At 42.0% G+C, this 536801-nt stretch overlaps 16 protein-coding genes and 1 pseudogene across 73 annotated transcripts; 12 read left to right on the forward strand and 5 right to left on the reverse strand.

The window, feature by feature from the left end:
* Positions 1-8005: 8005 nt before the first annotated feature.
* LOC119019280 lies at positions 8006-22099 on the forward strand. Its single transcript, XM_037097734.1, has 21 exons — positions 8006-8145; positions 9232-9372; positions 9879-10035; positions 10308-10500; positions 10625-10732; positions 11044-11100; positions 11651-11707; positions 12258-12314; positions 12746-12802; positions 13256-13312; positions 13844-13900; positions 14346-14402; positions 15692-15751; positions 16061-16138; positions 16258-16410; positions 16891-16926; positions 17037-17126; positions 17562-17660; positions 17903-19955; positions 20270-20437; positions 21535-22099. Exons 2-21 carry the CDS (start codon positions 9258-9260, stop codon positions 21765-21767), a joined length of 3942 nt encoding a protein of 1313 aa, XP_036953629.1. The 5' UTR covers positions 8006-8145; positions 9232-9257; the 3' UTR covers positions 21768-22099.
* A 7036-nt stretch (positions 22100-29135) lies between these two features.
* LOC119018965 (nuclear factor 7, brain-like) lies at positions 29136-33210 on the forward strand. Of its 2 annotated transcripts, none has more exons than XM_037097072.1 (2): positions 29136-29220; positions 29909-33210. In XM_037097072.1, exon 2 carries the CDS (start codon positions 30225-30227, stop codon positions 31650-31652), a length of 1428 nt encoding a protein of 475 aa, XP_036952967.1. In that variant the 5' UTR covers positions 29136-29220; positions 29909-30224; the 3' UTR covers positions 31653-33210. The 2 variants fall into 2 exon arrangements, with proteins under 2 accessions (XP_036952967.1, XP_036952968.1); XM_037097073.1 differs by having other exon boundaries at positions 29149-29216.
* A 479-nt stretch (positions 33211-33689) lies between these two features.
* On the forward strand, positions 33690-39486 carry LOC119018949 (nuclear factor 7, ovary-like). Its single transcript, XM_037097048.1, has 3 exons — positions 33690-33704; positions 37030-37120; positions 37373-39486. The coding sequence occupies exon 3, from the start codon at positions 37678-37680 to the stop codon at positions 39103-39105; it is 1428 nt and encodes a 475-aa protein (XP_036952943.1). The 5' UTR covers positions 33690-33704; positions 37030-37120; positions 37373-37677; the 3' UTR covers positions 39106-39486.
* A 3679-nt stretch (positions 39487-43165) lies between these two features.
* Positions 43166-46246, forward strand: LOC119019580 (nuclear factor 7, brain-like). The gene is made up of 2 exons (XM_037098322.1): positions 43166-43305; positions 43631-46246. Exon 2 carries the CDS (start codon positions 43910-43912, stop codon positions 45335-45337), a length of 1428 nt encoding a protein of 475 aa, XP_036954217.1. The 5' UTR covers positions 43166-43305; positions 43631-43909; the 3' UTR covers positions 45338-46246.
* A 501-nt stretch (positions 46247-46747) lies between these two features.
* Positions 46748-57165, forward strand: LOC119019918. 3 transcript variants are annotated; one of them, XM_037098896.1, is made up of 12 exons: positions 46748-46852; positions 48209-48826; positions 48912-48948; positions 50082-50161; positions 50436-50516; positions 50696-50755; positions 50917-51021; positions 51966-53832; positions 54045-54173; positions 54878-55276; positions 56009-56173; positions 56389-57165. In XM_037098896.1, the coding sequence occupies exons 2-12, from the start codon at positions 48260-48262 to the stop codon at positions 56634-56636; spliced, it is 3738 nt and encodes a 1245-aa protein (XP_036954791.1). In that variant the 5' UTR covers positions 46748-46852; positions 48209-48259; the 3' UTR covers positions 56637-57165. The 3 variants fall into 3 exon arrangements, with proteins under 3 accessions (XP_036954791.1, XP_036954793.1, XP_036954792.1); XM_037098898.1 differs by having other exon boundaries at positions 54075-54173; XM_037098897.1 differs by lacking the exon at positions 46748-46852 and adding an exon at positions 46862-47111.
* A 911-nt stretch (positions 57166-58076) lies between these two features.
* si:dkey-13n15.2 (protein transport protein Sec24C) lies at positions 58077-69626 on the forward strand. 2 transcript variants are annotated; one of them, XM_037099383.1, is made up of 21 exons: positions 58077-58373; positions 58870-59598; positions 59919-59977; positions 60941-60994; positions 61188-61299; positions 61491-61618; positions 61806-61941; positions 62842-62951; positions 63262-63374; positions 63537-63728; positions 64005-64101; positions 64261-64365; positions 64512-64679; positions 65132-65228; positions 65300-65448; positions 65712-65850; positions 66294-66415; positions 66699-66878; positions 67165-67362; positions 67512-67601; positions 69068-69626. In XM_037099383.1, the coding sequence occupies exons 2-21, from the start codon at positions 58920-58922 to the stop codon at positions 69206-69208; spliced, it is 3069 nt and encodes a 1022-aa protein (XP_036955278.1). In that variant the 5' UTR covers positions 58077-58373; positions 58870-58919; the 3' UTR covers positions 69209-69626. The 2 variants fall into 2 exon arrangements, with proteins under 2 accessions (XP_036955278.1, XP_036955279.1); XM_037099384.1 differs by having other exon boundaries at positions 66294-66315; positions 66707-66878.
* A 3723-nt stretch (positions 69627-73349) lies between these two features.
* On the forward strand, positions 73350-142864 carry camk2b1 (calcium/calmodulin-dependent protein kinase (CaM kinase) II beta 1). 48 transcript variants are annotated; one of them, XM_037096966.1, is made up of 25 exons: positions 73363-73708; positions 80411-80505; positions 89363-89422; positions 90047-90101; positions 90415-90480; positions 96200-96272; positions 104952-105054; positions 105728-105811; positions 105996-106090; positions 106724-106846; positions 107057-107140; positions 109057-109099; positions 112083-112178; positions 117807-117841; positions 120173-120205; positions 122791-122859; positions 127048-127092; positions 129538-129586; positions 133064-133153; positions 133855-133998; positions 134818-134994; positions 136168-136243; positions 136326-136420; positions 137036-137269; positions 137502-142864. In XM_037096966.1, the coding sequence occupies exons 1-24, from the start codon at positions 73647-73649 to the stop codon at positions 137266-137268; spliced, it is 2085 nt and encodes a 694-aa protein (XP_036952861.1). In that variant the 5' UTR covers positions 73363-73646; the 3' UTR covers position 137269; positions 137502-142864. The 48 variants fall into 48 exon arrangements, with proteins under 48 accessions (XP_036952883.1, XP_036952861.1, XP_036952860.1 ...); XM_037096965.1 differs by lacking the exon at positions 96200-96272 and adding an exon at positions 100860-100932; XM_037096988.1 differs by lacking the exons at positions 96200-96272; positions 137036-137269; positions 137502-142864 and adding exons at positions 100860-100932; positions 135252-135343 and having other exon boundaries at positions 73350-73708.
* A 54-nt stretch (positions 142865-142918) lies between these two features.
* LOC119019647 lies at positions 142919-145901 on the reverse strand (annotated as a pseudogene).
* A 327-nt stretch (positions 145902-146228) lies between these two features.
* si:dkey-174n20.1 (uncharacterized protein LOC796174 homolog) lies at positions 146229-148512 on the reverse strand. Its single transcript, XM_037098927.1, has 4 exons — positions 148093-148512; positions 147596-147838; positions 147018-147320; positions 146229-146732 (listed from the first exon to the last, which is right to left on the reverse strand). Exons 1-4 carry the CDS (start codon positions 148253-148255, stop codon positions 146473-146475), a joined length of 969 nt encoding a protein of 322 aa, XP_036954822.1. The 5' UTR covers positions 148256-148512; the 3' UTR covers positions 146229-146472.
* An 83-nt stretch (positions 148513-148595) lies between these two features.
* Positions 148596-169032, forward strand: susd2 (sushi domain containing 2). The gene is given in 18 exon segments (XM_037097735.1): positions 148596-148968; positions 150103-150202; positions 151327-151475; positions 151775-151929; positions 152141-152236; positions 152239-152387; positions 152636-152904; positions 153320-153390; positions 153392-153463; positions 154030-154183; positions 154344-154595; positions 155570-155638; positions 155641-155740; positions 155742-155842; positions 156139-156315; positions 163146-163242; positions 166187-166333; positions 168253-169032. Coding segments are annotated over 18 exon segments (2313 nt in total). The 5' UTR covers positions 148596-148865; the 3' UTR covers positions 168305-169032.
* Positions 169033-183315: 14283 nt separating this feature from the next.
* On the forward strand, positions 183316-240618 carry kremen1 (kringle containing transmembrane protein 1). 2 transcript variants are annotated; one of them, XM_037096881.1, is made up of 9 exons: positions 183316-183633; positions 204794-204956; positions 213528-213619; positions 229471-229595; positions 231117-231270; positions 232554-232886; positions 235692-235931; positions 236544-236628; positions 237739-240618. In XM_037096881.1, exons 1-9 carry the CDS (start codon positions 183555-183557, stop codon positions 237896-237898), a joined length of 1431 nt encoding a protein of 476 aa, XP_036952776.1. In that variant the 5' UTR covers positions 183316-183554; the 3' UTR covers positions 237899-240618. The 2 variants fall into 2 exon arrangements, with proteins under 2 accessions (XP_036952776.1, XP_036952777.1); XM_037096882.1 differs by having other exon boundaries at positions 235692-235889.
* Positions 240619-245130: 4512 nt separating this feature from the next.
* coq5 (coenzyme Q5, methyltransferase) lies at positions 245131-251190 on the forward strand. The gene is made up of 7 exons (XM_037097386.1): positions 245131-245378; positions 246418-246567; positions 246662-246886; positions 248084-248190; positions 249063-249151; positions 249771-249882; positions 250699-251190. Exons 1-7 carry the CDS (start codon positions 245177-245179, stop codon positions 250798-250800), a joined length of 987 nt encoding a protein of 328 aa, XP_036953281.1. The 5' UTR covers positions 245131-245176; the 3' UTR covers positions 250801-251190.
* A 149-nt stretch (positions 251191-251339) lies between these two features.
* znrf3 (zinc and ring finger 3) lies at positions 251340-381956 on the reverse strand. Of its 5 annotated transcripts, none has more exons than XM_037097381.1 (20): positions 381494-381956; positions 377927-378003; positions 371631-371801; positions 370179-370322; positions 365147-365251; positions 363179-363266; positions 360206-360401; positions 356250-356328; positions 355338-355358; positions 355013-355153; positions 353904-354050; positions 353484-353673; positions 351773-351883; positions 284623-284745; positions 262856-262930; positions 260218-260349; positions 258679-258786; positions 257325-257492; positions 255123-255225; positions 251340-254989 (listed from the first exon to the last, which is right to left on the reverse strand). In XM_037097381.1, the coding sequence occupies exons 1-20, from the start codon at positions 381728-381730 to the stop codon at positions 253236-253238; spliced, it is 4170 nt and encodes a 1389-aa protein (XP_036953276.1). In that variant the 5' UTR covers positions 381731-381956; the 3' UTR covers positions 251340-253235. The 5 variants fall into 5 exon arrangements, with proteins under 5 accessions (XP_036953276.1, XP_036953275.1, XP_036953277.1 ...); XM_037097380.1 differs by having other exon boundaries at positions 258679-258789; XM_037097382.1 differs by lacking the exon at positions 355338-355358 and having other exon boundaries at positions 258679-258789; positions 381494-381953.
* Positions 339721-342643, forward strand: xbp1 (X-box binding protein 1). The gene is given in 6 exon segments (XM_037097385.1): positions 339721-340093; positions 340563-340659; positions 341032-341148; positions 341267-341323; positions 341326-341433; positions 341576-342643. Coding segments are annotated over 6 exon segments (1191 nt in total). The 5' UTR covers positions 339721-339857; the 3' UTR covers positions 342152-342643.
* Positions 381957-383832: 1876 nt separating the features above from the next.
* On the forward strand, positions 383833-387632 carry si:dkey-1k23.3 (heat shock protein beta-1). The gene is made up of 4 exons (XM_037098456.1): positions 383833-384873; positions 385273-385336; positions 385600-385720; positions 386956-387632. Exons 1-4 carry the CDS (start codon positions 384507-384509, stop codon positions 387454-387456), a joined length of 1053 nt encoding a protein of 350 aa, XP_036954351.1. The 5' UTR covers positions 383833-384506; the 3' UTR covers positions 387457-387632.
* Positions 387633-388430: 798 nt separating this feature from the next.
* hspb8 (heat shock protein b8) lies at positions 388431-398913 on the reverse strand. The gene is made up of 3 exons (XM_037099297.1): positions 398158-398913; positions 395006-395069; positions 388431-389826 (listed from the first exon to the last, which is right to left on the reverse strand). Exons 1-3 carry the CDS (start codon positions 398582-398584, stop codon positions 389652-389654), a joined length of 666 nt encoding a protein of 221 aa, XP_036955192.1. The 5' UTR covers positions 398585-398913; the 3' UTR covers positions 388431-389651.
* A 1323-nt stretch (positions 398914-400236) lies between these two features.
* Positions 400237-470273, reverse strand: srrm4 (serine/arginine repetitive matrix 4). 2 transcript variants are annotated; one of them, XM_037096855.1, is made up of 15 exons: positions 470123-470273; positions 462065-462168; positions 459172-459392; positions 420810-420956; positions 413021-413104; positions 412790-412870; positions 412672-412698; positions 412367-412417; positions 409847-409930; positions 408652-408817; positions 405323-405645; positions 404951-405145; positions 404581-404682; positions 404309-404464; positions 400237-403244 (listed from the first exon to the last, which is right to left on the reverse strand). In XM_037096855.1, exons 3-15 carry the CDS (start codon positions 459363-459365, stop codon positions 402962-402964), a joined length of 1893 nt encoding a protein of 630 aa, XP_036952750.1. In that variant the 5' UTR covers positions 459366-459392; positions 462065-462168; positions 470123-470273; the 3' UTR covers positions 400237-402961. The 2 variants fall into 2 exon arrangements, with proteins under 2 accessions (XP_036952750.1, XP_036952749.1); XM_037096854.1 differs by lacking the exons at positions 462065-462168; positions 470123-470273 and having other exon boundaries at positions 459172-460308.
* Positions 470274-536801: the final 66528 nt, after the last annotated feature.

A 536801-nucleotide genomic window follows, 5' to 3' on the forward strand; every position in this document is an offset into this window, starting at 1 on the left:
TCTGTAAATGGTGGAATTGCTTGAAATGGCAACAGGAGAAGTGGATTCACTCATGATAATGTTTCTTCATAGCACTTCAAGTTGGTTGGAGAAAATTCCCAGGGCACGAAGACACACAACTTCCAGTAGAGCAGCTTCTTTGGTTAGCTTTATTCACTTTGGAGTGCGTGAAAATAAAAGCAGACTGCACATATTATTGTGTTTAATGTTGTCAATTGTTAATTCTCACTGATTCTGGGCCTCTGCCACAGCAGGGCGAATTTGGTGTGTTGTGTCTGGAGCCCTGAGCCTGGAGATGCTCCTCTATGACGCTCCTCTGAGCCTTTGTGGCTGGGTGAGAGGAGAGGGGATAAGAAGTGGACGTGAGGAGGCAAAAGAGAAAAACAGGAAGAGTAGCTGAAAGAGGAAATTGAGGAAAGGAGAAGAGGAGGCATAGTGAGGCAAGCAAAGAATGGAGAGGGGTGGGGAGGAGACAAAAGAGGATACAAGAAAATGAGCGGAGAGAGGACAAGGAGAGGAGATGGAGACAGAGGAGAGAGTCAGGAGAGAGGAAAAAACTAGGTGAAGTGAGCAGGAGAGGAGAAGAAAGGACACTAGAGGAGGAGACAGCTCATACATGAGGAGAGAAAACAAGGATAGGGGACAGGGGAGGGAACAAGGAGATGAGAGGGAAGGAGCCAAAGAAAAGAGAGGAGAGCAGAAATCAGGAGAGGCGGTAAGAAGAAAAAAGAGGGAACAGGGGAAACGAGGAAAAGAAAAGAAACAATGAGAAAAAAGCCCAGGAGAGGAGATAGGGAGACACAAACACAGGCATTAGAGGAAGTATGGTGGGGAAATGGGGAAAAGAGATGAGACATGAGGGCAAGTGAGGAAAGTAGAAGAAGAGGAGAGGAGAAAATGAAGGAGAGGTTGGAGAGAATCGGAATTTTACAAAGGTCGTATTATATCTGCTGTGAGCTTTGGGCTTGAGTGTGTGACCTGGAAATCGACCGTCGACTTGTTGCTTCTTGCAGCACAAATTACTCACCAAAGTTATTTACTGAGCTTCTTCCAGGTGAAGGCCGCCGTGACACCCACGGACGTTGAGTCACACCCTCGTCTTGACTAAAGGCCTCAGGACGCCGGTTCAGTAGAAGCCCAAACATTCTATCCTATCTGAGATTATTTGCTTGAATGTTTGACAGATATAACAGACAAAAAACACCCTGCCATTGATTTGTGGACTTGGCTCTGTTTCCTCGCAATCTTTTCCAGCTCCTCTCAGTTTTTAATTAGACAGCTGCGGGTCACGCACAACTTTTCACTGCCATGAAGTCTCTGTAATCCCCTCTCGTGTGTAAGTGTCCATGAGGATGTGGCTGCAGCCATTCATTCAGCCTGTAAGTGTTTTATTCAGTCTGAGCCCAAAGAGGATTTGGTAAAGAGCACGTATACCCCCCCTCCCCTGTCAATTAGCCAACATGTTGATGTCAGCATGGTCAGTATAATCCCTGTCTTAATGTACTGTAATATCCTCCCTCCTTCCTCTGCGCTTCTTCAGTAAGACACACACACACACACACACACACACACACACACACGCTCACAACAGTTCCTGAGGGAAACAGCCACATAACTACATGACAGGATGCTGCATTAGCTCAGCCGTCATAACAACATTACCAGAGGCTGAATGAAACCCTCCAGGGCTTTGGAAGAGACAACTTTCTGACCCAGCACACGACTCTGCTACACAAGCACTGAATTTATTGTTGACGACGGCCTTTATATTCACACATTGCTCTTCTCGTTTCCTCTCGTTTCATGTTCAAAAAAGCACTTTATTTTTCTCTTGCTGTCCAGCACCTCTGTTCACCCTCTGTTGCAGCACCTTTTTTTCTTTACAGCCTACCACCTGTAAAGCCTAGTCTGCTCTGATTGGTCAGCTCTCACAGGCCTGAGCAGACAACTCCAACAGTGTGTCGGTATCCAAAAGTCCTGACATCTCGTTTAAAACCACAGTATCTGGTTGCAGGCTGTGTGCATGATGAAAGACAAAAAGGCATGACAGTCTCGCTTTTTTATAATATGGGACTTATTTTTTTTAACAGTATCGGGTGCTGAGAAGAACAACTGAGGCGAACATTATTACTTTTGCAAGTATGTGTTTATAAAATAATATACTGGGTAAAGATAATGATGCTATCTGGGGAGTTCATGGGATTGCATCCTCACTGAAAAATATATCTAGGTTTTCTAGCTTCATGAACTGAACTGAATCACTTAGTGTCCTATCTAATGATTATTTTCTCTTTTTTTTTTTCAAACTTCTAAGCTTCAAAGCCAGAACGAAAAAATAAAAAAAAGTCAACTTCAGCCGGCCTTAATAAAAAAAACCCCACACTTCTACACAGCCCGTCCTGCAGCCTCCCTCTGTTCTTGGTGTATGCAGCAAGTGTGAGGACCAAGATGGCAGCTAATGATGCGTGGCTCGCCAGGGGACTGAGGCGAGGCTGCCATTTCTGCCGGGGGACAGTGCAATCTGGGTGGTTGATACATCCGAGGCAGCTGGTGACGCAAACCCGGCTGCCCAGAGGATCTCCCGGGCCGATCGCCCCTTAAGACGTTTAGAGTGTCTCTCCTGGAGAAACTGTGGCCCAGAGTGTGTCTGTGTGTGCATGTGTGTGTGCTGAGGGGGTAGAATGGGATGATTTTCATGATTGTTGTCAGAGGGGACAACAGACCTTCAGTGGGCTTAATGATGAAGAGCAATCAGAAGATTAACAGCGAACCTGAGTAGTGTGTTAGCAAATGTGTTTATGTTTATTTGTACGTATGTGCAGGAGGGAGAATGGATGTTATGGGAAATTGCTCCCAATCCATCATCTGTAACTGCTTATTCTTGGCAGGGTAGCGGGGAGCTGAAGCCAAAAGATCATCTAACCTAACTTAACCTAACCTGTGTGTTTTTGGACCTTGAGAGGGCATTCGAGTACCTGGAGGGAACCCACACAGACGCAGGGAGAACATGCAGACAGCAGTCAGTGCTTATCTGAATGTCTGTGCTAAATTTTGAGGCAAAAAGGAAGATGAAGAAGAAGAAGTCTGACCTGGAATCATTGATTCCATCAATGAGAATCACAGCACAAAAACATTACCTTCACATTAAAGTGAGGTCTGTGTGTGTGTGTGTGTGTGTGCGCGCCTTGTTTCGTATACATGGGAATCCTCCCAGGGGCCAAGTGTCTTTTTCCACCTCCTTCGTCTCCATGGTGAAACAAATGAGGTTCTTTCCTTAAGGGATCTTTGAGGCAGTGTTGAGTGTGTGTGTGTGTGTGTGTGTGCTCTTACTTAAGCCTGGATTGGGGACTTTGACCAGCACACACACCAGTTGTTTGGGGACGCCTTTGCCTTTGGGGACCAAAACCACCGTCCCCAATTAGATTTCAATTCAGTTGCATTCAGCATGCTCCAAAATGTGCTTTTTTCCAAAAATCTCCTTAGTCCCTAAAAGTGACTTACTTCAGATTTTCTGTGTGTGTGTATGCCCCCCCCTCCACCCCCCCACCCAATCTGTGTATCCCTCTACATTGCCCCTAGTGGAAGTGTGTGGAATTGTCTAGGACCCCATAGGCGGTCCACATTTTGCCTGATCATAATCATAGATTTATAGATAGATAGAGAAGCCAGTCAAGCGCTATAGGTAGCCTGCATTTTGCCTGATAAGATAGATAGATAGATAGATAGATAGATAGATAGATAGATAGATAGATAGATAGATAGATACAATCTGTTAAAATGAGTTTGCTAGCATGCTAATGCTAGCGCTACATGCTAACGCTATGTGAATTGGCATATAGAGACCTGATAGGTGGCTTGTATTTTGCCTGATAATAAAGAGATAGATAGATAGATAGATAGATAGATAGATAGATAGATAGATAGATAGATAGATAGATGAAAGTCAAGAGCTATAGATAGCCTGTATTTGCATGATTAAAGATATATATATATATATATATATATATATATATATATATATATATATGTGGGTGTGTGTATATATATATATATATTTATATATATATATATATATGTATATATATATATATATATATATATATATATATATATATGTGTATATATATATGTATATGTGTGTGTGTAGATAGATAGATAGATAGATAGATAGATAGATAGATAGATAGATAGATCATCATGCAAATACAGGCTACCTATAGCTCTTGACTATCTATCTGTCTATCTATCTATCTATCTATCTGTCTATCTATCTGTACAGGCTAACTATAGCTCTTGACTTTCTTCTTGTTTTAATATATATATATATATATATATATATATATATATATATATATATATATATATATATATATATATATATATGTGTGTGTGTGTGTGTGTGTATAGATAGATAGATAGATAGATAGATAGATAGATAGATAGATAGATAGATAGATAGATAGTCAAGAGCCATAGGTAGCCTGTATTTGCATGATGATCTATCTATCTATCTATCTGTCTATCTGTCTATCTGTCTGTACAGGCTAGTAGGCTGACCATGGTAATGGTAGACGCATGCTGCCGATACCTTGCAATGCATAGGAATGTACATTTACTTAACTAATTATGCTAAAATTGGGTACGCAGAAGTCTGTGTCAAGGATTAGGAATCCCAATTTCCTCAGTAGCTCCACAATTCCACTGAACATGAGCAAAGGTTACATACATGCTATTGTAGACACAAAAGGGGTTGAAATGGGCATGTTCATTTATAGTATAACTATAACTCTCTCTCTCTCTCTCTCTCTCTCTCTATATATATATATATATATATATATATATATATATATATATATATATATATATATATAGAGAGAGAGAGAGAGAGAGAGAGAGAGAGAGGAAAAAGAGAGAGAGAGAGAATTAGGATTCCTAATTCTTGTCACAGACTTCTGCGTACCCAATTTTAGCATAATTAGTTAAGTAAATGTACATTCCTATGCATTGCAAGGTATCGGCAGCATGCGTCTACCATTACCATGGTCAGCCTACTTCTCCAAAAGCTACCAAGCATTGCAGCTGGTATGCATGAATGGCACTGATGGTAAATCATTCATAAATTGCAGTTAGTTAGTTGTGTTTTTAAAGGTGCTCACATGGACCCAGATGCTCTAGGACAAATAGTAATTTATATTAAGGTTTGTTACAGATTTAACAAAAAAATGTATGTGAAGCAAAAGAGACGAATTCACTGTCATAATAACTACACTAGATATACATGATTAGATGCAAATGGTATATGATTCTGTATATGGCAGATGCAGTTCTCAAGCTTGAAATATGTTTTCAAGCCTATAGGGTATGTGTTTAGGAATAAGGATGTGTAGGATAAGAATATCAGTATCCACCTCCGTTATTAACCTGTCCCTTGCACCGGCCACAGACCACCACCATCCCAGTCCCCAACAGGAGCCCAGTCCCTTGTGTGAATGACAACAGGCTGGTTGCACTCACTTCAATCATAATGAAGTGTTTGGAGGGAGTGGTTCTTTCCCACATCCAGAGTAATATACCTGAGTCAGTGGACCCACTACAGTATCTACAGATCCACTGAGGATACTATCTCTGCAGCTCTGCGCACCTGGAAAACAAAGAGGCTTACATCAGAATGTTCTTCATCAATTACAGCGCAGCCTCCTCTTCCCCCACAAACTCACAAACCAACTCTACAACTTTGGCATAAACCCCACACTCTGTGAGATTGCCAGTGAGGAAATCTAACCTTAAACAATGTGATGATGAACACTGACACCCCACAAGAACTCAGTCAGAGCTCTACACACTGCTCAACTATGACAGTGTTGCCTCACACAAGGACAACATTATCCTGAAATTTGCTAACAACACCACAGTCACTGGCTGGATCATTTTCACTGTCACACATCATTGATGACCTAACCTGGACAGATGACATCATCCAGCTGGTCAGGAAAACACCACAACAGTTATACTTTCTCAGGAGAGTGAGGGGGTTAGGCATGTCATGAAGATTCTCAGAGTAACATTTGCCTCTTGCATGTTACATTAAATACATCATTTGATTTTTAAATGGTAATAATTAATGGTATTACTTATAGCAAATTTTTTGCATTAGGTCGAACAATGCCTCTTAGCTGGGATATAATCCCAATTTATTACGGCCTGAAGACAGCTGTTGCTTTCATCAGATGGTAACCAAGTATTGCAATATTGAAATGATGGACAGATTCCAATTTAAACTATTTCTATGATCAAACAAACATCCATAAAACATTGTTCTTACAAAGGAATAAGCCCACTGGGCTGGCATTTGTTATGCAGTGTACTTTCTTGACTTAACTTAGCCTGTTGCTGCCCTGTTAGCTTATCTTAGCCTAGCCTGCCAGTTTAACATTACCCCTGCAGTCAACCCAACCTCATAACCTGTGTTATCAGTCAATCAATCAAGTGTATTTGTCACTAGTAATTATATAAAGTACAATGGCTTGTGTTGACTGTTCTGCTGTTACAGACAGGGTGTCTCTAGAGAGATATTGCCACTAAGCTACATTAGATATCGTGGCCACTCCAGACAACTTTAGCTGCAGACTAGCATAGTCTCAACAACTGCTGCAGAGTTTGTCCCTGTCCAGCAGCATGAGAAGGCTCATGAGGGCAAGCTCTGGTTGTGTTGCTCCACACAACACCTGACTGCAAACCAGTTATCAACCCTGCTAGCTCTGTTGTCAGTCCTGTTGGCCCGCCGCCCACGAGCCTCCTTCAACACTGCAGACAGGGTTAAACAACATGGAGTGATACTGAATTGTGTAAAGGAATTAGATGTCATTGCCATGATATTCATGAGTTTCAAATGTACTCCTACATCTGCCATGTTGGGGACCAACACAGGTGTTTCTATTTGAGTTGTGTTTCTGATTGGCGTAGAACTAATTAATTAGTTTGAAACACGTGTGGGGCCCCAACATGGCAGGTGTAGGACTACATTTGAAACTCATGGATATAGGTATTATATCATGGCTAACAACCAGTTGGATTGCTTGGTATGAGCTCTCCGCTTTATTTATGTTAAATGAAAACCTGTAAATATTCATAGCCTATCTGAGAAAGGCAGTCGCTGTACTGACATCCAGAGCAATTATCTATGTTTACTTATCCATCTGTATTAGTACCGTCTTTGTGTAATTGGACATCGACATTGGAGCTGTTGATTGGAGCACAATTGGACAATCAAAGACAGCTTTTGCCAGGACAGACTTTGCACAGATATTAGTTGCTGTTACTGTATAATGTATATTGATACTGTAAAGTATATATTGTACACAGACTGTTGTGTTCTTTGGATACTTTTCTTTATCTCTCCAAATATCTTCATTTATTTTATTGTATATGAATGGCATTCAGAGTGAAAGGCAAAGTAAGAATTTCATTGTACAGGGAAACTTGGTTTTAACTGTGCATATAACAATAAATGCTTTGATTTGAATTGAATTGATTCGAAAAATTTATTGAAAATTGTACAAGGTATAATTTGAATAGCTAGCCAGTATACATACAATAGGCTATGTGCTATGTGAAAGCAGGTGCAGTTAAAATTATCGTCATCATTTCATCAATGCACATGTGCATGATATTAACACATGGGATTAGCACCCAGGTTTCCAATGGGGGAATCATCAGTGATCAGTCAGCAAGAGAAAGATCTGTCATTAACGAGATAGGACTCACAAGGGCACACTTGCTGTTCACTACCCACGTTTGCCATCACAATGGACACACAAGAAGGTGTGCCTATGTAATATACTGTAGGCTAATTGATAAAACCTATAGGGGTGAACTGTTGCCTGTAAAATTTATTTATTTCTTCATATCTTATAGTCACTGTTGAATATTTATAAACTAAACACAAATTACAAACTCATTCAATAAATTGATCAATCCAAAATCAACTAAAAGAAAGTGGTCATGATAGAAAGATAAAAGTCAAGTTTATCTCCGCCCCCACCTCCTACATGAGGTGCGCAAGCCCCGCCCCCCCCATTAGGTGGATGCATGAGCTGCATGCTGCAGACGGACAGCAGGGAGATGCCATGAGGAGCAGCCTTTAAGGTAAGCAAACTTGACGTTTTTGAAAATTTATCAGGTTTTTATGCCATGTGGTTCATCCAGTCATGTTATGATGGTGAACTTATAGAAAAATGTGAAACTGACAATTTTCTGTCGAGTTGGTGGCGATAAATAGATAATTATCCACAAAGCTAGCTAGTGTTAGCTAGCTAGTTACACTCTTGCTAAGTAAGCTGGGTAGAAAACAAGCTTTAGCAAGTTGTTCTGGTGATGGATAGCCTTATTAAACATGAGAATAACTGGACTGCAGCAAGCCACCACCATGACTGTCATTTCAAGGTAAAATTAGCACGGTTGCTAAATTGCTTGGCCTGAGATTAGTTAGCAGGCAGTGGTAGGATGGCACCTTAACACAATATTAAATGGTCACCTGGGCTAAGTTATTAAAGACAGTAGTAATTATAAGCTCTGACATGAGTGGTTCTTTTGTATGTACTGTGTACGGTGTAATTTCTCAAGCTGCAGCCTCTATGCTCCTCTCTGTCAGGGCTGACAGTTCAGACACAGAGAGGAGAGGAGCTCCTCATACTATGTTCTTTACTGTAAGTGCAATAAATCTTCAGGAGAAAAATGCCAGTGCTTTATCAATATACCTGTTCAACATGCATAAACATGTAAATATGTAGAAAGCGATATTTCAATCTGCCCTGTTCCCAGTCATTTAACTGTTTAATTTATTGTGCCAGTGTCTTAAAATTTGACAAATACTGACTGATGTCAGTGTTCTAAATTCTTTCTAAACTTCACTCAGTATTTTGATGCTAGGAATATGATTTATTATATATATATATAGATTTATTCTTGTGTGCATAATAAAATAACAAGTGTGTGTGAGAGAAGGGTAAATACCTTGAGCTACACACTGTGGATCACAACAGGTTTCCTCCAGGTAAATCCACTGCATTTGCTACTGAAGAGATTTCATTATGTGGGTAAAAAGCCTGCATTAGTTTGTGACTAAACTATCAGTATAAAAATTATATCCTGGTATAAAGGAAACTAAAAAATGTATGTTGGCTTAACTGGGTGGCTCACATATGTGCTCACATGGAATATTCTGTCAAACAGATGATACGGCTGGTAATGAAGCAATAATGGAGAGATCTGTGAGGAGAAGACGGGTCCGTCCTCAACAGGATGCCGAACAACACATTAAACTGAAAACTGACAAGGCTGGTCTCAGAGAGCATTTCATCAACCCATACAAAGGTAAGTTCTTACATTTTGCAAGTCGTGTTTGTGTCAGTTGTACAGAGCCTATTAATAATGTTGAATTACACAATGTAAATTCAAAATTCATCTTTGCTTCATATGCATATCTCAATTACACAAGGCTACTTCATACTGGCGGTGTGGGTTTGCATTTAACATTTTAAAGCTGGGTTAGACAACTTCTTAGAGCCATTATGGTTATAGTTAGTTAAAGTCTTTTACCTTGCAGAACAAGGGAGTCGCTAGTCTACCACTGCCTCAAGCGATTAGTTAGTTTGTGTTCTTGTGTGACTTTGGTGTTTTAAGCCCAGTTCAGACCAATGATTCACAACAAAACTAAACCGTTTTAGAACATTGCAGGCAAACACTGCAGCGGTGTGATCTAGCCCGTTTCATCTTGACTCAAACAGGCTGATGTTGTCGCCTGCATTTCACTTTGTTGAATCTCCAACAGCTGGTTTTAGAATGTAAGTCACGTCATGTTTTTTTTTCTAATTTTAAAGGTCGAGGTGTGTTTGCTGTGGAGGTTTTCAACCAAGGAGATTTTGTGCTTGAATACCGTGGTAAACTTTTCAAACAGGATGGTCTTCTTACAAAGAAGTACAATGACACGGAAGCAGTATTCCTGTTTGACTTCAAATGGAAAGGGGGATGTTGGTGGTAAGTTGAATAATGAATATGTTTTTGTTGCCAGGTGTAAAACATTACAATAGTTTTAGGAGATGAGCTTTGAATGGCCTGTCAACCTAAGGACATCCCAATTTCCAAAAAACCATGCAAGAGGCTCATCATCCCGGTAATACTGCAAATGTATATTGCTGCAAGCTACCTCAATTGCTTGCTCAGCTTTCAAATAAAACGTGCCCTTCTTAACCCTGTATCCAAACAAAGTAGGTTACGTCTACTTTAACATCAATATTCTTTTCCTTAAGTCTTGATGCATCTGTTGAAGACAAATCACTGGGAAGGCTTGTGAATGACGATCACATCAAGCCTAACTGCAAGATAAAAGCTATTGATGTTGGTGGGATGCCACATCTTTGCCTGTTTGCCCTAAGAGACATTGCCCCAGGTGAAGAAATAACTTACAATTACGGGGATTCAGACTGGCCTTGGCGCAGACAGGTACAATTTGTTTAATGTTGATAATAGTTGTTTTTGTCATTTTCAGATGAAGCTGATCTCAATGTGTCTTGAGATTTGACCTATATTATGATTGTTTTATTTTTTTTCTGGTTCCCTTTTCCAGCAGAAAATGGCACCTGATGTCAACGGACAGCTGATACATGATGTCAGTGAACAGCTGACACCTGATGTTAGCGAGCAGCTGACACCTGATGTCAGGGACAGACCTCAGGTAGGGGCCAGTTTAAAAAGTACTACTTAATCTCTCATACTTTGTAAGGTATTTGTTTTCAGTGTAGTACTCAGTGGGTTTCAGAGTTCGTATTACTGACCAGTGTTTCTCTTATGACAGCCCAAGTAGTAATGAACACTAAGGACAATGATGCGTGTTTTGAACATGTCCTAAAGTAGTGACAGATTTACATACTGGTGTTTTGACATTATACATAGATGAATGTCCCCAATTAGGTATAAGTAGCGTGTGTGTGTTTGGAATGACACAAATTGTATAAAAATAGTAAAGCCATTTTCTTCCTTTTCCAGCAGCAATTGGCACCTGATGTTAGCCAGACGATTGTGGAAGAAAGCGACAGACCTCAGGTAGGGACCAGTTTATAAAATACTACTTAAAGGCCTGTTGAGCAAGAATTTCTTTATTGAAATAGTAGAAAATTTCTCTAAAAATGGTCCTACTCATTCATTCCTGTGTGACAGTGTGTCTGTCCACAGAGAGCCTGCCTTCCACCTGTGTTTTCTTATTTCTTAGTGTTGGGTGTGTCTGCCTGCCACCTAAACCACTGCTGAATCCTTTTGTATTAGTATGTATTATTGTCCAGTGTTTCTCTTATGACAGCCCAAGTAGTAATGCACTGTAGGGACAATGATGAGTGTTTGGAATGTCTCTTAAAGTACTGGCAGACTTACATAATGGTGTTCTGACATTATACAGAGATGACTGTCCCCAGTTAGGAATGAGTAGCGTGTGTGTGATCATAGAATGACCCCAAAAGTACTGTTAGACTGACATATTCGTGTTTTGACATTATACATAGATGAATGTCCCCAATTAGGTATGAGTAGCGTGTGTGTGTGTTTGGAATGACCCCAAATTTAATAAGAATAGTAAATACATTTTCCCCCCCTTTTCCAGCAGCAATTGGCACCTGATGTTAGCCAGCCAATTGTGGAAGAAAACGACAGACCTCAGGTAGGGACCGGTTTATAAAGTACTATTTAAAGACCTGTTGAGCAAGAATTTCTTCATTGAAATTGCAGAAAAGTTCTCTGAAAATGGTCCTACTCATTCCTTCCTGGGTGACAGTGTGTCTGTCCACAGAGAGCCTGCCTTCCACCTGTATTTTCTTATTTCTTAGTGATGGGTAGGTCTGCCTGCCACCCAAACTACTGCTGAATCCTTTTATATTAGTATGTATTATTGTCTAGTGTTTCACTTATGACAGCCCAAGTAGTAACGTACTGTAAGGACAATGATCTTTGTTTGGAACGTCTCCTAAAGCACTGACAGACTTACATACTGGTGTTTTGATATGATACATAGATGAATGTCCCCAGTTAGGTATGAGTAGCGCGTGTGTGTGTATAGCATGACCCCAAAAGTACTGTTAGACTGACATACTGGTGTTTTGACATTATACTTAGATGATTGTCCCCAATTAGGTATGAGTAGCGTGTGTGTATGTTTGGAATGACCTGAAATGTAATAAAAAATAGTAAATACATTTTTTCCCCTTTTCCAGCAGCAATTGGCACCTGATGTTAACCAGCTGACTGTGGAAGAAAGTGACAGACCTCAGGTAGGGACCAGTTTATAAAATACGACTTAAAGACCTGTTGAGCAAGAATTTCTTCATTGAAATAGAAGAAAATTTCTCTAAAAATGGTCCTACTCATTCGTTCCTGTGTGACAGTGTGTCTTCCACTTGTATTTTCTTATTTCTTAGTGTTGGGTGTGTCTGCTTACCACCTAAACCACTGCCGAATCCTTTTATATTAGTATGTATTATTGTCCAGTGTTTCTCTTACGACAGGCCAAGTAGTAACATACTGTAAGGACAATGATCTTTGTTTGAAATGTCTCCTAAAGCACTGACAGACTTACATACTGGTGTTTTGACATTATACATAGATGAATGTCCCCAATTAGGTATGAGTAGCGTGTGTGTGTGTTTGGAATGACCCCAAAAGTAATAAAAATAGTAAATTGATTTTTTTTTTCCTTTTCCAGCAGCAATTGGCACCTCATGTGAACCAGCCGATTGTGGAAGAAAGCGACAGACCTCAGGTAGGGAACAGTTTATAAAATACTACTTAAAGACCTGTTGAGCAAGAATTTCTTCATTGAAATTGCAGAAAAGTTCTCTGAAAATGGTCCTACTCATTCATTCCTGTGTGACAGTGTGTCTGTCCACAGAGAGCCTGCCTTCCACCTGTATTTTCTTATTTCTTAGTGATGGGTAGGTCTGCCTGCCACCCAAACTACTGTTGAATCCTTTTATATTAGTATGTATTATTGTCTAGTGTTTCACTTATGACAGCCCAAGTAGTAACGTACTGTAAGGACAATGATCTTTGTTTGGAACGTCTCCTAAAGCACTGACAGACTTACATACTGGTGTTTTGATATTATACATCGATGAATGTCCCCAGTTAGGTATGAGTAGCGTGTGTGTGAGTATGTTTGGAATGACCTGAAATGTAATAAAAATAGTAAATACATTGTTTTCCCCTTTTCCAGCAGCAATTGGCACCTGATGTTAACCAGCTGACTGTGGAAGAAAGTGACAGACCTCAGGTAGGGACCAGTTTATTAAATACTACTTAAAGACCTGTTGAGCAAGAATTTCTTCATTGAAATAGAAGAAAATTTCTCTAAAAATGGTCCTACTCATTCATTCCTGTGTGACAGTGTGTCTTCCACTTGTATTTTCTTATTTCTTAGTGTTGGGTGTGTTTGCTTACCACCTAAACCACTGCCGAATCCTTTTATATTAGTATGCATTATTGTCCAGTGTTTCTCTTACGACAGCCCAAGTAGTAACGTACTGTAAGGACGATGATCTTTGTTTGGAACATATCCTAAAGCACTGACAGACTTACATACTGGTGTTTTGACATTATATATAGATGAATGTCCCCAGTTAGGTATGAGTAGCGTGTGTGTGAGTATAGAATGACCCCAAAAGTACTGTTAGACTGACATACTGGTGTTTTGACATTATTCATAGATGAATGTCCCCAATTAGAAATGAGTAGCATGTGTGTGTGTTTGGAATGACCCCAAAAGTAATAAAAATAGTAAATTCATTTTTTTTTCCTTTTCCAGCAGCAATTGGCACCTCACGTTAACCAGCCGATTGTGGAAGAAAGCGACAGACCTCAGGTAGGGAACAGTTTATTAAATACTACTTAAAGACCTGTTGAGCAAGAATTTCTTTATTGAAGTAGCAGAAAAGTTTTCGAAAATGGTTCTACTCATTCATTCCTGTGTGACAGTGTGTCTGTCCACAGAGAGCCTGCCTTCCACCTGTTTTTTTCTTATTTCTTAGTGTTGGGTGTGTCTACCTGCCACCTAAACCACTGCTGAATCCTTTTATATTAATGTGTATCATTGTCCAGTGTTTCTCTTATGACAGCCCAAGTAGTAATGGACTGCAAGGACAATGATCTTTGTTTGGAACGTCTCCTAAAGTACTGACAGATTTACATACTGGTGTGTTGACATCATACATAGATGAATGTCCTCAATTAGGTATGAGTGTGTGTGTGTTTGGAATGACCCCAAAAGTAATGAAAATAGTTAATACATTTTTTTCTTCCTTTTCCAGCAGCAATTGGCACCTGATGTTAGCCAGCCGATTCTGGAAGAAAGCGACATACCTCAGGTAGGGACCGGTTTATAAAGTACTACCTTAAGACCTGTTGAGCAAGAATTTCTTTATTGAAATAGCAGAAAAGTTCTCTGAAAATGGTCCTACTCATTCATTCCTGTGTGGCAGTGTGTCTGTCCACAGAGAGCCTGCCTTCCACTTGTATTTTCTAATTTCCTAGTGGTGGGGGTCTATGCCTGCCACCTAAACCTCTGCTGAATCCTTTTATATTAGTATGTTTTATTGTCCAGTCTTTCTCTTATGACAGCCCAAGTAGTAACGGACTGTAAGGACAATGACCTGTGTTTGGAAGGTCTTCTAAAATACTGACAGACTTACGTACCACTTTGTGACATTAAACATAGATGAATGTCCCCAATTAGGTATGAGTAGCGTGTGTGTGTGTTTGAATGTCCCCAGAAGTAATAATATAATGATAATGATTATAATATTATTATTATCACCATTATCATCTTTATTGATAGAGCAGTCTTCTTAATCCATGTGACAAATTGCCTCAAAAAGGCACCAAAATAAAAGTAATAAAATCATCAAGTTTTAAAAGAAAACATATAGAAAACAATTTAGTGTCTAAAACCCAATACATATCAAGAAAATAAAAGACAGTTCCTATGTAATTAAAACTCAAATATAATCAGGAAAGGCTATATGATAAAAGTATTACTTATTTTGCTGCCTTTATGAAGCACTTTTAACATGGATTTAGAGTGCTCTATAAATAATTATTATTGTCATTATATTACTTTTTGGCCCTGTTTTCTTTGTTTTTACAAATTCCTTGCTGAATCAGAGATCACCTTTAAGTCCTTTCTTAAAACATACTTTCCTGCTTTTACTTGCGTTTCAATTTCCTTTGTACTGTCTTTTATTTTCTTGATTGAAAAATTGATGATTTTATGACTTTTATCTTGATACCTTTATGAAGCAGTTTGTGACATGGATTTAGAAAAGTGCTCCTTATGTTGCGGTTATTATCATTATTATTATTATTATTATTATTATTATTATTATTATTGTTGTTGTTATTATTATTATTAATATATCATTAATATTGTTGTTGTTGTTATGAATAATAATAATAATAATAATAATAATAATAATAATAATAATAATTATTATTATTATTATTATTATTATTATTATTATTATTATTATTATATACTTTGGGGGTCGTTCTAAACACACATATACTACTCATGCATCACCTTTATCTCAGCATGTCTTGAAATTTCAGCTGTATCAAGGTTGATCAGATATTTATTTTATCCGGTTTCCTTTTCCAGCAGAAAATGGCACCTGATGTGAGCGAGCAGCGGACACCTGATGTCAGGGACAAACCTCTGGTAGGTGGTCACAGGGGTCAACACACTAGTCTCTGATGTCTGCAGTTCCTTGTGCCCTCTGGTTTAATCTGAAAAACACTTTGGGGAAAATAAGCCCTCTAGGTTTTGTCTCACTGTGACAACATTAACACAATATCATTTTGTACAATCAATTTAGTCAAACCTTGCCTTATGAACTCCATGATTCTTAAGCATTAACAGTTGGTGTTAGCATGTAGCTAATGTTTTGCATGACATCAGCTGGTGTAACTTTTAACAAAAGTCATGTGGGCTGCACACACAACTTCATTTTTTTTTTTTATCTTTAAGCTGTCATCTAGTCCTATGGATGCGTCTCAGGTGTATGATAAGATCAACATAAATAGCAGCAATCCAGCGGCACATACAGTAAGAGCCCATTTTCATCTTTACATATAATCACTATTGCTCATTTTTGGCTGTGAATTGTTATAATTTGTAGTTGTATTCACAAACTGTCTTTGAAACAGTCAGTTCTGTCATTACAGTCTCGAATGGCCAAATATAGACAGCACCATGAGGAATGCTTCAATCGTCATAAAATTGCAGAGGAGGAGCGAAATGCTAGAGAAAGACAGCATACAATGAATTTGTTAAAGCGTGCACAACTGGTTCAACAATTGGCACAACTGGATACACTTGTGAGTAATATACTTCAACATCTTAGAGACAGAAATTACTCTCTGTGCTCAACCTCTTTTCATTCATTACTCGGAGCTTGATTGCATGATTGAGTTTTATTATTACTATTGTTATTCTTTGCAACACATTCAAAGCTGCGTTCTTCAACTGACAGCCAGTGGGGCAGATACGGCCCTTAATTACTTTTTTTACTCGTTCTCTGACTAATTCCCATGAGCCCAAAGAAAAAACTTTTGGCCTATTATATTTCATCTGGATGCACTATTAGACTTTTACTGCAAATGTCCATTTATCCTGAAATGTTGTTGTCTTGCTAACTTTTAGACATTAGTAAGGCAATGATGAGTAGTCTACATTTGTATTCCAAATGACCATTGGTCTAATTTTGTTTTGTTGTTGTCCTGGAGTCAACTATCTTGTTAACCCTAACCATCACTTTCTCAGCTTTTGACTTGCCTTTCTTTCTTTTCCTCCCTTAGCTAACTTCGCAATCCCCATTGCATGATGACATTCAGGTATGTCTACAACTTCAAACAGGGGCGAGTTTTAAAAGGGAAGCTACTGTAAAACAAAATGCCAATTGAATTTGAATATTGCACACAATAAGTTGGATTTGTCTTTTTAGTCACTAACCTCATCAGATACCTCGTCCCTGGGTGAATCAACGATAAGCAGTGATCCGTTGGAAGATGGAGAGCCAGCAACAAAAACACAGGTAACACTGCACTGCTTGCTGAATAGCTGAATATCATTTACTTTCCAATTGTACAATTATATTCAGTGTGGATAAGATTACTATTATCATTTGGCATCATTAAATAAACCATCATTAATCCAATAATTTTCATGATGCTCTTCAAGAATACATAGTCATATAGTTTGTTAATTTACCGATTTATTATCCCTGAAAAAGAGTAAAGGCTGATCACTCCTTGATCATTATAGGGAGAGGAATTTGTCACAAATCCCATCCCAAAACATCAGTATCATTTTACATCATTTTTAATCATAACAGTGTTTATTCTTTATTATTATTATTTATTATGTTACTTAATATAAGGTCAAAAATGCATGGGAATGAAAATTTTTTGCACAGTAATTTGTACTTAATGGAACGCTTTTACCTTTTTGTCCTTTTTTCTGCTTTAAGACAACAACTCCTCTTACCTTTGCTACATCGTCAGATGGTCAAAGATCTTGGAATTGTTCAGTGGATAACTCAAAAAGGACATCCTCAAGACAAAGACAGGTATTTTCCTACAGTCTAATAACAGTCGTGTACATTTTGATGTATACATAAGGCTAAAGCAATTATTATGTGGCTTTTCATTAAAGAAACATTGATAAACGTAGCCTTTATATGTCATATCCCAAAGCTAAAAGAGATAGTCTTCCTGTAATAAAAGTCCGATGCATCAACACAGTATATGACACTCAGTATAGTAAAGGATGACCTATGTTACTGAACAGAATCTTTTTTCTTTTTCTAAGGCCACTTCATATATGGAAACATCCCTTGATGAGTCCGATCACACAGACTATAGTGATCATGACTATGTCCCAGACTCTGAAGCAGGAAGTTCCTCTGAGCCTGATGAAGACGCACCACTGTATCCAGCTGAGAAAAAGCCCCTGCCGTCTCTGCGATATCCCATTTTATCTCCATCAAAACAAGATATTGATTCAGGAAGCCCAGAAAAAGGAGACAGTGCAGTCAGCCCTAAGAAGAGGAACTTGCTCACTCAAAGGAAGAGAAAGATCTCATCCCCTAGTCCACTAAAGAGCAACTCAAACACTCTTGAGAAAAGCAGAATCCAACAAATTTGTGGCTCAATTAGAGTATTGCCTCCCTCAAATTCTGAAAAACGTCGAGTGTACGACAAGAGGAACTACTGTCTCTTTTGCTCCCATCCCTCATCAAAAATTTCACGACACCTGGAAGCTGTACATGGGGATGAAGCAGAGGTTGCCCTAGCATTTCAGTATTCAAAGAATTCAAAAGAGAGACGCAATAAGTTGAACATTCTTAGAAGACGTGGAAACTTTGCCCACAACGCCAATGTTGTAAGGGAGGGAGCTGGAGAGCTCCAGGCCTGCTACAGACCACGACAGTGTAAACGTGCCTCTGAATTTATTCATTGTTTTCATTGCCAAGGACTTTATAGCAAGAAAACATTGTGGAAGCACATGAAAAATTGCCCAGCGAAGGAAGAAACTAGTGATGAATCCAGCAGTGGGAGGAGGCGAGTTCGATCCAAATGTGCCCTTAAAACTGCCATCGTGCGTGAGATTAGTGAGGGCTTGAAGAATGTGATTTCCTCCATGACCTATGATGAGGTCACTCGGATGATTCAAAATGACAAACTTCTCTTGCAGTTTGGACAACACCTGTTTGATCTGAATGGGTCAAGAAAGAACAGACATGACTACATAAGGCAAAGACTTAGAGAACTTGGGCGACTTTTACTTGTGGCTAAGAAGAACACTCCCATCCAGAAGGCAGAGGAACTCATCTATCCTTCAAACTTCAATCATGTGATATCTGCAGTGAAAGAGTTGGCTGGGTACAACACAGAGGACAACACATTCCGCACACCTTCCTTAGCCCTCAAAATTGGTAACAGCCTGGGCATAATCTGTGAGCTTGTGGAGAGTGATAATTTGTCCACAGTTGACAGAGACTGGAGTCTTGTAAAATTTGCGCGAGAATTCAAGACCATCAAACAATTCCGATGGAAGGGATTGATTACCAGAGGAGCAACAACCTCTCTGAGAGAGTCAAAGTGGAATGCACCACTGATTATACCTCTCACTGAAGATGTCAAACTTTTGGACTCTCACATGGAGAATGTTAAAGTTGTTGCTGAAAGAATGCTGAGACTGTGTCCCTCTGCAAAGAACTATGCAACACTTGCCAAAGTGACACTTGCTCAGCTGATCATTTTCAACAGAAGACGAGAAGGAGAGGTGTCAAGAATGGAGTTGGCCACTTTCAAAGAAAGGAGAAAGTCAGAACTCAATGAGGACATGGCCCTATGTCTTACCCCACTTGAGAACAAGATGTGTGATTTCTTCACCAGAGTAGAAATCAGGGGGAAACGAGGAAGAGGAGTCCCTGTGCTCCTGAAACCATCAATGGTGTCAGCTATGGAGCTTCTAGCTGACACTCGTGAGCTGTGTGGCGTCTCCAAAGAGAACATCTACATGTTTGCTAGACCAGGAGCATTATCAGCTTACAGAGGGGGAGAATGCATCCAAACGTTTGCAAGGGAGAGTGGTGCCAAACATCCCGAGGTCTTAACCTCAACAAGGCTCCGGAAGCACATAGCAACAATGTCTCAAGTTCTGAATCTTCAAGAAAATGAAGCAGACCAACTTGCTGACTTCCTGGGTCATGACATTCGTGTGCACAGGCAGTATTACCGCCTTCCGCAGGGAACACTTCAGCTCGCCAAAATGAGCAAAATGCTTTTGGCTGTGGAGAAGGGGACTCTATCACAGTATAAAGGTCAAACCCTTGATGACATTGAGATTGACCCCGAAGGTATGGATACAGATTGTGTGTATCTTAGTGTACATTAGTATAATACATTTGGTTCAGATGCTGGGAAACCTAATGTTATTGCCTCATGCATCATTGGTACTCTTTGACAGCTAGCTAATGTTTATGCTGTATTTGGTATTTGAAGTCTAGAAATGTAGAACCTTATACCTATAACAAATTATTTTGATTTAATGTGCAACTGCAATAATGTGGGCAATACATTCAGAACTGACTGTTGGTTTTTCATCTTAAGGCTACAACTGCTGAGGCTATGCCATATTTTTTTTAAATATACTCTTACATTTTCTCTGCAGAAAAAGTTGATTCCTCACAAGATCAGGATGCGTCAACTGATGAGGATGAGTCTCTTGAGTCGACCACTGAAGCAACAGGCGAAGACGGCCAGGAGCCACCAGAGACTGCACCTTTACTTCCGACCACTGCTTCCAGTTCCACTCCTCCCAGTGCTTTTCGCATTCGAGGTTTGTTTTGGCTTGGGTTAGATTTTTTTTAACGGAAGAAAGTTAGTATCTGGATGCTCCGATGCTGATGGGGTTTGCCAAACTAAAAATGTGACTGTCTCGACCTCATTGATTCAAGGTAAAACTTGTTATTGTTAATAAGTCTGTAGTTATTAACTCAGGACACAATCAAAGTGTTTCCCCTAATGTTGTATGCATTCAACAGCAGTGCAGCACCACTGCTAATTGATTTGTGCCACTGCTCCCCAAACTCCCACTCTCTACTTTAAGCAGTCAGAGCTGGGGACAAGCGAGGGACCCTCCATAAATCTAACACGCCCAGACATTACCACTGCTTACCATACTTCACTGATGGTCTTGCTAACCACCTGTAACATAAATGTGTCTGTCCATTGCACTAACAGACAACTTGGCTGTCCTTGATAGCCTAAAGAAAGGGCACTATGGCAGAATCTGCACTGCAGTCTCTGTAGAGCAGCGTTATGCTACAATCAAAGGCTGAACTTCATATTCATATTAGAACATGCTCTCCTTACTAAACATATTGTAGATTAAAGTGCATCCAGATAATAACATTTAATGACTCTTGTCCCTGACGGGAAAGTTAGGCACCCACAGGAGACTTTTATCAGTTTGTGCATTTGTGTACAGCTGAAGATCTCAAAAGTGATATTATAATGATTTGTCCTCAATCTAAAAGTTAACATTCTGTTAAAAAGTTGTTTGATACTAAATTCTCAGTTTAAAAAGTGTTTACAAATGCAACTAACAAGTGAGTTTAGAGAAGAATCTTAAGTTTAAGTAGTAACACTGTAACACTTTGAACTCCAGATTCTATGAATAAAGGCATAAACCTAGGTGGAGCTGAGAGTCTGCTTTTTTTGTTCTAACAAATTTAACTGGGATGCCTATTTGGGATTGTGTTTAGATAATTAAAGAACCTTTGTAGCAATATCTAGCATTCATGGACATGGTGTTGTCCTTGCATTTTGAACGGGAGTACTAAAAGAAAGCAAAGATTGTGAATGCATTTTTGGATGGACTCCAAAAAATGCTTTTAGTAATGAGATATTAATACCTGTATCTTTTCTTCACAGACAACACAGGTAACTCCAAACGCAAGTGGGAAGACAGTGAGGTACATGCAGTTGAAAGACATATGATGCGCTTCATCCACACGTGCAAGGTACCTCAAAAGATCGACTGCATCCGGTGCATTAGTGCAGAACCCTATGCACTCAAAGACCGAAACTGGACTGGAGTGAAAAATTATGTCAGAAATCGGATCACTGCCTTAAAGAGAAAGGCTTGTTCTCAGGACTCATGCTAGCTATTTTTTGAAGTATACCTGTGTGAAGTGCCTGTTATGTTATTTTAGAGGCTAATGTTAAATTTGTTTATGCCAGAAGCCTTTCTTTCTTTCTTTTCATATAACCGATGTTCTTGGTTGTAGTTTGGAGCACAACCTCCTATTATCATGTTGCTAGCGAGTCCAAGAAATTGTTTCTCTGAATATTCTCTAGTCAAGTATGTGAACTGACTGCTGTCCAGATGCATTCATTTGAAAGCTAGCCAAGTTTGTGGTGACCTGTAGTTTTCAAGGACATTCCATTTGAGCTGTGTGCCACTTGTACGTGATGTCCATGCATTATGTTACTAAAACACAAGTTAACAGCAAACACAAGTCTGTTTGGTGTATAATTATTTCATGCAGATTTTCAGTGTGGTGTAAAAACACATATTCAATCTACCTCTTAATCTACATTATTACATGGTCTGGGTGAGTACTCTTTTCTGCTGGGCAGTCAGGTGTGTTAATTACGCAATAGCTCACAACAGGATGTTGGGATTATATCATGGCTAAGGGGCATTGTTTGGCCCAACACGAAGCAGATGCAGTGATACTGTAGTGTGATTGTTATTGATAATATAATACAATAATGGGGCACAAGATCACAGATGTCTGAATTTCAATTCTGCAAGAATTTAAACCACAAATATGAACACAGGAGATGACTTTATGTAACATTATGCATTTATTACTTAAGTAAAGCACACTCAATAGTCAGGTAATACAAGTGAATGTAGTATATACAAGAGGTATACCTATGGTTGAATTATGATGAATCAGTGACAACAGGAAGAAATTATCATGTGAACATGAAATACTGATAATTAAAACAATATCTCATGTGCAAACTGCAGTGCAATTGCAGGAGTTCCATGATGGAAGACATGAACCATCAAAAATGACAATAAAGGGGTGACAATATAACTATCTGGAAAACTGACATAGATGATAACTGAATGAAGAAATAGTTAACAATATAGTATAGAAATAGTTAATAGGTTCAGATTCTTCAGGTAAACTCAGCAGGGTCGCTCAGTAGTCTTGTTGTAGTAGGCAGGAGAAATAGACATTATGCAGGTTTTGGCATTAGCTCTGAATCTAGTGCTAATAAGTTGCATCCCTTGCAAGGTAGTGCTGTCATTACCATTATCAGTCATTACATCCGGCTCACTAAGCCTTGGGGGAGTGTCTTGAGATTTGCTCTTGTGCTTGTTTTTTACCCGACAGACATCATCAGACCACAGCACAGGAGTGGAGATTTTCAGCCTAGCACGTTTGCTTTGCATCTGTGGTGAGCACCAGTCGGGTTGTCTGTGAGGTCAATCCCCAGTGAGACCCAAGGTGCTAGATCTGTAGCAAATGGATTGGAGGGGATACCGCCAGTCCATTTGTGCTTGAGTGAATTCAGGGGTCAGTCAGGTCCGTAGCATTGATTGCAGTCTCCAAATCTGCAAATTTGACTGGTGCTTCTGATTCTGATGTTTTGATAGCAGGACTATAGGTTGATGATTCAAACAGCATGTTAGTTAGCTGTTCATCATGGTTAATTTGGTAGTGGGGAAATCCTTCCTTTGTTGTTGTGGATTGAGGCAGCCAGCACAATCAGAAGAGGAGGAGGATAACTCTAACCTTAACCAATGGCACTTTGTCCCAGTCACCAGAAAAAAACAGCGTTATAGGTATAATTACCACTTCTTCCTTCTGTATGAGATAATTTGGGGTTTACTTTTATTGAGTTTAATGTGTTTTCTTTAGATATCTCAGAAGCTACTCGAGACCAGTTACTTGATCAAAGATTGAATTTTATATTTCATTACAACATGCTCTCCTTACTGAATATAGCTGAACATGCATGCAGATAATAACATTTAATGAGTCTTGTCCCCAAAGGAAAGTGAGGCACCCAAAGGTGACATTTATCAGTCTGTGTATTTGTGTATAGCTGAAGACCCCAAATATGACATTAAAATTATTTGTCCTCAATCTCAAGGTAAAAATTCTGTATGGACAAAAGATGTTTAAAACTAAAATCTCAAGTGATTTTCATAATCTAGAGACTCCCAGTGATATATTCCACTTGCCAGCATCTCGCTAAACCATTCAGAAAGTGGTGTCCTCTAAGGGGGGGTGTTGAAATGTGCGCCCCCAAAGAGGACTTAAGTAAGTATGTGTGTGTGTGTGTGTGTGTGTGTGTGTGTGTGTGTGTGTGTGTATGCGCGCGCGTGCGCGTTAAAGCAAATATTCTATGTTAAATCTCCCAGTTACATTCCTTGTTGGTGTGTGCAAATTACTGCCTTTGTGTGTGTGCAAGTGTGTGTGTGTGTGTGTGCGTGCGTGCGTGCGTGTGTGTGTGTGTGTGTGTGTGTGTGTGTGTGTGTGTGTGTGTGTGTGTGTGTGTGTGTGTGTGTGTGAGACACACAGGCAGCTCCAGGTGCCTTACGCAGATCACAGTGTTGTCAGGTAGCGCTGCCTGTCTCATCCATGCTGCCTAAAACATACTTTTGTTTGTTTTACACATCTGGCTGCCGAGCTGTGCACCTGCTGGCTGCATCGGAAGAACACACACACACACACAATGTACACACACAGAAAAAACACAAGTGATTTCTATTTGGGGAACAAACTCAGGGTGTTTGTTCAGATGAAAAAATGTGTTTTGTTGTTCATTAAAATTCCTCAGGGTGGTTCTGTTTTATACGAGTCTATAATGACACGTGTGATCTTAGTCAGCTTGTGTGTGAGTGCCTGCGTGTGCGTTGTATTTAAGTATGTATTTTTCTTCAAGACAAACCTAAGAGAGTGTTTTGCTGGTGGCCTTGGTTTATATGTCCCAGTGCTCTACTGAAAAAACTAAAAAAAAGTGAAACATTTCTGAAGCAACAGCTGCTGAATAATTCAGCCAAGTTTAAAAAGAATAAACTATGATCCTCCATGAATATGACCTGGTAATCCCCAAAGAAGAAGCTCCCCATTTCTCTCTCCCTCTGCTTTCTTTCTCTCTTACATTACTCCAGTCTTTTCCACTGTAAATAATATTGTGTGCATTACCATTTTTCAACACTTACAGGGAATTTAGCACATTGGTCTACTGTTTTCTGACATTTTGCAGGTAGCCACTGTTGTAATTTCACTCCCTGCCTGAGGTCTGTCTTTTGTCCTTTCACCTTGATATTGCGCTATGTGGCAAGAAGTTGTCTGCAGTCAACAAAGTGTAAATATGTGGTAAGTGGTAAAAGTGGTAAATATGCCATCATTCATGAGATGTTTATTAAGAACTGGGCCCTCAGACCTAAAGCTAGAGGTTTATCATCATCCTCCTGGCAAAAAGTCTATATTCACTTGTGATTATCTAGTGAATGACTCCATGACAGAAACCTGAACCCAGACTTCTGCTTTTCAGGAAGTTACATTTCAAATGTAGGGCGAGCTTAAATCTGGTGATAACCGAGCACAATAACAGTCTTTCCCATTGATCGTCACAAAGCAGTTTGATCCACGTGTGAGAGAGGAAAAGAGCAGAAAATAGTCCAGTCAGACGTCCCGTTGAGCTACAACGGGCCTCCTGCTGGGCCTACTCGCCTCTTTTTCTTCTTCTCTGCCGACAGCAGAGGAGGCACCTCCTCCAGGTAACAAGGCGTCGTGCAAAGAAACGTGACCCAGACACCGACTCAAATCACATCTATGGCTCCAGATGTGTCGACAGTCAAGAGCATTTACTCCTCTTTGAACTTCTGACCCCAGCGAGGAGCTCTGTGAGGGTGCAGAGGGAGAGACTTTACATCAAACTTTAATACTGATGGTAAGATGATATAACACAATATGGCAATGTAGCTATGGCGCAACATAATGGAATGAAATGAAACATAATGCAGAACATGACACATGGTTGAGATGCACCATGCAACAGCAGCGACTGATAAGTAAAATGGCGCCACCTACAGACAGTCAGATTTAATTACAAGTGAACAAGAAGTCAAAGCTTTGCTCCTCATGTTTGACAGGTGGACAAAGACAGCTCTGCTTAGAAGGAATTGGTTTAAGTAACAATTAATATTGATTACAAGAATGTTTCCTTGACCCAATTGAAAGAAATTATGTTCTCAAGGAATTTAAAGCTGATGAGCTTGATGTGATTTATTCAACACACAAATTATTGAGACTGAGGTTAAACTTTGATTTGAGTAACTGCGTTTTTGTGAAAGTGCAAGTGAAAGTCTGGAACATGTGTTGTTTCACTATCAATCAGTCCGACCTTCCTGGAGTGACATGCAGGCTGGAGTGAACCATTTATATGTAAATGCAGATACTTCAACTCTAAACCCTGTCTGATAAACAGAAAGTTAAAACTGCTGAGTAAATCTCTGTCGATTATGAATGACAAAAAAGCTGCCAAAGTATACTGTTTTTATTCACACTGTGTAAATTAATTTGAGATGAGCCCTGCTCCTTTTATTCTTCATCTTATTTATTCATTATAATTATTACTTCAGTTATTATTGAGTTGTATTTCACTTCTCTGTCTCTCTTGCTCGACCAGAAACTGAGTGAGTGTTTCGGTGGTAGAAAGTGCCTTTTACTGTGTACATTTTCCTTGTTGCATAAATAATTTGAGAGGAGAAAAGAAAAAGAAATAAAAGTTTAACAGGTGATCTGAATTAACAGCCACTTATTTAAGCTTACTATTAAAAAATTTGCTTAAACTTTGAAACCACTGATTTTTTTTTATTGGTGTTTTGATTAAAAGTTCTGGATTTAGACTTCAAATTAATGGACATCGTTTTGAACATATGGTGTGTGCAGAGGTGGAGGGACGAGTCACTTATTAAACTCACCATTAAACCCATCCCCTCTAACTTTTTGATCTCTTTTAATAGTATTATTTCTTTTCAAACATTTTTCAGTCTGAAATTACATTTTAACATATTTTTTTCTCTTAAATTGACTATTTTAGACTAGGCTACACAAAATATAAAGCATGAAGATGTCACAGTTCATATCTTCTATACAGTTGTCATCATTTGTAACATTATGTTCAATAAATGATTAGTATCCATATACAAATAACCCAAAAATAACAATACAATTATTAGTAGAGGCCAAAGTGCACATTTTGTCTATATTACTTCTTGTTGGAAGACTCTTGGGAGAAATATTGAAAAGACAATAGAATATTATCAGAAACAATGCTGGTTACCAAGTCAGGTTATACGTTGTTTTTTTCATCTGTTTGTGTGATGCTTCTATTTCTTTTATATGGGAACATGCACTGTATAGTTTGAGCTTTACATCAATGATTTGTCTTTCTTTGAAACACTATCCACTGATAAAGGTTTTTTATTTAAATGCGGTATTATTGTGTTTATGTGACTCCAAGTGGGTGACACATGTCAAAATTTGCTGTACAATATAACAATACAAACATATTCATCACCTGTTGTCACCTGAGCTGTAGTTTTAGCCCATTCTTCCTCTCTGTCCTTCTCTTCGGCCACACCCGCACCTCCTCAAGCTGCTGGGTTGCCATTCTCCATCTGTCCACCAGATGTCCTCAGACTCTCCCATTTGTCCCAGTCACCTGACTGTCACCTCCACCTGCTCATCTGTTTCCACTTTCCCTCATTACCAGCAGTTGTCACTCATTAATCACCAGATTATCAAAGTTACTTTACACCTTTACTGTAAACTTGTCTGTACCTGCCAGTCTGTCGACTCCTTGGCTTTCTTCTAAATACCCAAACATGTTCTTGTCCATATACAGAGACAAATAATCATCACATTCATACCACACTGTTTGTTTCTACTGGGACGTCAGGGAGAGCTCACATATGCGAGCAGTGTGCTAATGTACCTGTGAGCCTCAGAGAGCCAGCCTCAAGGCCTCGGGACCACATCAATATTACAGCACACCAACATGGGGCTAGAGAGGAGCCAATCAAATATTCATTGATCACCTCTCCTCTGTTTGGGTGATTTTGGGTTAAGTGATACATGAAATGAAAAGCTCCATTTAGGTCAGATGCAGAATATTTAATATGTAATTATAATTTAAATTATATTCCTGAATTTTTATTCCAAGCAGTGTCTGAATGTTGTCATAGCAGAGCAGTTGAGCCGCAGTTTCATCTATAACTATGCATATTTTTTTAACTGATCATAAGTCTGATGTATAAAATGCACATATTTACCTCTGAAAATGAGAATTATTTCAATTAATTTTGAGGTGTTCTAATATTTTCCATCAGACAGAGAAGATGGTGAAAGCTCAGGTTCAGTTATTGATGAGGAAAATTAAAGGGGCACTATATAGTTTTCAAGAAATGCAAAATTTAAAGAATTGTAATATTCACAATATTAGTGGGGGAATAATGTAAAAAAAACAAAAAAAACAGAACACTGTTTGAAACTAGAAATATGGCAGGATCCACCACATTTGAAGTAAAACAGTATGATATTGTGTTGTCCTTTAAGGTCAGTTTGTTTATTCAGTCACAAAAACAAATAGCTTGTTTTTCTACAACAAAATGTCTTCCCTAAAACTGCACAGTGCACCTTTAATCATAGTGATTGAGAGAGTAATATTTAGTGTGAACACAGTAGACATCTGATTGATTCTGTAAAGAAACATTCAGCATTATTACCTGATTATCTCTGAAAAGAAAGACTGAAATTATGTCATATGACCTGACCCTAACCCTAACCCTCTGGTAAAACAGATACAGTGTTTAGTTTTAAGTGTTGTGACCCTAAACAAGATTCTTATGACTTTTATGAAAATATGACAGAGCAGATCTCATGAGGAAGTAGCAAAGATCAGCCAATAAAACAACTGCAACACAAAGTCCAAATATAATGAGAGCTGTAATCAGTAATAAACAAAAGCACTGAACAAAGAAACGTTTCTGAAAATGTCTATAAGTAAATATGTAAAAGCTGATATTAGTCAAACATGAATACATGCAGAGACACAAAGTTTATGATAATGTCAAACAGAAGAGATCAGAGGTCTTTTCATCAACAGTGTTTCCATCAGTTTATTTGTCTTTGACAAAATATGTTTAATATTATACATGAAATATCACAAACAACTTCTTGATGAGATCAAACTCTTCAACTTCCTGTTGGTGTTTGAAACTTAAGATTTCTCACACTGGTCAGATCATCACACAGAGAGAAACAGAGGTTTAAACATGTTTGACTCCAGGATGAACTTGGAAGTCTTCCAGGTGCTGAAGGGCAGCTTGTCAAGTATCCTGTTCTATCTGCTGGTGATAAAATCAGATTTCTGCATTTACTGCCAGTAATGATTAACTAATAAAAGATGTTGGTGACGTTGAAAGAAATTCTGACATTGTTGAATGGAGCAACGAGGACAGCACACTGTGAGATCAACTGAGCAATGAACATTTCTGGGACTGAAGACAAACAAAAGTTGGTGAGTCTTTGATTTACAAAAAATTGGGGACAAAAGGAAAACATTTGATCTCTGAACATTAAATTTCCACTTGCTGTCACTTATTGACATAAATATTATTGTTAGCTGCACAGATTGATCATCAGCACCACCTCTTATCAGTGTATGACTGGTTTTAACAGACGTCAACACATTACTCCAGTATTAGCATCCTTCTATTGGCTCCCTGTCCATTTTAGAATTGATTTTAAGATTTTACTGATGATGAAAGAACACTTAGGTCTGGCTAGCTATATTATAGATATTTTAATGTCCTACGACCCAGCTTGCAGCCTTAAATCCTCAGACGGGGCCCTCCTGACCATTCTAAATTTGAGACTAAAAACTAAAGGTGATCATGCCTTTGCCATTAGGGCCCCTCAACATTGTAATGCCCTGCCTGAGGGGAGAAGGCTTGCACGGTAGGTAACTTATTTTAAATAACTTCTTAAAACCCATTTTTGTGGACTTGCCTTTATGTGATGTGGTCCTTTTATGTTTATTTTTACTCCAACCGTCTTATTTTTTTAAAATCTGTTTTCTGTCTGTTCTATTTATTTTGTCTATTTCATGTATTCCATTTGTTTTATTTTGTCTACTTTATTAATCTTTAGCATTACGTCTGTTACTTCAGCTATTTCATGCAAATTGTGTTTTGTATTTGTTACAGGATAAGGACCGCCAGAACAAGGAAATCATATTCTTCTGAGTCAAGAGAAAAATATTCAATTTTGAATGACATCCTGACAGCTCCATCTGCTGGTGACAATATGGCATGACCATATTTATTATGGTAATGATTTCACCCGTGACAGAGGTGAAAGAAGATCAAAGTTCAAGTTTTTGAACAGAGCTGAAACGCCATTACAGGGTGTGAGATCTCTGCTAAAAAAAAAAAAAAAAGATAACCTTGCAGTATTTGAAGCAATCAAGAGAAAAGACAGAAACTTGTTGAGTCCTGCAGTGAAAAATAACTTCAATAACAAATGGCTGAAAAGAATATTCTTGTGGAAAGTTACCTGAGCTGCCATGTGTGTTCAGAGATTTTCAGAGATCCTGTGTCTCTGAGCTGCAGCCACAGCTTCTGTTCAAGCTGCCTGAAAAAACACTGGGAACAGGCTAAAAAGAAAAACTGTCCCACTTGTAAAAGAAAATACTCAAAAGGTTTTCCACCAGTGAACGTTCCTCTGAAGGAACTGGCTGATTCCTTTGTTGAGAGACAGAAATCTGGAACATCTGAGGCAGAAAAAGGAGAGAAGAATAAAGGGATCTCGAAATGTAAACATTCAGAGGTCCCTAAATTGTTCTGTGAGGACGAGCAGAGTGCTGTGTGTCCTGTCTGTGAGTTTTCTCTCCACCAGAGTCACAAGGTGGTTCCTGTAGAACAAACAGTCCGGGAGCAGAAGGAGCAGCTGAAATCTGACTTAAAGTCTCTACAGGACAAGAGGAACAAATACAAACAAGTGGAGAAAACATACAATGAAGTGATTCAACATTCCAAGAAGCAGCTGTTGTCCACAGAGAGGCAGATCAGAGCAGAGTTCAACAAGCTCCACCAGTTCCTGAAAGAGGAAGAGGAGTCCAGACTGGCAGCTCTGAGGGAGGAAGAGGAGCAGAAGGGGAAGACTGTCAGCAGAGAGATGAAGATGATTGAGGAGCAGCTCTCCTCTCTGTCAGACAGTATCTGTGCTGTTGAACAAGAGCTGCAGAAACACAACGTGCCATTCCTCAGCAGTTATAAAGCCACTCAGACCAGAGCCAGAGTCCAGTGCTCACTGTCAGATCCACAGCTGGTCTCAGGAGCGCTGATAGATGTGGCCAAACACCTGGGCAACCTGTCCTTCAGAGTCTGGGAGAAGATGAAGGACCAGGTCCACTTCAGTCCTGTCATTCTGGACCCAAACACTGCAGCTGACTGTCTCCATCTGTCTCATGATCTGACCAGTGTGAGACGTGGAGACACAAAGCAGCAGCTTCCTGACAATCCAGAGAGATTCACTTCCTCTGGCACTGTTTTTGGCTCTGAGGGCTTCAGCTCAGGGAAACACAGCTGGGAGGTGGAAGTGGGAGATCATCCTGGTTGGAGTGTAGGTTTGGTTAAAGAGTCAGTTGACAGGAGGGGAAAGATGACACTTACACCAAAAAATGGAATCTGGTGTTTATGGCATGGTGATGGAAAATACACTAATAGTCTTGGCAAGACTGTCAGAGAGGAGAAGAGTCTCCAGAGGATCAGAGTCCAGCTGGACTATGACAGGGGGGAGGTGTCCTTCTACAACCCTGAAGACATGACTCACATCTACACTCACAGAGACACTTTCACTGAGAAACTCTTCCCATATTTCAATATTGGACAGGCTGGTGATGCTAAAACTGCTGATATCAAAATCTGTCAGACTGATATTTCTCTGTGATGTTCAGGAATGTGAATTAATTGTTGCACCTTTAACATTCTGAATGTATGGATCATGATTGTTGGAGGTTTATCAGACATCACTCATCATTTGCACCCAAACCAGCACTCAAGATATTTTTTTTTCTTTCATGTCTAAACCAGATTTGATCAGATGTTGAGAATCACAGAAACACCAAACTGAAACATGTACACCTGTGTTCCCAATTCAGAAGTTCAAAGTCATTTTTTGAAGGACATATGAATCTTTACTCTGAACTCAGTAACTCTGTATAATAGATAAATCAGGGTAAATGCAGCAAAAGTTACATCATAAATGCAAACTGGAACTGTAATTTTTTTTTTTTATCTGGTCTTAAAAATTTATACAAATATATATATCAGTTATTTTAGATCATTACTTATTATCCTTGTTATCAGCATCTTGTTTTAATCAGATCACAATATAACATAAACTGTATCCACTGAACCAAATATTTTGTGGGATTCTTTAACTTTTATTATCATCAGATATCAGTTTTTGTTTGTCAGATTTCTGGATCTTCTGATGGTTCTTTTAGTTTTGATCATGTTTTAATTTCAGTTTTTACTCTTTACACTCAGAGTCTCAGTGGTTCAGAGGATCAACACACATTCTGACCCTGACTGTCTTTTTATAATCTGTTGTTGAGAGTCACAGAAATTGTTTTTCTGTCTCTACTGTCTGAAATGAAATTCTGCTAAATTGTTTAAATTTTTGTTTACACTTTAAGTAATTGTTTTCAGCTGAATTGTTTACTGTAAAAAATCTTCAGTCATTCAGTATTTAGTTATATTTTATTTTGCTAACATTTATGAAGACAGTCTATCCTGCTTATGACTTCCTCTTTAATGGAGCTCATGAGAATATTTGTTTATAATGTTTTGTAAATACAAAATCCTGAAAATATTTCACATCATCAGGAGACAAATGTGATAAATTGAAGGTGATTGTTTTTGTTTTCAATCAAACAACATTGTGTTGTCATATCAGTCTGCAGGATTATTTCTTGTTGTTTTTTATGAATTATTTCAGTTTTGGATCTGTTGCTTTTTTCTGAGGAAACACATGTTCAATAATTACTTTTGATTCAGTATTTGATTCTCCCAGTGCTTCAATTGTTGTGTGTACACATGATCAATAACAGAAATGACAAAAGTCAATGTCCAGATCAACATATGATCAACAAAGAGGAAACACCAATAGGAGCATTTAGTTTACCTAACCCTAACCCTAAAGGTACATCAGATGGAAGTTGCTTCATATTATGTGTAATTAAATCACCAGCAGCTTTTATTCAGAATTATGTGGTTGTCACTCGAACAGTTGTGTGATTTTACAAACAAAGGTAAAAATTATAAACACAGATCATAAAAGACAATTGTAGAAAATGCAATATTTATTCGTAATCCATTGATGATATACCGTAAGTGTTTTGTTTCATGACTCATTAACTGATTGTATATAAAGAAACCTGAATCAGCCTCAATCCACCCTGATGAAGCACAACAGCTGAAAACATTTGAGGAATAAAACATACTGGAGAAGAGTTGTGCTGCTTGTTTAATATTGATGGAGTTTTACTGATTGTCATGCTGGTCTGTACCTCTGTGTGTGTCTGTGTGTGTGTCATCAAAATTGACACAGTCAGAAATCTAATATAAAAGATGGTTCATCTCTGACGCCTACACTGCAGGATTATAAACTGTAAAACATGCTGTTTTAAAATTAATTTATAACAATTTCCTTAAGAAATATATTATAAATCTAATATATAACCTGTGTACAGTGAAGCTGTGACAGTGTGTTGGTCCTCAGCTCTCTTACAAACAGCCTCATTGAAGAGAGGAAGTACTGAGGCTTGTACAGACACAGATGTGGTGATGCTGTCTGACATTATTTGCTCTGAAGGAGAATTCAGATTGTCACTAAATTTTTGCTTCTTTAAACTAGAGTGCCTTAAGAGAGGCGACAACGAAGTTCGTGGTCCAGGTAGCCCTCCAAATGTTCCAGGAAGCGCTTAGCAAGCAATAGGTAAATATTGGTCAAAAAATGCTTTGCTTTGCAACATTCATTTTCCTTGTGTTAATTGCTTTGAACTCCCTTAAGTTTACTAAACCTGTACAGTCCTTGACAGTTTTATGAACCTGGCTCAAAGGCTCACAACAAAAGGAGAAGAGTCCACACACCAGTGTAATGCAGCAAAACATTTATTCAGCTAAACACAACACAACCTAAACTGTGTGAATGTTAGTTATCAGTAGTGTAGAGCGGATGTGTGTGTGAGTGTTAACTAAAGGAACAAACTCAGAACAAACTGAAATGACCATGGCTGCCAGAACAAAGAGAGAGCCTCGAAGATGGCCACCCTATTTATATCCTATTAGCTCCACCCTCTCAAGGTGCAGCCAACCGGCTGACAGCCTGGAAGACGCTTGAAGGCTACAGAGAGGTTAAAACATAGGGTTTTAGGGAGGGTTAGAGTGAGGCCGTCACAACAGCAATAAAATCCACTGGCAGGACGGTGGCTAGTGGAACAAGCTACTGCTAACGTGAGCTGCTCAAAAAGTTTATTTTTCGTAAACTCTGTGTACACAAACAATGTTCTCAATGCTTGCGTTCATGTGTAGAGACCCTGGTGATACTACGAGCAAAGTTTCATGTTGTGTTGAGCCTTCTTAGTGTTTTGAAAATAGAGATTTTGATGCTAACATAAAAGTGCCTGTAGCACTCCCACATGAGTTTGACCCGAAAATGAAAATATGGGAAATCTTAAAAGTGCCCTTTCGTTGTAATTATGCTTTTACATGAAGGTTGGACTTAGGTACATTCACAAGAAAAAGTCTTAGTTGCATTTTGGCGAGCGTTTCGCTTTAAATGACCTAATGTAAAAATATTCATTATATAAAATAAAAACTCATAGCGATCTGATAAATGGAGGGATTAAAATGTACAAGATTTACCTCTGAAAAGAGAAGTGTAAAACATAAAGTGAAAATACTCAAATAACTAGAAGAACCTCAAATTATTACTTAAGTACATTGAAAGCAAATTAACATTTCTATATGACATCTGAATGCTCAATGCGATTCATAACACTCTGTCACATTCACCCACTCACACACGACAGAGGTCATCACCAGCAATTTGAGGTTCAGTGTATTTAAGAATACTTCAACATGCAGTTGCAGGGAATCAAATCAGCAACTTTCTAATTTCTGGATTACCCACTCTACCTACAGAGCTACAGTAAAATGTTGGATACAATTCTGTATAATTATCCGTAATATGTAAAGTCAATGAAACAGAAGGCTTAATTTTGAAATGTTCTAATGTTTTCCATCAGACTTTAAAGAGAAGATGGTGAAAGCTCAGATTCAGTATTTGATGAGGAAAATTAAAGGGGTACTATGTAGTTTTGAAGAAATGCAAAATGTAAAGAACTGAAATATTTACAATATTATATTATATGAGGAAATAATGCAAGCTTCCAAACTGAGAAATCTATTTTTTTTTCATCCATAACTGAATATAAAAGCTGTTCTCAGAGGAAAATAAGGTCACGGAACACTGTTTGAAACTAGACAGATGGCAGGGTCTGCCAAATACATACAAAGTAAAACCATATGAAATTGTGTTGTCCTGTAGTTTCTGGGCTGTCTTCCTCAAAAGCGTCAGCATGTAGTATGTTGATAAAAGAATTCTGCGGAGGCAAGGCTGGGTGGAATGATAGAGCAGTCTTTATTGAGACAAACTTCGGTTAGCTGAGCGTCCGAGCAGAGTGTGGCCCCACATTTGATGTTCTCCAATCTAGGGCAAAGTAATGCCAAATGTTTTTGCCCTCTTGCCCATCAGAACTCCTTCGATCTTAGGAATTCTACCAAATGCCACCCCTCTCTTTCTCTTCCTGTGCAAGGGTTTTTAGAGTCCCTTTCCAGCACACACCTACTTCTCCTAATTGGTCACTTTGGTAAATTATCCAGTGGACTAAAAGAGGAGTTGACCTGTCTCCCTCGTAAACTCATCTAACTTGGCTGCATTCAACTTCATGTCTTGTTCCCAAATGACCCAAGTGGGTTCCCTGCTCTTCTGCAGGAACATAAACATTTAAGCATCTCCCACCATTTGGCATGGGGTCCACCTCAGGTTTAGTACTTTATCATGGCCTGCCGCCTGCTAACCTTTGGCACTCACACAGTTACCACTCTGACCCCTGGAACTGTGAACCCACTCTATCTGCATTCTTAACTCACATGAGGAGAAACAATTAGTAACCCGGGATGTGTTGGAAACACACAGATACTACAGTCCTTTAAGGTCAGTTTGTTTATTCAGTCACAAAAACAAAGCGCTTGTTTATCTAAAATAAAATGTCCTCCCTAAAACTGCACAGGGCACCTTTAATCATAGTGATTGAGAGTGTGATATTTACACACAGTAGACATCTGATTGATTCTGTAAAGAAACATTCAGCATTATTACTTGATTATCTCTGAAAAGAAAGACTGAAATTATGTCATATGATCTGACATAAGTCTGGTAAAACAGATACAGTGTTTAGTTTTAAGTGTTGTGATCGTAAACAAGATTAAAGATCCCTCTTGGATGGCAAAACACACTAAACTGCCACCTTGGCTGGTTAAAACATGATAAACTGCCCTCTTGGGAGCCCAGAACGCGCGCTAAAGTGCCCTCTTCAGTGGCGAAAACGCATTATATTTTCGCCCCTGCCCTTCAAAAAGTTTGTGCACACCACTGTTCTTATGTTATTAAAATATTACAGAGCAGCACAGCTCTCAAGGAAGAGCATGTAGCAAAGATCAGGCAATAAAACAACTGCAACACAAAGTCCAAATATAATGAGAGCTGTAATCAGTAATAAACAAAATCACTGAACAAGGAAAAGTTTCTGAAAATGTCTTTGCTTATAGAAATGATCTAATCAAACATGAATCCATGCAGAGACACAAATTTTATTATAATGTAAAACAGGAGAGATCAGAGATCTTTTCATCAACAGTGTTTCCATCAGTTTATTTGTCTTCACTGTGACAAAATATATTTTAATTGTTATACATGAAATATCACAAACAACTTCTTGATGAGATCAAACTCTTCAACTTCCTGTTTGTGTTTGAAACTTAAGATTTCTCACACTGGTCAGATCATCACACAGAGAGAAACAGAGGTTTAAACATGTTTGACTCCAGGATGAACTTGGAAGTCTTCCAGGTGCTGAAGGGCAGCTTGTCAAGTATCCTGTTCTATCTGCTGGTGATAAAATCAGATGGTTTCCAGTAATGACTAACTTATAAAAGATGTTGGTGATGTTGAAATTAATTCTGACATTGCTCAACAGAGCCACGACGACAGCACACTGTGAGAGAACTCTACTGAACAATGAACATTTCTGGGACTGAAAGAGTCAAACTGAAGAGAAACAAAAGTTGGTGAGTCTAACTAAAATTTTTGGGACAATTGACATGAATATTATTGTTAGCTGCACAGGTTGATCAACAGCAACAACTCTCATGAGTTTATGATTTGAACAGATTTAAAAATTTGACATCCTGCTGAGAACGATCAGCCCTCGCTGATTCTGCTCCTCCTGTTTTTGGTGTTTCGTGAGAGTTTGTATTCTTTGTTTTGTGAAACAAAACATGAGGTCATCATTTTTTCACGTTACTTTTAATTTGTTGTAGGATAAGGACTGCCAGAACAAGGAAACTACATTCTTCTCAAATATTCAACTATCAATGACATCATGACAGCGCCATCTTCTGGTGACAATATGACATGACAGCAATTATCATGGTAATAATTTCACCTGTGACAGAGGTGAAAGGAAATCAAAGTTCAAGCTTTGACATTGTTGAACAGAGCTGAGACGCCATTACAGGGTGCGAGATCTCTGCTGGAAAACACTTGATTGGAGTATTTGAAGCAACAAAGAGAAGAGACAGAAACTTGTTGAGTCCTGCTGTGAAAAATACCTTAACAATAACAAATGGCTGAAAAGAATACTCTTGTTGAAAGTTTCCTGAGCTGCCATGTGTGTTCAGAGACTTTCAGAGATCCTGTGTCTCTGAGCTGCAACCACAGCTTCTGTTCAAGCTGCCTGAAAAAATTCTGGGAACAAGCTAAAAACAATAACTGCCCCATTTGTAAAAGAAAATCCTCAAAAGTTTTTCCACCAGTGAACTTTGCTCTGAAGGAACTGGCTGATTCCTTTGTCGGGAGACAGAAATCTGGATCATCTGAGACAGAAAAAGAAGTGAAGAAGGTGGAGGTGCTGTGTAGTAAACATCCAGAAGTCCCTAAATTGTTCTGTGAGGACGAGCAGAGAGCTGTGTGTCCTGTCTGTGAGTTTTCTCTCCACCAGAGTCACAAGGTGGTTCCTTTAGAACCAACTGTCAGTGAGCTGAAGGAGCAGCTGAAATCTGACTTAAAGTCTCTACAGGACAAGAGGAACAAATACAAACAAGTGGAGAAAACATACAATGAAGTGATTCAACACTCCAAGAAGCAGGTGTTGTCCACAGAGAGGCAGATCAGAGCAGAGTTCAACAAGCTCCACCAGTTCCTGAAAGAGGAAGAGGAGTCCAGACTGGCAGCTCTGAGGGAGGAAGAGGAGCAGAAGGGGAAGACTGTCAGCAGAGAGATGAAGATGATTGAGGAGCAGCTCTCCTCTCTGTCAGACAGTATCTGTGCTGTTGAAGAAGAGCTGCAGAAACACAACGTGCCATTCCTCAGCAGTTATAAAGCCACTCAGACCAGAGCCAGAGTCCAGTGCTCACTGTCAGATCCAAAGCTGGTCTCAGGAGCGCTGATAGATGTGGCCAAACACCTGGGCAACCTGTCCTTCAGAGTCTGGGAGAAGATGAAGGACCAGGTCCACTTCAGTCCTGTCATTCTGGACCCAAACACTGCAGCTGACTGTCTCCATCTGTCTCATGATCTGACCAGTGTGAGACGTGGAGACACAAAGCAGCAGCTTCCTGACAATCCAGAGAGAAATACTTCCTCTGGCACTGTTTTTGGCTCTGAAGGCTTCAGCTCAGGGAAACACAGCTGGGAGGTGGAGGTGGGAGATCATCCTGGTTGGAGTGTAGGTTTGGTTAAAGAGTCAGTTGACAAGAAGGGAAAGATGCCACTTACACCAAAAAATGGAATCTGGTGTTTATGGCATGGTGATGGAAAATACAAAAATGGTGCTGGTGAGACTGTCAGAGTGAAGAAGAGTCTCCAGAGGATCAGAGTCCAGCTGGACTATGACAGGGGGGAGGTGTCCTTCTACAACCCTGAAGGCATGACTCACATCTACACTCACAGAGACACTTTCACTGAGGAACTCTTCCCATATTTCAATATTGGACAGGCTGGTGATGCTAAAACTGCAGATATCAAAATCTGTCAGACTGATATTTCTCTGTGATGTTCAGGAATGTGAATTAATTGTTGCACCTTTAACATTCTGAATGTATGGATCATGATTGTTGGAGGTTTATCAGACATCACTCATCATTTGCACCCAGACCAGCATTCAGGATCTTTTTTTTTTTTCTTTTATATCTAAACCAGATTTGATCAGATGTTGAGGTTCATAGAAACACAAAACAGAAAACATTTACACCTGTGTTCCCAATTCAGAAGTTCAAAGATAAAGTATTTTATATAGTCTTAAAGTTTTATACAAATATATATCAGTTATTTTAGATCATGACTTATTATCCTGGTTATCGGCATCTTGTTTTAATCAGATCACAATGTAACAAACTGTATCCACTGAACCAAATATTTTGTGTGATTCTTTAACTTTTATTATCATCAGACATCAGTTTTTGTTTGTCAGATTTCTGGATCTTCTGATGATTCTTTCAGTTTTGATCATGCTTTTGACTTTCTCTCTAATGGTCTAGAGAATATTTGTTTATGATGTTTTGTAAATAAAAAATCCTGAAAATATTTCACATCATCAGGAGACAAATGTGATAAATTGAAGAGGGTTGTTTTTGTTTTCAGTCAAACACTTGATTCAGTATTTGATGCTCACAGTGCTTCTTCAGATGTATGTGATATCTGTTTTTGTGTAAACATGATCAATAACACGAATGATAAAACTCGATGTCCAGATCAACATATGATCAACAAAGAGGAAACACCAGCAGGAGCATTTAGTTTATGTAAAATAAATACATACATTTTGTTTTTAAATGTAAATCACATGGTGTGTTATTAAATCACCAGCAGCTTTTATTAAAAAAATATAATAAAAACAGATCATAAACGACAAGTGTAGAAAATACAATACTTATTCTTAATCTATTAATGATATAATAACTTCTTTCCGATAAGTCACATGACCTGTTAAGAGATTGTATATAAAGAAACTTGAATCAGCTGCAAATCACCCTGATGAAGCTGAACAGCTGAAAACATGTGAGGAATAAAACATGTCATACTGGAGAAGAGTTGTGCAGCTTGCTCAATATTGATGGAGTTTTATTGGTTGTCATGCTGGTCTGTAACATATAAACTGTGTACAGTGAAGCTGTGACAGTGTGTTGGTCCTCAGCTCTGTTACAAACAGCCTCATTGAAGAGAGGAAGTACTGAGGCTTGTACAGACACAGATGTGGGGATGCTGTCTGACATTATTTGCTCTGAAGGAGAATTCAGATTGTCACTAAAGATTTGCTTCTTTAAACAAGTTGAGTCAGTCAGCAAGACTGTATGATGCTAACAGTGTATGAAGGCTGTAGACATGATCAACATCTACAAAAAGACAACAGAGTTTATGAAATGGTTTTACTGTCACACTTGATTCATGTTGTAACAGACTTAATGCAGTTTTCAGAGACAACATGCTCACATGTGCATGATGTCATCAACATTATTGAATATACAGCATGTATACAGGAAGTGACTGCATGGACACAGTCTTCTTCCTGTAAACGCCACAAGATGGAGACGAAGAAGGCATTTTGTTCACAGCCAGCTCATTTTGAACCTTGAAGATTTTATTTCCCACAACGTATCATTCACTATTCTTGCTAATATTTTTTTAACAGCTTTAAAAAATCAGTTTGCACATTTTTTTCTCTCTATAACACTCCCAGAAAACTTAATTTTATCACATCTTCAGAAGGTTTAATTAAATTGGTTCGGTTTTACGTGACGCTGCTCTTATTCTGAAAGATCCAGCGGAAGTCTTATGTTGGCAGAGCCGTGAGATAAACGAACTGTCGCCACTACTTCCGGTGATTTCATAGGTATCCTACTGATCTTCAACGACTTGACTGGAAGTTAGATGTCTTTTCCACAGATAAATCATACTTAAATCATATTATCAGAGACAATTCTGGTTTACCAGGTCAGGTTATTATATTGTTTGTTTCATTTGTTTATGTGCCTCTTCTATTTCTTTAATTTTGGAACATGCACTGTACAGTTTGAGCTCTGCATTAATGATTTCTTTTTCTTTGAAACATAACAATCCACTAATTAAAAAAACGTTATTTAAATGTGTTATTATGTGTTTATGTGACTCCATGCGGGTGACACATGTCACAATTTGCTGTAACACCTAAAGCTACAACTGTATTCATCACCTGCAGTCACCTGAGCTGTAGTTTTTGCCCATTCTTCCTCTCTGTCCTTCTCTTCAGCCACACCCATACTTTCCCAAGCTGCTGGGTTGCCATTCTCCATCTGTCCACCAGATGTCCTCAGACTCTCCCATCTGTCCCAGTCACCTGACTTTCACCTCCACCTGCTCATCTGTCTCCACTTTCCCTCATCAGCCCTGCAGTATATTTACCAGCAGTTATCACTCATTCATCACCAGATTATCAATGTTGCCTTATACCTTTGCTGTAAATGTGTCTCTACCTGCCAGTCTGTTGACACCTTGACTTTTATGTAAATACCCAAACATGTTCTTGGACATATACTGTACAAAGACAAATAGTCATTCATACCACACTGTTTGTTTCTACTGGGAGGTCAGGGAGAGCTCACATATGCGAGCAGTGTGCTAATGTACCTGTGAGCCTCAGAGAGCCGGCCTCAAGGCCTCGGGACCACATCAATATTACAGCACACCAACACGGAGAGGAGCCAATCAAATATTCATTGATCACCTCTCCTCTGTTTCTCTTCCTCACAGCTCTTGATCTTTGCAGCCAGGCTGTTACACACTGAAAACACACACAGTCTCACAGTTTTCACATGCTGACCCTCAGTGTAGAGGCTCTGCTTGTGTATTCAGTCATTCAGAGTTCCTGGGGGAGAGCTTGGGTTAAGTGATACATGGAATGAGAGCTCCACTTACGTCAAACGCAGAACGAGGATGCCATAAAGCTGAGGGGAGCCTGTCTGGTTCTGCTGCTGGAGCTCACATACATACAGTGTAGTTTATTCTTAACAGCAAGTACTAACCTGTATGTGCACAGATAGCAGTCGGTGGTGGAAGAAGCACTCAGAGCTTTTAATTTGAGTAAATTAAATAATATCAAAATGAAAAATATTCTGTCAAGAGTAAAAGTCCTGCATTCAAAACCTTTCCTCAGTAAACATACTTAATAATTAGCAGCAAATTTTATTTGAATGATTCGATGTAAGAATACTCATTATGCAAATTGTCTCAATTTAAAGTGTTGCACTTGTTTATCTAGAATAAAATGTCTTCCCTAATACTGCACAGTGCACCTTTAATCATAGTGATTGAGAGTGTGGTATTTAGTGTGAACACAGCAGACACCTGATTGATTCTGTAAAGAAACATTCAGCATTATTTCCTGATTAAGTCTAAAAAGAAAGACTGAAATTGTGTCATATGATCTGACATAGGTCTGGTAAAACAGAATCTTGTTTACAGTCACAACACTTAAAACTAAACACTGTATGTTTAGTTTTAAGTGTTGTGACCGTAAACAAGATTCTTATGACTTCTATGAAAATATGATAGAGCAGATCTCATGAGGAAGAACATGTAGCAAAGATCAGCCAATAAAACAACTGCCACACAAACTCCAAAGACAGTGAGAGCTGTAGAGCAGTAAACCTGAGCACTGAACAAAGGAGAGTTTCTGAAAATGTCTTTTATTATAGAAATATGTGAAAGCTGATATCATTCATTCAAACAAGAATCCATGCAGAGACACAAAGTTTATGATAATGTCAAACAGAAGAGATCAGAGGTTGTTTCACCAAAAGTGTTTTCATCAGTTTATTTGTCTTAGACAAAATATATGTTTAATGTTATACATTAAACATCACACACAACTTCTTGATGAGATCAAACTCTTCAACTTCCTGTTGGTGTTTGAAACTTAAGATTTCTCACACTGGTCAGATCATCACACAGAGAGAAACAGAGGTTTAAACATGTTTGACTCCAGGATGAACTTGGAAGTCTTCCAGGTGCTGAAGGGCAGCTTGTCAAGTATCCTGTTCTATCTGCTGGTGATAAAATCAGATGGTTACCAGTAATGACTAACTTATAAAAGATGTTGGTGACGTCGAAAGAAATTCTGACATTGTTGAATGGAGCAACGAGGACAGCACACTGTGAGAGATCTCTACTGAACAATGAACATTTCTGGGACTGAAAGAGTCAAACTGAGCAAAAGTTGGTGAGTCTTTGATTTATAAACAGTTTGGAACAAAAGAAATACATTTGAACTCGTTCTGTAATTTATTGAAATGAATATTATTGTTAGCTTCACAGGTTGATCAACAGCAGCACCTCTTTACAATTAGTCTACAATCAGTTTACAATGGATTTGAACAGATTCAAAAATTTGACACCCTGCTGAGAATGATCAGTCCTCACTGGAGGACTAAAGAATAAAAGCTCCTACTGTTTGTGGTGTTTCATGGGAGTTTGTATTCTTTGTTTTGTGAAACGAAACATGAGGTCATAATTTTTTTTCACATGAGACTTTTATCTTGTTGCAGGATAACAACTGCCAGAACAAGGAAATATTCAACTCTGATTGACATCCTGACAGCTCCATCTGCTGGTGACAACCTGACGTGACAATTATCATAGTAATAATTCAACCCTGTGACAGAGGTGAAAGGAAATAAAATATATTTTGACGTTGTTGAACAGAGCTGAGACGTCATTACAAGGTGTGAGTTCTCTGCTGGAAAACACACAACTGGAGTATTTAAAGCAATAAAGAGAAGAGACAGAAACCTGGTGGGTCCTGCTTAAAATAACTTCAGTAACAAATGGCTGAGAAAATTTTTCTTGTGGAAAGTTACCTGAGCTGCCATGTGTGTTCAGAAACTTTCAGAGATCCTGTGTCTCTGAGCTGCAACCACAGCTTCTGTTCAAGCTGCCTGCAGAGTTTCTGGGAACAAGCTGAAAACAAAACCTGTCCTGTTTGTAAAAGGAAATGCTCAAAGGATGATCCAAATGTGAACTTTGCACTGAAGGAACTGGCTGACTCCTTTGCTGAGAGACTGAACACCGGACCACCTGAGACAGAAAGAGGAGGGAGGAAGGTGGAGGTGGTGTGTAGTAAACATCCAGAAGAGACTAAATTATATTGTGAGGACGAGCAGAGAGCTGTGTGTCCTGTCTGTGAGTTTTCTCTCCACCAGAGTCACAAGGTGGTTCCTGTAGAACAAGCAGTCAGTGAGCTGAAGGAGCAGCTGAAATCTGACTTAAAGTCTCTACAGGACAAGAGGAACAAATACAAACAAGTGGAGGAAACATACAACGAAGTGATTGAACACTCCAAGAAGCAGCTGATGTCCACAGAGAGGCAGATCAGAGCAGAGTTCAACAAGCTCCACCAGTTCCTGAAAGAGGAAGAGGAGTCCAGACTGGCAGCTCTGAGGGAGGAAGAGGAGCAGAAGGGGAAGACTGTCAGCAGAGAGATGAAGATGATTGAGGAGCAGCTCTCCTCTCTGTCAGACAGTATCTGTGCTGTTGAAGAAGAGCTGCAGAAACACAACGTGCCATTCCTCAGCAGTTATAAAGCCACTCAGACCAGAGCCAGAGTCCAGTGCTCACTGTCAGATCCACAGCTGGTCTCAGGAGCGCTGATAGATGTGGCCAAACACCTGGGCAACCTGTCCTTCAGAGTCTGGGAGAAGATGAAGGACCAGGTCCACTTCAGTCCTGTCATTCTGGACCCAAACACTGCAAACCGCTGTCTCTATCTGTCTGATGATCTGATCAGTGTGAGACAGGAAGACACAGACCAGCAGCTTCCTGACAATCCAGAGAGACACCCCATCTATACCCATGTTTTTGGCTCTGAGGGCTTCAGCTCAGGGAAACACAGCTGGGAGGTGGAGGTGGGAGATCATCCTAGCTGGACTGTAGGATTGGCTGAAGAGTCAGCTGACAGTAAAGGAAAGTTATTTGCTTCACGAGAATATGGAATCTGGTGTTTACAGCATGGTGATGGAACATACACTAATGGTGATGGTGAGACTGTCAGAGTAGAGAAGAGTCTCCAGAGGATCAGAGTCCAGCTGGACTATGACAGGGGGGAGGTGTCCTTCTACAACCCTGAAGACATGACTCACATCTACACTTATAGAGACACTTTCACTGAGAAACTCTTCCCATATTTCAATATTGGACAGGCTGGTGATGCTAAAACTGCTGATATCAAAATCTGTCAGACTGATATTTCTCTATGATGTTCAGGAATGTGAATTAATTGTTCAGATCTTTAACATTCTAAATATACACATGATCAATAATACAAATGAGAAAAGTCAGTGTCCAGATCAACATATGGTCAACAATGAGGGAACAGCAGCGGGAACATTTAGTTTACTTAAAATAGTAATAGTAACAATACGTGTTTTAAATGTACATCAGATGGAAGTTGCTTCACATGATTTGTAATTAAATCACAAGCAGCTTTTATTCAGAATTATGTGGTTGTCATTTAAACAGTAATAGTGTGATTTAATAAACAAAGGTGAAAATTATAATACATAGAGATCATAAAAGACAACTGTAGAAAATACAAGATTTATTCTTAGTCCATTAATGATATAATAACTGCTATTTTCTGTCTGTAAAGTCACATGACTCATGAACTGATTGTATATAAAGAAACCTGAATCAGCCTCAAATCACCCTGATGAAGCTGATCAGCTGAAAACATGTGAGGAATAAATTGTGTCATACTGGAGAAGAGTTGTGCAGCTTGTTAAATATTGATTGAGTTTAACTGATTGATCACACTGGTCCGTAACATATAAACTGTGAACAGTGAAGCTGTGACAGTGTGTTGGTCCTCAGCTCTGTTACAAACAGCCTCATTGAAGAGAGGAAGTACTGAGGCTTGTACAGACACAGATGTGGTGATGCTGTCTGACATTATTTGCTCTGAAGGAGAATTCAGATTGTCACTAAAGATTTGCTTCTTTAAACAAGTTGAGTCAGTCAGCAAGACTGTATGATGCTAACAGTGAATGATATAAAAAGGAATGATACTTTTGTTTTCTTTATGTCATGTCATGTCATTGTCCAAACCGCTTATCCCTTTCCATGGGGTTGCGGGGTGTTGCTGCTGGAGCCAATCCCAGCCTTGTCTCAGGGCGAGGGCAGGGTACTCCCTGGACAGGTCGCCAGTGAGCAATGTGGGGTTCAGTGTCTCGCTCAAGGACACTTCGACATGCAGCTCAGCCCTGCCTGGAGCTGGGATTTGAACCAGTGACCTTCTGATCGCTAGTCGACTTGCTCTACCCGCTGAGCTACAGCCGCCCCTGTTTTCTTTATGTGTTTTGTTATTTTTCTACATTTACTGTAATAAAATGTCTGAAAAAGACACTAGCTTTGATTAGCTTTTTAATCTAATCCCACAAAGAGGCAGTTTATGATAAGCCTGTGAATACATATTCTTAAATAAATTGTATCTCAAAATTGGCTTAATTTATTTATTTTTTGTTATACTTTTTATTATTATTATTATTATTATTATTATTATTATTATTATTATTATTATTATTATTATTTCAAGCGGGGTTTTTTTAATGGCTCTAAATAAATTACTTTGCACATTCTATTTGTCTATCACATATTCGGAAGGTTTCTGTGTTGGACGTGATGCCGCTCTTATTCTGAAAAATCAAGCGGAAATCTTCTGTTTGCAGAGAGAGAAGTAAACAAACTGTCGCCACTACTTCCGGTGTTGTTCACAGGTATTGTACTGATGTTCAAACATTTGACTGAAAGTTAGATGTCTTTTCCACAGATAAGTCATACTTAAGTCTGGTCATTTTTTGGACGTTTTCAATTTAAGGACGTTTTCACGGCTAAGCATGCTAACAGCTGATCGGTGTAGCTTGGCTAACGTTAGCCATGGAGCTGAAGCCACACTGCTAAGCTAGCTTAGATACATTTTGTCGATGTGTACACAAGTGCAGCGATTTAGCTAGCTTTAGCTGCCTGTTCCCTACAGTAAGTACACATGTATGGTTTTATCAGGAATGCGGATTTTGAGCTAATTACCTTTTTTAACGAATCCTGCGGATACAGTAATATACATTGTACTGGTGTTGAGGCAGAAATTGTCATATTATTCTTAGGAAATTAAACGTGTCTGCATTACTACAAGAGGTGTGTGATAAAATGTGTATGTAATCATATGGTTGACAGACCCTGTGATAGCAAAGCACTTAAAACAGTCACTCCTTTATTTTCTAAACAAACACGATACATTTCCCCCTACACTCTAAACTATAACTTCTCTGTGGAGAAGGATGTGCAGTCTGGCACTGGGTGGCTGCTTTCACACTAGTATTTTGAAGGAGGACAGTAAATCTGTGTTTTGAAGTCAGTCACGGTGTAACATGCCTTTTCATGCAAGAACCGAAAAATATTTGCACATTTATAGATTGTATATGTTTTTAAAGATGCAGAAAGACAAATCATTTTGAGAATTTTCTTACTGTACAATGAAAATACTGACAATTATTAGTGCACACAAAATCGATTAAAACGTTTAGTTGATGAAATATAAAAAAAATAATAAAATAAATGCTAATCACGATATCCAAGACACCAAAGTGAAATCTTAAAATTCTTTTGTCCAACATTCTAAAACCCAAAGACTTTTTATTTACTAACAGGAATGACAATTAAAGCAACACATCCTTAAGTATTCAAAGCAGAAAAATGACTGAAACTATCAATTATCAAAATAGTTGCCAGATAATTTTCTTTCAGTCAACTAGTTGTTGCAGCTCTTACCATTAATATTTTATCATTTATCTTTACTGTCTATATTTATACTTAGCCCTCCTAGTCAGTCTCCTAGTAATGAGTCCATCACCTTTCTTATTTTTAGCCAATCAATCAATACTTTCTCTATCATGTCTTCACTGAGTTGAATATCGTAAACCTCACACTCTCACTTATTTGATTTTGCTCAAGCTTGAAGGAAAACCACAATAAATTCAGACGGATTGTTTAAAATGTAGGCTGTCCGTATTTATGAGCAATACAAACACATTGTGACCCTGATGATCAGTTCTGCATTTTTTTTGCTCTACTAGGCCTTCTAAATGAAAGAGACTCCAAGCAGCATACTCTGATGATTATGTGGAATGATGGACAACCTGGCCGCAAATAAGAACAACGTACCCTGTCAGTCATGGGCAGGCCAGAATGGCTGGTCCACAGTTTCAACCCAAGGATCCCTCTTCAGTCCACTTCCCAGCTCTCAGCATCTCAGCCTGGACTTGTCCTCTAGCCAAAGACCCTCCTGCGACCACCTGCAGGCGTCCATCCACAGCTGTATGAGTGACATCAGCACATTACAGTCCACTCAACGCACTGCCATGTATGAAACATCTCACAGTAGCAGCAGTTCCTCATCCATTTCACTGTTTGCCAACACTGCTATCCCGAGTTCCTCCCATGGTATTTCCTTTGCTCAGCAAAACCCTCACACGTCATCAATGCTGCTAACTACAAACCGAGGAAAACATGTACCCCCGCCATCTCTTCCCCAAACAAACCAAGCTCCACAGCCCTGTAGGCCTCAACAGCTACCACTTCTCTCAACCCAAGGCCATTACAAAGCGTCATTTCAACCTCCATTCACCGATCAGGGTTTACCAAGCGGACTTCAAGATCTGCCGATTAGCCTGCCCTCGTGTGGACAACAACATGTAAGTACATCTCAAGCTACTTCTAATGGAGCTAATGTGGAGTTTATGTCTGGAAAAACTCAGTCATGCTTCATCTTCTCCTCAGGAGCAGCTTGATTGGATACCTTCATCACACTGCAGGGGTGAGTGCTGCTTGTAATACCTCTGTGGTTTGTGGCATATTTATCTTGTACTGGAGGATAAAAAGCGTCATTATTGTGGTAACACCTGTTGGGTTTGATGGATCAATATAAACGAGCAATGCCCAACGTTCTGTTAATTGACTGACTGCATAACGTGTGACTCGATCCACTAAATTGAGATTTTGACTAATATTTAGGGATTCTACTTAATGTTAAGAGCATTTTTTAGCTGACAAAAAATAAAGTCAAAGGAATTTATATTTGTTTGTTTTTCGTTCCAACCAAAACCATCTGGTAGGCTAATTAACTGTGGCCTGCTGGCATCAGTATTGGCAATTTTTGCAACCAGTTTTATTTGTTTTTTACTATTTAATTTTTTTTTACTTCACTTGAATTGTTAAGTGCATTTAACACATTTTGAATATCTGATTTTATTATATTTGCCGCAAATATATATATTTAATGCTTTAGATAAATTTTTACATTACACGACCATAACTTGATTAAACAAGGGAATTAAAAGCACATGAATTCAGTAAAATATTGAAATGCTACAAAATAAGTGGTATTTTAACTTAGATATTGAGAAATCAGTTGTGATTACATCTTATTATGAGGTATTCATGTACTGCGCTCCTGAAAATTCATCTTAACATTTTATAAAAATCTTTTGATGGTCACAGAGATGAATCACATTTAAGTAACAAAGAAAAAACATTTATCTGCATATACAGTTTCAGCCAGGCAAATCAAGTCTATTCTTATTTATATCAGTGGGTCAGACTATTAGACTATTAGAATGTTATGAATGAATGAATATTAGAAGCACCACAGGATAATGCAATTAAATTGAACCCCAAAATACATCTTCCAAAATTGCCATTAGTTGAATGAAAACCTGTTTAAATGAGGCTGTATCAAGCTGTATATATTTCAGGTTGAGGCTCCTGTGTATATATTCATTAATCAGAAAATGTCTGGACAGGAAACAAGTAGGATCATTACAAAAATATATCACACTATCTCACGATACAGATTAGTCACTTATTCAGACAGGCACTGCAGTTCAGACATCCGAAATTTTGAATGTTGCCTACAATTTCCTCACATTATTTAACTTATCTTTTTCTCAGGAGCTGCTAACAAGTCTGTCCCTGATGCAGCAGCTCATCCTAACAAAGAGCCATCGCAGGAGAGGAACATTACTCCACCGGTGAGGAAATTAACAGCACATAAAATATATTACTGAAGAAAATTCTGTTTTTTGTTGGTCTATTTTTTATTTTTATGTTTTTACATAGACAAAAAATGTGTTTGTTTTTTTTTATTCGTTCCACTTGATGACATCTAGCTTTTTTTGTTCCTGCAGAAGTGCATTCTGCAAGTCATTTTGAAACTAGTATCTACCAAATGAAAGTTACTTGTTAGCTACCATCATGTACTACATTCCTTTTTTTTTTTTTTATTTTGCATGTATCTGCTTTCAGGCCAACAATGACATACGGCGTTCGGTGCTTTTACATCAGCGTGCACAACTACTTGAACAACTGGCAGAGCTGAATAAACATGTAAGTGTGTGTGTGTTAATTAAAAAGTCAATATTATTTTCGATAGTACCTACATAGTGCTACTGTATAATTATATAGAACTTAAGATGATAAATTGCTTAAATCCCGGTCATGGATAAGATTAGACACAAATCCACACAGTTACTCCCTGTTGACATCCCTTCTGTCTGCCTGTTAAGCTGGAATCAATACCTCCAGATGACAGTAGTGATGGGCAGACACCACACACAGTTGTTCAGGTACGTTAAGATTTTTTTTCGATGCTGCAGTTCGATTTGCAATTTATAAAGTTCAACAATTCATATCTATGTGTTAAAATATTATACTGTTGCTATACTATTTTAAATGATAGTCAAGGTTCATGACTGTTACATTTTTAGAGTTCTGTTCTGTTTTTCAGTCACAGTTACAACTTTCAGCAGATTGTTCATCACCTGCATCCTACGATGAACAGAATGAGGCCTTTGATACACCAGAGGATCCAATGTCAGAGGCAGAATCTGTGGTAGTTACCGCTATTTTTTCTGTTTGTTTCTTAAATCCTCAACAAATAGCACATTTACATATTCTTAGTGGTGATCATTTTAGAGTGTGTGATGTATCTGAACATAACCTGTATTCAGTTTTGGGTATGTTTTCTTGGCTGTGTTGTCAAGTTGCATTTATTGGTTACGCCCGGTATAAATTAGCACCTGATCACACTAAGCTATGCTGCTAGAAATGCATTGCCTGCAAAACTGTTCTTTTTCAATGGGGCAGTTGTCTATCATGCAGTCATCTCTTTTGTCGCCCATCTTGTTTCACTAGCGATGTTTATGCAGTGCATAAAAGAATATTCTTTAAGGGATAATTCGGGTTTTTTGAAGTGGGGTCATATAAAGTACATATCTGTAGTCGGTCCCTACCGTAATTGCTGATCAGTGCAGCCTCAGTTTGGAGAAGTAGAGAGCTGCTCCAGCCCAGACACTCAGCTTTGTACCGCAGTGAATGGAGTCCAGATGCAAAGCGAATTTTAACCACCTAAAACAAGGCTCACCTTAAAAAAATCTATATCACTTCAAGTGTATGTTGTATAGAGAAAATTCACACTACTTTACATCACCATCAGACCACCCTTTCTTTTGGCACTACATTTTCTCAACTGTAGGACCTCTGTATCCCTACGCATTAGCGCAACTGAAACTCTGACCCGAACAGGCGATCTGCGAGCAGCAAAATACAGTGCGAGGCCCAAGTTTTCAGCACAGAGCATGGAGGCCTGATTACAAACTTAACATACTTTGAATTAAAATAAAATAAATACTTAAAATACATAAAATTAAGATGAATTATACTTTTTTTTAATCTCTCAAATTGAATGTGTTGAGTTAGCATAGAGATATTTGTGTCTTTGTGAAAAAAATAATATTACATATATTACATACTTTTTTTTTCTTTTTTTCTTTTCAGAAAAAGGAAAACACCTCATCTGAGGATGGCAGTGATCATGAATACATTCCTGAAAGTAATGGGGACTTCTCTGATTTCCAATCTGACAGTAGCTCTTCAGATGAATCCAGTCACAGCAAGCCCTCCACCCCCACGGATGAAAGACCTTCTCTCCCAGAGAACAGACAAGACAAATCAGGAGATTCTTTGACTGAGGCCAAAAGTGTCAGTCTTTCAATATGTCCAACTAATCTGAAGAAATCCTCTCAAACTGTAGTGTTGCCCTGTAAGAATACTGAAGAACAACGTCATTATGACAGGAGGAATTATTGTGTCTTCTGCTCTAAGCCATTATCCAAAATGTCACGACATTTAATGCAGGCCCACAGTGACAAAAAAGAGGTTGCAGCTGCTTTTCAGTATCCCGTAAAATCCAGAGAAAGACAAAAGATATGGAACAGACTCATAAATCAAGGAAACTTTGTCCATAATAAAAAGGTTTTGAAAACTGGGAAGGGTCAGCTTGCCGTCAGAAAAAGACCAAATTACGCTAGACAAGCCATAGACTTTCTTCACTGCCTTTACTGTCGAGGCCTTTACATGAAGAATGCTTTGTTCCGACACATGAAGTTGTGCCCAGAGAGAGTGAAGAATGGAAATGAATCAGGGGTCGGAAGAAAACGTATTGCAGTACGCTGTGCGCTTGAAGCTTCAGACGACCTTGGCATAACCGATGGTTTTAAAAGCATTCTCACCAAGATGACTTACAATGATGTGACACAAACTGTCATGGATGACAAGGTTCTCTTGCAGTTTGGTGAGCTGTTGTTCAACCATTATGGATCTGATGAGAAGAAGCATGAATATATAAGACAAAACCTTCGTCAGATGGCAAGACTTGTACTCGAAGCTCAAAAAATAACCCCTCTCAAGAAACTGGAGGACTTCTTTCTCCCTTCAAGCTTCCCACATGTGGTGTCTGCAGTGAATGTGCTGGCAGGCTACGATCCAGCAAGCAAAACCTACCGCATTCCCTCCCTTGCCATCAAGATTGGCTACCACCTACAGAAGACCTGTGTCATTGTCAAGGAAAATGCAGTTAAGAGTGGTAATGAAAGTTTGGCAGAATCTGCACAGAACTTTCTCTCAGTTTACCAAAAAAAATGGAACAAGCTCGTTTCTTCAGGTGCCTTGTCAACACTGAGAGAAACTAAATCACACACAGAAAAGAAGGTGCCCTTGACTCAAGATGTAAAGCTCCTGAGTTGCCACATGGAGAAGGTTCATCTTCTTGCTGAGAAAAAACTCAGAGAAAGTCCCTCCACAGAAAACTACGCTGCTCTGGCCAAGGTAGTACTCGCCCGCACAATCATTTTCAACAGGAGAAAAGCCTCAGATGTGTCGTCGCTGAAACTGAAGGATTTCATGTCGCGAAAGCAGTCAGAGTTGCATGCTGGCATGGAGTTCTCAGTATCACACTTGGAAAAAAACATGTGTGGGCTCTTCCCTAGAGTTGACATACGGGGAAGTTGTGGAAGAATGTTGCCTATTTTACTAAAACCAACATTTGTGTCTGCTATGGAGCTTTTAGTAGAAGTACGCGAGACATGTGGAGTCCTGAGTGACAATCCCTTCCTGTTTGGCCGACCACAGGCAATGTGTTACTACAATGGATCAGATTGCCTCCAAAAATATGTCAAACAGTGTGCAGTTAAAGACCCGGAAGTGCTGACGGTTCCAAAGATCAGGCAGCATTATGCAACAATGGTACAGCTGATAACCCTGGATGAAAATGAGGCCGAGCAAATTTTAGGCCCTAATAATCAAATCAGAGAGCTGCGACAGAACGGCAGCATGCAGCTGGAAGACATCGGAATAGACTTCGATGGTAAGAATTTTGAATTTGTTTTAGATAATTCTGATGTGAATTAAGTTTACATAGTTTGATGTTAAGTACAAGCTTTGTAAAAGTTGTCAGTCTGTTGTTAAACCAACAAACGGTGGCACATGATAACCAGAAAAAAAGAAACAAAGATACTGAATCCATACCTTATCTTATTGCAATATTGTAGCTCACTCACTCTCTTGCTTTTTTTAAAGGAATACATTCTCGTTTTGTCTTCAATGCAGAGGGATTACAACCTGCAAGAGGACAACAAGGTGGATCATGGAATCGCAACCAGCGTCCCAGCGCACACCATGCCAATTCAGGCAAAAAATGTAGAAAAGGTGATTTCATTCACTTACTTTAAAGCATTTTGTCAGTCAGTTATAAATGGTTAAATCCACTATTTGATATCATATCAACAATCATACTAACTTTTTTCTTTTTTTTTTTAAGTGGCGGCCACTTTGGCTGAAATTGTTTTAATCAGAAATCTGCATATGTGAATTAATTTAAAGCTAGCAAGTATTTTGATCGAAAATGTCAATTGAATACCAATCATTGTGTTCACAGCCCTCTGCATCAGAAGTTGTGTCACACATTGCAAAATCATTTATGCTGATCAAGCCAGTGGGGCAGTAATGACAGTATGTTCTGTCTTGAACAAACATTTATGCTGGGCTCATATGATACATTTTTATGAACCTAATCAGTTAAACACATTACGAGAAACTTCACAGATGCAAGATTTTACTCTCTGTTTTAAATCATGTCAGCAGTAGTTTGCTAGTTAACATCAACACCATCCGCTGCTTTAGGATGTCATGTTTGAAAAGTCTTCCAGGAGTTGGTGAGAACATCAGTGCTGACCAAAACCCGAGTGCAGATTTTTCCTCCAATTGTCAGTAGATGTGAATCAAAGATAATTATGACCAAAACTCTATTTGAACCTTAAGATGAAGATATTTCACTATTTTATCTTATGGGGTCTTATGGGGTTTTTTTTTACTAATGGCTCAAGTTCACTCTTTTCCCTTTTACCCTACAGGCACCCAAATGAGTGGCAAACATAAATGGCAGGAAGCAGAGGTTCTCGCTGTTGAGAGACACATGATGCGCTTCATTAAAGGACACAAGGTCCCTCAGAAAGACGACTGCATTCAGTGTCTGGAGGCTGAGCCAGAAGCACTGAGGACCCGTTCATGGAGAGGTGTGAAGGACTACGTCAGAAACAGGATAACTTCCCTAAAACATGAGAAAAAATGTAGCTTCAAAGGCACTGAAGCGCGGACATCAAAAAAGACCAGAAAGCATGAAACGAAGACTCCACAACTGATGAACCTGGATGGAAATGGGGCGGGCCAAAACGTAGGTGCTGAAAATCAAGTCCGACAACTGTGGCAGACCAACTGCATGCAGCAGGACAACACTGAAATGGACTGTAATGGTAAGAATTTTTCTTTATATTTTTCACTTGAGCAACCCCTTGCATACAAAATTAACTTTAAGTCATACGTCATAGTTTTAAGACTAGCATTGCGAAAAACCTCTTGAATAGACTTTAAAACATGACCTTTATTGAATAACTTGCATTGGTCAATTTAATCTAGTGTCATAAGGCAAGTATGTGGAAATGAATGCTGTGAAGTTATAAATACATAAATCTAACGCTCTAACAAAATGGACAAATCCACAGTCTGTGGCTCTCGGAGGCCTTGAATAAACACGTCCAGTCATTTCATTTGGCCTGAATAAAATGATTGGATGACCTTTCAGTTGGATGCGTTCAAAATCTAGCTTGCTCCTGCTGGTTTGTCCAAGATTAACCCAAGCAGTAATATAATTTAATGACTCAAGATCTTGAGGGCAAACCATCAGCGCAGTGCCAAATGTTGTAACACAGACCTTTCTGGGTGAAAAGAACAGAGGGTGGCTAGTACCCTGAGAGGCCACTGATTAAATTGTTAGCATTTAGTGTGTCATTCATGTATATGGCAGAATGGTGACCGCAAAATGGCTTTGAGCAAGAACTGAACCTTGTCTGTTCTTGCCTTGCTGCACTGTGGCTCACTTATTTCTCTGGGTTTTCTGCAGTAAATAAGTGGTTGTGTATAAATGTGTTTAGATACAGTATGTAAATAGGGAATGTGAAAGACGAATTTCTCCTTCTGTCTTGCAGAGAGATTTACACCTGCAAGAGGACAACAAGCTGCATCATGGAACCACAGTCAGCATGCAGGTGCACACTATGGCCAAGCAGAGTTTCATCATGAACAAGCACAAGGAGCAACAACACGGGCCAGCAAGTCTGCACCTCAAAAATCTGCCAACTCACGCAAAAAAGGTAGAAATGGTGACATTAACAGCCATTCTATACATTTTGTTATTTTTGTTAGTTGAACAAACTTATGTTTGATAAACAATACAGTAGTCATTTGAAAGACTAGTCTGTTTTATAGCAGAACAGAAATTTGAAGGCTGTGTGATTATTTTTTTTTTTTTTTTTTTTTTCTTATTTGAGATGGCACAAAATCACTCTTTTCCCTTTTTACCCTACAGGTCCCCAAAATAGCGGTGTACATAAATGGCAGGAAGCAGAGGTTCTTGCTGTTGAGAGACACATGATGCGCTTCATTAAAGGACACAAGGTCCCTCAGAAAGACGACTGCATTGAGTGTCTTGAGGCTGAGCCAGAGGCACTGAGGACCCGTTCATGGAAAGGTGTAAAGGACTACGTCAGAAATAGGATAACTTCCCTAAAAAGACAAAAAGGAAGTTCCAAAGCAACATCCACAAACCGTAACTAGTCTGGCCAAGTGGAATCCCAGTCTTATTGGACCAATTGAAAGTGACGACAAGAGAGTGTGACATACAACAAAGGTTGCCTCTGAATCGAACTGTGGAGTTGTAGTTCAGGCACTGTGGAACCGCAGCAGAGTGTTGGGCATTTTCACCACTTGCAGTTGTGATATTTTGTCAAAGAGAGAATCTATTTTTGTGCAGTTTTCCTTTTTTGCAACATTGTTTGTGTTTCAGTCCATTAAGATTGCTGATATTTGAACATTTTTATTTTTGTGTGTTATGGTTTGTAGTTGTTCTGCAATTTGCACAGTATATCTTTCATCAGTTCATTTGGATAGAGACAGCTTGTGTATACAGGCAAATTCTGTACAGATTTTAGCTAGATGATTGCTAATTAGGTTGTTTTGCAAGTTGTCTTCTGTGACCAAGTTATCCAGTATGCTGTATTTCGTTACTCTGTTTGGTACACTGCTATACTTTAATTCGTTGAATTTTGTATAACAATTTACCACCAATAAAGTGCCCAGAATAACATTCTTGGAATACGTCTGTTAACAAATGCAAAGGTTACCTGTATCCCACTCAAAAAATGATGTACACATGGTATTTCAGTGATTTGTTGAACCCGTCAGGCCTAATCTCTGGCATGTATGTAGGAATGACAAGCATAACGGCAGTTGTTGAAGAAGTGGCCAGATATACTACTCATGTATTGGCGGCACACTATACTAAAAGTACCCTATGTAAAAAAAGTCATTAAGAAGCAGAATTGCCGTCACTGTTATATTATTATTACTAATAATGTGAATGCAGCATTTTTATGTTGTACTGTAGCATGTCGATGTGAAGCTGGTTTCTACTACATTATATGTTTCATTTTATATTCGAGTTAACTTCCTGTATATTTTAGGTAGGTATAAATTATTTAAGCATTGCAGGATTTCCCAGTTAGATGCATCAGTACACCATCTTTATGGTCCACTTAAATAAACACAGAATATCTTTAACAACATATTACTCTATAAACCTATTTTGAAGGGGCACTATGTAGCTCTAGAGAAGAATTTCAAACTCAGCATGAGAAATATTTGGTTTTTCATGAACAAGCTTTTTTCAGAGGAAAATAAGGTCCCCAGAACACAATAACAATATAAAATTGTGTTGTCCTTTAGAAGAGTGTTTGTTTAGGCATAAAAAAATCTTGCTTTTTGGATTAAAAGGTCATCCCCAAAAGCTACATAGTGCACCTTTAACAAACTTTCTGTAAAATCTTAATCTGAAAAGTATTTATATCAAATATCAATATCAAAATTGTTCTAATTGTAACGCAGACAGAAACTGAACTGTAATTTAGAAAGTACTCTGGTAGTTTAAAGCTTTTTACTTAATATGAAAATCTATTTTATTTATTTTACCGTGGCTGGCTTGTTTTTATTTTGAAAGGGCATGCGGAAATTAATTGTCGTGAATCTTGCTAGCATGATGCTAACACTGCAGCAAAAAGCTCAGGTTTATGAACGTAAGCGGCTGTGGGGTGGCTAAAATCTTAAAGTTACTCATGTTACAGTTTGTTGTCATGGAAGTTAATGTCACTGTTACGTAAAGACGAGCTAAATAATACGTTTCATCCTGTCTGGAGTGTTTCTCTTCCGTCGCAGAGGGGGAAATGAAGACGTTAACGTCGGGGACGTTGACAGACAGGTGCCGCACGCAAACCTCCGTGTTACCGCTCATGTCCAAAGGTATCGACTCTAATCTTTCATTACTTAACATAAGACTGTTTTTTTCAGGAGTAGTTTTTTTTTTCAACCTGTCTATTTGTGAGCCGCCGGTTGCCCAGTGGTCATGCCGATGCGTTCAGGTGATGCCATGATACCTCTGTGTTGCTCGCTAACATTATTGAACTAGCGTTAGCTGTCAGTTCGAAAAGCAAGCTACTTTACCATTATGATTTTTCGACAGTGTGCTATCATAAACATGAGTTTAGATCATGTATTTATTTACGTTAACCGGGTGGTATGACAGCTAACTACTACAGTCACCAGACTCTGATCTGGTGACTATAGTAGTTAGTAGTTAATCTTTTTTAAAGATAAGAAATAAAAATCAAAAAGCTTAATTTGGCTAGTTATGTGCAAGTGACCGCCGTCAGAAGGATTTCGGCCTGTCTCAGAAGAGAGCTGAGCATCACATCACGATCCTGATGGTCAATTCTGCATGTTTGTGTTGCCTCGCTAGATCCCGCCTCCGAGGAGAAACACACCTATCAGTGATGGTTATGGAAGACGATGGACGCTCCCACAGCCAATCAGAGCCAGACACCCTGCCAGGCGTGGGCCGGCCAGAACGGCTGGTCCCCTGCTTCACCTCAAGCAGCCCCCAGCAACCCCCTGCTGGGTTTTCAGCATCTCAGCCTGGGCTCTCCTTCTGACCAGAGACCCTGCTATGATCACCTGAAGGCATCCAACCAGGGCTGCCAGAGCGACATCACCACCTTTTCATCCAGCAGCAACACTCATCGCAGCACGCTTTACGCTAATAATGGTGATCAGAGTGAGCAGCGGGTCAATCCTGATGCGCGTGTGTCATCCACAGTTCCAGCTGCAAGCCAAGGAAGAAACATACCTCCATGTTCTCTCCCTCTTCTGAACGAAGGGATGCAGCCATGCAAGCCACATCAAATGCCGTTTTACTCCCCTTACAGCCCCTACCAAGCAATATCTCCCCCTTTGCACTCTCCATACACACACCAGGGTTTATTGAATGGACCTCAGTCACCACATCAAAAACATCTGCCCATCAGCTCTCCATCATTTGGACAATGTGTAAACCAGAGTCCACAGTGCACACCTCAGCCTGCATTTGAGGGGGCAAACGTGGAGTCCTCTATTGGATACACCTACGGTCATGCCTCGCCTACCTCTCCTATCCAACAGCAGCCTCAGTGGACACTTACACACTCTAAAGGTAGGTCCATTTATGATATGTACATGATAAAGCTCAGATATATGTTATAAAGCTTCCCATGTGATCTGACCAGCAGGTTGAGAAGCACTGGTCTGGGAAATTCTGAAAATAAATAACTACAGCTGCAGATGGGTGGCATTGTATATTGTTCAGTCATCTATAAGCAGTCCAGTAGAGCACATTTTAGCCCCATCAATCAGGGTACTCATCAGGTTACACCTTTTTATTTGTTTCTTGAAAGTGTTGGAGTCAGAATTCAGATTATAATGATCTTCCTCCATCGTCTTCTTGCATTGTGAAACTCCTCTGTCTTCCTGCAGGACCCATAAATGAGTTTGTGGCCAACACGGGTGCACAGGACAAGAACATCACACCACAGGTGGGGAGAGTAAAGCAACAGCGACACAACTCTCACACAAATGATTATTTATCTAATTGTTTCTTCTGCAGATTGTTTTCTCAATTTATCTTGTGTCCCATGAAATGTTACAAAATAAGAAGTTCATAGCTGACATCCTCTTAGGTGTTGTTTAGTTTTGCTTGCACTATAGTCAGTGAGGAAAAGGCAGCAAATCCCCACATTGGAGAATCCAGAGAAAGATTGTTTTGTATTACCTGGATTTTTCTGGCAATCAAATCAATCAATAGCATGTTAATTGTTTCAGCTGTAGTAGATTTTCGCACTTAAACTTTGTGGTGCTAGTGACCATGTACTACATTTTGTTCAATTGTGTATCAATATAATGCATGACAAGTTACTCAGATGTACTACAAAGAACTTTTAGCTGGTTATGAAACAGTCCTAATTTAATACGGATGTCTCTATATGACCTACATAAACAAACAAGATCATCAGTGAGAAGACTGGCTGTTTCTGTGTAGTTATTTTTGTTATGCTTAATGCCTGTCACCAGGTCGGATTCTGAATAGTGCAGCAATTCTTTATAGCAGAGTGGAGAGGGTGACCCTAACCCAAACTGAGGAGAGAAGCTGCTCTGTCGTCTGGATTGTACGGCAATGAAACAAAGTTGACTTTATTTTTCCAACATCATACTACAATTATTAATTTTGCAAAGCCACAAAAACATATACATTACCTCATTGCCATGTATCCTGCAAACAGCTGTGTTTAGAAAAGAAAAATGGTATTTAAAACCTTGTCGCATCATTCTCTAACTCAGCAGATCAACATCTTCACACACAAGGTGGATCGACAGGGGCCATCATAATCAGCATTGTTTGGGTTTTCATCCCTCAGAATTAAAGGATGTCTTTCTTGACTTGGGAGAAATAGCATAAATGTATTGAAATTATGTAAAAGTTTATTTTTTTTTCTCTACAGTCTCCTAACTCTGAGTCCCGTTACGGCCTCGACCCAGAGCTCCTGCCCAGTGCTGTAAGTTCATCTTTTCCTGACTGACTCCTGCAGACCCTCACTAATGATGTTTATAGCCTGTAAGAAATGCAGCAGACTGACTGACTGCATAAATGTATTTCTTTTGGAATGAGTATCTCTTTTGAGGAAAGAGTTATCATGCTTCGGCTGATTGATAGGGTTTCCCTTGTGTGTGTCCCTCTGTATGCCTCAGGTGAAGGTGATTGCAGAGGACAAGGCAGAGTGGGAGGACAAAGTCTTCGTCTCAGAGCCTTTTTCCCGTCTTCCTCCTCTGGCAACCACTTATTGTACCGTAGAGGATAGAGGTAAAGACACACAACTGTTGAACGCTGCATCAACATGACTTAGATTATATGGTATGGCTCAGTTCTGAATTACAAATATGATATTTTGATTTGCTTGGTGGTTTGTCTTTTTTTTTTTCCTTCAGCCCTTCTTGTCGCCATGTTTTAGACAGCCACTATGTCATTCCTGATCCATCTCTGTCAAACTGTAGGTAATGCGAGTCCTTCGGCCATCCGCTCCATCTCGTACTGCGTGCCCTGTGAAGGTCAGGCTGCCCTACTCAGCCGTCTGCCGCTGGGAGCTGTGGTCACCCCCCTGGTAAAACAAAATGCTGAAGAGGTCAGTTTATAGCTACTCTGCTTATTCTGTAATATATGTATTGGAATAACTTCAACTTCTTTTTGCGTGGAACTGAAGCCATTTTATAACGCTACAAATAAACCTTTGCATGTGCCGTTTAGTGTCTCCTGAGATGTACACACGTGAATTTAAGGTGTATGTGTGTGTGTGTGTGTGCTGCCTCTAGAAGCCCCTGCCTGTGTGCAAACAGGCAGAGTGTGTTACGGGATGTGGCTGGTGCGGAGCCTCGATGTGCCCGGCAATGGGCTGGCAGGACTGTGGACAGAGGTTTTACTGCCCCTTCTGTGGTAAACTCAGTGAAGGTAAGATTTCACATTGAGCATCAAGGCCTACAGGCAGCTAATACACAATCTGTAGTTGAGGTTTGGTGACAGTGTGACAGAAAAGATGGCTTTTTTTTCACACATTAGTAGCCACAAGTTTGGTTTGTACAATACCTACTTTACTTACAGTAACAGTCAAAGTTGCTGTACAACGTGATTTAGAAAACTTGAAAAAAAAAAAAAACAGGAGCATTAAAATATAGCAGTAATGGTTCAAAGAGAGACTTAAAAATCGCTCCCTACATACCAGGTTTTTTCCCACATGTTAAGCTGTGAAAGTGCTCAGTAGGATTCTTGTTAACAGACAGTGAGGAGATATTTTTGCATGTGATGGTCCAAAGACTTAATATCATCCAGCACTAAGAAACCGTCAAATATTTACAGTGTTAGACACTGAAACCAGTGACTCTCTTGACTTTTTTGCTTAAAAGAATGACTGAAAACGCTATCGTCAACTATTCCAATGATTGACTGATTGTTTTGCCGCTAATCCACATATAGGAAAATTCATTATCATCTTTAGAGCGTTAGATACCAAATTGCCTCTGACTGCAGTAGATTTGCAGCTGAAGCTTTTTTGCAAATGTTTGCAGTCTGTTTCATATTTATTTACGCAGCGTGATAGCGTTTCTGGAATCTGAGGTGTAAATACATACAGCTACCTAACATGATCAGTCCTGTATGACAGCTGTATTCCCAGCTCATTTATGAAACTATAATTCCCTGGTCAAAACTGCTGAATGAAACAGCTGATTGTCAATCAAACACTTCAAAATCATTTCCATGTGTTGAACCGCTCATAACCTGAATGTAGTTTCCTGAGTTGGCTACCTTTTTTCGCATGTGGCCAGACTTTATCTCTCCTGTCCTGTGTATTAGTGCCGTGGCAACACTACCAGCCCACCAAAGGGGTGGAGGGGGTTCGGGTGGATAAAGACAAGAGGCCAGAGCTCAATATGGGCTCATATGAGATACTCAATTCCCAGAAGGTTAGTTCCATCTTCTATCATTGTTAATTTTATTAATTTGTTAGTTGTCATTGCTTGTTCTTGAATATGGGCTTAGTTAGATGTGGACATGTGCAAAGATGTGCTTCTTTTCTGTGTTTTTTAACTTTGCAAATTGAATATTTACTTTGTTGGACAGAAAAAATGTTACCCATGTGAATAAGGGCATTTTCAAAATGCAGCGTTTTAGAGATCATAAAAATGTGGTGCCCTTTAAAGACCTTTAACTGTCTCAGAAAACTGTGGGTAAAGATGCAGCATGTGTGTTTTAAACTGTTGTTCTTTATCTCAGGGTGAACCTGCTGCTCTGCTTCTAGCCATAGATGTTTCTCCCTCAGCGCTAAGAGGAGGACATCTGGAGTTTGCAACACAACAAATACTCGCCCTGCTCACTTCTCTGAGGAGGTAAAACACGTCACACTATCGCACTATATATCCACACACTCTCTTTCACAGCTTGCTCAGCAGTATCTCAATGCAGGTTTGGAAACAGTGTGAATATAGGGACGATGGGTTGTGATCTTGTTTGCAGCAGGCAATTTTTAACATTTCATTTCATTCGTGTAGGGAGGATGGTGATGCTTTGTCAGACGTCCGTGTTGGTTTGATGACGTATGACAGCAGGATCCACCTGTACGACCTCAGCCCCGCCCTGTCCCGACCACACATGCTGGTCATCACTGAGACAGACGACCTGCAGCTTCCGGTGAGGGAGGGGCTTCTAGTGTCCCTGAAAGACTGTATCGACAGTGTCGAAAGGTAACCAACGCTTCAACTGACCATTTTCTCAGATGTATGTTCATGTCAAACTGAATTATGCACATAAGTGTGCTCATAGTTTCATACAGCACTCTCACAAGTAATATTTTTATTTTATGTTCATGTTCTAGAGCGAGCCGAAATCTGACACAAGCTAGTGATGTTCCTTCTGCAAATAGAAGTGATAATAATAGAAAGTGAAAATATTTTCATCACTTTGGCTTTCTTTTTTTGGATCAAGTCAACAGGAACTGTCTGTTGTCTGTGTGTGTGTAGTGTGTTGCAGCATATTCCTCAGTATTCTCCAGAGTGTGATGACTCCAGCGGAGTTACCATGGAGCTACCTGTGAAAGCCGGGTTAGCTGTACTGAAGGTCAGTCATCACTGCACAGACTTAAATGTTTTATTTATTTATTTATTTATTTATTTTTAAAGTTTCTCCTGGATTTGTGGCTGCACAAGGACGGATAATAACCCTGATGTTAGTCAGTGACTTGATATGATTTAAGTTCCTTGCTCTGCTTATTTCCAGGCCCTGAGTTGTCCTGGGAAGCTGCTGATCTTCCATACTGCCCCTCTGATAGAGATAGGACACACCAACTCATCCTCAGGGTTCTTTGGCTCCAACAAACCAAAGGTATTAAGAACACACACGCACATACGCACACACACACGCGTGCACACACACACACACACGCCCAGTGCAGTCAGAGTGGCTAAAGCAACATTATGTGTAAGTACAAAGACAGTTTCATTAAATTCCTCCACTTTTATTTTCCCCAGTCCATCTTTCAGCCATCGGAGCTAACCATCTCATTGGCTAAGGAGTGTGTCAGTCATGGCTGCGGCGTTCACCTGTTTGTTCTGTCCCAGCAAGATGTGGGCGGAGCTTGGCCGGGGCATATTCCATATCTAACAGGTGGAAGTCTGCACACCTACAGCCACCTCCAGGTATCAAGAGCTCCTCCTGTTGTAGCACTGGAAATGAAAGTGAATGAACTACATAAAGAAGAAAAATGATTTTAATAGTTGATTTAGCTGCTATACTTTTACCACTAGTAGTAGTTGTACCAAAGTAATCTCTGCCTGCTAAACTTAAGGTTAGCAGCTGGTTAGCTTAGCTGAGCACACAGCGTACAGATAAAGTAAAAATACATAACTTAGAGCTGGTTAGAGCTTCGCCAAATGCAAAGGGTTCCCTTCAACTTCTTTATCAGTGATTAAAACTGATCATTTATGAAATTGATGGCGATTCATTTTCTGCCAGTTATTGTTGCTCTTTTTATAATACATAGCTAAATATTTAGCAGATAGGGAAGAAGTCTTTTTAACTTTATATTGATGAACATGCTACTTATTCAGATCCAGTAATAACTGGTATGATTTTTAAATTCCCACCACAGGGTGAACTGGACAGGGAGCGTTTCAGCACTGACCTAAAGAAGACTGTAGAGACGGACTCAGGCTACAAGGCTGAGCTCAGGATTTTTGTCAGTAAAGGTGAGACCTTTCTTATTTTTATGTGATTATTCATATAACATCCTTTAAAAATACCTGTGATTTCTCTGCAGATATGCGTGTGTCTGGGTGTTATGGACTTTTTATCCCTGGGCCCAATCCTGGCCACGTCACCATGGCAACCCTTGATCACTTTACAACACTGGCTGTGGAGCTCGCGCACACCAGAGCTCTGGATGAGTCGAGAGCTGTCGCCATACAGGTGAGTTTATGTTTGTGACCATCGATTTGCATCAGAAGTAAGTTGAATGCACAATTTTATTGTCAGTTGTCAATTTTGCTGCCTTTATGTCTTTAACAAGACCGACTTTTTACTTTATCACTCATTCATAAAACATTGTCTCAGTCCGGACGGTGTTCTGATGATTGAAAAATTACTTAAAGATGTGCAGATTTAATTCAGAGTCCCTTAAACCTTTTACTTTTTTTAACCATAATCCTCCTCTCTCCCCTCATGTTTATCAGGCTGTATTGTCCTACAGCACCCAGACAGGAGACAGGAGGACCAGGGTTCACACTCTGACCCTGCGATGCTCACGTCACCTGCAGGATGCCTTCCGGCAGTACCAAGCCCAGACGCTACTCACCTTCTATTGCAAAAAGAGTGAGGATCTTATACTGTGGATTAGTGCACATTGCTAATTAATATTTCCATACACATATTTTGTTAAATTCTGGAAAAATCTCATAAATCCTTGGAAATCAAGATCTCGTGAGAATATAGTGTTGTCGGTGTTGAATTCATATTTATTCCTTTATTATGCAAAAAGATTCCCTCATAGGTAACATTGTTATTCTCTCTGTTCTTTTAGATTAAGGCCACAGATTTTTTTCATCAACACAGAAGGCTTTAAAAGTCGCTCTCTGTTATGGGTTACAAAACAACCCTGTGTATATCCCTCTTAATCTCAAATGTAAATATTTTGTACAATACAGTGGATGCCTTTTGTGAAATGCAGAAATGGTTGTTATGATTTAGAATTTAAATACCTGGGAAAAACCGTCATATTAGACAACATTGTTTTGTGTTTTGGTGTTTCTGTCTAGTTTACTGTGCAGTGTTGGAGCGCCCTCTACAGGAGCTGAGGGAGGAACTGCAGACGGAGGTAACCGAAGCGTTGGCGTCCTATCGGAAACACTGCTGCTCTGCTTCAGTGTCTGCTGGACAGGTGAGGTTTGGAAACCTAAAACTATAGAGATAAGAATTAATCGAGAAGGTTCCTTTTGACTTTTGAAAATGTTTAAAAAGTGTCAGTTCTGTTTCAGCTATTGTAGAGAAAAATCTGAATGACTTTTTTTTATTAACATTCAGGCTTTTTTGCTTCACAAGCCCGTCCCAAGGCATCATCTTTCTCTTGTTATATCCCTCTTCATTCAACTATTACACAAGTTAATTGGCATCTTTTTTTTCTAACCATATGTACTTGGTTCTCTCTGTGTATGTGCCTGCAGCTGGTCCTCCCTCAGTACCTGCGAGCTCTTCCTGTTTACATCAACAGTCTGAGGAAGAGCGAGGTGCTGCTGCCGGGCCTGCGGAGCTCCGTCCACCAGCGGCTGCAGCAGCGCTGCCAGGTGCTCCGCATGGACACCCGCAGCACCTCCACACAGTTCTACCCTCTGCTGCTGCCTCTGGTCAGTACCATCAACACGTGGATGTTTGTCCCAATTAGATTTATGCTACGAAAAGTCAGGGTGGTGTATCTGGCTAAAATAATGCATTACTAACAGGTTGACAGTTATTTAAGCCTCTCCTGTGACCTCTATTTCCATATCCACTGATAGTTCTTTCTCTTACAAGTCAGTGTTACTACTATTAATAAGGGGTGGCTGTCACTTCATTGACAGAACACTTTTTGCAGTTCCTTTGTTTTTGCCTTTGGCATGTATGGGTAAGGTATCACTCACTTGTCGCCTGCAGCCACTGTCAGCCGACAGCTTCACCCCTCCACACCCAGAGGAGGCCCTGCGCTGCTGTGCAGCCAGCCTTGAGCCCAGAGGTCTGTACTTGGTTCATGCACCCCTCACCCTGCTGCTCTGGGTGGGCACCCAAGTCCAAGCATGCACCCTGGTCGAGCTCTTCAACACCAGCTGCTTCTCCTCCCTGCCCTCTGGAGAGGTAAAACAGGGACAATTAGTTTAGAAACAAGACTGATGAAGCTTCTCACCACTAAGCTGTGCCATGTTTGTAACACTGACTTAAACCAAAGGGCTCTAAATACGCTCTGTTTACTCTCCATTTCTAATGTTTCGTATGTGTTCTTTCAGACCAAGCTGCCAGTTCTTGAAAATCATCTGTCCATCACTGTTCGATCCCTCATCGATACACTGAACTCCCAAGCACCCTACGCCCGCAAGGTGAGCCTCTGCCGACTGCCCTGCTTCAGCTGCAGCCAACATGTGTGACCTTAAATCACACAGTTGCTGTTTCAGTATGTGAGGTTGATTAGCATCTCTTTTGTTGCGGCCTCACTCGTTTTCTTGTGCTGCATTCACGTCATGTCAGATTTATTGTAAATTTTCGCTGCCACTGGGTGGGAAAAAACAGGCAAAAACGCTCTCATATCTTATACAGGGTGGCAAAGCTGGAGACAGACTGGTTGTCTGCAGCTACAGTTGTCTCTGATTGATGAGGTTTTTGCAGCAGGCTAGTATTAAATAATTGCGTAGCATTGGCTAAGCTAAGTTTAGAATAATTCTTATTTGATATTTATTTCTCTGACAGATATTTTCAGGATGAATTCATTTAGGTGCCACATTTTGCATCATGTGTTGCCACGTGCTCTCGAGAATAGAAGTGAAGTGATTATATTATTCTGCAGTAGGTCTGGTGTATTTGGTGGATCTTGATAATTCCTGCATAATAGTAACAATTTATGAATGATTCCCCTCTTTATTTTGACAAGCAGGACTGTACTTGAGATCCCAAAACCATTTCTGTGCCGGATGTAGTCCACACCAAAGTCCTATCAGGATAAATTTAGGGCTGAGCGACTGATAAAATTTTAATTTCAGTTTCTATTTTGGCATCAGTCGCTTATGAAAACAAGATCATGGAGATCAAATGGTTCCATTCCTTCCTTCTTTTGCTTTGTCTTGTGTTATTAATTCAGCCCACCACTTTACAGTAGTGACCTTTCATTCCATAAAAACCCGCTCTCATCCAGGCTTTGACACATTGAGCTCACTGCAGTTGAGAAAGCCATCTTTTGTGAAGCCCAGTTAAGTCAGCGACCGCTCAGGTTTTTATGCACATCTGTTAACAGTACTGGTGCATGAACCGATCTTTTATTGCATTTTTACCAAATAAAATGACATTATAATACACATTAAGAACAAGATAAGCCATTTAAGAATTATGTTTAAAATCAGTTCCTTAAAATACTGTTTTTTAAAAGTTCACCACATGAGTGATGTTTTCTAAGTCAATAAGAAACTGTGATGAAGCAGCATTATGTCACTTTTTGACCTTAAAATAACAGCTTCAGCATCAATGTGATGGTACAGTGTCTTGTATTAGGGTAAATGGTGATTCAGCCTTTCCATCCCCCATCACTTGTTTCTGCACTATGTAACTTAAGTGAGAGAGTAGGATCATACATGTTTACTTCACCATACAAGTTGTCAACTGACAAAATCTATCACAGACCTGGGATTTATATTTACGTCAGTGGGGTTCCACTCAGAAACTGTGGGGGGCGCCAAATCGCACAAAATGCCAATTTCTAGATAATTTAGGATCTCAGTATTGGCCAAAATAATTATTATGATGATTTCAGCCCTACTTGCAGCCACTGATAAACTGATGTTTTTTTCTGTCTCAGCTGTGGGTGGTGAAGCAGGGCGACTCCTGCGAGGAGGCCCTGCAGCGCCACCTGGTGGAGGACAAGAGTCCTAACGGAGGAGCGTCCTACGCAGACTTCCTGTACCATCTCCACGTCAACTCTGTCCGGATTCTGCAGTGACTTGACTCACAAACATGCACAGTTTCTGACCTCTCTGGGTGCATTATCCTCTACAAAAGACATACTTGCCGAAAATAATGATGGACAAATGGAAACAAAAGTATTACGGGCCATTACTGACATTATTAGAATGTGCAAATATGAAAGGCCTGTTGTCAGGCAGTGCATGGGGACATTTTAAGTGAGACATCATTTGATTTATTTCACGACTGTGATGTGTGCTGTGTGGAATGTGATCCGTGCTGTTCTGAAAAATGTGTTTATGATGTTAATTTATTCCTGTGTCATGGCAGTTCTCTAATCCCTGCCTGAGATTTGTGTGTAAGTGTGTTTCAGCGTGTGCGTGTGTGTGTGATGCCCACAGTATGTTCTGTGTCTGCATAATCTAATAAATAGTTAAATAAATGCTTTAATTGAACCCCCCGAATGAAATTTCTTTCAGTGTTTTTCAGGAGAGAGAACATCAACAGAACTGTTTTCGATCAGCCAAGTTGTGTCTTAGACGTCATCCTGCTCCATCGGATGAAGATGTGATTCAGGAGGCCAAAAGGCCGACTGACTAATGAGTCCAAGGGGCTAATCACACTACAGTAATTGGCAGTAATTATGTTGCTGCAAGGGTGGGGAGCACTCGAGCATGTGGCCGGAGCAGCGGGGAGGGGGTGGGGTGTTACTGTCGTCATATTCCTTCATTACACTCCTGTTTTGATATCACTTATGAATTTGATTGGTCAAAGAAAAAGCACAGAGGATAAGTTGATTGTGGGGATTTTCCATGACGAGGATAATCGTTAATATCCTCATGTGAGCGACTTGAAAAGCTGTCAACACCTCAAATCCGCCCTCCCATCTCCACTACTGCTGGCGTATTCTGTTCATGAATTTTTTATTGTTTATTGTTTTAACTTAAGAGAACACCAGTGTTACTGTGTGACCACGCCATTTCAAGGCGATTCATCCAGTAGTTGTTGAGACATTTTACTAAACGCACACGAGTGTGAACCTCATGCAAGTCGATGAGGGTTTATCCTGTGAATGCGTATACAAAAGAGAAATCATTTATCCATCCAGTAGTTCACTCTGGATCAAGTGATGGACTGATTGACAAACCAGCACTGCTACCATGGAGCCACACCAGTGACACAGCTAAAACCATTTCCTGCTATAATCGAGATAATTAAATCAATTAAAAGGCATCATTTCTAACAGCATTACAGCTCATTTTAACCATCAGCTTTAACCCTTCTCTTCACTTATTCCAGACCCTGACCACACAGACTTTACATTTAGATCTACTTCAGATTCTTATCTCCACAAATAAGCAGTATAATCACAGTGAAAATGTCTGTGCAGAGACGAAGCACAATCATTTTCTATAGCTGTCTGCGAGGCCGTAATAAGCACCAGCTGGGCGTCCAGCGCCACATCACAGCTTCACAGCCACTGTGAAGAAAAAGACCAGCGCTGAACATTCAAATTATTTGTAGCTGTGCATCTGTGTGCTCATTGGCTGCGTGTAGGCCGTCCTGCTTTTGTATCCTGAAGCATTTTGGACGCTGCCCAGCTAATTCTGCAGGGATCACACTGACTGAGAGGATGTAGGCTGCGAGAGCAGAAGTTAAACTGCAAGCACTCTGTTTGACACTGTAGCTTGAAGCAAAGAGAAACAGATTTCTCCTTTTTAGTTGTGTTGGTGCATTTTGAATTATGGATTAAAGACATTAAATCAATACTAGCTACACTTCTGTGCCTTTGGAGGTTTTTTTAATGAGTTTGTATTTTATGATTTGGTTGTTCAACATGAGGATTTGATGCCTTTCTTTGTCATATGTGAAAGTGAAGTCAATTTTCAGACTGTTTTAATTGAATTACACAAATAATGTTCCTAAAAACACTGTAAGGAGATGCAGCACCTGTCTCATGTATGCACATTTGGCAGCTGTTACTTGGAGATTCTTTAAAACCTGTTACTTCTTCAGGACTTTCTTGGTGCCCTCATGTTTTTAAGATATTGCAGTTTTCTTTGGGTCCATGCAACTTGAAATGTCACACTTGACCAGAAAGATGTTAAAACTTCTCCACAGGTCTAGCCTAATTTGCCCTTAAAGTGCACCAGATTGATGCCCCCCCAATACGCTGAAAACGGCCCTGCTGCAGTATTTCTACAACACTGCCCTGACTGCTTATGTAATTTTACTGTTTCATCTGCAGAGCTCGAGTCTGTTGCTGTGATGTCTGAATTATGCCACTCTAAAATTACTCCCAGGATCACTTTCAGTCCCTCTGTGGATTTAACCAAGACACTGTTCACCTCATCCAGCTTGAATCACGCCACTCATGGCGGAACGTTTTGAAGGCACAAACCAGCTCTCTCATATTTGCCCCTATTTGGAAATACGCACCGTGCAGGCGGGAGGTGTGTTCGATTACGTTGCCGCGCTGCGCCGTCGTGCGCTCAGCCCACCAGGGGGCGTCAGAGAGCCGGTCCTGCACCGCCTCTTACTACTGAGGCTGCAACCAGAGCGAGCGCACTGTGTCAAGTTAGCCGCACTTAGCAGCACGAGACCGGAAGAAGTATGATTTTTATTTATTTATTTATTTATTTATTTATTTATTTATTTACTTCAGCATACAGTATAATTAAGCAGCATGCTCTGTGGTTGAAAAGGTGGGTAAATTATGACCTCCAGTTAGTGATCATTATAGTTATAACTCATTTCAAACTTTTGTGACTATTGTGTATTATCATTACATGTAAAGTCATAGCCAGGGCTGTAGTTACCAGGACACATATTTTTGGTAACATTTTATAACATCTATCATATCATTATATATTGCAACTGATGTTTATTATAACAGTAAATACATATGTTGTAGTTTCTTTATAAACATTATTCAATAAAATGTATTTAGAAGGTCATTAGTGAGCTGCAACTGATGTTTTTTTTCTTTTCTGTTTTTTTTTTTTTTAAATTTATTTATTTATTTATTACAGTTGATTACAGTTTTTCTCGATTGTTTACACACAAAAACTGGTACTTGAGACACATTGACCACAATATGTAACTCATGCACCGACCCCCTGAACCAATTCTGCTAAACTACAAGCACAATTCCTGCTTTACACTCAAATTGCAGTTCTAAAACACACTTTTTTCAAAACACTACACACAATTCTCTGCATTTGGCATAACTTTCATGGAGAAAATCTCTTGTTTTCACAAGGAAGACACTGTCATTCAAAATTCTAAAGTCAATTGCCCTACTATGCACACTGACTCATCACATGGGCAAACACCTGTCACACAGTTTTACAATTAGCAATCAGAGCTTTAGCATAAAAGGCCAACATAAAAGGCTCTTCTGCTTTGGAGCAATGGATGCCAACACTGGAAACAGAGGCAGAGTCAGAGCCAGAGGAGTAATGAGAATAGGTAAGAAATCTACTCTCACTAGAAAATTGCAGTACTGCATATCAATACAGTACTCAATGAGTACAGTAGTACAGTATTGCCTGTGGACTGTTCTGTTGACCGTAAAAATACAGTATGTTTCAAGTATTTGGGAAATGTATTCCTACTTTGTATTCCTACACAGTATTTACAGTATTTTACTATTTGTATTGCAGAACTGAAAGATTACCAACACAAGGTGGATAAAATATATTTGTTACCGCGTATTTGTGTGTCCTGAGTATAAAAACAATATTCTCAAATATTTTACAACACAGTCATGTATGAGCTGTAACACTGAACAAAAAAAAGGCCTAAGTCATTATGATCAAAGAAGAAGTGTTGTCCATTCATCACAGTGTTTTACATTGAGCACATCAGTGTTCAACTGGTTCTTCTAAATGTCTACTCATTTGATGGTTTGTGTGTGCCATTTGAAAACAAAATACCATTTTGAGAAGAAATAACATTGTTTTGAATGTAAAGTTTCATTTTGCAGGAGAATTGAGGGGTTTTGCCAATTGTGTGTGTGATTTTTGATTTGTGTGTAGAGTTCTGAGAGTATGGGGCATGCTTTCAGAAAATGCGTGTGTAAACAATCGAGAAAAACTAATATGAAAATATGCGTTTTATTCTGAAAATCCCGGCCGGAACTCGCCGTGCTCTGGTCGGGCAGCTTGAATCGCGGGTGTGTTGGGCTGAGCGCGCGGGTAGCTGTCAGATAGTGGAGAGAGACAGAGACGGAGACAGAGACAGAGACACCCACCCTGCTCGCTTCGTCTTGTCCGTATCCAGCCCTCCTTCCCTCGGCGCCTCCGACAGGCCACCTCACACCGCTCCCACGGCCGTCTAGCTGCTGGGCGGACCTTTTTTTTTTTTTCCCCCCTTTTTTTTGTACCCTGAACGCACATTTTAGCGCAAAAAGGAGCCCGCACATTTTCCCCGGAGCTGTCAAAGTAGAAGAAGCCGAGAGACAGGGGAGCGACATGGCCACGACAACCTGTACACGATTCACAGACGAGTACCAGCTATACGAGGAGCTGGGGAAGTGAGTATGGGTCTGCTGTGCTGTGTTTTTGGGCGGCTTAGAGTGGGAAGAGATGAAGTGTGATGTGGATAAACAGCAGGAGGCTCGTTTTCAAGGCAGTGCAGCGCAGAGCTGAGCGACTATGCAGGCTAGCAGCAGTGTTGTGCGTGAGTGTGTGTGTGTGTACGTGTGTGTGTGCTTTTTCGGGATGACAGCTCTCAAAATACGCTGCTCTGTGTGTTTGTGTGTGTGTCTCTGACAGATGCCTGCTCTTCTCAGAGTATTTCCCCATGTGTCTTCTCTAAAATCTTCGCAAAACACTGCAGCAGTATTGACAACGTGTGCAGTTTTAATAACGTGCCTTTGTTTAGAAGTTTAAATCAGAGAAACGTGGTTGGGCCTCTGTTTTTATTTTGTTTTTCAAAGTAAGAGTCGTGTGACGTTAAGAGCGACAGAGAGAGAACGAGAGCAATGATTCATAGATCAGATATGGTGAATGTGCATGACACGAAAGTATGCTATGCTTTTGCACACATGACAGTTTCTGAGTGGTTTCACCAGATATCCTCCTGAACAGTTACTTCGTGTCCTGTGCAAAGCTACAAAACAAAAGATCTGCACATGAAGTGCACTCTTGTGGTCTCACAGTCACATTTTACAGGCCATTCAGGTCTCTTTTTGTTGTCTTTTAAACACTTCATTAGCATTTTCCCTATTTTTTCCCCCTTATAGCATCTATTAAAAGTCCTGAAGCTGCCATATAGATGTGATGTTTTTTGTTCGATACAAGAAGTGTATCTGTGACAGCTCAGTCTTCCTTAGGAAGCTTTTTTAGTGGCGTTTTGGTGGCAGATAACACCAGATAAGACGTGGTGCGACTGCTAAACAACTCCCTTCTATCTCTGCTCATGAAGCCAAATTAACTGTAGCACACATATTTTATAAGATCTAATGACTTAGAACAGACACAATTCCTGCTCATAAATAATCAGATCAGCCATTATTTAAAAGAACGCTGCAAATATTCCAGCACGATTGTTTAAAAAAGGCATTATAGCTAATACATTTACTGTGTAGTTTTGATGATTAATTTAAACTTAGAATTTTAATATTTAGAATATTAATGAGGCAACAATACAGACTCAGAAATATTATTATGTCCATAACTGAATAAACAACCTGCTCTCAGAGGAAAATAACATCCACACCTCACTGTTTGAAGCTAGAAAGGTGGCAGGGTCTGCCAAATATAAACAAAGAAAAACAGTATGCAATTGTGTTGTCCTTTAAGGTCAGTTTATTCCATGTATCATTATTATTAATTAATCAATGCTGCCCTGGTGCCATAGGAGATTTAAAAATGTGCAATGTGGATGTTTCAGTGTCATAACTCACTCAATTCTGTCTCTGCTCTTTATAGGCAACAACTAAACTACGCTATGTATATATTTATACCATTAAGGAAGGAAAACAGATAAAAACAAGTAGTAGTAATTTCACTTAAAGGTGATGTTATATCATGAAATGAACTAAAGGTCAGTCAGGTCACCAAACTCACCTCTGAGCACTGGGCACACTGTTAAAGTCTCAATATTGCAACATTTAATCTATTATTAGCCAGGTAAAGGGAACAATGGAGAAATCGCTCCTCTTCGGGTGTTCATTGTTTGCACTGCTGCTGTAGCGTGCCATGCGTCTCGCTGGTGTTGTTTCATATCATGCATGTCAAGTGTTATGTGCTGATAGCTTGATTGGCCCCGTGCCGTTTTGCCAGCCACCGCTGTGATGAAAAGTGCGGCCACAACAAAAACCAAACCAAAATATCAGAAGCACAGTGTACAGTATGTGTTGTATCCATTTGTGGGTTTTCGTGGTAGAGAGGTTGAACCCTGATGTCATTTTGAGAAATATAGTGAAAGGTTCTAATTTACTTTCACAAACGGAGGATGTGTAAACCTTTGCAATGGGTTTCTTTGTACTAATATATTTGACTGTGATTGTGAATAGCAGCGATGATAAAGAGGCTTTTGTTTTCAGTCAGGGCTGTTTTATTATCTGAGGCCTGACTACTCACTGGTGACGTGACCAATAACTTAAACACTCAAACAGTGACAACAATTCAATGAATGATTAAGTGCCAGACTTTCTTTTGTTTGTAATTTCTTGTGTATGTATCCACTTTCCTTCGACCCACCTTCTCTACTTCCCCTTAAATCGGTGGTTTGCTGTGTATCCAAGGAGACCTTGTGATAATCCCTCGTGAATGAGCAAACATTTTTTGCTTGACTATTTGTTGAATGTAAGCTCTCAATTGAGTTTGTGTCTGCCTGGCATTTTATGAAATGCAAGGTCAGAAAACCTCTGAAACAGCAGTCAGACTGTTTGTAGACACTCTTTTGGAAGTTGTTTTACGTGGAGCTGTAGTCAACCAAAGAAAACGAGACAGGACAGAGACCGCCGCGATATCTAACAAACAATTTATGTGTCAGTAAAAGTGCAGAGTTTACAAAATCCGATACAGTAGGCAGCGGTCCGATACAGTAGGCAGTGGTATACATCTTTAAAATTGGTTTGGTTTGTGATCAGCCAATAAGCATAGAGAAGAAGAAGACGGTACTGGTGCGCCCCTACCTTGCAACCCACTACGTAAAAGCCACAGAGGACCTTCAACATTCACCCAATTTCTCTTGATGGGCATGTTGAAAGTCGGCCCGCGGACTGCTGGTATTGATCCACTCTTAAGCTCGTACTGTTAATGGTGAAAACAGTCTATTGCCATCAAAAACAAACATCATCCACTCAACTCTTCTGCCAACCAACCAACCAACCAGAGTGTATCTTGAACAAATCTTGATGCAGCTCATGTGACATCTCATCTCCACAAAGAAAGGTTAACTAATGTGTTTGAAGATAGTCAAACAACATTATTGGATTTTGAATAAATAAAGTTTTATTGCAGGATTTATAGAAGTAAATTGTCTTTTTTTTTCGTGTATCAACACTAATTTAGAAGTAGCTTTAAAAAGATATAATACCCCCTTGAAAAGAAGACAGCTAGCTAGTGAGCTTGTTGCAGGCACTGTGTTGTAATCTTTAAACAACAGCTGTGTTTTTAGCTTTACTCCGACTTACTTTGGTGAAAGTATAATGAAAATAAGGATAGATAGCAGAGAGGTGAACGGGGCTGTAATTAACTGAGATGTTAATAGGATTTTTTTTCTTTTTTGTCATGAAACTGGGTCACCATTATAATACACTGTACTGTTGTGAATCCAAGCTGGCTTCAGCTCCAGTCCTCAGTGAAGTGCTAGCTAAAATGTTTTCAGAGCCACCCTTCAAGCCTGCAGTAGGAGGGTATTTGATAATCAAAGCATATGTTTTTGGTGCAGCAAGTCATTTAGTGAGATATATTAAAACTGCCCAGATAAACAGACTGATTTATGATATTGCATTCAGGCTCGTTTCATCCCATAAGTAATAAAAATTGTCAGCAGAGACGGTTTTGCATGTCTGGCTCCAATATATCACTAACCCAGGGAGACTTCATGTTCCTGGCCCCCGATTAAAAAGGACATTGTGAAGAAGGCAACAGATCAAATGTGTAGGCCTCGCTGCATTCAACACAATATGCTCCAGTTAAAAGCTCTGAGTGGCTTTGAAGCTCTTTGAGAGAGAGAGAGAGAGAGAGAGAGAGAGAGAAATCTGTCCGCCCTGCACTGAAAAATATCTTTCATAGACCAATTTTATTGTTAACCCAGCTCGGCCACTTGGAGGAAGGAGCGCAGGTGAAGGGCTCGGCATCCTCATGTTGTTGCTCTCTGTACCTTGGTTATACTAATCCAACATCTGAGGGCAGCTGATGGTCGTGTGCTCAGTCGCTAACTGTGTCACTGTCTTTGCAGGGCTCATGACATTAAGTTGTTGTCACTTTGCTTTAGCATGTTTTTACCATTCATTGCAAAATCATGTCGACCATGCTTTACAACAAACGCCACAGCATGCTTTAGCGTCGATGTACAGTATGTATGAGTTGCATAGTAAATTGGCAAAAGTCTGCAGGATCTCATGATTATTTTGATCCAATGTCAATTAGTTATTTTACTGATTTTTCCTTTAGTTAGGGCTGGGCAATGTATTGATATTATGTCATTACCTTATCATACAAGACTAAATACTGTCTTACATTTTGGATGTTGTCCTGTCATGTTACTCTGTAAGTGTGGTCTTTTCCTTGTTTTAAAGGCTGTATTACAGTTCATACAATACTGATTTTGTCACCCAGTTCGTGCTACTGAGGAAATGTCAAAATATAGAGATATTGTGTATCCGATGTAGCCTAAAAGTGTTGCAACACTCTCAGCCGTACTTTTAGTCTACGAAATTTGTAAATATGTGAAAAATGCTCATCACCGTTTCCCAGAGCCAAGGGTGACATCTTCAAATTGCTCCTTTTGTCCAAACAACAGTCCAAAACCTAAAGACTTTTCACGTACAGTCTTGAAAGCAGCAAATCCTTGCATTTAAGAAGATGGAACTAGCAAATATTTGACATTGTTGCTTGAGAAATAAGGCTACCACAAGGCAGCAACATTTGACTTTTCAATTAAGCGAGAAATCATTACAGCTTTATTTCTAAAACACTGCTATGATGCAATGTGCCATGTATGCACTGCATATTAGTTAAGTCTTAAGTCTTTTAAATTTTAATAATCAAATATATCAGTATCTTCTTACACTTCAGTAGGAGTCCTCACAAAGGAGCTCACTATTTGAATTCCTCATAATGATTTATAATCCACATGGGAGGATTTTTTTATTCCCAGGAACAATAACAAGAACAGGCATGCAGCCTTAACTGTAGCTTCCTGTCACAGTTACTCACTGAGATAAACACACTTAAAGGGCACCTCTCAGAAGTCTCTCCTTTCATCACACAGCCGCTCCAGAGAAGTCTACAACAGCTAATAGAGCTCCTGAAAACACAGTTAGACTTGAAGCTTTTGAGCACAGATTTACAAATCTTATAGCCTGTAATTCCTCCACGCCACAGGCACTTTGTGAGACCGTAACATCACACCACAAGCCCAGAGTGATCAGGTTACAAAACCCTTGACTGCTAAAGGCCCTGATGTTTTTCAAAAATAATCTGAGGTCCTTAAATCTCTACATGTCTGGCTTCAGGGTGTCAAATCAGACTTCGAAAAGCAATGAATCATGACACGTTACCTAATTTAACTGTGTGTGTGTTAAAGCATATTTAGCCCTGACGATAGATACTTACCTCACAGAGTGTGAACTTTCCAGGCACAGCTGTGGTGTCAGTAACATTTGCGTTTGTTTGTGTGCGTGTGTGGCTGGTGTCGCCCATGCAGTGCTCATACACAACTGTGTGTCAATGACTTTCATGGTGCACATGCTCAATAAAGAAAAACACTTACTAAGCGTGTTGATTTTCATCCACTAAACTATACCACAGTGTCCCGATCCTGAGATGGGACATTTCAAACTCGCTTCAGCTTGATGTTGTTTTTATTGTTGCTTAAATAGTACTGCAAAACCTTTTGAATTCTGCTGGGTTTTGTTTCTCCACGTAGATATTTCTCCCAGTGTCTGCTCATCTAAGTCTCAGGTCACCTGGTCATTCATCTTTAACCCTGACCTTGTTGGTTGTCTGTAACTGCCTTAGTGTGGATGCAGACCAGCGGCACCAGCAGGGTTCTTTTTTTTTCACTTCAACTTCTTGTCCAAAGACAAACAACTCAGCTTAACTCAACTGTCATGTTTAATCTTGTACACCTTGCTCTCACACATAGTTGGAGTTTTCCCCACATCCTCTAACTACACAACACCAAACTAAACTCCTTTTTGCAGGAAGAAGTATTGGATTATAATATTGGGATGTTGTGAAACCTAAATTGAAAAGGTTTTCTCCCATTTTAAACTGGACCTGTCAACACTTTTTCTAAAGGGAAATGCTCATATGTTTGTGTTGAGGCTTTTGATTTTCAGTATGTCTCCCTGTGACATTTTTTATGGCCAAATACATCCAGATAATCAGTGTTTAAAAGTCTACATTTTATTGTATGTATATGAAGTGGCTGTAAGACATTGTGCTTTAGTTTTGTGCTTGATGTGAGTGCTTGATGTGAGTGTGTGCATTGTAACAGGTTTTTCAAGGTAATGAACCTTCTCACTAATGCTTCGTTAAGAGCCCATTTTAGCAAACACCACATGTGTGCGTGTTATTTAGAATATGCTGACGGTCTATTGGGATCTTTTTTTGTTTAACAGTTTTTATTAACATTTTCAGAAAATAGCATGTTTGTATGCAGTATACAGTAACAAACAATGTATCTGTAAAGAATAGGATACATACATTATTTAATGAGTATAGCTATGAGAACAATGTGCCCATTTCCCACCCACCCAACCACCCAGTCGGTCTATTGGGATCTTCACCGGGGCCTTTTAAGCAGACATATTCTGGCAGCGTAATCTTAATGCAGCTCAGCACAGTTAACATGTGAGTAAGTGACATCAGGTCTATTCCGCGTTGGGACTGTAAAACTGCTAGCTGTGCAGAAAATGTTCTCAGCAAAACCAAAGCCACAGTCATTAACTTGGCCAAGGTCATCCACCACTTTCTTTGTTGTTCATTAGGAAGTTGCAGGTGTGCTGAAGGTATTTCTCCATTAGTAAATGTTTTTTTTCTGTATTTTACAGGGGAGCCTTTTCAGTGGTGCGCAGGTGTGTTAAGCTGTGCACAGGACAGGAATATGCCGCAAAAATAATCAACACCAAAAAGTTATCTGCAAGAGGTAAGCGCATCCATATTTCTGGATTTTTCATCATAGGTGTTGTTAATTCCATCAAAGCACAACACTAGAACTGAGACCAATGTGTGCTGTACCCTGAGGCGCAAAAACAGCCTTGCTCAATTTCAGTGTTGCCTCGCTCATTAAAAGCACAATGTGCAACAGTACAAGAATGCCTAATTCGCTCATAGTTTCTCTGTCCCAGTGGTCACCTCCACACCTACAGTGTAGACAGTTACATAAGTGAGATCTAACAGCAATTACCCTCTCAGATGGTGTTGCGTAGGACAACACTGTATCACACTGAGGTCTGTGTATGAGAAAAGGACAATGGAACAGTTGCAGAAGCTTTTGACAGCAAAGCATAGCTGGTATTGTGATGGCCCAACAGTGAGCTCCTCTGAACACCAAGTTCCCCTCTTTCACTCTCCTGCTTCTGAGTTACAGTTAGCATTTTGGTTGATAGCTTTAATTCTGTGTCATACGCTCATTTCAACTTGGCTGTCAAAGTTTCCAGGAGATGCATGGTTGACACAGGGCTAGGATTCTCGTCCCCCTTTGAACTTTTGTGCAGCCAAACAGCAGCCCTCCCCACACAGAGTTCAGTGCCAATTGCGTCCTCGAGTATAGAGGGAATCAGGGCAAACACGAGAAAATATTAGCAGCATGTATAGAATTACTCATGAGACTCTTATACTTCATCTGTCCAGCTTGAAAATTAACCTTTAGGCTAAATCTGATGCATTGACATTATCTGGATATTAGTCAATGTGTATTGTCCCTGATGAATAGACAATGTTTGGTGGACATCTGACTGGAACAAAAACAGTTAGTCAATTAGTCAGTAATGCAATAGATGAAAATCAGCCTGTGTGTACTTGTCTATGGCATTACACTATTCCTGACATTGTATCGATGATACAATTGTATCGATGATATATATATATATATATATATATATGAACTACTGCTGCTCTCTAAAAATCAATGATTGACTGATGGAGAGGACCTGAAGTAGACTCACATTTAGTCAGTTGGATAATTGGACCTTTTTTGTTTTTTAGCTGCATCGTTGTTGCTCCTCCTGGTGATTTGCCATTAAAGGATTACTTACTGAAGAGAGGAACACTGTCAAAGAATAAAGACTGTCAGTTTTGAGGTCTTTGATAATAATTACTTTTAATTTTAGCAAGTTAAGCTCCTTCCACACTCATTTTAACTCTGCATGAACCAGCTAAATGTTTGTAAAATGTAATATAATTCTTATCTATGTAATAATGTAATGCAATAATGTTTTATATACGATCATACAGTAATGGATGGATGGATGAAATAAAAAAAGATCTTTTAAGTACGTTAATTAGTGTCACATGCTGTGCAGCCAGTAACGGTTTAAGCCAAGGCTAAATGCCATGGCCATGAAGACCATTCCAGCAGCACAGTGGTCGCTGTAGCTCTCCACACCACCACTTGCTCAGTGTAAATCTCCTGCTGCCCCTTCAGCCTAGTAACTGGAGCCCCTCCGCCGAGGCCCTGCCAGGTGGCACCACACTGACACTTGACTGTTACCCTGCCTTCATACACACACACACGCGTGTACGGGCGCACACACACTCATCAGGCTGTTTTCAGCAACAGCAGATATTAGGCCAAAATTAATTGTGATACCTTCACTCAAAAAGCAACGGATTAGAGAGAAATGTTTGTTTGTTTGTTTGTTGACAAATATATGTGATAAACAGACCAGTGTTTCTCAACTGTTTCAGCTTTCTTATTAAGCAATGACCAAATTTTGCAGTGCTATACTTGACTTTAAAGTGGCTGTTATCGCCATTTTTGTAACAAAATCCGCTGTTTCCCTCAGCTTTATGGAGCTTCATACTGAATTCATTGTTCAGATGTCTGGCTACAACTATACTCTTAGGTTCATTCTTACGTCATTTCCACCTCTTTAAACCAACTGCTCACAAAATGTTTTGCACCAAACAGTGGTAAGGTAGTTAGAGACTAGCTGGTGAATATAGTGGAGCATTAAACAGTAGAGACCAAACAACAGAGCTAAGAGAGAATGAAAATTGGGCCACCACCCAGAAGCATGACTCCAAATGAATTGACTGATGTTGCAGAATATAAGAACTTTACCATATTAACTTAAAAGTCATGATATGTCAATTTTGTGGGCACACTTATTTTCTTCTGCCCCTAGGTGGCCTAAAAATCAATTATCAATTAATGAGATTAAACCCATCCTCCATTATCTCGGCGCTATTAGCAGGGGGCTAACAGTTAATCCCTGTGATTGGCTTGATGAGAACTAAAGCAGCACACAGTCACATGCATACACACACACACACACACACACACACACACACACAATAAATGATTCACCTATAGGTTGTGCTATCATTAGACCTATACATTTCACTCTAGCTATCAGGGAGCGCAGGTGCTTGCAGCTTCCCACCATATTTCTGAGGCACAGCATGATCTCCCTGCTTCAACATTTGATAAAAGGACTGATCTGACCTGACTGGGTGGTGCACAATGCTAGTGCTGCACTCCTTACTAATGGATGAGCCCCGTTCTATGAAACAGAGGAGCAATTTTAGAGCCGGCAGAGCTGCTGCATACTACCTCTACTTCAGGTCCTATTTATAGCTCCATGACCTATCTGACATGGGCTGCCACTACCGGGTTTCAAGGCAGTCACAATGACTTGCAGCTCTACTTTAGAAGTGGGATTTGGTTAAGGTCGCTTTGTTGTTGTCATATCTCTCAGGCAGCAGCAGGTAAGGTCAGTGAGCTCAGAGTCCTGGTTGCAGCAACTTTGAGAGGAGCGTTTGTTTAGGACTGGCAGATGGAGATGGTAGCGGAGGGGAGGGAGGGGTCATGCGAGAAAAGGCACCCCAGGCACTTGGCAGCTGAGGGCCATGCGCCTGTACGCCTACATGCCTTTAGCACGGGACTCTCATCTGACTCTCTCTCTCTCTCTCTGACACACACACACACACACACACACACACACACTCAGACACACAAACACAGAGAAATACAGACAGCCATAGTGGAGGAGCTGAGACTGTGATGCACTCAGTCAACTGCACAGTGAACTCTCTCAATGATCTATTACAGCTCCAACAAGAAGAGACTAAAGATTTCTTGCTTGTAGTAGTCTAAATACTTGAAGCCATGATGATTCACTGAAAAGCCATGGGTACCACTGGGTTATGATATCAAACAAAGGCATTTATAGATAATCATAGCTGTGGCCCAGTTGTGTGTGTGTGAAAGTTAGGAAGGGTGAGATGCAGTAAGATGAAATATTGCACATAATAATACATACCGACACGCAGTGAGGATTCCCCTCTGTGTCAGACATCTTCCTACTACCCCACCCTTGCTGCCGCAAAACGCTTAATGCCAATCCAACACATGTCAACAGAAAATGTAGGACAGGTCTGCTGGGCATGGCCTTTCAACCAATCACAGAACTTGTTTATTGGCAGTGATCTCTGGACAGGGGTTTGCCAGAGGTGGCTGTATGGCCTTATAATTTATCATGATAGAGAGCAGTGGTGCTTGTGTGTGTTTGAGATCCACCTGCAATGCAGTACAGCAGTGATCTGACCTGGTTCGGCCGGCCATCTTTGTGTCAATGTCAAATAACCAGGACAGATGTAGTCACCTCAGTCAAGTGCGTATTAAACTTTAGTATGAAGCCTTATTATAAAGTGAAATCAATTTAACTGTAATTACACATGTGAGTAAATCCCAATTTGTTAGTAATCCACACCTACAAGGCGTTTGAGGACGTCCTCTAGTTCTTTGGGAAACATTGATCAACAATTTTCAACCTTTTTTTTTTTTACATTTAGACCACTTAGCTAAAAGATTGAGGGTGATGCTGCATACAGTGTCGCCTTCTAACTAAATCCCAATCCTGACATTGTGATGTAGTTTCCTCTCCAAGAGTCAAGCTTCACCGTGACATTGGAGTCCTGCCCTACCATTACTGTAAAATGTACAGGAATTACAGTGTTGCATATCTTTTGACTTAAACATGGCTGCTTCCTGACCCTCTGGACTGCAATGCAGTTCATACTCAACATTTCCCAACTGGCCAGAGTCAAATGTTCTGAACACCGGTTATATCTGGCCGTCTTTGTGGCTGTCTTTATACATCTCCTCCTCTCTTGAGACTTAAGCCTTCACTGGTGATGATTAACCCAAATTCATTCCTCTCCTCTCTGCTCCTCCAATGTATAGATGCCCACATATTTCACTGAAACCTGTCCTTAGCTCACACAGTGAAACTGCAGTGCTAATGTTCATCTCTAAAACCCATCTGCTCCTGCTTGTCCACTTTTTCTCCACTTTCATTCTCCTTTCCCTCTGGATCAGTCCTCAGCCTCCTCCCCTTTCTCTCCTTCCTCCTCATTTCTTATTTACCCTGCTACATCAGAAGCACAGGATTGGTATCTGACTGACTGACTGTTTGAGCCCCTGACTAAATGGATGTTTGACTGACTCACTGAGCTCCAAAGCAGCCTGTATTACCACTCTTACTTGGCCACAGTTGCAGACCAAGCAAACCAATTATAGTAAGCACCATACATCGGAGGTCCAGGTTAGGTTTGATCCCACTTGTGTTAACTTGTTGTTTCAAAGAGAAGCAAACACTTTTAACCTCAAAGTGTAGGGCATTATTGAATGTTTACTTTTTAATTGTCCGTTGTGTGTATCTTGATGCTCCAAATGTAGTTTAAAACTTCTATAACATCTTGTTGATGGATTAAACTAATATATAAATATACATAGTGTTGTTGGGAGGCACCGATGAACAGATACCAGTGCTTAAAATAACAACATAGCCAATAGTCGAAATATTTACATAGCCTTACAAACTGATGGTAGGAATTGATATCTCATGAATGTGCCAGCGAAAACACTGATGTGACACTGCAGATAAACTTCAGCCAACTGCTATCAGTGTCATCCATTTTGCAGAGAGGCTGATGGCACTCAACAAGGGGAATGTCAGCTGATTCCGCTGTTTGGCTGATGGATCGGTGCTTCTCTGTTTTGTTTACCTCATCTGCACCTATCACCACGGGTCCTTTAGTTATGCTCTGCTCTGAATGTCAGAACTAGCCAACACACACAAGCCAATCTACCACCATTTATTAGTACACCAGTTTGTCCGTCCATCCATCTATCTATCCTTTTCGTATGTCTATTTGTACAAGCAGCCAACCGAGCTCAGTCTGTGGCGATACATGACATAGATCTCGGATGTTTTGAAATCTCCTCAAAAGTACTTCATAAATGCTTGGACTGGGCAACAGAATTTTATAGAATAACAATTTTGACCAAATGCCTCAATATTAATCCTGTGACAGTATTGTAGGGATGACTATTGGTACCTCAAGAAGATGTTAACAAAGTGAGATTTTTGATACTTAACAATCAGAAATGTGGATAAAATAACAGTTGGGTAACATGTTACAACAAGTAGAGCAGTCTGTTATGTTCAGAAAACGACATCACTTTACAGTATTGCGGCATTTAAAACAAGGACAAGCCTACAGGTATGCTGTCTGACAATATAAGGACATCCAAAATTAGACAATATATAGTCTTATTTCATGGTATCATTTGAATATGGATGCATTAATTACTGATTTATCCATTCAACCACTCACCCATTTCTATTCTCAGCATGTACGCAATCCAAAGCAAACACTGACTAGCTGCATATCTTTATTTAGAGCTACAGTGGTGGCAACATCAAATAAGACTATGATACCATCTCAACGATTCATCCACTGCTGTCTCCGCGCAAACGCCCACACCTCCCCTCACCCTAAGGTTATCCCACAGTACGGACAGATGTGCAGTCTTTATTGGAAGAGCAGTCATTACAAGAGGGTATGCTGGGGCAGATCTGTCGTTCGTAGTGTTGGCTGTAGGTTTATCTCACATTGACCCACTCAGCCTGATAGAGCTGAGATAAAGGACCTGAGTGGCGACCTTCCTTTACAAAGGAGGTTGTATATCTTCAGCTGTAAATCTTGTCTTTGACCTACACGGTTTCCACCACTAAAGGATCTTAAGCTTAGGCAAAGCTAGAAAGAAGCACAGTTAATGGTATATATCACTTTTCTTTTATTTGTAGTGCCCATGCCTTCTGATAAACAAATATTCTTGTATCAGTATTATTGAAATAAATAATTTATCAAGTGGCTTTGCATTAAAACTCATTATGTTGATAAGAGGGTGAATGTCTTCCTTAAATAGATTTTTAATTACGAAAACGGAAAACAATTCATTCTTTTTTACATTTATCAGTTATTTATCCTATTCTAGCCTTCGCTCATGTAGCCCTTCAAAGATATGGAGATAACAAAGGCTCAGTTTGGCCATCTGGTAGACTAAGCTAAGATGAACAATTGTGCTTTACTCAGAGCCAATTCTGTACTTGCAGAGTAATGTCAGCAGATGCCAGTGACAGAATGAAATGCGATGCTTGTGCTTATGACATGTTTCCACCATTTGACATTGTAGTATGATGGATAACATATCCGGGAGTGTTCAAGAGATTGGACAGTTGGTAATTTTTAAAACACTACTCAGTGTGACTGAGTCCAAACACACTGATAAACTACAGAGATGCATTCGTCCAAAGAACAGTATCTGATTTAAAAGTGTCTGAGGTGACGTATGTAACACAAGAACAAACAAGCAAAGGGAAAAACAACCATTCATTGTGTCCATAGCCTCCTCCAAAATCAAATTGAAAAATTGAAGAACAAATCAATAGAGTTAAAAAAAAAGACAAAATAAGAAGCTGGCGCTGATGAGCAGGTGGTCGCTGAAACAACATAAACAATCAGCAATGTCATATTCTTTCAACTGAAAGGCAGCAACCAGGCTTTGTGCATATTAATCGCCCTCCTATTTTGTCTCTTTCCTTCCTCCTCCTCCTCCGTCCCCTCTTCAACACTCCTCCACTCCTTTCTCCGCCTCGCTCCTCTCATCTTCTAAGACTATAATCACGGGGCTTACACTTCACTGTCACTCTTCAGTGCCAGCGTGAATATGTGCTTGTGTTTTGCTGGTCTATTTGTGTGCCTGCGTGTACTGTATGTGTGTGTACAGCATGTGTGCATGTGTGTGTTTTCGACTTGTACATGGATGTGGGTGAACATATGCATTGCCATGTTTCTGCTCTCTGCTGTGCTCTGCATGCCTGCACATACAGGGTGGTCCACCCCTATAGTGTATGTGTATGTGTTTGTATGTGGGCAAAGAGCAGTGCTTGCTTGATAACCGTGGAATCCAGGTTTGTAAGTATCATTAAGCTCTTATATAAGCATATATGCCCTCACACACACACACACACACACACACACACACACACACACACACACACACACACACACACACACACACACACACACACACGTTAATGCATAATCTAGTCTTCTAATCAAACAGTGAGTTAGAGGTCCTGTATTCTGACTCACATTGAATGTTATTGTGACTATGTTGCCTTCATAACCTGATATGTTTCCTGTTAAAACAGGATAATGGACCTGATGTAACACAAAATATGAGCAAAATTATTATTTTTTATTCATGTCATGGTTGGGTTATATGATTATATGAAACTATCGGCTGCTTTTCAATGATAGGAAGTTGAAAGATGGAGGCTGACATTAGGCTATCACAGATCTCTCAATATCTGCATATATGCGGCTCGATGTGCTTCAGTAAAAATGACAAAAAAAAGAGAAAAAAAAGAGATTATAATGCAGAAAAAGATGCTTGGGATAATTTATAATTATTACATTCCCAATAAGTATTGTTCTAGTGCACGGATGCCATGAAAATCGATACTGGGACAACTTTCGATAATCTATTAATAATTTCAGCCATTTTTATGTTAGATGTCAAAGATGTCCAGCTTCTTAAATATATGGATGTGCATTTTTTCTTTTTGTCATTTATGAAAAAAAATGAAGAGTCTTTGGGTTTTGGACTGTTTGATAAAAAAGGAGATTTGAAGAAGTCACAATAGACTTTAGACCAAGCAATCAATTGCAAAAATAGAGATGAAGCAATAAAGAAAATGATTGTTAGTCGCAGCCCTGCTGAGGCGCTGACCTCTAGTAGCACTGTAAAGCAATATTTTGTTTGTCACGCACCCACACACAAGTGGCACCATACACAATCCTGCCAAAGAGGGAGAACACTAGCTAGTAAACATGGATGTAAACAATGCAGGTTTCAAAATGTACAAAAAGATTGGATGAAGGAAATTGATTTAATGTGTTAGTTTGATCTCTATACGCACATAAATCTGTTTTCTTCAGTAACACAAAATGTGAACATAACTTTAATTTCAGTCGGTTTCTAGAATTGATAGATGTCATGCCTATAAAACAGGGCCCACTCTATTGTTTCTCCATCTGTTGATTTCTGCCCCCACATCCCGCCCTCATTTTAATAGATGAATTAAATGGTTTTTACCCTTTATTTGAAGTGCTGTTAATGTATCCATCCATCTGGGAATAAACACTACTACACCAACAATCTTGTAGAACCTCAAGAAACACCTCATTATTGTATTTCAGCTTTATTCCCACTGGGTGGATCTACACACTCTGTAGTTCACTTGTTGTATTGTTTGTGTCACATCTCAGACAGCCTGGATATTTATCAAACCGTGAAATGGCACATCACATCAGTGATTTTGGTCATAGTGAGATGTGCAGTCAGATATTAAGGATAACTCCTCCTGAACTCTCTCTTTCTTTTTTTCTTATCTCTCTGTCTCTGTGTTTCTGTTGCCTTTCAGATCACCAGAAGCTGGAGAGAGAGGCTCGAATTTGTCGCCTGTTGAAACACCCCAACATTGGTGAAGACATGTCTTTTTATGTTTCACCTCTTAGCGCCAACTGCTTGTCCAGAATGAAACCCTATCTATTACTACTTAATTCAAAGTAAAGGCCAATTTGTTATTATTCTGATTTATACAACATCCATGTATTACTTCTTCTCTCACAAAATTGATCACATTTCTACTACTATTTATAAAGTGAGATCAGTTTGTTAATAGTACCTTAAAAATATAAACCCATCTAACACAACTCTCTACAAAGTAAACCCCATCTATTGCTTAATATTACAAAAAGTTGTAGCAGTACACAGCATGATAATACACAAGTGTGTAATCTGTGTCTGTCCCTTTATTGCTCTAATCTCCTACTGTACTGTAAATACATTTGATGTCGGGCTCAATTATCATGACACCATATGGTTTCTAGCCCCACACAATCTCTTATTCCCTCTTTATCTCTCATTTTGTTGTTTAATATAGTTAAAATGCAGCAGTGTTACGCTGTGCTATTCATAAATTAATTTGCATTAAAACAAATATTAACTAGGCCTCGACTGTACTCAGTCAAGGAATTTATAGTTAGTGAAATAATGATTTATATGCTGAGAATCTCTCATATGTCTGTTTATCTTTTTCTTCCAGTCCGTCTTCATGACAGTATATCAGAGGAGGGCTTCCACTACCTCCTGTTTGACTTGTAAGTTATCCTCCACTACTTGCCTGCCCTGGCATATATATGCAATTACATAATTCTCTCGCTTTCCTATACTTTTCTCCCACCCCCCAAACACAACTATCACCACCCACACCATCCACATCCATCTCTTGGCAATTCCCTCTAGTTTCCATGGTAACAGTGTGGGAAGGGGTTGGATTGGGGGAAGGGGGGGGTACTGTAGGAAAAAAGAAATGGACTAGGAATCCAATCCAAGCATTCCCAGTATTAACCTTGGTGTGTGTGTGTGTATGTGTGTGTGTGTGTGTGTGTGTGTGTGCACGCGCGTGTACAGGGTTACCGGAGGTGAACTGTTTGAGGACATTGTTGCCAGAGAGTATTACAGCGAGGCCGACGCCAGGTAGGAGCGCAGCTGTCACTCCTGTATGTGTGAAAGGGCTTCTCCTCGTCCTTAAATGTCTTCTGTTGTTCTGTCTCCTCTTGTCTATTTTACGTATTTTTCCGCTTCTTCTGTGACTCTGCTTTACTCTCTTTTCTACTCTTTGCTCCTGTCCTTCTCACATTCTGCCCTTCTTCTTACCTTTTTTTCTGCTCCTCACACCCCCCTTGCATGTTTTCTGATTCTTGGCTAAATTTTTGTCTTTGTTTTTTATTGTTTGTTTTTACTGTCCTCTTTTGTTTCTATCGTCTTTTCTCTTCTCTCAATTGTTTCCCTTTCTCTCTTTCTGTTAACTTCTAACTTTACCTTTTATTTTCATTGGCATATTACAATTATTTTCCTCCTCCTTCATTTTCACTATTCCCCCTCTCTCAATCCCACAGCACTTTACCTCTTGCACTGAGAACAGGACGACCTTTAGGTTCAATCCAACGTTTAACTAATGAGGGTTTTCAAGACCAAAATCACACTTTATAAAAGAAAATCAGCTTTTCCAAGTCTTCAGATGTGAAAAGTGGGGTGGATGTTGTCGCCCAATTTAAGTAAACTTCACACTGAATGGGAGTCTGCGAGTGAGTGCCTGCTAGTTTAATTGCAGCACACAGCTTGTTGTGATTACATTTTACATCTTGTAGTGAAAATTGAGCTGCCAACAGAGTTTGTAATAAAAGTGATTTCTGCTAAGTGCAAAACATGTCATACTGAGAAGCACTTAGCAGAAGTAAGAAAAGCGTTTTGATGGATGTACACATTTTGTGTTCTTTAAAACAAAAGTAACATGTTTGTTGTTAAAAGTGTTTCAAGTCACATAAGTAGAAGTAGTCTCTAAAACAGTAACAAGACCATAACGCAGGAAACACTGAACCCAGTTCCCTTGCTAACAATAATGAAAACTGCATCTTTTGTCTCATAGGTCACTGATATTTGTAATGAAATCAACAAACTCATATTGGTGAAAACTCCCCCCCTCACCACCACCACCCATGTTGTTTTATATCTCACTCCCACCACTCGTGCTGACTCATCGACACACACAGTTCACTTCAACCAATGGTGGAAGAGGAAATGGAGTAGTGGGGGGGTGGACAGACAGTGGGCTGAGAGGAAAGTGAGCGAGATACTTGAAAATGACAGTTGTGATGTGGGTGTTAGTCCATTCAACAACATCAAAAGTGAAAATGAATAGTCTGATATTGTAGGAATTCATGTCAATATGGCACAATAAACGATTGTCTGTAGTCTCTACTCCAGAGCTGTTTGACCTCTAGCTTGAGGACACTGGGCTTTTGAACAATGTCTCATTTAGTTAATTGGCTTTGTGACCAACTTGGTTTACATTTATTGAAAATGCTTTGAAATTAAATTAAGTCAAAATAGATAGATAGTAAATAAAATGGATGTTTAAGTGTTTCAGTGTTATGGGACAGCAATAACAGTAATGAAATGTTGATGACTTATAGTGCTCTCGTACACAAAAAGTGTATATATCTATATCTATATATCTCTCTCTCTCTCTCTCTCTCTATATATATATATATATATATATATATATATATATATATATATATATATATATATATATATATATATATATATATATATATATAGTTTTCCCTCTGATGTTTTTTCTTTGATAAAGAAACTGCTAACCTGAAACAACCCCAAACAATGGTCTTGGGGCATATGCAGTCGTGGAGAGCAATGGAGGCATGAGGTGATTTTTGAGGTTTCCTGATTCCTGACAGATACCTATAGCTTTGTTGCTAAATTAATTTTTAATTGCTGCTAATGTAACTGTCATTATATAGTTAACTTGGATAGCAGGGCAGCAAGTGGTCCTCTATGCTGTAGCTCTATTAACAACTAAATCAGGCATGATATGATTTTTACAAGGTGTGCCTGTTGAGATCATTGGACAGATTGAATATAACTTATGGTTCCATTACAGGTCAGTGATGGGTCTAGCATTATTTTGATCCAGTTTTTATAAAGTATGCTATACAAATGACTTGATTTGATGACAGCTGTTGTGCCTGCAAGGCTCGGCAGCAGCAACAACGGGTGGCAAAGAGACCCGAATGTCACTAGAAAAGGTCATCTCACACAGTGGTCTAATTTGTTCTGCAAACATACAACTCACATACAATATATTACTTTTAAAACCATATGCAGCTACCAGCAAGCTTAGATGTTTCACAGCCATGACAAGGATATTACAGAGGCACAGATGACGTACAGAGTATATTTAAGTGATAAATGTGGCATTTCATTGCTATTGCAGAAAAAGAAGAATCATTTTAGATGATTGGATCGTGCATTTTGACATAAAAGACGTGCGTCTAAGTAATGACATGTAAGATTCTCATGAAAGCGCACTGTCTTATCTAAACTTGCTAGTTTATAATATTAAAACAGAGTACTGTTTCTTTTTGCTTTTCTGCACCTCAGAAGCAAACTTTAACCTGTGTCTTAATCACTGAAACCATCTGTAGCAATGTAACAAAATGGACTGGTTTATGCCATTCGTGGAATCCTAACAAAACTTTTGTCGCGCCACAAAAATTGTGCCTAAGGTAAAGCATTTCAGTTTACTTATTATCTGGGCTTTTTGCCTGTTCATCTCCTGTGTGCTAAGGAGAACAAAACTGCATATTTAGCAGTCTCAACAACAACTGCCAGCTCCTTATGCCTGATGCTGAGGAGCTTCTGTTTTGGCTTCAGTCCAGTCATTATTGCCTAATAACAAAGGCTGAAGAGTCACCGTTTTTTAATCCTTGTGTGTGTGTGTGTGTGTGTGTGTGTGTGTGTGTGTGTGTGTGTGTGTGTGTGTGTGTGTGTGTGTGTGTGTGTGTGTGTGTGTGTGAGCCAGGGATGAGTACAGCAGGGGTTAGAAGGTGGGTGGTGAAGACAGCAATCACTAAGGAGGTTATAGTTGTGATTGGCAGTTATTAGTACTGTACAGTACAGTAGGTGCACAGCAGGCACACATGCACACACACACACACACACACACACACACACAAACACACGCATGCATAAACTCAGACACATACTCACTTTCCTCTCCCCTCCCTTCTGAATGTCAGTCATCCAGGCCAGCCCCCCTCCCCTCCCCACCCCCAGCCTCACTCCCTTGGAGACCAGCAAGAAGTGGGACTTTAATTAGCTCCGATAATTAGTCTGAAACACTCACACACACCAAACTGCATCACACCTTGTCGCCTCCTTTCAGAATATATCAAGAGTTTCTCCTCAGCAGTGCTTGATTTGATTGAGGCTATTATGAGTAGAACCTGGGAGTAAATTCCACCTAAAGCTTAATTAGGGATTTTTTTTGCTCACTAAGGTACAAACAGCACTGCTGATTTAATAAGTTATTTTGGATTGGCAACTGTCACAAACAAACAAACAAAGCACATTAACATGCATCTTATGTAAGTCTAATGATTTCAGAGCTTTTTGTCTAACAACCCCTGACAAAAAAACTATATGCTTCCAAGTTTCCATGATGACATTTTAGAATATTGTTGGGACGTCCTCACATTCATTTTATGGTCATACACCAGTGAAAACATGGCAGGAAACAGGAATTACTAGTTTGTTTGCATTGCACACAAGCCTAGTGAGCTATATTTTGGTACAGTGAGTATTTTCTATTTATTTATTTATTTATGAATTAATGGAAATATGGCATCATACATCTCCTCCAATTACAGTGACCCCAAAATCATTATTTGATCTGTTTGAGTGATTGGCTGCTTGAAGTCTCCTGTGTAAACATTAAATTTGGGAAAGTTTTGGTGTTTGTTTTCTCGTTAATGATTTTGTGCGTATTGAACACATATGCACATAAGAGGGAGAGAAGGTGCCCACTTCTGACATACAGACGGGCTCTGTGTTTGATTTTCCTCCCAGTATCTCTTTACTCCCCTGCAGAGAACAGTGGGACATTGTTGCTCAAAGTGCTGAGCAAGTCACATTTTTTGGCAAGCGTGGCGAAGGCTGCACTTTTTTTGCTTCTTTGCCCCACCAGGAGTTCATCAGCAGACGAGTACTTTCGGACAGTGAGGGGCTAGAGGCATGCACAACATGTAGAGTCTGGTGAACAAGATTTGTAGGCAAGGTCAATGCATTCGGACTACATAATGATGAATTAATGATATCTAATAATGTTATACACAGTAAATAATAATACTGTATGCTAAAAACAAGTTCAATGTGGGTTCAGCACAAGAACTTGCACTTGGTTAAAGAGCAGTTGGATACAAGGAAAAAAATATGCTCACTGCCCTTTCTAGTCACAAGTAAAGAGTATGTTGCAGCCATCATTTGATGCTGGGTCTTGGTTGCACCTGTAACCACACCCACAGAGCACTGACACAACCTGAAGTACACCACATCACTGGAGCAAGTTGTCAAGTTAAATACGTTTGAAATGAGGTTTAAATTGAATTATCCTGATAGTAGGGGCTAAACAGTCTATTAATGCCAATAACATTTGTCACTTTCTGTTACATATGACACTATGACACTTAATGGTAGAATTATGTATATATCCATTGGGATCAGTTTTCACAATCAGGAAATAACCGCAGTCAGTTGGATTTTTTAAAATGTTTTATTTTTGTGTGTGTGTGTTTCTGTGCGAGCATGCACATAGATCTCTCTCATTCTCTCTCAGTCCTCCCACTCACTAGACACTGTGTGGGTGTGGATCCTGCAGGCTGCCTGTCTCTTTGCGCCTGCTATTAGTCACATATTCTGCACATTACACTTTCTCATTCCTCCAAGCCTACATACATACACGTTTAAGTGTACACACACGCGTGCACACACACGTGCGCACGCGAGCACACACACAGGCATGCACATGCACACACAATTGAGTGAGGTAGGTACATGTGTCTTTTGCACGCACAATGATGTTTCCTTTTAGTAATGGAAAAATAGCCTGGCATCAGCCCACCAGCCTATGATTCAGTTTCATCATATACATAAGTGATCTATTTCTTGTATTATTATCTATCTCTGCTCTTAAAGAGCTTTCACAATCTGTCACCTTTTTTTATTTTGGTTTCCTCTCCTCTCCTCTCCTCTCCTCTCCTCTCCTCTCCTCTCCTCTCCTCTCCTCTCCTCTCCTCTCCTCTCCTCTCCTCTCCTCTCCTCTCCTCTCCTCTCCTCTCCTCTCCTCTCCTCTCCTCTGTCAGTGTTGTTGTGATTTTTGTCTGTCAGGTTGTTCTGCTGTGGCTGCTCTTGTCTCTCATCCTGTTTAAAAAAGCAAAACGAACCGTTTTTGTCTCCTCCACCCGCATTCCAACCCACCCATCCCTCCCCTCCCAACATCTCTATCTGCATCAATCTCCCTCTTCCTCTCTTCTGTCTTCCCCCTGTTATCTGTCCTCCTCTCCTCCTTCTCTTCCTCCTCCTCCTCGTTTTCATTATTTCGACTAACATCTCTGCCACTTGGCCTCATCTAAACTAACCTGCCATTTTCTCATCTTTAAATTTGTTCTTATTCATCTCTTATTGGCCCTGCCTCTCACTCTTTTCACCCGGCATCCTATTTTTTTTTCATATTCATCCCCCCTTCCATCTCTCCCTGTGAATCCCCATGATCCATCCATCACCATCCTTCCTTTCACCCCCCACCGTCCCTCCTCTCTCTGTTTTGTCTCCACAGTCACTGTATCCATCAGATTCTAGACAGTGTCCATCACATTCACCAACATGACATAGTGCACAGGGACCTGAAGGTTAGTATATGTAGAGGAGCATTTGCATCCCTCACCTCCTTCCCCTTTTCCCTAGAACCCTTGCCTGCTTCCTTTCCTCCTCCTTCCTTCCTTCCTTCCTTCCTTCCTCCTCCGTCTCGTCTATTCGTGTCGTTTCTGTCAGTTACTGGTCTAATGTCCGCCTGTCCGACTTGTCTCTTGGTATGCTCTTGTTTCCTCTTTTCTTTTGTATTGTATTGTACTCCTTTTTTTTTCTTTTAACCTGGAGGACCCTGGCCTGCCTCCCCCAACCTCCCTACCCTATCTGCACTCCCAACCTTCCTCTTATCAATCATTTTTACAAATGACTCCATAACAAAAGCTCCTGTTGCACTGACTGACAACCATATCAATCAATGAGTGAGCCATGCATTCACACACAGCCACCTGCAGCGAACATGCATCCTTCTGCAGGTTTAATAAATATCCTGTGTTTGCTTGACTACAACCATATCTCCAACCAGGCTAGTTAAAAAAACACACACAGTTGTATTTATTGTGATCTCCATTGATTTTTCCAAACCCTCCTCCCCCTTTCACTCAGGCTGTAAGTCATTTCTATTATTGCATCGATCCCTGTATTTCTAAGACAGGCTTATTGAACAAGTACGTCTCTTTACAGATGTTAAATGATCTTGAGCAGAAAGAAAGGAAACACAACAGAAGAAGTGTGATGCTTTCAGCTGTTTTTCTTATAAGCTCAAATGCATATGGAGATGCTTTGTATCTTCTTACATCTTATGTGATTAACTGCACAGTACCACTCCCTTTTCTTCTGAATAGCCTCAAACCTGAGATATATGCTATTAAAAGTTAAACCCACACACTCAGTTCACAAACATTTTCAGCCTGAGAGCAATTCTTACACATGATTTCATTAAATTCAGTGTAGTGTATTGTCACACTGATGCAATAAATGGGTTGTGATACTGGAAAGGAAAAACAGTAAACAAAAAAAAAGAAGCACTTGCCATTTAATAATCATCTACAGATCATAATTAAGCCACCATTTTGTTTATCTCTGCAGCCCTCATTTAATTCTTGTTTTGAGCCTGTAGGTCATCATTAATATATTATATGATTGATCATTAATGCTGAAACAGCATCTGGAACTACTGGAAATCAGTGTAGTGTGATAATTAGTATTATAACAGAGGATGTTACAGTGGCACGCTTAAGGCTTTGCAACTTTGTGCCCATCCAATTATGCATGTAAACAAAACCAAATGTGTCTTTGATGTGTTTTTCTCACCTGGCTGGACCTTCGTAGTTTAGAGGGAAGGGAACCACTGTGGGATTACCTGCACTTAAGATATTGTACTTTACTGTGTAATGCTGTATTACACTTTCTGTAAAACTAATTGAAAATTCCTGTTTAATATTATTTTGTTATTTAAGCATTGAATATGTTACTGCAAAAGGGCAAGTAAGGAAGTGAACAGCACATCATTATAAGTTATTTATTCACATTAGTGTTACTACCAGTCAACTTAAAATACAAATTAAACAAATTACTTATTTTAAGAAAAATCTGACCTCCGACATACTCACTCCAATGTCGTTAATAATGTGTACTGTGATGTTCAGGCAGAACAATATTATGATTTAAAATGTTGGATATTGCCCAAGCCAGCAACAATGTCTGAGCTAGCAATCTACACGCTGACAATGGCAAGTTACCCTAATCATGATGACACTTGACCTTGTTTTATCTATTTGCTTCTCCGTACCAAGGACATGCTTTCAGTGTAGTTAAAAAACAAAGGGTGAGCAATAAAGAGTAGAGAATGAATCTTAAAATACAACACACATTGGGTGTGATATCCACAGTGTGACCACCACTAACTGCTAACTAACACACGGGAACTTTAGGGAGCACAGATAGAAACATACAAACATGCAGAGGATTCTCAGCCTGCGGGTTACAGAGCTCAACAGCTGACTGAAGTGGGGGAGGATGGACACACACACACACGCACTGAAATGCATGCATGCCTACACACTTACAAACATTTCATAGGTGGACATAGTTTGAGCCTTGACCACGCATTTAGGGGCATGTGGTCATATGCTCGTGCTGGCTTTTAGTCAGGGATCGCTCACACACACACACACACACACACACACACACACACACACACACACACACACACACACACACACACACACACACACACACACACACACACACACACAGAGCTCTCAGCATTTGGGCTGTAAATGTGACCTGCCTAGTATTTATTCATTGGGAGACCTTTAGAAACAAGACACAGGATTCTAATTTATAGCCCTGAACTTTACAGTCATGCCAGTCCATCTCTCTCTCGCCCTCTCTCTTTCTCTCTTTCTCTATCTTTCTCTCTTTCTCTCTCTCTCTCTCGCTCTCTCTGTCTCTCTCGCGTCTCATGTTATGATATTACACAGACTGGCCAGACTCCCATTTTATTACACCCTGTTACTGTAAGTCAGATTTAGGGCTCCTTCATGTTTGTTAGATTCAAACGGCCCCCTAATTACAGCTTAGTTTCTGTTTTAGTTGTCAAGAATCGAGTTCACTGATTATTCTTATTCTTATTCAATTTAATCACAAGCAATCTTAGTATCAAGTTTAGTAATGGAATGAACCTAAGTACAATTTTGATGTACTTTACTGGAGTTACTTTGCAGATTCATGTTATTTTATTGTTTATCCCGTATTCACTGTGATAGTGTTGTGGGCGGGACATTGTGTCAGAAGATATTGCATCCGAGCTGAAGTAGCACATTTTTAAATTAGTGTATTTTATCGGCAATCTGACAGAAAAATCACTGAAGCTGATAATTGGAAAGATGGTGAATATCGGCCCCAATAATCCACCATGTCGATAATTGGTCTATCCCATATCTGTACAATTATGTCAATAAAACTACACCTATAGTAGCCTTTTATTGTGACTACTCAAAGGCTATACAATGATGATTCTGTTTAAACAGCTTCTCGGTCTTGGGCTATATTTTTTCATATAATGGCTTTTCTGTTTTCTGTTTTGTTTGTGGCCTTATTCAAAATTGCATTACATTGTAGTCTGTCAGACTTCCATTGGGCATGAAAACAGCCTCTTCCAAACTGGATTTTATCAAGTATCATTGAACAGTATTGCATATCATCAGAGAAGAAGTAAAAAATGCCTAATTTCATGTGGTGTGCATTCGGGATTAAATATTTAGAAATACAAAATTGTGTAATACAACAACATAATTTGATCCAGAAATGCAAGTTTAACTACCAACAGCTGCCTGTTAACAATTGTGGGATGGATTTTTATTTTGATGCACTGAAAAAAAAAAAAAAAACTTGATTCATGCACAATCCTCACTGAACTTTGATGAACTTAGACCTTGTCAGTGCACAGGAAGCACATATGCACGGTCAACTTTTGTCTCCACACTGATGGCCACATCCCCAACAGCACAGGTGTTTGTGCATGTGTATGTGAGAGACAGAGCAACTGAGTATGTGCAGCCCCGCTTCAGTCCACACCTCCCACAGCTGGACCCAGGCAATGCACATGGCCTTACGCACACATTTACTCGTTGTCTGTCTCATCACACACAAACACACACATATTTACCTGTCCCTTCTTCCCCTGCTCAGATGTGTCATCTAGTCTCTGCATAGACTCAAACCTCAGTCATCCCTCTGCGTCCCTCACACAGTTTTTGACTTTTGGGTTTTTATTTTTAGAATCCGGCAGCTAACTGACATCAGAATGACAGCTCTTGTCAGCAGGGGCCAGTGAGGCCGGCAATAGACATGGCATTGATCCCAGACACATCATTTAAATGTTATTAATTGCACAATGACTCACTCCTTCCCTTACCTCCTTCATCAACGCCTTCTGTGCCCCCCATGGCCAGACACATTCTCACACCCTCTATCATCACCCAAGGCCTGCTGGCTAAAACATGGAGGGGGGTCGGGGTATCTAGAATCCACCTGCAGCCAACTGAACTCTACCGTGTTTCCTTGATGAGTATGTCTATAGATATACTCATCTATGGAGAAAAGAGTACCTGAAACATAGATCATATAATAAATCCATGGGTTAGTTGCAGAATAGATCCACTCAAAGGAGTCTTTTGTTGCAGAGCACACAACTATGCCCCTGCAGGCCAGCTAAGTAAAAACCATAGTGACTGCTGTCCGCCTGGACACCTCACCTGACATGAAAGCCAATTTAAATCTTGGGTTATTTTTGAGGGAAGCTTCAATTTGAACCATTACATTTGAACCATAGTGGTTAGCTAAGCTAGCCCATGTGGCTAACTAGTTGGATGCTATTTAAGTATACCCTAATTGGCTTCATCTATCACAAATGTTGTTTACTTGTGGGTCAGCCAAAGCCAATAAAAAGCAGAGTGTGATGCCTGGCAACAGAAGAGCCCTCTCAGAACCCTGTTGTACATCTTCATCCCCCCTACTCTATCATACCTTCCCCCACACCTTCCCTCCCCATACCCCTTGGCCTTTGCACGGGATTGTAGCACTGCTCAGACTAACATGCGCCCCCCCTTGGTGTTTGCATGCAGTCATTGCATCCAGCAGATCCTGGAGGCGGTGCTTCACTGCCATCAAATGGGTGTGGTGCACCGGGACCTAAAGGTGAGTGATGGGGATCACCCTGCTGTCCCTTGAGAGTGTGATGATATAATTTGAAGGTGTTTTGTGGTTGTGTTATTTGTGTTTGACAAGTAATTGAGAAACTGTAATGTTTGTGGATATAATGTCACTTGCAAAGCCTTAGAACTCAGAGTGTTTTAAATAATTTTATTCCCCCTTAATTCTGTATAATATCACTACAATTGTGATCTTTTTAACTCTATATAACACAATTCAGTCCGAGACAAGTGTTATTTGTAAGGTTAGACAGCTGTTTAGAATCAGGCCAAGCTACTTTTCCTCAGACAGACCTAGAACAGCTCCTTCAGCTTTGTGGTGATCACTATGAGATTGTCCAGTACCACCTCCAACCTTTTTCTGGCACTGCCCTGCCATAGGCAGCCTCCAGCTCTATAGAGTCACCTTCTTTTACTGTTGTGTAAACACCACTTCTCCCTGTCTGTTGCAATTTCAAGCATGCAACGCTGGTCATGCGCACTGACCAGTGCCACCGCTCTGTAGCCTTTTTGGAACAGCATCTTGTCACTGCACAGCCAGCCATCTAAGATGGCCCAGGAGGATACTTAATCTGACCTCTGGTCAGAGAGATATGTTAACTATTGATTTTGAGACACCCTGTGGCTTTCAATTACCTTTATAGATCACTTAATGACCTTCATTGCTTCAACTGTGAAAGCTCATTTTCTCTAAACTGCTATTGACTTGTGACGTTGTGACATTTGTTTATATCAGCTGACTAGCAGGTAGCACAGTCTTATTAAGAGTTGGAAACTGAAAGCCAGTTGCTAATTTTGAACTGGTTACAAGTATATTCGAAATGTGGAATTGCTGATGTATATTTTATAAACCTACACATATTTCATATGGTTTGTAGAACTTGTGCTCTCAAGTATTTTTGCTGAGCGTTAAAAGACATTTTTAGTGAGATTGTACAGTAAGTGGTAGCCTTGTTTTAATGTGATTGCTGACTGTGAACTGACTAACAATTAAGCAGAAGTTTTGCTGAGTTTTGGGTTTACATAAGATTAATGCTGTGCTTGTGACGCAAACAAATCTGCACCTCAAATTTGACGAGCTGTGTGTGAATAAGTGTCCAAACAAATCAAACTGTTTCTCGTCCTCTTGCTGTCATGTGTTGAACCTACCCGTGTATTTCTGTGTGCATGCTTTTATGTCGCAACTTGCTGTGCCTTATGCACTTTGTGAGTAGACCTCCAGTATGCAAATGTCAGTCCCTGCATTCTGGCGAAGGCGTGTTGTGTTCATCAGAACTGTTGTGGCTATTTCTTTATTTAGCCGACACACCTATCTGGTTTCACACCCAAGCGCTGGAGAGCATTTCATGCAATAGGTCATACTGTGGTGACTGAGCACAGTCTGGGTGACAAGATCCCTCAAATTAGGAATTGGGTTATGGCAAATGAGATGACAACACACCAAACTTTCATACGTGCCAGAATGAATAAATAAAAATAAAAAAATGACATTAGATTGCCCGATAGTGTTTAGACTGCACTGAATCACACTGGAGCCTTTTTACTTATTTTTTGATCAGGTATGTTTTCCAAGTCTTTATGATACAATTATGTGTTTGAAAAAAATGATCTATGTTCATTGCAATATCCAATGATGAACCTATTAACAAAAAATAATGACCTCATCATAATTGTGGAGCCGCTATCTGCTGTGATTAAACAACTGGCTCATCAAAATCCAAATTGAGTCTACTGAATGTCTAAAACGTCATAATGTAAATTCTGTATAGAACTTCTCTCTTTATTTTTAACATTACAAATCACTTTTATTTAAAAAAATACATCTTCTCACAGCATACATTTGTATCTTATTTTGACTTATTTGATAAGCTAGTATTTGTAATGTATAACAAGACACTTGATATATTTGTACCCATCTCTGATTGCTGGTTATACATTTTTAATCGGTTATATTCTTAACTGGGATTACTTAATTGATAATTAATCATTGACATCCCTAAATGAGACATAGCCCTTACTTCAATCTAGACACACAGACTGGATGAGTAATTTAATTCGAGATAACATACTGTATAATGAGTCAGCCGATGGATGTCTATATTTCTGGCACTTTCTCTGAAGGAACTCATCAGGAATGCCACAGCAGCTCCAGGTCATCTAGAGACAGAGAATTTAAAGGGAAGAGAGAACGATGGGTATCATTCCATTTGAAACACCCACTCATGAACTGCTCTCGATTACAGCTTTCTCTATCTTCATAATTCCCTCCCTCTCTCTTTCATTCAACCAGATCAGTTGCTAGTCACCATTGTGCTTAGCTCTGTGTGTGTGTGTGCTAAAGAGATGGAGAGGGAAGAAGCACTTATGTCAGAAAGTGATGGCTATTGCTGCTTGAACACGTTGCTTGGATGTATTGCTTTGCGTTTATGCACCTTTTTTAAGGAAGCGCATGCTTCACCAGAATATCCACCCACATCCGTTTTCAGGGATTATCTTACTGCTGCAGTGTTGGCAAGTTCTAACTCCCTCGTTCACAAAAGAGTAAAGCCTTACCAAGTGGTAGAGCTGTAGGAATGTGATGACACGAGGTAGGCACAGCGCCTTAGGATTACCGGTTTGCTCACTCAAGGTCTCTCTCTCTCTCTCACTTGCTCATGTCCTTCTCTTTTACTTATGGGCTCAATGGCTCTTAAAGCTCACTTTTAAGTATCTGCACTCAGTATTCCCGTGCCTTTAGACAAATTAGCTAAGGGGAGAGAGCAGAGGGAGGAAGGCAGAGGGCGCAAAGACATACACTGCTGCAATGCAGAGGAGGCAATGACAGAAATGCAGCCTAAATATAATGTCCTCATTCTCCTCATGCTGTATGTTTGTGCTTATGTTGTCCTTTACAGTGGTGAATTTCAGGATCGCACAAGCTAATTGGCAGAGAACATAGACTTGCATAAGTTACATCAAAGAGACTTTAATCCCTGAACAGCAGAAGAGAACATCTTATGAGTAACAATACACAGTGGACCTCGGTTCAATTAGTAAAAACCCAAATCAGTGTAGGTGCAAGACTGTTTAAGATCCACATCTGTCAAACGTTTGGTATGCAGATGTTACTGTTGACATAGTTCTAACAAGTTCAGTCCAAACTAGGCTGTAGCCCTTTAAAACTGCACCTCACCAAACACAGGACTGTAGATGAGGGTTGTGAGTTACACTTGGAGGCAGAGCTGCTCTGAATCATTTTTTCCTGGTGGGGTCAAACCTTACATGGGCAGAGCCAAAGAATCTAGTCTAGCCACGCTAAAATATATGATTTAACTTGTTAGCCTTGCTGACCTCTCAAACTCTAACAGCCATACTAACTCAAAGTTGGTGATATTCCAACATCCTGAATACCATGGGCACCAATGAATATTAGAGTCAGTGTTTTATATTAGTATTTCCCACCACAGCACTTTATTTGTCATTCAAGTTTGCCCGCTTCTTTTACAGAGGCCATGATTAAGTGAGACTGAGAGAGATATAGAGAGACACAGTGAAAAGGAACAGGGGCCAGTGGGGATAGCATCCCATTATTAGAACCCTCTTCTGACAGAGAATAATGAGGCTGACTGCATTATCTGGGCCACAGAGATGGAGCCTATAGACCACAGCGCTCCACATGAGGCTAGAACAAGAAAGCACTGCAGACTAACTGAGTTACTTGGACACACAAGACTGTACAATGAAAGTTAGTCTGTATTTTCTGTGCTGAAATGTGGGCTATATCGTATCGTACAGCCTTATGTTTCCATGCAAGTTATTCAAATGACATCTATATCTGTGTGTATCAATGTATTTAGAATACAGTGTTGATAAGAATGTACTGTATGAATGTCATTACAGACTTGGTGCATGCATAGCTCTTTACCCCCAGCTCCTCCCCCACTAGGACAGTGTGTATGTTTTGCACCTCCGCACTTCATTATCTTGTCTTTGGTAACTTTAATTCTCTCTCCTTCTTCACTCTAGCCAGAGAACCTGCTCCTAGCAAGCAAATGTAAGAATGCTGCAGTGAAGCTGGCCGACTTCGGCCTAGCCATAGAAGTGCAGGGGGATCAGCAGGCCTGGTTTGGTAGGTGCAGCGGATACCGTTCATTACATTTATATTTTCTATGTGTAATTATTTAAAGCTACAGCTTCAAGTAACATTGTAACATTTTAAGGATATATTACAATATATGCCCCATATTATAAACACAATGACAATATAATAATGCAATAAAATTACATTGTAAATGTTAACAAAAGTTGCTTGTGTCGACTGGCTTGTATTATACACTTGCTGCCCACATCTTTGTCATTGAAAGATACTTAAGATTTTATGTAGTATTTTGGGGTTGGTATGTGATGAACCAATATGGATTTTGTACCAAGAATGGTCCTAAATGATCGTCTTCCCCCTAGTTAAATCATCACTGTTTATGTTATTTTTTGTATCGGAGATGGTAAACTCATGTTCCTACATTGAGATTAATAGTGAGTAGGGTGAACATGTCAGTCTCAGATCAACACTGTTCAGGCTGTATGTCACCTCTCTAAACAGCAGATTTGCAAGTCATTGAAGATCAGCCTCAAATCTGTCTTTAAGATCTGAGGCCATTGTGTGGATGAGTCGGTTTTAGCTTATTGAGGATAATCTTGATTTCTTTACAAGCTGATCTGACGAGAGCAGATAGGCAATCTGTTGCCTTGAACATGTCAATCAATCGTGTCTGTTTGTATGTGTGTTTGTGTTTTTACTGCAGGATTTGCTGGCACACCGGGGTACCTGTCCCCTGAGGTATTGAGGAAGGAGGCATATGGCAAACCTGTGGACATCTGGGCCTGCGGTGAGTTGTAGAGAGACACACACTCATTCACACACAGATAATTGTACACGAACGCACAGCAAAAACAGAAATACTGAAACACATTTTCTAACAAATAGTGCGTTTGTATGTGTTTATGTGTGTGTGTGTGTGTGTGTGTGTGTGTGTGTGTTTGTGTTTGTGTTTGTGTATGCTTGTGTCTCAGGGGTGATCCTCTACATCCTGTTGGTGGGTTACCCTCCTTTCTGGGATGAGGACCAGCACAAGCTGTACCAGCAGATCAAGGCTGGGGCTTATGATGTGAGTCTCCTCTCTGCTCTTCTCCTCTCCTCTTCTCTCCTCTCAGTTGTCCCCTCCTCCCCACTGCCCTTGTTCCTTTTAGGCAGCAGTTACGTAACTCGGTCACCTCATTCATATTTCAGGGGGTACAAGAGAGGGAGCCTCACCTTAGATCACATTTAAGTCTCTACCAAATACAGAGAGAGAGAGAGAAGCTGACTGACTCTCTGGCACTGATTCTGGGCTCACAGGACACAGACCTCTACACTTTTACCTAAACACAACAGAACCTGATGGGTTTGGAATTTCTTTACAAATTGCAAGGGGCTGTTCTTGGACAGGCTTATAATATTGGCCAACAGTTCGCCATCAGATACGCCACTCACAAAGTCACATGTAATGACAAGCACTAGGCATCAAAACCGTAGTCCACAAAACAACTTGTGACGTCATGACACATATTACAAATAGAACAAATTCTCACATTCATGAACCTGAAACAGGTTAATGTTCGATGTGACTGTTTGAAAAATTACTTAAACGATTAATTGATTATCAAAATAATTGCAAATAATTTTCTGTCCATCGGTTAATCAGTCGTTTCAACACTGCATTGAATGTTAAGACATGTCATACTGTTCTTTATCCCTTTAGTTCCCCTCTCCAGAGTGGGACACAGTCACCCCAGAGGCCAAAAACCTGATCAACCAGATGCTGACCATCAACCCAGCTAAGAGGATCACTGCCCAGGAGGCCCTCAAGCACCCATGGGTCTGCGTAAGTATCTCAGTCAGCGGCTATTTTTCACACAACTTATTACACTGCTGCCCACCTAGATAAAAACAAGAACAAACAACCAGCTGAATTGCAGCAACTACATTGATTAACTTATTTCTTCTCATCTTTCTCTTCCTCCTCTTTCTAAATCTTCCTCTATTTGTCATTGTCTCTTCCTCCTGCTCCGTCTTGTCTTCTTCCTTCTCCCAGCAACGGTCCACAGTGGCGTCTATGATGCACAGACAGGAGACTGTGGAGTGCCTGAAGAAATTCAATGCCAGGAGGAAACTCAAGGTCTGTTTGCATGCTCAGTCTCTCCCACGTCGTCCTCCTCTGCTCTAATGAGCTGTTGCACATTTCATGGTTATCAGTATTGCTCTAAATTGAAGATGAACTGAAGAGTAAAACATGAAAAGAGTTTGATGGTGATGACATACATACTAGTGCTTCCTCTGCTGACTTGGCGCTGAGGTTATATGTAAAGGCAGCTCAGATCCAGAGTTACCGCACATGCATAGTTTCCCTTGTATGCTGATTTATTGCTGACTGATTTTGTGTGGACGCAACAGCTTAGCTGTTGGAGCATGTCACTGTCACCCTGCTGCTTTTGGCCAGTCCTGGCATGGCTCAAATTCCAGCACATGGGAATCTGGAAGCAGAAACGCAGGTGGCTGCATGCAAAACGTTGGACCATCCAACCTAACGTGCCATCAGCATGAAGCAGTTGTCTCTGGCGTTTCACATTTAGTAAGAGATGGGCATTGCTGAGATAAGACATGCAGCAAACAACACAAACAAGAGAAGAGAAAAATCGTAACTAATTCAATATGTTATCTCTGAAGTTATCTGTCATGTCCAACAGGGCTGGGCAGTATGTTCTTAAAATGTTATAGTGATGTTTTTAAGCTCTATCAGGAGACACATTATTTATTTCTGGAGGTCTGGAAAACTCAATCAGATATCAAGTTGATGGGTGAGAAATGTGGATAGTGACTAAGTGGGTAATGGTGAGTATTAAGACAAGTTAACAGTTTATTAAGTTCAGGAAATTGGCAGAAAAAGACAAGACTTGTGTCATATCAGCAATGTAACAATATCCAGATGATAAACAGTTTCACATCAGGACAGGATACATTGCCCAGCCACGTTGTTAAATGCAGAAAAAATAACATTTTAAAAGAAAACCACTTGCAAAACAATACTTGCCCATGCCTTATATGAGTTACTAAACTTATTACGAGGTAGGAGATGTTATATAAAATGTTTAAATGCAGTAGTCAGACAAGGGTGAAAGAGTGTCTAATCACAAACAAAACACTTAGAATGTTACAGACTGACATATAACACTGTCAGGATATCAGAGTGTACAGTTGTTGTTGTTGTTGTTGCTGTTGTTGTTCTGTAAATGGGTCGTAGAGGTTCTGACCGGAGTTGTTATAACAGTGTAGACAGACTGTGGGGAAGTCATCTCTCTAGCTAACAACTATAAGATGATATGTTCCCATAAAAAGAGATCCACCATTATAAACAACTCCCACATACTGTATATTGTTTTTATTTTATTTTTATTGCAGCAGTAGTGTTCTGCCTCTGCTACGGCTATCTCAAATAGCTGTTCAGAAACTGAGTACATTATCAACAACCTCCGCAGCTCTTAAATACCATGGTCTATTTGCAATTCAGTGCCATTTTAATAGCCCTATAAAAATGTATCAGCTGCGGTTATAAATTATGTGTTGAGATTAGCTGGCATGTTAGTATCACTATTTGCATGCACATAAAATTATGTTCCACTTGCTGGGAGTCAGGATTTCTCCCAGGAAAGACTCATCTTTGTTTTGCTAGGACCCAAATGTAAGTGCTTAAAGTGCCCAGATATTGTTTGAATCATTTCTGTAGTACATCATGTACAAGATTCAGTGAAGAGAGGCAAAATGGATGATCATTCCTCTGTTCACTCTCTTTTTGGCTGATGATTTATACCAATAACATGCACATACTTTTTCCACCTAATTGCATGGAATATCTGCAGAAACTTTTCTATCAAGTGTGTTCTCTAGTGCAATCAATACATTATTATGCCTTCTCAAAGGCGTCTTGCATACAGACAATGCTTTTCAAATCTACACATTACCAATAAACAGGATATGCCAATGTGACCATGCATCTGTAGTGTATATTATTAAAATCTTCATTTGTTTTCCTCTCAGGGGGCCATTCTTACTACCATGCTGGTTTCTCGAAATTTCTCTGGTAAGTGCTACCTGGACATAATTCACCTAGCTGTAAATCTACCATTCATATTAACATCAAACACTATACAGTTCATGTACATAATGTCAAAAGTAGGTATCTTACTGTCTGCATGCGAGTTCTGTAGTAATATAAAAATACTTAAGCACTGACGTAGACTGACATGTGTTTTGAATATAAGCAAATGTGTAACAGTCAGTTTGGCTGAGGAACATGTCACCATTTTGAAGGACTTTGTGACTCTTAAAAGTGACACTCCACCCAGAACGTACTCCAGTGTAACTGCCATGACTCAAAACTGGTGACTGCTACAAAACGTTCACAGCCACATTTAAAACCTATAAGAGATGGTTACTGGAGGCTTAGAAGTTATATATCCTGAAGAGTATCACTTAAGCGGATCTGAGCACCATGGAAAAGAGAAAAACACAATATTGACTTTTGCTTTTGTTGTTCAGTTCTGCCTAAATAATGACCTGTGCCTCTTAAACACTGATAACAGTGAACACTGCGAGAGACCTAATTGTCTACCTTGATGAAGAGATAGATATACTGAGCATGCCTCAAACAAAATCGCATTTTCATTTCATTGCATTGCAACTTCAATGTTTCCCTTTTCCTTTATACAAGCATTTCTTTTTTGTCATAAAACTTAGGTGCATGTGATGAGGACCATTTTTCTACTGTAGAAAGTACTTAATAAAACAAAATGTGACTATTAGACAGACTTTTCAAATATTTTTATATGGTTCTGTCTAAAGAAGGTTTTGATTTGTGTGTAAGATAGTAACTTTTGGCTTCCTCAATGCTCTCATTATCTGAGCCAATATTTCAACTTGAGAAAGTTCCACGCTGACAGTAATTGTACCTCACTTTGTGTACTAAAGCTTGCTCTAAATGTCATCACCGTGTAAAGGTTCAACATGACAGACTCACTGAATCTGATGTAGAAGTAAAAATGTAAAGAAACTCTGAATTTGATCACCAAGCTTAGGATGTGTTTCTGTTGGTGCATTTGTCTTTTTGTATTCACGTATATCTCTGTAAGAGATAATGCTTTCTGAAAGGTTTTAAGTAGATTTTAAATATCCTGTAATGTATTAATTTTGGACATATGTCCCTCCCGTCTCTTGCAAATGCCTCAGAGATACTTTGACACAGGACTTAATTCAGTCAAGAATTGTACCTTTTTTATCCAGACTTGATTATGTAGACAGTGAGAACCAAAAATCCAAGTATCCTCAACCATAAAAATTATGTATTAGTTTCACTTAATGAGGCAATTTCAGCACTGATTTCTTCAGAGCAGTTTCCTCAGAAATTTTGAACTGTTCATGTACAGTATCTACGTGTGTGCGTTTTGAACATGTGATGTTTGTGTGTACGCAAGCATGCTGCTTCAGGAACCATGACAGCAGCCACTCTGACACTGTGTGCTTTGTAAAGGGAAATGGTCTGAACTTCCACTTAACAACCACTCATCTCTTTAACTCCCACAAACACACACACACTGACCCAGGTGTGTGGTCTGGCTCTGTCACTGCTTTTCAACACCTTTCACTCGCTCTCTTTCCTCTCCTTAGGCAGCAGTACTCTATTGTAAGTGTGAGGTCATCTGGTGAGCAAGTCAGAGAGAGGAAGAGAAAATTGCTCAAATGTAAAAATGAAAGAGAGACCCTCAGTAACAGATGGTCGTGGCACATTACATCAACGCATAAGCCACCACCAGTGCTTTACATAACCACTAACTGCATTCTTAACATATATTATGAATCATTCATTATACAGAGGCAGTTGTATTTCCCCTGCACATTTATGTTATGTCTCGTAGTATTCATATAATTAAAGGTTGCAAAGATGAAGCTCAGGTTTAGACTGAAGTTGTTCATTGTATATTTGTATATCCCCACAGTACATATCTGCAGTAAAGCCACCAAAGTGTTACTTGGATTACAATGTATTGAATTGCCAGCACACTGCATACTGTAAATGAAAGAATGTATTATTGTATTAAAGGTGCAGTTCACCCCCATTCAAAAGCACACATTTTCCTCTTACCTGTGGTCTTATTTATCCATGTAGATCAGTGCTCCCCAAAGTGGGGATCATGGGCCAAAGTTGACCAGTCATAGGTTTTAATTTGCACACAAAAATGTTATTATGATACTTTTTTATTAGGTAAAAATGGTCTTCATGTAGGATCCCCAATTGCTAATTATTTTGTAATCTGAGCATGGACCCTGCATGGAAGTCCATCAATTAAGGGAATTTGGGTTCTATGGAAGCCATTATCCTGGCATGAAAAAAGAAGCACCTGTTCAGTCAAAGAGACAAAAAAATGTTTGGGCACTTTTAGCACTGCAAGCCAAGAGCCATCTAGTTTCATTATATTGGATAGTATACATCTATATGGCCTATGTCTCCAAAATTTAGCATTTTACAACAAAACAGTCTGGATGGATAAATACAGGTATGAGGAGAATTGTATGAGTGAATTGTCTCTTTAAGATTGGTGAGTGCTGCAAATATACACTAACCCCAACTAAATTCTGTCATTACCACCATCATCATCCTAACAATAACGCTATTTTCAGGGATACATAGAGACAAAATGCGAGACTCTCAGGTGAAAGTTGAGTTTTGTGTCTCTTCCTAGTTTTCCTCTGCTCATCCTTCTGTCAGAGCAGCGGATTCATGTGTGACAGAATTTGTGTCACAGCCACATTATGTCAGTGGTCTGTGTAAATGAATTAACCCCCTTCTAATGGGCCCGGTTTGTCTCTGCCTTTTTGTGTCTCACCTTTTCTTCCTTTCCCCCCATCGTTCCCACATTCCTCCTGATATGTCTCTGACTCACCCCCCTCCTCTCACATTCTGTCTCCACCCTTTCTCCATCTTTACCCTTTGTTCCTCATTCACCTCTTTCTCACCCTCCTTGTAACTCTCTGTCTCCATGTGTGACTGGGCATTGGACTCTTAACAGTGGGCAGCAGGCAGACCACCGCTCCAGCCTCTGTAACTGCGGCCGCAGCAGCAGTGGCTGCAGCCGCCGGCACCACCGCAGGGCTGGTGGAACAAGGTAGCATGGTGGCTCACCCAGGGCACGCCACCCCACTCCTGTCCTCCCCCACCCCCCACTCTTTTTCCTGTCTTTTGCACTTTATCCTTCTTCTTCCTCTGTTCCTACCCTTTTCATTTTCTTTCCCACCTCCCTCCCTCCTCAGCATGGGAGCTCAGAGCATGATGGCTGACCACATCGCAAACTACAGCTCCCATTTACTCATCATCTCAAGCATTAGTTATGTTTCCATTTAACTGTTGAGCAGGTTTTAAGCAATCACAACAAATAAAATGCAACTAAGCATTTTTCCATCCCTTGGCTAAATGCGAAAAAAAGGGTTTTTAAATGTTAAAAATGTTAAAAAACACAATTAAGAAATATTCCTAGTCTCACTTTCTGTTGTGCATCTGTTGTTAGCCATATTTTATGTTTTTGCCCAAGCAAGGAATTTTTGTTTAATAACACAATAGATGTGATAAGAGTTACATTAGGTATGTTTTTTTGTTTTTTTTAAAGATATCACCATAAAATGTTAGTTTCCATTAGCCCATTCTGTGTTGATGCTTCATAATTTGTAAAGGACTTGGATGGAAGCCCAGCTACTGCTGTCATTTTCCACATCAACACATCTGTCACTTCCTGTCTGAGATCTGATCTGGTGGCTGCAGTGTCCATCATCGCCATTGACCCATATTCATCCAGTCATCCTCATCTCTAGACGCAGCCACAGAGCATGGCCTCGACCGTACCAAACTGCTGTCCTGTCTATCTGTTTCTCTTTTCCTCCTTCTCACTTTTTTCCCACACCTCACCTCTGTCACATCACATCACCCCCCCTCCCCCATACCCCATTTTCTTTCCTATATTCTGTCGATTTCTATTTCCCTGGTCACTGTTGTCTCACAAGTCACCCTAAACTTTACCACTACTACACCAGTATCACTCCCACTTTCCCTCATCTCACTTACCTCCTCACTCCTCTTTCCCTCTCTCTTCTTTTCTCTGTCTGACAATGACATTGGAAAGTTCGCCCCTGTCAATTTAAGGATGGAACTGCCCAAGAGCTGTCGGTGAATGCTGCATGGGGCACTGGACTGGTGCATGCGCTGCAACACGGGGGATTTTGGTGCATGGTGAACACTGTGGAAGATGCAAGGCTGGGCTGGTTTTCGTGAAGTTAAAAGTAAAAAACAATTGAAGTTTCAGACTTTCTAGCCTAATTAAAATCTTTGAAGGTGAGCAGATTTTAGAGCCGGCGCTATTACATTCAAACTCATTAAATTAAGATTAATGACACCTTTAGACACAAAACTCACAGCCACAGTTTTGATCATTAAAAAGTTAAGTTAAAGCTGCATAAATATGAGGCTTAGATAATGTGCAAGAATGCTGCATGCTATGGCCCTATCAGCTGGTTAAGACAAACCTTATTAGCAAACACTTTTCCTGTTTATGCATGCAGCTGACACAGAGCAACATGGGCATCCCCTTTGGCTCTTATTTCTGCCACCCTGACAGATGTAAATCTAAAACATATTTGCCTTTAGCTCATGAGAAAAGTTGTGGCTTTACAGTTTATGGTGTGAGTTTTATAAAATACTGTTTATTTGCTTATAACCTTAATTCTGATAGGCCCAGCTTTAAGCTTCACAGCATCCCTCCAGAGACGAAGTGCAAGAGCGGCTGATCCGGAGGAGGTTTTAATAAATGTAACCTAATGTATTTGTTCTGGGTACACAGAAATGAACCGCAGGCATAAACGACAAAAAGCTTAACATGGCAGTCTAACACTAAGCTAAGGAGACAGAAGTAGTGGCAATGTCCTTGTTTCTGTAGACCACTGGGACTCCACAGTCCTCTCCGTGTCCCTCAGCCTCCACTAGGCTACAATCAAATATTTATAGTGGGCTGTCTCCCCCTATCAGCCTCACTCTGCCTCGCTGGCGTACTGGAGGCCTCGCTCTATCTTGCATATTCATGCACACAAATACAATCACAATGTACTAGAGGTCACCCCGTCCTCATGCAGGAGTAGAGCAAATGTATCTTTTAATGTGTCCTGGCCTTCAAGACACTATGGCTAGAAGAAGTTCATGAGGAACTTTTGCACCTTAATGGGTTCCTACAGTAGCTTGATGCATTTCCAGATAGCTTTTTTTGTTTAGTTTTGTTTTGTTTTGGCTCCTCCTGTTTATCCTCAAGTGAATCCATGCCCATCCTTGTTTTGCTCTTGCAGTGGTGCATCTTGCGTGTTTAAGCAGGAATTTAAGTAGTGCTTTTGTTTTAATCTCTTCCTCCTCTCTTTTCTTGCTTCATGTGTAATTTGTGGCAAGGTAAGGAGCACCCCTTGCTTTTCCACCTTCAGTTTGAATTAAGACACCTTTGATTTTTCAGGTTTCCACAGAGGCATCCTCGTCTCTGGAGTTAAAGTCAGCAGTTTGGGTTTTCTTTAAGAAGATCCAGTGCACCACTTTGAGCGAATTATGGTGTAGCAGAGTGAAATACCCGTATCGCGTGTTATCATTCCTCTTCTCCTTCCTCTTCCACTCTGCTCTCCTTTCATGTCCTCTCCTCTGTTGCCAAGCCATCAGAGAATAGGAGAGAATGAACCTGACACTATTCTGACCCCATTTCTTCTCCTCAGTAATAACCAGCCTTTGGGAGGAGGAGGAACAGCATAACAATAAACCCATGCACAATCACACCACTCTCACATCCCTCCTGATCACGTAGTGCTTCTTTACTGCTGAATATGCAAACCTCACTTCAAACAGGCGAAACTATATCACTGAGAAAATATGTTTTTTGTGCCTCAACTGGTCCTCTGTTCACCCAAAGAAATCCCTGTTTAATGGAAAATTCTCATGGAATTGAGGCTCCTGCTGAACATTTCAGTGTAGCTGGATTGGAGGCTTGTTTGGAAAGGAAAGTGAGAATATTAGAGAGGAGCTATGTCTCATGTTCAGATAGAGAGGGGGGGGGGGGGGGACGGAGAGGGGAATGGGGGAGAGAGAGAGAAAGAAATAAAATCCCAGACCACCAGAAATAGTGTTTTATGTAACGCGACTGGCTGCTGATGTGATTGCATCTGATTAGACCTGAATTTGCACTCAGCCCCTTTGAATAAGTCCAAGTAAGAATTACGTCCAGGGGAGTAAGACAGAGAGGAGGAGCCTGGGACTTGGAGTGACAGGTGATAGGCACCAGCATTTTACATGCAAGTGTATTCTTTGTATATGGTTTCTATGTCTCTGACAGTACTTTGATTTTGCATTCAATTCAAATTTCAAGTTTAATCTAATAATTGAATCAAAAAGTCAATCAGGACCTGGCAGACCAGTGGACCGCTTTCTAAAGCAATTTAGCAGATTACATGAAACTTCCACTAGAGCATCAAATGTTTAATACTACTTTCCACGTCTGTAGTAGCCGAGCATGTGAGCGGAGTGGAGCGGAGTGGAGCGGTCGAGAATTTCTGCTCCTTGCTCACAGAGCTGTTTGTTCCCCCCGCTCCAGGCCACTTCACTCAGGTTTCAGCCTGCTGCACTCAAATCGCTCATCGTTCGCTCCAAACAAATAAAGAAATCTGCAGTGTATTTTTATTTTAGCTGAAACTGTACCCTTGTATCGGAAAATACGTTTCCAGGCAGAAATTATTTATTTAAAGTTAAACTTAGATGCATTCTGGGTTGGGCATGCTTTGAAGTGAGCAGTACCGGAGTGAAATTGGAGCGTAATGGAGCTGGAGATATCCAAAATTCTCCTGCTCCCCGCTCACTAATGTTCCACTCACAAGTACTCCTCAGGACCTGTAAGCACACTGTGATGTGTAAAATCGGACAAGTTAATAATAAGCTTTAGTTTCGGTACTCCAAGGGAAAGGTTTGCCCACTCCTGGTGTACAATAGAAGAGACACAGCCACAGAGCAATAAAAATAAAATTTTAAAGATCCTACATTCGATATATTTAGGCATACAAAAACTACTCTAATATGTGTCTGACATGGTGTTTACCGCATTCACATCTTTAAAGCCATGCCTTTCCATCACGTTTGTGTTTGCAGAGTATTAGACTAGGAGCAGCTACCAGACTATGTTTGATGTTGCAAATCATAACTGCAGGCCCACCTCTTGAATTCAGATTTTCAGTGAGCTTTACTTTATTCTTTAATCAGTGAATGTGATCCTTCGAGTGTCAAACTCTACAGCTTCAACTGCAGAAACAAAAAAGGGAAACATATTTTTAGCCAAACAAATAATCACCCACATGCGGAATGTGAAGTTAATGACTTCCTGGGTGCCCAAGGTATTTTCCTAAATGTGTGTGTCCACGGTTTAAGCTGTACAGCACCAACAAGTCTCCCTGTGAATTTTTTGAAAAAACACTCTGATTCAGTCTCATCAACATCTGTTGTCTTCTGAGCAATAATCCTCTGTCTACATCCTCACAGACACACCCACAACCTCCACCCTTATGACATCCCAGAAAATCTTGCTCTTACTTTAGGGCCCCTCTGGGCAACTGTGAACTTATCAAACGCAGTCGGACCACCCTGTCCATGCTGCAGCAGTGCAGTCGTGGCGAATGCCCTGCGGGACTGTCTTTTGTTGTCAGCACACAGTTTCCACTGTTGGGATTATGGGTATTAAGTTTATCAGAGGACTGTGTCTACAGTATCATTCTTCCTCTTCTACCCCCCTCCCTCATTACCCTTCATTAGAGAGCAGACTGAAGACTAATCCTTCTTAAGGCCTCCACAGAGTTCTTCAAGGCAGGGCTTATTGTTGGGTTTAGATGGCTGCCGTGCGAGGGAGCCATCTTTGTTTCGGCTCCCTCGCGGCCACAAGGGGGACTTGGCACAAGAATCGATGTGAACCAGTGAATTAAAATAGATTTGTATCTCACTGACAACAATGTCTTTGCATGGCTGGAAGACAAGGCATTGAGTTCTGACCCTAAAGCAATTAGACTAGTCCCAAGACAGAGAAGGAAAATGAATGTGATGATGGGTTTGGGCTCGAAAGGAATCCACGTTCAGCCTTTATTATCAAGCACTGTCCGACCTAGGTTGTGTAGATCTATATCAGCCCTGACATCACTCAAATGCACCTATTTAGTTGTCAGACCGTGTGATTGCATAATGAGCATGACATGCACACGCTTCTGTATTGATCGCTGCCAGGGAGTTATTTAAAGAAGGTGTCTTGGTTGCACAGCATCACTGGAAGGAAATAACACTAATGAAATAATTTTACTGGAAGCTACTTTTTTGAGGAATAAAGATCAAGGGTGGGCTGTACTATATGAGCAATGGATTGATAAATTACTCTTACTGGTGCATTCTGGAGGTGGTCAGCATTTGCTGGGAGACTCACAGGGCAGCAGTTGAAAATCAATTCAAATTTAAGGCTTTATCAGCAAGGTGCTGAGGCACCCTCAACTTTTCAGGTTGTCTCAGCTGAGCCACTGACCTTTCAGAGGTAAATAAAGAATTTTTCACCAAGTCAAATAAATGTCAAATCTTCAGTTTAGGTTAACGATGTAGTGAATCACCAGGAAAAAAAAAAGTAATTTCTGCTTTACTTCTGTTTCTGCCCATCTTCACCTCTAACTGGTTATTTTCCCTGTGCTTGTCATTGCAGCAGCTAAGACTTTGCTCAACAAAAAGGCAGATGTCAAGGTAAGGGGTCATCAGATGTCTTGTTCCCACTTCTGTGCCTTCACTCCTCTAGACTAGAGACCTCTGCCTCTTCTTTTCTGTTTTTCTGGCTAATCTCACTTTTGTGTCTACTTTGATTGTTTTCTTTGAAGCTGAATGTGTTTGTTTCTTGTTCGCTTTGTGTCTTGTGTGTCCTAATCTCGCTGGATTACTATGGTGTTATTTTTTGTGATGTGTGGTGACAAGTGGAGATTGTGGGTATGTTTTCTGATGTTGTGTGTCTGTATTAAAGCTGTATTTGCACACCATTTTGTGTGAAAAGTTACAGTCCTACTCTGGATACATATCTGTGAACATGTGTCTTTACATGTGTGTTTATATGTGTGTGCTTGTGTGTCTATGTGCATGCGTCCGCCTATGTGGCGCCTGCCAGAGCACAAGCCTCACGCAGCACATCCATCTGAAAGCACCCTTTAAGTTGATTTGGCATTATTCAGCTCATTGCCACCTTCTTCATCTCCATTATTAAATGTAACCATCTGTCAGCCCTCCCCGTTCGTTTTTTTACATCATTCATCACTCCATTTCTGTTTCTTCCTCCTCTTCCAGTGCTTCCTTTTCCTGCTCACCCCATCTGGTCTTTAACCCCTCATTCCTGTTCATCCTTTAATGAAGCTCTCTCACCATCCCACGCTCGCACATGCACACACTGCAGTAACACATCCCACACAAGACTTCCATGAATGTGTCTGTGTGTCCATGCATGATAGTGCGTGACAAAGCTCGGAACATGACGTTCATGCAAACTAATGCTTTTGCTTTTTTCAGCATTGTTCAGTAGAGCTTTGCGCTCACGCACGTGGACATGCGGGAGTGTATGTGTGTAAACGTAAATGTGAGTGTGTGCGTGAAAACATCAGGTTGGTTAGTCGGATTGAAAAGAGAATGAAAGTGCAAATGAGGGTGTGCGCATGCCTGCACATCGAGCGTGCATATGCGTGGGTGTCCGCATGTGTGGTTTGCTTATGTGCATGTGCAGCAGTGCGTGCGTGCACATGCCCCCCCCCCCTTTCTCCCTGCTTAGTCGGTTCAGCAGGGAATGTGACTCTGGTTCCAGGAATAGCTGCCAGTCTGGACCCTGGAAACTCAGACGACAGAAATAGACACTTACTTCCACTGCGGCGCACTCATTGCCTAGCAACAGGCTCCCCACACACTCGCCCCAAACCGTTTTCTAAAGGCGTCTTCTTCGTTCGCTGCCCTCGCCGCTCTCCTCCTTCCCTGACACTTCTCTGGTTTCTCCTCTGTCTCTTCCCACCACCTGTCCTTTTTGTTCTCTTTGGCGACTCTGACCTCCTCTGCTCAGTCTCTCCTTCCTCTTCTTCTCCCGCTGCTTCATCGATGCGTAATGGCACCTGGCATTTTTCAGCTGTAGCACCTGCCCCACTCCAGCAGGCAGTCACTCCCTCCCTCTCTCTCTCTCTCTCTCTCTGGCACAAACTTCACACCACTGTCAGCCTCCCGTGCTGCCAGCTTCTTTCTATAAATGCCACTCCATTCAGCAATTTGCACAGTGTTGGTATGTTGATAACACACTGTGTCCATTCTTTTTGTTTCTAAAAGTTATTAAATGTAGCATTTTGCTGCATCAATGTGATGACTAGGTAAAATACAAGACAAATAAGGCTTCCAGCAATTTAGTTCATACAAAGTGCTTGCACCTGTGTCCTCAAATTACCATGCTAATAATTGATGTTGATGTGCAAATGCTACATGCAGCAACTTTACAATTAATGAGTCAGTCTTGATTTTAAATTTAAAATGAGTTCTGGGAGCATGCTTTTGTGCTCTGACAGAATACATTTTACATTCCCTTGTCTTGCCTTTTCTATTATGTTTCCGTCTTGCTCCTTGTCGCCCCAAATACTTGACAGAAGAACAGTGGGCTGCAGATTGGCTGTCTGCAAAACTTTTCTGTGATCTGCTTCCCCTCCTATGCCCTCTTTCTCTCCCTGAAGACTTCCTCTGAAGCCACCACTCCTTCTCGGCCCCCTTCTTTCGCAATAACACCTGGAAATCTTTACTTCTCTGAGGGGAAACACTCATTCTTCTGCTTTGTCCAAGCTGTCTGGAAAAGTCTGATCCTGCTGTCTTTTTAAGGATTTCAAAGCTGCGATGTCATTACAATGTTCATGTTTTGATTTGACAAGATCTCTCTTGTACTTTGTACCAGTACATTCACGTTTTGTCATCGGTCACATAATTTTTTTTCCCCCTCCTTCTTCTACCATCCATCCATTCGTCCGTCCATTCGTCAATAAAATCATCCATCCATCAATTGCCTGAGGACAGAAACGCAAGTCCAGCTCTACTGTCCAGTATATGGTGAGCATGCTTTTCTTGCATTTGCCCAGTCATGCCTTTTGTTGCTCCCTCCCTCTTCACTCCTTGACTCCTGTGCTTGTTTTATCCATCCTCTCACTCCTTTTACTTCTCTGAAGTATCAATCTGTAACACATGAAGCATTTTTTGTTCAAACTGAAGTCAGGTCTCAGTCAGGTTTTTCGTGGGAATAAAGCTCCAGTGCACAAGAAGTAAGTCATTTACCATGTTGACAACAGCAGCAGCACCTTGTTAGGAATTACAGAAACTGAGAAAGTCAACATGAGTTAACATGAGCAGCTAACTAGGACACAAACTGATTTGATATTGTTCAACGCAGGGTTGCATGAAATTAGAGTTTTTAGTTTCTTAATGCCTCACAGACATAGAACATACAGTAAACAGTTATTTCTGTAAAAAAGAAAATACTTGATCACGTACACACCCAGGAAATTTCAATGCCAGACAGAAGTCACAGCTTTGGCCCTTGTGCTGTGCAATGCCATTAGACTAACCCTGACATTATTCTGAAAACGTAATAGAAGCAGGATGTTTCACTTCCATCAGAGTTGCTCCAGGGATGGTGCTCTAGATCTGTCAGGGGCACAATTTTAGAAATAGAGGTGGTTCTTGTGCTTGTACTTTTGATTTAAAACTCTTTGGTATTACAAGATGTTGCACATACTTGAAACAAAAAGAAATGCAAATAAAAGTGTGGGTATGTGGGGGGCATACTTGCACCTGAGACCACCTGTAAGTACTGCACCTGTTCAAGCATCTGACACAGTATCTTTATTCAGTGAATTGAAAGGCAATTTGACCAATCTGTCCTTTCTTGAGGCACCTTCTTTCCCCACTGATCTCTTACGTCTGTTGTTTCTATACACCCATCATCCATCCTGCACCTCTTCCCCCTTTCTTCTCCCTGTGCACAACTTTCTTTGCCCAGCTGGGGACCCTCTTGTGAATTTTTTTCCCTCAGTCCTTGTTCCCATTAAGATCACTAAAAGGTATCGATTGTGTGAAGATATCTCATCTCTTTGCGATTCCTATCCACTGATGTGTCTAATTGCATCACCATGGTTTTGCTTTCAAGACGACAAACGTTTTCGATGTGTGACTTTGGACGTCAACGGCTGTCTCCACCACAGGCAAAGCTTTGGTCTGGACTGCTGTCATCTAGCCAGTTTTTGTTTTTATCTGCCACCCAGGAATATAAGGGGCTTTCTCACCACAGACATTCATGACGCACACACACAGACCTGGAGCTGATACTGCAAACAAGCTTCGACTAAGACATCACACCCTTTAATCGTTACTTTGATGAGGAATAAATTTCCTGTTGCTCTGCAGAGGCAGCGGAGTGATGGCTGACGACAGCTTCGGATGGGTTTAATGTGTGCGTGTGGGTGTTTGTTTGGGCACGGGTGTGAATGTGAAATGCCTATATGTCAGCTTGTTGTCGGCTTATAACAGCTTTTATTTTCATGGCTGTTTGTGTATGCATTGTGTTGTGCGTTTGCACTTGTATGTGCTGACGTATAATCTTTTTTCCCTCCTCTCCTCTCCTCTCCTCTCCTCTCCTCTCCTCTCCTCTCCTCTCTTCTCCTCTCCTGATTAAACTTGGTGGGTTACAGAAATTCATAATATGACTTATAAACCCATACACATACACACTCTACTTTTTTCGTGCTCATTCTTAAAATCTTCCTTGCTAAAGTGAGGTAGAATGGCCTTGCTGGCTTGTGTTAGAGCTAGGTTCTCTACTCGATCTCTATCAATGACTGATGAATGAATGACTTATGAATTTAACTTGGGTGTAATTGTATTTGATTATTAAGATTATTTTAATTGTAGCTGACTCCTCAGACTGAGTCACTTCGCAATTCACTTCCACACCCAGGAGCCCTGGCAATTCAAAGTTAATATTTCTCCAAACTGGATTACAAATGTAGATTCAATGCAAATATCATCACGATTGAAGTCAGCTATAAAGCACTGGCCGCTCTTTGATGTGTGGTCTTCAAAGGAGCACACATCGTGGCTTGTAAAGGGGATTTATTGCAGCTAAACGGTGGAATCGTGGTGATGTGGACTCTTAAGCAGCTGTGACACATGATGATGTCACGCAGTTGCCTCTCAGCATTACAAATCAGTCTCGCAAAATGAATTATTATTAAGGTAACCCTTTTGTCACTGGTGTTACTGGACTCCACACAGTCACTTATGTTTATCTTATGTTCGTAGGAAACTTTAATTACAGCCAGAGGTTTTTTTTTTGTTTTTTGTTTTTTTTTTTACCTATAGTGTCTCCCCTCAATGTCATATTTTAAATTACAGACTGATTAGGCTCAGGTCATCTTTCTCGTCATCTCTAGTGGTAGAGTAGCCAACTATTGTCTTTTTATGACTCATGACAGGGAGACTTTTTAGGGATAAAAATCTAAAAAACACTAACCTCACACAATTGGATACAAAAGGGCACATTATGTACAGTGCATGGACACACACTCACAAACCCACCCACGTCTTGCTGTTGTTAACACTCTTGTTGTGTCTCCTCCCTTTCCCTCTCCTTTCCTGCACAGCCCCAGACAAACAGCACCAAAAACAGCATAGTCACCAGCCCTAAAGGAAACATCCCTTCACCTGCTCTGGTATTTACCTTCTAAGCCCCACCTTTTAGCTGTGTGTGTGTGTTTGTCCGTCTGACACCTACACCCTACCTTACTCCCCTACTCCTATACCTTTGTCTGAAATCTGTCTCTTTCTGTATTGTGAAATGTGTTTGATCTTTGCCAAGCCGCTGCGATGGCCACAGCGGTCGGATAGGTCTGAAACCAGCAGGTGGTGTCAGGAAATATTTCCCTGTGGCAGGTGGGGATGCCATGTGACTTGCACTCAGGTTGATATTGTGTTGCCCTGCCATTTTCTCTTGTCAGTGAAAGTTTGCCAAAACAGGAACAGACAGCCAATGCCTGCCGGGGTTGTCAGTGCGATTTACCCCCTTCCCTCTTATTTATGCCTCTGTAGAGAAGCGACTCCCAACTGCGTGAGCATCAAAGTCCAAAGATCTGCAGATTGTCCTTCCAGCCAAATAGCACACCAGCTGCTTTCAAAGAGTAATTCCTCCTGTTCTGTTGATGGTGTGGAAATTAGTGAAATCAACCGGAATGAAAACCTGCATAGTCCTGGGCTTCTGGCACATGGTCACAACACACTGTTATATTTTTACTTGGCATCAGGCCTCCAGGGGAGATTTCCAAGTTACTTGTGTTGATTGTGTGTTTCTCTTAATGATCTGTGAAGAAGTTTTCATTTTGAGTTAGTTGGAGCCTCTGTATTTTGTCACAGACCAGCTATAAATTGATAGGTTCCCTAACTGCAAAGCTAACTGAGCTAAACAGCTAAAAGCAACTAGTCGCTACCAGGCCCACCAGGGACTTTGAAGCCAGTTCTGCAGTGGCCAGACTGTGTAATTACATTGTCATATGGTGCACTGGGGCCCAAAAACCCTTTTTCCAATCAGCTAACATTATGAAAGAAGCGTCTGTAAAACAGTAGATACATTTTTTTGGAGCATCACAACCCCCAAGAGATGACTCGTTCACTGTCATAATCTCAGCCATTCGACCTGTTCAGTCTGCACAATTAGATTATTTTATCCCCGCAAACTTCAACAGGTGGGAATATGTTTACACATTGCAACCGTAATACTGACAATTTTACATTTGCATTTTCCTCAGTCAATGCCGGGGCTGTATAAGAATCTAAATGGTCTGAGCCCCCACCCGTGTTACCAGGTAAGGGTAGAATAAACCTGCAAAACACTTCAAAAAACCTAAAATAATCATGTTTTTTAGTCTATAGGAGCACAGCACAGTAGATACCATCTGACATATCTTTTCCCTGCACACTACACCTCATCTTGTAAGTGTCAGTTTCCACACATTTAAGTCTTCCCCAGCAGTTTTTCTTTACAGGAAACACTGCTGGTGAAATCCCCTCCATGCTTCTTTGGATAGATTATGTTGATAAAACCAGCAAAAACCCCAATCAAGACATCTACAAGTGTTATGTGAATGCTCAGCTAATCATTCAGGATGAAGCGCTGCAGGAGGTGACAGTTTCATGGCATGTGCTCATTTCTTCTTACCAAAGTGCCTTTCAAAGCTACTTCAGGCTGCTCTGTCATTTACAGCAAACACTAAATTAGATGAACTTCATTTTGCATTAGAGCACTAAAAGAAAATCTGTATATGAATGCAGAAACTTATTTTATAACTGGATGAAAACTAGAAGACATGTATAAAGAGGAGAATTTAAAAATTCTGTTCTGTTAGGAGCCTGTGGCTTTTATCCTAAATCAATTCTCCTCTGTAAGCAAACATGGAAATTGATTATGCTGTAATTGTAGTTGTGTCCAGCAGCGAGGTACATCTGCAGCTATTTTCTGCTGGGCATTTTTATGCCAGAATAGCTGCATTATATCATGCCATTTATATGCCCAGGCCAGAAGCCACACTCAGATGCCGTGCTAATGATCTCACCAACTCAGACATGTAACACAGCTGAGGACTTGGTCAAGTTTTGGTTTGCTGCAATGCTAAATATAACGGTGACACACTGGCTAGCCAAAGATCCATCTCAGCATTAAAGGATAAAAAAACAACATTTTTTAAGGCTGTTGGTCATTGAGTCATGGTAGCCCAGTGGTTCCCCAAGCTTTGGTGTGACACAGTGATAAGAACCGGCTGCCTGCTTACAGCCGTTTCGTCAGAGAAGGCAAAACGCCAGCACGCTGCCATTCACACTGACGGAGCCACAGGTGCTGCCATATGAGTGTATTTTATGATAGGCATTTGTCCTTTTTGTGTACGTCTGTTTTATGCATGTTTTCATGCATGTGATGGAAGCTCAAGCCTCAGACTCACTCTGCAGAGCTACAGACTTACTATCAGACAATGGGAAGTTTATATTCATATGCTGAAGAGTGTGAATGGAAGTGTGGTCTCTAACAGAGCAGAGTTTATTCTGATCTTTAAAGGGAGAGGAGAGTGGGCTGTGGTGTCCATGCTGTTGCTAGGGACTTGAACAAGTTACTGTTAAGTCATTTGGTATGTTAACTCCTTCTTTACAGAGCTGCCAGGCCACGGAGAGACACTCAGTGCCTTTACTTACTTGACCTTGATTTTCTCACTTAGAAACATTTAAGCCGGGCAATAGGAGAATGTACTTGTATAGGTTAGATGTTTGACTATATTGTCATGATCACAAAATGAATAAAATCATCTCAATTAGCTCCACTGCTGAACATCTAAGTGAGAGCAGTGGTGTTAATATCAGGTCCAGGTCCATGTGTAAAAGTCAAACCCTTCCCCATCTGATGATGTGGCGCCACCGTCAGCACTCGCCCCCACTCGCCCCCAACTTCTATTCTGAAAACCCCAGGTACTTTGTTCTCACTTATCGTCATCGCCCAAGCTGCCACTGGTGCTCGTTGCCCTGGGTGATGGTTTCCCTGACAACACCGCCATCATCACCAGGGAGAAAGCTGATGATTGGTCATCATAGGGGTGTCACTTCCTGGAGGCTCAAACAGATCTTGAGGGGGGAGAGGAGTGCTGAGGAGACTATGGGGGGAGATGGGTTCAGAATTACTGTACGTCAAATCAGAGTTCCAGGCAGACTGTGGTGTAGAAAAGGGAGAAAATATATCTGTCACCTTTCTGTATGATCAGCAATCAGCATCTGTTGTATATGGTGGCATGACAGCAGCAGTGAGGGATTTGAAAGCCGTAAACGTCCAGCACTAGTGTTGGAGAAGAGCCACAAATAGTGCAAAAAATGGGCAAGAAGGCATGAAAGTTTAATTTTATTGGAGAAATTGTCATTAAAGATGCAAGAAGGAAAGCAACTATTTTCTAAAACTTACCATGGGGGCTCTCACATCTTATCCGTTCAGTTCAGCTGAAGTTACCTCAGGCGCCTTTCTCAGGTTAGAACAGATCATTTGTGCTAGTGTGAGATCTGGCAGTCAAACCCTGGTGCAGACCAGACCACTGGACAGAGATGGCTTGAGATGGTTGCCAGCAGCAGGGAGGTTTGGTTGGTGATGAGAAATGAGGAGAATCTTGTGGCGTGGCTGATTTCAAACTGGATCTCTTTTTAGAAAGCGGAGCCTGAAATGATGCCAGTGTCTTGCCGCCAGTGCTCGCCTTTTCTGTTGAGACGAGTGTGAGGGAACAGAATGACCCGTTTTCATCTCGTGGGGCATCTTTTCTCTGGGTGTGCCAGTGCCCTGTAAGATGTGGAGGCTTGTGTTAAATCGATGTCAGAGCACATTTTCTTCATGTTCTATGAGCTGGATGACTTTCTCTTTATTGAAATATTTTTTAAAAATCTTGATTCTGTGCATGTGTGCATCATGTGGGGCAGAGGAAAGCCCTGGATAGGTTAAGGTTTACAAAAGTGTCACTGTTATGAGTACAACTTTGTGTATGTGTGTGTGTGTGTGTGTGCGCGCGCGCGCACATGTGTGTGTGGGTGTGTGCGCGTGAGCAGACAACAGAAGTGACTCTAAATTACAGTTTTCAGCTCATCCACCCACTCACTTCGCTGTGGAGGATTCTTCCCTCTCTCCTTTGTCAGCCTTAACAAACACTTTCTTTTCATCCAACATTCATATCACTCTCTTTTTTGTCTCTTTGTACATTTTTTACACTGATCCCACCTCTATCTACCATTATGTCACAGTCTGTTCCCTTTCTTTCCCCTTCTCTCTCGTTCCTTTCTCTCTTTATTCCATGTTCCTCCATCTCTTCCTCCTCCTCCTCTTCTTCCAGGAACCTCAGACAACCGTCATCCATAACCCAGTGGACAGGAAAAAGGTACACATCATCCCCCTGTCCTGACCTATTCTTGATCCTCTTTGTCACTCTCCTCCTTATCCTCATGTTCTCCTGCCCTCTGATCCTTCTTTTTTTGATGCATCTGTGTGAGCACACCATGGCGTTGGTTTACTATTGTGTGTGTGTGTGTGTGTGTGTGTTGCCTGAGATTAAACTCTCCACATCATTTACTTTATATTATGCAGATAACATGGGGTAAGGGATTGCAGACATTGCCTACCTTACCTTAATAGTATGTAAAGAAGGGAATACATGTAACTACAACAGTATCTAGATCTGAGTTAATTGGAGTGGGATCAGTGGCGATAGTTAGCACACAGAGTATTCGAGAAGTGTCCTGAGAACTAGCATAGCATTACATTGTGTCACTGCACATACTATTGAGCTATGTTCTCCTACATCGAGCTTCATTATCATCGGCACCATATCTCCTGATGTCCTTTCTCTCCTGGGTTAATCAGATTAACTAAAATTCATTCAACAAATGCGTAAGTAAAGAATATAAGGATTTACCTGATCATACAATCCAGATCTTATTCGACAAAGAGCTCGGGTATAGTTAAAATATTATGTTTCTATAAATATATATCTTGTATGATCATTGATTATTATTGGATATTTCTAAAACTGTCACTCAGCCTTTTAAATGTCCTTGCTACAGTTGGTGTGAATGTGTCTGTGTGTGCTTAGAGGTTGTGCATGAACCTGCATGACGTGTGCAGTAAGATCTCGTCCTCATAGGTTTGACAAAGCGTTTATAATTTGTGTGTGTGCGTGAGTGTGTGCGTGCCACGGTGACTGCTGAAGTTGTTTTTGCTGAGTTGTCATGCACGCAGCTAATGGGGAAAGTAACTCTTTTCCCTTAGCCACATCCAGGTTTTGCATCACTAGGGATTGACCTTTGCGTTAGATTTTGGGTCAGACCTCAGGAGGTAGCGCACGGCTTTGAATTATGTATAACGGCAGGTCTCTGAGAGTCCACAGAGGGGCTGCACAGGAGGGCACTGAAAGTGTTTGGGAGGAATACGGCTTCTTTGCAGTTTTTGTTTTCACACCAGGCTGGTTTTAAAGAAACTCACTTGATATCTAGAACAGTTGCTCACTTTGTTTGGTCCATCTGTGCACATGAGAATCATTTATTTAATTAATTAATAAGATTTGTGAGATTTGATGACAGAAAACAGGCCAAAACACAAGTAAGAAAAGTAAACTTTAGAAGTAAAGTTAGCAGTATTGGAATCCACTGCAAAATGAACAGAGGACAAATGTACAGTCAAAACTAAATGGCTCAGATGTTTTAATATATGGGCTGAGGAATTATTGTAATATGAACGGCAGTGAGGGATATTACAACTAAGTGCACAAGTGTAACCTGTCATATTTATATAGGTAATATGCCTGTAAAGTATCAGGATGAAACAAAGTGCATACGATTTGAAATGTCACTAATGAGACTTTGAACTCTATGATTCACATTCAGACTGTAGGTGTGATCACTCTTTAAGTGATATTTCTAATATTTGAGGACACTTGCCAGTTGCCACAACCCTCTCCTTCACACTCACACACACACTCTTCTCCTCACCCATTGTTCCTCTCCTCAGGTCACCAGCTGCTCTTTAGAAGACTATAAAACCACTTCTGTGCTTTGTGCTTGTGATGTTCGTGCACGTGTGTGCTTCTAATGAGGTCACTGAGTCTCTTAACTCTCCTTTACATGCAGGGGAATTTAGGCCCATTTAATCTGCTAATTGGAAATCAGAACGCTAACTTCTCCTCTGGCGAGAGCCTGAGCAAGATACAGACAGCCAGGCAGACAGACAGGGAGAAGGACAGACGTCTCAATATGACAACTAGTTGGCCTTTGAAAATCCATTCTGATGTATGGAGCACATCCCATTGAGTTTGTGTCAGTTTCAGCAAGAGACAAAAGCACCCTGTGGAGGGAACACGTCACTTGTCCGCATGGTGAAATGCACCCAAACAACAAACACACACTGAGGATAAAGGAGAGGGAGCTTTGATTGACTTTTTTACCCTCGGTCTTAAACTTCTTGTCTCTTTATCTACGTCAAAGCTGGACTGGCTGTTGACACAGGGACATATTGGACTACTAAACTGGTTTGGTGGCATGGTTTGACTCTGTATTTGCAAAGGTTGACTGGTTATCACACATCAACAGCATTGACAATATTGGGATGGGATCTGTTTATGAATTTAATCTGCATTAATTGGCCTTGATACATCCGGTGCTCTGTAATCAGTTTTTGTTTGGCGAAAACTTGACATGGCGACAGAGTAACACACCCCCTGCTGGCTTATGTCCTGATTATGTAAAACAAGTCTCTGTACCACTCCTGGGATGAGTGTCTTCATGTGTTTTCAAGTTTGAACCCAAACCCACTGTGTGTCTCTGATCTCCAGGAATCATCGGACAGCAGCAACACCACTGTAGAGGATGAGGACGTTAAAGGTAAGACTGCAGAGAAACGGAATGAGATGCACGCCAAAGCTCAAGTCAAGTCAAGTATTGAAGCGTTTGCTGTGAATGAAATGCCAGTGTACTCCAGGGAACTTGACAACTTTTGGATTATCACTTGACTTTTTTACTGTATAAACATAATTGTTCTTTTGCTGCAGCCAATCACTGAATTACATGTATAACAACACGACTAAAAAACAGTAGAAGCAGTAAAAACAAGTGCAGCAGCAGAGGGCTGCCTCAATCAGGAAGTAGAGGAGATTTGGGAGATTGCCTTTTAGTTTGGCTTGTTATGTTCTGTAATGGTAGATTGTGACAAGCTTAAGTTAACCAGGGAAATGGATAATTTGATTCTCTCTACAGTAAAAGTTAATATTTTTTCCTGACATGATTATTACACCTGAAGGTGTCTTTATGAAAGTTGGCACAGTTGCTGCAACTTCTTAAAGCTTAGAAATTACAATCAAGTGCTCTGACTATCCAGAGAGCCAACACAACAGTGTCCTTTCACAACTACTACTCTGCATTGCACGAGCCTCTTGTTTATCAAACGGCAACATCACGAGAAGCACGGTCGTGACGCCGTTTGATGCCAACAGTTGAAAAACTGTTGGCATCAAACATAGTGGCTTCTTCTTTCTTTGAGACGTGTTTATTTTCACACAGAGTGAACATTTGTGTCATCGTGATTGTAGATGATTTTTCAAAGCTTACAGACATAGGCCTAACATTGAACAATCATTGATCATAGACAGGAAAATATTTTGAATAGGAGTAACATGTACACGTACACGTACATGTTCATGTGTGGAACTCGGCAGTCACTTGGTAGTCAACCGGCTGATAGCTGACCCCTTACTGACCCCTCATGGAGCCTGGCTGTATTGCTTCCTTCTGCTGATTTCTTTCCATTTAAACAGAAGAAGCATTAGTTGGTGTGTGTGTGTGTTTGCTTGTTTGTATGTGTGTGTGTGTGTGTGTGTGTGTGTGTGTGTGTGTGTGTGTGTGTGTGTGTGTGTGTGTGTGTGTGCCTGATAGGTGAATGAGGGGGGTGGAATGTGAGAGTCTTTGTAATGCTGTTGCCATTTGGCTGAAATCGTTATACTGAGGAACACACACCTCTGAGATACCGACATGCCTGTGTGAGTTGTCAGCTTGCGGAGTTGTGCACTAGTGACTAGAATTTTTAAAATGACACCTATCACACACAATTTTACAAAGGGCATTTGGGTCCAGCTTTTTACCACCCAGTGTGTATGTATGCGTCTGTGAATGCAAAGGCTCTGCCCTGGCTTATCTATGCCAGTGCACTCAAACACCCCTGTTCTCTACATCCAAGCAGAGTACAATGTTTCTAAATCAGGTCATGAATGTATTATTTTGGTGCCAGGCGTACAGAACAGTGTGTTCACATCCTTCTCATCCCTATAGAGGCTCTGCTGCCATGACCATCATGCAGGTCTATGAGAAAGTGTGGGAAAGAGAATTAATTAAAGTGCAATTATCAAATAGTACTCAAGTAGAAGTGGCCATTATGTTACTGGTATGATCCTTTGTTAGTAAAATCAGAAACCCCAACAGCGTTGGAATCTTTTTTTTTTTTATGCAATCATTTATTAATTTGTTTGGAAATGAGGGCTTTCCTAACAGATTTTAGCAAACAATGTTTGCCCAAAAGTGTGGTATTTGTTGTTGAATTGTGAAGTTTATATTTCTGGTGAATATTATTTTAACTTGCCACCTGGATACCAGGTGGTGTCAGTCAGGAGACAACATTTCCTCAATGTTCCAGAGAAAAGAGAACAACACGATAAGCTGGCCATTGTTAGAAAAGTGTTGACTAACCTCTTTAACATTTTACAGACGGCTTCATTTGGTAGTTTACCAGCAAGCTAATAAAGCAAAGAAACAGTTTCAGTGGCTCATTGAATCGTTTATCTGGAGGGGATCTTGTCATGTTGCTCCCTGCTGTAGCAAAGTTTTGTACAACCTTGGGTGAGTTTTCTCATTTTTTCAAGTTATACAGAGCTGGGGAATTATGTGGAAATATGTAATTCCATCTCAGCTAAGGTTTTTCCATCTGAGAATTTTTACAGCCAAAATTGCTCTTAACTGAAGTTGGGTAGCCAGAAAGAGCATTGCACCTGATAATCCTTCATTCCCCTGGGCTCTACTGTACCATACTGTACACTCCCTGTACACACAGTGAAAGGTTTCCTCCCACTACCCATTTCCTTTCCTTCCAAGGTCCCAGATTGGAGCCCCACTGTCCCAGCCCTCTGGCAGGAGTGGAGAGGGCAAGGGCACCTTGAGGGGGGGTCGGGGCTAAAGGGGGAGGTATCTAAATTTAGCCCCTTTGGCAGGAAATGTAGACGATTGCTCAGAGAGGAGTTAAAAACACACCTCTGTGCTAGCGCCACCGTTAGATAGCATTAGCCTCACATAGCAGTTCTGAGACTCTTAAGATACCAAGCGACTGATAGCACGGTTCGCGCCAGAGAAAACTACAAGAGCCAGGTGAGTGTGGGAGTAAGGGGAGTTGCATTTGGATGGAATAGTTTTTGTCTGTAGTTGTTGTAGGTCAGGTCAGTGAGAGCTGGACAGCTGGTTTGTAACCCAACACTTGTGTTGGCGTTTGGAGCATCCAAACACATATCTGTTCTGTTACTCTCAATACTTTTATGGCGGTGGTACATGTTACATACACTGTTTTTCTGAGGGCTGCTTGTTGTCAGTCATTAATCTCCAGTTTGGTTTTATTGGGGATACAGTTTTACATCAGTTATTTTTTTTTCTTCTTAGATTTCCTGTTCAAGTGGAATGTAGGAAAGTTACTAATGGAAATGTTTTGGATTGTTTGTGTTGGTCATGTGTTTCTTTTGGTCACATTTGACAGGATGCAGCCAAATCTCTAGTTATGTTCTGTTGTGGCTGGAGTGATTTTTTTCCTCTCTCCTGACCATCTCGTGCCATCTATTTTTTCCTGCAAGGATCCTTTCTTTCCCTCTATTTGTCAATGAGCGTGTTTCCCTCTGCACCAGCTGATTAAACAGACGAGCAGTAATGAGTAACATCCAACTCTCTCCCATTGTCATGGCCATCACCATTGTCATCAACCATCCTCTGCTCACTGAGAAGACTCCCATTAAAGTCTCAGCTGAATCTCACAGACAGTTGTAAATTTGCTGTAATAGAATCATTAACTCTGGTAATTAGGACAATGTTTTCGTTTTTTTATTATTTTCAATGTGATCTGGCGACGGACGACTGTCGAAAAGAAAAAGGTTGGCCTGGTGTATCATCTGCAGCATCTGTCTGCTCCTAACTTTGCTCTTCCCATCACTCCTCACTGTGACACTTCTGTAATGTTTTTTTTTTTTTTTTGCGTGCAATATGCGCATCTGATCATCTTTCTTGGTATACATGTGCGTTTGGTCTCATTCTATGTCTGTGTGTGCATATTATCAGGAAAGAGCTTAGACAGCAGCTCGCTTAAGGCGCAGTCCAGCACGAGCTCCCAGCCTGATAGCTCTCAGGGCTCCTCAGCTGCTTCGTTCTGTAAGTCAAGCATGGCCCGCCAGATACAACCTGTAACTCACACACACGCACAAATTCAGATGCTCTTCTAGCAGTTCACCTTGACTTAATCACTTCATGTGTGTATTCCCTTCCGCGTCCATGCATGTATTAAAGGCATACATCTGCTGCCATTTAGCACCACTAAATCCCCAAAGTACCCTGACTTACATTGTGCCTTATTTGTCTAATAGAGTCTACTTAGTCAGCACCATTTCCTCATTTACTATCAGACAGTCAAAGCATTTAAATAGTCAAAAAAAAACAAGCCATTCTGAAAAGCAGTGAGATGCTTTGTAGTATTTCTGCTTCTGTCCCATCCTCCTCCCTGTTCCACCCACGCCACGTGTGTTCAGAATAACACAATGACTCCTTCCTGTGGACAAATGTGGAATAGCAGCACAATACTCCTCTGTGTCTTAACATTGTTTTGTTGGACATTTCTATGCATGAATTTTTTCCCTCCACTTTGTCACACTTTGTCTTGGAGAGCCACAACTTCACAGCACATGAAATCTACTGTTTGTGTTCAATAAATCTCAACTTTTTTGGTGGGATGTCCTGCTCATCTCAGTGCTCTCCAAGATGAAGTCTGTTCATCTGAATGGCCACGCTGCTTTGGTCAAATTTCCATTTCAGTGCACTCTTTCCCATGTTCCTCCTTCCCTCCCTCCTGAACTCAGCTGCCACAAAGTTTGCTGATCTGCTGGGCTCGGTGCGTAGGGGCTCAGGGCCCACATCTGACGGAGAAGGGAGATCCAGCACTCCTCCTCCTGCTGCCTTTTCCGCCCCCTCCCCTCCACACACCCCTGTTGTCCCCATGCAGAGTAAGTAGAACACAGCCAGAGGAGGAGATGTACATTAGATGGCCACAAAACATTAAAGGCATGAACAAGCTTCAGCTGTTCCTCTGCTCTCATGCCACAATGATGCCTCACAAGATGGTCTGATTCTGTCCGTCGGGAAGGGAGTAACATAGCATATTTCTAAGTTGCACAAAGATGACTCTCTTTGATAGCATTGAATTTTTTTTTTTTTGAATCAGTCTTGTGTAAGAATATTATTCCACTGCTGACAATAGTCCTCAACAAAAGGCAGTATTTACCACTGCAAGCGTAAGAGAGCCAAGCTGATCTGGCAAACGGCTAAGCCTTTTTCAAAAATGAAGCTTTTTATACGTAGTGGAATTATGTCCTCATTAGGAATTCATCATGTCAGTGCCACAGACATGGTAGAAAAGTCAGGAAGGATTAGGTAACAACTGAACGCATTTTTTGCTTTGTTGTTAACTGACACTAAGTAAAACATAAAATAGCATAATTTTTATTCCTAAAAATATCTCTATTTATAAGATACACCGTAAATTTGAAGTAGAATTGGAAATACTACTATGAAAAGTCAATAAAAGTATCGTATTAAACCATAACTGTATGATTGGTGAGTCTTCGTCTGTCGCCATTTGCATAGTGAAACCATCATTTTCAGTTATTATTATGACCACAAATACACGAATACTGAAATGGATCTTCACTCCTTTATTGTCTTTTTGTTTCCTTTCTCACTGTTTCTAATCTGTTCTTCTGCATTCCTCCACCTCCACCGTCACCCACTCACCCATCCTTCCATCCTGCCTGGATGGCATTCAGTGTCTCGGCTCACAGACCTGGTAAGCAGCGTCCGCAGGGTGCCGGTGGCACCCGCACCTGAGGTGGAGGCTGCACCGGCGCCGGTACCTTGTGCCAGACCCACCCCTCCACCTGCACACACCACCTCCCCACCTCCCCCTCACTCCCCCTCCAGCCCATCCCTGTCCTCCTCCCAGAGTGAGTACCAGGCATGGCTCGGCCCGGTCCCAAGTATGGAAGCCGATCATGGGGCTTAATCAGGATTTCTGTGCAGGCGTGTTTAACAGTACATTGAGTGAGACTGCTTTTTTTGTCAAATACGTTTGAAATTCACTACTGAATATGTATCTTTCTTGCCTCAGAGCTTTATTAACCACCTCTTTAGTCTGGCGTGAGGAGCACTGCTGACTGCAGATGAATTTATGCATCGTGTGGTTGATTTGATGTATGTGTAGGTGACATTGCTTGTGGTCATATAAGGAGCTGCCATGTGTCGGCTCATATTACAGCGTGTTGGACTGTTGTGTGGGATCACATGATAAGCAAGGTCTGTACTATACGTGTGTACATGTTTGTCTTTATGTTTGTGATGTGTAAGAAATGTACTCAAAGACTAATTCAAGGGTGAATTAACTTGCATTTCAGGCTCCACAAGTGTTTGATATACTGAAGCCACACTGAGCACAATTAAGGAGATTTCACTTGAAAGCACATTTTTGACAACTTTGACAATAAGTATGAATGTGCGTTGGGGTTTCAACTGCCTTAGCTTGAGCATCCATGCTGTTGTGTAAATACATTTCTTGAATAATTGAACATGGAAAAAAAAATTTAGCTGTCAGCCAATGAAATTATAGCTGATAAATAAAAGCTACATGAAATTACCTAATTGCTTTCATGACTTATCAAGCGCAGCATGCTGTTGAAGCACCAGTGTTGAGCCACACAGTGCAGACTAGAGAGCCACGTCTCCGTCAGTGTGGATGTCTTTTACAGTTTCGGAGCAAGAAAATGTGATTTTCGTTTGCATCAAATGTTCCACAGGGCATTAGAGAGAGGAAGTTTTACACAACATATCTTACTAGAGCTATAGCATATAAATCATTCACCTGTGCTCACATTTCAGCTGTGTTACCCTCAGGTATGCCTAAACTACAGATTAAAAACCTCTTTTTCAAAATATAAAAAAAGTGAAATTATCAGTTAATTTCATCGATAATGGCTACGAGGAGCAGGTAATTAATTGTTATTGGTATCAGCTGAAAAATAAAATCGTTATCATGTATCCCTAGTGTAAAGACTAACTGCTCTCTATCTAACCAGCTGTTGCTGCTGCCTCTGATTGATTTCTGTTCCTTCTTTCCTCTGCAGTGCGCAAACAAGAAATTATCAAGATCACTGAGCAGCTGATAGAGGCAGTGAACAACGGAGACTTTGAGGCATATGCGTGAGTCTGCGTTTTTGTTTGTGGTTGGTGTTTGGCTTGTGTTCAAATGCGTAGTTTAAGGTGAAATATTTTGCCTCCTCAGTAAGATCTGCGACCCTGGGCTGACCTCGTTTGAGCCGGAGGCGCTGGGCAACCTGGTAGAGGGGATGGATTTTCACAGATTCTACTTTGAGAACCGTAAGATTAATTACTACTCTTTTGTCAACAATGATCACTTCTGATGTCTTGCGGTTACAGTCTTGGTAATAATGTTATTTATCTCTTATTTTCTCATTTTGTTTCTTAGTGTTTTGTCTCATTTGGCTTCAGTTTCAGTGCAGACATTCACTCCTGATTAGACCGAATCACAAAATGTGACTGACAAAAGGCAAACAGTATGTGCTCAATCTTCTCTTAATTAGCTGCTGTACATCCCACAATTTGGCGGAAAAACTCCACATTGGAAAATGTCTTCACACGAACCATAAAATGAAAAAAGAAGTAGAGAAATCAAACTAAATCTCCTTCCAGAAAAAAGCTAGAATTGCCAGTGATGGCTGAAGATATTCCACAGCAGCTCTGGTCCATGGATTGAGATGATTAATCTTACACACACACACACACACACACACACACACACACACACACACACACACAGACACACACACACACATCACTTTATGTCATTTGTTCAACCTGTTCTCAAAATTCAAACAGTTAGTGTTAGGGTTATTTACAAGTGAGCTGTATGAGATTGAGAAATACAGTAGTAGTAATTGTTATGATAACACTGCCATGATGTTTGTCTTTCAGTTTTGGCTAAGAACAGCAAGCCAATCCACACTACCATCCTGAACCCCCATGTCCATCTGATTGGCGAGGACGCGGCCTGCATCGCTTACATCCGCCTGACTCAGTTTGTCGACGGCCAGGGTCGACCGCGGTCCAGCCAGTCAGAGGAAACTCGTGTTTGGCATCGCAGAGACAGCAAGTGGCAGAACATCCACTTCCACTGCTCAGGCGCACCTGCTGCGCCCCTCCAGTGAGGTAAGGACTACAGCATGGGGAGGAAACTGGCAGCAGAAGGTGTCCCTAAGAGCATGTTTGTACTGTGTAGCCTTTTAAAACTGCTATCATAGCTTCATATTTATATGAGAGAGGTCTCAATCCTTTCAATCTGACATTCTGCAGTAAATTTCCCAGAATTTAAAACTTGATTGTTCACTCGTTCACAGTTGTGTATTTAATTTATTTGACATGTTTTTGTTTTCCTTCACAGGGTTAAATGCCATAGCTTTGTCTGTCAGGAGTGCTCTGCTGGAGATAGGGAGGAAGAGGAAGAGGAGGAAGAGGAGGAGGGGGAAGGGATGAAAGACCAAGTCTGGTATCTGTTTTGGGGACAGGGCTCCTCCCCTCATACTGGAAGCCCAGCCTCAATCCCCGAGCATGCATCTCTTCTTTTACTACCACTGTCCTCCTGTCTGTCACCTGGCCCGAAATCATCTTTTGAGCGCCATCAAACAACAGCAAATAAACGTCCAACAGCTCAACATCCTTCACCCCCCTCAGGCTTCCTCTTCTTCTCTCCGGCACACTGGGTGATTGGCGGGGGTGAGGGTGTTTTCAGCACTCGTCGTGATTCCCCCTTCCTGTCCCCTCCTTTCCACCCCCACAATTTTTGCGACACCGACCCTCTTGTCCTCCTGTGAATCAACACTTGTGTGACATAAACACTGCACTGGAAATACAGTATGTAAAGTTTTAAGTAAAATCTATTATTATCATTACTATATTATTATGATGATGATTATTATTATTATTATTACACATTTGCAATTGTATATGTAATTTGTATAATTCGAAATTCTTGATGCCAGTGGTTTCTAGAGTTGAAGGACATCTTTTTGTTGTTGTTTGTTTGTTTTGTTTTTCTCTATCTTTTTAAGGAAGCATGTTTTTTTCCCCATATTAACAGTGGCTGTTTTTTACTGTGGCTATTAAGTGGAAAATGATATTGGTAGTTTTTGTAAATTGCTTCTTGTATGTTAGCTATAATACTGCGCCCAAACTCATGGTCAACATGTTTTGTGTTTGTTTGTTTGTTTTACTTTCCTTTTATTTGTACTTTGTTGGGTTTTTATTTTGGAAGGGGTGTCTGATGGTGTCGTGTGTTCCTGTCGAGAGAGAGTCAGTGTGTACAGCTGGAGGAGCCTGTTTTCCCCTGTTGCAATGTGAGCGGTGGGAGACGGGGTTAGCTAGGCTCTCAGTGTCTTCCTGCATTTAAAAGAATTTACATTTCAAACGTACAAACCAGACAGCATGCAATAGGAGATTTACTGTTAGTTTACTTTTCCATCTTAAAAGTTTAACCCTGCAACGGTTGCATACTGAAAATTTCAAGCACTCTCGGTGGTGAGGGGTGAAAATTGACGATACACATCTTTTTTTCAGTTAGCATTGATGTTCCCTTACTTGTTCTGTTTTATTGTCACCTTGAGAGAAAAAAAAAAACATCTCCCATCCCAATGATAGCTTTTTCTTAAATGTACCACAAGGAACTTTTAACTAGTCATAAAACAATGCTGATGGTCTTGATTTGACCTACATAAGACCTACATAACAAGACCATCAGCACGAAGATTGGCTTTTTCCATACATGTATTCTTAATGGCTGCCATTAGGCCAGATTCCCCACAAAACCATCATATTACTCATAAACATTTATAACAAAAAGTGACTATTACTGAGCAACTGGACCTGTCACGTATAAACCACACTGGAACAAAGTTGACTTTGTTTCACCCTCATCTTATTACAGTCACAAATCTTACAAAGTCATGAAGTACATTACCTCATTTGTGAATCCTTCAACTGTGTTTAAAGAAAAAAAAAGTAGTCCAATTATGTTGTCTTTCTTTCACTCTCTTCCGAAACCAATCCAGAGAAAGATCCCTACCACAGGAGGCAGCGGTGGTGCTTTACTTTATCCAGAGGGGCCGCCTGAATCAACAACTAATAAAAGTTCCTTGTTGCTGCTTTAATAAACAACATACTTTACGTTGGAATGACGGTTTTAGGTTAAGATGACTTGACTACTTTTTTTAACAAGGTGTTGTTATATAAAGACATTATTTGTATGTTCCATGTAACAACAAGGTAAACTTTCAGTCCAGAGAGGGAATAACGTAGGTGATATCAGAAAAACTGACAATGATTCATTTAAAGAAATCGTTTGTTTTTTACGCCTCATCGTGGGTGAGATATTTTGAGGAAGATTCTTCTTTGACTGGTCACTGTAGTTTATGTCCCAGTCCTGTTGTGTGGTAAAGTCAGGATCAGGCTGAACAGAGAAACCTCAACAGGTTAACAGAACTGAACAAATTCAAGTCCGTCCTGTTGTTATGATACTCAAATCACTGCTTGGATATTTGGAAAAACCCCAAACAAAAGGTACCTTGTTATCATGGGATATTTTGGTGTACGACAATCTGTCATACCGTTATGTAAAAGTATCTTGTGATAATTGCTCTGTCATTAACAAAAACAGGGAACTCTTTTTAGTCAAAGTAGCAGGGGCAAGCAGTCTTACATCCCAAACCTCACTTCCACCAGCCCCTCACCTCTGTCTTTGACGATTCAAATAAAAAGGTGCTTGGAGACCGTCGCCCTGTCGGTGGCTCCTGAAGTTGCCAGGCAACAGCTGAATACCTACTTGAAGCTCGCTGTGCTTTTCCTAAAAAGTTTAGATGTTTAAAAAAAAACAACAAAAAAAAAACTCTTTAACGGCTGGTCCCTTTTTTCTCTCTTTTAATCAGAAAAAGACAAAATAAATCAGTGAAAGGATCCTGGCAGCTGTGCGACCTTTCCCACCTCCAAAGCCATGGTGCAGAACGGTGACGCCGCTGCCTGTTTGTCTGTACAATGCACACCCACATAGACGATCAACACTTAGATCCATATCAGTGAGGAAGAAGTATGTGTGTGTGTGTGTTTGAAGCCTCTACAAGTGATTTCTGCCGTACAGTGAGTTCATGAACATCTGCAGATTGTGAGGTTTGCTTCACTGTCCTGTGGTCCGGTTCCTTATTTCAGGGCAGTCCTTTGCCACAGAGTGCAATATGTGTCTGTGTGTGCGTGTGTGTCTGTCTGCAAGCAGGTACAAATAATGCGTTGAGCTCAGTGTGTATTCTTGACAAGCCTGGGTGCGGTGGGTTGTTGTGTAAGAGATGGGAAGATGAGGCTTTATTTTCAGAGGACATATCAGTCCCCTGCCTTCATCCCAGGACTTCTTTTTTTCTTCTTATGATTCGATATCATTTTTCAACATTTTTTCGTGTATTATCAGCTTTCTATGATATAAAGTGCTTGTGTGCCAGGGGGGTGGCGGGATGAATCCGATGGACTTTGCAGCACTGAAAACTGTTTGTGTGAGGGTTTGACTTGCGATCAGCTCCTCTGTACTTTGCTCGTACACCACTGGCTGCCTTCACATTTGTCTCACCCCTATTGGTCAGACCAATATATTAAGAGAGCAGGCAGTCGTTTTGGTGAATAGTCCTCAGGTTTCTATTTATTTTGAATATTTATTTATTTATTTGAGTTGATATTTTTATTGTGCTTCTTTCTCTTTTCTTTTTCTTTTGTTTGTTTTCCTATTGTACAGTTCATGCACTTGTGCAAGTACTGTCTGTTGTTGTTCAAAGGGACACTGCTCCATGTAAAACATGACTGTATTTTTAAAGGGATAGTACACCCAGTTTGCATCCTGCATGTGTTTCTCTGTAACGACCAACATGGTGTGAATTACGTCTCCTTTTTTTCTGCTATTTTTTCCTCTCCTGCTTCAGATTGAACTTGTTTTGACATTGTTTCTGCAGTTGTTTTTTATGGTGTCCTTTTTATTTTCATTTTTCCTCTTCTGCCACGTATGTCATTACAGCCTGCACAGGATCGTATTTTGTGTGAACTATCCCTCCAGCAGCTTTATCACCTTTGTTTAAGGCGATGAGACTTTTTGCTTTTGAGTGTTTTTTTTTCCAAGGTGAACCGCCGAGTCATCATATTGTACTTGTGTCTCATCCTCTGACAGTGTTTAATGCCTAGCTGACCCTGTTTTTACACTGAAAGGTCAAGGCTCACCTGAAAGCGTTTCATTTGTGATCGTGCTAACCAAACATGACCCCCGGCCTCCTCTGAAAAAAAAAGAAGAAATAGCAGCATGTACAGTACAAATGTGTTGTTCCTCTGTTCTTCTTAGTGTGTTTACTAGCCTTGAAAATCAGTATAATAAGATTCACATATTTAAAACGAGGGAGTTCACAGTATTACACAACTGCAGCTAACTAGCAGCGTAGCCGGCAATTTTTTCTTTGCATGACAGTCAACAGGACACTTGTTTTTTTGGTGTTTTCCTTTTTATTTGGGTTTTGCTCATTTTCTACTGAATGCTGGTATACTCAACCTTTCTCTATTTTCTCAGCTTTTTAAGTGCATATAACTATTTTTGTCTCAAGATGATATAATGAAGATGATTATGATGATGATATTAATGACTGTGGCACTATGAGGATGACTAAGATGATGTTGACGGTGATGATGTGACGAAGACTATCTCGCATGCTTTTCTATGGGGCTCTGTGTTGTCAGTGCATAACAGCTGCCTTTTGTACGCAGCTGGGAGAATACTACGAGGGGCGCTTGTTGACCGCGGGCCCCACGAGTGATGTCAGGGCTTTAGTTTTAGCCTGGGTGTCACTGCCGATGTCCACCTGACCGAGTAGAGGCAGTTCGAAGAGTGGACGAGCTCCAGCAGGGGGCGCACTCACACATTGTAAAGCACAAACACACAGGGATGGAGGGCAGACTGATGCCTCTGATGTAGCTGCACAATAAGTCAACTATAGTTTCAAGCCTGTCTGTTTGAACAGACAGTCCAGTCAGAGACAACAGCAGTTTATCACTGTAGGATAAGAAAACACTTCCATTATATTTGCTGATCAGGGCTGCACAGTTATGACCAAGACAACCATCGTCACGTCGACATGTGATTGATCTCCATCTTATATCAGAAACTTTTTTCCAGATGCTTTTTACATTCTAGCTAGATACAAAATGCACTGATTCAACTGATAAATCATGATTTTGTGTGACTGATCAAAGCCGAAATCATGATAGAAAATGAGTAATTGTGCAGCCCTACGTACGAGCTACAACAACTGTCCTTCTCTAGTCTCTTGAAGTCAGTGCGAGCTCCGCCGCCTTCCTGTCAGCTGTTTAGTAGAACTAATCATTTTGAGATAACCCGGAGCCACGTGTTCACTCTGAACCGCCACCATCTTCTTTCTCCGGCCAGTGACAAAGTTGCACTGACAACACTGAGTTGGCTTCTCTTCGTAGGGTTTCTTTCACTCTTTCTCCCTTTCCCCTCTGTATCCGACCTTATTCAGTCAATTCTCTGCAGTCGGCTCTTTCTACTTTCCCTTTGTCTCTTTTCGTCCGTTTGGGTTTCCTCTGTATATTGATAGTAATCATCTAGTTCTCTGATTCTTCAGATTATTGCTCTGTTCTCTTACGTGCTACACGTGTTTCTATAACTTCAAGACAATGTGTTAAGGTGTTATCAATAAAACGATCATTTAAATAGAAAGGCTCAGTTTCTGTGTTCACAAGCATTGTATTTTTATTGATCGTAGTAACTAGGAAAATGTTTGAACTACTTTTGACTAGAATATTTTCTAGGCAGGTAGAAAACATACAAGTTTTTTTGTAACACAACTTAAAGTGAGTCCACAGTTATCCAGCATCAGTCCTGAAGATCATCCAGCACAGACTCGTGCTATTGGGTTGTTGGGACAGTTAACATGAACACACAGGAGCAAACAGCAGCTCCACCGTTATAAACGTTGAGGAATTATTAAATAAATGCTGCTCGGAAATAATAAAGATTAATGTTCGAGATCAAGATTAAAGCAAACACTGCTTTAGAATTCAATATCAACAGTTCAAAGACATTGTCTGGATCTGCACTCAACATGTTTTATACACATTATAGGAAATCAGACTGACATGTAGAATGTGGTGACATTTCATAAATGTTCAGCTGTGTCAATGTCAGTGTAAACAATAAGTACCAAGAAAACATTTCACAGACTGTCTTTAACAGTCTTTAGTGTCAACTAGCAGAATCATTCACTCAACAGTGAATCATGTGATGATGAACCTTTAGTTTCACCTTCAGCGTCACATTAGATTATTATAATATTATATTATTATATATATTATTATCCATTATAACTGGACCACTAATCGTCACTGCTCATCAGACTGTGTGAATAAGACACAATAATGTTTAGCTCAGCTTACACTGACACTTATAAAATAATGCTCACGTGTTAAAACAGCTTTCATATAATTCTCACTGACTTATGAAATGTGCAACGTTATATTTTATGTCTCAAGACCAAAAAACAAAAAGAGCCAAACTGACACATTCTGCCAAGTACCATCCACCAGCTGTTAGAATCATGATGAACCTAAAGACAAAATACAACTTAATTTGTCATCAACTGCTTCACAGCATACAGAGTTAAACAACATGGAGGAGGCAGTCTGCAGCAACAATCCCAAAACCAGTGAACATGATTAGTGTATGTTGATACACTACATTGTGACTGACAGGCTTAAAACAAGAGCCTCAGCACTTTATCATGACCACCAACAGATCAGTAATGTTGGTAAACATAAAACAACATGACAGAATAAGTGGAAAGAACATTTGGAGGAATTTATATTCAAGAAAAGAACAAACCAACATGAAAAACACTTTGAATGATTCATGTCAGACTGTAGAACAGTTAGAAAATATTTCAGAACCTTTGACATCAAATCTGCAGAAGATGTTGAGGAAAAAAAAAAATGAAGAAACTGTAGAACAATGTTTGTACTATAAAACTAACCATAACCCAACCTAAATTTACACCTTACCCGTGACCTGAACCAGGACCTGAGAAATGACACCTTGTTTGCCTCTTTAGGAACAGGCTTTGGTCCACATGACGACTACTGGTCCGAACAAGGTAAGTGTTTAAGAAACAAACAAACACACACACACACACACACTGCAGACAACAACATATATTCCTAACATTCCTGAACATCACAGAGAAATATCAGTGTGACAGATTTCGATATCAGCAGTTTTAGCATCACCAGCATATCCGATATTGAAATATGGGAAGAGTTTCTCAGTGAAAGTGTCTCTGTGAGTGTAGATGTGAGTCATGTCTTCAGGGTTGTAGAAGGACACCTCCCCCCTGTCATAGTCCAGCTGGACTCTGATCCTCTGGAGACTCTTCTTCACTTTTACAGTCTCATTAAAACCATTGATGTATTTTCCATCATCATGCAGTAAACACCAGATCCCATATGCTGGTGAAGCAAATCTCTCTCCCTTTCTGTCAGCTGACTCTTTAACCAAACCTACATTCCAGCTAGGATGATCTCCCACCTCCACCTCCCAGCTGTGTTTCCCTGAGCTGAAGCCCCGAGAACCATGAACAATGGGATACTTAGTGTTTCACTCTGGATTGTCAGGAAGCTGCAGGTCTGTGTCTCCATCTATAACACTGGTCAGATCATCAGACAGATGGAGCCAGGGGTTTGCAGTGTTTGGGTCCAGAATGACAGGACTGAAGTGGACCTGGTCCTTCATCTTCTCCCAGACTCTGAAGGACAGGTTGCCCAGGTGTTTGGCCACATCTATCAGCGCTCCTGAGACCAGCTGTGGATCTGACAGTGAGCACTGGACTCTGGCTCTGGTCTGAGTGGCTTTATAACTGCTGAGGAATGGCACGTTGTGCTTCTGCAGCTCTTGTTCAACAGCACAGATACTGTCTGACAGAGAGGAGAGCTGCTCCTCAATCATCTTCATCTCTCTGCTGACAGTCTTCCCCTTCTGCTCCTCTTCCTCCCTCAGAGCTGCCAGTCTGGACTCCTCTTCCTCTTTCAGGAACTGGTGGAGCTTGTTGAACTCTGCTCTGATCTGCCTCTCTGTGGACAACACCTGCTTCTTGGAGTGTTCAATCACTTCATTGTATGTTTTCTCCACATGTTTGTATTTGTTCCTCTTGTCCTGTAGAGACTTTAAGTCAGATTTCAGCTGCTCCTTCAGCTCACTGACTGCTTGTTCTACAGGAACCACCTTGTGATTCTGGTGGAGAGAAAACTCAGACAGGACACACAGCACTCTGCTCGTTCTCACACCCACCACCTCCTCTTTCACTTCCACCTGCTTCTCTCCTTTTTCTGTCATAGGTGGTCCAGTGTTCAGTCTCTCAGCAAAGGAGTCAGCCAGTTCCTTCAGAGTAAAGTTAACATCTGGATCATCAGTCAGTGGTTTCCTTTCACAAATGGGACAGTATTTGTTTCCAGCTTGTTCCCAGAATGTTTGCAGGCAGCTTGAACAGAAGCTGTGGTTGCAGCTCAGACACACAGGATCTCTGAAAGTCTCTGAACACACATGACAGCTCAGGTAACTTTCAAGAAGAGCAGAACTTTTCTCTGCCATTTGCCCTCATATGTGAATTATTCTTCAACAGCACGACTCACCAAATCAACTTCTCTCTGATTAACAGTTTAAGATCCCCCTGATTCCTGTTTACTGGAGAGATTCTTCACTCGGTTATGGCGTTTCAGCCCCCATCAAAAATGTCAAAATCAGTTTCACTTTCCCTAAATTAAATAAAAGACAACTGACATTTCTTTTTCTCACCAGCAGATGGTGCTTTGTGATCTATAAACACGTTGTGATTTCAATCTTTATTTTATTTATATGGCGCTTTTCATACAGAAAAAAGTACCTCAAAGTGCCTCACAGAAATAAACAAACAACAGCAGAAAAATAGAAACAGCAAGATTTAACTGTCCACGTGAGGTGCAGACATTTAAAATGAAATGCAAGTTTCATAAATACTGTTTATATGATTTAGGAAATAATCACCATAATGAATCATGTGTGAAGTATTTTATTAATGCATATAAAAATGATAATCAACAAATAGAAGTTGTGTTTTTTCACAAAATCAGACATTCTCTTTTAAAATACACAATCTCGAGAAATACAATTAACAACTGAATTGAACACAACGGTAATGTTCATGAAAAACTTAAATACATTGTCCATAAAGAATACATGAGCATAAATACCACCTGTCAAAAAATGATAATACAGACAGTTTCCCCAGCTTCCACCATCAGGCCTGTTTCACCAGCCTCTCACTGGCCTCCCACAGTTTTTTTGCCACCCCAGCGTCTCTTGCAAAAGGACGCAGAGTCGCTGGTCGGCAGTCGACGAAGTAACCCCCGCTGTGCTTGGCAGCTTCGTCTGACACAGCACAGTAGATGACAGTCTGAGCTCCAATCTCACACGGCACAAAAAACATCCACATGATCACCTGCATCAGCATCCGGAACAGGATGGAGAAGTGGCACGTCCAACCACTTTGGACATAACCTGGAGCAACATATGGAAGCAGAGATATTTGGATGAGCATATAAACAGTGTCAGGAATATGGATACTTGGGGTCTGCAAGATGATTAAAATATTTTAGCTCTATATTGGTTATTTTAGAACTCAACTGATTGTGATATGTTGAAAATGTAAGGGTCCTCTGTAAATTCAATTGACTTCAATTAACTTTGATGTATAAATTATCAGATATAATGTCACTTTTGGTATTTCTATCTCACAAACACAGCATTCTTGTTAGAAAAAACAAAAACAAACAAAACTTCTACCAGGGTGAACAGCATAGGAAGTCACTCCTTTCCCTTCTGTGATGCGGGCCAGTTCCTGGCTGAAGTAGATGTTGGCCAGCTTGCTGCGGCAGTAGGTGAAGAAGGGCAGCAGGTTGTAGTTGAGATCCTGGAAGTCCAGTTTCTGGTATTTGTAAGTTGAGCACGTGACAGTGACCACCCGGCTAGGGGCGCACTCCTTCAGGCGCGGCAGCAGCAGATTGGTTAGGAGGAAGTGACCCAGGTGGTTGACGCCGAAACACATGCTGAAGCCGTCGTCTGTCCAGTCGAGGACGCTGGGCATGCCTGCAGAGGCACCACAGAGAGTGAGGAAAGAGGTCAAACCAGGCTGTGGAGAAAGTAGAAACATCTGGCTTTTACCTGATGTTGCCTTTCTCCACAAGATTACACGCCAATGTTATTATCATTGCTATAAAGCTCCAAATCACAAATCAGAGGGCCTCACAATCACAAGACCCTTGATTACGACAAATCTTTGATGTTAAAAAGAAAAACCTTCCTTTCTTTGGTGACTATGTTTTTCGTGCATCAAGACACCTCCACGAGGTCGACCCCCTCACCTGCATTATTGATCAGGATGTCAAGCCTTTTCTCTCTCTGGAGGAAGCTTTTGCAGAATTCCCTCACAGAGCGCAGGTTGGCCAGATCCAGCCCCATGTGAAGGACGTTAAGACTGTGACTCTTGAACTTGATCTCCCTCACAGCCTTCTCAGCCTTGTCCACGTCTCTGCAAGCGATGATGACACGGGCGCCTCTCATGGCCAAGGCAACAGCTGTGTCCTTGCCAATGCCAGAATTGCCACCTGACAAAGAAACATAATGAGGTACATGAAATTGACGTGTTAGTGCTCATGTGAGGCTTCAGACTTCAAGAGGACAGCAGTAACATGGTTGGATGGGATGTTGGATGAACATTTTAATAAGCTTTACATATGCGATTCTTACTGACATATCAATTCAAACCACACTGATCTGCATATAAACACTACAGTCACCTGACAGAAGACACCATTAAAGGAAAATATTTGCTGTAATAATATAAGACATGTTCATTTACCTGTAATAAGAACTGTTTTGCCATCGAGTCTATTCAAGTCGGTGCAATACCTCCTCTTTTTCATCCATTTCAAAATAAAAAAACAAACTAAAGCAGCGATGATTGTGTAGAGAAAATACATTTCTCTGTGAGTGCTGCCTTGAGAGGTAAAATCTGTTATCATTAGCAGCTGATGATGCTGTTTATGGGAGCCTGGAGCTAACGCCAGCTAGCTTGTTAGCTTGCTAGTTGACTGAGAGAAACGTCATTTTTGTCCCCTACTAGTGCTCTTTTCTGGCACTCGCCGCTGTAAGCCCGGCGATGATCATCCAGGAAGAAGTGAACACAACAGAAGACAGTTTTCCCTTTTAAATTATCATTATCATTATCATTGTTTACTTGTCAGTCCCCTCCAATTCATTCTGGATCACCATAGCAAGATGCGAGTAAAACGACGTGCGCATGCGTCAAATGTTGAGCTGTGAGAAATGAGAGAAGGTCTCGCGAGAGCACATTACTTCAACGTGATCCTTGTAAGGTGTTGACAGCAAAGTTACAAACCTAGCTAAAATGACATAAAAACGAACCGTGACAGAAGCGCACAATGACGCGTATATAAAGCTGACATTGTGTTGATACGCCTGAAGAAGAAAAAAACACAAATAAAAACCGAACGTTAAATTGTCGGTCAATTCATAACTTAATAACTGGAATAATTAAGTTTGTTAGCTATTCAGTTGACTTTTGCACTACCCTGCACAGTGAGTTTCAACCGATAGTGATGTTTAACAGACATGACTGTGTTATTTTTCTTCTTCGAGGCAAACTTGAGAGCATACTTGACAGAGACTATTTTTCTCTGTGGAATTGTTCTCATTTGCTCATCTAAAACGGCTGGTAAGTCGCTTTCAAGTATATTTCAGGGACTAATGACTTATATGAGCCTCCCCACTGAGCAAAGTGGGACTTTAATGTTGGCATTTAATTCAAAGCTGGTGATTTCCGGTCTGAACGTTTTATTTTAAACCACCTGAAATAATTTGTATACTCTTTTAACCTTAAAGTTATTGTTTGTTACTGTGATACTCCAAGTGCTTGCACTATCCTGTATATGTGTTCAACTGCATCATGCCTATATGCAAAACATTTTAATTCAGCACCAAGAATTGATTTCAGATCATTTCCAAAATGTTCACTCTTTCTGTCAGTGCTAAACTCACTACTTTAATCACTGAAGTTAATAAATGGCAAAACATGTCATACATTTATGATTAGTTTGGAAACTTTTTAGCCTGAAACCTTTGTCTAATGACTGCTTGACTCTTTGCCTTATCAGGGTCTGAGCGCTGACCAGAGCAAGGACCTTTTGAATCTGCAGGGATTATTCTGGTCAATGCTCAGGCCCTGATAACCTGCTAGGATTCTTATCATTATTTTTCTCCCACTTTGAGCGCAGTGTTGGCGACCTGAAGTACCCCAAAACTCACCAAACTCGTAATATTTGTCACATCTGGTGAAACATGCCATACTGCAATGTCATTGGGTGTGGGTTTGGCCAGGGGACTCTATAATGCTTGCTGCTGCAAGTCCCCGCCTCCTACATGCATATAAGAAGGATGCTGTGATCCTACCCTCTCACTAATGTTACATAGTGCAGAGTGTTGGGGTGGAGTGGCTGAGACAGAAACACCATTCACCCTGTTACAAGACATTGTACCAACGTGATTTTAAAGCTGTTGTTTTAAGCTAGAAAAGTTACATAATAATGCCTTAATCTTCAGTTAGCCTGTGAAAAACATTTGAACTCTTGAACCTGTTGTGAATGTATTTTCAATGGAAAACTGCTCACTGGGTCTGCTCCAGTTCATTCATAAATGTCCACTTTTGCACAGAAATACATTTTGAATTCTTATAAGTAGTTTAAACTGTTTACTGTAACTAGATGCAACAAGCCAAATGAAGCAGTTTGTTATGCAGGTAAAAGACCTTTAGCTCTTAAGCAGATCTTTGTGGTGTTTTTTTTTTTCTCAGGTCAAACATGCAGAGGAAAGTGTGGAGACGTGTTGGAGGAATGCTCCTGCCATGCAACCTGTGTGTCTTTGCTGAACCGTGGTGGGCACCTACTTTGGAGGTCTGTGTCTATAAGCACACAAAAATACAGCATAAACAGTAAATACAATTATACAACTGATATGTTGTGTCACAAAGCAAGTAAATGTTGTGTTTGTGATGCAGCTTGATTAATAAAAATGCTGTCAGTGCAGACTCTTAATAACTTTCATGTATTGAAAGCAAATGGGTGCTTGATTTTGCAACATTAATATGATTTCAGTGTATGTACTATAGTTTAGCCTTAATCTCATATTGTATGACTTGTCGAGGTCAGAAGTTCACATACACTCACATACTTGTAGAGAAAATGTTTATCATAGTCTTCAGTGACAATGATTTCTACAGCCCTCATTTTTCTGTGATGGAATGAGTGGAACACATACTACTCTGTCACAAAAAATATTCATGAAGTTTGGATTACCTCTAAATTCTTCAGGAAAACCAAGGAGTCTTTGGTGCAGTTACGTGTTCCAACTGGACAATTATCCCAAACACACTTCAAAAGTGGTAAAGGAATGGCTGTGTCAGGCTAGAATTTAAGATTTGGAGCGGCCTCACTGAGTCCTGACTTGAATCCCATCAAGAACATGTGGTATGAAGCCAATTTAGTTGAACTTCACTGATTCTGTCAGGAGTGATTGAAAATTCAGCCAGAGGCCTGCCAAAAGCTTTTGGATGGCTATCAGAAGCACCTAATTCAGTTGGAAATAGAAGAGGGACATTTAACCAAATATTAGAATTACTGTATGTATATTTTTATAATTTTTGAGCGAGCAGATTTGGTCACAGTTTCAGAGGAGCTATAATAAAATCTGAATTGAAGCAAACTTTATGAATGTTTTTCGGACAAATTAGTATGTGTTCCTCTCGCTGAATGAACTTAAGACTGTCATGATAAACACTTTCTTTACAAGTATGTAAACTTTTGACCGCAACTGTATTTCAGAAAATGACTGCACATTTAAATCCTGAGACAGACTTGTTATTATCCAGAGAGTGATCTAAAATGGCATGCTGCAGGAAAGCTCTTAAATTTGTTATTGACCAAAGACTGTGCATGAGAGAAATTATATTAAGAACAAAGTAGTAGTGTGTAGCAAGCCATGAAACAAAACAAATCAAGTCTGTCTGTTTTTGTTGCAGGTTCAAAGATGAGATTGAACGAGAAGGGTTTATTGATGCTGAATGCCACGCCTACTGCATCTCTCCTTTATTGTATGAGACGGGTTGGATACCATTTACTTTCTCAATGGATGGAATACATTTTGACAGATCTGGAGAGTACTTGTCAGGTATGTTGCTGGAATATTAAAATGAGGATTTTCTGCCTCTGAATTTGCAAATACCTCATTGTCCAATACATCACATCATACACTGTGCTAGGTTCAGTGATTATAAATAGTTTAAAGTGTTATTTGAAGAAAACCTTTTGTGAATTTGGTACTTCAATTCTAGCTTTGAATATGGCATTTTTAACACAATATGTTCTTACTAGGGCTGCACAATTCATTTAAACTTTCTTAAAATAGCAATATGGCAACTTACAAATCTTGTTCTCCAGATGTAAAAAAAACATGTTTGTTTGTTACAGGCCCCAACAAACGTGACATCATAATCAGGATTTTCATTCTTTGTACTGAAAATTGTGATGCAACAATGACAAATCCCACCAACTTTGCACTATATTACAATGATAATATCTATCAAAATATTTTTTTTGTACCATATTGTGCTGCCTTTGTTTTTGCCACATAGAGAATATAAACTGGTTGCCACTGTGAAAAGCTTAAATGACACAGAACCATTTTGCAATGATAACTACTGCAGACCAGTAACTATTTCACTTTTTATGAAGCTGGTTGATAAAGTTAGTTATCATTCAAGGGTTAAAAAGTGACCTTTCTATTGCAGTTGTTTATTCTTGCCTATATAAACTATTTTTACTTCGAACATGATGTGGAACAGCTCTTTGATTGAGGCAGAGAGGGTCAACATAGAGCTGTGGGGTTACAGTGAGTTCAGCAGGAGCATGGAGGCAGGGGGGAATCGATCAGCCTCTCTGCCGAGCTGAGCTATTTGTACTCTCTGGGAAAGAGTCTGTTTAACACTGGTGCCTTCAGCTTCATCCCCAAGCCCTCACAGGACTACTCTGACTGGGAGTTTGGGAATATCCACACTGCTAGTTCTAAGCCAGATGGAGCAAGGTTTCTGTGATTGATATCAAGAATTTTAGAAAAAAAATCCCATTTAGTTTTTTTTGTTGAGATTTTTTTCACTTTGATATTTCAAGCTGACTATAGTTGTGACATTGAGAGGAGCAGCGTGTGCACTTATCACCCAGGCAGTGTCCACTGTGTCAGAGCAATTCAGGCTAGGTAGGAGGGACATGAGGATAGAACAAGTTTAATACCTTTGAAAACTGAAAATAAAAAATATGTTCTCATATATACAGACCCACACATGGTTCGGGGCAGCAGTGCTGCTATGACAGCACAGGCTCTCTGGTGCTGACGGGAGACTCGACCGGTGGTAGCGCCCCAGACAGGGCTCACGACTGGGGCTCACCTCCGTACAGGGAGCCACCACTGGTGCCCGGGTACTCCCACTGGCTTTACGATGTCATGAGTTACTACTACTGCTGCCTGTGGTCTGACAATTGCCACATCTACTTTAACCATCAGCCCTCTAGCGGATGTCGCAACTACCGGTCCTCAAGAGCTGGTAAGACCTTTCAAGTCAGATGAAGTGTGTTTGGACAGCATTCAACCTCTACACAGATATCAAAGGGAAGTAGATAAAATACAGTAATCAAGCACCGGGTTGATAAATGTGTTTTTGAATGTGATGACAGATTTTGTCATCCTTATGGTTTGTAGTTTGTTATTTTAGTCAGCATGTTGATGTTGACAACATTGTAGGGATGACTTGGTCTTTTCAAAGAAATGTTAACGCAGTGAGATTTCTGATAGATAATCATCAGTAATATGATACAGTCACTAAGTAGGTGAAGGCAAGCATTAGAGCAAGTAAGTTTTGATATGTTTATCAGCAGCGAACTGTAGGAAATAAATATACTTGTACCAGAATCTGCATTTGGTGTAAATGTGAATGTGTTTTGTCTCTCGATGCCTCACATGTGTTGTCCTCGGTGATCCGCATTTAATAACCTTTGACGGCCTCAGCTTCACTTTCAATGGGAAAGAAGAGGACATACTTTGTGTCCGCACCAGACAGAGAGCTGAGTGTTCAGGCCAGAACAGAGCAGGTGAAACTCAAGAACGCCTTGTTTGTGTCCCCTCTTTCATACCCATGCTGCTGCTTTGTCTCTCTGTTCCAGCTTAAAGCTTCATTTAGATGAAACTTGCTTCAGGATTTCTGCAAAAAAGCCAGTTTATTGGTTTGATATTGATTGGCTGCCTCTAGAGTTTCTACAGAAATATTGACCATGTTTTTCTGTGCAGGATTTTGTTTGTCTTTTTTTTCTTTCGCTCCTCTCTTACAGTGTGTTTTTAGGTTTCCTCTTATCTTTTACACAGTTCTAAGAGTAAATGACGTCAGGTCTGTGCAGTAAAACAGCTTGTTTTTGCTCAGTATTCCTGGAGGTCACATTTGGTGAAGAAGACCAGATGGTAGTTTTCTTGTTTTGAATTTCACAAGAGTCATTTCCCGAGTGACTGTAGATGGCCAGATGTCATTGATATTCTCCTTATTAGATCAGTGAAATCAAACATCTGGATTATTTGATATTGCAGAGACCTAAGCAGTGAAAACACCACTGCTGACTTCAGAATACTACTACATATTGCATCTACTCTATAACAGTGTGATGTCTATATTGACCAAACAGGCACCTTGGCCAGAGCCACATGGCTGTCATCAGTGGCTATGAAGGAGAAGGCCTCTGATGTCATTGAGGTGTGTTTAGCAAGGGGCCACCTTCAGATGCTAAGGAACCAAAAGGTCCTTCCTTTCAACGAGCAAAGATGGATGGACCTGCATGGTGAGATGATTGAGACACCCCTGACCAGCGGCAAACTAGACCCTACTACCCCTACTACCACAAACTTAACTTCATAGAGTTTAGTTTTGTACATAGATTTTTTTTTTTTTTTACCATTTTTCATCTTGTCATAAAGTTACAGCCAAAATCTAATTTCTAGGAGTATTTGTGTTCACCCCCAGTCCTCAGAATGTGACAGACATCTTCCTCTCCGGTGCTGGCGTGGAGGTTCATGTGCATGAAGGAGCCATGGCAGTGACCATCATGCTTCCAGAGGAGTTCACCAACAACACTAAGGGCCTCCTGAGCCTGATGAACTCTGACCCATCAGATGACCTCCTGACCCAACGAAGATTGATCATCTCCTCAGTGGACGCCAGGCCGGAAGAAATCTTCACCTTTGGGGCCGACTGTGAGTGTGGAAAACTGTTGAACTTGTGTTTGTGAAACAAGCAAAAATCAATCTGGTTGCTCAAATAATCTATTGTTGCTCTAAGGCAGCGTGAATGTTGGACTTGGTGCAAGAGGGCTGATGAGGGATTGTGTGATTTGCTAATAATTCCCCATCAGTACCATATTTGGAACACATTTGGCTGAAACTTTGACAAATGTTTTAAGAGTGCACAGAAAGAAAACAAGGCACATGTTTAGAGTTAGCATAGCTTTAATAGATCACAGAGAGATATGATGGGGAAACCACATCTCTGGAACCCGGTTGGAGCCAGACCGCATGCATACATGATAATAATGTCTCAGCTGTAATTACAGAACATATCCTTCAAGACCGGTGAGTAGCTGACTTTTGATGTGCTTGACCTTTTGACTGAAATCATTCATTTGAGTGTAAGTGGAGCAAACGCCCAGTTTAAGCTCATGGGAATTAATAGATTTATTGGTGCCGAGAGTGAAATTATTGTTTGCATCAAAGTCTGCGCCAAAAGAAAACCAGTACAGCATGCTGTGTGTGTCCTGCACTGACCTCTCAGAGTTATGCTCTTATCTCCAAATTATAGCGTTCTTCATGCTCACTTATTTTTAATTTCATGTTATAGATAATAGGTAGTTTGAGCCAAGCACTCTGACTCTGATCAAACATTATGCTGCTATGGCTGTAATTCCCATAAATGTGGTTAGCCATGGTTAGCCTAATTGGTTACTATGATGACTTTATATCCAAATCTATGTTAACCCATACATATACATGGTTTTATTGTTTTGTTTTACATTGGCTTTGCTTATACTGTAACAGGTAGAACTTTTCAGATGTTTTGTTACATATAAGCTATCATGCAGTTGAGGATGATCATTTTTCTAACCAACAATTCCACATGGTTGCACATCTTCACTGGTGTTCTGTCTGGTTTTTTTTTTTTTTTTAATCAACAGGGAATATTTCAAAGAATTCTTCCCTATTCACATATGACTCAGAGCAATTTTTGGATACCTACTATCTCCCACATACCATGATCCTGCTTTTATCCCTGCCTTCACTCTACCTGAGGGACCTGTTGACACTTTGGTGGCAGACATGTTGACGTTGTGCTTTGGAAAAGGAGCTCTGTAGAAATGATACCCTGACCACTTGGAGCCTTGTGATGGGAAACGACACACTGAGGGCCCACCGAGACTATCAGGCCCGAGTGACAGCCCTGGAACCAGGTACAATATGAAACGAGATCATTCATTGTCTTTTATAGTGATATGTTTTGTGTCTAGTTCATTTGTGTTAATGCTGAAGGGCAATTACAAGTTACCTAGAAACCTGTATGAGCTGTATGAGTATCCTGTTTAGGATCCATACACCACAATAATATAATACCATATGAAAGCTTAATGAAGGGAAAGCATTAGTTTTTAATGTAATCTGTCTTCATATATCCGCATATCTTTCAAAAGAATTTAATTGTTAAAACAACATGATGGCTTTAATACTAATTTTTGAATTGGTCCTTTAGTGGTGTCTTCTGGCTGGCTTCCAACACCCTGACATGGGAAGAAGAATGGGACACATTATCTGGTAGGGAACACTCTGAGCTTCACCTACAATGAGGGCTACAAACTGTACGGTTCAACAGAGCGCACCTGTCTGGACGATGGGACGTGGACAGGAGAGCAACCCTACTGCATAACAGGTTGGTTAGAATATGAAACAAAACCAACAGCTGGTTGTGTTGAAATATTTTATAAACTCTATCAAGTCTATTATGAATATTGCCAGCTCTGTTAACAATGCACAAGTCAATATTTTTTATAATCAAGTATTCTGCATTCTTATTCTAACAATTAATCAATTAACCCTGTAAGAAACAATTATTGCTTTATTATATACAAAAAAGAAAATCATACAGGTCTCTTATAATGAATAACTACTTGTTAACTGATCACAGTTAGAAGGATTAGCATGTGAAGGGCAACCCTTCAATACAGGGAATACATCTGTATCATCTAGTCTAATGAACGCACTGAAGCTAATAGGACTGATTTGGATGCATCAGTGATGATTCAGTGCACTGTATATCCCTATAAGGATCAAACAAAGCTTTGATTTTAAAAAGTGATTTTTGGTGATTTAGTTACTTGAGGATTAATTTAAACCCTCCCTCATAAAAAAACTTTTGTTGCTGGTATTTTGGCGTGCAAGTTCTGAGGGTAAATTCAGGATTGCAGTCATTGTTTTCGGAAATCAGACCCAGAGGACAACTCTGTACGCAGCACACTTGGAGGTTAATGAAAAGAAAATTATCGCTCGAGAAAGACACTACATAAATAAAGTGATTTACTTACTTATTACAAACTAACTTCTCATGTTTTATATTCAGCGTGACTGGCAGCATCCTCCAATGAAAACAAAGAGGGACATTGTGAATCCTCTTCTTCTCATTGAGTCTTTATGAAAGCAGAGATTCATTAGGCTTGGCTCTTTGTTGCTAATGCAGACCATTAGCTACAAAGCTATAAACTTCTGATCCTGGATTGTTCAGCTTTCTGTTTGTAAATTGGTAGCATCTGGGTCTCTCTAGTGGTTTCATTCATCCCCCTCAACGGTAAGCTCTCAAAGAGCATTGGTGTAGTCACCAACAGTGTCCATCAGGTGGCAGTATTTCCCACTGAATTCCTAGTGAGCAGGTCAGTGCCTCCTTTTCTGCTAACATGTAGTAGATGCAGGCTGGATTTCAGAAAAGCTTGAAAAATAACTGTTGACAACACAGCAATTATTAATCTGCTCTGCGGTAACAGCAATGTTGGAAAAGAATAAAAGCCAGTGTTTAAAGAATTTCAAAGGTTTTGGCTTCATCGACCTGTCAGCTAAGTGAAATGAGAGGAAGCAGGAACACAAAGCAACTTGGCTTGTGATCCACCTCCACTTTCATGCCTTCGTGGCTTCACCCCAGTCCTCCATCCTTTCCTTGTTAGAGCTGCAAACAGAGACTTCCTTTCGATAGTAATCTGGGATGAATAGACTTCGTATGTCAGATTTGGAGGCTTGTTTAACAACCGGCTGGGTCACAGCTGGAGTCCTTCATTAGGCAAACATATACGTTTCATAACTTGAATATCCAGTGCAGGGCTGTTTGCAAATGTTTCTTATTATGCTTTATTTGTTAAACATACTACCATACGCCTCCTAATTTCAAATAAAAAGCCCTACCTGCTGGCATTACTGCAGCGACGAATCAGACATAAAGTATCTATCCTAGTCAGTGTGCAAGTGCCGCAAGAACAGTTTCTTTCCAACTGCAGCTGGCCTTGTCAAGTTCCGGGACCCCCTCTGACTCTTACCTTTCTCTCATTAGACACTACACGTTACATAACATAGAGGTCCCACATGTGAGGTGAGTTAGACTGAGACCTTATTATCCTGAGGGTAAATTCTTTTTCACAGCACCGAATGCTAGACAGAAATTATGCATATATAAAACGCAACATAAAAACACATAGAACCAAACAGTAATTACAAACCACACTTGGGTCACTTCATCGAGGCCTGTTATTTAGGACCGTAATAGCTGAGGGTATCAGGCTTTTCCCAAAGCGAGCCCTTCTGCACCGCAATGCTCTGCACCTGCAGTGTGAAGGCAGTGGGGTAAAGGTGTGGATATATTTACATACATTATTATTATCTCTGTATATAGCCTTTATTACCTTTACACGTCATACTGTCAACTTGTGCATTTTTATTGTTATGCGGGAAAATAATATACAGTACAAATCCTTCTATGTAAAAAGCTACCTGGCAATTACCTGATTCTGATTTCTGGGTGTGTGGAGATAAATATAATCTCACTGACACATACACACACATTCACACACATGTGCTAATAAACATGATCTTACAGCTTGAGGTAGAGCTTCAATTGCACACATACTTGTTGACAACACCCATACACACACACTCACACGCACACACACATAGCTGGGCCTTTCTAGCTATTTGACAATAATCACACTTGCTCCAACATTCTCATTACAAAAATCAGAGCTAACAACTGTCAACATGACCTGGGGTGCTCAGTGGCAGGTGTTGCATGAGCTGTTACCTACGCCATTCAAATGTGACCTCTAGCCATGTAAACAACACTAAATACAGACTGAGCAGGAGACGCCCTGACGGATCTCGCCTCCTCCTCTCGTATGAATCACTGCAGAATGATGTGTAGACTTAACAATCAGAGGACTGTGGTTGATGAACACGGCGTGCCGCTGAACTACAAAAGCCACCGCATCAAGTTTGACTTCCTCCTCACTTTAATGAACTGCTGCTGAACTGGCCTCTGTCAGGAAAGGTGACACTAAGTCTCTTCCATCAAAAGTAGATTTCTGTTGGAATATCTCACATCACTGTAAGCCCCACCTATTTGAGATGGATTATAAACTGCTGCAGAACTATAACCTGATGTGTTTTTTTTTCCACTTTAGACTTTAGACAGGGGTGTGATGTATTGTGATGATAAATGTTAATATGATGGGAGTGTTGGAGAGGTGGGGTTTGAATAGAAGAGCTTAGAGTGTTTTTGATCTACAAACAGGGCTAGAGGAAACTTGAGAACTAGAAGGAGATGAAGTCTGCAAGCTTGGCTGTGCCTTGTCACGGTCTTCTGCAAAACAATAGCCCTGGTTGAGTATCAGATGCAAACCAATAATCAGATTGCCCCACTTTGATGGTATAGTAATATTAATAGAGCTCCTTGTGTAGAGGAGAGGAAATTGATTAAAGGAAAGGTGACAGCTGCCAGATTTTCACAGGAAAAGGTGACGTGGGTTGCAAGACAAAGCCTCACTCAATTTTCTGTCAGTGTTTCTCTTATTGGATTCCTCAGAGATAGAACAGCAGAGAGCCAGGAGAGAGAAACAAGTGGTTGGTAAATGCAGGTTCTGTTTATGAAGAAGTTGTTTAAATGCCAAACAAGAGCTGCTCAAGACTTTTAGGCCAGTTACTTTGCTCACACATCACTGTGGGCCTTTTATGTCAATATACAAACATCTCTGCCAGTGTAGGTCCACTAGGACGGGGTTTCTCACCTCTCTGTTGTGCTTGAATGACCACTTCCTGTCACTTTCCTCATTCCCTATTCTTTCTGTCATTATGAGTTGCGTCTCACTCTGATGACATGGAAGTGCTCGCTCGCGCGTCTCAAAGTCAAGTCGAGTAGCTGAAAGTTGAGTGTGATGAGAACTCTCTGTTGTTTTGCAACCAGTTTGCCTCGGCAACTAACTAGCTACTTAGTTAATGTAACATTGGTAGTGCTGATTTGTGCACGACAGCCCTGTAATTTCTAAGTCCAGCAGTGAAGTTGCTGCACTTGGTATTGCTCCTCTAAAAATAATGCAGACTGGCAGGGTAGGAGCACAGGGCACTTGATAACAAGAGGTAGGGGCCAAAGTTTAGAAATGTGATTTAGCCAGGGCCTAAACATTGACAATTCCGGAATGCTTGTATCTTGTGTCTTGTATGAATTATATCCACTTTTATATAACCATTAGTTTTAAGTAGCATCTACTTGAAAATCAATAGCAATTGAACATTTGGAACATAGAGGTGTGGAGCTAATCTGATAGAAATATGGCAGTATATCAAACTAAAAATGTTGGGAACCACTGATACTGAGTATTGAATTCTAAAAAGGCCTGCACACTGCACCTTTAATTGACTAGACTCATGTTCTCACGAGGGATGGAACTGGAAAATCAAATGATAGAACGTGTAATTAAAAACATACTTTACGACTCGTTTGATGATGACATAAATTGTTTTTACAGATACACACAGACACACACACACACACACACACACACACATACCTGGCCTCAGGGTCCAGACCACATAAAGGATAGCTGTTGAAGCTGAGTCTAATTTCTTTCGACACATTTATCTTTCAGATAAAGGAAGCTGCTGCTGCTGCTGCTGCTGCTGCTGCTGCTGCTGCTACTGCTGCTGCTGCTACTGCTGCTGCTGCTGCTACTGCTGCTGCGTACACTTTATATTCATAAACTCCTCCATAAGTGTCTGGGTGTGAGTGACTGACAATGGATGGAATCTAAAAGCAGGTTTGGAGACGAGAAATGTTTTTATTGGCTACTACCTGGCTTTGTGTTTTTTGAGTGTGTTTACTCAACCGAGTTTGCACATGGAACATTTGATGTCTGAAGTTTGCTGGTTTGACACATGGTCCAAATTCCAAGAATACTTTCACCCATCGCATGAAGTCAGGACGATTGCGTGGTACAGAGACACACACTCTTACCAGGGCGAACGAAATCAACAGAATTATTTTAAGATGATATCAGCTCTGTCAGAAAGAATCTCATCTCTATCTTAAGAAATGCCTTGTGTGATAAGAGTGCAGCTCATGGGTGTATGGTCATTGAGGGGTTATGAAAACAGACTTGGATTTCTGACTGGTATCATCTGTTTGCAATTTCTTTTGGAGATAAACTCTGGAAAAAAGACTGAACAATGAATAGCTCAGCTATTTTAATACTCCGAGTTCCTAGGTGCAAACTGTAGGAAATGAATGTAGAATGTAACCGTTTTTATCTCTCTGCAGATGATACAGACAGTTGATATACACAACCTTCTTTTGAGGTATACAAAACACCCTTTTCTCTTTTCTGTCACTTTCAACCCATTTAGTCCCACCGCATGATGTCTGTCCTGTGTTGCTTCTGACTGGAAATATCATGGTCCAAACTGAGCACTAGCACTCCCTGAAATGTTACTATTTGATCCATGGAGAGGGGGTTCAGTGGAAAAATTAGATGGTTTTGGGGGTTTGCCCACAAAAAAACAGAAATGGTGAATGTTAACACTGATTGACTGCTAGTCCTCCACACACTCCCAGTACAATTATATTCTGGGCAGCTTGTCGCACTGATGCCGAAGGCGTCAGCATGCAGTGGTTTGAGCGGTGCTCCTTCATCCAGAGCCTGGCTGTGTGTAGCGAAACTGATTGGTTTAGAAACTTCAGGGAATATTTGTACACGTTGGTGTGTATTTCACTGTGCTTCTTCATGCATGTGTGTGTTTGTTTTTGATGTTCCGAGACTGATGACATTTTGAAGGAGCAGCACCTGCAGTGCATACCTGACAAACACCTACCATACTTGACATATGTTTGTGTATTCATGCTTTAGAGGACGATGAAACTTTGATGATTATCATCCTCGGAACGTCAGTATACTTGTCAGCCTTAAAAGGAATAACTCTTGGCTCAGTGTACTGTATGAATAGTCAAATAGATTGGAAAACGGTTCACTGAACTTGCCAAGGCCGTGAGAAAAGTTTCAGTTGTTCAAATTTGATCACAATATTACCTAAGTGAGGGCAAACAATGGGAAGTCAACTGCTGGGAAAATGTGGATAATGGAAGCTGTGTCAGTCCATCCACTATTGTGCTGATGATCTGTGTTCGGAGCCAATTTATCTTTTTTGTTTTGTTTGATCGCCTTCATAATCATAAATACTGATTCAGACATTTTCTGATATACTGGCAGAACACAATGGGCTTTTGTTGGATGACCAAACTTGACCTGCATCTAAAATCTACTCTCAGTGCACTTTTCTTTATATTTATGAAAATAGACTCATTGGCCAATCACAGTTGGACTGAACAGGAGATGTTATGGTTATTTTAATGTAGAACTGGGTGATGTGGATAAAAGTGATATTACATTTTATTTTATTTATAGTGATATGGATATACTGGTGCAGAACTTTATTTGGAAAAATTAATTATGGATGAAATAAAAGCCCAGGAATGTAATGTTCTTGCCATTTAAGCAAAATAGATATCTGACCAATGAAAATCCCCAGCACTTTGTTGCAGAAATCATATGGAAATTCAGTTCAATCATAAAGCAGTCTCGCTCAGTCATTTGTAACACTGACCAGAGTGGCCTAACACAGCTACATATATTAAACACTACGGTGTTTTCTATATTTTGCTGCCAGGTTTCTACAGAAGCTCAGAGCGGACAAACCACACACTGACCCTAGAGAGATCCTTCTATTTTTTGGCAGCCATTTTAAGATATGATGAGACATATGCTGTGTCTCAATTCAGGGTCTATCAAGTTTTTTTGTTCCTTAATCCTTTATTTACCTGCATAAAACAGTTTGAACATGCTTATCTACCACACCCAGCTATACATGCTCGAACTGTGACACCCATCCTCACCAAGGATCTTCAACCGCGGCCCTCTACTGCTGGCTACTGAGCAGCTCCAATTGATGTCTTACTCAGAATAACTGTGAGTGATGATTGATCTTTCCTCTCAAGTTTTTTTCCCTCATGCTTTCTTCTTACATCAATGCTTTCCCTTTTGCCTTATGGCTCTGTATTGATCCTAACATTAAAAACTGTGGATGGATGGATGGATGGATGGATGGATGGACGGATGGATTATTAAGGGGAATCGATGGCTGACAGCAGTGACTAATTCTGTGTTGGTACGATTTTTGCAGATGATAACGTGGGGTTTGTGCTTGGAGCTGCTGGTTCCCTCACAGCACTGCTCACAATGGCGGTAATGATCAACCTTCACAACAGGAAACAAGACAGGTGGGTTCACACATGATTCACCTCAAAGAAAAATCGATTCCTCTGTTCCTCTTGTGCTACAAAATGTCACATAGGAAACAAGAAATACAAAGAAAAAGCAAATATTAAGTCACTGTTTGCAGCAGTTTACGTTGTCTTTTTACACTTGATTGCTGCTGCAGATTTATAGTTAATCATCAGACACTGTAAATATTATTTCACTGCCTCTGATTTAATATCGTTTTACATACAAGTTCTTATTGGCTTTTTCAAGTACTTGTGAAGCTGTGGGTTTGGTGTAGGTGTCCAACAAACCATGTTCCCCAACAGTTTGGTGGTATCATAACTGTGATACTGTTTCAGGTAATATTATAACCACACAAAACTGATAATATTTTACTATTTCACTGCATCTCATTGTAGGATTAAAGTCATGATCCTTAACATTTCAGTTCAGTTTTGATTTTGGCAACACTCGTGCCAACATTGTAACATCTACTGTGGTGTAATACTACAATCCCAGAGTCATGGAGGAAGCGGTCGTTCCTTGAGCAGCTACTTTGTAGGGAGTGCAGCAGAGGAGCAAGTGGTGTATCTGTTTACAGCACAGCCAAACAAAGTTATGTTGTTTTCACAGAGAAGACAGTCAATAAACGCTCTGTTGCTAGCATGCCACATGCCGCTGTGATCCTAGCTGAAGATGACTTTTGTGTTGTTTTTTCTAAGGAGATTGCAGAAACTACTAAAATTGGGTTAAGAACTGTCCAACGCATTATTAAAAACTGGAAGGATAGTGGAAGGGAACCATCATCTTCGAGGAAGAAATGTGGTTGGAAAAAAATCCTGATCGATCGTGATCAGCGATCAGTTTGATGAAATCAAATCGTAGAAAAACAACAGTAGAACTCAGAGCTATGTTTAATAGTGAAAGTAAGAGTATTTCCACATGCAAAATGTGAAGGGAACTCAAGGGATTAGGACTGAACAGCCATGTAGCTTTAAGAAAACCACTAATCAGTAAGGCTAATTGGAAAAAAAGGCTTCAGTTTGCTAGGGAGCATAAATATTGGACTCTGGAGCAATAGAAGAAGGTCATGTGGTCTGATGAGTCCAGATTTACCCTGTTCCAGAGTGATGGGTGCATTAGAGTAAGACGAGAGGCAGATGAAATGATGCACCCATCATGCCTAGTGCCTACTGTACAAGCCTGTGGGGCAGTACTATGATCTGGGGTTGCTGCAGTTGGTCAGCTGACTACCTGAATATACTGAATGAACAGGTTATTCCATCAATGGATTTTTTCTTCCCTGATGGCACGGGCATATTCCAAGATGACAATGCCAGGATTCATCAGGCTCAAATTGTGAAAGAATGGTTCACTCATGGACTGTAACACCACAGAGTCCAGAAATTAACCCCATTGAGAATCTTTGGGATGTGCTGGAGAAGGCTTTGCGCAGTGGTCCGACTCTTCCATCATCAACACAAGATCTTGGTGAAGAATGAATGCAACCCTGGACGGAAATAAATCTTGTGACATTGCAGAAGCTTATCGAATGCCACAGCAAATGCGTGCCGTAATCAAAGCTAAAGGCGGTCCAATGAAATGTTAGAGTGTGTGCCCCTTTTTTAGGGTGGCGTCTTTTTTTTTTTTTGGCCAGGCAGTGTAAAATATAAATACTGTGTGGGAATGCAGACGCCACTAACAAGGAAAGCTGCAATTTCAGACAGGTTATTACAGAATGTAAACATGACTAATGGCCTTTACAAAAAAAAATGCCATATGCAATATATATGTAAAAAAACGGGGTATGAATTTATGAATATATTAAGCATTATAACACTAACATGAAACTAAAACTGATCTTAGCCAGAGGTTTTCAGTTTGATTCTATCTCCCTCTTTCATGACAACATCTTCACTGGTCAAACACTGACTTATGACACCAATCCTGGCTTGTTTTTGATTGGTAGGCCTCCAGCTGTGATAGCCGCCCATATTCTTCTGTCTTTGAATAGATAGATTATATGTTGGAAACAGGAGGCACTTATCTTTTGATAATTGGTACATAGCTAGAGGTCTTCTTCCCCTCCCATTTCCTCCCAATAGACAAAACCTTTTTGCCACGCCAACAAAGCCACATAACACAAAGGCAATGAATCCCACCTGCCTGTTTGATATCTAACATGTCCCAGCCTTCTGACTGTTACTCATAAATTTTCTTTCTGATCTGATCAAACCAAATAAACCCATATACCCTGTGGGATCATACTTATGACTGCAGTCCAGAGAAACGAGAGGCTAACAGCAGCGCTGGGCGTATACGTGCAAATTAAAGGCTTGTTTTATGGGCTCATAGACTTCATTCGGGCTTTCCCCCAAGATAACTCCAGTAGGGGAAGAAAAAAGATGGATGTCAGGAGTCAAGAGCCACCTCCCACTCCCAGCAGCACTCAGGGCAGGTGGGCCATGAAACTGCTATGTTGTGAGGGCAAGGAGCGAGCACACCTGCCCTCTCTTCAAGCCTTGATCATGGGAGGCCAGGTGTGAAAAGAGATGAAGGGTGTCAAAAGGTCTGCAGATTTGAGGGAAATGATCTCTCTCTCTCTCTCACACACACACACACACACAATATGCAGGTACAGATGTTAATGTAGGAGACCCAGCACACACACAGTCAGGAAACATACTGCGCATACAGTAGCCTAAAAGTGTAAAGAGAAATCTTATACATTCCTTCAGTCGGAGTGGTCACATTGACGTGCATATACACACAAGCATACACACTCCCCTGCCAACAAGTGCAGACACCTTGATTCCCCTCAACATCAGAAGCATGGCAGGATGGAAGTAGTGGGGGACTTACTGTATTTCATATCATGTCTGGGATGCGTGTCTGGCAGAAAGAAGAAGCGATACTACACAACACTGTGTGTATGTGTGTGTCTGTATGTGTGTGTGACAGGTTGATAGTGAAGGCCTCCACCTCCATTCCCTCTGTCTCAGACTCAGACTTGCATGGGTACTTTCCACATCTAGGGTTACTCAGCAGGTTTCAACAGGTCTGCTGGCAGCTCACCACAGGAGCAAGAAAGTCATTACACCATAAGATGTGAGTCAGTTTGTGTGTGTGTATGTGTGTGTGTGCTTACCATCATGTCTACTCCACTTCTGCTACATGACATCAAAAAAGGTAGAGCGGGGCTTTGTCTGAACCTGGCAAGGGGTTCAAAATGGATGGAAGGAGTTGGAGAAGGAGCACTTTAAGCAAAGTGAAGTAAACTGTCTCAACATCAGATGCCAGGAGATTCTAGTGTTATCTCTCACTTGTGTATCTTAAAAGAAATCTGATGTGACCCCTCAAAAACAATTCAGAAATAGAAAAATATCAGCAAACCAAGTGTTGAATGATTAGTACTGAGATTGGGAACCAAGGTAATTGTTTGTGATCTCTGAATAGAATTCAGTTCTGCACCTTTTTTAGCACCAAAGCTCAGTGTTTTTACATGTTCACTGTGCATCTTCTCCTCAATTATTGAAGGGCCCTTTCCATGTCAACTCACCCAGTCCATGTCATTGAATTTAATGAAATGTGTAAAAACGTATAGTGATTCATGGGACCTTGCAAAATCCTATAGCTGCACTCAAAATACTTTTTAAATGTAATGTTGTGTGTGAATTTGTCACACCAATTACCTGTTTTTCAAGTTGAAATTGTTCCTGTACATCCAAGGAACCACAAGGATACTTGCCAACAGGTATTCAGTTGATATTGCATAATGGTAACAGTAATCAAATTTAAAAAAATAAAGCTTTCTTTTTCAAGTAAATTCAAGTCCATGACATGAACTGGGAAAATGTCTTAATTGTAGTTGAGCAGAGAAGTAATGGTCCACAGCCAAAAGCCCTATTTTGAAGTGATTGCAAGTACCAGTAGTTCTTAAGCTGTAATTTGGATTCTGATTAGTCTGATTTTACAGTGAAAATTTGACTGGTCTGAAATGAACGGAAGAATATGAAGTGTCTCTCTGGACTGGTTTCATTGAGGAAAGGTGTGCTTAAAAATATTGATAATTATAGGACTCTGGACAGGATTAAAATCAATGACCAGCACAGCAACATTTAAATCACTCTGCCTTCCTTTGAGAAATAAATGTCGATTATTGAATAATTTTGCCTTTTTTCAAGTTTGTCCTGAAGCAAAGCTCCCATATGTTCGTTTTGCTTGCTCATTTTCTGTGTAAAAAGATCTTCTAAAGTTCAGCTGAAGCTTCACTGCAGAGCTACAGTGGAAGGATAGTATTGTGCACAAACTAAGAACTTGACTTCAGCCCCATTCAGAGAAGAGAAACAATCAACAACTATCTTCACCATAAAGTAATGGTTATTAATGTCAAAAAACAACAAAAAAGTTACCAGATACCATGGGATGGCTTAGTACATTTGCCCTTCAACATTTATGTCCCTGTTTTGCAAGTGTCCCTAATGAGTGACTAAGTGACTTTTATATCCACTGTTAATAAAACACTATTAATAAGAGCAATAAAGCCCTTTTATTAAGAAACGAGCAGAAAACCATCCCTGCCCTGATGCAAAGGTCACCAGACAATTTTCCTGCGGTCAGTTTTGATTAAACAATTGCTCCCCATTACTTCATTCGCTCAACTCCCATGGAGCAGCAGGGTCTGGATGTTTATTTCCCCCCAAATGACTTCGCAAGGTGAGGATGAGCATCTGCAAAATGAGGACATACCTGAATAGTCATCCGAGTATCATAGCAGTGCGTGAAGTTGCAATGAAATGAATTGATTTACTAGATATAAATTAAAATCGCGAAAATTCCCTAACCAACGCAAGTCTGACTGATGAAGTTTCATGACCGTTTAACTAACAAAAAATATGCTAGGTTATATTTCATGTCTATTTCATTTGAGAGTTGGTGTGAAAACAGTTTTATGTTATTGGTATTAATTGGTTGCTTTTTAAATTCTAAAGGCGTCTCACTGACTCTTGTTTCATTTGTACTTTCAGAGCGAAAGAGGAGAAACTGGACCAGACGGTTGCCCAAGAACAAACTTGCTAAACCATGAAAGTTCTGTTGGGATATGGATCACACCACTCCAAAACTGAAAACTATGTGGCCTATGTCAACAAATGTGTTTAGAGCTGAGCATTTGGAAATCACATCGTTGTGTTGTTCATTAAGATGTTCTCTTGACCTGTTGACCTTATCAGAAAAACCTCAGGCGCTAGTCAAGCTTTCAGCGTATTGTTTTGCCTCTTGTTTTTCCGCTTGTTTAGTTTGGAGAACCTCCAGGTCCCGGTAAATGGTGCATGGGGTGAGGATTGAGGGTATTGATGTTAAGGAAAAATGCCATGATTGTTTTTATATTCTCGTCTTGCTTGACTGGATGCCCGATCTTCGCCAGAGAGAGAATTGTATAAATACTACGCAGAGATATCATCATTACAGTCAACACTCCCTTCTCCTGCTCAGTCTAAAATAGGACCAGATGTGTTCATGCTCATGTCAAATGTGAAGCGAACCTGAACATTTTTTGGTTGAAAGACTTTGAACTCATATGCAGCCTTTGTGTGGGCTACCAGCCTTTCAGTCAAACGAAGGGTTTTGCTGAGTGACTGAGCCAGAAGAATCCAGAAATGTAACACGACGTTCAACTTTTTGCACTAAACCAACACTTGCTTTCTGAGTTTTCTTTGCACTGATTGATACAAAATCTGTAATTGCAGGCACTAATGGATTGGGGTGTATCTGTAAAAAATTTAAATAAAAATCAAATGTTCTCTCTTTTAAAACTGTTTATCTGGTGATGTCTTGTGTGTGTGTGTGTGTGTGTGTGTGTGTGTGTGTGTGTGTGTGTGTGTGTGTGTGTGTGCTAAGGATTAATAATGATAATCAAAAAAATCATCCTCTCCTCAGGCCAGCAGGCAAACATCGTCTAGCACAGCCACATGCCGGACAGACTGTCATCTCATGTTACCCAGCGGCCTTCTCCTCTACTTTGAACCTGTCTCACTTCTCCTTTTCCAAAACAAAGCCCTTGGGGGTAAAAGGAAACAGAGCGGCAGAGTCCCGTTTGGCTGATCCCTGGGAGTGATAGGTGGGGGTCCAGCTGTGGAAGAAGAAGAAGAAGAAGAAGGGCTCTTGTTGGAGCTAATTGAAATAACCTGGTCTGCTTGACGTAGAAAGGCTTTAAAGTTTTATGCTGTTTCCCAACCAGCAGTTGTGCAGCGCTCTATCCATTACCGACTCCGGCGCACGCTGACTGTTGTTGCTGCTCCGTCACGCCTCGGGGACTCTCGGGAGCCTATTGTTTTTCACATAATAACACATTCATGTCCTTTAGGGGCATAAATAAGTACACATGAGCCCACGTCACATGTGTAGCTACCTGGTTAATGAAACAGGCTCTGAAAGGGTTCACAAAGGAGAAATAAGCCTCGCTGTGCAATGCTGTCTGAGGTCTTTCCACAGTATCGGTTCAGATTTGACTCACTCGCTGTATAATCTCCTAACTGAGTGCAAATTTCCCTGCTTTCATGTGTCAGTCAGTGCTTACAAGAGAGGCAGTGGAGCAAGCTGCTGTGTCTGTTTGCAGAGTCAGACGCTGATTAATTGCATACGGATGAAAGTGGAGGGTTTTTATCTCCATGGGGGCCTGTTGTAACCTCGAATGTTTACGCTCGCTTATCATCCCAACAACCCGGCGTAATTAGTTCAATCTATTTCAAACACAGCTAAATGCTAATGCGCTCTGTGGAAGCCTGTTGCTTTCACGTGGGACTTTTCCCATTTCTCAGATCTGCTCTACATCCCTGGATTATGAAGAAAGGCTTCTGAAGTGGCTTTTGGATGAGGCTTTTGTTTTGGGGGTGGTTTTTTTTTGTTTCATGTCAACTTCAGCTTTGCAGGTGTGCTTTGTCCCTTACCTCCTAATACCTCACGGCTGAGCAGCACCTTCTGATGTTAACTCCTAATTTTAAGGCGTAGGTTGAAATAAAGATGGATTTCAGGATTATGGTGTTTGCCCAAACACAGAGTTTTGTGTTTGAGTTTGTCGCTGGCAACGGGAACACTTAATGTTGGGGAGAAGATTTTAGCAAAGTCAGTTAATCCTAAGGTAGATAAAAAACAAGCGTTTTTTTGGGTTTTTTTTTTTTTGCTTCTAGTTTTCTTAGACCATTTTCAAACACAGGACATTTGAAAAGAAATCTAATGCAGGTAATCATTTGCTTGAAACATAAAGTCAAACTTGCAGAAAAAACTTATTGCACATACTACATCACTACACTGAATACACACACACAACTACATTCATATGTATGCAATCATTGTGCCAACACAAAGGAAAGCAGAAAAAAATATCAAGTAGGTATTTATCTTACATTGTAAAGCAACACTATGTAGCGTTTTTACCTTAAAATAACAGCTTCAGAATCATTTTCACGGTTCACTGTCTTACAATATGGTGACTGATGTCCCCCATCACTTGTATCAACACTCTGTAACTTCAATGAGAGGGTCGGGTCACAGCGTTACACACATTTTTACTTTAACATATGAGTTTTCAACAGATAACATTATTATGATGTCATGTTTTTTGTTAGTAGTCAGCACTTACTGGGATTTGTATTCATGACAGTGGTGTGCAGCAAATCGCACGAAATGCCAGTTCCTGCATAATGTTGCTTTAAGGATAAAGAAAACATTTTTAAAGAAAGAGAAATGTGAGACCACTCTATGTAAGATATTCTTTGACATCACCATCCTTTTTCTGATATAACTTTCTGCATTATGCATTTTATGAGTGGACTTTCTCCATCATTATTGAACTTCCTGATTGTATTTTTCAGCTAACCTTAGCTTGTTGTCCTTTTCCAATCCCCTGAATAAAAATGTACATTATATAACCTCTGCCAGGGAGGTTATGTTTTCACCTATATCCATTTCTTGGTTGGTTGGTTTGACTTTCAGCAGGGTTACACAAAAACTATAGAAGAGATTTCCACGAGACTTGGACTGAGGTTGAACCTCAGATTCTGTGAGGACTCAAACACAAACTGCTCCTGACATTAACGCTCAGTAGAACTTTATCACTCTCGGGCCAGCTACTAGTGTTCCACCCTCTCAGTTATCAACATCACAGGCTGAGCTTCATCCCCTGAGGCAATGTAATCCACTCAGCGGCCGTTAGGACCCAGGGCTCGTTTTTCATTGGAGTCAGTTCTTTTTATACCGGAGCACGTCATTCTCCCAGGCCACAGAAAAGGCAGATACCTCACTTTACTACACCACAGATGAGCGTAGCAGAGCAAAACAGACCCGGCATGCCCAATCCACCCTTACAGATGTTCGTCCTAGACCATGCCCAACACAGGAAGCCATTAAAGAGCGAATCAATCAGTCGGCACCGTGGAAACCGAGGGGGACAAACCTCCATGGAAAGCTTGTGGAGGGGCACATTGCCAGGGGAGTGAGATACACTACGCAGCTTGTACCAAATATAAATTCATTGCAGACTCTTGGAAACTTGTGTTTTCATAAACACGAGAACTGGGTGGAAGCGATTTCCCGATTTGGAGTGATTCAAATGCAAAGCAGTGGAGGGCACTGACAAAAGAGCAGTGACAGGAGAAAAATAAATAAAGAATTGTTAGCGCTCGCCTCTTATTTGCCCAGAGGGGAAATATTTTCAAAGCTCATTCTCATCCTGAGGAAATCATTTTAGTGGTGATAATCCTCAAACAACATTCCCCTCTGATTTCTCAACTGAAAAGAATACAAACCATTTTCAAAATCCTTTATGCGAAGGATCAACCGTTCTCATGAATAAAGATGTGCATCATTGCACTTTCTTTGCAGCCAGCCAAGATGAAGTTGTGCTCTGTCCTGCTTGTTTGTTTCCCCTTTGAAGAAGTTCATTCCTTGCAGAAGAATTCCTGTGACCCTGCCTCACTAGTCAAATATAACCCCACACTGCAACGCTTTTGATTTAGTTTCATCTGCAGTCAGATCCCATTTAACAGCCACATGTTTTATTGTTGTGTGGTCTTTTATTTACTCAGTAGAGTTGCAAACACCAATAGATCTTTTAGGATGTGGCATCTCTTGCATTTAGGTTCCTTCTCCATAACACGGACCGCTTTTCGTTTAGTCAGTCATTATTGTGACGTGTCGCTGGCAGACACTAACAACAAAGGGCTCTGTCTGAGGGAGAATCTTCAATCACTAGATATAATCTGTCAAAAGATAACTTTATCCCCATATACCTTAGGTTTCAGTATGTAAAGCTGTAATTCCTTGACTCTAGATTTATGATAGCACCTGTCTGTTAGCACAACTAAACTGTTCCAGCAGGCATGGGAATTCCCATCAAATCCAGCTCCAGAATCCCCTAGATCATCAAGAACTTTGTTCTTGCCATCAGCGATAAAGCTTTGCAATCCTCCCCAACCATTACACTTAATGATCTGCTTAACTAGCCGCGCTACGCCAAAGCTAGATCCAAGAAGAAAGACAACTTCAAAAGGCACATATTCCTCCACGCCTGGCTTGTGTTTTCCCCCCTTTTTTCTCTTTATCGCGCACCATGGAACTTGTCCGATGCACAGATATGATAAAGACGGAATTAAATCCCTGCTCTGTGTACGTGGAGTTTCATCTAAGGATTTGTTTGTGTGTGTCTTTCTGTGTGTGGGTGTGCGTACAGTTTGAAGCCCTGTCGGTAGTAGTGCACAGACACCACACACATACAGTGTACGTATCTCTCACATGAAACCGTATCAGCTGGTGCGAGCCCGGGCTTGCCTCCATCTCATCGTTTTCATTTTTCGACATTAGAGCCTTAATTAAGCAGCTTCTTAATATTCAGTGATTGCAACATGCAGTGCTTCTGCGTGATCGTTTTATATGGCAAAAGCAGGGTGTTTGTCTGCTCCATTTATATCCTATTGATTTTAATGTGAGTGCGATGAGATGAGATGACAGACTCTGTTTATGCAGTCATCTGCCTACTTTCAAGACTTCTGCACTTTTTGTATCTAGTTAGCCCACATTCTTAGGCCCTAGGGGCAGGTATTGTTTACTGTCTAGACACACTTGCTTGTGGTATCTCTGAGTGTTCTTCTCCGCGTGTCTCTGTGCGTACATCTGCTTCTGAATGTGTGATTCATATCAGGGGGCCATTGAAGGTCCTTCGTTTTTCTCCCTTGGTCTTTCAGCACTTTGTCTGATCATTTGTCGTCTCTTCCTGAACAGACAAGGTCAGAGAGCTCATAAGTATTCCTGTGCCCCGTCCCATCTCAGCCTCATGCTAATAGAGAAGACACAGCAGCCACAGCATCATCAGGTGCACTTCTTGTTTTTCATACGTATGTGAGGGAAGGGGAGTTCCTCTTTGTTTCACTTCTGTTCCTCTGAACAGTTTGTGGTTAGTGTTTTTGATGATGGTTATGCGGGCACCATGCTATACATACATCACTGGAGGTATTTAAAAAGCCTTTTTTCTTTGCTCACGCTCAGCTTTTACGTTTTTTTCTACTCATTAATGAAAGGTGCAGTCTGTAGTTTTGGAAAAGAAAATTGAGAAAGGCAATATTTACAATATAAAAAAAGCTCATAATACAAACATAGACATAATTACTCGATGTATTTCCATAACTGAATAAACTAGAAGGGAATAAGGTGGGTAATTTCTGGGTAGCTATTGTTTCAATAAATGTTCGAGTCAAATATTCGCTAATACAATATTCACTCATTCCAGTCTTTCAAGTGTGAGGATTTTCAGTCATTAAAGTGAGTGTCCCAATGTGCAAGAAACATGGTAAAGCGTCCTACATGCTGGAAAGTTAGTCGGCCTTTTTGTTCTTCTAAATGATTAGACCTGCAACAGTTTGGTAACAATACATGAATTTCTGACTTTGATACAATACCTGGCAAAATACGGTTATGTGAAACCATCTCCAATAGTACTGAGGAAAAATCGACATGAAATTGAGGGCCAAGAATTTGATTAAAAGATGAATATAACAGGGCTTGTGTGCTGTGTGTTGGCAATTCAGTTAAATCTAGAAATCTGTTTTTAACTTTGTTGGATGTGTGTTTATTCTCATTTGTTTGCAAATAAATTACCCTCAAAATACGCGTGTAGAGAGGTTGTTTTGTTTCTGCCCCTGCCCTCCACTGAACATAACAAATGGTTATTTATGCAATTTTCATACAACCAGCAGTAATCTACAGGTGCAGTTCCCTTTCAATTGTCTCACTGTGCGGCACAATGTAATTTTCTGAACTCGACTGAAATCTATCAAACATGCTTTCCCCGCAGTTTCGCTGTGATTTGTAGGCAAGGATTTGTCATGCTTTACTCAGTGTTCAAATATTGCATGGAGGACACGGTTTCCTCTGACGAGTTTCATTTCATAATTGGAACTGAGATGTAGTGGGAGAAACATGCCAAACATCAGCACCACATGGTTTATTAACAGTGACTGTGCAGGAGAATGGAGTTTATAGCTTGAAACCGTAAACCTGCAAACATACATTAGTTTCTGCATCGCGTGGCCTGAAACATGGTACATGGCTTGTGTCACTGTATATCTGACTCTATAGGACTGCGTCTCTGTTTCCACTGGGTCGCCAAATGTTTGGCTGCCCAAATGGAATATGACGTCAGGACGCTTTTCATCTTCGTGTTGTTCAGCCATTGTAAACATCGTAGCCATACCAGAGTTCGCGTGTTTCTCATCAGCGGTTTACACTTTGCATATGGTGGATTGTGGTTCTTACATTGGGTTCCCTGAATGGAAGGAAACGACAAAGACACCCATCAGAGGATGTTTGCAATGTTGTCGAGTTTGACGTGGGGTGGGGGGACGAAAAAAAAGAAAGAGGTGCAGCGCAAAAACAAGTCTGGCCTCAATATACCCCACAAAGCTCAAACCCCCTGGAGTTGTTTGTGTGCAGTAAGAGTATTGGGATTGATTTAACGTGGTGACCACTTTCTACAGTCCTTTGAAGGCCAGGCCCAGACGACGAAGGAAAATGCACCACTTACAAATGTAAAGAAAACATTCCCATAATTGTATTTGTTCTCATTCAGCATAACAAGGTTTCCTAGAATCTGGGGACAACCGTGCCCAAGTCGACATTTACAGTCCGCATCAAGTGTCATTCCAGCCCAGTACAGAACACTTGTATTGTTATTTGGAGGCCTCATATGAGCTCCAGTACCACGGCTTTGGTCCTCTGTGATCCAAATCGTTCAAGTAGAAGAGTGTCGATGACCTTTTGCCATCAACAGCTCTCTTTTGAGCGTGAGCCTGATGTGGTTTCATTCTCAGCCCATGGCAGAAGTTTTCTTTCAGGATTATTGCCACAAAGCGGCGCACTGCATTGGGAAATTCATGGCGGTATGGAGCAACATCGACGGCCAATAAAACTCTTTTCCCGGGTTGTGATGAGTTTATAAGAAGACATTCTTTGACTTTAATTGTGTTAGCCGTGATGTCCTTATTTCTTTGTTGACGGTAAAAGGATTATCAGAAGGTTTGTTCAGATCTATTCTATTGATCGCAGTCCTCCAATCAGTGAAGAATGGTGTTCAGCAGGAACACTGTCGTCCTTCCAGAAGATTTACACGTTCAAGTAAAACTTTGCTGAGTTTCAGCCAGCTTTGTAGCATCACAATGTCAGTGGTATGTGGCTAGAAATATCCAGATGAGTCCAAATGAATGCTAGTGCTGCTCTCTGTCTACTAGTAAATAGAAACTGTTTGAAAACACTTTTGCAACATCAACTATATAATTTTTTTTTGATAATATGTTGTTGTGTTGACAGCTTGTTCCATTGTCCCCGAGTGGCCAATAAATCAATTAAACCGAAATTCCTTTTCGGCAAGTCTTGCCACTTGGCAGCCATCTTGGCAACTCTCCCAGGCAGTTATTTCAGGCTAACAAGACCAGGCCCCTATCTAAATGACTGGGGAGGGAGCCAGAACTTCAATTTCAGCAGCAACAGCTTAAAAATTTGGTAGCTTTGGCCCAAATTAAGATGCCGGTTATGCTCAAGTTTCATGACACCAGCTTCTTTGGCAGCTCAATCCAGAGTGCCGCAACGTAACACTGTCAGCTCATTCCACAAGAGCTCATAAGCAAATGTGAGTTTAACGTCTAATGATTGAATAACCTCACCTTCCTTGGTAATCTTATGCATTGTCATGACATCCTCCTTTTCCGTCCATCTGCAGCTGCACCAGTTTTGGGTGCCTCTACATGATACAGTGACCTCTGACCGGTTGACCTAAAGCACCGATTGAAATTGTTAGGAATCTCAACAGTCAATGCAACAATGACTGGCTGATATTTTTCTTGGTTCAGCCCTAATAAAGAACGCGATTGGCTGTAACATCTCTGATATTAGGGACTTTTCTATATAAAATACTTTAGTCGTAACCATTTTTTTGTATATTTTTGTAAAGACAAGCTTGCTCCTTATTTTTCAAAAAATGTATTTCTCAGCACTGCTGCTGCCACCCTATTTCAAATAAAAGTTACGGCGTCACCCAATAAATCAGTCACTTTTAAATGTTTTCCCAAAAATGGAACGATCACTTATGCAGGGACCAGGCTCTGGTTTAACGGGGCCCTTTGAGGCAGATAGACGAGTAGCAAAACATGACAGCCTGGCATCCACTGTGGTTAAAAGACGGCTACTGGGTTGATCATTTCCATCTTGTGTTTATTTCTCTTTTTCCCTTCTGCTCAAACCTGACAAACAACTGATGCAAAGTCATCACATCAACCCACGCAAGCTGTCATTTTGAGGGACAATGCTAGATGAGCTGATTGCATTTCTGTATTTCTCTGTTACTGGCTCATCTGCACTTGAATGATATGTTAAGTTTAATCTTATTTTATATATATATATATATATATATATATATATATATATATATATATATATATATATATATATATATATATATATATATAATTTTAGCCAATTTAAAGAGCTCAGAGCATGATATGACATTGCTAAAAAAGAAACAGTGATGCGGTCAGACAAGTTTCGAACAAATCCTCAGGTGTGCCAGAAGGGGGTTTAACACATTTACTACCCAACTGTCTGTTGAAAACATTGCTCACAGTTTACAGAGATTTCTAGGGTCAACTTTGATCTATGAACTTACAATAGGTGTGTGCACTGGGCATTGATCAGTTTCACCAGCAAATAAACAGCATTGTACAAAGTACTCAAATGTTATACTTGAGTAAATGTCAATATGCTATGTGAAAGTATTACTTAAAGGTAAAAAACACCTGTATAAATAGTATATTTTAGCCTTGAATGTACTTCAGTATCAAATGTAATTTTCCGTTAATAACACATATTTACATGTATGTATATACTGTATTCGATAGCTCGGTGGCTTTAGATGGTTATCAGATCTGATGCTCTACTTTCTACTTATATATATAGTATAACATAGCATAAAAGATGGAGAAAATATAACAATGACATCTAAGTTGTTATGCAGCTATTTACAGTCATTTAATTTTGATACATAGCTTGCTCCCTCCTTCTCTCGCCCGTCCTCTGTCTGTCTTCTATTGTTTCTCCTTCTCTCGTGGTCTTCATTTTCAAGGACATAAAGTCGAGCGATGTTACAATAAACATTCCAGGGGGTGTCACCCACCCGGAGCCTAATTAGAGACCTGGGAGGCCCGGCAAGATGGATGATGCCTGTGTGTGTCAGCGGAGGGAGGAGGGGCTGTGGCGTTCCAGTGGCTGCTGGTTACGTGCAGGTGGCTGAGTGTAAACGTTAGCTTTTATCTTGGCTTTGAACACGGGTGAGCTCAGGGGCCCGTACAGGTGTGTGTGTGTGTGTGTGTGTGTGTGTGAGAATGTGTGTAGAGGACAGGAGTTGAGAGAGGATGTCGGTTGGGGGGGTTGTTACTGGAACAGATAGGGCCAGAGGCAGTCATTTGTCAAGGGGAGCCTACTTCAGCAGAGCTTTGCTGGGGTCAGAGAGTGACACCATAATGTGTGTTGTGTTTTGTGTGCAACCACTAATGATGCGGATCATATAGACACTGATGTGGCCGTGTGGGGGTTGTAGGCCGGCTCGCACAGACTTCAGACAACGACCAGATGCTTTTCGTTGAGTAATCGCATTGACTCACTGTGTCCCCCATAGGAGTAGACGGAAGAAGTTGTGCGTCAAGCTTGTTTTGGTTTTAATTAATGTAATGAGCCAAGCGATGGCAGAGATTATTTCTGGCACTGAGGAGAACGATCCCGACAGCAAACGGTGACTCAGGGGTTGATGTCAAAGAGAGAGACGGAACCTGAATCCTTCTTCTTGTCAGGTTGCTGCCAACAGGCTGCCAGACAGACTTCCGTGAATCCCCTAAATTTAACCTAAGAAGTTAGGTGTGTGCGCCACTCATTTTAAAGGACCGGTTTAGAACATATTCTCTCATCATTACTGTTTAAATTTCAATTGCACAACGTCAAATTGATTCTTGTCAAAACAACATCCTGATTTCTCTGGATAATCCACAAACCAATGGACTGGGATCCTCTTAAAGGTCCAGTGTGTTAGATGTAGAGACAGAAATGGAATGTAAAATGCATAATTTTGTTTTCACTGGCGTATAATCACCTGAAACTAAGAACTCATGTGTTTTTCTTCTGCTTAATGCCATTTTTTTCCCACCATATCGAACCACCACTTTTCTACAGTAGCCTTCAAGGGACAAACCAAACACTGACTCTAGAAAGGGCATTTTGTGGGCATTTCGTGTTTTGAGTGACCATCAGGAGGGGAGGTGTGTGCAGTCGGCTGAAATCTGCAACCTCTTTGAAAACCTGTCCTTCTGTCCCATTGTGATTACTTTGTTGTGATTTTGTAAAGTAAAATGAAGAGAGAAAAAAAGCTGGATTAATTAACACCAAACCTGTCCGCATGGTTTGATAAAAGAGAATGTATGCCTTTATTTTGTTTCATTTTTCTTTTTTTTTTAAATCTTGGTGAACCCTTACATTTTGTGGTTTATCTGTCTCTCTCTCTGATGGAGCAAAATTACATATCAAAATAGCATTTTTCCGTGCCACACTTAAGAGATTTGACAGCCTCAGGTACAATGCGGCCAAAGATCCTCCTGTATGCCAAGAAGAAAAGCATAGAAGGTAGAAATAGTTTTGACCACAAAGGAGAGAAATGTGGCATTAAGATTCAGGGCCAGGCCCTCATGTTTACCCGAGAGGAAACAAGGACATGACATAGTCTTGGCTCCTGGATTTGTGAATTCAAAGCATCTGGGCCAACTTCTAATTCAGCTATGCATAACTTCCCATTGGCAGGCAGGTCAGGGATGCCGGAGTACTTTCTAATACATCTCAGTGGATTATTCTTGCTATGACCTCCAGCCTCCGCCTTGCATAACTCAGCAGGCAGGATACACCGGCAAAGAGTGAAGGGCTCGGCGCTCAGTGTGGACACCCATGCTACAAAAGCACGCAGCGAGGAACTTTTGGCACTCGTTATCTGATGCTCTGGACACATTTAAGAAAAAAACAAACAAACAAAAAAAAAAGCAGAAAAGGCAAAATGCCAAACAAATAAAGTGTGAATGTCATCTGTGGACGGGCCAAGTTTAATCTGTAGAGAGAAAAAAAGACAGAACAGAATAACTGTAACTCCAGCAGACCACGAGGAATGCGGCCAGGCCGCGTGTACAGACAAGCCCAACATGTGATCACACACATGCACTGAAGACAAAGGGAGCCTTGCTACCATAACCGAACAGCATCGCCGACTGATAGCAGGGGAGATGGGAGGTAATGACAGGAGTCCATTCTGGTTGATTTTCATATGGACACAGTGGTTTATATTCAGCCTGAGGGCACTGAGACTGCTGTGTAAGATCATATACTCAACATGTCACATGCTAAAATGATGAAAATACAGTAATGGATCAAAATACCCAGTAAAGGAATTACCTCAACATTGGACAGTGGAGGTCACCTCTGCAGATCGCTGCTGCAGTCAGGTTGATAAACAGGAGTGAAGATAAATCAAAGTTTTAATCCCAAAAATTAAAAGTACTCTATGAGCTCTCCTCCTGTCAGTAAATGGTTTTAGATCGGAGCAGCATATAATTTTGTTTTATTTTGATGAGGGCACTGTTTGAAAACATTTCTAATTCGATGTCTGCAGCTTTTAAGCCAAACCTTGCTGGTTCCGGTGTCTCGGAAGTTAATATTTGCTGGTTTCTTTATTCTTCTGTGATAGTAAACTGAATCTGTCTGGGTTTTTTAGTCTGTTGCTCAGACAAAACAAGACAAAAGGAAACATCGTAATCACTTTTGTAAACTTAAACAAGAGTATGATTGTTACATTTATTCATTTATATTGAAAACAATTGTTTGTCGCATCCCCTCACATGTCATCAGCCAACTGTACTTCAAGTATCTACAGTAAAGTATGGCTCCTGTGAGTTTTTGCAGTAGATTACCACATATCAGATTATCAAAAGTACTATAATATATGGCTGCGTACGTGTGAAAAACATTTTAAGGCTGCGGCTAATCAAACTTGAGCTCATTTAAACTACTTTATATGCTGATAAGTAGGTGATCTATACATTTCATCATGTTTTGCATGTGAACATAATGCAAGGTGACTACAGCTGCAAAATACATGTATAATGTCATGTCATGTCATTATCCGTAACCGCTTATCCCTTTCCATGGGGTCACGGGGTGTTGCTGCTGGAGCCAATCCCAGCCTTGTCTCATGGCGAGGGCAGGGTACTCCCTGGACAAGTCGCCAGCTCATCGCAGGGCCCTCACTGATGAGCAATGTGGGGTTCAGTATCTTGCTCAAAGACACTTCAACATGCAGCTCAGCCTTGCCCTGAGCCGGGATTTGAACTAGCGACCTTTCGATCACTAGTCGACCTGCTCTACCCGCTGAGCTACAGCCGCCCCCATGTATAATGTATAATGCATAAAATGAAAGTAAAGTAATAAAGAGTAAAAATACCTCAAAACTGTACTAAAGTACAGCTTTGGAGTAAATTTAATTACTTATTTTCCACCACTAATGTGCATTTAGACTGAAAACCAGCTGCCTTGCAGTTTCAGAGAAGGTTCGCTCATAACATACTGTCGGCTTTCCTACATCATAATAAATCTCTTTCCCTCGAACAGTTTCAGCCTTTCGCTGTAATATAAGTGCAGTTTTTACCAGCCGGCATCTGAAGGCCGCACAGTTACATTTCTCAAAAGGGCACACGTCATGCTAGATTACTTTCCCTGTGCACCTCGTCTCAACCCCGTCGGTTTTGGCAAAATAAATGTTGGGCCTTTTTTCTTCAAGAGGGCTGAGATCATACTGGATTTTCTATTTTTAGGCTGACTGACTGCTTTTGGCTTTGGAGACATCCTCACATTGTCGCTCGATGCTCGCAGTGAAACACACGAGGGAGCTGTTTCGCACTGAAGCTGAGGCTGTCAGTCTGAAAAATGGCAAAGAGGTGCGCGGCACTTATGGTGACAGTGCACCTGTTACTAACCGGGGAGTGAGATGAGAAAAGCTTCAGTGGAAACATGTGAAGGGAAAGTCAAACAACGGATACAATTAATACGTTTTCAGGCATTGAATTTCCTTCAGGGTGAACATTTACACAAACTTACCACCAGCTTTAAAGTGATGGACTGAATCTGCTCATATGGCCCTCAGCTTAGAAAAAGGAAACATCGGAGCATTTTAAAAACAACAATTCACATAAAGCACTGTGGATATAAACAACTAAATCTCACCCCAAGAGGGAAGTCTTTCTAGATAGATTCCCCAGATTTCACCCGGGGACTTCTAGTCGTCCACACCGAAGGTCTTACTTTTATCTATTAAAGGAACACTATGTATTTTTTGAGAGGAAATAAAAGCTTCATATTTACAATACCGATGAGGTAATAAAACAAACTCATAGATATTTATTTTTTCCAAAGCTGAATAAACAAGCTGTTCTCAGAGGAAAAGAAGCTCCCCAGAACACTGATTGAAGAAAGTTGGCAGGGTCTGCCAAATATAAACAAAACAGTTTGTTTATTTGGTTTTTAAAAAAAAAAAAAAAAAACAGTCACTGAAAATCTTTCTCTTCTAATTAAAATGCCTCCCCCAAAACTATGTAGTGCACCTTTAAATGTTGGCAATTAGGCAGACAAAGTCTTTTTCTGCTATCACAAGTTTCTTTGATCCCAACTGCAGCATCTGGAACAATACTTGTATTTGTTCTCCAATAAATACTCGGTGCGTTAAGTCACTTCCCTGGCCTCAGTCACATTTTAATTCATCTCCTTTGTTCAAATCCTGCATTTAACCACTGCTCTGCCATCATCAGGGGCAAATCCTTCTCATTCACTCCCTCCAGTTTTATTTGTTCATTCATTTTTTAAAAATTTTTTAAAAATTTTTTACTCTAGCCATTAAAATGATGTACAGCTGAGATTGACTTGTGTACAGAGTATAGCCCAGAGGTCCCCAAACGTAATGGACTCCCAATTAGATTTAGACCCCAACATAAAAAAACCGAGACAACACTCACATTATGTTCCAGATGGGACTCATCGTGTGTCTTTTGCACCATCCGGTATGTTCACAGCAAACTATCCTGCTGTATGACGGTCCTGATCTCACCTCATGTATATAACATATATACAGGGAACTGAGAATAAATGCGTAATGATCTTTTGGTACTTTTTGCTCTCTCGAATATTTTTTTTAATTTTTTTTTTTTTTTTTTTTTTTTGGGGCAGTTTTGCAGTTTTGCTGTAATATAAAACTCACTGTCGGGTTATTCTTATGGGAATCTGATTTAAGTCCAGTTTCCAGAATGGGAAAATCAGTACACACTTACAAACCTGCTCTTTGCACCACCCTTCCTTCCCCAACACCGCCACCCACCCACCCATCCTCCTCCTCCTCCTCCTCCTCCCTTCCTCCTCCTCTTTTCTCTCCGCTGCTGCTTCCCCAGCGCTGCAGGTTGAATCCATTGCCCCTATTTCCTGTCACATGGGTTGGAAATAGGATCCCTGCTTTCTACTATCTGTTCCCGTCTGTGTGGTGTCAGTGTAGTAGTAGCTGTGAGACCTGCCTTGAAGTTCAGGGACTTTTTAACAGCGACTCGTGCGCGGACCCGGACAGTCAGCGAGTCCAGCAGCCCGCCGGTCTGCATGCGCATCTGTCCGCCAGGCTGCCCTTCGCTTCACCTGAGAGCCTCTGCACACACTCTTTAATCGCACCATGGATTCCTGGACAGTCACCTCCGCACTTCTCCTCGCCGGGGTTATGTCTTCTGCGGCTCTAAGTCATTTCGACACCGGTAAGCCAAAACTTTTTTTCCTGCTCGCCTTCATTTCCCCGGGACGTCTTCTCCATGATTATCTGCGTCGTCGTCGTCGTCGTCGGAGGCGTCTCCAAAGTGGCTCTTTTGCGCACGGGACAAGCTGCTTTTTTCCTATCATAACACACACAGACACACACAACACAATACACACCGCAAAGTCCACTGATTCAAACGTTATCGCGTTTGTTTTCCTATTTTGTGTCGAACATTGCAGTCGCAGTTAACTTCATTCATAGTTCATCGCCTTGGTCCGAGTCCCACTACGGCGCTGTTTTCCAGCCGGGAACTGGGATGTTTACAGACGGCGCTCAAACAAAAAAGGAAATGTGTTTGATGTTAACTTATTTCTGTCATCTTCTTTTTTTTTCTTTCTTTCTTCTTTTTTGATGCACTGACTAATCTGATGAGAGTGCAGTTCCACCGTTGGAGTAAACACTCGCGCTCCAAACCGTATCCAAAGGTGTCCTCGGACCTGCAGAGTCAAGCTCTTCACAGATAAGGGTCTGCGCACATTTCAGCAAAGACACGGAGATAATCAGTAAATCCTCGTTGTGTCGTTCCGAAAGCTGCGTTTTGATTTAATCAGGAAAACGGCGAGTTCGTAACCAAAGCCAGCGGCTTTTTACGCACTCGCGTCCCCGGCACATCCTGCGCCTCTGAAGCCTGACATGTTTACCTGTTCTGCATCCGATGCTGTAATCTGATCGGCCACACTGTCACATGGTCGTTATGGTTTTAATCTCCATCATCATCATATGTTTGTTTCTTCTTCTTCTTCTTCTTCTTAGTCTGCGCCTCGTCTCTGGATATTAGGTCTTTAATTGAGCCGTTTAATGATCGCCATCCCCCCGAAAATGAATTGGAAACCCCTGAGCGCGGTCATCTGATATCATCCGCTTAATTCGCCATCAAGTTCAGACTAATACGCGGGGACACGCTCGCGTCCGTCTGCAGGACTTCAAAGTTAGAGCTGCCTTCCCGGAGAGTATTTTCTCCTAATGTGTACGTCTAATAATGACGACCGCACTGACCGAGCTGCTCCTTGCTGTAATTTGCGCCGCGTTTCATGTCGGAGCAGCAAATCCCCATGCTTTCCTTTTTAATTTTTTTGTCTCTTAATTATACCCTTTGGATTTCAAATTAGAGGGTCCACCATCTGGGCTAGTGCGTAAGTACTCCCATGTGTACCTATGTATTAACAAAGTATTTAAAGCGATGGTATTCCCCCTCATAACACTGGGGAGAAGAAAGGCCAAGTTTATGTTTAGTTGAAAGTCAGCTGTGCCACATTCACGGCACAGGAAAACAATCATTTCATGCGCCTTCAACGAGCCGGTGCGAACGCAGAGAGAGGGACTGTTTGATGCTGCCGTACTGTTCGGACACCTAAAGATTAAATCCACCCCGAAGTTACCAGTAAAGGCACAGCTGTCGGTTCAGTTGTGGGGTTTTTTTTTTTTCTTCTTTTCTTTTCTTCTTACAACCACAAATTATTTGCAAAAATGTCTTTCAGCAGTCCATGCCAGAAAAAATGGTGTGTTAAATGTCGGCGTCATGCCCTCAGAATCAAAGAGTTAAGTACTTGTTTCCAGAGAAATCCAATCAGAGCAGATTAAGTTTATGAGTGACGCAACATGCAAGAACCTCCGGGGGGAATGTGTGAGGCAGGTCGAGGACAAGTTGACACACCGAAATATCTGCCACACTGCGCTGAAATGCTCCATGTGGATATCATAAGAGTGCTACTTCAAATGTCTGAGATGTAAAAAATAAAAAACAAAAACAAAATCTGGGCAGGAACACAAAAGAATCCTCAAAAACAGCACAATTTACCACAATCTGCTAAAACCAGGTCAAACAGCAGTTTATTAAAGGGGCAGTGTGTAATTTTGGAGAAGAAACTCAAGCTCAGAATTTCAATATTTACTATGTAATATTAACGAGGAAACAACCAAAACTTGTTTATAAACTAACTAATCTAACTGTTTATTGAATTTGTTCAGGCATAATAAAAGTTTTGAATCAAGTTTAAAATCAGTTCTTTCTCTACTGATTAATGTTTCTTCTCCAAAACCACCTAATGCACCTTTGAAAAACTCCGTCAAACTTACTGAACCCTGTGGTGTGTTTGAAGCAGGTCATATGTTTATGTTAGCAGGCTCCATTTCTAAACTAACGCTAGCTACTGTTGCTCTCTGTTAGCGGAGTGGAGACAGGCCCCGTCTCTTGGACTGTCACAGAAAATCCAACCTGACCCAAAATAACTTCATGTCACCAAACAACCCGCTCACACATGACCAATAGAAAAGTGATTAAAGGGACACTGTGTTGCTTATGAGAAGAAATTCAATATTTACAATGTTAACATGGTAATAATACAAACTCAGAAATACGCATCTTTTCCATAAGTGAATAAACAAGCTGCTCTCAGAGGGAAATAAGGTCCCCAGAAAACTGTTTGAAGCCAGGAAGGTGGCAGGGTCCGCCACATATAAACAAAGTAAAACAGGATGAAACTGTGTTGTCCTTGAAGGTCAGTTCATTCTGTCATGAAAACAAACAGTTTGTTTATTTAGTTTGTCACTGAAGCTCTTTTCTCTTGCAATTAAAATTTCTTCCCCTAAACTACATATTGCTCCTTTAATACACGCACGCTGCTTCAAAGTGTTGCAAAGTACACCTCTGATACTTTGCGGAGTGCCGGCAGCTGTTGCCTCTGCGACGACGTGTCCGAAACAATTATGCCAGAGTGCTTTCACCGTCCTCCTAGGCTGTAGCAGCGCATCAAGCAGAGGTGTATTAACAGCAAAAGTGTTTTTAATCTTGTGCTGAGGGACAATCGTGCGCTCAGCGGTACATGCGTGCACACAAACAGAGACGCGGCAAAATGTGGGAGATGACATGTGTTGCAGGAGCAGCTAAGTGCCTCTATACAGCCTATAATGTGAGAATGGGCCCATTCAGCGCACTTTATACTCGGAGCGTGCAGTGTCAGTTCACCGCAGGCCCTTAGCATTAATGTATGTGATGTCTCCTCCACCTGAGCACAGAGGCTTTTTATGAAGAGACCCATCCAGACTCCCACATTCTGTTTCGTCGTTGCTCACTTGGCAGCTGCTCAGGCCCTTCACGCAAATGTACACACAAGTGGAAGCCGGAGCCTGTCAGGGCTGTCAAGATGAGGCGTAATTGAGCTACTCTGTAAGCCGGTAATGATGCAGCTGATGGTGTTGATGTCGCGAACAAGCTCGAGCTGGTTAATCAGCATGGAATTATTTTGTTCTTGATGTTTCTGGTGTCCATGAGCGGTCTCACCGGCCGCTTGATGATGTGGGACAGTGCATCGTAGACCCACATGTGTATTTTTCTGTTTATCTAAATTAGTCTTCATCTTATTCAAATGGAGGTTGAGGCAGCTTTTTTACATGTTCCTGTTATGGTGTTAATGTGACTCACCTTCAAAGTGATCCTTTGTAAGTTCAGCGGCAGTGTGAGCAAGCTGTCTTCCTGTTAGTACATGCAAGGATAACCTATAATCTGTCCCAGTGGTTCCCTGCCTGGGTCAGGGGATGGTTAAAGGAATAGTTTGTCATTTTGGGAAATGTGCTTATTTGCTATTCCTGCTGAGAGTTAGATGAGAAGATTGTTACCAGTCTCACACATGTCAGCTAAATATGAGGCACCAACCACCAGCTGGTTAGCTCATCACAAAGACTGGAAAAGAGCTAGCCTAGCTCTGTCCTGTAGGCCGAAATAGTCTGATACATAAACCCTGTTAAACTGTGACATGTCTTTGGTACAGTCTGGTTTTTACAGAGTAGACAAATGAGACATAATGTAGTGCGCTTTAAGGGTTATTGCTACGTGGATTTCATTACTTTCGGATCGAGTCAGCTTAGCTGTTTTCATTTGTTTCCAGTCTTTGTGCTGCGCTAAGCTTCATATTCAGTGGACAAATGTGAGAGTGATGTCAGTCTTCTCTCCACCAAAAAGGGTGTATTTTCTGAGTTATTGTTCCATAGTGCAGGAGTGAATCTTCAATCTGTCTCTTGCTTTTGCAGTTTTCTTGTAAAATTCTGAATGGATTTACCCCGTTCAGGCTTGTTGTAATGATTCAAATGAAAGAATCCGAAAAAAGGGAAAGTAACTGCTCACTGGTCATTGTCGAATGCAACCTGTGACAGGGGATAGTAAGAGGGGAATGCTTCGATTTAGAGGTACACACGGCAACAACCGAGATGTCTGATCACACTTTTCGCACCCGTGAATAACAGCGAGAGCTTCAACAAGAGACATGAAACAAGCGGCCTGTCTATCTCTGGACTTTCTTTGACTTTTTCAGGTTTGTTTAGATTTGTGTTGAGCTGAGGCTTGAAAAGGACGTGCTGTGACATTTTGGCAGTATGCAATTCACTCTCATTATGTGATCACACAAGAGAGAGCTGTCAAAAATACAGACGATGAAGAAAACATCAGGTTAATACGCTCGACCAACTGAATCTTTGGCCGATCAGTGCAGGGAAGAGGCCTTTCTTTTCATCCGCAGCCTCTGCCAAGTCTCGACTTAACTAGACATGCATGAAGTAACTTCTAAGGCCACACTGGGAAGATTCACAAAGACTGATCTCTGTGCAGCGAGGTCTATAATCTAGAAACTTGCTGCAGGTGAATCACCTTGAATATTTCCAGACCAGACTGGAGATTTTGAAGCTTTTTACTCTCATTCAGCACAGGCGCTCTTCCTTCTTCCCTTAAAGCACTGTAGGCACCAATCAGAGCGGTGGGGGGGTGAATGACAGCATGTGTTGTGATTCCTCTTTGTAGCCTAACATGCATATAAGCTGCTGCATAAACTGGCAACCCTCTGTTTCATCTGGCAGCCTGCTCTGTTTCCTGCCCCCTGTCTGATCGCTGTCCAGCGGGGCATGATGCACTCGGCCGCAGACGGAACTGGGCGTCTCTGTGTGGCGCAGTGGGAGAGGCGAGGTGGCCGAAAGCGCGGTTTGAAACACTGCACGGACTCCTAAACAGTAGCTTGCACAAAAGTTTGGATTGTAGTTGCTTAAAGCCGGCAACAGCCGTGCAGCTTCTTTGTTCACCAGGTTGAACTGGGATTGATGGGAGTCTGCAGTGTGTTTCCAGATGTTTGCACTGAAGGGGTGTTTGTGTTTGTGTGTGCACTGTCAGTCTCGAGGTGGCCAGAACATTTTTAACATTTAACATGCCTCTTTAAAAAGGCTGCTGTTATTTTCACGGTAATCCGTTGTTCAATTTCATAGTTTTACTCCACTCATTTGTACAAATAGTCCAAGGAGAGTCAGCTAATGGGAATGCTAGTTGCACAGCTAACTGAGCTAATTAGCTAACAGCAGCCACAAATTGCAGAAGTTAGCAGTTGCTCTGATTATGATGATGATGCCACCTATTTGTTTGGAGTATGAATTCGACACGTGGCCAGTAGACATATTGCAACTTTAAGGTTCTTTTTAGAGGGTCTTCTGTAGCCTTTGGTCATATAACATGACCAGCTTCATCAGCAGGCTGTTAATAACCCTTTATGGACTTTATGTCTGAGTTTCAATATTGATTCTTTTGTAATAAGTCTAAACAATGTCCTATAAAGTGAACAATGACCATCAGGCCAGAGCCCAGGGTAACAGCCTCAGAACCAACAGTTGAAAACTTGAAGATGTTGAATGTAAAATGATTTAAAAACTCAAAGAAAGAATCAAATGTTCACATTTAGCAAGCTGGAAACAACACGTTTGACGGCCTCCCTTTTAAGATTGATCATTAATTTCCTACCGCCCGACCATTCAGTTAAACAGCCAATGATTTCAACACTACGTGCGTGCGTTTGAGTCCAGTTTAAATGTGAAGCAGCTGTGGCTATCCTGAGCCTCTATAAACCTCCAGCGTTCCTGTTCCTGATTTTAAAGGGGCCAAGTCAAGTGTCAAACCAAGAGGTCTCACATCTTCTGTCTGATGCCCCTCCATTCATGTACCCCCCCCCCAATCCACTACTCTCTCTCATTCAGCCAATCACCATATCTGTCTTGAATTATTCCACTTTCAAACACAGTCCATACAGTGCAGTTTACGACTGGCCTCCATCAACCTTTGTAACCCCTGAGACAGAGACATCTTTGTGTGTCTGTGTCTGTGTGTGTGTGTGTGTGTGTGTGTGTGTGTGTGTGTGTGTGTGTGTGAGAGAAAGAGAGAGAGAGAGAGAGAGAGAGAGAGAGAGAGAGAGAGAGAGATACTCTGAATTGTCTGCCTCGGAAGATAATAACAGGCCATCTTTAGCCAGGATCTGAGGAAACACGAGCTGGTGTCGGCAGAGGGGATCGTAATGGAGCACCGGTTTGAGGAGGGACAGCGGTTTCTTAAAGAGTTTAGCATAAGGGCTTTCGGTGTGTGGGTAAACCCTCTGAGCTCAGTGTGGGGAGTGTCAGAGGGCATTATGGGAAGAGGGTTGCATGGGTCTGGGTCTCAGATGTGGGCTGTGCGGTGTCCTCCCCCCTGCTTTTCCGGTTCATAGATGGAGAGCTTCTGTGCTGCAGACACAAGTTCACACAAACTGCTGTGGTAGATTGGAGTAGCTAACAGTAGTGTGTGTGTGTCTAAGTAGCCATTCATGATTAAAGATGTGACTGTGTGTAGACACCAGTGGGAGTTTAAGACTTTATGGAAACTTATTATCCCCATTTTCAGTTTCATCGCTTTATTTTTGGTTCTATTTGATTTGTTTGTATGCTTTAATGCTCAGAAAACACAATGGTTTGTCTCACTGTCCAGTGCTGCAGCACCTTCTGCCTGAGACACTCTGTTTAAGTTCCCGGCACTTAAAGCCCCCCTCCCAAATATCCAGTCTGCTCTGATTGGTCAGCTCACACACACCTGAGCCAGCTCTGCTAACAACAACAACAGAGCAGCCATGTGAAATTAATTCTAACGACCATTACTAGCTGCAAATATTTGCCATATTATGATGTCAAAAAGTCACAGTATTATAGGCGCAACTACTGACGAGGGGTCACAGGAGCAGTGTTTTCTCTTGGTGCAGATTTTTTTTTATCATTTTTATCAACATTTTTTTCATGCACATGAACCCTTATAATGTAAAACACTGAAACAAATTGAAACAAAACTAAATGAAAAAGTATAATAGGTCTCATTTAGGACAGAATACATTTTGTAATGTAGGTTAACTTCAGTTCTTGAAATAGATTAAGTGTTCAAGTTTTTTTATTTGATTTTAACATGAAGTAAAAAAGTGCACATTAATCAGGTGGAGGAGAATCCCCTCTTTTTTAGAGAAAATAACAAGGAAAGAACAACAAGAAAAAACATATTTAAAACATGCAAACATAGAAAGCCTTATTAGACATTATTAATTTTATAAAAACATTTCATCATAGAAAAAAAAATCATGTGCTAGAATAAACAATAATCCATGGTAAAATGTATTTATTCTCATGTTGAAGTAATAAAGACACTTAGAATGATCAGACTCTACAGTACGCACCGTTTTAGCATCTTTCAGCCCATTGTTTTGTTGTTTTTACTCTAAGTGTCCTGTCAGCGTTGTTTGGTCTGCAGCAGCTGTTTACAACAAAAAGCTCTGAAAAAAAAACAACTGCTTGCGACCTGCTTAGTGCCAAAAAGCAGACTGAGTAAGCGACCAGCTGCTGAAGACAGCATTTAGATGCTAAAGGGCTAGAAATTTCCCTCACGAGTTGGTGGAGACCAATCAAGAGCAAAATGACAAGTTTGGCTCCCATTTGTGAGGTGGCATTAAACACAACTCCAAATGAATGCTTATGTTGTTCTGTTTCAACCTGATGTTTAGACAGGCAACTGTCTGCCAGCAAGACAGACATAGCATCTTTATTTGAATCCTACTGAAAATGTTGACTGTTTTAATGTAAACTGTCAAACATCACACTAAAACAGTTAGGGCGAGGACATTACACTCAGGGTAGGGGAATCGTTGGTCTGTTGTTCTCTTTTCTAACTTTAAGGATAAGGCGAGTCGCATGCCTTTCACTCAAGGGCATGCAAAAGTGTTGGCATCAATCACAGGACAGAACAATCTACCGGGGACACATGGTTGCTTTTATGGCCTATTTTCTCATCACTCATTGGGATCATGAGCAAGCTGACAAATGGGGCTAGTCTCCCTAAAACTTTTCGTACACTCTACAAAACTTTATGCGCAGGTTCAGTCAGTATGTCCCGCTTGTTTTCACAGTAAACCCAGCCAGTCTGCCTCCTCTTTGTGTTGCGTCCATGCGTAATCAGCTCCACACCAGCCCATATGGAGCCCTCATGAATGCTCAGTGGAATGCCCCATGAGGTTACGTTTACCAAGACAACAAAACACAGCAACAAAAACCAACTATGCACATCGACTTCAACTGACACTGTAACTGTGAGATACTAAAATGCTATTTGTTCTTCACTCACCTCAAGATCACCTTTATTATTTATTTATTTTTATTTTATTTTATATTCTAGCTACCCTGGAAATAATACATAAAAGCGCCCACCAGAAGAAAAATATGGTTCTGGGTTCTCATGCAGGAGTGTAAACAGGCAAGGAAGAGGCTCTTCTGTCCAATCACACAATACACTTGTACACTTGTGTGTTACTTTGCTGACAGCGAGGCAGCTTTAAAACTAAACCATGGCTCATTAAAGAAACCTCCTCATCTGGTGCTCCAGACACGGCAGCAGATGCTACCTAGCAGTGGAAGAAGAGGTGACAGGCAGCGCTGCACTCATTACAGAGCCAGACAAAGAGAGGAGAAAGTTTGAAATGAAAGAAAATAGAGCATTTCCTTTTTTGCATGGTACTCAGCATGCCATGACTTGTGAAGGCAGGCCAAAGTTCTGAAGAATTCCCTCATTTGCTTGGCCAAAAGTACGTTGTATTTGGCTCAGAGTTGGTAACAGAAGAAGGGGAATGAAAAAGACCTCTGGGTCAGAAATGTGTGCTTCTGTGTCAACCAGCTGCCCATTTACTTCCTGCTGACCTCTGGGTGGTGCCCTCCGAAGGTCAAGTTGCGGGCAACGCCCTCTTTCTTCCATGCCAAGGGATTGGACTGCCCATAAAACCACCAACCACTAAGATGGAGAAACAGACCTAGTTATTATAAACACAATCATGCTTATTATCGTGCCACTGTGATTCGCGTCCTGTCGTGTTCAAAGACTTATTTGTTCAAGTACCCGTATGTCATTCCCCGCTCTCCCCGTTTCTCTTTTTGAACGTCTGTTGACTTATTCATTTTTGTCTCACCTTGTGCAAATCACCACCTGTCCAGGCGGTTGATCAGGTGACCCAGCATGCAAAGCAGCCGGGCCAGTTCCAGCTTCAGGATCTGTGGTGGCGATTGGTGGTGCACGGATAGCCTCCCTCAGAGGTGACGAGGCATGACGGGTGCGATAGTCATGTAAAGCACAGAGCAGCGAGAGACCGAGGCGTCCTCAAACAAAGTGGAGTGAGGTTGACTGTGTCACTTTGGTCCCTGATCCATGGAGGCGGTCCTGTGAGACAACATGAAATTAAGCTGTCAAGCTGCTGCCGGCTGTACACAACTGTCAGGCTTGAAAGAGATAAACAATGTTTAGGTGGGAGAGTGCACACATGTGGCTAGAGTAGCGGTTTGTGAGGTTTTGTTGCTCAAAGGTCAGTCAAGAGCAGAGTATTTTTCTGAATGAGCCGTGACATGTAGTGTTTGGATGGAGCTCTCTTAAGAAACATCTTTACTTTTTCTCTCTCAACTCTTTATCTCTGAATTAAGTTTTCCTCCTTCTTCTCTTGTAACCAATTCTCCCCCTCTTCCCTTTCCCTCTTTTGCACATTTTAATACTATCATCCATGAGCTGTGTACCCTGGCCTCTTCGTGTACCTTGGCATTTACGTATGCATGAGGAGACCCACTCCAGTCAATGCCGAGTGACATTCTCTCTCGGCTTTACTGGCGCTCTCCGCAGCAGCCAGAGCCCATCAGCTGGAACACACTCCAGGGCGAGGGGGTAAATCAAATAGTCAGAGAACAGTAATGAAATACCATAGAGCCTTATGTTCCTCTATGAATTCTATTAACTTTCAAACAAACAATTGTTTTCATTATCAAAACCCAATTTAATTCACGGGGAATGGAATTTTAGAGGAGGTTTTAAGGCCCCGGGGGAGGAAGTGGCTGGTCCGTGAAAAAATTACACTAAAAATCTAGCTTTCTGCCTCAAATCTGGATTTATACGGATGTGAAATCAAAGTGTTATCATCTCAGGGCCTGCTGATAAAAGTTAGTGCGGCTCTGTCGTTCCCTAATAGCGCTCATTGGCCAGTCTTTTGTTTAAAGTTTCAACGAGAACAGGAAAAAACGATTAGGCTGTGGTTTGATTTGTTTTGGTACAAGCCCAAAACCATTCGGGCTTCCTGTCTCCGTATTTCTCCTTTTGAACGTACTATTAATAAAGCTTTTGACATAGTATGATTAAGGTAAATTAGCTGTTATTCTTTCTTTGATTCAAACATGTAACATGTTCCAAACATCTCGCCAGTGATTGGTTGGGTGTTTTTACAAAAAATCTCCACAGGCTGAGTTTCAAAGCAACCATGTATTTTTGTGGTGTCACATGCAATTCTGAGTTTTGAGAAGCGTAACCAAGAACATAACGGGAGGATATTGAATTGCTACTGTGTGAGACATGACCTGTCCGGCGAACCTAGTTCTTTTTATACAGCAGTTATGGTTGGGCCAGGGCCACTGAGGTCTGCGCTCTGCTGCGGTAGAGTAATGGCAACCACTTTAAATAAATGGAGAGTAATTTAGCTGCTCAGCCCCGGGGTCTGGTTAGTGTCCAGCTGCAGCAGTTTGTGGCCAAAGAGGCAAATTGTCGCCTTTACTCTTTGCTGGAAACGCCCACCTACAGCACTGATTCGACAAGGCCAAGCAAGTGGACATGGCTAAGTGGACAGAGCAAACATTTGGACAAGTGAAGGGAGCAGACGTAGCTAAGTGGACAGCAAACAAAGGAACAAAGCCAATAGTGGGCAGAGCTAAGAGGCCATGACAGTGGATCAGAGAGTGCAGAACAGGGGTTGCACGACATGCTTCAGTGTGGTCTTTTTTGAAGGAATAGGGAAATAAACATCCATTAACTGGAGCTGCGATAGCACAGTGATAGTTAACTGAGCTTTAACAGTTCATGGACCCTACTTTACAAATGCACGGGAACATCTCAGTCAACCGTTTTCACAAATAACCATTGTCCCTGTGGAGCCAGTGATATCCCATCGCAATGCAAGGCCCTTTGAAAGAGGCTTTAACTGAAAAGGGCTGAAACCCAAGTCGCCAAGAGGCCCCTGGTGTAGTTGTCTGTCCTGCATCGAAGGTGAATACAGCTCCCCGAGGTGAACACAAAAAGGGTTGGGTCTGCAGCAGCCTACATGGCACCAACCCACGACCAACGCCAACCGAAGCGTGGTCACACTCGGCCGATGCCGTGAAACAGAATCTGCTAACCCTCAATAGATGCCTCGAAATGGATCCCCTTCCCAGGGAGGCCGGTGGGATGCCCCTTGTCTTTTACCAGAGCCATCTGGTTCCCAGTACTATTGCTCTTCCCACAGCCTCACAAACCACAGTGAAAAAGGATCGCTTTCATAATCAAGATCAGGAACTAGAGACGTGGCTGGTTAAAAGGGGTCTGAATGTTGAGCACTGTGGTCCCCTCTGCAGCAGCCTATTGTGCTGTTGTTATTGTGTCCTTGGAAGTGCACTCTGTTGCGGTGGATCTGACAACCTTTTGTGATTTGATACAGTGGAAATGTGTCTGTTCATGTGCTGACCAGGTCAGTCAGGCAAGGTCCTTAGAAAGAAGGACTTAAACATGTCAGGCTCTAACACAAATTAAAATGATGGTCACAGATTGTTCGGAAGAAGGAACAGGCAAAGGTGGCTCTATGTAAAGACAGATTTAGGCAACGTGTTGACGCAAAGGAGATTTTTCTCCACAATGTACATGGATTTAAAGCGTAAGTAATTCTAAACATGCCAAGGAATGCTGGAGGAACAGGCCAGTGCCGCCATCTGCGATTTACAAAGACAGACAAAACAAATGTGTTTGATGTGTTTGACACGCTCCCCAAATGAGCACGCTGGAGATTCATTGGATGCAGATGGGAACGTGTTTGAGCTCCACACATCAGGTCTGTTCATCCACCACAGCAAGCAAGAAGTAAAAGTTGATTAAACCTCATTATTCAGTATACATCCTTTACTTTTAAGGTCTACCCCTGATGTCAGACGAGTGAATGAAATCTGCCATTGGTCGGCTTTAGTTACATTTAATCACAACACATGGCTCTAAGCCTCTCTCAGACATTTGATCAACTTAAGCCCAATTTCCAGTAACCATGTTGCTCCATTTCTGAAAAGGGCCTTTAAAGCGGCCCGATAAGCTCGGGATTCCAAGGCTGACATGACACTCGGACTCAGGGATTTGAGGGAATATTATTGAGAGGCTGAGTGAGTTTTCTGTTTGCCAGTATTGTCATTTCGCACAGACATGAAACAACTGAAATGTTGATGACAACACACATTACAGACCTGGGATTTGTATTCACGACAGTTGTGTTGCTCCAAATCGCACAAAATGCTGATTTCTACATAAAGCTGCTTTAATTTGAATCCAACTGCTGCTGTTGTAGACTCAGGTTAATATGCAACAGAATCTGTGCAATACATGTGGTAGGGGGTCCCTGCTAAAGGGGTCCATGGCCTGAAACGTGTTGAAGAGGCCTGTGATAGGCGACCAACAGACAATTAATCAACTTACAATTATTTCCATTATCTAAAATTTTCCATTTATTTTCATGAATATTAATGTTTTGCGCTAGAAAATGTAAATGTAAATGTAAATAATAATAATAATAATAATAATAATAATAATAATAATAAAACCATTTTTGTCCAACAGCAGCCCAAAACCCAAAGATTCATCTTTTACTTTCTTAAAAAAAGACAAGCAGCAAAATATATGTAAATAATATGGGAAGCTAGAATGTGCATGTAAAATCAAGTAGTTTGTAGCAGCTCAATCGGCAGCCATTTCGTTAATTAGATTTGTTGTAGGCTTTAGACAACTTTCCGATGTTGTCTGATACATTATAGACTGAGCAACTAATTGAAGAAATAATCAGCAAAATAACCAGTAATGAAAATAAGCATTAGGGCAGCCCCAAGCCTCAGTTACCACAAGGATGAAATGAAAAAAAATAACAAAAAGCTTCAGGAGTGTATAAACTCTCTAAACTCAGAGGACTGGAAGAGACAAAGTCAAACAAGTTGTGATGACAAGAAGAACAAGACAGACAGACACAGAAACAGACACTTTGAACTATCCTTTCCGGCTCAAAATGACAGGATTTCTCATCCCTCCGAGATGAAATGCCACAGATTTCTTTCCTGCAAATTACGTTTTGGAATCATCTCCACAACAGGAAATGACTAATCAAAGCTGGAGCGTGAAATTTACTGTATACACCTCTTCCAAACAGAAGCATGGAAAACTCTGTAAGGATAAAGTCGGATTTTGGGGGAAGGTTTTAACATCTGCATTCTGCACCCTCATCAGCGACCGAAGTGAGGAATGAAGAGCTGCACATGAACATGAGGAGTGTGCAGTCAACCTGATAATGTTCATACCCGCCAGACTGAACAAAGAAACCCCCCAAAAAACCTCCTTTAAAATCCTTTAAATCCTTTTCTGCTGCCTTACACAAAAGTGCGGCTTCTCTTGCCTGGAGTCTTGTTGTGATTCATTTTAACATAAGACGAGGCATCACTCTGTCTCAATGATGATGTCTGTTAAGAGTAAACAGGAAGGAGAGTTGAGCTTTTGATCTGGTGCATCTGTGTTTTTTTTTGCATCGACAGGGCAGGTCACATCGCTCCCTCCCTCGACCAGAGACCTTTATTTATCCAAGTCAGCCCTCATCTTCCCTGGACCCTGTAATCACACGGGCTCCCTGAGAGAAAGAGAAGAGGGCAGCAGGGGGGTCTGCAACGGTTGCACACAATCCCCCTGCAACAGCACTGACACAGCCTCAGCCCAAACCAAACCACATATAATTTACATTCCTCAGATACCAGCTAACCTGAGCACAAACAGGACGATCGAAAACAGGTGTGTTCAGGGGGCGACCTTCTTTCTTTCGTGCTTCACCTTTCTTTGAGGCGCTATCTGGCATTCGTGTCACAGCTTAAAGCAGCTTAACGTACAGGGGAAAGAGGACCTACATGTTGGATCTGAGGTCCATCGCTGTGTACAAACCGAAATATTGTCTTAAGAGAAACATGAAACCTGGAAATCATCCTGCAAGAGAGCGGACGGGAGGCAAGCCGAAGCCAGACTGGCCACACAGCTTACACAATGTCACCACAGATTGATTACTGGCCCATTGTGAGGAGAGGAGTTAGGGAATTGACAGACATGTGTACTCAAACACACACACACACACACACACACTCAGTGGGTGATATCTACAGTACAGTGATGAGTGGGTGAGAATGGCATCGCCACAATGACACTGGCCCTACCACCGAGGGAACAAAAGGAGCCAGTGTGCTCAGCAATGTGTGTGTACGTGAGTGTGTGTGTCCTCCTTTTCCTTCCTCATTGGATCCACCTTAAAATACAGCAGCAGCCCCACTGATGAAAATTGCTCCCTTTCGTTCTGACTGTGAGTGTGTCTGGTGGGATTGGGGGGGGGGGGGGTGTAGTATGGGTATGAAGGGAGAGAAGAAAGAGTCAGAGCGATGTGGGCAGGAGTGCAGATTATTGCATGTTTTGTCACAGCATATGTTTATCAGGGCACGTTGACTGAGAGATCATTTTACTTTACCATCCATTTATACAGGCAAAACAGAAAAAAAAAGCAGAGAGGAAGCTCAAAACGCCTCCATGCGAGGCGCGCAAGGCCATTAGCAACTGTGAGCCACCATGACTTGCATCACTCATGACTCTGATCCATCCGTCCTCTGGTTATCAAAGGCTGCATGCGACGAAGAACCCATATGGGGATTTGTTATTTTTTCTTCACAGGCGACACGCATTAGCGAGACCTGTTTTCTCTCCCTTACGGCCTGCGTCGGTCGGTTGTTTGTTTGCTGGTAAAGGGCCCCAGCGTGCAGCTGTGCCGCAGAGCTCCTCTGGAATGAGATTTTTTTTTGTGTGTTTTTTTTCTACCTTCAAACCCAGACCCCATGGCGTTGGAGATGCTAACTCTTTGCTCTCTGTTAATTTTACGAGCCTGGCCTTTGTCGGCCCTGTCTATAACACGGGGGAAATGTGAAATAAACCCAGCACAAGAAGGAGAAAATTAGAGCCTGGGTTAACAATCTGCGGGATCATAAAAACAGTCTTTGTCCCACCCTGACTCACTCTGTTTGCCTCTCTGTTTTGCTCTCTCCTCTCTTTTCCGCCTAATTTTCGCCTCCCATGCCACCGCTCTGTCTTTCAGAAATCTTCCTTCAGCCTCAATGCTCTGCTCTAATTTGCAGTTTGGTTTAATTTAGGATGGATCAATCCCAGACGCACTAATTGTGCACCTTTGAGAGGTCTCAACCAATCGCCCTCATCTTGGCTTCCCTATCTCATGCTACGCTCACTTATGGGCCGTGCTTTCTCCTGGCTGCAAAAATCATATTTACTCTGGTGCCAGAATCGGTTTAGAGCAGGTTCAATGGCATGTGTTGAGCATGCGGGAGATTTCCCCCTCTATTTGTTTAACGCCGTAACCCCCTGTCCTCTTATTGTATAGATAAGTGTGAATGTGTGTGAGAGAAAATACAGAAAACGGGGACGGTATCAGAGGTGAAGACACTTTTAATCATGTTTGGAAACATGGCCTCTTATTTTTTGGCAGATGTTGATTATGACTTGAGGAAAGGAGGTGCCAGAGGGAGGTAATTGAACGCGACACCTCATCCGCCCTCATGTCAGTTCGGCTGGCGGGCCCCCTGATGTCGACATTTTTGCCAGTGGATTTCTTTCCCCAGGGTTTCAGCAAGTCCCTGAATGTCCTTTACGTCATTGTCAGAGTCCGCAGCCCATCAGTCACTACCTGAACTTCTGCCAAGGAAAACTCAAAATCGTCCCACCTTGTTCCATCGCTGTCCGCTCACAGAGCCAGAACAATCGTAGGTCCTTCCGTGTTGTGTTGTGTCAGATGTAATCCGGGAAATTCTGCAAAAGGTGGATCTCTCCTCTGCTTCAATGTGTTAAATGATTGCTGAAATTAATGGCCCCGTCTTGTGCATTTCATTCTTTGCGACAAGCTACTTCAAACAGCACGTTTGGCAGCACGTTTAGCCCTCCGCTGGCTCCAGCAGATTAGACTCTTTCCATTACAGGGCTAAATAATAGGGGCCGTGCCAGAACGAGATGGGGCCGTGTTTTATAGGTGCTACCCAGCATCTTTGGCAGGGAGTCCTGTCGGTCTGTGGCTACTGTGGTAGTGAACTCGGGAGGAGGTGCAGTGGAGGGTTTCTGCAGGAAGAATTGTGGTAATGGAAGCTATTTTGGGACTGAATGAGGTCTTGGTTTATGGCCTGGTCATCTGGGGCTACAACCTATGACAAAAGCCTGAAAAGAGACGGAGGACTGTAAAATCTCATTGAGCGGCCATTGTCTGCAGATTTAACTAGTTAGAAGCCTCTGTTCTCATCGCTCGGGAGGCTTTATATCTGCACTTTCATTGACCCCCGCGCATGAGGGCACTTTTTAAAAAACTCTTTACAGGAGAGGCTGTCAGAGAGGCAGAGAGGAGAGGTGTGGTCCATTAACTTCCGAGCCCCCCCTCCCCATCCCCTGAGAAATCACCGACTTCTCCTCAGCATCTGACTTCATTATAAGAACCTCACTGAATCTGTGGCTATCTGTGAAACCTGGATAATAAATGTGAAGCAGGCTGGCTTCCTGCGATCCTCTGAAGTCTGATGTGGTTTTGATGTGGAAATAGATGCTGTTGGGGAAAAGGGGAACCAGACTTGAGTTGCAGCCAGCTGTGTCCCCCCTAGAAAAGAAATGTGTAACCAGCTACATCTGGCCTGGTTTGGCCTGTCCCTGGCCTCTGTTCTTACTACACTGACAATAATGAGCCCCACAACAGTAATGGCTACCAGGACACACTGGAGGGGAAACATATTGTCGCGGATCGTGCATTAATAATCTGCCATTTCATGACATCTTTGTTTGTGGACTGGAAGGTCTCTGAAACTTCGTTTGTACTCAGTGTGCCGCCTCCACTTTTTGGTGGCGCCTGCACAAATGCGATTTTTCTTGTGCATAATACTGTCCATGCCCGTTTCTGTCATAGACTTGCTCTGCAGAATTTGGTTATAGTGGAAATATTGCTCGTGCACTAAGCCTGTTTTGCCATCCCCAGAGCTCGAAGCATATAATAAAGATGGAAGGAAGCTCTTTATGTCGGCCCTCTGTGAGGAAGCAGTCGTCTGTAATTATCGCTGCTTTTCATCCCTCGTAGCAAACACAACAAATAAGTGCTCTTGTGTGACCTGGCAACGCGTTTTAGGCAACCCGTTTGTTTGTAGGCTTGTTTGTTTGTATTCTTGAGGTCACGTGATGAAAGCCCCACACTCTTTTCCTCTCTCTCCCCCCTCTTTTCTCAGAGCATCAAGTGCATTTGAAGTTGCAATGTGGAAGTCATTAGCCACAAATCCCAACAAATATAATAACAGGGCGATTAGTTCTCTCTTAACTTTGCTGTTTTTCCTTTTTTTTCTCCCCCCTCTTATTGCCGGGGTGGTGCAGTATTCTGTGAGCGCAGGGCTTGGTCAAGGGCGAGTCTTCCTCTTCCCGTTCCCGGACTTTTTCTATTTGTAGATCTGCATGTATTTTATAGGCTTTTCTCCCCCCCCTTCTCTTCGTCTTTCATGCGGTGGTGGTTCTGTTTCCCATCACGGCTTATGATGAAACCACAAGAAAGCTCGGGCCCATGTGACGAGAGCGCAACAGTTGCTTGGTGACAGGGAGAAGGGGTGCGAGATGGGGGCTGGGCGTGTTCGGAGGGGAGTGAGCCCGAAGTGGTGACGGTCCAATCAGCAGATGAGCTCTTCATTTCCTCCAGGACAAGGATAAAATGCTCATATTCACACCGCTCCAACGTTAAATTGGCCCTTTCTCTTTAGCCTGATAGATGTGTGGCCATCCGCAAGGCTCTTAAATGGACCATTCATCTTTACGATGGCCTCACTTATCTCTGAGTCCTTGCAGATCTGCTACTTCCCACTCTCACCACAAGCAAATGGTGCCTTGAAACCACACGGAACCCCCCCCCAATCTCCCTCCCCGGTGGCAAAACGCTGCCATATTTACCATCTCCTCCTGGAAAGCTAACTTGGCCGCAGCAGGGCGGAATGATTGCCAGCATCGGCTCGTTCCAAGCGGACCATGTGCAGACAAGCTCTCCTTCATCCTGAAACTCCAGAGTAAAGTTTCCTGCAGGAGGAGAGGAGACATTTTCAAAGTCATTTGGCTCTTTCTTTTTGATACAGTGTGTTGAGCAGCGCTGCACGCAGCCAAGTTCAGTCATTTTAATACCCACTCTTTTTCGAGGAGAAGATATTTGAAGGACGTGAGCTCATTTGGGATGCAGTCGGCTGCCCTGTCCCTGCCTGATGTTATCCTCTCTGACTGGGGCAGTAACAGTCGTGATTGCTTTTGGGGAGCAGTGACTCATGATTGTGCTTGTGCTGCTGCCAAACTCTCTCAATAGCAATGTTTCCTTCTCTTTCTTTCTGTTGCCGGGGCTGCTGGCACCCAGAAACATGTAAATGCAATGAAAATTCATCATCTGGTTCCTGTCTTCCCAAAGCACACATCATATTAAACTATAGCCTACCAGGGCAGATGAGATGACACTGATGTTGGTGTCAGAACGCCCCTTTCATCTTGTCACCGCTGCATCCTTTGCACATGCAACAACTGGGACCGTCCAAACGTGCATTATTTAACGCACCTCGCCTGTCCTCTGGGTGTCATCCCAACGATAACTCGTTTCATCCACCCTTCTCATCGCTCATGTAAGGGCAGCGAGAGGATGACCCCTGTTGCAACACCATTAAGCTGTTTTTCTAATTTTATGGAGTCGTGTTCTGCCTCAGCCAAACTCAAGTGGATTTACGATCCGGTGGTTGATATCTCTGCATGCCGAGGCAGTATTAATTTGCTAAGAGAGCGGGGAGCGTTTTACAGACAATGGAGTGGCATCATAATTGCAGTAACCTGAGGCCCTGCAGCTCCTTGCTGCCGTTGAACTCCCGTCAAGCCAGACGATGGATGGCTGATAAGCCTGACTGAACAACACAACCGAAACAACTTTAATTAAAAGCAACTTTGGCTGACACACTGAGAACAGCCGGAGCCTCTGATTTACTCTAAAATTAAGTGTTCGCAGTACATTTGTGGTACATGCGAGAGGCTGGAATGCGTGTTTGCGTGCAAGCTCACTGCTGTAAATATTGCGAAGCATGGTAGACTGTATGAGAAGCTAATTACAAGGCAAATCAAAGTTTCACAAGTTTAGGCCCCGCAATTTTAAATGTATTCACTCTTTAAGCATCTGCTAGTTTATTTATTGAGCACGAATACAAAAAAAGAAAACTGTCATCAGTGGTGCTACCTGGCTCCTCTACACCTGTGAGCCATCATCTAGAGGCTGCCATCTAAGGGTGGACGTGGCAGCAGACCTCAAAAATTGCATTGCCATCCCCAGAGAAATGTTTGTCCGTCTATATATCAGTTGAAAGGGGTTCACATAAAAGGCGAAAGCAGCAGAGGTGAAGAGAGTAGAGGATGATGAGAGAGGAGAATGGATGAATAGAGGAAGAAAGAGACAGAGGAAGTTTGAAGTCCTTGGAAGTCAAAAGAGAAGGAGAAAGAGCCTCGGAGCACAGCTGGCTCACCGAGGGGTATAATGACTGTCATATTGCAATGCATTAGCTCATGCTCAGACCCAGACAGCTTGACTTGATGAAAGGGGCCGGTCATTGGCTAACCGCGTACATAGCAACAAGACCCCATGGAGACGAGCCAAACACACAAGTATTGTTTTTATCTTATTAATGTTTGATTGACAGGCGTGAAGGGAAGTCGTCGTCATACTTCCTTGTGCTCTTGCTCGGCATTCTAACGCTCAAAAGTGTCTTTGTATGTTTTAATAATGGAGAGGGCATATATTGCACATCAGAACTCCAAACTGTTGCTCTTGTGGCATCATTTGCATTTACTCCTTGTGATTTAATGTCATGCTTAGACATAGAAGAGCCTGTTTTTTTTTTTCCTGCTCTGAAGGGGTATCCTGCTCCGTCAACAGTTCCAGAAATAATGAGCACCTGCAAAACGAGTAATCATAACACTCACATAATAAATTAATATTTTCCACGGTAATGCAATCAAAAGAGGAATTCAGTTGTAGCAGTTAAACGTCTACTGACGGGAGCCCCCTGAGGCTGAGAACGATGAGCGGTGATGGCTCATCACGCTCCCATCAGCCATTGTTTATTTGAATTCCCTCTTTCAGGGAAGAAAAGCCTTCCACCAGCCATTGTTTTTGCCTTGGGAACTCAGCTCGCTCTCTTTCTCACTCCCTCTCTCTGACTTGGCCATATGGTTGTCATATACTTCCTGGAAATTCAAGCCATGTTTGCTTTTGTTATGTATCAGCGGGGCTTTTTTTCTTTTTCTTTTTTTTTCCTTCCCTACGCTCCTGCGTTGACATTAATCGAAACAATACCATGATGGATCTTGTCTTAACAAATTTGGCCGGAGCTGAAATGAATTGAGGCTGGGCGAGGAACACAATTATTCCAAACGTATCGCCTGTGATCGCTCCAAACAAACATTTTAATAGCACGAAAAGTATTTCACTAAATCCAGATTCTTCATAAAGCACGTCACATGTGTGGCTGCCTTTTACAGGCCTGTTTAAAAGCTCTCGCCAAGCTTTTGATTTCCATCTTAATGGATGTCTGATCCCTTATTGCAGACACCAGTAAATTCTCTCACTTTCTCCATCTCACTTCTCTGTTTTCAGAGTGTTACACTGCCAACGGAGAGGACTACAGAGGCTTCCAGAACCAGACCAGCCTGCATGGTGGTAAACCCTGCCTCTACTGGAATGAGACCTTCCAGCACCCATACAACACCCTCAAATACCCAAACGGAGAGGGGGGTTTGGGCAGACACAACTACTGCAGGTGAGTCATTTTCTTCATCTTGACATTTCCAGAAAGAGATTAATTAATAAAGATAATGATACAAGAAAGAAGTTAATGAACCAACCAGCTATCAAATAATAGGTTGCGACCAAAAGAGTTATTATAGCAAATGATGGGATTCAGTATTAGAACCCAGATTTGGATGAAGTGGTAAATACATTCTCTATAGACATGTTTCTGCCTCATCAGCACATATCGCATCAAATAGAATGCAAAGAATTAAACTTTAAAGCAGAAGTTCCAAAACTTTTACCTCGTGACAACTTCATCCAAAGTTGTGCTGACATTGTTTAAGTCCAAAGACATTAACCTATCCATTATTCCAGGAAGAAATGTATATCATGTGAATATCCTGCACTTTTCAAAGAGTGATATGTGACAATGCATTCTGTTTAAACAGCCCAGACGCAAGGATATGATACTGGCAAAAGATGTTAATGCAATCCGCAGATATGTCCAAGGTTGACATTTGTACAAAATTTGGCATATCACGTTCATGTTAAATGCTTACTGGCCGTCTTTCATGTCAGCACGTGAAGGAGATTGTGATGGTGTTATTTCAAAACTACAGGCTGCCTTTTAGTCACACCACTGAACATTTTTAAGGACACTTGTGGATATTTCCAGACTTTTTTGTGCTGACAAAACAGTTTTTTTCCCCCCTCCAAACCAGGATTTTTTTCTTAACACTAACCAAGGTTTTTTTTTTTTAATGTGCTGAACCAAACCAGAACATAAGCAAAGCGTTGTGACAAGAGAGGAATAGAAAATTCAACTGAGACAAACGTAAAGTTGCAACCTAAAGAAACGTTCATGTTTAACTTATCTGTTGTTTTGCAGAAACGTTTATTTTGCCGATTGGGTTGGTTCACTGGTTTACACATCCACACAGTCGAAAATATGGAGGTCACCAGTTTGCACCATATTGCAACCTTTTGGAAATGTCACTGAACATATTTGAATGCAGCATCAGATTATTCTTCCTTTTAAAATGGGATATATTTATTATTAATTGGTCGGAGTGCCACTGTACAATTCCTGTAAGCAAATGAGCCGCTGTCTCGCAAAGATTGTTCTGACTGTTTGCTAAAATGCAAACAGAACCTGCTGTCGCTCCTGATTCGTTTGCTGTACAGGGTCGGAGGGTAAAGGTGAAGGGTAAAACATTTTTAAGCACTACCTTCTTAAGGCACTCATTTCACCACTGAGTATTCCAAGTAAGCTGTAGTTCTCTCAGCAGTGTAAAAACAACAACTGTTCTCTTTCGTTTTTTTTTATTGTAAAGCAGTCTCCTTTTGTGCAGCAGATTTACTGCTAAAATCCCAAACAGCTGCTCACAGTGTAGGCGGCCAATCTTTTTAGCAGTTATCTTGTTTGTTTCTGATAGTTGTGATTATGCTATTGATGTCAAAATGCTTTAAGCGGCGAATCACACTTTCTAAGGCACACAGATGTTTGACAGAGCTCCGAGTTTCACAGACAAAGCGTCGGACTGTTAATAATTTAGAACCAGGTTGACTTGCAGTGGTCTGAACACAGGGGCCCTGCTCAGACATTCGTCCCTGAATATTTTATTGACGGTGCCAGAACAGAACGTTTAGCCCTGTCATCACAAGGATGCAAACACGCTTGAAGAATTTGTGTAAGCAAATCTCCATCCCTCATCCCTGGAATGTGAAGGGACACGGTGGCTTTGGGTGTCTAGAAAAACCCTTACAATTCCTCAGTCACACTCCGAATACGACTGTCAGCGTCGTATGCACGACTGTCAAACTTGAGTACTCGCAGTGAGCCACACGCTTGAGCACTGAGCGAGTTCGAATTCGCCGAACAGTGGCTTGGCCCGGATCGCCCAAGCTAGAAGAAGCAGAATATCCCCCTCCTCCTCGACCCAAAGCCTCTGAAACATTTCCCTAAGTCATGGTCGTAAACTCATAACACAGCAATGCTTTGAAGTGGCACCAGACAGATTTGTTTTTACTTGAACTGGATGGGAATTCGGAAGATTTATGAGGAGGATACATGCAGAGGATGGAGTGAGGCTTTCCCCTGCCCATTAGGAGCGCATTATGTCCAACAAGCGATTCAAACTGGACATCTTCATTGTTTGGATTTCGCTGTTTTCTTGGCCACCGATGCTTTTCCAACTCACTGACAGCTCACAGCTTTGTTTCTTCCCGACAGAGGGATTTCTTTCTCTCAGAGCTGTAGCTACAGCTACTCTCAGTCTCTCTCAGACACCCTCCTTGTGAAAAATGACCCATCAGCAGTGCTCTGGGGACGAAAGTGGCCACTTCATTGTGAAAAGATGATGGATGGTATTTATGGTATGTCTGCACAGGGTCAAATATTTGTGCGTGTGTCCGCCCACCCACGTGCGTGCCTGTGTGCACATGCTATTAACATGACATGCCAGCGACGCGGTGGGTTATCCCACCGCAAAGAAAGACTTGTGCAGTTTGATTTGTTTGATCACAGAAAGCTGCCTCGTGAGATGTGTTGGATGTTGTTGCTCAATTTGGTTTGCAAATCTCCTTATTTACATGATGCACAGCTTGCAATTCAAATTCTGTTTCGCATATTTCTATAACCCGCTCCAACCTCCAAACCCTGCCTCATCGCTTTACCCCGGCTCTGTTCGTCTTTCATCTGAGGCTTTAACTTTTTTGCGGATGTTTCTGGCTACAACTCCACAGAAGTGGGAAGGTAGGAGAATGAAAGCAGGGAGGAGGAGTTAAAAGGGAGAGCCAGGGCAGTTGTGGCATGTCTGACCCTGAGGCCAATTGTGGTTTTTACGAGATGAGAGCTGTGGCAGGAGCACAGGTGGATAACGCGAAGCCGGGAATCACTGCACGTCTTAGCTTTAACGCGCGGCTCCAAGCACGTATCAGATGTTGAGAAGCAGAGAAGTACGGGATTACAAACTCACTTCCCGTCCCATCCCTGGCGCTCTCCCGGTGGTGATTTAGTCAAGAGAGCAGCACAGTGGTGCTGAAGAAGGAGCCTTAACAGCCCCACATTTCATCTTTATAGCCTGCTATTAAATACCCCAGTGAAAACAGGGAGAAACTGGGCATAGGGGAAATGTCACATTGTTCCACTACAAAAAAAAAAAAGAAATGGAGCACAAAGCCTCAGGAAAAGGACAACAGCTCTCGTGTCTAAGCTGAGACTTAGCGAGACTCACTTCAGCAGTGAAAATCGCATTACTGTTAATCGTCATGGTTTGATTCAGAATTCATTTCATGTCATAAAAGTAGAAGTAAATGATCTACTTTTATGTCCCGCATCGAGCTTGGATGTTGCTTAACAGTCATTCCTCAAGTTAACACTTAAACAAGACGCTTTCCTCACTTCTAAAGTACTTCTTTGACCTTTTCTGGATGCTTCATGGCATCCATAAGAACATCACACAAATCAAAGTCCTGATTTATACTTCATTTATTGTTCCTTCCAGTCTACCTTTCCTACCGCGCACATCCCCCTCCCCCCCACTGGTGCATTAGTATGAGGGTTTGAGGTGCATGACGGTTCAGTGGGTGGTTGAATAGCTTTGCCAGCCATTTCCTGGCTATTTATATGCAGGTGTGTGTGTGTGTGTACTGCAATTTATGAGTGTCCACTATGGCTTCTAATGCTTTTCCCTTACACAGATGAGATAATGGAAATGCCAGAGTGAATAGTGTTCCCCAAGTTGATTGTAATTGAATCTCTGTGATGTCAGGTGCAAATCTGAGGTCAGGCGAACTGCAGCCAAGTTGTCCACCGATCGTGTGACTATATTATGATCCCAGCGCGCTGCTTGGTTGAATCGAAGAAGTTAATAAAAGTGTCCCGTGAGAAGATGGACTGTGTTGCGCCAAAGCATCAGCCATCAACATTATAGTCATTTAACAGAAATAAGATATACCACTTAAACATTTGGCTTTGAAGGGTCGATTCAGTGAAATTGCAAGCAAACATGTTTTCAAACTTTTATTTTCCCAGGTTTTTGAGATATCATTGTGAGAGGGACACCAGATGTGTTCTTCCCAACTTTTACTGTCCTCAACAATACTACCACTTGGAAATGCTATGCGGGAAAGTTGTCTCTCTGAATAGTTCAAAAGTTACTACAATACCCATGAGCTCCAGCCACTTACGCCATGCAGCAGAATCAGGGCAGTTTAAAATTCAAAAACACAACGCTCTAAACATTATAGTCATTTAATTCGAAATTGACTAAGAATCCAAAAGTAAATTTTCAGTCTTCTTGACAACTAATCTTAAACTTTCATCTACCATCAGTGGCTCACTTAGATCTGTGATGGATGTTCCTGGTCAAAATGCACCTTGGGAGCTGTAGTTAGCTTCTAACTCTCATATCTTGTACCCAGACATTTTCTAACACTGATGTTCCGTGCTGATGCTTCAACAGAAAGAGAGTTTCATGCCGGCTCAAACTGTAGTAGCGTTGTGTTTGGGGAAAATGAACAGGTTTGAATTGAATCCGCAAGCCTCAGTTTCAGTAGTTTTCATTGAACCTACTATCTGCTGGAGGATTATAGAGAGTCAGGTCTGTACAGTAGATTCTCCAAAGTAATGACATTGCTTTTCTGGGAAGTTGCTGTTGGATTATATCTCAATGCTGCAAGCGCTTGAAGAATTCCATTCATCACGTGTTCATGTGTTGGCAGAAATCTCAGGAAGAAGTATCTTCCATCCTGAGCAAATAAAACCAAAACATGGCTACACACCAGAGAAAAGTTTTCTTTGTAATTTAGGTGAATGGATCCTTTACAGACAAGAAGAGCAGAACATAGTGGCGTGTTTACCAGACACGGCAACATCACAACATCGTATTTAGCATGAGTGGACCATGAGAGAGTAGACAATAGACTATACATATCAGGCCACAACCAACAAGCCTCTTCTTCAATACATTCATTCATTCAGCGCAGCAGCAGGCAGCAGTTTGCATGCTAAATCATTCAAGCCAATTAAAGACTCTTCTCTCAGGCAGTAAATTGCCAGACTCTGATCTGCTGTTGACCTCAAATCCCAGTCCAGACAAGCCTCTCACCACCACTTTCCAATCAGCATTTCCACTCTCTCCAATTCAGCAAAATGAGGGAAGTGCAGTCTTCATTTTTGTGTCTGCTATCTACTAGTTTAACCAAACAAAAGTGTAGAATCTCACTTGAAGTTTAAGTTATGAAGAAACACATAGGGGCTTGTTATTTCCTGCATTTGCTCCTAAAGTCTGATGTGAATGATTTCGAAATTTTTATATATACATCTCACAGTGCCAGGCATTTTAAAGCTGGCCATAAATTTTGTGATTAAGGTACGTGGAAAACGGTTATTAAAGGAAACCTTTTGAACAGCGGCCAGCCGGGAACAGCTGCTTTTTTTTCCCCCTCAGTGTTCACATGTAAGACAGTCTTGCCTTGAAATGCAGGAGCGGAGAGCCTGTGAGGCAAAACGCAGTTTGGCTATAATTGGCTCTGTACCGAAGTGTGCGGCTCACTCCGAGCAAAATGAGTCAATAAGCGTAATTTTTGCCAATTAAGTGTCCAAACATCTTCTTGTGATCTACCTCTGGGTATGGGAGTGTTTCAACAAGCTCTTCCATTCAGAGCCAAGCAAGCTCCTCTCTGACGCACACACACACACACACACACACACACACACACACACACACACACACACACACACACACACACACATACGTATACACCCATACTGCCAGCAGCTTTTATCACACTGTCTCCACAGGTCTCTGTGCTGCGGGGTTAAATGGATGGATGTCATTCCATCGAGGTCTCCGCTTATCAGCGCTGTGGCACCTCAGAAAATCTGAGACTGTCTGCTTTCCAACTTTTCTCCCACCCTCCGCCCACACACACACACACACACACACACACACAGGCACCCCAGGGCAGGATTGATAATGTTTCCCTGTCATGTGGGCTGGCCTGTTCACCTCAGCCCTGTGGATGATGTTCCCATGCTTTTGCTAAAAGGGTGTGTGCAGGTGTGTGTGTGTGTGTGTGTGTGTGTGTGTGTGTGTGTGAAAGAGAGGGATGAAACACTATTTGGGGACTGGGTAGAGCTCTGATGGGCACACCACATCATTAATGATCAAAGATGCCGGTGGGTCAGATGTGGGATGGGTGGTCCGCTGAGGACCTTTTTTTTTTTAAAATGCTGATGGTTGTAATTCATGCCTGCCTCCTAAGGGGGTGATTAACAAACTGCAGTAAATTACATAAGTGGCTATAGATGAGCTCTTGGGAGTCCTATTTCAAATAGGGCTATTACCCGTTGACAGGCCTGAAGAAGAGGAGGGAGACAGAAACAGAGAGAGGGTATACAATTCAAAGTTTTGATGGTTGGACTCAGTCTTTGCTCTCTTCATTTCAGCAGTAGCCTCGGGCTAAACAAACAGGTGTCTGCATCCAATCTGGGTGGAGCAACAAACAGATCTGTGATCATGATACGGTGTCACGATTTACTGGAAAACAGGGCTGTGTCTCTTGTGAACATGGGAACATTTCAGGGTGAGAGAAGTTCTGGGTTGTTTATGATAGCAGAGCAGTACGAGCGTAAACAGATGAAATTGTGTCTCGATGAACTCTTTCTTCACACACCGTCGCCCTTTGCTGACAGGCTACAGGAATGCAAGCGATTATTGTTTGCCAGATATCGAGAGTGAAAACAAGCTTCAAGGCACTTAAACTTGAGTTCACACCAGAAAAAGTCTTAACAACGACATCTTTGTCAGTACCTCATTTTGAGTGTGAAAAGAGAGGAGGAAACTCTGGATAGTGTTTTTGATAGGAGAAGAAAAGACATGGAAACGCCCTTCACAACGCTGCTCACAAAAGGCGAAACGGGATAGTGCAGCGCCGCAGGGCTTTGTCAAGATGCTACAATGAGGTGTGTCAAAAGAGAAGAGAAAAGGTCTCCAGCAATTACAGTCAGGCCTGAAAAAAAAGAAAATCGCAATGTCATCTTAGAAGGCTCTCTCAGTTGACAGGATGTGTATTTTTTATAGTTCACAGTAATCCTAAAATAGTTTAACAGAGCTGAAACAGCATAAAAATCAGCCCTGACTGCCAACAAGCTGCTTCATTTCATTTATCAGCAATTTAGAAGTTGCTGTAAGGGTCATGATTTACAAAGTTGCATGATCACCCTGGAGATATGGAGCCTGCACAAAGCTTTTAGGTATTTCTATCCTCAATCCCACTTCTCATCGCTTTTGTAAGTGAAACTGAAAAGCAAAGCACCGAGGGGCCTGTCAGCCTTATTATGATGGGTTAAAAGTGCCTTGATGAGGTTCAAAAGAGGCCGCAGCCTCAGACAAAAGCTTCGCCCCATCACCCATCCCTTTTTTTTCAGGTCTGTGTCTGGCCACGAACAAAGAGCTTTCCCCCCCTGACCTCCAACCACCTCCACCCAGCAAAGACCCATTGGTCTGGCCCTTGACTGACATGCACGGTCAAGCCTTCAGGGCCTAGAGGAAGAGTCTAAACTAACAAGCGCTGAGGGGTGCTGCTGGCGAGTGATTGACACGGCCAACGATAATCTCCCTCTGAAACATTATTGAGTGTTTAGCCGTCTGCAGTGCTGTTTCCAGTTCATCTCTGTGTTGTTGTTTCGCCCTCATATCTCTGCCATCATCCCCCTTTAACCATCCTCGTCCCTTTTTACGATTCATCTTTTTCTACCATCCCATTCTCCCCAACACATCTCCGCTTCCACACAAAGAAAGACAAATCTGAAAATACATTTTATATGTGGAAAAAAGTGCATCAGATTTTCATGCAATTTTTGTAAAGCTCGTGCTGTGATTTATGATGATTTTCACAATAAATTAATCTGTCTTTTTTTACTCGATGAAACACTTTTACTATAAACTGTCAGCCGTTGACGGAAAATAATGTAATAATTGACAACAATGTTAACTTCCTAAATTCAAGGTGACGTCTTGTCACAAGTCCAATCGGAGAGATTCAGTTTACCATCTTAGATGAAATAAAGAGAAGCATTAAAATTGTCATTTTTGTGAGGCTGAAATCTGCAAATGTTTTGCAGTTTTGCTTTAAAAAATTACATCTGTGTTGTGTTTGGTTAAATTAAAATGGGCAATTTTAGTTGAAAACATTTTTAAAAAATGAACTGAAATGATCATCAGAATATGAGGAAATAGCATTTTTTGACATTTTGATATCTCTGTCCGGACCACTAGTTGCACGGCTAACTGGCTAACTGGCTAATCAGCTAACGGCAGCTACAGTTAGCAGCGATAGGCAGTTCCTTAGGTGATGTGTTGCCCCCTCTTTGTCTTGAGTGTGAATTTGACAGTTGGCCAATATCTCATCATGAGTTATCACAGAGTGGGTAAGAGACAATAGAAAAACAACTGTGGCTCAGTGTCTGCATCACCTGCCCTGCAGTCCACGCAGGTGTTTTTTATCCGGAAAGTTTTTGAAAAGATACACTGTCGTCTTAAACCAGCGTAGTGTAAACCTGGTATAAATGTCACCCCCCTCTGTCTTGCAGGAACCCTGATGGGGACGTCCAGCCATGGTGCTACATCGCAGATCACGAGGACGGGATCTACTGGAGATACTGCGACATCCCCACGTGCCAGAGTAAGACATGGCGGCCACTCCTCTATCCTCCTTTCTATCTCTCTCTGTCTTGGCTCTACCCTTCCATGCCCTCGGGGCCACATCATGGGTGCAAGGACCAGCCATTTTTATTGCGTTGCTCATCTGCTCGCCTGCTTTGAATAGCTTTTACAGGCTGTATGACTTGTACACAGCTATTATCATCTAAAAAAAATGCCTCTAATTGCCTCCCGTCACCCCTCCTCCTGCCATGCCCGGGCCTGCCCTTACTTTAATGGGAGCTGTCAATCACTTCCTCTGTGTATGTATACAGCATCTGTGCGTGTGTGTGTGTTTTTGAATCTGTGTTCATCAGTTTCCCCTTTGGCTTTGTAGCTTGTTTTGACACGCTTTTTTCAATGTGAGTGATTATGTGCATCTACCTGTCACCAGTTGTACTTTCACGATCAGTTCACATGTAGGTTCGAGTCCCCGTCCGGCGACGCCTCAGTGAACGTGTGCAATGGACCGCTCGAGACTTTGTACTCGTGAGTGTCTCCTCCACCACTTCGGCACACTTTTATATCTTAAAGAGCTGCCTGTCTATAATCCCATTACTTTCATTCCCTCCACCTTTTTAATCGCTGCTGTTGAAAACAGACTTAGGGGATCAAGCGACGCTGCTCTTGATGCCAGTGATCTCGAGTTCCTGCAGAGGAGGTTCAGATACAGTGATTAGCTGCGAGCATGTTTGAGTTTTTTTAAGTAACTGTCACACATGCTTATATTTATAAGGTAATCAGATGTTTCCTTACTCATCTCTCAAAACATTTCTCCCACATTGTTCACTTCGCCAGGCGTTTAAGGTCAGACGTGATCTTGCATACTTGACTGAACACAATGTGGAGGAAGAAAGCGGCTGCTGAAATTTAGCAGAGCGGACCTCAAATATTCTGTTTAACCAGAATAAATATTTCATTTACCTCTTTTATCATGAATTACATTCCCCATTCTTGTTCTTGTAATCTGCCTCCACGTTTTGGCTATTTTTCTCAAAGTAAAACATTCCTCCCCCCTCTTTATCTCCTTCCCAAACATTTACATCCGACCTCTTCTACATCTGTTATATCTCTGTCTGGACCTTGCATTCCTTAATATTCAAAGAATTCATTTAACTTTTGAAATCCTTGCCACGACAGGCTTCGCCTAACAATCCTAAAAGACTAAATGCAGCGTGTGTGTGAACAGTGAGTTGGACAGTAGTAATCTGACAGTGCAGGGGCAGAGACTTTTACCGCCATCCCCGTCCCTCGAGCTATCCTCCCATTATCCCGTCCGAGCAGCATGCTTGACTAAAGCCTGCTGTTTGAATGGCCCGGGACCCATTAAGCCATCTAATAATGCCTGTTGGCTGCGTGGCCCGTGTGTATCCCTGTATTTGTCCATGGTGTTTTTGGTGTGTATAGAAGCTGTGTGTATCCCATTAGACTTTTGACTGACCTATTTCGGACAACTATCCATTTAGCTCAGATTTTCTCGGCTGATATTCCAAACCTTTGTGGTTGGAGACGAGAGAGGCGAGCAGACCACACCGTCTCTGTTCGGAGCGAGTCCCTTATCTGTGGCAAAATTGGGACAGCTTTTGTTCCGGATGGGTTTTGTCGGTTGCTGCTTCAGCCTTGTTTGTGTCAAGGATCCAGTTCAGTGCGTCGTGTAACCCGTCCTTGCGACATGTGGTCAATTTCTAACGGCTGAGAGCTTCGCCCGTATCAAATGCTGTTTTACGTGAGCGTTTCTCTTTCTGCCCAGGCATTTAAAGTAACACCGAGCTCTGTAATGTAAGAAAAGGCGATTAGGGTTCGCTGTGAGCCAGACATCCAGTGTCATGAAAACATGCCTGTTCAGAAGAGACGGTTACTCCCTGCAGGGGTACCAGGGAGCATTCAGACACGAATGCTCCGTCTCTATTGTGAAACCACAATCGCCACGTGGTGCCTCACCTTCTGGCGGTGCCTGCTCTCAATCTGCTGCGTTTGAAAAGCCTCAGCTGCCAAGTGAGAGAACGCCAGTGCTCTCTCAGTGTCAGTGCTCTCGGTCTGCGGCTGGCAACGAAAGGCTGAAAAACACCGTGGTGTGCCAGGGCGAAGGGCAGCAGTGGTCTTTGTTTTCATTTTGTCTGGGTTTTTGTTTTGTCTGTGTCTCCGTTGTGTCTACTTTTTTTTTTTTCTGCTTACGTTTGATGTTGCGTGGCTGGTAGTTGGTGGCCACTCGCTGAGGCACCTGGAGCCTGCCAACGGTCGGTCTGTTATCCAGCTGGGTTCCCTGTCATCTAGGGTCATGCCACCCTGGCGAGGGTGACACGCCCTGCTGGAACACATGCTGCCTGGCTGGTCCGATGACGCCAGAAACACATAGTCTGACAGGATGGATTACAGTGCGGGTCACAACATTTGTTGATCCTAGTAATCCCTCGTGGCAGTAGTTATCATGCGGTGGAATTATCTAAACATTTCAAAAAGGCGGTGCTGTCAAAACACATTGGCTACTGTACAAATTGAGTTCACCATAGTGTGTCAGTGTGGATGCCAGTCTTGAGGCTCTGTCCATTTCCAGGACGCTGAATTTTCCACTAAGTATAACCTGGTCACAAGTGTTGTTATTTATTAAAGTCCAGTTCCTGTGCAGTAGACCAGACATGCAGTTTCACTCCATTCAACTGATTAATTATTGAGCTGCACTGAAAGTAAAAGTGAAGGAACAACTAGACACAGTCTCCTCTCAGCTGTGGGTCACTTCAGTACTGATTTATTTACATCAAACTTGAGTTGTGGAGCAGAGAGGGCTTAATTTTGACTGAGCTATGCTGATTCTAATGTGCTGCGAGGAATTTATTAGTAGGTTCACCAGATAAAAATTGGAGTCGACAGCTGGTTGATGATAAAGACATGCATTTACGTTGAAGGTAAATGGTTTGCTTTTAAAGAATTTGCAGTTAAAACCGCACTAATAAAAAACCTGCAGTCACACATTTCTCTGGCAGCTGTACTGCACGTCTCTGCTTTTTTAAAACTCTGCAGATGTCATAACACTTGTTGACTTGACCTGAGACAATGTGATAGTTCCTGTTGAGCGTTTCCTTTTTGCAGAGCATTCCGCGCTGAAAGGACGTCTTGTTTTTGTAAGGCTCCTTTAAGCTGACATGCATTCACTTGATGTGCCCCGGCTGAATTTGACTGACAGAGCGAAACTGTCAGGGTGAAGTCCTCAAGCGTTTGCCAAGACAAAGACGCTTTGATCTGCGCTCATCACTCAGCAGCGATATAACCAGGAAAAACTTGTTGTGCCACTGTGTGTTGTTTTTCTTTTTTTTTTTCCTTCTCTGCATTAAAAAAAGACATACAGTGGCTGTTGTTCCCCTAATGCAACAATGCCTTTTCGAATAGAACTATATTGGTATATAGTACATGTGGAGGATGATGATGAGAATTGTCCGGTAGGAATAATAAATCCATTTAAACCCCAACGTCTAGCACTTTTTTACATCGCAGGACTCTTCAACATCGAGGCTATAGAGGTGCACCTAGTGAGATCTCTTTCATGGGCGGGTTAAAGTCCGATAAAGTCCTTTGTCACCAAACCCCCTTCAGTATTTGTGTTGTTGAAGGTGCACCATATGAACTTTTAATCAGAAGAGAAAGATCTTCATTGCCCCAATTTTTTCTTTTTGTATGCCTAAACAAACGGAATAAACAGATTCATGTTCATGACTGAATAAACAGAGAGAACAAAGGACAACACACTTTCATACTGTTTTAATTTGTTTGTGTTTGGCGGACCCTGCCAGCCCTCTAGGTTCAAACCTTATTTTCCTCTGACAACAGCTTGTTAGTTCAGTTATGTAAATGATATTTATGAGTTTGTATTATTACCCCTTTAATATAATGTAAATGTTAGAGTTAAATTTCTTCTCCAAAACTGCCCCTTTCATTCACTCTGTATTCACGATACGTCATGTCGGTTGATAATCAAATGAGACATGTTAACAAGGTGGGAAAAAAAAAGAAATTTCCCGAAGCTACTGCGTGTATTTTTATTACCGGTATGAGATACTGTTTGTTTACGGTCTTTTGTATTTCACGCGCTGTCATTGCAGCGGATAATACCTGCTGAGTTGGGTAAAGAGACTCATTATCTGTACGCCTGAATCCCCGTGAGGTAAGTTGTGATGTCTTCAGATGTTCTTTTCTTACAGAGCCGTCAGTGTGTTTACACTTAACATTTAGCTGACTTGATGTGTGACTTGACTTACATTACAGCAGGTTATATATATTTGAGCGGCAGAGGGAATGTCTGATTAACCTTGTCTGTCACCATGGAACAATAGTCTGAGAGAGCGCGCACCACATCCATCTGGCAAGCTAACCAGCCACCCCTTGAAGACATTAAAACAATGTAGTTCTGTGTTTGGCCCAAGGTTTTATTACTGGATGTTGACGAAAATATGCAGCGATGAGATACCGCCTTCATTAAGAGTGATTTATGTAGCTGCTAAATGGCACTTTGAAGTCGGGGAACAAATGAGTCAGCCGCCAGCTCGTCTTGACTGAATGTGAGCAGATCTGTGCACGAGCTGTTCTGTTCTGTTCAAAATTTTGGGATGAAACTGAGCTGGTCATGATTCAGTGGTTTTCTTTTAACTTATGCCACCGCTGTAAATTTCGATCTTCTCCACTCAACTACAGACTGGTGCACTGACATTTGTGCGGATTGTAAAAAATTCCACAAGTTCTTGCTGTCACTTGGCCAGTGAAATATCTACTGGAGTGCAGGCATTCATGGTGCCCAGAGGATTTACCCTAATGACATTGGTGATCTTCAGATTTTTTATCTATTGCCAACCAGCAGGTTGACAATTGTTGCTGATCAAAATGTCTTGAAAACTTTCAGACATGTTCTGCTATTTTGTCCAAATACCAGCATATGTCCAAATCACATTCCTATAGATCTCCATCAGCCTCAGCTGTACTTTGTGTTACAGTAAGTGTTTGATTTCTTGGCATTTATTGTCAATAAATAACTTTGAATATTGATCGGCTATGAAAGTAGATTTGTTTTTGTTTCCAGCCCGTGTTAAGACCATGTAAGCTGAGTCCTAATAGTTCCACGACCAGGCAAAGTGAAGCTAGAGACAAAAGCAGGTCTGAGAGGTGCAGACCAGACATTACCAAAACAGAATATGTCTATTTTTAAGATCAAAGTGGGCAATTAGCATGCTGTTTTGGGTATCATGATTGATTTATGAGCCTCTCGAATATGAAGTGACGTACCTGTCTCTGCACCAGTGAGGTGCATCCATCTGATCAATGCAGCGACTAATTGTAAAATAAACACAGGCGTTATTACTTATATTGCGTTGCTGCAAAGAAAATGCTGTGGCTCGGGATGAGAAGAAAGCTTTTATGATAGGCAGACAAGTGCGAGTCAAAATAAGCAAGCGGCCGAGACAGGTCGAACATGTCAGACATGCGGTCTGGAAACCGAGCTCTGACTAAAGTGCCACAGCCCTGCCTCGTGGCTGTCGTGGCTGCCTGCACCAAGGGATGCTTTCAGGTTCTGTTTGTGCAGATTCTCACCTCGCTCTCTGTCATTGTTTTCAGAGGCAAAATATTTCCCTCAGGTGGTCTTGTACCAGCTTTCACCACAATCAACCCTCTAAACTAGCATACTAAGGCAGGTTCAGGCATCACTGAGCGGAGAAGGGTGTGTGTGTGTGTGTTGGGGGTTTGTTCCTGTACTTTTGACAGAGTAGAGTGTGAAGTGAGCTCATTTCAGCCATTCCTTCATACCTCCCCCAGGATGAATTGCAAAAAATATGTTTTGTTTTTTTTTTAATCGCCCTGAGTTTTCATCCAGCCCGACTGTCCTCTGGGTTAAGTCCCACTGAGCGAATATCACGGGCAACCATGTAAAAAAAGAAACTCTTGAAGAGGCTGCTGTGGATGTTGATGTTAGGGTAAGGTGCTGACGGTTAAGTTTTGGCCGGAGATCTGACTTGTTTCTCTCACACTTATCAAACGCAGGAAACAAAGTAAAAAATGGTTTAAACAGGAAGACAGATTTATAGCAGATGATCCAGTAGAACAAAAACAAGCCAGCATGTGGCTCCCCTTAAAAGAACTCCATTCATAATAACAAGCTAATGAATATGAGTGTGTGTCTGCACCCACATGTCCAGAATTAGCTTTTTGTCTCACTGCCACCAGGCTCTTAAATTAAAAAAATTACCTGCCAAGATTATTAAACACGAACCAAATTAATTATTATACATTTTTCATAGAAATATGCCAACCTCATTCTTTTTAGACTCATTTTATGTATGGAGTGACCACTGCTGCTGCCGTGTGAGTAGATTTAAAGCTTTAATTTAAGATGGGCACAATGGAAGTTTTTGTCTCATTTTTTTCTTGCCACTGGTGTCCACATGGGGATGGAGTCAACTTTCATCTACACACTGGAGAATATATATATAAATATATATATATATATATATATATATATATATATATATATATATATATATATATATATATTTTTTTTTTACTACAATTTGATTTCTCCATACATCAGTGAGCTGAGACATTTTTTTATGACAGGTTATGATTTTGAGGGTGTGTGGCGCAGACATCCATCAGTTTGACATGTCCCCTTTCACCTGCATTAGGCCTGTCCTTACCTGGCAGAGAGGTTCGGGGATCTTTGAGCACGCTCATTGTTATCTTACTCTGACCTCTGACCTACTCATAGCTCCACCCACACCTGCCCTCGGGGGGAATACCTGCCTGTAGTGCTGTGAAGAAACTCTCAGACAGAAACTAGAGAGCATGGACTCTCACAAAAACAAGCCGGAGGACATCAGGACGATTCAATCTCTCAGCCACTTTCTCTGGCTCCTTCCCTCTCTCAGCATCGCTGGGGTTAGATCAGTCAGAGCCATTAGGGAATTAAAGGTATTGATTACAAGGGCGAGTGGGTTGTGTAGAATGTTTGCTAATGAGAACAAGTAGCTGGACATTGTTTAGTGGTAAGAGGAGCAGATGAATAGCGGGTCAACCAATTTAGCTCTGGAAGATGAGGGCGCGCAGCCAAATGTTGATCAGTATGACTCTGCACAGCTGCAATAAATGTTGTGTTATTATTGGATATTGTTCAGCTTGTGTGATTCAAGATCACTGTGCTTTGTGTGTGTATGTTTTGCCATTTTGCCTGTTTTCATTCAAGCATAATGAAAATGTATGAGCATAGTGAGTATGATTTTTAATTGTGGAAGATAAGGCAGTGACACGAACAACTGACTAACTGCTCATTAGCAGGCATATTAGAAGTGTATTGGCTATTTATTAGTCATTATGAAGCACCTTCCACTTGCATAAACATTTCATCTCTTCCTCCTGAGGGGGGCATGAATGTGTGAATTTTATGACAATCCATTCAACAGTTGTTGAGATCCCTAGAGCCACAAGTTAGCATGGCTAAAAATATTCATGGTCACTGGCCAAAATTTAGATGCAAGACAAAGAAAAAAATAGCTATCAGTAGTTTATGAGTTATACATACACCATGCTTGTTCATTCCAAGCAGAGGATGAAACTTTGTGTTTTATGATTTGAGCACAACAGTTGATTATTGTCTTGTGCCATGTATGGTCAGAATCCTACAGGTGGATTGGGCATCACATATATGGAGCGCATTGATACACTACCTTAAAGCCCTCTGATTACAACCCGCCAGAATAAATGTTGGCTGTTTCTGCAAATCACAAATATGTTGAAACTTTACATTTGTTATTGTTGCAATTAAACTTCCAGTTTTCTATGTTATGATGTGACTACACTGTGCTTATTGACCGGTGAGGTATTGGTACAAAAGCCACTTGGTTAGGTTTAGACTCAGGTTTTGGCTTAAAGTATCTGTACTTGGTTGCTACAGACATAGCTGGAGATATCTTGAGGTCTTGTCAAAAACAGCTGGTTCTGTCGTAACAAATAGTTACATTATATATTAAATACATGAAATATCCGATGGTGTCATGCTCTTAAATGTTGAAACATGGTCTTGAACTGCTCAGAACAGGTGATTTTCTATACCAGGCAAACCATTTTCTGCGCATTCCTGGGGTTTGTTATTGACGTCCAGGTAAACCTGCCACAGCAGACAAACACAAAGTCGATCTCTTTGAAAGCGGATGATGATAAATGGAAGTATGCCGCTGCACTGCTTATCTAACGCCTGGGGTGGCCACAAAGCACCCGCGCATCTTTTCATCTCACGGTCGCCCCAGTATCAAGTGCCCCCGGGATTCCTCGGGACACAAGCTATTTAGTCTGTCAGGGGAGGCAGAGTGATGCAGCGTGGTGGCCATTTTTCATCTCTTTCCGGCATTGTTCGGCCTGGTCTCTTAGAAGGCACTAATTATTCATTTAAAGCTCTGGCTCTTCCCTCTTCCCTCTAATTAGATGGTTAGTCACTCTCCCAGGGCCCTGGGCTGGGGCATTGATCTCCTCCATCTCAATCTTGTTGTAACACAGCCTCTCCACCACACGCACACAGAAGAAATGTTTAAATAGGATGAAAGAGGACACAGATAAAGTTATCACGCAAAATGCTGATAACATACTGACACAACATATAGTGGAGGCACTCTGTCTCTGTCACAGCCCAGCAGAAAGTTTGACTATCCCACTAGCAGCGTCAGTCTGGTGGATACAAATGTTTTCCTCATTCTGCCCAATAATAAGTTCTTTATTTTCAAACCGTGAGTAATTCCCATTTACAGGCTGGAGAATTTATGAGCTCAATAGAAAAACAAAGCATAAACTCAACAGAAACACATAACGGCAACTCCCACCTCCTCACAAACAATTCGGAGTTTCCAGAGATGGTCATCCTGGGGGACTTTGCGGCGTATTTCTCTGTTTCTTCTTGTGTTCTTGCAAAGGCTGTGGTGCAGTCGACAAGACTAATCACAGGCTAGATGAAATGCAGCAGCTGTATTTGTTTATGTATTGAATCTACTGTACTACAAAAGGGGGTAATAAATGGGGGCTGAGGCACAATGAAAGGGAGACAGAGCAAGGACTAAAGGCAGAAAGGGATGGAGGGGGGAAAAAAAAAATCACATAAACACCGACTGTGATAAGTGTTGTTTCCTTGCTTTGTTGCACTTAGCTTTTCCTGGGAAGGCAGTGTACATTCCATGTGGTGTGTGTGTGTGTGTGTGTGTGCGTGTGCATCACATTTGAATTGTTAACCTGCTGGCGGTGCATTAATGGGTTGGTGGGAGTGTTTCCAAGCCTTCAACATACCTGTGTTAAATTACTCGCATCAAGCCTTTTAGCGCTTGAGGAATGTGCCTTTTAAAATCCTGCATCTCCTCGGTTGGCCTCACGGCTGTAACATCTCTTCCCTAATGTGGAGGCACTAATGACTTTTTTTGGCTCTGGTTACAGTATAATTGGATGTTAATGAAGCGGTGATGCTGCTTAGAGGATGGTCTTGGCCACACTCAATGTTAAGGTTTTATTTTTTTTCAGTGTCTCCTTAAAAAAAAAAAAAAAAACAGGCGAATTTCTTCCATGCTCCTACCAGAGATACGCAATTTGCTTTCTATCGACTCTGTATCCAGGGTTTCCACAGATGCTTGAAATCCTCAAAAGTTTTAAAATCAACCCCTAAAAGTTTAATTAAAAAAATAAAAATTAGAGAACACAAATTTAAGTTGTCATAATTAAAGCTTTTCACTTTTTGATACTCTGTGAGTTTCTGTAAAGCCTGCTAATGTTCATCATTAAAAGACTTTGTGTCTCAAACCATGCTGTTCTGAGTCCCTCAGTTTGAGGGAATTTGGCCTGGAGAGTCCCTTAAAAGTCCTTGATGTGATGTGATTTGATGTGGCGTAGGAACTTTTTGAAAAACAAATCTCTGATGTTTCAAACTCATTAGAATAAAGTAATCCATGAAAGAAATCTGTGTCCAAACAAATGTTTCAAGGCTAATGTGGCATGAAAAGTAAAAAACATTGAAGCATTCACCAGTCTCAAGACAAAGCATGTGATATTACACACTGACAGATATAGTAAGTGAAGTACAATTCTCTGTGTAAGGATACGCAAGGAAATATGTGTTCCCCAGTGACACTGCTGTGCCTCATCAGTTTGAAACATGGTATATAAGTAGTTTGGCTGGTTCGCTCTTAAGTTTCTTTATTACCTGACTCATGTCGAGCCCCCCAGCTGACTACATGCTTGTATGAAATCATGGGTGTAACTTGTGATAACTTTCATTACAGGGTCATCTGCTGATTGTATTCTCAATTAATTGATTCATTCTTTTGTATAAGATGTTAAAACATTGAAAAAAATCACCCCCCTGAAGATTTCTACAGCCTAAGGTGGTCGATTTCAATATTGTTTTCTTCAACCAACAGATCAAAATATCAACATATCCTCAGTTTGCTATCAAGCAAGTCAAATGGGAGATAAAAAAGGGAACTGTTAAAGAGAAGTCATTCTCAAAATGGCATAAATTTCACCATGAGCCAGTCATTCATCATAGAAACCCCACAGCATCACCTACACAGTGAAGCCACAGATGCGATATCATTAACGATCTGTGTGGGCGCTTTGAAACTGACCTTTCATGTTCCCACATCCCGAATTCCTTAACAGCCCATTCACTGTTTTCTCATAAGGAGAACAAACGAGGCGACCAACTACAACAAAAGTCACCTGATAGGAATAATTTTCGCCAGCCCGAAGTAATGAATGCAAATGTGTTCAGAGGTATGGAGTAGGTGGAGGGAGAGAAGGAGGGCGGGAGGAAGAAAAGTTTTGCGAAAGCTGAGAGTTGAGAGCAGCTGAACAGGCGGCTGAATCTGTTGTGATTCTTATGTTGTGTGAGTGTACAGAATCAGAAACAGTGATCCTATTATAGTTATCTCAGCTTTTATTTTGGTCAGATGAAATTCTTTAGACGTTTATTGATACTAAAGTTGAGTTTTGGGCAAAAAGTGCACTCTATTGGATAACTAGGACAACACTGATTAAAAACAAAGGATCAAATTCAGAATAATTATGTATCTATAAAAATCAATGAAGCTGATGAGGTAAAACATTACATTTATTGTCTTCTCTGTACTATTACTATTATTAAAAACTAAACTTCTGAAGCATTGAACATTGTCTGAAATTAGTCGACAGATTAATTCAAAACTAAAGACGATTTAATATCCCACTACACATTTGATTTGCAACACTCAGCGTCACAGTCAGTACAGAGGAGTGTCGAGGTTTTGTTACGCAGCCCCGATTCTGGTGCTTTATCGTGTAATTTCAAGGCAGGCTCTTGTATCTGCATTTTTCCCATGTCATCATTGGCCTCTCTTAAAGAGATTAGAACAGAGTGTAAGAAAAGCTTTTTTACTCCAGTGATTATAAAGCAGGGTATGCGATGGTAAGAGTAAATCTGTTTTTGGAAAAGAGAGACACCTGGAGTGCCATTAAAAACAAACAAACAAAAAAAAAACTCCTCTTTAAGTCCCTCTCACTCTCTGTGTTTTTTCTTAGGTTTTTCTTGTGCTCTTTACCCTGCAGATGGCATAGACATTTATAACTGTAATTACGTTTTCGTTAATAACATGTTTGCCCCCCCCAAGCTCATCAACCTGCTTGCATGCTCCCTGCCAAGTGCACTTGCCAAAGCCTGCTGCTCATGTTTGATGTTTTATCCCTCTCTGTTGTTCTCTCTCTCTCTCTCTCTCTCTCTCTCTCTCTCTCTCTCTCTCTCTCTCTCTCTCTCTCTCTCTCTCTCTCTCTCTCTCTCTGATGTGTTTTGGGTCGGCGCTGTTGTTGTGTCTGCTGCGTCGACAGAGGTGTCTCCTTTTTCTCTGCTAGACACACACCCGTGAACTTTGTTGTTTTGCCTGCTGCCTCCTGTCTGCATTGCAGTGCGATGCATTGTGGGAAGGCTAACTAGCTGCTCCTTTTCCGAGCTAAGGCAGCAGGCCGCCAGGTTGTGATGAGTCTGACCGCAGTCTAGCCTTGTTTAGCGCTCGGTTGGGTTTTTTCATTTTAGTTTTTTTATTTAGTTTTTTTTTTTTTTTTTTTTTCACTTTGTGGGAGTCCCCCCTCCCGCTGTGATCTCCAGAGGTTTTCAGAGGTCTGGTCTTGGCTGACTGGAGCATTTATACACCTTGTGTTTCCTCCATTTCACCCCTCTGGCTCGTTAAAGTCTGAATTCCACCGACAGCTTTGAAGTGTGGCGAATGTGTTTGTGTGTTTTCCTTTTATTGTATGTGGAGATATTTGTACTCGCTGCGCCTGCGAAGCAGATGTGTTTGAAGGAACTGTGCTTCGCTCAGGGGTTTTTCATGCGACGACAAAATTGCACTTATTTTTGGGACAAATGCTGTAAATGAGGGGGACAGTATGGTGCAGTGACTGCGGCATTTTCTTGCTGCCAGCTCCATACAAACGCGCCCTGGTGTGATACGATCCCACCACCAGCTGCTCTTCAGCCAGAGCTTCACAGCCCCTGGGATGAGACGAGGACAAAGACAGATAAATTGACTGTAGTCTGCAATCTTCCTGTCAAAGCAGAATGAAAAAGGAGCACTGCTGCCTTTAATCTGGCTGTTGAGCCCTGCAGTGGCATTTTCTCCTCCACTTTTCAAAAGCTCCATTGAAGTGCTACCCGCCTGCCTGCCTTGCTCGGAGGGAGGTTGCTGGTTCCCAACCAGGTGTTTATCTCCCCTCTCTTGTCATCTTCCCTCCTGCGCACTTCTGTGGTTAATCCAGTGGATGAAAAAGGAGACTGCCACCACAGCACTGTCCTGTCTCACCCTAAAAAAAAAAAAAAAAAAAAAAAAATGAAGTAGCTGGAATATTCTTCTTACTGTCATGTTTGCCTCTAACCTGTCATGTAATCGCATCCCTTAATTCGGCAATTGTGTGCCGCGGAGTCACGCTAAATGATTCAAACAACCATTTCAATCCATTTGTAAAGCTTTGCCGTGGCTGTGGCTGACAAAAGGAATATCGCACATGATTCGTTGCAGTTCTGAGGGAGTCTGAGGACTGTGTCTTCAAGTGTTGAGTCATCTGTCAAACACAGTTCCGCACAGCAGCGACTCATGGCTGCAGCCAAAAATCTTGCTGGTCACTTAACGGTCAGCAAACGTAGGTTGAAAAGGCAGGGAGCGGCCCCCCCTCTGCCAGTCTGTCTCACTTCCCCCTCTCCCCTCCGTCACTTTTCCAGTCTGTGGCGGACATTCTTGTGGACAACAATTTGCTTGGAATCTCAAACATGTCACACTTACCCCCCCCCTTCCAAAAAAAAAAGCCTTTGTGCCTCATTTCTACATAAACAGAAAGAATCTGCAGCATCTGTTGTGCATGTAGAGGAGCTTTTTGTCCCAGCCAGTAAGTTAACATTGGCAACGACTGGCATCCATCCCAATGACAATACACGTGTGTGGTCCTCGTCGGGGGGTTACCTCGGTTCAGGCATGCAGTTTTGAGTGACGCCTCTCCACAATGTTGTCAGAAATATTCAAGTTGAGTAGCCCACTTTTTTCCCTCCTTTGTAGGATTCCAATATATTCCGAAATTGAATCATGACAAGCTTGTAAGAATGGATCATGTGTTTTTCTGCATCTCTTTGCCAACAAACCGGGTGCCAGTAGTTCACTGGTGGAACTGGCTGTCATCAGACAAGCAGGCAGCTTTCGACAAATGTTTGAGAGGAGAAGATGAGCCCGACGAACAAGAAACTCCAGAGACACTCAGTTCTAGGACAGTGGTGGTCTCCGGAATCGGGGGACGGGCCGCTCCACGGTTGTTGTCAGATGTCATCCAAAGTTGTTGTTCACAAATAGACAGGAAATGCTCATGTGTGATATCTAACTTATGATCAAATGCATTGCTTCTTCTTTTTTTCTTTTTTTTCAATATGCGTTGAGACACCGCATCACTGAGTTCCCTGCTAAGCTGCATTTGCAGTCGCACTTTATGTATTGGGCAAAATAACCCAAGACAAGTATGATTAACTTTCTGCTGCTACTCAAAGGAAGTCTTGTAGCACTGCAAATGGTGTAACCACATTATTCTCCACTATTCCAGTATTGTAGTCGCTACGAAATTAACCAGTGATTTGATTTCACTCATTTTGAGTTTACGAGACCGCAAGAAATTCGATTTAAGTACCAGGAACATCCGTCACAGTTTGAGCTCCATATTAAAGATGCTCTGTGGTCAGTTAACTCGCACACGGAGATCGGAGTGAATCTGAAAAATTGCATATGCTTGATAACGAACAAGAATACTCTGTAACGTCACATGCTTTTGATTTTCACATGCACGCTGTGTCTCAGAGCGCCATCGACTGCAGTTTTAGACACAGTCCCCGCTCCTCTATGTACCCTACGATCAGATGACACCGATTCCAATTAGACCGGAAAGATTTCTCATGCTCGCGGTGGAAATGACTTTCAGATCGTGCGTTCACCCTCTGTTTGTCAAATTCGGTTCACCTGCGAACATGGAAATGAAACAAGAGCGAGCGCGCTTGAATCCCAATAAGAAACAAATCACAAGTGGGATATGGACTGCTGGAGGCTTTGTTGGCACTTCCTGAGCTATTACGTTTGAATTTAAAAGCTTTGGGGGGTTTTAATCACCATGCTGGGTTTAGGAAGTTTGCACAGTGTTTGATGATTACACTGGGTTAAGGGAGGCAGGGCTGATCCGTCTGACTTGAATGTGATCGGGAGAGATGTCGACATCCATCTTCCATCCATCTGTCTGGTCTGTGATCCATCTGCCATCGTTGGCCTACTTGTGTCATACGTCCCCAGGTCTCACCTAACAAGCAGCGTTTTAATGTTCAGCAGTTATTCATGTGATGGGCTGCAACAACCAAGAGGGTATAAAAAAGTGAAAGAAAAGCGTGTCTTGTTCGTCGTTTTATGAAAGATTTATCAAAGTTTTTCCCAGATAGCAGACCCAAGCTGAAAACTTTGTTGCATGAATTTTCTCCCCCCCGTGCTCTAATAATACTTTTCGTGCTCTTGCAGCTTAAAAACTGAGCCTGTGTTCAATGTAGACCTCTGGTGTTGGACTTGGCCTCCCTCCAGATGTTGCCATTTGACGAATACCATCTGGAAAAGGCGCTGCAGAACAATTCTTTCCATTTCTTGGCACATCAAACTCAGCAAATTCATTCGCTCCCAACACACACACACACACACACACACACACACACACACACACACACACACACACACACACACACACACACACACACAGTGACACATGTAAAAAACGTTATTTCCCTAATCAGATGCAACTTGCTCTCACATCTGACAGGGTGCATTTTCCAGATTCCAGCTCTCTCTCCTTCTCTCTCTCTCTCTCACTATGACTCAGACATCCCTGTCCCTTTCACCCCTCTTCCCTGCCTCCACCAACACCAGCACCACCTCCTCCTTCTCCTCTTCCTCCTCCTTCATCTCAGTTCACACCAAAACATACAGAGTATATCATTTGATCATTTTGTGAAGGGGTTAGGGTTAATGAGAATGAGTGTTAATCACAAACACTGTTCAGAGGAAGCCATGAGACTCGTGAGGGTCCAAGGCATGCGGCGTATGTTTCATGACATGCACGCCGGTGCGGGATCCCTGCTGTGGATCTAAGATGGAATCCTGGATGTGAAAACCTAAATGACAAGGAAAAAAAAAAAAAATCACTCATCATGTATGTGTAAGCGGGCATGTGATATGGATTGTATGTGTCACTGAGTTGTTTTTTTTTTTTCACCCTCCTCCTGTCTCCTCACAGTGCCTGGAAACTTGGGCTGCTTCAAAGACAGTGGTGACCCGCCCACTCTGTCCGGCACCAGCGAGACCTCCAACAAACTCACCATCCAGAACTGCATTAGCTTCTGTCGGAAGCAGAGATATAAGGTTGGTAGATTTTTCTCAAATGTAGCTAGAGTGTACTTTATCCCGCTGAAAAAGTTTAACTGTGTCCCCCCTCACCGGAGGAAAAAGCCCCCAGTCAATAACCCGTGTCATGTCTGAAATGGACACAAGCTGTCCCTCGCGGTGTTCAAGCTTTTATGTAAATCATCTGCATTTACAGGCAATTTCCTGACAGTTATTATCATGATGCCCTGCACAGTCTATGCCCTCTTTATTCAGCCATCAAGCTTCCTGTTTCAAACCAACCAGCGGATGACAAATCATCGTAGCAATCAAGGCTGACAGCTGGAAATGAATGGTTATTAGCCCAGTGGGCACCTCCTCTTCAATGCATTTCGCTCATCTCTGAGTCTGGCATGCCATTGTCCCTGCTACGAACAGTGCCAGGTGTTCATTTTCTGTCTCAGTGGATCCAGTTCAGCTCCGTCTGCATTGACAGACACTGACAGCCCCCCCCCAACTCCCCGTGTATTTCAGCAGATGTTACAGGATGTGGCGGCAGATTGGCATCGTCTGCCTACCCTTGGACTGTCGCTGTCCTTAATGCGCATGTGAAACGTCAGTGCTCGGAAGTACAGATCCCGCGTGGCTGTTTGACAAAGAGCATGCCTGATGAGTTAGACAGCGATCCATCGCTTGTTTGCTCCGCCAGAAGAATTCATGTTGGTGTTCATCAGATAGAATAATGCAACAAGGACGTAGCTCGATACATCTTGGCGCGAGCGGCGGCTTGATAAATTCCTACTCCATGAGAGAAGGCGCAGAGTGGGAAATGATGCAGTACCTTCAGCTGAGTGAATTCATTTAGGGCCCGAAAAAAACAAATGGGACAATGGTGTCCTTTTAAATGAAGGACAACAGCCCTTTTGAGAACAAGCGGCCAGCAGTGACGAGGTCACAATGTGTGAAGGTTTTTTTACGTTTCGCATTCCTGTGCCGACGCCGTCAGGAACACTTTACCAACAGTTTTGATTTGAAAGACAGATAGATGCTATTTCAGCAAAAGGTTTATTCTCTGCACCCTGTGTGCAGCTGTGTGTTTGAAAGGAGGCGTCTAATCAGCTGAGAGGTTGGGGTTGTCCAGACTCAGGTTACAGCATCGTGTAATCATGAGAGCAATTAGGCCACTTTGGACTCAAGTCGCTTTGATTTCAAAAGAGAGGAGAAGCTCCATGCTGCGGACTTTAGACTAAGAGTTCACGCTGTTTCACACAAAGCTGATATCAGACACACATCCTGTAAAACAACTTCTATTTGAGTATGCAGACTTAGTTTGTTTCTATGAAAAACTCGTGTAAAAGTTCTGAATAATTTTAGTGGGGAGAATGTCCCAAATCTTGGTCTCCTCCAGAGTGTTTGTTCTCTCAGTCTCCCTCAGCGTTTTCCTCACTGGCAACCATGCCAAATGGATTTTTAATGAATAGCATTATGGGCAGTGTTACCCAAAGTTTGTTTTGAATTGCTGATGCATTGATTTGCATAACTCCCTTTTGTGCTTCGCAGCTCGCCGGAATGGAGTCGGGTTATGCCTGTTTCTGTGGCAACGAAGTGGACTTGCGTGACCACGGCGAGTCGCCTAGCATGGAGTGTAACCACGTTTGCTTCGGCGACCACACCCAGCCCTGCGGTGGAGACGGCTGGGTCATCATCTTTGACAGTGAGTGTTAACTGGTGTTGCTCTGACGCTGTGATCTTTGCACATCTGTGCCGTGGTTTGGAATTAATAAACACGACAAAAAACCTTTAAGGTTTAAAAAAGTAATCTAAGGTTGTGGACTTATACATGCCTCTGTGTCTGTGATGATAAGTGTTTGTGCTTTTAGTGTCTGCAGTTTGTAAGTATTACATTTGTAATGATTAAAACTATTACGTTTCACAGTATGACATATCCTTATCACCCAATAACCTCATCCACAACTGGGATTAGTCTACAGCCATCCACCTCACTGTATATAGACATTCAAAGTTTCAGATTGGAGGATTTAGTGGCATCTGGCAATGACGTCGCAGATTGCAGCCAACTGAAAATCCTCACCTCACCTCACCCTCCCCTATGTCGGCCGCCACTAACCCAGTTTAAGTGAAAGGCCCCATCTTGAGTCAGTGTTTGGTTTGTGTGTTCTGGACTACCACACACAGACCTACTCCCTGTGTAGGCTCATTCTGTGGTATCAAAACCCGATTCTTAGTTCCACGAGATTATACAGTGATTAAAACATGATTATGATTATCATTTTTTTGCACCTCAATCCCCTTTAAATCCTACACACTGGACCTTTAAACAGTAGTTTAAAGGATATAGGTGTTCAATTTCAGTTTGTCTCTGTGAAGTTTTGTGAGTTTTTAGAGATCAATACGCTGCACTAATCCAATTTTTTCCCTCCCAGTAACTCAATCTGATAGCCCGACTTAATGCAGAAATCTAAGACTCAAATTAGCTTTGGGAAAACTACTGGTATTCTCATATAGGAGGACCACTTCAGCTTTCAAGTGCCACAAGGAAGCACAATTATTTTGCTGGATCGGCCCAGGGGCCACTGACATAAGGTACTTGCAAATACTGAGGACCGATCCAAAACTTCTCTTTAGCCCACATTTCTACATTGACGTCACAACAACTTATTACAGTAATTTTTATGTAACACAGTGTGGAAATGAAAACTGAGTCAGCATCCAGATGAGCCCAGAGGAATGTAAGTGATCGCGTAAACACTGAATTTTATGGATCATGGCTCATACCCCATCCAATTAATAAAATCAGGGTTTTAGACTGCTGAATCCTCATTCAGTAGCATGATGTCTGCAACACAGGCAAACAGGAGACCAAAAACAAACCAGTAATCAGTTATGAAACTGAACTATCTAAACAATCTTGACAGCCTCTAAGTTCTGATTGCACATATTACTGACTGTTTTCTGTTTTGTTTTTCTTCCTTTCAGCACGAGTAGGGGCCTGCGGTGGGAACTATTCCTCTCCATCAGGAGTGATCTACTCCCCTGACTTCCCTGACAAGTACGGGGCTGGCCGTGTTTGCTACTGGACTGTCCAGGTCCCTGGATCCTCCGCCATCCTCTTCAACTTCACCTTCTTTGACATCTCTGACCAGACGGACATGGTGGAGCTCCTGGACGGCTACACCAACCAGGTGGTGGCGCGGTTCGACTGGCGCAGCCCGCCACGCGAGCTGGTGAACGTCACGGGCGACTTCGTCATAGTGTACTTCTACTCGGACCGCACCAACCAGGCCCAGGGATTTGCTCTGCTTTACCAAGGTGAGACTTCTCTTGCACGAGAATGTTTGTTACAAATGTTCTGGCAAACATCCTGAGCTGCGGTGCCACTTAAACCCACCAAGAGCCACATTTGCATGATCAGGTGTGAGGTGCTAACTCGCTGGCTCCATGATGGAGTTAGCAGCACACCACTGGCAGTCCCTTTTCTCTTTTCATTTGCTAGTCAATGTCTCACAGCCCGGAGTGATGCTGCATATTTAAATAATGTTTTGTTTTTCCAAGAACTCACTCCCTTATCAAGCTGCAGCAGGCTGCTTTGCTTCACCGGAGTGTGCTCCTCGGTGAATTGCACAGCAAGTTTTGATGCCGCCTACATACAAATTACTGCGATGCTATGCATCGCGCCTTCTGATTGCGTGATGTCACTCGCAGAGGGCAGAAGCACCCACAGCAAATTCTTTTTTATCTCAGAAGGGAAAAAGAAAATCTTCCCTCTCTTGAGTCAGGTTTTGTGTGAATTGTCTGAATGCAGCAAAAACAATATTATAGATTAATTTTCTTCTGGCACAAGGGAAAGACACACTCATATAATTCACTGCAGGTGACATTCAAGTTCGCTGCTGGAGTCCACCCTCGCTCCTACCGCTCTGCCTCCATTTGTAACTCTCTGTCATTTTTCTTGCCTGGCGGAGTTACAGTAAAAACAATATTCGAAGGTCAAAATCCTCCGACCTCCGGACAGGCACAATCCCCTCTGCTCGCATCTTGGTTCTTGTTTTGCACAAGGCATCGCATCGCGTAGCTAAGAAATGGAGTCTGAGACATGACGGGAGAAAAGGTCACCTCCCGAAGTAATAGGTTTTTCGCAGCAAGATAAAGGGAGAAATACATAACAACTCAGGTACAAATACAGAACGAGAAAGACAACAGTCGAAATGGTGTATCAGCACTGAATACATCTACAATCTCCTCTGTGGCAGGCCGAGCGGTCGAAACGGTAATTTCTGGATAAACGCTCTCAGATGACGATGGCAGAGCGCTTCAGCCGAGCCCGGGTTTGAAGCGTGGTATTTTGTTTGCAAATGGGGAACATGTGGGAAGTTCTGGGAACATCACAGTCAGGTTGAGCCATTATATGAAAAAGGAAGGAAAAAAAAAATCCCACGCTGCTTTAACATCCAACCACCATTCATGGAAGAGTGGAGAGGGCCTGGATCAAATAGTGTTTAGAGGGAGTTCTGGATGTTTGAGTTAACCTGCGTGGGGCACAACCAATCAACTTTTTAGAAAACCACATGTGTTTTTTTACAAACTCAAAATCTTGGGACAGCAGACAAAAAACAAAAGTCATTAATTATAGTTAGTATTGTTTTGCCGAATGCATGATCAGCAATATCTCTATTATTTCTGCTTGCCACTCACTTGGAGACAAATCTCATTTGTGGATGACTACAATCACAGAGTCATTGCTGATAGAGTTCTGATGAGTTTCTCTTCACCAAAACCTCACTGCCAATGAAGAGAAATAATGAATGACTCGGGTGAATCACATAAATATCAGCACAACACATTCCACGGTTTGTTTATTCAGAAGCAGTGTCTCAGAAGTAGGTGGAGACAGTTGATTTTAAATAAATCTCATCTATGTTTAGGAGACTTAAGTGGAAGGCAGAGGAGATCTTATTTAGGATATTGCTTTCCTCCGGGAACACATAAATGAGTTGAAATAGGCCACGCTCCCTGGCACTGTTGTTTTTATGAAGCTAACTCTGCCCATCTGGTCTTGTGAGCAGATTAAAACAAACAGAATTTATTGCAAACACTTTTTGAATCATGTCCTGGGCGGACAGAAAAAGCTCTCAACACCACATGTTTACAGCGCTCTTGAGTGTTTTTGCAAGGTCGATCTGTTGCTTAACAGGCGCTGTTAGTGTTGCATATTCACTCGTGAATCGGCGCGTATGTGCTTTCAACAACACAATCGACGTGATGTATCCCCTTACTGCGTGCTCGCTGCCACGGCCCAGTTTGCCCACAGGAATAATTAAAGGGGCGTTAAGTGATATGTGTGCTCAACTTGTAGGAATTACACAAACATGGCAGACCTCTTCCTCTTCTGTGTCTCCAGCACAGGACACAACACTCACCACTTCTCGCCCCGGGTGCCATGAAAGGCATTTCTAGTCACATATTCGAGAAGCGACGTGTCCCGTTACAGAGAACTATGACCGTATTCCAGTCAAAAGAGCCATATTAAAAGCAAGATTAATAAGAAGTCAGAAATAATGAACAGCTGAGATTGAGAAATTATTTATGTGCTGCAAGATGTACAAAATGAATAATATATTTGCCTGAGCAATGGAGTGGATGTTTGGTTTGCTTTTTCCATTTTCCCAAACCTTATTTCCACCCTTTTCCTTTGGTTGTGTTCTTTAAGTATATAACTTTATAACATAATAGTATAATAATTATATGTAACATTTCTGCATTAAAATGTCTACAAAACAACTAGACCATTGTTATATATCTTGGTTAGATGGGCATTAACACAATCCTATACAAGAGCAAAACTCATCCATCAACATTTCTGTCACGTAGTCACGAGTCACGTAGATGGATTTTCTGGTGGCTGTTTAACAGTGAAGACAGCAACTCGCATGATCAGTACCTACTTCTTTTGTTTAATTTTTAGTGAGTGACTGAAATCACATAATTCACCTTTAATGTTCATCTGTAATTACATGCAGAGTTGGGAAGCTAGAAGGTGAACATTGGACCAAATGAAAATAAGTGTCAAACTGTCTTTGAACATGTCTAACTCAGTCCTTATTCTTGTTACTTAAGCACTGAGAAGCCAGGACACCAGAACAATGGAGGCTGAAGGAGATGGCGAGGATGAAGGAGAGGACGTTTCCAGCACAGCGGGGCCCCAGCTAGCTGCTGGCGTCACAGAGAGATCCAACAGCACCTCGAACGGACGTTCCTCCCAGATCCTCTACGTGATCACGTCCAGCCCCGGTAAACCGGAGCACAACATGCCAGGTCAGTGGGCTGGACGCGGCGAGACCACCGGCCACAGCGCTAGTATGTCATACCCATTATAAACTGCACCTACAGCACCTCTGTCTACCTCTGCGGGACATTGTTGGACGTTTCTTGGTTAGGGCTCCCATATAGCATGACCTGGTTTCTCTGAAAGTATTAAAATCAACACAGTTTGATGAGAGGCTCCTGGAAGCTTCGGCCCAGAGTGCCTTCCTATGATCACACATAGAAGTAATGCTACATGACGCTTGTTTTTTCCTGTCAGTGATTCATAACTGAACTTACTTTGGGTCTCCCTGCTGATCACAATCATGCCTCTTGTGAAAGCTCCGCAGGGTGGACTGACGTTTTCTCTGCTTTTTCTTTTTTTTTTTTTTTTTTTACTTCACTCAAATGTTATTCTTTCCAAACTCTGAGCGCACTGTCTCACAGGGCTATCTGATGTATTTCCCAACCAGAAGAAAACAGATGTGCAAAGATAATGCATCAATATTTCTTGACAAATCGCTGGCTGAACACTGCTAACAGGTGCACCAGCAGTGCTCGAGTAATAATTCTTTCCTTGCTAATCCTTTCAGTCTGCTTCAGTTTGTTTTCATTACCGTGATTCTGTGTCTGATGTCTTGTTACTGTGTTGCTCCCTCGCTGCAGTGTGGACCATTTACGCTCTGGCTGCTCTCCTCATACTGACAGTCATAGCCATGGTGGCAAAGCTGCTGCTGCACATCACAGTCAAGTAAGTGAGAGGACGGCGAAGGTGTGCACGGTCAACCAAGCATCAAATGTCAGAGCAGTGTTGTGTGGCATGGTGCTTATGTTTAAAAAGAGGAGAGACCAAGATGACATTCACTTGTCTCAAGTCCCAAAGTGCTGAATTTTAGAAATGTACAAATTGGAGTTGCGTTCAGCCACTTCATGATCAGCATTCCTGCCTGCCACAGTGTCGTTTCTGATGCTACCACAAGAAGTTGCCAAAGCCAGAATCTTTCAAATCTAGATATGATATGATATGATATGATATGATATGATATGATATGATATGATAGATTCAAGGAAGTGTCAGAGGTGTTATTGATATCATTCAGCCACTAGATGTGGCGTTCCATCTCTCCCGCCACCATTGCATTCATGTCACAACACCACTGTTGTTCGAATCATGTGCCCCTTCAAGCGGTTGCCAGTTTGTGCACTGTCAACTAATGTTGCTCAGGCTACGCAGCTACGATTAACATTGCTAATGCTAGCTAGCAAATGTTTTGGCAGTCTGGTATACTGGGCGCATACTCAGCCATTTTTAAGTTTTTTTTTCTTCCACACACTGGCAACTATCAAGACTTTTGCTGCGGTTTAAACACAGATACCACATGATACAAACAGCAATATGTTATTGGCTGACAAACCTTGCGAGAAACTGGAAAAATGATTAACAAACCATTTTGGACCCAACAGACGTTTTTAAATAATGATTTCTCAATCATAATAATGTGTTTAAGGTATGTATAAGAGTAATATATAAAAATGTTATTCTGCACCTTTCTAAAAGCTCTGTAGATGTATATTTAAAAGAAAAAAAAAATGTCAACATAAAAAGTTTTCAATATTACCTTTAATTTAGACCAAAGCAAACCACCCATGTTACCAACTTAGGTAACAGATTTTGTGAATAAAAATATCTAGATTAGAAATATTTCAATTCTGGCCATTAATAGTGGGAGAGGTAGTGCAATAAATGTGATATCACTAGGAAGATAATCGGGGCTATTCAAGCTGGCAAGTTTAAATCACGCCAAGCTCCCTCCTTTCTGTCCTGACTGTATTTTCCTGTCCTCCTCTTTTTCCCTCTCAGGTCCCCTAACATCCCAGCGGTCAGCGCCTCTGACAGCTGCAGCCAGAGCACGGCATCCTCTGAGCCTTGGATCATCCTGTACCGACCCTCCACCATCTCCCTCTTCAAGAAGAAGCTAAAGAACCACCACGGCGACCTCAGCCCCCTGGTGGGCAACTAGCGCCACTGCTGTGCTCCACTGTTAACCAAACGCTACCGCCACCCACAACTACTCTGTACAAGGGCCGTCAGATGCCAGGACCTCAGACAATGAAACTCTATGAGGCGTTATGCTAACAAGCCAACAACTGAGTGGCTAATGACAACTGAGTGAGTGACTGCTACTAAAACAGCCCGTGGGCCGAAGTGGCTGGGCCCTCCCTTCCTGCTCAGCTCCGAGGAGGAGGGGGACAGGCAGGGCTGTCAGTGACCTCAGTGTGGGAGAGGAGAGCAAAGGATTAGACGGAGGAAGATCTGCAGCTCAGACAAAGATTCAAGGGCGCTTTTAACATGCAGGAAGCTTCTCTGGTTCAGCGAGGCTCCATTTTTTCATCACCCACGGATGTCCCTAACAATCAATATACCTCCAAAAAACCCTTCCAGACTGCAGCCTCACCTGTGAAAACACAACACAGCCGGGTGCAGAACAATGGCTAGCTTCACTGTCTAGGTTCAGTTTTGGAAACAGGGAGGTTTACGTCCTCCTGGTGCTTCCAAATGGCAACCAAATCTTCATCAGTATCAAGGCAAGGATGAAAATACAACTCCTCTAACTGCCTCATATGGACGATGCACACACGCAGCCAAAAGCCAGATTCCTCCCATCCAAAGAGTTGTGTATTTATTTGTCTTTTTGGTTCCAAATGCAAAGTTTCTATTTGATGTGTCTTACGTGACAACTAGCTTTCTGAGGAGAGGGGAACAGGACACAGAGAAGTCACACCGAAGGTAGATATCACAGCACTTAGGGAATGAATCACCCGCCGTAAAATGGTAAGGATCACAGAGAAAACAGAGCACGCTCGCCCACTCGTTCACTCACGTGGATTTGGGTGGAGAGAAGTGGCAGCATCGTTCACCGGGGGGGAGGAGGTTGGGTGGTGCAGTTTGTAGACAAACTGCCATTTAGGGAGGCTTGGGAAGATCTGAGGGCTTCTTCTGCTCGGTTGTGGGTGGGAGTCTTTCCGGTTTGATGGTGTTCAAGTGCCTTAAGGATCTCCCTCTTCCCTTGACCCTCACAAGAGACTGCACTTCCTTAAAATCAGTGAGGACGTGAAGAGTTTCAGTCCCGAAAAGGGTTTCCACCACTTAAATGTAAAGTTAGAAAGTGATGCCACATCTTGTACAGTGACTGAAAGCATTAAATATTAGTCTTTTTACACATACACTCAACTGAACACCTCTCCAGAATGGATCTTGTACATTTTTGTTACATGATGGTACTTTTTGTTTGTTTGTTTGTTTCCAAGATGAACACGTAACTTTTTGGATTAGAGCCCCTCATGTAGTAACGGACAAGGCTTCAAGAGAAATGTTTGTTTTCCCTTTCTGTGTGTGCTCTTATGTGTCTGGTCTTGGACATTTACTGAACATATTGTTCGCATTAAGTTGTCTTTTGATTACAGGGGTGGGATGAATATTGTTGTATATTATGTAATTCAGTGTGGGAACGATGATGTTTGTGTCCGCTCTTTAATTTTGTGACTCTGTAAAGCACTTGTGAGACTCATCAAAGTGCTTTCTGTACTTTGTTCATTTGTCAATTTAGCTCAAAGGTGGAATGCTTCTTTTTTTTTTTCTCGCTCTCTTCAGATGGCAGTAAATTGCTTGAATTTCACAACAATCCTCCAAGGCAGAAATATAACCAAAAGGGCCGCAGTGGTACCATGCACAAGCTGACAGCTGTGATGGTTTTCTGTGCATTGCTGTGACATTTAAACTACTTGTGAAAGGTCAAACTCTATTAATCCGCTATTGGCATAGTAACGGGCCTTTCCTGTCTCGGGACTAGATTTCATCTCTGCAGATGGTCACCCTGAAAGTCTTTCAGTCACTGACAGGATTAATAAAGAAGAGGCACTTAGATTTGTCTCTGCTTAGACGGAACAGTACTTATTTGTTTTTGCGTTCATTTTCAGCAAAAGAAAAAAAAAAGTAAGATGTACTTTTGTGCAGCATCCTGAGCACTTGATTATATTTTACGCATGATGCAGCCTCGCGGTGACATTCAAGTCATGGATTTGTAGTTTCTGGAGAATCGGACAGATTCTTAGGCTCATGAAAAGGCGCTCTTTCCCGATCGGACTTGTGTAGAAATGTGACTCTGTGCTATATTCTTGCCTGTCTGCTGAACTGCAACTCATCTTAATTATTGCAAGACAAGAGCACATGCCCCTGGGTCTGTGATGTTCAGAGGAGACCATGCGTAGACAGAGGGAGGAAAGAGGAGCCTAGACGTGAGAGAGAGATGGGAAATTAATGATTGTTCAAATCAAATACAAGCTAACCAAATCTGACAGTTAAAATCTAACCAGGCCATATTTGTTTGGATAGCCCGGTGAATTATGCAAACTTCCGTTTTCTGTCCCCATCCTCCGCTCAATCAGAAAATTCCACGCTATTCTCTGCACGACGGAAACTGTGGTGGATGTGAATGTCCTGTAGTGCTCGATGGTGTGAAAACGACACCAGAGGCCCTGTGGGAATCGATCCGGAGGGGCCAAGGCATCGTTTCCATGAAATTGTAAATAGCAAAATAGTGAAATGTTTAATTTATACAGTAAATTATTGTTATTTTGTATGTGAATGGGATATAATCTATCTTTTGTATAAGTGAAGTACCTTTGTAGTTTTATTTAATGTGTCCAGGTTGCAAAATAAACACTGTATGCATGTTTCTTACACTCCTGGTTTGCTCGTACTTTTGTTTTGATGTGTCTTCTTAATAAAGCACCACTTATTCCATAATGGCATGCTGTATTACGTACCCCAGTGGCTGAGAAGCATATGGGCCACAAAACCTGGATCAAGCTAATCCCATTCACTTTTCCATTTGAAACCATTCCATTTGAAAAAACAGAGTCAGGCTTCAGTGGTTGCATGGCGGTACATCTGCACCCACTCTCTCCCCCAACCCTTTTTTTTCTGTGGAGCTAAGTACTTATCAGATATGTGAAATGACTCCCAGACTGTTTGGAGATGCACACACACGTAGGGAGGATTTGGAGAGCCATGTGTAACCTATTGGTTCCCCTCTGGGATGAGGTCAAGCATGCAACCTGCACATTTTAGAGGGAAACAGCAAGAGCTCAGCTTTACAACTGGAACAACATGGGAAAAAAGCAGACAAACATGGACGGATATGTAACAGGCTGTAACAGTCGGGGTAGATGCAGTGTTGATTTCTTAATTCCTGAAAGGTGTTTCTGTGTTTCTATCAGCTGGTTCTCACCCTGAAACTGTTGGAGGGCTTGTTTTGTTTCTGAGAATCTCAGCAGCAGTGCTCAGTATTCACTTTCAAGACAACTGCAGCGCCATAGCGAAGCAAAACAAGTGCTCTCAACCGGCTCGTATGGAAGTGCATTTGCATCAGTGAGAGGTCATTATTGAAGGTGCACTATGTAGTTTTGGAAAAGAAACACAAATTCGGAAATGTAATATTTACAGTTTTTTTTCTAAAAAATTGTTTTATGTTAAAATAGGATCATTTTGATGCTACAGTGTCTTATAACAGGATGACTGGTGTCTCAGTCGGCTTTGTCGGAAAAGATAAACAAAACTCACCAGCAAGCCAGCAATGATAGCAAATGTTTGATTCCTCGAAATATGTGCTTGGAACCTGTTTCTAATGTTGCTGAAGTTTGGTGCTGTTTTGAGCATTATTTGTGGCTTTTTGATGGCGATTTATACTTGGACCCATTTACTGCAGTGTATTGTTGTTGTGTGGTCATTTCTTAGGATGCTAAAACTATGTAAACTAGCGGTCTGCAAACTTTATCTCTCGAGGGGGGATCGTATTCAGTGTCAAGGTGTGTTAGACCATGGATTGAACTTAAACTGGAATACCCCTTTAATAAACAAGACATTCTCCGAACAGTTTGATGCTAGAAAGGTAGCTACTTAGAAAGGCCTTACAAGTATAAACAAAGTAAAACAGCATTAACTTTCACTTGCATTCACTTTATTCAGTCAGACAAAGGAAGAATTAAGGAAACAAAGGTTTCCTGAAAAATGTCTTGGCTGCAAGACTTTCTAAAAGCTATCTGTCAGCATCTGATGCTTCTGACTGAATAATATTTTCTGGTAAAAAACTTTTGAGAAGTTCTTGTTCAATAACATAATAATTGTGCTGATTTCCTGCATGCCGGTGCCCCACCTAATACAGCTGGTGTCCCTGTCATCTTTTTCGCCCCTGCCCCTTAAACATCCTGAGTCCACCACTGGCCTTCTGGCTTTGTTTGTTGCCCTCTTCCCCTCTCGCAGAATGATATAATCAGTAACACTGATCATTAATACAGTACAAAAACTCTGCTGAATACGGGCAGCTGCGGCTCAGGGGTTGAGTCATCGTCTTGTGACTGGAAGGTCACTGATTTTGATTCCCCTGGTCTGCATGTCAAATTGTCCTTGGGCAAGATACTAAAAACCGAAGTGCTCCTGATGTGCTGGTCGGCACATGGCATGGCACCCAGCACCATCAGCGTATGAATTACTGCAAGCTGCTTTGGACAAAAACGTCTGCTTAATGCTTCAAAATGTAATTATTTGACAATGCTAGTTTTAGACCATCCATGATCTTTCTGTAATATCTGTGTCTGTAGTGAAACACACTGTATGTAGTGAGGTAACAATGATCCAGTGAACTAGATAGATACTGTTAAGGCAATATCACTGACTGCTTTTGCTCTGTTCTCTTTACATCTCTAATGCTTCATCGTTTACCAGATGTTTAATTCATCACATTATATTAGTAACATAATGTTCCTCTGCAGCGATACTCAAAAATGAGTTTATGAAATTTATCAGTCCAATATCACATTACGGGAACTCCAGCGTCCCTCCACTCACAGGTGCTGCAGCAGCCAAAGCTGAACAGCAACATATTCATGAAATGCCCACATCAGGGTCACCAGACCCAGCCTGGTGTTACTGTGGGGAGTTAAGTATAAGTTCTGGTCTACACCAAGAAACAAGAGGCCGTGCAAGGCTATAATCCATGCGATGATCTTCAGTACCGAAGACAGTGCGTGACTGTCAACAGTTCCAACCTGTGTTGTGAACTTACTCTTTACACCAAGATAAAAAGTTTTGACTGGACTGGACCAAAACTACCAAGTCCATCAAAGCAGCATAGCAAAGCGAAGGAGCCCTTTAAGTGGTAGCAGACAGGTATCACCGGAGGAACACAAGGATGATGGAACAGGAAGGAAGGCCCTGCAGGAAAACAGCAGAATCAAAGCCCACTGGATGATATTAACGACAATTTCCAAAGCAGATCCAGTGCCTCGCAGAGTACGGTGAGTGTTTTATATAAGAAATTGTTTGATCTTCTATCAGAAACACACACACCTTCCAAAATGTGGCTGATCCTCTTCCTCCCTCTACTGGTGACATAAAGTCTGGAAACATTATCCTCATTGAAGACCCTAAGTGATGATGCTTGGTACAAGTGATTTCCCTTGATAAAATCATCTTTTATTGACCACAAACAACCAGAAAGGTGACTGAATACATTGAATTAATTCTTTAATTCAAGAGGTTTTTTAAGGGCTCCATTATAATTTCTGTCATTCGTGCAACCAGTAAAAAACTCGTAATTGGCTTCTACACACCCTCCTCCCGTTTACTCCCCCCTTTCATTTTTTTTTCTCACAATAGCAATTGTGCCGCTGTAACATTAATCCTTAACTAGACTCCGAGCCTTTTCACCACTCCTCTGGGTCCCTGTGAAAGAGCCTTGGCCTGCGGACCCCCCTCCAGTCAACCTTCCCATGTCCAAGGAAATGGGAACGATGTAAGCCGACGCCTCTGAACCCGAGTTGACCAGTAATCGAGGCAACAATGGGACAATAGATCGCAGTGTCTGGTTACTGTCGGAACGATAAAGTGAGAAGAAAGGAAGACAATACCTGCCACTTTCTGCAATCAGGGTACTGAAGTCAGTTAGATTAGAAGAGAGGTAAAAAAGAAAAAGAAAAAAAAGAAAGAAAAAAGAAAAAAAAAGATCTGGCCTCCCTTTATGGATTTGGAAAAGCAGTGTGTGAAAGAGGTTCACTGGCTGTGCACAAACTTGTCTGTTTTGATCCGCCTTGCTCTGCAATATTGTCTCTGACCCGGGTGCAATTAAGGAACTCTCATGCCCTTCAGTGGTTTTGAGTACATGCATTGGCCTGTTTAATGCCGGAGATTTTCCTTCTATTATTGTAGCTTAATGCTGCTGAAAGCTGTTTACATACGCTGCTTTTTCACCCCTGCCTCAAGGACTGTTGATCAGTGCTGAAAATAATCATTTAGATCACCGTGTTATCAGTCAAGTCATGCAAAAGCATTCATGTAAATTCTCTCCCTCCAGCGTAAGTTGGATAGGCTGTAGCTGAGATGATCGAGCAGGTCGGACATTAATGAATTCTTCTCCAAATAGTGTGGTAGTACGTGAGTACTCTTGGCCGCGTCCCAGACTCAGACAAAGAAGACTCTGGATTTCTTTTTCACTCCAGACCATGACTGCACTGAAATCACTGAATTATATAATCATTTGATAACTGTTGTGCTTTGGGACAAGACAAGAGTCACCTAGAAATCCTAAAGCTAGCATAAAACATCTTATTAGGTAAGCTGGAAATGGAAAATAAAATGGAAATAAAGTTTATAGTCTGAAATGACATCATTGCACTGAAACAAACTTTACTGGAAAGCATCAGTCACACCAAACATATTTTTATGCATCATGTTCTGTAAAACTGAAAAGCTTAATATTGGCCGATACTGAGGAATATTTAGACAGATGCCAATATATCGGTAATAGGACAGCAGTCAGTCAACCCTATAAAGACTTGGTCCTCAGTCTTGATACACTCTGGTCTTGGTCATGACTTGGTAGTCCTGATAACCACACTGGCTCCTACTGTTCAAAAGTGAGCAAGAAAATGAACCCCAGATTGTTTCTGAAATGTATGTATTTTTGAGTAAATGTCTACAAATGAATGTAATGTAATAATATCTTTGGGTTCTGGGGGAAAAAATGGGAGGTTTCCCCCCAATGTTTGACATTTTCTTAATTAATTTAATCAACTGACTGACAAAAGCTTCATCTATTAAAGTTTTTATCGACCTGTTGTGGCAATGTGAGAAGTGTCTGATTTGTTGATGTGAAACTGCAATGCATCCTCCTGTGGTGAAAATCTGCCACCGTCGCCTGCGAATGACGACACACTGTCGCATAGTTGTATAATCAAACAACATGGCTGCGTCCATGAGACTGCTGGTCCGGAGGGTGATCCGACATTCTCACAGAAATGTTAACGGTACCGCTGCTGGACTTCCAGGTCGGTCGGGTTGCTGTTGGGCGCCGTCGTCCTGTCGTTGTTTCAGCGATGCAGCTGGAGACAAAAATACACATTTTGGTTTCGAAACGGTGTCCGAGTCAGAGAAGGCGAAGAAAGGTGAGCTACAGCAAACCTACCCGCGGGTACGTACTGTTCAGCTGGGTGAACAGTGTGAGATAACAAACGTCATTCAAAACAGTGCTAATTAAAACATTTTTGGCTCTCTGTAAAATAGCAGACCTTGAGGGCGGGATTCGAGATTGTTTTTGGGGTCGTGATAACTTGCCGATGAATTCGGCATACAGTTAATCCATAAAGTGTCACTTCTGTTTTGTATATCAGAGCGTTTTAAAGATGAGTGCTTCCGCTTTGCAAGTGGGAATGATGCCAAGATGAATGGTGTTTAGTGTATGCCGAATTTAAGAAAGGTAGACACTAATTTATATGCTCTTTTAGATATAATTGAGCGTGGCAGAGTTGTTTTTCATAGGCAAGCAAGGAATGATCATTTGTAAAAAATAAATAAATAAATAAAATTATTATATATATATATATATATATATATATATATATATATATATATATATATATATATATATAATTTTATTTATTTATTTATTTTTTATATATATAATTTTATTTATTTATTTATTTTTTACAAATGATCATTCCTTGCTTGCCTATATATGAAATTTGGAGGAATAGGAAAACGGACGTGTCTGAATCAGAACTTGCATGCTGCATTTGTGTGTATTATCATGCTGAATTAAATAATTCCCTATACCCATACAGACACGTAGTAAGTACATTTAATGTAACATTTCATTTAACTTCCCATTACATATACTAAATGTTTAACTCAGAGTACAGAGAGGAATGAAGTTTACTAGACAGCTCAAGTTCAAGTTTATTTTCCAATAATTTAAATATAAAAGAATACAGTTGTAATGAAGTGTTTTTTTTTCTGGACATGTGTATACATCTAATAAAAAGTCACACAATACTTAAAAGGATCAAGAGAAAAAACACAACACATATTTGGTTGCATTAAAGTGCAAGTGTAATAGTATATCTGAGTACAGCCAAATAACACAATAACACACTGTAAACGGCTTCCAGTGAGACCGATGCCCACTCTTTCTCTTTGCTTTTTCAGTCTATAAAGTCTTTGAGAATGTGGCTCAGAAGTATGACATCATGAACGACGCCATGAGTCTGGGGATTCATCGAATGTGGAAGGACATGTTGCTTCACGTCATGCACCCGCAACCTGGGGTGCGACTCCTGGATGTGGCGGGTGGAACAGGTACAGCAGTTTTTGTTGTGCCTCTGCAAAAAAAATGTGCGACCCCACTTGGAGTCATACCTCACTTTATGTTCTCGATGTCCCTCCCTTGCAGGTGACATTGCCTTCCGTTTCCTGGAGTACGTTCGCTCTCAACAGGAACGGCAGAAGCGGCGGGTGGCACGATCCATGCAGACGCCGTCGTGGCAGGACATTTCCAACAGCTACTCCACAGAGGAAGAAGACGGGCCTCAGGAATCCACGGCTGTGGTCTGTGACATCAACAAGGAGATGCTGAAAGTGGGCAAGCAGAAAGCGGACAGTATGGGCATCAATGCTGGTAAGTTTTCGACTTAAAAATTGCTTCAAGAGCCCAAAAAGACATCTGATCCCCTCAGCTGGGAGGTTTTAGTGAGCATGTTTACATGTACACAGATGAGGTTTTTCGGGGATATCCCCATTCATGCTGCTGTGCATGTAAAGACCCAGTGATTACAGGAGCCAGAATAACCTTCATCCTTGCTTTGAGAAAGCCAGATGTTTTGGTTGAGCTGCTCTCAAAGAAAGTGGGGAAACTGTAGTGTGTAAACATCTTATTCAGGTTTCTGATCACTGTCCACAGGGTTTTGCATCAAACTTCAACCAGGAAAGACCTAAAAATTGTTTCCCTCTTTTTAAGTGATATGAAATGGGGAGTTTTTCCACGTTTCTGCATATTTCTCAGGGAATAATGCAGCAGTCTTTATGAAAGAAGGTATAGTAGGGTTGGTGGTATTAGTGAGTTGATGAGGAATCCAGACCTAGAGGATATGAATATATATTTAAGTTGATACTGGATGATGCTTTGGAGGAGGTTTGCGCTCCACATTTTTTGTTGATTCTGGCGGCCTCTGTGGTCAAAAGATGTCAATGGTTAAACAAAGATGACTTGCTGTACTGTACCATTAATCTACAGAGCAGCCTCCTTTCTCCGTTTCCTCACTTCATCCTCAGCACTTAATATCCAACCAGGTTAAGTGTGTATCCGACCCAGGGACATGCTTTAAGAAAAATTGTTTTAATTATACAGAAATAGCCAATCTTCTATCTGATGGCTACTTTGTTGTTCTGTTTGGTTGTAAGTTAGAGAAACTAAACTCATAACGTTTAGTACAGTCATCCAGGCTGTCTCAATGGGATGTTAATATTTGAAACTCAGATCATTTTATCATCCGAGATATCAGGTTGCTGGATGTTAAGTGTAAACATTTCTATCAAATAAGATCAGAGTCACAATGAGGCTCATCAGATGGAACCTGCATTTAGCTGTGACTTGACTGGATGTCAACAGTCTTGGGTATATATACATGAATATAAATTTGTATAGACATTCGCTTGAAAATGTTGAAATTGCGCTGCTGGGTACAGCACACAGGCAGGACATGTACATAGAAAACAATTTCTCTAATTAGATGTGTGCAACCATGCAGAGATAGAACTGAGGTTAATCACTTGCTGCACTTCTGCCTCTGCCTCTGTGTGTCGATGTGTGTATCAGGTCTGTCGTGGGTTGTGGGGGATGCAGAGGAGCTACCGTTTGATGATGACCAGTTTGATATTTATACCATCGCCTTTGGCATCCGAAACGTCACCCATATAGATCAGGTAACAAACAGCTACTGCACAGATCTTCTGATAAAGACTGTTGCTTCTACAGCTCTGCACTAAGTGGTCCCAGCCTGCAATGAAGCATACATTCAACTTCTTGTTCTACTGTTTTTTGTTTTTTACGCAGTTTAAAAAAATGTGAATGTCAGAACCGTCTGTAAAATGATTAGTAATACATTTAATATGCATTTTTTTTAATTCACATGCTTTTTTTAAAAAAAAGTTGTCTTAGTTTAGTTTTTATTTTATGCCGCAAGTTACATTTCAGTAGCACTGATTGCAATAGCAAGAGGACTCCGATACCCATGTTTGATAGCAAGGGAAAATTGACGCAACATTGCAGGAGAAAATCTACTTCTGGTGGAGTTGGTGCTCACACATTTGTCCAAATCCAAAGGGAAATCTGTCCAAAATCCAGTGATACCCAATTTAAAATGACATTAATCATGGAAAATCTGCAAATCCTTACTTTTAAAGAAGATCCACAAATATATTTCTAAATATATTTATTTTCATATTAATTGTATGTATTTATCCTTTATTCAGCAAGTCAAGTACCACTGAGATACACTGTTTCTTCTTCCAGGCAGTCCTGGTTAAAACAGCAGAAAAACGTTCACATTTTAGGAGACATACAGTGGATCAACACAAGGGAAATGGTTAAAGAAGAAAGACATACCAGCCATACCAGCAGAACCCATAACACACTCCACCTCAGGTTGAGCATTAAGAAAAACAGCAACACGGTTACTTCAGGCCAATCAGGAAAGACAACAAAAAGGTGTTCGAAGAAGGGAGGGCTTCTGATGTCAATTTGTTTTCTCTTGTTAGACCAATAGTGCAAATCCTTTTTTAAAATATCATTTCAGGCACTGCAGGAGGCTCAGCGGGTCCTGAAACCTGGTGGCAGGTTCATGTGCTTAGAATTCAGCAAAGTGACAAATCCCGTGTTGGCAAGGTGAGGATGAGGAGGAGTGAAAACTCCTGGTGGATGACTCGGTGTGAATATGAATCAGCCTTGTAAATCTCATACTTTAGGAGCAGTGATTTTTTTCCTAACTTTGTGATATGTGGTTCATGTTGCATTTTTTAAATGTTTCCTATTTAAAGGAGTTATTTAAATGTTCATTAACGGAGATTCTTTTTAATTGAGACATCTCTATAAGTACTCTACAGTACTACATAATCTGCACATTATGAAACTCAACGTCCTTTTGCATTGTTCAGTGTGGACAAACACTGCCCTCTTCTGGTTCTGTACCTCAAAGCAATTCAGCAGATATGCCTGTTAACTGTGACCTGGCTGCGTTGTGCCGTGGAGGGCGTTCACTTTGTCAAGTTCAATATAATATATATGATACTTACAGATATGTTATATATAGAGAGCCAGTCGTTTATGTCTAACTCTTCAAGATATAGATGTTTTTACATAATTAATTGAAGAATTTAGTCTGACTTTAGTATTTCATTTTTTTTTTTCAATCCACATTTGAAAGTTGTTGGATAAATAAAAAGTTTTCTGCTCTAAGAAAACGGCTTCAGTCTGCTGCTCACCTGTATCCTGTTCTATTTTCCAGGCTTTATGACACGTACAGTTTCCAGATGATCCCAGTTTTGGGAGAGGTGATTGCTGGAGACTGGAAATCGTACCAATATTTGGTAGAAAGCATCCGCAAGTTCCCAGATCAGGTGAGAAAACTGATTATTTTATTTCAGTCTCCCCTTTTTTATTATTGTTACTCTCAATTCAGACATGATTCACTTCAAGTCACCCTGATTTAAGTGTTGTATCTTTTGATTGTTCAGATCTTATTCTGCAATTTTCCATCATTTGGCTTCCATCATTTAGTTTGATGTTTCTTGCTCATCACATTGTTCCTGTGTTGAGATGTTTTCATGAGCCATAATGAATTTTTGCAGATATTCAGTATTAATTTTGCTAGTTGGACTGCATTTAACAACTAATTCAATTATTCTGTTGACTGTTTGTCATTTAAATTATTAAATGTATAGTCATTACATTCCAGAAAAGTACACCACATCCTCTGTGTCAAAGAGGATGTTCAAGTGCCATTAATATATTCATTATTTCTCTGTCTAGTTGTTTATTTTTTAGGGACATAAGGAACATTGCTGTAAATATGTCCGATTAGCCAAGGGGCTTGTTTTCATCTGTAGTCCCTGGCCAGGTGTAAAGTTGGCAACCTGAAATCAAGAAACAAGTCATGACTGAACAGCAGATATTATATTTATTAAAATTTTGAAATGATAATGAATTTGTTAATTCTTTTCAAACAAGGTTGTAGGAGCAGAAAACAGGATGTAGACCTATCAGTATGTGATGAATGAAGTTAGATTAATCAATGATTTAACATTGAGTCTATTCTCCACTTTGTGTTCCTTAAGTTTACATTTCCTCACGCTTGTTTCTTCAGTTTGAATTTCTTGATGCCAAACACCAGCCTGACTATGTGCAGTAGTGTCACTTTGCTCTCTCTTCTGCAGGAAGAGTTTAAAGGAATGATTGAGGACGCAGGTTTCTACTGTGTGCGGTACTACAACCTCACTGGCGGAGTAGTGGCTCTTCACTCTGGTTTCAAGCTGTGAGATGCACTCCTAACACCTAAAACAGACTGGCTGCGTGTTTCAGGCTTTTTCCACCTGTATGACAAACTGTCTGCAGAGTTCTCAGACATTAATTTCATAACACGAAGCAGCAGAGCTCATTTCTGCAGATGTTTCTGCATAGTAACAGAAAATCAGGTCAGATGACATATTTATTGACTTTTTTTCCTGTTGATTAAACTGTACTGAAAACTGTACTTTATACCAATATTAGTGTAAAGAATGCCACATTAAAAACAAAATGTCATTGTGTCTGTGTCATCGGTGTTAAGAAAACTGGCGAGTGAGTTAAAACATTTGAATACAGGCTGCTTTGTTTATTTTTTGTAACACCTATGTTTGGCAGTGAATAATAAAACTTGCAAAAGCTGATCTCGGTATTTGATTGGATTACTCTCAAGCTACAGGCAAAGGCAACTATTACTGCTAATGATCATGCGACTACTCACGTTTAAGGACGCAAAAAGTAACTATCTCCAAGTGAAATGCAAATAATTGAAAGGAGGACACCACAACATGAGTTACTTGAATAAAACTGTATATTTTACAGATCTTTGTACACTTTAATTACAAAACTGTATGGTACTAAAGTTTTTAAAATCAGTTTTTTGGTCAGAGAAGATTTAATCGTCTTGTGTGCAATTACCATGTATATACAAAGTCTCATGTTAGTGATTTTTCTCAAAATAAAAAGCAACCAAATAACTCAAACGTTCATACACTCTGAACATAAGACATGGCTTAAAGATAAATATATTAGTAAATAAATATTCAGAGAACATATTTCCATTTATGAAATGTGTTTGCTATACAGATACAGAAATATACACAGATTGATTTCTAGCCTTTTTTAAAACATTTGTAATGGTAATGACAGAAAATAATTATATTCTTAAAAAATTAAAAAATATTAATTTTTGTACACTTTAATCTTCTTAAGTGCTAGAAACGATAACAAAAAAAAATTAAATAGTGACTCAAGTACCCCAAAATGTTATATTTGCAGTAGGTACATATCTCTATGCAAAAGGCAAGATTAGATTCTCACTTGATTACAGCACTGGGTTAACTTATAAATAGGGTTATTTCAGAAAGTTTTCCTCTGTGTAGAGAATGTGTATATTTCATAGAAACAGTATAAAAAACAGTCTGCAGGACAAACAGAAAGGCATGAATGACAAGCATTGATATCGCGAATATGTATTATGCATGGCACGATATGATTCAAACGGATACACTGTGGTATGTATAACTGCATTGTTTAAAAAAAAAAAAAAAAAGTCACAGTACAATAAGGAACCCTTATGAAATATGAGTCTTTTTCCAGCTACTTTCCTTTGGCCTTTTAATACACGCTAGAACCTTTTTATAGATATTTATTAGAGCATGCCTCATTGAGGAAATTGGGTGACAGCAAAACACACTTTTAAGGGCTTCCAAACAAGAGGTAGAGTGCTACACCCTACTTTTTTGAAGAAATCTACTGACCCCAAGACGCCGTCACTTTAGTCTGGAGTTCGACTGAAAGTGGTGCAGTGTCTTTTTAGATATTGCTACAAATAGCTTACCAGCATAAGGCTTTCATGTTGCTCTGGCACATCTCATACAGTTAGGCCACTAATGGACAGAAATGCAATGCATAAAACAAATTCTGTATTAAATTGAATAGAGACCAGTGTCAGCCTTGCATTCACATTTCTATGCATTTTTTTCTGTAATATATAGATAGCTTCTTCTCCTCAGAGAAATGTGTGGGTCACAGACACTTTAAACAGACCCATTTCCCTGCTCGTGAAAAAAGTAATAAAAAAAACAACTAAAAACAAACAAACAATCATGTCTTTCTGTTTTGGTATAGCTATGTCCATACAACCTATTTGAGTTGGCGGTTGAAGCTTTATAGGCAGTCAGTGTTTGTGTGCGCACATACATGTAGATGTGGATGTTTATGAATTAAGAGTGTACTTTATCTGTGAAGAAAACATCTCAGATTTCCTAGAACTTGCACAAAAGATGGGGTTCAGATATTTTGCTCTTCACAAAATCTGAAAAGATCTCACAAGAAATTGGCCCAGATTACGTAGTGCTGAAGGGGCATAACCCAGACAGTCGGATGCCAACACCAACCCACCTCTAGCTTCAGTTTATAACCTATATCCATATTTGTAGTATCACTTTTTGTCTCAGCACTATGGTAACATAGTTTGGTGCCGAGATGTTTGTCGCCACAGGAATGAACTTGATACTCTGTATATCTAGAGATGACGGGCCATTTCAGTAGAAATCCACACAATCTAAGATGATAACATTCAGCGCTCAGAGAGCAAGGTTAGAACAAGGCAGCTGAGGGTTTCAATGACTGACTGACTGATACGGTACCAAACATATACTTTTAACTGAATCCCTTCTTTCTGGGCTCAAGTTCGTAAACCCAGACCTCCCTCATTTGTTGAAGTACTGCTTCCCAGTGCAGTGGGGCTTGCAGAGAGCTGAGGGTGGAACAAAGCCCTGGTCTCTTCCTCCTGAGGGTATGGCTGACCTCTAAACTGTCCTGAGGTGAAGTACCCCTCTCTGGGCTCATGTCGCTCCCCTGTCCGCATCTCTGCCTCCACTGTCACACTAATGGGCAATAAACTGCTCTGGGTCTCTGCCCCTGTGCCCATTTCACAATCTGTGTCCTCAGGAATTATGGGTATTCTCTGATTGAGTTCGCAGCAGCCCTGTCCAGAGCAGGCCTCTGAGTCTGCATGCGCATACTGCACATTAACAGCGTAGTCCTCGGTGTAACACCCTGCTGTGGCCCTATGGACCTTCATCTCTTTGTAGAAGCAGCAGGGCAGCCCCTCATAGCTCACCTGCTCTGAAGAAGGGCACATGTGCTCAGGGGCAAAGTAGTTCTTGGAGGTTGAACTCTGGAAGTCCATCCCCCGGTGGAAGCGTCCTGTGGCCAGAGGCCCAGCTTGGTCCAAGTCCTGCCCTTTGCATTCCACATTGGGAGGAAGCACCTCAAAGCAGCAGCTACAGGCTGCTGCTCCAAGCTCCCCCGACTCTTCCTGCGCCCCTTTCCCCCTGTCTGCTCCGGGAGCCTCTGGAGCCCCGGCTGAGGTAGTGCTAGTGTTGCTGTTCTCCCTGGGTTCCAGTGATGAGCGACTGCTGTAGTTGGGCTCCAAACTGCAGTTGGAGAGGTGGTCCCCCGAATTATATCCCGAAGCTCCAGGAGGGAGTTGGAGGCAGTCATGTCCCAAGGGAGCAGAGGATGTTAAGTCCTCAGCAGGAACTGTGGTGCAAGACGCAGCCCCTGCTTCCCCTGTGGATCCCCTACACGGACTCTTACTCCGGTAGACGTAAGGATCATAGTCACTGCTCAGCGAGCTGCGGAAGGTGGAGCAGCTACCGTACACACCCTGGTTGCTGACCTCAGTACAGTCCAACATGGAGTCGCTGGAGGAACAGTGGCACTGGCCTGAGCTACTGCTGCTGCTGTCACTGCCGGGGCAGTCAGCAAGGTAACCACTACACACTGAGCGGTGGCCATGGTAACAGCTCAGGCCAGAAGTGCTGCCAGTATCACCTATCCTCGAAGAAGAAGCAGGTGCCATGTGTACCACTGTGGGGTATAGAAGCCCCTGCTGAAAGGCCCTGCTGTGGTGGCCCTTGTGGGCCCCTCCTCCACCAAGCTGCCCTGCCATAGCAGGCCCTTGGCCACCCTCAGGTTGTTGAGGGAAAGTCAACCCCTGAAAATAATAGTGTTGGTACATAGTCTCATACTGCGAGAAGCAGGCTGCTCGGGAAAAGTTACGACCATGAAACTTGGGTCGTTTAAAAGCAGCATGATGCGGCTGTGCTGGGTAGGCGGGTGGTCCACGGTGATCTAGTCCACAGTGGTGAGGGTTGAGTGAATGGTCCAGGTGGAGGGTGGGGTGGTAGCTCCGGAGAAAGGCAGATGTTGACTGGGGTGGGTAAAGACCTTGGGGATCTGGGTGCTGGTCCACAGTGAGCACTGTGATGGGGTTGCCGTGGGGGTCCATGCTGGTTCTGGTTGGGTAGGCAGTCACCTGGCCAGCCCGGTGCACCCTGCCAGGATAATGAACTGGCAACACCACCCGCTGCCGGCCGTGGACTGGGTTGCCAGGATCCATGCACGAGGGTCCTGGATTTCCCTTTTTTTGCTCTATGAAATAAAACACACAAAAAACTCTGAGTGTTAAATTTTAAGGAACTTTTCTATTTCAGTTGTTTTTTTAAAAAATTTTATTTATCTAAACATCAAAGCAAAATCAGTCAGAGGTTGTGCACCAACTCACCGATGATGTTGTGTCTACAGTGGGGACAGGTATGATGCTGGAGCAGCCAGGGGTCGACACATTTCTTATGAAATCTGTGAGCACAGGGGATAACCCGCAGCTCCTGTAGAGAGAACAACACAACAAGATTCATAAGAAGTCAGAGCTGACCTGCGCTGTGATCTACAGAGTGTAAACCTGAAATAGAAAAGATACAACCACCAAGCCTTGTTCTCAAATTACATTGACAAAAATTAGAATGTTTAAAGGTACACAACATCTCCATACAGGAGATGGACCAAAAACATCTAATTTTCACTCATTAAATTAATATTGCAAATCATTCTTTTCAACAGAGATGCTGATTGAAAAACGTGTGCTTTGCTTTTGTGAATTTAAAGATATCTGATCCTGTCAGGAAACATCTCAAAGCACTTCTAAAGATTTAATATGAATAGGTAGAGTCTGTTGATTTCGTTGAAACACCAAATGCAGTAATCCTGCAGTATCTTTGTTAAATGGTTTGGTTATTTTTTTTAATGGCATGCACCATCAATTCAGGCACTAACTACTGTAGACATCAATTACAGCGGGAGTTATGTTATGTAGGTAAATCAGTGGAAATCAGCGGAATGGGTAAACTTAGGTCCAATGTCATTTATCAAAGTATGTTTTCAAGGCAATAAAAGAAATCTCCCAAAGCTACAAATTATGAGATTAAATCATGTACATGACAAACTGCAATGAAGGGGGATGTTTGTTCAGGAGGATCTGAATGTCCAGAGGGTGGCAGCAGAGATGGACAGAACTGTCATTTGGTTGAGGTGGCTGAGTCTCATCAAGTTTTTAATACTGAGGTGCCAAGTATAATTCATGCAGCCATAATGAGATGCCACACCACAGCACAAATACAACTCTGAAGCTCAATGTCACCACTTTCTGGAACAAAACAAACAAGACGCTCACACTCGAGGATTGATATGAAAAGAATGCGACACTTTGTATTCAGACGGAGAACTGGCATGAAGGAATTCCAAGACACAAAAGCAGGAGGGGACTGTGAATATGAATTATTATATTCCACTGCAGCGAGAGGTCTTTCACTGCCGTAAATACTTTTAACTCTATGGCTTAATGTGACTCATCTTTGGGCTCTTTTCCACCCAAGCTTTTGTTGCTCGGTTCACTGCTCAAAAACTGCTTTGATGCCATTCAGCCTTTTATATCGCCACTTCCTCTGTGCAATCGTGGCGCCATGCTTTGTTGTGTTTTCTTCTCCTCCTTACAGAAGAGACACATAACCACAAAAAACGCACACACATAGACCAGCTATGTCCCTGTGGGCACCGGGGTTTGTTCCTCCGGCGTCCGTGCTGAGGATGAGCAATGCTGTTACAGTAAACCCTCAAAGTGCCAAGATTAGGATACATATGACAATGACTCCTTTAAGGATTAAAGAAGGCCACACTGGGAAAACAGGAAGCATAATCACAATCCAATGCACTCTGGGTACCGTTATCTCTCCAGGTGCTCTGAAAGACCGAACTAAACATCTAAAAAGGCGCCGGAAAGAACGTCACCGAGAGATCGCAGGACTGCGGTCCCCAAACACATCAGGGGAACTTCCATTCTATTGTCCACATGACTGCATTATGTTTCATGTCTACAGCATATGTAATGAAAAGAAAACAAGCACAGTGGGTAGATGACCACACAAACACTGCCAGAGCTGAGAGGTCCAGCTCCTACATGGTCTAATTTTGCACGCACAGCACTATAAAGCACTTTGGATAAAAAAAAACATTCGGTGCATAATTGTCGGTTTTGTGTCTGAAAATGCTCCCCTGGTTGTGCATTTGTATCATGACCTTTTGATTCAATATGTTTTTATAATCCTTGTTTTTGATTGGATTTGATTGGATTTTTGATTGAACTGTGATTGGATTTTAGGTCTCCACACATCAAAATGTGTGCTTCCTGCACCAGGAGGACACAGTTTACTCACTACAATAAATGATTTGTTTTACTCTCTTGGCTTTTAAAAGTCAGGCACATTCTCTTTTGACAGACTTTAAAGCTGATTTCAAAATAAAAGTAAATATTGACGCAGTACAAATGAACAGAAAAAAAGACCAAATAACAAATATCTACCTATGCAGTCACTGTTGAGAGCAAATGGATAACGCAAAGCAGATGACTTTAAATCTGACATTCTTTTCTCACCTCCCCGTCGATGTACTTCTCCAGACAGATGGCGCAGTCGGAGGTGGAGCTGCTGCTCAGCGAATCAGAGGCTCCACAGCTGCTCTCGCGCTGGCCCTTTCCTTTGGCCTTGAACTTTCTCGTCTCCATCTTTTCCAAGGCTTGAATGGCCATCCTGTTCATGGAGCTCTGTGTCAGGGAGAGAGGTGGGATCAGGTCAGCAAGAGCTGCATGTTTAAGGAGCCACTTTAGACCAACTTTCGATTCAAGAGGCTTTTGAACGAGATCCAAATTAAGGTCTTCAAATGAGGAAACAACTCAGTGATCGTGTTTTTCAGCTAACATCCTGTTAAAAGTCTAACATCAGCAAAGAGGAGCACGGTGCAAAGAAGCTGACCCTCGCCAACACTGACACACAATGCGGCAGGGCTGGTTGTTGTCATGACGTGAGATTGACACAGTGCATCATTTTGCAATGTTTGACTGAAGCATTAGCAGCTCTCTCTGGCTCCAACCCTCTGCTTTCTTTTCATCTCTAATTTTCTCCGTGTTGCCTTAAAAATGTTACTCATTAAAAAATGGTGACTGATGAGTTATCACATCCAGAACCGCTTCTTCAAATTACACTTAATGCTTCACACATGTAGCAGACATTTTGAATTGCTGGTTACTGTCCCTTCGGTTGCCTCACAGCTAGATAACTGTAGACTTTATAAGGACGTCCTGGTCAGAAAAAAAGCAACTTTGGATTGTGAGTCAATCTCATCACAGGGCTGACAAACATGAAACGTGAGGACTTAAAAAATCTGTACTTTATACTTTGTAATTAGTCTCGAGAGGGCGAACCCTTCACTGCACCCAGAAGTATTCTCAAATTATTTTCCACTCTTTACAGTTAAATTGGAAAGAAAACGTCACCACTGTATAAACAATGTTTACTCCATAAGAAGCTCATTAATTTTTCACATTTCGGGAAGGAAGAAGTTGCTACGTATGACAAAGCTGCCCCCAGTGCAAGCTGTTAATTAACCACCAAAGGAAGTCACGACCAAATCATCCGTTGCTGTGACACACACACACACACACACACACACGCTCATGTTGGCAGCATTACACCTGTCTTAACGGGTGCTGCTACAGGTTTTTTGCTCTGTTGTGACATTTCCGTGCAGCCACCCTCTCATCAGTGTTAATTAAATGCTTATCCTGATTGATGCGCCTGACGTCAGCCTCCTCTGAGAGCCGTTTGTCAACACATGCGAGGAATCAATCAACAGCAGACCCAAACTGCGAATATACAAGTTTCCATTTGCAAGTTGTTGGGTCATCCGCATTTCTGTTCTAGTGGTAAGGAGTGTGTTTTCAGGACACTGACCTGGCTTCTCCTCTGCTTGAGTTTGATCTTGATAAGCAGAATGAGGCAAACCAGCGACACGACCACGAAGAAAGCCAGGAAGATGCCCATGTCGAAGTACTCCGTGGGCTGCTATGGAAAAAGGGGAGCAACAGAGAACAACAAATTTGTCAGATAATCTTCACATGCAGCTGCTTGCGGTACAGGGGTTACTAAAAGGGTTACGTGGCCTGAACACAGTTGCATTTTTCATTTCCAGTCACCCACACTCGAGGATATTTGATTAGAGCTTTGTTAGCTTCTCAGCAAAGCAGAGCACTCAGCGGTGTGACCCATTCAACAAGGAAAATGGGACCTTTGCACATAATCATATGGAGTTTTCTACCGTAAATACATCAGAAATCAGTTTATCTCCATATCAGAATCATCATCTTCTCCTTCAGCTGTTCACCCAAGTGCTACGGTACATCACTCACACAAATGAATCAACCATTCTGAAACGATGACTTGATTAAAAGTGCAATTTGTGAGAAAGTTGATTGTAGAGCCTCCTTCTCAGGCCATCAGATACTGATGCTTTGGGTCGAGTTTTGGACTGTTGATCGAATGAAACAAGTCGGGGGTAAACCAGGTTGGTTTTCACATTCATTAGATCTCGATACCCAGAGGGCGCCATTACGAAAAAAGAAATGATACTAACACTGGGTCAGAGGTCATCTGCTGTTATATGTTTTTTTCACTGCACTCATACCTGGAAACACATCTAAATATTTCCCCTCACATGGGTGCTGCCATTGTTGTATGACATCATGCAACTGCCCCCTAATTAGGTCAGAGTAGATAGATTTCCCCCAAGCTTACAAATTCCGACTTGGGGTGGTGTTCCATTGTCCTGTTACTGGTAGGACGTCAGTAATTTAGTTAGTTTAGAGTTACAAGTCGCCTGGAATGCAGCATAAGACACCTGACACTGAGGTAAGAGGACTTTTAGCGTTTCATAAATTTCAGCCCCACTGCAGAGCTCAAGACAAGATAAAGACCAGATTTTACATCTTTTTGCTTTTTACAGAGTAAAAAGTAGAACATGAGAGACTCTGTTGATGAATTCAGTCCACAGACAGCTGCTTAAACTCACTGAGAATGAACAGATTGTTTTGTTTTTCATCAGAAAAATGCCTCTAATAGGACAGTCCTTTCTCTCGGGCTTTCATTATGTCAAGTCATTTGACCTCAAAGTGTGCTGGTCTCTTATCAAATATTTCAAGCAAACAAACAGCTCTTTGAATGGCTGATATTAATCTCCCAGAGTGCTGCGAAAAAGTCCTCGGCCTCGGGGCAGCGGAGATCAGAGAAGAAAGGGAAAAGGGTCAGATTTCACAGATGGAATTTTTGCTTGTCTTCACATCTAAAAAAAAAAAAAAAAGTCTCTACGCTGTTTGGTGCTTGGGCCTCAGAAACATGTTCACCTCTTCTTCATTTTCCTCACATGTGCCTTAGATTAGTGTCACACACACATGTCATCTGTACTGAGTGGTTTGGGGTTGTAGCATGACCGCTTACCCTCGGTGGTCTGTGTTGTATCCGAGCACGAGCGACTTTCTGCTTGTTGACGATGTTCATCAACTTAACAGCGTCATTTCCCTTCACGTAAACCACCGGCCGCTTCAGAGGATCCTCTGCGACCTGGTTGAGCTGAGGAGAGGAGAGCAGAGAGGAGGAGACATTAAACTCAGAGGGACTCATACGTAACCAAATTACATTTATTTGGCTAATCAAGAATCTCCTTTAGTCGGAGGGTCTCTCTACCGAATATACACATTCTGTTCACGCTTGATGAGGAGTTGGCCTATGAAAACAGTTGGATCAGGTCTTCTGTGGCATAATGGGAAATGTAGGAATCAGTGTTTTGACTAGTTCAAACGGTCCAGCTGAAATGGGATACAATAATCATTATGATGTTTTCATTACCTGAAACCTGGATAGTTTCCAGGTTTCAACAGTAGCTTTAGCCGCCATCATAGGGCAGCATGACATGAGGGGTGTTTAGTTGGTTGCAAACTGCCACCTCACACCTTTAAATGCGTCTCTTGTGACTCCCCCAAATAGAACTAGTATAGACTACTAGAATAATAGTAATAGTAATAGAGTATATGAGGCAGGTTCTGGTCTGAGTTCAGTTAGAACATTATCACAGACTTCACTCTCTGCTCAGGACGTCGTTTCTGCTCATTCAGTGAGGCTAAATGTTGTATTTGGACATTTAATTTACCATCAACACTTAAATGCTTCACTTCACTTCGAATAATTATAGATGACCCAAAACCCCCTTTTTGCATCATGTTATGGAAAAAAGAGGAGGTCTCATAACAGAGAACATTTGCACCAATGCTGAAACATCTGTGATATCAGCTAATATCAGCTGGTAATATCAGTCAACTGCCGTCAGTCATCAGGGTATCAAGGGCTGAACACGTTTATCCAAAAAGCAATGGTGCTTGTAAAACACGAAGACTTTTATTAAAACGCAGTACAGTGGACTGTGTCACCTGATGGTTAACCTGCTTGCATTGCCAAAACCATTGTATGATTGGTTGTCACAGGTAGACAAAGTTAGCGGACGATAGGGTGAAAAGTTTGGGAGCTTTGCCCTGATGCATGTGAACTGTCTGACCATGAAAGGCATGAATGAAAGAGAAAATGACCCAAGACATGGAAACTGTGGCTGCCGTCTGCCAGAGGGAGCAGTGGGGGGAAATAGTGAATGAATAATATGCTCTGGCTTTCGAGTCAGTTGACATACTCCTTTACTCCTCCTCGTCCGCTGGTCGGAATCTGTAATTTGAAAAGCCCAAGGGAAATACCGAGGATATTCGCATTTCTATTTCTTCTGCTATCGTCATGTTCCCCAGAGAAAAACTGTACGTTCTAGTTTCAAAGTATAGACTTGGAGACTTTTGATCTTCTCCCTCGATTCTGGTGCATTGCTCCCAACTCTGAGAAACGACTCCCCTCCAAGATTCTAGCTTTGCCTTTGACAAACAATACGCCATCAAGACGAAGAACTATAAGTCCCTTAACAAAACTTGTTAAAACTGTTTAAACAAAGTTCAAATCACAACTTTTTTTTTCCCCAAACAAAAACATCCAAAGTGTTTTTAGTCACAAGCAGCACTTGGCCTCACATACAGTATATAAACGCAGATAAAAAGAAGGTCAAGTACATTAACTTTCATAAAGCCTTTCTCCTTAATTTCAGCCCCGGGACTTTAATTCTCTCAGAGCTCCTCCTCCCTGCCCCTCGGCCTTGTGGGTCCTGTCTGTGCTGATCGGGCCGCTCTGACTGGAAAAGCCTCTCGGGGGAATTTAACACAGCCGCCCAGCGATGCCTTTCATGTGGTCTCCGCGCAATCCCTTTTATCTTTCAGCTACGCGCTTTACGACCCAGCGGCAGAGAAGAGGAGGCAAGGAGGGAGGGAGGGAAGGAGGGGGGTTTGAGAAAGAAAAAAAAAAAAGAAAAAGAAAAACCTGCAAGTCCAGGCCTGGTGTGGCGAGGATGAATACCACAGGAGAATTCTTGCGACAAAGAAGCTCAGACGAGCAACTCGTGTATTAAACCTCTTAACGGCAAAGACACGGGAGCAAGAAAGAAGAATGTGAGTGTCTGGGCGTGTGAGACCAGAAATGCACTTTGTTCTTACTGTAGCCTGTGTGTGCGTGCACTCAAAGACCGAGCCGTAGTCTCAAGGGATGAGGTAATGTGCGCTACCTGTTCAATTATGAGCTCAACAGAGTTTGGTCATGGTCTAGCGAAAGCCGAACCTGGATATCCATTTTCAGTCCTCTCGGAGAGCAGTGCACTCCTCCAGAGCACGAGTTTGGAGAGGCTCAAAGGCCCAAAATGGTTGAATGAGCAGAGCTGATCCACATGCCTTTGAACAGTACTAAAGATAGAAAGATCATTGTTTGTACAAACAGCACACAGACACACACACATGCACGCACGCACGCAACACATGCACACACACACTGTCTGAAGGGCAGGGTGTGCTGCTGAGCTTTCTTTAAAAGCAGAGTGTCTCTCAAAGACAGTTTATGTGTCGTTGAAACAGGACTGTGTGTGTGTGTGTGTGTGTGTGTGTGTGTGTGTGTGTGTGTGTGTGTGTGAATGCCTGGGCGATTTTTTCAGGTGTGCACAAACCTGGTCGATGGCATCCGGATTCTCTGACACATCAAAGATGACGGCCGTGGCTCCCCGCTGCACAGCTCTCTTCGCCTGCCAACACAGATAGGAGTTTTCATTAGACGTGCTCAACAACGGCGGACAGAAATGTATGGTCACATTCGGCTTCAGGTGAAGTTTTCACATTCAAATTCAGGCCACTAGAGGGTGTTCTCTGCCTGAGCGTGACCTGAGCAGATCATCTGGAACGAGTGAACGAGAAGGAAAAGAGACAGAAAACCAATTGGCGAGAGGTGAACAAGCCTCTGATAACATTTGCAAGGATGCACATGTGGTTCATGTCTCCATTCCTCTAGGCAATCTGCACCACATTAGGCTAATAGTATAGCTTAATATCTAACCCTCTGTTGAGGATGAATGCATGCACAGCAGTGCCATGTGATGCACCTCATGACATGGGGCTGAATTTTCAAATTCCGCCCATGCGCGCTCGGGAGAAGTTGAATAAAGTTATCACGGATTTTCTGACTGCTGAAAATGTGAGCTCCTTTCATCTGAGAGCAGGGAAAGTCACAGCACAGAGGTCTTTTGAAGACTTCCGCTAAAGGCAAAAGATAAAGGAAATGCTTGGATCTGCAGAACCTCCTCGCAGAATCCAAATTGGCTTCCCATCGTCGGAAACCAAAAAAGAACAAAAAAAAAAAAAAAAAGTTCCTTTATCTTAGCTCCTACTTTCCCCTACAACCCGTTCCCACCCTGCTTGATTCGACGGTGCCCTATTTAGACAACGTTTTGATGTCTTGCACTACATGATCTAAAATAGCGCGGCTGGGATCATATCCTGGTATTATCAAGTGCCCTTGGGTTCTTGCCAGCGCTCCTCATAACTGGAGGGAAGAGTGAGAAGGGGAGGGGGGTGAAGATCAAAGTGACAATGTACAGTGCTGTGACTCTGCTGCAGAGAGGCTGGAGAGTGTCGCTGCTCCAGTCAGCGGGCACCACTTGCAGAGGCCACAGAGAGAGAAGGAGGCGATGGGTGGGGGGGGGGGGGGGGGGGAGTGGTATGTGTGGGTGGAGGGCACGATTGCTCTTCTCACAACACATCATGTTGATTTGCGAGATAACACTCAACAAGTTTGTGCATCATCTTTTGCTTACAGAAGAGGCGTTTTAAATTTTTTTTTTCTTTTTTAATTTATTTGACCACATCACCGCTGCACCCACGTTAAGAATATGATACTCTACAGGATATAAAAAAGAACTGCCAAAGTCCCAGTGAGGTCCACAATTAGCAGCCGGCTCCTCGGTACAGATTCAGATAAAGTCAGAGAAACTTTGCCACAGGGATGAGCAATGTTCATCCAAAAGTTACCCCCGTAAGTGTTCAGAGAGTCCAAAGGTTTGTGGCACAGAGCCATCTGGAAACTTAAAAACTGTCTGAAAGGGGTCAGGCCCTATCAAAAAAAAATGGTTCGTCCAATCACCTGCCGTCTATCAGACATAGTAGCTGAGCGCTGCCACAGGAGCCAGTTGGTAAATCAACAACTTTTCCTCAGACCAACTCGCAATTTTTAAATCAAGAAAAGCCTTGGGTGCCGTTCTCTGCTCTCCTTACATGAAGTATCATCCCCAGCTCTATCATAACAGATAACATAGCAGCATCTATGCTAACCTCGTCAGGAGCTGCCTTTGTTGATTTTTTTTTTTTTTTTTTTAAATGGCCGGGAGCTGGATTATTTTAAATTATTTATCAATCTTCTGCTCATTTCTCCACATTGATGTTTGAGTCAAAAACGATGACAAACATTCCTGTGAGCTCAGAGTTTTCTGGTCTTGTTCCAACTCACCATCAGTCCTATTTACAATGACATCAAACAGGGAATGTCTATGATATGTGTACTTAAAAAAAAAAAAAGACACGTATTTACTGTCATCAAGTACTTATCTTTCAAACATGTAACCACCATTTCCTCTACGTCAGAGCCGTCTGTTTGGCTGCTCCGAGATTCGATTAATCAAATAAAGCAGCCTACCTCTCTAGAGAAACCAGAGGTATTTGTATTCTCCAGAATCAATAACTTTTGATAACAGAGTCAATAATGAGACTAAATACGGAACAGATTAGATTTTTTAGAGCTTAAGTGGGACAAGCCCGGATCTCCTTCACCGCAGGTAGGACTACTGCTGCATGGACAAGTCTCGTCAGGAGGCGAACAGAACCGAAGTCACAAAAGACCTTTAATACAAGAGTTCTGTAAATTCAACTGTGAGCCTGAAGCAGCAACAGGAAAATGTAAACATGCTTGTTTGAGCTACGTCTCCATTAGATTTCCCCCAAATCAACAGATAAGATGTTTATAAATCTGGCTTTCATAGCTCATTAAAGACTAATTAACACTGCAAACCGATTTGATCTTTCCCCGGCAGTGTTTCGAAAAAAAGCCTCATCAAACACTAAACACTAAAACAACGGCGCGCTTTTAAAAAGCGAGCCCTCGCATCTTTCAACTCTCCCTTTCGTCCTCGCTTTCTTTACATAAACTAACAGCGCTCTTTTCTCCCTTCTTTTCACTTTTTTTTTTTCTTTTTCCCTGTAATCGGAAAAGTTCAAAAGCGAGCGGGGCAAAAATCTCACTCGGCTTTTCCCTCTCACCCAGTTTTTCTCTCAGCTCCACACTGCCAGGCTCCAGCCCCCATTTAATTCAGCACAAGTCTGCTCCTTTGATGTTAGCGCTCCCAGTTAATAATTAATAGCTCTTGGTAAGACGCTTTGAGAAGAAAGAGATCTCCCTCCTAAAGAATCTCCAGTCGGGCAGGCCTGCGCTGCAGTGCAGGGACTTGCCTGACGACAACAAAAATGCACCCACAGGCAAACTGGCTCTCTTAAAAAAAAAAAAGAAACGCAAACGTGACACATCTCCTTCCCAACATTGTAAAAAAAAAAAAAATTTAAATAAATAAATAAATAAAAAAATACAACCTCTGACACCAAAAGAGGGATAACTACTTTGTGCTTTGTGGCTGTTGTACTTTAATTTTTCTTCCCTTCTTAGGACTTTGTCATGTGGCTAAAAACCAAACTCCTCAGTGAGGAAACACTGTTTACTTCACCGACTTAAACTGGCTCTAGGATTTCAAGTGGCAGAGCTCCTGTGTAAGGAGATATGGTGCGAGCTATTTGAGTCGGTCCTCCGCTGCAAACTTTTCACAAAAAAAAAAGGATGAGCAACCACACGCCGGGAACGAAAAGCCATTTCACTGAGATTTGAAGATTTGAAGATTCGAGAGCGTCTGCTCGTTGGGCTGAAGTCGTTTTACACATTCTGATCTTCTCACTCGCGGCGGCAAAAAGCAGCGACAATGTGTCAGCTCGGAGAAATTCAATCATCCTTTTTCAGCCAGAGTTTGACCAGTAGCAGATGATAAGATTTGCATTTTTAAACTATCAACATACAAGGATAGGACAAGGTACATTTACTCAAGGACTGTACTTTTAACTGCACTGTTTCGAGGTTTCACATTTGAGTATTTACATTTACTTCCTTCTCTTTACTCCACTGAATGTCCCTGACAGCTGTAGTTACCGGTTACTTTACAGATTGGATGGTAGAATATGTGAGAATTGTCCAGCTGTCAATTCACACTCAAAACAAACAAGCAGCAGCATGTCACGAGAGCGACCGGTAACTGATGCTGTCATAAGCTAGTTAGCTTTATTAGCTGTGCATCTAGCGCGTGAGTGTTGGTGTTTACACCACCAGCACCTGTTGGACCTGCTGCTATAAGGATGTCATAACATCAAAACGTTTAATCCTTCACATTCTATTGACAATTTTTGTTAATTCTTTCAAATAAAATTCTTATATATTGGACCGTTCAGGAAAAACATCCACACACACATTGACATACTGATGGTGGAGGCTGCCACACAAGGTGCCAGCTGCTCATCTGCAGCAATTTGGGGTTCAGTGTCTTGCTCAAGGACACTTGGACATGCCGCTGGGGGAGCCAGGGATTCAAACCAGCGACAATTGCTTCCAATTGCCAGATGACCGGCTCTACCTCCTGAGTTTCAGCAGCCCCGATAGCTGATAATACTTCTGTATTTTCACTTAAGAGGAATTCAAATTAATCCCTCCACAGAAGAAGGCCGGTGATCAAGAACATGAAATTCAAAAAAACATTTATCCTCACACCTGAGACACGATCACCTGTTCAAGACATCGGTTGTGCTCCATTCATCATCCATGATCAAAACTCAGATTAACTTACTGTCACAATTGTCACTGTTGCTTTTTCAGCCATTAGAGCGCAAAGGAGCAGTTTATAACATTCCTCTAACAATGACTCAAGAGTGATCAAAAGTAAGACAAAATAAAAGTCAGAGACAGACAGGAAGAAGTAATCAAGAACTGTCTCCCCATGAAAGCTGCCAAAAAGCTGCCCTACTAATATTTTTCTCAAAGCTGAAACATGATCTCTGCTCCCACACGAGTGCTTGATCAGTCATCCATGCTCAACAACAACAAAAAAAAGAAAAAAAAAAAAATCAGCTAAACTCTAAACCTGCGCCTGGGGGTGGAAGTTTCACAGGTACTTCACAACACTGCCGGCTAAACAAACTTCCCGCTGGCTCGGAGGCATGAGAATTAGGGTACAATCTTCCCCGACTGAGCAACAACCGCAGCAGAAAGTACTGAGAACCCAGTCTAGACACAGAGGAAAATGAAAGCTATGTTTAGCATCCGTAAGTAAGCCTGCCAGCTTGTAAGATCTGAGGGAGAGAAATTTGCACTCGTGTGGAAAGAGATATTTTTCTCAGCGTAGCGCTCACTTCATCATTCACATGGGCCGATGACTGTCATATACAAGCCAAAAGCACATGCAGCTGCCGAGCGACGCGTGTGTCAATACAGGCGCACATGTAGAGATGTGCATGTGAAAAGCAGACGGCTGTGATGCGCAGCCACACACCTGGATTACACCTGCAACATCTGGCCGCACTAGTTGCTCCATCACATCACTCCCTCTTTCTTTTCTACTTTCTTCCCCTCCGTTCCCTTTTCCTCCTCTCCATGCTTTCCTTTCCTTTCTGTCTCTCTCCGCACTGCTATAATTAAGGCAATTAAGTCTTCAGAAGACTCTCCACTGCTATTATGCTGTAATTTCATGTTGCCTCCTGGCTTTACGGTTTATTAAAAGATAAAGGCATACTTTTCTCCCATGGATTTTCTTATATGTGGTCGCCCCCCCTTCTTTTTTTTCTCTCCCCTCCTTCCTCACTCCCTCTCAGGGCAAGGCATGTGAGCCAAGACATTATTTACATTCAACCAAAATAAAATCCACGTTTTTTTTTCCCAACGTGGCTATGCATCATCTGATTGGATGCTCGTGCAGCCCCGGAGAGGGAAGTGAAAACTATATCCAGGCGCCTCTTCCTCATTTATTCTCCTATACATGCCGTACTTTCTACACATGAAGTCATCTGTACTATCTTGACATTTTCATCACAACAGGATTTAGTCATTTCCCCCATTCACGAGGCACATTACTCAGCATCTTCCCGGTCGCCTGCTGTTTGATGTTAACACCTTGCCGGCCACCCGCTAATCTGTGATAGCATCTTATTCTCTTTGCAGACACACAATCGATTTGGCTGCGTGACATGTAATCAGTAATGAGTTTGACATCCCGGTCCTGATGGAGATGCGTCACCACAACGCCAAATATGGACTCTCCTGTTTCCACAGACTAGAGTGTTTTTATCTATATCAATTGTCAATGATTACATTATACACCAACTGTTTTAAAAGGGCCCTGTTGTAGTGTAGCTCATGTGTAGCCCCTAAGCTCTTATCAGAAGAAGTATGGTCCACAGAACACTGTCTGAAGCTATAAAGGTGGCAGGGTCCGCCAAATATTAAACAAAGTCAAACAGTATGAAACAGTGTTGTCCTTCCAGGTCAATTTGTTGTTGGGAAAACAAAGATCTGGTTCGTTGAGGCTTAAAGAAAGAAAAATCAGGCAACAGATTTCTTTCGCTGTGGATTAAAATGGATTTCCCAAAGTTGCAAAGTGCACCTTTAACCATCAATCATTTAGTTTGAGTAATCAATTAAGAAAAAATGGACAAAATTCACTGATTCCAGCTTCTTAATGTGAATATGTTCTGATTTCTTTACTCCTCTTTGACAGTATACTCAATATCTTTGGGTTGTGGGCATTTCAGTTTGTCCTCTTGGGCTTTTGGAAACTGTGCTCAACATTTTTCATGACATTTCTGACATTTTATAGATCAAAAATTGGTTTAGAACCAATCAAGGAAGTAGTCGTTAGTCGCATCCCTACCACAGAGACATAAACACTGTCCTTGGACCACTCGCAAGGGCACCATGTGAACTCTGTTACACTCTGTTGAGTTTAATCCTGCCAATAACTTGTGTTCATAACTCCCCTTTCCCTCAGTTCAAGATTTTGAGGGAGTTTCACTCTGGAAATTCAGATTAAAAAGAGGTAAAGTAAATAAAGTAAATGCAAACATTCTCTGGTTGCTGTGCGTTCTTTGCAGTTTTAAACAGGCCATTGCTCACCTTCCCAAACCTTTGAACTCTCCCATATTCCTGTTTAATATTAATTTGTATGCGGTTAGGCTCTCGGCTAGAGCATGCTATGTGTCCCGGGACATCTGACGCTTCTCGTTTCTCGAGCTGTGTAAAAATGTTTACGGTGCACATAAAAATCCACTTGTCACACCGGCAGAGGACAGGGGGCCAAGCCAGCCTCCTCGAGCTCCTTTCCACTGGGCCGACTTCATATAAACGGACAGTTTACCTAACATAAACACGCAGGGGAAAGAATCACTTGAAGCTCTCAGTAAGCTCAGTGACTGCCATTAATATCAAACTGCAGATGAGAGGTTGGGTCAGGAAGCGAAGGTGGACGTGTTTGTCCGACGTCTTCAAGTGAGGGTGCTGATCTGAGATCGGTTTAAGAGATAGAATTGTTCAATGAGGTGATAGTCTTAAGTTTAAAGTTGTAGCAGTTATTTTGCAGCAGGTGATTTCTGACCACTAGTGGGCAGAGAAACATCAAAACATACCAACGGATACACTGTCATCACCCATCACTATTAAAAAGGACTGTGAAGTTGTCTTACTAGCCTTCATTTGGAGTGGTAAGTTGTGTTACTCCCATCAACCATGTGGCTTTTTAGCTACTACTGAAGAAACAGGAGCTAAAACAGAGTGTTTCAGGCAGAGGGAGAATACAGTGCTGCAGCAATGGACAGTAAGAGAGAACTGATGTGTTTTTGAGCATTAAACCATGAACACCTGTTCTAGTAGAAACCCAAAATTAAAAATATGAACCTGAAAAATGAGCATAACGTGTCTCCTTTCAGAGGTGGTTACAGTAAGAGCAGCTGAGAACTAAATTGTAGAAGTGTGTGGGCCCTCAACTGAAAACAATGAGCCAAATATAGCCTAAAAAGTGAGAGCATCTCAAAGTGACAAGATTTAGACCTCTGATACCAGCTGCATGTACACAGCGGGCGGCGTTATGACAGAAATGCAGTTCTTTTTCTCCAGTTCATTATGCTGCTGCGCTGCCTGTAGCGATCATGTCATCATTTACTTTGTTCTGTGTTACAACCAACTGAACCAAAGACGTGGAGCAGCTCTGAATGAATACACAAGTCGTTGTCCTGGAGTGGCAAGAAGGACGGCATTGTCAGCTGTCCTCGTAACATGTGTTTAGGAAAAAAAAAAAAAAAAAAGGTTGCGTGGAGCATAAGCCACAGGTGTGAATGTTAAAACCAGTTGTGAGGTCGGAAGCACATATGGACGTAAGCCTACAAACACACATGGTTATGGTCTCTGTTACATAGTAGCAAAAGGACGGGGTATAGATATCAATACCATATTTAAATGTTTAAAAAAGTGTCAAGTTTTGTTCACTGGCATTGAATTTCTGGTCAGAACCATAATGTTTGACTTTCTTTAGTTAGAAAGACGTGTTTATTTTTCTCAGGCACTGAATACAAGTCTAGTTCTGCTGTATGTGGTGTGTTCACATATTGGGCTATAGGTTGGGGGGGGGTTGGCACAGTGACTCAATATGGTGAAACAGAGGGGTTTGTGGGTAAACTATCGACCAGTCCAGGAAGACAGAGAGACAGAAAGAGAGATCTGGGGCGGATGTAATGACCTCACGGTGAGACAAAGACGAGGCCTGCCCCAGGTACACTGATCCCCGACCCTACCTCTGTACTGTACATCATGCACATGACCAGCCTGCACACACACACACACACACACACACACACACACACACACACACACACTGTGTAATGAATATCTATGTCACCATCCCTGAGGGAAAATCAGCTTCCATGGGTGAAGTCTCGTCTTTCCGCTGGTTTTAAACCCCCAAATTTGTGGAATAAACACAGGAAAAAGACAAGATACTCATAACTAGGTCTATTTCCTTCAGAGGGAGATGTTTTTCAGAGGCCATCTTCCAAGGCCAAAAAAGGTGGTAATGTCAGCTTTGGAGAAAAGATGTGGGACAAAAACAACGCATCAGAGAAGGAGCCCGAGGTTTTCTTACAGTGTTACCTCTACCATCATCCAGCGAAGTTCTCTGAGTCAGCGTCTCTTAAAAGATAAAACTCTGAAAAACAGCCTCCTTCTACGATTGTTCTTTTCCTCTTCTTCGCCTCGTCTTTCCCAACCAGCAACACACACCCCCCGCCCCCCCCCACCTCCACCACCCTTTCTGTCTCTGCCTCAGCGCACAATGTGGGGTGGCCATTCACCCACCCATTGCATAACCAGAATTATACAAGTGAATTGTGCTATTAAAGTGTGTGTGTGCGTGCGTGAGGGGGCACCTCTGAGGGGGCCTGCCAGTGGAACTTGGCAAAGAGCCGACCCCATTAAAGAGTCGAGTGAGGGAGTGAGAGAGTGAAGTGTACCCCCCCATCATAAGACCCATATATAGGTTATCTCATTCAGTCTCACTTTAATCTTCTTCCGGTACTTTACCAAATCCTGACCTTAATATTTACTAGGTACTTCAGTAAACATGCAGAAAAAGGTCTTGCAAACTCATGGCGCGTACAGTCAGACTCGTCGCCTTAAACATAAACTGACATGAACATTATTCTGTGCATCTATGTTGGGCAACATCGGGGGATATTGCTGAAAGAAAGAATTCAAAAATTCAACAACCATCAGCTCCTCACACAACAACGCAGACTCCCAGGTGCTGAGCCCTGTGGGTCTCTACATGAACACATCAGAATGATGTTTCCAAAACAAAACTTTGCAATGTCAGTCACATTCCAATTGATGGGATGAGATCGACACTTAAATCCTAAGAAACTAGACAATCTAATCACAATAAATCCATCCATTTTGGTGTGTGTTGGTTTTTTTCTTGATGCCGAATTTGCCTTCTTGTCAGTGAGCCTGACACAATATTGGGACCATTTTTGTTTGGTGGCAAAACATGTTTAATATTTCTTGAAGCCCGTAGCAAATCCTAAAAACCCCGCTCTGTTACTGTTTCATGTTTCAAACAGTATCTTATTAAGGGGAGCCATGGAAGCAAAAAAAGAGAGATTGGAAATGGATGCCAAGTGCTGTTTGTTTCTATAAATTAGACTACTGAAACTTTCTTTGTCAAACAGCTTGTGTTTGAAACATCTCATTATCTTGAAATGTAAGATAAATCATGTGTTACTTTGGCTTATTACTCACAGTAATGAAAGAGAAAATCACCTGCTCCTTAGCTCTACATCTTTTTTTTTTTTTTCAAAAAAACCAAAAAAACCAAAAACACAATGTTTTCTTCATCGGGTTACATAACAAAGAGAAAATTGTTCTGAAACATCTAAATGCTTGTCATCATGTGGCCACGGAGAAGGATTTCAGAGGAAATGCTGTGGTTTTTATGAACTAACAGACTGTTTTAGAACTTTAAACAAGCCCCGAATTGAATCTGTCTGTCCTTTTCAACCGTCTTTATCGTCGCAGCACATATATTTTGGTGATTAAAATAAACTGCGGGACAATAATATGCAATAACACAAACGGGACAATTTTGTGTGTAGTGAAGATGTGATTAAATGATGGATGAGGCTCAAAGTTCTTGTGAAATCCTGAGCATTTTAAACAGTTTTCTTTCTAAATATACATGTTTGTCTTGCTTGTTGTGCACCACAGAGCAGCCTTTTTCCTGCGTCTCTCTCCCCGGTCAGATGCCTTGTGGCGTCGGGCACACACACACACACGCAAGTGCGCCGTCTTAGACCGCTGCTTATCAAGAACCCTTTCAGTCTTTGGTCCTCCTGCTGCCCACTGCTCTACCCTGCCGAGACCAAACGCTGGGGCTGGAGGAATGGACAACCGCTAATTAAATTTCCTCCACTTTTCCTCTCTGTCCCTCCCTTGTTGTTTTCTTACCGGTTTTGGGCTCTGGTCCTTTGTGATTCACAGGAAAATAAACACGCTTCCTGACGAGGGACGAGAATACTACTTTTTAAGTGCTTCTTCTCCTCCCGAGTGTCTAAACAGGAGCTGTTTGGAAGAAAGTGGCGGGAAGTGACGGTTAGAAAGGATTAGTGATGGAAAAGTTTGAAGCAGGAACGCATAATATTAATTCAATTATCTGTAGTGATTAGACGACTGCCAGTCAAAAAGTCCTTGATGTTTTCTCAGCGAACATTCAAGTTTGAAGTTAGGAAACACACAAACGCAAGCATGTCTCATTTTTGATCAGCGAGGTAGGAGCTAGCTCGTGATAAGAAGAATCATATTTGAAGTTTTGACATCAGGTTTTTTTTTTTTTTTTTTTTTTTGCTTCTCAGCTCTCAGAGGAACACCTGAGGGTGGAGGAAACTTTTCCTGCTATTGAAAATTCTGAATTACCATATTTTTCATGAGATGAGAGCTGTCAGGCGAAGGGAGGGAAGGCGAAGTTGGAAGCAAGTAAAGACAAGTGAAATGCTGGATTTTTATGCTTGCCTGCTGCAAGTCTCCCAGCAGATGATACGTTGAATGTTAAGTGTTTTTCTTCAACTTTCGAGGATGCAGATGACTTTTCCCAACACTTGGATTTGAACGGTGGGGTCAGGCGGGGTGATGGGGCAGTTTAGGAGTGCGTTACACAGAAGCCGACTTCTTCCGAATCATACAATATGATTTATCTTTTATATTTTACTGTCAGTCTCTTTTTTGACTCTGCGCTTTATATCGTGCATATTCATAAAGGTGGACTACGTAAGAATTTTAGTTCAAAACATCTAAAATGATCAACAGGAACAACAGTCCTGATGTTATGTCAGTGTCTATGTACTGTGTTGCAGAGAAGTGTGTTGGAGTTAGCATGCTAACCAGCTAGCCCCGGCTCGTCCTGTCTCATAATACTGCTCTGAGTCTCTCAGTCCGGACCACTAGCTGCACGGCTAACTGAGCCAGCTAGCTAAAAGGCAGCTGCAGTTAGCGGTTCCTCTTGTGATGTACTGCCAATTCTTACATACTTCAGCTTGAATCTATCAGTAGTAAAGAACTGCTTTGATTTAATGACTCTGCTTGAAATGGCACTGCTAAGTACAGTCAATGATGATTTGGAAGGATTTTCCAAGAAAACTCAGGCTGTATTCAGGTCAAATAATGCCCTGCATCGATTAACACAGGGTTGTGCAGCCTGCTGGCAGCATGACGTCGTTTGTGGCACAAAGCAGAAAAGAAGCTCAGAGCAGTTTGGTGGATCTCTGTTTGTGCATGTGTCTTTCTCTTTTCTCTTTTTTGCCAATATGATGGCATGTTTCATCCTAACACCTTAAGGTAATTTCAATCCGCCCTTTTAGGAGAACATGAAAGTATAGTATCATGCTAGCGTGCTTTAATTTAAAGTGCCAAAGGCTTGATCAACAGTGGTGACTACCAGCTAGTCTGTACGCAGGATTATGAAATAGGTCGCCACAGCGCAACGTTATGTTGCATTTCTCCACAAGGTTCTGTTTAAGTTTTTCGCAGCAGGACTTCTGTTGTCCTCGCCACAGTAACTCTGATCCTTTTGGGTGGTGGCACAACCTTGTTCAACACCAAAATGAAAAAGTGGAGCATGCCAGCAGCTTACATGACATCATCTCTACACAGGCAGCACATCAGTTTCTGTGCCTCGCTTTACCCAGGATGCTTCAGTGTGAACGTTCACTTTAATCCAAATGTAGTGATTTCAGTCGAGCCACTTCTCTCCTCCTTCCCTTTAATTCGTCTGCAGTCACACGGTTTGTCTCTAATCTCTCTCTGCCTTGAAGCTGCTTTAGGAGACCAAGTCCCTGCTTGCATGAAAGAGAAGTTGCAGTTGCTTCTCTTTCTTGTAACTCTCTCCTGCTGCTGGTGGAGGGGTGTTGCTGCTGCCTGCTGTCTTCTTTCCCTGGGCAAACAAGGCAGAGCAGGTCGGGACTCGGCCCCATAACCCCCATTTTGCCTCTTTTCCCGCTGTACCTCTCGCCTGCAGAGGAGACTGACTTAACCTCTGGTTGTTCATGTCATTTCAGCGCATGAACACGTAAAAGAAAGTGCTGACGGAGAAGCTGACTGGGTCTGTAATCTCTTTGCGAAGAGGCGGCGCTTTCGTCGGGCTGTCACTCTGATGATATGCATCACTGTCATCGCTGAAATATAGACAGCAAATGCTTTGATGACAGAATGAAGAAAGATGTGTTCTAAGAAAAGGTATGTACTGCATCCCTGATATACTGACTTTATACATTCTTTTCACATATGCAAGACTTTCCAACACCCGGTTGAACTGGTCACAAAAAAGCAAAAAAAGATAGCCATCAAGGGATTAGCTTTAAGGAACATAGTCCATCTCTCCACCAAACACAGCGAGCACCTTTTACTTTTGTCGTGTCCCAATGAAGATAACATCGAGGCAGGAAATGTCCGCGGCAGTAGAAAAAGGATTTGAGCAACGCATGGCAGCGAGATGGTGCAATATCCAGGTGTGTTTATCTCATTCAGCTTCGACTCCAATATAACAGCTCATTGTTGTCTTATCTCAAAAAATCATCCGTCAGTACCTGTGGCTGTCTGAGACCTACAACCGGATCAAACTCAGAGGTAACACAGCCTGAAGTGCACTTTTGAGGTACTGTGCCTCTAGTTTACTGCATATTTATTTTTCTCCATAACTGAATAAATAAGCTGTTCTCAGAGGAAAAGGTCTCCACAACACTATCTGAAGCTAGACAGCAGGTTCAGTCGTGAAAAAAAACACAACTTGTTAATTTACTTTGTTGAAGCATTTAAAACATTCAGGGATCCTTTTTCCTGATTAAAATGTAGTGCACTTTCAAGCATCAGATATTCTAGGAATGTGGAGAGTTTGAAAACTTTACTTTGACTAAAATTTACGGAAAGACGACTGCAATCAAGATGCCTGATCTGAATTTTAGTGTTTCCATTGGTCTCCAAAAAACAATGCTAATGTCACTTCCAGTTTCTGCCAGGTGCACTGCCATTCTCTCCTCCTCCAGGTTTCCCTTTCCCGTCTTCCATTACCTCACTGTCTCAGAGCATGGGCAGCTCCAGTGTCGCCCTTGCACACACACGCACACACACACACACACACACTTTTTTTCTCCATCTCCTCGTGCTAGGCCCAACCTTGGCTCCCTGGCGAAGCATGAAAGAAAGTTTAAACCACATGAGCAGGATGACATTTTCACCCCCGCTAACCCTCCAGCAGAGGAATCATCTGTAGTGGGAAGAGGCATCAGATTAGCTGTGTAGGGACCAGGGGGCTTCAGTTTCCAGCTTCCGTGCCAGGCCGCGGTCCCGAGCCTTAAAGACAACAAGGGCTCTGACATACGCAGCGGGGCGCAGGGCACGAGGATTCTCACGCACACGGACGCATTCCCCCTACAAAGCAACCGGCTTAGACGGAGATGAAGAAAGAAAAGGCAGGGCTTTGGTTGACGTGGGTGGATGTCTGGTCCTATCTTTTCTAAGATTTACTTTTTCCACGGCACACCGTTTGATCCAGCGCCGCCCCGTCTTCTCCGGGTGCTGTTTGACAGACAGGGGAGCTTTGCTTGTGGCTGGCGTCTGACTTTCAAATACCAGTTGTGATTAAGAGCAAAAATCAATGTGAGGGCTAGTGGAAACTAAAAAGAAACAACTCCGACTCAGTGGTGCTTTCCTCTCTTTCCACTCCTCTCTTCTTCTTCGTCTCTGTCCTCATTTTCTTCCCTCACCCTTTCACTCTCCCTCCATCTCTTTCTCTCATCTTAAGTCTCCAGGGCTCCTTTCTTCTCTCTTTAAATAGGGGCCTGAGCTGTGAAGTCTAATAATGGTCATTTGGCCTCCCATTGAAAGCTGGGTAATTCGGCCCAGGGACGGCTCACTTTGAGCCACATGACACAAGGAGCTTCCCAGTGACCATGGAAACGAGCGCAGTGGGATCCCGGGCGCCTCCAAGCGCCGTGAAACGTGGTGAAGCGGTGATTTAAGAGAGAGACTGTTTTTTTCGGGAGGGGAGGGGGAGGGATAGACCGAGGAAGGTGGGTGAGGGTTCCAACACAGCCCAACGGTGAGGGGGTTGAGAGAGAGAGCAAGAGAGAGAGAGAGCGAGAGAGAGCGAGAGAGAGCGAGAGAGAGAGAGCGAGAGAGAGAGAGAGCGAGAGAGAGAGAGCGAGCGAGAGAGAGAGAGGCCCCTGCCTGGTCACAGTGGAAACCTCTCCCGACACCCCGCCAGGAAGAGCGGCCAAGATAATATCAGCAAGTTGAGGCGTACACAAACATGAAAGGAGAGCCCAAGAGGCAGGCCCCTGAGTGCTCAGCGCTTCACAAGCTTTTTTCTCCCTTTTTTCTTCTCTCCCCGCTGCTCCTCCTCCTCTCTTTTGCAGTTTCTCTTTCTATCCTTTCCTCCATGCTGCGGTGTTTCAAAGCGTTTGTTCAGGGTGTTTGGGGCAAGGGGCAGGTGGAGAGGAAGCTAAAGACTTAGCTTGTTCATTTTCTAACCCCTTTTTACACCGCAAGGGCTGCTTAAAGTGTGTGTCGACGCTGTTCCGTCTTTCTTTCTCGACTTTTTGATTTGATTCCATGGGCTGATGGAGACGTGAACAGAATCAATATTTTGTACTTAGAGTGCTTTATTGATCGTGTGGATGAAATCTAAATGTGAAACCCCTGTGAGAGCCCAGAGTTCCTAAAACTTTTCAATGTTTTTGTGGTAAAAAATTGTGCAGGGCTGCAACTATTGATCATTTTCACTTACCACCACTCTGTCGATTGTTGTCTTGGTTAAAGGTAGCAAAGGTGATTCTGGCAAAAAATAGCTGATGTTAGTCTCATTCTCCAGTCTACAAATACCAATGCTTTGGGTTAGGATTTCGGGACGGATTCCAACCGAAAGCCACTATCTTTATCCAGAATCTTCCTCCCTACCTTTTAATCAATTCGTTGTTTGGTCTAAAATGTCAAAACATTGTGGAAATTGTGCATCCCAAAGCCCATGGCGCACAACCAAAGGTTTACTGTCACCAAAGAGAAGAGGAACTTAAAAACATTGCTGTTTAAAATAATAGTGCACAACTATTATACCACTATATCAATTTGTTGCGGTTCTGAAAATGTATTTGACATTTCAGTGGCAGGAGAGTACAAAGACGAAGCGAACTGAAGATGAAAGTTCAGTGAAACCTGTACTTCTGAGAAGTTCATGAGGTTGCAACAACATTAGTCTCCATTATTCTTGATACTAAAAGCTGTCAATGGCAGCTGCCCTTATCAAAACAAGCCAACATTGACTTTCTATTTTCTGCATTCAACTGAAAGTAAGCCCCATCATTTTAAGCAACAAGCACAGGGGAAAAACTGTCTTATCAATACCTTGCATCTTTCTGGCTCCGTTATGAAAAAGATTTCTTTTGATAACTCAGGCTTCATCTGCATCGAACAAAAGCCGCCATTGTAAATCGATCACTAATGTGGCTTCACTGCAATTTTACAAAACATTCTCGAGACTGTGCTGTGTAAAACTACAGCAATTTTCTTTCTTTCTGCTATCAAGCCTCTCTTCTTCACTAAGGTCTTTGTAGTGCGAGAAGAAAAAAAAACATGAAAAATATATATATTTTTTTATACGGGTGAGAAGAGAGTGATGAGTGAGATAGGGTGAGTCATCCAGCCGTGTGCATCAAAACACAAGCTGATCTGCCAGCCTTCTAGTTCTTCCTATCCAGACTGATAAACAGTGGATGAGCTAATGCCGCCCACATGTACATGCACATGAACAGATACACCCACTGATCAGACAGTATTCCTCTGCATGAAGGCCAACGTGCTGCACTAGAAGTGGTCTGAGAACAAGGCCAAAATGCAGCCAGTTCAATCCAGCATCGCAGCGTCTTTACAACAAGCCCTGCGGCTTGACACCCTACTGGCATTGCCGTGGCCTCGAGACGACCTCTAGAACACACCTGAGTGTGTAGGACGGCTAACCTGGCCGCAGGCTCGGAGCCAGTCGCCCGCAATATCACACTCATCTGTCTGTTGCCATTTCTTTCATTTTAATGCAGGTCTCTCTTCTTCAGACATGCACACCATCCTTACAGCCCTGGTGCACTTTCTATACCCCTTGTCATTCCTCCCTCTCCCTCTCTGTCTCTCTCACTCTCACACACTACACCCTCTCTACAGCTCTGGCTGGGATGCCAGACACGGTTAGAGTCCAAAAGCCACTTAGCACTAAGACACAGCAGCTGTTTTCTCTGGCCTGCTGTCCCGTAGTGCCAACTTGAGGGCCATGGTAGAAAGGGACACACTCATCTGCCCCCTCACATTGTTCCATGGCAACTGCGGTTTTAGGATTGTGTTTATATGTGTGTCAAAGGCAGAACTTCCCACACAGGATGCACTTTTTATGGTTGTGTGCCTCTGGCAAAAACTTTAAAGTAGCTAGCTTTATTTCTGGGAGGATATGTCAATAAAGATCTTGATACTTTTCTTGTTGCTCTAGTTATTTTTAAGTGCTTTGTAGTGGCTGGTCCCGGGCCAGTTGCACTCCACTGCGATGAAATGTTGTCTTTGGCTGGTGTTTAAGGTGGAACTGATCGTGGTTCAGAGACGAGCTGGTCAAGGGCAGTGCCAGGCCACACACAACAAGCACATACCAGGGAGTTTTACATGCTATGCCAGCCAAGAGACTTGCTTTACACAAGCTGCAGGGCTGTGTGGGAGGATGGGTCGCATTTTTCTGCTTATGTGCGTACAAAAAAAAAAAAAAAGTTGTACCAAGCGAGACACAAATCCCAGCCACCCACTTACCAAACCAGACACATTCGCCTTCGTCATCTCCTTGAGAAGCCAAACCCCCAACCTCTTTCCCTTCCTTCTGTACTCCAACTCCCACTCCTCTCTGTATCCGTCACCACGCCACTTCTCTGCCTTCCCTCCCCCAGCCTCCCGGGCGGGGGGGGCTGATGTCATGAGAGCTCGGGGAGGATGAAAGGGGAAAAGCCGGCATGCTAAGGCCCCGTGAGGCCATTGGACTGACACCGCGGTACTTGAAAGAAGAGATATCTCACTGGCACTGTGACAAAGACCCCAACCAGCCTGGGCCACCAATGAAAGCCAGTGGCATGATTTCATGTTCCAGAGGAGTTGCCAAAAATCGCAATGCATGTGTGTGAAAGACAGCGTGGAGATGCTGGGGGGGTGGGGGGCACTTCTGAGAAAGTCAGGCAGCAGGAAATGACAACCAAAAATATGTTATTGACTGCAATAAATAGTTCAACTTGAGAACTGATACATGTGTACAGAGGGGTAGGCATGATTTACGACATTTACAAACAAAAAAAAAGACTGGACTTGATAAGCTGTAACTGATGGGAAGCACGAAGACACCTTGCAGTGTCTTCCATACATGACACCATATCTCAGACAAATAAACCACTTTTAAGAGTGTCAATACTAGCACAGTTAGCAACAGTAGGAACCAATTTGCACATGGTTTTTCCTGCTGCTGGGGGAGGGGCTTCTGCTGTGGCACACAGAAGTCCTTCAGCTCTCACAGGAACCAGACAGGAAGTGCAGGAAAAAACTGTGTACATATATGTGACACACCAGCACTTTGGTGAGGTTTGCACGTGGACTTCAGAGGCTGGCGTGACCGACCTCTTTTCCTCCTCTTCCTCTGCTGCTAATATTTGCTGATTCCAGTGAATCTCTTTGTGACAGTTAGAGCAGCCCAAAATCTCAGATTACAAATCTAATAACAGATTGATTTAATACTGACATGCCACGATTGATTACTTTAAATGTTCAGTCTGTAAAATGTGAGAAAAAAATGAAACAAATAAAAGAGGGAAAAATGTCCAAAAATAATGTCCAAAACTCTACCACCATATTGCCCCAATTATTTTCTATTTCCATCTGCTCGTCGATTGATTTTATTCGTTTGATCAGATTTAGACAACGCTGTTCAATTTTAAACTCAAAACAAAAAGCTGAAAATAAAGTAGTATTAAAAAAGACTGACAAATCAAAATCTGAACCAAAACAAAACCATACAGCAGCCAACATTAATGCCTGCATTAACAGCTGGGTGCTTAGATGGCTCCATCTAGTCTATATAGCAGCAGATGTGAAGTCGCGGAAAAGCTGCAGGAACCTGTACAGCCTATGTATTCTTCTTCTCCAACTGAAAGAAGTCCAGTTCTTGGGGACAGTGAAAGTTCATCCTTTTTCATAAATTGTTTTTTTTTTTTTTAAAAAAAAAACTTTAATCCAGGTTTAGCTCTAAAAAAACTCAATGACCATATGCATCAGCCAATTAGAATTGGAACTTAAACACAAGCATTCAGCCAAGTCCAAACGGAGGGTGTACTGTAATGCCCGTTGCTTGTTCCTCAGCACAGCTAGGGGCCTTGTGTTCCCAGACACTTTATATTTAGACATGGTTTGGCGCAAACAGTACGTTTTCTGCTACAATTCTGTTTGATGCGTTCACTGGGATTTTGTAACTGAATGGAATCTAAATTGACCAGACAAGACCCCAACACTGTTGGTGGCAAAGTGGCAGCAAAGTGGAGTGGGCTCTTGGGTTCAGTCAGGGGCCAGTAGGGTAGGGCGGGAGGGGGGCGGGGGCTGCCGAGCATGAGGCCAGACCAGGCGGGGGTGAGTGTGTAAGAGTGGGCATAGTATCTGGACTGGGACTGGGACTGGGACTGGGACATGGTCACTGGGCATGGTGGCCTGGCTGGCTAGCTGGCTGGGCAGAGGAAGCAGGCTGGCAGGGGGTAACTCTAAACTGTCTGGCCTGGCAAACGCGGCAGTGCCAACCCAAAACCCCAAGCTGTGTTCAAGCCCCAGGCGAGGGTCTGTCAAGATGTAACAATGGGCTTTCCCTTCTCTAATTATAGTCCTGGCTCAATCAAAACAGAGGAAACTGAGTGATCTAGAGGTTAGGCAGGCTGGCTGGAGGCCAAAAGGTCAACAGCGAAGGTTCTTGCCATCCTCACTACAGAGTCCCTTAGCAAAACATAGAACCTTAACTATATAAAAAACGGCCAGCTCATTAGCACTGTGCTTTGACTGGTTTCAGTGAGCGGAAGGTGTGGGTTTATGGTACACAGGTGTCCTCGTGGCTCAGTTGGCCACGGCCCATGACATGTAGCCACAACATTCTGGATCCGAGTCGCCCAATAATCACCAAATAATTACCAAAGTGATCGCAAGTGTGGTCAAAGTTGACAACCCTCACAACAATATCTCTTTTGTGGCATTTAAAGTTGGATAGGGCAACAAAATATCTAATATCAGGAAACAACTAGTCAAACACAAAACTCATCAAGCAGCTGTCATGGACAACTAGTGGACAATCTGCCATCGCTTTACCCCTCATGTCTGCTGTTAATCACACATGCTTTGCAGAAAGAAAGACATTCTGAGACTGCCTTAGCTGCCGTTAGCCAATACTGAGCCACTAGCTGTGTCTGAATGTTTTGAACTACTGGTATCATTGGGTACCAGTGTCAGTTCAAATTTCAACCATCTGCAAACAACCTCACAAAGACCACTTCTTTCTAACCCCACACCCACGGATTTTTTCAATTTGTCAAATTTTTAGTTTTCAGTCCAAGTTGGCAACAGCCGAGGAGACATCAACTGCGACGATTTATCAGACTTTGCTCAACTCCCACTGGAGCAACAAAAGGCTTCTCAAATACGCAGTAATACTCCCCAAGTCCTGTTAAACATTCACTCCCTCTAGTTATAAATCATGTACTTGTCTCACAGGCTGAACAATGTGTGTCTTACCGTCCTACAGGCACACTGTTCCTGTGGCAATTATGGCAGAGGTAAGTGGCAAAAAGTTAAACTAGAAGTACTGTCCTTGGTTTCACCCTGGAACTGTTCTGCTGCTCCTTAAATATTGATGCATCACCTCAATGAAGACCATTTACAAGTAAGTGAAGCCACCCATGACAACATTCTTAGCTGCAATTGCAGTTTAGCCGCAGCTTGAGTGCTGAACATTAGCTCAGTTTTCAGGGCTGAGCGTAAAGACGCATCTGCTAGGTAGCAGCAACCATCACCGAGGAAAGTGCACCATTAGCATGTCTATACGACACAAGGGCTCCTTAAATTATGAATGGCTGCTCTCTTTCTGTCACTGGCCATGCAAAGGATAAATGAGACTATAGCCAGCATCCCCCCCCCCCCATCCTTCAGGGAATGTTGGTACATTCCATTAAGAGGAACACTTAATTAAAGCATGATAAAATACCACTTGGACACTCCAGAGAGGTCTGGGAGCACTGGAGGAGGGAGGGAGAGAGGGTGGGTTAGAGAGACAAAGGAGGGATTCGGTTCACCCTCATTCTCCCAGCAATGGGAAGTAAGAAACAAAATAAAATAAAATCATCCTTCCGTGAATTGTCTCTCTGACTACAAACGATCAAAGACAAATTCTTCAGTATAAAGGAAAAAACCAAGCAACCAAGAATCTGTCTGAACGTTTCTGCTCATTCCAAAATATCCAATACACCTGCATGAGTTGTCCATTTTGATCTCTTCAGATTGTTTACTGGCAAGTAGTAATTCATTCAGAATACTTTCAGTGTACTCATGTTTGAGAATGTGAACATACGTGGTAGATAGCAACTGTAAAAAAAGAATAAAATAAAAACTACTTTTTTAATCTTCAAATATGCAACGAAAAAAGCGGTGCCGCAGCCTGAACACTCAACTTGCGTAATTCATCACATTAAGTTGTCAAAATGACTCAGGTCCTAACTGTTTTTAACAAAAGCTAAGACCTAAGCTTCATCGCATGACTCACCTCACCTACAGTGGCACCCATATGAATATCACTCTGAACGCACCTAGAATACCTCCCCGAGTGAATGCGGTAAGTGGTAAGTGCTGTAGAGTGTGGTCTGTTTTTCACTGACCTCTCGTATATAGTTCAAGCTGTTATGCCATCTTCTAACTGCTAGTCTCAGACCTATATCCACAGTAAGCACCTATCATTATTGTGCTATAGGGGGAAAAAAAAACAAAAAAAAAAACACAGCATGTCGGTTGCTAGCTCAGAGGTCATTGTTGCTGACTAGACACAGTAAGGGGAGGAGGATGCAGACGGATATAGCTGACCAATGGCAGGTTTATAAAATAAAATAAAATAAAATAACCTGTGCAAGTTATGTGGACAACTGGTACAGCACAGAACCTCGAAAGATTAAACAACCAGTTTTTCTTTACCTTTCCCAGCACGGTGAGGCAACTTGGGTCCAGCTCTGGTTGCTCCAGCTTCACCACTCCGACCCAGCCATACTCATATAGGTCCTCCTCATCATTATTATTACATAGTCCCAAAGGATGCATCTGGAAAGAAGACAGAATGGATAGATAAGATTTAACATTAAAAAGGTTTCAAGGTTTTATCAGCCTCAAAGTGTAAGGATTTTAACAGCAAACACCACTGACACAACAAAAACTGGTTCAAAGCTTTGATAAGACGTGTCATGGGAGTCATATTTAACCATAGCATTTTGTGTCTCGAGATTCCGATGTGACAGAAAGAACAAACAAACAAACAAACAAACAAACAAACAAACAAACAAACAAATAAATAAATAAATAAATAGTAGCATGTGCAGTGTTTTAAGAAAACATGAAAACCTGACCCACATGTCGCATCCATTTAGAGTGCTGGCATCACTGGCTTAAAGATTGGCTCCCACCCCCATCCCCAGTCTGAGGGAGTACAACAATATATAATCCACTTGTCACCCATTTTCCATAATGAAACGTAAGAGCTTAAGAGCATTAGACGTTTCCAAAGTATTCGCTGTGTGTGGCAAAATCCATGCAGGATCTAAACACACAGTGCAGCATTAAAAGAATACGAGCAGATAAGCAAAACTGGGATTAATGTGCTTTCATGGATCCGCTGATGAGGCAGATTTTCACAGAGTTTCTTCTTAAGGAACTGTGCGCGTCCATTCTTAGTGCTGCACATGATTCATGCTGCTGCCATTTCTTTTGTGTTTGTGCATACACGCACAATGATTTATCTCCTCTTATTAAATTAGAAAGTGGATGCTGACGTTTCACACCAACACGCACCCACACACAGACACACTTACACACACACACACACAGTCTGATCAGCGTCTTGAGCCGTCCTCCCGTCACAATTAAGGCCACTAAATTGGCCCAGTTCTCTGCGCCAAGAACTCTGCAGAGCAAGCATCTAAAGGATGTCTGTAGAGACGATTGAAGCTAAAGGACGCACACACCACAAACACTGACTCACTCACTGGGCCAGAAGAAAGAGGAGTTAGCCTTCCATCGCGACGAAGCAGAAGCATCTATCCTATTGCATCTCCATTGCTTTAGTTGAGTGGTCTTGACTGTCAGAAGATGGTGAAGAAGACTGTTGTCTAACCATCAATCTTGTCCATGTGCTAGTATGGATACCCAAGAGGTGTCTGTATCATGAGGGAAGTTAACAGATAATACTGATAAGCACAACAGGCCATCACTTGAGCTCAACAGTGCAACAAAAAGAAGTAAAACACAAACACCAACTAAAACCCCCCAAAAAATAGAGGACTATGGCTGTCAGCCATTCACTGGGAAGGAATTACAATCTGGTCACACAAGGTTGAATAAAAACTGTAACCAAGTAGAGTCCCAAAATCCTGGATCTGTTCCCCACCCTGGCAACAGTGCAAAGACAAGCTCCTGTATTAGCATTAAACTGGGCCAAACTGACCTGAAGGCCACTTATCCTATTAACCCAATGACCACAGCACCCCAATCAGCCAGCACTGTGGCGCCGAGCCCTGGACCACTCTGGCCCCTGGGCCACTGCTGATGACCCGAGATACCCTTCTCCCTCTGCTGAACCCTGACCTTTGAACCCCACTTCATCACATTGGGAGCAGGTTAGTCGTGCAGCAGGCCAATTGAGGAGATATTCAGAGGGTGCCTCGTCACTTCAGCGCCACAAGGCAGAGGGGTCAAGCCCCTGACCCAAAGGATTTTTGGGGAGGACTCAGCTTAGAGTAAGGGGGTCAAATGCAAATAAGGTGCAACTACTGAATAATCATAGAGAGGGAATGTGGACGATGTGTGCTGTTACAGAGCTCCACAATGTAGCAACTTTTCATCCTCCATTTCGGATGAAATTGGATGAAGGGACCGGAGTCAGTTTTTAGCGGAGAGACAGGCACGAACAGCAGATGCTGCATTGGAGAAATCACAGGCTTTCAGGGTATCCAAGTTGGAAGAACATTTAATACCAACAGCACACGCGTACAGCTACTTTCTACATACACGCTCATGGATTCTGAATTGCACCTTGAGAGAAAGGAGCGCTCATCCTTGAGTCCTCCTCCTCAGGCCTCCCACACACAGATGACATAAAATGACAGATTGAGCTCCAGTTTTCAACTACAACCTTTGCCCTTGGAAACAAAATGGATCATTCTCTTAGCAGAGGAAAGACGAGGTCATAATGAATCAAGGTTATTCTGACTCAAAATGCATAGGATGCACTCAGCTTGTCTGCGTGCATTTTTTCAAAGCCGTTTTTTCCTCTTGTAAACACAGATGAGCAGAGAGCCACCATGCTCCAGATGACTGTTCGGAAGATAGATATTAGCCTATGGCTGGCAGGAGCAGAGAGGCAGCAGCACAGCCATACATTACGTACACATTCTGTATGATAATTTCAGAGCACGCTTTACCTCTCGGCGTTTTGAAGACGCCAAAATTGAAGGGACAGAGACAAAGATGAAAGAGCATAACCTAGTCAGGTTTCCACTCAACCTGCATTTCCTAACCTGCCCCTCCCACATGTCATCATTTTAAAACCGTGACAATTCTCCAAGGCATACCGCACATCCCAGTCACCTGAGGTAACATTTTGGATACCATGTAAGATAGCCCAGCAGAAGATGTTGGTGCAAAATGAGAGGCTCAATCTTTGTGTCAGTCAATCTAGTGAAGGACCAGGAAGTGGAGCACTGCTTGCTGTGTGATTATGACCTCTCTCTCCTGCTTGTCTAACAGCTTGGATGGCAGCGGGGAGCCCCGCCTGCGCCCCTGGGTCCTGAACACTGGGCCATTGTGCGGGGGCTCTTGCACTCCAAATGGGGCAGTGTTGTTGTTGTGGACCATGTTGTTATTTTAGAGGCTGGCCATTGCACCATTCTCTCCACCGCAGGGTTTTTTTTTTTTGTTTTTTTTTTGTAAGATGTTGACGTAGGTATTGATGGATGTGGGGATGGGGAGCTAAAGGAAAAGGAGCTCGGTTTGGATGAGGGATGGTGTTCAAGTGAAGTGGGTCACAGCTACTGGCCATGCACACAAAAGGAGTAACAAGCACATATGCAAACGTGCCCACACACACACACACACACACACACACACACACACACACACACATACACACAAAATGACAGAGACTGTCCCCTCTTGTGTTCCAACTGCTAGCTTTCCCTGCAAGGCCCCAAATCAGACAAGCTCGGCCCACTGGAAACACCCCGTTGCTCCACTTTGCTCTGCTCGTCTGTACCCAGGGTTTTGGGTGAAGGGCAACCGGCGGCCCCCAAAGTGCCACAAGGGGGCGGCTCTTGTTCTGCCCTGTCTGTGCTGCCCCTGGGGGAGGCAGCCTTTCACATGAATATCCCGTTACAGGGGCCACACTCTCAATGAAATCCTGGCAGGGATTTGAACTCCACCTGTCACTCAAGCTGGCCACACCCCCCAGGGACAAGCCCCCCTCTTTTTTTTCTGCAAAGCCACCTGTAGAGAAAGTGCTTGCTCACATGGGATGCTTTTTAAATGTGATGGCATCTGTGATATATAGAGTATAATATGAAGATGGATTCGTACAACGGGTTTCTCTTATTTATCATTAAAGGGAATGAGGTATTCATGAGTTAATAATATTTTTTTCCATAATTGAATAAACAAGCTGTTCTCAGATAATAATAAGGTCCCTGGAACACCGTTTGAGGCAATTCAAGTAAAACAGTATAAAATTGTGTTGTCCTCTGAGGTCAACATATTTGTCATATTGGAAATACAAAATGCGAATTGTTACGTGCATTCTGACTTTGTTAAAACTTGACAGATTAAAAAAAAAAACTAAACTTGAAACTAAACTTGAGAAGAAAATCATGAAAAGCTATAAACTTTAAAACACCCAGTCCTAGAGGCTTTGTCGTCCACGAACAAGTGGCCCGATAACAGTTGGTAATGGGATCAAAACAGGGACCTACTTCTAAAAACTCCCACCAACCCTCGACCCCCCGCGAGGCCCCCCCAGCTCTCAAAGGAAATCAAAATGCAAGTCACACCATCCAACGGCATTCTTCTCTGTCTGTCTGTGACACAATTTGCTGAGCCTTTGATCATACGACGACCACTTCTTCTGCCCCCCCCCCCCATCCTTTTTCCCCACGCTGCACCCCCTTTTCCTCTCTCCCTCTAAATTATTGGTGGCCCTGGATACAAACCCCCATTAGCCCCTCATCCCTCCCCGACTCCAAAACAGTCACCCTCCCCTGCCCTCGCCATGCTATATGCATGAAAGAGCGTGTTTTGTTTTACTGCACAGCTGTGTATGTGTGTGTGTGCGTTTTGCAAATTCTGTCCTCACTTCCACTTCAACATGAAAAGAAGATATGGCTAACATTAAAAGTAATAATCAGCGAGTTTTACTTTACTTTTTTAAAAAAATCTTCAGAACGCCTTTGAAATCCTCAGAAACTTCTCCAAACATCTGTATTTGCACACGAAACATCCCCAAGGCTAAAAGAAAAGAAAAAAAAAAAGCTTTCTTTGTGACAAAGCAGATATTTCAAAAAAGATTATGCTTCTGCACTGGATAGACTTACGAAATGATCCTCATACGGTGCTAAATCTTGCTGAAACACGCTGCATTACAACAAGGCATCCTTGCGACATGGATGCGGGGATGGGGAGCTCAAAACATCAAAAGGCAAGTCAGTGGATTCCAGAGGAGATTGATCCCTGAGCTAAACAGATCTATACAGCATGCAGATATAGACCCTTGCATGCATGCCCTTGAAACATCAACTCTAAAAAAAATTAATAAAAAAAAAAAAAAACCTTTGTGCAGACCTTAAGCACCAATATTTTACCCATAATGAGTGTCAACACTTCTTGCAATAGCATGTAGGTCACACCGAGGATGAGTCTCTGTCCTAACAATCAAAGCTTCCTTGTTGTCTGAAGCCTGTGCCAGCCACAGACGATTTTTACAAGATGTTCTTTGTGAGGCTGGCTAAATGATTAACCGGACAGATCTGTTGTTTGTAGGTTTCCTTTATACATTTTGGAAGAGGAGCTGGCACCTATTTCACATGCACACACAATCTTGACCAAGAAAAAACCTGGGCACGGCGCCAGTCCTCGCACCCACCTGCTTCCCCCCCGCACTGTGCTTGTGTTTACGTATCTCACTGTTTGAGCACAGGCGTGTGTGCGTTGGTTAACGTGTAGCCCGAAATGCATCATGGGTGACCAGGGGTAACTCAGCGGCATCCCTCGCTGACCATCCGCTCGCCCTGAACTCGTTCACCCCGGTGAGGAAGCATCCCCCCACCTCCCTGGGCCTTTAATTCAGCCGACCCCTCCGACCTCCTCCTCTAACGCCCCTCCACCAACACTTTCCCCTCCCCAGCACTGTGCTTCAAACCTCCCCTCTCTACATGGGGGGGGGAGTATTGTCAACTTCCTGGAATAACACACCAGACTTGCCAACAGAGGTGGCAGGCGGTTGCGTTGTGTCGATGGCTGGGTGGGTATGTCTGATCGCAGGCTACAGACCAAGAATCCGCGGGGACCTCTGTGGTGTGTTTTAGAGCCTCATGACATAGTTACAACACTCAGAGCTGTTTTGAGAGAAAATAAAAAGGCACTGCTTATTCAGGCCAGGACGGGACACGGGAGTGGTAACGCAACCGGATGTTCAGGACATCAACAAGCACTCACACTCACACACGAGACAGCTCCAGCTCCACAGGCTCACACGAACTTGAGCCTTGGAGTACCATCTGCAGACATCCACACCATCTGGCACATGAACAAATAATACCCTTAAAACATGTAGTCCAACTCACTTAATCTGTTACCTTTCAATCAACGCTGGTTCACCCCTGAGATATTAGGGCTAATAACATCACATGTGGAGTGTCACAAGTACAGTCAGGGACATGGAAATAATCACATGTGTAAAGAAGAAGCTCAACGTCATCGTTTAAACCTGCAACAGCAACCAAAAATGTCACAAACTGGAGAGACAGTGAGCTGCAGTGAACTCCTCCTTTCCCTCCAAAATCATACAACCATACAACAGAGACAGAAAATAAATGATTGTTATGGCCGTGGTATGCCACTGTTTAGAAAGCACGGTCCAATGCTCGTACGACGATGTAAACAGTCAGACTAGGAGTGACGGTGTTGTTTTACACCTCATACCTCCTTTTGGTTGCGGAACGCTGGCACACAATCCAAAATCACCATCTGGGGTGGCATTATACTGCTGTAGTTTTATTCAGCGTAAAAAAACAAAACAAAAAAACAAACAAAAAACATACAGCATGGGTGCTTTATTATGTAACATCAAGCAAACAAGCACCGTTGGCCAAAACACACAAACTACCAAAATATCAACATCTTGTTGCCTCTACCTGCCACACCTTCCCTTACAGCCACCTGTATCGCAGGCCCCCACCCTTTGTACTGTGGGGCAGACAAGGTAACCTTGCTGACGCTTAACCCTCAACCCTCTCCTGCACCTTTAATAACAAGGACAGAAATCCGCTCTCTCTACCAGCAAACTCGCTTCAGACCTCCAGAAGATGAAACAGATGAGGTGAGGGTGTTTTGCTGGGCACTTAATATGAGCTGCCGTTTTTGTGGGCGACGTTGGCATCTTAAGATAAAGAAGGTGAGAAAAGTACTTTCGCAGAGACACAAGCACGTGTGCAAGCATGATTATGGTTCCAGTCTACAAGATGCCACATTTTATCCCAACCTTGATCCCAATACTAACACGGCTGCATGAATAAGTTGACAAAACTTGCAGTAATACACAAACAAGCAACTAAACAGACAAAACCATCTGGTGAGGTGTCATTTTCATTCATAACCGAGTTGATCTGGAATGATGTCAGTACATAGTCAGTTGTGGCTTACCTTATAATTCTTGCAAATTGACAGCCATCAGCCTCCTCTAGCTTTGATGCCTCCACATATCCTCCATTTCATTTTAGCACCTCCCCCACCGAGCCACAGACATTCTGTCTGCACTGACATTTACATTTAGGGCATTTAACAGACGCTTTTTGTCCAAAGCCACTTACAGTAAGTACATTTGTCACAAGAAAGAAACCACAACATCACCGTTGATAATGCATTGAGCATAGCAGCTGCTATTTATTAAGGGTACCTCTTACTGACACTGAAATGCTCGGACATCATGTTAGAAGCTGAGGGGACGGAAAGCAAGGCCTGATATGGAGCCTTAATCCAAGAGATGACCCGAAAGAACCCTCACCAAAGCAGGTAAGGATGGAGAGTCTCTCTCAAGCGAGTCATTTTAGTTCAGGCTCTGCGAGGTTAAGCTTCTGGTGCAGATAGGGATGTGCCTGTTTAGGAGACCAGAGTCAGCCCTCACTAGGAGGATTTACAGCGAGTGTCCTTGGCCGCAGACAGGTTAGGGACACTGCAGGTCTTTAGGCGTGATGAGTCAGGTCAGGTCACAAGCTCATCATCCAGCATGCCGCAGGGAAAGCCAGGGAAGAGCCACATCAAATAATTCTTTCAGTCATCATCATCGCCATAGGTGGCTACATTACTCTACTGGCATGTGTACGATCACGATCCGACATCCTTAACAAACCTAACCCAACTGAGACCAAGTAGGTTTTACAGCGACTTCAGGCAAAACTTGAGATGTGCATCCTCAGGGGAGATTAGACTACTTAGTGTAATAATCCATCTAGTTTACAGGAGATAAACATTTGAAGTTGTTTCTAGGTTGTTTTGTCAATTTCCTGCACTGAAAAGCAGTTGATGCGTGTATGGTGTGGTTTGTGGTCTTCAGGGCTTGTTTTGGGCTTGATCCATTTACTTCACAATCCCAACATGTCTTATCCTCGTTCAGAGGTTCAATGTCAGACTGCACGGAGGGTGGGGGAAGGGTGGGGGAAGGTTGGGGGGGTGGGCGCAAGAGTTTTAAATTGCAGCCTTCTATGTATAGCATGCACAAATAGACTCACAAACTTAAATGCATGCACTGACACACTACACACGCTACACACACACACACCTTTTCACTCTCAGTCACTCTTTGCTCCTCTCGGTCACTCCCTGCCCCTCTTTCCCAGCACTAGAAATAACTTCAAAGAGGGCTGGTAGCCTTGAGGAGAGAAGGAGCGGGATCCAGTTACAGCAGAGCAGCTGGGAGGGCCCTACAGGTGGGGCCGACACTCCACCTCCTGTAACATTATCGCCGTAAAGAGATCCCTGTGCCTTTCCTCTCGAATAATGAAGACTTCCTCCCCTTTGTCTTCTCCAGTGGGACTAAAGGAACAATTAGCCAAGGTAGGCCCAGCTTCCATCTTTTATTATGGTAGTAAAGCCGACGTGAAGGAGGGGTGTAATAAAGAAACAACACATTGTTGGGGAGTAAAAAAAAGGGACATTTGCTGTTTACATTTTTGTAATATGAACTCAATGAATTTCCCCCTACACTTACGCCAGTCATCTTGTTAAGTGTATCAATGAAGTAAAGTCAGAAGACTGGATTTTACACCTAACAACTTTTCCTTCAGTCAAGGCCATGCCAAAAGGAAGCCAGCTTTGTGATGCGAGCCTTGGTGCAGTCATCATCCATCCCACTCGCTGTCCCCTCCTTAACCTTCCCCGAAAATCACCTCCACACCATCTCCATAGCAACGGGCAAAGCAAACAAGTGTCATGCTTTCAGTATGAGTTGGGGACACTGGCAGAGGACACCCAATATCATGTAAATGTCCTGATATGTAGCACAAGGCTCTGGGGTTGACAGCTTTAACACTGAGCAGGACGCCGAGCTTGTGACTCTATTAACTCTCGGCGAGTGCATCCCAAAACAGTCAATGGCGTGTGTGTGTGTGTGTGTGTGTGTGTGTGTGTGTGTGTGTGTGCACACTCAAACGTCTCTGTGGTGTCACTTTCAGCGCTTCAGTCTTGAAAACCCAGAGTGACACGAACAAAGGACAGGCCGACAAAGTTCAGGGGTCAACAGTGGGCTGGATGCCACCATTTTGGAAAGGGAAGAGGGGAGTGGAAACAACTGCTGAACCCCCCGTTCCCTGAAGAGATCACTGCGTCTCTGCGCCAAGATAAAGTAACAGCAAACAAACATATTGTCTCTGTGTGCAAGAGGCTGCCGTCCTTATGAGGACAATTACAAAAGTAGGTGAACGCACGCATAAATTATTTGTCAGCATCAAGGTGCCACAGTGAATTCATTAGCATGACTAACAACGTAACAAGCAAAGGGAAATGGGGCTCATTAATAAACAATTCTATACAGCGCACAACCGCAGAGGGTAGCAAGTACACATGTTTTTATCTCCCCGACACATTTCTTGCAAGATTTTTTATTTTGACAAAAGACAACCTCACTTTCAACAGGAAACAACTGTGAGGAACTCTTCGGATAACAAGAAAACACGCCAAAAAAGCAGCCGACAAAGCATCAACTGTAAATGAACTGAAGGCAAGTGCTCAGAGCCCAATGTGATGTCTTGAATCTTGCTTGTTTTGTCCGATGCACAGTTAAAAAGCCAAAGAGAATTTTCAAATACGCAAAACAGAAGAGCCGGAATTCGAGAGTCTGAGATTGGCAAATGGCTTACCAAAACAAATGAATCATTTAACAAAGTGACTGTTCTTTTTATTCACTGACTAAATTATTAACTAGTCATTACACAGTTTATCATGCCGCTGTTGTTCAACACCGCATTACTGTTTGGGCAGTTGTATCATCCACTGCCAGAATCCGCCCCAAATATCAGTGGCATCTCCACGCTCTGGCCCGTCCCGCTCCCCTTCACCCCTCACCATAAAACAAAAGTCAATGTCACTACTTAATGAGCTATGATTAATGCTGCTGCAGAGTGGATGGTGAGCCTGGGGAGGAAGGAGGGGGGCTGGAGGGTGCACATACCTGGCGCAGTCAGCCCGCTCTGCATGTGTGCATGTGTGTGTGTGTGTTTGAGGGCTGCAGGGAAGAGGTTGCTAAAAGCGGACCGAGGGGAGGATTGCAGTCATCAACACCTAGGGCCTGAGTGGCCTTTGATGTTGCACGGCGGCTTTGATGGCTCCGGCTATGGAGGAATGCTGCCCGCCCTCCCTCCCCACCCAAAAAGCCCCCAGAGTTGTGGAATGCGTCGCAAGCTGCTGCTCGGCCTGCTGGAATGGGATTAGAGCATAGGCGGACCATATTGCCCTGCCTACTCCCCCCCCTCTGCTTCCCTCTTCTCGCTCCCACCCTGCCCTCTGGAGTGGACAACATGGCGGCAACCTTGTCCAGACGATGGTGAGAAGAGGAGGAGGATGTATTCCCAACTGTGGTCATCATTCGTCTCTCACCGCCCCTTCCATTTGCGTCCGCCACGAAGGCTCTGCAGGTTTTCAATCAGCAAGACACAGCAGGAGTTTCGATCTTGGATTTGCACTTCCTCATCGAGCAAACATGAGGTGATGGGAAGTTCTAATGATTGTTTTGACTCATTTTTCCACAATTGCTCAGTGAAATATGAATCATTGATTCAACTATTTACTGTATATTGCCATGAAGTTGCAAAAAATATCAACTGTGATGTTGTCAAACCTCTTGTTTTGTCCAACGAACTGACCAAAGCCCCCCCCCAAAAAAACACTTTTTAAGTGTCAAACAAGACCAAAATCAGTTTCTCACCAACGAGAAGCTTGAAATGTACAATAGAAAATGATGAATCACTCAGCCGGAATAATATTCTTATTTTACGCAAAGAAACAGGAATTCAGTGTCACATTAACAATATGGCAAGAGTTCAGTGGATGATGATACACAATAACTGGACATCTCTTTCTTCAGCACAGTGACCTGGAACAAAGTGCGATTTGGGCCAGTCTCTACATGAAACTTTAGTATGTGGATTTACAGTATGTGGGAGCCGGTGGCCTGCAGAGATCAAACATGTCGCAGGCAAGCAGCTGGCCCACCATCAAGAGCTGCACCACCTAAACTCTGATGCTTGTCAAATATGCACAGTAGGGCCCAGCATATCAAAGAGCAGAGCCACATCATGAAATCAGAGTGACTGTGTACTTTCACGTAGATGTGTGTGTGTCTGTGTGTGTGTTTGTGTTTGACAGTTACAGCGTGAGAGGAGTGTTACAATCCCCCGCCGACCCTCAGAGGGAAGACAGACGGGGCTTTCTGCAAAGGTCAGGTTCATATTGTCCTCACACACACACACACTTAACTTAGTGAATGACCTTCCACACAACAACTGCACAAACAACCCATTTTGGCCACGCATGCCGGTGTGTCTGTCAGGGCGTGGCTAGACTAGACTGGGCTAGGCTAGCTGGAACACTGGCCTGCTGCACGGTGTGTTTGCTGAGGATTGCAGCTCCCCACCAGTGAGAATTGAGAGGAATGCGGACAGGACTTAAAAGTATACGCACATGTTCACACACTTAAGTGAATGTGTGCATGGACGGTGGGTTTGGTACAGTAAGAGCGACATCCCCCCCTCATACCGCAGCTCTCCCCCTGGCTACAGGATCTAGGGAGAGACGGACGGACGCAAGGTGGAGAGGCAGCCAGCATTAGCGCTGGTTTCAGATTTCGGCCGCCTCTGACTTGTTTTCTTTAGGAAACACTTACTGGGGCTCCAACTACACCAGAGGAAGCGGTCACCTACATCACTTCCGGGTCAAATGGCTGAGGTCACGCTGCACTCAGGGGAAAGAGGTGAAGAGTGTGTTAAGCATAACCAGGAAATAACCCTGTGATTTAGATTAAAAGAGAAACTCGGAAGAGTAAGAGGTGAGATATTTGCCGCGCATAGAATCAGACTTTCCCCAAGTCTGTTTTTAGCTCAGGTAGCTGCTGTTTTCCTGCCCTTCTCTTTCTTTCACCTGCCCCCTTATATTTTGTGAATGGCTGCACGATCACCTTTCATGACAACCTGAGAGGGTGAAACGAGAGGAAAGCTTGATCCAGGAGCTCAAGGCCCTTTTAAGGAGCTAACATTATTCTAGGGGAAAAGAAAATGTGTATCAACAAAGCCAGGACCATTTCCAGGAATAATGCTACGGGACTGGGGTGGTTAGTTGGAGTGGGGAGTAGTCATCATACAGCTTCCTACTCATATTCCTTAAGGGACGACCTTGGATTGCAAGAACTGGAGCACCGGAAGCTATTTGGATGTTCTCCAAACTACCTATTGCTTCTTTGTTGTAGGTTTAAGAATAAGACACAAGCAAGTTTTTCTCACCGACACAATATGTACTTGCAGAGCCCAGCAACACATGTGTGGCCAATTCTATCATCTAATCAGGGGTAGAGATGTTTAACATTCCTAAATTAGAGTACAGACAACAGGAAACCACATTAAAAATATAATAGACATATTCTTTAAAACTCTATTATCGGTATCAGCTTTAACTATAGACATATGTTTGTTATGAAATGATAATTCATTCAGCGGATCAAAAGAGAATTAACCAACAGCACTTCTGATGAGAAATTGTGTAAAGCCCCGATCGCAACAAGACTCGTTGCTACAGAGCAGCTGCTTCAAAAGTGGGCTGGAAAAAGTGTGTTGGGTAAACGGTGGGGTGCATCTGTGGACCGGGGCTTAATGCACAAGCGGGTGATCAAATGCAATCAATGGAGAGCATGGTGCGAAACCGCCCCTTGCGCTGCAAAGCTGAGGATATTCTAACTTCTTAAGAAAACTGCTTGAAAAATGTGACACGCAGCCAAGAGAAGAGCACACCCCAAGCGCGCCGTACCCTTGGTTTTGCTGGCAACGCATATCTCAAGGTGATCCGTCCATCACCAGGCAAAAGGCCACACATTCTGTTCCGGCTTCTCTAATGTGAGAACATTTGCAATAATCTGTTATATAAGTGATTTTTGGGGGCGTAGTTTAGCACAGTCTTTAGCTGTACTGCCAATAAAGCCTTAAAAAGGTCAACAAAAAAAAAAAAAAATCAGTGAGTTTTGGACCGTAAGTTGGACAATGCACTCAGCTTCAGGAAACAGTCAAAAAATTATTCGAGAGATACAATAGTTACATTAATCAACAGTGAAGACCGTAAGTTGCTGCCCTAATACAACAGACAATGCTGAGCAATTGTCAGATGATCATACAGCAAACTTTTCAAGGCTTTATGTCAACTGCCAAAACAATTAAACTTGAGCTATTGTCAACACAAGCCTTCAATTAAAGCTTTAGCAGGAACAAAATATGATTGCTGCTAGTGTTAACCTCCTTTTTCCATTTATTTATTTAGGTCTATCCCACCGCTGAACTTGAAAGCGGCAACCATCTCCACATGTGTTTTCGGAGCCTCTCCCTGCATATATTCTGACCAGTGATCAGGTTAGACAAGTCTCTCTATTCAGGGCTACACAGTAATACCGATATCCCCAAAGAGAGGGAGGAGGTGGAGAAGAAGAAGGGGGGGTAAAATCCTATCTGAGAGATTAACTCGCAGCACCCAACCGAGCCAGTGCTGGGTTCACTGGCTCACTCAGTTCTATCTTACCCACTAGTCTCTTGTTCTAAAGCAAAGCATGTCTTTGATACTCGACTAGAAGGAATCTGGAGGCGTTACAGGTTTCTTTTGTGCTTTACGCTGCACAGAGAGTCTGTGTGTGTGTGCCAAGGCTGGGATTTCTTTTCTTTACCCCCCTCCCTCCCTCCTCCTTTCCTTTTCTCCCTCATCCCTTTGCCTTCATCTCCTGCTCCCCTTCCCCCACCCCCAAACACTAAATCAGTGAATCATAAACCTTTTTTTTTGTTGTTGTTGTTACCATCGCAAACTGTTATTTAGAGGCTCAAACTCTTGCTGAAAAAGTTTCAAACCTGCTGAATTTGAGGATCAAAGAGACCATATTTGGATTGCGACCAAAGGTGGTTACCACTTCAGAGGAGTTTGGAGGGAGGGTGGGTAAGGGTCAGGATTTTGGTCGGAGAAGGAGGGGGGAGGGGGGATAGGTTGGGGGTATGTGGGTGAGGTTTGACTCCCCTTGGAGATTTTCTTAAACCCATTACATCAGCTTTTTTCTGCTTCATGGGGTCCAAGTCCGGGGCTTTTGTGAGGGTAGAAAATGACCTAAATTGACATTCAGTGTGGTTGTGGTTGGTTAATTGTGGCCAGGCATTTTTGGCATAAATAAAACAAGATTCCAGAGGCCTTCTTCTTTAAGCCTTAAGCGAATTTCACCTCTTTGTGAGCATAGCCTCCAGTGAATGTAAAGTGGTCATACCCAAAAACCGCGTCCACTTGCTCAAATATGTTAAAACCTTGCAGATCAAAGGGAAAGGAGGGGGGGTGATATCAGAATGATTTGGAGCAGTGATAAGAAAAACACAGTATCAAAGAGAGTAACTGCTCGTCACCCACACAGTGAATTGGGCTTTTGAAGAAACTTCTACAGTCCCCACCAGCTGTGAAGTGCTTGCATCTCAGCTTTTTGAATGGCCAAAATATGAGAGTGCCTCAGCTTTGATCTCCATAAAGAGGGTGTCAAGGCTCATCCGCACGCTGTGGCTCTCTTTTATTTAAGAGTACATGTTTTTCTACATACATGATCGTGGAAGTTGTCATTTAAAAAAAAAAAAGTGGTCAGCACAAGCCCTTTTTTTCAAAAGACGGCAGAGCAGAATCAAGGGAGTGTGAAGTGTGAAATAAGAAATGATGCAGCAGTCCTGCTAAGCTCTACCCACACATTATAATCAAAAGGCTTCACAATGGCTGGCCTAAAAAAACATAAAAGAAAGGGAGAAATTCAAAAGAGGCCACTTGCTGGTGCTGGGTAAACTGATCAGCAGCATATAGACTGTCAAAAGCTAGTGGGAATGTCAAAAGCACCACTGATCTCTCTCTTTCTCCCCTAATGTGATCAAACAGGGGTTCCTTCCCTGGGGGAGGTCAAAGAAAGCGAGGGAGGGGGGGAAAAAAAAAAAAGTGAATGGGAGCTTTGGTGCACCATAGGAAGCCGGCCACCAGCAGCACAACCAAGCAGCGAGCACAAAACAACATGCTGTCTCTCAAGCTTTCTTCCAGTCCCACAGTGAGGGGGGGAAAAGAAGAAGACTTGGCCGAGGTGGAAAGAGTGGCTGGGCAAACAGTGAGGGGTAAGGGCTCAAAGGGGCCTGGTTGCCCGGGTGAGGGGGACCCGCTGCTCCAAAAATGTCCACATCAAGCGTCCGGCTACAGGCCAGGCCCCGCAGAGGTGCGCTCCCAGTGCGCTCGGAGGTCAGTGGTGCGGACAAAAGGGAATGAAACGGCCCAACGCTGGCAGAGCAGCTGGGCTCAGGGTATAGAAGCTTAGGATTTGACAAGAGGTGTGTACGGGGAGATTGAAGAGTAAGCACAGGATGAAGTATGCTTTCAAATCTCCTAACACAACCAAAACCTCTATTCTATGAATCATCTATAGAATCTCTGAAAGGAAGCTGTTGCTAGTCCCAGAAGTATTTTTTCCTCAAGGTTTTAAAGTTTTCTTTGAATCGAAGCCTCTGCGGTCTACAGCACAGAAGCTGGATACAACAGCTTCATGCTACAGCCATCAGAGTTTGACAACTACAACCAGAGGAAACTGGCGAATCTTGATTTTTGTCCCGTCAGTTTGGTATGTCAGATCACTATCTATACTACACTACCCACCAGCCTCTATCCATCAAAGGCTTCAAAGCGCTCCAACTGCAACTCATCCAGCACCGTCTGCAGACTTTTACTTCAACAAATCATGGAAGCCAACGCGGACACCCAGATCAGTACACTTTGCAATTTAAGTTAACATAAAGATCCAGTCACACATCCTTCTCAACTGCTTGAAAAACAACATGCACACTCACAAACCTACACATCACTGTCCCTACACACACACACACCAATAAAAGGGGGGTGGGGCTGCAGTGGTGATCGGACAAACACTGTTCTTGGAACTCTGCCGAGCGAGGCTATTGTGCAGGCGCGCGGTAAAGAGACAGAGAGAAAGGTTGGGGAGGGGTGGGGGTGGCGTCGATGTTGCTTCAATGGCTGGCTCCACCAGTGGAGATAAAAGGCATAAAGGTGCTGGGCCAAGTTGAGGCCTGGCTGAGGTGGGGAAAATGACTGGAAGGAAGAGGGACTCGCAGTGGCAGGTGTGAGCAGGTGAGGCGGGGTCAGGGAAAAGATGTGGGTTCAGATAAGGAGTCTAGTTTGCACCAAGATTTGTTCAACCAATTATTAAGAGATTGAGGTAGCCATTTAGATATGAGGCAGATATGTAATATATCTTTAAAAACATCATTACTAGAGAGTTAAGTATTTTATTGTGAATCTCTACGTTACAGCCTATAAATATGTATTTTCATATTTGTTTTATTTATATTTTTGTTGCAAAACTGAACAAACAGTTGACAGCTTGTTATCTGGCGTATCCGAAGTAACAGGGACATTTTAAGTGAACTTTTCTATTCCTGAATAAAGCAGTATAATGCTCTGAGTCATCTTCCATGTGTGTATCCTTTTACCAGTCACCTCAGGGCCACATGGACCGAAGGTCTGGGTGTGGATCCATGTCAGCCAGCCATTCAATCCCCCTCATCTCCAACCCTGTCAACCCACACCACCGCCTGAGGACAGGATCTGTGGATTTCATACATTCCACCGTGGGAGGGGATACGCTTTAGATTCTCCCATTTAAGTTGTTTTGGATTTTGATGAAGTTTCATATTGCTTTGAGTGGCCTCTGAGAAAATTGAAAATTGAAAGAAAATACATGCAAAAAAGCGTACCCCAAACCAGCATGAAAACAAGTTACTGGGGACAGTGGGCATGTTAACCACTCTGTAAATATTGCCACAACATCAGTGGCAATTACAGGCAGAGAAAGCGTCATAAGCTCGACTGTCATGCCTTCGTCACTCAACCCCTTGCACCTCCCACAGAAATGCATGCATGTGCCTTGAGTACTTCCCCTTCTGCTGCAAAATAAATAATCTACATGAGGGCGTGGAGAGAGAAAGTAAACTTAAATTGGTGCGGAAATAATTCCGTTAACATATAGCTCCCCATAAAGGCTGATTTGTTCTTTTGATCACCCCGGAGAGTGTTTATGAAGTCAATGTGGGATCAGCCTGGGCCCAGGGGCAAGGCCAGCCACCAGAATTCCTCATCCGAACATTTGTTTAGCAGCAGGCCGAGTGCAGAGCGGTGCACAAACGCAGTATTGTTCCTCCCGTTCTCGCTGGTCGCGCTGCCAGAGGTAGGAGCTGACGGGGCCGGGGAGAAAGGGGAGAGTTGTGGGGTTGGGAATAAGCAGACCCCGGGGATAACCGCCCCTGAAGAGTTAAACATCAAACCCACTTTATACACAAGCACTTCCTGCCATCAGCGTTACCGAGGTCGCTTTGAAAAGGTAATGGCCAACTTCTAAAGATCAGGTCATTTCACAGTCGAGAGGGCTGTTCCATCGCTGAGTGGTCATGGCTCCCCCCTCCTCCCCTCCCCAACTCTCCTCTCCTCTCTTCAGCACGTTGTGGCTTATAAATTATACAATCAAAGCCAACAAGTTCCTCCCACATCCATGCCTTTGTATGGGGATATTTGGAAGAGATTTATCTGCCCAAGAGTTCATGACTCTAGTGTTATAAACCCCCTAGGGATCCATGTTATTTGATTTGTTTTTTTATTAGAAACAAGGAACCACTTAGCTGGCTGTAACCTCAGGGGCATTTGGCTCCACATCTAAGAGAACCGCAGGTTGCAAGCCCTCTTCTGAAAAGGGACGCCCATGGCAAATACTGCCTCAGGAGACGGAAAGAATCTATGCAAAGTTACAGTAAATCAGACGTCACGGGATGTCACAGAAATGCCAACTAGGGTCGACTGCTGGGTGCACAGGAATCTGCAGATTTGGCAAACTGCATGACAATAAAAATGAGCGATGCAGTGTAGATGAATTCACCATCTCTTTGAGAGGCTCATATAAAAAATAATAAATATAATGTGGCTTTGAGCTGATTTATACTGCAGCGTGATTATGTGATTTGTATTTTAAAACCCAGTCCGCAGGGGCAGTTACTCTGAGCCTCCACTGCCATGTTTGTATTGAACAGCGAGGCATTTGTTAGACTACACTTGGTCTCTCTGAAAGGCAATACAGAGCCTTTTGAAATGTATAATGGGCGTGATGAAAATATCAAAAGGACAGAGGAGGACGAATGGTCAGGGAAGGTCTGTCTGCCACTGCTTCAGCCAGAATTAGAATACGGCTCACCATGACACCTTGAAGATGAATACCTAATTCTGCGGATCCGAGGATGATGAAGGCTATAAGAGGACGAGTACATATTCAAATAGCCTGGCGAGTCTGGCCTATTTTTGCATATGAAATTGCGTTCCAACTAAGGGTCAGGACCTCGGGGTCCTTAAGGAAAGAATGTGTGACTTAAAATGGGAGACTAAAAGGGCCGCTCGCATCCCCTGGCCTCCCAGCTGGGAGGACAGCATACAGATCAAAGAGGCTCTGTGAATCTTCAAGAGGGGCGACTGGGATAAACTTGGAGGGCATGTGAAGGGTCTGGGAGAGCTCCCGCTCTTCATAGATCGCGTGTGGAAGCCCCATCTCCTCCTTGGACGGTTCACAGCTTCTCCTTGTTTCGTTAATAATTCAAAGAAAAAACATGAGAAAACCGCGGCTCAGCCTCAGCCATTAGAGTCCCATGGGTGTGCTGCTAGCATGTTAGAGCGTGAGTCACACAGTCAAGTGAGCAGTGTGTTTACCTCACGTTTGTCTTGGCCAGCTGTGCAGTGCTGTATTAGTGCAAAACGGGGGATGATGAAACCTCTTGCGACAGCCGTAGCAGCTCCTTCTCTTCCAAAACGCCCTCCTGTGCTCAGCTAGGTGGCTCAGCACCAAACCAGCCAACAGTGGCCTACAGTCAGGAATCAAACCGTTCTTGTCACAGTTTATGATCTCTCAATGAATTGAAGACCGCAGAAAGTTGCTCGCATGGTTAAGCGATCTGCGTGCGTCTGTAAAGGCACTCATCACTGAACACTTTCAGTCCCTGTTGCCCTCAGAATGCGAGAGAATTTTGAAGACGCTGATTTCTGGATCAATCACTGTGGAGATGCAATAATTTGTCAATCAGCTGAATAGTCGAAAGGACGATTAAATGGCATCTAGATTGTGAATGGATTCATGATTTCAGTCATTTTATTGTCATTTTTCAGGCAAAAGTGTCTAACATTTTTTGGTTCTTAAACTAAGGGACCTGCTGCCTTAGACTAAACTCATGGTGTGGTAATTGTTTATGGATATGACATTCAGCTCATGTAAATGCAACACACACCACATAAAAACATGATAGATAATGGTTTACAGCTACCCATAGGAGCACTGAGAAATTCAAAACCGCAGAAAATCAAACATCTGTGATCCAATCATCCCACTAACCCTATAGCCATGTCCAAACATCCAAACACAGGTAGGGGATGTCGTTGTCGCTGCGGGCCCTTGGCTTGCAGCTAAACCTATGTGCGCAAGTGTACATGGCATGTCACAATAACAAAGCCTGGTCATAGGCAGAGAACAGAGTGTCTTTTGTCGGGAGAACCAGGACGACCAGCATCCCCCGTCGGGCTCCTGCCCCTATGTGAGAGCTGAAGTCTCCCGACCTACAGCACCTATTCTGCCAGCCAGCCAGCCAGGGCCCAGCCCAGAGAAGCCTGTCATCACTACCACAGAGGCCTCTATTCATCCCCGCAAAGACAAAGCCAAAAGTGTACAGCAGCCATCCAAGGCATCCCAAGCATCTAGATATCCACCAGCGATATCATTTTAGGCTTTTGTGAGCCTGTGCTTTGGTTTACCCTCCGATCTCTCCCCACCGTTCCCATTCTTCGTTTGCCCAACTTTGAGGTTCTGTGCCATTTTGTGGTGCAAGAATCTTGCGTGCAGTGCACATGCATGGAGCAAGACTATACGCATCTGCTCTACACCAGGTGTCAGGTATAGGTCATTATTGGGTGCAGATGCAGTGATTTTTACCTGTCTTGTGAGCTGCATGGAACCAAACATATGCAACACAACAAGAGCCCAACCAGTTCATCAGCTGATATTGGCCTATCACAGATATATCAGTAATGCCATATATATTGTCCCATAGGATCTTTTTTAATGAAAATACTCTAAAGATGGTGGAAACGTATACTAATTACATTCCCGGTGAAGTTTAATGTGCCAGTGCACTGACACCATTTTTGTACAATACAGTTTATTTCTTAACAGAAAAATATTTTGCTTTACGTATTACGTATGTATCTCTGTCAGAATTTTATAACAACATTTGATAAATATATATTTATATCGATGTTCGAGTTGCTCTCAGAAACCCAGTATCGTTTGGGCTGAACACAACATTCAGACATTCAGAATAAAGTGCTGATCATGACTCAAAGTGAAAGGCGTATGCAGTGCTGGCCAGCCTGGCTGAACAGGTGAAGGAAAGATCACAAGCTAACAAATCTTGAGCGCCATCAAAAACATATTGGCGAATGTTTGACAAGAGAACCACCTCCATCACTTTTGTGTCACTGTAAAACTAAAAAAAGGTAGGTGTTTGAATGACAGCAGGGCTCACATTGTTCGGAGTTCACATTGCACGTTGCCATGTCAGACCCTTCCGGCCTGGCCCTCCTCTGGCCACACTGGGCCCCTGAACCCGGTGGTGAAATCTCCACCTGCTGATAGCATCAGCTGCCCCACCGCCCCTTCTCTCGGGCATGTGTGGCGGCCACTGATAAAAGAACTGTAGATAAGAGGAAACACAAGCTGTGATGAGGAACACATTGCCACCGGGAGAAACAGAACAGAACAGAACATGAGCCCAGTGGAAGGGAACGAGAAGGAGGAGATGAGAGAGGAAGCGGTGAGAGAAGAGAATGAGAAAGAATCTGAAAATGATTAAAGGAGCGCTGGGTGGAAGAGGAAAAACGTAAGCTGCTGTGTATCCCCAGGCTAAAAAGAGAACGAGAGAGGAGGTCCTGTCAAAAAAAAATTAACCATCATGAATATGAACAGCCAAAGAGTTAAAAGGCAAGTTTTTCTATACAATATATTTCAAAACCCAATCAGCTCTCTGCAGGTGATTAACTGTAAATAGGGCATGAGAAAGAGTTCTGGCAAGATTATTACTGTTATCAGTGCAAGGCACTTGTGTCGTGCACAAGACACAAACAGACCCTTTTGCTGTTTGCATTTCCAGTTCTCTGGAAAACAAGAATGAATGTAAATAAGTCTGAGCTGTTGACACGGGGCTGAGAGTGGAGGGGACAGGTGTCACGATGACCTCCAGGGGATGTATGCATCCCATAGCGGTGTCCCCTTTCAAGATGGACACCGGAGGGGACAAACCAGTTGGTCCACCCAGGGGTGTGAGCGCAGCAGTGGGTCACTCTAATGCAGCCAGGGAAACACCAGTGACTTAGGCGACACTTAGCACACATTGTTTGGGGATTTTGGGCATATAGTCCCATTTCGGTCCCTCCCATGCCTGAAGACAATAGCTCTGTCTCGAGCAGAGGTAGAAAAATCTTTTCCGACTGTCTTTTAGGTCCTCCTTTTTTCCTCACAAATTTTTGGAAAGACCTGCTCTCTCTGAAGATATCAAATCTGCTGTGCTTCATGGAAGTCATGCAACGAGATCCAAGCAGCACTGGCATGCTCAAAATGTAAACTTTATAAATAAAAGACTCTATTAGCCTGCATTTGACCAAGGACGCCCTGCTCCTGGCTAGGCTCCCTACCACTGGCGTGGAGTCAGCGCAAAGTGTCCTGCTAATCCAACAGTTGTCTGACTACACTGAAAGTCACCTCTGATCCAGCTCTAGCACTCGCGTCAGGAATCCACAGGCTCTTTGCATACTGAGCGGCCGGATATCCTCTAGTTAAAGAGGACCCTCTAAGCCAGGGCCATGTGTTGGTCGACTGGGGCGGGCAACAAGGGGGGTAGGGGTGTTTTTTTTGGGGTGGTGGCAGGGATGTGCAGGGCAGTGCTTAAAAGGCCTTTAGCGTGACATCAGCATTGCTTTGAGCTAGCACAAAGCGGTGAAGTGAGAGCGCGCTTTTCTGTTCACGTTCCACAGAAAGCAATCCATTTTCCAGCAGATCCTCGGCGCCGTGTACCACGCCGGCTAAAAGTGCAGTTGCTCCTGCTCCGAGTCCGAGGATCTGTGCATCTGTGAATGGCTTTTGTGTTGCTGCCGGGGCAGAACAAAGTGAGTTCAGGTTACTGCACTCCTCCCGTTATTGGCCCACATTGTCTCTAATTATTCTAGCAAACATTGACACAGCATGTGTGGTCTCACATTTATACCCCCTCCCCCTCCCATGCTTAGCAGAGTGAGAGAAGAAGGGGAGAGAGAAAGAGGGCAGAAAGGACCGATGAAAGGGAGGGAAGGAATGATCAGACAAAGAAATGTACTTGCGTTCACCGCTTTGTGCTTCATTATGATGCAATTATAAGGGAAATTGCTTGAAGGTGTGCTGCAATGCTTTGTTTTCTTGTCTGTGAAGAGAACACTGTGTATACTCGGGGGGGGGGGGGGGGAGTTTCCTCACCTGTCTCCCATGCCACCTCAACTCCTAAGAGAACAAAATGCACCATGCCAACTGGAGTTTTTAATACATGAACAGCTGGGATCAACCAACAGTGCAAAACGGCAGAGTTTTCAAGGATGCAATAGCCGAAAACAGAAAAACAGCCACAACTTTAAAGTGCAATCCCACACTCTAATTTGAATTCTGAAGCTTTCCCGTTACCCGGGCGCTTCTAACTCCAGCTTTTGCAAAACAATAATTATGACGAACGTATGCATCAGTAGCTTACCAAATCCTCTGTCCGTGAGCTTAGCTTGAGGCAATGCTGCAGAAAAGCTGACCCAAATATGCTACATGTGGTTGCCAATAGGAAATGGCTCAAAGCTGGGCACAAGGACGGTCTGGTGTAAAATCAAATCACCAAATTTTAGAAGTGGTCTGAAGAGGCGAGCTTACTTACTGTAAAATTGGCCCTGACCTGTTGTTAGCGTTTAGTAGCAGTGCTATAGAAAACCTCAGTGGAGTGTGAAGCCATTACTGTGAAATTCACATAAAAGCCTTCCGGAGCAGATCTATTGCAGATTTCTAATGGAAGCCATTTGGGTAAATGGACTGACTCATCTGTGAGGATGCACATTTTCAGTTTCCTGAAGAAGGGTTTTGATTAGGAGTGGAGTCACATGTTTTAAATTGTACACCTCTCCTCTAAGATTTGATAAAATCATGTTTTGTCAGATCAGAATGGAATTATATGTTGAAAGTACCACTGTACCTTAAATGTACCTGTACCTTAACGGAAAAGTGTGCCCAACACTTAAGAATGCCGTCCTATCCTGCAGTGTCTGTGGATGAAGTCTGAGTTTCTGGATGCTAGTTGAGCTGCTCTACTATGGTAACTGTGAATGCTTCAGCTAACATCCAGTCCAGCTGAGTCCAAACCAACTGACACCTACCAGCATTCAAAAACTAATTAACACACAAAAAACTCTTTTTTAAACTCCACAACATAAATATGACAATTTGAGGTATTGTGGTGGGGGAGCCAGAGTGGCACCTTGTTTCCAGTCTTTATGCTAAGCTAAGAGTCTCCTGGCTGTAGCTTCATATTTACAGATATGACAGATATGAGAGTGGCATTAGTCTTCTAAACAGCAACAAAGCAAACAAGAGAATTTCTCAAAATTTCGAAACTATTCCTTCAAGTAGATTCAGTTTCTAGTCCTATATAGTGCTTAAAATAAAATCCACAATATAAGAATTTCATATCCTCCTGCATCTCTTATACGACAGAGAATAATGCTTCTAACCGACTGGTGAGGCCGCTGTCCAAATCTCAAGAGCCACATCTCTGGGATGTGTTTACTTCGAAATGCCTGCGGGATGCATGTCACCCCAGGGGTGACAATTTGACTTTGTCACATGCCTGTGGGATGCAGACGGAATAGCAAAGGGCTGTATTGGCCCGTCTTTTTCCGTCATTCCCATCTTCTCCCACTCAATCTGTCCTATCACTCAAAACAGCATTCTGAGAAACTAGATACCTTGACATGTCCGAGGACAAGTTATCATAAGCGAGCCAAGTGTGTTTGGACAAACTGCACACACACTGTCAAGCAAAGAATAGCCGAGATCTGCTCGGTGCCTCTTTTAAAATTGCTCAAAAAAAAAAAAAAGTATAGTGCAGCTTTGACAGTAACATATGACAGCAGGACGAATCTAGATAAACCGAGGAGAAGGGGTGAGGTTGAGAAAGCGCAGTGACACGAATAACGATGTGCTACATCTCACCACACAAAAAACAATTTGATCTTTCCCTCCAATTCACCCCTCATATCAAAGACCTGTAATTTAAAGGTTTGTGTGATAAGAGAAAAAGAAAAAAAAAAAAAAAAAAAAAAAGACGACATTTTTATCTGACATCAACATGCAGGGACAATGAGGGGTGAACAGATGGGCTGCAAGGAGACTGTGATGGACACAGCTGGCCAGGAGTAATTGTCCTCACCTTTTCATACACACTCAGGTTCATGTTGAGCCGGGGGTGGGGGGGGGGGGGCCTGGGGTAAAATTTGCATGACAGAAAATGTCACATCCATTTGCTTAATAGTACTTCAAGATATTGTCTGAACGTCTTTCCTCCATTGGTACCTTTATATCTCATTCATCAAAGATGTTGACAAATCAAAACAACACTGTTCATTCTACAGATACTCAATACATTTTGAGTCATTTATAGTGTCTGCAAAACTAAATCCAGTATCACATTTCCTTAACATGGTGTAAACTCAGTGCAAAGAAGGTCTACATTAACATTAAAAAAGGAAAATCACAAATGCTCTAATGATTATTCATTTAATTTATTATGAATCACCCTTCCTTCAGTAGTTTCACATGCCTTTTTTGTACAATATCCAGCAGCAATTTGTGGCTGGAAGCCCTGAACATCCTTTTTTTACTCACAGCATGAAGTTCAACTGCGGTTCTGACATAACAGCGGCACTTAATGGTGCAATGTACCTGCAAACTGACACAGAAATAGAGGCTCACAGAGGGCCTGCCTGCTCATTTCACCGACATACAGCCCTGAGTGTGGATAACATTAGCCCATGTGAAGATTTATTTTGGTCACAATGCTGTGTAAATCATCCTCTGGTGATGCTCTGCCGCAGGAGCAGGTTCCAGTGTTTTAACGGCGCAACTGAGCGATTTAACAGCTGCCGCACTTTAAACACATCTGGTCGGAGGGAAATTCGGAACTGCAGGTGAAATTGACTAAACTTTCCGATTTCAATCCATTACCTGGATTAACGATGATTTCAAACTATTCAGAGAGTATGCCAACAATCTGTAGAATGTTGCTTGTAAAGTCATGGTAATAGCGCTGATACCATTTGATCGTTAAAGGGGTAATATGTAAGAATTTTTGGTGAAATATATGTCACTATGATGTCCATGTGTATTGTTTTGCAAATATATCTATTTAAGTTAGCATGCTAACCAGCTAGCTTCCCTTGTAGCTTGTTGTGCTAGCTGTTTAAACACTAACACTCTGGTCACCAAGCTCACGGTCCAAAACACTAGCTGTACAGCTAACTGAACTAAGGAGCTCTTGGCAGCTTCAGTTAGCAGTAGTTAGCGGTACTCTGGTGTTATGCTTCCCCCTCCATTTGTTTGTTTGACAGTCAGTTCTTACATATTGCACCTTTAATTGATGAGCTTCACAACTTCTTATGATGTCTTTAATTGCGCAAGTGTTATTCAATCACGGATTTGGATTTCGTCATTAAATCCAGTATTTTCTAGCACAGACTGAGCATTTAATTGAAAACAGAGTCAAAAGTTGAAATGATAAGAAAAAAAAAACATATTTGAAGCCCCAGAAATGGTATGAATTGTGTTTCGTCTCCATACTCTCAAGTACAGCAGGAGGACAGGACAGGTGGTCCTGTGAGAGTCATGAATTGCTAAACTGCACAGACTCGAAGCACTGAGATTTTCTCTTTACAACCACCAACAAAGCCTTTGTGCAACAATCCCAAGTCTGACCCAGGATGCAGAAGTTAAAAGGCTGACCCCCTTATGAACTCCAAATAAATAAAAGCGCAGCTGTTTACTGCTAATTTAACATCAAAGGCGCATACGATCACAAAACAAGGGCGAGGAGACGAGAGCTTCACTCGGAGGCATGCAAATAACCTTTGGCAAACCAGTCAACAACAGTGAATTACTGCTGTGTGCTCTCGACGAGGGAGATACTTTCCTGCGGCGTGTGCTTCTAAACTGTCATGGGAGCTGTCAATGAGTTATCAGCCAGATGATCGCGGGGACATTTTGAAAGAATCTGTGGCCATGCTTGGTTTAACACACATTACAAGGGAAGTGCATGAGCACACTGTTCGACTCACGCACACATGGCCCTGTATAAACTTTACAAAGAACAGAGTCTGCTCTGTTCCACCTGTTGTGTACTTTAGAAACGCCCAGCGGATTAACCTATCTGCTCAAATCAGATAAAAGCTCTTTTCCCGTTCCAAGTCCTCCATCAAAAATGTAAATACAACTTTTTGCAGCGGGATCCTTGCGACAGGAAGTGACCCAACACCTTTCTCCTGCAAGGTGTTCCAGGCGTTCTAGTTTCAGCCCAACACTAGAAGTATTTTTCTCACCGTGCTTGTGCAAGGGAACACCTCCACCTTTATTTGTATGGGAGCGGATTTAGCTCGAAGGCCTGCAGTTACATCATCATTCAGTTTTGCAGCGCCGCATATCAGGGCCGGCATTACTCAGAGAAGCCTTTGAAGAGTTTGGCCCAGCCCTCACGCTCTCTCTTCTTCCCTCCTCCCTTCCACCGCCACCCCCCCTTCAGCACTGCCTTTGATGTTAGCGCGTGGAGCTGCGCCGAGCGTCGCGGCCTCACAGGCCTCCCCGCCTTGCCTGATCCTATCTGCTCAGGCGGCACATTCATGTGGTTTACACACGACTCCCAGCAGCTATTCACCCAGCCCTGCAGGCCCCTCCCTGATCAGGGTCCAGGGGCTGGAGAGGGACACAGCATGGCCTGAGCTGCCGACGGGGGTCAAGGGGAAGGACAGGAGGAGTTATGGAGGCTTCTTTATCAAAGCCAGAGGTTTTGCCATAGAGTTTTTATTGGCATGTTCGTGAAGGTACTGTATTTGTAGAAAGGAAAAGTTACACCTGACTCTCAGGGACTGAATGCACTGGCAAATGTCTTTTTCTCACAGCTACAGAAGCACCGACTGCTCTTAGCTTGAGGCGCACCTGCACTGCTTGAAAAAAAAAAAAAAGCTATCCTTCAAAATAAATATTCAACTGTGTCAGAAAACAAAGCAAACCTAAAATAGAAACCCTGTGTCCCCAACATCTTCAGTACACCCATGATACAGGGACGACATAAAAAGAAAGCCAATTTTTCATTTGAGAAATCTAGGGCGCATCTTTAGCATTGGGAGGAGGAGGAGGAGGAGGTGTGAAGATGTAGCGATACATCTTCACTGCGGCGCTTGAAGACATGCAGCACTCCGCCAGACAAAGAAAAAAAAAATGAAAAAATGTGTGGAGATAACCCAGCATGTTCTCGTCTGACCAAGCAAGCCCAATCCATCATACCTCTGGCCCCATTGTGTTAGAGCCTGGATCTTCCTCATTACTGGAACAGCTACCTACACAGCGTCACACACAAAGCAGCCTCTAGAAAGCATTGTAGGATGAGAGGGTTACGGCAGATGTGAACATGACGGAGTCGGCGCCTCCACCTGAAACGGATTTGTCCCCATCTGGCACCCCTATAAATGACCTTTGCCACGGCTGTGTTGGAATCCATTAAAGGAAACAGAAGGAGGGGGAATGAAAAATGGCAGGGGTTCTGACCGAGGGCCTGTCAGGAGAACCCTCACAACATTAATATGATGCATTAGGCGGAGGGTGATCATGTGCACAAGGCCAGTAATGGCTCCCCTTAATAATAACCAAAGAAACTGCTGCTAGGGCGAAAACATAAGTATCAATGATAATGACAGAAGGAATGGACTCTTGCATTAAAAGTAACATTGTGTTTTTTTTAGGCATGCGAGGCTGATTCTTATGCAACGATGTACACAAAGGAAAGAACTTTGAACCCTGTCTTCTTGAACTTGGGTGAGTGGGACATATCTTTGATAAGACCTCTCCTTTCATGAAAACAATTGCAGGTAGCAGGAGAACAGAGGGCACAAGGATCCACGTATTGGTGAGAGGTAGGAGGAGAAAGAGGCAGATGGAGTGAAGCGATCGGAATGAAAAGGACTCCCTGCGCGGCTACCTTCCTAGTCTATTGGCAAAAAAAGTACAACAAAAGGAGAGGCTGGCGTTGCGGCCTTCCATGGTTAGTCAGCACATTCCTGGCCGACAACAAAGCATGCCTCTGTGAGCATTGTCATTTCATAACCCTCGACCCCTTAGCCTTTGTTTCGCAGACCCTCGGTGTCAGTAGATAAAAATATGGGCTGAAGGGATGGACTGGGCCTTTCAGTGCCGTTTCATCAAACGCAGTCCGACACACCAGGGGCCGGTCAAGAGCAGAAAAGAAAAAAAAGAAATTATCCACTCCAGACTCTTTTACATCTTTGACTCATTACAAATGTGTTTCAAAAGTAACCCAACTGAAGACAGGTGGTATGAAAAGTCACTTTTTCACCTGTGAAAGTGCTACAGTCTGTTGTGGTGCATTTCCCGGCACTCTTCATAGGAAAAATAATTTAAAAACCACACCCTTGGGGCGAAGCTGAATTAACATTTCCTCATCATCGGAGTGTAAAACAGAGGACAAACACGAGGCGTTCCCACAAATGAACTCAGACACATGATCAATAGCAGATCAGACAAGAGGGACACAGGGGAATAGGGCTCCCCTGGGAGAGGCCTGGATGCTGGAGAGACATCAGTAGCAAGCACCAGCGCTGACTGCTAATCTCTGTTGGAGTGGAACATCAAAGATCGGCTCAGCCACTCAGCCCAGTGGAAACTAACATAGCTACTGGGGCCACCAGTACCAACATGCACTTGTTCCAGGTGGAGCTGTGCAGTGAGTGGGAATGAAGAGCTCAGAGAGAGAGAGAGACAGAGAGAGACAGAGGAAAAGAGGCATGCGCAGGAGAGGAAAACACGAGTTGCTGGTTTGGGAGTAAGTGGGGCCAATTAAAAAAGGGTTGGACACATACCAGGCGATCCAACAGGTTTTTAGATTGAGACACCTGAACAATCCCTCCAGGCAGTCAGTGTTTGCAGTTTAAATGCTAAAAATAGATTTTCAAGTGTTTTCCTTCTCAGGATTCTGCATGTTTATTGCAAGACTGTGATATCCGGTTACTTGGTCAATTCATGTCAGTTAATTTTATGATGATTTCATGTAATTAAGCAAGAGAGGATGCCAGATGTTGGCTGCTTCCTGCTTCTCAATTACAGATACTTGCATATATCTGCTCTTCGGACAAATTAAGCAATTTGAAGATGTCATCTTAGATTCTGGGAGTACGAAACAAATCACTGTCAATTCTTTTTTAATAATTCTACACCTCATCATTAACTGAAAGAATTTCCCGGGCGATTTGCGCCATCATTAGCGAGATGGCAGCAAGTCACGGGAGAAGGATGTTGGGGCTCATGGTCCACCAGGACACTTCGGTACTATTGATTAGTCCATGCTGGTTAAGAAATAGGTGCAACACTTCAATTGAAGTCATTCAAATTCAATAGAGGATGCATGACAAATTCTGGCTGCATCAGAAAGAGCAGACTGGTGGTGGGGGGTGAGAGTGTGTGTGTGGGAGGGGGGTGTTAAGCAAGAGAAAGAGAAAAACAGTTTAGTCTGTTCTATTCCGAAAAGGGGAGAAACGCAGCCTCAAATTACTTTGGCTGGGACATGAAAGTGAAATAGGGTGGCGGTTAAGAGACGATAGCACTTAAAATACAGCTGCGACCGCCAAGCCAATAAATGGAAAAAAGTAGGGAGCAGCACTTTTAACCTTTTAAACCAGCGTTTGTGTACTGCTACTGTTGCTTTGGCGCTGGGAGTGGCCCGGTCCCTGGCACCTCCCGTCTGGGACCGGCCCATTATGGCCTCTTGGGGTTTCCAGCCTGTGGTGAGAAAGCGCGCTGGATGCCTTAAACCACTAAAGCTCTCATTATAGTCTAAATGCAGCGCGACACAACTCTTGCCAGCTCCAAGGTAGGAGCTCCAGTATTTAAGCTCATCGTTGTCTTAGCTCAAAACCGCCACTTTCCCCCTGCACATCCAGTCAGAAAAAACTGCCACTTTCAAAGAACCACATCATGAAGTCTCCCAGCTATAGTTACTGGCACTTCATGTGCATGGGGATGAAGTTCAAAGGTGAAACAGCTCATGGGTGTTGGGAAACTATAGCCTCTTCTTCCTGACGCTGGATTCAAGGGATGTCCCTGTCTCTGTGTCCTCTCTGAGAGGAAGTAGGCAAAAGCCACATCAATTCCTCCGGTTCTGGCCGACGACACTGCGAGTTCCATCTGGTCCTCTCGGTGCCCCTGCCACGTCCCTGCCTCGGCTCCTCACTCACATGCTGACAGCACGGGCCTGGCTGGAAATCAGAGGCAGATGTGCGCTCATGCAGTGCATCGCAGCACATCTCGCAACAGGAAAGACGATTTGGCGTCAGGGAGACAATGGTGAATGATGAGCAGCAGATGGTGTTTCCCTTCTCATCAAACACGTTCTAATCGGGAAAGCTGTGCGTGCGCTGTCAACAATGAAGTGAATGTGAAAAACATAACAGCCAGCAAGTCCAACTGAGCGTCGTGCATTGCAAGGCCATTCCAGAAATTAGATTACATCAGCATCGGCCGGCTTTATCAAGCCCTGCTAAACTAGGTGTCACCTAGGGGACTCAACTGTGGGATGATGTGGACACGCCACCATCGCCCATCTTAATGGACTACAGACAAAACTGTTGCTAGTGAAGGAGAGGTGACACAAGACAATGTGAACTTCTACAGGGCTCCAGGCTGCAAATCTCTTGTTGCATGTAATTCCCATTTGTAAGAAAAGTTGATTTTTGACTCTCATTCCCAACTCATCAAATACTTGCGCTTTGGGCTTGAAGAATGGGTCGGCCAGCATCCCTATGCGTCGGTAATTAACAAGGAAATTAAGAAAAACATGCATTTGCAACTTTCCATTTTGTGGCAATCCATTCTGAGCAGTGTAAACTATGCAGACAGGGCAGTGAGTGGTCCAAGTCCTCTCAATAAGGGGTTCTCATAATCATTTCCTCTGGGCTCAAAGTGCTGCTAGGTTTTCATCTTGCCAGGTCAATTTCATTGTAGCAGTCTAATCAGGAAGTATCTAAATCTAGAACAAGAGGGGAATACAATTAACTACCTGACGGGAGGGACAACCTCACAGCAGCGTTGTAGCCAAGAGCCACTGCTGCAGATAGGCTCTTAAAGTCATCTCAGGGAAATGTCTGTTGACACATACATAGTCTCATGTCTCGACAGAATGATTTAAGGATACATGGATTATGTTGCTAATACACAGCTGAAGTGTAGCAATCAGGGAACTGGCATGAGAAGCCTGGGGTTTGGCACTGTGGCCAGATCTGCATCGTCATGTTTCCCCCCTCAGTGTGGAGCGAGAAGCAAATTAACTTAATTTATTATTTTTGGCCCTGGCAGCATTCGCCACTTTTCACACTCTTCAGGCAGGGCTGAGCGGGTGTTAGCTTTAGGGAGTTGGGAGTGCATGAGCGGCGATCGTGGTTGGGTCTTTGCTCAGGAAAGTTGCCAAGTCCTCCCTTTCCCCTGTATTTGAACCCATACCTGCTGTGGTCTGGCCATCAGTGAACACGCATAAGGTAGCGCAAACCCCTCTGGGCTCTGTTCAAACAACGGAGGAGTGGACGGGAAAGGCCCCGTCAACCTCAGGCCGACTAAATCAAGCGCTCCATTTCACCGAACACAAGACAGCTCGAACATTAAAAGGGAAAAAGAAGACAAGGATGAAGGTTGCGGAGGTCGCTGCGGCAAACTGAATGCACAACGTAAATATTTGTCTTCACCCCAATTCCAGTGTAAGGCTATATCCGTTACAACACCGCAGCAGCTCACCGACACACCGCTGCAATGTTATTTCACAAGTACAGAATGTGCAAGTGCAGAATTTGATACCGCGTTAAAATTACACTCATCTGGTTGTATGGCTGTCATCCATTGTCACTTTCAACTCGCATAAATCTTTGGCGGAATATATGCTATAAGAAAAGACAGTGCGCCGAGCTGGACAGACTTGCCCCTCATTATAGCCTGACAAAATATAAGCTGCCTCTAAGTGGTCAGAAGCAATGTTAGCAAAGAAAGCAAACCTAAATAGATGTGGTCAGCAATGTAAAGCTGAGGTCCGACGTTTCAGTGTGGTTACCGAGTGGCGCCAAATGGCCATCACTGTGTATAAACGGGCCATTTTTATGCTGAGTATTCCCCGCTTTGATCCCCACATATCATCTTTCTTTCAAAGTTTTACTGAGGAAGAAAAACAACAAAAAAAATGCACACATGCACTGAAAAGATGCTGTCGTGAGGCTGATGCAGACATTGTTGCAGAGCGGCATGGGATGGATGGATGGAGGGGAAGGGCGGTGCATGTTAGCTGATGTGCTGATGCAGTGCACAAGTGCACAATGACAGGAAGACAAACGTGCAAATGAATCGCCGTCTGAAGTCTGGGGGTTTTCATGCGATGTGTGGTGAACTTGATTAAACTCAAATGTGTGTTGGCTGCATTTAAGAACACTCCCCCCCCCCCCTCCCTCTGCACCTCAACTATTTCTGCCTCCCTCTCCTGATGCTGCATTGAAACCTGGCCTCCCACCACAGACCAGTGATCTCATGGAGCTCAACCGTTTCTTCAGTCTGAGGTCACACTTCAGCAACTAGGACGATAAATCAAAACAAAAACTCAAACATCACCTCCACTGTATGTTGTTTGTGCATCTCCTGGCCATTTCAATATTCAACTTCACATCAGAAATGACCCTTCACGGTGAAGCGGTATTCAAACCATCACAATGGACTGGACTTGGGGGGCCCAACTAACCACACCACCACAAACTAACTTAACGGGACACTACGTAGTTTTGGATAACAATTCCCCATTCAGAAACTTCACATTTGCAGTATTGATGACGCAATGGTGAGAACTCAGAAATATCCCCCCCCCACAAGCAAATGAGAAGATAAAAAGGTGGTAGTGTCCGCCAGACATTAACAGTACAAATACAACGGTATGAAAATGTGTTTTTCCTTTAAAGGTAATCTTGCTTATTTGGTTTATTTTTGGCGTTAAATTCAAATCAGTGAAGAGTTTTATCCCATCCCCAGCACCCAGAACTGCACAGTTGCACCTCTGATGTGCGCAGCACTACAGTTTGGATTCCAGAGATGCCTCCAAATCAAAAACTTCACAGGGCATAGAAGAGACTGCATCACATCCAAGTGGGCCTCCAATCATTCACAAGGAGCTGGAGGAGCTGTTGGGCCTCCCCTCCGTCATGCACGCCAAAAAAAAAAAAAAAAAAGAAGCCAGAAACAATACATCTCTGGCGCATGACTGGACCCCCTGAACTCTTTAACTAACAAGCAGATGAAGCAAGGGGGATGATAAGTCTTTGGCTTCGGAGGGAGGGCTTCATATATTTTTTTTTTCCCCAAGTGAATTCCAACTCGATCAAAGTTGGATGGTCGATCCAAGCATAACCAGCTGCAGCCAAGTGCACTTGGGAAATACGCCGTGTGAACGTGAACGCTTGCAATCGTGAGAGATTTCTCAAGTCTTCTTTGTGTCCTCCCTCCTTATAACAGTCACAAGTGTGGCCACAAGAAGGAAAACATGCGTTGATGACGGCGACATAGTAACAAGAGCAGCACGGAGGCTAACGAGCGGCGGGACGTGCGGGGTTGTGGTACGTCTCCACGTCGGTCCGGCCCAATGAAAACAAACACATTCCTCTTATTTACACTCGACTCTTTCGCGCTTACGAGCAGAACATGCGAGCAGAAAACTCACAGCTGGGGCACAGAGGAGCGGTGAGCACAGACAGTACCCTCCTCTCGTAGCCTTCTGCTGCTCTTGTGAAATAACTCAACAACAAAAAGAGAAAAAACAGAGAGAAAAGAAAAAAAACTGCCCGGTGAAAGTGTGCAAACGTTATTTTCCTTCTCTTTTGTAGTGGAACCCGTGGATGGATTTTTGTAAAACTTCAGGAGAAACACTGTGACCAAACGTGCAGTGGTGGCGGCGGCGGTGGGTGCGGGGGGAGGAGGAGGTGGAGGACGGTGGTGGTGGTGGTGAGGGGGCAAACTCACTTGCAACGAGCTCCAGACATCAACAAAATAACCTGCAAGAGCATGTTTTCCCTGTGAATGAATTCCACAAGATAGGAGCCATCTTGTGACCGCACAGGCTCGCGAAGCTCTCGGTACCATCCCTCACGCTGCATGCACACACACACACACACACACACACACACACACACACACACACACACACACACACACATACAACTCATGTCAATCGGCCCCCTCTCCCCCCTGTGGAAAAAAAGTTTTTTAAGAAGGGCAGTTTGGTAAAATTACACCCCGCGCCCCCGGTAGTGTTGCTCGGCGCCGCCGCCGCTTGTCACGGGGGGTGAACAGAGAGAAAAAGAGACACTTTAAAACAACACGTACTTGAACGATCTCCCCCTCCGCGCTGATAGTGGCTCCTGCTTTGGAGAAGCGTCCCTGCAAGCCAGTCGTGTAAGTAGTATAATCTCCATTGGGACTGGACTCGAACAGAACCACTTCCACAAAGGCGGTATCCTTGGCGAAGACGGTACCGAGAGAAGCGGCAACCGCGAGGATCACCAGGACCACCGTGTCGGGTTCACGATCTGAGCCTCTCCGTGGTAAAATCATCATCTTGCCGGCTGGATCTGCGCCGATCGGGACATAATTTCACAGGGATTAATTGATCGGGGGGTTTGACGGTGAATTGAGAAATCAAAGGTTCCGGCGGGCGATGCGTCAAAAGAGGAAAAAAAAAAAAAAAAAACAAAACCGAAAAAAAAGAGGAGTCAGAATCGCGCAATAAGAGCTGAGCCTGGGCTGAAGCGTGTTTATTTCACCACTGCAAGCCTTGTCAATTACACTGCCTGCAAACGCTGCCTCTCTCTCTCTCTCTCTCGCTCTCTCTCTCGCTCTCCCTCTTTCTTTCTCACCCCCTCCTCCTCCTCCTCCCCTTCTACAAAGCGGATCTACTTTGATCTCCAAACACGTGATTTTTCTTTTTTTCTTTTTTAGTTTTTTTCCCCCTCTCTCTCTCTCTCTCTCTCTCTCTCTCTCTCTCTCTCTCCCTCTTTCCCAAAAGGGCTCTATCCCCACCCACCAATCTTTCTGACCCTTTCCTTTCTGCACTCCCCTCTCTGTGAAGTGCCAGCACTCAGTTAAGGAGGCACCGCGGACTGCTGCGAGACAAATAGATAGAAGGAGAGGAGGAGGAGGAGACGGAGGAGGAGGGGGGACACACGTATTGTTTGGGGGGAAATGTCGACGTTAGTTGGTAAAGTTTGAGTTGATTCAGTTTAAGTTGTGCAGGAGGCGATGATTTCTGTCACAGTTGCGATACCGAGACGCCCAGTGGCGTTTTTTCCCTGAGTTTGACACGTTTTTCTTTTTTTCTCCCCTCTTTTTTTTCCCCCCAATTTCGTCGTACCACCTTAAAACAAACACTACCCTCCTCGGGACGCTTCAGGATTTAACCGGGCTAATTTGTTTTTATCGGTGATTCAAGGTTTGATCACCCGCAGGTTACACTACAGAGAACAGTGTGCTTGAGTTTGAGGCCTGAGATATATTTTTGTTTTATGGTTTAATGTTTTGTTTGTTTGTTTGTTGTTGGAACAGTTTTCCAGATGGGAAACTACTATTCAATAGTCAACTTACAGGTATAGATGATGTCTTTGAAATTATTTCAGCATTAGGCTCATTTTAATGTTTTTTTTTTTTCTAAACAGGCACAAACCATTAACTTACATTCATGCTGTTTTAATTTAAAGGTGCACAATGTAGTTATGGGGAATGCATTTTAATCAGAAGAGAAAGATCTTTATTGACTGATCTGAACTAAATAAACAAATCATGACTGAATAAACAATCTGACCTTAAAGGACAACACAGTGTCATACATTCTGTTTATATTTGGCAGACCCTGCCACCTTTCCATCTTCAAACAGTGTTTAGGGGACCTTATTATTTCTCTGAGATAAGCTTGATTATTCAGCTATGGAAAAAAAAGAATACTTATGAGTTTATCCCGCATTACCACTGTAAATATAAAGATTCTGAGTGTGAATTTAATCTTCAAAACTACATTATGCCCCTTTAAACCCTTGTTGTGTCAGGTCTTCATCTACTTTGTTATAAGGTGCTATGTATTTTTACATTAAAACTAACTGTCTTCTTTTTCACAACTGAATAAACTTTAAAGGACAACACGGTTTATATGTGGCGGACCCCACCACCTTTCTAGCTTTACACAGTGTTTACCTCATTTTCCCCTAAGAACAGCTTGTTTATTCACATGTGTTATTACCTCATTTATATCATCAGTATTTAAATTCTGAGTTTGACTTTCTTCTCCATAACTCCATAGTGTCCCTTTAAATGACAGACATTCATGGTATAGTTCATGCCTCTGTTGTGTTTGCTCAGTCAGTAACTTTTAGAATATAGCTACATATCTCGATCTTACATATACATATACAGTAGGTTTGAATACCTGTGCATGAAACAGTTACTGTCAACACCCACCTAAACGAGAAACCTCGCCATATCAATCCAAGACAATATTCTGGTTTATGCCGGGCTTCAGTAACCATATATAGAATATTTCAAGGGACTGTACGTAGATTTAAATGAATTCCTGTTGTTGTAGTTTTTGCCTTTTTATTATGTCTTATCCACCGCAAAGTGTACTTGTGTCTCTTGCTCTGTGATTATGATGTGTTATTCGTCCCACCATCCATCCATCCATCCATCCATCCATCCATGCAAATTGAGAAAAAACACCTTTAAATCTCTTTCAATGCTTAACCAAATCTTTCTCGATCAATCATCACTTCTCCTCTAATTCAGTATTCACTCACAAGCTGTTGTACTGCAATTAAAGGCAATTCACTGTGCGCCCGTTTTTCGACGAATGGATCTCCAATTAACGTCGGCCTTTGATCTTCAAAGCGGTCGCCGTTGTCAGGACCGGCCTGACAAGCTAATCATAGATCATTTCAGGCATTTTACAAACCTCCGAATGTACAAATGTAATTTGACATAATTTCTATCTGCAGAAAGTCAAATTAGTGGCTGGAAGGAGAAGTTATAATCATGAGCGAGTTTATGACTCATTGATAAACACCAATTTCATTAGCCACTCTTTAAAATATGCGGGGAGATCCCTGCAGCTCTCTTTTTAAACGAACTGTTGCTCTCATCTACTGCAGAAGACAATTATTCCCCAATCACTCTGGGTTCTGAATAAAAGAGTCCATTGTGAAACGTCCCCGCTGACCAGTTCCTGGAGAAGATCTTCTGCCTGGTGCCTTTTCTTTCACTGTGTCGGTCTGTTCATTATGTGTCTGCAAAATAAGTACACTGTCTTGAAAGGAATGCTGAAAGAATAGATAAGCACACACTATCTTTTTTCATTCCTACAGCCGAAGATGATTTGAATCTTTGAGCGGCTGAACAATTCACGAAGAGAGCTTACAGTACAGCGATGATGATACTGTGTGTGCACTGTTCTGTCGTTAATGTGGGAGACGAGGTGACAGCGTCGCGTCGAGTGCGGACGCTCAGTTGAATCTGTAGACCCTTGTCTTTACAGCAATGCATGCAAGTGAAAAATACCACTTTGGTGGGACCTCTTTCCAATGATCCCACCAAACTGGTCTCTCAAATGAAGGGCGAGCTCTGCGCACTGATAGATGTTCAATGAAAAGCTGCAGAAAACATGGTCTCATCTTGCTGTCAGCTGTGTGGCAGTTTGATTATGAAAACCAACTGTGAGGACGTTTTAGGTCAAAGAATGCAGCCGCCTCTGGAATAAAAAGCGTGATGGTCAACATGTGTTCGGACTCAAAAAAAAAAAGAAAAAAGAAAAGAAAAGAAAAAAATGGGGGCGGAAAACAATTCAAAGCTGAAACTTAAGATGTTCTTCAGCGCCTCCAGCACGACAATAATTCACAAGATCACATTGGATGTCACTGTTTTATGAATCCTGATCTACTCCACATGTCCTGTATCTGCCTTGTGACACTTTCTGTCCCAGAAATACAGACACATTGTGAATAAATACAGGAACTTAAAAGACTTAAAAGACCCAATGCCTCCTCGCTTAATGTCAAAATTAAATTACACTATCAGCTTACTAATGGACCCCAAAATGCATTAGGGCAACAAGTTACAGTGATCCAATTACTCAGTGACGGTCTTGCTCCTCTTTTGTTGCAAGTCTGCCCTCTGCTGGTCACTCAGGATTTTCATGCCTTAAAGCTGCGGCTCCACTTTTAAAGTTTCCTTTAACTTTGTTGAATTACATGTTTACTTTCTGGATTATCTAAAGGGACTCTCTAGTGACCATTTAGGCCTTCAAAAAGACACATTATGATTTCACGAATGTGGCTTATTTTCGCACTTCCCTCCTGACAAATCACACTCCTTCATATGTGTGGTTTTGACCCGGCAGCAGCTGTGGATCCTCTCCTGACGCTCTAGTCTCTTTCCACACCAGTGTCTAAACTCCGGCCAACCCTGAGAAGAATCAGCTGTGCTCATGTTTAGGCTGAGAGAGTGCCGAGGACGAGGACGACTTCGGCTTGGTTCTGTGCATGAATGTGCCATCTCTCCCAGTTGACTCTAAGTGTCTGTGTGTTGCTCTTTTTCAAGCTTAATTTGTAACACTTGTGGGCTGTTTTACAACATTTCATGAGATATTAAAACGCTGCACAATAATAAGTGCAGTTGTTCTGTTTTCCTGAGTGTGTAATAGCCTAAAAGCAATAGTTGTGTTATCGTTATGAGCCTTTTTATATCTGCTAACAGAGCAGGTCCTCTTCTATAGACTCCATCATGTATCCAAGTAATGTATCTACAGTAGCCCAGAATGGACATACCAAATACCCTACTCACAGCTTCTTGTTTATTTCACCCGTTGGTTGGTTTGCAAGCGGGATTCAATAAAACCCACCAGACGGATTTCCAAGAAACTTGGATAGTTGATGGGTCACGAACCAGAATAGACCCCATTAACTTTTGGTGCGGATCCGAATAAAGGCACTGCTCCATAAATCTTTTCTCACCTCCTTTAACATTTCCAGATAGGGTGTTGTTCAGCTGGTACAATTTGAAGCAGAATGTTGGCCTGATGAGGTTCAATTGTGGTTTGGCAGTTATGGGTGGTTTCAAATTTAGATTGATCCAGGACTATCAAGTTTGGTATTGGATTAGCCGTGATTGAATTAGAGAGGACCGCTGGGCCTTGGCAAAGGTATGAGCTCCCCTCAGTGCCAGTTCTTTTTCAATGGTGAGTCAGACAGATGAAGCAAATTTGAAGACATGAATTTGAGCTTAACAAAACTGTGATGGACATTTCACTCCATAGATAGATTTTTCTTTTCAGAACAAATGATCGCACCAATCGAGACATCATATTAATCAATAATTAAAACTACTGGTTAGCTGCTTTTGTTTGTGATTTCTGATGGTAAACGAAGAGTCTTTAGACAGAAGAAGCGATCTGAGGACGTCGCTTTGGGCTCTGGGAAACTGTGATAAGCATATTCCACATTTTCATTAGATGTCACAAGAGAAATAGCTTAATAGTAAAAATAGATAGAAAAATAAACTGCTAAAAATAATCATGTGTTGCAGCCTTTATGTAACATACTTTAGCTTGCACCCAATTTTATCCAACATGGACGTAGAGTTTTTAAGAGATAAGTTTATCTTATATGAGGCAGGAGCAAGCAGATGATCTATTGTACAAAATCTAAAGTATATAGACACCTGTCAAAAGTTAAAACTGCATTTTGGGGTTCATTTTGTCCTTTTTTAGGACACATTTGATATAATACTTGCTTTAATGGTGGCCTTGTTCAGCAAACACATTGTATCTGTTGTTCTGTGAACTACGACCAAGCTCTCACGTGTCCGTCCAGTTTAGTCTTGAGCTACTTCACTCTTACTCGCTCTAATATCTTTCTGTACATCATTAAAACTGCAGTGACACTTATTGTTTCTGCTGCCCCTCTCCAGCCTGTCACTGTAAATGAGAATCTGTCCTTAATTGACTCGCCTGGATAAATGAATAAATATGAAATAAACACGAGTTCACGGGTAACTAATAATACCCAAAGGGAACATTTGAATGTGTTTGATTAGTCCTTCAGTGCAGCACTATGTGTACCCCAGCCTCTGTGAATATCCCCTTTGTTGGCATGGTGCTGACGTTATGTTTTAATGAAGAAAGGAGATGATGAGGAGGGGGAGCATTTACATTCATGGCTCCCAGAAGAGCGCATCACTGCAGCATATTATTACATAAAGCAATTAGGGGGCCCCACAGCCCCCAAATTATGGGAGATGCTTTCCCCATGATAACACAGTACGGCGGTGACTATTGACTCCAGCCGGCGCAAGAGTACGTTGCATGTTTGCAATGATGTCACTGCACAAACCCCAGTGGGAAACTCTTATGAGATATTCTTCTATAAATCATAAGTTGAGAGGACAGAGGGGGGAAAATAAAGCACAGAGAGAGGGATGCTGGAGAGTCCACTGATAATAATAATAATAATAATAATAATAATAATAATAATAATAATAATGTGATTTATGGAGCGCTTTTCCAAACAAATGAGATTTCATGATGATGTGACAGCAGCTATGCTCAATATACGATACGAATATACACAATATACGACAGTGTATCAAGTAGCAATGTGAATGGAGTTGCTTGTAGAATATTATACTTGAATCAGTAGCTCGCCTCAGCTTTACAGAGCTTTATAGCAGGATTCAGTTTACTAGCTCCCTGGCCACTTCACTTATTTGGTTGAACATAATGCTCTTATGGTTTCCTGCCACATCGAACTGCTGTGTTCAGCATACGATACAGGATTATTTCGCTGTTGTCGGATGGCTGTTTTCCTCAGGAGTTGGTAGAGACCAAAAACAGAGCTAAAAGAGAGTGAACAGTTGCCAAATGAACAGAGACACATCTCGAAGTGAATGACAATGTTGTCCCGCAACTGCTGGATGTGTGTATGTGACACAATTTGCTAAAAAGCTCAGGACATCGACTTGACTCTATTGATATAACAATAATGATAATATGCAAATATTGTGGCGACAACATGTTTCTGCTGCCCCCAAGTGGCAAGAAATGGACAGTGAACAGTGAGGCAGGTCGAATTTGTCTTCAAAATAAGAGCTTTACATTGCACCCCATGTGAGTTTAGAACTGGGTTCTTAGTGGGGGGCTTTTAATTTGAAAGTAGCGACCTTTAGTAGCTTGCCGCTACAGCAACAAGCGGACAACGAAGACAGTTACAGAGAAGGAGGAGACGCTTGCATCTCCCAGATCTCAGCAGCTGTCCAGCTGCTCATCCTGACGTCTGCAGATGAAGTGATGAACTGACTGCTGTGATCAGCTGTTTCCTCCTTTTAAAACTCCCTGTCTGTGGATCACACAGCAGTGCACGTCATCGACACCTCCACCAATCTCATGCAGTTGCCGGCACATCGATGGCTCGGATTTACATAGCAATGGAGGCGGAAAAAAGTGTATCCTCCAAGGCGTCAAAGTGACGGACCAAAACAGTCCCCCAATTTACCACCTTCTGTCTAAATCCGCGGACCTAGCTGCTCAGTGCGAGCTAACATAGCAAACTATAGCGAGGTTTTTCTAAATAGCAGACAGTATTGTGTCACTTCACTGATATTACAGCTCTTCTTCGTACTGTTAGTAGCATGAAACATTATCCTTATTATTGCTATTAATGAATACAATGGTTGTTGCACAGTCGAAGTTCCATAGGCTTGCTTTAAAGGGCCCCTGTGGAACTTGTGCTTTGCTGGACAATAGCTGATGTCTTTAGTTTATGTCAGCAGAATCCATTTCTGAGTTGACTCTGGCAACGAGCAGAGCAGAAAGAGGCACAGAGACGAGGCACATCCTGTAGACTCTGGAAACATCTGACTGGAGTCCTTCACTGAGAAATTCACAGTCCAGCATCATTAATCAGCTTCACCAGTTGTCCACAGACTCGTACAGGCGACGGAAGAGAGACGGGGAAGGTCTTATTTATCACAACACGTTACAATCTGCTCACATATGGCCAATAAAAAGGTGTTTAATACCTGTATATTGCTACAAACTGTTACACAGAGCCCCTTTAAATTTAGAACAATAATTACACCAAATATTTACAAGTTGTTTATGATGCGAGAAGTCTCAAATTAAAAAGCAAGCCATGCTAAATTTATAGTTGTATGCTGATAAAGACTACTGGTGACAAAAAGCTAGTAGGTTGACCTTGAGTAACATTTTTTGGTTTTGCAGTCCATGATGAATCATATTTATCATACTGCAAAACCAAAAAGTTTGCACGTTTTTCTTGAGAGATTGACCAAGTTTTGGTCAGACAGTTATATTCACAGTATCAGCCTGGCAGTGGACAAACGACAGCATCAATCAATTGCTTCTTCAAAAGTGTTCTCCAATTCTCAAACAGCTCATAACTAAATGTTGCAGGCTTTGAAGTTCTAACTATTCAGGGGCTGGGCCCTTTACCGGTCGGACCCCCCCCCCCCCTCGAATCTGGCTCGAGGGTGAAAGTCGACTTTGAAGAGCAGACTAGACCAGGGGAAGGTATTTCAATAGGCCCCTGGTTCAGTCGAGGGGTAAAGTTGCAGCCGTGCGGGGGGAGGGGGAGAAAACGAGTGAGCAAAAAGGGGTGAGGGAGAGAAAGAGAGGAGTCTTTTGAAATGAGGCACCTGTACCGTTTGAGGCTTGCAGGAACAGGTATGTTCCCAGGGGTTAGGGGCTTTAGAGAATTCAAAGTCGTTTCAGTCAGCTCCAGCGCTCATAATCTGTTCTGAGAAGTGAGGAGGATGGGGGGGATATGATGTTAATACACTCACACAGGCGTGAACATGTTCCCAAAGGACTGGATGGATGGATGGATGGAATCTGTGCTCACACACACACACACACACTCATATACAGCAGCAGCAGCAAGACAAAAACCAAAACTGAGTGATTAAAACAAACATATGGCTAAAAAGGAAAACACATCTTACACCTAAGAAGAGCTGAAAACTAATGGAAGCAGTGAAAAAAATATGTTGGTCATATTCACTGTAAAAATGGAAACACAGTACATCACCAAGAGAAAAATAGAGAGTGGCTAATGTCCTCATCAGTGATCAAAGAGGAAAAGGGCAAGCGAGGTTTGCCTCATGGCGACATGACAGGAAAGTGGATGAGGAAACAAGACTGGAAACAGGAGATAGATGACGACCCCTCAGGATAGTGTGTGTGTGTGTGTGTGTGTGTCTGTGTGTGTGTGTGTGCGTGCGTGCATGTGTGCATGTGTCATCACAATAGCCAGTCTGTTTTCTGGTTTGGTAACTTCTTCTTCACAGTCTTCAAACTGTTGAAGCTATGCTGGGTGAGATTTATATCAAAATATTCAAATGAGCACCTGTGGAGAAGCTGGAAACACTGATGCACCTGAAGGAAAAAGGAATAGTTTGACATTTTGTGAATTACGCTTTTCCCAAGAATAAGAAAAGCATTTGACGACACTCTCATGTCTGTATGTTGAATAAGTAGCTACATAAAAAGTGTTGGTAGGTTTCAGGGGTACTGGAGGGCATCTGTAGCAGCCACATCCAGATCAGTGAGTTGAATCGTGTCCTCACCACTGGACAGGCGTCCTTTGTCAATAAATTAAAAACAGTAGATGAAGCCACAACCATGTACAGCATATACAAAATTCATGATGGGTCTATATCATGTTGCAATTGTTGTTGGTAACAGTTTCACTGGATAAAAAGCTGCACAGATTAACACCGAGCTGGCGCTCTTGTTGTTTGACTGGTGTTACGACCTGGCATATGTGGTAATATTAGTACAGTATGTCACATATTACTCAATTAATAATGAAATAATTTTCAACTGATTTTATTCAAATAAATAAAACCGTATTAAAGATATAAAACTCCCTTTTGTGAGCCTCTGTTGTACAATTAAAAGTTTTACTTAGTCCTTTTCTTTGGATGTAAACAGGCTGTTTATTCTTTTCTATTAAATTATTACTTACTACTAATATAAATATTAATATTACTTTAGCATTACTTTTGTCTTATTTGAAAAACGTACTTTCACACTGATAATATCTCTTTCCCACTTTGTCAATTGTCATTTCCTCCATAATACTTTCACCTACTGTTTCTCATCTTCATCATGTCTTCTGTGTACTCTCCTCATCTTTCTCCCCAGTTAACTCCCCTTCTCATTGACAGTTTCTACATATCCCCAAGCCTCTCGTTCGATTGCCTCTGACTGCGGGCACATATCACCGCTGCCAGGAGGGAAACAATGTGTCAGAGCACAAAAAAAAAAACAAAAAAAAAACCTAAACATCTAAATCCCAAAATGAAAAGCCGGTCTGCACATCACACATGCTTCTCTTCCAGGAGGGATCTCTGGTTTGCGTGAGAGGACATGCTGACATAGTACAAACAATTTGCCACATATGCCACCCAGTGGTTGGGCGGCAGTAGAGTTGTAAGGATGGGGAGGGTTGAAAGTGAAGGATGACTGGAGAACTGGTCGGGGCAAAATGTGAAACGTGGTTCACCGTGGCTGAAAATGGATAATCTTCCCTCCCGGGTCCCTTCGATGTCTGGGAGATTTATTTTGTTTTCTGCTGATTTTGTGGCATTGGGTGCGCTCACACACACACACAGACATACACACACACACACACACACACACACACACACACACGCTCATAGACTCACACACATACACACACTCACACAACAGCACAGAGCCCAGTTAAAGGAGACATCAAAGGGACTTCAGTTCAAACTCGCCCGGTAGACACAAATTAAATTTCCCCCGAGAATCTGATCTTTTTTAAGAAGCGCCCGCTCATTGAATTATGCTTAACTGTGATTCTGAACTCAGACGTGGGCCAGAACTCTGACATTCTACAAGGCAAAGACTTGGTTTTACTCTTAAGCCCATAAACAGCTATAGATTTCATTCAGTTCAATTCATCCTTGAATTTGGAATCAGCATTTGACAAATTCATTATTCATTCATGATTTTTCTGATTGCTCCTTTAGATAAAAGACCCCTTACGTGATATTACTTTGTCAATGGCAATTAGACAATATCATTAAGAACACTTTTTCTTAGCGCCAGCTGTGTAATGTATGCATGATTAAATGTGTAATTTGCACAATTTGGCCATAATTTGAAGGTAGCTCCAAAAGCATGAGAGTAACCAACAGCTGTTGCTTTTTGCTAGCTATCCTTGGCTGTAGCAAGCTACCATTAGCTAATTAGCTCATGGACTGGGACAGTGGTTCACAGGGAGAGCCACCATGGGCGACGGCGCCCAGCTCAACTGGATTTGCTCGCCTGACGTAAGAGTCGACATGGCTGGACACCAAAATTGGACTGAACACAGCCTCCAGGAGCAACTGAGGTCTCAGGCCAGAGCTAGCTGTCTAGCACGCTAACTTCAGGAGACATCTCCGTAACACAATGCATAAACACAACGTCAACACTATAGTTTGTCCACCAAGGTTTTAAAATGTTAGTTCTTTTGTAATATGATGGTGAAATGAAATAAACTGTGACATGACAGGGTCCTGCCTCAGGCTGTGAGACCCCTCACATCCATCCTCAGTACTCTGCTATAAGAAACCGTTATATTCATGACTTATCTGACGCAGATAAGTGGGAATCCAACCCGGTGAGAGGCATCAAGACTAACTGACACAGAATGGTGTTGTCGATGGTGTTGTTTTGCATACATGGATCATATAGAGGCATCTGTATTAATCTGAGAATGTTTCTTAACCAGTACAAACTTGTTCCTTGTGTGTTTTAAGTCTGTACGTTTTGTGTCGCTGTGGGCTGTTTCTCAAAAGCAATTTAGTCTGAAATAAATATATCGGTGGTACTGCTGAAACCGGTAGTCCCAGGCAATAATATGTTTCTTTGGTCTTAGAGAAATTGCACTGTTGGATGTTTTTGGGTAAACAAAGGTGAAGCTGTTGTATCAGTATATGTATCACTGCATATGATGCACAGGTGTCTTTAACTACCTTAGTCCATTTTGAGAAGTTGTTCTTCAGTTCACCACTGTGAGGCAGAAATAAGCTGCTGATCATGTCACATTTCTCAATTTCACTAGGTTGCATGTGAAATTAAGTGACGACGTTGTAATTCGTTTCAACTTGTGTGCAGTTCTTTCCTTTTTTTTTTTAGTAGATGTGTTTATTTGTGAGCATAAACATGCATTCTAGATTTGAAACAAGACTATCAGTGTGCTATTAAAGGCGCAGTATAAATTTTGGGTAAGAGATTTTAAGCAAACGAGGACTAAATAAACAGACTCTATTTGTTTTCATGACTGATAAAACTGAATAAACAAACTGACCTTAAAGGACAACAGACTTTCATACTGTTTTACTGTTTATATGTGGCGGACCCTGCCACCTTTCTTACCTCAAACAGTGAGTTGGGACCTTATTTTTACTCTGAAAACAGCTTGTTTGAGTATGTATTATTACCTTGTTAAAATTGTAAATATTGAATTTCCTCTCCAAAACTTCATAGAAAAGTTGCTTTTAAAAATAAAATTAAAAAAACATGTGACAAAGAGCAAAAATTACTGCAGAGACAGAACAGCTCTCATGGAAAACTTTACAGTGAAAAACAGCTCAACTGTTTTTTTTATGTGAAATCTGCAGCTGCAGACAGCAGAGGGCAGTAGAACACATGACTTCTGCATGGGCAGCACATGTCAAACTTCAACCAGATGACAAGTAGAGGGCAGGTTTATATATTGTTTCATCGCAAAGACTCTTGCTGCAAGATGTTTGTGCCACACATATCTGAATGTGGCTCGCACTAAGGAAAGAGGAAGTGACAGTCATGCAGAAAGACCCGGGTCATGATGAATAGAAGATCATTCTGGGTTTCATCAGTTTGGGAACGGATGTCTTCTTTCTGTGGGTTGCATCAGATCAGATGTTGCATCATAGTGAAGCTGATCAGATCTGTCCACGTTGAGACACGCATGCTGGGGCTAACCAGACAAATATGAAGATTGCTCTGTGCACTTCATTATGACTTTTCTGTGCTCCCTAGAGAAACTCACGAACATGCTGGAGACATGTGTTTCTTCGTTTTGTACCACTTTGTACTTACTCTCACTAAACATATTCAGACACTGAAGTCCAGAATGACATGAAGTGAGCACACCGGCATCAACAGGTTATCACAAGGCTGCTGCACGGTCTTGCTTTTCTGTATCTGAACATTATATTGTTGTCGCTGGCAAATACTGTTGTTGTTGTGGGTCTGCCAGTACAGTGAGCGCAAATGTGGTCCGTCAGACAAAAAGAGCGCTATGTCAGCTCTCTGCATGAACAAAGCGGGGCTTATCTGGGCAAACAAAGTGTTTGCAGAGACCCTAAGACAATTACAGAGAGGACAGACAACAAGTACTGTCCTACTGGTTGGATTTCGGTTAATTTATATTGAAAGATGCATTTTGCTTAGTTGTTTATTACCCATGATGTCTCTCAGTCAAAGGTGGAAAATGTCATTTGGTGCAGAAGCTGTTTGATGGATGCATTAATGAAAACAATTCAGGTTGCATCAAAGACAAAGGAGATTTATGCTTCTCGAAGAACCGTTGGTGTTTTTCTATCATACGTTTTACTGCTGGCTCACACAGAAAACGTGCATGCAAAGCGCTGGATACCTTATCTGTGAACTGGCTCGCACACACATATGTGCACTCGCACACACTCAGATAGAGAACTGACTGATTGGAGAGTAACTGGTGGACGGATGTCAAAGAGCAGGGTGACCTGCTGCAGGATCATGGGATGACTCTGCAGCAAGTCAAGTGCGCTGCTTTCGAGTGGCTGCAGAGGAATATGTATTTTTGGCATGAGTAGATAAACAAGTTGTTCTTGGAGGAAAACAAGGTCCCCAGAACACTGTTTGAAGCTAAGGTGGCAGGGTCCGCCAAATATATATAAAGTAAAACAGGATGTTGTATCAGTTTGTATATTCAGTTTATTCAGTTGTGGAAACAAAGTGAGTTTGTTTATTTAGCTCAGCCAATGAAGATCTTTCTCTCCTGATGAAAATGTCTCTCTCATAACTACACAGTGCACCTTTAACATTTATAATGAAATAAAGGAATAAAAGTGGGTGAAGAAAATGAGATTGTGATATGAGGGTGAAACTCTGGACAAAACAATAATAAAAAGTGGCAGGGGAAGATATGGAGTTGGAGGGTGTGAGAAGGCTCCAGGCCAAACAAACACCCCAGTGGATCGTGGGTAGGGACGAGGTGCAGGGAGGAGGTGTAGGCAAACACGTCGGCCAGTCGCCCCCCCGCAGCTGGTTGCTGTCCCAGGGTGTGACCCCTCTCACCCTTGTATTGTCCACCCACCGTTTACACCAGTACCCCGCCCCGGTGAGCGCACACTGTTTACCCTGCATGCCATGCCTTCGCTGTAGAAACCAGGCCTTTGCTAAGACAAACAACCGTGGTAGGTTGACGGCATCCTCTAATGAAACACGCACAGTTGTTTTGTTCTTAATTACAGCGTGAGAGTGCCAGAGCCGAGACGTGCCCCAATCTAATAACATTATTTGTGAGTAAGGTTATAATTAAGAGAGAACGCTGTATGATATCCAGTCCACGCTGCTGACACCGACCGAAGCTGCCAGCGCTCAACTTCTTATGCCAATATGTAAATATATTTAATTTGGATGCTTTCAAGCCAGAAAACACACATTGTCAGGATTCAAGCCAGAACATTTAATACTATTTTTTTTTATTATTATTATTTAGTTATAGGTTTTATAAGATGCTTTTATGTAACTGTTGGCAGGGAAAACATCAAGCAGTCATATCAATCTGTGACAACGTGATTCATTACGTATTTTTGGGTTGTTTAGAGAGGTAAACATCTTACTCATCGTTACTTATTTCAACAGCTAGACTACAAAGTCTCTGAGGTTTGAGGTGAAAAGGTTAATAACCTACGGTGTATAAAGATGATCAAAATGAATATGTCGAGTCAATGACAGGAGGGCAATTACTGGCGTAGCATGAAACCTAAATGTCTAAATTCAGTAATATTTAATCAAACCAGGCTGGTCCCATTAAGATGCCTCATCTAAAGGAGACTTGACTGAGAAACGAGCATCTGGACAGACATAAAAGTTGCAGACAAATGGCATGACACAATGTACCGAGACAGAATATTAAGTACGCCCTCATTCCACACAGCAGTTTGAATACCACAGGGTGTACTCTTTAATCTGGAAGGCCTGGTTGTGTCTTACATCACAGCTATGTCACCATCTGGAAGAAATAAGTGAGATTTATACGCCCTGAGATGTTCTTTCCACGCTGATTGGATTGGTCCATTCTGAATTGTGGTGTCGAGGATCCACCCACCTTAATCACAGGCTCCAGCTCTAAGCTCCAGGGAGGTTCCCCAATTCTGTGCTTGCGAGTGTATCTGTGTTTGTGAGTGTGGGTGTGTGTGTGTGTGTGTGTAAGTACTGGTTGAGCTGAGTCTAGCAGCCAAGGTGGACTGTACGCAGGTTTAGCTGCGTACACAGCTCCTCTCGGAGCCTGCAGGGAAGCTTATCTGAATCCAGGATGTGTAACCGATGATTTAATGCCGACACTGCAAATAAAGCTAGTCAGCTCCGTCGTCTCATCTTGCAAAACACCAGTTACTCTTAAAATACAGTAAGCCTGAGAAAACGCTACAGCTGACTCAACTGTCTCCTTACAAAACAGAGTTTATCCGTGTCAGTCAATATGACTGATAATCAAAATTATCATCAAGAAAATAAACATTGGTTAAGAATATTCTATTAAGATTGTTTTTCAGATGAAACATTGCATATATGGTTTTCATATAGCTACAAGATTCTCCTTGAAACTTTACACATATAGTTGTCAATCAATATCAAACTTCTCAGCTTATAGATATTCATTATGAAAATAAGAAAATAAGGATTTATGTAACAATTTTCATGAAACAAAGTCTTATTTCACTCTGAATATCTTCCAAATAAATTAAATAAAACATTTCTACTATTATTCAAAGGGGCACCATGTAGTTTTGGAGAAGAAATTCAAATTCAGAATTTGAATACTTGCAATATTAACAAGGTATTTTTTCCAGGGCAGTAAGGTCCCCAGAACACAGTTTGAAGCCAGAAAGGTGGCAGGGTCCGCCAAATATAAACAATGTTTAACGTTATGAAATTGTGTTGTCCTTTATGGTCAGTTTGTTTATTCAGTCATGAAAACAAAACATGACGCTACAGCAGCAGCCAGGTACCTTAGCTTAGCATAAAAACTATAAACAAAGGGAAACAGGTAGCCTGGCTCTGGTATTCAATTTGTACAATATAGGAACAATTTGCCCTTTTATGAGAGGTTATGTATATCACACATAAAGTGTGTTTATTTGGGATATTTAGATGTTATGGTCAGTTTGTTTTGTTATTGATGGATGGAACCTGGTGAGCTATTTCCCTTTGTTTTTAGTCTCAGAGCTAAGCTATGCTAGCCGAGACATAATAAATAACTCTCTATTAGGTTTATGTGTAATCATTTGTCGAAGGTGTTTCTGATTTGGAACAGTGGTTTTAACTGAATAAGGAGTTTCTCCCAGCAGCTCCAGGGCTCTCCTTAATGCAATACCATTTAACTACGTGTGTAGTTCAAGGTCTCGCTCAAGTGTTCTCAAATGCACTCTGAGTCTGTGAAACCAGCCAGGCAGCAAAGACCTTTGCAGTTGAAGAGTTTCTTGAAACTTGTCCTCCATTGTATTCAATGAGCTGTAATTGTTTGTGCTTACAAGGGTGTTGTTACACCCATGTAAGCACATCATGTATTAAGAGGATTTTCATTAAGTACTTACAGAGTCTTAGTTTGTGGTTTCAACACTCTGTTCTTTGGGGTTCTACAGTGGCATGAAGGGCATTTTACAATGAAAAGCTGTGAAGCACTGGACTGAACACATGATGTGATCTTTAAATGTATAGTATTTGCGGAACAGAAGCAACCATTTGACAGTTAACTGCCACCCTTCACATTTTCTTACAGTTTGAATGTTGACAGATAGCCACAGGCTGTGGACTCAGAGCAGAGTGTGGTAACACTGAAGTATGACACACAAAAGGAGAAATCCCCCTGGGGTACTCGGTAGAAAGTTTTGAATTCTCTAGAGTTGTTACATCTTTGTCCCACTCTGGGTTTTTGCATAGAGGATATGTGATATAGCAAATAGGAAGCTGGGGAGGAGGAAGTACCGATCTGTTCGTCAAGCGAACCGGCAGTACCACAGTCTGAAATACTTGGTTACAAGTGAAACTTATGCAAGCAAAATTTTACTGGGGAAAAAGTACAAATCATGCAGAATGACCAATTTCAAAACAATGTTGGCTCATTCTTATTAATTAATGTAAACTTTCATTATCACTTTAATGGTGCATCATGTTAAAGTGGGGATCATTGTGATTGTGATTGTGAATTTCTTTTTGGAGATTAAGTTTTGTTGTTTTCATTAACAAGGGATCACAGAATAAGTCATGATTCAATACAATTCATGATATGCTGCCCATGTTTACAACTCTGCGATAAAAGATACGCTACATGACAATCATTTAACAACACATCATGATATCTGCCTACCTGAAGAATACAAAACTCACAATATGTTAAGGATTCAAGTTCTTGAGTAAATATACTTCTTTACTTTCCAGCACTGAATTGAGCTCAAGTTACTGATGGCAAATGTGACTCTCGCCTCACTCATGAAGGGGGATCCCCCAGCTGGCTTTCCAAGACAAAAATATCATGCCATCTTATAGCCAGTGAGTAATGTGTGATATCAACTATCATGCCCTGTTCTCTCTATTGAGTGACATAAAAGAAACTTGAAAATAGGAAGTTCAGAGGCTGGTGTATTTCCCTATTCGCTTGAAGCCCTGTGGCAAGTCAGTGTAAACTTTTATTCATGTGGCCAAAGGAGATTTACTACATCGCTGTAGTAAAACGCCTGTGGCCACACTATCTCTTACAGGAGGTCCTGTATTCAAATCCTGTTTTTCTGTCTTCAGTACTACACCACACTATGATACACACACATGCCATCATAAAACTAGTGCTCGTACTTTCTCAGATGTTGATTCTGTAGTGCCAGTAAAGCTTTGCAAACAGGCCAGTGTTTGCTCTGGCTGCTGTAGTAACTCCTGCGGAGGTGACAGACGTCCGGGGCAAAGGGCTCAAAGCTGTAAACAAGGACAACGGGCAGACACTGCAAAAATGTGAATTCCACTTTGAGGGCAAATAGGAGTTACAGGAAGAGAGCGTACTTGTGAACTTGCTTGATGTGTTTCTTTTCCAACTGTTTCTGCCCCGGGGGGGTGTTTACTTTGAGGAGGGACACCTTCAACTGAAATGACCAGTGGCAGTTCTTTGACAAACTGCTTAAAAGTTTTATTACGATGACATTCGCTGCTACATAGTCCTGATCGTTCACAGTCTTTCTATCAAGGTTGTAAACTGTGATCTCGACTCATTCACCTTCGAGGCTGTTTTGTCAATACATGGTAAAGTGAACAGCTCAGTCTCTTTGTCTCTCGTCTTGCTCACAGATGAGCGGCAGTGTGGTTGCTGAACTATGTCACATCGCTGCCATCACATCCTGTTGTTGTTGTAGTATTCTAAAGAACTGTTCTTGTTTCGTGGTATCTCTCTTTACTGTTCAAGCAAACAACAGTTTAATTTAAAATCTTTGAGACCTACTTTACATTAGGTTTAATGTTATATAGGTCCGTACTGAAATTCAGAATTGATGTTAGATCAGTGTAACAAATCAAAATGTGAGCACCTATGATCAAAATTTTATCGAGGGTTGTCATTTTGAAAAAACTTATGCTTGTCTATGATGCTTTTCATGTTGCTTTACTTTAAAGGTTAACTGATCTTTAAATTCTGCAAACCATTTGCATGCAGATAATAACATATTGTAAGTAATACTTTAATTTTGAAAGGGTGTGAAAAGAAATAGGAGCAACAAAAGAAAATTAAAGGAATAGAGATCTGAAGCCCGGAGAGCCGAAGTCTTGTGTTTCCCATGGGACCTTATTTCGGAAAAAACGCTGCCTGGTAGAGAATGCAGAAAGTGCCGTCTACTTCACATGTGATTTTCGTCAGTTCAAAAGATATTTTGTTAAGTCAACAAAGTCACATTTTTTATCATAATTTAAATAAAACACCATTTAGTTTTGAGTGAAACCGCAAAGCGATCTACATCGTTTTGCTCAGGACACGTCACCAACACTGACATGGTGGCCAACTTGTTCACAATAAAACTATAGTTATGCTAGCATGCTAATGTACAGGACCAGCTCAATAATGTTAAAGTTACAGGTTTGGGAGACATTTTAATGAGATGAGGTCACTAATGCGGCTGTTGGCTGTGTGAGTCTTTATCATTCATATTTCCACAGTCTTATATTTCATTAGTTATATGGCAATCTTCTGCTTTTTATACGTTTTGAATATTATCTTTTAAACCGACAAACATCATGTGTCATTCATGCCAGAATTCAGATGGGATCAAAAAATATAATCGCTCTCTCAACTCACTACCAAACTGGCAGTGGTGTGACTTTGACTCTATGATTTGCCATCACAGGCAGACGGAAATGAACATTTCAGGGAAAGTCATCAGAGTGGAAGAGCTTGTTTTATCTGTTTGCTTTGCTCCTTCCAAGAAAAGAATGAGGATACTGCACTGTACCAAACAAAGAGCGGGAAGCAGTGTATTTCTCAGAAAATGCCAACGACCATAACACTGAGATTTAGGCTAATGTAAAAAAAAGAAGAACAAGAACAAAAAGAATATCTCCCACCCTGATTGAAAGTGTGACCTATTTTTAACATCAACAGATAGGAAATTTAAGACATCAGTGTGACCTTTGGCCTTGAAAAGCAAGGTGAGGTCGTCAGTGCTGTTTGTTTTTACAGGACGGGGCTGTAAATACCATCCACAGATGGAATTAAAGCGCATCCAGGAAATTTCCAACTAATGTAACAGCTCCATGAACAACACAGTGAAAGCAGTCAAGGCTTATTTGAAGGCATCAATATAAACAGTGCAGTGAGCATGTTTGTGTTGATTACAATCTGATGCAACCCTGAGAAACTGCATATCGGGGTAAACACTTACTAGTCCCAGTTTCTCTCTCACAAACTGTGAAACTGTGAGGCCATTCTTAAGCATGAACGGGGCAGAATAAGTTGGCTGAAAGGACACTTTGTTGACCTTAGAAGTTTGACACGAGTCTTGACGGGAAACCACACTGAGGAGGAACTTAATGCAATTTTAACTTCGCAGGCAGAGTGAAAACTTGTAATGCAGATTACATCAGCACAGCGGACCAATCACAGGCCGTAAACTGGCCGCGTCAGAGCCGCTGGGAGCCTATCAACTGTCACCACGACAGTAGAAAAGATCGCAGGCGCAGGCCATCTTGTTGAACAGTTGAGAATAACCGGGGATCGGCTCGCAGGGAAACCTCAAGGTTTCCACTGATTCAATAAGGATAGCCGGTTATTTCTGATTTCACGCAGCGCCAGTAGGATATACCAACATGGTGGTGGTAACAGCAGGGACCGGGGGAACCCACAAAGTGCTCCTGATATCGGGGAAGCAGACCGGCTCCTCCGGCGGCTCGCAGCCAGGCTACAGCCGGCCCATCTCGGTCGTTTTACCGTCATCGGCGAGCCCGGCGTCGTCGGATTCAGACTCCAACTCGTCCGCGGGGCCGCCCATACGAAAACGACAGAGGCTCACACACCTGAGTCCGGAGGAGAAAGCACTCCGCAGGTTAGTTTAACCAAAAATATCCATTGTTAAACCGAACTAGTAAATCGTGAACCCGGCCATTGTTAAAGGGGCACGCCCTGAGATATTGATCCAGAAAATGATTTAAATGGCAGCCCGCAGGAATAGGGTCAGCGTTGCATCATGTGTTAAAATTAGGTTACCGAAGGTGTCTAAAATGACCTCATGAAAGCATTTAAATAGCTGAAACGGCTTTATCATGTCACCTTCGGACTTTGAACTGGCTTATCCAAGTGCTATCTGAGTGATTTGACTGTCCCTGGACCCGCCCGGCTCTGCTGCCTGCTTCAGAGCAGGACACTGATATCCTGATCTGCCTGCGTGGCAGGAACATGGCCGGTGATTGCGCAGTACTGTGAACCCACAAGTCATGTCAGGGGGCTTAGTCAGCACCACGGAAAGAATGTGTTGAATTCCTGTTTTTTTTTTTAAATTCTTGTTCCTCCTCCAGGAAACTCAAGAACAGAGTCGCAGCTCAGACAGCCAGAGACAGGAAAAAGGCTAAAATGGGAGAGCTGGAACAACAAGTCCTCGAGTTGGAGCTGGAGGTAATTTTTTATTTTTTGCCATTTTCATACAGGAATACAGGGTTCCTCCATACAAGAAGGCACTGTTCAGTCCCCACCTTCACCCACTTTCCTAATGTCCCCACCTCATCACTGTCATTCCACATTGTGCAACCCGAACACACTTAACTCTTTAGATCATAATTTCCATTTGTATGTAAATCGGTTATAACGCTATCAAATGCATCACGATTAACGTTTAGTGTGTTATCGTGTTCTCTATTTAGTTCAGTTTCATATCTAGTTGTGGTTTGTCTCACCCAGGACACTTCACGCCTCACTTCCCTGTAAACGGTAGCGAGTTTCAAGTACAAACATCTGTTCGTTTTTCTTCCCCCCCCCCCCCCCCCGCAGAATCAGAAACTTCACATTGAAAACAGGCTGCTTCGGGAAAAGACAAGTGGCCTACTGACAGAAAATGAGGAACTGAGACAGAGACTGTGTTTGGACACCCTCGACACAAAAGAGAAGGTGAGATTGTGACGCAGGCTGTGGAGGATGGGTGGGAAATGGGGGAAGGAGCGCAGTTGGTTTGATGCAAAGTGATTTGGATTAACCTTGACTCATTTTTTCATTCTTGTTGTCGCAGGTTCAATGTCTGTTGTCCACCGGGAATGAAGCAGGTTTGGGGATCGGGTCTTCTGAGTCCGCAGCACTCAGGCTATGTGTGCCTCCGCAGCAGGTGCAGGCCCAGCAGTCCCTAAATCTGAAGACTTCTCAATGGATACAGACAGTCCTGACTCTACAGACAATGAGGTAAGTCTCCAATAATGATGCTCATTTTAACAGAGCTGCGTCTCGAGATTAAAATCCTGCTCCTAAGAAAGCTCTGCAATAACACCAGAGTCAGGTCATGGGTTACTAGGCTAATCTCCTGTTTTCTCCCCCTCTTCACTAGTCTGATTTGCTGCTGGGCATTCTGGACATCCTTGACCCAGAGCTGTTCCTCAAGTCTTGTGAACAGGAGTGCCAGGAGCCGCAGGTGCAGCTGGTCGGAGGGGGGGACCCAGTACCTGCCCCCGCACCTGCGACTCTGGGGTCCCCATCAGTTAAGCTGGAGGCCCTTAATGAACTGATCCACTTTGACCACATCTACACGAAGCCCGTGGAGGAGGTGAGCGTCGGGCAGTGCAGCGACTCGGAGAGCGAAGACGAGGAGAAGATCGATGAAGCTACCTTCCACGTTGACGAGGTGGTTGTAGAGGACGAGACTGTCTGTGTCAAAGACGAGCCGGAGGAAGTGGTCATCCCCAGCTGTGACAGTCACAGTCAGGTGGATGACTTTTTCTCTGAGGCCTCCTCCCCTGCCCTCAGAGGCCTGGATAAGGAAGCCTGCCTTGCGGACACCTACAGCGACTCCGGATACGAAGGGTCTCCTTCCCCTTTCAGCAACATCTCCTCTCCCTTGTGCTCAGAGAGCTCCTGGGAGGACATGTTTGCGAATGAACTCTTCCCCCAGCTTATCAGTGTCTAAATCCAACTCCTAACCCAATAAGTTAAAATATTCTATATATACATCTAAGAGCTAATGTGTAGTCTTCAATAACTACATATAAGCACATAATACTTCATAGTAACATAGAACACCACTGAACCCACTCATTATAGGCTAAAGTTAAGCACATAATCTCCTTTTTTATTACAGCAGGTCTGTACCACTGGCGATGCTGCATTGACTTGTGGGAGATGGAGTTCGTGACAGCTTATTTTTGCATCATTTAATTACCGCAGAGGATTTAAGATTGATTGCAAATCTTTCCCTCACTGTTTAAAGTGAAATGGGGTTGGACTTCACTTCAGTATTTCTGTAAATGAACAGGGGGATGGGGACCGATCATTTAAATATTATTTATTTGTGTTTCGCTTCGGAGTCATTGTATATGTCCACATGTAAAAACGCTTTCTTCTAATTTGTCAACCGCTCTCTATATAGTCTAATTACTGCATTAAAAACTTTTGCATCGCATCTTGTCTCTTTGTCTCAGTCATTACAACTGCTTGTACAAGGTAAAACTGATCCTTTGACAACTCGTTATAAGATGTGGAGACTGAAGTGCAACAGTCATGCTTTCCAGGAAATTCTGATCTTTTGTTTAGATCCAGTGTTGCGTAGGATCATCTGAAAAGATAATGTAATGATTTACAGTTCAACAGCACACGTTTCTAACATGAACTACAGACAATTCATTAGTAATTGTAGAGGTATTTTCATCAAGCAAAATTGCCAAAGCACTTGCTGGTGGTACGGTCCCATGTGCTGCTGTGAACCAAATGTCTTTGAATAATGTTTGTATTGTGACAGGCATACCACTTGAACATTGAGATGGGTGTTTTTCAGTGTGCTGACATCCTATGGAAGACGCCAACTGAGGTGTCACAGCATGACAATGGGGAAAAACCTGTGAGATGTTGCCTTTTAAGGGTCACAAGTCAGGTTGGAAATGACTTGATAAAAGGTGCACTATGTAACAATTTCAGCTGAAAACTTTCTAATAACAGAATGAAGACTCAACAGTTTCATGTTGTGTTGCAGAGATATCTTCTGAAAATAGTATGCTACGAAGCTAGCCATGCCTGAAAAACCTTTCTTCCCAGTGGTCCAAAGCACGTGTGAGTGGTCTAAACACCAACACTCACCCGTCAGCCCATTAGCTGCACAGCTAACTGAGCTAACAGTAGTGACTGTCACGGAGAACACAGCATCAGTTACTGATGATTTCTTGCCCAAATTCGTTGCCAGAATTAATTCAATGGGTGGCCAACTGTTACATATCGCACCTCTCAACAATGAATGATAAAATAACTGAAAGATCAATCAATACTGAAAATAAATGATGGTTGCAGCACAACCATTAAGACATCAGTCTTGTTACACAAATAGCAAAGGAGTGAAACACCTCCTGAGAATCATGAGCTTGTAGCTTATCTTGTCTTGTTAAATCACATCATCTATTGTTGTGGGAGAAGTCTATTACATATGCAAATAAGGGTTAATTAGATTGTTTAATGTTTACTGAGCCCTCATTCAAGAATGCGGGGTCAAAGGTTAGGTCATTAGGAGGAGTATTTTCACAGAACAGTTATCAAACTAATTTAACATGCTATCTTGAACTTTCATATGAGCAATCAACATGCATTACTTGTGTCACTGGTGAATAGGAATCCACAGTCTGAAGTGCAATCATTCCAGCTCTCCTATCCCGATATGTGAAATAATCTCATACATGTGCACACAGGGTGTTTGAACTCCCTATCTCTCGCATGGCAGCAAAACCATGGTTTTCTGAGAAGGAGCTTGTGTTACATAATCCCTGCAATGTAACTGGGAGTTCCCTGGGAGTCTTAACATGAGATAGTTCCAGTCTTCACTTCCCTGCAGAAATAGATCAGGCTAAGTATCGTTGGTGTTTTGGCCCGGTGTGAAGAGAATAGGCCGAATAGGGAACACACCTTTCCCCTTGGGCCTTTCTTCTAATCACAATGAGGTCTCACTCTGTCATTTAGGAGGAGACTGTTGTGCCTTTAGGTTCCCAAGGTTGTGATTGCCATGACCACCCGCTGAACAAAAGCCCCTGCGGTCCCTGTTGTTGTATGAGCTGATTAGATCAGGTTTTCGATGCAGCACAGTTGTAATTGATCTTAACTCTGCATGGCCTGGATACCCGTCTCTGTTAGCTTTAGCCCCTGTTCACTGATTACGCAATTTGAATTACCATGTTTAACATCAGCTACTTTTGTTTTGGATCAAAGGTATCTGGAGGAGGTTGAAGAGAAAAACAACTCAGCGTTTTCATTGCGATTCAACCTCCGTGTTGTGTTCTTGTGGTCGGTTGACAGAAACCGCACCAGCCTTTGACGTAGCTTCGCCTCAGTTACCCCGAAAGAGTGTGGTGAGAAATTCACCGTTTCCTGTCTCGTAGGTGAAAACCACAGCAAAGTCTAAATCAGCCGCACAGCTGTTGAGCTGAAACTGAAAAATATCTGCTGGAGCAGCTCTTTTCGATTTCAGGGTGCAGATTCTGGTTTATTTGAGGACATCAGATGAATTTCTGTTTCTACTCACTACCTGGGTACAAGAGTTCCAGTTTAAGTCACTCAGCCACCACTCACCTTTCATTCACTTTCATTTCACTTTCCAGTGAGATCCACTCAAAGTGATTCCTGCTAATACAAGATGCCTGCAAAATCCTTAGGCTAAAGCACATTTTTTTCTATTCCCAGTAGAGCTTCTATGACGGATTCTCTGTGAGGCACCCAAATGATTTCCTTTCAGCTGTTTTGAAACTCAGCACAGTTCGGCCTTATATTCAAATCATCGGCAGTAAACTGAAGAACATCTGAACATCTGCTGAGTGCCGTAACATAATCAAGATGAGAACTGTAACACTCACATTTATTCAGGCAGAGAAGTGACACTCGGTAATTATAAAGTATTACAACTATACATTGTCTGTGGACATCTTGCTTCAAATAGCGTAATTTGGATCTTCTATTGGCAACATTTGGCACCTTTACATGTCAGAAATGTTATACATGTGCCCATAGGAGGATTTACGTAGTCTCTACTGTTCAGGCTGTGAGTGCTGCAACGTGGCTGCATTTTTGTGTAGCACAAGTTGAAAAATATGCAACTTTACACAACACAATCACCTGTCAAACTGCAATAATCAACAGAGGTTTGGGGATGACCATTGCGATTGCACCTGGAAATTTTAACCAACATTCATGGGCCTTTTTACTGCTACTGCCAAAACTGACATGCGCCATGTTTTTTTGTTTTGTTTTGTTTTTTTCCAATTGATTATTATTGCTTTAGACTTGACAGTGTCAGTGCATTCCTCTAAACCAGTATGAAACCAATCTGGGTCTGGATGTCAAAGTTCATGCTTAAATTAGAGCCAGATCTGTCGCGCTAATATGACACTGTCGTCACATAGGCACAGATCTGGATAAACCTTACTGCAGGTTCTCGAGTTACTACACTCAGCAGAATTATAAAGAGGGATGGCTAAACCTACACTGGCCACTGCTACTTCAATGTAAATACAGGTTTCACAGTTGGAACTTTTCAGCTCTTCAGACTAAACTGTAAAAAGTGCACTAAAAATGTATATTTAAACTAAAAGCGACAGGGTACATCTGCAATTTTAAGCTGTGAATTAGCTTGACTTATCTTTACAGTGTGGATTCTGAGAGAGAAACAAGCAAGAAGCAGCTGATCAAACAAGGATTTAAAGACAAAGCTGGCCAAGTGTAAAGCAAACAAGGGGTCAAGGCAGCCACAAGTGCATAACGTGGCTCATGTGACAGTTTTCTCATGTGAGAGGTAATGGTAATGGTGTTGCTGGTCAAAGGGGTGAGCTGGGGTCACTCTGAGCACCTCGCCGAGCGACAAAGCCTTAGCCACCTGACCCAAAGGAGCGGTGAAAATCGCTCAAACGACCCCCCTTTGGCCTTGTTTATTAAAAAGCTAATAGGTGGCTGATCACATGCTAGGAAGCAGAGGGGGTGCATGGCCTTGGTATTTAGGGCACTTCATGAATGATTCAGCCGGGGCAAAAGTGAGTCATTGTCCCCGTCACTGCCGACAAACAACATCTGTCCATCTTCGCTTGTGGAAATGGAAGAACACGACTCACCAGCATGTTCAAAAGGCAAATTGCTGCACTCAATCACTGCTAATGTTCTGGAAAAAAGAAAAAGGCTCGTCAACAATGTCGTCACGCCTCTAAAGCCGTGTTCCTATTTTTACTATTCTTTACGCTCGGCTCGTTCCCCCAGATTCCAAATGACAATTTAACACGCAGAAGGAAAGACATCAATCATTGCGCTTCCATCTGCACCATCCTGTTCGAGCTGTTCTCTTCTTTGACGAGAAACAGCAACCGAAGAGAAAAACAATGCCAGCATGACAATCCTGAACCGCCTGTCTTGTCAGGTTCAAGTCAACGGTTTCTCAGTTGGATCACAACTGGAACGTGTGTGCAAACAAGAGGCTGCAGACGTACGCGGCCAATGACGCACGCATGCCAGCGCGCACTCACACACAGACGCACACTTCACCCTTGTGCTCAGTCAAGGTGGCTCAGTACGGAGCTGTGAGAGAGATCGTTATCCTCGGTTACCAGTGGCAACACAGGACGGGCGGTCGAGTGTGTTAATGCACGTCTGAGCCACGGCACTGAGCCAAAGCCCACTGAGGGAACAGTAAGGCTACTTATGAGAGTCAGATGTGTCCCTGAACGGCAGTGGCTTGGGGCCTCAGGTTTTTTTTTTTTTTTTTACATCACACTTGTGTAAGTTGCCTTTTGGACCATGATTTGCTCAAAAAAATAACTGAGATGTCACAAACTCCTGCACATGAAGACAGTCTCTTATCACTCTTCTCAGCAGATGAAAGCGAAAGCAGCGTTGTAGTGTCAAAAACGTGCTTAGTGTTGAGCTTCTGCACAGTGAAGCACACGATTAGTGATGGGTTACTTGCAATCTTTGTACTGCTAAGATTTCCGCAATTTTATCATTCAAAATGGGCAAAACTCGGTTCACAAACCATACTTTTTTTGCACTCAGAAGTAATGCATCATGCACACTCATTCAAGACAATTAAGAGATAAACTTTCATTTTATAAGTCCTCATAAATCATCTTTCCTTTAAAATTTAACCTCAACAACGTGTTGTTTGGAACATGATCTGAGGTCAGCACTGAGGAACAACTGAGACATTTTGTAGGGTGAATGTCAGCAGGCCAGCCAAGGCTTCCTGGAGTGATATTTAATAGGGCCATGCCAATGCAAGTTGCGGGTGAACTGGCGCAACACATTACACAAAGCTCCATTGCCATGGTTTCACTTCCTGCACTCGTGGCAGGTCTGCAAGAGGCAGCCTGTCTGCTGGAAGAAAAACATTAATCACTTGGATTCCTCCTACACAGCGTGGCAGATTCTCCCTTTGAAGCTCTCTCAAAGGCAGCAAACTCACATAACAAAGATTCAGAGCAGATCAAGGGGATTTAAACTGCACGCCGTGAATATCTCTTGATATCATCTAAATGGCTTCAGCTCCCATAACCTTGACACAGCTCTGTGTTTTTTTTTTCGCCCGATCTGCAATTCAAATTCTCAGGTCCGAACTTTCTAAGACAAGTTTCTCATCAACAACTTAGATTAGAGTTAGAGCTGCAGCAACGCCACAAACCAGAACGTTTTGGATGGCCTGAGGTTGCAGGCTCATGTGTCAAGCCTGTGTCAGCCAGCAATTACAGAGTCTGCTCCAGCATGATCACAGAGCGCAGGCAGACAGGCATGCGCAAGCTAAGTACGGTAATCCGTTTTGGAATTTCATCTTCAGTGTATTTCCATCAGGACCACCTACGCTCAATTAACAATAAACATTGCTTAGCTGTCACAGCTTGCACTGTGTCTGGCGTAATACTGAACACTCCTGCAGTGACCAGGTGTAAGAGTCATGGATCAATAGAGCTGCTGCCAGGTGAAAGCTTTGTTCCGCACTTCCAAGAAGTGATACATAGATTTTTAAAATTGGTGTTACAAGGTTTTAATGGAGCTATGGCTGAACATTTCTTTCTTATTTTTTTTTTTTAAACATTTGCTTTTGTCATGATATCCAAAAAGAGATAAGGCCGTTCTATTTCTACCGTTAAGGGGAAATTGATGCAATATACAGTAAACTACTAAATTTACATCATGTTCCAAAGAAGACAACACCATCAATAACAAGTCCCAACCCGGCCGAAACGCTGTTCAGCCAAGGTCAGATGTTAAAGAGCCACAGCAGAGGAGCACACTTTCACCACTGTACACGACAGGTGGTTTAGCTCAGCTGTAAAACTGTCATAGTTGTGTACTTTGAGCTAATGCTACGCGGCTATTTCGGTCAGTGCCAACAGCCTTTAGCCTAGCTTGTGTGACAAGTTACTTTGAACTTGGTCTTAATGACATTTGTCACAGTGACAAGAAATTCCAGTGAATCACTGTTGTTTTTCTGTCCTGATCTCTGGACCTGTGGACACAGCGTTTGGGCAGAAAATTCAAGTGTGTGCATGACTTTGAGAACAGCGTAGGCCCCCCTAACTGTTTGAGCACTGATAAGAGAGTGTCTACATGTGCAAAGAGCCAGCTGCGGGGATTTATCAGCAGGACAAAGGGCTAAACTAAGGGAACATGAAGGAGAAGGAAGACACAATAAAGGAACTGATAAATGCTCTCACATTGGATATTTCAGGAATGAGGGTAATTTAACTACAATATTAATGTCTTACTTTCCAACAAGCAATAAGGATTTCAGAGAGCAAATAATCACATGGTTGTTTTAATGTGAAGCTGTAGGGGCACGGCTTCAAAAGACCCGCTTTTCACAACCATCATGTTTCATTCTGAAGTCAATTGCACTACAGTTCACCGTTTTTATGTAACAACCTCGAGATCCATCTTTAGGTTGCACAACTTCTCACCACTGAGCAAACACTCCGTCTCTGTTCCATTACATGCAGCCAAATTCACTTCCATTACAACACAAGCATGGAGAACCTGCGGCTGGTAAACTGTAGAGTCAATATTGAATTTTCCTGCGCAGCAGCTCGGCTGCTGTGCTTCTGATATGATGAGGCGGAGAGAACAGTGTAAAGATCAGGACACCCTTATCCTCGTGTGAATATTTAAAGCAGAAGGTCGTGTGCTCCGCCATGTTCAATTAAACCCCTTTTCTAGTACATTTGAGCAGATTTCAGCAGACGTTTCCACTTCTGAATGCTTGCAGTTATGTTTGAGCTTGTCCCAGTTATATTCTTAACAGAGGCTTTCATAAAAATGACATATGCCACTGAAGCCTTCGTAAAATGTGGTGGTTGATTTCTAATCTCATGAAGATTGTTCTTCTAAAAACACATTTAACTTTAATTTCTTCCACTGAATCTAAAAACACATTTCAGATTCTCCACTCCACTGCAGCTAAACTTCAGACATAAAGTATATCTGGAACGGCCCATAGCCACTCGCTATTGTGCCACCAGCAGACCAGCCCTGCAACAGCAGCTGTTTTTTTAAATCCTCCCACACAGTTGACTCAAGTGTCTACAAAGTTTTTGCATGCATCTTGCATCATTCACATGTTTGGCCCTCACCACCAGCTAGGACATTCCAGCAATTAAGTTTGGTTCTTAAGAAAAGTTGAGGTCTTTAAGAGCCAAAAAAAAAAAAAAAAAAAAAAAAAGCAGCGGGGTCAAAGATATCCTGACTTTTAGACCTCACCCCTACCATTTAGCCCCTCTGTTTTGCATGTTCACGTCTCTAGGGGTAGGGTGTCCCAACTCTTGTTGGGGTAGAGGGGTAGGGCGAGAGGTCCAAACAGAGACTTTTCAGATCACAGATAAGCAGACGGTGGGGTGTAATACAGTATGCAACCATCACCTTTTGGATACTAACTTACTACTTACAGCCTGTTGTAGACATGTGACTTTTGGTACTGAAACATTTTAATTTCGATCACCGCTTCTGTTTACATTCTCGCTGCAACTGTGACTCTTTTTCAGCTTTAAACCCAGTTTTATATTTCACTTATGTGCATAATAATAATCCACAGACTTGCAGCTATATTTACTATTAACTCTTTCATTCAATAACCTCCACTTTATTTAGTCTAGACTTAGCGCCCTGAGGCATGAGATCTCAAACCCAAGTGAGAAGTGCAAATAAAAGAATGTTTGTTACCCTCATGTTTTTTCTCTGCCGCCCTGCGCCCCAGCACCCCCCCCGCCCAAGGCTCAGTTTGGGGTGTGGGGGTGGGTTGAGCTCAGCTCCCAGACTGTGTGGCATTCCTGAAATGAGTGCTAGCTCACTGCAGAACCCATTCCCACTCCCACCCCTCCCCTCCTTTCACTCTATGCTGCCACCACACACACACACACACACACAGTATATGTTATCATAAATGGATAAGGGGCTCCAGAAGTCACTAGCTGTAGTTAAATTAACACATAGCTGCAAAATGTCTGCCTCCATTAGTCATGATGTGTCTTGCTTGACAAACACTTCCATGTCTAAAAAAATGATCAAAACCACATCAGGTTCAAACCATCACAGTAACAAGACAGAATTTCAGTAGAAATACACTTTCAGTTTCTCCAAAATTCTGTTCAAGACAATGATAGACGAGCTTATCTTATCTTATTTAACAGGCAGAGGCGAGGCAGAGTTTAAGGTCACTGTGAATGTTAGTATAGCAGACTGTTTATCCCTCATCACATTGGATTGTTTATCTCATCTGTGGCTTGTACCTTAGCAGTTATGTTATATTTTCATGCAAATGTCTCTTTTACTGCTCTCTAAAGGCAGGTAGTACAGAGAGCGACATTGATTTGACCATCCACTGTTGCTTCAGCAGTACATTTGCTGGTCCAAACATTCAGTCAAGTGTGTCGTTCCAGGGTAAATGTTCTTATAAAAGAGGAAGGGGCTGGATTTGCAATGAATTTCACGTTTTGCAACAAACAGTCATTTGTTTGAAAGAAAAAAAAAGAAAAAAAGAACTGGGTAGTTAGAAGGAGTAGAAATTGAAGTTCAATCAAGGAGATGCACTGGAAACTTACAGGGAAATGTGTAAAAAAAAAAAAAAAAAACACACAACAGAATGCTGGCTTCCAGAATGGCATTTAGCTGACCTTTGTAACAACTGACTGCAGATTATCTTCATAAAGGTTGAGAACAGAAAGGTATGCAACGCTCCTTCTTCAGGTTTCCACCTCATTGTGTGTGCCTGTATGTTTGTGTTGAATCCTACCTGTACACATGTGTGACCATGTGCTTCCCTTTGAACTTGTGTCTACTTTAAGGAAATAATGATCTTCTAACTGTCAGTAACTGAGTGGCATTTCTTACTCATTGACTCTGGTTCTTTGAAAGGTAAAATACCTACTCCTACTTATCAGTTTTACTCAACATTTTCCGCCCATTATTTTTGAGACTAGTTTAGGCTATTTCAGCCTTGAGCTCACATCTAATTCACAACCCTGGTTTGCCTCTCTTGATCTACTTGTCCATTCCTGTAGCCCTCCTTCGGGCCTGGATGCGTGTGGTTCACCTGCTGTTCGAGGCGCACAGTGGTACTGTGGGGCGGGGGCAGAGTAAGCCTTGAACGCAGCCAGGCATCATACTCCTCCATGGGCATCTGGACCACATGCTCTGTGGCAATCTGACAGAGAAGAAGAGAGATCAAGGAGGGATTTAAGTAGAGAAGGACGGTAATGTGTGTTGATGTCTCATCCAGGCAAAAGTAATAGATAAACACACAAATATATGATAGAACCCAAACCATGCTATGGTGCCTGTCCCCAAAAGTACTCTCATACACCAGCAATACCAGCCATCACCTGACCGAGCCCACCCTTGTTTCCCCCTGCTGAGGCAGAAATGGAACCCAAAGCAGATCATCTGTCGTCTGTTTGATTCAGAGCTGCCTCATACTGTCCGAAAGGAGGAATAGAAAAACAGCAAGCGCCGACCCTCTGGATCAGTCAGCTTGCTTTGCTGTCCTCCAGTGCAATTTATCAGTCGGCATCCTGTCATTACACCTTCAGCTATCTGCTCTGGAGTCTGGGAAGCATGTATTGCCCCTCATTTGTGACCGGTAGGGGCGTGTTCAGAGGGCCTGGAGTCAGTTAGTCCTGGAGCGTGGATCGCCCCTAATTGATAGTTTGGTGGGAGAGACCAAGAGTTTACTGTTGGGCTTCAAGTTTGGGGGAAGATCAGAGGAGTTCCATAAAATCCCAGAACTTATTTGCACATGGGTGCTGTGGAAGCACATCACTAGAATCCATTTATGGTAGGAACAAAGGAGAGAATTAAAAATCTTTTAATCTCATTTGTTAAATTGCCTCCATGAAGATTTACATTGTTACCAAGCTAGGACCACTGGGTACTAGTGTACTGTTAAATGTAGCTGTGACCTTTTCAGCTGCTCTGAAGATTTCTTAAGTCTGAAGATCGTGAACTTGTGTTAACTACGAAAAAAAAAAGAAAGCCTACACTTCTTGCAAGCATCACCACAATCATCTTCCACAATCAGTAAACTCAAATCAGGCAGTGTTGTGTTGTCCATTCTTGCATTTATTGGCAAGTGATTAAACTTTAAAGTAGGCAAGTGTAATATTTTCACTCAGTTTTACCAGATAATAATAATAATAATAATAAGGTGTGCTGATGTCTAACACATGATGATGGTCAACTGCTGTTTGATTTGGGGCTTATATACCTAAAAAGGGCCTTAATTTAATTTCTTCTTCCACATTTCTGTAAGATCTTTGCTCAATTTCTATAATAATGGAGCATTTTTAAAGGAGACCTTTTATGGTTTCAGTTTCCTTTAGTCATTTATATACAGAAGCTTATTGTGCATGTAAAAGATTTTAAAAGTTAAAAAGGTCAAAGTCCGCACCAACATCACACACTACATCACGCAGTAACACATTTGAATAATTAACGTCTAGTGGTTAGTTTGACTCGCAAGAATACTTTCAGTTCAACTTAAAGACACAGGAGCTAAAACAGTGTTTCAGACAGAGGGGGAGAATACAGAGCTGCAGCGCTTGACAGTATGAGGAAACTGATGTGTTTTTTTGCGCATTAAAGGATGTAAACCTGTTGTAGAAGTAACCCAAAACAAAACTAGAAACCTGAAAATGACCATAATATGTCTCCCTTCATCATTTACTAACATATAAAAACAATCCAACAACGTGTGCCGGTTTTCAGTAATTTTCCTGGTGAAATGTGGTCGGAGGTGTTTCGTGTACCTGGATGGCCACACACAGCTCAGGCAAACAGAGCTCCCATGGCTCCAGACCCTCGAGCACCTTCAGGAAGAGCTGAGGTCGGACCCTGAGCGTCTGCTGCTCTGCAAACCCCCTCAGCTTCTCCAGCACCCGGTTCACCGCTTGCTCCCTGCACACCACCTCGGGCAGTCCGCTCAGCAGAGTGGACAGCCTGGAAAAACAATGACAGAAACAAACCAACCGGGGTGTCAGATCGGCAGATAACATCATGCTAACATCATAAGAATACGGTTTTTATTAGGTCTAATGTTAACACACATGCATGCCACATGCGCACACAGTTCCACAGATGGCTGCAAATCTGACCCCAGGCACAACAAACCCCCTCATAACCCTGAGTCCACATTCCACTCGAGATAATGTCTATAACAGGCCGCATACCACATATTGTTGCTGTGCTTGCTTTCACTGTTGTTGTTTGGAGCCTCTGTCTCTTGAGACGTCGAGGTCACATGATGAGGAGGGCCATGGGGTCCGGTCATGTGACACGAGGCTCGATACCTCTGGAGACCACTGTTCAACCTCTCTCTGGAAGGCACAAGAAAACTGAATGAGGTGGAAGGAACTTGAGGAACCTGTAAGAGCTCCTGTTATCTTATACATGGTTTACACAGCACTGGCACACTGACTGTATTTGACTTATATTTAAATACGGAGTAAGTACACTGACTCATCTAACAGAGCAAACATGGGTGTTACATGGGTAGCAGGACCTGAGGAGTGTTAAGGGTGTTTTCCCTCAGAGCTCAAGCAAAGCAGAGGCTCACAGAGTAAATGAGTTCACCTCTATAAAATGATTAAATGAGATAAGATCCCATCAGTTAACACATGATTCAATTCTTACAACACCTTCATTCCCTCCATTCCACCTTCATTGATTTTGAGGCCCGTCTTACAATGAACTCAAACAGTAGAATTTGAAGAATTCAAAACGTCACAGAAGCCGAGTGAGGGCACAACTTCACCTGGTCCCATGGTGTGCGGAAAAGGGGGAAAGTCGAAGACGTGTAAACTCCAGCAACAGTCATAGCATATAAATCAACTTTACTGTCTAACAAAAAGTAGTTCTATACTAAAAGTGTTGATGGAGTTTTGTCATCTTCAGAATTCAAATGCCATCAGCTCTGATAATGAATAAACAAATGAGGAAACAATATCAGGTATCTTCCGTCATAATGGAACAAATTCTGACCTCTGTTCTCCTGAACTTCTAAATGAAAACTTTCGGCTGAAATGAAAAGGGATTAGTTTTATATTCTACACAGCCACTTTCTTTGGAAGCAGGGGAAAACAGATCAGTTTTCAGTCTTGCAATGCTAACTCGAAACTAGCTAGCTACAGACAGCTACAGAGTGACATCACTCTTCTCAGAGTTGGAGGCACTTTTTTATACATTATTTTCGAAATGTGAAACTGTTACTTTAAATATCAGTGGAAAAACCAATAACACAGAACTGTTATGAATGAGTTGGGCTAGATGTTTTCCAGACCTGGCTTTGAGCTGCAGGACGTCGACGTAGCTCTGAGCCATCTCTTCGACCCTTTCATCAAAGGCTGCTCTCCGCTCCCGCAGCGTGGCGGCCCTATTGGTGGTCGGACGGCTGATGGCTGATGGGGGCTTAGCAGGACAGCTGGATGCAGGACATGTGAAGGCGAACAGCATTTATAGTTGTGTTCAAAGATTCATAGTCATGATTGTGCTGCTGAGGTTATTTTCATATAAGACACATCCTTCTAACTTGCAGTCAGTGATTGCAGTCAGATCTCAGCAGACACTGCGATGATCTGTCCAGCCTGTACTGCAGCAACCATTACCTGCCTTCACCTGCCTTCAGCCTGTTCTGCAACACATTCAGTTGAATTGTCATGTGACTGTTATGCCAAGCTTTAAAAAATTACTAGATTTTTTTGTGCTGTTTTTTATGGTGACTTATTCTCTATCTAATCAATGAATATGACTGAAAGTTTTACAATTTCAACTATTCAAAGTCTATTGTTGATGTAAACCTTTGCTGGCACAAACATAATTACAGAAAGCAGTACAGGCTGCGAGAAAACAGCCATCACGCACATGTAATCATTGAATGGTAGTGATCATGTTGTCAGAACTGTAACAGTCAAGGTAAATATCAGGAAGTAAGAAAGCAGCAATGAAACGTCCCTGATAGCATTTTTACATCGTGCCCTTTTGTCCTGTCGTTCCACTGAAGCTTTACACCAAATTCCTGACATAACCTTTCAGATCACTGCCCTTAATCACAGGCTGTGATTAAGGCTGGAGGAGGAATGAAGATGAAGAGGACTAAAAATAGAAACACAAATTGAAGGTCTGTCACCACAGAGAGGCTCAGAAGTGTACAGGTTATGCTGCCACTGCAGCTCTCTTCTCCCTGCTCGTTTACTCTTTACACAGTCGCTGCAGGGTCATAGGAATTTTGGCCCGGCTATGACGGTTTGGACTTTTGCCTTCTCTATGGTACGCTGCTATCGATCGAGGAAATAAAGCCATTGCTACTGTTACAGTTATTGCAAGTGGCTGAGTCATAATGGGAGCACAGCCCTGAGGAACAACAGCAGTCCAGTGTAGAATTTAAGGATTTATAGCAGGAGGGTGGTAATGATACTGGGCTGTAATCGTTTTGCCATGTTTGTCTTACAGGAATGCTGAAGCACAAGTCAAGAGGTGAAGGCTGCTATAATGTTTAAAAAAAAATGATCTGAACTTACCTGTCTCCTAGATTGCTGGTTTGTGGGCTTTTGCTCTTTCCCTTGACTTTCAGGTGGACATTTGAGAATGTGCGAAGACCTGGAGATAAAAACACAAAAGAAAAAAGATAAAAAGAACTTTTTAACTACATTCTCCTCACCTCTTGCATCAGTGCAACCTTCTCTGGCTTTAAAGGGGCACTATGTAACTTTTTTTTTTTTTACCTATATTGTTGAACCGTAGGGCTTCTTGATGGGCAATCAGCTCTTTTTGAGCTACTAAAACTTGCAAACAATTATACTAAATAATCCTAAAATCCAAACACGTAGACATATGACTTTTAAGTACATGTAGAAACTCATGTTGGGGAGGTTTAAGACTTGATCTGTAAACCCCTCACATTACCAGATAATCTGGGCCGTACAATGGTACCAAGCAAGGTCCCAGACCAGGTTTCTCCTCCAGTTGGAAAGAAGCAGAATTACATTGGCCTTAAACTGCTGTAGTCTGTGCCCTGCTTTAGGTCTTGCAAACTGCTTTTCCTCGTATCAAGAGCTCTGTCTCTGTTGGTTAATAGGTTCTGAGCAACTAGAGCAACTATAATTTAGTGGGTAATGTAGGCACCAGGTTATTAAAAGCAGTTTCACTGGTCTAGCAGAGGGATCCTATACCACTGTTGGAATCAATATGGACAGTTAAAAAACAAATGATCAAAATTGATACAGCAGAATCAGAGATATTTTTTTCTAAGCTTCTTCCTGTGCCTACATTACCCAAAATGCAGCTTATATTTTTTACACATATGTAGTATTATCCTCAAGCCCTGTAAACACTTTAATCTCGAACATTGGTGGAGTAACCCTTTAATCACAGTAATTTGAGTAGATGTAAGTAGTTACTTCCACTCCTGCTGAGTGTTTTCTGACATGTATGCAATTTTAACATTTAAAATTAAAAGTCTCTTGGTTTGATATTGATATTGCTTCATTTTTTGGGATCACAAGCCATAAAGGTTGAGAGCTGCGGCTCCTGGCGATGTTGCATTTTCATTATATCTGTTGTTTAATGTGAGTGATAAGAATCCAGACATGAGTAGAACAGAGTTTGTTGAGAGTTTGTCCAAGTTACAATATGAAATCAATATATTAGCTATTTGTATTTTCATATATAATCTCATAGCTCCCCCTGGTGTTCACATGCTGTTACTACATCTGCAAATTAATTGAGGAAAAAGTTTAACCTAACATGTAATCCCACCGGGGCAGCTGCTAGTGGTTAACACACAGAAGTTGTGCATGGCGCTGTCAGAATAAATCTTCATGAAGCTTCCCGAGAGCATAAAGCATTCATTAAAATGTTAAATACCAGCCTAAACGATTCTACTTCTCTATGAGCTGTGACAAAATTAATCACAGTGTGGCCAATCGGGCAGATGAGGCACTTATTGAAATGTGTGGCACCATTTCTCACGAGCAATAGCTGTAAAAACCTGCAGCCAAAACTGTAATAGCCAATAACTTTTTGCAAATTGGCTGGCTTTAGATTGAATAAATAGAGTTCTTATTTTAATTATCCCAAATGAATGCGGCGGATTAACTATCTGTACTGAGGAAAAAAATAACTACTACTGGGGGAGGCATTGAAATGCAAAGATAAACCTCCTAATAATTCAAAGTTTTACAATTCCCTTTTTTCATCAAAGAGTTTGAAAGCCTGCTTTTTTTTTCTCAGAGTAAAAAGCTCCTCTTTCAACTTCATTTACCAGGCAAAACAATGAAGTGTGGGCAGAGCTGCACATCTCCAGTGGCCAATTTCTGGATTTGAGACATAACTTTGGGGATTAGTCTGAACAGCAGTTAATTGCTTTAAACCAATGACGCTGAATTAATCCTTTGATTTTTGGGCTCCTTTTATGATTAGGGGGGAGAGCACGGGAGGGAGGGGGAGATCACAGGAGGGAGGGGGAGAGGGAAGAAGAGAGGAAAAGAATCAGAATGTGAGGAAGAGAGTGTAATGGAGAGGAAAAAGAAGAAACAACAATCTGACAATGACTCAGGCAGTGACAGCAAGCTGAACAGTCTTTCATCAGGAGGTAATGATATGAAACCTGTAATCTACAGGAGGCGGGGTGGTGGGAGAGATCAGATGACTAATTATATTGGGCTCTGAAGCCTGAAGCAGTGCACTCTGGGAAGCGGCGCAGGGCACAGGATGGCTGAGCCCGGGCACAAAGGCTCTGATCACCCAGCTGAGGAGTGCAGTGAACAGGCCCCGGCTCTTATTTTGGTTTCCATTTCAGACTCAGCAGGGGGTGGGCAAGTGTGTGCTTGAGAGGTTGGATGGGGAATTCAGGTTCAGGCTTTTTTTTTTCTTTTCTGTTTTTTTTTCTGTCTCTACGAGTTTTTAAGGCCTTTCTGATCATAAGTTGGTGTCAAACTGCTGTTTCTACGAGAGCACAGAGCTCAGTTTTCTGTGACAATGTGTGTTTCTCTGAACAGGATTTTTTTTCATTTGTCTAGAAGAGAAATAGTTTTGGCTGGTTCTTTTGTGCCTCTCGATCCAGTTAAGTTTCATATTGGGTGGGTGAAGGGTTGAATTTAAGGTAACGGTGCCATAAAATGCAAGCTGTGACATCGTACTTTCACATAAGAAGCTGAGTTTAGGATGTGTATGCTATTATGCGATTATTTCACACATGTTTTTAATTACATTTTATTTTAATTTATTTAATTCAAATGTCTTTGTAGGAACAAGGATAGGATCTTATTCTGGGATGCGCTGACATCAGTATTAGCTGATATTCGCCTTGTTTACTGCTATCGGCAAATAACATGAGACTTGCAAATTACAGTAACCAGTGTTTATCTGTGTCATAGGAATTTTGCACTGTCACATCCAAACCACCCATCCTCCACGACAAACTCACATGTACATGATGTTATGAAAGACAACGGACCACAGCAGATCAAAAATAAATCAAACACGTCTTGAAATGTAGCACTTTTAGTAACTATGAGGCAAAGAAATAACAACCTGTGCAAATGTTGCATATAAAGATATTTTGAAAATGTGATTGTAATTAATGAAATAAAAGTATGTTAGCAACTAATAAGGAGGAATAATGAGGATAAATGATTTGAGTTAGCCTAACTGATAAAAATATATTAAATGTTGATGTTATTGGCTGTTTTGATGGCATGATAGTCAGATGGTCTGAAAAATTGAAGCCCAACCCCCAAGATAAGAGGTGACTAATGGGATATGTTATTGTGAAAGGTACAAAAATGTCAGGTGTTTGTCAGAATGTGCTGCAGATGAGTGGGAATTAGAGCTTTCTGTCTTGGTTCAGAATATATAGCCTTGTGTTGTTAACTTATAATCTTCAGACGCATAAGTGCAACTTGAAAATGTAGTTTTTAACTTCCTTAAAGGTCTTATTTGAAAAAAAAAAAAGAAAAGAAAATAAAAGAAAAAAAAGAATCCAAAGAATCCAGTCCAAATCCAAAGCGCCAGTCTTTGACGAATCAGGAATGAGACCCAAAAATCAACTTTTCTTACAAATTTCCATTAACATTGCCGATCTGGCTGCAGCCTTGGGGTTCTTCCTCCTGACGTTCCTGCCATCAGTTTGTGAGTACTGAAAAAGTCTTACTACTGTTTTTTAAATACCAATCTTTTTCATGTGATATATGGTTGCATTAAAGGTTGTTTCATTAATTTGCATGATCAAATTTGTGCCCTGACTAAGATCTGAAACAAAGAACTGACTGACTCTCATACTGTTAAGTTAATTTTTCTATATGAAGATTTCTTTGCTTCCAAGAATAAAAACAAGAATAATTAAACAACAAGAAAAAATATATTGGGAGCTGTGTCTGTAGTAGTGTCAGCCTCTGGCATTTAGACCAGGAGAACTGTGGCTTTTGACTCCTACAATGAAACTACACTGGACTTCTTTCCAATTCAGACAACTTACAGTCCGAGGGGGGCTGGTCTGTGTCCTCTGCTGCTGCTGGAGACTCCGTGTCCTCCTCAGTGCCTTGGACCAGAGACGATACGCTGCTGCCCACAGTGTTGGATGTTAGGGTCGAGATGGAGGCCATGGAAGACTTCCTGTGGGTGTGGAGGCGAGCAGAGGAGCTGCGAGGGCGCCTGGGATGAGCTCTCCGAGGCTTGAGGGGGAAAAGAGAAGCAGTGAGTGAGCGTTCATAGAGAACAGCATTCGTTCAGTTGATCACCTACACACAGGACTGCGCATCTTCTCCTTTGTACATCACAGCTGCATCATCTGTTCATGTTTTGTTGCACGTGACAAATTATACATTTACATTTAATTCATATTCAAATCAGGAGGACAGAGGAGACAAGGAGACTAGGAGGCACAAGATAGAGAAGTTAGAGGAGCTCAGGGTCAACAAACAGCTGCAACAAACTACAGGCTTTCAACCTATAGAGGTCAGCACAACAAAGCCTTTCTGCCAAACAAGATTATGTTGCTCCTTCTTTAATCCTAATCACATACATTTGTAACACTGCACTCCCAGAGTCTTATTATTTCCAAATTAGATCTAATAATTCATGTTTCTGGTGTTTTCACCCCACTATCTCAACCTGCATCATTTAGATTGCCTTATAAAATGGTCATGAGCTTGCAGACGCCACATGCCCTAAAAAAAAACAAAAACATTTTTTAACGGCTGCCATGTATTGAGGCTACTGTCAGCAGAGAATCTAATGGGCTATAATTGCCTCTTTTCTCTGTGTACAACTGTTGAATGTCAGCACAGGATGGAGGCTCTTGGTATTACTTCTGAAGGACTGAACAAAACCTGGCAGTAACTACTGATGGTTCAGATCTCTGAAAGTTTTGTTTTTGCATCAAGTTCTATTTTTTTCGCCATGCGAGCTGTATCTCAGTGTGATGCCTGGCCATCTGTGTTTGGCCAGTTCTTCATTAGGAAAAAGTAAAGTGGACCAACAGGCGACAAAACAAGCAGAAATGGTGAAACATTCCTGTAATAAAAAAAAAATAAATAATAGTAGTAATAATAATAATAATATTCTTTAATGAGAAGCCTGAAGAGAAGCCTCAAATTTATGTCAGCTCCTCGTGAAGACGTTTGATCTGGAGTGCAGAAATATGCAAACACACACACACACACACACACACACACACGCACACACGCACAGATAAAAGCCGACAGGCAGCAGCTTGGCACACACACAGGTAGACCCATCTCTCAACTCAGGACGACATATGAGCAACAGAAAGGAGCCAGACACGTCTCTCCCTCCCGTCCTCCCTCCACTCTCCTCTCTCCCTTATGCCCTTCCCTCTCCCCCGCCTGTCTGTCAGAGAAGACCAGGGCCTTAAGTGTGTGTGACGCTCCCATCAGCCTAATTATCAGGGTGGAAGGAAGCACAACACTCCAGCAACGGCAGCAACAGCTCTCCAAATGTCCTCTACTGCCACACACTACCGTCCCCTGAGGAGTAAGTGTGTGTGTGTGTGTGTGTGTGTGTGTATGGGTATATGTGTATGAAGCTGCAACTGAGTCAGTCTGTCTGTGTAAGTATGCATGTTGCATGACTGTTTAAGTTAATGTTCTGTGCATCAAGATTTGAGGTTTAGAGCAGTGCCCGAGCATGAGTGAGTACATGCACATGCTTTTTCCATTTATCGTGTGTGTATGTGTTTGAGAGAGAGAGAGAGAGAGAGAGAGAGAGAGAGAGAGAGAGAGAGAGAGAGAGAGAGAGAGAGAGAGAGAGAGAGAGAGAGAGAGAGAGAGCATCTGTAAATAGAGGCGTCAGCGTGCAGGATTTCTCTCTTTCTGCAGAGCGTGGCCGGTAGAGGACTTTGAAAAAATAAGTTCTGGGCAAACTCCAACCTTCTGCTGGGATCAGCGTCTGTCCAGAACTCACAGAGACAGATGGAGAAAATGAATACCCAAAAGTATGTTGATGTCTGAACATTACATGCTGAATATCTTATTCTGTTACCCCTGGTGTTTGTGTGCCGCTATGACAGCCTCAACTCTTGTGGGAAGTCATCCGGACAGAATCTGGACCGTGGCTGCAGGAATTTGCCACCAGATCAGCATGAGTAAGGCCCAGCACTGACGCTGGGTGATAGGGCTTGGCATTCATGGTAATCATAAATGTGTTTGATGGAGTTCCTCCAAGCCAAACTGGAAAGACCATCTGTTTATAGACCTCACTTTGTGCAGGGGGGTCATTTTTATGTTTAAGCAGGAAAGAGCCTTCTCCAAACATTTGCCAAAAAATTTAATAAAAGTTATTTTTAGCAGCGACCAGCAGCTGTATGGGCTGATCTGTCCATAAAAACTTCCCCACCCTTCAGCAGACAAAGTTTTCACCCTAGGAGACTGAAGTCTGGCATCGAGGTCAATTGCGTCTGTGTGGCATCACACATTCGTTGTCATCATATCTTTATTTCATTTGATGGCACGTGAAACATAATCAAATCAAATCATGATGCCAGCATATACTTGTCTTTTATTTTATTTTTTTTAAAAAAACAACATATATCTATCTTAAAACATTAGTAGATTTAATGAAAAGTACTATATTTGTTGTGAATTTTTTCAGTAGTTTCAGTTCATGGTCTTAGGAACACCAGTGAAATGATGCGTTAAAATAGTTTTTGCCGAGCAATGGAGTTCCATGACACAGAGGAATACGATGTATTGAAACTTTGCCTACACAGACAACAGTAGTTGTAGTAATATTACATCACTATTGGGTTTGGACATTAAGGGAAACAGAATATCACAAGACTTATCCTTTAATTGGATAACGGTCCTCGCTAAAACATGAATACATCCCCACACAAAAGTATGAGGAGAGGGATATCAATATACTTTTGGGTATATGATGTGAATCCAAATAAATACAAAAAATAAAACGAGTAAATCAGAGTGAGAGATACCTTGGTTGAAAGAAACTGCTCCCATTTGTTCTCAATGGCTCTTTCTTTTTTCAGCGTCTTTATTGTGGTCCTGCCTCGGCCAGGGTCTCTGCCAATGGAAAATAATAGCCGCTGCTGTGATACATTCATCACTCCGGTGACCTTCTGCGACTCACCACAAGTCGACACCGCCCTTCGAGGCAGAGACAGCTCGAGAGTCGCTCCGGCCATTATCAAAATCATAATTCATCTTATCGTAAAAACTGTGCAGTGTTTCAGATTGATGCCCAGCATCAGAGCTGCCCGCCTGGTGGAGGGCCCAGCAGTGTCGTAACCTTGTGATAATGTTTCATTTCATCCTCTCCTTGTCTTCCTGTACAGTAATACCTCAGCTGGATCATTTGGCCCATAAAGCTTAAGACTTTCTGGGAAATTGGATTTGAAGCTGAGCGACGGCCCTGGAGGCTGTAACATGATGACGTTTGGGTAGAGAAAAAAAAAATTCTCTTTGTAGCTCTTTGTCCTCCCTTTCCTCCTGCTATTTTCTTTTCTTTTTATTCTTCTATCAATTATTCAAGGCTTACAGTGGTGTGCAATAATATTCCTGGGCTACATTCTACAAGGAGCCACTGTGACCGAGTGCCGTACAATTGCTTTTAGACTTTATGAATTCATCTGTTCTCACAGTCCAGGTCTACTCTGACACTTGGAGAGAGACCATATCAGTGTGGATCAATACCAAGGCAAGAGAAGCATCTTCAAGGACTGAAAGCAGACTACATTTGTGTAATCCTGTGGGTTAAGCGAATGAGTTTGAGCACCCCACAGCTGCTGTTTCTGCACTTTCTATCCTCTTCCTCTCCCTGGACTCCCTGTGGTGGGTCAATGAAACCTGGAGGTGGCGGTGGGGGGAGGAGGGGTGAGTGAGCGGACGAAGATGGAAGAATGCAATCTCCTCGCTAAGCCTGGAACCCCTCCGGAACTTTGGACTTTATAATTCATCCAGCACTGTCAGCTCGCGCCTGCAGCTCCTGATCACCACCACCCTTCATCAGCGGCTCTCAACAGTACACATGCAGCATCTCTTCAGGTGGCTCGCTGCGGAACCGCGTGGATGCGACGGGAGTTACTTGACGGCCGGTGCTCAGAGGTCAGCGTTGCAATGAGCTGGTTGCTGATGGATATGTCACTCATGCTTTGGTTTAGGGCTCCAGACTGTGGGATCATTCATTAATAAATGACGGCTAATGTATTATGTATGGGGAGCTTTGTGAGAGTGTGAGTTAGGATGCCATAATCCTTATGCTCTATGTGCATTTCTGTCTCATTCCTCACCCTGAAGTGCACCATTATCTTGTCAAACAATTGATATAATACACAAATATTCAAAAAGAATATTCATATAAAATATTTGAGATGCTCCTTTGTGACCTTAAAGGGGCACTATGCAAGAAAGGTTGCAGAGAACTGTGTTGTCCTTCGAGGTCAGCTTGAGTGGATTCGGTCATGAAAACAAGGAGAGCTTGTTTGTCCAAACTAAATAGTGCCCCTTTCTTTCCCATGACAGAATAATCAAGCTGTACTCAGAGGAAAAATAAGGTCCCCAAGGTGAAACAGGATGAAACTGTGCTGTCCTTAAGGTCAGTTTGCTTATTCAGTGGATTTGGCCATGACAATGAAGGACTTTGTTCATTTAGTTTGTTTAGGTATAAAAACCAAAAAATAAGTCAATGAAATTTCTTCCCCAAAAACTACATGATGCACTTTTAAGCTTCACTACCATGGAATCATGAGACGTGATAACAGAGCTGCTGCATCAGGAATAAAGTAGGCATTAAACAGGAGGGGGGCTGTTTGGGTGTATTTTTAGAGCATGATCATGCTCATGGCGGCTTTAAAAGGCAAATTCTTATTCATACATTAGTTTTAACTGACCACTGGGTACTTGTGTGTGGGTGGTAACAACCTTTGACCCCCAGGATGACTTACTTGGGGTCCCAGCAGGCAGTGAGGGGGCCGACTCTGCCGGAGCGATCCAGAGTCAGGGCCTCCAGCAGCCAATTCAGGCAGCAGAGCTGGCGGTAGATGACCTTCCTGCAAACGGCACACAAAGGCATGAACTTCAACATCTGTGCCCATTTTATCTGAAGCGTCCATCAATATGCTTTTATTTCAATTCCAAGATTTTCTTTATCAGAAAAAACACTCAAAACATTGAAAATATAGAAATATTTGTCATGAAAAGCAGCATTCAAGACCTGGATTATAACTCTGATTCACTAAAGTTGGGACTGTGTTGCAAGTATGATACTATCACCTCTTATGAACCTGTTCACCTGTGGAATGTGCCAAAGAGATGTCGTTCAAGGTTTCCACAACTTTATTTGTTTACTTTGTTGCTTATGTCCAACCTTTGAAACGTGTTGCTGGCATTGATGGGGTGAAACGTTAAAGCTGCATCATGTGACTTGCCTCAAAAATCAATCTAATGTTACAGTGACTTGTAATAGGGTGAATGGTGTCTTCCTCTCAGCCCTCCTATGGTGTACTGCCCCCTCCGATGGTTTAAACTTGCCACTGCAAAACCCAATCATAACAAACACTCCTCACTTCACGTCAAGTCGTCTATTGCAGGTACAATGAGTGTATGAAAACACTGACACGAGAGGCCCAGCTCTTCAATGCGGGAGCTGTTGTTGTGCAAACAAATGCAAAACACGCCATCCCTCTAAAAGCTTGGTTACAGTGTCACCTGCAGTCAAGCGGTGCCGTCCGTCACCCGGACACTTTCACGCTTCGAAGTTTTATGACCACATCCATTCCCATGATCTCTCCTAACACGTCAAACAATACAACATGAATTCTGCCTCGCCTCCCCCCACCCACCTGCTCTCCAATGTTGCTGCCCCGGGTCGCTCCGAGCTCTTTTCATTATCGACCGGGCCATTTGTCTGCCAGGCAGATAGTCTGCTAGATTGGGATTTGTCAGATGTCAGGTAACAGCCTTTGAACAGGGTTGTTATTTTCCAGAGGTCTCGCCAGAAAACAAGGCTGTATTCTGGCAGTGGCAGTAATGCAGTGTCAGAGGAAATGCATGTTGAGTTGGAGGTGATGGATCATAAACACAGGCTGGGGATGTGTCCCGGAGGAACAGTGAAAAGACAAATGTAAAACACAGAGGACTGTCCATAAAGATGAGGGCGCCAGCCTGAGAGAACACCTGAGCATCCACTGTCATATTCAGCATTCATTATTGGTATAGAAATTATCAATATATGGTTTGTAATACACTATATTATGATGTATTTTTTAGTTTTTTCAATGTCAAACAGCACATTTATAGATATGGAATGCGGCCTGTTCAGGGCTTAATGACAGGACAGCAATTCGCGATGACAAGAAATGGCATGAGAGAGAGGGGGGATGCAGTAAAGGCCCAGGGGTCGGACTTGAACAGGGCCTCTGTACATGAGACGCCCACTCAACCAACTGAGCTCCTGGGACTCTTATTTGAAAGCAAAAACATTAAAATCTCGCTATTAGATCAGGTAATGTTGGAGTATAGTGAGAAAAAAAAACTCATAGCTTTGAAAGGAAAATATTAAAATGTGGAGCCACTCAGAAACCTGGAGGACTTCACACTGACTTGTAATTTAATAAGGATTGTTGTTGACGAGTGAGGGAAGGATGGAGTGCGGGATTTGACAGGCGTAACGGTGCAGTGGCTGCAGTAATATGGTCGTTGTATCGGACTGTCGTGGTGAAGAAAGAGCTGAGCTGAAAGGCAAAGCTCTCAATTTAACGGTCAATCAACGTTCCTATCCTCACCTATGGTCATGAAATTTGGGTCTAACCGAAAAAATAAGACCCCAGATATAAGCGGCAGAAATAAGTTTCCTCTGCAGGGTGGTGGGGCGCTCCCTTAGAGATAGGGTGAGGAGCTCTGTCACCTGGGAGGAGCTCGGAGTAGAGCCGCTGCTCCTCCACATCGAGAGGAGCCAGCTGAGGTGGATCAGGCATCTGTAGCGGATGCCTTCTGGACACCTTCCTCGGGAGGTGTTCCTGGCATGCCCCGCCGGGAGGAGACCTCGAGGAAGACTCAGGACAGGCTGGAGTGACTTTGTCACTCGGCTGGCCTGGGATCCTCCCGAAAGAGCTAGAGGAAGTGTCCGGGGAGAGGGAGGTCTGGGTGTCCCTACTCAGACAGCTGTCCCCGCAAACCGGCCTTGGATAACCGGAAGAAGATGGATGGATGGATGGATGGATTTAAGGATTTTTAACTTGACTTTGACTTGCCACAAGGGTTTAAAACATCTCAGCTTCATCATGTGTTGGAAAAACTTAATTGTGTAATCTACTGTGCAAGCCATAAACTTCCATAGGTCAAACACATTTCCTCCATTATTATTATCATCATTATCCTGAAATAACAAGTATTGTTTTCCTGAGACAGTAAGACCATTTATCGATCACAGATTCATCAGAGTGGACCATTACATACACACACTGCTCTGTGAAGTGGGTTTGAAAGTTTCAAAGCAAATTTTTATGAATTTCAGCTATTTGAATGTTCAATCTAGTGTTTTGATAAGAGGGTATTAACATTACTGCATCTCTGAAGGAGAGGTGTAACAATATTCTTACATACAATAATGTCTAGAGGGCAAATACCTCTCACTGGCAGAGGGGGGGAAGCTACCCACATCAGTGGGTGTTTGAAACTTATAGGCTAATAAAGTATGTTTATAAATAAATAACACTATAATGCAGTCTGATTCCCGACTCTGACATTTTCAGCTGCCACACTCGTCAAGACGCCATGTATGCAGGCCGACACGGCGCCACTGACCTAGTAAACATTAGGCTGTAAGTAGTAAGATGGAATGACCTTTTGTTTCTTGTGATGGATTAAAAATAGGTTGATTTATCTTGTTTTCTCCAGATAATGAGATCAATTAATCCGTTATCAGGAAAAAACGATTTCTTTATCATCTTGTGGTAATTACCTCATGAAAAATAATTGAACCTACGGTCATTAAGGGCTTCCTGTAATTAACACATGAGGAGATTCATTCTTTTAAAATGTCAAGAGATTCTCGTAATTGAATTTCAGTAGATTTATTTTTTTGGAAATAATTCTATCATTGACCAATAACTTTTTTTTAGAATTCTACAGCTTGCTATTACTCATTTATTTACCAAAAAACAAACAATTCTATTAAAACTTATATCTGCTAATGAAAATTACTTGATATAAGATCAAAGCTACTACATGGATTTGATACACATGTACAAATCAATCACAGGCATGTTTAACGCAGTTCATTTATGTGTTTGAAAGTAAGAAAGACACGCTGTAATAGCATTTGTGTGTTTTTGTGAGTTTACACACCTTTTAAGGGTGCTTTAGAGAACAAGTTATTGACATCACACTGACATTACAGTGTCTTAAAACTATTAAAATCAAAAAATTATATCTTACAACTTTCAGACCTGTACTTCACTGTTGTCATCACTGTATTTCTGATGGTTATTCAAACATTAAATAGTATGATGAAAGTTTATGATTAAATGATGGCAATTTAGCCATTTTTACATTATTACAACATACCTCAGCTCTTTAACTACAACAGGTATCTCCTAGTTTGAAATCTATGACATCTAATCATTTTCAGCTTCATCACAATGGAGGAGACATACAGTACTGCACTTTTGTTCAGCAGCTTGTAAATGTGTATTGTAGGCAGCGTTGCCATCAGATCCTCTGTAAAAGATCAAAGCAGTGCACAACGCGTGCAGAACAGAAGGTGCTTAAATGTTACAGTTGCGAACCCGAGTTCTGTGTGTGCACGCTGTCAGCCGACAGCTGAGCTTCTGACAAGGCGGATTTGTCAGAGAAAAACTTTTTTTTCTGTCACGTTTTTTAGAAAGGTTAGCTCTGGTTCACGCATCATCAAAGGAGTCAGCTGTATAAAAGAAATACAAAATGAAAGCATCAGGAGTATCTCTCACTGTCAGATGTTTCGTATTAAATATTCAGCGATCTGCCTGTTTGCTTTTCTTTGTTTGATGTTTGCTGAGGCGTACTAACACAGCTGTTTGACATGAATCAAACGGATGAACACTGACTGACGGAGGAGGGTGCAGTGATTCCTTAAAATCAAATGTTTTCCCAAAGAAATCTCACCTTTACCTATGCTTCGGTACAAGGCGTGCTTTTGAAAAATGCATAGAAAACCTCTGACCTCATTAAAACAGAGCATGAATTGTGTGATCATAATAGCAGAAAAAAAAGATTCAGATGTCACACCTAACTACGCTGAATAATTTAAATACGAGGTACTAACTGATCCCATTCTCTTGGATGTGTAAAGTTATTCTTACTTGATGCTACAGTTCCACAAATAATTTGTTTTGAGGGTCACAAACTTGAACGTTCTCATCTTGCGACCTCGAAGACCTTCACAATATGAAGTTCTCTGTGCAGCGGAAATTCAGCAAAAAGCCACCAGAGCCCGTACCTACTACACACACCGCATATGGTGAAGTACAGCACAACAGGGTAAGAGCATTGTGTATGTGAAGGTTATAAACTGAAAATGACAGCCTGAAGGACAAAGCAAAGCAGCTGTGTTTCTCACATCTTGCTCACCGGAAATGACAAGCACGCCACTGCTTTCTGGTCGCTGCTCGGGGTGGAGGGTGTGGAGTGAACGTGAAGTCCAGCTGTTAACTCTAGAAGTGCTTTTTGTAGGATAATGTTTTAGTAAGACCATCGCTGAAACTCACATCCCTGGCAGCGCACATAAACCAGGAGCGAGCTCAGCCTCTCTGGGTTCGGGGTGGTCTGAACAGACTGCACTCTAATTCCACCTCAATCAGCAGCAACAGTAGAATCAACAAAACTCAGATCTCAACCACTAGACAGCTTCTAACCCTTGAATGCCTTAACGGTTCATTGAAAGGCCACCATCTTGAATAATGCAGAAGGAATAAGCTGAACAGAATACAGTAACCTCACCTTGGTGTTTCACTCAGCAGAGGGGAGGTCAGAGAGTGATGGACCGGGGTGAAAGGCCGCTCTGACTGGTTCTTCCTCCTGCGTGGCCTCGCCTCATTCGCCTCATCCACACCTGAGCATCTGGGTCTTGCAGGGAGCGGCCACCTGAACGCAGCAGAGACAAAGTTCTGTTAGCTTTTTAATGATATCTGAGGTTGAGGGCGGTGAGGTCGATGATATTAGAATGACCTCAATTAGCTTTGATTGATCGACTCCATATCTGAACTGTAGCATTTGCATGTTGGTTTGACAGGAGTTCAATATTTTGATATTTTAACATAAAAGATAAGATCTGATGAGAATTTATTGATCCCTCACCAGGGGAAAAGCCATTGCTGCAACAGCTCAAGAGCTAGAAGCAGAACAACCGTGACAGAATGATGGATGCAAATGAAACGAGATAAAAAATTTTAAAAAGTTAAAGTAATACTAATAAGACTATATGACCAAGGAGGACAACTGCACAGGAACTTTCACCCATAGCAGTAATGTACACATGATGTGACGCAATACACATATATAAATATGAATATAATTGCACATAGACAATCGGATGGCACAGGATAAAAGCAAGAATTGCACAGGATAGTTACGCAGTGTAAATATGTAGGAGATATTGTATGTAAATATTCTTTATGTAAGAATACTGTGCAGAATTATATATTATATAACACGAGAATATAACAATGTAACAATAAAATATAGTATTATTAGAGGTTTTGATAGAGTTACATGCCAAAACATGTACTAGACCCACTGGACTTATTTCAAGCAGTTTTGATTGGAACTTGATGACAGACCGACACAGTCATACAGCAGGTCAATCACATGGTTTTGCATTATGCTGGCTGGGCAATATACTTTGATTGAATGTAAGGATATATTAAAATCAGAAAAATGTAAAAACATTATCGAACAAATTATTACATTGATAAAATGTGTACGTTTTGCGGAGTGTGTTTGAATTAGCTTTTAATATTCGGTATAGTGATTAAAGGTTATATAGCCAGCTAACAGAAGTTTGTCACAGAACTGGGTGGGTGCGATACAGTGGGTTTATCTGAGACTTTTTGCAAAATAAAAAAGCTGCTTACTGCTGCTGGGGGAAAAAAGCTTAATGGGAGCTGAAAAGGTTGCCAAAACAATTAGGTATTAAGCTATAAAACCAAATTAAAACCTTAACTATCTGTAGAGCTGAGGTGAACAGAATTTTCTGTGTGTTCGTCATTTGATATTATAGGAAAATATTGATTAGTGCAGCGTTAAGTAGTCTTAAAACTGAAGACCTTAGCAAAATACACGTATAGTCCACATTATACACTGCACACGGCTTGCATCCAAGCTGATAAATTATGCCAGCGAGAGAAACCGTGAGACAGCATGAAACTGAGCTGATGTGAGTTGTTGCCTCACCCCTCTGAATCGCTGTCTGAGTCAGAGGAGAAACTGGGAGGTCGTGGCTCTGTTCTCAGCTGCTCCTCCCTCCTCATCCGCCGCCTCTCCTCCGCCTCCTGCTCCTCCCGTTCTTCTTTCTGCAGGAGGTGGAAGTAGCTCTGGCCCCGCTTAATTGCCGACGCCAGACGCCTGCAAAGCAGAGAGACACGAGCGAGTATCATAAATACAGGGGGGCATCATCGCCAGCGTTCTTTAATAATGATATACGTTTGCTTTCCAACAACACAAATGACAGAAAAGAAAAAAAAGAAACACAAGACGCATAAACCATAAATGTCAAGCAGACACATTCATCTCCCGTCTTTGTCAGAGACACACAAAAACCATCAAAGCCCATGAGTTACAGTCAAAAGTGCTCGCTTGTCATTGTAATAATCCCTCACAACCATGCACGCACACACACACACACACAAGCCGGCTGTAAATCATCCAAATCAGAGTACAGCAAACCAGCAGGCAGGCACAAATGACACCTAACCAGAGCATTACGGGAGAAATGCGTTACGTCTGGCCAGATTAATGACTTAATTAAGGTGGTTTAGCTTCCAACCATAACCTTTCCTCAAATACTGTTTGCTTGTTTTTCTCATACTGCACGCGTAATTACCTTTGCATTAATGCCGCGGCGGAAAATTAAAAGACGCACGCCGGCACCTGTCGAGGTGACTTTGCCAGGAGACCGGCCTCGGTAACACACCCCTGTGTTTCCTAATCATTTCACAAAAGTAGTCTGCCTTCTTCTGAGTGAAGGAGAAAGAGAGGAACAGGTCAGAGTGCAGGTGGCTCTGAAGATCGTTATAGTAAGCGGGAATAGAGAGTCAAGGTGGCATACACCGCGTCGACTGTACGGTCCTTTGTTGCTGGGATTCAAAAGAAACATTACAGGGCTGTAAGTGCTTTAATATGACATGAAGGCTGCGGCTCAGCTTATATAGATGTTTTTCATGCTGGAGGAAGCTCAGCAGTCATCAGGAGGTCAAATGTAACTGTGTGACTTTGAGAGAAGCGAGAGGCCGTATCTGAAGGATGATGTGTATGAGAGCTGCTCGGCAATTCACCGTCATTGTTTGTATACTTTTAGTGAGAATTTACTGAGGTGATATGAACAAGAGTATTGGCTTTACAAATACTCTGTTTAAATTAAAGTTTTCAAGCAAAATGTAATTAGAAAACTGTGAATCGTTAAAGGTACCACATGGACTATTTGAAGGTGTAGTGTGTAGTGTATTCAAAAAATGAATGAAAAACCTTTTCACAGTACGTGCCCAGTGACCAACCCACTTTAAAATGACTGGTTTCACGTCCTGGAACACATTGTCTCATTTTCTCATACCAATTTATTTCGGAAAGGAAACGCAATTATTAGGTTTTGTAGACATTCGGCTAACCCACATGTCCAGAACAACTTATAGAGAATTTAACAAGAAGCAGCTTCAGTTTCCTGCTTATAAACATGTCAAGAAGCCAACAAGAAGAAGTGGCCAGTGACCTTACAATAGTCTTGTGACCTTTTCTTTCCAGGCAAACCAGATTTTTTTGCGAGGGTGAAACCAGACAAGCAAGCGTATGTTCCAACCCTCTGCTGCTCCAGTTCTTATTTGTTATCTAGCGAGCAGCTGGCTGGTAATATTTTGCCCACAAATGGAGCCAAGCACTTCAGCCTAGGAGGGGGGCACCGAGCACTTGTGTTCCAGCATGCTAATTTGGCTCTGTTTCGGTGATACGAGTGCACCAGTTTAGCTCGGAGGCATGTCTGTTCTATTTGCATACCACCACACCCCTGATATTACTTATTAATCTTCAGATGTGACATCTAAGTCCAAAACGCTGCAGTCTTAATTAAAGTGTGTTTCTATCAGCATCGCTAATGACTCGTAGCTTCAAATGTGCAAAAAGTTTTTCCCTGGAGTAGCTGCCGGCTGCCAAGAGTGTGGGAGGTGGCACAGTGACCTTGCCTCAGACGTGACTAATTCTGTTAGCTCTTTGTGCTAAAGTGACTCTTTTGCTTTAGTTCAGCTGATGTTGTCTTTTTCAAATGGATAAATATCTTCTAACTAGCAGCCAAGTGGGAGTCTTTCTGCTCATGTTTGATGCACAACATGTTCAAATGTTTGTGACAATGGCACCAGTTGTGTCTGAGTGTAACATGAAGGCTGAACAATTATATACTGAGGACATAGAGAGACAGACAGAGAGAGATAGAGAGAGATAGAGAAAGAGAAAGAGAGAGAGAGAGAGAGAGAGAGAGAGAGAGAGAGAGAGAGAGAGAGAGAGAGAGAGAGAGAGAGAGAAGAAGAAGAAGCTGCCGAGCCAATGACAGGCTGCAGTATTTGGTGTGACAAGAAAATAAAAGGCATTGAGAAGAAGCAATGCATCATCAATACGCAAACACACAATGAAACTTTTGTGTTTGAAAGCCAAGATGCTCTGAAGTGAAACCCTATTATGCCTTTTCTCATCAGCGGCGTCTGTCCTTCCAGTCAATAACAAGTTATTCGTCTTTGTGCGAGGGAATCATGGCCACAAATCAGACAAGCTGGACTGAAAAGCCCATTCAAGTCGACAATGCTTGGAAAGAGGACTTGATAGGTGGTTAAAAATTGATCCCAATGTAAAAAATTCAGACGTTTGTGCACGGGGGGAGAGGGTAGTGGTGGTGGGGGACAGTTTTTAACAGATCGGATCATGGGAGCCCTTGGGTGGCAGCTTGTTGCTTGGCAACAAAAGAGATACGGTTTGCGGTAGGTGAGAAATCTTTACTGTGAATTCACCAACTAAGATGTATGTTCTGAATCCACTCATCTGCTCGACTCTCTCAGCATCATAAAAAATTCTGTACTTGATTTTTTTTTTTTTTTTTTAACGCACCAGCTCTGATTAAAGCCATTAGCGTGGGGAAATTTGTAGGGTGTGATCCACAGGGCGTTGCAACACGACGTAAATGAGTTCAAACACATTCCTTAATTAAATCGTAATTATACATCCAGCAGAAGAATGCTACTTGGGAAGTATTATCTGTCACATACAGCGTGATGGGAAACAGGACTCACCAGACAGCATGGGATGTTTCATGTCAACATCGCCAGAGACAAACAGCCGACTGCAACAACACAAGCTGGCGCAGTCAAAAATGACAGAGCACCACAGACGAGGGTAAGAGCCAAAACATTGACTGGGCTTTGTAGTGTCTACTGAGACAAAACAGGAAGGAAACAACAGGAAATACAAGAACCAAACTGGGCTGACATGGTATCTACACACCAGATAATTTCTGGGAGCATCACAGTTAGGCCTCATATTGTGACAGATGTGGGTGACCGTGTACTCCGGGTATGGAGGTATTGTAAAACCTATGATATCTGTGCTAAGATTTAAAAAAAACAACCTTATATTAACATGCTGTAAATAACATGGCTGCCGTGGTGCACGAACCAATCAAATTCAAGTGAATGCATTTAATTTTGTGTCCTAATTTCCATCTAATCTTTAAATGGAAGAAAAAGAGACAATTATTACAGCTTTGTGTGACAAATCCTGCCCCCCCAGAGGATTAGGCCTGTTTGAAATACATTATTCCACATTATGTAATGTTATCATCCAATTATCCTGATATTTTTGTGCTTTTATCTGAGAATTCTGATCTTTTTTTCCCGAAGTCTAACTTTAATCAAAGCTTTACTCTCCTCTTATTAAGATGTTCATGATTATACATTATTTTCTCTATCAGACTGTCCGGAGGCTGTGCTCGAATCATTCTGTTCTCGAAGCTTTGTTTGCAATCAATTTCACATCATGGTTATGTAACTGACTGATGGTTGAACTGCTGACCTTAATGTATTTGAGCAGATCTGATAACTTTAACTGTACACACACACACACACACACACACACACAGTTGCGCTTAGAGTGTGTCTGTTGTACTTAGCGTAAAAGGTAAATTGTAGGGACGTGGATGGCAACAAACCTCTTGATGCAGCCTGTCTTTAAATTAAGCATTCATTTTTGACCTTACAGAGCTTGTGCAGTTGATGCCCTTGTAGTGAAGCAGCCATACAACAATTCTGAGATACGTTAATGTCTGCACAGGGCCGACGAGAACATCCTCTAAAGACGATATTTGCATCACACAGACTCTAGTGTGACTGCAGACACAGACTGCTTAAGTGTGACTCTGCTGCGTGAACCATGGAAAAAATATGTATATAAAACTTAACAGCATTATGTTTTACCAGAAACAATGTGGATAACACACAAACCTCACTGCCAGCTGTTTTCACAGAGACAATGTGTTCTTTAGCGCATACTTTTGAATAATTATACGTTTTAAAATGCAATTTTTTTGCTTAATGGACAGGAGGTACGTGAGAAGACTGATACTTAAGAGATGAAGCCAGGAGGCGAATATCGTAGCTCTGCTTAAAAAACTGGAACAGGTAGAAAGACTTGGTCTCTGTCAAGTTAAACATGCAATGTGTAATTTCCACTACAAGGGTCCCTATCAAAATTAAAAAAAGAGTGGTTTGATGGGTGCTCAGAGCCGACTAAAGTGTTGGAGGATTAGCCAGACCTGAGGAATCAACAGTCACATTGGATTCTGCTCTGAAGGGAGGAGAGCACTGAGATTACTTTTTAACTTTTGGGATCATCTTTGCTCCTGTTTCATTGGCATGATTGCAGCAGTGATCTGCTGAGGTGATCCCCTTAGTGATTATGTCGCGTTTCTATAACATTGACGTCATGGAGATATTATGGAAAGTAGAGGGGCAATAAGAGGGAGAATTCACCTGATTTTAAAAGCAGACACACACACACACACTCTCCTTCTGTGCTGTTACTGGTTCACGGTAGATTGCAGCGGATAGATCTAAGACATTTTATGCAAAAATAATCAACTCATGATTTAACATGTTAAACTGCCTTTGTTTCATCAGTACACAAACAGAAATTAAATACACAGACATTACAAGATGTGGCATAAAGGGAGTTACGTGCTCTCACTATCTCTTGGCTGCTTCCTGTCCTGGCTAACCAGCTCCTGTCTCTAGCTTCATGCTTAATGAGCAAACATTAGAGTGGCATCAATCTTTTTGCCTCATTCACAGCAAGAAAAAAACAAAACAAAATGCCAAACTATTACTTCAGTAAGTGTTGTTTAGATTATCCACAGTAAAATTGTTTACTGAAACATTGTTGTTTACTGAAACATTGTTTCAGTCAAATAATGTGTCTGTTTTCAGTTTTTCAGTTGACATTTTTGTCTGTCATGAGCAAAAACAATAGAAAACCTTTTTATTCCCATTGCACTGGGGAGGAAGCAGAATTATCACTAGAAATAACCTTGAAATCTAGATAAATAAATACAAAACTATCAGCATGGCCAGATAAGACAGGAGATACAAAAGCAGAATATATTTCATTGTGATTTTTGTGAATGGACCCTTTGGTGTGACATCAGTGGCAAGAGGAGGTAATGGTAAGGGTTCATCTTTCCATTAAAACATCAATTATTAAGTTACGTATTGCTGAAAAACAAACCACGACATGTCAAAAGTGGAAGCCGAAAAGCTGAAAAACAATACCAGGCTGATTAAGTCTAAGAGGTTTGCTCTGGCCGGAGAAGCGGTGAGATGTATGAGCTTTTGACATGCGAGCTGACAGAGAATAGGCTGCCATTTGGCCTGAAAGGCACCACAGCCCCAAATCATTACTACTGTATTCACTTGCAGGGATAAACAGCCACAATTCATGTGGGGGTTAGTTTTTCCTGTGAAAATGGCAACCTTTCCCCATAACACCTGTATGAATAATTCAACACTCTGGGCTCTATCAGAGGCTGTCAGAAATGTCAGCCGGTTGGAAGTACCCTTGGCTGCCCCCGGAGGATGTTGTCTCTACACCCTGTGGTGGGGTTAGGGGGTTGCACACGCATGCACGCACGCATACACACACACCCAATCACACACAAACGCGCACACACCGAACCAAATGCCACAGCTTTTTCGGTGCCAGGACTCCACCGCCTGCAGGACACAGAATCACTGAAAGCTGAGCATACCTGCAGTGAGCAAACAGTTGCAGTTTTCCCTTTTTTTCATGAGCGATGTTATTGTTAAATGTGACTTTTTCCATACATAGGTGACACTGGAGCTCTCATCTGTGTCTGAGGAAATAGCAATTAAACACAACATATTTATAAAAACAGGAAGGATTCACTCTTTCCATATTTGCTGAACACCCACAGACGTAATTCTCACCTGGCGTGGCCCAGATGCTTCCTCAGGGAAATGATATCTGCTCTTTTTCCAGCCTGGGTACAGCAAACTGGCAAACTCTGCAGGGAAAGTGCATGAAAACAAAGACGTTAAAACAAAAAGGATGAGCACCTATTATCTTTTTTGTCTTCAGAGCACTTCTTCACCCATGAAATACTCTGTCACATCCCCGTGTGACCTCTGACGAGGTGGACTGGGCACCTGGCCAAGAATCAAAATTGTGTCTCTAATATGACATCGCTTATGGAAGTGACAGATAATCTGGCAATTAATCTCTATGTAATTAACTGCATTGAGTAAAAAAAAAAAAAAAAAAAAAAACAAACCTCCTCATGCAAGATAAACTGATGTTTTCTACAGTATAAATTGATAACATGGTGTGAGAGGAGTATAAATGTGGGCCTAACGATTAACAGTCACAACGTGCCTCTGCTGTGGAATCTGGACGGATGCTGTTAATGGACTGGCTGACTGTTGGTGGGTCATCTGTGGCCATCTATGAATAGATTGTTTCAGCAGGAGGCAAAGGGGCATTAACTTGGGCTGCATATTAGTAAGTACTTTTTATATTCAGAATTGGTATCTTAAGACAAGGAATAAGATGTAAAAACAGTAAAAAAAAAAAAAAAAAACCCACATTTTGTAAAGTTTATTTTGACCTGCCAGATGTTTCTACCAAAAAATCTAATTTAAGACAATTAAACGAACATGGGATCCTAGTATCATTTTGGATCTTAACAATATAATAGCCATCTGCTCTTGGCCCACTACTAACTTTCAGTTTTGGCCCTCCAAGGGAAAAAGTTAGTGCACCCAATCAAAAGTATGGCCAAGGTTAATTGAAATGGTTCTGTATTTGCACCATCACCAAGACTAATTCCATTCAAGAGAGTGTTTCTTCCATCCTCACACCAGCTTGCACAAATTTTAATCAAGCCACCGCTCAAACTCTGACAACAGATCAGTGATTAAAAAAACAAACCAAACATGATCTATTCCTCCCATCTTCTGACTACTTCATTTTGTTCAGGCTGCCACACCAGAGTCTCCCTCAGGTCCAGAAACCACATTGTGTTGCTTACACAGCTCCAGACTGTGTTTTTTACTCTGGTTGGACTGGTGAGCCCAACTTTATTATTTATACAGAGATGGTGTTTGTTAGAAATTACTTATATTGGCTATATCTATTTTAAAAAAACAAAAAACTAAAGAGTCAGAACTGGTAAATCTCAAGTGCACCAGTGCAGTCAATGAAAACGTTAAATTGTGCTTGAGAGATTTCTGGGTGCATTCGCAACCAAAACCGTCGCACCCTTAAGCCCTGTTGCCAATCACCCGTTCAGAGGCTGTTATAATCATGCAAAACTGACCTGTGAAACTTTCTCCGAGGTAGGTCAGTTGGTACAAAGTTATGCTGTACAGCTAAATACAAACTCATGGAACTTCATTTAATATTCTCAAAATGTGTAAACATATCTTCAATGAAGAGTTGAGACAAACTGAAAGACGGGATCATTGTTCCAATCTTAAAGCTGGAGAAAAAAACTGTGTGGTAAGTTTCAGAGAGTACATGCTGAATAGTCGATGGTTAGCGTAGTTTAAAAAAGCCTCGCCCCTAAATGTCAGAACTTGTTTAAAATTTTGGCAGAGCTACGAGCAAGGACCAAGCTGAGCTCAAGTCTTCAAGCCGCAGCATCCAAAAAGGACAAGAGAACGTGCAGGAGAGCATGGAAATGCCAAGGCCGTCATATTTCACTGCGAGGCTCCTCTCTGAGCAGCCCTGCCCCTGCTCCGCCCCACCGTCTCTCTTCATCTTCCTCCTCACCCTCCTTCTCCTCATCATCCCCCTTGTCCCCACACGCGTCTGCTGATGGATGAGCTCATTTGCTGCAAATCTCATTCGAGTCAAACCGGGACACGGTTGTTGTTGCCTTCCTGCTACTTCAGTGGACACAGGGAATAGATACCTCAGCGCATGAATACTGTACGTGCACATATTGATCACACAGTGGTGTGCGTGCCTCAACACACACACACTTTTAATGGAAAAGTGTCTTTTAGAAGCGGTCTCGAACATGGTCTCTGCCTGTGTATTTCCATCGACCCCTGTGAGCAACACACACACACACACTCTCATACCAAACACTGTTGTTAGTATTGCATTTGTCTTAACAGCACCATAGAGAGCTGAATCAAAAGCATTGTAAATGCAATAACATACAGCTGGAAACTGCAGAAGAGGAGATTGCCTTGTTTTCCCTCCTTGGTGATTTACAGTGTACATGGGACTATTCTTGTTCACTGTAGTCATAGAGACAATGGATTGGCAACAGGCATGGCTAAACCAATTCAGCGCATGAATTTCTTCAACCAATAGCGTCGTTTTATGTCACATCGAGGTTCAAGTGTGGCTCTGCGTTATTCCCGACTCGTTGCCGACTGCAGTAACTTGTAAAATGGCTTCACGAAAATACATTTCCATAGATAAGCCACTCCATTCTGATGTGTCACTTTTGATATGTAGCACGTCTCTCTCTATTCGCCGGCCAAGCCAGCCCGTCTGGACAACTGAGCCAGCCTCACAATAACTATGATGAATGCAGTGTCCACGGGGACAAACCAGCCGTTTGACACTTCATCCCCCTTGATGCATTAGCTGCTAATATCCCGTGGATTCGTGGCGGGCTGTTTGAAGCCTTGTGATTCGCTGTGACTGGCCTGTGCTGAGCCCTCCCCTGAGCATAGGTGACTGTAATCATCTTACAAATGGCAGCGTCTTACTTCAAATGCATTTGTTAGCGGGGGAACAGGCTTGGGGGGGGATCAGACACAGCATCTGTGTGGCTGATTAGGAAAACTGCCTCTGCAGAGCCCACCAGGCCATCAGAACTATCTCTGAAGATCCTCCAACTCAAATTCGCACCGAGGACTGGTGAGGTAAACTGGGTCATGGGTGTGTTTCCCATCCTTTGACTGCAAGTCCGAAATTGATTTCATCTGGGCTGGAAAATCTGATTTGCGACACACCTGATGTGCTCGAGTGCAGAGGAAGGTCAGGGTCCATTCACAGTGGATGAAGTGACCAGTCCTGGATGGGACTGAGTCGCCCTGGGGGGGAGCATCTGGGGTTACTGATGACACACACTCACACAGAAAGATATGAAAATATCAGCTGAGAGGGGCATTAGCAGTTCAAGGGAGGGGAAGCAGGAGGGCCCATGAAGACTGTCTGATCTTCAGCATCCTCCAGATAGGATGGGATGAATCAGAAAAATTGAAAAATATATAAATAAAAAAGAAAGCAGAAAAAGAGAGTTTGAGTTCTTTCAATGGGCTTTTTTTATTCGGTGTGAGATGAATGAACTGCCCGCCATCTTTGAAGTTCATACTGAATCAAGGCATCAAATGATTTGGTGGTGATGTGTTTACGGCGGAGAGGAAACCAGAGAGAAGACATTGTAAAAAGTCTCTTCTTGATCTTCAAACACACAGACAACAAACACACCGAACTGTATTCTGGATTTGACTGTGTAGAAAATTCTGAATTACCGTTCCCACTTGTTGTCCCGTTTTCTCCAGGGTGACTGATTTGGTTTCCAGATGTGAGGGCCGTCTGGGTATTTCACTCGGTCTCCGGGGAGGCGGCGCCGCCAGGCAGCGCTGCCGGCTCAGCTGCAGCCCTCTTCGGTCATGATTCTCCCGGGAGCCGGTGTGTCCTCCGCGGCTCGGCACGAACCGAGCTGCACCCAAATGACGCGGATACAGCGCAGAGTTTCTACTAGCCATGATGAGTACGTGAATTACGAAGGCGACTTAAGTCTTAGTGAAGCAGTGACACATCACCGGAGTGTACAGACGGTGTTATTAAGAGTTAAAACACCTCTACAAAGACGCCAAACTTCGGCTCAACGCGTTTTTGCCCTCCGACCTCCGTTTCCCATGGCAACGGCGAATGAAGCTCCGCCCACAAGGAAGTGAAAGTGTCACGATGCGGCCAAAAGTATTAACACAGTAACAGTCCTGTGTGCAGCGATGTATGAAAACCCTCCCAAAAATAAATCCAGTCTACTCCATATTTATTTGCATCACAAAAGTGCGTTTTTTGAATCAATGTCTTGTAGACATCTTTTCAACTTCAGTCACAGACACCCAAAGATCTTCCTGTGGTTCCGAATGCAAGCTTCAGGGAGGATATAAACCTCTGGTCTCAAACTCAGCCTGCACTTGTCCACTTCAGTATTAAATCACAAACTACTGCGATAATAAATGTTATGAAACCATCAATCATGCTCAGAATGTTTCTGACTTTGTTGATGTTGGCTGAAGTGAGCTAAAGCTTTTGTAATAGTGGGTTTTGTCAAAGTCAAGGCTCTGTGTGGGACTGCATGCTATCCATCCAAATTAATAAATCAAGATAATGTTGCAGAATCAATATTCATTTCCCCTCAGCCCATTAACCTACCATTTCACGCTCCGTCTCTTCAGTACCATTAAAGATCAACCCGGAAGACTCTCAACCTGCTAATTGCAAAGATTACACTCTAATCACCTCCTGACTGACTATCTATAAAAAGTGATGGAAAACACAAAGTAATGAGTTTACTCTGTTGAGCTGGATTGACTCGATCCCTCTGCCGCTAATTACCAGGCAGAGAAGAGGAACTAATCAGTGAGGTCGGCTGCTGGTGTTTCAGCTGGAAACTGTGGTGACCAGATCCCAAAAAACCAGAAGTGAGACGGCATCGATCCCACAGTGTGAGACACTGTGGGATCGATGCTGAGAGGTACTCTAAGATGTTCAAGTCATGAGCAGTTAACTTTGAAAAAAGGAACATTTCTATTCCGCCCCTCAGCTTCTAACATGTGTTTTGCCCTTTAGCTGATTCAGTACCATGCTGAATGAGTCATCATACGATTTTCTTTGTTTTTTGTTTTTTTTGCAATCTCCAAAAACAAATGACTAGCACTAACACAGTCTGCTGATCTGTATTAATTTGGGTGCCGCGCAGTGTAATAAATGTTAGCCATTTCAGCTTCTGTTACCAGTCTTAGCCTAGATCTCATGGGATGTTGCTTTGGAAGCAAACACAGTGATAGGTTAACCTGAGCTTCTACCCACATTTGTGGACACATAAGAAAAACACATCTATCTGATGACAGCCCTCCCTGTTTTTACAACAGTTGAATGAAGGCCAGATTTTAGGAAAGCTCGTCAAAGCGTCTGTCCTGCAGCAGTTTGACATTGAAAACTATAGCCAGTGAAAATGTGGGGCATCATCTCCATATGTGGGACATGGGACAAGGGACAGAAATGCTGATCACCTGGTCACCCTAATGGAAAACCTGCTCGTGCATGGCGAGCAACCCCAAGCAATGGCCTCATTTACTTTACATGTGGAAATGGGTGAAATCATTTCCATCAAGAAAAAAGTAATTCATCATCTTATTTAAAGCCATTGTTTTTTTCTGCTCTAGCCATCTCAACTAGTATCACAGTGAAGCGTGTACATTTTGGTGTGCCATGGTTAATATGCACCTTTCCTGTGAACAGGATGGCAGTCTTTATACTGATGGCTAAAATAGAGGAGCTAGTTTTTTAGGCGACTCCAGCAGTAGCAGCAGCAGCAGCAGCAGAGAATCCCAATTTAACCTCTCACATCATATCCTACAGACAGAATCTGCGGATGAGGCATCACGCAACGTGTCAGAAACATCTGCTCAATCTGTTTTGTGCTCCAGTGGACGGTATGCCGAGATCTCAGGGCAACACGGCTCTAAAAATGAAGCGCTGACAAGTCTGTCACACTTGATAAAAGAGGGAACAATAATAATCCTGTTGAAACTGCGGAGCCAAAGAGAAATGGAGTGGAAGTGAGCTTTGTACACTCAGTGCACACACACATGCCCCTGAAATGTTTCAGATAACGAAAAAAGAAAAAGAAAAAGAAAAAAAAAGCGTTTTGTGTCCTTCTCGGGTCTCGAGGAGAGGTGTTTCATGCTCCAGACGAACTGCTGCCGCGGTGTGTCCTTGGAGGGGGAACAGACACCGTCACTGGCTCATGACAGGATGAGGAGCCCAGTCACCACCGATAGAATTCACTGGGATGTGAGAGGAAACGGCCTCAGGCAACACATGCAATGGTTCAAACACAAGCCAGCCTCGGCCAACTGCTCGCTATTTGCCATCGTGCCCTCAAAAGTTATAAATACAACTAATTAGTCTGCCACCTTCTACGGGCCAGCGAGAGGTAACGACCTCCCTTCCGCACCTATCACCCCATGCCCACACACCCTTCTCATGGGACTGGCATGACTGCTTAATAAGTGCGTAAACAGACGGGAGCAATATATAAAGCTCCTCTGAGCTTTCACCATCTCACCACCTTTGGCTGTGGCAAATCTTCCCTCTAACATTCCCTCACTCATTAAGCGGATTTTTAATTGCTGAAATTTCACTGACTCAACAGCGAGAGTCCAGAAGTTACGGTCATCAGAGAGAGGGGCCGTCGTCTGTCATCTTCTCCCCAGGTTGTGTTGTCTGTCTCATTTTGCTTCTTGAAACATGAGCGAGCAGGCCAAAACAGAGCCGTCATGTGGCGAGCACAGCAGGGGTGTCCCCTGGTACCCCCTGAGAAAATGGTGGCAATCCAGCCGGCTTTTCAATCAGGATGTTGGCCTGCCGCCTTTCCTGGAGCCGTGGGACCCTCGGTGGGTGGATGTGGAAGGGCTCCAGAGGAGCTTGGCAGCCTGCTCCTGGCCGGGGTACACCCCCCCTCCGCTGTTTGTGCCCTACATCTCTGGGTCGATGCATCATCCCAGCCAGAAGATTAGCAAGGAGCAGTACAAGTGGAGGGTCAGCCTGGACGTGGCTCACTTCTCCCCCTCAGAGATCTCTCTCAGCGTCAGAGACGGATTCCTGGAGGTTGGAGGTACAGCACATCGGCGTACAGTTCTGTTAATTAAACAGCTCAGAAAGTTCACTTTATTGCACGTTGCTAATTAGTTTTTCACACAGGGTAGCTTCTGCTCCTAATGAAGTATTAATATTATTATCTATCTAATATTATCATCTCAAAAGTGTGACACAGTTATCTAAATAGACTTTTCCTCTCACAGTTCACAGAATAAACCCCTCAAAAAAAAAAAAAAAAAGAGGATGGAAAGGAAGCTGAATGTAACAGAATTAGAAAGCTGCTTAAATAATGTGCTCAGGGAAGTCACAGCTCTGAGGGAGAAATTAATTTCTGTGTTGAGTGGTTTCTCTCTCTTGCCTGATTCCTCTGTGTGTCCTCACAATTCTTACACGTAAACGGCAAATCCATCCCCAGGGAAGCACGAGGAGAGGCCAGACGAGCACGGATTTATCGCCAGATGTTTCACAAGGAAATACAGGTATGCAAAGTAAACGCTGATAGTACCTGCAGATGGTGAAATATGCACAGTTTAAGCTTTTATAAACACCACTCGGCTGCAAAGAACGCAGCACTGAAGGTGTGTTTTTTTTTTCTCTCTTGACAGTATCTGATCTCTAAAATGCTCACTGAGCTGAAAAATTGGATATTATGTACGTCAACTTCAGTATTAGAAAACACAGGCACTTTGCATGTAGAGACATTATAGACAATGTTCTATTTTTTTATTTATTTTTTTTTCAGGCTCCCAGCTGAGGTTGATGCCACCAAAATCACATCTACACTCTCTGTTGATGGTTTCCTGTCTGTGGAAGCTCCAGTTCCTGAAACAGCAGTCCCTGCTGCCACCATCATTCCCATAAAGGTGATCATGTTTGTATTTACAGTTAAAGCAACAGGATGTCACTGTTCTTTTATTTACCTTAGAATAACAGTAGATTTGCTTTTTATTTAACTTTTTTTTTTTGCTGAGAGTCACATGTGAAGATCGATACCATTTACATATGTATCCAGTACCTAAATGTAAGTCTTCATAGATGGTTAGCTTAGCTTAGCATATACACCTGGAGAGACAAGGAAACAGCTAATCTTACTCTGTCTGAAGCACTGATTGTACAAAATATGGACAGAAAAAAAAGCTGTGTTGTTTCAAATAGTCTGCAGGGGGGCGAGTCCACTGGTTTCAAAAATAAGTCAGCTTTTATGTAAGCTTATGGGGAAATGACAAAAATTGTCACTTGAGTTATGACCTGAGTAAACAGCTTTCCCAATGAGTTTATTTATGAGGGTACATGGATGATAAAGCAGGGTATGCTTTGGGCGTGGCTACCATGTGATTGACAGACTGCTACCATAGCATGCCCTCAGGTTTTCAGTCAGATCCAGTCAGAACATCCTCACCAGCTCCATCTTAATATCCAAATGCAATCACTTTTGGCACCAGAAAACCCAGATAGTGACGGTCACAAAGCTAAACTTGAGCTTCAAAATGGAGGTCCACAAAACAATGGGTGACGTCATGGTAGCTTCAAACTGTATTTGAGGTTGATCTGCCTCCAAAGCACCTCCGAAGCTCAGATTTTAGATTTTTCACATTCTAACTCTTTAGTGTGCTTGGAGTTGTGGAGGCTGCTCTCAGTCAAGAAAACTCCAACAAATAACCCCTGCTTTGGTTTTTATATTTGTTTTTGATTAAACACAGGCAACACTATCATTAGTGAGCTTTAGAGGTGCATTATGGGAGCCAGGCCAGCTGTTTTCCTTTGTTCCTCGTCTAAGCTAAGCTAACCCGCTGCCAACTCTAGCCTTGTGCAGTATTTACCAGACACATACATGAGTGCCAGCAATCTTTTCATCTCCCAACAAAAAAGCTAATTTCTCAAAATGTCAAACTGTTCATTAAAGCTGATTTTCGAGGCGCATTCTGAACAAAATCTGCTGATTGCATCCAATTCAATATACCTCTTGAGTTTCCACTTACCAAAAGACCATCATAGAAAAATCAGTCACGAGGTAAGGCATGAAAGTGAACCTTTAATCAGAACTGCCATAACACAATTTCCCTGCTGACACTTTCAACATATTTATGCACAAATGCAGGTGGAGATGGAGGCCACAGGAGAAAAACAGGAGACAGAAGAAGCCCCTGACACAGATCCAGCACCAGAGGCTCCAGATTTTCCATCTGCTGGGGATGAAGGAGAAGAGTCTCCACTAGAGGTCCATGGAGACCAGGCCCACCCTGACAGCGCCACAGCTGGGCTTCAGCAGCATGAAGAGGGGAGGGAACAGGAGGAGGAGACACTTGAAAAGTCAACTGGAGAGTCCCACCCCTCAGTGCCCGCAGATGGGGAAGGCACAGAGAGTCGTCAGGATTCTTCTGAGCACCAGGAAACCTTGGAAAGTCAAGAAAGCCCAGACACAGACATATCCCAACAGACAGAACACAAAGAGCCAGCCGGGGATGGAGAGATCCACGTAATGGAAGGCACGGGGGAGCCTGCTGAGACGATCACCCAGCCCGAGGAGCAAGAGCTGGGCACGAGTCCATCTAGCGAGGTCCTGAGCCAGCAGCTGCAGCATCCCGACGTTAAGCAGTAGAAACAGAAATAGCCTCAAAATGTTGCACGTGCCACACACTGACAAAAACAGCCAAACAGTCGGCATAGCTCGCCTTGCACCAGTTCTACCAATGCATTTTAGCCAGCAGACAAAATAGCCATATAACCATGCTGTCTTTGGAGCTCCAATAAAGCAAAAGCATGTGAAAATGTTAAACACTGTGTCGGTGTTGGTCATTATTTCTCCGTGCTTCGCTTCCTCCCAATCTTACAGTGAACTGTGACTGATTTACACGTGACTTCTGCAACGGCTTATGAAAAACTGACCACATTCATGAGCATCACATTCGCAGCTACGTCTGAAAATACGTGACTGCAAAATTAAAAAAGAGATTAATTATCAGGCTGTTTCAGCTAAGAGGTTTTGACATTAATCAGATACTATATGTTTGCACAGCTGTGCATTAGTCACTTCTACACGGGTAACTTGCCCAAGGAGGAACTGGCCTGACTCCAAATGTGCTGTTGCCATGGCAGCGTCAAGTCCACACATATCATCTAATACCAATAAACACAACAGTTTATGTGAGCTGGCACGTCACACAAAGCGGCGCCTTTGCCCAGCCAAACCCATGGAGGCCTTTTGTTGCTTCCACAGTGTGGCTCCAGTTTGGAAACTTTTTTTTTAATTCAAACTGATCATCCCTCCTGATTCCAAAACACAGAGAAGATTACGTTATTTTGCATCACACAACATGCAATGGAACTGCCCCATTTTTTTTTTTTTTTTGCACTCTTGCATACAAAAGCTCTGGCAGCGCTGCCTCCGTGCGTCCGGGCCGTTCTGCAGCGCACAGCGACGCCAATCTCAACCCCAGCACTAAACCCTCTGCTAATCTGCTGCCCAATTCCTTCTGTTATCCAACAATAACACCACAGGCTCCCTGGATCCCTGGAACCCAGCCTGTGAGGGGCACGGTTCTCAATAAAAAAGACACAGATGTTAAGACACACTGAGAGACTGGCTGGACATTTTTTATTGCGTCAGCCAATACAAAGACATCAACAGAAAGGAAGGCAGGAAACAAACGTCTTCGGCATATGAGCGCGGTCTGTCCGCTCCAACAGTCATGCAGCCGTCTTATCTGAACGCCCGAATAGAAAAGAAAGATGCAAACCATATTGCAAAACCTGGAACACTTCAGATGAGTATTTTTTCATGAATTGGCACATATTGAAGTATATTTACAATACACAGTGTGGATGCACACAATTCACCTTCTAATGAAGCCACAAAAGGTAACTTACTTTCGTTTCTTGTCAGTTTAAGTGACATTCATTAACTCAAAAGATAAACAACTGTGGACTGAAGGAAGTCAAGGCACTCAAGTTAATAAAGACACATCGTCACTTCTCACAAGAAAAAAAATCACATTAAACACATTTAATGCAAAGACTGTTTCACTAAATGAATGGCATGGTAATATAAATACAAGTATGAATTTTGATCTTGAGAGGTTCACACAGTGTCATGGATTACTGAGGATATCACTGTGGCCCAGCAGCTCTTGCACACGCTCAAACTGCACCCATTATATTTTATTCAAGCAGTAAAAGACAAGTTAACACACCGAGGGGTTCCGGAAGTTGTAGCTTTTTGAAAATCTCTGATCTTCAGTACCCCAAAAATTTTGCCTTGTTTTGTCGTCGTCACAGAGCTCAGCCTTAATTTTTATAAAAATGAAAAAAAAAAACATTCAGAACATTTACTGATCTGAAGATATACATAAACCTCTCCAGAGACTCTTCAGACCATGCGGATCACCTTCCACGCCATGAAAAAACAAAAAAAAACAAAAAACCTTCTCAAGTTTGTGACTGAAAGGTCAGAAATAACATCTGTTTTTTTCTCTTAATGCAACAAAACATTCTGTTTAAACATCTGATAGAAAGTACGTCAATAATCATACATAATAAGTGATGGATAGGAGAGTTGCAACGAGGGCAACCGGTTATAAATTATCTTTAAGTTTCAGAAAACCGGTTGCTTAACTCTGTGACTCAATTTTGCCTTGTGCAGCTTTCAGAAAGATATCAAACTGGACTTTTCTTTCATATTTTACACAATTTGATTCCAGGTGTCTAACAACATGAAGCTGAAGGCCACACATTTTATACCAAACTAGTAATCAGTTTCGCAGGATGATCTGTTAATGTTAATTGTCAGGTGGCAGTTTAGACCACCGGGGCCTCTTGGGGCTTCTGGGCCTCCACCTCTAGTGTGTCACCAGGCTGGGAGGGGTCATTGCTGAACAGGTAGTACGGAGGCGTCTGCCGGGCTTCGATAATAAGGACGCCCTCGGGGGACAGGGAGGCAAAAACTGTCAGGGGGTCCACATCTATCGGGATCCTGGTGAAAACAGAGGAGAAGAGGGGTGAGAATACGGTAACTTTTTTATGCAAGGATGGTTTACATGTTACGAGCAGAAGAAGTTTGCTCGGTGGAAAATCTGCACTCAGCACATTTAAAAGCACGAGTGGGAGGAACAAAATAAGAAGAGCGGTGAGGAGAAAACAGCCCGGAGGAACATTTCAAGTTCCTGCTTGGAGGTCATTCAAGACTCTGTGACATTTTCCTTCGTAACAGCTGCAGTGAGATATTGTTAAATGCTGGAGTTTTTTTTATATTTTCCGTTTATTGACACAGTGTCCGTGCCCATAAACAGCCAGCAGTCGGATGATTTTAACGCTCCCGGAATGACTCGGCTCAGGATTTTGACTGTTATTAAAAATAGTTTCGCCCTGTCCTCCTTGGCTAACGCTCAGTTTTATCTCGCACCTTCGGAGCTGAACTGAAAAGCCATCGGGGGTTTTCATTAAACACCCCACGGACCTGCAGCAAAGAGGAGGGAGGGGGAAGGAAAAAAACGCAGGGTGGGACCAGCTGTGGGCTCTCCAAAACAAAGTCTGACTCCAATTAATGTGTGCGTCTGTCGATGCGTTCCATCGGTGTATACCTTCCTAACCTGCTGCTCACTTCTGTCATAGGCAACAGCTAATTGTGTGTCTGGCATTTTTTTTTCTCTTTGCCTCGCCTTTGACACGTCTCATGCTTAAAATGTTATATTTTCCACGGCAGAGTGGGATAATTGGCTTCCAAATCTTGCAGGCGGATACAAAGTGTCGAGCAGTTCGCTTAAGGTTTACTTATATCGAACTTTATGTACACTTTAGAAACAATTAGATTTAAAGTTTTATTCTCAAAACAATACACATCCCTTTTTGGAATGAATGTCCTCACGAACCTGCTGTGGAGGCACACACAGAGAGAGAGAGAGATCCAGGGAACTCTGTGTGGCCAAATATGGGTATTGTAGGTTTTCTGTGCGAGCAGCCAAGTGTCTTTGGGAGTTAATATAAACATCAGGCTACAGTGGCTCAGAGGAGGAGACTGCGGATTCACCCTCCATTTAATTAGAGAGGACCCTCCACCGGCGTCACACTCCGCTGAGAAATACAAGTCACAGAGGGCTGATAACTTCACCTCATAGAGAGCAGACAGACATGGAGGTAAGGTCAGGTCTATTTGTGTAGCCAAACATCACAAGCGTCTCTGCAAGCTCTGCAGGCTCACTTCGACAACAACATCCCCCAGACCGAGGATCGCAGAAGAAGACACGCAGGGGAAAAAACAAAAAATTGTGGAAATGACTACAGACGCAATAGGAGCTGTTATTATAAAAGGCAATTACAAAGAAAACAGAGAGTAGGTGTAACAGCAACATAAATATGGAGTCCAACAGTTTATAGTAAATCCAATTTTAGATAGGACAAGACCAATAAAACATGTCCGCAGAGACAGGCTGCAGGAAACAGGTCCCTGAAAACGTCCTCATCTGTTCCAAGGCGCTCAGGTACACGTGAGTTTGTGTTAGTGGCCTGGCGGAGCTCGCAGCATGTGTCGGGGAAGCGTAAGCTCTAAAGATGGTGAGGCCCGGATGTTTGACGAACACTCATTAAGACCTCATATAGTAAAATGAGGCCTTACATTTAAGGAAAATTAAAGATGGCTTAACTCCCGTGCCAAATTCTTAACAACTCTCACAGTGGAGCATAAGAAAACCTGACTCGAAACATCACAAACAAGGTTTTGCGTATGAACCAGAACAGGAAGTTTATTAGCTTTTGAGATATTTCAATCTGGACCAAAGAAGTGGGCTGTCTGACCCACATGACTCTAGCATGGCTAATAATGATTGAATCACCTGGTCAGTACAATGTTTACTCTGCCAATACACTGAGGAAAATGACTTTAAAGCTGGAATTTGAAGTTGGTGTAAGCCAGGATTAATGTTTCATGTTTTTTCACTTATCAATTCCCTCCCAGGCACACACGCAGGCCCACGCATGTGTCAGTATCTCGCCCACCCCACCTTCCTTCAAGGAGCCAATTGCAGCGAAGCAAAGTTGCCCCTTTCTGACAAAGTCAAATCACTCAGCCGGCCCATTACGTAGGACTCGGGCAGAAACCTTATCTGTCCAGTTCGGGGAGTTTATTTACTTCTGGCAAGCGCATGTTTTATCTCACACATTGATTTTGTACAGCTGCCAAAAAGCTGTCCAATATGCTTTTCCCCTGAAGAGATACTGAGGCAGAGAGAGACAAGACAGTGAGACCGGACAGTGAGTGAGGGTGTGTTCACGGAGTGTGTGCGGCGCGTAAAGCATACTGTGTAGCCGTGTGCTCCTTCCCACACACCCAGACACAGTGCACATGAGTCGGCACAGTGGTATCATGCGTCTCGTGAGGTTGGAAACAGAGGCAGAGCCAAATATTCTTAAATAACTAACAACCAAAAAGCGAAGGCACAAACAGACGGGAGGTGCTGTGTTGCCGCTGGGCTACATGACCCGAGGTCTTCACGCTACCTTTGCCCTCAGAACTTGTTCGACAACAACAGATTTGGTTAATAACTGACATATTTCTACCTGGTTGGCAGAACTTGTTCACTGCATCATCAGTGTGCTCCATAAATGATTTCTAACTTTAACTGCCGGGGTCTGTACTCTTTTAGAAGCATCTCCCTTAATCTGCTGTCCTCTCTGCCTGTAGTGAGTGAAACATGTGCATTCCCTTGAAGGTCAAACATGCAGTATGTGTCTTAAACATCTAAAAAAGGACTGAACTCACAGTAGGTTTAAGTTCAAAATACTTAAAATGTTCAGAGTGTAACACATTCAAAGGGAAGATTGCATTTTACCCCACTACATTATTCTACGAGCCTTTTTAAGTTTCTAGTTATTTTGCAGACAAGGATTTTAAATATAAAACATGCTTAGTTTATAAAAATATATGTAAAATAGTAAAAGTTCCACTTCATTAAATGTGCAACATTAAAATGTTAAACTAGTGCATCTGTAATAATAATCCAATGATATAATAATATAATAATAAAGCACTCTGAGAATAAACATTTGGCTGATCATACATTCGTACCGTCACCTAAGCACAGCAAACTAATCTTCATAATTGATAACCTGCCAGGATTTTATTGGTCAATCAGCGGAGTTGTCTACACATATCAGACAATATAAGTTTATAAATATCAAGGCTACTTGTTAAAAGTTCTTGTTTTGTCCGACCAGCAGTCCAAAACACAAAGTTTTCAGTTTCCTGTCTGGTTTAAGTAAATGATTTTGAAAAACCTCACAGCTGTCCAGTTGAAAATATATGATTGGGCATCAGGCTGTTAAACTGTCCTTGTGGATGGTGGATTGAAGTTTTCACATCGTGCAACCTTTATCTCCTCTTTATACTGTGCTAGTAACCGACAAGTGTGACGGTTTCCAGCTATCTTTAAAGCGTTTTGTTGCCTTTTTTAAAAACTGTAAAACAAGAAAAGTTTGTTGCTAATCTTACCATAAGAAACAGAATGAAAAATTAGCTGCAGCTTCAATAAAAAAAAAAAAAAACGCATTCTCAGCCACACAAACTGTGACTCGTCTGGGCTTATCTCTCGCTTTCATATAACCAGAGGATTTGGGTATCGAGGTCAGTTATTTATATATGACCCCCGCTCCCTCCTCCCTCCACCATCGCTCCCCCCACTCTCTATATATTCAGTGTGTCATTGGTTTTAGGTTCCGCTTAGCCAAGAAGCGCAGGCCTGATCGGGGGGGGGGGGGGGGGGGGGGGGGGGGGGCTTTCCAATTAAAACGATTGTGATATGAGCGCAACTGCTTACTAATTAGCCAACAGGAAATTAGCAGAACTGGAGTGACGCGCCAGCGAGACGGGCGACTCGCACCAGAGATTAGCGCTGCTGTTTGAAGTCTTCCCACCACCCAATTAAACGGGCAGAGGCGAGGAGCCGGGCACGTTGTGGAAACTTCTGTGGCCTGTTTGGCTTGGATGAGCTACAGGATGATAAGTTTACGATATGTAAGACATCTGTGCAGCCCAGTGCTACACACCGACACTTCTCCATGTTGTGCCTGCTGCGGGATTCTAGCGGCAGTAAGTGGAGTCAACAATTTTCGATTGAAGAGTCGTTTGTCCATTCAAAGACGATATGACTCCGCAGCAGCTATACAAAAACGTGTTAAAGTGAGATCTGTGGACGACGTGCTTCCATGTTGTTGAATAAGGAAATGGTCCTCTGTCTTTCTGTCCATCCTTCTTTTAGTGGCATAGTTTGGCATAAGAAGACAAATTCCTGCCATGTGTGTAATACCCCGAAACTAAGAATCGTTGAGGGAGGTAGTGGAGTTACCATTCGCATTTTAGCAGTTACCGTAGGGTCTCCTTAACCCGATGCAATGGTTAGGCCACCCAACTGACCCCACCAACTGTGGGTGCCAGCCCTCTACTGCAAGTGCGCATTTCTTGGGACACCCCTGTCCAACAGGCTTGAAAGGGATTAGGGTGTCCGTTGGTTGCAATATGCTACAACCAACAAACTGGACCTTTAAGCTAAATGGCCACCGGTTACCGTATAGACAGAAGTGATACACAGCCCGGCTAAAAGTTTCACACTGTCAATGGGGTGATGGTAAAGCAGCAACAATAAAAGAAGAGACGGCTAATAAGTTAACATGGATGTAAACAATGCAGGTTTCTATCTTTATACATTTTCGGCAAATGTTTTATGATGAAGAAAACATTTTGTAGACTAACACACGCACAAGGTTTTGGCTGAGTAACCCTGAACGTAGACAGAAACTTAGTTTATCAGCCAACTCCACAGGGCACCTTTACGGAAATACAATGTACCAGCAGTTAAATTTTACACTTGACAGTGTGAAAAATCAAAACTCTGGAAACATGTATTTTGGCCGAGAGCTGTTACAGATCATTTTCAGTTTTGACACTTGAAAGTATCAGATCAAGGGGTCTGACAAACAACTCCCCAGGATTTGTCAAATACGTGACTCATAAAAAAAAAATCTGATTTTAGAAGCAACACATATTCATTCAGACATTTGCGGTCAGTAAAATGAGGAAAATTGAAGCCCTCAGTGTCCATAGTGTGCAGACAAACACTGGGGAAAACTAAAAGAGTAGGTTCAGAGAGTGATGAGATACTCACTGTATCTTCTTTGTGAAATTCTTTGTCACAATGCCTCCCTCTTCCTGCTTCTCTTCATGCTTCCCTGTTCGAAAGAAACATCAGTGGATGAGTGAGTGAGTCCATGAACCTTAAATAACTTATAAGGTTGTGCAACAGTTAAGCAACCATGCACACTTTTCCATTACTCAATCCCAGCAGTGGTTTTGCGTTGGGACCTCTGGATGGGTTTCAGTGAACATGTTGAAATTAAGAAACACCCTTTACATTTTGTTCTTCCAAGAGTGATTCTCCTGACGAAAGACGCTCAGACCTGATGTTTGGGAGAACAACTTAGCCTGGTAACCCCCCCCTCCCTCCACCCTCTACTCCTGGCTCTGTTTATGGCCGTTTTATCTCTCAGGCTTGCTAGCAGCTGCTCTGGGGCTGCTAAATATCGCCGGCAGCGTGGCCTACCCCCCGCGCCCCCCCCAACAAGCCGGCTCTACTATGCGCTACCTTATACCCACAAGGTGATGTCTCTGCCTGCCAGAAGTGCTGCACTCCACCAGAGATTGAGGGGGGAATACAACTCCAGAGAGACATGTGCTAAGATCAGCGGTGAAGTCATGAGAGTATCATTCAAACCCCTTCATGACGTAAGACTAAAGTTGCAATCTAAATGTCTGAATGGATGATGGAGGTTTGGTCAGAGAGTAGTCCAACCAGCCGCTGCCTCTCCTTGTTGTTAAGTCTTTTATGACAGAGGTGCCAAATTCCAGATCTTCTGTGTAATGCTGTATGTTCTGGGAGGAGATGTTATCGCAGTGGATAGTTTATGAAAATGTTTTTCTGCCTCTGCTGCTATGTAGGACACAACTACGACAACAACAATGACGACGACTAGAGCCGGGAATGCTGCATCACTCTGCATCACATTCACCTCCGATCGACGGAGCATTTTAGCGTCTTTCAGCTCATTGTTTTGGTTTCATGGGCAACAGCTCTTTATATATATATATATATATATATAATATATATATATAATATTTATATTTACTTGCTTCCTTCTACAGAGCGGTGATTAAAAAAGAAGACGACGATGGCGAACATGCACTTGAAAACGGATCGTTTTTCCTGGATGGGCGGTGAAATGGGGTTTTCAGGAGCATTTACCTGAAAACGTTAATACGCATGCGTCAAGTGGGGCCGTGGTGGCGACAGTGAGGTGGGGTCTCCATAAGATTACACTTTGGGAAACTGGTTTCAAAAGTTTGTATTTCCAGGCGCCCAAAACGCTGCTGTTACGTGAACAAACGGCTTTAACACAAACAGTGGTTTGTCGTTTTCTCCTTGTAAAGAGCCTCTGTGTGTATCCATATGCGAATGTTGCTCTGTGTCTGGTGAAAAAAATGTCAGCGTTGCCTTTGAAGGACTGGGGCACCAAATTAGCTTCCATTAGATGCACTTTGTTCTCTACATCTGTTGCTTAACATCCTACATAACAGTTGTTTTTTTTTTGTCTTTTTTCTTTTTTTTCCCCGTGCTGTCCCTGAAATAAACAAACACGGCTTATTCCACTAAGTGGCCAACAATCTGTTTTAACAATGTTTTAAAATGAGTGCTGAGACATTAAAGCAGTGATTCTGACTCTCTTCATTTCAGTCTTGGATCTTTAGTCTTTAAGCCGGACATTCATTGAATTTGACCAGCAAAGAAACATTTTCATGACACCACTCGTCAGATTTGTCAGCGACGACAATGGTGAGTACACTCAGCCCATCTGAAGCTTGTTGAACATTTGTTCGTTCATGTACTGAACACCTTGAACACGCTTGTATCTCCCTCCCCCTCACACTTATAGAACGGGGTCGAGTCACTGCGGCGGGCAGGCAGGCCCAACATGGCGCTGATTGAATGACCCAGCTGGCATACCAACAATGTGTTTATAAAAAACTCTTGAGTTGGGGGGCCTGCTGTCCTCTGTGCCCCCTTCAGCCCCGGGTATCCCTGGAATTCATCTATCTTGTGAAAACACTGACACGAGGAAGCAATTTCTACAACTTGCTCCCATAATCAGCCACTGAGATAAAACGAGGCACCAGCAGAGATGAAAAACTGCACGAGGAGGACTGCTGGGTGCAAGTGTGATCCTATTTCCAGAACATTCCCTCCCGTGTTTAATGGCAGCGGGCGGCCTTGTCTTATTGTAAACAGAGACTGTTGTCACGGGCCTTGCCTTGCCTTTAAATCTAAATCGAGCTCATGGGTGACGGTGGGAGTGATTCTCCAGGAATCTGAAACAGGTGTCTAAGCTCGAGGATCTGCCTGCCAACGCGCAAGTCCCAGTCCCCAAAATCTGTCGAGGCCCTTCCATATCAAGACTCATCAGATTAATGCTGAGACCATGTTGCTCCGCCGAGGCTTTTCATTGTGCCGCTTCAAGTCTGCTGCCAGAGTGAAGGAGCTGATATATTTCTTGGCCAGGTTAAAGTAAAGGATTGTGATGTGTATGCTCTGCTTCACTGAGATCTGTAGTGATCCTCGCTTTGGACTCCTACTTTTGATCATATTTCATGTGTCTCTTACTTTTCTGGTGTCTTGTTTACAACCGGTAAAAGGTTTGTTCTACACAGGTTTTAGAAATATTGATGCCAGGAGTGCATATTCCCCCCGCGAGACCCCAGCCCGGCCAGCCTGTGAAAAGGTTTACCACCAAAAAAGGTTGTAAAATGTTACAGTTGTTCATTTTGATGAAGCATAACTGTTTTCTTGGAACTGTCCTTAAGCACTGGTCTAAATGCTGTTTTAAGTTCTTCAGTCCACCCAGTCAGAGATACATCTGAGCAAATCAAATTTATAGATATTAAGTCCTAGATGTGGCAGCAATACTGAGGACATGACCTCAGTGTCCTCGGTGTCAACAACAGCCCTGCAAAGTCATGTTTATCACAAGCACATTAAACTATTTTCCCTATTACATGTGCTCTCTTGCATTTCATGGCTTAAATTGAACTCATCACTCTCACATTCTGTGTATCTGACCTGTTAGATCTAAAGTTGAGGAGGCATCTCTCATATTAATCAACGCTTCTTACCGCTCCCATGAGCTTGATAATAAAGTTAAGTGCCCTCTCCTGAAAAAGGGGGTAATATTTCAGATATGACCTTTGCCACGGCGTCCAAAAACTCACCTGACACCTCTACAAACCCGTCCCTCGTTTTGACGTTTAGTTCCTCTGGTTTGAAGCTGTGGACGTTCACGCAAACTTTCCAGGGCTCCCCCCCGGTGGTGATGGGGGAGCTCCGGGAGGAAGGCTCGCCGTACCGGCTGGTGTACACCGTGGGGCCTCCCGCGGACTGACGCGCGGGGAAGCCCGTGCGTAAGCCGCTGCTGAAGGGCGAGGTGCTGAGGCGCGAGCTGAGCCGACCCGGCCGAGCCCAGCCCGGCCAGTCCATCGCCAGCTCATCGGGGAAAGGCGGCATCCCAAAGTCATCCTCTATAAACCGCGACGCGAGCTGATCCCTGAACGGAGACTGATCTCTGAACGGCGACTCTCCAAACGGGTCCCTGGGAAACCGCTGCCGGTTCCCCAACGTGTAGAAGTCTCCCTCTGCCATGTCCCGCTCACTTTAACACTAGGCAAAGTCCTGTATGTGTGCCAAGAAACCCTGAGCGAAACTTTTTCTTAAAAAAAAATAAAATAAATAAAAATACAAAAAAAATACAAATTTAATGTTTTAATAAACTTTATCTCTTTTGGATTAGACGCATCACCGTTACGCAGTCAGTCGCCGTCGACCCAACCGCAATCTCCGAAGCGTACGCTGCCTTTTTCCCTTGAACCTCGGACTAATTCCTCCTGGCGGTGGGTTTTATACCGGACCGGAGATTTCCCAGACGTGAGTCGACACAGAGCAAGTGTCGGGAAAGTGCTGGGAGGATCTGGAGAGAGCGCACACTGCAAAAAGACACCCGCCTGAGAAGTCTGCAGACTCACCAGATCTTTAAAGAAGACGACAAATGTTTAAAACGACAGCCTCGTCTCATCTTAGTCAACTCTCCCAGCTCAGCATTAGAGTCAACAATCAGGCTGGGACTGATATTAAGGTTAAATAACTCGCTGGTGTGGATATTTTTTGCAGTGCAGGCGCGACAGCTGACCGAAGACCAGCCCCCCTTTTCTACCAAAAATAAGTTAGTCCACAGTCAGTCACTCAGAGCTGGATCTCTCTCCCCGCTGTGAGTCACCGCCTTTTTAATAGAGCATAACGCAGAGCTTCAGGTTGAACGCTGATGTCACAGCACGGATAAAACAAACCAGCTAAGAAGTCAACTTTGGGAACATGTGCTTACTGCAAGTGTTTTCATCTGTGTTCAGAGCGCAAGACAAGAATGCAGAGGCGTTTTTTTTTCTGTTCAGTTCAGAATATGATTTGACATAGTTTATTCCAAACACGCAGTGAACGGTGGGGTTGGTTTTCATGGGGTCCGTTCAATTTTCTGATACAATGTGGAGTTCACACTTGACAACGTGGCAGTGTGGAAAACCAGATGCTTTTGGGGAGAATATGCATAATGTTAACACTTGGAACACTGGACCACTATTGCTATATGACCTTGTCACTGGGAGCTTTAACATAAGGAAAGATCAGATCTGCAGCACAAAGACATTAGAGTCCTTTGATTGATGCCCCGACTGGCACGTTGTCTTTGTTCCCCTCTCACTGCCTCACAGTTTTAACATCCAACAAGGCCCAAATCACATTCTGTCAATCAAAAAGTCACACATTTTGTATCGTTTATACAATGCAGATGCATATTTACACCACAGTCATTACATGTTAAAAATCATTTTGCACAAGCACTGATGTAAACTTTACATTTGTGAGATGGAGAGAGGGCCGTCGGCCCGGGTGCCCGTCCTAGAGAGTTTATCAGCACGGCTGCACGAATCTTCCGCTGGCACCTAGTCGACACCGGTTGACACGAGTCATCGCCGCTTTGGAGTTTACGAATGACTTTTGTGCCAAGTTCCTTCCTCTTTCAGCGCCATATTTCCCTCATCCGTCCAATTTAGTTGACATTCAGGGAAATAAGCTGAGAGTATTGAGTGCATAGAGAGCAGTCTGTCAGGCCTGGAGCAGTTTCGCAGACAGAATGATGGATTTGAAATGATTGAGATATATATCTCTGTTAATTATGTGGTAAGGCAGTTTCAAACTTTGTTTTTTTTTGTTTTTTTGTTTTGTTTTTTTCTCAGATTCAAACTAGGCAGTTTAAGTTAAGCAGCCTTGGAAAAATAACTTTAACGGAGTTGTCTGACATTTTTAGGAAACACTGTATGCTTATTTGCTTTCTTGCCAAGTGTCAGATGAAGATTGATGCCATGATGAGTTTGAAGTAATGATCAGCTGCTGGATAGCTTAGCATAGCGTAAAGACTGGAAACAAGGGCAAACAGCAAAGGATCCATTCACCAGCACCTCTGAGGTTCACTCATTTACATGGTATGTCTCATTTGTTCAATCCTGTGGTTTTATGGGTAGTTATGCACCACTGTCTCTTGGCTGGGTTTTGAGGATTTCTTGCACCTGGTTGAGAATAAGTTGAGCACAAAACCTACCATATAAACAAACTAGTCAATTTTACACTCAAAGTTTCGTCTGGTTATATATTTTGAAAAGTGAGCTTTTAAGGTGTTGGTCAGCAGGTTTTTTTCACACTTTGATAAAGCCAATCTGGCTCTTTCCGTATTTCCAGTCTTTGAGCTTAACCTAGTTAGCCCGCTGCTAGCTCTATCTTCTTATTTAAAGATGCAAAATTTAAGAATTTTAATGAAAAACATTTGAAAATGAACTAGTATCATCCACAAAATGTGAAGAAATATCAGTTTTGATGTCATGACGACGTACTTCGTTGCATGGTTACCAAAGTAGCTGAGATATGAAGTTAGCATGCTAGACAGTTAGCTCCAGTTTGTCCCCCATCCAAGTCCTGACCACTAGCTGCAAGGCTATCTGAGCTGACTAGCTGAAAGCAGCAACAGCTAACAGCGGTTTGCTCTTACGCTGGTGCTATCCTGCCCCCTGTTTGTTACAAGTTAACTCAGCAGGTGGCCAATTCTTAACTACAGTGCCTTTATCTGATGATATGAGAGTAGTGTCACCATTCTCATCAAACTCTTGACATAAAAAGCAAATAAGCATATTTCCCAAAATGCTGACCTTCCAAAACAAAAACGGTGTGCTCTGCCATACCAGTTTTCTGCTCCTCCTACTTTTGAACACCTGCCTCTACTTTGAGGTTTATGCATGAGATGGTGACAAAACCACAGAATAATTTACAACAAACCAACAATAAATTACAGCAGTGTTATAATAACAAGTCGCCTGCGTTGCATAGAAAGATTGACCACTACTGAGAGGGACAACAAACCAATAAATATTAAATAAGTAATAAATATGTATGGTGCTGCACAATTCAAAGGTTGACCTTCTATTGTAATATAACTCAGGAATAAAAACATAGTTGACATTTGTGTTTGGTTCTGGCGCTGTCACGAGAAAAAAACATTATTCAAGTCATCTGAGAACCGACGCTGTTCAAGTTCAAGTTCAGACGTCTGTATTCAGTATGTCACCACAAAACACGAAACAGCTTTTTCTTTCAGTTTTTTTCTCTTCTTGAAATCAAATATTCTTTGAAGCATCGCAGTGAAAAAGAAAAGCCCATTGTATTTACCTTTAAAGGTGCAATATGTAAGAACTGACCGTTTGTATTCATACTCAAAACAGCAGGCAGCGTATCACTAGAGTAACCGCTAACTCTGCTGATTTAGCTGCCTTTAGCCAGTTGGCTCAATTAGCTGTGCAGCTAGCAGTCCCGACCGGGCTGATCAAAATGCTAATTTGTATCTTTGCAACACAACACGTAGAGGTCACAGCTGTTATTCACATCCTGCTGATAATTTTTGTATGCATTAACAAATTCTTTCATATTACACCTTGAGAAAAATTCACAACACTGTATTCACTGCAAGTTGCCAGGAAAATACCTCCTTTGAAACTGTCAAGATCTTTTCAAAAGAAATCCCCCTCCTTGTCCCCGCGCAATGTTTCAATTGCTCTCTGTTGTATTACATGGACTGACATTTCAATTGTTTCCCACCTGATCAGAGGATAAACTAATTTGACATTTGAGCTGACAGGCAGTTTGCTCGCCGTCAGGCCGTTCTCGACGATCCATTTTTCAGAGGAAACACGCTTGTTCTCTGGCTTGTGAAGTGTCGAGATCAGAGCAATAAACCTTTTGCCTCGTTCCTGACAGAGATCCTTCTGCAGCCATTCGTCAACACTCTGATCAAACAGATCATATGTTACATCAACACTTCGCTTCTCTACACAAAATCTACAACATACAGACCTGACATGGGATGGTAAAAGTCCGTTGTCCTATGACACCACTTTAAAAACTTTCATCAGCCAACACATATATAGCCCCCAAAACTAGACTGAATTAAGCCATTTGAACCCTTCTTGGTACCCTTCAGTTCTTATTATGTATAATCATTTTTAAAATAAATATGTTATCAGCAATTTTCAAGCATTCATTTAAAAGAATAAATTAATATGAAGTGCATGGACTTATAAATAATGTCAGTTGATCAAACACAGGAATACTGCTTCTGGCTTATGTGCAGTTTCAATTGTAAATATCTAAGAGATGAACAGTCTCAGGCCATTGTGAGTACCGATGCAAGGAGATGCAGTACGAGAACAAAACAAACAAACGAAAAGACATTCAATCTCCAATGGTCTCTGTGAGCAGAGTGAACAGGACTGCATCAGTGAAAGACAAAGTCAGACCCCTGTTGGGACATTTCCACTCAAGCGTCAGAGCGAAGATGTACGCAGTCGATTGCTCCAACGTCCCCCGTCCTCGCTCACGACTGGAAACACGACCGGTGCTTCAGTCCATTAATGTTCTCTGAGAAACCTAATGCCTGGTTTTGGTGCGTTTGTTCAACGAACCGCGACTCCTGCTGCGGCTGCTGCGGCTGCTGCGGCTCCCAAAAATGGAGTTCCAAGATGAGCTGCGGCTGTAGCTCCTGTAGGAGGAGTAGCTGTGGCTCCGGCTCCTACTCCGGCTCCGGCTGAGGCTGTGGACTGGGCTGCGACTGCGGCTGCGGGTGAAGAGGCTGCTCCAGGACGACACACTGGTGGACCGGCTGCTGGAGGAAGGACTGGGCCGGAAATAAGGGATAGGTCGCTTCCTGGCACTGTGGAGGGCCAAAAAGGAAAGTGATGTAAAACTGACAAAACAGTAGGAAAATGAAAGCACCAACTTGGTTCATTATGCCAAACCTTAAAGGGGCACTATGTAGTTTTGGAGAAGAACTTCAAACCTGAAGTTTGAGGTATAAATACAAGCTTAAATATGTTGGGTTTTTTTCTACATAACTGAATAAAAAAAGCAGTTCTCAGAGGAAAATAAGGTCCCCAGAACACTGTTTGAAGATAGAAATGTGGCAGGGTCCGCCAAACATAAAGTAAAACAGTATGAAATTGTATTGTCCTCTAAGGTCAGTTTGTTTATTCCCTTTATTCAGTCAGGAAAACAAAGAGAGCTTCTTTTTTTTTTGTTGGTTCATTATAAAAAAAATCAGTCGATTAAGATTATTCTCTTCTGATCTCCCAAAAACTACATAGTGCACCTTTAACAAGTGCACTCATTAGAAAGGTGTCGCTTGTAGTGGCAAACACACAAAATATTGCCAACCGACTGTATTGGCCTGAGCTCTACAGAGAGCCAATCTTCATCAGTGCTGCTTTCAACCGTAGCAGGCAGCTGTTTAGCTGCGAGGTGTTAGAATTCTCTGTAGAGCTGAGGGTAATCAATATACAAATGTTGAACAGTGCGGCTTTAAAGCAGTACAAATGAGTGGAGCAATAACGACATAAAAACATCATACTTGGTAATCTCTCCGTGGCTGTCACGTTCTTGTAAGCATATTTTCTAGGTGTTTGTCATTTGCTGTATGAAATGAAAGAAAATTAACACCTATTGTGCGACAGACCTGTTCTGTTCTGGAAAAAGTGAACATCAGACTTGCTCGCTCTTTTCCTCCATTTTTATGCCATCTGCTCCTTTCACACCTGCGGTGGCTTTAGAGCTGTCGTTATCTCAGCCTCTGGCTAAACACCATTACATGGTATGCAGCTCATCAACATGAGAGAAAGACTTCAGGTTGGGGGCTTTTTTTGATTTAGGGGGGTCGGAGGGTGGGACCGGCAGTACATTTGGGCATAAAACTGTATATTGTAGGCTGGGAAAAAGCCCTACCTTGTGATCCTGCGTGCCTCCAGATGGCTCGGCGAGTCTCTCCTCCTTTTCTTCATAGGAGAGTAGGATTTGCGTCTCCGTCTCTTCCCACTGACCTTATGTGCATGCTTCACATCTTTCCCTCTGGAGCTCGGTGTCCTTTTTCTGTCTCGTAGTCTGAGAAGCGGACATAACAGTGCAAACATCTTAACCACCGACAATGTAACTATACATCTGTCCTTGTCCACAACTATAAGAAGTCATTAGAAAGGGAAACGGTTTGCGAAGTGTACCTGTCAGTGCTGTATCTGGAGTAGCTTCCTCTGGAGCTCAAGCTGGCCACGCTGCCTCTTCGCCTCGGATCGGCTGAGTAACTCGGCGAGTGGGAGTACGAGCTGGCAACGAGAAGCATGACAAGGAAATTACGAATACATGCTATAATCACTTTTGATTATGCACCGCTAATTCTGATCTATTGGCATCGTGTTGCTATTAGTTGAGTTATTAGTCTTGACCTGATGGTGGTGCTGGAGAGGAAAGTTATTATGATTCATCTTTGAGTAGATGAGTAGGAGTTTAATACATGTGAGTAGAAATGCACTGACTGTAACTTGGGTTATTAGTGGATGTCAGAGAGGTACAACATAAAAGTAGTCAGGCCACCTGCAAGATGACAGCGACAGGCTTCGAGAGTAGCGTCCGGAGTATCTGGAACTCCCCGAGGATCTGCTGCGGCTCCTGCTGCTGGATGACCGGGTTTTCCGTCGCCTTCGAGATGACTTGCTCGTCCTCTGGGAGCAGCGCGAGGTCTTTGGAGGTCTCACAACCTCCACCCGACATCCCAGGGTGATCTGCTCTCTGCAAAGGGGACACGTCAAGATGTCTGAGTGACAAAGTCAGAGCTGTGCTGTTGTCTCATCACATAAGATGCACATTTCAGAGGAGGAGACAGTGTGGCAACAGAAGAAAAACAGCTTGCAGTTTTCCTGGGAAGAATTCATTCAACTTGATTATTTATTATGAGCACAACGTTACCTCTTGGGGTTTCCACTGAAAAGGGTTGCAGACAAGCCATCCTCCCCATAAGGTTTGCACAAGGAAGCGTAGCTTGTCACAGAGTTTCCTGAATCAGAGACATTGTCCCTGTCAGTGAACTTAAGCTTCTCTGGCGAGGCCAGACGTTTACAGTGGTTCCTCTTGTTGTCAATGACACTCGCCCGAGAAACACCAGTTTTGCTTGATGGCGGCGAAGATGTGTCATTCCCAGAATCGTAATCGTGCGGACCGTCGGTCTGGCTCGTTAAGTGCTGAGACCCTTTTCCGTCTAAAAGCTCGCTTCCAGGTTTTGACGACAAAATCTGCAAACAGACAAATGGGCTGCAGATTAAAACCAAGTGTGTGCCAATAAATGGAACCTGCTATCTGCTTTGAAGCACTGTGAATACTCTAGTACAAAGCCACATATCCCCTTGAAAACACAGAGAAGAGATTTCTTTTTTTTCTTTTTTCTTTTTTTTTTATTTTCTCGGGACAGAAAACTTTGAAAGATAAAGACATCATGCAAATTTTGAAGCATGCGATTAACCTCAAAAGAAAAGTCTGAACTCAACTAAAGTCAAAGAAAAATCAACAAGAAAACAAACTCAGATAAAGTAAGTCTAAAACTAAAACAATTATATGAAAGGAAGAAAGAAGAGCAGAGAAGAAAGGAAAACTATGCGTGGAAAAATCTACCAAGTCTAACTCGAGTGAAGAGTAGGAGAGTAAACAATAGCCCCATTGAAAGAAGCCTCATTTAAAGAACATTGAACAAACATCACAAAATGGGTATTATGTAGAAATGAAAAGGATTGCAGACAAAGAGAGATCCCATCAGTCTAACTAAGAAAGCCCTCAGTATAGGACAGATGACTGTGTTCTTTCTCCTGTAAGAAGTAAATAATTAACCTGCACCGACCTACAAGTAAATCCCTAAATCTGCGGATAGCATCGACTTACCAATCAAGATTTCCTCCTTAAGTAGGTAAGGTGTAAGAAAAAGGGAAGAGCGGGCAACATAAGTGCATCATTAGAGTCGTAAATTGCAAGAAAAAGACAATAACCCTCTCTTCAAACCCTGAGCCAGTTAGACTTTTATTGGCAAGTTCCTTTTTCTTTTTGTTTTCGGGAGCGAAAGGTCCCCAGTATGCTTTAAAAGTGGGCCTGTAATGCGAGTACAACTACTGCAAAGTTTTTTTTCCAAGTTACTGCAGACGTCCACAGAGGGGAAAAAAAAAGATAGTGACTATCCCAGGATCATAGTTGAGTAATCTCATAAATGTATGATCTCTCTTCAATTATTGATAACGAGACACTGAGGAGGTTTTATCCCATCCGTCCTCCCAAAGGTTTCCCCACTATCTCGTCTAAAGGCGACACAGCAGACCAACCCTGAGGGAAATTTAACCACTCGCATCCACGCACGATCTGTGCATACTCAAGGGTAAAAAAGGTTTCACTAGCAGAACATTTTAAACAAAGACATTCTTCACTTTTGACAAGGCAACCTTCCAACATACATTTCATCTCAGCCTTGGTATTATGTTTTTTTTTTTGCTAATGGTTCCTTCATTGCTTTTCTTTTGTGTGTGTTGCCACAAGGTTTTTCTTATGCTTCCACCACAAGAGACAATTCTCCATTTACATTTACAGAGAAGGTTGACATATTTCATCATCAACCACATTCATTGTCATATTTTTCGAGTCTTTTTTTTCCGTCCACTCTACCTACCGTTCCCTTTATTGCTTGCTTTTATGGGAAAGAAATATTAAGCAAACATCACTCATATTCACTTTTTGAAATTGTGTGCCTTTACATTCACCAAAATAAAACCCATAAATAAATGCAAACACCACTGAAAAACAATGACCGACTGTGCAGTCCACCTGAGAGACTTTGGGGTACTGAACACCGCGTGTGATTCAATATATGGATTAATTTATTGAATTTCAATTAAAAACCCTGTGGTGTGTAATTAAAAACATTCGTCTGTTCAATTAGCATAATTTAATGATCGCTGGAGAGAAATTAAATATATTTCATGCTCCAATAAGCATGAGACAATGAGTTTTAAGGACGTAGCTGTATTTATGAGGCTCTTTGGGAAACACCACTTAAACCTGCAATAAGGAGCACAGTCTTAAACATTCAGAGCCTGTCGATACAATATACAATATTTAAAAAATGTGCTCTAATTGCACAGCAGGACAAGAGTCTCTTAGTCCTCTTTATAGTTTTAACCACACGGGTCTCAGTGCCTCAGTTACAGAAGATTTTCTGACCTGGTTTTCTGTTGTTTTTGGTCCAAAGTGTCAAGAAATCTTGAACATCTTAGGCTGACATCACATAAGCGCTGTGCTAGCGTCGGGTGCCAGCACAGGAAGCAGTGTGATGTTTATGTTGCGTAGCAGAAGCTAATGGTACATGTCCAGCTTGAAGCTCTAAACTGTAAGAAAAGTCTGTCACACTTTTGATGACAACAAAAAGTGTTCCCTGCACACTCGCTGCTTGCAGACCGTGATTTGACAAAAGAGATTGAAAACATTGTTTTGTTTCTTTGTTTTTTTTTTTGTCTATGCACGTATGTTCACACAGGAGCCAACAACAAATCAAGTAGACATTAAGACTTAAATGAGGTGCAACCAAGTATTTTGTTTTTTTCTGACTGAGCATGAGTATGATGCGGTCTGTTTAAATATTTCATCAAAAACACTGGCAGTGCATATTCATTAACATCATCACCGAATGGAATGTTTATAGCTTTGCAGTAACACCTTTAATAAAGGAATATTAATGTGTAGTGAGATATAACGCTTAAAAAATAAAGTATTTATTGTTGATGTCTGACACTTTATTTTTCATCAACAGGGAAGATAACCCTCTGGTAACGTGTAATATTCTCAGTGGTATCATTATTATTTTTGCGGGTCACCCCTACCAAGTGCTTGATGGTGTTGGTTTTTAAAAAAAACTGAAAAACAAGGCTCGATAAAATTGCTGCAAAATAAATAATTCATAAAAGGAGCTCAGAGTAAGGCCATGTCAGGTCTTCCTTTTTGTAAATATTTATCCCTAATAGGGCACTTCAACGGATTTAGACACAACATTTTCCTGGAAAGTGTTGCATTTTGGTGGAAAAAAAAAAACATACTGCGATGTGGAATTGAAATTGTAATAGCGAGCTTAACATAAAACATTTTCTGTCTTCATTGAGAAACAAACCGCCACACTGTGGGCGCTGACAGGAAGTCGTTTTACATGGCCACAACTGAGAAATCAAACTGAACAAGCGGCGGCACCGTGAAGAGTCCTGAAGTGTACTTACGGTGGCGGTGGAGAGGATGGAGCGATATTTTGGAGCCGTTTTACACACTGATTTGGTTGCAGGTCTCCACTTCAAGTCCGCATGGTCGAGCAGTCCGTTGGTTTCCTCTACTACAGCTGCCAGGTCTCCTAATGCCTGATGCACCACAGATTTTTGCAGATGGTGTCTGCGGGAAAAATGCTGGATTTAGTTTTCATGACACAGCGCTACGACGTAACTGCCTCTGTTCAGCTGCAGCCAATTCTGCACTTCAAAGAAGGGGGTGAAAACAGAAACGGTTCCTTGAGTGTCGCAGAGATTGCTGAGGGATTGAGTTTCCGATATATAAAAATGTTGGATAACATGTAGTTTGGCGGTCAGCAAACTACTAGCAGTGTGTAGTTGAGACGGCTTTACAAAATTATATACGTGACACCACTGGATGTTTTTCACAAGATGTCGTTAAGTTTCACAGACGTGTTTGTGGCAACAAAACGGAGTTTGTTTAACAAGATGTGGGGACAATTTGCTGCCCCAATTATTTCTTTTTTAACGAGGTGTCTGAACAATATCTTGCTGTGTTTGTGGCGGCAGAGCAAGGCAAGCCAAAAAATGATCATTTTCAAACCCTAACCCAATAGATTTTGTGGCTGAACCTTACCAGACCATAAGCACGCATACAATTACTCACAACATAACACTGAAAATTGAACCAAAAGAAATATGAGGTTGCAACATAAAGAGACGTTAAGTTTCAAGACATCTGAAACGTATGTCAGCAACATTTATTCTAATGATTGGTTTATAATGAAACCTGTGTGAATTCTACATATGTCAAAGTTCACTTATTATAATTGCATTACTCTATATTTAATGGTAATCAATGATTACTTTAGAGTTAATTAACATCAGCGACAATCGAGATCATCATGCCATCAACCCTGTTCAGTAAAATCCATAGAACCCGTGAAAAATGGCGTCTTTCATATTATCACACATCCAAGATTTGCCACATGTCATTAGAAATGGGTGCATTGATCTGTGGAGGGAATTTGGGGCCATTTCCTGTGAAGCTAAGATAAGGACTGAGATCAGGAAGTCACCCCTGCCTTATCAGTCATCGCTGGCGTGTGACCAGAAACTCGGCAGACACCTCGGGCTGATAAGATAAACTGAGGGAGAGTGTGTGTGTGTGTGTGTGTGGGCGGCTTCCTACCTGTCCTCTGTGGAAGACTGGCAGGAGGAACTGTCCGACTCTGACCTCCGATAGCGTCGTCTCCGCCTCGAGTGAGTCCGTGAACTGAAGGAGGCGATGAGGAGAGCAGAGGAGAGAGGACACAAGTGGATGAGGAGCTAAAGGCATGATGAGCCGTCAGTCGACAGGAATTACTAGACACCAGGCATTTCTTATAATTACTTAATAACTTTTTTTTTTTTTTTACCTCAAATTCCAGCTTCTCAAATTTGAGGAATTGCTGTTTCTATCTGTTGTATATACAAATCCGGGGAAATACCAAATGTAGACAAAGTGCTTTTACTGCGGTGGTGTCTCCTTAACATATCTGCACATTTGAATGCGAACTGCCCTCAGAAGTGAGTTTTCTACCTCTGCCTTTACTTTTCTTATGCCAGCTAGCTCGTACACAGTACTAGTACAGAACACTTACACAGTACTTCATTACAAATGTTTAATCTTACAAATCTTTTATCTTTTCCCCATTATTTTTTCGGGCTACTGTTGTAGCCAAACCAAATGTGTAAAATCTGAAAAATGCCATTCATTTCATTTACCCTAATCAGTAACTGCGTTGCCGCTGTCTAATGTTGTTAATCTAACTACCCGTTCTGCGGTCAGACGCCGCTGTAATGGCTGTGGCGCTAAACGGTGGAACACACAAATTGGTCGCCGCTTTCATCAGTGGGTTAGGGTAAAGTGAAAACATTTGTAGTGATCACATTTGTAGCTAACGGTCTGTGGCCGCTGTGTAGCTTGTACAAATTGTCCATATACTGGTACACTCTTTGTCCATCCATTACTTTCCTTGTGGCCATTGCTACAATCTCTTTTTGACAAGAACTCATTATTTTGGAGCTTTATAAGACAGTCGGGTAACATTCCAGATTCATTAAATTACCTGCCAAGAACAAAGCGACAACTGTGAATGTGTACCGCCGTGCAGGTTGTTGTTGTCAATCGACTTAAACAGACACAACTTCTAAATCCACATTCTCTCTAAAGGATCTAAAAATAGGAAAGTAAGATGTTTTCCAAGATGTGCTTAACTGGATTTTACCCGTCAAACCCATTCATCTGCTGCACTCGATCGACTCGGTCTCATCAATATGCGTATAAATAACATAACTTCACAGTCTCAGATGGCATGCAGTGCAAACGCCAATCAGCTTCTGTGGAAAGCAGATCCACAGTCATGGAATGGTCACAGTTTGATTAGGTTTAGTAAACAAGCTACTTACCAGAGATGTTGTTACCTATGTGACATAACTTTGGTGTTGTAATGTTACTAGCTGGACTTAAGCTGGCAGTGGACAACTTCTTTGCTTTAAATGATGATTCTGACGTTAATCTAGGTTTGCACAGTGTAATGGCTGTAGGAAAATGTGCATGTGCATTCAGATTGGCTCCTTGTAAACCTTTCATTCACTATGCTTTTTGGGCAACATTATGCCACAGAGGAAGCCAACAGGATGTGGCATTGTTGTTGTCTGGTCGCTTTTCTCAGGTAACGGTCGAATAACTGGAAACCCAGCACTGCAATAGAAAAAGATCCTCACTGATGGAGGAGGCAAAGGGAGGGTGAGAGAAACCGAAGTGAGACGAGAGTGGAGAGTGCCACGGTGTTGTGCCACAGTCTGTTCCCCTGTTGAGATGTGTTTACTTGGCACTGAGATTGTGTTCGAGAATGTTTTCTAGCTCAAAATGGGATTCTTACGGTTTTTGTTTTTTGTTTTGCTTTAGACAGTGGCCAGGCCATTAGCGGTATGTTGCTAATGCTATGTGATACCACAGCAAAACGCTAGGGAGGGAGGGAGAGTTGAAGAGTTTGATATTTCCTCTTTTAGTTAAAAGTCAACCTTATAACTACATATAGATATATTACTCTAACTTCAGGGATGTACAATTTTATTTATTTTTTTCTTTCCAAGCATCCATTTCTACCTCTGATGTACATGACCCCTGTTTGAGAAATAGGAGGGCACACAAGAGAAGGAGAGAGTTTAAAGGAAACGCGAAGACACGACAAGAACAAAAGCAAGCGAGAGTCGCACCGAGCCAGGAAGCAGCGGTTCCTGTCCAAGTAAGCAGCGACTGAACTTGGTCTCTGTGCTCACAAACAACGGCTCGCTCGTCCAGTGTCGAATTATAAAAATGTTGAAAGATCACAGCATGAAATTGGTTTCTCTTACCCTCTCTCACCCCTTTTTCCTCCCCTCTCTTTGTGGCTCAAGCTTTCAATCAGTTTTCCTCTTTACGAGGCTTTTTTCACGCTCCGCTCGGAGAAATAAAAGCTGCACGTTTCTGCATTCACCCGTCCTGCCCTTACATGAGGGCATTTTGGAGGAGCCTCTCTCTTCCGTCCCTTTGGCAGTGGATGCTCTGAAAGGGCTGGGTGGGCTTATACCGCGGGCGGAGGGAGAGGAGGTGGAGGGCGGGTCAAAAAGAAGTTGTGCAGGCTTTGGTGAGTACATGATTCTGATGCAGCAATCGCAGACTGACCTTTTCTTGTGCTTGCGTTCATCCTTTCTCTTATGTTTCAAACTCGAAGAGCTGGTGGGATGAAAGAGAATGGAATCATGAGCGAGAGGCTTTAAGACTGACAAAGCCCTGGCACAGACAGCCTGCTTTCTTACTGATACATTCTGCAAAGGGCACCGGCTTTTAAATTGGAAATACAGAAATTGCTCGGAAAGCAGCCGCTGAATGTGACTCCACATTTATGACTGCTGCTGTTCTTTTTATTCAAATATTCAAACCATCAGAAATCACAGGCATACACAGCCTTGCAACAGGCATATACGTACCTGCGTTTTGACTTTTTGGAGGTATACCTGGTGGAATAATAATAACAAAAAAAAAAAGATGAGTTAAAGTTAAATGTCATGCCATTTTGCCGATATTGTTGTAGTAAGAGAGATCTACCTATGCCGCTTGCTTTTCTTGGAGCTCTTCTTCTTCTTCTTTTTCTTCTTCCGCAGTGGCGACAGGCTGTGGGAGGGAGACCTGGAGCGGGACAACACATCAACGTGAGCTCTGGCCTGCATTCTCCCTCACACCCTCTCGATTTATTTATCTCAGGGAAACTTGGCAAAAGGGGGGCCCAACAATACATCTCAGCGCAGAGCCGTCTCATTTTTTGGGAGGGAAACTGACCTTTTCCTTTTCCTCTTCCGCTCAGACTTTCTCTTCTTCTTCTTCCCCTTGGGCCGAGGGGAGAGGTCGTCGTCAAAGGAGGGGCTGCAAGCGGAGACAGAGCAGAGGGGACACTTCTGTATTCAGACCGCTGACGGGATAGGAAATGTGAAACCACAGCTGGAAGAATTCACGTTTGTACAGCGCGAGGTACAGCTCAGGAATCCAATTACCTGGACTTTTGGACTTCTGAGTCTCAGTGTTGAGGTTTACTCTTCCCAAATGACCTGCTTTTTTCTCGCTCGCCTATAGTTTGATCTGGCAACACATAGTTTGAGGTTTACTTGTCCAGTTTTTCGGACGTCTTCGTTTCAAACACTGTACAGCTCTTTGAATTCCATTTAGATATGTTTTACATTTTAGAATTATGATTCTTGACTTTTACACTTTGTCCAAATTCCTTGCATATGACACTAAACCTGATGGCAGGACACCACTAATGGTAGGGGAGGAGATGTTTTTTACTTTCCTATTTTGGCTTGGACTGCCCCTTGACCGCAAGACATGAATAAATCATGTTAATAGTTTTAAAGTGCTAACTGGTGTGTGACCGGCTGAAATAAACACACCAGTGAAGCAGTGCAAACATCACATTACCAGCACAACTGACAGATGATTCTAGTGTGCAAGAACTTCCGAAGAAATAATCTTCACCTACGTCTAATATCACAGAAGTGTTGCCTTGACTCGTCCCTGTGAGAAAAGTGTTAAACTCACTCTATAATGGTTTCTCTTTTCCCCCAGAAATCTTGGCAGGCAAAATACCCCCGAACAGAATGAGTTGGGGTAAAATAATCCACGTGACTCATCATTGCCATCACATAACCGCACATAAATGCATCCTGATTGATCCTGACACACATAAGCAAGATTATCTGTGAGCCAAATGTCCCTATGAGATGATCCCATCACAACAGAATGATTAAATCCCATCCAGACTGGTGCGGAGCGCAAGACAGATCGCATGCCAGTGAGTTTCAGTGAAGTCAAGACTGATGATAACGATCTGTGATACATCCCGTCAGCTGCACAGCAGTTACGTCAGGGTTCGTCCCCCAACCTTTTTTCTCTCTGTTTGAATTACGCAAGGACTATAAGTTTACGCCTAATGCCCCAAACTGTCGACCGTAATGCCTCTGAACGGCCGCCTTGATAAATGTGCCATTTGATGGTTGTTTTCACCTCAAAAGAATCCAGTCGCTCAGTGTAGCTGTGTTATCTAGGTGAGCTAGTTGCAATGGATGGATTCGTTTTTTTTTTTAATTTTTTGTCTGGGAGGGAATCAAGAAATCCCTTTTTAATGCCAATCACTTGTACTCACAATCAGAATTTATGATCTGACACACCTGTCACTTTCTGGAGAGCAAGATATTTAAAGTAAGACAAAATGAATAATCATCAGACTCAGTGACGGAATGTAACTAAGTACATTCACGGTAATTTATTGTATAAATCGTGTTTGGCGGCTGAGATGTTCCTGCCATTCATCCATTCTCCTCTTCAAGTGTGCATTCGTTATTATAAAGAAGAAGAACTTGTCAGATTTCATCAGTTGTCTGGCTTGATTGCCATCCAGAGGCCCACTTCATTTTCTCTCGGAGAATGACTGATGTGGAAGAGGAGATGAAGGCCTTTGAAGCACTGCGGCCTCGCGGAACGACTCTTTCAACTACAGACAGACTAGAATTAAGAAGGAGATCGAGGGCGAGCATGTCGGCTGAGGGAGAGATGGTTTTGAGGAGATGCTGTTCACGGCAACTCACGCGGGCAGCCTCACCTTCAGTTTGATTATGAGGGTGCAAATAGGCTTTGTTGGGGAAACCGGACAGGGTGTCTGGTCCAGGTCAAATCGGAGCTAATGGGAATTTCACGGCAGAGTGATGGAGTGTTTACATGGTTAATGGCAGAGCGGTTAATAATGCAGAGGTGGGAGATGGCATGCAGACAGGGAGCGCCACAGGAATCAGGGTACAGGCAGACCCACTGAACTGTTTTATGAATTCATAAAGGAGCATGACGTGCATGACGTACTCGTCCACTCTGAAGTCATTTTCACTCGTCACAAGTGGTTAATCAATTACTCAAACGACAGAAAATTAGTCTGCAATTATTTTGATGATTGATATGTTGTTAGGATCCAGGCTGCACGTTTGTCAATGTCACAATTTGCTGCTTGATGATGAAGCAGTCACATGGGCTCTGGAAAACTGTGAAGGGTCATTTCAGAATTTTCTGTAAAAAATATTTTCTACAGATTGAGCATCCAGCGAGGAACTTCTAACTGGTTATGTAATACCAATGTCTCTCTATATAACGTACATAAGCAAATGAGATGGACTAGGTATTTCTAGATATATACACTCTATTGCCAAAAGTATTTGCTCACCTGCCTTGTATATGAATTTAAGTGAAATCCCATTCTTAATCCATAGGGTTTAATATGACATTGGTCCACCCTTTGCAGCTCCAACAGCTTTAGCTCTTCTGGGAAGGCTTTCCACAAGGTTAAGGAGTGTGTTTATGGGAATTTTCAACCAAGGCCTGGCTCTCAATCTCCACTCTGATTCATCCCAAAGGTGGTCCATCGGGTTCAGGTCAGGACTCAGTGCAGGCCAGTCAAGTTCATCCACACCAAACTCTCATACATGTCTTTATGGACCTTGCTTCGTGCACCGGTGCACAGCTAAGTTGGAACAGGAAGGGGCCATCCCCAAACTGTTCCCACAAAGTTGGGAGCATGGAATTGTCCAACATCTCTTGGTATGCTGAAGCCCCACACCATAATCCCCCCCTCCACCAAACTTTACACTTGGCACAATGCAGTCAGACAAGTACTGTTCTCCTGACAATGTTTGTAGAAATGTCTAGGTGCTTGCTTTTATACACCTGTGGCCATGGAAGTGATTGGAACACCTGATTTCAATTATTTGGATGGGTGAGTGAATACTTTTGGCAATATAATCTATCATTATTCCTAGTGCCTTTGACCAGGCCAAACCAGTCATAAAATGAAAAAAGAAATTTATAATGGAGTGCTGTGGATGAATTTAGAACTCTGACACCCTGAGGAAAGATGCTGCTTTGTAGTCTGGTGGTTCAAACAAAGTTAAAGCTTTATCTGTCCTGTCTGTTTTGCAGTTTACAATCCCCTCCTTCCCAACAACCACCAAAATAGCAGCAAACAGGAGGATCTGAATAAAAATATGTTGCACATTTCTTTCAATTGGGCACTGGCCTGTTTAATAATACCTCTTTTCCACTGGTCAAAAAACCCACTTAAACCAAAAACTCTTTTTTTTTTTTTTTACCCTGGTTCTACTTTGATTTTCTCATAGGACCTGGGTAAACATGCTAAATTCTGACATGCAAAGTGATGATGCATTATCAGGAATCCAGTGGTAGAGTGTAAATAAAGAAGGAATTCAGGATGCGGTCTATTAAGGACGTTTCAATCTGGACACAGAGCCCCGTTCATTCATACAAAAGCTGCTCAGTGGTGTTTTGAAGCCAAAAAAGCTCAACTGAGCTACAAAACAAATTATTTTAATTTTCTGGTCATCAAAGACAGAAATGGGTTAATCTGCAGCCCCTTTGGAGAATAAATAGTAAGTCTATAAATGTACAGTTTACATGAGATTACAGATTCGAAATCCAGATTTCTGTCCTAGCACAGCTATGGGCAGAAAACATTAAAATGTCTACAAATGTAAAAAGCTGTACAAGACACATTTTACACTTTCATGCCTACCTAAGGGTAATTGTTGGCCATTCATGTCAAAATCTGGGGAAATTGCCTTTTACGTTACACAAGCAGCAGGTCATGCTAACAGGTGAGCGTGAGCCGAGCTGATCCAGACAGTGACAAACTGCAGCCCTGCTTGATGTATGCGACCACAGAGCTCTGGAGACTTTGTGCCCATTTCATTGAATGCAGAAGACCGTCTTGCCATAATAAATGGCCCTGCTTGGTGTAGTCGGCAGTCTGGGGAGCATTAGGAACTGAAATGCATTAGGGCTGATTAGACAGACCAAGCCCAAGTACCCTCTCCTGGTAATGAGAACGCTTTGTCACTCATTAACACCTCCACCATTCCGGCCTTGTAGGAAGAGAGCACAAGGCAAGCATTTGCATTTTTTCTTGCCAGCAGAAACGGTTCGTTTTGATGAGGTGGAGCGAATGAAAGGGAGAATGAGAGAGCAGTCAATTGCCAGCTACACTGGGAATGGTGATTGCGCGAAACAATGGTGTATGAAAATGGGATTTGGGGACATCTGATGAGAATATGCTCAATGCTGAATGCAGCCTATTTTCCTGGAGAGCATGCTGCTTTTTATTCTCTGCCGCAATCACGCATGAATACCATAAATGTATGCATGTAGCTACATCCTAGATATGTCATTACATAAAAGATACATCATGCGCTTGGTGTCAGGTACTGTGTAGCATCTGGTGCAGGCGTGGTCAGGTGGATTTCGTCTTCTCCTTGGGGGGTTATTGTAATTAAACGTGTGATTCAGTGGAAATGAATGGAAATGTTTCACGTATGTGTTTTTTTCCCTACTTTCTAAAACATACCCACTGTAGCAAACATACCGTTTCCACACAGAAGAAAGCGTCGGTGGCTTGTGATTTCATGTTATAATTAACATCGGTTGCTTTCCTAAATTGGACCTCTGCCAGCTAATTATCAAGATAACAATCCACAGAACAAATGTCTTCCTCAACAGATACTTTTCTCAGGCTGCTACTTGTGATGCTTCGTAATTGAGACAGAAAACTCAGAAATGAATCCAGTCCGGTAGCCACTTTTTGCTTCATGGAAACAAACAATCACAAGCACAGGATTTTTCACGCGTTTCTTTATATTCCTGATCACTTCTGATCCATTAATTATCGGCTCAGAGCCGGTGGCCCTCGGTGGCTGTGATGCATCGGTGTGGCCGCGGAAGCTCAGTCACGGCTGATGTAGCTGCTGTTCCGTCTCCCCGGTCTCTCCTCCCACCAGCTGACCTTGTGGTCAGAGTTGATAAACAGTTGCCTCATGGTGATTAGTACTCCTGACAGTCAGATCCTCAGATACACGCTTGCAACCCCGCTGACGCCGGCTGCACCGTGTCTTAGAGATGCTCTCTTTGTGATCAGCGATTATCAGAAAAGATTAGAATTCAGAACGTAAGATCAGTTGAGTTTAGTTTAAATCTGTCACTTTAAAAGTTAATTCAGGTACCATTAATCAAATCACAGGCTTATACCCAGTACCAAACCTTCTATAAGTATAAGAAGCCTTGGGGGTCCACTAAAATCTTTTTACTGTTCCTGAGTTTAATCAAGACCCTCGGCTCAGGAAGAACCTTTCACTGGTCTGCCTCTACTTTTAAATCTTAAAACCTATTTTTAGTGAACGGCAGTTCATTTGTGAGTGCCTTTGTGCATTTATAATTTAATTCCTCCTACATTGTAGGCTTGATTATTGTTTTCTACCTCATGCAGTTTTTTTTTACGCTGCTTTTGTGTTTTTATCTTAGCGGAGGCTTAATTTGACCTGAAATTAGCTCTATAAATTAACTATTGTTACTGCTGTTACATTTTTTATAATCTTCAGAGACTCTCCATCTAGACAGTGGCCTGATTTCAAACTTTTTAGACCGTGTTCAAACCAACTACAGTTGTGATTCTAGTGTCAGATCCGTCACAGATGCATCTGGTACCAAGTTGAAACTCATTCATCTACTGCAGAAACATCATCCAGCAACACACTGTGTTGCCTTTGACTGTTGCTGTACACACAATAATAAAAATGTCAGGGTTGGTTAATGGATGGGTTGAGTAAACGTTGGACTTTCACCCAGGAGACAGGTGTTTGTTTCCAATGACCACTTGTTTCTAACTTGTGTCTGTAATGAGCAGATGTGACATGTTTAACTTAACTTACACAATGTTATCAGGTTTGTGTCATAATTTTGAGATTTAGTTTTATTGTTTCCTGTTTTATTTTGTAGGGTTCGTCCTCATGCATCATGTTGTGTTACTTCCTGTCATGTTGTGTTCCCTCCCTTGCGATTGTCCTGGTCAGAGTCACCTCTGTGTTTGTTCCCTGTGATCAATCTGCGTTCCTGTCTGAGTTCCCCACCCTTTTTCTTCAAATTGTACATTTTAGTTACTGAATGTTTTGTAATTTCTTGTTTCTTAGTTTTTACTGCATGCCTGTTTTCTTGATCAGCTTCTCGTTCATTCGGTTCCACCATTTGCCTTCTTGGAGTCTGTGCATGGATCCAACGTTTGTTCCCTCAAGCTAACCAAACTGCGACTGTTAAGCATATGTAAATATATGTATGAAAAGGTTGAGATTTAAGTCTACTGTTTAACTAATTAACTGCCTTTAATGGAAATTTCAGAGTTGTATAATATGTGATTATTATGAATAATTGGAGTACCCTGTGTTTTAGCATCTGATTAGCCTTTAAACTCGTGACAAGCAGTTCCTGTATTATTCTTTAGCTTCTCTTAAGGTGTGCCCACACCTATGCAGCTCCTTGCATTTTTGTCGTTATGCTCTGTGCAAAATTAGCACATGCAAATACACCTTTGTCATTGGTCTGAACCACACAGTGGAGCATTTCCACTAATGTCTGAAGAAATAATGCACTTTTATCAAAGATAATGTCAAACTTTGAAGTGAATTAGCCCAGACACAACATATTTGATTGGTTCACTGACTATATTATATATTACCACTGTCATTGTGTGGCTGTATAACAGAACATGGTATAAGATGACGTTTTGGTCGTCATATCCTTATGTAAAAGATAAAACTGACTTGCGTTTCAAACGACTCTTTATATCTCGCTGCCACGTGTAGCTACTGAACAGAGAGAAGCCCCGCTACTGTAAGTTCAACTCACAGAAAAGAGCTCTCAGTTTCAGGGATAAAAAGCACGGTAAATCGCTTTCCATCAGACGTCTGTTCCCTCTCGCACAAACTGGGAAAAATGATTATCAGAAGCCTGCGTGCCTGCGTGTTCCCTGCGCTCGCTGTTGAATTCAAAAACAAAGAGAAGCTGCCGCTGGGTATAAAGTTCATCCAAAGAGAAGCGATTCATGTTTGTGATCCTCTCTAACGCACCTCAGATGCGGCTCCGGTCGTGTTTTTACATATCACTGGCTGCTTCCCCGCTATGTGACTGCGAAGGCTTTGAAGGTGTCAGATTAATTAAGAGGTTTCTTGCAAAAAGAAAAAAAAAAAAGAAGAGGGAAAAGAAATCTGCCTGAATTGATTTTTCCCACCTCGGAATAAGAAGCCAGAAAATTATTCTCGGTGTGTGAAGGAGAGTTTTCAGTTCAAGGTGCCGTTGAAAAGACAGGATCTGAATGACACCGTGCGGAATTCCTCATGTTTGTATTTCTCCACCGGGCCCGACCTGATAAGACTGTTTACACTCCTCGCACCAGAATATAGAGATTAGCTGTGTTTTCTCCCTGAGAGTCGAGCCCTCGAGGAGTTTTGTTGTGCTGTTAAAAGGCTTTATCGCCAGCACTTAAATCTACAAAAGCAACTCCCTAAAAAAAACAAATGAAAACTTTAACCATTCATCATCAGAGACGCTTTGCCGCAAAAAAAAACAAAAAAACAAATCCCACAGCTTCAGAGGATCTTGATTTTCTTGAGTTTTTCATCTCTTTCAGAAAACCTTCTCGATGGCTCTCGACTGCTCCCAGTTGGTATTTGTGCAAGCATAACAACCATCTCACCTCCTGGCCCTGCGATGACTGTGGTGTTTGCGTCCTTTTCCCTTGATGCAGCCGTTTCTGTCCGCGGCATCCACCCTGGTGTCCGCTGCCGCTGCCGCCACCTTCCTCTCGTCGGTCTTGAGCGGCGGGCAGGCTGTCGTCTCCAAACTGTGAAGGGGAAGAGAAATAAGAGAAGAAACAAAAAAAAAAAAAAAGATTGAGTTCTGACTCTTGTGCCCTCTCTTGAGAACTTTTCCAAAAAAAAAGTGATTTTTAGAGTTGCCCACACAGTTAGTGCCTCCATCATACAATAGCAGGGAGGATTTAGCACGCTTGGTTAGCCGTATTCCCCTCTGGTCTACTGGATATATGTTTTATTCCCCTTCATTTCTCCCTGCCAGCCATTCTACGGGAAAATTGGAGGTCAGCCATTTACCATTCAAATCGAGGTGTCAATTGAAATGTAGTTATTTACATGCTTCAGTTGCCCTGACATATTTGGGGAAATGGTGTTTTCTATCTTTTGCCCTGCAGATGCAGCCACGGGAGATACATGGTCATGAGAATATTTCAAATTCCCCTTGAATTTTTTAATTTTTTTTTCTCATTTCTGCTAAAAAAACGGAGTTTAAAGATTTTTCAGCTGGAAAAAGCAAAAGCGGGGGAAAGTGACACGCTCAGCCTCGTGTTTGAACATATTATATGCAGATTTAAAAATTGGAGCAGTTTATTTTTGGCTTGCAAATAATGCTGCCATAAGTCAGGTGTTTACGAATTCATCCACTTCCACCTGAGCCACCCCCCAACCCACCCCCCCAAAAAAACTTCATCCACAGTCAAACCCTGCAGAACGAATGACTAAATAAACCCAACGATTAGATGTGAGCACACAGCTCTAGCCCTGCTTATTATCCTCTGTTTTAGTCATGGGAGATTTGAGCGTAATCACACATTCTCCTCTTCTTTCGAGTGGCTCCCGTCTGATTGTAATGAGAAGATAATCAGAGCCAGAGATTAGGCCGTCAACGCTGCCGCCACCTCCTCCTCCTCCTCCTCCTCTTCCCTCTGTGACGAGCAGGCAGGTGCCGTCGCTTTCTATCTTCCTCACCTTGCTTTTCCTCTGCTTCTCGGCATAAGAGGGAGCGCCACCGGCAGGGAACTAATAATGTAAAACGGCAGACCGGGTGCTTCGACATGACCGAGTGTTTGAAAGGTGGCAGGGGGGGATGAAGACAGCCACCGGAAGGGTGATTAGTCTGATCAAGGAGGCTGAGGGGAGAGGAACCTTTTAATATCTTGGTGATTTGGCTAATGTTCTCTGACTGTTGTTGGACATACACGTACAGTAAACGCCTGTTGATGTTGTTTCATGAATCGTTGAGGGGACAAACTTATTCCTACAGAGGCGGACGGAGATCACGAATCTTACTTTGTCACTGTTCATTTTCATTTATGGAGCAGAGTGAAATGTCAGTGACCGACCAGTGTGAGTGTGAGATCAGGATGAAAATCCTCACTTGCAGTCTCTAAAATTGGACTTATCACATTACTGATATACTGATATAGTGCGACAAAATACATTTTTAAGAAAAACTGAGAAATTGATGGGTTAAATAACTGTATATGAGTATTCATTAAAGGTGCGATATCTAAGAATTATATTTTCAAATGATCAAAAATGAACAGAAATGACATTTCAGCTATTTTTTGATAATTAGTAACTTAAATCCCCCTGTTGCCATCCTGAAAACCCCCTCCTTCCAGAACACCATAGATCCTGAACTAGATAACACTCCACACTGCTACCAGCTTCCAGTCTGGACTGCCTGCAGCTTAATTGAGCTAACAAGCTAACAGCAGCTAAAGTTAGAGCCAGTTATTGGTTACTTTTGTTATTTGCTGCCCCCTATTGGTGTGGAGCTTAAATTCAACATGTGGCTAATTCTTACATGTGTGCCTTTAGATAACACACGCGGACCTACTACTTACAATGCAAATACAGTGCTTTCAAGCTATTTTGTTATTGCATCTTTATTTCTGTATCATTTGCCAAATGTGCATGCATATGTTTTCTCTCAGTCAATCCAGAATCATTTGTTATCAGCTCTTCTTTAAGTTTAAATGTTTGTTTTTAAACGACATTTGAAAATGCCTTGTGCAGAATTTTTGCTAGTCTGCTGATTTATTTGCACTGATCTTATATACCCGCAGATATTAAAGGGGTAGCTACACTATAAACAATGTAAACGGAGTGGCAAGTTCCCTGAATGCTAATAAATGTATTTTGCCTCTTCAGCCTTGTTAAGACTGATGTAGTCTCTCATTCAACCATCCTGAGATAAATCCTTGACCTGGTCATAAAAGTTTACTTTTTTTTTTTTTTTTTACCTTCTCTCGGCTTCTTGATAAACTGTACAACGTGTTCCAAGATCGAAATTATAAGAGCACAGATTTCTCATCCCTGCACAAATGTTAAAAGAAGGACGCTGGAGCTGCCAAGTGGAACGGTGAAGACAGTTCGTGGTGACTTTGTTTCTGATCACCTATTCACAATGTGAAAGTCTGCTGTGTCTCTCGGCCAAGTCACGACACGAATTTGTGACGTGCCCACCTCAAAAGGGAAATTATTTTTTTTATACTGTTCCTGCTTTACAGCAATTCAGCCTCCTCTATCTCCTCTTGTACTAGCATGGAATTGAGTCTTTCTTTCGATATGCGCTCATTTTTAATTAAATGTATGTCTATAAAAACAAATGTGGACACTGGCTGGAACTGTGCAAATATGGCATTCCCCTGAGTGGACTTGATTCACTCTGTTTGGGGCCAATTAAACATCCAACTCTTGTGTGTCCATTCCAGTTTTTTCCTGATCTGATGCATCAAAAAAAAAAAATCCAACTTAACACAGGAAATTAGCAAAATCCCAGTCCATTCACAGCTGTAAAGCAGACCGTAGAGGTCTTTGGCTGCTGAACACATTCAGTGTGACAAAATATATTGATGTCTCAGCCAGTGGTGATACATCCAGCGAAGATCTGAACAATATAAGCAATTTTTCTTGACACAGGAGAACAAAAAGCTGAAACATTTGTGCCGCGGAACGCTCCGCTCTAAAGTAGGCTAAAGGAAAGTGGCCCAAAGCTCCTTTTTACTGGCCCCCTCTCTGCTTCTTTGTTATCTGCTGTCACTCTAACAGCAGCGGGTTGATGAGTTTTAAATGAAGTCAATTTCCATTCTTCTGACCCGGCCCTGCGATTTATGGCACAAACTTCCCGAGCTGTGAGTGTCTGGATTCATGGCAGGCCGTTTGTGTCCCTCAAACACAACCCCCTCGCTTCTTCCATCACATGCGTACACATATATACATACATATATCTGTGTCTCTCAGGCTTGAACAATCATTTTGTTGTCAGAATTCATAACCAGGCGGCGGTTGAAGGTATTTAAAGGGACAATCCAAAAGCGGCAAACTGGCAAAAAGCTTTAAATGAATGCAAATACCCAGCGGATTAAGTGAGAGCACTTCATGACGAAGAATTACGTGGACACTAATCCTCCAAAATCCTGACTGGATTTGTTTACCATAAAACAGGTAAAATGGAGTCATGGGCTGGGATCATCTCCACTGCAATCCCTCGTGAAATGTGACTTGATGGGAATCGTAGCCGCTGCCTGCGCGCTGCAACGCCGCGGATACAAGCAATATCCCACTTCTTGACTTTCTGACCCCTTTCTCTCGTCATTTGCGTCACGCCGTACATGTATGCTTCAGAACAGCTCCCCGAGCGATGAGTAACTCTGTCGTCGGACGCCGAGAGGACCGACCACGCTGTGACTGGCTCTCGTCTCCGACTGTGTCACAGAGGGAGCGTCTCACTCCTCTCAACGCGGAGCTCTGCCGCTCTGTCATACAACTCTGCTGCTCACTGTCACGTGGACGGGTAACAAATACTGACAGATGGCGCACAGAAACACACGGCAAACAGGAAGAGAGCACTTCGCAAAAGAGGGCGAGGATGTGATTTTCACATCTCTGCATGTTGCGTGTGTTCCAGTATTGTCTCCCAAGAATATGTTATTAATTTGCCAAATACAAATTTGGTGACTGCTGCATGATTCATTTAGCCGACAATGATTTTTTTTTTTTAATCCAAAACCAGAAAGTGTGACAGTCTGGTTGAAAGGATAAAGGTATTGATATTGTGAACAAGTAGAGTAGTGGATTGACTCTACAGACAGGTTTTGTCAGTGAGACACTCGGTGGCACATTTTTCTTTCTATAACAATGAAAATGGGCACTGCCATGTATTTCATGTCCATCCCAAACATTACATCCTCCGGTACCTAAAACCCACAGCAAAAACTCATCTCTGACAAATTCGGTGCCTCTGTTTGAATGATCAGCCTTTAAAAGAATACAATTAAACGTTCGGCCTGTTGTTCGTTATTTATGCAGCATCTAATGGGTCTGAAGTGCCGCGGGGAGCCACAGAAGAGGGAGAGATCTGATAAATGAATATACACAGTTGTTTACAAATAAAACTAAATAAAGAATCTGTTTTAGTTGACGTGTTTAAAAATAAGATACAGAAAATGTTAGATTCCGCAAGAGAACAATCCATGGAGAAAAAAAATGAACTTGGGGGAACGTCTAGAGTGTGATCCCCTGGATATCTGTTGAGGTGTCCTTGAGCAAGACACTGGATTGTTGTTGGATGTCTGTTCCATCCGTGTTTGAGTACAGAAGTGTTGCGGAACTCCTGATGAGCAGGTGGGTGCATTTCAAATGCATGTCCATTCACCATTTCCATTTGTGTGACTGTAATGTTTAGGTGACAGCGCCTAAGTTATGTCACATCAACAACAAGTCTGTTTGGTCTGAAGAAAAAGGAGAAACAGCAGAAAAAGAAAAGCAGGACTTGTCTGACCTTTTCTCTTTTACGATGTAAAATTGAGATGAACTGCTACAATATCTGCCAGGAGCTGCTCTGTAATCTGCCAGCTGCTTTACACAACACCGGCTCGCTGTCGGAGGGCTGAGCCTCACATCGGCTGACATCGTACAGGTGTGCACGAAGCATCGCAGGCAGCCATTAAAACCAACCAGCAAAACGACGCCGCGCAGCTCCGGTGTTTGCATTAAAAAATGTGTCAAAATCAAACCGGCGATTAACACAGATTGCATTCTCAGCTGCTTCAATTACATTCTGCAAGACATATTTTCATCTGCACTCATCTGCTGTTCCAAATGAAGTATTTACTCAAAGTGTGTCAGGGGAAAAAAAAAAAAAACGCCTGACAGTTTGCTTCAGCAAGGCCGCCTGGGACGTTTGAGTGTACGCCGGATGAGCGCAGGGGGGATCTGTGGGGACACAACAAAACACGCAGCACTCGAATGCAACCTTTTCTGTATAACCCTTGTGTCTACAGATACCCCGCTGTGACAGAATAAGATCTTACAAGATAGAGTTAAGAGACACTCGAGGGGGAATTTGTGCATTTCTTTGTCTGCGATCTCATCTAATCCTGAGGGCGGACGCAGGCGAAAGCCCTCCCTCTCCGTTGTGTTTTTGCTCGCCGTGCCCTCCTCACAGGTGCTCTGCCCCGCTGAGTGCCGAGAAGCCTCACACCTAATAGAGCAAGTGAATAACAAACCGAGGCAAACGAGTCAGTGGATGTACACGGAAGGATCAATACGACTAACCCGAAAAGCAAAAACAGGAAAACAACCCGAGGCGGTCGATGGATGACACGTCACTTTGAGAAGTCTTAACAAGGGGAGCGTGTGGAATCAAAAGCCAAAGAAAACGTTACTCAATGCATAGCTTTCAGAATGTGTAAAGCGACTCAATGAAGAGGTCACGTTGAAGATACAGATGATTTTATTTATTTATTTTTTTCCTGGTAGTGCTTTAATAATAAGCAAGAGTGAAGTTTCCTTCAAGAGTATATTGGAGAAAAGATTTCCTCAGAGTGTCATTAGTGTGTACAGTGGAGCCCCCCCTCAAGTCTAACAACCAAAACATCCTGATTATTCAAAGTAGAGGACTGCCAAATTGTCCAAATTAGCACTCAAGGAGCCGTCTTCCAAGATACATGCTTGTAAACACGTCAAGGCTCTCAGAGTCGATAATGGAGGCAGAGGAAGGACTTGCATGACCTTCATCCTCTGAGGAGAATTATGTGTAAGTGACAGTAAAGTGTGCCCGACTGGTGATGCTTTTTTTTTTTTTTTTTTTTTTCTCCCCCATTTCCACAGATGATTTAAGAGTTCCCCAGACACTCGTGAGGTTCAGAGAGGCTAATAAACTTTTCATTATCGCTGTCAGAGCCACCAGGAACAATTGATTATCGTTATTATAGGAGTGATGATAGTCGGGATAATTACCAGGGAAAGAGATGATCTACAACCACAATTAAAACCCAAACAGGGTGGTCCCCAGGCACTTGGCTTTAATTTACACTGAGAGTGTTTATCCAAGTTTCAGACTCGAGTCGAGAACAACTCTATCACCACCGAAGAAGGACGCGAGCGGGCAATTAAAACCCACGCGGAGTGAATCAAATGCGTCCCTCATGAGGCGAACTCTTAAGGCACTCCAGACCTGTTCAAACTTTTCAGCTCAAAGTGGATACTTTTGGGAGAGGTCTTATTGATTAAATGTTAAGCGAGCCAATCATTCAGCTGAGGACCCACACAAACATGAGCACGCAATCAATTAGCCGCTTCATCACTACAGCTGCCTTCGAAACCCGAGAGAAATGTCGTGAGGTTTCTGCCCCGAAAAGCCTGAGATTTATGAAATGACATTCAGAAATTTAGGAGATGCCTTAATTTAAACGAGCTTCTGAATGTTTAGTAAAATAAAACCTAAAAAACAAAAAAAAACAAAAAACAGACTAATGCATTCCTACATTGCATCCAAATTAATGCAGTTGGCTTTGCTGCATGAAAATGTTTTGGCTGGCTATCATTTCAACAAGTCCGTTCACGTGTTTCCGTTGTGATAGGTAAGAAAAATCTCCTCATGTATTCCCCCTCTGGTGGAGGTGTGTTTTTCTCCCAAACATACGCACATGGGTGATGGATTTTTGGTGTCTCTCCTCCTGCAAGAATAAACCGCAAGCGTGGATGCAAATCCTTTCGGGCGGCTGAGATCAGCCCCCCAAATTGGCCCTCCTCTTCTACCTTACAATGCATGATGGGAAGCTGGAATGATAGAAGTGAACATGAACGATTTAATGGCTGTTCAGCCCCAGTTAGGCGGTATCAGTGGCTCCGGGGCAATTTCCCTGTCTCCTTTCACCAGTTTGCTCCAAATCTAACATCCAAGTTCAGCATTAAGCTTTGACAGTACATTAGGCCGCAATAATGTAACGATGGGAGGCGGTTTTCTGCTTTCTGTTTCAATTTCAAGGTCCGTGATTTATCTGTAAATGAATTCTCGCAACAATTTGTACTCAAGAGTTTCACCCTGTATCAGCAAACAATTGTGGAAAGTAGTTTGATACATTTAGTTTAGTACTTTATATTTCTGCCCAACTTCATCTCAAAAGAGAATAAAGGAATAAAGGAAAATGTCATAGTTTTGGCTCCATTACGTTTATTTCACAGCTGAGATATTGATTAAAACCTTTAAAATCGTTCCTACCCAATTAATCATGCCGTAACTCTGCACATCTCACTCGGGACCCTCCATGTTAGGAACCGGTTAGCTAACAACTGTAAAAAGAAGGTAGAGATAGCTCCACCTTGAGCAGTTTCAACGATAAAATGCTGCTTAATCATGGATGCATCTCTATGTGGGGAACTTTTTATACAGTGCTTTTGTGCTTTTACTTGTTACTTACTTTTACAATGTTTCTTGTAGAATGCATAGAATGCCTGATTGTACATCCTCTGGGTATATGATTATGTGGGGTTTGTGATTAAATCTGGAGAACAACTGGCACTGATTATTTTAATCAGGATGACTTCATTGTCGAAACAGAACATCCTTGCCTCGCTATCAGCCAATCAGCAGCAGCGTCGGCAGCGGCACGCCCTTTCCCCTTCCAGCGGGTGAGTACGCTGCGTGCCAGAGTGACAAGTGAGGTTGGTTTATTCAATTATTGTGTCCTGATGATAAAATGGGAGCAACATAATGGCTTGATTAATTTCCTTATCACGGTGAGCACAAAGAGTAATTACAACCAAATCCACCGCTTGGTGAACCACACATCAATCAAATTAAAGCAGTCTCCACTCGGTAGCAATCTCGCACAGAACAAATGAGTCGATTGGCTCAGACCTCCGCCTCTGGCCAGGGAAGTGTTTACCTAAGGACTGTAACTCCCAGCAAAGGTTACTCAGGGTGATTAAAAAGCTCTCAACATGTCAGAAATCTTAATAGAAATTGTGGATGCTGGATTATAATGCCAGCGTGCTGGTTAATTTGCCTTAAGCGGTCATTAAAACTCACGGCAATCTTCGCATCCGACATGTGAAAACTTGCGAAAATGTGAAGCGGCGGTCGAATGTTACATAATCATGCATGAGCTTCTCTCTCCAATCACATCCATGACCCCTAACCACACAAACTGGTATTCAAACTGCAGGAGCTATTACATCACAACCATGTGTGCTTCCTGCCTCCGTTCTCTCCACTGTTATTGTCAGGTAGATGCGGTTACCGAGGCTGAGCGATGCTCTCGGGCTGGTTAGGTGGGAGTGCGATCGATGCAGGAGGAAAACTGCGACCTCCGACCTCGGCGCTCAATCCTAACATGGCTGCTGGACCTGTGCAACACTTATTGATTTAAAATAAATGTTCTTGGCCACGGAAGTGTGCATTGAAAAGATTATTAGCAGATTAGCCCAAGTGTGTGCTTCTTATGCATTGCCATGACATTAGATGGCCTGGAAGCTTCTGGTCAGCAGCCCACAGCCTATATAATTCTGTATTTATGACATTTTATATGAAACACCGGACGCGTTGAAAGGAATGTCTTCATGTAAACCACATTTACATGAAAGGATTTGCCCCTGCAGTATGACTTGCAGAGATTTGCCTTCACATAAATCAGTTTTGTGTCTCTTCCACCCTACATATGAACAAATTGCCAAAGTGATGACGCAACTTTGTGTTTTGCGACACGCTGATGTTGTAACCACATTTTACCTGGCTGAAAAGATGGCAAAAAGATGTTAGACGGACCAAATGTCACCCAGTTTTCAGCTAGAAATCAATGGTGACATCCCGGTTAGTGCTCACCCAATCTGCCCAAACCTAAAACACTCCTCTTATATGTTTTTCTAACCCAAACAATGCGGGTAGCCTGAAAAAATAACGGCGATAATAACTCGATTTATCTAGTATTGTTCAAAAGCTAGTGCCGAAGTGCTTCACAAAAGACAAGGGTACTAAATCACAAAGAACTGAGGAGCAATTTAAAAGATTAAATCAAAAGAACAAATGCAGTAGAAGCACAGAAAATGCAATTCTAAATAAATGTATTGTATTTTTAGTCTGGAGTCTACCGGAGGATTGAGACTCAGACATGCAGCAGGCTTAAAGGTACTAATATAAAAATGTTTGTCTTTGTTCAGCTCCTTATTGTCCTTTTAAGATACCCATTAGACAGAAATAGACATCTAAAAAAGAATACATGAAATACAATAAATCAAAAATAAATAAATAAATGCAAAATACTAAAACTTTAATTTAGTATTCTGGTGGGATGTTCCCAAACTTTCCTGTCCAAAGTTTTCAAAAAAGGAATATGATTTATTTCTTGGAAAAAAAATTATACCGCAGCAACACTGATAAAACTTCCCTACTGCCAGCTCTTGCAGTATTGTATTTTTCTTCCTACTTTAAACACCCTGAAGGGCTTTCTCCAGCTATAATCACCTATTATATTAATGAATCCATATTTCAACAAAGAAAAATAAAGTTAAAAAATGCAGGCTTGGCAAAGTAATAACTTACACATGTTTGAAAAAAGTAAACGTTAGCCCAAAAACATCCAAGCGTGAGTTAAATCAGACCACAGGTTTTAGTATTAAAGTCAGAACATCCCATTAAAATACATATTAAAATATCTCAAGATGTTCCTCTCCAGAGTTATGTAAATGAGGACTGTAACATCAACTGAACTTCTTTGGAACATAAATTCTAAGCCTAAGCCAGTGAATCATAGCCTAAAGGCTTCATTTGACTTGAGTAAACCTGCTGGATTTCACAGGCAGCTCTTTCTATTTGCCTCCTCTCCGTAGAGCTCAAATCACGGCGCTCGCACTCGGATCCACAGGAGCTGCTAGTGCCATGGTTCATTACAGGAGCCGCTACGGGCTGAAGGAAGGGACGTTGAGGAATGTCAACATTTGAATAACGTCTTCATCCGACATGTTGCCGCTGCACAGACTGTGTGGTCTGAGTGGGGAAATGTCTTATTGGATGGTGACATGTCAGATATGGTCCCGTGTGTGCGTCAGTGCTGTCTGTCTGCCCGGTGACGCTTTGCCACAGCGAGTTAGCTCGTGTCAGAGTCAGGGCAAGAGGCAGCACTTCGCCGTGAGGCCCGAGGCTCTGAAACGAAAATGGCCTCGCTCCTTGCATCGGCTGCTTTACATTTAACTCCCCTAACGAGGCCTGAGAAGCAAACCGGTAGGCGAAGTTTGTTCCAGCGTGGCGCGCGCAGCCAAACACGACAGAGTAATCAGCTCCAACAGCAGAGAGACGGGATTTTCACGTGGGCATATCTGCACCCCTGGCAAACTGCAACATACATAATAGAGCTCGCCTGACTCTTGATTAGTCCCCGAAAAACCTCATATAAATGCCAACGCTGTGGCGCCACCATCACCATCATCATCATCGCCATCATCATCATCATCATCATCACCATCAACGTTATGCCCTTTGCGGTCAAAATCGGCGATGCTATTTCAGAAGCACTTAGAGGAGGAAGGCGTCACATGGTCCTCTTGGCCCCATGTTGTTAACATCTCTTTCTCCCCTTCCACGCGTCATAAACCTTATATGTGCATCAATTATTCGCCTCCAAATCGAGTTAGAAGTGATTAGAGGGTTCTTTGTGCGAAGGCTGAGGGAGGGAAGCGGGCATAGTTGGGTTTAATTAGCTGCTTGTGAGGCACACTTCCTCACAGCACTTCTTCCTGTTTGAAGGAGATTACTGAAGAGCCTTCCGCAGATGCTAATGTGCGTGGAGTGCAGCGGGCAGTAATCATCGCGCCGCTCCCCCGCCTTCACTTACACAGCTATGACACCAGAGGTGAACAAGGAGGAAGCTGCCCCGTGGATGACCGGCAGAGGGTGTTCCTGCAAGAGTTTGACCAAAGAAGACGGAGACGAGCCTGTCAAAAAAAAAAAAAAGAAGAAGAAGAAGAAGTGGGAGCCGGGCCTGCAAGTGCTGTGAAAGCGGTCGTACATTTCCCCCAATGACGTCTAATTTTCTCACTCAAGCAGCAGCTGACAGATGGGTCCAGGATTGGACGTTTCAGTTGCGCCATTGTAAAGGGAGTTTTGAGGCCAAAAAAACAAACACACACACACAAAAAAACGGTATTTTTCCAAGAAGCTAAACAAACATTCTCAACTTTTGCAGCGAACCTCTCTCAATTTATCCAGAGGAACGGACCGAGAAGGAAACAGCCATCTGGTTTTGAATTTAATCAGCCAATTAAGGAGGTAATATTTACCAGCCACTGCAAGAAAAAACTGTAAATAACTTTTTTTCCATGACACTGAAGCTCATTTAGTAGCTGCACTGACAGGCCAGCAGCCGTATCTCTGTGCATTAAGGACCTCCTTAGCTGCCTTTTCCCAGCCCTGCCTCCAATTATCCACCATCACGCTTCCTTGTAGCTGCTTTAATGGAATAATTCCTCGCAGTAACTTCTGAGTTTCTCAACACACCTGGACGCGTCGATGGGCGAGCGGATTGGGACCCTCCACTTTGCTATTTCAATCCCCTCCCTCTGCCTTAATGAGCTGCTCCGGCTCCACACTAATTTGTGTCAGTAAACATATCAGGTTAGCAGCCGGACATGACAGGCCGAATGAAACTCAATGGGCCAATCGACACCTCGGTGTGGGGAAGAGAGTGAGGGAACTCCGACAAGATCTGGATACACGCCGGTAATTAGAGTACGTGTTCGGAATGGAACCAACATGTTTGATTACCTTCAACTTTCAGTGTCTCTCCCTCTCTGTTTTTCCTCCACCTCATCCTCAGCTGTGACGCCCTTTTCTATGCAAAACAGCGAATTATTCACGAGTGCCCACTTACGACAATGTTTCACTGTATCTGTTCCCTCGTTAGATAATCAATGTCAGCAGAGAAGAAAGTGGACTAGAATTCAGAATAAAGCCTTTTTTTTCTTCTTCCCCCCCTTTGTGCCTGCCTGTCAATTGATGTGCCCTCACAGGAGCAGCCTGCAGTCTGGCAGGCAGTGGTGAGGCCTAAAATCATGTCACAAGTAACATCTGGATTCCTGGAAAACAGTGAGTGAGTTTTCACTCTTCTCTTCCATGTCAGTCTGCACCATCCAGTACAAATGACAAATAGGCATGCTTATCATAAATCATACCACTGCCAGTAAATGGCTAACGGTGATGCTGATGATTGGATTCATGAAATTCAATATATTCTAAATTATACCTAAAACTGAGCTGCCTACGAGAGCAAAGTGGTTACAAGGACCAACAAACAAACTTGCTAAGGAGAGCAGCAAAAACCAAAAGCTAACTTTTAAGCGCCGTCATTCTCACTTAAAAGGCCCATTTATATTTTTACATGGTGATACTTTTATTTTGTGATTCTACTGGCAAATATTTACATTCTTTAATGTTTGAAAAACACGTACTTCGTCTTGCGTTGTTCATTACTGTAGCACCTCTATTCACCCTCTGTCTGAATGATCTCTTTCAGCTCCTGTCTCTTTAAGCCCCTCCCCTTCCGAAAAAGGCCAGTCTGCTCTGATTGGTCAGCTCTCATAAGCCTGAACAGGCAGAACCCACCATGTTTTTCTGCATCAGACCATCAGACCATATTCACACAGCAGCTTTTTTCCTCTGACATCACGGTCAGGCTGGGAAGCTCAAATGTTATACTGCTGTGTTCAAGGCTGCCAGTCCGGTAAAAACAGGATATCTGACAAATCGCTGTCATTTCATCACTTTCTGAATGATAAGCAACTGAAAAGAAGACTGAAATTGAGGACTGGAAATTAAAACACTCTGACTGAAATCAAACGTCAGGGAAGTGGTTGAGTGCTAACATTAGCTAATAGGCAATCAAATATGTTATTTTACCTTTAAATATGGCCCGATACCTCTGCAGATTTTCACTTTCTCTACAGATTCTCTACGTTTATATTATCCCAGCGTTCAAGTTCATGCTTTGTTTAAACGCATGGTTTCTAAACACAGGTTGCATTTGTTTGTCCAGGGTTTGTGCATTCTGTCGCTGTCACAGTATTTATAGCACCTAGATCTGCTTTGTAATCAAAGGTGACATGGAAATCTCACTCTCCTGAATATGGGACCTTAATGCTGCATGAATAGCAAACATAAACTTGCTTTTGCACCAGCTTAATTCACCTGACACCTGTCTGTTTTTTCCATCTGCGCTCATTACACATTTCACCCTGCGTGCGCCGTCTCATCTCGCCGGTTTATCCGCAGAGACAAGAGCAGGTAAAGTCTCCACCGTGATCCCTCCTTATGTTCACATCACCTCTCCGTCTATGCCACCTACCAGGTGTAGCGCACGGGGCAGATGGAAGCGCCGCATCCAACAGCTCCAGCTGAACAACTTTGGTGCTATAAATGTACCTTGTGCATGTCGTCATAGGCGATCTCCTGCCAACTGACTCCCCGCTCTGCTCATATGCTTGTATCAAACCTCCCCGGGCTTGTTTCGACTTAGTTCCTGTGCTGCTTTAACCTTCTGTCTCTGTCTATTTGGGTCTCTTCCAGGATGCTGAGTCTTGGTTTTTTGAGAGTAGAACTCCACAGTCCTGCCCGCCCTGCTGTCTGTGGTTATATCAAAGTCGGGACCTCCTCCCACGTCTGCCTCTACACCCCGTGGGCTGTTTGACGGGCCACCGATGTGAGATTCTCATTGTAATCTCCTTCTCCACGCCTCCTTTTTTTTGTCTCATCTGTTCACTTGACTGCATTCTTTGTCCCTCACATTGTCTCTACTTCTGCGATTAACTTTCCCTCCAGCGTCTTCAGAGAAAATATTTTGAATATGGTCCGTCTGTAACCTCACAGCGCTCTTTGCGCCATCCTCGCCGCTTCCAAACACCTTTACACGTCCTCACCAATCAAACACAACGCCATTTGATGCCGGTGAACCCAGCACCCACTGCCGACAGGACTGCCCACTCTGCGTGACCGCGTATTTGTGTGTGTGTGTGTGTGTGTGTGTATGCATGTAGGAGTGCGTGCGGGCGTCAGTTACAAGCATGACATTTCACCGCTGGCTCTTCTGCAGACTTACATTAGCTATGCAACCTGACATTCTCATCCAAAATAATCATCTTAAAAATGGAGCACGACTGGAGAGAGAGGGAGCAATCAGGACACCCGCTGACTCCCCCCTTCCACCGCCTACCTCTCCCCCCTTCGGCGTTAATCAGTGTGGGTGCTGCTGGCTGTCTGGATGACTTGATCTGATTTTGAGACAGAAATGCTGTGAGTCTGCATTCGATGAGAGAAGCCTCCTAGACAATGTGCCCGTGATCCACTGCGACACGTCGGTCCTCCAATCGGAGCCCCATTTGTTGTATTTCTGAACATTTTTGCCATTACTCAATATCTTTTCATTACACTTTGAGTTTATCTCGTTTAACAACGTGACTACGCAGCCCAGTTGCCAGGATGTGTTAGCAGTTTAAATTTCTGCCAACCGCGGATAGGCCCAAGGTTGATATTTGCACCAAACGTAGCATATCGTGTTCCCAGCGAATGCTTATTAGCGGACTTTCACATGAGTAGGTGGAGAGAACAGGGGGCGTTGTTATCAAGCGATCAATCCTTATTCTGTTGTGTCCTTGTGTTCCTGCGTCACACTGACTCATCTTCTCGTCCTGTGTTTATTTCTGGTTTGCACTTTTCCGTTTGGTTTGTGCTTTGTTTGCTGTTGTTTCTTGGTTTTTCTCCTGCCACATCTTTGGATTTTGGATTCATTGCACTGGGACTTTGGCTTGATGTTAACCTCGCCTTTTGTTAAATATCCTGCCTGCCGCATTTGTCGGCTCTTTGGTTTCCCTTTGTTTAACCGTGACAGTTGGAGCAAGTACAGACCAGCCTCACACCAGTGGGTAGTTATTAAGACACCTGGGACGTTTCTCCCAGTTTGTTTCAATTCCAAAACGGCAATTTGTCACGCAAAGTCAGATCATTTCCATCTGTGATTACGGTGACTAAAAAATGTATTCTTAAGCCAAAGCATGTTGTTTTCTGTAAAGCATCACCACAGCGTTGCGGCAAGACAGAAATAGAAAATTCAGCATAAAACAAACGTAAAGATACAACGTAAAGAAATTTATGCGGTTTTGCAGAAATGTGCACCAGCTGACATTTATTTTGGCGAGCGGGATGGACGGCAGACTACGAAAAAAAAAAATTGTGGATCCCTCTGGGTACCACTAGAGGGAGCTCGTGTACCACCAGCGGTACCACAGGTTGAGAAAAGTTGCTTTAGAAAGTAAAAGTTTAATTTAGCTGTCTTGCTATGTTAAGTTTTTAATCATTAAACTTCCTTCTGAGAGACAGCCTGTGATAAAGTTGACCTGGACCTAGCCGGAGATCAGGCAAACCCACATTTTCAAAGATATCATTATTTTCATTTAGTAATCTTTGATTCTTCTGAAATCATGAGTCATTTTTCAAGAATGAATTTACTGGTTTTAGCCTCTCATTTGTGAAAGTTAGCTGTTTATCTAATGTAGTGTAATAGTAAGCTGAATATTTTTCTAGTTTTGTAAACATCCCCTGAGCACTTTGATGTATTTTCTGACATGAGAAAAGAGAATCAGATTAATTGATATTAAAATCAAATCATTATTGGCAGCTCAATCACATTCATTATTGTTAACCCACAGGTTGAATTTGTTTCCTCTCTTTAAAGCTGCTCCAGCAGAGGTAAATACCAGATGGAAGTTTTACTGCCTACCTGGCCTAATTGGGAGATTTGTGTTGGAGCCCCACATCGTGATGAGACTGGCTTTGCATAACAAGCATGTTTGGTGCAGGTTTTCCATGACGTGTTGTACATTTGAAAGCCCTTGACTGCACAGTATGTATTACATTGGCTCCCTCACTGCCTCGACAACGATGCTTTTGTGTTCCTCTTTTAGTTCCAACTCTCTGGTGCCTTGTCCTTCTTGCACTACATAGAAAAGATCATGTGGTGTGAGTCAAAGAGCATCATTACCAAGTGACATGTGCCTGTTATCTGTAAATCAGCTACACGTTAAAACCTGATCTGTCTTATGTGATGTAACGATGCATCTGCTTGACTGACACGTGATTTCTAATTAAAATCCAGTCTCTGGAAAACACGCTTTTCACGGTAAAAACAAGACTCCCCCTTCAATATGAAATCAAACAAGTTCAGGGACACACAGCCGTTTTTAATCTATGCTAAAGCAACAGTGTTCCACAACACGGCTCTACACCTCCCTGGAGGGTTTCTAACCCTTCCCGACGATGGCTGGAGGTGACCTCGGTCCATGTTGGTACACATAATTACCATTTCCCTACAGGGTAACGGTGATCAATGAGGGAGTGACCTTCCCCTACCGCACGCACCTCCTTCAAAGTCAGATAATAAATTGGCTCATCTCACCTCCCCTACCGTCTGTGTTATTTAGAGGGCTATCTGAGGGAGTCCATTACCTTTTTATGGAAAGGAGGTTCATTCAATTTGCGGGCGACCCAATAAGAAGTTCTGTATGGATGCACGGCGAGGGGGCTCAAGGGCAAGTGAATTATTCCATTATCTTTAATGTGTGGGAAGGCAAAAGGCGTCAAGGTCCCGAGGGGATTTATTCAGCTACGTAACCTCTGTTCCTCAAGAGGAAACAAGGGGAGTAAATAAAAAGTCGCAAATAGGCTCTCTCGTGCTCATTCACGGTGGTTTTAATAGGTTTTAACCTCTTTTCATATGTTTAAAAACTGTTACCTGCTCCACTTTGGATTTCACATTATCATCAGCAATACTCTCTCAGTTTTACATGCTGTCACATCAAATATCATATAATCAAATGTATCATTACTGTTACCGATGCGCACGTTACACTAAAAAGATGCCGAATGTCATTTTTGTCCGGTCGTGTTATCGCCTACTAAACTGCGCCAGAACACGCCGTCTTTATGTTCTTCTTTCTTTCATGTTGGAGGCTGACGTGACAAACAGAAACCCGTAATGACATTTAATTGAAAAGCATCACAGCCCGCATGGCTTGAAACGATTGGCTTAATTAAAGAGTCTTCTTATATTTGGCTTAAACCTTATTAAAGGATAATCCCCCTCAAAGTCAAAGGTGTTGTTTAAAGGATTCACCATGCAGCATCGTCAGGCTGCACATGCTGTATTCATGTGGATTGTAACGAGCGGCATGAACTAGAAAGCGACATGCACATATGGTCGTGTTGCTGGTATTGGAGACAAATGAATGTAGTCTGAAGGGTTCACAGCTGCCCATGATGCCATGATGATGATAGAAATAACCCACTGAGGGACGGGTTTATAATTAAAACAAGATATAAATCAGTATAAATCTGTACTGTAACGATACAGTTAGTAACAGCTATATCTGAACACAGTCTGTTTTTGTGTGTTTGCATGTGATATCGTATGAAAAAGGACGTGAACCACTCAGCGCTAGGCTCATAATGTTTTAGGACAGATTAGTTTGTGCAGATTTTGTCTCAAACAACAGCCACACCCATTTAACATATGACATTTGCGGTGCGAAATATCTTCTCTGCTTTTTTCTTTGTAGGTTAATGCTTTATTTCACAAAGGAACATTAACTTTGGGGATGTTTGCTTAGTTTAAGGCCAGGTGGCCCCCCTCTGCAATCTCAGTTTTTAGCCAAGTAGTCGGTGGGGTCAACCTGCACATGTTGTAGAAACTGCGTCCTCTCTGTTTATTTTGCATTCTTACCAAGAGTTGACATGATAATCCACACCACTCTTGTTTATGTGAGTTACATTTCAAGCCACAGCCAATACCTAATTATCTTATTTTAGCTTAAAGACGGGAAAAGGGGGGAAGCAGTTAACAACATTGGCCAAACCTAACCAAAGCTTATGTCATTCTTTCAAAAGCGATCTGCAACAGTCTTGGAGGGCAAAAGACATCAGATCACGACTTCCTGGGGTCTTGTCGCCACTGCCCTAAGCCGAGAAATAGACCCATATTTTCTTGCCTCTTAGTGAGAAAGAACTCTGCTTTAACAGTTAGCTTCATGTTTTTCACACACATTAGGCTGTTGAAGGTCATTCAGGAATATGCAGCAACACATGTATAAAATATACATGAGATACAGAGATGAAAATATAAAAACAATCCTTTATGTTAGTAGTCAGAAGTCCATCCATACAATATATCTCAATTTCTAATGCAATCATTCCTCGATTTGATAACCGCAGCAGATCGTGTGTAGGCATATTGAATTCAGATCTATTTTGAGAGCTTTATGAAAAGCCTCACTGCCTCATAACATAGGTAAACAGGCGTAATAATATAAATTGCATATTTCATATCTTTATCCAGTGTGCGGGACGTGTTGGGGAAATAAGATATGTTAAAAAATAATCCCTCTAGGCATGTATGAGGCGTCTGGCGCAAAGCCTGTCATCTGCTTTAAACATCGTCAGTGTTGACAGCATGTTTTTTGTCATTTTGCTGGCAAGCGCGGCCGCCCCTCTGAGCGAACAGAAGAGCAGCAGTGCCTGAGAAGTGAGTATAGGTGTGAACTCGAATCTTTCCCTTTTGTCACAGAAATCCTATAAGCCCATTTTCCGGTGAGGGAAATAATAGCGAGGGAAGGGCGAGGCGAAAGTGACTCAGGTGTGGGGAGTCCTCTCTGCGTTTCTCCGGGAAACTGGAGGAGACGGAGTTAAGAGAAGTTGACTCTGATCATGCAGTGTTTTGAGTGGAAGAAGAAGAAGTACTGATGAAAAGTGACTTAAGCCATATTCACACAGGGGCACTACAGTGAGGTATGTCGGGAACTTGATTCACCTCTGCAGGATCACAACAATCTCAATATATAAGCTGTGACATTGTAAAATACATTTAACATTGTGTTATATTACCTATATTTTATATGCCAGAATCAAGATCTCTTGGAAGAATGAGGTTATGGCAGGAGATCATAGAAAATATATTCAGTGTTTACATACAGCTGGTCCAGATTGAGATCTGATATAAGACTCTGCTTCCTGATGTTTCCTCAATAAAAATATATATTGTAGAGGAATTGTTATGAAGCAAGTTCCGCACAATCATCTATATACTATAAAAAAAAAATAGCATTGTTGGGAGAAGCTCAGATTTTCTTGTGAACACATTCAGAAATTTGCCGCGACACCTTACAAATTACAGACAAGGTAGATTTGCACAGAATTAAAATCACCGTAAATCTTTGGAACTACTGCAGAACCATCTCACGTTCCTGAGCAATATCGCTCCTGTGGGAATGGGGAACGAGGCTTTAGGCCAGGATTAGAGCTGATTGCACAGGCGGTCATCCACAATGATGACCCGAGGGCTACGGCGGTACGTTGCTAACTGGCTTTTAGACCCGACTGCACCAATCTGACGTACTCTAACCTTGGCGCCTGTCAGTCAGGCTGGAGGACTGTCCTCTCGCCTCGGAGTTTATGAGAAAAGATAGGGTGACTGTGAGATTATTCCTCCTTTCCAATACCATATTAGCCGCTAATCTCCTGCCTCTCTCGGGCCCGTTCTCGACAGGATGAGGTGTCGTTAAGGGCAGCGAAAGATGGAGAGAGGGATGTTGGAGGACTTTGCTGGAGAAGGAGTAAATACGTCAATCACTTGAAGTGCCGCGAGGCTTTCTTGTGGAGAAGGAGAGGAGAGTCAACAAGCTAACTCGCCTCTCCCTCTTCAGCATCTCCACATCCAAGGTGTTCAGCATCGTTAGCACACCAGGCTACACGTCTGCCGGAGACTTTGAATGCAAAAGGGCGTTTAAATAAAATATTTCCTTATCGAGACACACACATTCACAGTGGTTTTTGACTTGTGTGTGCACCTGTGTTTCAAAAGCTCTGCATTTCAAAAGCAGTTTTCACCAGGTTCAATAAAGAGGCAAATGTGCAGGAAATCAAGGACTCGGATAAGTGGATTAAAAATAGACTCCATTTTGCTCTTTGACTTTGACGTTGATATCTCAGTGCATTAAGTTCTCCCTTCGGCCATCAGGAGAAGGATTATGCCACCAGTCAAGATCTATTTGTTTACGCAAATCATCACAAATCATCCCCCCGCACCTCGACTGAATATATCAAATGAGATGAGGGCATCCTGCAGTCAAACTGTTGCCAGCAGCTCAGTGTCCATCTCGTGATGTAAAGCACTGTGCCGCATTCTGCTGCAGTAAGTCCTGAGATAATATTCAAATATAGACAATGTGGGTTAATGTGGAAGTTGATGAGATCAGGCAGTTGTTCTGCTGCTCCAGACTATGAGGCATTATTGCAAACATGGTTCAGATTCTTTCTATTTTAAACCGTTGGATTCTGCACCAAAAGGTTCCCTTGGTGCAAAAGAAAAAAACAAAAAACAAGGAAGGCAAAATCAAAAAGTCAAACTTTGAGCTCAGCGTTAATAATTTAGCAGCCTTCCACAGAACTAGGAACTCATTTAGACGAGGACAAAAGGCACTCTTGCATCGCCCTGGCCAGATCAAAGGCAAATCATTACTTCGAAGCCTCCTGTTGTAGTCAGATCTGGTGTTTTATTGCAACTAGATTTCCTTAAACTGTCTTCAGAGTCAAAGAGAGTGCTGAGACAAAGCAATTCTATTTCTCCTGCAAGGGCACTGCTGAGCCCGAAGTTTAAATTGAATGCCCCAAAATAACCGTTTAATTATGTGGCTATCGGAGAGGCTTTCATGTTTTCCGAATGAATCGGGGCAAGCGAGATAACCAATTCTTTCATCGATGCAAAACTGGAAAAAAAAAAAATTAAGTCTCCCTCGCCTCTATGAAAAGTGATAGGAAGCCACTAAAATGAGCTCATATGCAAGAGACATTAATTATATTTCTTATAATTAGGTAGAATATCCCCAGATCACCCCGATCCATGCCAGATAAATTTAATTAGTGGACAAATTCAACAGTGTCCACATCTTTATAAAGCTTCTGAAGCTGGAGGATGTCTTCAGTTAAGCTCAGGTTAGTTGTCAAGGTACAGTCAAAGACAAATTCCGACCACAGTGGGCCATAAAAGCTGTGTTTTATTGTAGATTTGAAACCAGTGCTCTTTTTTTTCAAGCTCTTTTTGAAGACCTTAAAAAAAAAAAAAAGAATAAAAAATGGTGGGCTTTCATCCGAAAATATGCAGCAGCAGCATTTCACAGACACGTATATGACTCCATGTGAATTCCCAAATGTTTTAAATTCTAAATATTCACGGCACTCCAACACACCCGGTGACTTGCTCTCTGCTTGTCAGAGCAAATCTGTCATTGAGTGAATAAGTTTGTGATTCATTCCATGATGGCTGCCTATAGCTAGCAAATGAATTACTGGCCGTGAATATATAACAGACGACGTCTCCATGATGAGGAATAATGCCGACTGGAAGGCTGAAAAGTCAATTAAACTTGGATTGTGGAGGACTTGCCTTGGTTGATAATTTATTGATCAAAATGACAAATGAAACAACATACTGCAGTAAATTCAGGGCGAGTTTTTTCCAGCGGGGCCTCAGCATGCGGAAATTAGCAACACATAAAAAAACAGAATTACATGAGAAAAATGATCATTTGTATCTGACAAAGCCTCTTTGCGGCTGTACTGAGGCACAGCGGTGCTTTGAGCTAAATGCCAACACTGCCAATGTAACATGTTCACAATAACACGGCTAACACGCTAACGCCATCTGCCTCCTCATGTGGTTAGCAGTACGTTGTACCAGCTAACGTTTCTAACGCTAGCTCGCAAACAGTTCAGTAATGCTAGATGGTGAACCATATCATTGTCAACAGTGGCTAACGTTAGTGTTGCTAAAGCTCGCTAACGTTAAGACAGTACAGTTCCTAGGCAGATGCAGCAGGACTCGCACATTTTTTTTTTCTCCATAAACCAGCAGACTGTTTACGGAACACGAACACCACATAATACAAACAGCGTTATACTATATTGTTAGAATTCTCATACAGAGTTCAAACAAAGCAGTCAATTTGGACATGGTATTTTCAATCACTGGTTTACAGGAGAAGAGATACTTTTATTCTGCACCTTCTTACCATCTCTGTATGTGGCTCCATAGAAATGTTAGCAATGTGACCTTTAAGTATAAGACAAATTAAAAAATCTGACACAGCGATGTGCTAGAGGAACAGATGAGGTATTACCAAAGTCATTACAGTCTACCCAGGGGGAGACATGAATTAATTTCAAAGCAATCTTTTTAATAATTGTCAAAACATTTCAAACATGAACCTCACAGTGGCTCTTCAAGAAAAGTGAAATGATCGCCAGAGTCATTAAAAATCACTGTCTGGAGATCAATAACATCTGTATAACATTTCAAACCATTAATTCAACAGTTGATGAGAAAGTAGTCGGGACCTCCAGAGAGCCCTGATGCTAGTTTGGACCAACTTAACTTGTGACTTACCACAACCACAAACAAACAACCACTGACGACTAACTAAACACTCTTGTCAACACTGAATACAACAATATCATGAATTGTATTAATTTGACTTTATTTAACTTCTTTAGATCATCATCAAACCCTTAAACTACACAAAATGGCCTCTGAGTGACTGAACTTGCTAAACTGCAACTGCACAGTCATTTCTGCATCAGTAGCTGCCGGATCGCTTACACTGTCCACATTTAACATATGTCTAACGACTGAGATGTTCACAAGGCTCTTGCTACTTAATTAAGGGAACAAATGATCCGTTTACAGAAAACCAAAGCAACAGAAACACTGATCTTGTGGTGTCTGGGCAACATGCTGATGTAATGTAAAAAAAAAAAAATACTTTTTTAATGATTTTCTGCAGTCTGCAAATATAAAATTGCATGGTAGACCTATAATTTGCTGGAGTCATTATAATATGAGAGCTCATGAGAGTTCACTTATCGATGACAAAGAAACAAATGCATTTTGCTGTTATTCATTTGGGACTGGCGCAAGAAAGGCTCATTTTTTTTTTATTTATTTTTTTTTCTGATGATGAGTGAAAAAAAAGAACCTGTGGTATCATGTAGCCTAAAAGAGGATGATATCTCCCCCGTCTCCTCTCAGTGCGATCCGACCCGGCAGAACGGGAGATCTCTACCCGACTTCTGAGCATGTCTCTCTCACTTGGGGAACAGCGACAAACCTGTCAGCTCCATTTGTCCTAATCATATCTCAGTGGGACGTGGCGGCTTCTGGAACGTCGTTGGGAATATCACTCACACGCAAGTAGCACACTGGGAAGATGAGCCTATACAGGAACAACAGTGTGTAGCCCTCCACCTGCAGCACCGCCGCTCTTTGACCTTGGTGTTGACCTTGACATGGTAACATCTTTTACTGCTCACTACTGGCTTGTTGCCCGGCGAAACCTGATCTGCGTTCATCTGATGTGGCATTAGGGAGTGTGTAGCTCTGAAATTTGACTGGAGGCTCAAGGCTTGAAGTTGAGAGAAAAAAAATCTAACTTTATTGTTTAGGCACACCTTAAAATAAAGAAACCGCAGGGCAAGTTAGCAAACAACTGCTATGGAGCTAATGGCTAATCATGTCAGCAGCCTCGCTCTATAAACTCTCTCGTCTTATCTGTGCAGTGTAGCTGTGATTACCCCCCGCTAATCATTTTATTTAATCAGCTAGATCTTCTTTTTTCATGTCTTTTGTTGAGTTCTGTGCTCACATTATCTTAACTGTTTCCAACCTTGCTCATGTTTCATTTGGTTGCCTGTCGCTACAACTTCTGGGGAAACATCGGATGAAATGTCGAAACGTGGCTGAATGTGAAAAAACAAACACCTCACCCAAGAACATTTGCAGCCCGAGTCATGTCAGATAGATTTTAAAATGGCAGTGGCGGTTGTTTAACAATGAAGAAAACAACGCCCATGATCCAACATCATCCAACTGTCTTTTGTCAGCGTTTTGATTGAGAGCCCTCGGTTCAGAAAATACAAACTGTGCATTTAACAAAGAGTTTTTTTGGGAAGGGAAATAAGCTCTTTAGGTTTGCTAGCTTGGTGCAACAAAGCTGATTAGCTACGACAGCTTTCCCTTTTTGTTGGATTCTCCTCTACATCAGCCTTGTCAGGACAACTTGCGTGAATGGTTAACAGTGCAAATTTGTGTGTCAAAGCTCATCAAAGCTGAACTGGATGTAAAAAGACTTGAGTAGTTTTACTTCGTCGCCATGAGCAAATCCACTGATCATGGCGATTACGTCTACATTAATTGCTTTTGTTGCGAGGTTTCACAATTTTTTAATTTATGGCCAAGGGTCTTGATCCTTCTTCACACACGGAAGTCCACACACTCAATAATGCGCCAATGAACATGTATTACCTCCATTTGTGATGTCTCGAGCCTGAAACATCTCACATATTTCCCTCTTTTGTGTTCTCCTTCCACCTGGTGTTTAACATGCTTGAATGTCCACGCCTTTATAAAGGTCTTGCATGATCAGTTTCTTCGCAGCCCATCAGAGTTCCTTTCGTTTTCTCTCTTTGCCAATTCCGACCCATCCTCGCGTCCTTCACATTTCAATACTCAGTCGTGTTTTTTATGTTGCCATTAACAGAGCTGCTATTCCAAGAACAGCGATGTTAAAGTGATTAACTTCAAGGCTCCAGCACAGAATTAATCCACCACCAATTTGTGAAAACAAGCCGACACGAGACTGATTTTTAAACCAGCAGACAAGAGTCTGGTCGTTCGCAAACCTTGTCTCTGTGATAGCACTAAACTGTGAAGGCTGCTCCACTGTCTGGGACACTGTGTGTCCTTGATGCATTACATTTTTCCCTAGAGCGGCTATAACTGCACAAATGACTGGCTCCTATATGCTGGGAGTGTCTTAAAATTGGGAGACACTGGTATTGATCAACAACCCTGTCAACCCCAGGGATATAATATAGTCATTTTACTGCTAAAAGGCAGTAAAAATTACATTATCACTTTTAAAAGCATGCTGCAAAAGTGAATCCTGGCTGGAGGGTACATTTTAATGCTCAAATAAGAAGGTAAAGCACAAGGCAAAATGTATTCATTATTTATGACTGAATATTGAAAACTGGAATAATAAGGTAATGAGGCTGAAGCATTTGGGACTACTTCACTGGGACCTTTAAAGCTTTAGTGGTATAAATAGTTAATGCAGACATTTCGTGACTGTTTGTTCCTTTTCACTGATTGGAAAGAGCCAAAATCAGCTAAAAAAACAACAATTAAGTCTCTGACGCAACTCCACCGGAGAGGTTTCCGCCGAGCAAACCTGTCTCTCACCTGCGTAAATCTCTCGAAGGTGTCACAGCTTTTGATTCGCTTGTCACTGTGTGACATTTTGTGTCAGGAAGCGATGGCAGAGGTTAGAACGAGGTGGAGGGAAGGAAGCAGTGCAGAGGGCGGGCTAATTAATGCCTCCGCTCCCATCTCCGATTGCGTTGGTGGCATCAACACCGCCACAGTTTGCACCCTTACCCCTGCATCGGTTATGCAAACGGCGGCAATTTCACATGAATGGCAGATCGTCTTCCTGAAATGAGGATGGGCAAGGAGCGAAAATGAAAAATGGAGGAGGAGGCCGAGACGTGGGAGCCAGTCAGCCTTGAAATGATTTAATTTAAGTGATGAGGAGCTGACTTTGATAAGTTTGCATTTTAATAATGAACACTGTGACCGCTTCAGGGGTCCGGTTACAGCGATGTAGCATACTTAGCAACAAAAAAAGCGACCAACAGAGCCGACTGTCAGTCACTGTAAGACAAAACTGAGGCTTAAGATCACTGTCTGAGTGTTTTCTGTGCACTGGTGTTTGAGAAGGAGATTGTGTGTGTGTGTGTGTGTGTGTGTGTGTGTGTGTGTGTGTGTGTGGATCTAAAAGTAAATAAGATGCTCCTGGGAGTTTTTTGACTCTGGAGTTGAATTTGCTGCTAGGGGAAAAAAAAGCTCCAGCTTATTATGTAGGATTTTTTTTTTTTTTTTCAGATTTATTCCAATATACCGACTGGGGTGTGTATGCATATTTAATGAGGCCTTTTGCCTCGATGCGGTTTTTAGACTGAGAAGGATTTCAGCCTACTGTCATTATGAGTGATTGTGCTTCCTCATGGCACATTCCAGTTGGACGTGGCAATAACTATCTGTCTATCCCCCAAAGCACCACTGATCTTATTATGATTATGACTTTTTCTGCCGCTGCATATTCAAAAACCTGTCGCATATCATTTGTGTTGGGCCAACTGCAAAACTCGGGAGCTCATCACACAGGGAGCGGGCCTTCATTGTGTGCTGTATGAACGAAGGTGACAACTTGCAGTTTGCACCGTATGTTAAAGGCAAACCGGTTTTCATCCTATGCTGGAGACAGAGGAAAGTCTGCAGCAAATGAATTCAGTTTAATGGAAAATTCTGAATTCAATGGAGTTGCTTGCGGGGGCGATGTACAATATACTGTGTAGATTTTAATGGCATCTGCGCTATTCTATATCTTATATTCTCTTTTTCTGATTTACTTACGTGATTTTCTTTTAATTCATATTGTATGAGCCTTATTCAAGGGAGCTGAGAACGAGAACCTCATTCAGGACGAATGAAGAACCTGAAACGGAAATGTGCAACTCAGCAAGCCCTCTTTTGACTTTGACCTTTACAGAAGTTGAGAGTTGAAAACTACTCTTTGTGCCGTACATTTTTTAAAACATTTTTTTTTTTTTTTACACAACTCTGTTCTGCGTTAGTAAGTGCCCCACTGTTTGAGGGGCAATGACAAAAAAAAAGAGGGGCCCCAGCGTGGAGAAAAACACATGATTAATTTATAGTGAGCTGGAAGGGCAGCCTAGAGGGCACTTTATCACATCTCAGCTACCAATGAGGACGCTTTCACTCCGTTTGTTCGAACACGGGCGCAGCAGGTGTGCAGAAGGCCGTTTGTTGTTGAGTTTCAACCAGCACCATCAGACTCAAAAGAGGTAACTTCCAACGAGGAAGACCAATGCATGACGCAACACCACTTCTGTGCACGTTACACAGCTGTTCACATTAAAGTTGTTACTGCACGCGAGCACCAGAGGCTTCTGATCCCATCCAATGTGAACAGATGACCTGAAATCTTCAATCGAAGTATAGAAACACTGTTCACGCAAACAAAGCTACTTTTGCTACTGCCAGCTGCTAGCTAAATTTATCATTAAAGGAGGAACAGTGACTGTAACAAATATATATTGATAAGTTATTCATTCATTGGTCGATCGATTCAGACTTCTCATGGAACGTATCCAGGTCCAGGTTGAATTTAACTGATATATCACTAGTTATACAGAATCAATATATTATATGATAATAAAAACTTCCAAGCCTGATCATCCTATGCTGGCTTCCTATCACGCTCTGGACTACAATACATTTCTGATTTCTCAAATATTTGTCTACATCAGCAATAGCCGCAAAAAAGAACCGGCCTTTATTTTCAATTAGGCTGAAATTGCCAAACACAAAAACATGCAGATGCGTTCAATTAGACTCTTCAGCGATCGCATTTATTTGAACAGACTTTACAGATTGTGAGTCTGTGTTTTTAAGATTAAATGAAATCACATTCGGGGGCTGAATCTGTCTCGTTGTTTGTGTTTCTCCTCGGTGTCATGCTTCTTTGCCGCAGGCCAGACGATCAGCGGCTAGAGGTTGAAAGTTGGCTCATATCTTTTTCACGTCGAGAGACATCCCTGGTTTGTGAAGATCTAATAGGTCGTAATGAGCGAGCCGTCCCCCTCTCTCAGCCACCACTCCGGTTGGTAATGAATCGCTCAAAGGAATAGGTCATTTTCTGACTGTCTGTACGATTTACTACCATCCATTTCACGTGTAGAGCCAGCGGAGGACAAAGGAGTGCTTCACCTTCTCTCTCATCTATTATGAGTTTATTCAATGCTGTACATTGTGTGCCTACATATAATTCAATTCCCTTTTGGCCAAGACTCAAGACAGGATTTTCTATTCATAGGCTGGAATATGATATTCAGTAAAATGTAATAATCTTGGCTGCCCCAGTGTCCTGAAATGGACAATCTCAAAATGTCACTCACGGAGTCTCCACTCTCCTATCTTTATTTCCTTCCGTCTCTCGCCCTCTCTTCTCTTTCACGCTATTATTAAAGTCATCCTTTGCACTGCTGTTATATTGATTTCCATCCCACGTCTTTATTGAAAATAATGACTAACTATTTCTCCCTTTCGTTTCTCATTTTCCTCTGCCTCAAGTTAACGCTTTGACTTTTACAAAATACAGAAGCCAATTACATGAAGCTGTTTGCTGTTTTTTTTGCAACTGTGTACACATTTCCGTATGAGACAAGATTTTAGAAAAGTATGCTTTTTATGCACTGGTTCTTCAATGTATATATTAAAAAAGCACACAATGTCTTCATTCAAAGCCTTTGAACAAGGTTAAGCAAAGCAGAAGCCGCGAGAAGCAAAGCTGAAAATGTCCATTGATGTATCTGAGGCAACATCTGTCTGTATGGGTTACTGTAGCCAGAACATTACAGGGCCAAAGCTCAGAGTGATGAGAAACCTCTAATGGGGTTTGAAAGACTAAAGATTAGTGATTCTGAGTCTGTGCCGACCGAACTACAGAGAGAAGACTTCGCTTTTTTACAGAAGAAATCAGTGTTGTTACATTTTAGATGCACATTGATAACGATTCCCTGCTTTTGTGTCTCCTTCGATTCTTGCAGAGTCTGCACTTGGCAAACTGACACACACACACACACACACACACACACACACACACACACACACACACACACACACACACACACACATTGTGAACAACCAAAACAATTTACTATGTTAATGGACTTAAATGCCACGAGTCTCTCCAAATGTCAGTGCACTCGATTTTAACATACGGTGAGTGCAACCGGATCCATACTGCTCCGCATCAGTCTCAAGTTATACATGAACGGCTCAAATTCCAGTGAAGATGACAGTAAACGTTCAAACAGGGCTAATGTTTTTTTTCTTTTGTTTTGTTTTTTTTATTCTGTTATGATTATGGAAATAAACTAATTCAGGCGTAAAAAAACTCAAGCTCAAACAAAATTGGTTCCCCCTTCTCTGCCACTGGAGCAGAAAATTCCTCTTTACAGCAGACAGATTACATTTCTGCCTTATGTTTTACTGATGTGGATTAAACATCTACATCTTTGCACACAGTTTCAATAAAATACATTCTGTTGTCTGAGCGTCATCGTCGATGCTCAGAGTTGAAAAGTGGACTCACTCGGCTCGTATATATCACTGTAAGAAGCACTGATGCTTCACCTTTAGTAGGTGTTTCACAAATGATTCTACCTTTCATTTTATTTTTGGTGTGTTTCGAGAAAAAAGCACCTGAGAAGCTTATGAAACATGATGCGGGGTTTAATGCTGAAAGAAAAACTGGTGGCAGGAGGAAATGTGTTTGCATACATTTCTTCTGTCAATTACCAGCCTCTCAGCCAAATGATCGTGTTTCGGTGCTTAATCTTCAGTGCTTGTTTTAATCAGGTTTGCATCTTGAAATTCTGGTGCATTACGTGACAATAGTTCTGAGAACACCATTAAAAAGTGACTGTAACACACGTCATTTTTTCTTATTTCATATTCTTAACGCAGAGCTACAAGGTGTCTGACACGTATGAATCGTGCAAGTACAAGTGAATTAAAACTGAACAACAGTAGAGGATATTTCATATTTGAGTTGCATATTTGATTAAAAAACAAAGACATCAGAATATCCTGCAGTGAAGTCTGACACCGGCAACACCTGCACCTCAGGAGGAGTCAAAGATGTACCTCTTCAGGTCATACGAGTGTGAGTGAAGTAAACTTCCGAGCAGCTTATTTGAAGGTCAGGAGTGCCACGTGATGCCTGGCTCGAGGCACCAAGATATCCAGAAAACGGGCCTGTTCCTGTCAGAATGTCATCACATTTGACCTTCAGATTTGTAAGCAGACTACTTTCTCCACAAATCTAGATAAAAAAAATAAAAAAATAAAAAAATTCTGGAACACATAAAAATATTCCCCACATGATATGAGACTTTACAGCAGCCAGCAGCTGCAGGAGGACGGCAGTGTGTCTCCTTTCGCTCGCAGAGGTAAGCCACATCCTGGACACTGTGATCCCCTGAGGAGGAATGTCACAGCAGAAAGGGTTAACTCTGAGCTCTTTGCTTTCATCTTAGAAAACGCTGCCGCTGCTGCTGTTCAGCTCTGGAGGAATTATCATGTTGAACCCCTCATATAGCGCCACATGTGTCACTGTTGGTATGTACGGCACGTGCAGGCCCGCATACGTCCAACTTCCTGTGCGTTCAGGTAGGTCACTGCAGACGGATTAGACGCACTAACCCTCAGAGTGCAGTATATATTGTATACGTATATGCTGGATGCAAATATCAACGACTTATTTGAGGCACAGCCGCTGTTACCCATCACGCCGATGCCACAATGAACATCTATCACAAGTTGGCGCTCAAGTGCCGCATATCACTCCCCAGAATCGATGGCAGCATCGCCGGAGCTAAACTCATTTCTCATTGTGTTGAGTTGAGCCTTTTCGTGACGCAGAGAGTGAAATTCGAAATGTCAAAGTGAGCTTTAAAAGCCAGAAATATCACCTGTTGAAGTAATTGTTGAGTCACTGGCATTTATCGATAACACCATAACCCCCTCAGCCACTGATATATTACAGGCATTTTGTGCTGTGGCCCGGGGAAGGTCTCTCTCATTTTACCTTTAATGCGCTCTGCTGTTTCTTGCCGTCAGTTATTTCTTTTTTTGGGGGGGGGGGCCTGAATCATATTGAGAACAAACCCTTTCACTGAATCCTGCAGTAAATAACACACACTGGTTATATATGAAGACGAAATAAGATTACTAGAGACAAAACTTTACTTCCTCCATCCTAGCTGTGGAGTCTATCCTGTCTGTGCTGAAACAGAGAGGGACTTGACTCGGCACGATCGCATGCTGCAGGTAAACAGAGAAAATATGGATGGTTGCAGCGTTGCTAAATGATACAATTAAAACAACCCGTCTGGATGGCCTCTGCAGGTTGCCTTCACTGTACACTTACTAATTGCTACTCAGTACCAGCTCAAAGAGTTTGTAGTTTTACCGATTTTTCCCTCCTGCTCAATGAGCCTTTGTTAGATAAACATTGCTGACAAAGAAATAACAAATTAATCTTCTTATAAATAAAAATTCTTAAGCAGTAATATGCACCCCTGCTCAGTACTTTCGCTGATAAAACCTCACTTAATCTGGAATGACCAGCAGCTAATTAATGGTATATATAGTTGCATAACAGATATATTGAATCAATTCATTGACTTAAAGCAACACTGTGTAACTTTTTTTTACCTTAAAATAACACCTTCTAAATAATTTTGATGGTTGAGTGTCTTGTAACAGGGTGAGTGGTGTTTCCTCCATCACTTGTTTCTGCACTGTGTAACTTCAGTGAGAGGGTAGGATCACAGCGTTACACATGTTTACTTCAACATCAGGTTTTCATCACGTAACACTGTAATGATGTAGTGAGTTTTGGTTGTAGTTAGCAAAAGCATTACGTCTGACAAACAGTTACAGAGTCGGGATTTGTATTTATGACCGTGGTGCTGAACTGTGGGGGGCGCCAAATCGCAGAAAATAACGATTTTTACATAGTGTTGCTTAATCATCACTTCCTGTAGTTTTGATACTGTTACTGTTGGATTTAGTGTTACATATCATCCCATAACTGTCACCTCTAGAGACACAAATCACTAATGTCACTCTACTCAAACTAAAATTCAAATACATTTCTTTAATGTTTTGCTTCTGGATACCGACAATATGGTGACCTCTCCCTGATACTGCATCAGTTTCTGCTGTTAAAATTAGTCCTTGTTCTGTGAAAGGTTTCCAAATCCTTTGAAATTCCTTTTTATTTTAGATGAGCTATTCAGTTGTTTGGTGGAAACGGAGGAATATCTGCACGTCTTCTTACTTATGCAACTCTATCAGACCAATTCAGAAAAACTCTGAAATGCTTGATCTTTAAACCATAAACAACTCTCTTTGTTACCGACATGTTTTCAAACAACAAATTAACAATTGTATAAGTCTTCTGCATCAAGCTGTCCTTTTTTTCCCCAGCAATACTTAGCCTCCTGTTAAAATCTGGGCGTGTGGTTTGAGCCCCACTTTTTGAAATGCATATTAGCTTGTCCAATCTTGTTTTAAGCATTGAAAGGAATATTGCCAAACTCAGTTCATTTCAGAGCTTCAGAGACGCAGAATCCGTCATACATATGTTCATTTTCATGCAGTCAGATTACTGTAATGATCTCCTTTAAATCATAAAATAACCTAAGTCGTACAAAATGCAGCTGCTTGACAGCAGAAACTATCAAAGAGAACATATTGGTCCCGTATGACGTACACTGGGGACCTGTTTGTGCCATGTATCATCTTAATGTTTACTTATTCTCACATATTCATATATCTTGAATGTTATCACTCTCACGGTTTCTCGGAATGCGCTTCTCGATGCGCGCCTGCATGCTGTAACAGTGTTTGCAGGTCTCCATCATGAAGCGCTGGTTTGATTCTGATGGAGTTGCCACGCAGAAATCGATGCCAAATATAAATCCGCACCAATTAGCATCTCTGTTATAGCTCCCATTCCCGTGACATATAAAATGCGTCCTGCTGTAAACCACAGCGGACGCATCAAGTGTTAAGTCGCCAACAGTGGTTTGATTCAAATGGATTGGTAATGCGGGGGGAATCGATATCACATGTGAATCCATTTTGGTGATAAGTCTGATTCCTGCCCGGGGAGTCGGCATCATCTCTTGCCTCCGCTGTCAGCACGCCTCAGCGGCCGCATCCCGTGCACTCGGAGTAATATGACACAGAGAGGCCGAGTTAACGCTCAGCGAAAAAGATACTGCGAGAAGGGAGGAGAGAGATACTGATGCGAGGAGAGGACGGGAAGTCGGGGAAAGATACTCGGCGATGAGGAGAGCAGACACACCGACAGGGAGATATATATAACGGCAGACAAACCCCTCGTCCGTCACTAAATCACGCTTGCCATTCTCGCCAAGAGGGAGAGAGACATGCCTCGTCCCACAGGGGAGCTCTGACGGCTACTCCTTGATGTTTCTGCGACCTCTGCATCCTGTATTCATTTATTCTCACACTTAGAACATTTTAAAGGCTCAATTTGTGGACCATTACCAGCACGCTTTGGTGCAGACATGGCCACAAAACGGATTCATACCCAAGACAAATTATTTCCACTGCAGTCACAAAAGGTGTGGACACAAGAACATCACATGACATTCATTCAGAAAAAAGCAACATGAGCTGCCAGAAACACAAAGCATTCAGCACAGTTTACAGAGCGACTTCCAAGCTCAACTGTGACCGACCACATACACTTTAGTTGTGGACAGTTTTCCTGTATAATATAAGGGGTTATAGAGTTAATACTACGATTCCCATGAGCCTCAGCAGTAACAAATCTGAGAAAAATGTTGTTGCAGGTGAAAATTCATCCAAAAATTGTATCAAGTTCAGCGACATGTTTTTTGTACATGCTTTGTGATTGGATACTTGTTACAGACATTATGATTCTACCTGATTTGGTATTTTAATGTCTCTGACCGTTTTATCATTATTATTATTATCATTATTATTATTATAATTATTATTTTGTACTGCAGATCAAAGCTGCAGAACTCTCAGTCACTTTCACTGACTGCAAACCAGGGGCGTCCAAAAATAGCTCCTCTGTTCTTTCACTTTTATTTCAGGTACACCCACTTTCAGTTTTACCTCAAAGTAAAGTGGTTGAAAGGGGCTCTATGGAACATGTGTCGTGCTGGGAGCTAACTCCATTTCTAACCCTAAAGAACGCAGTCACATCCACTGAACTCCACAAACCAGCAGTGTTAAATGACTTCAACAAAGGCCCCGTTCTTCACACCACCTGACAATCTGCTCACATATGGCTACTAAAGAGTGACTAATACATCTTATTTGCTTCTGATCTTCCAGACTCATGTGTTTGTTGCCTTGTCAGACTTTGTTGTGGACTTATATTCCCAGATTTAAGCTATTTACATACTGAGCTCAGAGTTATTCTGTCTAATGGAATGGCTAGTTATGACAATGACAGCCGAGCTGTAATAAAATTGAACTATCCTTCGTTGCAACACCATGGATTTAATTTAATATGTTGCAGCATTTAAGATAAAATTGCACCTTTTTAAAAGGCGGGACATTCCCGCAATCCCCAGCCTAATAATCACATTAGCAACATTGAAAGACAGTGCAGGGAAGCAGGAAGGTAAACTTAATGTCTCCTTATTTACCCTCAAAAGTCTGATGATATTTCAGTATGGTATAAAATAGACAAAGGAATGTATCTTTTCCCCACCTGATCGCTCCTCAAAGCTGTAGTTCCAGAGTGTTATGTCAGACCATTGATTCATACATCTGCCCTTGTCTTTCCCGGTTCCCCAAAGTCACTGCAGGAGTTCCACAGAGATCAGACAACACGTTTCTCCCCCACCATGTGAAATCCACATCTCTCCTTGGCTCCTTTGTTCACTTATTTTTTTCACCGATCGGCATGTCAACTCTGAGAGAAACAAGCGATCCTCTCGCTGCTGTCAGGATGTCTCACCCACTTGGTTTTTAAAATCGTTTCCTCACACCGCTGGGCCCAATACTCTTCCCGTTATTAACTTTTATCTTTCCACCGACACTTTCCCATCTAGTTTTAAGCACGCGATTGTTCGGCCTTTGGTGAAATGGTCTACTTTTGATTTGTCTGATTCGACTTCCCGCTCAATTTTCAGGCTGTCACTGGATCGCACGCCGCTTTATATTCTGAGGTGTTCCTGTTATTTTGTCCACCCGGCTGTATATCCCCTCTGGTGCTGTCAGTGTACAAGACCCTCTCCAAACCCGTTTCCTCTCCTCCTTGTTAGACCAGCATCTGCTGAGGTAAGAGGCCTGAAACCCCCTATCACACACACACACACACACACACACACACACACACATACACACACACACACATACACACACACACTTCCCCCCCCTCCTTTGCACTGCATTCACACGAGCCTGCCATCTGCCACAGAGTTGGACAAGACCCCACTAACACAGCGGCCCCACACACACATGCTCTCGCACTCACACACGCACGCACGCGAAGTAGCTTACACTCTCATTCCCAACCCTCACAGTTGCTGGCTAACATTTCTAGTACAGATGCACGTGAACGCTCACAACTACACACTGCACACACTGCGCAACCCAAAGTTCATCCAGGCTGCATATTCAATGAGGAGCCCCCCCGTGAACAAAACAGCTTGCAGGGGTCATAATGGTTTGGAGGGGAGCCCCACCCTGCCGCACAGAGCCAGTGAACTCCTCCCCTCCACCGTGTGACTGGGCCTGAAGAGGAGGCAGCGGGGAGGACAGAAAGGGGGAGGACGGAGGGAGAACAACAAACTCTAATTACTCCTCTGTGGCTCTCGGGCCCCTCCAGCATTTTTAATTTGGGAGTTGAAAGCGAGAGAAGGAGGAGAGGAGGAAGGAGAGTGGAGGACGGCGCGGACAGAGAAAAGACCCGTGCTGATTGAACATGAAGCGTCTCCCTGTGGCTCCCCTCTCTCCTCTCCCTCTCCGCTTGTTGTACATAATGCCCCCTCACTTTCACTGCAATTGTTCTTCATCACCCCTCAGTTATCCACAGTGAATAATGACGTTTCCTCTCGGAGAGACAGAGGTGGAGGAGCCAGCCTGAGGCCGTGCATTCTGATGGTGTAAGCACTCGCCAGTCACACTGCTCGGGCAAAAATAAAAATCAACAGCGCGGCGGGGAAGGGAGGGAGGACGCCCGAGCCCCCTCCTGCGTCCACATTCTCTCTTTTGTTTGTTGTGTTTTACTCATTATTTACAATCTGTATCATCCCAGAGTCCCTCTGTATCATACCCCTCCTGGGCGAGAGGGGAGCGGGCTTTCGCAAACAGACACTGGCGAATTAGCACCATTATGTCTCCTCTCTGGGGACGTTCGTTCTCGCTTTCCCCTGCCACGCTGCCATCATCGTCACTGTCACCCGGACGGAGCCCGTTCAGGGGCAAAGCCACTCGAGGAGAGCCTCCTCCACAGAGAAGCCGAAGCCGAAGAGACAGCTGGGCCCCGCTCCAGAGTCTCTGGCTACTTTGAAAAGGGCTGCTCAGTTCACGGCAGCCACATTACATTTCTCTACTTGTGGGTACTTTTGTTTCAGTCCCCCCCCCCCCCCCAGTTTCCTGAAATAGATTTTAGTCCATCGTGTGTGCCAGGCTGTGGTTGATTGACAGGAAAACTGAGGATGCTGTTTATTTGGTTAGACCGCTGAGCAAAACAAACAAACAAAAAAAGGGATGTTTGGTCATACTCTCTCAATAAGGTGTTTTTCTTAATCATACCCTACAAGCTAATAAAATCCTTTATAACCAGGCCATGTGCAGCATTATGGTCCTGCTGTAATAAAACCCATTAAAGGCACATTATCTGGTTCACTGTGCCTTTCTGCTGCCTGTGCCGATGTGGGATGAAATGGGCCATTCTAATCCTCATTAACATAGCTAATTTCACATAAGAGAAAGTTGATAGTGGGTGTCAAAACCATTCAAAGATCACCCAAGCAAGCCACATCGCTTGATGCGCAAGCACGCATGCTCGCGAGTGCCGCTGCGTACCTGTTGGCTCATTTGGGTGCTCTGTCGCAGCTGCCGTCAGCCCACATCAAAAGAAGCAGCGTAATTGCCACCGTTGCGTAGCGTTTGACGGAGCAGAGACACGGCAAGCAGGGCAGCGCGCGGACAGAAGATGGCCGGTGGCTGATCGCGCACACGGGAGCAGAGGCGACGAGAAAAGACGAGGGGATAAGGAGGAGAAAAGGGCAGTAGATAGATCATCCTCCCCTCTGGGGCTGCGAGGGCTACAGCTAACCTTTGGTCGGAGGGATGAAGAAGTGGAGGAACAAACATGTGACACGCTGCTCCTTCAACAGACGCTGGCGGTGAGCCATGTCACAGGAAGGAAGAGGGGACAAGTCTGACATTAGAGGCATGACGATGCTGCCACATGACCTTTACAAGGGGACAATTAAGTGAGCGTCACAGTGCTCGGGCCAGCTGTGTTTGGCTGCGTGTCATGCGTGCGATACTGCACGGAGAAGCAAAAAGAGATTATATGAACGAGCATTATGAATCCCAGAGACATGTTTTGAGGTCTTCACCTCTGAAGGCCTCTGTAACACTGATTTGCGGGTCAAAAGATGTCATTTTGGAAGAAAGCTGAAGGGTATTATTGGGACTTGCACATAACTTTTTGAACATTTATGCAACTGGATTTCAAGGGAGTAGCAGGTCCTTACAACATGTTTAACTACAGACTAAGATGTTGTTCGTACAATGGTTGTTTTGGACGTAGACATCAAGACTACTTACTATATAACAAAACATACAGCTGTTTCAACCAGACAACTGGATTTTCTTTTGAACTGCAAATCAACAAAAGCATGGACTTGGAGACTAGACAGACTTTGCGAGACATGATCAACTTGTTCTTTGTGCGGCAGGAAAGAAAACATTAAAATAAATATTCAACAGTAAGAGCTTTGGGAAACGAATGTTTTTTGTTCTTGTGTCTTAGCATGTCCAGAAAACAAGGACGCGTCCTGTCTCGTGACGCACAAGACGAGTTCAGTGGTTCCGGCATCAGATCACTGAGAGGCAATCAATCGAACACATTTCACATGAGTGGGGGGGGGGACAAAAGACTGCGACAAGAAAGTTAAGAACTCACTTGGTCACCCTCCTGCGGGCGGTGATGCTGGCCACGATGACGCTCTCCGGTCTCGGGGTGGCCACAGCCTTGAAAGTCCCCTTCCAAAACTTCTCAAAGAGCTGCTTCTCTTCCAGCTGGTGGATGCCGCCGGTGCTGCCCTGCGATCCCAGGGACGGCGAGGGGCCAAGCTGGAGCGAACATGGGGTCTGCATCTTTGTTGCTCAGGAGCTGTCCAAGTACTGAATCAAAATACACACATAAAAAAAACCGCGCAGCAAGTGTTGTTGCGCCGGCTTCTCGTCTCGCAGCAGCGGGTCAATGTGTCAGCGCGTCTGTCTGCTCTTGGCTCTTGTAGCGGGAGCGTGGGGAGAGGGACAAAAGCTGACCCCTCTCCAACTGGAGTCTGGGTATTGTTCTCCCAGATGAGGGAAGGAGGGGTTGGGGAGATTGTGTTTCTCTCTCCGCCTCTCCTCTTCTGTCACATCTGCTGCTTATTTGGGACGGGGGAGTTTTTTTTCTGGGGTTGGGGGGGGGGGAGGCAATGGAAGCGCTCCTTTCTCCGGTGTGCGCTCCCGTCGGCAGTTTCACACAGGGGCAGGCATCACTCACAAGAGACAGGGCATGGTTCAGTCCTGAGGAGTGAGAGACCGGCTGGTCCTTCTCGTTGTAGTGGAGGGACGAGGAGCGTACGCGCCCCCCGGCTCAGGGCTGAGCGGGCGTCGGAGCAGGTGTCTGACGGCAGACGGTGGATGTGCGTCGGAGCGTGTGCGAGTGAGGAATCGAGTGAGGAGCTCAGCTGAGAGCGGCTTGTTTTGTGTCTCTCAGCCTGTGACGTCAAAGTTGGGGGCTGGACACTGGGGAGAGGGACACCTACTGACAACCTCTCTCTCTCTCTCTCTCTCGCTCTCTCTCTCTCTGTGTGTCTCTCTCTCTCTGTCTCTCTCTACTATCCTCTTGATTAGGTTCACTTGTCATCCTGCCAGATCCAGCATTAGTTTCTCTCATTTGTTTCTGTTTGTTGTCTCTCATCCTTCAGCATCTCGTCTTTAATTAATTGTTGCGGTGAGGAGCAGAAAATTCACCCGCGATTTATTTAGCCAATTAATTAGAGCCGCCGCGAGCATTGTCCTTGTTTCAGCTAACTTCCTGTGTGCTGCGCAGTTAGCGATCCCCTCCATCCTCTCTTCATCGCCACACTTGCCCGACTCCTTTGTTTTTCTTTGTGGCGGCTCTCTTTGCCTCTTTCTTTTCCTCAAGGGTTTTTCTTCACTTGGCTACAAGACGTCACCAGGAGTGCTGGATTCTTGGCAGCCGTTCCTGTTCTGACAGGAACCGCCTCTTTATGGGGTTCTTCATCCCAATTGGATAAAGTTGACCGGGATACCAGAAAATGCATTTTCTCACTTACAAGGGGAGACGTGGGTTACTTTTGATATGAAATACATGTATTTTTGTCTAAACTGAAACTTTAATATTTTCATTTTCACGCATTAATACACAGTGCGTTACTGTGCTCTCAGCCTCATCTCCTTTCTGCCTGACAGAACTCAAACCTATCACTCACCAGCCAGCTTCTCCCAAACATTACATCTCCCAGTGAACCTTCCCGCGATGTGTTATGTTGCTGTTCATCACCGCCTCGAAAAGGGCTGCCTTTTTTTTTTTCTTTTTTTTTTTATGTCTGTTTTATTGAACCCTACTGTCACCACTAGCGTGACTAATGTTGATGGTGAACAAGTCAAATTTTCCGCTAGGGCCAATAAATGTCATCATACAGCAAAGTATGTGCGGTAATAACCCATCTCTTTACATCTGCAGCGGCAAGGATATCGAGTATTGAATGATAACTGCGGAGAGAGTTGAGAAAATGATGGAACCGTCTTGTGATAAAGAGTGTGGTCCAACATAACAAAGATAAAACATCGGTCTGAAAGATTACCAGAGAGTCGTCAACAACTCATCACGTCTCATCAACAACTGAACAATTTCAGGTTTTGTTTATTGAGAGTGTCTTTTAAAGGATAGCTGCTGCCAGTATTTTCTTTGTCCTCTTTCACCGATGCGTCTACTCTATATACAGTCGACAGGATGTTGCAAACTCTCTAAGTCTTTTTCGTCCTCTTCCCTCACACACACACACACACACACACACACACACTCTCCATCAGTGTCTTTGGACAAAAGGCCGGGTAAATCAGCATAACAAAAGGCTTGGCTCGGAGAAGACCAGCCGGAGCATGTGGCTACTCCCCCCCGGGGGTTTCAGGTTCTCCCTGCCGTCGGATACCTCCTCCTCTCCTCTCTTCTCCAGTCTGCTTCTACATGACACATAACACAGAGCAACAGCTCAACAATCCCCACCCCGTCCCTCCCTCCCTCCTGCCTCTCCTCTCCTACTTCACTCCATCTCTAATGCTGCATATCAACGGCTGCTTGCCACTGCTGTAACGCGTGGGACTGTTTGGAAATTTTGGGAGGGATTATTGACGACCAAGCGGATGCCACCCCTGTTTAGGCTACAACAGACAGCCTGTGTCATGCTCTAAAGGATCAATGCTATTTATAGACTTTCGGGATTGCTTGCAAGGTGTCATATGAGACAGCGAACCGAGCTGATGTATTGGCAGCGTTAATGTAGAACAAGTTCACTTTTGTGATTTTGACACGCTTTCAGAGGCAGAAAGCGTGAAAGAGTGTGAAAAACAACATCTACACCGCATTTGCCATCCTAAAGCTTTAACGCTTAACTTTCACACTCTGTTTTCAAACACATGAAACACTCCTCAGATTTTTGGCTTCCCATCTTAACCCATTCCAACTGCAAATTACAGTCTTTGTCAGCCATATTCACAAGCTGACTATGGATAGTCTGAAAATCATCCTTCAAGACTCCACCCCAATGAACACTTACCCATCTTTCTTACTTTATGGTCTTTCGTGGTACTCATGTGGAACAGGGTCAGTTCTCTAAGCAGTCATGGGTGGATAGTTCAAGGACGTCCAGAAGGTGTTTGTCTAGGGCCATAAAGAGCACATAATTGATTATTTTCATTATTGATTTATCTTACATCATTATTATTTTTACAATAGTACAAGCAAGCAAGTTTCAGTTCTCGGATATATGAAATGTGAAAACAAACCACAGGGAGCCTAACAGATGTGGCAACAGTGGATTAAAATGTTTATCTATGCAGCTAGAGGTCGCATTAGATAACTCTGCCTGGACCCGGAGCTCGGAGCACCAGGGGACTGGTGGTGTTTTGTTTGCCATCGGACTAACACCTCCTGAGGTACAATTGGTCAGGGGCTAGCTGGTTAGCATGCTAACATCAATAAATATCACAAAACAAAGACATCTTCCCAAAAATGAGTCGATGAATTGGTCAGTCAGCTGAAATGACATTAAGAGCCAACTATTTTGATCGATTATTGGTTTGAGTCACTTTGTAATAAAAACATGTCAAACATTTGTTGGTTCTAGCTTCTGAAATTTAAGGATTTGCTGCTTTTCTCTGTCATTAATGACACTAAATGAATAGTCTTTGGAATAAGGATTGTTGGCTGGACAACAAGAGCTATTTGAAGATTTCCCTTTGGGCTTTCACTTTGAGAAATTGTGATAAATATTTTGACTAAACAATTACTTGTGAAAATAATCAGCAGGTTCATCATTTTCAGTAATGAAAATGGCCTTAAGAATGAATCATTAAAGTCATTTTGCTTTGGTTCGCTTCTCTTTGACTATATCATTCTGAAGTGTATATTGAATATTTGAGAGTTTTGAACTGATATCCAGAAAAAACAAGATCAGTGTCGGTAAACCAGGATGCACATGCATTGTGCATTATGTTTGGACAATTTATACATTATACGTATAATGGTTTGTTTAAAAAAAATCCACAAATGAGCTAAAATGTTACTAACTATTCCTTTATAATGTAAGATACACTTATCATTAGAGTATGACACGGCCTGATAATGTAGAGCACATTATGAATAGAGAATAGACATAGAGAATTATGAATTCATTTCTGCATCTGAGGCGTGATGAATCCAGCTTTCATCAATAAAGGTTGCAGTATTTTGTGGAAATGGGTTTTAATGCTAACCTCATGTTTATCAGATGAAATGATGCAAACTGCAATTATGGTCCTTTTTAATCTGTTTTTCTCCACCCATGCTGAATTCTGATAATAAATACTTCTGCGCTGCATGACTTTCTCTGGTCATTTCTTTATACGAGGATCAGTGCACTACCTTGATTTTATGCAGGATGAGCCAGGATCATGATACCACATTATGCCCTCGACAACAACGTTGTCATGTGAACTCCTCTTTCCCCTGATGAGGAGTTGTAGGCGTGGGCGGGAATTAATATCCCTCCCTGCTAATAGGTATGCATAAAGACATAGCGCGGTACCTCATCTGGATTAATAATGCATATATTAGCTGATAACATGAAACCTTGATGTATAACAACGGCAGTCACCTAATGATAAGTGGCTGCTTCATCAGTGTGTTTTGCATAAGGATGCCGCAGAGGCACTCTTGAATCAAAACGGAGGGCAGAGACGAGCCAGTCCGGCAAAACACAGAATATGTTTCATTTATGGTGTGGAATATCAAACAGCCGTTTCTGCCGCGAGATAAAGTCGAGGTTATATTAGAGGGCTGCGCCGAGGGCAATGGGGTGGACTTCCTCCTGCTGAGTGTTTTTATGAAGTGCTTTTTCTAGCAGTGGTTTTATATGGAAAGTTGAGCTGAAGGACACAGAGCTGTTGTGGAAAAAAGTCATTAAACTGTGGACAGACAATCATGTCATGTTTTAGCCTTGGTGTGTGTTCATGGAGAGAGTTACGCCTTGTGACTGGTGATTGGTTTTGAAGTGTTACGTGGATTCACATACATGAGGGGAATTAAAAGCACCGGTAATGATTAATAGTTTAAGTGTTTCTGTGGGGAGGACGTCGCTTCAGTACGACATGAAAAGCTGAAATCATTTCAAATGTTGGCTCCTCGCTTCACCAAATGCCTGAAATGTTTGGTGCAGGGTATTGTTAGGTTTGCAACGTCCTTGGCTCACTGTGACCTGTGACTAGGCACGTGCACAAATAGTTTACCCTGGAAATCATACTAGTTGGTTAAACTTATCAAAGGGAGTCAGTAACAGTAGATGTATTTACTCTTAACTGTCCTAAGCTACACATCTTTACCCTGCAGTTTTTAAGTCGGCTTGAGATGTGACAGAAGATAAATCAAAGAGATTATCTGAGCAGTTGGCATCACATCACATTTATAATTGTTTTCTCATGTATCTTCACTGCATTCTGCTTAATGCACAACAGCAGTGTTGTCCACAAAACAAAGTTACCAGTCCCATGCTCATCTCTTTAAAAGTGTTGCCCAGAGCTTTTCTTTTTCAAGAGAAGCTCTTACCCATCCATCCTCAGCCCCCGATGGTGTTGGGGTTAAGTAACATATTACAGCAATGTATCACTTTTAGCTGTAAAAGAGTAAACTAATGCATTACTAAATCGATATTGCTAAAATTACTACACTTACTATGTACTATATGTCAAGAAATGCATTGCCATCTAACCTTGTTATCTACCTTGCACTAGATGTCTATGAAGTCTTAGATACTAAGTGTGATCATGTCTCTGTCAGCAGCTTTGTAATCCTGACTTGAACTGCAGTGCCTGTTTGGAATCTTTGCAAAATAAATCAAATGCTGAATATTTTCTGTGATTATTTATTCATATTTTATTTATCATCATTTAATAGTGTTTGCAATGCTGCATTCCTGCTGGAGAAACCAGCATAGACCAGCATCAAAACACAACATGTGCTGGTCAGTCACTAGCAAGACCAGCATATGTTGTGTTTGGATCTAAGATGAAAGAAAAGAAAGAAGAATGTGTAGATAAATCAGGGAATATCTTTGGTTATACTGCATTGATTCTGATCAAAACAAAAAAACTATATCACTGGAGGTAAATTATCAGATTACATGCAGATTCCTTAAAAGGCTTTATACTCATTTTATCATATATGCAGAAGTCCTCCCCAAGACCCAAAGACCTTGGGAAGTATATAATTCCATGGGTTAGCTGATACAAGTCCACAGCTTAGCATGAAGTGCATCCATTCAAAGGAAATAGCAGAGTAATGTATTTTTTTTTCTTCAGAAGAAGAAGAAGGAAAAGAAGTGGAAGAAGAAGAAGCAGAGAGCTTGTAAAAGAGATACTGGCAGTGCTCAATGGCTTCGCACTAACAGATCTAAAAGCTGACAGTAATTGCAGTAGTTACAGCAGATAGATTCATCTTTATAGATTTTTTTAAACTCCCAAGCCTATTCAGAGAGGCAAATCTTTACGGATGAACGTTCAAGTCAATACGTTTCTTTTTTGTGCTGCTTCTGCCGCTGATGCATAATTTGAAAGTTATTTTTGTTCTGGTGAAACTTATTCAAACGAAAAGAAAAAAAAAGTGACGCTAAGCTTCACCCTTACTTCAGAACCTTGAGAAGTATTTTCTTTTCATGGCATTGTTCTTTTTTTTTTTTTTCAATTTCACTTTCTGCATCCGCACCTCCTCCACACACTGTAACTTCAAGAGGAATCAACCGCTGGTATTATCTCAGGATAAGCTGTCACCAGGACAGCCAAGCTCACTTTTTAAGAAGTTCTGACAGTAAAGATTGTTTCTTGGCTCTATTTTTCTTCTGTGGTGTTACTGTATGTTTATGTTTAGAACGTATCTGTGAGCTTTATGCAGCTAACAAGCCCTGAAAAAAAAAAAAAAAGAAGAAATGTGCAGCCTCTATATTTGACAGTTTTTGGTTTCTGAACTTTTGTGGTTTGTTGTCAGGATGATTAATTGAATGCTTCTGTGCGTTTTTTTAAAAAAAAAAAAAACCAACAAATGTATTTTCACTTGTCTGATTGCAGCGGCTGTGCATCTGCCCATGCTGGGGGGCCGCCGCCTCAGGAAAACTCAGACAAAACACATCGCAACTCGAGCTGTGCTCTGCCGCACGCTGTCTGAAGGAGAGAAGGTACAACAGACGTCAAAATGGGGAATATTAGATGAGGTTGAAATATACTGCAGTAATTTGAAAAATAGATAAAAGACGCCATAAAAATATTGCCTGGGAGAAATGCCAGTGCCTGGAGGGGTGAAGCAGCCTCCAGATCAGGAGGGGAGCGGGAGAAAGAGTTATTAGATTTATAATGTAAAGAAATTGCGTATTCTGTCAGTTTTGAGAAGTATTACTGTTTGTCACGATCAAGATCCAACAGCAAGTGTTTATATCATAGATGCCCTCAATCTAGTGTTGGAATGTAACATTTACTCTGGATTTCTGCATTCAAAACATATGGAAATGTACATCTGAAACAAAATTAGTCAGTTTATTGATTGACAGATACGTCATTAGCATCCATCTGGATAACTGCCTCAGTGATTTTTTTAAGTTCCAGCTTCACAATTGTCACATAGGATTAAAGAAAAAATACTCTGCAGCTCACAACAATGGAAAATCCATTCCTCTTCCATTCCTTTTATCTTTCAGAAGAAGTTTGAGGCAGCTGAAGAGCTTTGAACAGCTGTAATCAATTTCTAGTCCGCTGCTTACGCAGACGGCAGAACTGTTGTTCATAAAATCGTTATCGTCAATGAGATGTTTATCTGTGTCCCATTTTTCACACCGTGTTGTTCAGCTTTATACAAAATAAAAGAAGTTGTGCTCAGGTGGAAAAATGTACTCAAATCTTTTAACTTCAGTGAAAGTAGCAATACAGTAGCGTAGTGTTGTTTAGTAATTAGTAAACGTTCCCAAAGTAAGAGAACTTTTTACGCAGAATCATTTACATTCTATAATTGGATCGTAATTGTTTTTGTGCTAATGTGTACAGTACATCACTTGAACCTGTTACCATTCCTGGAAATGTATGCATAGTTGTCCTAAAACACAGATCCCAGTCCAGCCCAAAGTAATACCAATGCTGCTGTAGAAATATTTAAAGTACTGTCATGGCTTTGGGCTCTTCTGAAAGGTTATAATCTGATTTTCTTTCCCCCGAACTGTCTGTATGTGCTTCTAGCATTAATCAATAGGAGATTGAACACACTGAAATTATTAATGCAAAAATAAGCCTGCAGGTGACTTGTAACCACTCCTATTAGTTGCAGAACACAATTGGTCCACATCGTATCGTCCAACATGGTCAAAGCTCAAATTACATTATACAGTATATTATAGTGGTATTATATCACCAAAAAATGAACACTTACATGTTTATTTGAGTAAATGTTGAGGCACCTGGCCAAAAACTCCTCAAATCATGTTATACTTGAACATATTCCGTTGCCGTCAGACAGCCTTTTCTATTGCGCTACATTCCCTCAACTGTAAGACGTCTGTAAGAACTGTACTTGAGTAAATTTACTTTAGTCACTTTCCTCCACCGCTTCTTCTCACTTGGTAACAGTGTTGTTCGCAGTGTAACACATTTATTTTCGACTAATGATGGCTACCTGGGGCTTGATCACACCTGAACATGTGCACCTGGGTGACGCTGTTGATTCACCTCGCTGATAACTGGAACCACACGCTCGGGTGATGAATTCATACGCAATTATGAAGACGGTCTGTCACCTCCAGCCGACACCGACGGAGTTTTGAAGTATTTGACAGGGCTAAGATAAATCTCCCTCGAGCAAAAACTTTGCGGCTCCTCTTTCAATTATAAAGTACAAATGACTTTTCGAGAGCGAGGCTGACACACTGCAGAGGAAAGCCAGGCGCGCGCCGTTCCTGTGTTGTAGGACGGCTGCCAACGAAAAGACGCAAGCTCTCCAATTGGTTTAACAGTTTACTCAGAATCCCCTCATTAACATGTAAACCCCAAATTCTTGGTGCTTTGGCTCAGGCTGCTCAAACCTGATAAGATATTTCATTTTCAGGCAACTGCAATTTTGGAGAGCAAATAGACCTGGTCTGACTCTATTGTATGACATGACATGGTTGGGGGGGTGGGGGGGTATGAGGAGGATGTCTGATAAAAGCACAATTAGTGAAGAGGAGAGTTAAAACAATCGGAGCTAATTCTGTCGGTATGTTTGTTAAACTGAACACTGCATCCAAAAACACCACCACAGTGACTTGAATTAGCTTTACAATGAGATCAGTGCAGGCTGCCTGGAAATGTAGTGGGATATGTTGCTTTTCTGAGTCCCCCCATTAGCATATCATACGGGAAATAAATGGATTCCCATTCCAGCTCTATCTCCCTATCAGCACTGTCACAGACAAGACCGGTGGATACGTGGAGAAAAGTGTCTCAGCTTTGGGAAACATTGGATAAAACCAGCAAAGCAGTCAATCTGGTAGTGTAATTACCCATCATGCCATACAGCTCATCGCTCCTCTTTTTTCCCTCTAGGCGCATGAAGAGATAAAATAAAGATAATCCCTCACACCAAGCCTGCCTCTACTATCACAGGGAGCTGGTTGTCACCATAGAAACTTGGAGCTAAATGCAAGTTAAGGATAATAAAAATGTGAAAATTACCCAATTGAATCTGCGCTTTCACCAAAGAGCAAGTAACAATTACATGAAAATTACACAGTGACAGAGCGAAAAAGTTAAAAGGTTGCTCTCTGTTCAGGATGGAACATTTCAAATTTACTCTGCCTGGCTCATATTAAACAAAGGGATTATATTTTTGAATTAATAATCTCAATTAAGCAGTGTGCGCACCGTGGGACCACGAGCCTGATGAGCTTCATCAAGCTATAGGCTGCACAATTTACAGCACGTACACCAGAGAAGCTTTCAGTTCAATAAAGCCCCTCAGGAAGACTACACACCCTCTTACAGCATGACTGACAAATGCAAACACTGTCAGCAATCAATACATCTTATTGCCCTGATAAGCAAAGATTGTTTTCTAGGTAAACAAACCAACAAGACTCCTTTATGACAGCAAGAGCACGACTTGGACTGACCTTCACATACCATGTATGTATTAATCACTTTCCATACGACATGAAACCATAACTGAGAATTTAAAAAAAAATGAGATATTTCAGGTGCAGTCGGTACATCTTTTCATCCCGAGCAAGCACATTTTGCAGCAGTAATAATTTAGAAAGTCATTTAAAACTAATTTAGTTCATTTCCTTGAAGCCGACTCTGATGAGCTCTGCAGAGAAAATGTGAACCTCAGTTAGAATTTAATTTCATCTCACTCACAAGTGCCTGGTATCTGGAGTGTTTTGACATGAGATGAAACATGTAAATCGATGCAGAATCGACTGCGAGATGAGGTGTAGTCATGCCTTAAAGTCTAATAAAAAAAGGGAACAATTATATAACTTACTTTTGCTTGCTTGATACGGCAAACAGGAGCAGATAAATGACAGCATCAGACATGTTCAAGCAATGAGCTATCTTTACATTTTCCTGACAAGCTACCCCTGGTGGTTATGCATATAGAAATAATGACTGACCTCCTTCAGGAGCACCCCAAAACTGCTTAGAGAGAAGAACTGAGTGAATGGATGGCTGTACAAAGTGGCAGAGGTCGACATCAAAGACAACATCCCATCGCCAACCAACACTCAGCAATGATAAAAAAAAAAACCAACCTACAAATAATGCTCAGAACAGCACCAAACTTCAGCAATGTACAAATAGGGTCGCAGCACATAGTTCGAGGCATCAGACAGCAGCTATCTTAGCTGGATTGCTATTGTAAAGTGAACACAACTCACCACTCTCCTGCAACAGCTTCCTGTTGTGGACATTATTCTATATTTGACTATTTATCACATCAACCCATTTTTTTTTTCTATTTTTTTCTTCCCTTTTTCCTCTGGTAACCTGTAGTAACCATATGTTTGATATTACAATGCTATGTGTGTGTGTGTACATTTCAGTGCATTTATTTTTGTTGTTCTTACCTCTGAATTTTGAGGAAATGTCTCTTCAAAGTTCCTATGCTTCGTCTCATAATGCCGCTTCAAATTGGAAATCATATTAAACACATGGGTCTTGTGCTGGCTGGATTTTGACTGTCCAATTTACTTTTAGCAGTGAATTTGGAACACGCCATTTTCGTGCAATCTAAAGGCTCCTACAGCCGGCAAAATGTAAATACGCGAACTGCTCCAAAAACGAAAGTGAAAGTTAAAAATTGCGCTGGCAGCAGTGAGTGACCCAGCTGTCTGTGTATGGTTGGCGTGGAGACAAGTCCTGTGTACATGTGCTGACCCAACCAAAACAAGTGGTGAAGGAATAATAGCCACAAATAGGCAGGCGGGCAGAATGCAGCCCCTGGGCCGCCTACTGAGGACCACTGGTTTAGATGAACACAGGTGCGTTGCTTAGTGCTGACCTCATTCAGCTGCCATAAATGAACAATTTTCACTTAACTGATAAAAACATCTCAAAATGTCTTGGTTTAAATTCAAACAAAACCAGTCTCCTTTCCCTGGCATTCACATTAACCTTTGACTTGTAACAATTGTAGTGTTAGTTTGCACATTTTCTTTCTCCTTTACATTAAGTTTTTAAAAAGGTGATAGCATCATTAAGAAAAAAAATATATGCATCCATATGCATATATATATGCATCCATTACTCAAAAAAAGTAAAAACAGCATCAGTCAGACTTCACTTGTACTCACATGTCACAGTAAAAGAAATGAGAATCAAACAAAGGATGACACACAACTGCAAGTATCGTTATATAACAGACGCGCAGACTCTAAAATATTTGATTTTATGACTCAGCACAGTGTAAGCAAGCTGGGCAGGTGAAGCGGCGGTCAGGGAGTGCTGTGCTGAGGCTGCACAGGCCGAGGGTAAGAGGACACTCCCATCTTGCCAAATTAAATTATGAGACTCCATCAGGGTAAATAAACCGCAGGGTTAGGGAGCGACGCTGTTGAGTAGATCTGCTTTAACCGGGCCCCGGGGACACAGAATAATGCTCATCTGTGGTGAGTGTCGCGGCGGGCTGTGGAACGTTACGCAGAGCCCCTAAAGACAAGCTGAGGGTCACCTCGTGAGCCGTCATCCGAGAGGACAGCGGTCATGTTGTGAAGCTCAACCAGAGTTTGCAGACCTCTGGCACAAAGATAGGACATTATTTGTTTCGGTCTGTGTGGTTGACAGTCTCATTTTTGGGATTTAAACAGCTGCTTTTTAATGGGCCTCTAATGACTTTCAGTACTTAAATCCCCGACTTATCAAAGTTTACTGACTAACTGCTGCCGTCTTGTTTAATTGTTCAGTTGATTACATGCATTTAGAATTTATTTCCAGGTTATAATGGGAATCTCTACCAGCCAAGGAATGAACTGTGGATTGGATGTCTCCCTTTGAGGGGGTTTCTACAAAAAGTGACTCAGCACAGCCAGAGAAAATCATTCTGAAAACTGTCCCACTTGACAGATGGCAGGGATCCGGCTGATGCAATCGTTGCTCCAGTCGACGCGCAGCTCTGCCCTCCAGCGCCACATGGCTGAGTCCTTTATCTATAAATACAGTTGGCAATTAAGACAAGGTGGAAGGTGGTGCCACGTGTCTGATGTTCATTTACAGAGCGAGACTTTCTGCTGCCCTGAGAGGACCTGCTGTGACACAGGCCGGGACTCTGTCACTCTCCGTGTCAGAGGAAAGACGAAGGCTCTGAATATAAAAGATGGGATTTTTTTTGCTGTAAAGGCACACACTGGATGTATAGTTTAATTGATTTATCTTTTTTTTATTATTTTAGTATATTACATTATTCTCCAGCTTTATCAAGGTATCAATAACCTTACTCTACACTCATTTATTAATTGAAGGGTCACTCCATCGGTTTTACACCAGTATGGTTACATGTCTTGGAGAGTGCCTTTTGTGGCCCCAGAGGAAGCTGCATGTAATCTGATAAATTGCCTCCAGTGATGTCACTCAGTGGTTAGGTTTCATTGAGGGCAATGCAGACATTGCACTTGACTCATGATGGACAAACAAATGATCAAAATCGATACATCAGAACCGGATATATCGCCTCCTTTATTCCACGCATTCTTCTTCCTTTTCAAAAAGCTATACACAAGCCCAGACCTGAACCGAATTCTGCATAATTTATTTTTTTTTTTTTTAAAAAGCCTTCACGATGTGCATGTGAAGCATAAAATATGCTTCTGGCAGCACACATGGCAGAGAGGAGCAGTCAGATCAAGGTGCTAGCATTAACAGCTAATGCTTCTACCACTGGCTCCAATTCCTTCCTGTCACTGGGGTCATATGATTTATTCACCATCACATACTGTGCCGTGCTGATGACTCTCACACTGACCCACAAACTGTGGTAAACAACACTCAGTCAGCAGCTTTTAAGTATGAAATTCATCCTCCTCAGGGACAGGCTAAAATAGTTATTACTTTTTTTTTTTATTCTGTGTGTTGCAGAATACATAATCAAGGAAATTTTGTATTCAGTTTGTACAATTAAAATTTGGAAAATAACTGATCTACTCTGAAATCTTTAATTTTTCATGGCCACTCGTGGAAAGCTGAGAACACAACACTGACACAAATAATCCCCCTTTAAGTTGATTTGGTATTTGGTAGCAAACAATCGTCATTTTACACCCATCAGTTTTGGGAACACATCATTATTCCTTTTTCGCCTGCAAATATTCACTCTCCTCTCTGTTCTGTTTTTGGTTTCCACCATAAGGGAAATAACTGGCTCAGCTGAAACGCTGAACACATGTTCATCACTCTCTAACTGTCTGCCTGTTAATTGGTCTGGACTGCAGAGTAGGTAGTGAACAGTGGGTTTCAGATGTTTTTCACTCAAAAGAGCTGCCCGACTGACTCTTTCCCATTGTCACATTGTTTTCACATTGTAATTTGGTTCAGTGTTATCATAATAATAATAATTACAGCCACTTCAGCTAAAAATAAATCTTAATTACAATTGAGTTAAATTGTATTGAATCAGCTTCGAGTCAGAGGGTTTTCTGTGCGCTCTGTGAACAGGGCAGGTGAGTCCTCACTCCCCCTGTGTTTGCTGTGTTCCAAAAGTTCTCTTTTTACAGCCTAACAATTAAACGAAACAAACTCACAGAATGTCAAGAAGCTGAAAAATACAACGATACGCCTTCCGACTTCAAGTTTCTCTTCTTTACCTGTCTAAGACGAGCTGAACTGCCTCGTTAACTTACTGCAAAACACGCATTTCATTCAAATGCAACAAAAAGAAAAATAATATTCATCAAATCCGTCTCGAGTCCGTCCACTATTCTAACTCTCAGCACCTCTGGTTTGGTAAACGCTTGGTTTACAGAGTTAGACGTGAAAATGTTTTGGCTCTACGTGCTTCTTTGTCTGTCTTTGCCCTCTCTGAGCTACTGGACTGGTAGACTAGAGGCACTGAGCTGTGGCTCTCACTCGCTCTCAATCATTGATATATTCAACCTATCACCTTATTTTGAGAGCTGTATATTTAGACACATATCAAATTGTCCGACAGAGCTGCACAGCCTGAGTTGATATGTTAGCTATCTTATTTTTCCCTTTGTTTGTTTGTTGCTGCAAAAGCTTCATATCTGTGCTAAGCTAACCTGCTTTCAAAGCAGAGTTTGAAACATGCACCATGCAATAATCCATACACTGTCTATAACCCTTCGGCAATTCTCAAAAATGAGTCACAAATAAGAAATAACGAAACATGCGTGCCATAAAAAGACTCAGAGGAAGCTTTTGTAACAAAATTTTAATGAGCTTTAGCCGTGAATAAATAATCCCTGTTCTGCAGCATGCAGTCCATTTAATTGAATTACTTATCAACTTGTCAGAGAAATCCATAGCTGGACGGCAGAGCATTCCCCATAAACAAACAGCGTCTCTTATGCACCTCAGCTTCGTAACAGCTGTGTTTGTCAGATTGTCATGATTCTTGTTTATCTTATTTAAAATTACTCACACATGTAGGATAGAATACAGGGAACAGACACACACACATACGGACAGAGTGACAGTGATGGGGGGGCGCAGAGAAGGACGGAGAGAGTAAAATGCATTTCCAGAGACAGAGAGGAGAGAAATCCCTCCTGGCTATGCCTTTTTCAAGCCATTCCTCTTGGCATTCAGAGTCTGCCCTGTTGTCTACTGTCTTTATAAACAGCAAAATCAATATGGCCGCTGCTCTGACCCCAGGGCTGGAGGAGCCCATCAGTGAATTCACTTTACAAAACAGGTCTTTCAGGAAGGGCATGGCTCAGTGCAGAACAAAGTACATTTTTCAGAGGGCCAGTGAAAGTAATTTGCCGATGGAGTAGTCTTCTCAAATCAACACGGTCACATCAAGATCGCTTGAATGTGGACGCAGTCGTATCCACTGAAACCATGCAGCTGAATGCAAGGGATTTTCAGAGCTGCACTATAGCAAATGTGGAAGTTAAAGCGATATGCATCTTCTGTAACATTAAAATAACTGCTTAAGATCATGTTGGTGGAATGGTGTCTCTGTCCTCAACAAACAGATCAGATTGTGATACTGATGTTTGGGTCAAAAAAGAGCAGAACTATAGAACTATTACTTTAATGGAAATGCCAGTAAATGGGAATGACTTGGGGAAAAAAAAACAGACAATATAACTTAATGGGATGTACATATATATGGTTTGAGACACTTACTCAATGATCAAATACAAGTCTGACATGAACTGTAGCCTTTTAATGAACCACAGAGCCAACACCTCTCTGAATGTGTCAGACTCACTCAGTGCGTTTACATGCACAACTTAGTTGGATTACAGCCATAGTTAGACGATGCTACTCAATCAGACAACTACATGTCGGTGAGAAAATTATCAACTATCAAATCGAATAATCTAGGTGTTTTAATCCGACTATGAGAAATCCGATCCGGTCCGATATTAGTCAGACTAAGGTGTATAAATGCATCTTAAAAATCCGATCATAGTCAGACTAACCCAGAAATTTGTTTTTCTTAAATGTCATGTAAACGCACTGACTGTCAGTAAAGCCAAGCTGTAGTTTCTGTTAGTCTGTTTCCAACAACTAAATTAAGTTTGCCTTAGTGTTATCATTACATGAAAGCAACAAACATGTTTTTTTTTCACAGATACATTCAAATAAATTGTCTTTCGTACTGGTGAACTCTTCCCACGGGTTACTGTAAATAGACATTGTGTTGGGTTCTACTGACCTGTCACATTCCGGCCTAGTATTCGTCCTCCTTAGTCAGTGACCTGGCTGGCCTGCATGATCCACGCCAGGTTTTTCCATCTGCCCTGCCTCCTGGTTGACTGACAAGTGTGGCATCCAATCACCAGTGCCTGCTGCCCCACACCTGATTCTACTCTCCTCATCAGCCTTGGCTTTAAACTGTCAGGACTGACAGTCTTCACCAGACTATGGCATCTGATTTCTTTTTTGTGACTTTTTTGTTTGGCTTGTTTTCCCTCTGTGGCCTGTGCCTGGCCTAAACTGCCTTTGTTATTTAAGTTGTTATTAAATATCCTATCATTCTGCTCCTGAGTCTGCTTCCGGATCCACAATCTTTTCCGGCCTCACTGGCCCTGACATGACCATCTTATAGGTGCCCTGTTGAGTTTTCTTGTACACAAACAGATGTTATTTTTCCATTCAAAGCCTATATTTCTTTTCTAACAAAACATTTCCATGGCTGGTTTTTGGGGGCCAAAGTGGTGGACCCGCCGCCGACGCTAACAAGGCAGATAAATGCCTATTGCGCCTTGAGTTTATTCGTAGTGTGATTCAAACTTTACAGTTGCACAAGGCTAAACTACAGTGAATTTAAAAAAAAAACTAAACAAAACACACCCACTGAAAACCTCTACATGCACATCACTGTGGTGCATACACTTGTAAACAATGAACAGGGCTTGAAATCAAAGACAGGTGTGGGAGGGTTGAGTGTTTGTGTGTGTGCACGTGTGTGGTGCCCAGCATCTTTCCTGAGATGACATATGACAGCCCAATGTAAATGTAGCTCCCCTGATGAGCGCACCAGCTTTCGTCTTGGGGACAGCGAACAGCAGAGGAACAAAGCAAAACAGAAAACCAGCAGACAAACAGGATCTGATGGCCTCCGCTTCATTCTGCCAATCTTATGCTCCCAAAAATACCCTGCCAGCTTTCACACCTTCTCCGCCTTGACATAAAACACGATCCAGTCCCGCTACCCCAACGGAATCTGGGATTTATTTTTGCTTACGTGCCTATAAAATAGACTCTTATGCAAGTGCTCCAGATTTAAAGCGCTCAAAGGGGTTGAGAGTCCGTATTGTGCCACTTTTGTGCACTGAGGGAGAAAAAAAAAAAAAAGAGAAGAGATGATGATGACTTGACTGAACCCACTCTAATTGATGGGTCCCTTGGCCTGAGGCATGAGTGCGTATGGGCCTTCTACGTGTGTGTGTGCGCGTGCTCCTTCCAGTGCACGCTCGCTCCGTGCAGACTAAATCATTGTAATGGAGCTCTCATGCCAGAAGAACTCAATGGGAGAGGACACTCACAGAAGATGGCCCCGTAAGAAAAATCATTTGAAGGCAAATCGCTTTTATGTGTGGTTTTCTCATTGAAATGCATCATGGGCAATGAGGGGCTTTGTTCCTCTCCTGCTCAAATGGTCTTTACCCGCCAGACATCACTAATCGCCGGACTGCTTGACAAAAAGCACTAACAGTGAGTTCATCATTATATCTTGGGGAAAATCTGATTTGGGAGCCCACTGGTGTTCTCCAGCAGAGTTAAGATGGTTTGCTGCCTAATAATATTGGATTTTAGAAATGTTGACGGAGGAAAATGTCTTTTATCTTGCTTCAGGCACCACTTACGAGGCAGGATTTATTGCTTTGTGTATCAATGTGCATTTTACAAGCTACACGGAGGGATGTGAGCATTGGAGGCTATGGTTTGGCAAATTCTCAGCTAACATGGGCTCTGCACTGAGGCTTTAAAGAAAACAAAATCTTTAAAATGCATCTGATGGTTTTAATCTGGTGCACTGACTACTGTCAATGATATTAATGACCTAATCTGATAAAGCCTACTGATGTAGAGAGGCATTCCTGGACATGTCCCTTAACACTCTCCACAAACAACTTCAGGTAATTCATGTACAACATAATTTTGAAGCAAATACAGATGTGCAAAGGCAAATGTTTTTAAGGAAGTCGGGAAGTTTCGTGTGGAAATCACATACGGAAAATGTTTTTTTATTGAGTCTGTTCTTTCTTTTTTTAGGAAGAATAAGAACAAACTGGTAAAAATAAAAAAAATAAAAAAGTACTTTTGTTTTTTAACCTCAACATCTTTCACATGTTGAGCTCCAGATGCGTCCACCGAGGCTCAGTCTCCCTAAAGGAAGCACAAACAGATGATCTTTTATTCCATTAGCTATTGTTTTTTTTTTTTTAAACAAACTGTAACCTCCATGATCTACAGCAATACTGTAAGTGATGTGGCTCTTGTCTTATGTATGTGGTTGATGTATTATGCATTTGTTTGACTACTGTCTGTAAAGCAAACTGCCCCACACGGACATTAAAATTTTACTCTAGTATGTAGACAAACAGAATCTCAAAAATATGTCTAGGTAGAGTTATGCAATGGAATGACGACTGAACCCTGGGGCCAGACAATGTGTACACGCAAAAATCATGCACAGGTCAAAGATGCACACATTTGTAAATTATTGTGCAGTGCACCTCAGGTATACTTCAGACCAGGTGTACACGCGGTCTTCTTGAAATGACTGCAGGTGGTATAAGGTGGACATGACATGATAAGTAAGACGCAGACTTGTTTGTTTAGGTAGTTCCAGATTGCCTTACTGTGTTGTTATTTTGTCCATAAATATACATTTAAAAACGTATATTTTACATCACATTCAAGCCATCTTCTCCCTGTGTTACTGGTCTGTGTATTTTATCCTAAACTGGGAACCACTGTGAGTGCTGTAAATTATTCAACGATCATCTGCCTCATGGTGAGTAATGATGACTGCATATCATCATCAGCGATAATCAAAAACATGTGATGAATAAGTGGTAAATAAATAGCCTTACATAAATTGTAACAGTCGTGTGTAACAAGACCTGAATCGACCAAGTCAGACTGTTACTGACAGATTGGAGAACCTGAACATGAACTAAAATCCTGAAAACATCTTCTATTGAATGTATTACAGATCATAAGCTCACTAGGCAAAAGCACAGTGTTGCTACACTCTGGTCCTTTCCATGTACACATGGATGCACATGATTTGCAGAGCCAGTTGGAGAAAAAGTGTCGTGGTCCTGTTACTTTGTTCACTTTATGGGTGTTTTTTAGGCCCTTAAGGTTTCTTCGTATTCCCCTGTGTTTTCTTGTGCTCCTCACCAGCCTGATTTTCCCTCCACACCTGTCTTGTATCTGTTTAATCATCCCAGCCCTGTTACCTGAGTTCCTCCCCGGTCTGCCCTCCCTTCCACCGCATCTCCTTTATTGGCCTTCTCTCTCTCCGGGGTCTCCGCAGCCCTTCAGCACTGTCCCTGTTTCCACTGTTTTTTCCATTCTTTGGAATTCTCCTCAACTGTGTTCCTCCTCGTCAATTTCTTTGTATTTAAGACCAGTCTTTTGTTCAGTAATTGTCAAGTCATCCTGTTGTGTTCCTGTGACTCCCCGTGTTCTTGTTCCCTGATGCTCCTTTATGTTTGCCTGTTCCTTGTTTTTCCGCAATCCCAATAAAAAACCCAGTCTATTGTTCTCCTGCCTGCCGTCTCATGCATTTGGGTCCACGGCTCCTGCTCCAGTGTGACAAAATCAGATATTTCCTCATTAATTAAATTTTTTAATCCAAAACCTGTCTTGAAACTGAAACTTGAATACTGGTTTATTAGACTTTAAGGATTCACCGAGAATGCAAACACAATATCTGTTTTACAAGATACTTTAAGCAAGAAACTTTAAGACAATAAAATGCATGTGTTCTGAAAATGTTATGAGTTGATCCAGTAAATTATGCTTTAATATTGAGCTGTGTCATAAATGTAGGTGTATTTTTCTATCTGGCTTGTAGCAACTTTCCTTCCACCTACTGACCTCAGTGTAAAATGCTCTGTGGCAGATTTAACCAGGAGTGTAAGCACAGTTGAAGTAACGATAATCCTGCTTTAGATGCAAATTGTTTTCCTCGACGCACACGTGAACAAATTCATGAATACCACGGCCACGCTTGACAGTTCTAATAACAACATGTTGCACTCTGCTATTACAGATGATGTGTTGTGGAGATATCCGCACGCACTTTATGGCATACGACCTTGCATACTTAGAGCTGAGGGGCGAGACAAGTCAATACAAATGGAGGGCAATTATGACAAACAATGTGAGATGAGGAAAACAAACTGTCAGTAATTCTCCTTTGATCAACAGGATAAATCAGCAGAATCTGTATTTTCTCCCTTTTTTGTGTCATCATTTATCATTAATTTTGTGGTTATTGATAAGAGAGTTTTAATAATTCTACATGTAGAATAGTTTGTGTTTGTTTGCACCATAGAAACAAGTACATAAGGTGAAGCTGTAATTTAACTTAACTCTGTTCTACACTCAGACATCATATTAGCTTTTCTTACCCCCTATGTATCAAATACAACAGCATGGTAAGCGGTCTTACACTTGTAGCTTGATGCTGACATTGCTCCTATAGCATCTCTTGAAGCGCCAATTTGGGGGTTGGTTGGATGTGTCATACAAAGGACATTTCCCCAGAATAATGGGGTTTGCATCCCATGTGTGACCAGGAGTCAGAATTGTTATGTTACATAATTTAATTTATGTAAGTTATGTAAGTTAAGTGACTGAAAGCAGTTATTTTACCTAGAGTATGATCTTTACCTTAACCTAACCAAGTAGTGTTTTTGTAGTAGTTGTAGTTTATTTGCCTAAACTTAACCAAACAACAGCTGTTTCACAACATTCGTAATAGTCTAAAGGTGACACATGCCATAGTTGTGTTTTAAAGACATTGCATTTGTATTATTGCTAATTTGACCACAAAACCATTGACAACCGATGCCTTTCCTCTAAATGAGTCTGTTTTTTTAAAAATGTTGTGCAATAAACTTCAGGTAGATGCATTTTCTTTTTTGTAGTGTGACTATAATTAAAGACTTCTTTTTACTACTTGCTTTTCCAACACAAAATGTGGTTGTATCCATTTAACAAAACAAAATTCTCAGATCAGCAAAGTGCTCATATTCTTTATTAACATAGAATTATTTATCACTTCCCACACGAAAACCCCACTACTACGAGATGAGAAAGAATCATTTTCTACACACGTGCACCTTGTGTACCATTTTGACTGAACAATATGTACTTGTATCGGTTCCAACATATTACATTAACAGCCACCCACATATGCACACATTATAGTTTTATTTGTAGGTTATTCCCTGCTTCCAATGAGGATATAGACCCAGAGGCAGATTAAAAAAACCTCTAAATACTTTCTTTTATTAAAACAGTTAATACAGTATATTGCAGTAATAATAAATTGTTTTTTTTACAGTTGTAAAAAAAGAAGTTCAGTATGGGAAGCAGCATGATGTCTCCTCTGAAACTGTACATATTTACTACGATGAAAACTATAGTCATTGCATAGTTGTGTGTGTGAAAGCGTGTGTTAGCCTCAGAATGGTTTGTCTTTCCATAAGAACAAACAAACACACTGTATGATGGTGATGACCCTCTTCCTACTCATAAGTACTTGAAGTTATATTATGAGGCTGCAGAAGTTAGTCTCACAGCCGAAATGGAGAAGCAATACTGAGGAAGGTAGGAGTGGGCATCACATGAAACCCTCCAAATCCCATGCCGCTCTTTTAGGTCTATGATAAATGAAAGCAATATTGAGACAGGGAGTGTGAAGCAATTTTCTCTCTTTCTTCAGAATGGCCTTTTAATAAAGATGATAGCTTACACAGGCAAAAGGATTTTAAAAACAATGTCACTTTTTTATTTTCATACTGGTTGATTTCAATTGACAGTTAAAGTTAATCGTTGGAGTTGCTATACAGTCTCAATTTTGGCAGCTAATTTACATTTCACATTTTAGTGATTTTTAAGGTTTTAGTCAACAAAAAGTCTCTCATCATAGTCAGCTTTTAGTCAAAATGTCCCCTCTCATTAAACTAATTTATTTAAGCTAATGAATACCACCTTTTCAACAGCAGGTTGATGCTTGAGACAATTCATTTTTAAAGTGAAAATGCAACTGGGGCTTTTTTTGTGAATGTATGTAAGTCAAACCTTCATGTAAAAGCATAATTACAATGAAAGAGGCACAAAGATTTACCGTATTTTCATTTTCGGGTCAAACTCATTTTAAATGGGAGTGCTTTGGGCAAATTAGCGATAGCATCAAAATGACTATTTCAAAAACACTGAGAAGACTCAACACAACATGAAACTTTGCTCGTAGTATCACCAGGGTCTCTACACATGAACACACATGAGAACATTGTTTGTGTACACAGAGTTTACTTAAAAAGAAAGTTTTTTAACCACTCACCTTAGCAGTAGCTTGTTCCGCTGGCCGCCGTCATGGCAGCCGAGAAGTATTCTCCGAATGGGACGTAACCCGGAGGAGAGTTAAGGTGGACCGCTACTGTTGTCTGGCAACAGCTATCAACGCGGTATCTCACATGACTTTTCCAACTTTTGATTTTAGTATTGTGTCTTATATGAGGCTCCTTTTTCAACTTCAAGGTCAAAATTGTTATTCACTAGTGACAAAACAATGAATTATCCGCGCCTTATATGGAACTAAGCTTTAGGAGCGGTCCCGTAAACTCTGTGTACACAAACAATGTTCTCAATGCTAGTCTTCATGTCTAGATACCCTGATGATAATACGAGCGAAGTTTCATGTTTGTTGGGCCTGTTTAGTGTTTTCAGAATTTGCCCCATGCACTCCCATTGAAAATGACCCGAAAAACAAAAATACGGTAAATCTTAAAAGTGCCTCTTCCGTCGTAATAATGCTTTTACACGAAGGGTTGACTCATATACATTTACAAGGTTACTAGGTTGTATTTTGGTGAGAGCTTCACTTTAATGTAATTCATGGCCCTGTAAACTGCTGAACAAGCGTCAGAACTCAACATTGTGGTTGCCGCTGCTGGTTAGCTCGATGTGTGGTCATCCTGCTATTTCAGTTCTGAGATGATGTCTGCTGTTGTGCTACAGCCAACCGTTCACTATCACAGCAATAGTACATTTAACAAGATTGAATACAGTCAGCCCCTGACCTTTGTTGCATACGGTAGATGTGGATCTCTACGAGCGCACAAAGAATGAGTCATAGTGTTAGACATATTCACACACGGTATGTAAACAATGGATTGTATGCATGTTACTGTTGTGTTTACTCATTTTGCTAAACTGCATTTTGTATCCGCTTAACACTTAATTAAAAGCAAGATATATTGCTTCAGCAACCAGCTATTAGTGAGAAAACCTAATTCAAAATTGTTACTGATTACATTTTGAAGCTGATGTTGAAGGCTCTCTCCTTGAGCACATGTAGCTGATTAAATGCAGCTAATTTGACAGAAGACAATGTGAAGTTAAGCCTGTCGTTGCTCCTCACAGATGATTTGTTTTGGTAGCTGTGCTTATTGTCATCTGAAACGGACATGTGGTTGCAAGGGCAGCTGAGTTTAAATTTGGGACCGTCGCATCTGATAAAGAGACAAAGAAACCTTGAGTTTTCATTGCCCATTCTGCCTGCCTTCAACCACACTCCAAAATTCTCCATGCCCTTACTTTTCTAGGAAGCTTCACTGCCGTTTTCCATCTGTCCACCAGAACTCCTCAGACCTTCCCACCTTACCCAGTCACCTAGCTCGCTCCTCAGGCAACTCACCAGCGTCTCACTCTCCAGTCACATTGTCAGTGTAAAGACACCAGCTGCTATTCTGCAGCTTTGTGCCGTGATTCCCTGTAAGGCACGTGCACACACAGGGCCCAAGGGGTGCTTGAGCCACTGCCCTATTTGCCTCGTATTAAAAAGTGCCCTTTTTATGTGTTTTTTAAATGAATAAATAAATTCCTGTTCCTGTATATAGGGATGTCAAAAAACGGCGGTATAAAAATGCCTGGGTTATCTACTGTACCCATTTCCTTGTAATACAGTGTTGTGTGTGTGTGTGTGTGTGTGTGTGTGTGTGTGTGTGTGTGTGTGTGTGTGTGTGTGTGTGTGTGTGTGTGTGTGTGTGTGTGTGTGTGTGAGTTGAGCCTAAAGCCGTTCTCCTCTACTGCAGCTCCGCTCTGTCTCTCACAGAGGGGAGAGAGAGACAGAGAGAGAGAGAAGCCACGGCCTCATCAAGAACTCCACCACCACATATGTAGATGAGATGTGACAGTGGAGCAACTTGAACCTTTGTGAGTTATAAATCCATTAACATAACTTTCTTGTGGGGCTAAGAAGTTGCCTTCCACTTATTCAACATGCTTAAATATTAGTATATATTTCAGATAAGCATCCATTCGTTCTTGTTAAGCTAACTGCTTGTTAATGAGCGTTAAGTTAAACTTTCCTACTAATTTTCACCGTAGTAGTCACAGTAGTAATTTCTTGGATTTTGTCACATTTTTAGATGTGTAGCTTGTATTTCTCGTTTGCACTTGCCCTACCATGATTTTGTTTTAGTTATGCAAGCTGTGTTAATGTGCAACCTTAGCAAAAATATCATATTAGTCTTAGCCTACCAGTTTGGAAGTCATGACTCGGTTTCAGGAAGTCAGGAAATTGGTCTAGCTTATTGTAGAGCTAATCTCAGACAATGTTAGCTGTGTGTGTGTGTGTGTGTGTGTGTGTGTGTGTGACCAAGCAGTAAGGATATTGTACCATTTTATATGCTGGCTTACTCTAGGGTTGCTTTAGTAGTAGTAGTACTAGTAGTAGTACTAGTAGTTGAAGTACTACTACTGGTACAACTACTGTAGGCCAATTAAAAAAAAAATGATAATAATAATCATAAGTGAATCACTAAGTGATTAACAATATAGTAATTTCAGAGGGGATGTAAGCTGTAGGTTATCTGAGTTTGAAATATTACCATCTTTAACTAAACTGGATTCATGTTAATTATGCCTGCAGCACAATGCCAAAAAAAGAAAGGATACAGAAAAAGAAGGAGAAAAAGCGCCAGGATGCAGCTAAGGGTAGCAGACCTCTTCATGCAAGGCTTCCAAAACTTAGGATTATGATAATGTGAAAAAACTTGTGCTGACAATACTGAATCAGTTATGTTATTTACGTACAAAAACATACTTAAGTTATACAGATAATTACCCTTCACTATGGTCACATGAGATGTCTCCGGAGGTGAAAAGTCCTATGAGTAACCAATCCAACCACCCCAAATTCCCCCTGCCTTGATGTTTCTCACTCTTTGGAAAAACTGAACTCTGGCAACACATCATAAGTAACACTACAGGGGTACCTATGGCATCAAACTTTGAAGCATACGGCTCCAGGCTGCTGGATTCGATGCACTGAGTAAAAGAACGGCCTGGCTATTTCAACACCACTCACTCAACTGTCTTGCTCTTGTGCATTCAGTTCGGACCCAAGACAGTTGTGGTGTCTGGGAGCCACTCTTTTATGTGGCACATTCGCACCTATTCTAGCACAATGGCCAGTCATTTAATTATTTTCACTGAACAAACTTGGCTGTACTCACTGGTCGTGCCAAGAAGGGACTCACTTGAGTTCAGCTGTTGTGTAGTGATTGGTTTAGAGACGCTGGTGGGGACCTGCTTAGCCTTGACGCTGCATCAGTTGCCATGGGATTGATGATATGCTGTAGCTCACTGAGAAAAAAAAAAGAGAGAACATTCTAATGCCATTGTTGCACGCTGTTCATTATAATTAGCTTTAGATTGCCTCTGTGTTCTCTGAGGGCATGAAGGAATTGGAGTGTTTTTGAGCTGCTTTAGAGTTTTTCCCTCACTGATGGATGGCTATGGTCCTAACTGCTTCTGCTGCATGAGGCTTGGATTCAAAACACTAATATAAATTCTTAAATATGACATATGCCAAGTTGTTGCACCAAACAAACAGTAGGTTTTATGTCTCATATACATCTCAACAATAACACAACATCCAACTTTTTTCCTATAAGACTTAAGATAACAATACATGATATGCTAAACCGTCAGTAGCTGAGCTTGCAGTTCTGTAAAAACACATCACAGTCAAGAATGTACAGTATGCAGGGAAGGCTTGTCAAAGCGTATATCCATGAAAGGCTCCCCCTCTTACACAGCCCTCACACTTGTTATCTGTAACCAGTCGCACATACAACTGTCAGTATGTTCAGTCTGAGGGAGCATACATCGGTTTTGAAGTAGAGGAGCATGAAAGACTAACAGCCACACTGTGTACAGTACCATGAAAGCTACTTGCCATTTGATTCAACAATAAATTCAAAAGGGTATTTTCTCCCAAATGAAGATGATCAAGGAAATGGGATTTTAAAAAAAAAACACTTATTAGGATATATGTTTGACCTTTTTATTATTTTGTTTATGTTCCAGATGTTTTTGCTCCCTTGTTGTTAGGTGGTGACGTTTGGCAGCTGTAAATTCTGTATGCAAGGACGGTTGGGTTAAACAATGATACAAACTAGTAAAGTAGGTGAAATAATAAAGCTGAAATAAATAAACTAGGCAAAATAAGAGAAAGGGAATAAATAAAAAAATAAAATTCTCAAACTCAAAGATGGTTGGAGTAAAAATAAACATAAAAGGACCACATCACATAAAGGCAGTTAGGTTTGTAACTCAAGTTCCAGAAGTAACTCACTTATTTAAACCCAAACCACAATGTTTTCCATAACCTGGCCAAGCAGTTTTCTTGCCTAAACATAACCAAACTGTGTTTGTACGATGACGCTCCAGTGCACGTGCTGCTGTTAAGCTGCTACAGTTATTTTGGGAACCACGATATCGTTTTGGGAGACGTTGACATTGACCTATTTAGTCTTTCAGGTATGAGGATGTGTTGGAAAAACTATTTTATCACTGATACGATTAATGCACTGGATAATAACTGAGCACTCTACATGTTATAGAGTGTTTTGTTGTATTTCAGCACAGTTGATTTGAAAGTGTTCAACTGACTGAACCAACCAAGTGTTCACTGCCACAACAGTGGTTGGATGATGTCATGAAGTGGGGTGGGATGGTGGGAGTCGTCATTGTTTAACAACCACCACTACTAATGAAAGTCTCTCCGACATGACTCAGGCAGCATCGTGACATCATCTAATGTTTTCTGAGGTTATAGCAACATGCGGTTGAATGACATGCGTCATGCAGATGCTAAAGCAAACCATGTCTGTCTGGATGAAACATCGAGGAGTGTTGCAAATCTTTGGTAACTGACCATCTGGGAATGAGACCAGGCTGTACTTTGCATTTGGATCCCTCATATCCTCCTAAACTCGGGCGCTGATTGTGCCAGTTACAGCAGTAAAAGTCTGAAGTTGAAATTATAAGAATTTAGACCACAAAAACACTGATAAGCCAGTACTGGAAACCTATCCAGAGACATTTATCTACCAGTCATCCAACACCTTCTGAATAATTACACTGTGCAGAAATAACTTTCACTTCCCTCTGTGCCTTAGAAATGGTTAAAAACACTGATCTCCTGCCAGCTGGGCTCGTTCTAATCTACATGGAGAATTGCACAACTTGAGGTCCAAATGCAGTCAGAGGACTAGCAGGGTGTCTATTCTTCAGATAGAAAATAACTCTGTGCTTATAAATATTCTTGTCTTAGGCACTCGCACATGATACAGAGAATGGAATGAGGGGGAAATGAAAAGTACATGTGACAAAAGCTTTGATGTTTGTTGTTGTAAATTGTGGTAGTTACGATTCTGCGGAACCATGGAGAAAATCTATGGGGTAATTTTTTCTGTGCTCAAAGCTTTTGCTGTAAATAAAGGAACTTTCTTTGTCTAGACTGACTACACCTCATGTCTTTGGGTCTTGTATTCTTGAAGAAGTTGTAGCAAGCATCAAGTACCCAAACAACCTAATACTGACTGTCAGAGTAGGTGTGGACCTTTGTCTTCTCATGATTAACACTGTGAAGCAGTTGCTGTTTTCTTTGGCAACAAAATTACCTGGTTAAGGTTTGGGAAATGTTCATGGTTTGGGTTAAAATGTGTGTATTAGTCACCACTGACTTTTGGTTTCACATTGACCAGTAACAGTGGTGTCCTGGGTGAAAGTCCTACGTTTTTATGAACTGTCCGCCCACCTCCGTCTCTTCATCTGTGGACTTTGTTATTCTCATACGTCACCTGACTTCCTCTTACCAATAGAGGTTGCTGTTCTTTGTTATGATAAGGCCACCACATGGCCGCTGGGGTCGACCGTGGCTGTTCTATAAGGAGCCTGTTTTTTCACCAGCTCCACACCGTGTTGCAGCAGGAGTGTCTATCCTCTCTCCTCCATGAAGAAGTCAATTTTGACGGAAGAGGCCATGTTAGAGAAAATCCGAGCAAACTGAGACAGGCAGGATTTCAGACAGTGAAATGGCAGAGTAAAGTCAATTTGGTCAATTGTCATAATAGAACAGCCTGCTGGGATCTACAGCAGAACAAATTCAGGGATATTAACAATAAACACATTTCAAACAGAACAGAACAAAACAATGTAGCTGACTCACCCATGGTAGAAGCCAATAAAAAGAATCGAGGAAAAATTACAAAATACACATTAACCAGGCTAGTCAACTACATCAGGCAGGCAGAGAGGCATCTCTGCCTCTAAAACACTCCTGGTGGGATATGATAGCCGCATGAAAGACAAAACAGTGTTAGACACAAGGGAAAAGGGACATGCCTATTGGAATTAAAGGTCCCATATTTTACTTTTTTCATCCATTTCACACAGCTGTCTGAGGTCAATCAACACTGTATTAGGTATGTATTGCCCCAAACCCATCTGTGGTCCTGAATTTCAGGTGCCTGCACCTTTAAATGCTAATGAGCGCCGTCTATCAATGCCTGCTTGCCTGCTACATGCCCCTCTCAGGGAGATGATGCCGCTTAAGCTAGTGGTAGCATGCGCTAATGTTTATGGTGGATGTAACACTACGGCTTGCTGAGACGCTGTCATTCAACCATACTGGTTTGACCCAGAATTGGACCCAGAAGGAGAGGCTCCTGAAGAAGTACAGACTCTGCGGCTGCAGCCGGACATTTAAGAATGGTTAGTGTGTCTGAATATATTACTTAGTTTGTTCATATGTGTTGTTACATTTACTACCATGTAGCTAATGGTTAACAGCCATCATAATATTATTAACATTAAACTCGCTTCAAATGCCATTGCATAGCGGACCAAAGCGCGGCTAACTAGTTAGCCAATTTCCAGCTGACTTCACCATACTCGTATGCAACGGTAAATCCAATCAAAACGCGGCAACACTTACCTGTGGCTCAGGTGCAGTTGCTGGGTCCCCTATGGTTGGGACTGATCCTTTTACAAGGGTCAGTGTCGAGGCAAAGTCAGCTTTGTACTGACCCTCGTTACTGAAGCATTCCTACGTGAAGTGGTTAGCACACACATGCAAGCTAACAGGAAGAGTAGTCGGCACATTGTAGTTAAAAATGAAATGCAACCACTGTCTCTTCTATTGTTCTGTAGCTGGGACAGAATATAGACACTGATGTTGATTTTTACAACCAACAGCAATTTGCATGTCTATCTCTGAGTGACGACATTGTGAAACACTGCTATCTTACCGCCGGACACATTGAACTTCACCTCTCAGATATCTCCTGTCATCGCACAGAGGAGGCCGGCCTATGAACTTTTCTCCTTTTGTTACGTAACAACAAGAGCTGAATCTGAACAGCCTGTAGGAGTGCCACTTTACCAGTGGCTGGGCTGCAGAGACCATGCAGGATTCATTTGCTATCCTCATTCTGGGAGTTGGTGGGCTCAGGGAGGACCAGTTCATATGTGTAGACACCAGAGAAAACATGTTTTTCATAATATAAGCTTTTTACCGAGGCGACTTATATGGTGTTTATTTTGTTTTGTTTTGTTTTTTGGTGGAGATAGGCTGGTAGTGAGGGAACGTTTGCTACCAACTTTAAGTTTTTTCAAGTACAATTTGAAATTAAAGGGACAAATTAAAGGGACACATTGCTGTGGAGCAGGTCTCAAACTAAGCTAAAACAGGGACTACAGCTGTAAAAGCAGCTGTCTGTTGATGTGCTGCTGTGTTGATTCTTTCTTTTTTTTTCAGTTGGCAACGGATCCGAGCTTCATATGTGGAAGAATACATAGCTTCTTTATTGTAGCGCTTAATGGTCTCTGTATTTGGTGTCTTATAGGTGCGGGTATAGAGTGCCTCCCTGAAGCGAGCCCCCAACTGTGGCGCACAAAATAGCTTTGAAGTGTCTCTAGTAATTGTCCCTGCTTCACACAGAGAAGAAAAGCAAACATTTGTGAGAGAAAAGATTTGTCCCTTGAAAGGCTATCTCTGGGTCATCTTCTTTCCACATCCTGAGTTTCTTAAGATCCTCGGTGTAAAAATTAGCCCTCGATCTTGTGGGATTGTCGTTGAGACCAGCAGTACACAAATCAACCCTGGAAAGTGTTTAGCCGTACAGGAGCCCGTGCCCCACTATTCATCAGACACCTTGTTTATGATACCTGTTTTCTGGCCCATTTGTCCTAACACAGCAAAGCAGAAATTAATGAGTCAGTCCTTTTTTTTTTTTTTTTTTTTAACTTTCTAGAACTTATGATCCCGAAGACATGCTGCAATAAAAGACAACTCAGCAAAACATTACTGAGCTCGAATTAAATTTATGGAGGAAAAATTGGACCAAATTACTGCAAACTAGCTAAACATAACCCGTGCCCAGTAAAATCTGTTCACAGCAGTGAATAGTGTACAATAAGGAGTGTTTAATGTTTGTTTCATGAGATGCACTTCAAAGCACTTTAATAAATATCCCAAAGGAACTTCAGCAATTTCCATCTTACATTCTTCTTTGCAGGAACCTTTGAACTAGCTAATGTGTGCTGGTAACCAATTAGGTATTTTCAAATGTTTCTCTGTGTTGTAATTACAGTACATCACCTGCGGTATGCATTCTTATGATTTCACGTTCAAGTTTAGATTTGTGAGTTTAGGTCCTCAGAGAAGAAGTAGTTTTACCCATACCCATAACCAACACTGGTACCGTAATTCATTTTGGACACAGGGGGTAAATGTACTGACCTGTTCACTGTGACTTATTGGTTGTTGCTTTGGTTTCCTCTATTCTGTTGAGTGTTATATAAATGTTCTCCTTTTTATCATTTAAGTCTATCATGCTTTTCATTTTATCTCCTTGGGCCTAACCTTTGACTTACATTAAAAATGAAACAAATGGTGGCAAAACCAAAAGCAAGAGAATGCAATATAAATCAATAAATTACAGTAAGATATAAAAGAGTTTTGCAATGGAGAGAAAGCAATTCAACCAGGAAACACAGGTTCACTGGTCACATAGCCCCAATGGTATAAAGCCTGCAGTTATGGACGGTATGGAGTTTCCTGATGTACTGATTAGTGTTGCCAACTTTGACTTTGTCACTATATTTAGCAACTTTACAGACACCTCTAGCATCTCCTTTTCTAGCAACTTTTTCTGGTGTTATTGGAGACTTTTGGAGACTCTGATGTGAAAGCACGTGTTGTTCTTGTGCTTCTCTTGCTGCTCTGGGCCCCTCCCTCATCCCACGTTCCAAAGCCCTCACAGGTGGCCCAGTCCTCAAGCAACAGTCCCCCAAGCTGCATCCAGGACAGGAGATGTTCAGCCCTCCACGTGCATACTGCGATACTTTTACTCAGTTTTTGTCTCTCCCACAACGTTATTCATCTCTCCTACAGCACCCATTACATTACACCCATTACAACTAAATGCACACTGCCAGTTATGCAAATCATGTGATTACGTCATTTAGCAACTTATAGCAACTTTTAGGACATGCAATAGAGACTTTTCTTACTGAGGAGTTGGCAACGGTGGGACAGAAATCACGTCACACTACTTATCTGTAGTGATCATAGGTAGATACTATGATAATATCATTATCATGAATTATTTTTTGCTACGATAATCATGTAGTGATAGTCTGATATTGTGGCAGCCTGATGAACTCGTACTTTTCCATAGAAATGTTTTATTCATAAAGTTTTGGAACACGACTCACAGCAACTTTTTAAACTTATGACTGTTCAGAGCATAACTTTCTTGGACATAATATTAATGTGGTTTATAGCTATGTAATGTGGTTATAGATATGTATTTCTTCCTGTAAAGCTTCTAACTTGAAAATCTTCTCATTTAGACGTACCTTAACCGCCGCCATGACATTTTCTTGGCTTGGTGCCTGTTGAATTGGCAGAAGCAGCCCATTGTTGTCTCAGTGTAAATCCCAGATAATGGAAAATAAGCATTTCCCAGTTTGCCTCGCAACGCTTCTCTCTGCAATGTGTTTGAGGAAGCAGGGATGGCAGGTGGCAAGTGACTCTGGAGCCTGATATTGAACATTTTATGGACTGCGGTGCTGCTGGATCAACTTCTTGTTTAATTTGAATGCCCTGCGTATCCACCAGCACCAAAGCCTTTGTAGTTCATAATACTCTCTTGGTGACCTGCCATTGCTCACTGCTTTAAATTCAACACCACTCCACAGTCGTTTTCTTTCATATTTGCATTGCATGGCCTTTTCTCACATTTTCACACAAACAAATATCTGTTTTGTGACTGTTGCCGCCTGATAAAGCACTGTGATGAGTCAGCCGCTTGAACAGTTTGTGCGAGCATTTGCTTTTAGTTTTCCAAACATACAGCATCTGCAAAGAATCCTCTGCTGCTTTGCATCCAAACAGGGTTTTTTAAGGTGACTGTAGTGATCAAATATATCTAAAATCCCCCCTCCGAGGAGGCATCTTAGCCACTCTGAACTGAAATTAGAACCCAATCACAACCCTATTTTAAGTCATACAGAGATTAGCCAAATATTTGCATCCACAATACCAACGGTCCAACACCCCCACTGCAACCTTTGCCAGCAGTATGCATCACATTTGTGTCCCACATTATACAAACTTAATATTCACAGGGAATCCTTGCAGTGGCTGCTTGGAAATAACTTAATTCAGGCTCCAACTGCTCTATAATTCGGAATCTCAAAATGCAATTAACACAGGGGCCAGCCCTATTATTTCTTTGCAGTCGTAAAGCATTTCTCCTGAAATGAGACGATCGGCTGATATGAGGAGCTATAAGATAGCCTGCGTATATTAGGTGCAGTATTTACCGCGTGCACCTGTAATTGTGACTGCGGGAGGAGGGGGAGGGATACGTTCCTGTTGGCAGTGGAAGATTCATCTTCCTGCCTGGGGGGTCATGCGGCTGTAACTGAATAGGAAATTATTATTGAGTTATCGGGGAGCATTATTGAGCCTTAATTTAATGGTGTAATGCCTCTGAGCAATGGTGAGGATGAGAGCCAGAGAAGCCGATCATATTGGTCAACCATGGTTTTGTTCAAAGATTAAATGATATAGTAAATATATTTTCATATTTGAGAAAAAAACAAAAAACAAAAAAAAAACCCTCTTCTTTGTACAGTTCTGCAGTGAGTTGACTGTCTCCCAGTCGACAGACATGGGGTGCTCTGCTTGGAGAAAGCTGGACTCACCAGTGTCTTACCTGTCTTTTCTCTGAGTGATCACAGTTTGTTATGAACGGTTGGTAAACATATGAGAAATGCATGCAGCTACTGACTGCAGTGGGCATACGTTCCAGTAATGATTCCAAAACAACCATCAGAAATAAAGCAAGCACCAAGACATAACATATGTACATGTACGTATAAGTACTTCAGAATGACAGCCAAGCAGCTGTAAGATAGTGGCTCACAGGCCGAAGAACTGATTGATGAGTTGAGCATATGGGTGGAGGTGCAAATCGCAGTATTGCACGTCAGCGTAGGGCTGCTATTTGTGGTGATGCTACAATTGCTCATGCGCTGTTTTTATTAAAGGGTTAAAGTTGCATTGATTAGTTGTTTTACAACATCAGACTGACAGACGGATGGTGACCGGGGTGGGTGTTGTCATTTAGTATCTTTTGGGCTCTGTGCAGACATTTCATTTCAGCCGTGTCACTGATGCTCAGTAGCTGGTACCAGTGATGTTCTCAGCAGTTTTAATCACCCACTGTCGAGCCTTTCAGTCCTGGGCTGTGTACAAACTATGCCAGTTGAGATATTTCCAGTGAGGATGATATCTATTGCTTCTCTGTAAAAGTAAAAAAAGTTTAAAGTTTCTATAGGAAATGGAGCCTTTTTCTGTGCTTGTTGTTGTTGCTCTTGTGATAAGTCCCTATGTCTACTTACCCACACTATGTGCTGTGCTGCAACACAAATTGCCTCTCTGAGGACAATAAGGACAGTAAAGTTTTCTAAAAGTAAACCAGTCACGCCAGATGAGGCACAGTCGGTATATATATATATATATATATATATATATATATATATATATATATACATATATACATACATACATATACATACACACATATATACATACATACATATATATATAATGTTTTTTTAATTAACTGATATACAAAATATTATAATCTCAAGATACCAGGATGATTAAAATGAGATACCAAATGGTAGCAAGCACAGCTGTGCCCAACATCAATACTTATATTTCTAAAGTGTATGAATTAATTATATGGATACAGCGTTTTTTCAAAGTGGATGAGTAACATCTTGGAAGAGAAACTCTTAATATATTTGCTTTCGGTATCTGATTTTGAGGAAAAGTTCACTACAAACAGCCACAGGGTTCAAGGGGAAAGTAGACGATAAGTGGTCTGAGGAGATGAGTAGACTATTTTGATATTCTACCACACACACGGACACGTACCATACTCCCCCCCCCCCCCCCCCCCCCCCCCCCCCACACACACACACACACACACACACACACACACACACACACACACATATACACACACACACACAAACACATAGTCATTTTAATGCTGCAGTGCAGAAACTGTGTTCTTTCTTATTAATTACAGCAGAGATATTAAAAAATTCTCTCTGCCCTTAATTAAAATGACAGGATGGTGAATTTCAAAAACTTGAGTGAATTTTAACCCCATCGTGAAATTGCTCAACTTTTCAAGTTAATAACTTTGACTTGACAGTGAAAGCACAGGTCGATTAGTAATACATGAGATCTTACAAAGCTGTTGAAGAGACTGGAATCAAATGAAAAGTTGTAAAACAGATCATGACAAATGATGAAAAGTAGCTCAGATCTGCTGCGTAACACATTTAGAATCCGAGCCCAGAAATGCCAAAATGCCCGAAATTATATGATTAAGCTTCACAACTGGAAATGTTAAAAGCTCTCATTACAACTGAAAATATCTCACTCAACACAAGGTGACACTTATTCACACGACGCTCTGTGATTTCATCAGCCTCCTTCTAGTGAAATAGATCCACGTTTTTCCCCCCGGCTGCTGAATACAAATGGATATGCTCCGAATAGAAAGCATTCACCAGACCTTATGCTTTCTTAAGTGGCAGTGGGGTGGAAAGTCAGCACCAGTAAGTAACCATCCTATTTCTTAAGGGTATCAACTTTCAGATGGACTCAAATAGCTGAGCTGTTCATATTTCAGACTCCTTTTAGCTAAACTTGGACTTAAAAGCAGAGAAGAAATCAAGCATAATGCCTCATAGAAAGTTTTTACTATGAATTTCACCAGTTTCATAAGGAAATTGCAAAGTTTGGCTGTGATAGAAGTAGGTCAGTTGCTTTTTTGCTTCAGTTTGTTTGGTACATGTACTTACAGTGCTGACCCGCAGGCACAGTACAAAAGTACGATTGTTGTTAGTTGTAACAAGTGGGACATATTTATCTATGCTAAAGAGGGAGGCGAATCAGAAAGAGTAGGCCCTCGGCCGACACACCTTGGTTGTTATTGTGTCTGTCAAACTTACGGAAACTCTCCAGACAGCTTAAAAGCCATTCACAGCTGGACTCACCGAGCCTCAGGAACCCACATGAAGGCTGGTTGGGTCAACAACCCACAAGTGGCCCAGCAACTCTGAAACCCAGTGCCCACACTTATCCTTAACAACTCTGTGAGGACACTCCCACACAGAGTTTAGAAGCCTGCAGCTACCCCCCAAGCCTTTTGGATGAGAGGTGAATCGTCTTCAAGAAACTGAAACTCATCCAGTTGCCGATGATACAGCACTTAGGAATAACCATGACGTGGATGACTGAGAACATTCATCGACATTATGTTGAACTGTTCACACAAAAATAATCTTTGAGTCGAATATTAAAATATCTTTTTATAACAAGATGCACAAATCTCAGTCAAGGAGAAGTCTCGCTCTGAAATCTGGCAATTCTGGCAGTTCCTCTCGGTAAACTCCAAACTCCTCTCTCCCTATGTGACTCACACTTTGAGCATTTTCATACTGCAGCAGCTCACCTCTCATGAGATTTCAGAGCGAGACATCTCTTTCGGGTTACAAAAGGATCTTATTATTTAACAAAAAGGTCTCTCTTTCTGTCCAAGCAGTTTCTGTAACGTTGTCAGATGCTTGGAATAACAACCTCAGCCTGTCAGGGGCAAAAACAAGCCATTTTAATGGACATTGCTTTGACAGGTGGAGCTGCCCCAAAGGATTACATCACAGCCATCGGCAGCAGTGTTGTGGCCGTTGGCAGAGGTGGTCTCTTGGACCGATTCCAAAACTTATGATGCCTTTACACACATAGGCATGTAAATATAATGCCCAGGTTTAATAAAAAGGGTGACCAGTGATTGTAGTTTATCTTTGTGATAGATACTGAAAGATACTGGGAAGATACTGTGCGCCAAAAAACAACTGTCAGCCTATCAGGGATCAGTTTTAAAACATTTCTTTGAGAACAAGCAAAGAAAACAACTGCAAATAAACCATTTTCTTATCACACCACCAACAAAGCTGGACTCCCCAGTGCAATAGCAATATGTATATTTGTACAGCACCACTAAAATCCAGTGTGACTAAGTGCTTTACATAAAACAGATGATAAAACCGAACATAAAGATGTACAGAATGTACAAAACAACACAAAACAGCACAAGTTTATTATTTGTAGTTCACTAGCGTCTCATTAAATAACCTGTGGTTAATTGAGGTTGCAGCACTTGTTTTCTCTCGCTGGAGCTGACGATGTGTTGTACAACTAGAATTATGTCATGACATTTCCTTTGCTAAATGGGGCCCATGAATCGCAGGATGCTGGTCAGAATAAGACTGTGTGTTTAAGCGATGGACAACACCAACTCTGATAATTAATCACTGCTCAATTATGAGGCGTAAATAAGAGCTAGCTTGCACACACCCACAGTTTGTTCCAGTAAAGGGCAAAGTTGACGGGGGGATCAACATTAAAATCAATCACAGGGCAGCAGCTGATCGATCAGGCCTCCTCCCACCTCCAGAGACACAGTAACTCATACAGGAGTATGGATCAGCTGTCATCAGGGGGATTTGTGGCCTTCTCTCGCTGTCGTGCTGCAACCATAATGAGTGAAAGCATGACGGCAGTTTATTTTTCATAAGACCATCCAGATGGTGATCAGCCTACTTCCAGTAATAAATATTGACTTTCTTAAGTCTCCCAGTTCATTTTTTTTTTTTCTAGTTTTGGTATTTGACCAATAAAGCTGCTCACAGGTAGGATGTGAGAAAATAAGACCCTGCAGATACATAAAAGCATCTGCTACCAACAATTATTTTTTCAACAGTGTCGAGTTCTGTACTTGGCAGTACCAGGTCCAGGTGCTGTTGCTTGCTAACATCAGTTTACATCGAGTGTACAGTTAAGTAAATTGGCCGTTTTGGACAGATAACTGCTGCATGAGGAACGCAAATAAATACCAGCCATCAAACTTGCTTCACTGTTGATATATTCACCATTAAACAACCACTGCTGGTGAAAATCCATCTGATATGACTCAGGCACCAATGTTCACAGATGAGGTCATGTTTTAATGTTTTATTCATTTTAATTCTAATCTCATTAGCCGCCCTCTTTTTGCATGAAGTAGTGGCGGCAACCAGATGAAATGCAATGTTACCTTGGGTAAACCATGTGGATTTCTCTGGGTTTCAGATGAAATTAACAAATTAACAAATATCTACTCAACTCAACAACCCAGAGTTTTATATGGTTGTCGATGCTGCATACTTAGTTTTCATTCTGTCCAGTCCAGGTCCTCTGCTCCAGTATTTATTCAAAACAAACTGTTGATGCTAATTCTGGAGTTTTAACATGCGTCATTTGCTGTTTGCCAGAGCAGTTTTCCTCAAAACCACCTCCCTTGATGAGCCTCATTTTCATACTGTGCACCAGCTGCCAAATTCAGTTTCAGAATTGAGCTTTAAAAAAAATATCAAAGTAATAAAGTTTTTGATTCAGACAAGTCGGTGTAAGTGAAATATCAGGATTTGTTCACGAGCTCTTCCAAAAACATTTACTCCATTCTCCATCCTCAGATACAGATTAGCTTCTCCGCGTTACTCCGCCAACCACTGTGTGCTCAATGGGGCTTTGCATGCCATGCTTAAGAAGATACTGCAAAAAGGAGAAAAAAAAAGATTTTCCTTACAATGTCACCGAGCACTCCAGTAGTGAAAAAGCCAAAGATTACCCGTAAAGTGACTCAGTGCCCTTGTGTGGGAGCGAGTTAGTCGTATCTTCACCGGCAGTTCTTCGGGAGGAGATAAGGTGTCCTGCTTTTCCCACCACCACGTCTCCGACGGGACCGTCGTATCACTAGAGTCAAATCTCAATCAGCCCTGCTGGCTGCCTGGAAATACCTGGGGAGAGAAAGAAAATCAATGCCTGGCGCCGTTCCCTGTACACCTTTGAGGTTTTTCATTTGATCGCTATCACTTCTTATTAACTTGAAAATATGTTTCAGAGACTTAATGTCATAGAGGCGGCATCCTCCGGTGTCTCCTCGTTGAATGTGTCTCAAGGTGTTCCTACTTTGATCGGCTGAATTCAAAGGACTTAGACTCCACTTCCCCGACTGGTGCAGCATCGAGGTCTCTCGCCTTGTCTAGCTTTTCCCTTCATCAGGGGTCTTGGTGGTCTAAAAGCCAAATACTCAGCATTACATTGATGATTAATAAATCAAAACGCTGCTGTCAACAAGTCGAGTATGACAGCACCATCAGTCAGTTTTGCTCCGTGAGCACGTCATCTGCATTACAGAGACATGGAACTGTGAGATGAATCCTTCTGTGAAAAGGAAGTGATGTTGCTGAACAGGATCACAGATGTTCCAAAAGTGCAGCTGTGGCATGAAGAGAAACAGCCGGTTAACAGAGTTTTTGTACGTGATTTCCTACTAATTTTCCCTGGATTATACAGATATTTAGTGGCAGGGACTTTTAGTCGGCACAGGTTTACATGTGTTATTTCAGGAACACACACATACACTCTCAATTGACATTCTACAGCTACAGTGTTATAATAAACAGTCAAACAGATTGTTTTGAGGTCCATTTTTACACCATGCATGGATACAGCATGGGATGATGACCAAGTGTGGATTTCTTTATAAATCTGACACTGAAACAACTTAAAGGGATTCAACATAAGGGCTCAGGTGTTGCGTTGTAGAGAACATCCTTCGCCACCATTACTTTCCTGAACCATATCGCAACTTCGCCACGATAGACCGGTGGGCTGGAGGTGGACGTCAACCCAAAGTGAGCCCCGTGGACCGGAAACTTTTTATGAGTCCCCAAGTCACAACATGAAATGCATGCAAATTGTATTAATTTGCAAACAATATTCACTTTTAATTGGCATTTCTGATTAACATTTCTTTACCATCAATATTCGACGTTTACTTAACACCCACAAGAGTTGGTTCGGTTAGGAATGACCCACCTACTGACCAATCGATAATTTTCTCAAACATATGTTGGCCCCTTGAAAGCTCCCAAAATTTCCCCTGCTCTAACCAATTAAAAATGTCTTGAAACTTCGAAATGCATAATTTACTTTCTTATGGCGAGTTGCATCAGAAGATATGCACACCTCTGATGCGTATTAAAGTTAGAGCTGGAGTCAGGAGGCAGTTAGCCTCAAGAGCAGTGACAACAGGCTACAGGCTAGCTGTTTCTCTTTGCTTCCACTGTTTATGCTAATCTTGGCAAATGGCCCCCTACATCCTCTTCAAATTCAACAGACATGTTGATTATGAGAGTGGTGTCTAGTTCCTCAATTAGCTTGGCAATAAATAAACTTATCAAACTATTGGTCGGTGTAGTTACTCTTAATGTTTCGACATCTCATTATTTGAACCCAACCTGGAAAGTAATTTCTAAAATGTGATATACTTTCTATCAACTGTGTAGGAGCAACCACACACACATGCAGACAATCTTAGGTGCCAGTGCAAGTTCCTTAAAAACTCCAAATGAACTAATTGCCATTCACAAGTGTGGCTTTCTTCCAGGTATGCTATGATTAATTCTCATAATATTCTAATCTGCTCTGCTGCTGTAGATGTTTAGCTCCTCGCCACCGGTCACTGTCTCTCCCAGCAGAGCCACAGGAGGTAACATTTAAACTGATTCATCGCAGGGAATGTTAATGTGGCATTTATTAAAAAATGAAATACATTTCCTCTCTAAAATCCACCACCGGCTTGAAGGAAATGGCCCGTAGACACAAACTTTAGAGCAAAATAAAAAATAAATCCCTTAATAAGTCTTTTGTGGAGTGATGAGAAGGAAGCTGCCTGCCGTTACATCAAGTGAGTGTGTGCGTGTGTGTGTGTTTGGGGGTGGAGGGGGTGGTTGCCTCCTCAGTCACAGCAAAAACACACACGTACACACACATCAGACTCTATGGTGAAACTAATCCTGTTACACTGTCTGGAAACGTGTCTGCTCTTGTGCGCTGTAACCTTGATTTCGCCGAGACAGAGTCACCCTGGTTACAAAATCTGTGTGTTCTGTAGCCTTCTCTCTTTTCTTTCCTCTCTCTCTCTTTGTCCCGTTATTTTATCTACAAATGGCATGTGGTTCCCGTCACTGGACATTCTTATCAATGGCTGTCCAGAGCTCCACCCCCCTCGCCAGCCCTGGCCCCCGGGAGCAAGTGCACTGGATGACTGCACGCACACATTCATACAGTTTGAAACATACCGTCACAAAACTCAGCTTCTGTGGTTTTATTTGTATGCGAGGTTTGAAGTAATGTGCTGAAAAGATTTTTGTGGCCTAAGGTTTCATCGCAAATCTCACCTCAACCTCAACCTCAACCAAGGGCTTAACCTCCTGAACCCTGAGTGTCCCTTTAACTTTGCTTCTTCTCAGCTTTACAGTTAAAAAAAAAAGAAATACTTTCCCACATTGTCTCATAGCATATGTTTGGTATCTGCCTGTTCAAACACATCTTTAAAGCTGTCTGATGCCTCTATTAAGAAATACAGAAAAAAATGTGAGCGGCCATAAGTTTCATAGCGACAACACAACATCAAAATGGAATCATCTCAATGTCTTGTACAAAGTTCCCAGTATTCAGTTGTTTGTTTGTTTGTTTTTTCTGAGAAATCAAAGAAAGAAATGTGTTGTCTTAACAAAGTTGCAGAGTTTAGGTCCAGGTTCAAGAGGTTGAAGGTGTAATTTGCTGTAAAATTTGTCTATATTTTCTGTTGAGCTTCAATGAAAATGTGTTTAACAACGTGTTAACGAGTCTTAGTCCAGTAATGAGAGAAACTTGAATTCAGAAGTTGTACGGTTGTCAGTTTCTGTTTAATAAAAACATTTCCATTTTTTTTTTTTTAAACATTTTTGTATCTTGTTTTCTATTTATTAGCCTTAACTAGCGATCTCTCTAGTTGTATACATCTCCCAGCTCATATTGTCCCCTTTTTAACATACTGCAACTGAAGAAAACACAAACAAATGGACAAAGAAAATGTCTGAACTTTGATAAAATATTTGTTGTAATTTGCACAAAGAAAAGTCAGAAAAATTCAGAAAATGTAACCAAATGATGCTGCAAACCCATGTGCTAACATTAGTAGATGTATAGGTGACTGAAAGCCATTCATCTCCACATATAAGTGTTTCATTGTTCCAGCTGATGGGTGGAGTATCAGGCTTACGTTTGTTTTTGTTTGTGGCTGGCTGTCACTGGGTGTATTAGGTGCTTATTTGTATCAGTATCAGTTATCATTATCAGTATCAGTATTGACTTTGCTGAGCTAATTGGACTGAGAGAGAGACTAAATTTGTTTGCCTACTTACATCATATTTGATTAATTATGTGAACCAGCGGCAAAACACATTGACAATGCATGAGAAAGGACACATTTCAAGCACGTGAGGCTAGCTTACATCATACAAAACGGCTTGTTGCATGATTTTTGAATTGATTTATGTATTTTATCATCAGAAAGTGTAAGTCGGAGCGGTATGCATGCACTGATTTGTTGCTTTGAAAAAAGAATGTGATTTTTAAAAACATTTTTTTTTAATGCGAAACGCTTAGATCAGGCATTAGATGGTGACATCCAATTTAATGTAAGATTACCATCCTGCTACGCGAGCTGATCCTAAACTGTTATGGAGGAAACGTTCATGCTAGGTGTTAATGAAAATGTGTCCATGTGGAAGAAGACAGCAACAAAGGATATGTTGTGTTGGGAACCCCCCCTCCAAGCCCTGCATTTTGAAGTCACAGTAAACACTCAGTCAGCGGCGGGATTTGTGTTTCTTTCCACATCACTGTTGGCGTATTAATGTATCAAATGCACAGTCACAGTGCAGGCATGTCTTGAAAAAGTTCAGCAAAGAAAAACTTGACATGTGTCAGTCTGCTCCGACACCTCAGGTGTAGACTGCTTGATCTACCCGCCCTCCAGCTCCCTGACTGACAGCTCCCATCTGTGGTGAGAGAGAGAGAGAGAGAGAGAGAGAGAGAGAGAGAGAGAGACGTGGAGGAGAATGTATGTCGAACACAGCCGGTATTTGTAGTACAGTATAAATACACTCACAACAGTTTGTTTACAACGAGTCTCCCGCTGACATACGGAGTTCCAAATTGTGGGACATCAGTTTCACAGGTGAATCCAACAGCGACTCACATGCTCCCTGAGGCTGGGGCAACATATACAGTCTATACTGGGTTAGGGTTAGGGTTATTAGACAATGTTCCAACAACAAGAACAGTTTAAAAGAATGCATTTTTTCCATGCAGATATATATTATAGAACAAGATCTGGCATCCTTACATTGTGGGCTCGTTTTCCCTTTATGTAAACAGAGTAAACTATGTTTGTATCATATAAAATCAATCCTAAAATACATCAGTCATGAAATCTAAGCAATATTAGAGCAGTTTTGAGTTGGGGATGAAGTGATGAGACTTAGTCTCGTGTCTAATAGTTTGAGAACTTATTTAATCCTCAACATAAATATGACTGAGTAATTAAAGAACATTTTGAATGTTTGATTTGAGATCATGTTTGACACATGCACACATAAGGAACAATGAGAAAGCTGTATGTGGTCCACTGAAATTGTTTCCTTTTGGATGCGCAGACGTCCTAGACTTTTATTTGCTTGTTAGAAATATAAAAGTTTAAAGTTTTCAAAGCATATTTTCTGCATGCTCTGTGGTGGTTGTTCTGAAAAAGAAACACTGTCGAACATCTGTGCAATCGTAACCATGGCTGAACAATGAAACCAAGGTCTGAGAGATTGTGCTCAATGTCCTTGATGGATGTTGCATAATGTCGTCTGTGAAGTCGGCCTGCTGCTCCTTCTTGTCCTCCGGCTGTATGAAATGGCCTTTGTGTGGCGTCTTTGCTGGAAACACAGCTTACAGAAGGATCAACAACTGAAGTTACCCAGCGGTTTATTCAGACACCCTGTCACCCTTCAGTCAAGGAAGCCTAAGTGAGAGTGTAACTACCTGCCAACAGCCTTCACTTCAAGTTCCGCTGTGGATCACACATAACTCAGGCCAAGAGATAGTTGATCCTCAACCTGAACGATTAAGAGGCAAGAGCAAAAGCAAAAGTGATGTATAGTATTTATCTGCTACAACCGTTAGCGTGAATAGCTAAATAGCTTTCTACCTTCAGTCTTGACCACCCAAGAAGTAGAGTAGCATTAATGAACTACAGCAACAGGTTACATCTGAAAAAAAAACCGCCCCATTTGCTATCAGAGTGAAGGCTAACGTTAGTAGCTTATCTGACACTCCTGCTTCCCAGTTATTGCTGCACAATATAGTGTTATTTTTGCGGTGTCAGTAAACCCTCATCTTATTAACCTTCAAACATTAAAATTAAGCACACAAAACATAATGCATTGTTAAATAAGAAATGTTACAGTTTCTGTATTTCCATGTGTTCCACATAGATCATAAACTGGTGAAGATGCCAACCTTCTGCCGAGAACATGTCCCTTAAGCCCAGGAACTGAGCCAGGATTTCAGATTTGAGTGGGCCACATTCATGCATATGTTAATAATCTTTGCGTTCCTTTGACACTTGCTGCTGAAACAGAGTTGACATCATTCTATGGAGGCAACAAGCCCATCTGGTTGATTATGACATTGTTTAACTCTTTTTCTATATTCAATGCCAAACTAAAACTGACATCATAAAAAAATATATAGGTTAAAGCGAAAATCTCGCCAAAATGCAACCTAGGCTTTTTTGTGAAAGTACCCAAGCCAAACCTTCGTATAAAAGCATAATTACGACGAAAGAGCCACTTTTAAGATTTACTGTATTTTTGTTTTGGGTACTTTTACGATAGCATCAAAATGGACAGCGAGAGAAAGTAACATCTGCTAATGTAAGTAGATCAAAAAAAAATATTTCAGTAAACTCTGTGTCCACAAACAATGTCCTCCTTGCTCCTGTTTATGTGTAGCGACCCTGGTGATACTACCGGCAATGTTTCATATTGTGTTGAGCCTTCTTAGTGTTTTAAAAATGGCGATTTTGATGCTAACGTAAAAGTGCCCGTAACACTCCCATTGAAAAGGAGTTTGACCCAAAAACGAAAATACGGCAAATCTTTAAAGCGACTCTTTCTTTGTTATTATGTTTTTACCTGAAGGTTTGACTTGGGTACATTCACAAAAAAAAGCCTAGGTTGCATTTTGGTGAGAGTTTCGCTTTAAGAGAGAGTTTGCGAGACCTGTCCAAAAAAAGAGCTGAGAATGATTCAGAATCACAGAGTGGAGGCAAGAGGACGAGCAGGTGTGACAGGTGGCAAATACTAATGAGGGAGAAGGTCTCGCAATTTTGAAAGTGTATTTTTTTCTTCTTGGGACATGTTTCATCTATTTTCAGCAGAGATCATCAGTCAGTGGAGGGCCTGAGTGAGTGACACACCTCAGGCAGGGTCGTTTGCACACATTCACCTCTGTCTGTGGTTGGGGTTGTCGGATACTGCCACACAAATCCCACAGAAACAGAAACACGATGACTTGATTAGTTTGTATCTCTATGAAATCAGGATATTAGCGGGATCAACTGCTGATCAGGGGCCCAGTGGGAGTAAACACAGGTTAAAAATATTGAGACTCCAGCAAAGGTCAGATGTGTTCTCCTGGTCTTGGGCGGCTGTGGCTCAGCGGTAGAGCCAGTGTCTTGTTATCGAAGGTCGATGGTTCGATTCCCCTGGTCTGCATGTTAAAGTGTCCCTTGTCAAGATACTGAACCCCAAACGGTTCCTGATGTACTTTGGACAAATAGCATCTGCTAAATGCCCTAATATACATGTAATTGGTCTTTAAGGGAGATTTTTAGTCATACCGTGCTGTGTTGTTGTTAAAAACCTTGAATCCATCCTCTCCCTCTTGAATAAAATCAGGCGCTCTGCCAGTGAGAATGAGTCAGTGCTGATAAAGGGCCCAGCAACTTCCTCTGCTTAAGATATCAGCAAAGTGCTCACGCCACTATGAGAGTGCAGTGCCTGTTTCCAATGGAAACCAAATTGAAATCAAGTGAGGCAGACAGGGGGCATGTTTGACTCGTCTTACAGCCTCAACCTTTCCAAAATTTTTATCTTCCTGTCCCGCCGTGACGTTGTCTTAGAGAAGCTGAGCAGGTGGAAACAACAACTGAGCTCACTTAAACATCTAAATGCTGTAATGGGTCAAAAATCAGCATAAAAACAATTTAATTCCTGTGGCGATTCGGGAGGGGACATTTGCAAGGAAGTAATACCTTTTCTTCTCAGTGTCACTGTGTAGAAGTTAGTGAAGGTGACGGTGGAAGAGTTTGTGATCGCACCAAGAGAAAGACTGCAGGACTTGATATGACGAGGTGACATTTGGGAATGATTGGCGCAGTGCCTGCATGCAGAAATGGACTTTGCTGAAAGTGCTACAAGCAATTTGAAAGTGTAAAGTCGTGTTCTTTTGTGTGGGTGTGCACAGATTGATGAGTCTGGGTTGGTTTAACGGAACGCCCCGTGATTGAAAGCTCTTTTATCACTCATACTTGGTTTTATCCCTTACACTGTAATTCAGCTCACTCGGAAAGCTTCAGTCAGCCTCTTTGTTTACCACTTAAATATCTGAAAAGGCATCATGCCGGCCTTCTCTCTGCGTACGAGTGATTGATGCTTGCCGATCCAGTCCGCTACCACTTCTTTTGCATGTGTTTGCCTCAGATGAATCTCACTCTGGGCAGTGGTGATGAATTTTGATGAATGTCGGAGGGAATAGCGGATGACAGCCAGAGTGGCCCTCGTGTGCGAGATGACTCAGGGAACCCGCCGGTCTCTTCCCAAATGATGACATTTGATTTCGCCCGGTGCTTTTCTCTCTCAGTATGGCAGGTGCAGAGGCGACAATCGATAGCTCTCTCTTGTTCTCACTTTCTCCCCCTTTCGCCGTCTCCTTGCCCCTGTCTTCCTCCCTCCCCATGTATGTGCCTTCGCATTTTCTTTTCAATCTCGCCGGCTCTATTGAGCTCTCTTTTCTCATTCTTTTGTGTCTCACCTAGCTTATCTCCTGCTCTCTCCATCTCCTTCCTCCTCGCCGTCCCCTCGCTCTGTCATCCCTGACTCTCAGCAGCACATATCTGAGGATAACTAATGATAATGGACTTTGCTCCCTGATGTGGGAATTCTGCAATCAGCCTCTCTGCATGGCGTATGCGTTGATGGCCTTAATTTTCTCAGACTCGAATGCCCCTCAAGATCATCAACGGCGAGGAGAAACAGCACACAAACAAACACGGCTAACAACGAGCGAGTGATTAATTCTGCCAGCAATAGCGGGCTGCAACGATGTCCTGGTGATTCAGTCAGCTATGTCAAACCCCGTGCGTGCACTGTGCCATGAAATCCGGCTCATGACCACCGTAGTACATCTTCCTGTCGTGATTTCTCTCTCCTGGCTTTGCTGATCTCACAGGGATACAGATGTCAAGGGGGGTTTAAAAAAAGCAAAGATTTTTGTCACAAGGCGCAACTAGATTATGACACATTTTAGTGTGATTTTCTCCCCAAAGCATCATTCATTAATGTGTCTCGTGCAGATAACTTGCGGTGACTCATGCAGTCCTTACAGGGACATAGCATTAATTTATCAGGCACTGATATTTTAGATGTAGTATTCATCTTTGGCAAGTCAGTCATCCGGAGAAGCTCATTATGCAACGGATAAAGAACAGAGTAAACACAGAGATTAACGAGGAGAAGAATCCCCAACTTTGCATGTTGTGGATCTGTTTGATTCTGATCATTTTCTCTCTTTATTTTTCAACCTCCAAAAACACTTCGGTATTTTATGCAACATGAAGGGCTTGTGAAGAGAGACATCTCAGAAATCTGTCATCAGTGGCATTACATTAAGATGAGATGTCGCGCCTTTTAATTTGTCTCAAGCACCATTGCACGGAATATTCTCATTCATATCTGCATCCCTCTTAAGGCGTGGGGGTGAGAGAAAATATCAATAAACTTAAAGGTGTCATGTGAATTTTTCTTCACAAGCAAAGTTTCTATTTACATTCGGTGTTTCTCACCAGAACACATCTGTGGATCCTTGAGCTCAAACTGATGTCCTGAATGCGCTACCTTACTCACTCAGAACAGATTTATCTTTAAAGCTTGAAAACTACCACGTTGACATTCCACTCGGCAGTCTTCTTCTTCATTGCCTTTGCTGGCACGCGGTCGTGTTTCTTGGAGAATTTTTCAACACATCTAGATCAGCCTGGAAGAAATGTGAATCGGCTCAGCATGCATCTCGGTCCTTATGCATGTGAATAGAGAACATTCCACAGTGGTGGGGAAAAAAAACCCCACATGTTTTGCAGTGTTCCTTTAAAGCAACATTATGTAGAAATTGGCAGTTTCTGAGCGCAGCGACCCTGTCGTAAATACAGATCCCAGGTCTGTGACAACTGGTCAGACATAATGTAGTTGCTGACTACAATCAAAACCCATTACACCGTACCAATGCAATGTGTTGAAAACTTGTATGTTGAAGTAAACATGTATTTATGTTACACATGTGCAGAAACAAGTCATAGGGAGACACCATTCACAAGACACTGTACCACTGGCTGATATTTTAAGGGAAAAAAGGTTAAACAACGTTGCTTTAAGTTAATAATGACATGGTTTATTTATGCAAATTGTATGAAACATATGTCAATATATTAGCTTCTGTTAGACAACGGCTGATGTTAGCATTCAACCACTTCCTCGCTAACACTGCTGTTTCATAGCGTTACTAGTCAGGAAGGGAAAGACACAGATTAGTTCTAAAATATCGACCCTGATCTTGGACACATTTCTTTGAGCCTGTAAGTGGAAACCCACTGAATGCAATCAAACAGTATTGTTAGCTAGGACGTGTTTGACTGGTGACATTGGCTAACAGGTTATCAAATATGTAGTTTTACCTCAAATTGTGGCCCAACTGTCATTCAGATTTTCATTTTTCAGCTGCAGCTCAACAGCATAACATTATCCCAGCACTCAAGCTTCCCCACCTGAGCACGACGTCAGATTAAAATGCCAGCCGTTTGAATAGGGTCAGGTGAGACATTATTCTTTAGACACTTTCAGATAAAGCTACTTACGTTTTCCTTCACAGTCAGACGTGTGTAGTTTCAGGCTTAATGGTTTTCCTCAAGTATACGTCAAGGTGTGACTGTAACTGTAACATATACTGGCCTCCCTGCTCTTTAACCTGAAATGTGCACTTAATGTGTGTATATTTTCACTGCTTTAAAAATCTTCATCATCAATGGTTTGATGCCTTGCGAAAAGAATATGGAATTGAACAAAAAAAAGCCCTCCTTGCCCTCAGTGTCAACACAGAACATCACATCAACAATTCAGCATCATCAGCATGTGTTGATTGAGTTTTTTGAGCTAGCTGTATCTCAGGCTTTTGGTGTTTTTTTTATTTATTTATTTATTTCAAGAGGACTTCATCCGACAGTTGTTTGTGTTTGGCCGGTTTCTAGCACCAGGCTCTTATTACAAATAGGAGTGTGCGTCGAGTGCCGGTGCTGTGTCCAAACCACGGAAGAGCTGCTGTTTGTGCAGCCACGGTACGGCGGTTCGAGGACTGGGAAGAACAACAGTCCAGCTCTCCATCCTGCTCCGCTCCTGTCACCACAGAGCAGAGCCAGCGTCAGAGCCAGAGCCAGAGCCAGCTGTCCTGCTTTAATCTTCTGGACCGGTCTTGCGAGGACCCTTCCTGCTCGACTGGCCTGACGGTGTCCTCCAACCTGAAATTTGTGTCGCAGTGGACAGAGAGGAAGTCGGGAAACTGTGGTTGGATACTTCTCTGCCCTTTCCCCAGGTAGACATCTCCACTCCTTTCTCTGCCATGCATCCTCAATCTCCTTATCCAATTTAGTTTTTAATCTCCCTGTTTATCATTCTGGCACACACACACGCACACACACACACACACACACACGTACATCACTGGCAGAAGATAGCATTGGACCTGCGATTGCCCATGGGAGGAAGAAGGAATATGTTTGTGCAGCGCCACAGAGGAGTAATGGCAGCTAATCAGAGGCATCTGCTCCTCAATGGTGCCAGCATCATCTCAACACAACACAAGCCAAACTGGTGAAAGACTGGGAAAAAAATCTATTTTTCACCCCCAGCACATGGTCACTTTTTCCATCGCTGTATTTTCAGACTTTAAAAAAAAAATGTTTTACTTCAGGGCTCACATCCCCTCTGCTTGACTTCAAATCTTAAAACAAAGCATTAAGCCTCCGGCAGGATGTTATTTCTCACCGCCACGCTGGAAACACATGTCCGGCTACCAACAGCTTATGTTTTGTGAACACCGCTGTCACTGTGGGGTTTGTGTCTTAGCTACCTTTCGTGAGAGGTACAATCCTCCCCCTCAGTCGTCTCCAAGTGAAGAAAAACAATGCTGCCTGTGATCAAGGTGGAGCGGAGGAAATGTTGGGTGAAGGGAAAGGACGCTGGAAAAACAAGAAGTCATTTGCTTGCCTCACCGCCTCAGATAAGCACAAGTGAGATAATTATGTGTGTCAGTTTATAGTTCAGCTAGTTTAGCCACACTTGCAAATGGTTATACAGTTTGATTTAATAACTAATCCCTCTGACACAATACCGAAGCATTAAAAAAGAAAGAGTTTTGGGTGCCAATCTCATGCGCTTGTATGAATGTGACTGGATTTTACAGTCACACAGATGAGACGACGTTACAGAGCATGAATGAGATGCCAATCAGCTGATGTGTTCCACTTCTCTTGACTTTCTCCTTTGCTGCAGCTATAATTACCATGTCTACTAGAGGTTGGCGCCTAACAAGAAATACCAATATTGGTCATATTAAGCTTTGTCAAAGTTTTTTTTTTCCAACATTGTGTTTGATTTTCCTTAAAACAGCACATATACCCTGATCTGAAAATCTCCTCAAATTCTGCTGACGTGCCTTTAATTTGCACTTGGTGAGTCATTGTGTAGGGTTCCCCGAAGCATGTTTTTATCAACATGATGGGGAAATATTGTTTAAAGTGTCCGCCAACTGTTCACACTGAACAAGTTGATATAATATCCACTCCTGTGTATTGAAAAAGGGCAACACATTCTATGTGAACCACAGTTAACCAGTTGTTCCAGCAATATAAACGTTCAACCTACACTTTGTGCGCCCGACCATTCACTCTGACCTTTTTGTAAGATGTAGGTGTGATGTCATGATGTCACAAGATAGGATAAAACTTACTTACTGCACTGGAAATAATGATGTGAGCACAGTCCAGGCAGCAGTTACATGTATTCCTGCTTGTATCTGGCTGGGGTAAATTGGCAGTATAGATTCACACCACCTGCCACTTGGGGATATCAGTCCCCATTTTTGCAAACTCTTAAGAAACAGTTGTTTCTAAAATCAGCCCAATATGGCTGAAAACAGTTGCTGGAAGAGGTGAAACGTGTGTGCTTCAAGCTCAAATCACCAACATATATGCAGGGTTCGGGGGAGCTGTGTCTCTATGACCGAACAGGGTTTGAAGTGCGCTTACAGGCTTCTGCCAGGTTTTGGCTTTAACTGAGAAACACAGCAGTCCAGTGTCTGATAGATCCTGAAGAAAACTCTGCAGCTACTGGATGATCGTTCGTCTCTATAATCTTTAGGGGCAGGTGCAGACAGGGTGCCAGTGGGTGTCACAGGGGAAATTAGGGTGCAGAATAGGTGCCGAAAGAGGGAAGACACCGAAAGTCAAAGGTGGTGGATGGAGCTTCGACTGTAAACACATTCAGTTTAATGACCTAATAATTCATTAAGTCTTGCCGCAGTGTCACATCGCAAGGCACAGATGGTGGTGAGCTGGGAACAGTGTCTTCCCTGCAGTTTTATGTTTTTATCTCGTAGGAAACCAATTATGCCTGACAGATTTAATATTACGGGATTGAGTCGGGGTGAGGCACAATATAGCTGCACCCAGTTCCTTTTGACATGCCGTATTTGTCACTGCAGCCAAACCGTTCCCTGCACAACAGTCAATATGTCGAGAGTTCAGGATATTAGATGGAGCACGTTACGTAAAATGATCTTTCTGCTGAGAAAAGCAATTAAATGTTTACAGTGGAAAACAAAAGAAGAGTGAGATGTCACCTGTTTAAATGATGTGTTTAATGAAGTTTTAGCTCTACTCAAGTGCAGAAAGATTTGATATAAAACAGTAAGTATTACCTGTTTGTTTGTGATTAATGCTCCCTTTGGTTAATGTGTACATATTTTACATTATCATATTATATATATTATAACTATAAACTGCGCACCACTTTCTGTTGTATTTTTGTTGGCAAATTTCTGAATCAAATTGAAAAAAGTGATACCACAACAACACCAAAAGCAGGTGTTTTTAGGAGGCCTCGTGTCATCTTTAGTCATGTTTTTGGTGACGCCAACAGTTATTTTAAGCCAAAATCTCATCTTTTTTTTTAACCCTTAACACATTTTTTCATGTATGCAACATTGTTACTTGATAAATTGAAAAGTTAATCTAAAGGAGTTGCAACACAATGAAGTGTAGAGTTTCAACATATCCACTGTCTCCAGAAATGTACTTTGCCAGCATTTACTTTTGTGACTTGGTCGGGATTTCCCCCAGATCAATGTTCTTGTCTGGCTGCGGGTTGGTAAATGAAACATCCAATATTCAGAAAGTTTGACCTTAAAAGTCTTTGAGTTTCTGGTTGTTTAGGGTCATTTTCCAGCTGCATTATCCTCAAAGACAGGGGCCATATATTAAAAATGGATAAAGGTCCTGCTCACCCATTATAGATGTAAACACCTTCAGTCATATTTACTGAAAAGCTGAGTGTCAGCACTTTAACCTGCAGTTATTGTTTCATTTCAAATCCACCATGCGGGTGTTGAGAGCCAGAGACTGTTGAGACAGATTGTAATAAACCTTGTATCTTTATACCAATAAGAATCCTGGACAGAAACTGAAGCTGAGTGCTTTATCATAACCAGCGCTATTGAAAAGCTGATGGCCTCTATACTTTAATTTAGAAACCATCAGTTGCTTACTCTGTGAATTGCTTCGAAGGCTTTCAGACATCTTATCAAGGTAAAAGCTCATATACTTCACAGTTTGTTTGAGTAGCCACGGCGGGCATTAAAGTGTGCAATAATGTTTGGTGTTAAGACAACCTGGTGCAAGAAAAATGCAAAGAGCTCAGCCATCAGTGTTACACTGAGTGGAGATGTAGAGGATGAAAAACATTCATGGAGAGTAGTTTAATGGCTTGGTGCCGTATGGAGAGGATTACAGGGAAAGCATCAGACAGCTCATATTTATACCGTGAGAGTGTACAAAAACATTACACTCTTTTCGATTCTACCATGTAATTTGTGGTGTAATATTGATTGGTAAAACGATGCATCTTGCTAATTATTCACACAGGCAAAATTTTCAGGCATTTTATGCAGCTGAGAAGGCAGCAAATCCTGCCTTACCATTTGCCGTGCGTAATCACATATATACATTCAGGTGTTGGTTATGGATAATGGTTGGAAATTAGCTTAAATGTTCAAACTTAAATTACAGTACTTGTGTTCGTTCAAATAAAATCCCCCTCAATTTTGACCTCTCGTGAGTATTCAGGTGTGTGGCATGTACTTCCTTTTGCCAAAATTCTGTTTTATAGTTGGGACAATAATGTTTGCAGTGCACTGTGTTGTGATAAAAGCTGTTGGGAGTTTCTGAAACCGCTGGAGGAAATGGTGGGTGAGGGGTGTTGGTCATGTGGCCTACCACTTTGGTTGAGGCTTGATTTGTCTTCACCGCTAGTAAATCTATTGCAGTGAAATGTTGTAAGTTTACGTTAGTGCCCGGCGACTCTGAGAAAAGGGCTCCTGTCGCTCTTGTGCAGACACATTGCTGAAATTCTGTATTGCCACCCTATCAATGTTTCCAGCTAAGTCGCTGGACATGACAGCACGGCGAGGAGACGTGACTAACAGTGCAGCGCAATCACTCCTTCTGACTACCTGAAGAAGACGTTTGCATCAATGAGCTTTTATTTTGGTACTTCCAGTGACAGGTGGTGTAGCTTTGTATTTTAGTTATTTATAATTTATTATTAATCATTGTGTATTATTTGTACAATATTTAGTTTCATCCATGACATTTAGATTTAACATTTAGCATTTAGATTTAGATTTAATATTACCATTTAGATTTGGATCAGATTAAACAATGCAATTATATTTTTACAAGAGAAGTCAATATCACAAAGTTCAAAAATATTGCTGTAAATCTGGTCAAAAGTAACATTAAAAAATTCACGTGTTTTTTATACGTTTTTTTGCTAAATGTGGCAAAAAGATGCTGTTTACTTTACCATGCACTACTTTACAATCGGTGCCCGTACTAGTCTCACAGAGCGACTAGCATTGCTGTAGGCTCTTACACTTGATAAACAACAATTGACATATTTTGTGAACATGTTAAATGAATGCTTGTGCGTTCACCTGTAAATCACATTCATTATATTGTGCTCCTCCAGAGTTCTCTCGGGAAGTGTTGCTGACCTTCATTTCGGGAACCACTGTAGCTAAAACGTATACTATTTCCCTCTGAAATGTGTGATAAGTGAAAAATCAGATAAGGTACTTCTGTAAATGTACTTATCCCCTTTTCACGTATAATGAAGCTTGAATTTGTTCTGTCTTGCTGCCATTTAGAAAGTGCAGAGTTGCTCAGTGTTCATTTGATAAGCAGCAGGTAGGGATTAGTAACAGTAGTACATTTCATGGATGGCTCTACTAGAGTAATTGCCTGGAAAAGAACAAGGAGATTGTTTCCCAGAAGTGGACACCAGCAAATTCCTATTGATGGAGAATGGCCTCATTATGAGGCAGGAAGGGTTTTAAGTGACATGCTGGTGAGGAGTTTTTAAACCAAACGAGAGCTGGAGAAGAGGAGTGGCTAAATTTTCTGAATTTATATTTAACAAAATATATTATTTTAAATTAGACATTTGTGTGTGTTTTTCTTTTTCTTCAGGGGTTTTCTGTATTTTTTTTTTTATATTTAGAAATGCAACACAAACATATAAACGACTGGTTCAAGGTGAGAGTACTGCTGATGAAGTGAGTGAGCTACACTCTCTTTTAAGCTTGAGGTCAGACCCGTCTGTCTGACAGTGACTTATGATTTAAATGTAGTTTAATGTTTCCGTCCAAGCCATCACACTCGTCATCATGGTCGCCATCAAGGACGAGAGGGTGGTTATGATCTCCCTGCCCCTTCACCTCCTCCTCCCCTTCCTCCACCACCAAGATCATTAATTTGAGCATGTGCACTTTTGACTGAGCCACAAATAGGCCCTAAATGCCTCCCTGCAGTTCCTGCCACAGACGATTATCACTGCGACGATTAAAGCATTGAGTAATTCATCCCTCAGGGGCCGCCACTGCCCATCTCCTCCATCACTGCCACTGACCCTCTTGTTAGCCCAATCCTGCCCAGTAGACGGAGGAAAGAAAAAGTGCCGCCGGTGCTCTCCTTGCCAAGAGGTGGTTGACTCTTACGCGAGGTGAGTGTATTAACAAGCTCTGCGGATTTGTTTCATCATTGTCAGAGTCAAGAACGCTATGTTACCCCTTCACATTTAATCACAAATGTTTGTTTTTTTCCTTCATCTTGCCTGTTGTTTTTTGATTTGTTTCAATTAGTTTAAATGGTGTAATGCGTAAGCTAAAAGGAGCAACCTAAGCCCCGGTATCTCATTTCGTGCTTTGTTGGAAGCTTGTGCAAAATGTTTTTACGTGTCTCACCCGCTGACTAACTTCTCAAATTGTCAAATTAACGGGATACTTGAGAAGTTTATCATTACTCAGCAGCACACTTAATCATTTTTTCCTCCAAATCTCTGAGTGTGTTTTCTGGACTGTGAAATCGCTCAAATGAATTGATTCTCGTTTTTTATTTCTGCGACGTAATCGCCGGATAATGGGCTCAGAGCTGAAGGCGTGGATGCTAATTTCACATCAATTAATGCTATTCAGGGAAAACCCAATAATTGATTGCTGCTACATTAACACAACCCGACCATACTGCTTTCATTTTCGGTGCAATTAAGGACTTGAGATTCCAGATCTCATCATAAATCTTAATCAGGAAGCCCTGCATTTAGAAATGGAAAATTAACTCCTGTTTGTATTTATATACCCCTTCAAATTGGTTCAGTAGTTTTTGTGTAATCCTGCTGACAAACCAGCCAACAAACACACTGACATGGCTGCAAACATAACCCTCTTGGTGGATGTAAAAATACTGTAAGGGTAGTTCTGTAAGGGGTGTTTGTTTTTTCCACTGGTAGTGACGTGGACAGTTGTTTGTGGTGGCATTGGATCCCACTGTTTTATTACTATTATGCGTTTGTTACACTTGATTGCAATCAGTGATTACAAGGAGATGTTATTGTTGATATTTTGTAACCTTTAGCAGACTGTATTTTTCATGGACATTTCAACATTTTCAATGCAATAGATGTGAACATGCAGAGCAAAGTAACTTCCCCGCTGATTCCACTCGGCACATCTGTTTTACCTGGCGTGGGCGACGCTGTTTCATTCAGTCCTTCATATCCCACTGGGAGGGTTTATTTCTTAATTTTTCTTGATTGTTGTGCCTCTGCTATGGTTGAGTAGGCTACGAAGTGACATAGTTTGATCATTTGTCCGTTAAAAATGTGTTTATTGCTAATATTTCAGACTTTCTTGTGCTCTCTGGTGTGATCTGCTGTGTGCATCAGCTATGGCAGCGAACTTTGTCCGGTCGATCGACCGCGATCAACTCTGGTGACCATAACGAAGCAAAACCTGAAGGCCTGGTGGAATCTGGAGGTTAGGCATACATTTAAAAAAAAAAAATTCATCTGCCTGGATGCCTCAGTCAACTGAAATGCCTAAAAACAACAACAACAAAAAAACTCAAACTGTCTTTATACTCTCACTGTATGTTTTGAAAAATGTAGTTTCAACCAAGAATAAATGCATATGAACTCATACAGCCACAAATGAATTGGTAAAAAGCGTTAAGACCAAATGTCTTAGACACATTGCAGAATGAGTGTGTGCTTGTGTGGATCTTAGGACTTTGTACTTGGACGAAGTGCATTGAATTGGACACGTGGGCGAATTCAGAGTTAGATTCATCATCAAATGTCTCAAAACACCATGGCTTTCTCTCTGCATTCACGAGTCCATTTGTAACCGTTAAAGCGCTTGAGTGTCTATTTCATTCTCCCCAAACTGAGAGAAATATTTGACACCATCTCTTCTTTGTTGCCCAAAGGGCGCACGACTCCTCTGTAGCTCCGCTGTTGATGAATGGACCACAGTGGAGAGGTGAAACTTACATCAGTTGACCTGTAAAAATGGTTTCCACCTACCTTCACATGTGACCCACGGCCGCCACTCACCATGGCAGCACACATTCCTCTCCACAAGCTGTTAGATTTTTGCTTCATTGCTGACATACTTTAGTTTGTAATTTAATGTTTCCCATGTGACGGGGACTTACTAAGTGAAGGGTCAATGTAAGAAGCTTTAGAGTGGATTTTTCTCAATTCCACTGATGATTTAAAACGGCAATAAGATCCCTCCCGGACACCCGACTCAGATCGATACAAGCATTGACCCTGGATGCAGTGTTTGGTCTTGACAAATTGGCATCATAATACATGCACACACTGAAGAAAGTGCCAGCTGGCTGCAAATCAAAAGGTAAAACATCTTTTAATACTAAGTAGTAAAAAAGAAAATAGGAACTGGTAGACAGTGTCTGTTTTTGTTCCTTATTGAAGCTTTTTATCAGGACAGATCAATTGTGATGACAGAACTTTGTGGAATGCAATGCAGGCACACGTCGGTGGGTGGATTTGTTGAGGAAACCTTGTTCAGCAGACTGTTTCAAAGTCATGGGCAGGGACCCTGAAGGACAGATTTAACACCTAGGAAGAAGAATGGGCATCTCTGGTGCATTCACTAACTGGGTGATGAATGAATTACAGCTCCTAAATTTAGCCGAGCAGTCTACCTTGAAATCGGGCTAGACTTCCATCTTAGAGGCGTAGACAGCCTGCATATTACGTCAGAAGCCATGACCTCTATTTCTGCATTAAGGAAAAAGAAAGATTGATGTCTGGCCAAACATTTCATGGTTGCCAGAATAATATGTTGGAAGACATTTGCTCACACATTTGTCTGACTGGTCAGGGTGTCCGGGCATCATTATTTTTGTCTGAGAGGAGATCAAGCAGGAGATGCCAATAATGTCTGCAAATAGAGTTTTAGGCCCGCAAACATTTCTCACCGACTGTGCTGCTCTGGCAATAATTCTGTAAATTACCTAATTTACTAATTTTCAAGTCATTCATGTCAACACATCCTCATACTTTAACGACTGAATAGGTCGATTGCCAGTCACTCCCAAAACAACATATTTCACTGTTCCTGACAGAGTGACTGTTGCAGCGGACCAGCGACAGACGGACTGGACCTTTGTTGTACTCTCACAGCTCGGTTAGGTTCAGGAAAACATCTTATGGATGTAACTTAAGTTACATAAAGCACATGACCTAACCTACAGTGGCTACCTATGTAAGTTCCAATAAAATAACCCACTGTTGACTTCTACTTTCACACTGGATACAAACAGCAGTCTCTTGGATAAAGTCTTGTATTTGTATTTGTAGTCTAACAAGATATGTGACAGTCACAGTCTGGCTTTCACCAGTGACCTATATGGTGTTTCTGAAAGTTAGCTGGACCGTAGCTATAGCTGTGTAGGAGTACGTAACCATTGCGGTACATCAATAAGAGTACTTGCTTGTTTCTGAATGTCTACAAGCATGGATGGATTACGGATGCCGAACAAGATTAACACCACATGTTTTTACCTCTCTTTCGCTACTGACTGCAACCCTACAACCATGACTAATCCAACATGGCCACCAGTACATGTGTTGCAGACAGGCTAATTCCATAATCAAGGCACTGATTGGCTTCTGACAATAAAGGGTTTGTGGAATGGCTGATCCCTGCCATCCAATTAAGTATTAAACTACCATAGTACAACTATATTACACACATTGACAAGTCCTTCATCACAATGGTTGTTTTCCTGATGAGGACGGGCTGATTGATGGCAACAAGATTCACATTTTTGGTGAGGTTCATTATGTCGCTGTGGTTGGTTTGAAGACAGCTCGTCCTCGTATCTAAATAACAAATAAATAGTCCATCCAAACACCTTTTTGCTTGCAACATCAGAAACAACAGGTGTTTGGAATGAAAATGTTCCTTGAATATTGTCTATTGTTTTGATGGAGAATTTCTTCTTCCTGTTTGTGTTCATGTTCACTGCCTAAACCAGCACAATTTCCATGATGAAGCGCCAATCACTCATACTTTCCATGAGAAGAATTACCTGCTGCAGAGCTGCTTTGAGAAATGATTGAACCGATTCCTGAAAGATTTCATCCATCTCCAATTTGTCCCATTCTGCTCTAAATCCCCTGGGGGGAAAGTTTGAATGATTGGCAGCCCCGAAGACTAATGGGTCGTCTTTTGAAGTCAGCGAGAATTTGATTACTGAACAAAAACTGCATCAGAGAGAGAACCAATATCTGAACTTCAAATTCACAATAAGGGATATTTAAAAAAGGATGGAGAGAATTGAGGACACATGCAAAAAAGAATAGAATTTTCAAATTAGAACGACTTCCACTGAGCTTGTCAGAAAGGAACAATCACTCTATTTACTTTTTTTATGTTGATAGAGGCTCCTGAAGTCATGAAACAAACTATATGTGTAATATAGGTTCAAATCTTTATGTAGAATCTCATTTGCATAGCGCTTTAGGGTTTTTTCCCCCCTCATAAACACTTAACGCGCTGTGCTTACCAGGAACAATCAGCACACACTGAATAATACATGGCACAACAGTTGTAGGTTGTCTTCAATCATGTTTCCACTTGCGTCAATTAATTAATTCCCCCAGACGGTAGCAGTACATTCACATGCAAATAAATTGTTATTTTTGTGCTCAACCCAGAGGACGTGATAATGTGAGGATATGAACAGCAAGTGGTGCAGAGCAAACAAAGGTGTTTCTCTCCATGAGAAAGGCTTCCATTCACACCTCACCTGTTTCTACTTAAGTCAGTGAGTGTGGCATGTAGATATGTGGGAGAAATCCCACAGAGGTGCTAAGGAAATGAGGATTATATGATATGATTGAGGTATAGTATACAGAACAAGAAGGTTGGTTTATCGGATGTTTGGGGTGGTTGGATGGATCAGATGTCTCTCTGGCAGCTTGTGTGCTGTTTGTGACCAACAGTGATTTGTTTCTAAGTTACATTACATCACATGAGCTTCACAAGACTGAATGTAATTATTTTATTCCAAAGCATGATCTTTTCCTACACCTGGCATTTCATTTTGGTGTCCTAACCTGACCGAAGCCCAACAGTTTCACCATGCTTATAACAAACTAAAACATATAATATGTCATATAGCCAGAAGTGTTTGTCAGCAGGCTGAATCATTGCACGTGATATATTAGCAGTGTTAGGCAGGTCACTTTCCAAATTCAATATAATGCATATTACTGGTTACATTTACATACTTAGTTACATACATTTTTAGTAACAAGTAATAGGTTAAAATATATACATCATGTTATGGAGCTTGTTTTTACACTTAAGGAGGTGAGACCTGACATTTAAAAGGCTAAATCCCTACTACAGAAAAGCTAACAGCTGCTAAACATTTACTCTTAGCTACCAGGTTTATAATAAGGTGTTGTCTCATGTAGCAATGGGGAGTATGAAAACAGTACCACACAGATAGAGGAAGCAAGAAAGCAAGACCGCATACCAAGTCTACATCAAGTGAGTCAGACTGTTGCTGATGTTAGAGTCATAGTTTGAAGCTAAGGCTTTTGACCAAGCTGCCATATTTGACGAGATAGGAGTGAAAACATGTTGCATATGAAACCACTATGGGAACTCCAAATTAGAAAAAGTCAGCGCTCTGAACTTCAGCTTATTTCTCTCATTCTTAAAGCTAAAACACAAAGTGGTCGACCAAATGAATGAGACTGGCCAATTTAATCATACTTGAAGGGCTTAGGAAGATTAAGAAAACCATTTATAGAGCAGATTAATGACACCATCCTTCATCTGGATCCATTTTCACACATGTCAATAATGCGGTCTTATAAGTCTGAGCTGCGAAGTGACACCATGTCATATGAGAATATTCTGAATTGATCAAATCATAAAATTCACAGAGAGAGCTGAAACTCATTTTCTATGCTGACACTGGCTGAATAAGACTTGTGTTCAGACCGTCATGACATGTCATTTAGTTTTAATCTCCGGCCAGAAGCCAGCAGTCAACTCAGCCTTCTATGTTGTCCTTTCATGTGACTGCTGGAGCTGTCCTTTGACAAATCTTGTGGGGAGAATAAATGACATGTAAATGAGAATTTCTTGACCCCTGAAAAACACACAGAGGATTATGAACTCGCACTTTGATCAGTCGTCACGATAGAGTGACAGAGAGCATCTACGGCCATGCTGCGGTTTCTGTGAGGCTGAATAGATACAATTGCATAGATATCATACAAGACATGTATTTAGGCCACAGGACACTTGGCTATATTAAAAATGCAGGTTGTTCATATCAGAATACTATATCAGATCTTATCCAACCATTAAAGTAAACAACAGAAGCTATTCCTAATGACAATATTCTTCTTTTTTTCAATTCAGTACTTTATAATAATTTAATTTTCATTGCACTGTTTTGGAGAAGAGTTCCCTTTCATTGTTTGTTCTCCTGGCCTTGGCACCTGGAACTTGATGATGCCAGTCCAAGGTTGTACCATTAATTGTTATATAATGTAATATTTACAATGAACTCACCCTACATAATTATTGTCTAGGTACGTCCTTGTCTTTAACTGCACGCGACATGGCTGCAGGTAGCAGCATGTTATCATGATAGCACTCAACACCAGGTCAGGTAGCCAAGAACAGAGGCTGATGAGAATGGCGTTAGTTTGGAGATGACAGATTACATAAACGTGTACCAAAAGTCATGGCAGTCGCTCCAGTTGAATACAAATATTTCTTAAATATCAAACTCATGATGGTGCCAGAGTCAGGACGTGACCAATGAGAGTAGGATTTATCCTCTTGGGAACATGATTGTCTGTACAAACTTTCATGGCAATCTATCCAATGGTGGTTGAGACGGTTACCACTTGGACCAAAGTGGTTCACCGACTTACGGACTCGGCCTCCTATGTCAGAAACGATCTGCAAATGTTCTCAGGGAGTTGTCACGATTTCATGGTACTCAGTGTAAGCTGCTCTGTTTGGTTCTTTACTCGTACATTTAACATTTTGCATATAGTAGTTTCTTATTATGTCACTATCAGAAACACACAGACACAGAGGCTCAGCTTTACCCCCTTCAGAATCCAATTTGCTGTTTCTCCCTTCAAAAATGTGTTTTTCCTGTAACCGTAAAAGAGAATCTGAGCCTTTGGATCACTCCGGGAGGCAGAAATGGACCCGGCCAGCACCTTGAAAAATCATTCTACTTTCACACTCATCTCTCATCTTTCTTTTACTCCTTGTCATAAAACGGTAAAAAAGCTTTTCTTTCTTTTAACTGCTTGTTGGCTTGTCAAGCATTCAAAACTGAAGATAAAAAAAGCAAAAACAGGGCTATTTATGAATCAGCAATGTGTCAGTCTGTGAGTGGACAAGACAGCCTCTTCATGCTTGGTTAGGTTTTCACTCTCATACTCAGTAGGGCAGAAGGTTATGCCCACAGGCTTTAAATCACATTGGAAGGGTCCTTCTTGCTCAGCAAGGTACTGTCTTTGGCTTGCAAAGTTTTTTATCCTTGAAAATGAAAATATGAGAGGACATATCACTGTCAAATATCACAAAAATGACAGGAAGAGGAGCAGCTGAGGGCTGTTAATCCAGTTGTGGGCACCTAAGCAGCACCAAACAATGTCATAATGATGAAAAGATGAGCTGGTAGTCCTTGTTCCTTCTGGTGCTCTGGGAAGTGCCATACTCGATTAGGCCCTACATGTCTGCCCGGGTATTACAGCTGACATTAAGAAAGCTGTTCACCGTCTCTATCACTGCTTCCACACAGCCGTGACTCACCAGCACCCCCACAATGCATTGTGGCCAAGCCCCGAACACTCCCCCAAGAAAATCCCTCCACTGGCCCGGAGCGACAGCGAGTGCAGAGACAGGATTTATCCAGTTTGTGCCCTCAAAGCTCCACTCACAGCGTTTAGAGGATGCGCACTGTCAGTCACAACTGAGGACGAGAGGACGGTTCCCCTTGTGTCTGGCAGACGTTCTGAGAAGGGAATGTGCTCTGCTATGACACATTTACGCTTGATTAGGTTACTGTGTTCTCTACAGATGTGCACTCTTAGTCCTGATTTAGTGTTGAAGCCTCTGCAGGGTGCCTTTCTTAAGCTCTTTATATACTGCCAAGAAGATGTTAAGACACTGATGTGTAAAACATGCTTTGGCGGGGGAAACCCGCCCTACTGCCGAACAGGAGCTCAGGATGAATAAGTGCACATGGTTAAAAAGTGTGATGTACTTTTGGTTAAGTGATGGGATTATCTCCTCAGAGGACTTGCTCGAAAAATTCCAAAGGCAGAGAAGATGTCTCAGCATGCAAAAACACAGCATCTGATGATGTTAATCAAAGTGAGTGATGCAATGATTCGGGATGAGTACAGAGGCGATGTTTACTGGAAGGGAAGCCATCACTTAGCACTCTGAGAGACGGGTTCAGAAGCCGCTCATATTGATCCTTCGTAATGCTTTTCTTCTGGCCTTATGCAGCATGAAACCAGCAGCAAGCAAACAGATGGATTAAGGGAAGCTAAATAAGTAGAGAAACATAAGAAAAAAATAAAACATAGATTCTCCCACACAGGGCACGAACGGACCAAGTGTGAAATGACTGTAATTTCACATTCTGGCCCTCACAATCAGCAGACCCAGCCGACCACCTGTGGTTCAGAGGTCTGCTCGAGTACATTTAACAGAGATCCAACACCAGACCAGAGCTCAATTGCGTTGTGCATTATAATCTCACAGTTGTGTCTACAAATCCTTCCAGCTGCTGCTTATGCATGAAAATGCATTCGTGTTACCAACAGCTACACAAAATGATCTGAAATATTTGCAGAAAACAAATAAGTCATTTTATTTTAAACATGTTCAACTTGTTGGCAAAGACTCAATCTTATACCACCTTCATTCATCTTTTAAATCTGCAGCAATTTAAACACAAACACAAACCTTTCTGGGCTTTTGTACAAACGTAGTAGCAAATCTCCAAATCCAATTTTGCATTTGTTAAAACCTACGAGGACTGTTTGATTCTTTTTCTGTCTTCAGTTGGATAAAAAAAAGGACTGATATTTTGCAAATAGACTTGTTTATGTTTTTTGGACTTTAAAGACATAAATGAGGCTGTAGAAAATTTGAATTAGAGGAGCAGGACTGATGTTTCAATCAGGAGTTTGTGCCTGTTTCAGAAAAACAGCATTATTTGGGTCTGTTTGGATCTGCTGCTTTTTGTATCAAGTTCAATTATACTGAATTCGCTTCAGTTCCTTTTTAAGAAGTCAAGGCAGAATTGGTCCAAAATGTTGGACCTCCTTGCCATGGAAACACCAAATGAGGAAATATCTTTTGGTGATCATGATCCATAATAAACCCGAATTTCCATTTTGTTTTCTTTGAGGTCAGGGTATGCTTGCAACAAAACTCATTTGTACACAGTGTTGCCCAAAAGAAAATTGTCTTTATGGCTTTTCCAAACAGACAAATACTTTCATTTCAATTCAGACAACACAAAAAAGGCAGCAGTACAGTTCCTCTGAGCACACTGATCTCAGAAATGTGCTGTCCTGTGTTATTCCTATTCACATTTTCCATTTGTCATCCCTGTTCTTTGTCCTTGCACCCAAAACTGTGTTCAGCAGCTCAATTGTTTTTCTTATCATTGAAACAGACCTATTCAGATTTGAAAGGAGAAAAAAAATGAAGACGCTGCAGAGATTCAGAGGTCTGGAGCCGAGTAACTTTAAATTAAAATATTGATAACTTAGACTTCTTCTCCAATACTCTGAGTGAAAGTCAACACTAAAAAGGACAAAGACGTGTCAGGACCATTGTTTGCATTCTTGAATTAAAGTTGTATGAACCTCCTCAGGTAAAAAACAAGGGAAGGCATTGATTTTTTTTTTTTCAACCCAATTACCCAGAAAAACAAAACCAACTGGCACACAATTAACTTTTTCCTCCTTTGTGATCGATTCTTGAATTGGACAAACATGCACTTTTCATATGTGTGTGTGTGTGCGTGCATGTGTGTGTGAGAGTAAGCTTCAGCAAAATCTCCCTGTGTACCCGAGCCCCCTAACTTTGTAATACTTACAGAAAAATAGTGTTGTGTTTGTTTTGAAGCAAGTGTTTTATATGCATACAAAAACAGATGCTCTGAGAAAATTCCCAAACAAATGATTCACAGATTAATTTGAGCGGTGCTACTTGGCAATGAATCCCTTAAAAAACGTCAAACAAGGAGAAAATGAATGATCTTGTGAAGTAGCCTTGTTGAGATTCAAGCAATAAAATTAAAGTTAAAGTTTATTTTTGTTCAGGATTAGCATTTGTTTAGCTCAGCTGCCAGGATAAAATGTGGGCTGTGAGCATTTTTTCTACAAACCACGGATATATTCACATTTTGTACACATCACGCTGTATCACCGTGGTCACATTACATACAGTATTTGCAACCTGACTGTCAGATATTGGAGGGGATGGTGGAGAGAAGGGTGCCGAGCTACGTTTCGACATTTATAAGAGTGAAACCACTGGATAGTGTTTATAAGACCTCAAGACAATTTCCAGGCATGTTTCACAACATGAAATAGAACATTTAATCTATAGAAATGTTTCAGTGTATCAGTGATTTGCAGAACGGTACATTGCCAACACTTATTCTGGTGATCAGGTTGGGCAGTGAGTAGTAGAGAATTTATTGATTTAATTGTTTTTAATCGTAGACAATGTTCTGGTCTTGCTTGACACTTTGAGTTCAACCAAACAATAAGCCTCCATGCTTGTTTGTGTGGATGTTTTTTGATGAATGTCTGTTGAAGAAGAATGTTAAAAGCTTCTGTGTTGTACTATTCGTCATGAAACCACTGAATGTGTGGCATTTAGCCCATCAGGACTGCACGCGCTTCACAGCCCCTTTAATGGTTTGACATCCTTTCAGATTGCCATTATCAACTTTTCAAACTTGCAGTCATTATTTCCAGCAGCGTTTTTGCAGCAGATGCCCAGAAAGACGTGACAGGAAAAGTACACAGAGTGGACGATTTTTTCCCCCCTCGCAGAGATCGACTGTCTGTCACTATCTAATGTTTATTCATCCAGCCGAACGAAAATTTCAAGGGGAAGAAAGTGAAACGTAGTCAAACAGGGTGAGAGCATTTGGCTGTCTCTCTTTGTGCCTAAAAGATGCTGGGTGACTTTGTGAAAAAAAAAAAAAAAACTTGAAAAACAGCAGGATTTACAAAACACATTTCTCCTGCTAGGTTGTGCGCATATTGCTTTATTCTGTCATGATCATTTAAGACCCCGACAGGGCCTATCTTGCATCCGTTTCAACAGCAAGAATGTTTTCCTGTTTGCTGTGAGAGGTCAATTACTACCAGTGCGGCTAAGTAAACCTGTTCGGGAGAAGATGCACTGGCTAATAAGAGGCGAAGGCAATATCACAGGAGTGAGAATGAGTCTGCTCATGCCCATGATTTAGACCTATTAGGGAGAGGCTGGGTTTGCATGTGTTCGTATAGAGAAGACTGGAGCTGAATAGAGAGCTCCATTCTTCTCGAATGATAGAAGACATAAGGCATTTCTTGGTTTCTTGCAGCAGAGATGAAAAACTTTAACAGGCTGCAGTCGGCCACAGTCACACTTGATATGTAGCCATGCTAACATAATCAAAACTACAACACTGACATGCAGATGTTTTATCAGGTACACTGTTTAGTATCTTGATTTAGCACGCTAGTATGTTGACATTAGCCAATTAGTACAGGGCAGCATCCAAAGTACAGCTGACGCTTGTGGGAATGTCATTATTTTTCTAAGTGATTGCTCATAAACCAAATTTGGACAACTCAAAGTGTGTTACCCAATCATCACGAGGGTTCAAGATCAGTGTTATTACAGTTTATCCTCTGGGAACCATGAATGCATGCACTGAATCGCACAACATTCCGTCCAACAGTTGATGTGTGACTTGTGTTTCTACAGAAAATTTCAACCAGCTGCACTGGAGGAAAAGTGAGGGGGTCACCCAATTTCTTTGGACATATCCTCTGGGGACCATGCATGTTTGTTCCATCCAATAGTTGCTGAGATATTTCGGCCTGGACCAACCAACCAACCAACCAACCATCAGAATGACACTGACGTCCCTAAAATGGTCATCAGAACCATCTCAGTTGTGTTTCATGCCACTCAAAAGAAAGGAAGTCTTTTAAACACATGCCTCAGACATTGATAGGTTTGGCAGTTTTTAGTCTTTATGCTAAACTAATCTGACTGGCTACTTGTGGTGCTTTCATATTGGATGGAATAGGCACATCCCCCAAAACCTATTCAATAAGGGTTCTTTGTGTGTTTTAATTAAATATGTTACGCGGAACATAAACCAGGGTCAGGCAGAATTGACCTCAGTCAATCACACACATAACACAGACTCACAGCTGTGGCCCAGGAGGCAGAGCGGGTCATCCTCGTTGCCTCGGGCAAGATACTGAACCTTAAATTGCGCTTGATGTTTGATCCATCGGTATGTGAGCAGATGCTTGAATATGAGCATAGACGTATCACAGGGTACTTTGGTTAGAAATTGCTGCATTGATGTATCGTTCCTGGTAAGTAGGTTGACACCTTCCATAGCAGCCTCTGTGAGTATGGATATGTGAATGTGACCGTGAAGTGTCGTAAAGTCCATTTTGTTTCAACAGAAGTTTGTGTTCCTCGCTGAAACAGCTGCACTTCTTGAGGGGATATGGTTGGTAAACTCAGGTAAATGTCAACCAAGTTTACTTCCAAACCAGCTAATAAAACCAATATAATTTTAAGAAAAGACAAAGTTATTTTTGGGAAGAAGCTTTCTTGTGGAGATGATGAGACTGACATCACTCTTTTTAACAGTAGTGATTGATTTTATCTTGTAACTCTCAGCAAGGTGAAAAATAAGCATATTCCCCGACTACTCCTTAAAGTAATTACTCCACGGAGAAGTAATTCTTCTTTCTTAAACAAATTGTGACTTACTGCCAAGGTGAGGTCTCTTATCGGCATGCCATAATTAAAGACACCAGTGGATTCAACAGCAGTTTGAAAAATAACAATAAAGAAACTGTTTTACATAAAAAGCCACCTTATTACCCTGCATTCAGACAACAAGATAAAACCCAATCTTTTATATGGAGATAAGCAGAAAATCAGAGGCTACACAGTGTAAAGACGTTTTTGCTGGATTCTTCTGCTGACTGAAACCACAGAGCGATTTCCATAACTTAGAGACAACACAATGAATTGTTTAGCGCAGAATGAGCCAAAGCGAAAAAGTATATTGTCCATCTGTTTTAAAACTGCCTCCCACTGGTACTGCTGTGCATTTGGCACCAGTCGCTGAATTCATTGTTTTCTCTTGTTTCCCTTTGGATTTATGGATCAAGCCAGTGTTTCTGCATGTTTTATCACATTCGCTACACTTTGTTGAAAAAAAAAGCTGCAAAGAGCTTTGTGATTTTGGAGCTGATGATTGTCGTCCTGCGGTGTGTTCAGGTTTTTTTCAAGGGATGATCCTGCTTTGTTCGCTTGAAATACCCACTTTAAACAGTCTTAATTGTTCTTCACCGTCAGTTTGTAGGGCAAAAATGTGTAAGTAATCAGCATCTGTCTACATGCAGCCCAACATTTGTAACCATGCAAGATTGTTAAAAGGAGAAACACAAACCATGTGACCGGACATAATATATATATATATATATAAACAAATACCTGATTTTGGATGCAAATTTCTGGCATTACTAGTATTTTAACATTTCACTCTAACACGAGACACTTCCCTCCTGTCTCGGGACAGCCTACAGTTCCTGTATCTAAAAAGTCTCCTTTGTCTACTTTAGTGACTACTGCCCTGTGAGGATGCTAGCTATCTACTCCTTGCCTCTGATGGTCTCAAACTTAAATCATAGCACTTGTGCACTTAAGGTATCCTTGATAAATATCAGATATGATGCTCAGATGAGGGCTTGAAAGTTGTTGATAGTGGTTGTGGTTTCTTTCTTGTGACAAAAGTCGCTTTAGAGAAAAACATATGTTAAATGCCCTAAAAATGAATGTAAGACACTTTGGCCAACTCCCAGTCCCCGCTAGCTGCTTGGCTAACTGAGCTAACTAGCTAACAGCAGCTATAGTTACCAGCGTTAGTGGTTACGAGAGATATGCTGCCTCTTATTCCTTTTGAGTATGAATCGAACAGTTGATTAATATTCACATATTGCACATTTAAGGCCACTAAGGCTAACTCCCATGCTGCTGTCACCAGGCAGGTCACCACACCAGCGCCATCACGGTGAAAGTGGTGCCAGCAATGGTGGAGCGCACAGCTCGGCTGTCGCATTCGTCTATACGTGTGCATTGTATGAGACCCTTTCAGGAGGTTAAAAAATGCAAGACTACACCGACTGAAGAAGAGGTCATGACTAAATGTGTCCTCCTCTATCTATACTGCATTTAGCAGAAAGCCTAACCTTCACTCAGCCACTCTGGTTTGGATGTCAGGCTTCAAGAATGATAAAACATTTCAGGGACTGATGTAAGAAAGCTTTTCCTCAGAATATGTTTTGCTATTTCAAGGTCACATGGCAACTTTGTGTACTGAACACACAACTCAGCAGACACGCCACTGCACCCTTGTATGAGTCTCTGGACGTGAACATGTTACACACAGTATTAACATTGAAATCTTAATCTTAGAAGCAGCAGGAACTCTCACTTCCTACTCCATGATCAGTGATCAATGGTCAGTAGTTGTGAGTTCTGTGAAACTGTCATATACATTTTTTTGGAGATAGATGTTGCTGATATTGGAGCTCTACAGCTGTTTTTGTTTCAAGATAAAAAATTAATATCCAGGTTTTTCCATTCTTCTGTAAATCAAAAGTTATTGTTTAAGCACGATCTTTTTTTCTTTTTATCCTCCAAAGAAGAAAAAAGAGCAGTCAGACCTCTCAGTAACACTTTTTTTGTGTTCTGTGTGTTTCCGTGTTCCCAGATCTCAGAAATGATGTTGATGAGTACAAGGTCATCGTAACTGGAAGAAATGATTACAAAATGATTGAAATGAGGCCAAAGGGTTGTTATTTGTTTTTTTTTTTCCTTACAAAGAAGCGTTATCCAAGAAGTATCTGACAAAATACATGTTTCAAGGATCACATCCACTGCCACATCCCAGCAGCCTCTACCAAATGCAAGGATTGCAGAAGAAGCAAGATAGTGGAAAAAAAAAAAAAAAAAAAATCCTATTACCTCAGTGCTGACGACAAGCAGCCAGAACAGCTAATACAAACTATCCACAGGTCTTACCTCTCTACCCAAGTAGCGGTAAGACTCAATCTCCTCCAACAGAGTAAAAGATTTACCTCAGTGTTTTGTGGAATTCTTGTTTTCTTTCTGTCTCCGTCGGTCACACAGTTTGAGCCGAAATGAGGAATTAGCCGAGCGTCTATCACAGGTTCACAGCCAGGCCGGTAATGTCTTCATTCTAACAAGGTTCGCAGCAGGGTGGAAGCTCAGGTCTGGAGGGGAGAGGTTTGTTTGTGAAGGATGTTCAGGAATCCTTTTCGCGCTCCACTTTCGAACCTCTGCTTCGACTCCGAGACTCAAAGTGTGACCAAAGAAATACGTTTTTACTCAGGGGGTGTAGAGAAGTGCTGCCTCAGTCACTGCGCTGTGGTTTGGGAGGATAAAATAACTTCTGTAATTTTTTTACACTTGAAACTTTTAATTTGTGCAATTTATTAACATGTGATCGGGGATGGGGAGGAGGGGATGAGTGCAGCTTCGTGCAGAGCCTCCACGGGTAGGTTTTCCTTGATGAAACCAGAAATGATACCATAAAAAAAAAAAAAAAAAAGGAAAGTAGTGCACACCAGGAAGCTTGAATGAATAGCACTGATGCAGACATGTTTCTCCAGGCTTCTTCAGGTTTACCTTGTAATCAAGTACCTTATGGGACTCTAAAAAAAGAGGATGTATTGATCTTGTTTTATGCATGCAGCTCTCTCTCTCTCAATTTAGTTCCAAATCAACTCAAAGGTACAAGTGTTGGATTGTAAATAAGTATATGTACTCAAGTGCAAGTACAATTTGATTGATAGATAGAGTCTGCTCTATCTAACAAGCACTGAGACATTCCTGCCGCAAAGAGGGGCTCTGGAGGATGACTGACCACCAGAGGAGCAGCACAAGAGATACCAAGGAGATCGGTGTGTTTATCAAGAAAACTACAGCTCATTAACCGCTGTATCAGGATGCATGCAAATTAGACATTACCAGAGCTGCTGTGCGACTTAAAAGTTTGAGCCAGGCATAGAGATTGAAACCAGTGAAGCCAGCCGATCACAGGTGGAGTAGGGCGGGTCTTGTGAGAACTGCGATGAGATCCACGATAATGCAGAATACGATGTTTAACCAAAAAGACGACCCCTCTGAGAATCAAACCTGTGGCTTGACAAGAATTCTCAGGCTGCCTCTTTCATGTGGAACCAATCTCAATATTTGTGTGCAATAAGATCCAGGTAGAAAACCCCTGCAAGTCCTAGCTCATATTATTTTCGTATTCTTGATATCAGCTCAGGATATCAATTACAGCATGTGTACCCACCTTGATGAATCAGGCAGCGGATGGGAAAAAATAATGACTAGTTCAGCTATGTGCTCGTTACGCCACATGTCTCAGTAGAATGAAATTCATCCTTTACCATTTGAAATGCTGCACCCTGTCGTTTTCTGGTCATTGCTAATTTGATTGGGTTGCTACATCTATTCCTGTACGATGACTCAAGCAGCTACGAGCATAATGTGAATTTATTGTATTGGACACAGATCTGAATCATCTCCTTCCCTCACTTTCATTCGAATTTCATGGTGTGGCTGGTTTTTGTTTTGTTTTTTAATTTGTTTTGTTGTGTTTTTTTGTCTTATCTTTACACTGAACATGCTGCGCACTGCTGCCTGCCGGTTATGACTACAGTCCAACCTGTTCAGACATAATCTCTTTTCTCATGTGTCTCAGAAATAAAATAAACTGAGTGATTGCAACCTGTAACAAATAGGGCTATATTGATGTGACGCCAGATTGCAAAGTGTGCCGAACAACCACCGAGAATAGTTTTTTTTCCTGCATGAACTCAGTGATCTTCTTTTAATAGTCCCGCTTGAGAAATTCTCTGAAATTCCCGTCTCTCAGGCACAATGTGAAGACTTCCTTTCTTCAGTCACCTTCGGAGGATCGATGGTGACACACCAGCTCTTAAACGCGCTGAAAAACCCCTTACACTCGCACTGTTTTCACCTTTTGAAACGCTTCGTTCTTTTCATCCGCACACATTAAGTGTTTACATGTGCAAATGGGACGGGCCAGAGTATAAAAAGAGAACATTTGTCTGTTTCTTTAGGGCGAATTGAAGGGCAAGGGCTTAATGGGCTAAATCAACAGAACCGCCTACTCATAGGTACCACGGGGTATTCAAACTATGCAGTGAGGGAAATCAACTGCTTATTTAACGATTTCGTCTTTAGGATATGTATTAGCAGTTAGGAAAAAAGGAAATTCTTTAAAGGGAATATGATTGAGTTTAAAAAATACAATCACGGAGGGGAGAAGGAGACTGAACCTGCTTTTCTTCTCCCGCAGCTTTATTGTTTTTTACCAACAAACAACTCAATTTTTTGGACAGCATGAGTTTCATTTTGTGGTGAAATTGACGTTTGGATACCTACGGTTTGATTAAATAGCGAGCACCCGTGGGACAGCTGCCATACTCTTTAATGACAAACAAAACAAAGGAAGGAGGTTTCAGTGATCAATTGTGCGGGCAACAGATTGTTTTATTAAACCACATCAGCTGCTTCAGAGTGTTTTGGCGTGTGTGCTGAATGACAAATCCACACTGATAGGCTGATGGCGTGTTCCCAGTTTGATATTTCTATCATGCATCTTTGCCTATTTAAGTAACTTGGAGCAGGAAATTGAACTAAAGCTCATTTCATTTTACCTTGTATTATGCTTTAAGTATAGTTTATATGTTTTGGAAGGTTTTCCAAAAAATAATTATTTAAAGACATTTTATTCAATGAATGAATGAAAGCCATACGATGCATTTATATAATGATTTCATCTGAAAAATGTTTTACCTGCAGCAGAAATAAACGGTGCACCATGAATATTTTCAATGTCCTTCAGCCTTAATGCAACATAAATGGATAACCATGTATTTTTTTTACTTTGTATTAATTCAACTTTTTTTTAAAATTTCCCACTTACTTTCCCATTTAATTCATTGATTAAATTGAAATTGTATTTAATTTTAATCTGGATTAATGACTAGCCTATTAGCAGTTTGGTATAGAAATTCACCAACCAGCTCTGCTACCAGCACAGAGTCAGTCGATAGTTTTAAAAAGCCGGTTAAAACTTGTCAGTTTCGCAATGACTTTGCCCTGTAATGTGTATCTGACTGCAGCGTGCACCACCTCACATCTCCGGTTTTGAAAAGCACTTTGTAAAAAAGCTTTGGTTGCTTTACTTTGGTACAAAGCTAAGCAGTAATGCTGTTAAATTACTGTTTTTGTCAAAGGAGTCTGGTGGCATTGAAGAGAGCATAAAGGGATAAGAGCTTCAGTTTCCTGTCAAAAAGTGCTGTCAGATAGCAAGTATGGTAAAAATACTCTCCACAACAATACAATGCGCAGCTTCATGCAGCCCAACTGCCGCTTTAAAATGTCCCATGGGTGCCTGAAAGCCCACTTGAAAAAGATTAGGACTGAGTAGTGCACCATAAAAACAGAAAAGAATGTATAACTGTTTCCAGGGACTTGGGTTCTGTCCAGTCACAGGCAAGAAGTGTTATTGGAACTTTTTCTATAATATAAAATGTTGTCGTGTTTTCCAAAACTTCGAGTTTTTTCAACTGCCATTGTGTTGGGTTGTTGTTGGCTTTTTGTTTTTGACTCTCAGGTCCACCATTCAAATTTGACATTAGCAAAAAAAAAAAAAAAGGAAAGTTAACGTTATAAACACATGACCAACACACAGCCAGTACCTCTAAGCTATAAAGCTCACTTGAGAAAAACAGAAAACACACGTTTCGATTTGAATCAAGCATGTTGTGTTGAATTATTTCTGTTGATTCACCCACGAGGCCCACAGCTGCCATTTCAGCAGCCCATGTAACACCGACTGCTCCCGGTGCTCTGATGCTCCGCCTCGCCTTGCCGCCCCGGGCGCGTGGTGCGCTGAATAGCTGAACAGTGTTCCTATAATGTTCTGAATTTACCAATGGTCCGGTGTGTGCCAGAGTGTGCTCAAGCGCTTCAAGTGACTGTATACCACTGCATCCAAACATTTCACCAAGACCAACAGAAGAATTTAGATGTTCCACTTTCTCCTGTGGGCTGTAAAAAAGTAGATAACAGCACAAAAACAACAGAACACAATGTATAAGCATTTGCACAGGCAGAAAAATTGCAAATGTACAAGGCGACAGCACATCAGATGGATTAAATAGAACATTTACACATTCAGTAACTTAACAGTCCTGCTCCAAAGCTTGCTGACAACGGCAGCGCCGGCAATTTAAAATGATCCGCAAGCTTTAAAATAATAATATCAAAGTGACAAAATGAGAAGAGCAGTGCACAGCCTCGGAGGGGAAACAGGTCTCCTGCTCCTAATCGCTGGCAATAGCTTTTCACACAAAGTAAGTGGTCTGTTTTGACTCGAACACAGCAACTCACTCACTTTATCACATTAGAGCTCCATTTACACCCGCTGCTGCTCCTCACCTGCTGCCAGCCTCCCCAAATCACTCTGGGCCGCGATGCAGCCATTAGAGATGAGAGAGAGCAGGGTGAGAGACACAACACATTTTAGAGGCTGCTATATGCTCGTTTTATTGTAGTTGTTAAATGTAAATGTTTCCTCTATCAAATGCAGAGAGAGAAAGGAAGCTGGTTCAGTTTTTTTTTTTAATTTATTCCTGTGCCACTGCGCAGTGCCCCTCATCATGTAAAGTTACACAACGGCCCAGATTTAAACACAAAACACAGCCGTCCTATCGCCTGAGAACATTGTCCTCGATGTGCAAACATTCACACATTACCACATAAGATATATAGCTTCTGCAGTACTTTTTTTTTAAAAGAACTATTTTTTTGGACTTTTGGCTTTATTGATAGGACAGCTGAAGACTTGGACAGGAAACAGAGAGAGGGGGGGAGTGACACACAGCAAAATGACCCCGGCCAGGAGTCGAACCCTGGTCCGCTGCAGCGAGGACAAAGCCCCTGTACAGGGGACACCTGATCTACCAACTGAGCTGAACGGCACCCGCTTCTAGAGTCCTTTTGACTGTTAGTATTCAAAATATATATTTTTTTTAATAAACTCAACTTGATATATGTGAACAAATTTATCATGTGCTATCACTTAGCAGCTCCGTGGCCTTTTACAAGTGGAATATGACACAAGTTTTACTCCCACCAGGTTTGTCTAGATTATACATATACTAGACCATAAAGAAGAAGAAGAAGAAGAAGAAGAAGAAGCAGAAGAAGAAGAAGGATAATCTTTATTTATATCACATCATACATTGTACAATATGGTTAACCCATCTCAAGTTAGCAAACAAAACTGGAGGGCTCCCACTTTATTTTTTCTTTTTGTTTCCACAGTGAGTGGATTTTTCAGTAATGAGATTCTGCTGCATGGACACCAGCACCTCTGACACCAGGACACCACATGGTCAGACTGTTTTAATTGCCCCTCATGTTATCGAGGCCCTTTGTTTTCTGATCATGTATTTGAGGCAGTGAGATTAAAAGCCCCTAAAATTCACAAACACACATGCACAAAAGAAAAGTGATATTTCATCGAGTATTTCCTTTTATCACCGGCTGGTCAGAGGTCGTGTCAGGAAGCATATAAACATGCAACATGGCTGCCATGGCTGACAAAGTTTGCAACTTCAAAAAGCCCAGTATTGAGATAGATCCATTTCCCCCTGGAAATAGTGACGTATGTACATGGATGTTGTTTCCTAATTAACTGTAGCAAGAAAATACGAACACAGTGAGAGAGAAAACGGAGCTTTATCCCGTCTGAATCTTTCCACCTGTTTGGGAGCTCAAAACTCAAAACCAGATGACTCAGCAGGTGTAACAGGATACAAGTTCTGCGGCTTCACGGCGTTGGTTTTAAGACTTTATCGGAAGACTATTTTTTAGGTCCCTGCAAGGCCAGCAGCCTCTAAATCCCTGATAGGTGAAAGCTACTCGGAGTGGTTCTTATAGAGGATTCAAGCAAGGGTGAAGATAACCGAAAAAATGCCTTTCGATATTTTTACTCTACACATTTTGGTGGGAAATGATCTGGAATAAATGGTTAAGCGTCAGTTAAAAGGAGCACAGAGATAATGTACGCGTTACAAACTCCACGGTAATAACTGATTTCACAAAGCATGAGAAAAGCCATCGCAAAACTTACATTTTGGCGTTCCATTTACATGGTTTTCAATTTTGGAGCGGGCCATCAAATCAGTGCTGTGGGTGTATGAAAAGAGAAATACTGATCTCATTTTTTTTTCTTTCCTTATTAACAATCTTCCCGGGCTACATGAGAGATGTCTGCAGCAGGTAAGAGACCTCAGAGAAAATACAAGAGGGAGTAGAAATAAATGTTTTATGGTAATTTTTAAGGTCATTACTTCCTTGGAGAAAGAAAACTCTTTTACTGAGGGAAAACTGGATTTCCTGCCATGAAACCAGGCTGGTTTTGAACTCAGTGCAACAACCACAACATGCAGTCTGAAAATGTGTGGCTATTACTGCTCTTGAACACTGCATAGCTGTTTTGTTTTTTTATCTTATACACTTGATGCACCTGTTGAGTCCCATTCAGTGAATTATCTCAT

This window comes from Acanthopagrus latus, chromosome 5, assembly GCF_904848185.1.
Source record: "Acanthopagrus latus isolate v.2019 chromosome 5, fAcaLat1.1, whole genome shotgun sequence".
Classification (NCBI taxonomy): Eukaryota; Metazoa; Chordata; class Actinopteri; order Spariformes; family Sparidae; genus Acanthopagrus; species Acanthopagrus latus.

Excerpts from the sequence above, each read along its gene's own strand:
- LOC119019280 (XM_037097734.1), top strand. The coding sequence starts at position 9,258 with ATGGAGAGATCTGTGAGGAGAAGACGGGTCCGTCCTCAACAGGATGCC. Across the intron at positions 13,901-14,345 it reads AAGAAAGCGACAGACCTCAG|CAGCAATTGGCACCTGATGT; the intron begins GTAGGGAACAGT and ends TTCCTTTTCCAG. Across the intron at positions 15,752-16,060 it reads ATGTCAGGGACAAACCTCTG|CTGTCATCTAGTCCTATGGA; the intron begins GTAGGTGGTCAC and ends TTTATCTTTAAG.
- LOC119018965 (XM_037097072.1), top strand. The coding sequence starts at position 30,225 with ATGGCTGAAAAGAATATTCTTGTGGAAAGTTACCTGAGCTGCCATGTG.
- LOC119018949 (XM_037097048.1), top strand. The coding sequence starts at position 37,678 with ATGGCTGAAAAGAATACTCTTGTTGAAAGTTTCCTGAGCTGCCATGTG.
- LOC119019580 (XM_037098322.1), top strand. The coding sequence starts at position 43,910 with ATGGCTGAGAAAATTTTTCTTGTGGAAAGTTACCTGAGCTGCCATGTG.
- LOC119019918 (XM_037098896.1), top strand. The coding sequence starts at position 48,260 with ATGATGGACAACCTGGCCGCAAATAAGAACAACGTACCCTGTCAGTCA. Across the intron at positions 48,949-50,081 it reads ACCTTCATCACACTGCAGGG|GAGCTGCTAACAAGTCTGTC; the intron begins GTGAGTGCTGCT and ends TCTTTTTCTCAG. Across the intron at positions 56,174-56,388 it reads TGCCAACTCACGCAAAAAAG|GTCCCCAAAATAGCGGTGTA; the intron begins GTAGAAATGGTG and ends TTTACCCTACAG.
- si:dkey-13n15.2 (XM_037099383.1), top strand. The coding sequence starts at position 58,920 with ATGGACGCTCCCACAGCCAATCAGAGCCAGACACCCTGCCAGGCGTGG. Across the intron at positions 61,300-61,490 it reads TTGTACCGTAGAGGATAGAG|GTAATGCGAGTCCTTCGGCC; the intron begins GTAAAGACACAC and ends GTCAAACTGTAG. Across the intron at positions 65,449-65,711 it reads CGAGAGCTGTCGCCATACAG|GCTGTATTGTCCTACAGCAC; the intron begins GTGAGTTTATGT and ends CATGTTTATCAG.
- camk2b1 (XM_037096966.1), top strand. The coding sequence starts at position 73,647 with ATGGCCACGACAACCTGTACACGATTCACAGACGAGTACCAGCTATAC. Across the intron at positions 80,506-89,362 it reads CAAAAAGTTATCTGCAAGAG|ATCACCAGAAGCTGGAGAGA; the intron begins GTAAGCGCATCC and ends GTTGCCTTTCAG. Across the intron at positions 122,860-127,047 it reads ACATCCCTTCACCTGCTCTG|GAACCTCAGACAACCGTCAT; the intron begins GTATTTACCTTC and ends CTCTTCTTCCAG.
- si:dkey-174n20.1 (XM_037098927.1), bottom strand. The coding sequence starts at position 148,255 with ATGATAACAGATTTTACCTCTCAAGGCAGCACTCACAGAGAAATGTAT. Across the intron at positions 147,839-148,092 it reads CAAAACAGTTCTTATTACAG|GTGGCAATTCTGGCATTGGC; the intron begins GTAAATGAACAT and ends TTTCTTTGTCAG. Across the intron at positions 147,321-147,595 it reads CATCCTGATCAATAATGCAG|GCATGCCCAGCGTCCTCGAC; the intron begins GTGAGGGGGTCG and ends GTGCCTCTGCAG.
- kremen1 (XM_037096881.1), top strand. The coding sequence starts at position 183,555 with ATGGATTCCTGGACAGTCACCTCCGCACTTCTCCTCGCCGGGGTTATG. Across the intron at positions 183,634-204,793 it reads TCTAAGTCATTTCGACACCG|AGTGTTACACTGCCAACGGA; the intron begins GTAAGCCAAAAC and ends CTCTGTTTTCAG. Across the intron at positions 229,596-231,116 it reads GTCGGAAGCAGAGATATAAG|CTCGCCGGAATGGAGTCGGG; the intron begins GTTGGTAGATTT and ends TGTGCTTCGCAG.
- coq5 (XM_037097386.1), top strand. The coding sequence starts at position 245,177 with ATGGCTGCGTCCATGAGACTGCTGGTCCGGAGGGTGATCCGACATTCT. Across the intron at positions 246,568-246,661 it reads GGATGTGGCGGGTGGAACAG|GTGACATTGCCTTCCGTTTC; the intron begins GTACAGCAGTTT and ends CCTCCCTTGCAG. Across the intron at positions 246,887-248,083 it reads CAGTATGGGCATCAATGCTG|GTCTGTCGTGGGTTGTGGGG; the intron begins GTAAGTTTTCGA and ends TGTGTGTATCAG.
- znrf3 (XM_037097380.1), bottom strand. The coding sequence starts at position 381,730 with ATGGCTAGTAGAAACTCTGCGCTGTATCCGCGTCATTTGGGTGCAGCT. Across the intron at positions 354,051-355,012 it reads GTCCTGCAGCTCAAAGCCAG|AGAGAGGTTGAACAGTGGTC; the intron begins GTCTGGAAAACA and ends TGTGCCTTCCAG. Across the intron at positions 353,674-353,903 it reads AAGCACAGCAACAATATGTG|GCTGTCCACTCTGCTGAGCG; the intron begins GTATGCGGCCTG and ends TTGTTTTTCCAG.
- si:dkey-1k23.3 (XM_037098456.1), top strand. The coding sequence starts at position 384,507 with ATGAGCGAGCAGGCCAAAACAGAGCCGTCATGTGGCGAGCACAGCAGG. Across the intron at positions 384,874-385,272 it reads CGGATTCCTGGAGGTTGGAG|GGAAGCACGAGGAGAGGCCA; the intron begins GTACAGCACATC and ends ATCCATCCCCAG. Across the intron at positions 385,721-386,955 it reads CCACCATCATTCCCATAAAG|GTGGAGATGGAGGCCACAGG; the intron begins GTGATCATGTTT and ends GCACAAATGCAG.
- hspb8 (XM_037099297.1), bottom strand. The coding sequence starts at position 398,584 with ATGGCAGAGGGAGACTTCTACACGTTGGGGAACCGGCAGCGGTTTCCC. Across the intron at positions 395,070-398,157 it reads CGGGTTTGTAGAGGTGTCAG|GGAAGCATGAAGAGAAGCAG; the intron begins GTGAGTTTTTGG and ends TCTTTCGAACAG. Across the intron at positions 389,827-395,005 it reads AATTTCACAAAGAAGATACA|GATCCCGATAGATGTGGACC; the intron begins GTGAGTATCTCA and ends TGTTTTCACCAG.
- srrm4 (XM_037096855.1), bottom strand. The coding sequence starts at position 459,365 with ATGCAGACCCCATGTTCGCTCCAGCTTGGCCCCTCGCCGTCCCTGGGA. Across the intron at positions 413,105-420,809 it reads AGTCATCGCAGGGCCAGGAG|CCCCTCCTTTGACGACGACC; the intron begins GTGAGATGGTTG and ends CTCCGCTTGCAG. Across the intron at positions 405,146-405,322 it reads TTCAGTGGAAACCCCAAGAG|AGAGCAGATCACCCTGGGAT; the intron begins GTAACGTTGTGC and ends TCCCCTTTGCAG.